At 44.5% G+C, this 576,716-nt stretch overlaps 3 protein-coding genes and 1 long non-coding RNA gene across 6 annotated transcripts in view; 1 reads left to right on the top strand and 3 right to left on the bottom strand.

The window, feature by feature from the left end:
• The window catches only part of LOC115462780 (avidin-like), a 12,326-nt gene extending 3,928 nt beyond the window's left edge, over nucleotides 1-8,398 (bottom strand). The window contains exons 1-3 of the mRNA XM_030192775.1: nucleotides 8,230-8,398; nucleotides 5,684-5,885; nucleotides 1-46 (exon numbers count right to left, since the gene is read on the bottom strand). The exon at nucleotides 1-46 is cut by the window's left edge and continues 72 nt beyond it. Coding sequence (XP_030048635.1) covers nucleotides 1-46; nucleotides 5,684-5,885; nucleotides 8,230-8,304 — 323 coding nt within the window. The 5' untranslated portion in view covers nucleotides 8,305-8,398. The remainder of the gene's footprint in view (nucleotides 47-5,683; nucleotides 5,886-8,229) is intronic.
• Nucleotides 8,399-42,897: 34,499 nt separating this feature from the next.
• CREB3 (cAMP responsive element binding protein 3) lies at nucleotides 42,898-104,117 on the bottom strand. Of its 2 annotated transcripts, none has more exons than XM_030192772.1 (10): nucleotides 104,014-104,117; nucleotides 86,952-87,089; nucleotides 77,750-78,065; nucleotides 67,056-67,171; nucleotides 48,266-48,358; nucleotides 48,067-48,173; nucleotides 45,333-45,401; nucleotides 45,116-45,200; nucleotides 43,871-43,955; nucleotides 42,898-43,483 (listed from the first exon to the last, which is right to left on the bottom strand). In XM_030192772.1, the coding sequence occupies exons 2-10, from the start codon at nucleotides 87,087-87,089 to the stop codon at nucleotides 43,107-43,109; spliced, it is 1,386 nt and encodes a 461-aa protein (XP_030048632.1). In that variant the 5' UTR covers nucleotides 104,014-104,117; the 3' UTR covers nucleotides 42,898-43,106. The 2 variants fall into 2 exon arrangements, with proteins under 2 accessions (XP_030048632.1, XP_030048633.1); XM_030192773.1 differs by lacking the exon at nucleotides 104,014-104,117 and adding an exon at nucleotides 97,977-98,087.
• A 30,073-nt stretch (nucleotides 104,118-134,190) lies between these two features.
• TLN1 (talin 1) lies at nucleotides 134,191-541,849 on the top strand. 2 transcript variants are annotated; one of them, XM_030192769.1, is made up of 53 exons: nucleotides 134,191-134,314; nucleotides 228,217-228,266; nucleotides 237,553-237,709; nucleotides 252,043-252,140; nucleotides 277,643-277,772; nucleotides 279,239-279,391; nucleotides 300,546-300,688; nucleotides 309,294-309,421; nucleotides 314,338-314,398; nucleotides 327,637-327,741; nucleotides 328,337-328,492; nucleotides 332,659-332,760; nucleotides 339,365-339,441; nucleotides 346,813-346,993; nucleotides 356,055-356,168; nucleotides 357,944-358,052; nucleotides 358,247-358,455; nucleotides 358,787-358,885; nucleotides 367,960-368,010; nucleotides 370,675-370,842; nucleotides 382,436-382,730; nucleotides 400,932-401,098; nucleotides 401,715-401,843; nucleotides 408,139-408,252; nucleotides 408,919-409,032; nucleotides 409,431-409,565; nucleotides 414,575-414,703; nucleotides 425,058-425,160; nucleotides 425,283-425,491; nucleotides 430,170-430,289; nucleotides 430,587-430,784; nucleotides 444,948-445,087; nucleotides 446,716-446,809; nucleotides 447,234-447,323; nucleotides 447,917-448,039; nucleotides 462,207-462,350; nucleotides 462,443-462,604; nucleotides 465,246-465,386; nucleotides 471,873-472,054; nucleotides 472,287-472,419; nucleotides 479,569-479,670; nucleotides 485,508-485,678; nucleotides 488,156-488,305; nucleotides 488,669-488,770; nucleotides 490,008-490,127; nucleotides 494,001-494,147; nucleotides 495,320-495,486; nucleotides 497,071-497,254; nucleotides 503,989-504,114; nucleotides 506,712-506,828; nucleotides 520,184-520,369; nucleotides 530,981-531,088; nucleotides 541,761-541,849. In XM_030192769.1, the coding sequence occupies exons 3-52, from the start codon at nucleotides 237,580-237,582 to the stop codon at nucleotides 531,002-531,004; spliced, it is 6,732 nt and encodes a 2,243-aa protein (XP_030048629.1). In that variant the 5' UTR covers nucleotides 134,191-134,314; nucleotides 228,217-228,266; nucleotides 237,553-237,579; the 3' UTR covers nucleotides 531,005-531,088; nucleotides 541,761-541,849. The 2 variants fall into 2 exon arrangements, with proteins under 2 accessions (XP_030048629.1, XP_030048630.1); XM_030192770.1 differs by lacking the exon at nucleotides 367,960-368,010.
• LOC115462777 lies at nucleotides 540,919-561,819 on the bottom strand. The gene is made up of 3 exons (XR_003940956.1): nucleotides 561,744-561,819; nucleotides 545,481-545,488; nucleotides 540,919-540,929 (listed from the first exon to the last, which is right to left on the bottom strand). It is a non-coding gene; the product is annotated as an uncharacterized LOC115462777 (long non-coding RNA).
• Nucleotides 561,820-576,716: the final 14,897 nt, after the last annotated feature.

Raw genomic sequence — 576,716 nt, 5'->3', positions numbered from 1 at the left:
CCCTGTGGATCTTTATAGCACTGTCCGGTCCAACTTGTGACTGATGCTGGAAGAGAGACACACGGTAAGGATCAGATTGTGTCAGTAAGACAGTGAGTGTACTGAAAGAGAGCATTGCCTGTAACTGCAGAGACTGTAGCATACGTGTTCAGCCGTGTCAGAGCATGTTTTAAAACCTGGACACTGCATTGATGGCCTTAAGGTCAGAATACCCAGAAGTAACTTTCAAACAATCCAGGAATGTTGAAGTTAAAAAGATGAAATATTCTGACACCCATCAGACAGGACATTACAAGGATCTAAATATGAGGCAAGAAATTATCTCAGACTACACCTCCCAAATTGCAAAAGAAAGTGATATACAACACTGTCCACTCTGCAGACTTCACTTACCTAGAACTCCTTCCAACCCAAAATAAGAAATATACAGGAATATACTAGATTCCACAAAATCCTCAAATCGTTCCTATTCAATCAAACCCTCACAAAGAACAACCATATCTCAGACAACTAATTACCTGAATTGGTTATTAATTTACCATTAACTTTCTCTTTGCTTCATGTACAATTTCTCATTCAAAACAGATTTTCTAAATGTTAATATCCGTAGCTATCCCAGTATGTTTATGATACTGGATTGTAAAAGTGGATTCTTACAGCAAATTACTTTCTTATGCATTATTCTTTGTTATGTATTCTATACTGTTTATTGTAAGCCACATTGAACTCAAACTTGTTTGGGATAATGAGGGATATAAATGTCACAAATAAAATAAATAAATCTGTGATCGTTATGTTAATGCATTTGATGTACCTGCCTTTCTGTGATAGAACCAAAGCAATGTACATATATTATAGGCAGGAACTTTCTCTGTCCCTGCTGGGCTGACAGTATAAGTTTTGTACCTGGGGCAATGGAGAGTTAAATGACTTGCCCAGGGTCACAAGGAGCTGTGGTGGGAATCAAACCACTTCCCCTGGTTCTCAGGCCACTCCTCCAGTCCATTACAAGCTGAACCCAAAACTGACCCAAAATCGGTATTTGGACGGTGCATCTGAGTTTCTTATCACATTACAAACCATAAAATTATTATTATTATTAGCATTTGTATATCGACGCACGCAGCGCTGAACACCTGATACAAAGAGACAGTCCCTGCTCAAAAGAGCTTACAATCTAAATAATACAGACAGACAAGACAGTTATGGGTGAGGGAGTAATGGGAGCTAAAAAGCAGCAGTGAAAAGGTGGGTTTTCAGCATAGATTTGAAAACAGGTAGAGATGGAGTTAGACGTATAGGTCCAGGAAGTCTATTCCAGGCATAAGGTGCCTCGAGGGAAAAGGAGTGAAGCCTGGAGTTAGCAATGGAGGAAAAGGAGGACGACAAGAGAGATTTGTCCAGTGAGCGGAGTTCACGGGGAGGAATGTAGATGAGAGTGGAGAGGTAATGGGGGGCTGCAGAGTGGATGCATTTAAAGGTCAGTACGAGAAGTTTAAACTGAATGCGGAAGCGGACAGGGAGCCAGTGAAGTGACTTGAGGAGCGGGCTAGTGTGGGTATAATGATTCTGGTGGAAAATAAGTCGTGCCGCAGAATTTTGGACAGATTGGAGAGGAGAGAGATGGCTGAGCAGAAGACCAGTGAGAAGTAAATTGCAATAGTCCAAGCGAGAGATGACAAGGGTGTGGATAAGGGTTCTGGCAGCGTATTCAGAAAGGAAGGGGCGAATTTTGCTAATATTGTAGATAAAGAAACGACAAATAAATTATACTGCTTTGTTGCCCTCTGATCACCCATCCACCTCTCCCTGCTTGTCCCTGACAGTCCATTCAACCCCCTCCACTCCCTGTCATGACTCTTGGAGCTTGGTAATTAGAAGCCCCAATATCATGGAATATAACCCTGGCCCAGCAATGACCTGAAGTCTCTATTATTTTATGAAGTCTCTTTTATTGAATAAATCACAGATAATTTACTCACAGATAGATGTTCAGGATACAGAGACTTCTTAATCTGGAGGCTGTGGGAGGTGGAGATCTGAAGAGAGGTAGTTGTATGCAGGGGGAGGGGAAAGTAGTTGAACAGGTAGAAATAGTCCAAAGCTGGGTGACTGCAATGTGCGATATCTCATTTGGAAGAAGATATTTACAAGGTAAAAAATCCAGGTTCGTTACAGGGATTTTCAGCAGGACAGAGCTGTCTGGAGCGAGATGGTGTTGGCTCCATGTCCCTGGCTATAATGGAGGAAGAAGCCCCACGTGGCTGAAAGGACAAAGAAGTGGTGGGGCTTCACACAGGGAGGAGCAGATAGAGACCAATGGGGACAGAGCCTGCTATCGGATAGCAAGGGGTAGTCCTAGAGATAGGAGGGAAAGGTCATACCTGGCTGACCTCTGAGGACAGATAGTAAGACTGAACAGGAAGACAAAAGAGCCAAGCTTGGCAGAGAGAGAGGGAGAGAGAGGGAAGGTGTGACCAGCCTCACAACCAGTGGTAACAGTTCTTACACAGCCAAACAAGTGTGGTTGCACTGCCTGTGAACTACATTACCCACAGTGCATTGCTCATGTATTTTTCCAGTGAGAAACTGCAGCAATGATAGTCCTTGGGACTGAGAATAACAGTAACGGCATTACACACATTTTAGGATCACGTTATAAACTAGTGCGAGGCTGTCGGAGGACAGAACAACCCCTCCACCCCCATCCCCTACCTCTCCTTCAAGACTGTCGCTGGAATGCTTTTCATGTGTCACTGTATGTATTTTGATTTGGTCTTTCCTGTTTGTAATTGGAGTTCTTTTCTACTAACTAATAATACGGAAATGTATTTTAATTGTTCACCGCCATGATCTGTACAAGCCTGGTGATATATGAAATTGTGAAATAAATATTTTGTAATCTTCTGCTGATAACTGAAAATAGGTGGTCACAATTCAGTGACGTTTCGGAAGAGCAAGTGAAACAAGTTACATAAAGTACATAAGTACATAAATATTGCCATACTGGGACAGACCGAAGGTCCATCAAGTCCAGCATCCTGTTTCCAACAGTGACCAATCCAGGTCACAAGTACCTGGCAAGATCCCAGAACAGTACAAAACATTCTATACTGCTTATCCTAGAAATAACAAATTACTTAAAAGTAGATCTACTACAAGAGCACTGTTACCACTACTAACAACCGTGATCGAATAGTTACTGCTGATAATGGAGGAGGAGCTTAGATTCACTGGCGAGTGAAATGAAATTAGCTCCTCCTCCGTTATCAGCAGTAACTATTCGATCATGGTTGTTAGTAGTGGTAACAGTACTCTTGTAGTAGATCTACTTTTAAGTAATTTGTTATTTTTCAACTATATAAGTAGAAGACAGCCATTTTTGTTTGACAGTATCCTATAAATAAGCAGTGGAATTTCTCCAAGTCCATCTTAATAATAGTAACATAGTAGCATAGTAGATGACGGCAGAAAAAGACCTGCATGGTCCATCCAGTCTGCCCAACAAGATAAACTCATGTGTGCTACTTTTTGTGTATACCCTACCTTGATTTGTACCTGTCCTCTTCAGGGCACAGACCATATAACTCTGCCCAGCACTATCCCTGCCTCCCAACCACCAGCCCCGCCTCCCACCACCGGCTCTGCCACCCAATCTCGGCTAAGCTCCTGGCATATGGACTCTTCTTTTAGGGAATTATCCAAACCATTTTTAAACCCTGCAAAGCTAACTACTTCTACTACATTCTCTGGCAACGAATTCCACAGTTTAATTACACATTGAGTGAAGAAATATTTTCTCTGATTCGTTTTAAATTTACTACTTTTAGCTTCATTGCATGCCCCCTAGTCCTAGTATTTTTGAAAAGAGTAAACAAGCAATTCACATCAACCAGTTCCACTCCACTCGTTATTTTAAAGACCTCTATCATATCTCCTCTTAGCCGTATTTTCACCAAGCTGAAAAGCCCTAGCTGCTTTAGGCTTTCCTCATAGGGAAGTTGTCCCATCCCCTTTATCATTTTTGTCCCCCTTCTCTGTACCTTTTCTTAGTATAATCAAGAATTCTTACTGTTGCTCCTGGATGTAGTGCATCCTTCTGTTGTTAAAAGGTTGAAAAGTTCTTGTTTGTATATTTAGTCACTGAAGGAAGGGATTATTCCCCAAACACTAAAAGTCTCTGGCAAATCAGGGGGGAACATGGCAAGAGCAAGACTAGATACCCCAAGAGGTAGTAAGGCAAGGTAGAGACTATAAGGGATGCAGCAGAGTCTAGGTACTGGACCAGGGACAAAGCAGAACCTCGGAGACTTAGGTAGTCGCCCATGCACAAGGGTAGAATCTGAAAACATCTCAGGAACCCACTCGCACCTTGATGCTGAAAGTGTTTCAGAAACCCACTCACACAAGAGGCTGGAAACATACAGGAACCCGCTCACAAGAAGTGGGAGGCATCTCAGGAACCCATGGAGGGAAAAGTAACCACTAAAGGTGGCTGACGCAAAAGCTCTGAAGTCCCGTAACAGGAAAATTAAATACCCAGCCTGGGTGGCTTCAGCACAGCGTCTTGAAGTGACGCAGGGCCTACAGGACTTCTGGGAGCATCAGGGAGCATGCCTACCAGCACCCAGAGCTGGCACTGGACCGCAGTCTCGGTAGGACCATGACAATTATGCTCTTTGATATTATGGACTGATACTGTGTTGTGTATGTAGGACATGTAAACCACTTAGGTATTATGTGGTATATACATTTTAAATAATTAATTTTAAAATATTGTCTTGTGCAGTACAATTAAAAGTTAAGTTGAAGAACATTTGAACTTTTGATATAGCTACTTTCATGTGATTATTTTACATAGTAACATAGTAGATGACGGCAGAAAAAGACCTGCACGGTCCACCCAGTCTGCCCAACAAGATAAACTCACATGTGCCATTTTTGTGTATACCTTACCTTGATTTGTACCTGTCCTTTTCAGGGCACAGACCGTATAAGTCTGCCCAGCACTATCCCCGCCTCCCAACCACCAGCCCCGCCTCCCAACCACCAGTCCCGCCTCCCACCACCGGCTCTGGCACAGACCGTATAAGTCTGCCCACCACTATCTTCGCCTCCCAACCACCAGCCCTGCCTCCCACCACCGGCTAATCTTCTGGGGATCCCTTCCTTCTGAGCAGGATTCCTTTATGTTTATCCTACGCATGTTTGAATTCCGTTACCGTTTTCCTCTCCACCACCTCCCGCGGGAGGGCATTCCAAGCATCCACCACTCTCTCCATGAAAAAATACTTCCTGACATTTTTCTTGAGTCTGCCCCCCTTCAATTTTGATTAAGCTTAATATTATAAACCTATCTACTGCTATGCTATGATGGAAATCAAGTGCTACTTGTCTTGTTAGATCATTTCACACACAAGTTAATTTCTGAGCACAGTTTAGATGATTTTATTTATAATTAAAAAATTATTAAAGAAAAATAATAGTTAAGAGAAGTGCTTTAAATAGTTTATTATAGGTAAATTAGCAGTAAGTTATTAACCTCAGTTCTTTAATTTAAAAATTTTCAGTATACAGCCACCAGGTGGCAGCATCAAGCTACCACTTTATTGGGAGCTAAAGATGCACAGTGAGGACCAGAACCCCCCCACCCCCCCAAAAAAAAAAAAAAAAAAAGCCTTACCTGCAAACTTCCAGTTGACAGAGAAGCCCACGGTGGGCTCATCCCTCAACTGCTGAGCACCGGTCAGCGGAGATTCAATGATAGTCCGGTTAGTGAGAGACACCTGAGTCATGTAGACGCCTGTGAAGAATCCTTTCCCATCCACCTGGGATATTGTCATGTTCGAACCCAGTTCGTTCTGCCACCGTCCAGTCAAGAGGCACTAAGAGAACAAGTGGAAAACTCTAAGCATTACACAAAGCAGGGGAAATTAAAGGCTCCACTAGCCTCAACTGGAGACACCCCCCCCCCCCCCCGGACCCTCTCCCTGGAAATGACACACAAAGAAAGAGACAGTCTGCGTGTGTGTGTGTGTTACTGTCTTTGCTGTCAGAGTCAGGGTGAGAGCGTATGTGAGGCACTTTTTCTCTTGCCATCTCTATGATCTCAAGCCCTTCTCTCTCTACGTGGTGTCTGGTTAATCTCAGGACATTTTCACTTACTATTCACCTTACAAAAAGAGAATTCAAATTTTGGTGCCACCTTAATAGCAAAACAAATCCTGCTCTTTTTGATGTAGCAGAAAACTTGAAAAAAACACACAGCCCCTATGCAGCAAACTTACCATACCAAAACAGCACTAATAATACCCACAAAACTCCACATCACTAATACCCACAGCACTAGTATCCATAGCACTAATACCCACAGCACTAATCATACCCACAAAACTCCACATCACTAATACCCACAGCACTAATATCCTCAGCACTAATACCTACAGCAGTAATATTCTCAGCACTAGTACCCACAGCACTAATACAGATATCGCTAATATCCACAGCCCTAGTACCCTCAGCACTAATATCCACAACACTAATATCCATATCAGTAATATCCTCAGCATTTATCCATAGCACTAATACTCACAGCACTAGTATCCATAGCACTAATACCCACAGTACTAATCATACCCACAAAACTCCACATCACTAATACCCACAGCACTAACATCCTCAGCACTAATACCTACAGCAGTAATATTCTCAGCACTAGTACCCACAGCACTAATACAGATATCACTAATACCCACAGCACTAGTACCCTCAGCACTAATATCCACAACACTAATGTCCACATCAGTAATACCCTCAGCATTTATCCATAGCACTAATACCCACAGCACTAGTATCCATATCACTAATACCCACAGTACTAATCATACCCACAAAACTCCACATCACTAATACCCACAGCACTAATATCCTCAGCACTAATACCTAAAGTAGTAATATTCTCAGCACTAGTACCCACAGCACTAATACAGATATCACTAATACCCACAGCACTAGTACCCTCAGCACTAATATCCACAACACTAATGTCCACATCACTAATTCCCATAGCACTAATGCTCTTAGCACTAATAATACCCAGAATACTCCACATCACTAATACCCATAGCACTAATATTATCAGCACAAGTACCCACTGCACTAATACCCACAGCTCTAATACTTTTTATTTGTAAAATGTCTTTAGCTTCTGTATATTATCATATGTGATGATCGAGTATTTCAATAATGTATTTTGTCAAATTTTTGTATTTTTATGCTCCTGTACACCACATTGAAACCAATAAGGGGAACTAGCGAGTAATAAGTATGATATTGATAGCTGATACCCACAGTACTAATACCCAACCTTTTCATAGACTGTATGGCCAGTTGCAGGGTGTGTGGCTATGATGGGGCAGATCCTACAGTGGTTCCTCCACCCTGTAAGAACAGCCCTGCATGTGAGTAATGCAACACCTTTTTTCCTAGAAACAAAACAATGACCTAAGATAAAGTTTTTTTGAGTTCCAGTCCTGTTACTGTACTGAAATCTGGAAACTCCACCACCTCCATACTCTCCAGTCTGCATAATAACCCTCACAACAGATGTAACTAGCTCAGTATCCCTCTCATTCTCATACTATCTTTACAAATCCCCTCCATCATCGCCATGGCTATGTCCTCACAGTTACAACCAAAACACTCCCCCAAACCCTCTGTATTCTGTTTGACGTTTGCAACCCAAAATGGACTATGGTAGACAAGCGATGACTGTGTAGGTTGGAAACTGGATTCTTCATGCAGAGGGAATCCATCTGGTCACCTAACTTGCTTTTATTCCGATGTTGGTCTAACGAAAGGAAGGAATCCCAGCCTGCAGAGGACGCATTTCTGCAGAGTTAGGATTTACTCCGTGTCTTATCTGTGATGCTCCTATTAATAAATCCCCAATCAGCCTATATACTACAATGTAACACTGGCTCATGTTCTCCTTCTAAGTTGCAAAATCTCCACATCCCTGCTGTGGTATCACGTCCAGGCACTCTTTCCCCATTTCACATTAGTGAATTTGACTTTTCTTCCTAGGTCAACTGTCTTTATCATTTTCCTATGTCATTCTATTTTCTTTTACCCTGACTAAGGCTGTCTTAGAGGTAAACATCAACCTTCATGTGTTCCCTCACAGTCCTTTAAGAAGCAGACTACAGGGGCTGATAAAAACTGTCTCACCTGGGCATCAGTGGAGTAACAGGAAGACATCAGGACCAGGAGCTGAACACCACAGAGAATAATTTTCTTCTCCATGGCCAGGAACAGTCTGGAGGAGCAGAAGTGTAAAGATTCTGAACGATTCAGTCTCTTATGACCTGCTCCTGTATCTGCTTTATTTATATTCTCAGTGCCCAGAAAAGCAAAACACGTAATTACCTATTTCCTCTATTACAGCAAATTCCAGTACATTCTTTCTCTCTTTGCCTGCCCTTAAAATCACCCCTCCCAATTTATTTACCTAATACAAGGTTGCTTCACTGCTGTGTTCTCCTCAAACACCCGGTTTCCTGTAATTCATCTTTGTGTAAGTCAGAAACTCTGCTTGCATTTTTTATATGCAAGTTTCAAGTTTACTTATATCTTGATATACCACTCATGAGTGACCCATCTAAGCAGTTTACAACAGTAATAAAAGTATAAAATAAAAGCAAGAAAGGAACTACAATTGTTGATGGGAAAGGGGTAGACCAGATCTAACAGGATAAAAGCAAGGCAAAGGTGGTGGAAGGTCGGTGGTAGCTGATGCCCTGGTCCTGGAAGAGGCAAAGGCAGGAAAAAGAAAACCACACACACATTGATATAATCTATGCTTCAAGTATAAATGCATCTTCAAATTGAAATATTTTTAATGCTGTTTTAAATATTGGGTGGTAGAATTCTGGCCTTAAAGATGTTGGCATGAAATTCCATAGCGTGGGATGCTCCGATACCGAAAATACAAGATCGGATAATTTGGAAGGAAGGAATTGTTAAACGGTTTTGTTGTAACAACATAAGGGAGTGTAGGATATCCGAAACTGAGAGAGATAATGATGGTTGTTCTCCATCTTAATTGGAAAAGCCTACCCCAAGGTCTCAGCCAGTGTCTCCACTGCTTGATACACATTAATTTTATGACAATTTTGGGCACATCCACCCTTCCCCCCTCTCCCTGGTTTCCCTGTTCCTTCCGTTCCTTCCCCATCCTCTCCATTCTTTCTTATGTAGGTTTTATTTTGTATTAGCTTAATTTACTGGATTGGCGTTTGCCTTTGCGGTGTGATGTAAGCCACATTGAGCCTGACGTAGTTGGGAAAGTTTGGGGTATAAATGTGATAATAAATAAATAATACATTTTGTGGGTAAGTACCAAGCTCTTATAGGTTACTCTATGTGCAACTTGCAGCCAAATGTTCCTGATATAATAAAAGACTGACATGATGAAATTTATGGGAGTTGGTGATAAGGTTTACCGATAACTACTACTACTACTTATCATTTCTAAAGCGCCACTAGACGTACACAACACTGTACACTTGAACATGAAGAGACAGTCCCTGCTCGACAGAGCTTACAATCTAATTAGAACAGACAAACAGGACAAATAAGAGATAAGGGAATATTAAAGTGAGGATGATAAAATAAGGGTTCTGAACAAGTGAATAAGGGTTAGGAGTTAAAAGCAGCATCAAAAAGGTGGGCTTTTAGCTTAGATTTGAAGACGGCCAGAGAAAGACGGTGATAAGTACATAAGTAATGCCACACTGGGGAAAAAAACAAGGGTCCATCAAGCCCAGCATCCTGTCCATGACAGCGGCCAATCCAGGCCAAGGGCACCTGGCAAGCTTCCCAAACGTACAAACATTCTATACATGTTATTCCTGGAATTGTGGATTTTTCCGAAGTCCATTTAGTAGTTGTTTATGGACTTGTCTTTTAGGAAACCATCTAACCCCTTTTTAAACTCTGTCAAGCTAACCGCCTTCACCACATTCTCCGGCAATGAATTCCAGAGTTTAATTATGCGTTGGGTGAAGAAGCATTTTCTCCGATTTGTTTTAAATTTACTACACTGTAGTTTCATCGCATGCCGCCTAGTCCTAGTATTTTTGGAAAGCGTGAACAGACGCTTCACATCCACCTGTTCCATTCCACTCATTATTTTATATACCTCTATCATGTCTCCCCTCAGCCGTCTCGTCTCCAAGATCAGTCCCAAGACTTTACATAAATGCATAAGAACATAAGTGTTGCCATACTGGGACAGACTGAAGGTCCATCAAGCCCAACATCCTGTTTCCAACAGTGGCCAATCCAGGTTACAAATACCTGGCAAGATCCCAAAAAAGTACAATACATTTTATGCTGCTTATCCTAGAAATAACCTGTGGATTTTCTCCAAGTCCATTTAAATAATGGCTTATGGACTTTTCTTTTACGATATAATTTGTATCCTGGTATGACAGTGTCCCACTGGTTATCCTCCTTCCATCAGGTCTCAGAGATGCCTATTATATCTAATTTTTCATTTAGTGCAATATATTCTAACTCTCCCATCTTATTTCTTAGGCTTCTGGCATTTGCAAATAGACATTTCAAACTATGTTTGTTGTTCCTATTTACATCTTGCTCAGCAGTTGACAGTGTTAATTTGCAATCTTTTGTCTGCTTTTTATTTAAAGACACCTGGAAGTGTATTTTCAAAGCACTTAGCCTCCCAAAGTTCCATAGAAACATATGGAACTTAGCCTCCCAAAGTGCTTTGAAAATATGCCTCATGGTATGTGGTTGATAGGCCCGGCACACCCACAGTCTGCCCATGACCTGTCCCCTTTTTGGCTGTGTGCATTGGAACGTACATACACCACTTCACAGAATAGACCTAGCAAAGCAGGCGTCTAAATTCCAATAAAGGCCTATTAGTGTTGATAATTGGTTGATAGCAGCCAATTAACAACACTAAGTAGTGCTTTAACCAATTGAGGCCTGTGCATAGATTAGGCATATGCGCTAACCTACACGCCATATATAGAATCAGACAGATAACGATCTGCTAACTGCATAATAAGACAATCCACATTTCAATCCTTAAAAAAAGTACCTGACAAAGAAAATAATAATAAAAAAAATCTTCAGGAGCGTCAACATAGAATGTTTGATAAACTAAACAAAAAAGTTTAAAAGTAATTTGTTCGGGGTCACGTGATGCTGTGAACGACAGCGGACGCAAGTTAGCTCGCGGAGGGAACCCGATCCACTTTAACGCCCGTGAGACCTGAAACCCGGCACTACCCACGGGGGAAAAAAGGGGTGAAAGTGTGCAGCATCGCATGGACAAATATTTATCTGCCCCGACGACCCGAATGTCGGTAAAAGTGTCACGTAAAGGAGCAGACCGCAACAAGTCCAGCGAGGACAAAATGGCGCCCAGCCCTCCGCCTCGAACAGCTTCTGCGGAGTTCCTGGCCAAAATAACGGAGGCAGTAGTCAGTGCTCTGGACTCACGTTTCCAGCAACTCTCGGAACAAATAGCGGGAATCGCACAGAATACAGCAGAGCTGCACCGCCGTACAGGCGAGTTGGAGGTCAGAGTCTCGGACACAGAAGACACGATACAGGCCCAAAATGAGAAAATAGAGCGCCTAGAAGCACTGGCCCAGTCCCAGCATGAAAAACTGGAGGACCTGGAGAACAGAGCAAGGCGCGAGAATTTAAGATTTGTGGGCTTTCCAGAGTCAGTCTCGGAGGCAACATTGGCAGCCACGCTGGAGACATGGTTGGTGGCGCGTTATCCTGAGGTGGCTAGCCATGGGAAAATCTGTATGGACAGAGTACACAGAGTGGGCCCAGTGAGGCTGAATGCGGAGAGGCCGAGGGTGATAATTGCAAAGTTCCACAAGTACTCGCAGAAAGCCCAACTGTTACAGCTTTATAAGACCAACCGAGAAGACGCCCGGTTTGAGGGGAAGCCGATTCGAATATTTCAAGATTACTCTGCGGACTTGGCAGCAAAGCGGCCAAGAAGATTCGAGAGGAAGATTCGCTTCACTTTACAATACCCAGCCACGCTGCGGGTACATCATAACAACAGATGGCAAGTATTCATGGAGGTCGCAGCGGCAGAGACATGGATAAACAGTTTGGAACCACCTGAACCCTAAATCAACATGGCGAACGGGCTAAGGACTGAGGACTCAGTTCGCTATTGGACAATTGTCTCATGGGCATGAAGGTACATCAGTTTTTGTTGTTAAAGTTTGAAGTAGTGGATGGGGCTCCCCGGGGCACTTGGTGTATTGACCCCTACCAGACAACCTCATTCCGGGTGGGAGAGGGCCCTGGTACCCCAGCAAGGGGAAGGGATAAGAAGGGGGAGGGGAAGGAGGGGGATGGGAAGTGGGAGCGGAAGGAGGGGGATTAGAGGGAGGGGGGAGATAGGGGAACTTCAGGAGCCACAGAAAGGGAATGTCACAGGAAAAGGATCGAAGGCCACTGAGACCACAGGAGGACACAGATCCCCAGGGAGAAGGGCTGGGCTCCCGGGGGAATATCTGCAGGAGTACATTTGGATGGGGACAATAGGTAACACCTATACATAAATCCACTACTCACATAATCTCCTGGAATGTGTCAGGTATAACATCCCCAATAAAGAGATCAAAGATACTAGGGCAACTCAAGCACCATAAAGCAGACATTGCCTGTATTCAAGAGACCAAATTGACAGACGGGGAACATGAAAAACTGAAACAACAATGGGTGGGGGAATGTCACTATGCTTCAGCAGGGACCAAGCGGAGTGGGGTGGCAATTTTGATAAAAAAGGGCCTCCCATGCTCGGCTAAGTTAATATACAAGGACACTGAGGGGAGGATCCTGTTGCTTAGACTTAACATCCAGGGGCAGAGTTACTACCTGTGCAAGGTGTATGGTCCTAACTCCCCTTCCCCTTCCTTCTTTCAAAAATTAATAGCGCTAGGTATGCAACACATGGATGCTCCTTGGGTATGGGCGGGAGACTTTAACAACATCATGGACGTCCAATTGGACAGGACCGGGGTCGGACATAGGCAGGGGGTCAGTAGTAGCCTACCAGAACTCTGCAAGGCGCTAACATTAGTGGACCCTTGGCGACTCCTACATCCCTCCACCAAAGACTTCACACATCAGTCCAAAGTGCACCAATCATGGTCGCGCCTGGATTACATCCTAGTGGCCCAGTCGATATTCTTTAGAGTGGAAAACGCAGAGGTGGGACCCTTGGCGATATCAGATCACTCATTAATATGGATAGATCTGACACAGGAGGGCCGCGGGGAGTCGGGTTACACATGGAGATTCCCGTCCTACTTATATAGTGAGGAACAGTTTGCCAAACACAAAGGAAAAGTGGAACAGTTACTGGGAAACAAATGCTGCTTCCTGCGAGTCCCCGATAGTACTGTGGGAAGCTTCGAAAGCTGTAATGAGGGGGGAGATTATAGCGTACATGAGCGCTAGGAAAAAACGAATCTCAGCGGGTATTATAAATCTTGAAAGGGCGCTTAAGTTGGCAAAAGGTAAATATTTAAAGAACCCAACCAGAGAACACAGGGAGGCCCTAACAGCAACTACAGTGGCACTAAATTCCCTGATTCATGAACAAACTAAAAAACGATTGCTAGCGCGTGGGATACACTTTTGTCGCTTCGGGAACAAGACAGGGAAACTGTTAGCTAGGGTGGCCCACTCACAGACACCAAAAAGGCTAATAACATCGATTATATCCCCATCAGGGTCGGGAATACACAGCCCTGAGGAGATAGTTGAGGCATTCCATTCTTACTTTACAAAAATGTATGCAGGGGAAGAAGACCAGGAAGAGTCGGTAGCAAGGGACTACATAGAGGACTCAGGTCTCCCCAAATTGCCATCAGCGGTCCGGGCGGCGCTCTCTGGTCCATTGCAGGCCCGTGAAATACAGCAGGTGCTCAAGACTTTACCACTGAGCTCCGCACCGGGCCCTGATGGGTTCCCGGCTGAGTATTACAAGCTCCTCCCAATCCAGTTTAGCGCCCCATTAATTGATTATTACGAAGCAGTGGTTGGGAGAGGTTATTTTACATCAGGAGAAAATGAGGCATGGATAACCCTGATACCGAAACCGGGTAAACCAGAAGATAGGGTAGAATCATATAGGCCAATTTCTCTTATTAATGTTGACTTAAAAATATTAGCCAGAATTTTGGCAGACCGTCTGGCACCACATATGCAACACCTGATAAGAGAACATCAAGTGGGATTTGTGAGAGGTAGACAATCAGTGTTAAACGTACGAAAAGTCTTACTAACCATTGCACAGTGCAGATCAGCAAAGACCCCACTTTTGTTAACGAGTCTAGATGCTGAAAAAGCATTTGACAAGGTGCGGTGGAATTACCTATATCAAGTGTTAGAACATGTGGGCATAGAGAACTGGTTTTTAAAAGCAGTTAAAACACTCTATGAGGCGCCATCTGCCCGAGTGTTGGTAAATGGTATGAAATCACCAGTGCTGGAGATAAAATCGGGCACAAGACAGGGCTGCCCTCTCTCACCCCTGCTGTTCCTACTGTATTTAGAGCCATTGCTATGTACGATTGAAGCCGATCCAGAGATAGTTGGGGTTCAGTTGCCAGGTCAACTGGTGAAAGCCCTAGCATTTGCAGATGACGTGTTTTTGACCTTGACCAGGCCACAGGAATCCTTAACTAGGCTTCTAGAAGTCATAGATGAGTTTGGGTTTCACTCCGGCTTCACTTTAAATTCCAAAAAATCGGTGGCTCTCCCCTCGAGGGTGGAGATGCGAACAGAGTGGCAGGGACCCTTCCCATTGCAATGGGCCCAGGAGGAAGTGACATACCTCGGAGTGCGCATACCAATAAATTTAGACACACTTTATTCCTGCAATATGAACCATTTGAAAGACAAAATGGGTAGAACATTACAAAGTTGGCAAGCCTTACCCTTATCCTTGATGGGGAGGGTAGCCCTATATAACATGATCCTATTCCCGGCCTGGGTTTACACATTCCAAATGCTACCCATGTACTTACGAGCCGGGGATGAGAGATGGCTGCAGAAACAACTTAACCACTTCTTATGGCAGGGTAAACGAGCGCGTATGTCCATAAAAAGAGCGATGCTTCCCAGAGATAAGGGGGGGTTGGGGTTATTGAATTTACGTCTGCTATCGGTGGCAAGTGGGATGCGCCATCTCTCGGACTGGTTTAGGTCCACTCAATTCTTTTCCAACACACCAGTGGAAACACAATGGTTTAAGGGAGGGCACTTTGCGAGCTGGTTACATGCTTCGGCCGGGCGGGTGTTGAGGTTAGGCCCAGTGTCCCCTATATTCCAGCCTTTGAGATCGACATGGAAATGGTTATGTAAATATTATGGCTATAACAGGTGTATTTCCCCCCTGCTACCCATCCGAGGTAATCCTGAATTTCCAGTGGGGAGTACCTCCAGAACTTTTCAGGAATGGGCAGGGAGGGGAGTGAGATATGTATACCATGTAGTTGATGATCAAGGCGAGATAAAGCCCTTTGCAGAACTTTGTACAGAGTTTAAACTGTCAAGAAGGGACACTTTTGCATATTTGCAGCTAAAACATTATGTGCACTCGCTGCCGAGACAAGCCTTGAGCCTGGAATCGTGGGAAAAATACAATGCAATGCTTGGATTGGATGCGCAATCTCGAATTCCATTGGCATACTTTCATGCACACCTACGAGAGCACACCAAACAGGAGGACTATACCAAGCTGGCTCAGCAATGGAGTACAGAACTGGGAACTCATGTTACTCAGGAGCAGATGGAATCTTGCTTAAAGAGGATTTACAAACTAACAGAGAATGTAAGCTGGCAGGAGACACAATATAAATTTATTCTTCGTCTCTACATATCCCCGCATAGAGCCTACAGGGCCACACTAAGGGAGACAGACTCATGCCCAAAGTGTGAGATGGCTAATGCACATTTGGGACATATGTTTTGGACATGCCCAAAAATTCATAGATTTTGGAAACAGCTAGCAGAACACGTATCTGCAATGTGGCAAATTAAATGGCACCACTCCCCAAGACAACTTTTTAACACCTTTTCTATTCAGGGACAGGCACCAACAGGAGCGAGGGCCTTCCTACAAAGAGCTAGTTTAATGGGGAAGAAAGCTATTCTGAAGGTATGGCTGTCGGAAGAAAGCCCCACAGTCAGCCATTGGCGCTCGCTAATGATTCAAATGTGCTCACTAGAACGGAAAACTGTGGCGGATCTGTCTTCAGAAAAGGGAGACATGTACTGCAAGATATGGTCTCCATATTGGGACACATTGACATCAGTGGCAAGAAGTAGAGTTTTGAACTCCTGAAGGGTAATAGGGAGGGAGGTGGGGTGGAGGGGAGGGGGGAAGTGGGGGAGAAAATGAATAAAACTCTTAAGGACCCGCAGATCGAGATTGTATTAGCCTAGAATGTGCATTGGTCCTGTTAACTGTTTTGTTAATGTTATGGATTTTATGAGTTGTCAATAAACAAGATGGAAAAAAAAAAAAAAGTAATTTGTTCTTCTATAGACAGCCAATGAAGACCTAAAAAAAATCTACAAATCAGCATAGCAGCAGTGTTCAATCCAGTGGCGTAGCCACAGGCGGGCTTGGGTGGGCCAGGGTCCACCCATTTATGGCTCAGGCCCACCCAACAGTAGCACATGTTTAGTGGTAACTGGTGGGAATCCCAAGCTCCACCAGCTGAAGATTTTCCCCTGATGCTAACGAAAACGCTACTCTCCATGACACCAGCACCTGCAGATGCTCAGTTTTCAGTGCATGCCTGCTGCCAAGGTGGAAAGAAGCGTTTTCCCACCAGCTGAGATCATTTTTTTTTTGGGGGGGGGGGGGGGGGGGCGGGGAGAACACTTGGTGCCCACCCAATTCTTGCCTAGGCCCACCCAAAATCTGTTGTCTGACTAAGCCCCTGGTTCAATCCGAGTCAACCTTAGCTGCTTCAATAATTTCTACGAAATACTTAGATATAATGAATTTACTGAAAATAATAAAAAGCAGCATAAGGAACGGCAAGTCAAATGCAAAGTGCTGATAAGGAAGGCAAAGAAACGTTGCCAAGAAGATTGCATTGCATTCCATTCCTTATATCCTACTTAAATGAACCAAGGAATAAAAGCAGGTTACATAAAAAATAAAAACAAATAGTTAGAACCCTAATATTTGTCAAACAAGATTTCAAAACCTTTGTAAACATTAAATAGGCAGGAATTATTCAAATGGAAACAGGGATAATATTCCAAATTTTATAAGATTGATATGCAAATGAACTATCATGGATCTGTTTATATCGCACATTTTTAACAGAGAAGAAACCAAACGTCAGCAGCAGGAGATACACTTAATTTGACATCACCCCCTGCTGCTCACACTGATCCCTGAGATTTTCTGCCTCATCTTGCATGCCACAGCAGATACTATCATGCAATTAAGCTTCCTACTATCCAGCTGGTTGAGGTTTGCATCTAGGGCTGTGCTGATGGAGTCTGACCGCCCTTAGAAAGAAGGAATGAAGCGAGAAGGGGGTCAGTGGAGGGAGGAAACAATAAACGGCTCTAACTGGAGGAAAGGAGAGTGTGACAAGGGAATCAGAGGGAGGAAAGAGAGAGAGAGCGCCAGCGAGATGAAAAGGGTGTCAGACCGGAACAAGAAAGAATAAAGGGATGAGAGTGGGGGGGGGGGGGGGGGGGGGAGAGATTGGTACCTGGGATTGGTAGCATGGAATGTTGCTACTCCTTAGGATTCTATCAGGTACTTGTGTCCTAGATTGGTCACAGAAGCAGGATATTGGACTAGATGGACCCTTGGTCTGACCCAGTATGACTACACTTATGTTAAGAAGGGATTTGAGTGGGCACAGAGTGAGGGTGGGAGTGAGAAAGGCATCAGAGGGAAAGAAGAAGAGGCACAGTGGAAGGAGGGATGAGAAGGGTCGATTAGAGGGAGGATACGAAAAGGTCAGTCAAGAGAGGGAGGGGTGTGAAGAGAAAGAGTGTATGGAGGGATGATATGAAATTTCTGGAGGAGCTGGAAAAACATTAAGAAGCCAAGTAAAAAAACAGAGGACTGTGGAAGGAGTGAAAGACAGATGAAAGGGAGTGGGAGAAGGGGAATATGGGTTGGGGGTAAGAGAGAAGAAAGAGATTGGTGCCAGGAGCAGTTCAGTACATAAGCACCGCCATACTGGGAAAAGACCAAGGGTCCATCAAGCCCAGCATCCTGTCTCTGACAGTGGCCAATCCAGGCTTCAAGAACCCGGCAAACCCGCCCCCCCCCCCCCCCCCCAAAAAAAAAAAAAAAATTAATAATGTTCAATGGACTTTTCCTTCAGGAATCTGTCCAAACCCCCCTTAACAGGTAAAGAGTTAGGAAGATAGATAGACTAGGGGAAGGGGTAACATAGTAACATAGTAGATGACGGCAGAAAAAGACCTGCACGGTCCATCCAGTCTGCCCAACAAGATAACTCATATTTGCTACTTTTTGTGTATACCCTACTTTGATTTGTACCTGTGCTCTTCAGGGCACAGACCGTAGAAGTCTGCCCTGCACTATCCCCGCCTCCCAACCACCAGCCCCTCTTCCCAACCACCGGCTCTGGCACAGACCGTATAAGTCTGCCCAGCACTATCCCTGCCTCCCAACCTCCAGTCCCGCCTCCCACCCACCAGCCCCGCCTCCCAACCACCGGCTCTGGCACAGACCGTATAAGTCTGCCCAGCACTATCCTCACCTCCCAACCACCAGCCCTGCCTCAAAGCCACCGGCTCTGGCACAGACCGTACAAGTCTGCCCAGCACTATCCCCACCTCCCAACCACCGGCTCTGGCACAGACCGTATAAGTCTGCCTAGCACCATCCCCGCCTCCCAATCTAGTGGTTAGAGCAGAGGCCTAGTGTAACCCGGTCCTGCTATCCCAGGTTAGGAAGGGCTTGAAAGGCACTGCATGTTTTATCACTTACTCACTCTGGTCCCGTCAGCTCATCCACTCAGGAAGGACACGACACTCAGAGGATTAAAAGAACTGGAACATTTATTAACTCTTAACTGGTGGTTTCCACTGCATTGATCTTCTTAGAGTCAATTGTAATTCAAATTGCTCTCCAGGAGATCATAAGCAATAATACATATCTGGCTAATACACATGCTTAACCCTTATGCCTGTCCTGCAGCTCAGTCAGAACCCAGAACAGATTTCACACTCTTAATGTACATCAATACCATCCAGGCTGGACTTCCAGTAATTGTATACTCCCTTCGGGCTGCCACTCCGAAAGTCTTGCTATCAGCCAGGGATAGACTGCAATTCCGCCTAAGCCCCAGTTACGGCCGGACTCCCCAATCCGCCAAGTTTCTGGCTCCTATAATGACTGATGCAATACAACAGCTAAGTGTCCAGGTAATCTAGCCAGTGGTCAGAATGCTACAGGACTCCCCCTTTTCTTGCAATGGGTCTTCTGCCAGGGGAACTGACAGTAACACCCAACTCTCACATCCAGAGCTGGTTACTTTACCAAGAGGCAGAACCAGAGACAAGGTCCTTCCCACAGGGTCTCCCTTTTATACCCTCTGAGCTCCTTCCGAGTCCTCCAGTCACTCCCCTAGCGACCTGCTACCCAGGGGTCCACTCTATCATGTTCTTAAACAAACCAAGGAAGCCAAGTTCAAATCCCACAGCTCCTCCTTGTGATCGTGGCCAAATCACTTAACCCTCCATTGCTTCAACTACAGACTTAGTGAAGCTCTCTGAGCACCAGGAAATACTTACGATGGAAGTCAGGTAAGAGATGAAAAGAGAGATACCGAGGACATTGGAAGGAGAAAAGGGGAGAATAAGTGTGGAAGCTTTCAGTGAGTGGAGAGGCCAAAAAAAAAGAGAAATGATGAAACAAAATGCAAAGGAAAATTAGTGTCAAACAGATGTAGAAAAGGAATGGAGACAGCAGGGGAAAAAAAAGAACAAAACCAAAATGAGACCCTTGAAAAGAACTTAGATGAAGACATAGAAACATGACAGCAGATAAAGGCCAAATGTCCCATCCAGTCTGCCCCTAATTCTTCCTGTTCCTAAGCGATCTCACATGCTTATTCCATGCCTTTTTAAATTCTGGAACAGTCCTCGACTCCACCACCTCCACCACCCTTTCTGTGAAATAACACTTCCTTAGGTTACTCCTAAGCCTATTCCCTCTTAACTTTGTCATATGCCCCCTCATTCCAGAGCTCTCCTTCATTTGAAAAAGGCTCTCTTCCTGTACATAAATGCCCTTGACATATTTAAACGTCTATATCATGTCTCCTCTCTCCCTCCTCTCTTCCAGCATATATAAATATTGAGATTCATAAGCCAGACATACAGTGACATGAAAAAGTATTTACTATGTCACACTGAATGGTTCCTGATCTTTAAACAAAAATGTAACACTAGACAAAGGGAACCTAGAAAAACACATAACACAATTTTAAAATTATAACTTAATTTAAGGAATAAAGTCATACAACACTCATATCACTTATGCAAAAAACTAATTGTCCTCTTAGTTAATCAATCAGTTCACCAAATTTTATTGATAATTAGATTCAGCTGATTGAACACAGACAGCCCTATTGAATCCAAACCTCACTATACAGCCTGGTCTCACTATTCATGCTTTCTCGGCATTCACTTATCTGCGGAGATGTAACTTGTGACTGCCATTCGCTATTCAAGGTATTGTGTTCACGTATTCGCTGACGTGCACCTTTCACTTCTGCTTTCACGTTTTTGGCATTTACTTCTTTGCTTCTGGAAACTGTCACCAAGCATCTTACAGCAGCAAGAGAAATACATGCAATACAATACTGTAAAAGCCTTTTCTTCATTGACTCCAAAAGCTACAGTACTTGCAAAATGGAATAAACACACAGTATCTGAATGATGCATATAGTGGAGGGGTATAATCGAACGGAAACGCCTATCTCCATGGGCGTTTATCTCCGAGAACGGGTCCGTGAAGGGGTGGGCCGAACAAAATTTTCGAAAAAATGGATGTTTTTGAGCTGGGCGTTTGTTTTTTTTAGCGATAATGGAAACTAAAAACGCCCAGCTCAAAAACGTCCTAATCCGAGCCATTTGGTCGTGGGAGGGGCCAGGATTGGTAGTACACTGGCCCCCCTGATATGCCAGGACACCAACTGGGCACCCTAGGTCAGTGCGATGGACTTCAGAAAAAGCTCCCACATGCATAGCTCCCTTACCAAGGGTGCTGAACACCCAACCCCCCTCCCCCAAAACCCACTACCCACAAATGTACAACACTACCATAGCTCTTAGGGGTGAAGGGGGCACTTACATGTGGGTACAGTGGGTTTTGGAGGCCCATTTACCAGCACAAGTGTTACAGGTGGGGGGGGGATGGGCCTGGGGCCACCTGGCTGAAGTGCACTGCGGTACCCACTAAAAGTGCTCCAGGGACCTGCATACACGCAGGCCTCTAGGACTGGTTGCTGCTATATAACCTTGGCACACCAGTTGACACCTGAAGACTAATCTCTCCGAAAACGTCCTTTCTTGGAATAACCGCCTTTACTCACAGTTAACTGCAGATCAGAGGTTGTGCCCCACTGGCAACGAGTCTCCCTGGTACTGAGATGAGCAGTAGGTCAGAGCTGGCAGAATGCTGTACAATACCCTCTTTCAGCCACATTCAAGGGAAGAACTAAGTTGTCTAACGTGGCTAACACAGGAAAGGGAACTAAAACTGGCTTACAAAAATGGCCACTACCGCATGGACTACAACAGGAAACACAACAGGGCACACTCTGACCAGTAGGCAGGGGGAAAAGCACCATGGGAGAAGAGCCTACCAACTACCAGCATCGTGAGACTAACACAAGCTAATGAAATCATGGAGCCCAATACCCTACACCCACCACAATGCAATGCTGATGTGACCCTGTACTGCACCCGAGAGCCACATCTGACCCAGGGAAAGGCTGTGAAAGGATCGAACACATTCTGCTGTCATGGAGGTGGGTACGGCATTTCAGGCTGGCATAGAGGCTGGAAAAAAAGTTTTTAAAGTGGGGGTTTTTTTGGTGGGAGGGGGTTAGTGACCACTGGGGGAGTCCGGGGAGGTCATCCCTGATTCCCTCCAGTGGTCATCTGGGCAGTTGGAGCACTTTTTTGGGACTTGTTCGTGAAAAAAAAGGGTCCAAAAAAAGTGACCCAAAATCGTGGTAAAAATGCCTTTTTTTTTCCAATTATCAGCTAAAGACGCCCATCTCTTCTCGGCTGAAAACCACGCCCCAGTTCCACCTCCACCACGGCTCCGACACGCCCCCATCAACTTTATTCGTTTCCGCGACGGAGTGCAGTTGGAAACGCCCAAAATCGGCTTTCGATTATACCAATTTGGGCGCCTTTGCGAGACAAACGTCTATCTCCCGATTTAGGTCGCACTATAGGCGTTTTTCTCTTTCGAAAATAAGCTGGATAGTAACATAGTAGATGATGGCAGGAAAAGACCTGCACGGTCCATCCAGTCTGCCCAACAAGATAAACTCATATGTGCTACTTTTTGTGTATACCTTACCTTGATTTGTACCTGTCCTCTTCAGGGCACAGACCGTATAAGTCTGCCCAGCACTATCCCTGCCTCCCACCACTGGCTCTGCCACCCAATCTCGGGTAAGCTGCTGAGGATCCATTCCTTCTGAACAGGATTCCTTTATGTTTATCCCACGCATGTCTGAATTCTGTTACCGTTTTCATTTCCACCACCTCCCTCGGGAGGGCATTCCAAGCATCCACCACCCTCTCCGTGAAGAAATACTTCCTGACATTTTTCTTGAGTCTACCCCCCTTCAATCTCATTTCATGTCCTCTAGTTCTACCGCCTTCCCCTCTCCGGAAAAGTTTCGTTTGCGGATTAATACCTTTCAAATATTTGAACGTCTGTATCATATCACCCCTGTTTCTCCTTTCCTCCAGAGTATACATGTTTAGTTCAGCAAGCCTCTCCTCATACGTCTTGTAACGCAAATCCCATACCATCCTCATAGCTTTTCTTTGCACTGCTTCAATTCTTTTTACATCCTTAGCAAGACACGACCTCCAAAACTGAACACAATACTCCAGGTGGGGCCTCACTAACGACTTGTACAGGGGCATCAACACCCCCTTTCTTCTGCTGGTCACACTTCTCTCTATACAGCCAACAACCTTCTAGCTACGGCCGCCACGTTGTCACACTGTTTCGTTGCCTTCAGATCCTCAGATACTATCACCCCAAGATCCCTCTCCCTGTCCGTACCTATCAGACTAACCGCCTAACACATACGTCTCCCATGGATTTCTACTCCCTAAGTGCATCACTTTGCATTTCTTTGCATTGAATTTTAATTGCCAAACATTAGACCATTCTTCTAGCTTCCGCAGATCTTTTTCATGTTTTCCACTCCCTCCGGGGTGTCCACACAGAGGCACAGTGAGAACAAGGGACCTGCCCCAGGGATCCACAGAGACTTTTCAGCAAATAATACAGCGCAGTTTGCTTCTGGAAACAGTCACCAGCTAAGGTCAGTGTTCATGACTCCACAATAAAAAATAAAAAAAAGAGACTGAGCAAAAATGAGATTTCGCAGAAATTGCTGCTATCCAAGAGTAACATCACTGCTCATCTCACATTAGCAAAACACGCCTGGGTGATTCCCCAAGCCTTGGAATAAAGTTTTAAGGACAGACGAGTCAAAAGTGGAACTCTCTAGACAAGTCCCATTATGTCTACTGTAAGGTAAACCCAGCATTGCTCAGTAAGAACATCATGGCAGTAGCCAAACATGGTGGTGGTTGTGTGAGGATATTTTGCTGCCTCAGGACCTGGAAAACTTGCCATTATTAAAAGAACCACGTGCCAGGAAATTCTGTCATCTGTCCGTGAACTGGAGCTGAAGCGTATTTGGGTTATTCAGCAAGACAATGATCCAAAACACATCTGAATGGCTGAGGAGAAACAAAATCAAAGTTTTGGACTGGTCTAGTCGTAGTTCTGACTTAAACTCAATACAGATGCTGTGTTGCAGGACCTGAAATGAGCAGTTCATACCCAAAAAACTACAAATGTATCTGAATTAAAGCAGTTCTGCAAAGAAAAGTGGGCCAAAATTCCCCAACAGAAATGTGAAAGACTCCTATCAAATTATAGGAAGCGTTTTGTTGCAATTACTGCTGCTAAGGTGATGCAACCAGTTACTAAGTTTAGAGGGAAGTTACTTTTCACATGGGTGATATGAGTGTTGGATAACTTTGTTCCTTAAATAAATTAAGTAATACTTTAAAAACTGTGCTCTGTGTTTACTCAGCTTCCCTTTGTCTAATAGTACACTTTGTTTAAACAGCAGAAACCATTCATTGTGACATATATGCAACAGGGAAAATCATGAGGGAGTAAATTACTACTACTACTACTTATCATTTCTATAGCGCTACTAGACGTACGCAGCGCTGTACACTTGAACATGAAGAGACAGTCCCTGCTCCACAGAGCTTACAATCTAATTAGGACAGACAAACAGGACAAATAAGGGGAAAGGACAAAGAGTAGCAAGATTCTGGAATCCCAAAGAGTAGCAACATTCCGGAATCCCAAAGACTACTACTTATCATTTCTATAGCGCTACTAGACGTACGCAGCGCTGTACACTTGAACAGGTAAGAGACAGTCCCCGCTCAACAGAGCTTACAATCTAATTAGGACAGACAAACAGGACAAACAAGAGATAAGGACAAAGAGTAGCAAGATTCCGGAATCCCAAAGACTACTACTACTACTTATCATTTCTATAGTGCTACTAGACGTACGCAGCGCTGTACACTTGAACAAGAAGAGACAGTCCCTGCTCGACAGAGCTTACAATCTAATTAGGACAGACAAACAGGACAAACAAGAGATAAGGACAAAGAGTAGCAAGATTCCGGAATCCCAAAGACTACTACTACTACTTATCATTTCTATAGTGCTACTAGACGTACGCAGCGCTGTACACTTGAACAAGAAGAGACAGTCCCTGCTCGACAGAGCTTACAATCTAATTAGGGCAGACAAACAGGACAAACAAGAGATAAGGGAATATTAACATGAGGATGATAAAATAAGGGTTCTGAACAAGTGAACAAGGGTTAGGAGTTAAAAGCAGCATCAAAAAGGTGGGCTTTTAGCTTAGATTTGAAGACGGCCAGAGATGGAGCTAGACGTACCTATGATGGCAGAGAAGGAAGACATGGCCCAGTGTATACAATGTGCCACCTCTTCTTGCTATGTTTTCACATCACTGTAAGGAAAGTGGAGAGGCAGGGATGAAACCAGTCATAAAAATCAAAAGCCAGACAAAGAAACCAAAAAAATGTACTGTAACTTCGTAGAGATTAGATGGATTATGCCAGGTATATTTGCCTCTTTTCTGTTCTCTTAGGCTTCCGCAGCTGGTGTTGTGGGTCTTACAGCAGCGCGGGTAGTTTCACATCCAACTTTGCTTGAGTGACATGTCAGCCATCTTGCTTTCATCAGGTGATGTGTTTTGTAGGTCTGGGCCATTCTGCCTTACATCTGGAGGGCGACTGCATAGGGAAGCTGTTAAAAAAAGAACGATACCAAAATGGCAAACAGCGCACCCCAGAAAAAAATCAAGCACACTGGCATGAGTAAAATATTCCCACCTCCCCAAGATTCTGGGGTCTAAGAAATACCCTGCAGCTAGGGTGCTCATACATAGGTGAAATCAGCCACACCATAGAATAAAGGCGACAAGAACATGAGAGACACAAACACAACAAAATTCAAATCAGCTATAGTCCTACATACAATGAAAATTGGTCATATTGCCAGACTCCGGCTTCTGGTTGGGCTGCCATGCAAAACGGATGCAAGTGCATTTACTCTGTGCCCTTTCCACTGATCCTTCCAGGGTAACGCCACTAGCGCATTCCATCTCAAGCAGCCGTGCAACAGAAATGACATGAGTCCTCAAGATGAAGAGCAGGCCATCAATAAAAGCCATGCAACCAAGCAAGGCCACAAAACCAGGCTCTGATGCAGAGATGGTGCTAACCAGAAGCTCACCTTCCTCAGTGCTGCTGCGGAAGAAACCTATGGAGGGGACACCCAACATTGAATGCACTAACGGTGGCTCTCAAAGAGCAACAAAATGCAAAATCAGAGATAGCAGAGATGGTACTAAACAAGTTAGAGGCTAAATTGGAGACAATAAAGGAAAAGGTGGAGCAGCTGGAAGGATGAATGCACCAAGTGGAGGTGCAACAGAAAACAAAACTGAGACGGCTGTTGTGCTTCAGAAACTGGGGCTCTCATGGCCACATGAGTGGGAGGAGCCTATGGTGACGCTTAAACAAATACCTCCTGTGCCTCAGACACAGGAGACAGCTTTTCTAAGGAGAAAAGTTGGGCTCTCTTCAGGCCGATATTTTTCAAAATGACAAACACCCTACCAACTTGTAGCACTATAGATGGATGTTTTGCATGTTGAAGGCGACATCCTTCCACTGCGGGGCCACTTCCACATTTAGTTGTTTTCAGTAGGTGATTTTGAAAAGGTTAAATGACTATCTGAAAAAAAATCTATATAATTTGCAAGGCATCCTAAATTCGGTTGTTTGGGGGACAAATTTTCGAACATTCTAAAATGCCTTGGCAAACAAACTGAAACTGAATACCCCAAAGACTAAGATACTCTGGTTCAGGAATCAAGCAGCTGAGATCTCAACTTCAATAACACTACCCAACAACATCACCTTCCCAGTTGAATCAGAGTGCTTGGAATCATCCTTGACTCCTCCCTAGGATTTAGATCACATATCAACCAACTATGGAAGAAAATGAGACAACCTTGCCTAATCAGGTCATTCTTTGACCAAAAAGCCTTTGCACTACTGGTTCAAATGGTTATCCTACCGCACCTGGACTACTGCAATGCCCTATTTCTTGGCATTAAGAGCAAATATCAAAAGAAATTACAGATCATAAAGAACAAAGCGGCAAGACCAGTGGCATTCCTAGCCTGGCTGACACCCGGGGCAGATCGCCAATACACCCCCCCCCCGGGTGCAGCGCGGCCCCCCCCCCCGGCGAAACTACCCCCCCCCCCCCCCGGGTGCATTTTTACCTGCTGGGGGGGTGCCGCGTGCCTGTTAGCTCCAAGTCCGCTCGTTCCCTCCCTGCTGCTCCCTCTGCCCCGGAACAGGAAGTAACCTGTTCCGTGCAGAGGGAGCAGCAGGGAGGGAACAAGCGGACTCAGACCAACAGGTGCACGGCACCCCCCCCAGCGGCGTGCACCCGGGGCGGACTGCCCCCACCTTGGTACGCCACTGGGCAAGACTAAATTTCAAACTGAATAGATACACCAGTGTCTCACCTTACCTTATAACAATGGTTACCACTGGCTGAAAGAACTAAGTTCAAGGTTGCCTGCCTAGTTTTTCAAATTTTTCAAGGTGGGACTTCTACACTCCTGATTAACATCTCAACTATATGCAGTGCTTTTTTTGAGGGGGTACTTGGGGGTACTGAGTACCGGCACCTTTTCCATTGTCTGCTAAAATTGACCCATGGTCCCCAAGTGTTAATGAAAGGTTTCAGGCTCTACAGAACTCACAGAAACAGAAGCCTGTGCAGCCTTAGCTAGTGGAATAGCAACATTCCATGTAGAATCTCCAATAGTATCTATTTTATTTTTGTTACATTTGTACCCCACGCTTTCCCACTCATGGCAGGCTCAATACGGCTTACCTGGGGCAATGGAGGGTTAAGTGACTTGCCCAGAGTCACAAGGAGCTGCCTGTGCCTGAAGTGGGAATTGAACTCAGTTCCCCAGGACCAAAGTCCACCACTCTAACCACTAGGCCACTCCTCCACATTTTCCTCATTTTATCATAGTCATCCTTTCAAAAATTAAATGCTGCTACATTAGATTTCCTTTGTGGCTTCACTCCAGATATTAGCTTAATTATCTTATGATCGCCGTTTCCCAGCGGATCCAACACCATTACCTCTCATTCTATGCCCTGATCTACTACTACTACTTATCATTTCTAAAGCGCTACTAGACGTACGCAGGGCTGTACACTTAAACATGAAGAGACAGTCCCTGCTCCACAGAGCTTACAATCTAATTAGGACAGACAAACAGGACAAACAAGATCTAAAATAGCTTCCCCTCTAGTCGGTTCCTGGACCAGTTGCTCCAAGAAGCAGTCATTTATTACATCTAGGAATTTGACCTCCCTAGAGCTCCCTGATATAACATTTATCCAGTCACTATCAAGGTAATTGAAATCACCTACTATTACACTGTTGCACAATTTGCTAGATTTCATAATTTCTGTAATCATTTCTTCATCTGTCTATTTGTTCTGTCCTGGCATTATACTGACTAGCAAAAAAAATGGAAATAAACTCTCAAAATCGGTCACACAGTGTAAGTGTCAAACACATGGTCACCTCTAATCAGCAGTCCTGCAACATTTCCAGCACAAAATTAGTTTAGTGGTACAAGTTTTGTTGCTAGATGGATGATGTACTTCCCCGATGTTGTTATTACAGCCAGTTTATATGACATAGTAACTACTACTACTACTATTACTACTATTTAGCATTTCTATAGCGCTACAAGGCGTACGCAGCGCTGCAGAAAAATAGAAGAAAGACAGTCCCTGCTCAAAGAGCTTACAATCTAATAGACAAAAAATAAATAAAGTAAGCAAATCAAATCAATTAATGCTTCCCCCCCCCCCCCCAGCAGAAAAAGACCTGCACGGTCCATCCAGTCTGCCCAACAAGATAAACTCACATGTGCTACTTTTTGTGTATACCCTACCTTGATTTGTATCTGTCATTTTCAGGGCACAGACCGTACAAGTCTGCCCAGCACTATCCCTGCCTCCCAACCACCAGCTCTGGCACAGACCGTTTAAGTCTACCCAGCACTATCCCCGCCTCCCAACCACCGGTCCCGCCTCTCACCACCAGCTCTGGCACAGACCGTATAAGTGTGCCCAGCACTATCCCCGCCTCCCAACCACCGGCTCTGGGACAGACCATATAAGTCTGCCCAGCACTATCCCCGCCTCCCAACCACCAGCCCCGCCTCCCACCACCGGCTCAACATTGTCTAAGTTCCTTGCAACCCACCATATCGTATGATTTCTACAATTTGTAAGTTTTTATATGTAATGTATTTAGCTGATGTGATTAAATATTTATTTAGTTATAGTGCACTTTTAACTAAGCAGATCACAATATAATATTTACTTTTGTATAGCTTAGTTGCTTTTTGTGTTGTACTAATACAGACTATGAGATCACAAATATGCAGAGAAAAACTATATGGAAATCCCTCAGAAAACCGAAATCTATAAGTAATGCAATCCTGGAAAAAAGAGAAACAGTAACATGGTAAATAATAGCATGCAAATAGAAGAATGAGCCATCCAGTCTGCAGAGAAAGAGTGCAGGTTACCCCCTTCTTAGTTTAGGGGTGTAACTGTGTATTTTAGCCCTCCTATACCTTTGTTTAAGGCTGCCATATTGATTCCCTGCACACTCTGGATGGGTTTTCACTGTCTCCCATATTACTGGTGCTTCTTCACTGAGACCTGCACAAACTCATCTGGAGTCTCAGTGGGAAGGAAGGTGAGTAGTCACTAGAGTGAAAGTGTTGGCTTGCTGGGATCTGATACAGCTATAAGTCAGACTCCAGTTATGGCTTCATGTATAAAATGTTTGTACGTTTGGGTAGCTTGCCAGGTGCCCTTGACCTGGATTGGCCGCTGTCGGGGACAGGATGCTGGGCTTGATGGGCCTTTGGTCTTCTCCCAGTATGGCATTACTTATGACCCAGCACGGCAGTGCCCAGAATCAAACTGTAAAGTCATTGCTTCATTTTACAGTTGCAAGAGATCAGCGAAGTTTCTCCATTTGCTTCCTCTTTTTATGTTGCTTTCTGCAATTTGGGACATTCACTCTGATGCTGAGCATTTTTTTTTTTTAACTGAGAAGGGGAAATCAATAGATCTAAGCCAGGAAACTGTACTAATTATAAGAACATAAGCCTAGCCATACTGGGTCAGATCAATGGTTCATCTAGCCCAGTATCCCAGGTCACAAGTATCTGGCAGAAACCCAAATCATGGCAACACTCCATACTACAAATCCCAGGACAAGCAGTTGCTTCCCATGTCTGTCTCAATAGCAGACTACAGACTTTTCCTCCAAGAATCTGTCCAAACATTTTTTAAACCCAGAAACACTAACCACTGTTACCACCTTCTCCAGCAAAGAGTTCCGGAGTTTAACTATTCATTGAGTGAAAAAATATTTTCTCCTATTTGTTTTAAAAGTATTTCCATAGAACTTCCTCAAGTGTCCCCTAGTCTTTGTACGTTTGGAGAAATGCCCTGTTCTCTCAGAACTTCTCAGAAAGAAAGTTAAGTAGGACTTTTCTTCTTTATATAGTTTTGAATCTAAGGGGCCTGCTTCAAACAGACCCTTTCAAGCTAACAGTAATCAGATTGCCCTTAATAACCTTTGCAAATATTCTACTTCCTCACACCGTAATTCAGACTTCAACTATTCACATAAACAAAACTGGAGGAGTCTCATGTCCCGACTGCACCTTTGCATTTCTATTGTCCTTTAAAGCAAGAAAAATCTAGAGGAGCAGCAGGGGAGTAGATGCAACCCCACTGCACCCAAGGGGGTGGGAAACTACAAACTCCTTAGTCCAACTTTTCTGTCCTACAGACTTCTTGGTGAACTATCTAGATCTACTTTCTTCTTTCATACCATCTCCACAAGTTTTTCTACTACTCCAAAGAGAAGGATCCTACTGTGCAAACACTAAGGGCTAGATGCACTAACCCCACGTAAAGAGCCCTTTCCTTACCAATCCCTTAGCGAATCGGTAAGGAAAAGGCATGTATGAAGGAAATTGCATGGAAATGAGCTGCTCGCTGTTAGCTCATTTGCACGCAATTTCCTTCCTAAGGAGGGGAAGCCAGTCGGCCAGCTGAGCCAATCGTTATGCTGGCTGCTCTGCGCATGCCAAAGACATCGTTCACAAAAAAAAGGACGTCCATGATGAGCACTGGACGTTTCCTTCAGCTTTTGTGATGGGCGTCCTTCTCAGACATGTTTTTCTTACGTGCCTGAAATGACCACAGCCATGAAGGTTCTCTCAACCCCTCCAAGGTAGTTTTGTTTTGGATGTCCTCGCACGTCCCAATCATTGGGGGGGGGGGGGGGGGCGCAAGCTGAAAACAATTTGGGCGTCCCTCCCTCCAGGTCTCTCTCAGCCAATCACAGCGCGTTTAGCTGTCATCGGTACCAGCAAAACGCGTTGTGATTGGCTGAGACCTGGAGGGAGGGACATCCTGGGGGGGGGGGGGGACGCAAGCTGAAAACAACCTTGAAGGGGACGAGAAGAATGTTGAGAGAACCTCCATGGTATTTTGATATTACAGAGCATATTCAAAAGCATGGATTAATGAGACAAAGTCAACATGGATTTAGTGAAGGGAAATCTTGCCTCACCAATCCACTACATTTCTTTGAAGGGGTGAATAGATATGTGGATAAAGGTGAGCCGGTTGATATTGTGTATCTGGATTTTCAGAAGGCGTTTGACAAAGTACCTCATGAAAGACTCCAGAGGAAATTGGAGAGTCATGGGATAGGAGGTAGTGTTCTATTGTGGATTAAAAACTGGTTAAAAGATAGAAAACAGAGTAGGGTTAAATGGTCAGTATTCTTAATGGAGAAGGGTAGTTAGTGGGGTTCACCAGGGCTCTGTGCTGGGACCGCTGCTTTCTAACATATTTATAAATGATTTAGAGATGGGAGTAACTAGCGAGATAATTAAATTTGCTGATGACACAAAGAGGCGTATTTTCAAAGCACTTAGCCTTCCAAAGTTCCATAGTAACCTATGGAACTTTGTAAGTCTAAGTGCTTTGAAAATATGCCTCAAAGTTACTCAAAGTCGTTAACTCGCGACAGGATTGTGAAAAACTACAAGAGGACCTTACGAGACTGGGAGACTGGGCGGCTAAATGGCAGATGACGTTTAATGTGAGCAAGTGCAAAGTGATGCATGTGGGAAAGAGGAACCCGAATTATAGCTACGTCATGCAAGGTTCTACGTTAGGAGTCACGGACCAAGAAAGGGATCTCGGTATCGTTGTTGATGATACGTTGAAATGCTGTGCTCAGTGTGCTGCGGCAAGAAAGCAAATAGAATGTTGGGTATTATTAGGAAAGGAATGGAAAACAAAAATGAGGACGTTATAATGCCTTTGTATCGGTCCATGGTTCGAACGCAAGTCGAATATTGTGTTCAATTCTGGTCGCCGTATCTCAAAAAAGATATAGTGGAATTAGAAAAGGTACAGAGAAGGGTGACAAAAAAGATAAAGGGGATGGGACGACTTCCCTATAAGGAAAGGCTGAAGTGTCTGAAGTGTCTAGGGCTCTTCAGTTTGGAGAAGAGACGGCTGAGGGGAGATATGATAGAGGTCTATAAAATAATGAGTGGAGTGGAATGGGTAGATGTGAATCATTTGTTTACTCTTTCCATAAATACTAGGACTAAGGGGCATGCAATGAAGCTACAAAATAGTAAATTTAATATGAATCGGAGAAACTTTTTTTTTCACTCAACATGTAATTAAACTCTGGAATTCGTTGCCAGAGAATGTGGTAAAGGCGATTAGCTTAGCGGAGTTTTAAAAAGGTTTGAACGGCTTCCTAAAGGAAAAGTCCATAGACCATTATTAAATGGACTTGGGGAAAATCCCCTATTTCTGGGATAAGCAGTATAAAATGTTTTGTACTTTTTTGGGATCTTGCCAGGTATTTGTGACCTGGATTGGCCACTGTTGGAAACAGGATGCTGGGCTTGAAGGACCTTTGGTCTGTCCCAGTATGACAATACTTATGTACTTATGTACCCTGTTAACACAGTATCCCATTGCTTGTCCTCCTTCCACCAGGTCTCTGAGATACCTATTATATCTACCTCATCATTTAGTGCTATATAATCTGTCCCTTCTTATTTTTAAGGCTTCAAGTATTAGTATACAGATAATTCAAACTGTGCTTTTTCCTTGCACCTACAAGCTGCTTAGAAGTTGACAGGGATAATTTGCATCCTTTACCCTGCTCTCTCCTTAAAGACTCCTGGCTTTCTTTCATCATTGTTGAAACCTCTCTGTTGGGATTCCCTAAATGTCCTGTTTCAATAGTATCCTTCAAGGATACACCACACTGAATCATGTGCTCCTGGGCGACTGTCTGCTCTCCCCCTCCCCCAATTAAAAGCTACTTTCTTTCCTTTTTAAAAGTTACCGCCAGCAACCTGGTTCCATCCCAGTTAAGGTGGAGTCCATCCTTTTGGAATAAGCTCCTTTTCCAGAATGATGCCCAGTTCTTAACAAATTTAAATCCCCCATCTCTGTACCATCGTCTTGACCACACACAGACTGAGGAGCTCAACCTGACTCTTGGGTCCTACGCATGGAACAGGATCTGGACTTCAGCTTTCTACTCAAGAGCCTAAGGGGTCCTTTTACCAAGCTGCAGGAAAAAGGGCCCTACACTAGCGGCAAGGGCCCTTTTACCGCAGCAGGTAAAAAAGCTCCTAGCACACATGGCCATGAGGTGAGAGAACTCTTACCATATGGGCATACAGCAGGGAGCCCTTACTGTCACCTGTTGAGGTGGTGATAAGGGTTCCTGTGCTAACCCGGATGTAACCGGGCAGGGTGCGGCAATACCTGATTACCGCCATTTCTCGGGGTTTTCTTTTTACCCCCCGGCAATGGCACAAGCTCAGGGCAAGACTACTGCCGGTGGCCAACGGTAGTCCCGACGAGAAGTAAGCCCGTGTTGGGCTTACTGCCACTCTGTAAAAGGGCCCCTAAATTTGGCTTACAGAGCCTCCCTCCCACATTTTCCTATATCATTGGTAGCCACATGTATCCAGACAGCCGGCTTCCCCCCCCCCCCCCCAGTACTATCTAAAATCTTAACTAGGTGGCATGTGAGGTCTGCCACCTTCAGAACAGAGAGGTACATGACCAGGCGATCCTCAAGTCCACCAGCCACCTAGCTATCTACATACGTAATGACCGAATTACCATCTACAACTGTCCTAACCCATCCCTTCTCAGCAGACATTCTTGGAGACACATCCTCAGTGCAAGAAGATATTGCATTCCCTGGTGGACAGGTCTTGGCTACAGGATTACATCCTATTTCACCAGCGATGCTCTCCTTTTAGGAGACCACCCTCCTCCAAAGCAGCACAGGGGCTGCCAGACTGGAGGTGGGTCTTCTTTACAATGTCCCTGTAGGTGTCTTCTATGTACCTCTCTGTCTCCCTCAGCTCCTGCAAGTCTGCTACTCTAGCCTGAGAACAGACTTGTTCTCCAAGAGCTAGAAGCTCTTTGCATCAGGCACTCACATATAGACTCTCAACAATTGGAAGATAATCATACATGTGACACGCGATGCAAAAGACTGGATAGCACCCCTCTCACTGCTGGACTGCTGTCTGCATCTTAGTATTAGTGAGTTGTTTAAAAACGTGTTAAGGCACTAGGGATAGACAAATAATAAACAGCCTTTAGATTATATGGTATATTGTATGATTTTTCTATCATTTGTTTATCGTTTATTAAAATTTAATATACTGTCTTCCTTGCATGCAAATAAAAGCAGTTTACATAAAAAAAATAATAATAAAAGTGTTTGCTTCTTGGAAAGTAATGAGATGTAATTAAAACTCTGTAATGAACACTCCCCTCTTGTTATCCTAATTAGAATAACTGACTATAAATGAAGAGATGAGCTAGGGGTGGGTGGGAATGAAGACTGAACTAGGCCCTGCTGTGCCTTCTTGAGGCTATCTGCAAAGTTAAAACTCTAAACTGGGATTTCCTGTAACTATCAACTCTACGTTGATGACATGGTAAACTCTAGAATATTCCCTTAACTGATAACCTATAGAACTATAATACAGACTTTAAATTCTAAACAAAACCCTATTCCTTAATCTACTTATTAAGCACAGGCAGTTTAACTTAAAAATAAAGACACTGAGATTACCTATTTAACTCTAAGTCTACCTTTCTCCAAGTTTAAAAGCAATTTCCCAGCAAATGACTTTATCAATGAAGTTCTGTCCTGCTCTGGAAGTCCTCACAGATCCTCTTTCTGCTACAGTCCTCAGGTTCTTAAATGGGTGCACTGTCAGCTAATGGTCTGGTGAAATCCACTGCCAAAGAGGCTTTGAAAATAATAATTATTATTATTAGCATTTGTATAGCGCTACCAGACGCACGCAGCGCTGAACACCTGACACAAAGAGACAGTCCCTGCTCAAAAGAGCTTACAAGTAATATCAAAAGCCATTTCTGTGTGTATAACAGCATTTTATCCATAAAAATGAGTTCGTTTCCTGTCCAAGTTGTACCTGAAGCAAGGGATTTACCCAAAGTCACAAGCTCTGTTTTTTTTGGTTCTCAGCTTGCTGATCTAACTGCCCAGAAAAGACATGCTAAACTTTCCTTTTAAAGGTTGCAGAATATTTGCACAGGAAAATTTGCAGCTGCTCATGTATGTAGCAAGGTTCAAGACCCCTTCCCACAGCTGGCCACATTTTTGAGAGTTAACCCATTTGGAGTTTCTCTTTGAAAATAAGCTTGCCGTCCAACTCATGCTACATAGTAAACTAGCCATGGTACACGGAGCTGATATCACTTTGCTTTCTGAGAAACTCTGTGTGCAGTCGTCCCATCAGGTCCTGTACTCTCCATATTCTTCTGCAAGATATTTCTTAATCTTTTCTTGTAATGTTAGTACCCTCACCTCCTCCCTACCTATGTGAGACTTGTAAGATATTCCTTGCATCTTCACAAGAACACCTGAGAGTCTCTAAAGGGTGTAGTTATCAATGTGGGCAACCATTAAGACATTTTAAAACTAACTTGTGCCAGGTCCTATTTTCTGCAATGAGACATAGTTACTAATAACTGAGGTTAACATTAAAATAACGCATCTTAACAAAAGGCAATGTCCCTCCTAAATCACATTTACTAGTAATGCTTTCCACATCATTATTACTCACATCTCTTCAAGGCCAGTTTCTATCTTAGGATTCTTATGCAACTTTCTATTACTTGTTTATTTTTGAAAGACATTATAAGTCGTGACTTAATTCTAAAAAAATGTTTCAGAAATCCTGTTCCACCACCTATATTTCTCCAAACTCACTGCAGTATTTTAACCTTTCACTTTTTAAATGTCTCTCATCCATTTCCTCTTTATGCCTGACTCTCTTCTCTCTTTATAAAAATGTTCTTATCTAAGAAAAAGTTATGATTAATTTTTCTGTATGGTTTTGATTTTGTTAACCGCTTTGAACCACAATTAGGTGGCAGTTGGCAGTATACAAGCAATATATTGCCATCATATTTTATTTCTCCAACTTCAGTATTTCTGTACACTGCACGAAATTTTAAAAAGCATGAGTGAACTACTGTAAAAATCCTGCAGAACAGGTATTCTGCTATGAAAATTAACACCCTAAACACTTACTAATACTAGGTATGTGCATTTTTTTCATAGGTAAGAGCTACTGTAATATATAATTTATCTTTAAAATCAAGCATGGTACTGGAAGATCGGAGGGTGGCCAATTTAACCCTAATTCTTAAAAAGGGTTCCAGAAGTGACCTGGGAAATTATAGACCAGTGAGCCTGACATCGGTGCCGGGCAAAATGGTAGAGACTATTATAAAGAACAAAATTACAGAGTGTATACAAAGGAGTGGATGAATGAGATAAATCCAACATGGATTTAGTGAAGGGAAATCTTGACTCATCAATCTACTACATTTCTTTGAAGGGGTGAATAGACATGTGGATAAAGGTGAGCCGGTCGACACTGTGTATCAGAATTTTCAAAAGGCATTTGACAAAATACTGGTATACTAATAAGATCATGAGAAGTGTTTACCATGATCCAATTGGAATCTAGTAATGTTATTGTAAATAAGAAAAATATTTAAATAAAGCAAGCCTCTATTGTCCAGGGTGAGATTACATCTCATCAAGCACCCCCTACTGGACATCTCATCACAGGCTTACTGCCAAACCTAGAAAGAACTTGTTTTTTGAACAAACTATCTCAGATTCAAATGACTACAAATCCTGTATTGCTGGGTACTCTTGATGTGCAATCGCTTTATACGGTGATCCCTCAAGAAGCATTACGAGCTACTGAATTGAGTCAAAACTCTCGTTCTCGCCCATGGCCAGTTCCAACTGAATTTTTGATGGCCTTAATGGAAGTAGCTTTAAAAAACAATCATTTTGGATTTCATGATAAAATATATTTGCAACTCTTGGGCATAGCGATGGAATGCATCTTTGCCCCTTCAGTAGCTAACCTACTTATGGGTCAGTTGGAACAGGAATTAACCTATAATCTGACAGAATTTCAATAAGTAGTATGTTGATGGAGATTCACTGATTTTTATTTTTAATTTGGAATGGTACAGAAGCAGAGTTGGAGAAATTTGTAGATAATTTGAATCATATCCATTCTACTACTAAGTTCCAGAATCTATGTCATCCCCATACTATCACCTTTTAAATGTAAAAATGTTCATTCATCAGGGAAACTCACATAAGCATTTATTCTAAACCTACAGATCGTAATTCTCTGTTGCGTTTTGAGAGTATGCACCCCTATCATGTAAAAAAAAAAAAAAAAGTCTTCCTTTTTCACAGTTCCTTCGATATCGCCATGTTTGTGATGAAGGTACAGCATATAAGCAACAATCAAAGATTGTACAAGAAAAATTTATGGAAAGAGGTTTCCCTAGGACTACAGTGAAGCGAGCTTATAAGAGAGCTTTGTGTAATAATTGGGAGTGGTGGTTAGGCCCTCAATATCGACAGGAAGAGAATAATAAAATCCTGTGTGTGCTAAAGTACACTAATTTTTCTAATAAATTAACTAAGGTCATTAAAAAGTGTTGGTCTACGTTGTCAGTGCATGAAATCTTCAGACAATCCCAAAGCTTGGTGGCCTATTCACGAAACACCAATTTAGCAGATCAACTATATAAATCTGATGTTTGTTCTGTATCTAGAAGAACTTATATAGGACAACAGAAGTGCAGAGCCTGCTCGGTATGTACTGTAGGCCACTCAATTTTGGAGTCTGGTGAATCAATGCTGGTTTCAATTGCAATGTTCCACTAATTGTTCTTCTAAATGTGCAATCTATAAAATAACTTGTCCGTGTGGATTGGAATATATTGGAGAAACTAAACGCCAACGGAAAACGCAGATGATTGAACATAAGCATTGTATTTCTAAACAAAAAAATTTGCAGCTCCTTTAGTTCACCACTGCAAACAACATCGTTTTGAGGACTTGACATGTATCAATTATTTATTAAAAGAAGGGGAAACATATCTTGATATCTTCACCAGCGAGAACAACGGTGGATTTACAAATTGCATATAGTACACCCTGAAGGTTTAAATGGTCCAATGGAATGGGAAGCATTTTATTAGTGTTTTGTACTACCAATTGAAGCAGGTTTTGAGGTTCTGTTTTTTGACTGGTGAGTCATGTCGGTGGCGTTCTTTTAAATTCTGACTCCATTTTGAAGAATTTCACACTCCATTTACCCTCCTGAAGCAGGGCCATCTCTTGTTGAGGAGGAAAAATTAAAATGTTGATATTTCTGGAGTTTCATTTTCAGGATTGTATGGGAGTGGCCAAAAATTGGAATACATACCAGTGAAAATTGAGTTGTTGGATGTTGCAGGATGTACGAATAATCCAATCTTGGGGACTCTATAGCACAGATAAGTGGCTGGCTTTCTTCCACATTTAAAGTACATTGCTGTTTTGAAACTGGTCTTTCGAGGTTTTCTTCAGTTATTTTTGGATCTTCTTTGGAACCAGGTTATGTTGAATTTGTAATTTTTGCAAACAGAGTGCCTCCAGACCTTTTTTTTTGTTTGTTGCAGCAGTGGTTTTCTCTGGGGTGGAGGGTAGGGGGTTATAGAGTTCTGTCATTGCTGTTTTTTCTAGATTTGGCGGAAAGCCTGTGATGAGATGTCCAATAGGGGCTGCTTGATAATATGTAATCTCACCCTGGACAATTGAGCCTTGCTTTATTTAAATATTTTACTTATTTACAATAACATAACCAGACGCCAATTCGGTATTGGTAAATACTTCTCATGATCTTATTTGACAAAGTACCTCATGAAAGACTCCAGAGGAAATTGGAGAATCATGGGATAGGAGCAATGCCCTATTGTGGATTAAAAACTGGTTAAAAGATAGAAAACCGAGAGTAGAGTTAAATGGTCAGTATTCTCAATGGAGAAGGGTAGATATTGGGGTTCCCCCAGGGGTCTGTGCTGGGACCGTTGCTTTTTAACCTATTTATAAATGATCTAGAGATGGGAACAACTAGTGAGGTAACTGAATAACTTTGTGTCATCAGCAAATTTAAAGTAGTTAAACTACAAGAGAATTGTGAAACATTGCAAGAGGACCTTATGAGACTGGTGTTGCGTTCTCGAGGGCCTTGGCATTCTGTCAGGCTTCATCCCCGGGAACCCTGGGTACGTGAGTCCTTGGACCATGGCCGAGGAGCGGCAGTGGCAGGCAAGATCACCTTCGGAGCAGAGAAGAGACAAGGCTGGACTGGAACCCCGGACTGGAGTCCTGCACTGGAACACTCGGGACTGGAATGCACCGGAACACACTGGAGTAGGCTTCACCTACGCTTAGCTGCCTTTCCCCGAGGGTTGAGCCCTCAGGTTCGAGCAGCCGGTAGGGCTTACAGAAAACCCAGAACTGGAACCAGCAACAGGAACAACCGGAGTCAGGATCCAGCGGTGCTCCCAGGTACCTAGGCTAAAGCAAGGCAGACAGGCAGGGAAGAGGACACAGGAGCTACATACAAGCTAAGCTCAAGGGAATGGGAATGACAGCTACGCTTGCCAGAGGAAGGGTTAGACTGGAGCTTCAGTAGCTAACAGATAGAAAGGAGAGAAATGGCTGCAGCATCAGCCGCTGACCAACCACAGACAGGGAGCAGCACCACTGCACAGGGATAACAGAAAGGCTAGAAGCCCACAGAGAATAATAAACACAGAAAGGCTGAAAGCCTGCAGGTCAGAGAGATACACCCAGAAAGGCTAGAAGCCCACAGAAAGGCTGGAAACCCCCAGGCCGCAGTAATACACCCAGAAGGCCTGGAAGCCCACAGGTAAAAGGGATATACGCAGATAGACTGGAGGCCCTCAGAGCAATGGGCACAGAAGGGCTGGAAGCCCACAGAGCAATAGACACAGAAGGGCTGAAAGCCCACAGAGCAATAAACACAGAAGGGCTGAAAGCCCACAGAGCAATAAACACAGAAGGGCCAGAAGGCCCACAGAGCAATAAACACAGAAGGGCTGAAAGCCCACAGAGCAATAAACACAGAAGGGCCAGAAGGCCCACAGAGCAATAAACACAGAAGGGCCAGAAGGCAAGGCCCACAGGTGATAGTAACTCGCAAAGCAGAAGAGCTGGAAGCCCACAAGAAAAGACAAGGAAAGCTAACTGTGCAAACAGCACACTAACCTCGGGACCTAAGGCACTGCGGAGGCATTGGCAATGCAAAGGCTCAGAATGCCAGCACAGCACTTACTTATGAAGGCTCTCACTGATGAGGTCACCAGCAGCAGGACAGAAGCAGGAAGTATCTTGACCCCAAAGAGAGGCTTGACACACATAGGAAGTGAGCCCACAGGAAAGACAAGCAGGAGCCATCTTGGAAGCTGGCATAGAGCTGGTGGCAGCCATCTTAGATGCTGGCTCCCCCCGAGAGGCATTGCACACACAGGTGAGGTCTAGTGAAGCAAACAGCACACAGAGCCAGAGACAAGACTAACACAAAGACAGACAGAAGCCAGCAGAGCTGCTGACCCCCAGAAAGAAGGTAAGGCTAAGGGTGGTCACAGCCACAGACATGACAACTGGGCATCCAAATGGCAGATGTGCAAAGTGATGCAGGTGGGAGAGAGGAATCCAAACCATAGCTACGTGATGCAAGGTTTCAAATTAGGAGTCACAGCCCAGTAAAAGGATCTAGGCGTCATCGTTGATAATACATTTAAACCCTCTGCTCAGTGTGCAGCAGCGGCTAAGGAAGCAAACAGAATGTTAGGAATTATTAGGAAAGGAATGGAAAACAAAACTGCGACTGATGCCTTTGTGTCGCTCCATGATGCAACTGCACCTCTAATATGTGTATAACGCTGGTCTCAAAAAAGAGATTTTGGAATTAGAAAGGTATAGAGAAGGGATGGGACGACTTCTCTTTGAGGAAAGGCTAAAGCAGCTAGGGCTCTTCAGCTTGGAGAAAAAACAGTGAGGGGAGATATGTTACTGTTACTTCATCCTCTGGCAAAGTGTTCCAGAGCTTAACTATTCCTTGAGTGAAAAAATACTTTCTCCCATTTGTTTTAAAAGTATTTCTGTGTAACTTCCTTGAGTGTGCCCTGGTCTTTGTACTTTCTGAATGAGTAAAAAAAAAAAAAAAAAAAAAATCGATTGACTTTACTCATTCTGCACCACTCAGGATTTTGTTTACCTCGATCATATCCCCCCCCCCCCTTTTCAGCCATCTAAAGAGCTCTAACCCCTTCAGCCTTTCCTCATGAAAGCAGTTCCATCCCCTTTATCATTTTGTTCGCTCCTTTGAACCTTTTCTAATTCTGCTACATCTTTTTTTTTTTTGACATACGGTGACCAGAACTGAATGCAGAGAAAAAAAAAGCCAACAGCTAGGACTGCATTTAACTTAAATACAAAATGAAATGCACCACTACAGAGCTGCCATTACATTTCAATTTTAATTAAAAATATTCTTTTTCCTTTTTACATAAAATCAGCAGATATACGAGCGCTGGAAAGGACCCAACTTCTGTTTTGGACAGACACGACAATTATTGCAACCAAGGAGGACAGACCTCAGTGCATTTATTAAACAATTACAATGTAGAATACATTCATTGACTCCATGAAGCACACGTACTCCTGTATGGAACATCATTCTCCACGTCTCATTGAAGGAGAAGAGAAACCTCTGAGAAGCCTTGAGTGCCTCAGGCCCAGGACAGTGCCAGCACTGCGTTTAGCACAGACCCCCAAGCCCACCTAAGTGGGGCACACTATGATCAGATGCTCTGTCCTCTTACATCCGGTGAGCGAGAGAGCTGTGCTATTTCTCAAGTTCTCTATGAATGGATACCATCTAAAAAGAGGCAGACGGTGGGAGTAGGTGGGCGATGACATGCTACTGAGGTTATCTCAAGGTGGAGATGAGAGATTAGAGGCACAGAGAAGAATCACGGCAGAAAGTACTGAGCGAAGATCCATTAGGTTTCCATTAGTCATCAAGAAGAAATTAATTGGTGGTTGCACTTTTCCAAACCTCTGAGGAGCACATGATGGTGGTGGTGGTGGGAGGGGGGGTTCACCGCCATCCGAGTGTGACTGACTATAGACACCAACTGTTTTAACAGGGACAAAATGCAGAGATAACGTGAGAATGGCCCAGGGATACATGATAATGCTGGGCCTGCATGAGTTGCTTTCAAGCTGCAAAAGTCTTTACACCTGAGCCTTGTTTTGGGGGTTTTTTCCCCCCTTCCCAGAGATGGGCATCACACTGCTAAGGCAGTGCAAGTTTCAGAAACCCCATGTTCACAGATGCTATATGGGGTCAGTTCACAGAAGCACAGCTGCTGTACAAGGTTTGTTCCATACACCTCCTCCAGACCTCTGGCCTTATGTCACACTTGCATTAAGGGAGGGAGAATATATTTACAGACAGTCCACTGAACTGATGATGTCACATCTCATCAGAGTGGCGTGGCTGAATAATGACACTGGTTGTTTGCTGTGGCCAGTCCTGTTTCCTAGCAGTCACTGCTGCTGTGACATGCATGTCCAACACACCACTCTCCGGCCCAGCAGGCACAGGCCCCAGCTCTGCTGTTCCAGGGGCAGGCGTATCTGCAGATGAGTTACTGTTAAGGGAGGAGCCAGACTCTGCCTTTGACAAACTCTTTGCCTCTGGGGTCTGGTTCATCAGCATCATCTGTGACAATTCCACAGCAAACTGCTCCAGTTCCTGTTCTGGCTGCATATCTGCATCATCCACAAAGCCAAGGGGTTTGTCTTGAAGAGAGGCATCATTTGAGAACTGTCGAATCTGGCGAGAGAGAACTGGAAGACAGGAAACAGCAAATAAAGGACCAACCCACAACAGCAGCTCTAAGTATGGGCCCTGGTCTGCTGCCACAGCAAAGCTTTGATCGGCATAAACTTTCTAGTCCTGCATTACAAGGCTCTCCCAATACCAACGATACCTCCCAATCCCAGCATCTAAACAATGACACTTCCACCCCTTCCCAACAGGAACCTAGACTCATGCAGAACTACCCGATCCACCTGCAAGAGAGAGAGAAATCCACAAAGATCCAGGCAGAGCCATCTCTGATTCACACAAAGTCAGGCACACACAAAGGAAGGCAAAGGGAACTCCAATTCACACCCTACAACCACAACACAACCTCTACAGGGTCCCCAGCTCCACCATCATCTTTGCATTACCTCCTCGAAGCTCCTGCTGTTGACCTCTGGAGCCAAATGGGTAAAAGCTGGGGAAGAGAATCAGGCAGAAGGAGAGCAAGATGACCTGGAAAGAGAGGAATAAACCTGTTACTCACCCTTGGAAACAGAAACATAAGTGACTGAATGGGGGGGGGGGGGGGGGGGAGACTCACTGCCCCAGATCAGGGTAGCTGGCTAGAGAAGGAGCTTTCTATCCCAAAGAGCATCCCAAACCAGAAATGCAGAGCCTGGCAGGATCCACACACGCAACATACAGGGGAGGAAATGGATGGAGTGCAATTTTGGTGCTCTCGCCTCCCTCGCACTCTGTGCAGCCGAACCGTACACACTTAGCTCACTATGACCCTGCTAGAGAGCACACAATGCAGGGGCAGAACACCTTTTTATGAAAGGGGGGGGGGGGGTGGACAAGCTCCACACCAACCCAACACCCAAGATACCACCGATTTTACAATCACACAGAGAACAAATAGACCATCACCAAATAAATGTCATCCCCCCTAGCAACCACACATTTTTATTCCCATCCCCATTCTCCACGGATGCCAATTTCCTCCCTCCTCCCATGCCCAGCATCTCCTCTCACCCCTAGATTCAACATCCCTTTCCTTTCTCTTCCCTCTCACTCAGTTACATCCAGTATCGTCTCTCTGTCTTCACAGTCCCACATCCAGCATCTCCCCTCTCGCGAGCCAGCACCTCCTGCTCTTTACCTTGAAGATGAAGTGTAGGATGGTGGTAGGAGGTAGCATGACATCAGTCTAAAATAGGAACACGCGGAACATCTTCTGGCCCTGAGCAGTACAACCCTGAAATGTGCCTTCATTTTCAGCACTTGATATACCGACTATGTGGTTTTACAATTTCTAGGACAGATAGTTTGTACTGTCCCTAATGAGCTCACCTGGGGCAATGGAGGGCTAAGTGACTTGCCCAGGGTCACATGGAGCTGCAGAGGGAAGTACACTTCCTCTGGGGACAGGACGCATCACAGGGTTCTACCACAAAGGGTAAGACCAGATTCCGCGATGGGCCCAGTCGTGCAAGCTCCTGTCCTAGTGTCTGCTACCACTATCCCATTCTGTCACACGCTATCACATGTACTTTTGCACCTTTGGCTCCCCCCTGTTCCAACGCCTATGCAATGTTTCTGGATGTGGTGTGCACTTACGATTAGAGCTGCTGGACAAGAATGTGTGGGTGGTGGGGGTGCAGAATACTCACCATCACACAGGTGCTGGAGGTGGTTGTTTTGTTGGTGGTTTGTTTCACCAGAGCCTGAAGGTTGCGTAGTTGCTGAAGTAGAGATCTACGGAGGAGCAGAACAGACAGCATATGTCAACTTCCTCCCTTTTGTACAGAAAGGTATAACCTGCACCCTCATAACAGATCGGACAGCTCGGCAGCATGTGAACGGAGAGGGAAGTCTGGGGTTACTCACACGTTCTGTTTCTGCAGAAGGTGAACCTTCTTCTGGAGTTCCTGATTCTGAACTGTACAGGCAGCAACTCTTCACCAACAAAGCAGAAACCCAGCAGGGAGGGAATGACCAGAGAAGAGAGGGAGAGAGAGAAAAGATGCCCAAGAATTAGCCAGGAATACGTAATTGGTCCATCTCCAAGGCCTAACTCAATAGCACTGGTTAGCTCTGAAAGATTACAGACATTGTAGCATTTCCACTGCCTAATGTTTGTAAATCTTATCCCAGTTGCGCACATCATGATAACATTAAGACTGGATTACTGTAATGCACTCTATATTGGTCTAACTACAAAAGGTCTGCGCCAGCTCCAATTGATTCAGAATTCTGAAGCAATACTAAAAGAAGGTTGCAAGCGACGTCACCACATCACACCATTTTTGCAAAAACTTCATTGGCTACCAGTACAATACATGGCTAAATTTAAAACTCTATGTCTGAAATGGCCCCAAGTATCTGAAGAATAGGATGATCCTCCACACACCGCCAAGGACACTAATGTCCTGCCAAGGACTTTCACTAACTACACCCTCTTCAAAAGACATTACACGATGAGATACCCGCAAGCGAGCCTTCTCCGGAGTAGCCCCCACACTCTGGAATGCATTGCCTGAAAGGCTCCACTTAACACAAGACTATCTCTACTTCAGGAAGTAGGTGAAAGCTTGGCTCTTCAACCAAGCCTTTAATGGAGGAAGTAACTAACTTGTTAGTCTCACTCACACACAACGATTGACTCGGGCTGCACATATGGCAGCAGGACATGTTTATCCACTTCTACCCTAGCTGAGATAATATTTAATCACCTCTCGGACCTCATGTGCAATTTTATTTTCTAACTCCTCCTACTCTCTTACCTATCTGTGTTCCATCTTTGCTTATACCCTACGCTGTCAATTAAAATGTTCTGTTACGTATTGTGTTGACATAGTAAGTAGTATACTATGCCATACTTTGTATTGTTTTTTAAATATTTTTGCTGCTGGAATTGTCTGTTGCTTATTTTTGATTTATTCTTACTGTACTCCACCTTGAGTGAATTCCTTCAAACAGGTGGTAAATAAATCCTAATAAAATAATTTAGTATGAGCAACAAAGCAATTATTAGCTGTCTTTACATTTAAAATGTATACATTATTAATGATAAAACAGAAAAAAATATTTGACTGTTTTTCTCTTATTGCAAAAATCTATTGTATTCAAAATACAAATTGCTATATAAAACACCCAATGTCATTTACATACATGAAACAGAACATGTCCAACTCTGCAATCCGTCATCCATGGTTTTGAACCAGTTATTAACAGAGAAAAGTATGTGCATAACTTTCCATTTCAAATTATCCAAGGAGTCAAAAAACAAAAAAAAAGTACCTGCAGAGATCCGAGACTCTTTTCCCTCGAAACACAAACCTACGTGTGTTCGTTCCCTGCAATTTCCTACACTGCTTTTCTCTGATGCTCCAGCAAGTTGGCAAGTTGATTACGGCTGAGTTTCTTATTGCAATAACATCCATTGCTTCTCTATACTGAAAAGCAGTGAGAGGGGTCAGATGTCATGGTGCTGATGTCATCATCTGGTGTTGCACCGAACAGGAATGCCAAAGGGTTAAGTCATGCCTATTCGAGCGCAACTTTGTTTTAAATGCTTTTTATTTAGCATATTATCTGATTTTATTGACAGGAGTATAACCTGTGGTTCCTTTCCAGGAAATCTGAGTTAGGCTGTTTAGATTATAGATTGTATTAAGATAATGTTTTCATGATAGAAATAGTTAAACAATGGGGATGGCTTTTTTTATTAATAGCAGAGTTTAAAAGGTGTGTAGGGCTACAGAATGGAAAAGGTAACCGAACAGCAAAGTTCCACTAGGAAGTGGGAACGAAGGAAGGCTAGACGAACCCCAGGATCAATAAAGTTAAAAAATGTATTGCTCTGGTGTGTATCAAAACACTACAGAATTAAGACACGTTACATGCCGAAACACGTCTTATGTTAACTCTGTAGTGTTTTGATACACACCAGAGCAATAATGTTTTTTAATTTATTGATCCTGGGGTTCATCTAGCCTTCCTTCGTTCCCACTTCCTTGTGTATAGGGCCATAGAATGGCCAATACCTGTTATTTTCTCATACAAGCAGTGACCAGAAATTGGCATTACAATGTAATTGATTGCAGTTGTTGCATGCTTTATCAAATAGAGGTGGTCAATACTAATTTATTTAGGAAGGAACATTTTAAATCAAGGAAATGGAATGATTGCGGACCTACCTATGGCAGCCTGGAGGGAGAGGATCCTCCTTCGGCTGGGGATGGGGAAACTAACACAACCGTTTCAGTTTTTGCGTCAGCTGCAGCCAATACCAAGCAGGGAATCTGAGCCGCAGATTTGGTTTTGGTCGGCCTCTACTAGTGGCTTCTAAATCACTTAGGATTAGGAAGGGGGAGGTTTTCAGTGACATGATAAAGACCTATGTGACCCTGGTGAGGTTGGGTGGAATTTCCTGTTTCTTCCATAAAGAAGGGATGCTGTGTAGCCCCCAGGGGAAGGAACAGGGTAGGAGGAATTTTTCTGCCTTTCAGAAGGATGTATAATCCTGAGGGAGAAATGAAAATTGCAGGCTTCCACCAAGGAGCAGTGAAAAATGTCTTTGTTTGACCTCAGTGATTACCAAATTCTCTGCTTGCAGTACCTGTTTTCCAATCCATCCACATAATCTTTTTTCTTGCGGCGACTGTCCTGGGCAGACTTTTTGTTCCGGATCTTTCTACGGATTCGCTTCAGGACACGCTCTTCCGACTGTAAAAGAAAATCTTGTCATTACTGTACTTAAGACTTAAACAAATCTAAGCAGATGGGGAGAGGCAAGTCACCATTTCTTTCTCTCTCACCTTTGTCAGAGGAAGAACACTGGGCAAAACCACACCTTCCTTAGCTAAAAGCCGTTTCTCCTCTTCAGACAAACTCAACTCCTGAAATTCATACTGAAGAAAACATTTGTGTCAGAAAGAGAGAGAAACAACAGAGTAATAGGAGTAAGATAGGGAAAGACACAGAAGAACCCACCCTTCCCCCCCCCACCAGCACATCTGAGGCCATCATTAAACTTCCGCTGATCAGTATTACATGTGCGGGGGGAGGGAGGGGGGCATGTCAGCACCAGTGTGCAATGGTCAACTCTGTATAAGACATTCAGAATGAACAGACCAAGCGTGAAACAGCAGCAGTAAGCTCCAGATAATTAATAAATGTAAAAATAAATAGAGCACTTCAGGGTTGCCAACTATCAGTAAAACAGACAATGGTAAAAAGTCAAATAGCAACAGCAACACAGATCCCCTTCTGTGAGGCTGCACTGTTTCTTGGTACAGAACAGAGAAAATCGGGGTAGGGCACTCGTGAGGCTGCACTGTTTCTTGGTACAGAGCAGAGTGAATCGGGGTAGGGCACTCGTGAGGCTGCACTGTTTCTTGGTACAGAGCAGAGTGAATCGGGGTAGGGCACTCGTGAGGCTGCACTGTTTCTTGGTACAGAGCAGAGTGAATCGGGGTAGGGCACTCGTGAGGCTGCACTGTTTCTTGGTACAGAGCAGAGTGAATCGGGGTAGGGCACTCGTGAGGCTGCACTGTTTCTTGGTACAGAACAGAGTGAATCGGGGTAGGGCACTCGTGAGGCTGCACTGTTTCTTGGTACAGAACAGAGTGAATCGGGGTAGGGCACTCGTGAGGCTGCACTGTTTCTTGGTACAGAACAGAGTGAATCGGGGTAGGGCACTCGTGAGGCTGCACTGTTTCTTGGTACAGAACAGGGTGAATCGGGGAAGGGCACTCGTGAGGCTGCACTGTTTCTTGGTACAGAACAGGGTGAATCGGGGAAGGGCACTCTTGAGGCTGCACTGTTTCTTGGTACAGAGCAGAGTGAATCGGGGTAGGGCACTCGTGAGGCTGCACTGTTTCTTGGTACAGAGCAGAGTGAATCGGGGTAGGGCACTCGTGAGGCTGCACTGTTTCTTGGTACAGAGCAGAGTGAATCGGGGTAGGGCACTCGTGAGGCTGCACTGTTTCTTGGTACAGAGCAGAGTGAATCGGGGTAGGGCACTCGTGAGGCTGCACTGTTTCTTGGTACAGAGCAGAGTGAATCGGGGTAGGGCACTCGTGAGGCTGCACTGTTTCTTGGTACAGAGCAGAGTGAATCGGGGTAGGGCACTCGTGAGGCTGCACTGTTTCTTGGTACAGAGCAGAGTGAATCGGGGTAGGGCACTCGTGAGGCTGCACTGTTTCTTGGTACAGAGCAGAGTGAATCGGGGTAGGGCACTCGTGAGGCTGCACTGTTTCTTGGTACAGAGCAGAGTGAATCGGGGTAGGGCACTCGTGAGGCTGCACTGTTTCTTGGTACAGAGCAGAGTGAATCGGGGTAGGGCACTCGTGAGGCTGCACTGTTTCTTGGTACAGAGCAGAGTGAATCGGGGTAGGGCACTCGTGAGGCTGCACTGTTTCTTGGTACAGAGCAGAGTGAATCGGGGTAGGGCACTCGTGAGGCTGCACTGTTTCTTGGTACAGAACAGAGTGAATCGGGGTAGGGCACTCGTGAGGCTGCACTGTTTCTTGGTACAGAACAGAGTGAATCGGGGTAGGGCACTCGTGAGGCTGCACTGTTTCTTGGTACAGAACAGAGTGAATCGGGGTAGGGCACTCGTGAGGCTGCACTGTTTCTTGGTACAGAACAGAGTGAATCGGGGTAGGGCACTCGTGAGGCTGCACTGTTTCTTGGTACAGAACAGAGTGAATCGGGGTAGGGCACTCGTGAGGCTGCACTGTTTCTTGGTACAGAACAGAGTGAATCGGGGTAGGGCACTCGTGAGGCTGCACTGTTTCTTGGTACAGAACAGAGTGAATCGGGGTAGGGCACTCGTGAGGCTGCACTGTTTCTCAGTAGAAAGGGGTGAATCACAGTACAGTACTTGCAAGTTGGAACTAACCAGGAAAACAGATACCAAAGAAAATTACATAAAAGATATGTGACGAGGGGAGTGGTTGGTGGGGGGGGCTTTTGGGGACAAATGTTTGCATGATAACTTTCAGATTTTCTGGGCATTGGTGTGTCGGTAATGCTCGGGGAGACTTGTGCTCCTGGTTGTTGTTGAAGTGTTTTTCAATAAAAATTTACAAATTAAAAAAAAAAAGAAAAGATATATGACGGTGCTCAGAAATAGTCAGTGCCCCATAGTGATTTTAAAACCACATCAAGGCATCTTAATTATTCCACAGGAGGAAAAGAACCACTAAAGCCTTTATAAATTAAAAACTTATATCCAAAGAAAAATCAGGTAGTATTGTCCATCAAATATCACCTATCTGGTAGTACAGAGAGAAATTTATGAGATGTAAGGGTGACCTTTGGATATGTTGAACAACACCCCAACTAGGATGCGAGTTTCATCGCTCACCGGGCTTCTTTAAGGAGTAGTAGCGGGTCTGAAAAACTCCGTCACACAACTCTATCAGGAGTTAACTCTACCAGGTTTTGTTCCTGCGCAATGATTGAGATAACGGTGCCTGGAGGTGGTTTTAAAATCATTACGGGGCACTGACTATTTCTGAGCACTATTGCATATTATTTTTGTAATTTTCTTTGGTACCTGTTTTCCTGGATGTTTTCCTTAAAAGTATTAAGTACTTCTGGCGGAGAGTGGTGGAGGCAGTAGATCAAATGTGGAATTGTACTTTAATTTGGGACCCCCTGTTTTTATTTTACATCTTTAAATATACAGCGGATCCCCCAGCGGGATTCCAAGCATTTATAAGAGTAGCGATATATTTTGGAATCAATGCTATCCTACAATTCTGGAGACTCCCTGAAGAGCCCCCTTTGCAGGTGTGGCGATCACAATTGTTAAAGCAGATGCGAGTGGACAAATGTGGAGTCGCTGATTTGGGCAGTATAGCAGGCCAGAAGTTTAGAGCGCAGTGGGAGCCCCTGTGGGTAACCCTCACAGCAAAAGGGAGAAGCCTCTTGTTAAACTTCTAGTTGGCAACTAGGGGCTATGGCAAAGTAGAGTGGGGGGAGGCCATGGGAACATTAAGAGAGCCTCAGTTGGAGCCATACTATGCTGATGCCACATTTCCTGATTACAGTGTGCTGGGATGTCAGGCACATGTAAGGGGGCACTGGTACTCACACTCGTGATGGATTACAGATGTACGGTTACCTGTTAACTCTACTGCCAAAGAGGGTGGGGCATGGGAGGAACAAGTGCCATAAGCATATATGATAAACGGTATGTAGAGGACAGGATGCTCGTTAATTTGGTACAATACATGTTTGTGGGAATAACACACAGGGTCACAAGAGTCGGGGCCCTGTGAGTTGATGACATTAGAAGGCATTCAGTTATATGCAGCGATTAGGTGGGGGCACAGTGGAAGGTGTCCTGCCGGACATTACGTAACACATTTTATTATACTAGGTTTTACCATTACAGGTATGAAATACAGAAACTTGCTGTGCTGTGCTTATGGCTTGCTTGTGACCTGGGGGTTGGGGGGTTGGAACTAAAGTTGTCATGCTAACTTTTAAAGACACACTTCTAACGACTGCTTTCATGATTTGGCAGCCCTGGTTAGCACACAGCAGAGAAGGCTCCAGATCTCAACTCTAGGCTCAGCCCCTGTTGAGATAGTGCATAAGTACACAAGTACAGCCATACTGGGACAGACCAAAGGTCCATCAAGCCCAGCATCCTGTTTCCAACAGTGGCCAATCCAGATCACAAATACCTGGCAAGATTCCAAAAAAGTACAAAACATTTTATGCTGCTTATCCCAGAAATAGCGGATTTTTCCCAAATCGAATTTAATAATGGTCTATGGACTTTTTCTTTACGAAGCCGTCCAAACCTTTTTTAAACTCTGCTAAGCTAACCGCCTTTACCACATTCTCTGGCAACGAATTCCAGAGTTTAATTACATGTTGAGTGAAGAAACACTTCTCCAATTTGTTTTAAATTTACTACTTTGTAGCCTAATCGCATGCCCCCTAGTCCTAGTATTTTTGGAAAGCGTAAGCAGACGCTTCACGTCTACCTGTTCCACTCCACTCATTATTTTATAGACCTCTATCCTATCTCCCCTTAGCCATCTTTTCTCCAAGCTGAAGAGCCCTAGCCACTTTAGCCTTTCCTCATAAAGAAGTCGTCCCATTCCCTTTATCATTTTCGTCGTCCTTCTCTGCACCTTTTCTAATTCTATGGAGTAGGAGGCAATTAGACTTCCTGAGAAAGTAGCCACCCAGTACTGAATTCATGCCTGAAAACTGGATAGGAACAGGATAGAGCACAGCTCTGAAAGGACCCTAATTCAATCTGGTTTCGGAAGCATTATGGTACAGAAACATGTTTGCTATCCTTAGGATCACAACAGAGAGCAATAATTGATAAGGGTCATTCAGTTACATTAATGCACTTAGATCGTTCATCAGCATTTGACTTAGTTGATCATAATTTGTTGATAGGTAAATTAGACTATTGCAATTACAGGATCAGTCTGGGCTTGGTTTTCTGCATTTCTAAAAATAACAGGTTTTTATTTATTTTAAAATGTCTATTCCGCCTACAACTAGGTGGATCACAAAGAAACATACACAATAAAAACATAAAAACAAACATTATCAGAACAAAGCAATACACTGCTCGAAATAAAGACCTAATTATCAGCTCCATACATGTTCCAAAATGGGAATAGGTTATAGAGTTATTAAAAATGGGGAGACTTAATTAACAATGTTACCTGGATGTGGAGTGTCTCAAGGTTTTCTGCTTCTCCCATTTTGTTTAATAAATAGTTTAGCTCTCTAGGAAAGGAAGTTCAATTGTTGGGTCTCTCATATTTACGCAGATCACGTGCAGATAATTTTTCCTATAACCTCTAAGACGGATGGCTCATTTGAGTTTATGAGTTTATGTTTTTAGAGAATCTCAAGTTGGATGCGGAAAATACGACATTATTAGGGGCAAGTGGGAGGGAAAACATTTAGGTGCTCATTTTCAAAGCACATAGACTTACAAAGTTACATAAGTAACTATGTGCTTTGAAAATGAGCTTCCTAACGTACCAACCAGCATTGGAAGGTAAAACTATTAAACTTTCTACTACTACTACTACTTAGCATTTCTATAGTGCTGCCAGGGTTACGCAGCGCTGTACAAGTTTAAACGTGGGAAGGACAGTCCCTGCTAAAGAGAGCTTACAATCTAAAGGTAACAAACTATGTAGTCAGTGTAGGTATCATCGATTCATAGTCTGGGAGACTGGCTAGGCTCAACTTTAAAAGGTGATCATGAGAGCAAATATTTGACCTCCTGTGTTCCTACAGTTACACTTTTTGTGCCAGATTTGATCTTATTTCTCTTTGGATGATATGCAAAAAATTGTCCATGCTTTGATATTTTCTCAATGTATATTGGTCTGTCTAGACTACAGCTTCAAACGTGTTGCTTTTTTTTTTTTTTTTTATAAGTATTTTTATTAAGTTTTCAACAAATATAGTACAAGTGCTAATAACAACATAAGTACATAAGTACATAAGTAGTGCCATACTGGGAAAGACCAAAGGTCCATCTAGCCCAGCATCCTGTCACCGACAGTGGCCAATCCAGGTCAAGGGCACCTGGCACGCTCCCCAAACGTAAAAACATTCCAGACAAGTTATACCTAAAAATGCGGAATTTTTCCAAGTCCATTTAATAGCGGTCTATGGACTTGTCCTTTAGGAATCTATCTAACCCCTTTTTAAACTCCGTCAAGCTAACCGCCCGTACCACGTTCTCCGGCAACGAATTCCAGAGTCTAATTACACGTTGGGTGAAGAAAAATTTTCTCCGATTCGTTTTAAACATATATTTCACCTTCTTGCATGTTCCATTCTCCCTCCCCTTCCCTCCCCCCCTGCATATGTTATTGATAATGACCATTATGTCCACATATTGTTGTTTGGGTCCAGTTCGATATCAAGGAGTTACTATTATTTTTGGTGCATCCAAATCCACACCCGCTGTCCGTCTCCATGTCGAATATTTGTCCCATTGTTTATAAAATTGCGTAATCCGTCCTGACTTTATCGCTGTCATTTTAGACATCTGATAAAGATAGTCCATCTTGTGTGTCACCTTTATCACTGGTGGTATCGGGGGGTGCTTCCACGCCGATGCCAATGTAATTTTTCCCGCGACTAGCCACATCGAGGCCAGCCGGTATGTTGCCATTGGGATGTTTGCTGGTTGAAAATGTAGTAGACATGTCTCTGCCTTAAAATCATATGGTTTCCCTATGATTTTTTCTAGCGTTTGGATTAGTTCACGCCAGTAGTTCTGTGCCTTAGGGCATGTCCACCATATGTGAATCATATCACCCTTCTCCTCGCACCCCCTCCAACACCATCCATTGCCTTTCTTATACATTTTTGCTATTTTGTGAGGAGTCATATACCATTGGTAGAGCATTTTATATCCATTTTCTATCAGTGAACTAGAGATAGAAACTCTTAGCATATTCCTCAGTGCCTTATCCCACTTGTTGGTATCATAGCTTATCTTTAGGTCTTTCTCCCACCTTTGGGTGTAATATGTTAATGGATTATTATATGATCCCAATGCTTTATATAGCCGAGATATGCATCCTCTTTGATAACTTCCTCCCATAGCTATCTCTAAGGCGGTATCTTCCATATTCAATTCCTTTTTAGCCCTCCTGTTTATATAATCGTGGATTCTAGTGTAATGATAGTAGTGTGACCCTGGAAGATCATATTCTTCTTGTATTTCTGCAAATGGAATCATAGTCCCTTCTTCCCATAGTTGGTTCAAAGCCTCTAATCCCTTATGTTTCCAAATCCTAAACACATTATCAGCTGTCCCTATAGGACTTCCCATTGCTGTCTGTATCTTCATACGCCTAAAGTGTTTCCTTCCTGGGAAAAATTTTTGCCTTAGAGTATTCCAAGTTTGTAAGGGAAACCGTATTGCCAGTGGCGCCCCTCCTATATATGTTAATAATTGCCTCTGTGTGACCCATAGTATTGTATCTAAGTTCTTCATTCCCATCCAGTATTGTTCTATTTGTATCCATGGCTTTAAAACTTTGGAACCCCATGCCACCAGCACGCGTAATTGGGCTGCTTGATAATATTGGAGGAAATTGGGTACTCCCATGCCCCCCCTGTCTTTATGTTGAAACATGATAGCTGCCCTTACTCTAGGTGGTTTATGTTGCCATATGTAAGCGAATACTTTGCGATGTAAGCGACGAAAAAATTGCCTAGGGATCGGTAGGGGCAGTGCCAAGAATAAGTATAAAATCTTTGGTAAGACTATCATTTTTACTGCTGATATCCGTCCCAGCCATGATAGTTCCAGCCCTTCCCATCTCTCCAATTCCTGGAATAATTCATGAATTTTATGGGGAAAATTTGCCTCAAATAGATCTGTTATTTTGGCTGTTAGATTGATCCCCAAGTATCGCAGTGATCGGGTAACCCAGTGGAACGCATATTTTTGTCTCAGTGACTGTTTTGTCTCTTCAGATAAGCCCACCCCCATTATCTCTGATTTATCCATGTTCACCCGAAATCCCGACAACCGCCCATATTCTTCTAGACTTATCATTACCCCTGTCAATGACTCTTGAGCACGGGTTAATGTAAGCAAAATGTCATCTGCAAACAACATTATTTTGTAAGTTTCCGCCCCTAATGTCAGACCATGTATACCAATATGTTGTCTAATGTTTTGCGCCAACGGTTCTATTGTGAGTGCAAATAGTAATGGGGATAATGCACACCCCTGACGAGTACCCCTCCCTAGGTGTATTAATTCAGTGACCGAGCCATTAATTCGTAGTTTAGCTATGGGATCCGCATATAGTAATGCTAGCCATGACATGAATCGTCCCGATATACCCAGCTGTTCTAGTACTGAGAACATAAATGTCCATCGGACACGATCAAACGCCTTTTCGGCATCTAGTGATAATAGCAGCGTTGGTTGTTTCGTGTCCCCTGCTTCATGAATGAGATGTATCGCTCTCCGTACATTATCAAATGTTTGTCTCCCTTCTATGAACCCAGTTTGGTCAGCGTGGACTAATTTTGACATCACTTGTTGTAATCGGTGGGCTAGGATTTTTGTAAAGATTTTATAGTCTGACCCTAACAGTGAAATTGGTCTGTAAGACCCACACCTCTGTGGATCCTTTCCAGGCTTCAATAATAGTGTTATAGTTGCCAGTCGCCATGAATATGGTAACTCTGGTTGGGCGTCCATTTCGTTAAATACTCGAACCAATACTGGGGCCAACATATTACTATATTTTTTTATAGTATTTGTTTGTATACCCATCTGGGCCCGGGGCCTTCCCATTCGGCAGATTCCGTATGGCCCACTGCACTTCTTCTAGGGTGATTGGATGGGATAATGTCTCTGCTTCCCCTCCTGTCAGTTTGGACAACTTTGTCTCGTTCAGATATTGATGGGTTTCTTGTGGTGTTGCTAAATCCTCAGCCTGATATAATCCCTGGTAGAATTTATGAAAGACATCTTTGATGTCTTCTAATTTAGTGCATACTTTCCCTTCGTCTGCATGAATTGTGTGTATATATGAGTTTAGAGCCCGTTTCTTCAATTTATGTGCTAATAACCTCGATGTTCTGTTGCCAAATTCGAAATGTGTTTGTCTGACCTGTTGTAATTGCTCAGCTACTTCCGCTAGTTGTATTTCTCTCAGAGCCAGTTGTATAGCGTGTATGCGATTTTTATCCTCTTTTGATATTGGTTGCCGCTGAGAATACAAAGTCAAATCCAATAATTCCGCATGTAAGGCTTGTGTTTGAATATTTGTTTGTTTCCTAAGATGTGCTTGTATCGCTATTATTTTTCCCCTAATTACTGCCTTTAGGCCCTCCCATAGTATCTGTGTTGTAACCTCCCCATTATCATTGATAGTTAGATATTCCTTTATCTCTGCTTCTATGCGTGTAACCACTGTAGTGTTTGCTAATAATTCATCTTTAAACCGCCATATTGGGGCCTCTGGGGGTCTCACCACCCATTCCAAGTCTAGAGTAACCGGGGCATGGTCCGACCATGTTCTAGGGTGTATTGATATATCTTCTATTTTTGAGAATATGTTTGGAGGTCCTAGCCACATGTCTATGCGTGATTGTGAGTCATGAACTCCCGAGTAGTATGTGTACCCCCTGGCTTGTGGATGTTGGTGGCGCCAGAGATCTATTAGATGCCATGTTTCCAGGAATTTGTGTAGCTGGGCCCTTTCTGTTTGAGCATATCTTACTCCTTCTGTTGAGTTATCTAGTTTCGGGCATATCGTCAAGTTAAAGTCACCGCCCACTAGCAGTGTGCCCTCTATATTCTTACTCAGTATTTTAGTTACTTCTCTATAGAAGGCTCCTTGACGTTCATTTGGGGCATATATGTTTACTAAGGAAAGTGTCTCCGTCCCTAGTTTCACCACCAAGAGTAAATATCTGCCTTCTCTGTCCCTTTTTATATTCTGTATCTGCCATGGGAATTTGTTAGTCAATATAATCATTACTCCCTTTTTCTTTTTTTCTTTATGATTAGATGCAAAATATGTGTATTGGCCCCTGTTCCCTTGGCAGAGATGTTCCTTAGCTGGTAGCAGGTGTGTCTCCTGTATAAAGGACACATCTGCCTTTAAGCGTTGTGTCTCTTTGAATAAAAGTTGGCGTTTTGTGGGTGTGTTTAGTCCCTTGACATTAAGGGTCATCCATGTTATCTTACTCATCCCCAGGTCTTGTGTAATGTTTTGTAGTTCCAACCCCCTGTCTGAAATCTCATTAGCAACTCCACTGTTATGTTAAATATGGTCATTAAGTTCTCATGTTTACTTCTTCTATCTCCCTTCCCCTCCCCCCTCCCTCTTTTTCCCCTCCCTCCTAGTTGGCACATATGCTTCCCGTGCATTGATGTGCCTTTGGGGAAGAGACCTCACCCCCCTTTTTACTCATACATATAACATAACCCTTCTTTAAAACAATATCAAAACAACTAGTTGTATTATATATCAACCTTAACAAACCTACCACTTCTTATAGGTCAAATGCATGTCTTATAGTAGAGTAAGTCTATCTATTGTTTCCTTGCCTATATGGCTTGTTCTGTGGGCAGTCCTCTTTCTGTTATTTATTGTCCACTGGATTCCTGTACACTTCTCAGCCTGGGGTCCGAGCTCTGTCTCTGAAGGCGTCCTCTACCTTTTGTCACTCTTTGCCATCTCGGTTTGCTCGATTTAGTCGAAGCAGGAGGTTGAGTTGTATTCCCTTCCCCCGCGCTGATGTTGTCAGGCAGTAGTTCTCTTGCTTCTTCCAAGCTTCGTATTTGATGGAGCTTGCCGTCTTTGTAGAAACGTAAGGCAAAGGGATAGCCCCATCGATATCGGATCCCTTCTTTTTGTAGCATTTGTGTGAGAGATTTCAGCTCCATTCTCCTTTTCAGGGTGCAGGCTGCTAAATCTTGATAGCAGTATATCACATTTGAGTCCCATTGAAAGTCTTTTGTCGCTCGAGATGCCTGCATAACTTTTTCTTTTAGCTTAAAATCTGCAAAGCATGCTATTATATCCCGTGGTCTATTTGCTCTTGGTGATCCTAGCGCCCTATGGGCGCGTACAATCTGGATCTCTGTTGATTCCTCAGTAATTTGTAGTGTGGCCAGCAATGCGCTTGCGATCTTTTGCGCCACCTCCTCACAATCAGTATATATTGGGACCTCTGGGAGTCCTCTAAATCTTACATTATTTCTTCTGCTGCGGTTCTCTAAGTCTTCTAATTTGTCCCAGATCTGTTGGACCTCTTGTTTAGAGTCAGCTGTGTGTCTATTTAAACTCTGTATGGCCTCGGCCTGCTCCTCAAGTCTGTCCTCGTTCTCTGCCACGCGAACACCGAGCGCTCCTATTTCTCCTCTTAGGTCTGCGCCCAGTGTCGCGAGATCCGACCGCATGGCCTTCAGGTCCGCTTGTATTTCCTTCACCCAAGCGCCGATATCCCGCAATGTTGTCTCCTCTTGTCCCGGGCCATCCCCAGACTCGAATAAAGATGGAGAGCTATGCTCTTGTTGCTCGTTTGGTGAGTCGGGTGGCCGTTCCGCCGAGGCGTCGCCATTTTTGTTCGCAGCAATGTTTGCATAGGCGAACGCTGACAGATCTACCACGGAGGTTTGTGATAGCATCTTTCCTTGCTTGCCTGATGTTTATTCTTGTTTATCGCTCTGCAGTTCTCGTTTCCCGTTCTTATTTCAGGGTAGTTTTATTATTTTTTGCTCGGGGTTCGTCGGAGCTCTTGGCTTATGCTGCCATCTCCGCTGGTGACGTCACTTCCTCCCCAAACGTGTTGCTTTTTTAACCAAAATTTGATACAGTTACATCATTGAGATCTTTACATGGGCTTCCTATAGCCGCACATGTTGAAATTTAAGCTTTATACTTGATTTTTAAAGCTCTATATGGGAATAGACCATCACATGTGTCTGTGTTAGTACATAGTAACATACAGTAGAACACCAATTATTCAAACATCGATCATCCGGATGTCCAATTATCCGTCTGATAGTAAGGTAAAATTATGTATAATCATACCTGATAATTTTCTTTCCATTAATCATAGCTGATCAATCCATAGACTGGTGGGTTGTGTCCATCTACCAGCAGGTGGAGATAGAGAGCAAACTTTTGCCTCCCTATATGTGGTCATGTGCTGCCGGAAACTCCTCAGTATGTCGATATCAAAGCTCCATCCGCAGGACTCAGCACTTAGAGAATTACACCCACGAAGGGACACTCTGCCCAGCTCACCACCGCCGAAACGGGGGAGGGGAATTAACCCAGCTCATCCCCACACAAGTGGGGGAGGGGAATCCGTCCAGCTCATCCCCGCGGAGCGGGGGAGGGACACCACACCCGCCGATGCGGGGGGATCTGGCTTATCCTGCAACCGCAACCGCGGGAGGAGCTGACTGACCCGAACACCGCCGAAGCGGGAGGGGTACAAAACTGCCCTACAGCCGCACGAAGCGGGAGGGAGTGCCGGCAGAATTATAAGTCTCAATCCAGCCCCGTAAAACGGAGGGGAGAGGAATGCAGCAGCTCACTGTAACACAAACTCGTCTTAACTCTTGAAGAATCCAAGTGAAAAAACTTGAACACGAAGTCTTTCTGAAGTAACTGAAGAGTAAAGTTGAACCTGAAATGCAACCAGAATAAAACAATACAGATATCTGGGAGGGGCTATGGATTGATCAGCTATGATTAATGGAAAGAAAATTATCAGGTATGATTATACATAATTTTACCTTCCATATCATCAAGCTGATCAATCCATAGACTGGTGGGATGTACCGAAGCAGTACTCACCCAGGGCGGGACATAGAAATCCCTGACCGCAACACTGAAGCTCCAAACCGGGCCTCCGCCCGAGCAGCCACAGTCAAGCGGTAATGCTTGGAGAATGTATGGGCCGAAGCCCAAGTTGCCGCCTTGCATATCTCTTCCAAGGAGACGGAACCGGCCTCTGCCATCGAGGCCGCCTGAGCTCTTGTGGAGTGAGCTTTCAGCTGGATAGGCGGCACCTTCCCTGCGGCCACATAAGCCGCTGCAATGGCTTCCTTGACCCATCTTGCCACTGTAGGCTTAGCAGCCTGCAGACCCCTACGAGGACCTGCAAACAGGACAAACAGATGATCCGATTTCCGGAAATCATTGGTCACTTCCAAGTATCTGATGATGACTCGTCTCACATCCAGATATTTAAGAGCAGAGTACTCCTCTGGGTAGTCCTCCCTACGAAAGGAAGGGAGACAGAGCTGCTGATTCACATGGAAGCGAGAAACAATCTTGGGCAGAAAGGAAGGCACTGTGCGAATAGTCACTCCTGCCTCAGTGAACTGCAGAAAAGGCTCTCGACATGAGAGCGCCTGGAGCTCGGAAACTCTTCTGGCTGAAGTGATAGCCACCAAAAAGACTGTTTTCAACGTCAGGTCTTTCAGAGATGCCCTCGACAAGGGTTCAAACGGCGGCTTCTGCAATGCTCTTAGCACCAGGTTGAGATTCCACGCAGGCACCACTGACTGCAGAGGAGGGCGCAGGTGATTAACTCCCTTGAGAAAGCGCACCACATCTGGCTGGGAAGCCAGGGAAGCACCCTTCAGGCGGCCCCTGAAGCAAGCCAGAGCCGCTACCTGGACCTTAAGGGAACTGAGCGACAGGCCTTTGTCCAGACCTTCTTGCAGGAACGCCAACACTGAAGAAATTGGAGCAGTGAAGGGAGAAAGTGAGCCTGCTTCACACCACGCTGCAAAGATACGCCAGACCCTGGCGTAAGCAGTAGAAGTAGAGCGTTTCCTCGCTCTCAGCATAGTGGCGATGACCTTGTCTGAGAAGCCCTTCTTCCTCAGACGCTGCCGCTCAATAGCCAGGCCGTAAGACCAAAGGGGGAGGGATCCTCCATCACCACGGGACCCTGATGTAACAGGCCCCGCTCCACTGGCAGCCGCAGAGGATCGTCGATTGAGAGCCTGATCAAGTCCGCATACCAGGGACGCCTGGGCCAATCCGGACCCACCAGGATTATCCTGCCGGGATGTCTTGCCACCCGGTCTAGGACCCTGCCCAACATGGGCCAGGGTGGGAACACATAGAGAAGCTCTTGTGTCGGCCATTGTTGGAGAATAGCATCTACTCCCAGGGATCGAGGGTCCCGTCCTCTGCTGAAGAAGCGCGGCACTTGGCAATTGGCCGATGACGCCATCAGGTCTAGGCTCGGCTGGCCCCAGCGCTTCGTGATGTCCAAGAACGCCTGAGCAGATAGCTGCCACTCTCCGGGCTCCAAAGTATGGCGACTGAGAAAGTCCGCCTTGACATTCATGACTCCGGCAATGTGGGCCGCTGACAGCTGTTCCAGGTTCGCTTCCGCCCACTGGCATAGACTCATAGCCTCCTTGGCTAGAGGGGCGCTCTTGGTACCTCCCTGGCGGTTGACATAGGCCACAGCCGTGGCATTGTCCGACAGTACCCGTACAGGCTTCAGCACCAGTACCGGGATGAACTCCAAAAGCGCCAACCGAATGGCTCTGAGTTCCAGGAGGTTGATAGACCACTTCGCCTCTGCAGGAGACCAAAGCCCCTGCGCTGTCCTTCCCAAGCAGTGGGCTCCCCAGCCCGACAATGAGGCGTCCGTCGTGACGACAATCCACTCTGGGGTCACCAGAGGCATTCCCGCAGACAACTTGTCTGTCTGCATCCACCAGCTCAGCGCCTTGCGCACTGCTGGATCCAAGGGAAGACGCACCGCATAATCCTCCGACATCGGAGTCCAGCGCCGCAGCAGAGAGTGTCGTAGTGGTCTCATATGAGCCCTGGCCCAGGGCACTACTTCCATCGTGGCCGTCATAGAGCCCAACAGCTGCACATAGTCCCAAGCCCGAAGAGGAGAGGCTACCAGGAACTGGTCCACCTGAGCCTGAAGCTTGACAATCCGATTGTCTGGCAGGAACACTCTGCCCACTTGGGTGTCGAATCGAACTCCCAGATACTCCAGGGACTGAGTCGGGCGCAGCTGGCTCTTCTCCCAGTTGATGATCCATCCCAGGGAGCTCAAAAGAGCAACTACCCGGTCCACAGCTTTGCCGCACTCTGCATAAGAGGGGGCTCGGATCAACCAGTCGTCCAGATAAGGATGGACTTGTACTCCTTCCTTTCGCAGGAAGGCCGCTATGACCACCATTACTTTGGAAAAGGTCCGCGGAGCAGTAGCCAACCCGAACGGGAGGGCTCTGAACTGGAAGTGTCGTCCCAGGACTGCAAAACGCAGAAAGCGTTGATGAGGAGGCCAGATGGGAATATGCAGGTACGCTTCCTTGATGTCCAAGGATGCCAGGTACTCCCCTGCCTTCACTGCCGCTATAACAGAGCGGAGAGTCTCCATGCGAAAGTGCCGCACTTTCAAGGCCCGATTGACCCCTTTGAGGTCGAGGATAGGCCGGACAGAACCTCCTTTCTTTGGTACCACAAAGTAAATGGAGTAACGCCCCTTGCCAAGCTGACTTTCTGGCACCGGAACGACCGCACCCAGGCGGATCAGATTGTCCAAAGTCTGTTGCACTGCCACAGCTTTGACCGGAGACTTGCAGGGAGAGAGTACAAACCCGTCTCTTAAGGGTCGGCAGAACTCTAGCTTGTAGCCGTCTCTGATGACTTCCAGCACCCAAGCGTCTGAAGTTATTGTGGTCCACTCGCCCAGAAACGAGGACAGCCGTCCTCCAATCTGCACTGGGGCGTGGACCAATACCCCGTCATTGGGTACGAGACCCTGGGGGAGGACCGGAGGGAGCACCTCCGGGACGGCGGTCTCTGCGAAAGGAACGCTGCTTGGGGGAGAAATTCCTCTTAAAGGAAGAGGGGGCAGAAGAACCCGACCTGCCCGGGCGGTACCGACGGGCTTCCTGAAACCGTCCTCTGGAGGTACCGGGACGAGCACTAGCCCGAGCCCTGACCTCCGGTAACTTCTTGCCCTTAGACGTGCCGAGATCGGTCACGATTTTGTCCAGCTCGACCCCAAAGAGCAGCTTGCCTTTAAAAGGCAATTTAGCCAGGCGGGATTTAGAGGCGTGGTCAGCAGACCAATGTTTCAGCCAAAGCCACCGCCGCGCAGAGACTGTCTGAGCCATGCCTTTAGCTGAGGCTCTCAAGACATCATACAGCAAGTCTGCCACATAGGCTAAGCCCGATTCCAGGGCTGGCCAATCATCCCTCAAGGAATGATCCGAGGGGGAAGCCCGCTGCACCATAGTCAGGCACGCCCTGGCCACATAGGAGCCGCAAACTGAGGCCTGCAAACTTAAAGCAGCCGCCTCAAAGGACGACCTTAAGGCCGCCTCCAATCTCCTGTCTTGGGCGTCCTTTAGGGCCGTGCCACCTTCCACCGGCAAAGCCGTTTTCTTAGTCACCGCAGTGATTAAAGAATCCACGGTAGGCCACAGATAGGCCTCACGTTCACTCACAGCCAAAGGATAGAGGCGGGACATAGCCCTAGCCACTTTAAGGCTCGCTTCTGGGACATCCCATTGAGCCGAAATTAAGGTGTGCATGGCATCATGCACGTGGAAGGTTCTAGGCGGGCGCTTCGTCCCCAGCATAATGGCAGAGCCAACAGGGGCTGAGGGAGAGACGTCCTCCGGAGAGGAAATCTTCAAAGTGTCCATGGCCTGTAACAACAGGTTGGGCAAATCCTCTGGGCGAAAAAGCCGCGCTGCAGAGGGGTCATCCGCTCCATCCGAGCGGGGATCCGTCTCCTCCAAGGAATCCGCAAAGGACCGTTGGGAGACCTCAGACACGCTGCCCTCATCTACATCGGAGGAGACAAATTCCTCCAAGGCCTGGGAATCAACCCGAGGGCGTTTACCTCTGGGAACCTCAACCTCTTTACCAGACGAGGGAGCGGGGGCAGCGTTGTGCATGAGGAAGGCCTGATGCAGCAGCAAAACAAACTCGGGGGAGAAACCCCCCAGACTGTGTACTTCCGCAGCCTGGGCAACAGCCCTAGGCGCGCTCTCAACCGGCGCTCGCAACAGCGGGGGAGAGGCCTGCTGCGCATCCAAAATGGCGTCCGGCGCGAAACTCCGCGAAGGAGCCGCGCGGGAAGAACGGCTCTTAACTTTAGCCGCTTCTGTGCCGTCGCCCAAATTAAGGGCGTTCATGGCATTAATGTCTCCAACCTCAAGGGCGGCCCAAGAAGAAGCCGTCCGAGCCGCGTGGCCGGCCAAAATGGCGGAGGCGAGGAGCGGGGGATGGGCGTTTATGGCGGGAAAAACCGCCACGCCGGAGGAAGGACCGGGACATTCATCGGTCACGAAACTGCCACCCAACAAGGGCGAATCAGGCTTTAAGACCCCCGCATCCCCTCTAGAAGCGCTCAAGCGACCCGGGGAGCGACCCTTTGCGCCCTCGCCCTCCGACGCCATGTGCCACGAGGAGAAGAATCGGGGAACCCCCGCCCGCTATAAAAAGGTAAAATTACCTGCTGTCCGCTCCGAGTTGTAACGACCTGGTGTCCCAGTGAGTAGCTGCAATAGACGCTTAAATAAACGTCGAAATAAACGCCTTTAAAGACGTTTAAAATTTTTTTTTTTTTTTTTTTTTAACGGAGCCAGCGGGAGGGGGGAGAAAAGGAGGGACCTGGCACCACCAGGTTTGCACTTGCTCAAAAGAGCCCTCAACCCCAGGCACTCAACAAAACCTAAAAATTAGGCTTGGAGGCCTAGCCAGAGCTGCTGCTGCTGTGTGTGACCACCACCTGCTGAGATAGAGAACATACTGAGGAGTTTCCGGCAGCACATGACCACATATAGGGAGGCAAAAGTTTGCTCTCTATCTCCACCTGCTGGTAGATGGACACAACCCACCAGTCTATGGATTGATCAGCTTGATGATATGGAATGTACCTTCCTAGCCAATCCTTGCGGTCCGCGCAGTCTGCTCCAGGAAATGATGTGAATGGGAGCAGGGACACTGCAGAGAAAAGCCCTGCCCTTTCCTGACTCCTACGCAGCAGAAAAAAAGCCCTTTCAGCCTGGATGCAGAACAGAAAACGGCCTTGCTCTTTCAGCTTGTGGGGACGCGGCAGAGAAAACAGCCCTGCTCTTTCAGTTTGCGGGGATGCAGCAGAGAAAACAGCCTTGCTCTTTCAGCTTGTGGGGACGCGGCACAGAAAACAGCCTTGCTCTTTCAGCTTGCGGGGACGTGGCAGAGAAAACAGCCTCGCTCTTTCAGCTTGCGGGGACGTGGCAGAGAAAACAGCCTTGCTCTTTCAGCTTGCGGGGACACGGCAGAGAAAACAGCCTTGCTCTTTCAGCTTGTGGGGACGCGGCAGAGAAAAGCACTGCCCTTTCCTAATTCATATGCAGCAGAAAAATGGAAACAAAGCAGAAGATAGTCCGGATAATCGGAGTTCTACTGTACATAGTAGATGACAGCAGCTAAAGACCTGTATGGTCCAATCCAGTCTGCCCAACAACTTTAGACATGTCAATGTTCTAGTCGACTGATTCAAATTAAGAAGCTTCACCTGCCTGTGACTGCATTTTTCAGGCTTCAATCTTCTTCTAAGAAACTGTTTAGTTTTGCAGTTGCCATTCTCTGTAATTCACTAACAGAAATTAGGTTGGAACTAAATTACTTAGGATTTCATAAGTACTGGCTTTTTAAGAAGTATTTGAATTAAATATCTAGATCATCATTTAGTTATAGTTAAATTTTGTCTAGATAAATGTTACCGTCTATAATTTTGTATGGAAGGATGTGTCCTTGATTCCGGTTTTAATATTGTAAATTGTACTGAGCTACAGGTTGAAACAGTAATCATAAAATTTAATGTTATGTTTCGATATATATGTTATGTTATGTTACTGCTGCCTCCACCTCAGCAGCACATCTGGGAGAAGACGACATCTTGCAACAAAGCAGGATTTATTTTTCTTTCTCATTACAATAGTTTCTGTACAACTCAAGGTGAAATAGAAATCTATTTACTTTAAGAATTATGTGTGAACGTGGGATAGGAAAGAATGCAGAGGCAGTCATACACTTGCTGGGTCCCCCATACCTGCTTTGGGGTCTTGAAGGTAAAGTCTTCCATGCATACGGTGACAGGACAGGGGGACAGAGATTCTTCAGGATAGGTGGTCAAAGACTCCTCTGGACAATCTGGCACCCAGGCTTCTGCGAGAGAGAGAAAGAAAAAGCCCCAGATTTAAATAGCACCATTCCTGCGGCAGTCCACTATTCACCCTCCTCCATTTATCCCTACCCTTTGTTTTCTGTCCAAAAAGCTGTGGAATGCATTGCCAATAGACCTGAAAATAATTTACAATGTAATCAACTTTCCCAAATCACTGAAGACCTCTCTCTTCAACAAGGCATACCACAATGACCCATAATAGGAACTGTAATGCATCACCTCTTACTTGATATCCAAATGTTTTCTCCCTATGCTTATTGCTTAGTTCTTGTAGATCATCTATACTCTGAAATGACGTTCTATTAATCTATCTGTTTAATCTTCCAGGTCATCAATATTCTTTAGGTAATACCAATTGTCTCTTCTACTCTAATGGCGATCCATTATGTTATTCACATAATCTATTATGTCATCCACGTACTTTATTTAATATCAACTGTACCTTTTTACTCTGGAGTGGCAAATGCCATGAAGGAACATTGTAAACCACATTGAGCCTGCAAATAGGTGGGAAAATGTGGGATACAAATGCAGCAAATAATAATAATTCCTAATCCACACCAGAATATTACCTTCTATCCCATGATTTTTTTAATTTCTCAGGAGTCTCTCATGAGGAATTTTGTCAAAAGCTTTCTGAAAATCTAGATATTTATTTATTGCACTTGTATCCCACATTTTTCCACCTATTTGCAGGCTCAATGTGGCTTACAAAGACCTGTTATGGCAGCGCCATGTCAGGATATAGAAATACAGTTGGAATTACAATGAGATCGAAGATAACAAAGAGGCATTAAGCAGACAGTTATAGAGAGGTGTCATTCAAAGTAAGGTGAAGTGGTGAAGATATGCTATATCAACTGGTTCACCTTTATCCATGTTTATTATACTAATGCCCAAAGTATGGGAAATAAGGTTTTAGACCTTGAGTCTGTGATGGAAGAGGCTGATTTGGATTTAGTGGTGGTCACGACATGGATAGGAAGAAAAGGAGGGGGAGTGGCATTATATGGTAAAGATAATATTAAGGCCACACAATTGCAGAACTTACAGGGTAAGGAAGAGGCATTGTATTATGTTCCCTAGTACACCTTCAAGCAAATGGGTGTCGAAAGGCCCCTGGCCTTAAATTACTGTGTAAGTGTACCATAAGCTTCAAACAACACTCTATAATAGCATTTCCTCAGCCAGGCACAATTAGTGAGGGGGGGAATACCCCTAATATTGACTTAACAAATCCCAACCAGTAAGGTCCACCCGTAGCTGTGTGCCCTAATGACCTCAGGAGCTTTCGATTTTTCATATTTGAGGAGAGCTTTATGAGCCCCTGAAACAGAAATAGATCTTTCAGAGATGGCATCAAGAAACTCTCTAACCCACGTTCCCATTTTAAGCCAAAGCTGAGCCACCTCTAGGGAGGCCAAGTAACGTTTGAGTTGACTATAAGCATACCGATGCCCCCACTTGCCACCAAGCTGTCTCTGAAGCTCCTCAAAAGGGAGACGGTGTCCTTCTCCATCCAAAAGATGATTACGCAAAGTCTACCCAGCCTGCTCCCAAGTTCACAAAAACCCTATTATCCATATTGTGATGAGCCCTTCGTAGGCTTGGGCCCACTCCATATAATCTCCGCTCTCCCTGGAGACTCTTTCAGGATGCTGACGACCACTTTAGCCCATTGAGGCTATGCTACAAGTTTTCTGGTCCTCCCTTGTCCACACTGTGGCCAATTCTTTTATCAGTACATTTCTCCTGGGATACCCTTATGTACTGAGGCCCCCTTGTGGAACTTGTCCTGTATCAGAAGCTCATCACTAGGGCTCACAAGAGCTTTGCCTCTAAGAAAGTCTAAAAGACAATTCACCTCAATAGCTGGCTGTAATCCCAGTCTCAATGTTTGGGTTCCTCTTTAAACTCAGGGTGACTTGTTCCTCAGTTACCAGCCTTTCTTAGAATCCTTCTCTGAAGTATCAGCGGGTAACAGGTCACACTTCTGGTACCCTTGATGCTCCCCCTGTCACCTTTCTTGGGAATACAACACTTGTTTCTCGGCTTTAAAAGATATGCAAATTAATCATACCAGATGCAAATCCACTCCATTAGCATCCATGATCCACTCTGTGGGAACAACTTCTTTCCACAAACAGTTCATCCTGTTTCTCCTCAAATGACGTACCGGCTCAGGAAGTCTATTCCAGGCATATGGTGCAGCAAGATAAAAGGAACGGAGTCTGTGTTGGATTACCCAATACACGTCGGTCAAATACAAGCATTCAAAAGATCCAAAGCTGCCTGATCCAACTGAGGTAAAGAAATATTTTCCAAATACACACTGTCTGAAAGTCCTACATCCTCAGGCGTTGCATAGAGTTTGCAATTATAGGCCTGAAAAACCTTACAAATTGCCTGATCCTCAGTGACCCGCTGGCCCCCGTCCTTCACAAGTACCAAGACCCTTTTCGGGACCTCTCTACGAGCAATCAGCCTAGCCAGAAGTTTTCCCCCTTATTACCATTATTTATAGAGTTGATACTTGTAATAGATTATAGATTTTTTCGCTCTGAGGAGCAATAATTTATTCAGCGCTATCTGAAGAGCCAAAACCTGATGACAATGCAGCTCAGAACGCGTCCTGCTAACAATTGATGAGCAATGTGAATGCATTTTTCTAATCTCAACATTTCTCAATCTCGTGTGATACGCACATGACTAGTATAGTTTATAATCTCTTAAAACGGCTTTTGCCACCTCCCAATAAAAAAGGAGGTCAGCTACGTGGGCCCTATCGTGTGTTTTATACTCACTCCACCAACGTAACAGACACTCCAGAAACTTTGTATTGTGGTATAACATCAAGGGAAAGAAAAGAGAGTAGCGTGATCAACAGGACTCTTCCAAAAAATCCCAGGAGACATGATGAAGTAAAAGTCTTAAAGACTTTTACTTCATCATTACGTCTCCTGGGATTTTTTGGAAGAGTCTTGTTGGGATCATACATTTCTTCTGTTTTATACTGTATAATGCTTTCATTGCTCTCTCACAGTTTTCCCATTGTTATTTACTAGACTTCAATTTTGTCTGCTATCCTTGTTCAACTGTGCGTTGTATGATTTCTTTGATCCTGAATAAAAACGGTTTAATCTTAAAGCTTGAGACTGGCATCTCTCATGGAATAGCACAAATATCCCATTTTCCCAGACCCAAAAACTACCAACTTCCCCCCTCCAATCCCCCCAACCCAACAACCCTCTCACTATCCCCTCACCCACAAAACTCACAGTGTCCCCATCCAGGACTGTATGGATCGCCCTCCCTCTTCAACGATAAGCACTACCACTTTAAACCTTATGTCGAAAATGATTTCTCTATAACTGATGACCTAACATATGTTACAATCCAATCTATTACTCAGAAACTTATATGCAATACCATAACGTATTCTTCTCTACTATGTATATACGCACCTTAACGCAATACCATTTGTAATTCTGTTAACCAGAAATGGCAATCGCCACTACGGTAAATGTAAGCCACATTGAGCCTGCAAATTGGTGGGAAAATGTGGGATACAAATGCTACAAATAAATAAATAAATAATCCCCACCCCGCCTACAGAGTGGAGTAAAATGGAAACAACAAACCATCTGAACATGATAGAGCATACTCATTCACCAAGGGGGAAAAGAAAAAAAAAAGACAATCTATAAAAACTAAGAACCCAATTCTCCAATAGCTGAAAGTAAACCAGTCACATGAATAAAATGTTCCAGGGTTGCAGGCTTGCAATGCAGTCGTCAAACGGAAAAAATAAAAAAAAAAAGAAAAAGGAAAATTTGTTACTACCGTACATAGGAGCTAAGCACCAGATGACCCAATAGCTGAAATCATACTGTCCATAGAAATGAATGTTTCAGAGTGCCAGGCCACTTTTTTAATGCAAGGGTAAAATGGCCAATTTTTGTGGTTTTTTTTTAAACTATAATTATCACACATTAATTTTCCTATTAGCAAGGGCTGACACCTATTTTGAAGGCAGTAAGGGCTCACGAACCAATGCTAATCCATGTGCTAATCCATTACAAAAGGGAACTGGGACTTGATATACCGCCTTTCTGAGGTTTTTGCAACTACATCCAAAGCGGTTTACATATATTCAGGTACTTATTTTGTACCAGGGGCAATGGAGGGTTAAGTGACTTGCCCAGAGTTGAACTCAGTTCCCCAGGATCAAAGTCCACTGCACTAACCACTAGGCTAGTCCTCCACTGAACACACCCACTCTCCTCTCACAAATACACCCCCATGCTAAAAATTATTAACTATTTTTTAGCGTGTGGGAAGCGCAGGCCAATTCCAAAAGTACCACGAGACGCCAGAGCACGGTCTGCGGTAAGCAGGTATCGGTGCTTACCACAGCTTAGTAAAAGGGTCCCTTACAATGAATGGTGCCAATAAAAACATCTCCACCCATGTACAATCAGCTTCCACTGTTCTTCATTTTCTCTACAAAAAACTCAAACATAAACCCTCCCACACAATTAACTCAATAACAGAAACAAAAGCAACCCCACTTACACAGCTACACAAACAACTCACATCTCCTCGTAAGCAACCCATCCCAGACACAGATCTTTTGACTACTCTACCCTGAAACCTAGTGTACCTTACCGCCCCTCCATCCTGTGCTACAGTACATAAGCATCCCATCCCATCAGCAAGCCTTTTCGAACCTCTTAGCTATAAAAAAAAAAAAAAAAAGGTATCACCTAGACCAGTGATGGGCAACCTTTTGAGCTTGGTGTGTCAAAATTCACCAAAAAACCGAGCATAACTCGGGTGGTGTGTCACTTCAAGAAAAATCACTGCTACTAGGACCGCCCCCGGGCCCCCCCTACCCGAGATCGCTGCCCACCCGAGGTCGCCGGGCCCCCCCTCCACCCGCTACCGGGCCCGGAACTAACCTTAAAGCCTCCTTTCACGTTGCAACAAGCAGCAGCAGGGCAGACCTCTCCTCCTTCCTTCTGTGCTCTGCCCTCGCGGACGTTACGTCAGGCGAGGTCAGGACACGGAAGGAAGGAGTGGCCTGCCCTGCTGCTGCTTGCTGCGACGTGAAAGGAGGCTTTAAGGTTAGTTTCCGGGAGCGAGGAGGGAGGGCGAACCACACTGCGGCGGCGCCACGTGTCAGTGCTGACACGCGTGTCATAGGTTCGCCATCAGGGACCTAGACCAACGTGGGCTTCTCTACTTCAGCATTAAATCCACTTATTTGAAACCCAGGACCTAATCAGGATAACTTTACAGTGGGAGCAAGAGCTCTACAGAATGCATTATATGCTGCTATGTAGCAAAGCTGGCATTATGCAGCTAAACTGACTTAGAAACAGACTTTGGCTAATTCCATCTTTCAGTGCTGGAACCTGAACCTTGCTAGGCCCAGACTTGCTTGCAGTCAGCAAATATTCTAAAAACTACTCCAAGCACGGCAGAATTCCCCCTCATTAACTGGGGCGATACAACACCTGGACAGACAGCGTGATAACTGCACCCTGTGTACTGAAAGCAGCAAGCAGCGATTACAGCAAACCCGCCATATCTTGCATGTGGCTTATTGTTTTGCTTTTCTAAGTCAAAACATATGAAGTGAACAACCTACTGTTCCACATGAGAAGGGCCATAATGCTCAGGAAAAGGGTATAAAAAGCCTCCATGGAATCATGACTTTATCTGGCAGTTATCAGAACAACAGTCAGGGACACAGCCAGGTCCGAGCAGCCACACTATGAAAACCTCATCTGCTCGTTAAAGGTGGCTGTACTGTTTGCATCTACCGAAGCCTGCTGTTGCCTGAGGTTGGCTCCTACTACAGCTCCAGTGAATCATCCCAGGACAGCCCAACTCCCTAATTGACTCCAATTCTGCACTTCATCTGTCAGGTCGTAGCTAACTTTACCTAGTGCATGGTATTAGGAGTGCTTATCGTTTCAGGCCACAGGGTATACAGAGTGCGTTATCTTTACCTTGCTTTCACAAGTACATAATCACTCATTATTCATCATCAACGTTGAACGGGGAAGACCACAAAATAGGGCGCTACAATAATCCAAATGAGGTAGCACATAACTCTGCAGTACCGTATGAAAATTCTCCAAGAAAAAATTCCGAAGCAGATACACCGATCGCAGTAAAAAAAAAAAAAAAAAAAAAAAAAAAAAGACAATCCTAACCATCAAGGCCACTTGTTGCTTAAAAGACAGCTTAGTATCCAAAAGTACTCCCAAAACTACAAAGCAAAGCAACCACTGGAACAATAAGGTAAACCCTGCAAGTCGACATGGTACACCACATCGAGATAGCCATAAAATCTGTGTCTTCGCCGCCACATTCAAAGACAACCCATTCTCCTACATCCAGGATTGCACCGTCCAAAAATAATTCTGCACCAATGCAACAATAAACTCCACTACAGGAGGAACAGCAAAATAAAATTGCAAATCATCTGCGTAAAGGCAATAATCAACACCTGACACACAGGATGCATGAACAGGCTAAAACAACAAAGATGACAAGCGGGAACCCTGTGGCCACCACAGGCGCCCTCCGAGAAACAGATGAACGCTGAACCACCTGAAAAGACCTGTCTGCCAAAAAAAGACCGAAACCAGTCAACGCATTGCTTGCGATACCGAAAGAGTGAAGACGCTCTACAAAAGCTCATGACTAACAATATCAAATGAAATCGCTACATCTAATGAGATCAACAAAAATCACTTGCCCTGCCCAAAACCAAGGCGGATCTCATCAAGCATTGTAAGCAAAAGAGTTTGTGTATTATGCCTGGAGAGAAAACCAAATGTGACGACATCTTCTCTCGACAAATTGAATATTCTGCATATTCAATTTGTCAAGAGAAGATGTCATCACATTTTCCTTAGACGGCCTTAAACCGAGTCCTTGAAGAAAGACTTTGTGAAACCCGCAGCGTCGGGCACTTCAAGGGGAGGCCTATTAATTGTGAAACGAAAAGACATCATTACGTTATTCAGATAAGTTCACGTTTTGATTCACATTTATGTTTAAGCACTAAAGTGTGGGGTGATAGCACATATAGAAATAAAATGAAAGGGAGACCCGATGAATGAAGTGCTATACCACTTGGCAACGAAATATATTGCCTTTTTACAAAAGAAAGTGGTGTGCTGGCTAAGGGCTCCCTTTATCACATATATATATGTATTTATAAAAAGGTAAAAAAAAAGGCATTTGTGATCTTTCTGCTTGTATTGAACAGCAGATATTTGAACTTGGAGTGTTATTAGCCCGGACTTAAAGCAGATATTGAGTCTTGGTTTTTTGTTTTTGAGCTTTCGTTAGTACCAAAGACTGAGGGATTCGTTTTGAGATTTACATACCACAGCCTTAGTGGAACTAGGAACAATACCATAAAAGAAAACTACTATAATCACCATCCAACTGAATTGTATTCCCAACATTTAAAAAAACTCCAAATATGAGTAGGGCACCGACACCACCTGTTCCCAATCTAAACAACGGAAAAATCAAAAATATCGTAGTCTCCGGTAACATCCACAAGTAAACATATAAACCAGGACCTTAGACACCAAAATATGAACTCAAATCTCATTATATCATTATATCATGTGTACCATACAGGTGAAACGGTGCGTTGGTGATAGCTGAGATTTGAGTTCATATTTTGGTGGCTAAGGTCCTGGCCCAATCTAAACAAGACATCGAAAAAATCAAATCTTGAACAATTTATTTATGTGTTCTTGTGTCCCACTGTGATCCAAAAACAAGTTTCGGTTCAAAGTGGCTTTACAATTTACATTTCAGGTGAAGTTACAAATAGCTTTTTATCATTTTGACATGGATAGGACAAAAGGTCATTATGTATATATCTATAGAATATTTGAGAGTACTCCTAAAAGTCCTAAACAACCAAGTCAGAGGCCATCATATCAACATGCAAATTAAAATCTCCTAAAATCAGTCAGTCAATAAACCCGGTGTAATAACAGCCCCATTAAAAAAAAAAAAGAAATCAAACACAGGGAGGACAATACAACAAGAGAAAATTCTAGAAGCAGATTTCAAGAACAAAAATTCAACAGAAGAGCTCATAACAAAATCATTACACACTCACAACTGCACAGACTCTTTAAATACCACCAACACCCCCCACCCCCATCCCTAGCCTCCTGAAGGTGGAGATAACTGTTGAATCAGAATTCAGCAACCAGGTCTCAGTCACACATAAAACATCAAGTCAAGAGTCAAGCAAAAAGTCATATTCTTATTACACACAGACCGTGCACTGACTAAAACAACACACAAACTCTGCACAACCCCTCCACAGGTAGTATCTAACCCCCCCCCCCACCCTCTTCAACGGCACAGGCAACACCACCCACCTCCTCCCAAAAGCCAAATCCCCATAACGACCATACTCACTAACCACAGGAATAGCACCAAAACACATTATTAACCAAAATCACACTCACACAACCAACAACCATAAACCAAACAGCCAATCATGGCTCCCGGAGGGGCTTGCTATGGAGTGTTCACCAGGGTTGCCAGGTGGAAAAAAATTTTCCAGCCCAATCCAGCCCAAAACCCGCCCAAACACAAACCCCGCCCCTGACACCCCCACCCCCGCGTCATCACCCCCGCCCCCGCCGTCACCGGCCCCGCCTCCCACGTCATCGGCCCCGCCTCCCCGTCATCGGCCCCGCCTCCCCGTCATCGGCCCCGCCTCCCACATCATCGGCCCCCCGCCTCCCCGTCATCGGCCCCGCCTCCCACGTCATCGGCCCCGCCCAAAACGTCACTAACCCCGCCCAAAAACGTCACTAACCCCGCCCCCCCGCGGCCGAAAAAGGCAAAAAGCCGCCCAAAAAACCGCCGTGAATCCCAAAAACCAGCCCAAAAAACCGCAACCCGCCGCGGGCAAAAATTTCCCGCGGCGGGTCGCGGAAAACCGCCCAATTGGGCGGTAAAACCGCCCACCTGGCAACACTGTTCACCTTCTGCGAGCTGCCATCGGGCTGCTTCAGAAAGTTAACGCCCCTTTCAATTATGACATCAAGGGGAGGAGTCACAAGCCCAAATGGACTGACAAGACTTCAGCTGGTGTCCGAGTCCTCACAGGTCACTGCTCAGCTCCCTCCAGCCACTGCTTGCCCTGAGATTGCTAGCATGGAATGCTGCTACTATTTGGGTTTTCGACAGGTGCTTGTGACCTGGATTGGCTACTGCTGGAAGCAGGATACTGGGCTAGATGGGGACCACTGGTCTGACCCAGTATGGCTATTCTTATGTTCTTATATATATATCTGAGCCTTGTCTTTTTTTCCTTTTCAGTTATTGTGAGCTTGGATTCTGCTGTTGTAGGAACATCTAATCACACTAAATTACATCATTACCTTCCAGAGTCCTACCTTTTACTTTCTGTTACTTGGGTGTACCTTCCTTTTTTACCTGCCTTCTACCTGTGATCAGGTAATTGTGTTTCAGCCCCACAAGTCCACACAACAAATCCAATGCCACTGTGTACACTTAATCACAGAATAACGTCTAGAAGACTGTGAGAGTTTGTGCCCATCCATTTCAGATTTTCCAATTAATACTTTACTAACTGGCTAAATCTCTCTTATCTGCACCCTTCTCCTCCACTGCTAACTCCGGACTCCGTTCCTTTATTCTTGCTGCACCATATGCCTGGAATAGACTTCCTGAGCCGGTACGTCAAGCTCCATCTTGGCCGTCTTCAAATCTAAGCTAAAAGCCCACCTTTTTGATGCTGCTTTTAACTCCTAACCCTTACTCACTTGTTCTGTACCCATGTTTTATCATTCCCACTTTAGTAATTCCCTTATTTGTCCTGTTTGTATGTCCTAATTAGATTGTAAGCTTTGTCAAGCAGGGCCTGTCTCGTTATGTCCAGTGTACAGTGCTGTGTATGTCTAGTAGCATTGTAGAAATGATAAGTAGTAGTAGTAGTTAATACAGAGCAGAAGAAAAGTGCAGCAAATTCTTTGATCTCTGAATTAGATAAAAGAACACCTGGCTCCAAATTTACAACCAGAGTTAAAATCTGCCCAATCTGTCTTCTTTCTACCTTCCCAGAACCTGATTGTGTGTTGTAAAAGTTGTAGCAATTAAAATTTTAGAGGACCAGTAAAGCATCTCTGGTCCCTCTGACACAATCAGAATGGGAGCAGCAATTTCTTTAGATTGTTCAAAGTGTATTTTTGGATTCTATAATGAAGTCTTTTTTGTTTTTTTAACTCTGCAAAGTTTCATTTCTCTTACACCTTTAAGATCTGCATTGTAGTACATTATCATACTATAGTGGAAATCTTAAAACAGATTATTTTCTAAGAACATAAGCGTTGCCATACTGGGACAGACCGAAGGTCCATCAAGTCCAGCATCCTGTTTCCAACAGTGGCCAATCCAGGTCACAAGTACCTGGCAAGATCTCAGAAGAGTATCCTTAAACTATCTGGCAATGAAAAAAAAGATAGCGCTCATACCTAGATCAATGAAGACATCACCTTCTGCCGTCTCCGATCGAACACTCTCCAGAGCAATTCCATCTGAGTTGTTAGCGTCTTGCTGGAGCGAATAATTGTGATCAAACTGTATGATATCTGATTCTGCTGGGCTGAGGGAAAGTTTGGGACTGTGAGGAGGAGAGACATCCCATATTCCAGGGCTGGAGAACGAGTTATCATCAGAAATGCCGCTGTCACTGCTGGGAGGAGAGTGGCTTTGCATGGTACCTGAATCCTCTTCAAAAGGAGCAAGGATAGAGGACAAAAAATCTTCAATTTCATCCTCACCCATCATCTGTAGAAAAACATTTTTACAAGGTGAGTAAAACACAGAATTCCCACTCCCTAGTCTACAAGGCTTAGCTCTGAACATGGCATCTGTACCCATAAATCTTTCAACTCTCCTTTTCCTGCAAAATCATCAAAATGCCTTCCTTTCCGAGTGCTCTACAAACCCTTATACACACACTCATCACCTTCAGCGCCTCACAGGTCTCCCAATGAACCATCTTTCTTCATTACCAAACACCCTCTGTCACACATGCATCTTAAGTTATTCATTGACTATTAGGTCCGGCATAGAATTCAAGTTTTTTTTTTTTTTTACAATGTCTAAGTGTACCCGCTCTGCAGCTCCTCTTTTCTTCATAAACCCCAAATCATAAATTCCACTCACTACAAAATCACTCTCCAGAACTAAACCCAGTATGGAGGACGACTCACCAAATCTATCCTACTTTCTTGCACCATCCATTGGAATAGACTTCCCAAGCTGGCTCCCTTCTCTGGCTTTACTAACATCCATCTGAAAAATCCAACTTTGAGGCCAATGTTAAAATGTAACCTCTCTGATGCTCCTTATCAGAGCTTTGTTGGTTTTAAGCATTTCCTCAATAAACAACTTCCAAAAAGTCTCTTTTACCAACCCCCCAGTATACTTGTTTTTTTGTTTTGTTTTTTCCTCCCAGTAGTTGTGGTACCTGTCATTAGTAACCAGTATCCTCATGGGCATGAGTTGTTGTTTTTTTTTTACATTATTTATGCTAACTTATTAATAAGGGTCATTAATTTTAGTCTTCTGTTTGCAATGGTATACGTGAGTAGTCTGTTGGGCCATTTGGTGGTTTTTTTTTACACTGGAATATTGCTTTAATTCTTAAGTCTTATTTTTGGATTTCTTTTTACAAATTTCATTTAAAAGGTAGAATTAAATTTATAAATAAGGAAACATTGGCTAGGTGCCATTACGAGCACCTTTACTTTTGTTCTGAGTAAGGATTTTGGGGTGCTTTGTCATATAAAGATGAGATATAGAAATTTTCTTAAATTCTAATTCATTTATTCTTTTTTTTTCTGTTTGTTATTTTCGTTTTGCTTCTTTGTTTTTTTAGGCATTGAGCCCATAGTGGGTGTGTTGAAACACTAAGAGGCCCTTTTACTAAGTCACGGTAGGCTCTACGAGTGTGCAGCACATACCCAAATGAGACTAGCGCCAGGCCAGCACGCGCTCCTGGTGGTAAATTCAGATTTGGCACGCACCCATAACACGTGGATGAATTTATTTTCTCCTACGTGCGCTGGTTCCGGTGGTAATTGCTGCTTGGCAATGGGACGACTTCCCTATGAAGAAAGACTAAGGAGGCTAGGGCTATACAGCTTGGAGAAGAGACGGCTGAGGGGAGACATGATAGAGGTATATAAAATAATGAGTGGAGTGGAACAGGTGGATGTGAAGCGTCTGTTCACGCTTTCCAAAAATACTAGGACTAGGGGGCATGCGATGAAACTACAGTATAGTAAATTTAAAACAAATCGGAGACAATGTTTCTTCACCCAACGTGTAATTAAACTCTGGAATTCGTTGCCGGAGAAAGTGGTGAAGGCGGTTAGCTTAGCAGAGTTTAAAAAGGGGTTGGACGGTTTCCTAAAGGACAAGTCCATAAACCGCTACTAAACGGACTTGGAAAAATCCAAAATTCCAGGAATAACATGTATAGAATGTTTGTACGTTTGGGAAGCTTGCCAGGTGCCCTTGGCCTGGATTGGCCGCTGTCGTGGACAGGATGCTGGGCTCGATGGACCCTTGGTCTTTTCCCAGTGTGGCATTACTTATGTACTTATGTACTGACTGGTGACCGCGTGTATAGCGCAAGAGTCTTTACCACTAGATAAATGGGTGGCATTAAAGGCTCAGGCCAGTTTTGAACGCTTGCTGGTTTCATTTTTACCACAGCCCTTTTCCCGTCCCATTAAAAAAAGCTACTTTTTGTAGATGCGGTAAAAACTGACCCAGCTCACCCAATACTCGTGCCTACACTACCGCAGCCCACATTTTAACACGGCTTAGTAAAAGGAGACCTGGGTTTCTAAGCCTGAAAACTGTATTATTTCATGAAGTGTATTTATCCTAATTGGCCAGCAGATGGCACTTCTTTTGAGTTTTAAAGCTGTTACTGAAAAAGACTTCCTCTTTTCCATTTTCAGCTTATGGGAAGGCAATCTGCAGTACCATTGAGTAGCTACTTTCAAAATTGATGCCCTGGGCTCTGATTGGCCCTGGAGTTCAAATCTTGACTGAAAGTACTGGATTTTCCCCAGTCTCAGCCAGGGAGCGGAGAGAGGACGATCTCTTACTGAGAGCCTGTGAGAAGTTATACGTTATAACCTATGAGCAGCTATATTTCCTGACCTCCCCAGGTAGTAAACAAATGTTTAGATAGTTTTAAACTAATTTATCTATATTCAGTTACTTGTCATCGCTTACTGATTTCACCTTTTTCTGTTCACTATTCAAATTCTGTGACAACAAACCTTATTTAGTTTATTGACTCCGCTGTTCTGGATTAAGAATCCTGGTTTGTGTTTTTTTGGGTCTGTGGGTGCTTTCTATAAACTGTGAGACCCCTGAAGTGTGGCCCCAGCGTCCTAGAAATCACAGGGGAATAACCTGAGAGTGGGAGACTAGACCAGAGACATGCGGGATCCAGTCAGTGGGTGGAGGGTGTTAGCACAGAGCATGAGCCAACGTGCAGGTGAGGCTAGGCTCTGCTGGGCAGACCCTTCAGGTGGCTGCAGGGTAACCTCAGGTGGGTGCTAGGCATTTCGTAACAATGAGTATTTGGCTTGTCCTTCTGTTTTTAGTATCTTGCTCTTAAGACCCTTGAGGCAGACATTGGGTATCTGATCTATGTGAAACTGTTTTCAAATGAGAAATATGATACTGGGTTGTGGTTTTTTTTTAATTTTAGATGTCGATCATGTCCTGATTTTATACGTTTTTTTTATTAAAGAATAAAAGTGATCAATATATTGTCAGATGATATTTATGTATTTGATATAAACATGTTTCTCATCCGATTTATTATTTCATGGAATGCCTTTTACCTGCTTTGTTTTTTAGTGAACCTGAGAGAGGAAGCAGTAGTTTGATTTGGGGGGGGGGGGGGGGGGATAACAGTGATGCCTTCTAGCTATATTCCCCTAGCACATCTCTTCATTTATAGTTTGTATAGTCGATTGTTCTAATTAGGATAACAAGAGGAGCGTCTGAAAGAGCAACCAGATGCAATTCCGCCCTACTCATGAGCTCAGCTGTTTCCTGCTCCAATTGGCAACGCCTCGTCCCTCCTTGCCGATTGACATAGACCACCGTCGTGGCATTGTCTGACATGACACGAACTGATTCACCGTTCAGCAGAGGACGAAATGCTTGTAGTGCCAGCCAAATTACTCTGGTTTCCAAGAGATTGATCGAATTGATTCACTGAGACCAAAGACCCTGTGCATATTGTCCCTGACAGTGTGCTCCCCAGCCCTTTAGGCTGGCATCTGTCATGACTACTATCCATGATGGCATATCCAGAGGCATCCCCTTGGATAGGTTGGATGTCCAATGCCACCAGCTGAGACTGCAGCACTCCTGCACTGGCAGAGGCAATTTCCTCTGCAGGGAATCCCTCTGTGGCGACCACCTGGACAGCAGGGACTTCTGAAGAGATCTTATGTGTGGTCTGGCCCATGGCACCGTCTCTATTGTCGCTGCCATAGAGCCCAGCACTTGAAGATAGTCCCTTGCACACGGCACCAAGTTCTGCAGAAACTATCGAATTAGCAATTGTAACTTGAGTATTCGAGCCTGTGTAAGAAATACTCGACCCCGCCAAGTGTTGAAGCACACTCCCAGATAATCCAGCAACTGAGACGGCTACAGACAACTCTTTTGTGCGAGTTGTCCACCCAACCAAGGGATTGCAGGATGGGAACCACACGATCTGTGACTTGCACACTCTCCTGGTACGACTTTGTTCTGATCAGCCAATTGTCCACGTTAAGGATGAACTAGGATTCCCTCCTTCCTGAGAACTGCTACTACCACGATAACTTTTGTAAACATGCGAGGGGCTGTCGCATGGCCGAAGGGCAATGCCCAAAACTGATAATGCTTGCCCAACACCGCAAAGTGCAGAAAACGTTGATGCATGAGCCGAATCGGAATGTGCAGATAGGCATGTTAGACCTAGTGCAGTCAAAAACTCTCCAGCCTGAACTGCCACTATGACCGAGCAAAGAGTTTTGAAAAGTGGCAATTCCAAGAGCCTGAATGACTGCTTTGAGGTCCAGAATCGATCTGAAAGAATACTCTTTCTTTGAAATGACAAAGTAAATGGAATACTGGCCCTGCCTGAGCTCCAAAGAGGGAACTGGACAAATAGCCTGAAGGTTGAGAAGCCTTTCCCGAATATCCCTGACCACGCCCTGAGGCGAGACCGGCAGGGAGACTCTAGGAAAGCATCTGGAAGAGGATGCGCAAATTCTAAGGTGTACCCTTCTTGAATAACCTCTAGTATCCACTGATTGAAGGTAATCTGGGCCCACCTCCAAGAAAACTGCGCTAAGCGAGCTCCCACAGGAATTAAGATGCTGGGCCCGGAAACCTTCATTGTGCTGGATGAGCAGGAGACTGGAAAGGGGCTCCTACGTCTCTGCCCCATCTGTGAGCTCCTCGAAAGGACTGATCCCTCTGTAAGAACCGGGACCGCTGTACCGGAGCTGCTCTCCCTGGTCTAAAGCGATGAAAATCACGTCCCTGACCACGGCTCGAAAATATACTGCACCCTGATGCCATAGGCCAGTCCTCTGGTAGCCACGTTACCTTAGTATCTCCCAGACTATGGACTAACTTGTCCAACATCACCAAACAACAGAGAACCCCGAAAGGGAAATCTACTGAGCTTAGACATAGAAGGTCGCATCGCATCCGCTGACCAACCTCGTACCAAAGAGAACGTCTTGCAGCTACTCCCAAAGCCATAGACTTAGCTGAAGCTCTCAGCAAATCATATAAAGCATCTGCCAAAAAAGGTCGATCTCATCTCAATCTTAGCCACTTTGGCGTCTATGACAGCCAAACATCCGAAGATCTATCCAGGACCTTCTCAGACCAGCAAAGAAGCTCTAGCAACCAAGGAACTGCAAATAGCTGCCTGCACTGTCAAAACAAAGAAATTAAAATTACTCTTCAACAAAGCCTCCATATGGCGATCCTGAACATCCTTAAGCGCAGTACCTTTATCCATGGGAGCCATATTCCTTTTAGTAACTGCCGAGACTACTACATCCACCACTGGAGGCTTCAGAAGGGATTTGTCCGAACATGGGCCAGATAGAGATGAACCATAGGCTTCGTGGGTCTAAAAAAAGAATCTGGCACATCCCACTGTGCCTGAATGACGTCTCTGATATCCTGGTGATAGGAAAGATCTTACCTGTCCTTTGAATGCCCTTCAGAGATCCATCTTCCATCCCTCTACAGCAGGGGGGGGGGGGGGGGCTCCTCTTCCTTAAAACGTAAAGTAGTAGAAACCAAAGAAATTAGCACCTGCAAATCTTCTTTGTGAAAAATTCTAACCATGGAAGGATCCTCCTCCAGGAGAAAAGACTCAGCAACTGAGTCTACCTGACCAGAGTCTTCAACAACGTCCTTTAAATGAAAAGTCTTGTTCCTCGAGAGAGGGCATCTCCTGGTCTGGATCAGAACCCAGATTCTTCTCAAGATCCCAGAATTCCCTGGGTTGCTTAGCAGAGACAGCTGACCTTCCACAGAAGCTGAAGGAGGGTCCGAGTTTTGCAAAAGAAAAGCCTTGTACATTTGCAAATTCCAGAGGAAAATCTTCTGACCCTGCAGCCCTGCAGGCTGCTGTGCTGAAAGAACCGGCAGAGAAGCAGGCCAATCTGCTGACACAGCTGGAGAAGGCAAGATGGCGGCGTTTCCCCCCAAAACCAGAGCTGCCGACTTGTCCTTCCCCACACCTGAATCCTTACCCCCAAGGCCACCACCAACGAGATTGAAGGAACAGGACCTGCCTCTGGCGAAATCTCAACCGCTTCGCAATATTTACAGCAGCCGCTTGCTCCCAGACCCGACCACTGACACAATGCACAGCGGCGGAGTTTCTCTGTCATGGCGGCTAAAGGCACCAGAACGGCTTTTTTTTTTTTACTTGACAGGAAAGATAAAAACTGAGGCCAATCGCTAGAAAGGGAGGGAAGGGAGCTGCTTTGCTCGCTTGCCCTTGTATCAATCAGCTGTTTTGGGTTTTATTTACTTTTTTTTTTTTTTTTAATAAAGCAGCTGTCTCTCCCTGCCTTAAACAGCTCTTCCCCTGAAAAGACTGAGGCAATTAAAATAATAAGTAGCTCAGACTGCTGCAATACGGAGGACTTGGGAGAGAGAGACCTCTGGCCTCCCAAGTGACACCCCCGAGACTATCAGAGACCCCCATGGGCCTCAGCCTCCACAGTCAGGTAAAGACCCCGGATGCACAGAAGATCCTCTTAAGAAGAAGAAACTACACCAGAAAACTTTGTAATTCTAAAGCATCAGCTATTTTAACCATAGAAAAGGAGAAAAAGGAAAGTCTAAAATAAAGAGACCGAAGGGCTCACCACCTTCCACCTGCTGCAGACTACTTTATCTGTCTGTAGCTGGCAGGGGCTCTTATTGGCTCTCTCTAGAGTCAGAGTTCTCAATCTCCACCTGCTGGAAGGCATGCACAACTCATCAGTCACATTATGGACTGGTCCAGAGGGACGCTAAGGAATAGTCTAATATCTCTAGTACCTTAACAAGCTTTATTAAACAACTCAATAATATACTAAGATGCAGACAGCAGTCCAGCAGCGAGGGGGTACTATCCAGTCTTTTGCACCAAGTGTCACATGAATGATTATCTCCAGAGGTTATATGTGTGTGCCCGATGCAAAGAGCTCCTAGATCTCAGAAAACGAGTTTGTTCTCATGAGGCTAGCGTAGTAGACCTGCAGGAGCTGAGGAAGAAAGACAGGTACACAAGCATTGCCATACTGGAACAAAAGGTCCATCAAGCCTAGTATCCCGTTTCCAACAGTAAAACAGATTTTATGCTGCTTATCCTAGGATATGCAGTGGATTTTCCCAAGTTAAAGAGGGCCTTGAATCAAATAGACTAAAAATTCTGCAGGGCACGAAACACATCTTAGAATCCCTATGGATTGAAATTCCGTGTGTAAAGGGGAAAAGGATAGTGATAGGAGTGTACTACCATCCGCCAGGCCAGAATAAACAGATAAAATTAGGGAGGCTAACAAACTGGGGAACACAATAATAATGGGTGATTTCAATTACCCCGATATTAACTGGGAAAATGTAACATCAGATTTGATACCAGCTCTGGAGTAAGTACACACAGGAAATCTAATACGTTAGCATTTAACTTTCAGAAAGGAGACTATGATAAAATGAAAAGAACGGTTAAAAAAAAAATTTAGAGGAGCAGTTGTAAAGGTCAAAAGTTTACATCAGGTGTGGATGCTGTTCAAAAGTGCCGTCCTGGAAGCCCAGACATATTCCTTGTACAAGTACACCACTGATAACATCCTTTTCCTCAGCGCAAGCTCCATTTACCACTACCCTCTGTCTCCTCCCATTTAACCAGTTTTTAACCCAGTCATTTTAGGTCCCATACCGAGGGCACTCAGTTTACTTATCAGACGCCTGTGCGGAACAGTGTCAAAGGCTTTGCTAAAATCCAAGTATACCACATCTAGTACCTCTCCCACATCTTTCAGCTGAGAAGACCTCTAGAGTCCTGGAAGTGTTATTCAATTTTTCCATGTCTATGAGTAGAGGAGTGTGGTAGCCGTGTTAGTCCACTCTTAAGGTTATCAATAGAAATCAAACAAAATAAAACATGGAAAAGAAAATAAGATGATACCTTTTTTATTGGACATAACTTAATAGATTTCCATGTCTATGGAACTGCAAGTTAATAACCTTGCAGAGATTTTTTTTTTTTTTTAACTTAGACAACTTAGATGGATTTGCTCCTATTTTTACAAGAATCATTTTAATGGTACACTCACTCATTTTTTCCCAGATGGACTACTGCAACTCTCTGTACGTAGGAATCTCACAACAAACCTATGAAAGACTTCAGTTGTTGCATAATATTGCAGGTCAATTTTTAAAATGAAAAATTTGGCCATGAATCTCCTCTATTAATCTAGCTTCACTAGATGCCTGTGGAGGCCCAAATCCTTTTTAAAATATCTTGTTTAGTTTATAAAATACTATCTGGACAGTCTTCTAAAATTCTGTTATTGCTTCTGGGATTCCTCCAGTAGGTCAAGGGAGCCACATAATGAATCAAGGTCTTTTCTGTTTTCTATCAGTTTCAGGTCTAAGGGTAAAATTAGTTTTAGAAAGTTCCTTCTGTTTTCAGTCTGTTAAAATTTGGAACTCGCTTCCTCCTATTACCCAATTCATACATTTTTATTATCTTTTCCGAAAACAACAGAAGACGTATCTTTTGATTAAAACAATCTAAAATTTGTAAAAATATAATTTTTTTTTGTAACAGTCTTAGTGCTATTCACAAGATTCTTGATTTGTGACTTCGCTTTGGACCTTACCAAGAGAAGGTGGCTTATAAATATGTAATATATCACATCTGCCTGAACTCCAAAGCTCGTTTTCTAAAACACCTTCAAAGAGTCCCACAATCTCCAAAATTCCAAAAAATAATGCACGCAGTCTGTTGCTTTTGTTCCCTTTATTAAATTACCCAGATTTGATACATAATATTAATCCCACCACAAACCACCCAACAGGTGGCAACCTCTCTCCTAAAGCAAGAAATCTTACCTCCTGCTCCTGTAAACCCCAGTCATCAGCTGGTTTCACCCCTTCCTCCAGAGGGTCAGCAGGGGAAAACTTATTTTCCAAAAGGAACTCCAGCAGCTCCTGGTCACCAAACTCGACCATCTCTGGGGAGATAGACATCTAAAAGAGAAAAGGGATCATCAGAACTACAGAGAAGAAGCAGCTCTATGGCTCATGAAATTCTTGCCAACCCCTCTGCATGTAAATGCACAAGTGTGTGTACATTTTTATGTCTGTCAGTGCATTTGTGTTTATGTAGTGGCTCTTGGAACCGCTTCGACCATGGAAATGTACTGGGGCATTTTTTAGAAGAGGATAATTTCTCTTTCACTCCCAACCAGATACAGGAGCATCACGTCTAAGGCACAGAAACTTCTTGCAGATTACTTTCTCCTTTACTGTGACTAGAGCTGCCTTCCAGTGAGTGTTCCACTCCCGCAACCTAAAGTCTCTGTTGCTAGTTACAACAGAAACCGGCAGAATCACTCAGGTGGGGGGGACACTACAGACAACAACATTACCTGTAGTAGGTGTTAAGTTATATTATGTCTTAGCCACGTACTTTATCAGTTTAAGGCGGCTTACAGGAACTAAGAAAACAGATAAAAAAAACTTTCTGGTAATTTCAGTAACTAAATACATTTTATATACATATAAGTTCCAGAACCATCACTAGAGTCAAGTCCACGGAAATAAGAATGTTTTCAAATATTTCCTAAAAAATGTATAATGTTGGCAACTTCACAAAATTATGGGGAGTGAATTCCATGAGGAAGCCATCTAACAATAAAATGTTAGGGGTTGGTGGTTGGGAGGCGAGGATAGTGCTGGGCAGACTTATACGGTCTGTGCCAGAGCCGGTGGTGGGAGGTGGGGCTGGTGGTTGGGAGGTGGGGATAGTGCTGGGCAGACTTATACGGTCTGTGCCAGAACTGGTGGTGGGAGGCGGGGCTGGTGGTTGGGAGGCGAGGATAGTGCTGGGCAGACTTATACGGTCTGTGCCCTGAAGAGGACAGGTACAAATCAAGGTAGGGTATACACATATGAGTTTATCTTGTTGGGCAGACTGGATGGACCGTGCAGGTCTTTTTCTGCCGTCATCTTCTATGTTACTATGTAAGTGAATTTAAAGCAGTAACACTAGGAAACTGCAAGGCCGCAGCATATATTCTCAAATGTGACTGATCATCCACGGAGCCTGGTGCGGACTCTGCCATAGTGAACTGTCACTTTCAAAATTTGAGGCAGTGCCCCTACAGCACATGCGCAGGTGCCTTCCTACCCAGCACTCGTACAAGGGACCAGCAGTATAATACTAAAGGCGGGAGGGATGTGAGAATATATAACTGCTGACCTAAAGGACAAGTCCACAACCCACTACTAAATGGACTTGGGAAAAATCCACAATTCCAGGAATAACATGTATAGAATGTTTGTAGGTTTGGGAAGCTTTCCAGGTGCCCTTGGCCTGGATTGGCTGCTGTCGTGGACAGGATGCTGGGCTCGATGGACCCTTGGTCTTTTCCCAGTATGGCATTACTTATATGACCTGAGAGAACACCTGCTATAGCTAAGTAACTTTGCTTTCTCCGAGGACAAGCAAGCATGATATCCTCACACGTGGGACTCACTAGCTGCCAGGTTCACAAATAATCTTGGCAACTAAGGAGAAAGTGAGCCTGGCAGAAAAAAAAAAAAAAAAAAAAGAGCCGGAGGGCAGAGATGACATTCAAGTACTGCTTAATCAAAACAGCTATCCCGCCTAGGATGCTGCTCCAGACAGTAGTGAGCAGTGAAGATGGGGATAGAAGACCACATTGTCACCCTACAAATTTCTTCAATGGTGGCAGAGCAGAAATGGGCTACTGAAGCCGCCATGGCTCTAACATTGTGAGTGGTGACACAGCCATGAAGGCTCAGCCCAGTCTGTGAATATGTGTAGGAGATACAGTCAGCCAGCCAAGACAAGATAGCACATTCAGTGAAGGGATCCCTAATCTGTTAGGGTCGAAGGATACAAAAAGCTAGGAGGACTTCCTATGAAATTCTGTATGCTCCAAATAATACTCTGGAGCATGTTACAATCTAAGGTATGCAGCACTGCTTCTCCAGAATGTGTGTGGCTTAGGGAAGAAGACAGGAAGTACAATGGACTTACTGATGTGGACTCAGATTCCACTGTAGGGAGGAATTTGGGGTGGGTTCAGAAAATGACCCTGTCGTGGAAAAATCTGGTGTAAGATGGGTCTGCTACAAGGGCTTGAAGTTCGCTCGCTCTTCTGGCAGAAACAAGTACTATTAAGAACAATACTTTAAACGTAAGGAACTTCTGAGAGCAGGAATGGAGTGGTTCAAATGGAGGTTTCATGAGAACTGCAAGGATGCTACCAGAGGTGGTTTGACAGGTTTGGTATGAAATAAACCTTTCATGAATCCAACTATCAAGAGATGAACAGAAACTAGCTTACTATCAACCCTAGAGTGAAAAGTGCTAATGGCACTCAACTGTTAGTTGAGAAAGTTAGTTTTGAGGCCAGAATCAGAAAAATGGAGAGGAACTCCATAAGGTTAGGAAGAGAGAACCTAGCAGTCGAGTGCTCTGGCTGTACAGCAGAGGGAACATCTTCTCCACAGGAAAAACTTACAATTCTGTGTAGAAGGTTTCCTAGAGCTTAGGAGTATCTTAGAGACTCCATCTGGAAGGTTTAAGGAACATAAGTCTAAAAACCAAGCCGTCAGGGCCAGAAAGCAAGAATCTGGATGGAGAAGGGACCCTTTGTTCTGTGTTATTAGGGTTGGAAAAGGATCTAACTTCAATGGTTCCTTGGAGATAACTCTAGAAGAAGAAACCAAATTTGACATGAAGAGTAGGGAGCAATTACCGTGTTTCCCCGAAAATAGGACCTACCCCGAAAATAAGACCTACCGGGGTTTTCCTGCAAATTTAAAATATAAGACATCCCCCCAAAAGTAAGACCTACCAAACTTTTTTTTTTAAGCAGGGCCGCCGAGAGCCACCCGAGGTTGCCGGGCCCCCCCTCCATCGCTCCCGGAACTAACCTGAAGCTCCTTTCACCTTCGCAAGTTTGGATTCGAAGCAGCAGCGCAGCAGGGCGGACCTCTCCTTCCTTCCGTGTCCCGCCCTCGCTTGACGTTACATTACGTCAGGTGAGGGCGGGACACGGAAGGAAGGAGAGGTCTGTGCTGCTGCTTCAAATCCAAATCCGAACTTGCGAAGGTGAAAGGAGCTTCAGGTTAGTTACGGGAGCGACGGAGGGGGGGTCCGGCGACCTCAGGTGGGGGCGACCGATGTTTCCCAGAAAATAAGACATCCCCCCGAAAACAAGACCTAGCGCGTTTTGGGGAGGAAAAATAAATATAAGACAGTGTCTTATTTTCGGGGAAACATGGTAGGATCATGGTCCCTTGGTCTCAACGTAGTTTGAGAAGAGTTTTCCCAATGAAAGGTAGTGGGGGAAAGGCATATAAAATATCTGTTCCCCAATAAAACAAGAAGGCATCTGGGGATACACGGTTGGAAGCATAGATCCTGGAACAAAAGCGGGAAAGTTTGTTGTTCTGAGAAGCAAAAAGGTCTATCACTGGGGTCTCCCACTGCTAGAATATTCAACAAGCCACATGCATGCTGAGGGACAATTTGCAAGGCTGAAGGACTCCGGTCAAGTTTGTCTGCCACAGCATTCTGTTTGCCAGCTAGATAAGCAGCTCTTACTACTTACTACTACTTAACATTTCTAGAGCGCTACTAGGGTTACGCAGCGCTGTACAGTTTAACAAAAAAGGACAGTCCCTGCTCAAAGGAGCTTTCAATCTAAAGGACGAAAAGTCAAGTTGGGGCAGTCTAGATTTCCTGAATAGAGGTAGAGTGGTTAGGTGCCGAAGGCGACACTGAAGAGGTGGGCTTTGAGTAAGGATTTAAAGATGGGCAGGGAGGGGGCCTGGCATATGGGCTCAGGGAGTTTATTCCACACATGGGGTGAGGCGAGGCAGAAAGGGCAGAGCCTGGAGTTTGGCGGTGGTGGAGAAGGGTACTGAAAGGAGGGATTTGTCTTGAGAGCGGAGGTTACGGGTAGGGACGTAAGGGGAGATGAGGGTAGAGAGGTAAGGAGGGGCTGCAGATTGAGTGCATTTGTAGTTAGTAGGAGAAGCTTGAACTGTATGCGGTACCTGATCGGAAGCCAGTGAAGTGACTTGAGGAGAGGGGTGATATGAGTATATCGGTCCAGGCGGAAGATAAGACGTGCAGCCGAGTTCTGAATAGACTGAAGGGGGGATAGATGGCTAAGTGGGAGGCCAGTGAGGAGTAGGTTGCAGTAGTCAAGGCGAGAGGTAATGAGAGAGTGGATGAGAGTTCGGGTGGTGTGCTCAGAGAGGAAAGGGCGAATTTTGCTAATGTTATAGAGGAAGAAGCGACAGGTCTTGGTTATCTGCTGGATATGCGCCGAGAAGGAGAAGCAGCTCTTATAGAGATGTTTCAAGAAACTGCCCAAGTCTATATCAGGATTGCTTTTCAACAGAGGTGGTAAGATCCTGTTCCTCCCTGTTTGTTCAGGTAATACATCACAACTTGGTTGTCAGTGCATATGAGAATTATTTAATCAAGGATGCATTGCCATACTGGGACAGACCAAAGGGCCATCAAGCCCAGTATCCTGTCTGATCACTAGTACCTGTCAAGATCCTAGAATAATAAAACAGATTTGAAGCCGTTTACCCTAGAATCTGCAGTGGATTTTCCGAAGTCTATCTTAATGGCTTATGGAATTTTCTTTTAGGAAATTATCCAAACCTTTTTAAACCCTTCTCAGCTAACTTCTTTTACCACAGGCAAAAGTGGCTAGGGCTCTAGCTTGTAAAAAAAATGGCTGAGGGGAGATATGATAGAGATCTATAAAATGAGTGGAATGGAATGAGTAGACGTCAATCAATTGTTTACTCTTTCCAAAAATACTAGGAGTATGCAATGAAGCTACAAAGTAGTACATTTAAAGCAAATCAGAGAAAATTTTTCTTCACTCAACGTGTAAGTAAACTCTGGCATTCGTTGCCAGAGAATGTAGTAAAAGCAGTTAACTTAGCAGGGTTTAAAAAAAGTTTTGGATGGCTTCCTAAAGTAAAAGTCCATAGACCATTATTTAAACAGACTTGGGGAAAATCCACTGCTTATTTCAAGGATAAGCAGCATAAAATGTATTGTACTTTTTTGGGATCTTGCCAGGTACTTGTGTCCTGGATTGGCCACTGTTGGAAACAGGATACTGAGCTTGATGGACTTTCAGTCTGTCACTGTATGGCAATACTTATGTAAGTGTAAAGTGATGCATGTGAGAAAGAGGAACCCAACCCATAGTTACATGATGCAAGGTTCCACAATAGGAGTCACCGACCAGGAAAGGAATCTAGTTCTACGCTCAGTATACAGCAGAAGCAAAGAAAGCAAATAGAATGTTAGGCGTTATTAGGAAAGGAATGGAAAACAAAAATGAGGACATTATAATGCCTTTGTATCACTCCATGGTAAGACCGCACCTCGAATATTGTGTGCAGTTCTGGTCACTGCATCTCAAAAAAAGATGCAGTGGAATTAGAATAGGGCGATGAAAATGTTAAGTTCTGGTCACTAATGGTCCGTACCACTAATAACCAAAATAACAGAAGGAGTGGTAACCAAACAACTCACAAGTTATCTCGACAAGTTCTCAATACTGCATGATGCCCAATCAGGATTCCGTTCGAATCACAGCACAGAGACAGTATTAACTACCCTACTGACCAAATTTAAGCAACAGATCGCAACTGGCTCCAATATACTCCTCCTACAATTTGACATGTCAAGTGCCTTCGACATGGTTGACCACGGAATCCTATTACACATTCTTGAATATTTCGGCATCGGAGGCAATGTCCTAAATTGGTTCAAGGGGTTCTTAACCTCACGCTCATACCAAGTCACATCAAATTCAACCACATCTGCTGCATGGACACCTGAGTGCAGAGTACAGCAGGGATCTCCCCTCTCACCAACAATTTTCAACCTACTGATGACCCCACTAGCAAAACTTCTATCAAACCATAACCTTAACCCTTACATATATGCCGATGATGTAACGATATATATTCCTTTTAAACAAAATATCAATGAAATCTCTAACGAAATCAACCAAAGTTTACACATCATGAACACCTGGGCAGATGCATTCCGACTGAAATTGAACGCAGAAAAAACTCAATGCCTCATACTAACCTCCCAATACAATACAACAAAATATACTACTATCAACACACCTAAACTAAACTTGCCAATTTCAGAAAATTTAAAAATCCTTGGAGTAACAATCGACCACCACCTTACACTTGAGACTCACGCGAACAACACAACAAAAAAGATGTTCTTCTCCATGTGGAAGCTGAAAAGAATAAAACCATTCTTTCCAAGATCTGTCTTCCGCAACCTGGTACAATCACTCGTATTAAGCCATCTGGATTACTGCAACTCATTATACGCAGGCTGCAAAGAACAAATAATGAGAAAACTTCAGACAGCCCAGAATACAGCAGCCAGACTCATCTTCGGAAAACCAAAATACGAAAGCGCAGCACCATTACGCGAGAAACTACACTGGCTCCCACTCAGGAAACGTGTCACCTTTAAAATATGCACATTAGTGCACAAAATCATTCACGGTGAAGCCCCTGCATACATGTCTGACTTGGTAGACCTGCCACCCAGAAACACCAAAAAATCATCCAGAACTTTCCTCAACCTCCACTTCTCTAAGTGCAAAGGCATAAAGTATAAAGGACTACATGCATCAACCTTCTCCTACAAGAGCACGCAACTCTGGAACGCACTGCCACGCGGCCTGAGAGCGGTCTATGAGTTGACAGACTTCCACAAACGATTGAAGACCTATCTCTTTGACAAAACATACCGCAAGGATCAAAACATATAAATCCCATATACATCATAACAATGCCTCAAGATATTACCCCACGTACTCCACGTCCCCGTACTCTCTCCCATTCAATATCTACCCACAGATAAAAACTGTCTACCCCTTCGCTCACTTGCTATTATTCGATCAGTGTAGTAATTCCCCTACACCATATCCTTTAGTTTCTACGCCCCAAAGGCGACTGATCTGACTCTGTCTTCCTTAACTATTCACAATGTAACCCATAATCGTAATGTAAGAAACTGTATTTCCATCATTTACAATGTATTGTAAGCCACACTGAGCCCGCAAATAGGTGGGAAAATGTGGGATACAAATGCAATTAAATAAATAAATAAATTAAGGGGGATGGGACGACTTCCCCACAAAGAAAGGCTAAAACAACTAGGGCTCTTCAGTTTGGAGAAAGATAGCTGGGGGAGATATGATAGAGCTATATAAAATGAGTAGAATGGAATTGGTGGACATGAATCGCTTGTTTACCCTTTCCAAATATACTAGGACTAGGGGGCACGCCATAAAGGCACTAAGTAGTAAATTTAAAACAAACTGGAGAAAATATTTCTTCTCTCAGTGTGTAATTAAAAACTGGAATTCATTGTCAGAAAATGTGATAAAGCAGTTAGCTTAGCATGATTTAAAAAAAAGGTTTGGATAATTTCCTAAAAGAAAAGTCCATTAGCCATTATTAAGATGGATTTGGGAAAAATCCACTGCTTATTTCCAGGATAAGCAGCATAAAATGTTTTGGGATTTTGCCAGGTATCTGTGACCTGGATTGGCCACTGTTGGAAACAGGATGCTGGGCTTGAAGGACCTTTGGTCTGACCCAGTTTAGCAATACTTATGCAAGTTTAAAGTGATGCATATGGGAAAGAGAAACCCAACCCATAGTTACAATGTTGCAAGGTTCCACATTAGGAGTCACCGACCAGGAAAGGGATCTAGGTGTCATCATTGATGACATGTTGAAACCTTCTGCTCAGTATGCAGCAGCAGCTAAGAAAGCAAATAGAATGTTAGGTGTTATTAGGAAAGGAATGAAAAACAAAAATAAGGACGTTATAATGCCTTTGTTTCACTCCATGGTAAGACCACACCTTGAACACTGTGTGCAATTCTGGTCACTGCATCTCAAAAAAATACATAGTGGAATTAGAAAAGGGCAACGAAAATGATAAGAGAAATGGGTCGACTTTCTTATGAGGAAAGGCTAAAGCGGCTAGGGCTCTTCAGTTGGAGAAAAAACGGCCGGGGAGATATGATAGAGGTCAATAAAATAATGAGTAGAATGGAATGGGTGGACATTAATTGCTTGTTTACTCTTTCCAAATATGCTAGGACTAGGGAGCACACAATGAAGGTGCAAAGTAGTCAATTTAAAACAAATCGGAGAAAATATTTCTTCTCTCAATGTGTAATTCAAAACTGGAAGATCATGGTAAAAGTAGTTACCCTTCTCCACTACTGCCAACTCCAGACTTCGCGCCTTCTGTCTCGCTACACCCTATGCCTGGAATAAACTTCCTGAGCCCCTACGTCTTGACCCATCCTTGGCCACCTTTAAATCTAGACTGAAAGCCCACCTCTTTAACATTGTTTTGACTCATAACCACTTGTAACCTCCTCTCCTCCTTCCTGTACAAATTAATTGATTTGATTTCTTACTTTATTTTTTGTCTATTACATTGTAAGCTCTTTGAGCAGGGACTGTCTTCTATGTTTGTGCAGCGCTGCGTACGCCTTGTAGTGCTATAGAAATGCTAAATGCTATCAGAAGACCTCATCTCTGAAACACTTAAACGATTTGCTAAATCCTACTGCAAACTAGACAAATGCCCAAACAACCTCATGAAATCAGCTCCTCAACAATTTGTAATAGACCTAACGAACCACGTAAACTTCATGCTACAAAACGGACTCTTCCCAAAGGAAAAAGGAAAAATCTTACTCACCCCAATACCCAAAGATACAATGAAAAGCGCAAGCGAAATAACCAATTACAGACCAGTAGCATCCATACCACTAATAACCAAAATAACCGAAGGGATGGTAACAAAACAACTTACAAACTATTTAAACAAGTTCTCAATACTGCATGATGCCCAATCAGAATTCTGATCGAACCACAGCACAGAAACAGTACTAATCACCCTAATGACTAAATTCAAACAAATGATCGCAACCAGCAACAATATACTTCTCCTACAATTCGACATGTCAAGTGCCTTTGATATGGTTGACCACGGAATTCTATTGCACATACTTGAATACTTCGGCATCGGAGGAAATGTCCTAAACTGGTTCAAGGGGTTCCTAACCCTGCGTTCATATCAAGTCACATCAAACTCAACTACGTCCGCTTCATGGACACCTGAATGTGGAGTACCGCAAGGATCACCCCTCTCACCAACCATCTTCAACATAATGATGATCCCATTGGCAAAACTCCTATCAAATCATAACCTCAACCCATATATATACGCCGACGATGTAACAATATACATCCCTTTCAAACAAGATATCAAAGAAATATCCAACGAAATCAACCAAAGTCTACACATCATGAACACCTGGGCAGATGCATTTCGATTGAAACTAAACGCGGAAAAAACTCAATGCCTAATACTCACCTCCCAATACAACACGAATGAATTTACCACCTTAAACACACCAAAACTAAACCTTCCAATCTCAGAAACTTTAAAAATCCTTGGAGTCACTATCGATCGCCATCTAACACTTGAAACCCATGCAAACAACACAACCAAAAAGATGTTCTGAATGTGGAAACTGAAAAGAATAAGACCATTCTTCCCAAGATCCGTCTTCCGCAACCTAGTGCAATCCCTCATACTCAGCCATCTGGATTACTGCAATTCACTATACGCAGGTTGTAAAGAGCAAATACTGAGGAGACTTCAAACAGCCCAGAACACAGCAGCCAGACTCATCTTCGGAAAACCAAAATACAAAAGTGCAAAACCCTTACGAGAGAAGCTACACTGGCTCCCACTTAAGGAACGCATTACTTTTAAAGTATGCACATTAGTCCACAAAATTATTCACGGTGAAGCTCCAGCCTACATGTCTGACTTAATAGACCTACCACCCAGGAACGCTAAAAGATCATCTCGAACTTTCCTTAACCTCCACTTTCCTAATTGCAAAGGCATAAAATACAAGGCGCTGCACGCATCAACTTTTTCTTACATAAGCATGCAATTCTGGAATATACTACCACGCAACTTGAAAACAATCCACGAACTAACCAACTTCTGCAAACTACTGAAGACTCATCTCTTTGATAAAATTTACTGTAAGGATCAAAACACATGAAGTCCACACTCAGTGTTACAGAAATAAACCAATACATTCTTTTCTGAACTCTCATCCCCCGTAATTTTATCACACTTAAACCTTCACTCACAGAAAATGTTATACCGAATGTTCTTTTGCTAAGGTTCAATTACCCTATTAATTTCCCGTTGTCTCTTTCCATTGTTCTTTTCCTTGTCCTATTCCCTAACGATACTTTGACTTTGTCTTCGCTTAACTTCTCACAATGTAATCCATAACTGATTTGTAACAAATCGTATCTCCATTATTTACAATGTATTGTAAGCCACACTGAGCCCGCAAATAGGTGGGAAAATGTGGGATACAAATGCAATAAAATAAATAAATAAATAGTAGTAGTAGTAGTTGCGAAAAGAGAAGTCCATAAGCCATTATTAAGATGGATTTGGGGAAAATCCACAGCTTATTTCCAGGATAAGCAACGTAAAATCTGTTTTAGTGTTTTGGGATTTTGCCAGGTATTTGACCTGGATTGGCTACTGCTGGATAGAGGATACTGGGCTCGATGGAGATTCAATCTGTCTTATGCAGCACTTGATACTCTGTCTTACACCGGACACGGTGGGCCGGGCACTTCTTTTCGGAGATCCTGTGAAGGGGGGGGGGGGGGGGTCCACTATGTAAAAAGGGTCAAGAGTGAGACCAAAGTCTATGGAGCCCAACATCTTACCCCCAGCCATGGCCAGTCCAGTTGCCAAGATCCCTTTGGACTATTTTCTCTTTAACCTTGCAGTAGCAGCTGTGCCTCAGCCTTCAGCACCGGATCTATACCTGGGGAGGTGTGGGAGTGACAGGCAGAAGAAGGGGAGCAGGTGGATAGGTCTTTCAGAGGGAGGAGGGGGATGGGGGGTGGAGTGAGTGGGAGGGTGGGTAGAGTGGGGGGTGGAGTGGGAGGAGACGAAGAGAGTGGGGGAGGGGGGGTCCACTATGTAAAAAGGGTCACGAGTGAGACCAAAGTCTATGGAGCCCAACATCTTACCCCCAGCCATGGCCAGTCCAGTTGCCAAGATCCCTTTGGACTATTTTCTCTTTAACCTTGCAGTAGCAGCTGTGCCTCAGCCTTCAGCACCGGATCTATACCTGGGGAGGTGTGGGAGTGAACGGCAGAAGAAGGGGAGCAGGTGGATAGGTCTTTCAGAGGGAGGGGGGGGGAGAGGAGGGGGATAGGGGGGTGGAGTGAGTGGGAGGGTGGGTAGAGTGGGGGGTGGAGTGGGAGGAGACAAAGAGAGTGGGGGAGGGGGGGTCCACTATGTAAAAAGGGTCAAGAGTGAGACCAAAGTCTATGGAGCCCAACATCTTACCCCCAGCCATGGCCAGTCCAGTTGCCAAGATCCCTTTGGACTATTTTCTCTTTAACCTTGCAGTAGCAGCTGTGCCTCAGCCTTCAGCACCGGATCTATACCTGGGGAGGTGTGGGAGTGAACGGCAGAAGAAGGGGAGCAGGTGGATAGGTCTTTCAGAGGGAGGGGGGGGAGAGGAGGGGGATAGGGGGGTGGAGTGAGTGGGAGGGTGGGTAGAGTGGGGGGTGGAGTGGGAGGAGACGAAGAGAGTGGGGGAGGGGGGGTCCACTATGTAAAAAGGGTCAAGAGTGAGACCAAAGTCTATGGAGCCCAACATCTTACCCCCAGCCATGGCCAGTCCAGTTGCCAAGATCCCTTTGGACTATTTTCTCTTTAACCTTGCAGTAGCAGCTGTGCCTCAGCCTTCAGCACCGGATCTATACCTGGGGAGGTGTGGGAGTGACAGGCAGAAGAAGGGGAGCAGGTGGATAGGTCTTTCAGAGGGAGGAGGGGGATAGGGGGTGGAGTGAGTGGGAGGGTGGGTAGAGTGGGGGGTGGAGTGGGAGGATACGAAGAGAGTGGGGGAGGGGGGGTCCACTATGTAAAAAGGGTCAAGAGTGAGACCAAAGTCTATGGAGCCCAACATCTTACCCCCAGCCATGGCCAGTCCAGTTGCCAAGATCCCTTTGGACTATTTTCTCTTTAACCTTGCAGTAGCAGCTGTGCCTCAGCCTTCAGCACCGGATCTATACCTGGGGAGGTGTGGGAGTGACAGGCAGAAGAAGGGGAGCAGGTGGATAGGTCTTTCAGAGGGAGGGGGGGGGAGAGGAGGGGGATAGGGGGGTGGAGTGAGTGGGAGGGAGGGTGGGTAGAGTGGGGGGTGGAGTGGGAGGAGACGAAGAGAGTGGGGGAGGGGGGTCCACTATGTAAAAAGGGTCAAGAGTGAGACCAAAGTCTATGGAGCCCAACATCTTACCCCCAGCCATGGCCAGTCCAGTTGCCAAGATCCCTTTGGACTATTTTCTCTTTAACCTTGCAGTAGCAGCTGTGCCTCAGCCTTCAGCACCGGATCTATACCTGGGGAGGTGTGGGAGTGAACGGCAGAAGAAGGGGAGCAGGTGGATAGGTCTTTCAGAGGGAGGGGGGGGAGAGGAGGGGGATAGGGGGGTGGAGTGAGTGGGAGGGAGGGTGGGTAGAGTGGGGGGTGGAGTGGGAGGAGACGAAGAGAGTGGGGGAGGGGGGGTCCACTATGTAAAAAGGGTCAAGAGTGAGACCAAAGTCTATGGAGCCCAACATCTTACCCCCAGCCATGGCCAGTCCAGTTGCCAAGATCCCTTTGGACTATTTTCTCTTTAACCTTGCAGTAGCAGCTGTGCCTCAGCCTTCAGCACCGGATCTATACCTGGGGAGGTGTGGGAGTGACAGGCAGAAGAAGGGGAGCAGGTGGATAGGTCTTTCAGAGGGAGGAGGGGGATAGGGGGTGGAGTGAGTGGGAGGGTGGGTAGAGTGGGGGGTGGAGTGGGAGGATACGAAGAGAGTGGGGGAGGGGGGGTCCACTATGTAAAAAGGGTCAAGAGTGAGACCAAAGTCTATGGAGCCCAACATCTTACCCCCAGCCATGGCCAGTCCAGTTGCCAAGATCCCTTTGGACTATTTTCTCTTTAACCTTGCAGTAGCAGCTGTGCCTCAGCCTTCAGCACCGGATCTATACCTGGGGAGGTGTGGGAGTGACAGGCAGAAGAAGGGGAGCAGGTGGATAGGTCTTTCAGAGGGAGGGGGGGGGGAGAGGAGGGGGGTAGGGGGGTGGAGTGAGTGGGAGGGGGGGTGGGTAGAGTGGGGGGTGGAGTGGGAGGAGACGAAGAGAGTGGGGGAGGGGGGGTCCACTATGTAAAAAGGGTCAAGAGTGAGACCAAAGTCTATGGAGCCCAACATCTTACCCCCAGCCATGGCCAGTCCAGTTGCCAAGATCCCTTTGGACTATTTTCTCTTTAACCTTGCAGTAGCAGCTGTGCCTCAGCCTTCAGCACCGGATCAATACCTGGGGAGGTGTGGGAGTGACAGGCAGAAGAAGGGGAGCAGGTGGATAGGTCTTTCAGAGGGAGGGGGGGGAGAGGAGGGGGATAGGGGGGTGGAGTGAGTGGGAGGTGGAGTGGGAGGAGACGAAGAGAGTGGGGGAGGGGGGGGTCCACTATGTAAAAAGGGTCAAGAGTGAGACCAAAGTCTATGGAGCCCAACATCTTACCCCCAGCCATGGCCAGTCCAGTTGCCAAGATCCCTTTGGACTATTTTCTCTTTAACCTTGCAGTAGCAGCTGTGCCTCAGCCTTCAGCACCGGATCTATACCTGGGGAGGTGTGGGAGTGAACGGCAGAAGAAGGGGAGCAGGTGGATAGGTCTTTCAGAGGGAGGAGGGGGATAGGGGGGGGTGGAGTGAGTGGGAGGGTGGGTAGAGTGGGGGGTGGAGTGGGAGGAGACGAAGAGAGTGGGGGAGGGGGGGTCCACTATGTAAAAAGGGTCACGAGTGAGACCAAAGTCTATGGAGCCCAACATCTTACCCCCAGCCATGGCCAGTCCAGTTGCCAAGATCCCTTTGGACTATTTTCTCTTTAACCTTGCAGTAGCAGCTGTGCCTCAGCCTTCAGCACCGGATCAATACCTGGGGAGGTGTGGGAGTGACAGGCAGAAGAAGGGGAGCAGGTGGATAGGTCTTTCAGAGGGAGGGGGGGGGGAGAGGAGGGGGATAGGGGGGTGGAGTGAGTGGGAGGGAGGGTGGGTAGAGTGGGGGGTGGAGTGGGAGGAGACGAAGAGAGTGGGGGAGGGGGGTCCACTATGTAAAAAGGGTCAAGAGTGAGACCAAAGTCTATGGAGCCCAACATCTTACCCCCAGCCATGGCCAGTCCAGTTGCCAAGATCCCTTTGGACTATTTTCTCTTTAACCTTGCAGTAGCAGCTGTGCCTCAGCCTTCAGCACCGGATCAATACCTGGGGAGGTGTGGGAGTGACAGGCAGAAGAAGGGGAGCAGGTGGATAGGTCTTTCAGAGGGAGGGGGGGGAGAGGAGGGGGATAGGGGGGTGGAGTGAGTGGGAGGTGGAGTGGGAGGAGACGAAGAGAGTGGGGGAGGGGGGGTCCACTATGTAAAAAGGGTCAAGAGTGAGACCAAAGTCTATGGAGCCCAACATCTTACCCCCAGCCATGGCCAGTCCAGTTGCCAAGATCCCTTTGGACTATTTTCTCTTTAACCTTGCAGTAGCAGCTGTGCCTCAGCCTTCAGCACCGGATCTATACCTGGGGAGGTGTGGGAGTGAACGGCAGAAGAAGGGGAGCAGGTGGATAGGTCTTTCAGAGGGAGGAGGGGGATAGGGGGGGGTGGAGTGAGTGGGAGGGTGGGTAGAGTGGGGGGTGGAGTGGGAGGAGACGAAGAGAGTGGGGGAGGGGGGGGTCCACTATGTAAAAAGGGTCACGAGTGAGACCAAAGTCTATGGAGCCCAACATCTTACCCCCAGCCATGGCCAGTCCAGTTGCCAAGATCCCTTTGGACTATTTTCTCTTTAACCTTGCAGTAGCAGCTGTGCCTCAGCCTTCAGCACCGGATCTATACCTGGGGAGGTGTGGGAGTGACAGGCAGAAGAAGGGGAGCAGGTGGATAGGTCTTTCAGAGGGAGGAGGGGGATAGGGGGGGTGGAGTGAGTGGGAGGGTGGGTAGAGTGGGGGGTGGAGTGGGAGGAGACGAAGAGAGTGGGGGAGGGGGGGTCCACTATGTAAAAAGGGTCACGAGTGAGACCAAAGTCTATGGAGCCCAACATCTTACCCCCAGCCATGGCCAGTCCAGTTGCCAAGATCCCTTTGGACTATTTTCTCTTTAACCTTGCAGTAGCAGCTGTGCCTCAGCCTTCAGCACCGGATCTATACCTGGGGAGGTGTGGGAGTGAACGGCAGAAGAAGGGGAGCAGGTGGATAGGTCTTTCAGAGGGAGGGGGGGGAGAGGAGGGGGATAGGGGGGTGGAGTGAGTGGGAGGGTGGGTAGAGTGGGGGGTGGAGTGGGAGGAGACGAAGAGAGTGGGGGAGGGGGGTCCACTATGTAAAAAGGGTCAAGAGTGAGACCAAAGTCTATGGAGCCCAACATCTTACCCCCAGCCATGGCCAGTCCAGTTGCCAAGATCCCTTTGGACTATTTTCTCTTTAACCTTGCAGTAGCAGCTGTGCCTCAGCCTTCAGCACCGGATCAATACCTGGGGAGGTGTGGGAGTGACAGGCAGAAGAAGGGGAGCAGGTGGATAGGTCTTTCAGAGGGAGGGGGGGGAGAGGAGGGGGATAGGGGGGTGGAGTGAGTGGGAGGTGGAGTGGGAGGAGACGAAGAGAGTGGGGGAGGGGGGGTCCACTATGTAAAAAGGGTCAAGAGTGAGACCAAAGTCTATGGAGCCCAACATCTTACCCCCAGCCATGGCCAGTCCAGTTGCCAAGATCCCTTTGGACTATTTTCTCTTTAACCTTGCAGTAGCAGCTGTGCCTCAGCCTTCAGCACCGGATCTATACCTGGGGAGGTGTGGGAGTGAACGGCAGAAGAAGGGGAGCAGGTGGATAGGTCTTTCAGAGGGAGGAGGGGGATAGGGGGGGGTGGAGTGAGTGGGAGGGTGGGTAGAGTGGGGGGTGGAGTGGGAGGAGATGAAGAGAGTGGGGGAGGGGGGGTCCACTATGTAAAAAGGGTCACGAGTGAGACCAAAGTCTATGGAGCCCAACATCTTACCCCCAGCCATGGCCAGTCCAGTTGCCAAGATCCCTTTGGACTATTTTCTCTTTAACCTTGCAGTAGCAGCTGTGCCTCAGCCTTCAGCACCGGATCTATACCTGGGGAGGTGTGGGAGTGACAGGCAGAAGAAGGGGAGCAGGTGGATAGGTCTTTCAGAGGGAGGAGGGGGATAGGGGGGGGGGGAGTGAGTGGGAGGGTGGGTAGAGTGGGGGGTGGAGTGGGAGGAGACGAAGAGAGTGGGGGAGGGGGGGTCCACTATGTAAAAAGGGTCACGAGTGAGACCAAAGTCTATGGAGCCCAACATCTTACCCCCAGCCATGGCCAGTCCAGTTGCCAAGATCCCTTTGGACTATTTTCTCTTTAACCTTGCAGTAGCAGCTGTGCCTCAGCCTTCAGCACCGGATCTATACCTGGGGAGGTGTGGGAGTGAACGGCAGAAGAAGGGGAGCAGGTGGATAGGTCTTTCAGAGGGAGGGGGGGGAGAGGAGGGGGATAGGGGGGTGGAGTGAGTGGGAGGGAGGGTGGGTAGAGTGGGGGGTGGAGTGGGAGGAGACGAAGAGAGTGGGGGAGGGGGGGTTACAGGCCTCAGGCCAACGCCCACTCGTTTGTTAAACCCCCCCCCCCGGAACCCCCAGTGAGAGGACACCCCCCCCCCCGCCCAATCCAGCCCGTTGTCTCACCTCCAGGACTCCTCTGACTGGGTTCGGGCTCCTTCTCTCCCGGTACCGGCGCTTTTCCACCTCTCACTCGTCTCCTTCTGACTCACTTCCCGTTCCAACACAACACAAATGACGTCATCAGCCCTCCACCCGGAGCATCACGGGAAATGTTGGGCGGCGGCATGACGTCACGACGTCGAAGCCACTTAGCGATGTCTCTGTCTCCACTCCCTCGCGCAGGCGTCATCTCTACTAGTACACTCGAAACCAAGCGAACCTGCTACGAGCTGCTGCTGCATCCTGGTTCTCGTTCTTGTTTTGTTGTAGCATTTCTATTTAATCTCACTTATATTTTCAAACATGGCAGCTTGTGCAGCATGTACGGATGTACACACAGAAAGTATGATAACAGAATAACTTTTCATGAGTAGAGTAGTCGTTTGTTTATAAATCGTAATCGGTGTGTCATTTGGAGGGGCTGGATACACGGACACCTTAGCATTATTATTATTAGCATTTGTATAGCGCTACCAGACGCAGCGCTGAACACCTGACACAGAGAGACAGTCCCTGGTCGATAGAGCTTACAATCTATATATATTCATGCAGAGATTTTTTTTCTCCTGCAAAAAGGGCCACTAAAACACACACCATTTTATGACAATCAGGTGCTCAACATTCAGAGTTGCTACCTATTTATTTACTTATTCATTACATTTATATCCCACATTAAACATGAATTAGGTTCAAACCAGAGAGCATTTTTATTTTATTTAATCATTTATTTATAATTTTTCATTTTACAAGGGTCACTTGCAAACAGTAATACAGAGATGACTGCACATTAATGCAATATAGGAAGAAAACAATCCCAACTAGATAAATGGATTATATACAATCTTTCTCTTTCTTAGACCACAAAATAAATAGGGAGAGTGAAACAAGACAAGGAGATCAATTAAACAACCTGATTATCCCCAGTTATTATTTATCTGAATCATTATTCCACATTGATCGTCCAGTTGGCTTCTTCAAACCCAAGACGGTATATAGTCAATTAATTTTGTTGGAAACATACTTATTGTCCAATATCAGTGGAAATAATACACCCGATTTCATTTTTTCTCTTTTAAAACCAGAAATTAATTAACAATACAAACACTTGCGTCTCTAATTCAATTCCCACTGATTAAGGTAATCCCAGTTTCACAGGCTTCACTCCTTTTGAATTAATATACTAAGAGGAATCATTTCAGAGGAAAAAAAACTTTAGGAGTCATACCTGGAACTCTGGGAAAACAACAATCTCGATATTAATCATCTGTACTAATATTTGTTTTGTTCAAATTTTTCTGGTATATTAACATTTTCAAAATCTTAACCATTTCCTATTCCTGTAGAACTTCATTTGCTGTATCAATTTTTCATTCTCAAAGGATTCGATTCAATTATCCATGTGGCTCACTAATCAAACCTATAAATGGCAAGTGACCGACTCACCTGCAAATGCGCAGTAGAGACTTCCCTCTCTGTCCCGCCCCCGCGTCAAGACGTGATGACGGGAGGAGGGGGGCGGGACAGAGAGGGAAACTGCGCTGAAGGGAACCGCTGACGTCGCTACCCGCTCCCCCCCCCCAAGGTAGCCACTACCGCCCCCCCCCCCGGAGTCGCCACCACCCCCCCCTTCACCCGGCCCGGGCCCTCTCTTCATTATTCAACTTACAGCAGCGCCGAAACAGCAGCAAGCAGCAGCTCCCATTGGCCTTCATTCACTGCCTGTGCCCCGCCCTCGCCGACGTGACGTCACACGAGGGCGAGGCACAGGCAGTGAAGGAAGGCCAATGGGAGCTGCTGCTTGCTGCTGTTTCGGCGCTGCTGTAAGTTGAATAACGAAGAGAGGGCCCGGGCCGGGTGAAGGGGGGGGTGGTGGCGACTCCGGCGTGGGGGGGGGCGGTAGCGGCTACCTTGGGGGGGGAGGGGAGGGGACATGGGAGGTCTCAGAAGGAGGGGGGCCTTGGAACTGGGAGGGCTGGACTGAAGGGGGCCTTCCAGCTGGCTGGGAAGAAGGGGGGGCCTTGGAACTGGGAGGGAGGGAGGGAGGGAAGGAAGGGGGCCTTGGGAGCTGGGGGGGCCTTGGGAGCTGGGGGGGCCTGGGGCCTTGGAACTGGGAGGGAGGGAGGGAGGGCCGGGGGCCTTGGGAGCTGGGGGGAGGGCCTGGGGCCTTGGAACTGGGAGGGAGGGCGGGCAGGCAGGGGGCCTTGCAGCTGGGAAGGGGGGAGGACTGGAGCCTTGGAGCTGGGAGGGAGGGCAGGGGGCCCCTTACAGTTGTGAGGGAGAGCAGGGGGCCTTGGAACTGGGAGGGAGGGAAGGGGGCCTTGGGAGCTGGGGGGGAGGGCCTGGGGCCTTGGAACTGGGAGGGAGGGAGGGAGGACAGGGGGCCTTGCAGCTGGGAAGGGGGGAGGACTGGAGCCTTGGAGCTGGGAGGGAGGGACAGAGGGGGCCTTGGAGCTGGCAGGGAAGGAGGATGGCAGGGGGCTTTGCAGCTGCAACGGGAGGGGGGCCTTGGGGAAAAAAACATTCCAATACCCGCCCGTTTTTACGGGCTTAACGGCTAGTAAGATTATATCTGAAGCAAAATTATTTACTACCACCGTTAGGTCCTGGAGTGCCTTCCAGATGATATTCAATGTAACCTCCACGGGAGCCAAAAACTCCAAGCTGATAGCTCTTATGGGTTTAGGAGTGGCACCGCCGACATGGGTTCAGCTGTAAACAACTCCTAACTCACTCCTCCACTCCTTTGGACATGGTGGTTAAATGACTCGGGAGCGATTAAGTTGTTTCCAGGTCCAAGAGCATCGACGCTCCTTCGCCAACACTAATCAGGACTCATCAACCCAGTCATCTGTGGGCAGCTCGTCGCGAGTGGTCCCACACTTGCTGCACAGGGGACAAAACGCTGGTCATCGGCGGCTGACCCCCCCATTGTCCCCTTCCTCTCAGTTAAGGTAACTGCAAATGCAGAGAGGAAATTTCAAGTAAACAGAGAACTTCAGAGGGCAGCTGGGCCATTGAGCCAGTGGCGTAGCCACAGGTGGGCCTGGGTGGGCCGGGGCCCACCCACTTAGGGCTCAGGCCCACCCAACAGTAGCACATGTTTAGCAGTAGCTGATGGGGATTCCAAGCTCTACCAGCTGAAGACTTCCCCCTGATGGTATTGAAAATGGTTTGCTCCACGTTACTGGCACCTGCAAATGCTCTGTTTTCAGCGCATGCCTGCTGCAGACTGCCATGGTGGCGAGAAGCATTTTCCCACCAGCTTAGATATTTTTGGGGGGAGGGGAGAACACTTGGTGCCCACCCACTTCTTGCCTAGGCCCACCCAAAATCTGCTGTCTGGCTACGTTGAGCGTACGAGCTTCAGGTCACCATCTTTCCACTCTCCCTAATTTGGGACACTTTGGTTTCTCCTCAGAGGCCTGTCTGATATGGGTAACCCTTCAGCATAGCCCTCTGAGTCATTGAAACACGGAAGCCCCTCCACCACTACAAGGTGGTGTCCCTTCGGAGGGGACCAGGGAGCATTTTAAGTCTTTTTTTCTCCCGTGCCTACATCAAAAGAGAAAGATGGCATGTGGAAATGTGCTCCTTTTGTTTTGTGGATTGCATAGCTATATTATGAAAATGCGCTTGCCGTTTCAGCCTTTCATAGGTACTACTACTACTTATCATTTCTATAGCGCTACTAGACGTACGCAGCGCTGTACACTTGAACATGAAGAGACAGTCCCTGCTCAACAGAGCTTACAATCTAATTAGGACAGACAAACAGGACAAACAAGAGATAAGGGAATATTAAAGTGAGGATGATAAAATAAGGGTTCTGAACAAGTGAATAAGGGTAAGGAGTTAAAAGCAGCATCAAAAAGGTGGGCTGTTAGCTTAGATTTGAAGACGGCCAGAGATGGAGCTTGACGTACCGGCTCAGGAAGTTTATTCCAGGCATATGGTGCAGCAAGATAAAAGGAACGGAGTCTGGAGTTAGCGGTGGAGGAGAAGGGTGCAGATAAGAGAGATTTACCCAGTGAACAGAGTTCCCGGGGAGGAATGTAGGGAGAGATGAGAGTGGAGAGGTACTGAGGAGCTGCAGAGTGAATGCACTTATAGGTCAATAAGAGGAGTTTGAACTGTATGCGGAAACGGATAGGAAGCCAGTGAAGTGACTTGAGGAGAGGGCTAATATGAGCATAATGACACTGGCAGAATATTAGTCATGCAGCGGAATTTTGAACAGATTGAAGAGAAGAGAGATGGCTAAGTGGGAGACCTGTGAGAAGCAAGTTGCAATAGTCTAAGCGAGAGGTGATAAGAGTATGGATGAGGGTTCTGGTAGTGTGCTCAGAAAGGAAAGGACAAATTTTGCTGATATTATAGAGAAAGAAATGACAGGTTTTAGCAGTCTGCTGAATATGTGCAGAGAGGGAGGCGTCGAAGATGATCCCAAGGTTACGAGCTGATGAGACAGGAAGGATAAGAGTGTTATCCACAGAAATAGAGAATGGGGGAGGAGGAGAGGTTGATTTAGGGAGAAAGATGAGAAGCTCAGTCTTGGTCATGTTTAGTTTCAGTTGGCGCTGAGACATCCAGGCAGCAATGTCAGACAGGCAGGCTGATACTTTGGCCTGGATTCCTGCTGAGATTTCTGGTGTGGAGAGGTAGATCTGGGAGTCATCAGCGTAAAGATGATAATGAAAACCATGGGATGAGATCAGAGTACCAAGGGAAGAAGTATAGATGGAGAAAAGAAGAGGTCCCAGGACAGATCCCTGAGGTACACCAACTGACAGTGGGATAGAAGTAGAGGAGGATCCACTAGAGTATACACTAAAGGTATGCTGGGAGAGAATAGAAGAAAACCAGGAAAGAACAGAGCCCTGAAATCCAAGTGAGGACAGCGTATCAAGGCGTAGGCTGTGATCAACAGTGTCAAAAGCAGCAGATAGATCGAGAAGGATGAGGATAGAATAGAGACCTTTGGATCTGGCTAGGAACAGATCATTGGAGACTTTAGCAAGCGCTGTTTCAGTTGAATGAAGGGGGCGAAAGCCAGATTGAAGTGGATCAAGAATAGCTTGAGATGAAAGAAAGTCAAGGCAACGGCGATGAACAGCACGTTCAAGTATCTTGGATAGGAAAGGGAGGAGGGAGATGGGGTGATAGTTGGAAGGACAGGTAGGGTCCAATGAAGGTTTTTTAAGGAGTGGTGTGAGTACAGCATATTTGAAGGCATCAGGAACAGTCGCAATGGAAAGTGAAAGATTGAGGATATGACAGATAAAAGGGATGGCAGTAGGAGAGATAGTGTTAAGTAGACGAGTGGGAATAGGATCAGAGGAACAGGCAGTTAGTTTCGAGGAGGAAAGAAGATGTGTAGTTTCCTCTTCAGTGATTTCAGAAAAGGAGGCAGGGGTTGGAGGGTTGAGAGAATGGACTAAGGGAAGGAGAGGTGGAGGTGACCTGGCTGAGAATTCAAGTTTAATCTTGTGAACCTTATCATGAAAGAACTCAGCCAGAGTCTGGGGGAAAAGTGAAGGGGGGGTTGGAGGTGAAGGCACTTTGAGGAGAGTTCAGTGTGGCAAAGAGACATTGAGGGTTTGAGCCAAGAGAATTTGTCAACTGGATGTAATAGTCCTGTTTGGCAAGTAAAAGAGCAGACTGGAAGGAGGTCAGCAAGAATTTGAAATGTATGAAGTCAGCATGGGCACGGGATTTCAGCCAAAGGCGTTCTGCAGAGCGGGCACAGGAACGTAGGTAGCGGATTCTAGAGGTCAGCCAAGGCTGGGGTTTGGTACGTTTTACAGAAAGGGGAATGGGAGGAGCGAGAGTATCCAGAGCAGAGGACAGAATAGTATTATAGGAAGAGACAGCCTCATTGACAGACTTGGATAACATAGTGGTAGAGAGGAGATTTAAACATTGGAGGACAGAGTAGAAGGGTCAATAGCCTGAAGATTCCTAAATGTATTGGTTAAGATTGGACGGGACTGGGGAGGAGGGTGTTTAAGTGTGAAAATTATCAAATGATGGTCAAAGAGGGGAAGAGTTGAGGCACAGAAACTGGAGAGTGAGCAGTTTGAGAAGAAGATAAGATCAAGACAATGGCCATTCTGGTGAGTGGGGCCAGTGGAGCACAGTTGAAGATTGAAAGAGGATGTTAAAGCAAGGAACTGCGAAGCATAAGAGTCAGAGGGATCATTATAAATGATTTAGAGATGGGAGTAACTAGCGAGGTAATTAAATTTGCTGATGACACAAAGTTATTCAAAGTTGTTAACTCGCGACAGGATTGTGAAAAATTACAGAAGGACCTTACGAGACTGGGAGACTGGGCAGCTAAATGGCAGATGATGTTTAATGTGAGCAAGTGCAAAGTGATGCATGTGGGAAAAAAGAACCCGAATTATAGCTACGTCATGCAAGGTTCCATGTTAGGAGTTACGGACCAAGAAAGGGATTTGTGTGTCGTCGTCGATAATACACTGAAACCTTCTGCTCCGTGTGCTGCTGCGGCTAGGAAAGCGAATAGAATGTTGGGTATTATTAGGAAAGGTATGGAAAACAGGTGTGAGGATGTTATAATGCCATTGTATCGCTCCATGGTGTGACCGCACCTTGAGTACTGTGTTCAATTCTGGTCGCCGCATCTCAAGAAAGATATAGTAGAATTGGAAAAGGTGCAGCGAAGGGCGACTAAAATGATAGCGGGGATGGGACGACTTCCCTATGAAGAAAGACTAAGGAGGCTAGGGCTTTTCAGCTTGGAGAAGAGACGGCTGAGGGGAGACATGATAGAGGTATATAAAATAATGAGTGGAGTGGAACAGGTGGATGTGAAGCGTCTGTTCACGCTTTCCAAAAATACTAGGACTAGGGGGCATGCGATGAAACTACAGTGTAGTAAATTTAAAAAACATCGGAGAAAATTTTTCTTCACCCAACGCGTAATTAAACTCTGGAATTCGTTGCCGGAGAGTGTGGTGAAGGCGGTTAGCTTGGCAGAGTTTAAAAGGAGGTTAGACGGTTTCCTAAAGGACAAGTCCATAAACCGCTACTAAATGGACTTGGGAAAAATCCACAATTCCGGGAATAACATGTATTGAATGTTTGCACGTTTGGGAAGCTTGCCAGGTGCCCTTGGCCTGGATTGGCCTCTGTTTTGGACAGGATGCTGGGCTCGATGGACTCTTGGTCTTTTCCCAGTGTGGCATTACTTATTAGCATGAATGTTAAAATCCCCAAGAATGAGGGAAGGAGATGAAGGTTCAAGAAAGAAGGAAAGCCAAGCAGTGAGACTGAGGTAAAAGAAGAGGTTGAAATCTACAAGAGGGTGAAAGTAACAGCTCGACACAATAATAGATCCTTGGGGAAAAATTCAGACACTATGTTTCTAGACATTTAAACTAGAGAGTGGGGGCGACAAAAGGAAACAAGGGATTTCTGAAAGTTACCCCCGGAATAAACATGATGGCAGAGGGAAAGGTCATGTAAATATAAAAAAACACCCAAACTCACTAAGCACATGGAAAGCTATTTTTTCACGGAGAGAGTAGTGGATGCTTGGAATGCCCACCCGCGGGAGGTGGTGGAAATGAAAACGGTAACGGAATTCAAACATGCGTGGGATAAGCATAAAGGAATCCTGTGCCGAAGGAATGGATCCTCAGGAGCTTAGTCAAGATCGGGAGGCAGGGCTGGTGGTTGGGAGGCAGGGATAGTGCTGGACATACTTGTACGGTCTGTGCCAGAGCCGGTGGTTGGGAGGCAGGGCTGATGGTTGGGAGGTGAGGATAGTGCTGGGCAGACTTATACGGTCTGTGCCAGAGCCGGTGGTTGGGAGGAGGGGCAGGTGGTTGGGAGGCAGGGATAGTGCTGGGCAGACTTATACGGTCTGTGCCCTGAAGAGCACAGGTACAAATCAAAGTAGGGTATACACAAAAAGTAGCACATATGAGTTTGTCTTGTTGGGCAGACTGGATGGACCGTGCAGGTCTTTTTCTGCCGTCATCTACTATTTTACTATGTTACTATATGTGCACAAATGCTCGTAGTCTAAGTAAAAAGGTTCAAGACTTGCAAGCCCTGATGTTTGAAGAAAACTTGGATATTGTTGCTATTACAGAGACGTGGTTCAACGATTCTCATGAATGGGATGTGACTGTACCGGGCTATAATCTTTTTAGAAAGGATAGAGAGGGCCAAAGGGGTGGAGGAGTGGCGCTGTATGTGAGAGACAATATCAGAGTGACTGAAATGCGGGGCAGCTGGGGAAAGGAAGAAGCTTTATGGATTGTCCTGGAAAGAGAAGATGGAACCTGTATCCACACTGGGGTTATCTACAGACCTCCTGCACAAACCAGTGGCATAGCCACAGGTGGGCCTGGGTGGGCCAGGGCCCACCCACTTAGGGCTCAGGCCCACCCAACAGTAGTACACGTTTAGCGGTAGCTGGTGGGGATCCCAATGTCTGCCAGCTGAATACAACCCCCTGATAGTAATTAAAACGCTTCTCTCCACGATACTGGCACCTGTGCATGCTCAGTTTTCAGCGCATGCCTACTGCAGACTGCCAAGGTGGAAAGAAGCGTTTTCCCGCCAGCTCAGATATTTTTCTGGCGGGGGTTGGGAAGAACACTTGGTGCCCACCCATTTCTTGCCTAGGCCCACCCAAAATCTGTTGTCTGGCTACGCCGCTGGCGCAAACGGAGAAGTTAGACAAGGATCTGATAGAAGATATTCAAAAGATTGGTATGAAAGGGGAGGTACTACTGTTGGGAGGTTTCAGTTTGTCTGACGTGGATTGGAATGTCCCGTCTGTGGAATCGGAAAGAAGTAGGGAGATTGTGGATGTCTGTCAAAGTACCTTGCTCAGACAAATGGTGACGGAACCCACGAGGGAAGGGTCGATGCTGGATCTAGTGCTTACTAATGGAGGTACTGGGTGGTCACCATTTATTGTATATCATGCGTCCACGTTCTCTGTTGATGTTACGGTGTTATGTTATGCCTCTATGGAGGGCACATGGATCAGACCCAACTACGTGGTTTCTCCAGTATTTCTTTGTTTCTTACCTTATTTTTTTTTTTGTGTTGCAGTTGCACCCAATAAAGATCATTAAAAAGAAATGGTTCCAGGAGTTTCTAACTCTGAGAACGTATCAAGTTAATATGAAGGATGAACTTTAAACTTCTTGGGATTCAGGATGTGGTGTCCCACAGAGTTCCCCCTTATCCCCCCAAAAACCTACTGTACCCACATATAGATGATAACTGTAGTCATAAGGACTATTGTAGTGGTGTACATTTGGGTCCTGTAGGTTTTTGGTGGGTTCTGGAGGGCTCACTATACAAGATAAGGGGGTAATGGTGAGATGTATACCTGGAAGCTTTTAGGTGAAGTCCACTGCAGTGCCCCCTAGGGTGCCCTGCTACTTTGCTAGGATGTCTGTGTGGCCAGTCTACTAAGAATGCTGACTCCTCCTACATCCCAATATTTTGATTTTGTGCGTTTTTCACTTGGACCTTTTTATTTGTTTCAAAAATGAACCAAAAAGATAAATACACAGAGCACAAAAACATCTAGCAACTGATTACAAAAAAAAAGTAGACGTTTTGCTGTTTCGAAAATGGCTAAATTTGCTATTCGGATTCTGGATGTTTTGAGTAAAACGTCCAAAGTCTGAGTTAGCCGTCATATTTTATTTATTTATTTATTTATTTATTTCACTTGTATCCCACATTTCCCCACCTATTTGCAGGCTCAATGTGGCTTACAAAGACCTGTTGTGGCATCAGGATGAAGTATACATTTGATGTTACAAAGAAGTCAAGGAAGACAAAAGGATTTGATCAAATATTTGTAGAGAGATACATTCTGCTTAAAGTTGGAAAGGTGTTGTATTATGGTTATCTATGGGTTCTCGTGATAGGCTTTGTCAAAGAGGTAAGTCTTCAGAGATTTGCGGAAGTTAGTTAATTCGTTGATCGTTCTCAGGTGAGTTGGAAGTGCATTCCACAGCTGTGTGCCCATATAAGAAAAGCTGGTCGTGTGAGATCGTTTGTATTTTAATCCTTTACAACTGGGGAAGTGTAGGTTGAGAAAGGTGCGGGAAGATTTTTTTGCGTTTCTGGGTGGTAGGTTCACTAGGTCTAGCATGTAGGTCGGGGCATCTCCGTAGATGATTTTATGAACAATTGTGCAGATCTTGAACGTGGTGCGTTCTTTAAGTGGAAGCCAGTGTAGTTTCTTTCTCAAGGGTTTTGCACTTTCATATTTTGTTTTTCCCAAATATGAGTCTAGCAGCTACTATGAGAGTAATTTTTGTTTGCCAACCACAGGTTTGCAAAATGACCCCCCCTCCCGGATTCCTGACCCCTCTTCCACTCCAGCTCCTGGACCCTCCTCCCCACAGTACCCCCCCCCCCCCCAAATCCAGGCTCTCTATCTGGCTCCAGCTCCCAGTCCCCACTTCACAATCCAGGCTCCCAAACCAGGCCTACCCTAATCATTGATGATCTGGCAGGGAAGTTGGGGCAGGGGCAGGGCCCATTTGCTCATGCCCATGATCGCAGCTGCATCCAATGAGGCATCATACCTTATGCTATGAGTTTCTTATGTATTTATTGGGATTTATGAACTGCCTTTATGAAGAGATTCACCCAAGTCTGCCCAACAAGATAAACTCATAGCATTGTATCTCCCTTGTTCCATGTAAGCCACATTGAAACAATACTAATTGGAAAATGTGGGGTAGAAAACCATTATAAGGCAAGCAGACCTTGGAAAGTTCCTCAAATGTAATTGTAATTTATAGCACTAGGGGGCGCAGTCACCTTTCTTATTGACTTCATTGGCAGGAGGATTTATTTTGTACATTCACACAGCCCTCACGTGTTCATAGACTAGCTTTTATACTGGATAAAGAATTCAGCCCTCTTTTTCCTGTGCCTCTCCAACAAATTCTCCCGCTATCTACTTTAGCGGAAAATAAGGGTGTCCATCTTTCTGATTTTTAAATATTTCTTATGGTTCTAGTTTTGAAAGGTTGGCAGCTTCACTCATAATACCTTTGAAGTTTTCATACATATATGTTGAAATAGGATTAGCTGAGTTTGGGCTTAGAATATCGGTGTTCAAATACGGTGTATAGTCAATTAATTTCATTAAGAACATACTTATTGTCCAAATTTTAGTTAGAAGCCAACCAGATGATCAATGAGGAATAATGAATTAGATGAGTAATATCTGGGGATAATCAGGTTAATACCATGTTTTCTTTTTTTTTTTTTTTTCTGTTTATTGTTTAATTGATCTCCTTGTCTTATTTCACTCTCCCTATTTTTCTTCACTTTGTGGTCTAAGAAAGAGAAAGATTGTAGATAACCAATTATCTAGTTGGGATTGTTTTCTTCCTATATTGCATTAATGTACAGTCATCTCTGTATTACTGTTTGCAAGTGACCCTTGTAAAATGAAAAATTATAAATAAATTATTTTAAAAAAAAGAAGAAAAAGAAAAGAATATCGGTGTTCATTATTTAAGATTAGCAGAGCAGAATGGCAGGGTGGAGGAGGGAGCTGAAGGATACAGTATTGAAGTGATAAGATCTGGAAATGGAGCTCCTGTGACCCAATATATTAACTGGACTTTACAGTCTCAAGATGCAGTAATTAAACGTCTGTGTTTATACAGGAAATACTTGTGCATGAATGGGAAATTAGTTTGCTTGGACATGAAACACAATTAGGTCAATTTCAAAAATCTGGATACGATAATTAACTAATTTTAATTAGTCATGAGTTGAATTTTCAGAGCCAAATCTAACTACTACTACTAATAATTTCTATAGCACTACTAGACGTTCACAGCATAGTACACATTCTATGCAGGTACTTTCTCTGTCCCTAGAGGGCAGCACTGTACACATTCTATGCAGGTACTTTCTCTGTCCCTAGAGGGCAGCGCTGTACACATTCTATGCAGGTACTTTCTCTGTCCCTAGAGGGCAGCGCTGTACACATTCTATGCAGGTACTTTCTCTGTCCCTAGAGGGCTCACAATCTAAGTTTTTTGGTACCTGGGGCAACAGAGGGTTAAGTGACTTACCCAAAGTCACAACAAGCTACAGTGGGAATCAAACCCAGGATCCAAGCCCGCTGCACTAACCATTAGGGTACTCCTGCACTCCAAACTAAAATGTATCTGTATGTCAGTAGATGAAGTTTTGAAGTTTAAGGCTAATATTTGTGCAGCTGTAATTGTGCAGGTACAGTTAATGCTGAAAATCTACCCCAGACTGGTAAATTTAAAGCCTCTCAAAGCAATAAATCCAGAGTGGACAGTTGCACGGGAACGAGGTTAGCGGGAGTTTCACGAGGATCCCCTCCACCCAGAAATCCCGTGGGGATGGATGCTGGTCCTGCAGGTTTCCTGCAGAAGTGTAGTGCCAGGCCAGCCTACCTTTCCTGCAGCGCTGCCGAGAGAGGGGGGGGCAGGGGGGACAAAATTCCCTAGGCCCGGGCCTCCAAGGGGGGGGGGGTCCGGTGCCGAGGTCTCTCTCCTTCTCCTGCTCCCAGGCCGCCAGCGCTGCAGTCCCTGGTCTCACCTGCCTGCCCTCGGCTCTGTCCACAACCCCCCTCCATCCGCCACCGGGCCCCCTGCATTCAAATCAGCAGCTCCTCACCTCCGTGTGAAAGCTGCAGATCGCCTCCCTTCGGGCCTTCCCTCACTGTGTCCCACCCTCGTCTGATGTAACTTCCTGTTTCCGCAAGGGCGGGGCACAGTGAGGGGGGGCCGATTTGAATGCAGGGGGCCCAGTGGCGGATAGAGGGGGGATGTCGATGGGTGGAGACTGTGGCGCCAGTAGCCTGAGAGCAGGAGAGGGAGGCGACAGTGGTAGCGATGGGGGAGGGGGGGCGGCCTTGCCCCGGACCCGGCTCAGTCTCTCGGCAGCCCTGCTCTCCTGTCCTTCTGCCATGGCAATTCTAACAACACTAGAAAAATTAAGAGATATGGCTAATAGCATTGAAATCCCCATATGCACTGAGAGGGGAAGTTATCAACATGGACTTGTGTTAAGTTGGGTTATTTTAACACAAGGGATGTTTATTCAGGTTTGATAACCACCATTATTTCAAGCAAGATCAAAGCAGTTTACAATTCTAAATGTTTGAAAACATAATAAAAAGAATGCCAATAATGTTCAAGTGTACAGCACTGTGTACGTCTAGAAGCGCTTTAGAAATGATAAGTAGTAGATGCAAGCCTTCTGAACCCATCACAGGAGACCTCAGCATCAATCCAACATTTTAAGACCCAAAAGCCAAATGATAGGTTAGATTCCAGTGGGGACAGGGACGGGGGATGAAGGACATAAGAGTAGCTATACTGGGTCAGACCAATGGTCATCTAGCCCAGTATCCTGTTTCCAACAGCGACCAATCCAGGTCACAAGTAGCAGGCAGAAACCTACATAGTAGCAACATTCCATGCTACCAATCCCAGGGCAAGCAGTGGCTACCCCATGTCTGTCTCAATAGCAGACTTTTCCTCCAGGAACTTGTCCAAACCTTTTTTAAACCCAGATATGCTAACCACTGTTACTACTCCTCTGGCAAAGAGTTCCAGAGCTTAACTATTCATTGAGTGAAAAAATATTTCCTCCTATTTATTTTTAAACAATTTCCATGTCATTTTCTTGAGTGTCCCCTAGTCTTTGTACTTTTGGAATTAATAAAAAAATCAATTCACTTCTACTCGTTCTACACCTCATCCGTCTCTTTACCAAGCTGAAGAGCCCTAACCTCTTTAGCCTTTCCTCATATGAGAGGAGTTCCATCTTTATCATTTTGGTAGCTGTTCCTTGAACCTTTTCTAATTCTGTAAATTGGACATCTGCCCCAGTTACCTATTAAAATCCACTCTTCACCGCATCATAACAGACCTCACATCCCACCTAAACTACATGCTTCAACACAGTCTCTTCCCTAAGGAAAACAGCAACATCCTTCTCACCCGAATACTACTACTACTTAACATTTCTAGAGCGCTACTAGGGTTACGCAGCGCTGTACAAATCAACAAAGGACGGTCCGTGCTCAAAGGAGCTTACAATCTAAAGGACGAAATGTCAAGTTGGTGCAGTCTAGATTTCTTGAGTAGAGGTGTGGTGGTTAGGTGCCGAAGGCGACATTGAAGAGGTGGGCTTTGAGCAATGATTTGAAGATGGGCAGGGAGTTTGTTCCACACATGGGGTGAGGCGAGGCAGAAAGGGCGGAGCCTGGAGTTGGCGGTGATGGAGAAGGGTACTGAAAGGAGGGATTTGTCTTGAGAGCGGAGGTTACGGGTAGGAATGTAAGGGGAGATGAGGGCAGAGAGGTAAGGAGGGGCTGCAGCATTTGTAGGTTAGTAGGAGAAGCTTGAACTGTATGCGGTATCTGATCGGAAGCCAGTGAAGTGACTTGAGGAGAGGAGTGATATGAGTATATCGGTCCAGGCGGAAGATAAGACGTGCAGCAGAGTTCTGAATGGACTGAAGGGGGGATAGATGGCTAAGTGGGAGGCCAGTGAGGAGTAGGTTGCAGTACCAAAAGATACAAAGAAAAAAACAAACGATATCACCAAGTACCGCCCAGTAGCATCAATCCCACTGGTAGTCAAGCTGATGGAAAGCATGGTTACCAAACAACTAACTGACTACATAAACAAATTCACAATACTGCACGAATCACAATCAGGATTTTGTTCCAACCACAGCACTGAAACAGTACTAATTACTCTGCTAGCCAAATTCAAACAAGAAATTGCAACAGGCAAAAGCGTACTTCTCCTACAATTCGACATGTCTAGTGCATTCGACATGGTAAACCACAACATACTACTAAACATTCTAGATTACTTTGGGATTGGTGGAAGTTTACTTAGCTGGATCAAGGGTTTCCTCACTATAGAATATATCAGGTAAAATCAAATTCGAACATATCTTCGCCATGGAAAGCAGACTGTGGAGTACCTCAAGGATCACCACTATCACCGCTCCTTTTCAACCTAATGATGACCCCACTAGCCAAGTCCTTATCCAATCAAGGCCTTAACTCTTTTATATACGCAGACGATGTCACAATCTACATCCCTTACAAACATGATCAGAAATCACCAAAGAAATCAAACTCAGCCTGAACACCATGACCTCATGGGCAAATGCATTTCAACTAAAACTTAACACAGAAAAAACACACAGTCTCATCCTCTCATCCCAATATAACACGAACAAACCCACCAACATAACCACTCCAGATTACACCCTCCCTATCTCAGACAGCCTGAAAATTCTCGGAGTTACAATCGACCGAAACGTCACACTAGACAGCCAAGTAAAAGGCTCAACAAAGAAAATGTTCCACTCAATGTGGAAGCTCAAACAAGTGAAACCTTTTTTCCTGAGGGAAATATTTCGTAACTTGGTACAATCCATGGTACTAAGCCATTTGGACTACTGCAATGGAATCTATGCGGGATGCAAAGAACAAATCATAAAGAAACTCCAGACAGCTCAAAACACAGCAGCCAGGCTTATATTTGGAAAAACGAGATTCAAAAGCACCAAACCCCTAAGAGAAAAACTGCACTGGCTCCCAATCAAAGAACGCATTGCGTTCAAAATCTGCACCCTGGTTCACAAAATCATCTACGGAGAAGCCCCGGGATACAAGACAGACCTCATAGACCTACCAACCAGAAACACATTTAGATCAACAAGAACATACCTAAATCTCCATCATCCAAGTTGCAAAGGACTCAAATACAAATTAACCTATGCGTCCAGCTTCTCCTATATAAGTACACAACTATGGAACGCATTACCAAGCGCCTTGAAAACAACATATGACCACCTAAACTTCCGGAAACTACTAAAAACTAACTTGTTTAAAAAGGCATACCCCAACGATCCAACTTAAATGCCTTAACCCTGCGACATAACGAAACCAAAGCTAGAACTGGACATAACTCAACTCTTCCTCCTTATGATTCCCAATGGGCCTATCACATTGACCTTTGCTCTATCACTACCTCACTCTGTATTTGTTCAAACCGGTATTGGCGATTGCCTCTACGGTACTATGTAAGCCACATTGAACCTGCAAATAGGTGGGAAAATGTGGGATACAAATGTAACAAATAAATAAAAAAATTTTTTTGAGATACTGCGACCAGGACTAAACGCAATTTTCAAGGTGCGGATGCACCATGGAGCGATACAAAGGCATTATAGTATTCTTGGTCTCATCTACCATCCCTTTCCTAATAATTCCTAGCATCCTGTTTGCTTATATTTAGCTGCTACTGCACACTGAGCAGAAGATTTCAGCATATTATCTACAACACCTAGATCTTTTTCTTGGGTGCTGACTCCCAAGGCAGTGGCAATCCTAGCCTGCATGACACCCGGGGCGGATCGCCGATGCGCCCCCCCCCCCGGATGCAGCGCGGGGCCCCCCTGGCGAAATGACAGCCCCGCGGGTGCACGCTGCTGGGGGGGGGGTGGTGGTGCCGCGGCGCGCGCCTGTCAGCTGAGTTCGCTAACTTCGCTGCAGCTCCCTCTGCCCCGGCCGGAACAGGAAGTAACCTGTTCCGGGGCAGAGGGAGCTGCAGCGAAGTTAGCGAACTCAGCTGACAGGTGCACACCGTGGCACCCACCCAGCGGCGTGCACCCAGGGCGGACCGCCCCCACCGCCCCCCCCCTTGGTACGCCACTGTCCCAAGGTTGATCCTAGAATCAGGTAACTATGATTTTGATTATTCTTTCCAATGTGGGGACGGGAGAGGAAGGCGGGAATGGGTGGAGATGGAGAAGATTCAAGTGGGATTGGGCGGGGATAGAGGAGATTACTTGTGGGGAAAGGCGGGGATGGAGAAGATTCCAGTGGGGATGGAGGAGATTCCAGTGGGGACGGGTAGGATGGGTTAGATTTACATAAGTACATAAGTAATGCCATACTGGGAAAAGACCAAGTGTCCATCGAGCCCAGCATCCTGTTCACGACAGCGGCCAATCCAGGCCAAGGGCACCTGGCAAGCTTCCCAAACGTACAAACATTCTATACGTTATTTCTGGAATTGTGGATTTTGCCCAAGTCCATTTAGTAGCGGTTTATGGACTTGTCCTTTAGGAAACCGTCCAACCCCTTTTTAAACTCTGCTAAGCTAACCGCCTTCACCACTTTCTCTGACAACAAATTCCAGAGTTTAATTATACGTTGGGTGAAGAAAATTTTTCTCCGATTTGTTTTAAATTTACTACACTGTAGTTTCATTGCATGCCCCCTAGTCCTAGTATTTTTGGAAAGCGTGAACAGATGCTTCACATCCACCTGTTCCACTCCACTCATTATTTTATATACCTCTATCATGTCTCCCCTCAGCCATCTCTTCTCCAAGCTGAATAGCCCTAGCCTCCTTAATCTTTCTTCATAGGGAAGTCGTCCCATCCCCGCTATCATTTTATTCGCCCTTCTCTGCACCTTTTCCAATTCTACTATATCTTTCTTGAGATGCGGCGACCAGAATTGAACACAATACTCAAGGTGCGGTCGCACCATGGAGCGATACAACGGCATTATAACATCCTCACACCTGTTTTCCATACCTTTCCTAATAATACCCAACATTCTATTCGCTTTCCTAGCTGCAGCAGCACACTGAGCAGAAGGTTTCAGTGTATTATCGACGACGACACCCAGATCCCTTTCTTGGTCCGTAACTCCTAACGTGGAACCTTGCATGACGTAGCTATAATTCGGGTTCCTCTTTCCCACATGCATCACCTTGCACTTGCTCACATTAAACGTCATCTGCCATTTAGCCGCCCAGTCTCCCAGTCTCGTAAGGTCCTCTTGTAATTTTTTACAATCCTGTCACAATTTAACAACTTTGAATAACTTTGTGTCATCAGCAAATTTAATTACCTCGCTAGTTACATCCATCTCTAAATCATTATAAATATATTAAAAAGCAGCGGTCCTAGCACAGACCCCTGAGGAACCCCACTAACTACCCTTCTCCATTGTGAATACTGACCATTTAACCCCTCTCTGTTTCCTATCCTTCAACCAGTTTTTAATCCACAATAGGACATTTCCTCCTATCCCATGACCCTCCAATTTCCTCTGTAGCCTTTCATGAGGTACCTTGTCAAACGCCTTTTGGAAATCCAGATACACAGTATCAACCGGTTCCCCTTTGTCCACATGTTTGTTTACTCCTTCAAAGAATTGAAGTAAATTGGTCAGGCAAGATGGAGAAGATTCCAGTGGGGACGGGTGGGGATGGAGAGATTACTTGCGGGGACAGGTGGGTCTGGAGAAGATTTCAGTGGCGATGGACGGGGGATGAGTTCGATTCCAGAGGGGATGAGTGAAATTTCTGTCTTCGTGCAATTCTCTACTCCAGAACCACACTTCTTCTAACCAGCAAAACTGGTGTACATGCAAAGTTAGATGCAAACAGATTTAGCCGAGGGGGGGGGGGGGGGGGGGGGAGGGGGCTGTTAACTGAATCGATTTCTCTGACTAAATTCAAAGTCAGCTGGATAAACATTTTGAAAATCTGCTTGAGTACATAGAAATGGAAACACTTCTGCCATTTCATGTTTTAATCTCTCTTCTTTTTCTTTTCTCTTCCGAGGTTAACTTTCAGTTCACTTCATAGGACTTGTTACATTTTGTTCCCATTTGGTAGTTTCATTCCAAACTCTTTGTCAGCATTAGCCTGACACTCTAAGTTCATTATATTCCAATATATAGTTCCTCTCTTAAGCATAATTGAGGAACAAGGAGGGTGAAATGCAAGATCAGACAAAGGCGTTGCCCATCATGACCAAGACCTGGAAAGAAGCTGACTCAGTTCAAGCCTAGTGGTAGAGATTTTCTTCCTGATGTTAGAAAATTCCAGCTTTAGTCCTATGAAGACAGATTACTCATTGGACGTGCTTGTAAAGGTTTTCCAGATACCAGCAAAACATACAGCAATTAAAGACAATTTAATTTCCACAGTCAAAGAAAGTCAGAGATACTTGGTACTTGCCTGTTATATATACATTACTGTTGGGCTCATTTTCAAAAGAGAAAAACATCTAAAAAGTGGTGTGCTGTGTCCCAAAGGTAGGAAGGCATCACTTCTTTCATGTATCCCTAGTTATGTGCCTCACAGTTTGTGGACTTTCTTCCTCCAGATGCCGGGGGCACCAACACTGGTCTGTTCCTGTGGCCTTATCTGGTACAATTAGGCCCTAGGTAGGAGCTTGTCTCTCTTACGGTCATTGCCTTAAGTGCCTCATGGCTAGAACCGTCATCAACCTCGACTCTCTATAGGGAGCATCAGTTCCGAGTTGCTATCCGAGGCTAGATTACGCTCGATCCAGTCAAGAGGTCTCGGGAGCTCTGTTCCCCTTCCTTCCTTGTTGGCAGCCATATTTATAATAAATATATATCTTTATTTTTCATAATACCTGGTGTAACATCATGAGAAATTCAGCAGTATAAGACTGTCTGAATTCTCAGGCTGTTCCCAATTTAATTCATGTATCAGTGTTTCCACTGCTGACCCTTCTTTAGTGTGAATCACAAAAAATCAAAATTACAGTGGATGAGAGAGCGCTCTGCAACTGTCATGCTTAAAAAAAATGTAAAGGAAAACAAGATATAAAAAAATGTGGAGAAAAAAGAAAGTAAGCATAGGTTAATTAAAAAAACAATAACCCCAAAACACTAAACCATCACAGGTCTCCCCCCAAAAACCTCCACACTTCCTGTAAACAGTATCGGAGACACTCTCAACACACACTAATACCAGAATAGTTCAAAATGCTGTGCAAATAACGATGATAATTATTCCATTTATCTGATGCAGTCTTCATTCCATTAATTCACCATCCATCTTTCCAATCCAAGCAACAGGCTTTAATGACAGCCAAGCATACACCAGACAGGGGTTCCTTGTTTTGCAGGTAGCTGCATCAGGGGAGAACGCACTGTCCTGTTCTGGTTAGTGTATGTTGAGGGTGCTCGCTTCCAAAGTGGAGTTCCTTATATCCTTACATATATCCACTCCTACTCTAGCTAACATTTAATCATTTCTCTGACCTCATGTGCAACTTAAATCAATCACCTTACTTTCTAACTCTTCCTACTTTCTTACCCTTCTATATGTTCCATCTTTGCTTTACCCTTCGCTATCACCTATAATGTTTTATTACGTATTGTGTTGACATTGTAAATAGTATACCATGTCATACTTTGTATTGTTTTTGAATATTTTTACTGCTGTAATTGTCTATTGCTCATGCTTGATCTATTCTTACTGTACACCACCTCGAGTGAATTACTTCAAAAAGGTGGTAAATAAATCCTAATAAACAAATATGGTGCTTAGGCCCCTCCCAGTGCATCCGAGGATGCACTGGCAGGGGCTTGGTGCCACCATTTTGGAAGTGAGTGGGTACAAGGCAGAAGGAAGGAGGCCGCAGTGGCATAGCTAAGGGTAGGCACAGACCCACCCATTCTTGCCTCAGGCCCACCCAGTCAGCAGCCCATGAGCCCCCCAAAACTCTTCATTGGCGGTGCCTCACTACTCTCTTTCCCTCTTCTCCACTCATGGCCTGGCATCTGCCCATCTCTCTCTAGATCCCCTACCCTCAGGTCTACCTCAGAGCTACTGCCAGCAGGAATTCTTATAGGCATCCTGTGCCAGCCCTGCAGGCTTCTCTCTATGATGTCCTGCCATCAATGATGTCACTTCTTGTTTCTTTGGTGGGGACATGGTAAAGAGAAGCCTGCAGAGCCGGCGTAGGTTGCCTATAGGATGGGCAACAGCTCTGGGGTAGAACCGGGGGAGGAGGTTCAGAGAGAAATGGGCAGACGCTGGGCCATTAAAAAAAAACAACAACACTATATTGTATGCATGTACAGGGGTGGGGGTGGGAAGGGCCCACCCAGGTTAACTCTGGGCCCACCCAAAATGGCAGGTCTGCCTACGTCTGTGGGAGGCGGTCCTCCTGTCTCCTACGTCAAGGTAGATGGAAGGGTCTGGGGGGTGCAGCGGAATCCCTCTGGACCACCAGGGCTATTAGTGGTCACCAGGGGATCCAGCCTAGCCTGGGACCCACCAGACCACTTTGGAGTTTTTTTTTTTTTTGGGGGGGGGAGGTCCACCGGACCACCAGGGATGCCATTAGATGGGGAGATTAGGAGGTCTACTGGATCACCAGGGATGGGGTTGGGAGGAAGTCCGCTGGACCACCAGTAAGGTTTTTTAAGGTCTTGGGGGGAGATCAGGTCCAAGGTTGGGTCGGGGTCCACTGGACCACCAGGTAGGGGGTGGGGGCAGGGGTCATGCACTGAGTGCTTACCTTATGGGAGTCTGCTTGTACTATACAGTGCAAGAGACTGTTCCCCATTAGGACAGCTCCAGATCTGCCACAAATGTTTGCTCGTTAAAGGTAAGACGCTCAGGTCTGTGCAATGCTTGGAATGCTCATTTTAATACTAATGAGCTCATTGTAATGCATTTGCATAGGGTTGTCAGTAGCTGCTACAGGGAACGGTAAAAGGGATGCAAAACCCTTTGTGCATTAGATGCTAGATAATGTTTGACTTAGACGGCCTACAACCTGTCTAACGCAAATGTTGCAAGCACGGTAAGTGCATTGGGCCTCTCAGTTGCAAGAGGCTTTTGTTCACTTTTCTGAGTGACCAGGCCTGTGAGGGGAACAGGCTTGGGTATATGTTTGATGAAGAACCTAACAGAGTTTTGTTTTACCCGCACACTACCGTTTGGCTATGTCTGTGTCCACATTTGCAGGCTACTCTGTTTTACTGTAAGAAAAGTATTGCAGGATTCACTAACCCAGTGGTTCTCAAACCTGGTCCTGGAGGCACCCCAGCCACTCATGTTTTCAGGATATCCACAATGAATATTCATGAGCAAGATCTGCATGCGAAATTCTCTCATGAATATTCATTGTGGGTATCCTGAAAACCTGACTGGCTGGGGTGCCTCCAGCACCAGGTTTGGGAACCACTGCACTAAGCCATGGTAGCTCAGTACTGTACATTGATGTATCTTGTGTATCATGAAATCAGCAGGATGTGCTGAGTCATGAAGTTTAGTCCTAGAACTTGACAGCTGTAAGACAGGCTCCAGCACTCAGGTTGAATGCAGAATGCATAGCTGCTGGAAGGATGTTATACAGCTGTGCACGTGTCTTTGTGGAAACGTCAACTACGGGCCAGCCTGGATCACTGTCAGGTTTATTTTTGAAAGAGAAGGGCGCCCATCTTTCGACACAAATCGGGAGATGGGCGTCCTTCTCTCAGGGTCGCCCAAATCAGAATAATCAAAAGCCGATTTTGGGCGTCCCCAACTGCTTCCCATTGCGGGGACGACCGAAATTCCTGGGGGCGTGTCGGAGGCATAGCGAAGGTGGGACTGGGGCGTGCCTAACAGATGAGCATCCTTGAGCGATAATGGAAAAAAGAAGGGCGACTTTACTTGGTCCATTATTTTCTTACGACCAAGCCTCAAAAAGGTGCCCGAAGTGAGCAGATGACTACCGGAGGGAATTAGGGATGACCTCCCCTGACTCCCCCAGTGGTCACTAACCACCTCCCATCTGAAAAAAACAACTTTAAAAACTTTTTTTGCCAGCCTGAAATGTCATATGCAGGTCCCTGGGGGGGGGGGGGGGGGGGGAGGTACATGTGTCAGCGGACGCGTGGACGTCCTTCTTTCAAACATTTTGGACGTCCTGTACTGCCCCCCCCACACAGGGATGGCCAAATTTCAAGAGAGTGGAGTGGAGGAGTGGCCTAGTGGTTAGAGCACTGGTCTTGCAATCCAGAGGTGGCCAGTTTATATCCCACTGCTGCTACTTGTGATCCAAAATCCAAATAAATAAAAGGGGTGTTGGAGGCATAGCAAAGGCATGGACATCCTTCTCACAGAAACATCCAGGCATGGACATCCTTCTCACAGAAACATCCAGGCATGGACGTCCTTCTCACAGAAACATCCAGGCATGGACATCCTTCTCACAGAAACATCCAGGCATGGACATCCTTCTCACAGAAACATCCAGGCATGGACATCCTTCTCACAGAAACATCCAGGCATGGACGTCCTTCTCACAGAAACATCCAGGCATGGACATCCTTCTCACAGAAACATCCAGGCATGGACATCCTTCTCACAGAAACATCCAGGCATGGACGTCCTTCTCACAGAAACATCCAGGCATGGACATCCTTCTCACAGAAACATCCAGGCATGGATGTCCTTCTCACAGAAACATCCAGGCATGGACATCCTTCTCACAGAAACATCCAGGCATGGACATCCTTCTCACAGAAACATCCAGGCATGGACGTCCTTCTCACAGAAACATCCAGGCATGGACATCCTTCTCACAGAAACATCCAGGCATGGACATCCTTCTCACAGAAACATCCAGGCATGGACATCCTTCTCACAGAAACATCCAGGCATGGACGTCCTTCTCACAGAAACATCCAGGCATGGACATCCTTCTCACAGAAACATCCAGGCATGGATGTCCTTCTCACAGAAACATCCAGGCATGGACATCCTTCTCACAGAAACATCCAGGCATGGACATCCTTCTCACAGAAACATCCAGGCATGGACGTCCTTCTCACAGAAACATCCACATTTTGGACATCCTCAACTGCCGTCGCAGGGACGGAGGCATAGCGAAGGATGTCCTTCACCCATACTGTAAAAAAAAAAAAAAAGACGTCCCTGACGAGCACTTGGATGTTTTCACCTGGACTTGTATTTTTCTAAGGTTGTAGATGGCAATTTATTTAAGGTTTGTAGACCACTATTATACACGCAGCTTGTCTGCATGTATGAAGCCGTCTTTGGCATGTGCAGAGCAGCCACACATAATGCTTGGCTGCTCTGCACTGGCTTCCCCTCCTTAGGAAGGAAATTGTGTGCAAATGAGCTAACAGTGAGCAGCTCATTTGCATGCGATTTCCTTCATGCATGCCCGTTCCTTTCCGAATCGGTAAGGGAAGGGCTTTTTCCGTTCAGTTAGTGCATGTTAGTCCACTGCAGTGCCCCCTAGGGTGCCCAGTTGGTGTCCTGGCATGTCAGGGGGACCAGTGCACTATGAATGCTGGCTCCTCCCACAACCAAATGAGTTGGATTTGGTCGTTTTTGAGATGGGCATCCTCGGTTTCCATTATGGCCGAAAACCGGGGACGCCCATCTCTAAGGTCAACCTAAATGTTGAGATTTGGGCATCCCCGACCGTATTATCGAAACGAAAGATGGACGCCCATCTTGTTTCGATATTACAAATTTCCCCGCCCCTTCGCGGGGACGTCCTGCGAGGACGCCCTCAGGAAAACTTGGGTGCCCCATTCGATTATGCCCCTCTGTGTGACACTGACCCACTAGAGCTATCAATTTGCACAGTGGGTCATACAAGCCCTGGACTTTTTATTTTTGAAGATGTAATCCTTGAGAATCCTGAACTTGCAGCCAGGGAGATGTAGTGAAGAAGCAGCTGAGATTAAGGATGCAGGTGGAAGTAACTGAGCACCTGGAAACAACTGGTAAGCTGCTAGAAAAAAGGCCAGACTATTTGTAAGAGAGGAGGGCAGGTAACAGGATGAAACAGGAGGTTGGTTTTGTTTCTGAAAGTGAAGTAGGAGCCTGATGGAAATGATGCTGCTACAGATCATATTAAAGAGTTATGGAACTATCAGGGTTTTGGAAAGATGTCAGGAGGCCAACAAGATCCTGACCAGAAGCCATAGTTAAGCATCTACCTAGCAGCTTAAAATACCTGAGCAGGAAGTCTATATTGGAGAAAGACAGATAAGCTGGGAGCAGTAACCTCATTACCATTAGAAATACACCCTAGTTTGAAATTGTGCCAGAGAGCTGTTTAATGGCTGTCAAAATTACGTATCTGGAGGCCAGGGTAAAATATCCTGATTCATGCCAAGAGGCTACGGTGAATGCTATGCAGAGCTGCAGCCAGCAAATGAAAAGTTGATGGGGGAAGTCAGATGGCGTATTACAGCCTATAGGCAGTATTCTGCAGAATGTGGGGATTAGGAAATTTTATTGTCTGTTTGGAATTGCATTTTAGATTAAAGGGTGCAAGGAGCTGTGAAAGTTACTTTTAAGTCCATGGTGAAGTATCCATCTAAGTTTGTAAATAAAATCTGCAATCAGTGCACTAGTGACCTGCCTCATACGTGGAAAAGGCACCAGAGAGTTAACCACAAGATCAGCCTGTGACAATATCTCATGTGGTTATCCCATGCTTTCAATTCTGGGACTGTTTTTATCTGCTCTGTGTATTCATCCCTCTTTATTTTAAGAAATACTGTCTAACCTTACTGCTCAGTCTACAGCTCATGGGTGGCACAATTCCTGCTTCCACCCATTTTTGTCACAGTTTCTTCTTCAGAGTAACGTAGCACACCCCTCTGGCAGTTTCCTTTGCTTGATAGACTTGCATGTCTATATCTTCAGTCGCTAGCTATGTGGGGGTTTTTTCTTCCTGAGGCTAAAAATAAGGCATGGTAATAATAGATGGATGTGAATATAAGAAGCTCTGTCTGGTGCCATGTGACTCCCGTATGGAAAGCAGACAATATTTCAGGGTGACTGTTCTTACAGTCAGTTCCAGAAGAATTAATGATGATTTACATCTGTTTATAGAAGTCCCTCTGTCTCATATCTGTGCCTTTTCCAAATCTGACACCAACAGTGCTGAAGTCAGATGAGTTTCACGGTAGCCAGCAACCCCCCCCCCCCCCCCCCCCCCCCCCAGGACTCCAGGTGCAGACACAAGCTCGGAAGGACATCTGAAATATTTTTATGCTCAGGCATCACTGAAAGGACAGAAAGATGATGCAAATGGGAAAGAGCCAAATGCAGGCCATGTGTCTCCAATAAAGTGGAACCCGTCTGAGCTGGGCCAGATTAATAAGATAAATTTCTTTTAGTGGAAATCTAAGGCTGAGGTTGACATCAACATATCAACACTGAAAAAAGCTGAGTCCAGGGACCCTCTCCAGCCCTAGTGTACCTCAAGCCCATCCACTTAGAAAAGATCACAGGGACAGGAGAATCCTGCCCAAAATGGGAAGAATTACTGCTTCTTGGACTACACTCAGCTCAGATTACTTTTTGTGTGGAATGTGGGGGCAGTCGGAGGTTTCGGAGCTGCTCTTGAGCCATTGTGAATTCTCATTGCCACTTCTACAAGCTGAACTGTTCGGCCAACGATTTCACAATGTGTTCCTGTCCACAGTGCCCAGGATTTGCTGGTAAATTTCCAGGAGGAACAGTTTATTGTAGTGAGCAGTTATATGAGATGGGAAGGCATTTCGTGAAACGACAATACATCACAGAAACAAATCTTTGGGAGTCAGAGATGCTAGAATAGACTCTGCAGGGCTTTGTGAACTTGAAACATGAGGCAGGACCAGCACCACCACAGAAATGGGCAGAATAGCATAAGGGGTGATGTATTCAGCAGTTCATTTAGATACCTGCATTCAATGCCTTGAAAAGGCTTTTTACCCCTGGGCTCAAATATTCAGCTTCTTGCCCTTCAATCAAGCTCTACATAGTCTATATTAGATGTTTTGGATGGTAAACCAGTGTTTCCCAAGTCCGGTCCTGGAGTACCCCCTTGCCAGTCAGGCTTTTAGGATATCCACAATGAACATGCACAAGATTTACATATAACGGAGGCGGTGCATGCAAATCAAGTTCATGCATATTAATTGTGGGTATCCGAAAACCTGATTGGCAAGGGGTTACTCCAGGACTAGACTTGAGAAATACTGGTGTAAACAAACCTTTAAATAAAGACAAGCTGGTTGATTTTGGACATTTTTGGACCAGATTCTCTACATGGCGCCTGAAAAATATTTCCGCCTATGCGTATTCTATAAAGCACACCTAGATTTAAGTGTGGTTTATAGTATAGGCCTAACATCCATGCCAGCACCTAACTCTAGTAAAACTTGGTTTAAATACCGTCACCTAAGTTAGGGGCGGAGCAGGTGTATTCTATAACCTTGAGCATAGATTTCCAGCCCGCCCATGGCCACATCCCTTTTTGGCAGTGGGCATTAGTATTTATCCGCACCATTTTACACAGAATGGGCTAGATTCTATATATGGTACCTAAATGTAACTTAAGTGGCAGAACAGGATAAATTAGCGTTTTTAACAGCACCTAACAAGCAATAACGAGCGCTAATTGGCAATAATTACAATTTATGCATGGAAATCGCTAAGCATATTCTATAAAGGACTGCGCCTAAATTGCAAAGCGTACAGACAAAATAAATGTGCATAGCTGAAAACGGGCATGGTTATAGACATTCCAAAAGTTATGTACACAATTACTTTATGTACACAAATACGGCTCAGTGCACCTAGGTCTACGTGTATGGATTTACACCAGGTTTTTATTGTTGTAAATGAACTTGCGTAGATTTAGGCACTGCAATATTGATAAGGCTTATTCTATATACCATGACTACATTTTATAGAATGCACTTTTTTCCATGCGGATTTTTTAGGTGCCATATATAGAACCCTGCAAAACAACGTAACCAAAGCTCGTAATGAACACTATATAACTCTCCTTCTCTACTATTCCCAATGTGTCTGTAACATATGAACCTCACTAGACTACATCACTTTGAACTTGTTTATCTACCGGAGTTGGCGAACGCCTTCACAGTACTATGTAAGCCACATTGAGCCTGCAAATAGGTGGGAAAATGTGGGATACAAATGTAACAAATAAATAAGCTTAGCAAATTGTGTGTGTAAATTCTAATTTAATGCCAATTAGTGTGAACAGTTGCTTGGTAAGTGACAATCATCGGCTCTGATTGGCTTCTTAAGCAATTAAATTGCACGTACAAATCCAGAATATGACCGGATTTGCACATGCAACTTCGGTGGCCTATATAGAATCCAGAGGTTTGTGAAGCGAAAGATTTTTTTTTTTTTAACTTTCAATCTATTAGATATGCAATTGTAAATTCTCCTGTAAAAGGACTTATTGTTTGTAATTCGCTTAGAATCTCTTTTTAACTTAGAAGAATAAAAGAATTCTAGCATAGCGTGGAAAAAGTAAAAAAAATCCAGTAGTGAACATTGCCATTTTGAAACCAGAAAAATATACAACTTTTTGTTTTTAGAAATGGTCATTTGCTAGACGTTTGTGCGTCTATCTTTTAGGACCATTAAAAAAAAAGCCAATGGGATGTAGGAGGAACTAGCATTCTTAGTAGACTAGCCACAGAGACATCCCAGCAGCGCAGTGGACTTCACATAAAAGTTATCAGTTGCAAATCTCATCCTTACCCCATTACATTGTATGGTGAGCCCTCCAAAAACCTACTGTACCCAACTGTACACCACAATAGCCCTTATGTGTACAGGTGTCACCTATATGTAGGTACAATAGATTTTTCATGGGTTTTGGAGGGTTCACACTTTCCACCACAAATGTACCAGTTAGAGTGGGATATGGGCCTGGGTCAACTTCTCTATAGTGCACTGCACTGACCACTAGGCTACTCCAGGGACCCACCTGCTGCTCTAATAGGATAACATCTGAAGCTCTCATAGAGGCTGGTATGTACTGTTTCTTTCACAGCTTTTGGGGGAGGGTAGGAGAGGGACAGTGACCACTGGAGGAGTGATGGGGGTTTATACCTTAATCCTTCCAGTGGTCATTTGGGGCATCTTTTGGTCACTAAGTCTTGATTGAAATGGGTCTAGCCAAAAAGTCTTAATTTTGGTTCTAGACGTTTTAATTTTGTTCCATTACTGCAGAAAAATGTATATCTTTTTGTGCCTGCTAGGTTTCCTGCTGAATATGAAACTTTTAACATATCAAACATGACTTCATGGGTCTGGGACAGACAGTGAAGCAGTTAGATACGTTGTAGCTTCATTGCATACCTACCCCCTAATACTAGTGTTTTATGAAAGAGTAAAGAAGCGATTCATGGCTACCTGTTTCACTCCTCATTTTATAGACCTCTATCATATCTCCCCTCAGCCGCTTTTTCTCCAAGCTGAAGAGCCCTAGCCGCTTTAGCCTTTCCTCATAGGGAAGTCGTCCCATCCCCTTTATCATTTTCGTCGCTCTTCTCTGTACTTTTTCTAATCCCACTATATCTTTTTTGAGATGCGGTGACCAGAATTGAACACAATTTTCGAGGTGCGGTCGCACCATGGACCAATTCAAAGGCATTATAACATGTTCATTTTTGTTTTCCATTCCTTTCCTAATAATACCTAACATTCTATTTGCTTTCTTGGCCTCATCAGCACACTGAGCAGAAGGTTTCAACGTATCATCAACAACAACACCTAGGTCCCTTTCTTGGTCTGTGACTCCTAACGTGGAACCTTGCATGACGTAGCTATAATTCGGGTTCCTCTTTCCCACAGGCATCACTTTGCACTTGCTCACATTAAACGTCATCTGCCATTTAGACGCCCAGTCTCGTAAGGTCCTCTTGTAATTTTTCACAATCCTCCCGCGATTTAACGACTTTGAATAACTTTGTATCATCAGCAAATTTAATTACCTCACTAGTTAATCCCATCTCTAGGTCATTTATAAATATGTTAAAAAGCAGCGGTCCCAGCACAGAGCCCTGGGGAACCCCACTAACTACCCTTCTCCATTGAGAATACTGACCATTTAACCCTACTCTCTGATTTCTATCTTTTAACCAGTTTTTAGTCCACAATAGAACACTACCTCCTATCCCATTACTCTCCAATTTTCTCTGGAGTCTTTCATGAGGTACTTTCTCAAACGCCTTCTGAAACTCCAGATACACGTCAAGTGGCTGACCTTTATCCACTGTCTTCCTTCCCTTTGGTGCCCTCTCCCCCACCCTTTTTCAGCGCTGACTATCTGAAGGGAAGGAGAAGAGGCTGTTGTAGCTCTTCGTCTTTCCCCATCGAGCTCTCTTTCTCTCTCCGCCTGTGACTGACGCGCCCTTGCCAGCCTTTCTGTGACGTAACTTCCTGTTTCCGGCAAGGCGGGAGGGACGCGTCGGATGCTGCTGCTGTTCGGAGGCTGAGGTGAGGGAACTGAGTAGCGCGAGAGGAGACGGACGGGGCAGCGGAGGAGGAAGTGAAGAAGCTACGGGACCGTTGCTGGGCCACCTCAGGTGAGAAGAGACCGTTGACCGACTGCATGTGGAGAAGGGGGGGGGGGGGTTCGGTTTATAGCCGGTGCCTCTTCTCCGCCTCCTCCTCGTTTCCGCTCACAAACCGTCGCCTCCGGCCATCGGGCGGGACCTGGGCGTCCCGGTTGCACGTGCGGCTTCCGCCTCTCTCTCGGGCCGTTTCAGCCACTTTCACTACTTAACTTTGGCAAAGTTGCCGTCACTCGACTCCCGGGTTCAGCCGACGTCTCAGCACAGACGGCTCTTAAGTAAAGGAGCAGCAAAATGTCCTGTCTGTGTCCAGGAAAGGGTTTGAGCCATTGAGCTTAGATATCAAAAGTTGGCTCCCTTGCTCTTAAGAGCAGAATTATAGGAAAAAAAAAGGCATGAAAGAAAGATTCATCATTACAGCAGAATAGGTTACTCACATTCAGCCATCAAAAACCGTAAATGAAAAACATTACACAGACCGATCTATCAGCACAGACCGCTCTTAAGAGCAGAATTATGGAAAAAAGAGCATCGGTTACTTTACTAATTAGACAGTCTCTGTGATAGACTCCTTCACCATCACATTACATATTGGAATCATAAAGAGACACAACACCTTCCTAATAGTGCTGATACTTACGAAATTCTAAACTAAGCTAGAATATTTTCCACAGTACAAATGGAGACAGCGAAAGAGGGGCTATAACTGCTCACATCACAGCTTATGACCCTCCAAAGTCACAAACAAAACTTCAACAGAACACAAATCATCAGCGGCTTAGCTTTTACTAGAAAATCAGGAGCGTTCTTAATTTCTGTTATGTTATTATCATGTCTTATCAGTTCAAACTGGGTTAGAAACACTAAGAGACCACATCCAAACTTTAGGAATTAAAATAACAATTCAAGTGCTAAAAAAACATCTATCTTTCTAATAGAACAATTATGGCTTGGTTTGCGGAAGGAAAAAAGTTTTCAGATTCTTCCTAAACAATGCATAATGTTGACATTGCAAGAATAAAAGAAAAGAATTCCATGTTGAAGCCATATCGTAATGAAGTAATGCAAAAAAATGCCTGATTGATCAAATTCACTGTCAGTCATGCACAAAGGAGCTGCATACAGCAGGATCTTAAGTTATTTGATTGGCAACCAATGTAACTTAATATTTCTTCAATAATATCATTTTAAAACCATAAATCAATCTGTGCCATATTTTGCATAGCTTGCGATCCATCTAATAATCGAGAACAACTGGCTAAAAGCCAAATTACAGTAATTGGATCTGGCCAGCGCAAGGTCCTCAGCAAACCTGTTTGCTTTTTGTAAGATGTACAGAAACAGCTTTGAATAGCGACAGAAACAGTTTATATTTTGTTCTGATGTGCCTAAAAGGCATAGCTACCGCAGGTTAGAGGCTTTTCCTCTTCTGATGCCACCATGCTGGACCAGCCTCCTTTCCAAGTCAGCAATAGTGACAGAAACCAAAAGGAAGATGCATAGGATCTTTTCCTTGCATGAGACATTGCTAGCTCTGTAAACTTCCTGCATCAAAGGGATGGAAGCAAGAGTTACCAGCTCATGTTCAGGACAATGGTGCCACCACTGCTGGTGCTGCTGGCCTTAGATGACAACAGGAGAAAAGTGGAAGAGCAGGAGACAGAAAAAGGGGGGACTGTGATGGGGGGGGGGGGAGAGAAAAAAGGGGGACTGTGCCATATGGAGAGAGAGAGAAAAAGAGGGTCTGTGCTGGGGGGGCTGAGAAGCAGGGCCTTGCTGGTGGGGGGGGGGGCAGATGGACAGAGAGAAAAGGGGGGGCATGCCGGAGAGGGGATAGAGGGATTGAGAGAAAGGGGGGGGCTGTGCCAGAGCGGACAGCGAGAGAAAAGTAGCAGGGGCTGTGCCGGGGGGGGGGGGATGGGAAGAGAGATAGAAAAGGGGGGCCATGCCGAGGAGGTTGCAGATGTGGGAGAAACGTGAGGACTGTTCCGGGGGGATAGAGAGAGAAAAGGAGCAGGGGCCGTGCGGGGAAGAGAGTGGAAAGGGGGCCGTGCTGAGGGGGGGGGATGGGAAGAGAGAGAAAAAGAGGGCCGTGCCGGGGAAGGGGGGAGAGTGAGATGGGGCTGTGCTGGATGGGAGCAAAGCCAGCTGAAACTAGGTCACAGTGTCCTGGCCTGCATAACAGCTGGCACTGCTAACGGGCTGTGTGTGTTCAGTCCAGTTTTATAATGAGTTGGAGTGTTGGACGTTCATCTAGATTGAGCAGTATATCATCATAGTGGTGGTTATATTCCAAATGTCATGATGTCACGATATTTCACATTTCCCCCTCCCCCATCACATGCCACAAACGTTTCAAACCGTTTCCCCTGGATTGTGATGTCATTTTTGGATGACTCCTAAGCCTCATGCACTTGTTGCAGAGATCAGTCATGCACTGGGATGCAGGATTGTGAGGGGCCAAATATCACTTTTGATGGAATGAACTAGGGGGGAGCTAACGGGAAAGAAATTCACAGTTTGTCTCTGTTGACCCCAAGCTGTACAGTGTGACAAAAGATTGTTAAGCTTGGCTGCATTAAATATAGTAGAAAGCAGGAAGTTCTGGTGAAATCCCACCTTGAGAACTTTTGTGGGAACATAAGAGTAGTCATACTGGGTCAGACCAATAGTCCCTAGCCCAGTATCCTGTTTCCAAACAGTGGCCAAGCCAGGTCACAAGTACCTGGCAGAAACCCAATTAGCAGCAACATTCCATGCTACCAAACAGGCAAGCAGTCGCTTCCCCACATCTGTTTCAATAGCAGACTATGGACTTTTCCTCCAGGAATTTGCCCAAACTTTTTAAAACCCAGATGTGCTAACCGCTGTTACCACATCCTCCGGCAAAGAGTTCTAGAGCTTAACTATTCGTTGACTGAAAAAATATTTATATTTATAATATTGGAATGGAGGAGTAGCCTAGTGGTTAATGCAGCAGACTTTGATCCTGGGGAACTGGGATCAATTCCCACTGCAGCTCCTTGTGACTCTGGGCAAGTCACTTAACCCTCCATTGCCCCAAGTACCTGTATATAATATGTAAACCGCTTTGAATGTAGGTGCAAAAAACACAGAAAGGCGGTATATCAAGTCCCATTTCTCTTTCCCCTATTTCCTCCGATTTGTTTTAAAAGTATTTCCATGTAACTTCCTTGAGTGTCCCCTAGTCTTTTTACTTTTGGAATGAGTAAAAAAAATCAATTCACTTCTACTCCACTCAAGATTTTGTAGACCTCAATCATATCTCCCCTCAAGCTGAAGAGGGAAAGGGAAATGGGACTTGATATACTGCCTTTCTGAGTTTTTTGCAACTACATTCAAAGCGGTTTACATATATTCAGGTACTTATTTTGTACCAGGGGCAATGGAGGGCTAAGTGACTTGCCCAGAGTCACAAGGAGCTGCAGTGGGACTTGAACTCAGTTCCCCAGGATCAAAGTCCACTGTTCTAACCACTAGGCTACTCCTCCAATCAGTCTTAACCTCTTTAGCCTTTCCTCATACGAGAGGAGTTCCATCCCTTTTATCATTTTGGTTATTCTTTTGGTAGAAAAGTTAATTGATTAGACAGAAGCAGCTCAAAGGGGAGAGCCACCAAAATTGTGCATGGCCTGCATTATAAACTTTACATGGAGAGCCTGAAGGAACTATGGATGCTTCCTATAGAAGACAGATATTTGAATGTTTCCATATCTCCCCTTTCCTTTCTAACCAGCTTAAATAAAGTACCAGAAAGTGGAATTAAAAGCTTAGAGTAAATGGTTTAATGGAAGGAAGCAGAAAAGGAATGTGAGAACTTTTCAGAGAGAAGTTTGTAGATACTTGGAAAGTTATTTAGAGCAAGTGATTGGACCAAAATACTGGCTGAATCCAAGCACACACGGGAGAAACACAAGGGGAGTAATTTTAAAACAGGATGGCACATAGGTGGGTAATATTGTACCTGTTTTACAAGATAAAATAATCTAAATGAAACAAATAGCTTTCCTAAAAATGCTGACATAAAATTACACCTGCTTTACAGTTAAGTGTAAGTTTGTACATGCTGGTAAAAATTAGTGTTTTCCATAAAATACATTCATAAATGCTGATGCTGCTCCCTTTCTCCACCCTTGGGAATGTCTCTCCACATGCTGCAGAAAAGCAAATGCTAGTACCTAGTTTTGTGGGCCATGTTTGAGCCTGTATATGCTCAAGTCACACAGAAAGTTATCCTCATAGGGACCTTATGATGTAGAGGAAGGACATAGATGAATTAAAACCTGTGACAGCACAGATCTCTTTCTGTGCTGAGGATTGGACTGTGGAGTTAGGTTGGTTATGAAGATTCTGATACCAAATGTAATTGACGTGCTAACTGGTGAGGCTAATGGGAAACACATTTTCATTAGTGCATATGTCTGACGATCTTTCATGCCAACTGGTCATAAGTGAAGTCAGTTGGAATCCTAAATGGGATCACTACTACTACTATTTAGCATTTCTATAGCACTACAAGGCATACGCAGCGCTGCACAAACATAGAAGAAAGACAGTCCCTGCTCAAAGAGCTTACAATCTAATAGACAAAAAATAAATAAAGTAAGCAAATCAAATCAATTAATGTGAACAGGAAGGAAGAGAGGAGGGTAGGTGGAGGCGAGTGGTTACAAGTGGTTACGAGTCAAAAGCAATGTTAAAGAGGTGGGCTTTCAGTCTAGATTTAAAGGTGGCCAAGGATGGGGCAAGACGTAGGGGCTCAGGAAGTTTATTCCAGGCGTAGGGTGCAGCGAGACAGAAGGCGCGAAGTCTGGAGTTGGCAGTAGTGGAGAAGGGAACAGATAAGAAGGATTTATCCATGGAGCGGAGTGCACGGGAATGGGTGTAGGGAAGGACGAGTGTGGAGAGATACTGGGGAGCAGCAGAGTGATTACATTTATAGGTTAGTAGAAGAAGTTTGAACAGGATGCGAAAACGGATAGGGAGCCAGTGAAGGGTCTTGAGGAGAGGGGTAGTATGAGTAAAGCGACCCTGGCGGAAGATGAGACGGGCAGCAGAGTTTTGAACCGACTGGAGAGGGGAGAGGTGACTAAGTGGGAGGCCAGCAAGAAGCAGATTGCAGTAGTCTAAACGAGAGGTGACAAGGGTGTGGATGAGGGTTTTGGTAGAGTGCTCGGAAAGAAAGGGGCGGATTTTACGGATGTTGTAAAGAAAGAAACGACAGGTCTTGGCGGTCTGCTGGATATGAGCAGAGAAGGAGAGGGAAGAGTCAAAGATGACCCCAAGGTTTCGAGCTGAGGAGACAGGGAGAATGAGAGCCATCAACAGAAATAGAAAACGGGGGGAGCGGGGAGGTGGGTTTGGGGGGGAAAATGAGAAGCTCGGTTTTGGTCATATTTAATTTCAGGTGGCGTTGAGACATCCAGACAGCGATGTCAGACAAGCACGCTGAAACTTTGGTTTGGATGCAAGGTGAGATATCAGGGGTAGAAAGGTAGATTTGGGAGTCATCAGCATAGAGATGGTAGGAAAAGCCATGGGATGAGATTAATGAACCAAGGGAAGAAATGTAGATAGAAAAGAGGAGGGGACCAAGAACAGAACCCTGAGGTACGCCGACAGGCAGAGGGATAGAAGTAGAAGAGGATCCACCAAAGTGAACACTAAAGGTGCGGAGGGAGAGGTAGGAAGAGAACCAGGAAAGGACAGAGCCCTGGAATCCAAGTGAGGACAGGGTATCGAGAAGTATGCTGTGATCGACAGTGTCTAAAGCAGCGGAAAGATCAAGAAGAATGAGGATGGAATATTGACCTCTGGATTTAGCCAGTAATAGGTCATTGAAGACTTTAGTAAGCGCAGTTTCAGTTGAGAGGAGAGGGCGAAAACCAGATTGTAGTGGGTCAAGAACAGCATGTGAGGAGAGAAAATCAAGGCAGCGGCGGTGAACAGCACGCTCAAGTAATTTGGAGAGAAAAGGAAGGAGGGAGATGGGTCGGTAATTAGAGGGACAAGTAGGGTCGAGTGAAGGCTTCTTAAGGAGAGGTGTGACCACAGCATGTTTAAAGGCAGCAGGGACAGTCGCAGTGGAAAGTGAGAGGTTGAGAATGTGACAGATAAAAGGTATAAGAGTAGGAGAGATGGCATTAAGAAGGTGGGTGGGAATGGGATCAGAGGAACAGGTGGTACATTTTGAGGAAGAAAGGAGAAGTGTAGTTTCCTGAATAGTAACTTCAGGAAAGGAGGAAAGGGAATGAGGGGAAGGAGAGAGAGGGGAACGGACTAGTGGAGGGAGAGCTGGTGAGGTAGAGAAAGCAAGGTTTATCTTTTGGGGTTTCCTCTCATGATCACATATTGGCATGTAGAGACTCTATTCTTTGTGAGCTTGCTAGGTGGTAGGGAAATGGGACTTGATATACCACCTTTCTGAGGGTTTTGCAACTACATTCAAAGCGGTTTACATATATTCAGGTACTTATTTTGTACCAGGGGCAATGGAGGGTTAAGTGACTTGCCCAGAGTCACAAGGAGCTGCAGTGCAGTTCCCCAGGATCAAAGTCCACTGCACTAACCACTAGGCTACTCCTCCACTCCAGGATTTGGAGAAGCAGCATGAACTGTAAGGTTAGGGCTGGGGTTACATTATTGTTTTCTTGTTGAAATGAGGTTGCATCTACTTAAAGTTTGGGAAGCACTACTTTGTATATTTTCTTTGTAATGATCCTTAGTGAATTGCAGGCAAAAAAAAAATATATATGCATAAATACATAAGTGTTGCCATACTGGAACAGACTGAAGGTCCATCAAGCCTGTTTCCAACAGTGGCCAATCCAGGTCACAAGTGGAAGAGTGGCCTAGTGGTTAGAGCACTGGTCTTGGCCAGTTCAAATCCCACTACTGCTCCTTATGATCTCTCCTCCTCCCCATTCTGTTTCTGTGGATAACACTCTCATGCTTCCTGTCTCATCAGCTGGTAACCTTGGGGCCATCTTCGACTCCTCCCTCTCCTTCTCTGCACATATTCAGCAGACTGCTAAAACCTGTCGTTTCTTTCTCTATAATATCAGCAAAATTCGCCCTTTCCTTTCTGAGCACACTACCAGAACCCTCATCCACACTCTTATCACCTCTCGCTTAGACTATTGCAACTTGTTTCTCACAGGTCTCCCACTTAGCCATCTCTCTCCTCTTCAATCTGTTCAAATTATTCTGCCAGTGTCGTTATGCTCATAATAGCCCTCTCTTCAAGTCACTTCACTGGCTTCCTATCCGTTTCCGCATACAGTTCAAACTCCTCTTATTGACCTATAAGTGCATTCACTCAGCAGCTCCTCAATACCTCTCCACTCTCATCTCTCCCTATATTGCTCCCCGGGAACTCTGTTCACTGGGTAAATCTCTCTTATCTGCACCCTTCTCCTCCACTGCTAACTCCAGACTCCGCTCCTTTTATCTTGCCACACCATATGCCTGGAATAGACTTCCTGAGCCGGTATGTCAAGCTCCATCTCTGGCCGTCTTCAAATCTAAGCTAAAAGCCCACCTTTTTGATGCTGCTTTTAACTCTTAACCCTTATTCACTTGTTCAGAACCCTTATTTTATCATCCTCACTTTAATATTCCCTTATCTCTTATTTGTCTTGTTTGTCCTAATTAGATTGTAAGCTCTGTCGAGCAAGGACTGTCTCTTCATGTTCAAGTGTACAGCGCTGCGTACGTCTAGTAGCGCTGTAGAAATGATAAGTAGTAAGTCACTTAACCCTCCATTGCCTCAGTTACAGATTGTGAGCCCTTCTGGGACAGAGAAATATCCAGAGTACCTGAATGTAACTCACCTTGAGCTACTACTGACAAAGGTGTGATCAAAATCTAAATAAATAAAATAATATGCCAAAACAGTACAGTACATTTTAAGCTGCTTGTCCCCCAAATAAGTCCATTTTAGTAATGTTTAATGGACTTTTCTTTTAGGAAGCTATCCAAACCTTTTTTAAACCCTGCTAAGCTAACTGCTTTTACCACATTCTGTGGCAACAAATTCCATAGTTTAATTACACGTTGAGTGAAGAAATATTTTCTCTGATTTGTTTTAAACTTACTACTTTGTAGCTTCACTGCGTGCCCCCTAGTATTTTTGGAATGAGTAGACAAGCGATTCATGTCTACCTGTTCCACTCCACTTATTTTATAGACCTCTATCATATCTCCCCTCAGCCATCTTTTCTCCAAGCTGAAGTGCCCTAGCTGCTTCAGCCTTTCCTCATAGGGAAGTCATCCCATCCCCTTTATCATTTTTGTTGCCCTTCTCTGCACCTTTTCTAATACCACTATATCTTTTTTGAGATGCAGTGACCAGAATTGCACACAGTATTCAAGGTGCAGTCGCACCATGGAGCAATACAAAGGCATTACAACATCCTCATTTTTGTTTTCCATTCCTTTCCTAATAATACCTAACATTCTATTTGCTTTCTTAGCTGCCGCAGCACACTGAGCAGAGAATTTCAAAGTATCGTCAACAGTGATTCCTAGATCCTTTTCCTAACACGGAACCTTGTATCACGTAGCTATAGTTCGGGTTCCTCTTTCCCATGTGCATCACTTTGCACTTGCTCACATTAAATCTTCTTGCAATTTAACAATTTTGAATAACTGTCAGGCTCTATTTCAAAAGAGAAAAACGTTCAAAAAGTGACATAAGTCTGCATTTGGACGGTTTTCTCACAAGAATGTCCAAATCAGCATTTGTGAAATCTGAGGAGTAGCCTAGTGATCCTGGGGAACTAGGTTCGATTCCTACTGCAGCTCCTTGTGACTCTGGGCAAGTCACTTAACACTCCATTGTCCCAGGTACAAATAAGTACCTGTATATAAATGTAAACTGCTTTGAATGTAGTTGGAAAAAACGCAGAAAGGCAGTATATAAGTCCCATTCCCTTTCTTTTTAGACGTTTTTCTCTGAAGTCCGTCAGAAGTATTTCCAAATCTCAAGGGGGCATTTCAGGGGCTTGTTCAGGGCGGGACTTGGGTGTTCCTAAGACAGATGTTTTTCAGCCATAATGGAAGAAAACAAAAACGTCTAGGACTAAAACTTAGAGGTTTTGAGTTACACCTGTTTTTATAACAAATAGCTATACTTTTCCACTATTCTACCTAATGCCATGTGAGGCTTTCTTTACAACCAATGCTTTTACCACACTCAGAACATGTAAGTATTCTCTTGTGCTTTGTGAGGTTTACCTTCTGACCAAAGCTTTTACCACACTCTATACATGCAAATAGTTTCTCTCTTGTGTAGATTCTGTGATGCAATTTGAGATTTACATTACAACCAAAGCTTTTACCATACTTAGAACATGTGAATGGTTTTATTCTGTTGTGGATTTTCTTGTGTAGTTTCTACGTTTTGCATTTGGACGTTTTTTTTGTTTGAAATTGGACCAAAAAAATAAAACATCCACATCACAAAATGTTTTTCCAAACAGCATTTTCAAAAGGAAAAGGTAGACTCTTTTTGTAGAAAATGACCTTCTTTCCTGTTTTGATTTTGGATGTTTTACAAAAACGTCCAAATTCAGACTTAGACGTCATATTCAAAAATGCCCCTTGTGCACTTGACTTGCCCAAGATCACAAGGAGCTGCTGTGGAACTAGAATCCATGTTTCCAGGATCAAAGCCTGCTGCACTAACCGTTAAGCCACTCGTCCTCTATTTTGGATATTTTTTGTTTGAAATTGGACCAAAAAATAAAACTTCCAAATCATAAAACGTTTTTCCAACCAGTATTTTCAAAAGGGAAAGATAGACTTTTTTTTTTGTTGAAAATGACCTATTTTTCTGTTCTGAATTTGGACATTTTTTGTGTGTTTGGCAAATTTAATTGAGGTAATTAAATTTGCCCCACTAGATCATTTATAAATATGTTAAAACATAGTAACATAGTAGATGACGGCAGAAAAAGACCTGCACGGTCCATCTAGTCTGCCCACGATAAACTCATATGTGTATACCTTACCTTGATTTGTACCTGTCTTTTTCAGGGCACAGACCGTATAAGTCTGTCCAGCAGTATTTCCCGCCTCCCAACCACCAGTCCTGCCTCCCATCACCGGCTCCGGCACAGACCCCGTATAAGTCTGCCCTCCCCCATCCTAGCCTCTCAACCACCAACCCCTCTTCCCCCCGCCACCCAATTTCAGCTAAGCTTCTGTAGATTCATTCCTTCTGCACAGGATTCCTTTATGCCTGTCCCACGCATGTTTGAATTCCGTTACCGTTTTCATCTCCACCACCTCCCGCGGGAGGGCATTCCAAGCGTTCACCACCCTCTCCATGAAGAAATACTTCCTGACATCTTTCCTGAGTCTGCCCCCCTTCAATCTCATTTCATGTCCTCTCGTTCTACCGCCTTCCCATCTCCGGAAAAGATTCGTTTGTGGATTAATACCTTTCAAATATTTGAACGTCTGTATCCTATCACCCCTGTTCCTCCTTTCCTCCAGAGTATACATGTTCAGGTCAGCAAGTCTCTCTTCATACGTCTTGGAACGCAAGTCCCATACCATCCTCGTAGCTTTTCTTTGCACCGCTTCCATTTTTTTAACATCCTTCGCAAGGTACGGCCTCCAAAACTGAACACAATACTCCAGGTGGGGCCTCACCAACGTCTTATACAGGGGCATTAAAACCTCCTTTTTTCTGCTGGTCACACCTCTCTCTATACAGCCTAGCAACCTTCTCGCTACGGCCACCGCCTTGTCGCACTGTTTCATCGCCTTCAGGTCCTCAGATACTATCACCCCAAGATCCCTCTCCCCGTCCGTGTCTATCAGGCTCTCCCCACCTAACACATACGCCTCCCTTGGATTTCTACTCCCTAAGTGCATCACTTTGCATTTCTTCGCATTGAATTTTAATTGCCAAATGTTAGACCATTTTTCCAGCTTCTTCAGATCTTTTTTCATGTTTTCCACTCCCTCCGGGGTGTCCACTCTGTTGCAAATCTTGGTGTCATCCGCAAAAAGGCAAACTTTACCTTGTAACCCTTCGGCAATGTCACTCACAAATATATTGAACAGAATCGGCCCCAGCACCGATCCCTGAGGCACTCCACTACTCACCTTTCCCTCCTCCGAGCGAACTCCATTCACTACCACCCTCTGGCGTCTGCCCGTCAACCAGTTCCTAATCCAGTTCACCACTTCGGGTCCTATCTTCAGCCCTTCCAGTTTATTTAAGAGCCTCCTGTGGGGAACCGTGTCAAAAGCCTTGCTGAAATCTAAGTAGATGACGTCCATAGCACGTCCTTGATTTAATTCTCCTGTCACCCAGTCAAAGAATTCAATGAGATTCGTTTGGCACGACTTCCCTTTGGTGAAACCATGTTGTCTCGGATCTTGCAACTTATTGGCTTCCAGGAAATTCACTATCCTTTCCTTCAGCATGGCTTCCATTACTTTTCCAATAACCGAAGTGAGGCTTACCGGCCTGTAGTTTCCAGCTTCTTCCCTATCACCACTTTTGTGAAGAGGGACCACCTCCGCCGTTCTCCAATCCCTCGGAACCTCTCCCGTCTCCAAGGATTTATTAAACAAATCTTTAAGAGGACCCGCCAGAACCTCTCTGAGTTCCCTCAGTACTCTGGGGTGGATCCCGTCCGGCCCCATGGCTTTGTCCACCTTTAGCTTTCCAAGTTGTTCATACACACTCTCTTCTGTGAACGGTGCTCTATCCACTTCATTTTCAGGTGTACTTTTGCCAGTCCCTCTCGGTCCTTCCCCAGGATTTTCTTCAGTAAAAACAGAACAAAAGTATCTATTTAGCAAATTGGCTTTTTCTTCATCATTTTCTCCATAGCGTTTTGCTGTATCTTTTAGTCTCACAATCCCCTTTTTAGTCTTTCTCCTCCGTACATTTCTAGCCATTTGTTCTTCCGCTTGCGCCTTCGCCAGACGTACCTCTCTCTTGGCTTCTTTCAGTTTCATCCGGTATTCCTCCCCGTGTTCCTCTACTTGAGATTTTTTGTATTTCTAGAACGCTAACTCTTTAGCCTTTATTTTCTCAGCCACTTGCTTTGAAAACCATATCTGTTTCCTTTTTCTCTTGCTTTTATTTACCCTCCTTACATAAAGGTCTGTGGCCCTGTTTATTACTTCTTTCAGCTTGGACCACTGTCCTTCCACGTGTTGTGCGTTCTCGCAGCCCATCAGCTCCTTCCTCAGGTATTCCCCCATTTTGTTAAAGTCAGTTCGCTTGAAGTCCAGGACTTTGAGTTTAGAGTGGCCGCTAACCACATGAGCCGTTATATCAAAACAAACCGTTGATGGTCACTGCTTCCCAGGTGCGCAGCCACTCGGACATTTGACACACTATCCCCATTCGTGAGCACCAGATCCAGCGTCCCAGCATAGACCCCTGGGGAACCCCACTATCTACCCTTCTCCATTGAGAATACTGACCATTTAACCCTACTCTCTGTTTTCTATCTTTTAACCAGATTTTAATCCACAAGAGAACACTACCTCCTATCCCATGACTCTCTAATTTCCTCTGGAGTCTTTCATGAGGTACTTTGTCAAACGCCTTCTGAAAATCCAGATACATAATATCAACCGACTCCCCTTTATCCACATGTTTGTTCACCCCTTCAAAGAAATGTAGTAGATTGGTGAGGCAAGATTTCCCTTCACTAAATCCATGTTGGCTTTGTCTCATGAGTCCATGCTTTTGAATATACTCTGTAATTTTGTTCTTTATAATAGTCTCTACCATTTTGCCTGGCACCGACATCAAGGTCACCGGTCTATAATTTCCCAGATCTGGCATTCACATTCGCTGGACAGTCACTCTGTCTTACTGCACTTCTGTAGTCTGGTGTTCACATGGACACGACTTCACATGTGCATGACAGTCACCCTGCCGTACTGCACTTCTAATCTGGCGTTTACATGCGCAGGACAGTCATCCTGCGTTATGGCTGCTCTGTAGTCTGGTGTTCACGTGTGCATGACATTACTACACCTTTGTAGTCTTTTTTTATTTTTTCTGATTTATTCTGTTTAGACTGAGGAAAGTAGTTTTAATGCCTAAAATGTCAAAACGTAAAAATGTATCACTATATCTATTTGTTATTTCTGTTGTATAACATGTTAAAAAGTATTTGCTGTTTTTGATAGCATCATTCTGTGCTTCTGCTCATTTCCTACTTGTCTAAGTAGTATATAACCCTGCCTTAGAGAAGGACCGATTCAGCCGCTCCCAAGCCTCTGGCTTTCCTCAGCTTGAATGTCTTTATTTAGAGTTTATTGGTGGGTTGTGGGGTGAGGGTGAAGAGGAGACGATAGCAGTCACTTCCTGTTGCTTCATTCGCATCCTCTTTTGCCTGTGTGAGCCAGCATTTTGACTTCTGTACAGTTTAGCAATGCAGGCAGGGGAGGAGAAGGATAGGCTGGCTCACAGTTACTAAATGCTGACAAATTTTCCATTCCCCCAGTTTTCATTTGTTCCTAATACCTGCATTTTCTTAACCCAAATTAACAAATTCCAGACTTCCAGCAGAAAGAATGCTTTTGTGTCTCTTCCTTGCTAGTACTCCCGGTTTGGGGGGAAGGGGTAGAGTAAAGGTCTGTAACAGGCTGCTTTCTTTACAGAGTTCCTGTGGTTAGACAATGACACGGGGACAAAGTTTGTCTCCATCCCTGCTCCATCCTCATCTGCAGAAGCCTTCGAACAATTATGATTTTATATTTAAATCTTTTTATTAAAGTATATAAAGGAACAATATGCTGTGCAACTGTTGTGTATAAATTACAAATAGAAAACAATAATAGCAGTGAGCAGCTATAACAACCCTCCTTCCCACCACCACCCTCTCTCTACCCTTCCAACCCTAAGAATAGCTGATTTCTACTACCCTAAGGAATCCTAATCCACCCTGTTAAAATGTCCAGGGGTACAAAATGCAACCCGTTCTGTATGCCTTAGAGGGAAGAAATATGTCTTTTGAAGCACTGTTATGATTTTTTATTCTGTGGCCGAATAAGAAGTCATCAACGATCTCAGGAGTCAGTCTGGCTCCTGTCTTCCACAGTTCCTCCTGCAATAGAAGATGTCTTTCTAGAAGATGTGTTGGTAGCAGGATGTACAGGATCCCCCATGCAAAGTTTGCTAGTTGTGGCCAGCATGTTTGCTTGTTTTTCCAAAAATCAAAATATTTATTTATTTATTTATAGCATTTATACCCCGCTCTTTCCCGCTCGATAGCACGTTCAGTGCGGCTTACAAAGTATCACAGAGATGACCCAAAGTATGGTACAAAGTATCACAGAGGTAACATAGAGTATGGTACAAAGTATCACAGAGGTAACCCTGGTATATAGAGTAGGACAATACGTACAGACGTGGGGGAGAGGGTAGGAGTATGGATAGTACTGGTGGAGAATTAAGTTGGGTTGTTTGGGTAAGCTTGTTTGAAGAGGTAAGTTTTCAGCAGCTTTCGGAAGGGTAGGTGTTCATTGGTTGATCGGATGTGTCGAGGTATGGTGTTCCAGAGTTGGCTGCCTATAACGGAGAAGTTGGATGTGTAGTAGGTTTTGTATTTGAGGCCTTTGCAATTGGGAAGATGAAGATTGAGATATGTTTGAGATTTGGACCCGTTCCTGGCTGGGAGATCAATCAATTTGGTCATGTAGCTTGGAGATTCGCCATGGAGGATCTTGTGGATCATTGTGTGGGCTTTGAAATTTATGCGTTCCTTGATAGGGAGCCAGTGAAGTTTTTCGTGAAGTGGTGTTGCACTTTCAAATCGTGATTTGCCAAAAATGAATCTGGCTGCTGTGTTTTGGGCTGTTAGAAGTTTTTTCATAATTTGGGCTTTGCAACCGATGAAGATGCTGTTGCAGTAGTCGGCATGGGTGAGTACTGTGGATTGTACTAGAGTGCGGAAAGTTTTCTGTGGGGGGGAATGGTTTTACTCTTTTCAGTACCCAAAATATCGTTGCCTGCATCACTCAGACATAAATAACAGTCCTGTTCGTTAACAGGCTTCAAAGTAGAAAATGACACAGGGACAAAGTTTGTCCCCGTCCTCGTGGGCTCTGTCCCCATCCCCGCGGGATCTGTCCCCGCAAGCTTGTTCCCCTTCCCCGTGTCATTCTCTACCTGTGCTGACTTGAGAAAGCCGTGACAGGTAGCTTCAGTGGATAGGCTTGGGTTACCCACCCAGCCCCTGTTCCTGAAGATGTCTGTGCATGCTGCAGCCTAGGATTGCTTGTGAACAGTCCTGTGTGTGTTTGAAGATCCATGCGTGGCAGACTGTCTTTGTGTATACTGATGCTGTCACACACACATAGCTATGAGATGATATATATACTAGTAAAAAAAGGCCTGTTTTGGTATGAAATGAAACGGGCGCTAGCAAGGTTATCCCGCTCTCCCTCTGTCCCCTCCAAGTCCCACGGCCCCCTTTCTTCCCTTCCAATTTCCAGGCCCTCCCTCCCTCTCTCTCTCGTTCCCTCCTTCCCTCTGTGCCTCCCCTGAGTTCCAGTCCCCCTCCTCTCTGTCTCACAGACACGTCCTTGCGATGCCTCCACCCGCGGCCCTCCCCGACACTGGCCCTGCCCACCCCCCTACGTGCACGTCACTCCCCCTCCAAAATCGCTTCCCCCCCTCTTACCAGGGTCCCGGCGGCAGCAGTGAAAAGCCCCGCGAGTCTGCTGGCTTCCCTTCTCTTCGCTCTCAGCTCTGACTCTGGTCCCGCCTTCATTTCTTGTTTCCGCAAGGGCGGGACCAGTCAGAGCAGAGAGCGAAGAGAAGGGAAGGCAACAGACTCGCGAGGCTCTTCACTGCTGCCGCCGGGACCCCGGTAAGAGGGGGGAGGGGAGGGTAGCAGAGGGGGGTTGGCGATTTTGGAGGGGGGGGGGGGCGACGTGCACATAGGGACGTCTCTGCCCGCTCCTGCTGTTCTTCAACGCACGTCTCTCACTGGGATCGTAACCCCCTGCCTACATCAGGCAAACAGGGTTCTGCTGCTGGCCAGTGACGTCAGCAGGGGGTTACGATCCCAGTGAGACACTTTAGAAAGTTCACATAGCAAGTTATTATATTAGATTATTATTATTTATTTGGATTTTGTTCACACCTTTTTCAGTAGTAGCTCAAGGTACACTAGGTATTTCTCTGTCCCTGGAGGGCTCACAACCTAATTTTGTGCCTGAGGCCATAGAGGGTTAAGTACTTCTACCCTTATTTTCTTACTTTAGGCTGTATGCCGTCTAGATGGCTATCCGGTGGGTGAGATAGAAAATCCCAATAACCTTGAACTTAACATAATAGGCAAGGAGCACAATAAATGAACAGCTTGATATGGACAAGATAGTTGTAAAAATTTTGTATATTTTACTCCAAGAAATGTTGGAAAATAAAGATGATGATAATATCCAGCTCTGGAAGGAGTAGGGGATAGAGGAAAGGAAAATAATTTTATCAAATAATCCAGACATGAACCATCAAATAACTTGTAAACCAACAGGCTAACTTAAATGATATTCGAGTTTCCATAGGATGCCAATGTAACGTAGCCAGCCATGGAGAGGCATGATCAAGTCTTAGCAGCAATATTTTGTAAAACCTGCAGTTTTAAGATTAATTGAGCTGATAGTAAGTATAATTCCTGCTGCTCCACTAGTGTGGGTGCTGTGTTATTCCACTTGAATATAGAGAAATTAATGTCAGTAAGTAAAAACAAACATACAGAAGAATATGCAGTTATACCATTTCATTTTATACGCTAGCTTTCAACAGCTTCAACCCCATTCATCAGGTCAGGACAGTATGGGCAGAGGGAGGTGAGGGTGAGGCTCTGTGACATCTGATACTCGGAAGACAGAGAGAATCATTTTCAGTGCAATTGAAATTCTAGAACGAGAGGCTGACTAGTAAGAGTAAAAAATAATTTACAGAAAGGGGTGGGTAGGTGTCTGAAACAGCCCTCGGGGAGCTGATGGAGGCAGAAAGAGGAACAGAAGTGAGGAAGGCCTGTCTTGATCTCATCTTCTCCTCTAACTGTTCACCTTCTAGTTTCCTTGCCTCTGATCTTCCCTTCTCTGATCACCATCTTATAACTTTCACACTTAAATCTCCTCCCTCCCAGTCCCATCCTATCTTATCTAATTTATCCAGGAACCTTCATGATATTGACCCTTCATCTCTATCCTCCCATGTTTCAAACCTCCTCGCTACTGTGGCACCATCCACGTCTGTCAACGAGGCTGTTTCTTCTTACAACAATACGCTATCCTTTGCCTTAGACACTCTTGCACCTTTGATGACCCGCCCTATAAGGCGTACAAAACCCCAACCATGGCTGACTTCTATTATCCGCTACCTACGTTCCTGTACCCGCTCCGCCGAACGCCTCTGGCGGAAATCTCGGGCCCTTGCTGATTTCTTCCACTTTAAGTTCATGCTGACCTCCTTCCAATCTGCTCTTTTACGTGCCAAACAGGATTATTATATCCAACTGACCAACTCTCTTGGCTCTAACCCTCGACTTCTCTTCACCACATTGAACTCTCTCCTCAAGGTGCCCCTCCCCCAACTTCCCGTTCATTATCTCCTCAGACCCTTGCTGAATTCTTTCACAACAAGGTTCAAAAGATAAACCTTGCTTTCTCTACCTCACCACCTCTCCCTCCACTAGTCCGTTCTCCTCTCTCCTTCCCCTCATTCCCTTTCCTCCTTTCCTGAAGTTACTATTGAGGAAACTACACTTCTCCTTTCTTCCTCAAAATGTACCACCTGTTCCTCTGATCCCATTCCCACCCACCTTCTTAATGCCATCTCTCCTGCTCTTATTCCTTTTATCTGTCACATTCTCAACCTCTCACTTTCCACTGCGACTGTCCCTGCTGCCTTTAAACATGCTGTGGTCACACCTCTCCTTAAGAAGCCTTCACTCGACCCTACTTGTCCCTCTAATTACCGACCCATCTCCCTCCTTCCTTTTCTCTCCAAATTATTTGAGCGTGCTGTTCGCCGCCGCTGCCTTGATTTTCTCTCCTCACATGCTATTCTTGACCCACTACAATCTGGTTTTCGCCCTCTCCACTCAACCGAAACTGCGCTTACTAAAGTCTCCAATGACCTATTACTGGCTAAATCCAGAGGTCAATATTCCATCCTCATTCTTCTTGATCTTTCCGCTGCTTTTGACACTGTCGACCATAGCATACTTCTCGATACCCTGTCCTCACTTGGATTCCAGGGCTCTGTCCTTTCCTGGTTCTCTTCCTACCTCTCCCTCCGCACCTTTAGTGTTCACTTTGGTGGATCCTCTTCTACTTCTATCCCTCTGCCTGTCGGCGTACCTCAGGGTTCTGTTCTTGGTCCCCTCCTCTTTTCTATCTACACTTCTTCCCTTGGTTCATTAATCTCATCCCATGGCTTTTCCTACCATCTCTATGCTGATGACTCCCAAATCTACCTTTCTACCCCTGATATCTCACCTTGCATCCAAACCAAAGTTTCAGCGTGCTTGTCTGACATTGCTGTCTGGATGTCTCAATGCCACCTGAAATTAAATATGACCAAAACCGAGCTTCTCATTTTCCCCCCCCAAACCCACCTCCCCGCTCCCCCCGTTTTCTATTTCTGTTGATGGCTTTCTCATTCTCCATGTCTCCTCAGCTCGAAACCTTGGGGTCATCTTTGACTCTTCTCTTTCCTTCTCTGCTCATATCCAGCAGATTGCCAAGACCCGTCGTTTCTTTCTTTACAACATCCGTAAAATCCGCCCCTTTCTTTCCGAGCACTCTACCAAAACCCTCATCCACACCCTTGTCACCTCTCGTTTAGACTACTGCAATCTGCTTCTTGCTGGCCTCCCACTTAGTCACCTCTCCCCTCTCCAGTCGGTTCAAAACTCTGCTGCCCGTCTCGTCTTCCGCCAGGGTCGCTTTACTCATACTACCCCTCTCCTCAAGTCCCTTCACTGGCTCCCTATCCGTTTTCGCATCCTGTTCAAACTTTTTCTACTAACCTATAAATGTACTCACTCTGCTGCTCCCCAGTATCTCTTCACACTCGTCCTTCCCTACACCCCTTCCCTTGCACTCCGCTCCATGGATAAATCCTTCTTATCTGTTCCCTTCTCCACTACTGCCAACTCCAGACTTCGCGCCTTCTGTCTCGCTGCACCCTACGCCTGGAATAAACTTCCTGAGTCCCTACGTCTTGCCCCATCCTTGGCCACCTTTAAATCTAGACTGATAGCCCACCTCTTTAACATTGTTTTTGACTTGTAACCACTTGCCTCCACCTACCCTCTTCTCTTCCTTCCCGTTCACATTAATTGATTTGATTTGCTTACTTTTTTTTTTTTTTGTCTATTGGATTGTAAGCTTTTTGAGCAGGGACTGTCTTTCTTCTATGTTTGTGCAGCGCTGTGTACGCCTTGTAGCGCTATAGAAATGCTAAATAGTAGTAGTAGGGATGGTGGCAGAGGATCCCTTGCTGCAAAGACATGAAGGAAAAGGTGGAAATCAGCCGAGGTCAGTGATATGCATCAGGAAATCGGGCGCAGTTCTTTATTTGCCATTAGATGTGTTCTTTCTGTGTGAGGAATGAATTGACGGTAAATTGTGCTGCTATACTCAAGCTGAGATTGTGAGTAGAGCTCTGTGCAGGATAGGTTCTCGGTGTAATTCCTGCTGTCCGTTTCAGGCAGTGAGGATGGATCCTCGGTGGGGATTGTAGAGACAAGAATGGAAAAGGAATAAAAAAAATAAAAGCAAAACAAGAAAAGGCAAACAAATGTGGGATAGGCCCAGAGGGTCCTCAGTAGTGGTGAAAACCAAAGATTGGCTGAGGTTTGTGGCGTGTTCGCTAGGAGTGAAACTGGGAAGACGAATATGATAGTGATAGGAACAGGGTTGAGAAGTCGTGATATGATATGGATATCGCATCGTACCTTATGCCAGGGTTTCTCAATCCAGTTCTTGGGGTGCACAGTGTCCCATCGGGCTTTCAAGAAATCCACAATGAATATGCATGAGAGAGATTTGCGTGCACTTCCTCCTTGGTATGCAGATCTGTCTCATGCATATTCATTGCTCTTAACCATTTAGGCTACTCTTTCACTTGAATTGATGTACTGCTTGTCTTTTTTTGTTTTTGCCATCATCTGCTGTATTACTACATCTGTCTCCCGCTGTTATGTGGGATGTTGAACATAAGGTTTGCAATATAATACTTCCAATGGCCTTTCGATTGCTGCCAGGAAGCACAGTCAAGGGTTTGCCTACCTGCAGTTAGTTTTCTTGTGAGTGGCAAAGAAGTTAATCCAACAGGGAGCAGGACTGTACCAAGAGTCAAAACTGAGGAGGAAGGTGTTTAAGAGAAGGAAATGCAGCTCTTCAGTACATGGGACACTGTCTCCAAATGGGCTAGTTTTCCATATCAGCAATCAAGAAGGAGTGAGAAATAGACTGACCAGAGAGAAACGAGGAGACTTCAGTCGATTGTAGATAATTCTCATCATTTGTCTCTGGTTAGCCTGGTCTGTTTCCCACTCCTTCTTTTTTGCCGTGGGATTTCGGTGTTTCTCTGCCTCAGTGGACTCTCACCTAACCTAGGGCCAGATGCACTAAACTTAACGAGCCAGCAGCGTGGTTTTTAAACTAGTTCTAGCCGGTTTAGCGCATAAGTAGTAAACCGGGACATGCACAAAAGGGTTCTCCGAGCCATTTTCCTACCATGGTAGCAGCTAACGAAAACGAAATGCAAAGCTATTATAATGAGCATGCAATGCGATGCAGTGCCGTTTCCGACCCCATGCACAAAAGCAGTCTGTATCTTTACCGTGGAAATTTTAATGGGAGGTCTGGACCTGTCAGTTCTTCTTTATCGCAAGTAGGAGAAGGGGAGAAACAAGGCAGGGAAGATGGAGCACGAAATAAAAAAAGTACACTGGCTTATACGCAGCTTCTTTGCGTGTATGAAAGTCGTGCCATGATTCTTTTCTCAAATGACATTTTACTGGCAAGAAATGGGAGGGGGGACAGTAAATGTAAAGCATAAAAGTAATGGTGAGTTACTAAAAATGCAAGGAAGACAAGGGTTAAACAGCCTCTGCTGAGAAACAGCATCCCCCATGCTTAGATGCACAACAGAGAGGGGGTAAATCAATTGGACGGTGTCAGCCTGGGATGTCCCGCCCACTCATTACTGGAGGGGAACACCAGGAAGTCCTGATCCAATCAGCTCACAGCTCTAGAGTGATGTCATCAGCGAAGCCCTGCAGGGAGGAGGAGATGGGACAACAGCCAGCCAATGAAAGTCCATCTTCAGGGAGATGGGCGTTCCAGGATGTCAGCCGGCCGATAGAAGGAAGCAGCAGGAACAGCTGGGGGTGGAACCAAGCCCTGATGCTGATTCCTCAGAGCCTAGAGCAGCAGCGAGCATATTCTAGGCTTTTTCCATTTTTCCCCAGCAGCAGAGAGGAAGGGAGCCTCAACACAGGTCTGTCCATCCAAGAAAACCCCGCACTTTTGTGCTTGCAAAAAAAAAAAAAAAAAAAGGGCTCCATCTACTGCTTTCATTCATGCAGCTTGTCTGCGTGTATGAGAGCCGTCTGTAGCATGCGCAGAGCAGCCACGCATAGCAATTGACTGTTCTGCTCATGCTCAGCTCACAGACTGGTTTCCCCCATAACACATACAAATGAGCTGGGTCGCAAAAGCAACGAGCAGCTCATTTGCATGTGATTCTGCTTGTGAATCCCTCTGTGTTTCTAAATCGGTAAATTTTTACCGATTTGGAAATGCAGACGGATTCTTAATGGGACCTTTGTGCATCTGGCGCCTAGTTTTCCATATACCATAACAGTAAACTCACTCCTTATGTGGAGTATTTGTCTCTCATTTATTGGTAATACATGTTGATTAAGTGACTATCATAGATGCTGGCTCTGCGGGTGCTTAGCTCCCCTAATCATTTTGAAAATTAGATGTTATGGTGACTGTGACCTGGAAATAGCCACCCTCCTTTCTGGAGCCCTGGGAAAACACAGTGTAGGCCTTATAAGAGGAGAATTGAGTTTTCTGCTCAAAATACAAAGTTGTATGTGAAGTGATGATTTCGGACGTGGAATGAGCAGAAAAAAATCTATTTATAAATCCTTGCAGTGCCCAGAGAAGTCCAAAGTGTGTTGCATTCCCTTCCCTGTGCTTTGACATGGAATGTGGAGGCTCTGCTTCCTGTCACACCAAATCTTATCAAACAGAAATAATATTGCCACAGCTTCATGTATTCTGTATATACTTTTTATCAGGCAGTGAGAATATTCGAGGGGAATGGGAGGCAGTGACTGAGTTAGCTGCTCTTGAGTCGGATATAAAAAAAAATGAAAAAAGAACAAACTATATTAACGTAGGAAATGAAGGCAGATTTGTCTGAATATCTGGTCTGCCCAGTTGTCATCGTTTTCTCTGGTTAGCTTCCTCTGTGGGGCTCTCATTTCCTCCATGAGCTGGTTGGGCTTCAACTGATGACACCCTGAGCTCTTTTTAGTTGCTTGACAGAAAGCGTCATCTAGGATTAATATTTTTCTCCTCCTCCTCTCTCTCATAGCTTTGCTACACTTTCTCTTCCTACTCTTATTCCTTGCTTCAAATCACCACAAATGTCAAGACTATACTATCCATTCTTTAATACTTCACCAACCATTTTGTCTTTTGCTCTGTTCTTGAATGTCAGGGTTTTCTTCCTCTTATTCAGCCAGCTTTATTCTGCCTGAAAGCATCTCATCTTTGACACTATTAACACTTCACTTCTTTACATTCAGCAGTGGCTGAGAACCAGCAAAGCCAGAATTCAGAATCTACTAATGCTGTTTTTGATCTTGGGCAAGTAATTTAATCCAGCAGAAACAAAACAGGAGACAACCCGCTTGCACTATCCAAGCAGACAGTTCAAACAGCAGCAGTGATTCAAGGAAGGACGAGACAGCAAAAGTTCACCCAAATGTAACTGGGAACTAGACCCAGCCTGGACAAGTTTTGGATAACCTTCGTCAGGGGTCACATTGGTTTCCAAATATATTCATTGGTATATGCATAAGTAGCCAATATATACTGCAATTCCTGCACTGTCCCTGTCTTGTTGCATTTGAACTGATTCTTCTTCAGCTCAGGAATTGCAGTATGTATTGGCTACTTCCTTAGCGTCCCTCTGGACCGGCCCAGAATCTGACTGATGGGTTGTGCACTCCTTCCAGCAGGTGGAGACTGAGAACTCTGACGAGAGAGCCAATAAGAACCCTGGCCAGAGAGCTGGATTCAGTATTCTCAGTCTCCAGCAAGTGAAAGGAGATGAGCCCTTTAGTCTCCTTTTTTTGTCTTTATACCTCTTTTCTTTTCTGGCTAGGAAAAAAAAGTGTATAAGTACATAAGTACATAAGTAGTGCCATACTGGGAAAGACCAAAGGTCCATCTAGCCCAGCATCCTGTCACCGACAGTGGCCAATCCAGGTCAAGGGCACCTGGCACGCTCCCCAAACGTAAAAACATTCCAGACAAGTTATACCTAAAAATGCGGAATTTTTCCAAGTCCATTTAGTAGCGGTCTATGGACTTGTCCTTTAGGAATCTATCTAACCCCTTTTTAAACTCCGTCAAGCTAACCGCCCGTACCACGTTCTCCGGCAACGAATTCCAGAGTCTAATTACACGTTGGGTGAAGAAAAATTTTCTCCGATTCGTTTTAAATTTACCACACTGTAGCTTCAACTCATGCCCTCTAGTCCTAGTATTTTTGGATAGCGTGAACAGTCGCTTCACATCCACCCGATCCATTCCACTCATTATTTTATACACTTCTATCATATCTCCCCTCAGCCGTCTCTTCTCCAAGCTGAAAAGCCCTAGCCTTCTCAGCCTCTCTTCGTAGGAAAGTCGTCCCATCCCCACTATCATTTTCGTCGCCCTTCGCTGTACCTTTTCTAATTCTACTATATCTTTTTTGAGATACGGAGACCAGTACTGAACACAATACTCCAGGTGCGGTCGCACCATGGAGCGATACAACGGCATTATAACATCCGCACACCTGGACTCCATACCCTTCCTAATAACACCCAACATTCTATTTGCTTTCCTAGCCGCAGCAGCACACTGAGCAGAAGGTTTCAGCGTATCATCGACGACGACACCCAGATCCCTTTCTTGATCCGTAACTCCTAACGCGGAACCTTGCAAGACGTAGCTATAATTCGGGTTCCTCTTACCCACATGCATCACTTTGCACTTGTCAACATTGAACTTCATCTGCCACTTGCACGCCCATTCTCCCAGTCTCGCAAGGTCCTCCTGTAATCGTTCACATTCCTCCTGCGACTTGACGACCCTGAATAATTTTGTGTCATCGGCGAATTTAATTACCTCACTAGTTATTCCCATCTCTAGGTCATTTATAAATACATTAAAAAGCAACGGACCCAGCACAGACCCCTGCGGGACCCCACTAACTACCCTCCTCCACTGAGAATACTGGCCACGCAATCCTACTCTCTGCTTCCTATCTTTCAACCAGTTCTTAATCCATAATAATACCCTACCTCCGATTCCATGACTCTGCAATTTCTTCAGGAGTCTTTCGTGCGGCACTTTGTCAAACGCCTTCTGAAATCCAGATATACAATATCAACCGGCTCCCCATTGTCCACATGTTTGCTTACCCCCTCAAAAAAATGCATTAGATTGGTGAGGCAAGACTTCCCTTCACTAAATCCGTGCTGACTTTGTCTCATCAGTCCATGTTTTTGTATATGCTCTGCAATTTTATTCTTAATAATAGCCTCCACCATCTTGCCCGGCACCGACGTCAGACTCACCGGTCTATAATTTCCCGGATCTCCTCTGGAACCCTTCTTAAAAATCGGAGTAACATTGGCTACCCTCCAGTCTTCCGGTACTACACTCGATTTTAGGGACAGATTGCATATTTCTAACAGTAGCTCCGCAAGTTCATTTTTTAGTTCTATTAATACTCTGGGATGAATACCATCAGGTCCCGGTGATTTACTACTCTTCAGCTTGCTGAACTGACCCATTACATCCTCCAAGGTTACAGAGAATTTGTTTAGTTTCTCCGACTCCCCCGCTTCAAATATTCTTTCCGGCACCGGTGTCCCCCCCAAATCCTCCTCGGTGAAGACCGAAGCAAAGAATTCATTTAATTTCTCCGCTACGGCTTTGTCCTCCTTGATCGCCCCTTTAACACCATTTTCGTCCAGCGGCCCAACCGACTCTTTGGCCGGTTTCCTGCTTTTAATGTATCTAAAAAAATTTTTACTATGTATTTTTGCTTCCAACGCTAATTTCTTCTCAAAGTCCTTTTTTGCCCTCCTTATCTCCGCTTTGCATTTGGCTTGGCATTCCTTATGATCTATCCTGTTACTTTCAGTTGGTTCTCTTCTCCACTTTCTGAAGGATTGTTTTTTGGCTCTAATGATTTCCTTTATCTTACTGTTTAGCCACGCCGGCTGACGTTTAGTCTTTTTTCCCTTTTTTCTAATACATGGAATATATTTGTCCTGAACCTCCAGGATGGTGTTTTTAAACAGCATCCACGCCTGATGCAAGTTTTTTACTCTGCGAGCTGCTCCTTTCAGTCTTTTTTTCACCATTTTTCTCATTTTGTCGTAATCACCTTTTCTATAGTTAAACGCTAGCGTACTTGATTTCCTAGTTTCACTTCCTTCAATGCCAATATCAAAACCGATCATATTATGATCACTGTTATCAAGCGGCCCTCGTATCGTTACCCCCTGCACTAGATCATGAGCACCACTAAGGACTAAGTCTAGTATTTTTCCTTCTCTTGTCGGCTCCTGAACTAGCTGTTCCATGAAGCTGTCCTTGATTTCATCAAGAAATCTTATGTCCCTTGCGTGTACAGATGTTACATTAACCCAGTTTTCATTAGCTAGTTTTAAGAGAGGAGTGTTTGGCTTTATTATTTTCCATTGTTTTTTCTGTGCACCGTTGTCTCTTGCTGTTGGGAAGCTGAGGCCCGCCCTTACGTCTTGGGGGTGTTACACTTGCGGGGGACCATCCCCACCTCCCCATTTCCTCCCGTTTCGTCCCTGCAGCAATAAACGCTACTGAGTACTGAGAGTGTACCTCAGCCTCTTCAGGGAAAGATTGCTTGAGGTTTGGGAGAGGCAGCTGCATTAAAAAAGAAAAAAAAAAAAAAGAAATAATAAAATAAAAAAGTGTGAATGAGCAGGGCAGCTCTGTTTCCGCTGGGCTTGGAGGCACTTTTTTTTTGTACAGGCTCCGGTGTTTCAAGTACGCGTTCCCACTGGTTAAAAAAAAAAAAGATGCTTCAGTGCATCTCGCCATGGTGGAAAAACTGCAGATGCTCAGTCTTCCTATGGAACGTTGGAAGGCTAAGTGCTTTGAAAATATGCCTCAAAGTGGTGTTATGGTAAGATAAAGTTCATGTGGCACAGCCACATTAGGGAATCGTACAACGGAAGAGTTGTGTTATGTCCATTACGTACTTTAGTTTTGTTGTGTTGCAGAGATCAGGCATTTATGTTGGATTGGTAGGGTATGCCTTTTTAAACAGATTACCTCCGATCAGTGGGTGTTAGATGTTATTCGTGACAGGTACACCTTGGAATTTGCACAGCCTCTTCCAGACATCTTTCTGGAGTCGTCCTGCCATTCTCGCCTCAAGGTGGGCACGGTCCCGGACACTCTCAAGGCTTCTCGATCTGCAGGCTATTTGTCCAGTTCCCTTCTCGGAGGTCTGGCAAGGTCGTTATTCCATTTACTTTGTAGTTCCAAAGAAAGAAGGGTCCTTCTGTCTGATTGTGGATCTCGGGTGATCAATTTGGGCATAAGGTCACAAGTTTTCATATAGAGACTCTTTGCTTGGTCATAGTGGCCGTCAGGTCTGGGGACTTTTTGATCGCGCTGGATTTAATGGAAGCGTTTCTACACATTCCGATTCGGCCCATGCACCAGTGTTTTCTTTGCTTTGTGATTCTGAGCAAGCACTTTCAGTTTCGGGCTCTGCCGTTTGGGCTAGCTACGGCTCCGCGCACGTTCACCAAGGCCATGATGGTAGTGGCTGCGGTGCTCAGGAAGGATGGTATTCTGGTTCATCCTTAAGTACATAAGTATTGCCACACTGGGACAGACCAAAGGTCTATCAAGCCCAGCATCCTGTTTCCAACAGTGGCCAATCTAGATCACAATTACCTGGCAAGATCCCTAAAAACATTCAATACATTTTATGCTGCTTATCCCAGAAATAAGCAGTGGATTGTCCCCAAGTCATTTTAATAATGCTCTAAGGACTTCTCCTTTAGGAAGCCATCCAAACCTTTTTTAAACCCTGCTAAGCTAACCGCATTTACCACATTCTCTGGCAACGAATTCCAGAATTTAATTACATGTTGAGCGAAGAAAGATTTTCTCTGATTCGTTTGAAATTTACTACTTTGTAGCTTCATTGCGCGCCCCCTAGTCCTAGTATTTTTGGAAAGAGTAAACAAAGGATTCACGTCTACCCATTCCACTCCACTCATTATTTTATAGACCTTTATCATATCTCCCCTCAGCCGTCTTTTCTCCAAGCTGAAGAGCCCTAGCCGCTTTAGCCTTTCCTCATAGGGAAGTCGTCCCATCCCATTTATGATTTTCATAGCTTTTCTCTGTACCTTTTCTAATTCCACTATATTTTTTTTGAGATTCGGCGACTAGAATTGAACACAATATTCGAGGTGCCGTCGCACCATAGACCGATACAAAGGCATTATAATGTCCAGATTTTTGTTTTCCATTCCTTTCTTAATAATACCTTACATTCTATTTGCTTTCTTAGCCGCCGCAGCACACTGAGCAGAGGGTTTCAACCTATCATCAATGATGACGCCTAGATCCCTTTATTGGTTGGTGACTCCTAATGTGGAACCTTGCATTACGTAGCTATAATTGGGGTTCCTCTTTCCTACATGTATCACTTTGTACTTTCTCACGTTAAACATCTTCTGCCATTTAGATGCCCAGTCTCGTAAGGTCCTCTTGTAATTTTTCACAATCCTCTTGTGATTTAACAACTTTGAATAACTTTTTGTCGTCAGCAAATGTAATTATCTCACTAGTTACTCCTATCTCTAGATCATTTATAATTATGTTAAAAAGCAGCGGTCCCAGCACAGACCCCTGGGAACCCCACTATCTACTATTCTCCATTGAGCATTACACCATTTAACCCTACTCTCTGTTTTCTATCTTTTAACCAGTTTTTAATCCACGGTGGTACACTAGCTCCTATTCCATGATTCTCCAGTTTCCTCTGGAGTCTTTCATGAGGTACTTTGTCAAATGCCTTTTGAAAATCCAGATACACAATATCAACCGGCTCACCTTTATCCACATGTTTGTTCACCCCTTCAAAGAAATGTAATAGAGGCAAGATTTCCCTTCACTAAATTAAATCCATGTTGGCTTTGTCTCATTAATCCATGCTTTTCAATATACTCTGTAATTTTGTTCTTTATAATAGTCTCTACCATTTTGCCCAGCAGTGACATCAAGCTCACCAGTCTATAATTTCCCAGATCTCCTCTGGAACCTTTTTTAGACGACTGGCGATCTTAGCAAAGTCATATCAGGAGAGCTTGCAGGTCACCTTTTTTAGATGACTGACTGATCGAGCAAAGTCGTATCAGGAGAGCTTGCAGGTCATGGACCGGGTAGTTTGGTTCCTTCAGTCCCTCAGTTGAGTGGTCAACTCCCTCAAGAGTTGCCTAATACCGTCCCAAACTCTCGAGTACCTGGAGGTGTCCTTCGATACGGTTCAAGGTCAAGTGTTTCTCCCTTAGATAAGAATTCTCAAGTTACAGTCTCAAATTCAGACCTCTCTGTTCAGGACCGTTCCGTGTGCAAGGGATAATCTTCATGTTTTGGGTCCATGGCGGCAATAATTGAGGTGGTGCCTTGGGCCAGGGCACACATGAGACCTCTGCAAACCTCCCTCCTGTCCCGTTGGTTGCCACAGAAGGATTCCCTGCAAGCGTGGTTGCTCCTGCGGGCTCAGGAGCGCGGCAGCTTTCGTTGATGGCTGCATTTGGTCAATCTGAACAAAGACCTTTGATACCTTTGACGCTGCACTGGGTAGTAGTCATAATGGATGCCAGCCCCAGCCTGTGAGGAGCTTGGGAGCTCACTGTCTGAGATGGTTTGTGCAAGGTCTTAGGTCTGTGCAGGAGGCGTGCTGTTCAATCAACCTATTGTAAACAAGAGCGATTCGGTTGACTCTGGAAGAGTTTTGCTCACTGCTGGTGGGTGAGTTGGTGTGCATTCTATCGGACAACGCTACAGTAGTAGCTTATGCCAATCAACAAGGGTGGGATGAGGAGTCGCCAGTTGCAGCAGGAAGCAGTGAGGCTCATGTCTTGAGCAGAGATTCATCTGGCTACTATCTCGGCATCGCATTTGGCAGGAACAGTGTAGCAACAAAAAGAGGAAGGCTACCGTGGCTTCAGATAATCAAACAACAACAAGTGAAGAGTCCAGTATAAATGCTTAATCAAATAATGAACATGATATATTTAAAATTCCAATCTTCCTTTATTTTCAAACATGCTCTTCTTTTTATGTAACAAACAATTGTTGAGCACTTAGCTATGGCTCGACGGTGGCCAAACCCGTTTCACTTTAAATGCTTCATCAGGAGCCATGCATCAACTTTCTTATAATATCTAAAAAGATGGTATCACATATTCTTGTGATCACATTGCATCTTATCAAATCTCAATTCTTCCATACAGCGCTCTTAGCTGTTGAACAGATTAGTGAACATTCAGGCGGATTTTCTCAGTCAACACACCCTGGACCCGGGAGAGTGTCTCTCAGTGCAACTGCATTCCAAGCAGCTGTCGATTGCTGGGGACTTCCGATCATGGACCTATTGGCCACTAATCTCAATGCAAAGGTATCCTGTTTCTTCAGTCGCGGAAGGTGTGGATGCTCTTCTACAGCCTTGGCCTTCGGGTTTGCTTTGAGTGCAAATATATTGATTTATATTCATTGGGGATAGCCTGAGAATCTGACCTGTTTGTAGCCTTTGAGAGCTGAGGGGATAGATTCAAATACCTACTGTTAAATGGAACTCACCTTTTGAGGAATACTGGTAAAAAAAAAAAGCCTTTATGAGGAGATTCACCCAAGATTGTGTGGTACAGATGGGCATAAGATGTACACTTTTGTTAAGACAAGAATAGTATTCAAGAAAGCTGGGGATAGATAAATAAGTCCTGCAATTGTACCTGAGTTCCCATTGATGTTAAGGTTTTAAGCCTGAATGCTTTGTGCCAGTTCCCAGCATTCTTATAAGCCTGTTGCAGTTGTACTACCGTAGTCTGTTGATGTGCATTTTTTTCTCTTAGGCCTGGTAAAGTTAATATGACACTCGGACTCCTCTGTTCCCTCCCCCCCCCCCCCCCCCCCCCCCCCCCCCCCCGCTTTTCTCAAAACAGTACAATACATTTTATGGTGCTTATCCTAGAAATAAGCAGTGTATTTTCCCAAGTCCATTTTAATAATGGCTTAGGGACTTTTCTTTTAGGAAGCTATTCAAACCTTTTTAAAACCCCGCCAAGCTAACCTCTTTTACCACATTTTCTGGCAACGAATTCCAGCATATTGAGTGAAGAAAATTTTTCTCTGATTCGTTTTAAATTTACTACTTTGTAGCTTCATTGCGTGCCCCCTAGTCCTAGTATTTTTGGAAAGCGTAAAGAAACGATTCACGTCTACCCGTTCCACTCAGTATTTTATATACCTGTATCATATGTCCCCTCAGCCGTCTTACTTCCCTACTACCAGAATTGCCATCTAAGCACTGACAAGCTTTGTTTTGATTCTGTCCTTTTTTCATATCGGGGTCCTGAATGTTTTTCATATAATTTTGAATTCCACCACCAGTTTTCTCTCCTCCACCACCTTCAGAAGGGCATACCAGGTATTCACCACCCTCTCTATGAAAAGGTTCTACCTGGTGATATTTCTAAGTCTACCAACTTTAAATCTCAAGTTATGTCCTCTAGTTCTACCACTGCCCTGTCTCTGGAAAAGATTTGTATGTATATTAATACCTTTAAAATATTTGAATATATGTATCATATCTCTCCTACTTCTCCTTTCCTTGATGACCAAGTGCCAGGGGGTGACAGGAAAAAGCTTCTCTCAGCTTGGACTGGAACTGGGCACCATGAATCCTCATTTGCAGCTACTTGCATTTCAGCATTTCAGTGATCAGTTAACAGTCCTTGGATGGGTCTGTGCATCGAGGCGCCTTCCATAGCCTTGCAATAATGACCCCAAAATCTAGCTCTTGGGTGTGACCGTTTTATTACAAAGACTTCAGCCCCTTCCCCACCAGGGCTCTGAACGTGCTTTCTAGAGCTTTCTGGCCCATGAATCAACTTCTGATTGTTTCTGTTCTGTGCTGTATATTTTTCTGGTTTAATGCTACCCCATAAAGTTTCTTCATATTTAAAAAAGAAGTGTGAGTGAAATGAAATTGAATTGGTTTTCTGCCTCCTTTCTCCATGCGCAATGTACTGGGTCTTGCCTGCAGCACCTGCTGGAATTTTATTCTCCAAACCTGTTTCTGCTCTTTTCATTGCCTTGGGGGAAGGTTTTTTTTTAGTAGAATAGGTTTATTTGAGGTGTGCCTGCCTGAAAGGCTCCGCCAGTGAAAAGGGCGAGGTCCTGTAATTGTTTGCAGAAACACTTGCTTCTAGTTGAAACTGAAAGCGTGCTGTGTCCCTGAGCCTTCCCCCCCCCCCCCCCCCCAATCTCTTCAGCTGTAGTCCTCACTGGCATCAGTTGAACCTCATTGCAAAGGAAGATTTTTATTTCAGCATTTATGTGTTCACTCAAATAGAGCATTTCATCACCATGCACATTTACTAAGGGGACCCTGATGGATTTTTGAAACTGCACCTGCCTGTTCTCTTGGGGAAGTTTATTTTCTAGGCACGTGAGGGACACAGACGGTAAATATCTGCCCAGCTCTTGAACAGGCCTGCTTAAGGAAGAGAGGCTATTCCACCCCAGTGATTTCTACCATGCTCCAGGCGCATTGTCAGTCTGTGTCGCTGAGTTATGTTCGTACTTGGCGGATTTTTGAGGCATGGTGTGCAGACCGTGGTATTTCTCTACTACAGGCTTCGGTGGCGGAGATGTTGAATTTTTTACAGCTTGGTTTTGATAAAGGTTTGACTCTCTCATCCCTTAAGGTGCAGGTTGCGGCTTTGTCCTGCTTCCGAGGTTGGGTGCAAGGTAAGTTGCTGGCTAGCCATCCAGACTTATTGCGTTTCGTGAAGTGGGTCAGCCTTCTTCATTCTCTAGTTAAAACGGTCTTTCCGGCTTGGGATCTCAACTTGATTATTTCCGCTCTGACGGGACCTGCCTTTGAGCCGTTGTCTTCCCTTAAGGATTTAACTCTCAAGAAGTTGTTTTTGGTGGCAATTGCTTCAGCTAGGAGAGTCTCGGATTTTTTTCCTGCCAGTCTCCATTTTTAGAATTTTCCAAGGAGCGAGTGGTTTTGCGTCCGGTGCCCTCGTTCTTGCCTAAGGTGATTTCGCGTCTTTCCCAATCAGCCTTCCTGCCAGTCCTAGGGTCTTCCTCAGACACAGAGGCTCAGAGGAAATTGCGCACTTTGGACATTAAGAGAGTCCTTAAGCACTATGATATCCGGTTCACAGACCGCCTGTTTGTGCTCCTGGGTGGTTTGCGTAAGGGCTTGGCGGCTTCTAAGCCCACTATTTCTAGGTGGCTCAAGGAGATGATAGCTTCTGCGTACTTTCTTGCCAGGAGATCGGTCTCAGAATGTGTCGAGGCTCACTCCACTAGGGAGCAAGCAGCTTTGTGGGCGGAGCGATTTTTGGTGCTGCCTGTGGACATTTGTAAGGCAGCAACTTGGACCTCCCTGCATTCCTTTTCCAAGCACTACAGACTGGACGTGTAGTGTTGGCAGGAGGCGGTCTTTGCAACTCGGGTCCTCACTGCTGTGTTGCTAGTGTCCCTCCCTTAGGGCTACTTCTTTGTTACTTCCCATCAGTCCAATCCTAAGCCGCTCTGGAGGGACGCTAAGGAAGGAGAAATTAGATCTTACCTGCTAATTTGCTTTCCTTTAGTCCCTCTGGACCGGCCCATGTCCCTCCCGTAGTCTTTGAAGAGTTGTTTCTTGTGTATAGTTCCGGAGAACAGTTAAGCTGGTTAGGAGTTCTTGGACGGAGCTGCTTTGAGCGTTTATAGTTAAAAAAGAAAAAAAAAAGAATTGGGACTCTCTTTGTGGAATGTTCCTGAATGCCAAACCACTTCTCAGAGGTGAGTTGTGTGTGAGCATCTGGGATACAGCCTTGCCGTGCCTTTTCAAGCACGTTTTAAGGGTGCTTTGTGGCTGCTTAGATTCCAGGGTGCACAAAAGGCAGTTCTTTCTCTCCTTCCCTGCTTTGTTAGTCAAATACTGAGTGTAGGGTCACATGGCCAGGGCTCTTATTGATTCTCTAGAGTCAGATGTTCTCAGCCTCCACCTGCTGGAAGGAGTGCACAACCCATCAGTCCAATCCTGGGCCAAACTGGAGGGACTAAAGGAAAGTAAATTAGCAGGTAAGATCTAATTTCTCCTATTACATTCTCTGGCAACGAATTCCACAGTTTAATTACACGATGAGTGGAGAAATATTTTCTCCGATTCGTTTTAAATGTACTACTTTGTAGCTTCATTGCATGCCCCCTAGTCCTAGTATTTTTGGAAAGAATAAACAAGCGATTCACGTCTCCAGTCCATTTGTTATTTTGTAAACTTCTATTATATTTCCCCTTAGCCGTCTTTTCTCCAAGCTGAAGAACCCTAGCTGCTTTAGCCTTTCCTCATAGGGAAGTCGTCCCATCCCCTTTATCATTTTCGTTGCCCTTCTCTGTACCTTTTCTAATTCCACTATATCTTTTTTAAGATGCGGTGACCAGTATTGAACACAATATTTGAGGTGCGGACGCACCATGGAGCGATACAAGGCATTATAAGGACCTAATTTTTGTTTTTCATTCCTTTCCTAATAATGCCTAACATTCTGTTTGCTTCCTTAGCCACTGCCACACACTCAGCAGAAGGTTTCAAAGTATCATTATCTATTATTAGGTTTCATGACTCTCTTACAGGACAGGGTAATGCTCAATTCTATATAGCTGTGCATATAGATCATATGTGTCCACAAGAGACTGCATGCAGCTTTCAGGCAACCCCTTGATTAGACAGATTGATGAAATGCTTTGAAATAATATTACTTGTTATTCAGGAAAAAAAAAGCCATTGACCTGTAGCAGGTGTCCTCCAGTGACAGCAAGACGTCTTACATGTGGGTGATGTCATCCTCGAGTTCATGTAGGAACGTTCCTCAGCTTCTTTACACAAACTTTTGAAGATATTGCAATATGAAGGACCTAGCCAGTCAATTTTTTTTTTAGATTATAGAATAAAACTCCAAAGGGGAGGAGGGAAAATATGTAAGACTGTGCCGTCCTGTCCTTGGAGAAGACCAGGAACACCTGCTTCTCAGAGGACAAGCAGAACAGTATAGTCTTACACGTAGGACAGTGGCTACGGGCTGCCTTTAATAAATTGAGAAAGATGGCCGACTAACCAGCAGCTCTGTGACGAGCTCCTTGAACCCTCGGATCGGGGTGATGGCGGACCGCAGGGGCCCTTTGGGCAACTGCCCTGTTTGCCCCCCCCCCCCCCAAACTCCAGCCCTGACCACCCAGAGTTGCCATCTAAGCACCACTTGATATGCAAACACATATGCTACCCTTTTACATTTTTTTTTATACCATTCATTTTCTAATTAGAGATTCTCTGTGTTCGTCCCACACCATTTTGAATTCTGGCGCAATTTATTTTTTCTCTACCACCTCCCTCGGGAGGGTATTCCAGGCATCAACCACCCTCTCCGTGAAAAAGAATTTCTCTGAGGACAAGCAGGCTTATAGATTCTCACAAGTGGGTGACGCCAACCCGCATTGCCCGGTCTGGGACTTATGAAAAGCATAAGTAGAGCTTTGTGGAGCGCAAGACACGCTCCACCACGCCTGTGAGATGGCCTTCCCACCTTTCTTTCAGCCTTTCCCCATTCACTTTTTTTTCCCAGGCACCCTCTCCCCCTGCACAACCGCTCCACATATCAGGCTGCTTCCTCTTCTTCTGCCGTCCCGGGCCTGATTCTTTAGTTGAGCTGTTCGGGCCTCTGTACATCCATGTGGCTTAAAGGTACTGCTGGGGACCAAGGTGGCAGAAAAGTTAAATTTATTTGATGTACCGCAAATTTTCAAAAGAGAAATCTAAGTGATTTACAATATATAACCACTGTAGGGGAAGAAGTTGTCTCTTTCCACTGTTCCATTGTTCTTTTCCTTGTCCTATTCCCAAACGATACTTTGACTTTGTCTTCGCTTAACTTCTCACAATGTAATCCATAACTGATTTGTAACAAATCGTATCTCCATTATTTACAATGTATTGTAAGCCACACTGAGCCCGCAAATAGGTGGGAAAATGTGGGATATAAATGCAATAAAAAAATAAAATAAAGGAACAACACAGAATACAAAAGGGGAGTGGGAAGAGAAAAAGTTACAATACTAAAAGAGGGATAGCGGGAAAGGGAAAGAACAGTAGGAAGTGGAGAGCAAAGTAGCAGGGAGAAAGGAAAGCAAGGTCAATGTGTGACTGCTGCTGCTCCTCTTGCTGCACAGGGAGGGAGGTGGGCAGCCGGAAACCAAGTGTCTGTGGGTCCTGTACTGTGCAGGAAAGGGGAAATTCTGTACAACTGTGCAATGCAAAATGAGTACTGAATATTCTGTGTAAATAGATAATTATAGGTTGTGCCTTCACTCCTCCTCAATATCTGAAAGTATCTGCATAATAATAGTTATGTGCTCACTGTTTACTGGCAAGCACATAGCCTGCGTTGAATATTGGGCCCACTGTGTATAGATGGACAGGCTCCCTTGTACATTTTCATTAATAAACATGTGCTTACAAGTCCGTTTTGTTTTAGTAGCTGCAAGCTACACACAACTAGGCTGAGCCAGCTTGCTTCCATTTTTAGTAAATCGTATTAGGCTTGGTCTCTCCCTCAGATCTTCTTTGCCAAGGTTTACTGGATCTCTTCAGTTCAGCTTCCACATTCCTTGGCTGTCAGTCAGAACTCCACCTCTTACATGCCATTCAGCGCTGTCACTCTCAAGATGTGCTCTGGAAATGGCATGTGATATGATCTGTTTCAATATCTGCTGTTAATTTCTTTAAGCCTCTGTCTAAGACGTCTCTTTTTTTTTTTTTTTTGTTTGTGAAATATTTCTCTCCTTCTGAGGACATAATTGATGGATTAATTGGGATTATGTGCACAAACTTTAAAATTCTGTGTGCTTTATCTGTAACTTTTTTGTGCAGAGTACTCTGATCATCACGCTTGGCTCCTTTTTGTCCAGGCCTGATACAGATTTTTCTCTTTTTTTTGCTTGCTAGTTGTTTCCCGCTTTTCCACACCTCATAATTTATTTATTTCACAAATTTCTATCCGCTCGTTCAAAGTTCAGGGAATACTTCTACCTCTCTTTCTGAAACACTAGTGCTTTCCCTTCAAAACATCCAGAGAAAATCTGCTGCAATACAAGGAAAAAAAAGCCACAGACAGAACCCCCCTTGTAGTGACATACAACCCAGAGCTGGAAAAACCTGAGGAAAATCATAAGAGATCTGCAGCCACTACTCCAGGAGGATGAATTACTGAAAGAGATATTCCCATCCCCACCAGTGCTGGCCTTCCGACAGCCACCCAACTTAAAACACAAGCTAATTGGAAGTAAGCTCTCAACACAGACTCAAAAAGAAGAAAGTGACACACATACTTGCAATATATCCAGCTGCAAACTATGCCAAAACATTTCACAGGACCCCACGGTCATTCACAAAGGAAAAAAATTCAACATTAAAGGAATCCTTCACATCTTCCAATGTGGTATATATCATTCAGTGTAAAACATGCAATGAAGGCTGCTACATTGGAGAAACAAGTCAGATGCTAAAGAAGAGATTTAATTTACATAGATGCCATATGAAAAATGCCAGTACCAACCAGGATGTCACCTCTGTGGGGCAGCACTTTACAAAACTAGAACACTGTACCAGTGATTTTTATGGTAAGAATACTGCAAGGGAACTTTAAAACAATACAGGAACGTAAGACCTTTGAAGTCAGACTGATTAAATATTTTGACACCCACCAGACAGGACTTAACAAAGATCTGGGTTTTCTAGCCCATTATAAACCATAACATTGTATTGCTTTGACACCCTCCTGTCTCCATGCATATCTCCCTGACCCTGATCCACCCAACTCTTCCTGTCTCTCACCTATCCACCCCCATCCTGTTAGACTGTCACTGAAATGCTTTGATGTTTCACTTATATATACTGTCATCTATCAACATTTGCTTATTTCCGATCTGACGAAGAAGGGCTACCTTCGAAAGCTAATCAAAAAATGTATTGTTATGTCCAATAAAAAAGGTATCATCTTATTTTCTTTTCCATGTTTTATTTTGTTCTATTTCTATTGATTACCTTTAAAAGTGGACTAACACGGCTACCCACATCTCCCTTGCATTTTAGAAAGACCACCAGCTTGTACTCCTTGGTCTGCTCCCCCTGCAAACACCCCTAGCTTGCTCATTCTCTACCCCTTAGTTTGCCTTTTAATTTTCTGCAGCCTGTTCATTGTAGCCTCCTTTCTGTCCTCACCCCAGTTCTGATCGTGACAAGGTAGAGTGGAGCATATTGGGCTATGTCGTCTTGTGCTAACTAAAACCTGTAAACTGCATGGCTGTATAGTGTCCCATACAGTTAAATTGAACAATCCAGGTCTGGATGGCAGAAGAGGAGGACATGGTCTGATGTGCAGCCTCTTTATACTTCTCTTGTTGTGATCACCAAGGTGTGGTTGGGGGAAACCAGCATCATTGGTTAGCCTCTTCCATTGTATTTCTATCCTGTATTTCTAACCTCTTCTTTTCTCCATCTATACTTCTTCCCTTGGTACTCTGATCTCATCCCATGGTTTTCAGTATCTTCTTTATGCTGATGACTCCCAGATCTACCGCTCCACACCAGAAATCTCAGCAGGAATCCAGGCCAAAATATCAGCCTGCCTGTCTGACATTGCTGCCTGGATATCTCAGCGCCATCTGAAACTAAACATGACCAAGACTGAGCTTCTCATCTTTCCCCCTAAACCAACCTCTCCTCCTCCCCGATTCTCTATTTCTGTGGATAACACTCTCATCCTTCCTGTCTCATCAGCTCGTAACCTTGGGGTCATCTTTGACTCCTCCCTCTCCTTCTCTGCACATATTCAGCAGACTGCTAAAACCTGTCGTTTCTTTCTCTATAATATCAGTAAAATTCGCCCTTTCCTTTCTGAGCACACTACCAGAACCCTCATCCACACTCTTATCACCTCTCGCTTAGACTATTGCAACTTGCTTCTTACAGGTTTCCCACTTAGCCATCTCTCTCCTCTTCAATCTGTTCAAAATTATTCTGCACGACTAATATTCCTCCAGTGTCGTTATGCTCATATTAGCCCTCTCCTCAAGTCACTTCACTGGTTTCCTATCCGTTTCCACATACAGTTCAAACTCCTCTTATTGACCTATAAGTGCATTCACTCTGCAGCTCCTCAGTACCTCTCCACTCTCATCTCTCCCTACATTGCTCCCCGGGAACTCCGTTCACTGGGTAAATCTCTCTTATCTGCACCCTTCTCCTTCATTGCTAACTTCAGACTCCGTTCCTTTTATCTTGCTGCACCATATGCCTGGAATAGACTTCCTGAGCCGGTACGTCAAGCTCCATCTCTGGCCATCTTCAAATCTAAGCTAAAAGCCCACCTTTTTGATGCTGCTTTTAACTCCTAACTCTTATTCACTTGTTCAGAACCCTTATTTTATCATCCTCACGTTAATATTCCCTTACCTCTTGTTTGTTCTGTCTGTCCTAATTAGATTGTAAGCTCTGTCGAGCAGGGACTGTCTCTTCATGTTCAAGTGTACAGCGCTGCGTACGTCTAGTATCGCTTTAGAAATGATAAGTAGTAGTAGTAGTAAGTAGTGTATTCCATGTCATCCCACAGATCAAGCCAGAGATTTGTGGGTTATGCCCATCTACCAGCAGGTGGAGATAGAGAGGACGCCATATAAGACAAAAAAAAAAAAAGCAAGGCATGAAAGGCAAATGGGTCATAAGGCTGAAGCGATCAGTAGGGCTGGGTGAGACTGCTTTGAGAGTGAAGCAGGGCTGTTGGGCAGTTGGGGTCGAATTACCGCTGATTGAATGTATTTGCTCTGCCTCTATGAACTTCGATGCTCCTCACTTTGAGTACTTGCCTTTTTTTTTTTGCCCGTGCCTGCTTCTGTGGAATCCGTCAAATGTTGCTCCTGGTGTGGGAACTGGAGAGCAGCGTCTGGGGCCTGCAATGCGTGTGGTTGTGACGCTTCTAACAGCCCTCTGCAGCCTGAAGTTTTTGCACCACCTGGACGTTTTGGCGGGCTGTGGGTTGGTTGGATCTCCCATGGTTTCTCCTTCTGCAGGCCAGTTTTCATCTGCAGGGGCTGCACAGTCTTTTGCTAGTGCTGATTTTGGAGATTTTTCTTCTGGGACAGCTGAAACATTTTTTTTAATGCACCAAGCTGCCTCTGTACCTGAAGGAGGCATAGTTGCATATTCTAATTTGGCTGCTTCATCAGCGTTTCCTTTACCTCTCAGTACTCAGGGAGCACTTTCAGTTCCGCACCTTGCCATTTGGACTTGCGACAGCTCCCTCAACCTTCTCCAAGGTGATGGTGGTGGTGACGACCTTCCTTCAAAGAGATTGTGTTCAGGTCTATCCTTAGCTGGATGACTGGTTGATCAGAGCCTCTTCTTGGCAGGAGAGCATGTGAACAGCCAACAGAGTGGTCGATCTCCACTTGCTGGGATGGGTATTCAATATGAACAAGAATTGTTTGGACCCCTCTCATTTGCTGGAGTATCTCGGGGTGATCTTCGATACTTGTTTCAAAGTTTGGGGCCCAACACACTGAAAATGGAGGAACTTGTGGATTCAAAACAAATTTGGCAATAGTATGGGACAGTTAATAAATGATGCTTAGAGTAGCCTAAAGAGCGAGTTGGTTGGTAAGGTGTCAACACACATAATAAAAATAAAGAAAAGCCTAAACTGAGGGTATTGTAAACCAGAGTTCTGATCTTATCTGATATTCTTGCAGATATTGGCAACCAGTGTATGTTTTTTCAGTAGGGGTTAGCATGATTGTGTCACTTGGCATTTGAGATCAGTTGTATTGCTGTGTGTTGGACAGTTTGAAGTCTTTTGATGTCTTTTTGTCTGAGATCAGAGAAGAGAGATCTCAAGTTGCCCCCCTGATCGTGGGGCTGGAGCGAAGCTTTTCAGGGGCATACCACATATAATGAGTTTATTTTGTAGGGCAGACTGGAATGCATCATCTAGTATGTTACTATGTAAATGGCCTAGAATGAAAAGTAAACAAAAGCAAGAGAAACAGGAAGCCTATATGGTTCTCCAAACAAGTAGTTGAAAAAATTAGAGCAAAAGAGACTTTGTTCAAGAAATACAAAAGAACTCAGCGAGAGGATCAGGGAAAAGATTATTGGACTAAACTCTAAAGAAGCGAAGAGGGAAATACGGCTAGCGAAAGCGCAAGTGGAAGAAAAAAAATTGGCTAAAGATGCAAAGAGAGGTGACGACCTTTTTCAGATATATTGGAGAAAGGAGAAAAGATAGGAATGGAATTGCAAGACTGAAAGATAATGAGAATGGCTATGTGGAGAGTGATGAGGATACAGCGAACGTGTTAAACAATTACTTCTCTTTGGTGTTCATAGAGGAAAATCCTGGAGAAGTACCGCAGTTAGCTGCCAAGGGAAATCTGGGAGTGGAGTGGATATTGCGCCGTTTATGGAAGGAAGAGTTTATAAATAGCTATGGGGCAAAGCTATGGGGCTAGATGGGATATATCCCAGCATACTGAGGGAGCTCAGAGAGATCCTGGCGGGATCTCTTAAAGATTTATTTAATAGATCTCTAGAGACTGGAGAGGTTCTGCAGGATTGGAGACGAGCTGATGTGATCCCTCTTCACAAAAATGGAGATAGGGAAGAAGTAGGAAACTGTAGACCGGTAAGTCTCATGTCAGTAGTAAGAAAAATAATGGAGTCGATGCTGAACAAAAGCATAGCTAACTTACTAGAAGCAAACGGGTTACAGAATTCTGCTTTACCAAAGAAAATTCCTGCCAAACGAATCTGATTGACTTATTTGACTGGGTGACCAAAGAATTGGATGAAGGCCGTGCGCTAGACAGCAAAGCCTTTGATACAGTCCTCCACAGAAGACTCATGAATAAGCTGAGAGGGCTGAACTTAGGACCGAAAGAGGTGAACTGGATAGGAAACTGGTTGACTGAGAGGTGGCAGAGAGTGGTGGTAAATGGAATCCACTTGGAGGAAAGGAAGGTGAGCAGTGGCGCTCCTCAGGGGTCAGTGCTGGGGCCTATTTCGTTTAATGTATTTGTGGGAGATATTGCTGAAGGTTTAGAAGGAAAGGTTTGCCTTTTTGCGGATGACACGAAGATAGCCAATAGAGTGAATACCCTGGAGGGTTTAGAAACAATGAGAAGGGATCTCCAAAAGTTAGAAGAATAGTCGAGGGTCTGGTAGTTAAAATTGAATCCAAAATCAAAACTTGGGTTACTGCTTTCTTCGGTTTCTTAACGTATACAACTACAATGGCATAGAAACAATTGTCACTCTTTTTAAGAAATGTAATATGAATATACAAAAATTTTTTTATTTTTTTTAAATATTCGAGTAGTGCTCATTGTATTACAATTGACCATAGTCAATATTTTAGTAATGACACTGTCCCGACATCATTGCACAAGGGTCCCCTTACCTGCTGTTAATACTGTTTTGATTATTCCACATTCAATATAATTAGGTATACTTATTTATTTATTTGTTGCATTTGTAACCCACATTTTCCAACCTATAGAAAAGCACTTAGCTTGTTGGGCGCCAGCAGGCAAGCTCCTGGGGACAAAGAAGTTATGATAGCTTTTTGAATTAAGAAGCTTTGTTTTTATTGCATGGGGAAAGTGGTTTTCACAGAAGATGTTGTTATTGCATTGACCCAGACACTCACAGTGAATATCGAAGACACCATTTCCGGCACAGGGGCTTGCCTGCTGGCGCCCAACAAGCTAAGTGCTTTTCTATACCTAATTGTGTTGAATGTGGAATGATCAAAACAGTATTAACGGCAGGTAGGGGACTCCTGTGCGATGATGTCTGGACGACTAAGATACTGACTGTGATCAATTATAATACACTGAGCACTATTTACATATTAAAAAAAAATAATAAAAAATGTTTTTGTATATTCACATTACATTTCTTAAAAAGAGTGACAAGGGTTTCTATGCCATTGTAGTTACATTTTAATGCTAGGAAGTGCGGAGTGATGCACTTGGGGTGCAGAAACCCAAAAGAGAGATACCGGATAGGAGGGGAGAGATTAGTAAACTCGACTTACTTGTGACAAGTTGGCAGCCATGGCCAGAAGGATGCTAGGCTGCATAGAGAGGGGGGGTATAACCAGCAGAAGAATGGAGGTGTTGATGCTTCTCTACAAGTTGTTGGTGAGGCCCCACTTGGAGTATTGTGTTCCGTTTTGGAGGCCGTGTCTTGCTAAATATGTAAAAAGACTGGAAGCGGTGCAAAGAAAAGCTACAAAACTGGTATGGGATTTGTGTTGCAAACCGTACGAGGAGAGACTTGCTGACCTGAACATGTTTACCTTGGTGGAAAGGAGAAATGGGTGACATGATACAGACGTTGACATATTTGAAAGATTAATTTGCAAACAAACCTTTTCCGGAGACGGGAAGGTGGTAGAACTAGAGGACATGAATTGAGGTTGAAGGGGGACAGACTCAGAAGTAATGTCAGGAAGTATTTTTTCACAGTGAGAGTGGTGGATACGTGGAATTCCCTCCTGCGGGAGGTGGTGGAGATGAAAACGGTAATGGAATTCAAACGTGTGGGATAAACATAAAGGAATCCTGTTTAGAAGGAATGGATCCCCGCAATCTTAACGGAGATTGAGTGGCAACAAAACCGGTGCTGGGCAGACTTCTACAGTCTATGCCCTGGTTGTGACTGAATAGATATGGATGGGCTGGAGTGTAAATTTTAAGGGGCTTTGACGTTAGCATCAGAACCTTTAGTACAAGAACAGTGCTGGACAGACTTCTGTGGTCTGTGCCCTGAGAATGGCAAGGACAAATCAAACTCGGGTATACATATAGAGTATCACATATCGAGTAAAATGAGTTTATCTTGTTGGGCTGACTGGATGGACTGTACAGGTCTTTATCTGCCGTCATTTACTATGTAAATTTTCCTAGGAGTGTTCTGGTCAAAAACTGATTTTATAGAGTGATTGTGTGTCATCTTAAAGAAACATTTTTGCACTATAGAGGAAATGTCTCTCTGGTAGCAGAGATAATTATTGATATTACATCTAATATTTTCAAGAAAAAAATATTTTTTTCAATAATCCTGAGTATTGAATTTGCCTTTCAGGAAAAGGTAATGACCTCCTTCTCTACATTTATCAACAGATGTGCAGCTTAATAAGTTATTTTCCCAGAAAAAAAGAATCCATACTTCCTGCTTTACTATCCTGTCTTCCTTACTAAGTGTGTTTCTTGGATAAATGCAATACTCTCTAATCCAACTGAAGTATTTCTTTAAACGTTGGTGCTTCTTGGGGTAATTAAGGCTGTGCACATTGAAGGTTCCAACTTTTAGAGCCATCATGATATTTTGCTCCCCACCTCATGTCACTCTCTCGCTTGATTCTCTTAGGCTTGTTCCCCAAAGAGCCCTTCCCTAATTTTTCCCCATGCTCCCTTCAGCCCCCCCCCCTCCGCCAACCAAACATCATCATCTCTTCCGTACCTTTTACTTTCCACTCATCCCTCTCCCTTCTCCACTTCTTTCTGTACCAGTTTTGGCTGCATTTATCATTCTGCTTTCCCAGCCTGTCTACAGTGTGAAGTTACCCCTTAGATTGCTCCATGGTGTTTCTAGTCATTTATTTGCCATTGCAGTCTTTTATTCTCATTGCCGGAGGAAGGCCTCTAATTTTTTTCTGGAATCCATGGTCCTGGGCTTCTTTACTTCCTTTGATACCTTCTGTCCAAGAGCTTTATCCACACCACCTCTTATCATATTTGCTTTTTTTCTCAGCACCAGCTTTATCGTTCTGAACGAATGGGTTGCTAACCCTTCCGACCAGCAGGTGAAGGTAGAGAAAAGATGGAATTCTACCAATGACATCCCTGGCCCCTGAAGATTCCAGTATTTTTCTCTACCTTCAGCAGGTGTTAGGTTGCTGTTTGGTGCCCCTGAATCCCGGGCCTAGCCTAAGGGCCGCTCCTAGGCTTACAGATTTGTTCTGTTCCTAGTCAAGCACGGAGTTTGGCTCTGCAGCCCCTAGTCTGTACTTGATAGTGCAGAGGCTTGGTCCCCTGGGGGGGGGGGGGTGTCCACCTTACCCAGCACCCCTTTGGGGTGGACTTCCTCCCCGGATCCTCTTTTCTTGTGCAGTCTGTCTGCTTTTCCCTGTATAGGGAATAGTTCTGTTTTTTGCTGCTGCAGTTGTCAGAGTTCTGTTAAAAAGCAGCACAGAGCTTTAACTGGGGAGGTCCCTTTCACTGATGAGTGAGGGATTTCCCCAGTTAGCACCCAGGGAGAGTCAGGGGAGCATTGGTGCTGCTTGGGACTTCGGTCTGAGGGCACTAGTTCATCTCTGTACTAGTGCTACAGTGGAGGTTAGGCTGATTAGCTTTGACACTGCCCCCTCAGGCATCCAATTTCACTCCTGAGTAGCATGGGATCCTGCCAGGTACTTGTGACCTGGATTGATGCTGGACTAGATGGACCTTATCTTCTTACATATTGAGGAACCTTCATTTTCTTGTCTGTGCAGTTCTTTCCCATTCTTCTCTTTTAATTCCATTCATTTCAGCCTTGCCATATTTGCTGTCTAATTTTAATATCTGTTCCCTTATCATCCTCTTCCCTTGGCTTAGTGGGTTTGCTTTTGTTTTTTTTGTTTTTTTTTCACATTTATCTCTTCCTGTCTTCTGGAACTATTTCTTCTTTTGGATCACATTTTCTTGGAAATTTTTTAGAATTCAGCTTAAGGGAAAGAATATCTGTTTCTTTTTATTGTGCAGCCATTGATTGTAAATAACATGCAGTGAGTGAATGTCCTTGCTGGCTGACTGAAGGGAACATCCCTCTTGAAAACCAATCACAGATGTAGCGCAGTAAAAGGAGATCACTTATAGTTTATTGACCAAATGGCAGGTTTAAAAACTAAAGGTCAAGTTTGATAGGCCGCAGAATCTTCTTAAAACATCTAATTGTATTGCTAAGAAATTAATACTGAGCTGTAAATATACAGCAAACTGCTCCCAGCAGCTGGTGATGGGCAGCCTCAGTAATAGTGCCCTAGAGACTAACAGCCTGCCTTTGTCTTGAGAAGAGAGAGAACGTGGTTGGGAGGGGGCAGAAATGCAGCCAGTCTGTGCCCTAAAGAAGGGAGCGTGGTGAAGAGGAGGAGGAGGAGGAGGAGGATGGCACCTTGTATGGCACCAGAGAGGATTGGAGGTTAGGTGCACCAGGGAAGGCGGTGAGATATTGAAGGGAGGGTTAGAGTACGGAATGTGTTGTAACTTTTTCTCCCTGTGCAAGAGCCTTTCTATCCAGCTTTCTGTCTCTTTTCCCTGATGTGTGTGTAGCATTTGGGTGCCTGCTCCTTTCCAGAGTGCAGCATCTCCGATTGGGTTAGCTTTGCACATAGCATGACAGGAATGAACCTTATGCCTCAGCCAGAATATGTGGGGTATGATCTCAGCCTTTCAGATTTACTGCTCTTGTTATCTTCAGTATTTGTACCAAGCTTTCTTGAAATCAGATAGTCTTCTCCACCGCCTCTACTGGGAGGCTGTCTCACAAATTCACCACCCTTTCTGCGAATAAGTATTTCCTTAGGTTACTTCTGAGTCTGTCCCCTTTCCTTTTCATCTTATGCCCCCTCATTCTAGAGCTTTCTTTCAGTTGAAAGAGACATGCGTCCTCTGCATTTATTCCAAGAAGCTATTTAAACGTCTTTATCATATCTTTCCTCTCCTCCCTTTCTTTCAAAGTATGACAAAGACCACTGACCAATTTAATAGCTGCCCTCTGGACTGACTTTGAAGGTGTAGGCTCCAGAACTGTACACAATACTCTGTCTCACCAGAGACTTACAAAGAGGCATCATCACCTCCTTTTTCCTACTGGCCATGCCTCTCTCTATGGTAAATAAGACCAAGAATATTATATTGCCTCTCTGTTGCAGCATTGTGCAACCTCACCTTGAGTATTGCTTTCAATTCTGGTTGCCATATCTCACTACTATGCTTTATCATTATCATGTAACCCAAAATCCTTCTGTAATACCAATTGTTCATTCTCTTCTCATTTCCACTATCCATGATGTATTGTAAGCTACATTAAGCCTGCAAAGAGGTGGGAAATTGTGGGATACAAATGCAACAAATAAATAATAAATAAATAAAAAAGATATAGTAGAATTAGAAAAGGTTCCAAGAACAGTGACCAAAATGATAAAGGGTTGGAACTCCTCCCATATGAGGAAAGGCTAAAGAGGTTAGGGTTCTTCAGCTTGGAAAAGAGACGGCTTAGGGGGGGGATATGATAGAGGTCTACAAGATTCTGGGTGCTGTAGAATTGATTTTTCACTCTGTCAAAAAGTACTAAAACCAAAGGATACTCAATGAAATTACATGGAAATACTTTAAAAACAATTATGAGGAAATATTTTTTCCCTCAAAGAATAGTTAAGCTGTGGAACTCATAGCAGGAGGATTTGCTAACAGCAGTTAGCGTATCTGGGTTTAAGAAAGGTTTGGACAAGTTCCTGGAGGAAAAGTCCATAGTTTGCTATTGAGATGGAAATGGGGGAAGCCACTGCTTGCCCTGGGATTGGTAGCGTGGAATCTTGCTACTCTTTGGGATTCTGGAGTGCTGCTACAATTTGGGATTCTGCCAGGTACTTGTGACCTGGATTGGCCACTGTTGGAAGCAGGATACTGGGCTAGATGGACCGTTGGTCTGACCTAGTACGGCTATTCTTATTATAGTCTTATGCTTCCGCCATTCTTTCCTACTTGTTTAGTCAAGTTTAGGTCATCACATAGAGTCATACCAAAGTCCACTCCTCTTTTGTGCACCCTCATAACCTGAGTACGGGGATGCATGGTAAATCTGCAGTAACGGTTAAAGTTTTGAAGGAATTACTGCAGAAAAATTGTGGGAATGTTAACAAAAATCTTTCCTTAGCGTCAGCGGCAGATGAATCCAGAGACTTGTGGGTTGTGACCATCTACCAGCAGGTGAAGCTAGAGAGCACTGAACGGTAGTGTGTTATAGGATGGAATTCTCCTTGGTCAGTCAGTATTCTCTGTGTCCAGCAGGCGAATAGATGGTCTCTCATGAGCTCCTGGTCTCATCTGTTGGCAGCTCCTGTTCTGGGTCTCTCAGTTCAGTAGAGCTTTGGGGTGTGTGGCTGAGCGATGCCACCTTTAAGGGGGTACACCTGGTCACCTCAGGTCCCTCTGCCACCCTTCTACCCTCTCCAGCCCTTCCTCTGTTCGCCTTCCTCACTGAAAAAAAATAAATTGGGCATAGTTCTTTAAAGCCCACAGCCTTGGGGTGTGAGGTTTAACTTAGGCATTCTTTCCTTCTCTTGAGCCTTGAGCCCCAGCGTACCTATCAATCTCCATTCAGACCAGGAGGTCCACTTACAGCTTGATCTCTGGATTCCACCCCCCCCCCCCTTTGTTCAGCAAACATCCTCTTGTGCAGGTCTCAACTCCCAGGCCCATTTCATAGTTCCTCTTTTGTGTCTAATATCTACTTTGACCCACATCATTCTCTCCCTTCTGACCTATATCCTCATCTGTCACAGATAATTCCTCTGTTTCTACACTCCTGTCCAAATCCCTTTTCTTTCTTTCTTTCTGTTTCTCTTTCTGCAGCATTGCTCTGCTCTTGCTCAGGTACTAGGAAGTAGCCTAGTGGTTAGAGCACTGGGCTGACAACTAGGGAAGCCCAGTTCCGATCCTTGTCATCTTGCAAAGGTCATTGAACCCTCTGTTGCCTCAGATGCAGACTTAAATTGTAAGACCTCCAGGCATAGGGAAATATTTAGCATACCTGAATGTAACTCACCTTGAGCTAAATGCAAATGAATGAATGACATTTTCATCGGTTGCCTTTTGTACCTTTTCCTTGGATTATTGTTCCCTCTTCCTTTCATTTTTGGGTGAGCTCTCTTTTGTAGGCTTTATGAGGCAACAGTAGTAGTACATTAAATGGATTTTATCTTCAAGGGTTCATCTAACAGTTTTTAGTCTGTTAGTTTCTGTGGTTTAGGGTTTGTAACGTTCTCACCAAGGGTGTTATCTTGCGCAGGTTTTGAACTATTGCTACCACCACGTTTAGCTCAAGTGCATGACCGCATTCTTATCCTGGGTGATGTGCAGCTAGTATGTGGTCTTTATTTTTCTTCCATATGCTGTAGAATCACCTTTCTGACTCGGGGAGAAAAATGAGTTCTCTTTGTCGGGGGGTAGAGAAGGAACTGCCTAGCTTTGCTTCTGGTTTGATTTGGATGCTCTTTCTCTTGCTCCCTTTGTGCCTGCAGTGTACAGCGATGGGTGCTGGCTCTCGGATTCAGGAAACCTTTTTTTTTTTTTTTACCATGAGAGCTTATAGCTGTGTTGCCAAAGAAGTTGTTAAAAGCAATAATAATACAAAAAAGTGGTGTGTCTGCAGAGTGCAGGTGTTGGCCCTTTCTGTGAAGCACAATTGGGGTTGTTCTGGTCAGGGCCTCAGCAGCAGCAGGGAAGTATTTGGTGAGTAGTGTTAGGAAGACATTTCTTACTACTTTAGGGCATGTTTCTGGCTCCTGAATCTGCAGGCGGGATGTGTAAGTGTTTCATTCCTCGCCTGAAGGCCTTGTTTGGTCAGAGGTTTTACTGCTCTCTGTCCCTTCTTTTTTTTGTTCCTGAAATGGGGTGACAGACGTGCTGCTTGAAGAATGGGCACCCTCCTCCTATTCTTCCTCCTCCCTCCATCTTTCTCCTATGCAGTGTCTCTCCTATCCCTCGCACTGGATTTCACCACTTTTCTCCCCCCCCCCCCCACTTGTTATGTATGTATCTTCTTACCATGTCTTCCTTCTTCCCTCTCTGCAGGTAAATGCTTCACCCCATTGCAGTTTTCTAGTGCTTGAAGGCAGTGGCATAGCTACAGGCCCTCCCTGTCTGCCCCCCCCCCCCCCCAAAAAAAAAAATGTAAAAAAAAAAAAAACCAGTTCAATGGCAGCTGCCTCTATTACTCTCTCTCCCATCTCTAAATCCGGCATTCCGTTTCCTGGTTCATGGCACCACCTTCGTGGGCAGCAGCAGCGACACACATCCGCTTCCTGAGCCGGCCTTGCATTCTTCCCTCTGCTGCGCCCTGCCCTCACTGATGTCATTTCTGTTTCCTTTCCGGTGGGAAAGGACGTGGCAGTCATTATTGATGCAAACTCCAGGACTCAGTTATAATTCCTAACAGAACATTTCTTGTCATCAGCAGCAGATGAATCCATTACGAATGGGTTGTGCCCACTTACCAGCAGGGGGAGATAGAGAACACTGAAAACCATAGTGCCTCTAGGACGGCTAGCTCCATCTACCTCTCAGTATTTCTCTATCTCTCAGCAGGGTTAGACGCAGCTTGTTCAGCTCCTTGAAGATTCTGCCTGGGGTGGCTCCTGTGCTTTTGCCAGTTGTAGCAGGGGTGTTGTGGCTAAGTGGAGCCCACTTTAAAGGCACATAGGTTCGCCCTTTCCCTGCCTTACCCTTCCCCCTGTGTGGATGCAGGCATATAGGTTTGCCCTTTCCCTGCCTTTCCCACCCTCTTCTGCCTCTGGAGTGCCTCTGTAGCTGTTTGCCTCCAACTTTCCTCACAGCGTTTAAAAAAAAACGCGCTTTTCAGCGCTGCTATTTCTGAGGCTTTTCCTGACTGTGCAGCATGACCGGAGCTCATGGACTCGATCCTTTGCGGTAAGAGCGGTGCTCAGCTCCTCCGGGGTGGGCCCGTGGACGGCGTTCCGATGGGGGTAATTTTGGTGCGAAGTTGCCATTTTGAATTTTATTCCGCCATTTTTCGGCGATGGCTGCTGAGGGAGTTAAGCGCTGTTCCCGTTGTGGCAAGCGCAGATCAGCAGCGGGGCTCTGTAAAACATGCTGTTTAGACGGTAGAGCCAGTATGAGCATGGCGAGCGATGATTCTTCCCGCTCGATGGAGCTGGCAGCGGGCGCCATCTTGTAAGTGCTGCATGGCTCGACCCCCGCGGTTGCGGAGGAGTCTGCGAGCAGAGGGGCGCCTCGGGCCGAGGCTACCAGAGGAGCTCCGTTCCCCATGGCTGCTAATTCGGAGACGGGAGGTCAGGGTGAGTTTTTCTCCCCCGAGTCTGCTATGACTAAAGGAAAGAAAATTACCAAGGTAAGAACCTAATTTTCCCACTCTGGTGATGGCGGTAAAAAGGAAGTCTACCATCCCTGTGGAGGGATTTTGAAGGATTTTCAAGACAGTAAGAATGCTTCTAAAGCAGGCATATGTGTCTTTGGTGCCTGGGATCGAAGCGGAGAACTTTTGGGATTACATAGCTTGGGCTCTTCTCTGGTGGATCCAGCAGCTTGGCTGGAGTCTGGGGTGATGTTCATGGCAGTCACCTTGTATGATCTCTCCTGGATCCATATGAAATCAGTATCCTCTGTGGTGGTGACATGTAGATGGCTGTGGCTTTGAAACGGGTTGGTAGATGTTGTTTCCAAGTCATGACTTAAACTTAGGGAAATGTTTCACCTGTCTGGACAGGTCTAGCAGGAGGATAAGAAGGGTGAAATTTGTAGTCTCATGGTTAGTGGAGACTTTAATCCTGGGGAACTGGGTTTGATTCCCACTGCAGCTCCCTGGGATGCTAGGCAAGTCATTTAACCCTCCATTGCCCCAGGTACAAATAAGTACCTGTAAATACTATGTAAACCGCTTTGAATGTAGTTGCAACCCCCCCCCCCCCCCTCAAAAAAAAAAAAAAAAACTACAGAAAGGCGGTATATCAAGTCCCATTCCCTTTCCCCCTTTCTTTGAGTTGTACTAGACCAGTCCAGAAAGACAGATATTGGGCCAGTTATCTCCTCATTTCTCAATGTTGGTTATGTTCTCTAGTCTCGAGGTTTTAGCAGTGTTTAAAGCTTTGTGTGAACCACTGAGATTTTTTGTTTGTTTTGATTTTGGCTGATGTATGGATTCAGAATGGATGCAGTTTCACCAGTAACTTTGACAAATGTATACTGACAAGTTCAGGACTGCAATAATCCTTATCCTAGTAATGACATAATTGAAAATCACTATTCTCTGCTTCCACTTGCTAGTTGGGGAGCATAACCCACCTCTCTGGACTGGTTTAGTGAACTCAAGGAAAGGAAACTAGCAGGTAAGAACAAATTTCACCATTCTGTGTACCTTATGTGATTTTTGCAGGGAACTGTACTAATGTTGTTTTTGTTAGTCCTTTTGAAAGGTAACAGACACTCCCAAGTCCAGTATGATTACTAGAACTCATACACTGGTACATGTTAAAGGACTTTTAAGTTACTCGTTTCCTTGAGTACTTCCCCATAGTCTTTCCTCACTTGTGTTATATCGTATTGGCAGTCTCCCTTAAATATAGGTGTTTGCACTATAGAAGAAAGTGAGTCTTGATGCTTGATTTTACAAAGCATATAGGGAAAGGGAATGGGACTTATATACCGCCTTTCTGTGCTTTTTCCAACTACATTCAAAGCGATTTACATATTATATACAGGTACTTATTTGTACCTGGGACAATGGAGGGTTAAGTGACTTGCCCAGAGTCACAAGGAGCTGCAGTGGGAATCGAATCCAGTTCCCCAGGATCAGAGTCCGCTGCACTAACCACTAAGCTACTCCTCCACTATATAGGAGTCAATTAAGTGTAGCAAGTTGTTGAACCTTGTTTTAAAAATATTTTTTTTAGAGTTCTCATTTTCATAGATTTATGTCTTATGTTTATTCATTATATATATATATATATATATATATATATATATATATATATATATATATATATATATATATATATATATATATATATATATATATATTTCCCTTCCTTGAGCAAGGGATAAGGCAGATTCTGTACAAAATATTCATCTACCAATCAACTAATGTGCAGACATAAGGGCATTTATCTGCAAATAGTAAAACACAGTGGGCCTAAAAGTACAGAGAACTCTGTTTAGACTTGGCAGCTACTTGAGAGGGAAGCATGCAGCTGATGCTTACTGGGAAATGGGCAAGTGTCCAGTAAAGATCTTGCATGTAGCAGCATTTAACTAGTTCTGTGCTGCAACCGCACTACCGTAAGCCATTATTAAGATTGGCTTGGGAAAATCCACAGCTTTTTTCTAGGATAAGCATAAAATCTGTTCTTAAAGTGTTCTTGGAGGACAGACAGGCAATGGTATTCTCACATGTGGGTGATGTCATCCATGGAGCCTTGTGTGGACACCGCCATAGTACACTGTCACTTTAAAACTTTTTTTTAAACTATAAATCTTTATTTAAAAGTATTACAGCTACAGTCCAAACAATGTACAGGACTGTATCATAAGAACGTAAGTGTTGACATACTGAAACAGACCAAAGGTCCATCAAGCCCAGTATTCTGTTTCCAACAGTGGCCAATCCAGGTCACAACTACCTGGCAAGATCCCAAAACAGTACAATACATTTTATGCTGCTTATCCTAGAAATAAGCAGTGAATTTTCCCAGGTCCATCTTAATAATGACTTATGGATTTTTCTTTTAGGAAGATATCCAAATCTTTTTTAAAACCCCGCTAAGCTAACTGCTTTTACCACATTCTCTGGCAACAAATTCCAGACTTTAATTACACATTGAATGAAGAAATATTTTCTCTGATTTGTTTTAAATTTACCACTTTGTAGCTTAATTGCGTACTCCCTAGTCTTAGTATTTTTGGAAAGAGTAAACAAGCGATTTACGTCTACCCATTCCACTCCACTTATTATTTTATAGACCTCTTTCATATCTCCCCTCAGCCATCTTGTTTTCAAGCTGAAGAGCCCTAGTCGCTTTAGACTTTCCTCATAGGGAAATTGTCCCATCCCCTTTATCATTTTTGTCATCCTTCTCTGTACTTTTTCTAATTCCACTTTATCTTTTTTGAGATAACGGTGACCAGAATTGCACAATATTTGAGGTGAGGTTGCATTGTGGAGTGATACAAAGGCATTATAATATCCTCATTTTTGTTTTCCATTTCTTTCCTAATAATGCCTAACATTCTGTTTGCTTTCTTAACTGCCGCTGTCACACAATGAGCAGAAGGTTTCGACATATCATCAATGATGACGCCTTGATCCCTTTCTTGGTCAGTGACTCCTAACGTGGAACCTTGCATGACGTAGCTATAATTCGGGTTCCTCTTTCCCACATGCATCACTTTTCACTTGCTCACATTAAACGTCATCTGCCATTTGGATGCCCAATTGCTCAGTCTCGTAAGGTCTTAATTTTTCACAAGCCTCTTGCGATTTAACAATTTTGAATAACTTTGTGTTGTCAGCAAATTTAATTACCTCACTAGTTACTCCCATCTCTAGATCATTTATAAATATGTTAAAAAGTAGCAGCCCCAGCACAGACCTTTGGGGGAACCCCACTATCTACCCTTCTCCATTGAGAATACTGACCATTTAACCCTACTCTGTTTTCTTTTAACCAGTTTTAAACACTACCTCCTATCCCATGACTCTCCAATTTGCTCTGGAGTCTTTCATGAGGTACTTTGTTAAATGCCTTTTGAAAATCCAGATACACAACATCGACCGGCTTACCTCTATCCACATATTTGATCACTCATCCAAAGAAATGTAATAGATTGGTGAGGCAAGGTTTCTGTCACTAAATCCATGTTGGGCTTTGTCTCATTAACCCATGCTTTTGAATGTGCTCCATAATTTTGTTCTTTATAATAGTCTGTACCATTTAGCCCGGCACTGACGTCAGACTCACTGGTCTATAATTTCCCTTTCTTCTCTGGAACCTTTTAAAAAATCGCCGTTATGTTATCCACCCACCAAATATCTGGTACCATGCTTGATTTATTTATTTTTTTTAATTTTTAGAAGTCTTTATTCAATGGGAATAAACAATTCACAGAAATTTGCAAGAAACTCACAACACACATATATAAAACAACGTGTGATAAACAGCAAACTAGACCAGGGCACAATCAACCTGGTACCGCACAATTCAATGCCCCCTCATCCCCAAATTACATATTACTAACAACATAGTAACATAGTAGATGACGGCAGAAAAAGACCTGCACGGTCCATCCAGTCTGCTAGTTCATTTTTCAATGAATACCATCCGGACCAGGAGATTTGCTACTCTTCAACTTGTCAAATTACCCCATTACTTCATCCAGGTTTATAGAGATTTCATTCAGTTTCTCTGACTCGTCAGCTTTGAATACCATTTCTGGCACCGGTATCTCTCCCAAATCTTCCTCGGTGAAGACCGAAGCAAAGAATTCATTTAATCTCTCTGCTGTGGCTTCATCTTCTCTGATTGCCCCTTTTACCCCTTGGTCATCTAGTGGTCCAACTTATTCTTTTGCCTTTAATATACGATTTTACTATGTGTTTTTGCCTTCAACGCAGTCTTCTTTTCAAAGTCTGTCTTTGTCTTCCATATCAGTGCTTTGCATTTGACTTGCCATTCCTTATGCTGTCTTATTATTTTCAGTCGGTTCCTTTATCGATATCCTGAAGGATTTTCTTTTAGCTCTAATAGCTTCTTTCACCTCACTTTTAACCATGCTGGCTGTTGTTTGGTCTTCCTTCCTCCTTCCTTTTTTTATACATGGAATATATTTGGCCTGGGCTTTCATGATGGTATTTTTTTACAGCAACCACAAGCTTGATTAGAGTGCACCTGCAAGAGGTTTTGAGTTGCAGAGTGGAGGGAGCGAGATTTCAAAGGCTGGATTTTACAGCTTAACCAGAAGGTGTCACGGCCATAAGGATTAGTAGGAGGCCAACTGTACACAGAGCGACCGGTAGCAAACTAGAGGGTTTGCTAGACTTGTCACCGTACACAGAAATTATTGAGAAAGCTATACAGTTCACTCACTCAGTTATCGTTTATTTAATTTGCTATATTGATGAGCTTAAATACCTAAGATCACAATTTACAGTATAAAAAGATAAAAACACACTAGAAAAGAAATCCATTAAAAATTAAAATAGGTTTGACAATAAAATTTTCAAGAACATAAAATCTGCATCTGAATTACTAAGTACCAGTAAAGCTGGATGATGATGTGGCAGTGGGGAGAAGGTGAATGCTTGGTAAGGGCCTCATCACTCCTGCTTGCTTGTGTCTTGTTTGTATGTGCGTACGTGTTTTATTTGTGTGCATGTTCAAAAATATTACCAATATTACCAACACTTGATCACCCTAAAGAAATATGTCTCGTCTTTTCCATCTATGCCTTTGAACCTGCAAACTTCTATTCTCATTAATAACTGTAAGCCACATTGAACCTACCACTAGGAAGTTAAATGTGGGGTATAAATGCAATAAATACATTTTATCTGCCAACATTTATTATGTTATAGCTATGGGTTTTATTTTATTTTTGTCTGTGGGATATGTTTGTTTTTGTTTTGTGGATGTATGTTTCTCTATTGGCTCTGTGTCGGTGACCAGAAGAGGAGAGGCAATTTGAAAGGAGCAGATTCTTAACTGCTGTGTTTGTGTATTAAAGTTCTTATGCTGAAGAAGTTGAAACCGTTTCTCCAAGAGAAATGCATTGTTTCAACATTATTTATTTATTGGGGGGGGGGGGGGGGGGGGGGGGGGGGGGGGGGGCTTTAGTTTTCTTGAATCTCCAGTCTGATTCTGGCTCATTTTTGAATTTGAAGTGCCTTCATAGGTTTTTCTCTTGTGCCAGTTGTCCTTTTGGGAAAATTTTGGAGACTTATTTTCTTCCAGACAGACATTCTTAAACTACTTTACATATAATTTCTTTCCACTATCCATTGGGTTGAAAAGAAGAAAAAGGGTAGCATGACCAGAATTTCAAGAAAACAACTGAATGACTTTTTGGAGGAAAGGTGTCAGTGTGCTGATGTGATGTAGTCAAACTCCAGGGAAAACTGCTGATCCAGGGAACTAAGTTGATTACCATTTTTGGAGTTAAGATATTTTTTTTCACTGCTGCAGAATTGGCTACAGATGCACAGTGGAATTTTTTTGAATTCTTTTGCTTAATAGGGAGAGAAAGCTGTTGTGCAGTTAGAAAAAAAGTTTGCCTGGATGGCCTTTCAACTTTGCCAGCTGTAATTGTGTAACAGTGGAGGGGTGTGACACGGGCTCTTTTCTAACATAAATTTGAACATAATAGTAAAATGTCTTTAAATCCAATACATTTATGAACAGATTCGTAGCTTTTGCAGAGAGTAAGATAGTGTCGGCAGCACACAAGTAGCGAAGACACCCCATCCCAGCAGTCTGTTCCTTCCTAGAGTCTGCTTTGCATGCACGGTCCTTACTACATAACAGATGGTATAGTTGATTATATCTTTTGCCTGAGATTTGAGAATACTTGCCTTGTCTGGATTGTGCCACTGGATGTCTGCATTAATGCATTTTTTGACTTGCTGAAATGACCCCATCATATTACTGGAAACACTTTGAATCTGTGGCCCCTTTTTGTCTCTGTTAAGGCTTTATCTTTGACTTTTCTCTTTACTTTTTACATTCTTTATATTACTTTTTGCTGTGCTTCCACTCTTGCCATTGTCTCGGCATCATCCTCTCTAGATCTCTTTGTTATACTGAGTGTAGAGGTGTCTTCTGTTCTGGACCATGAGTGTTTTGTGTTCTCAGGGTTTTTCCCACAATTGTATTTTATTTTTTGCTGTCATTAACTCTCTCAACCTGATGGTGCTATCTAGCTTGATATGCAATACAGACAGAGAGGGCAATACAGTATACAGTCAGACAAACCAAAAGAAAAAAGCAACACTGGGCCTTCAGAACTAGGACAACAGGAGTACTTTATTAATCAATGACCCGACACGGGCCGTGTTTCGGCGCCAACAAAGGCGCCTGCCTCAGGGGTCTGACAACAAAAACATATAAACACATGTAAAAATTAATACAATGATACACAATAAAAATAATGGAAACATTGTGTCAATTTTAAAACATAAAAGATATATATCAAGATAAAAAAGATATTGATAAAATATCAATAATATATCATATTAAAAACAAAATGACAACAGGAAAAAACATCAAAAAATCTATAATGCAAATGATTTAAAAACTTAACATCATGTAGATAAAAGTAGATGTCATATTAGAATTTAGAGTATACAGAGAGCTTCCATTATGATTAACTAAAGTACTCCTGTTGTCCTAGTTCTGAAGGCCCAGTGTTGCTTTTTTCTTTTGGCTGTCTAGCTTGATACCATAAGCTGATCACAGTGAGTTGGGCGGAGGACAGTCTATCATGAACTGATAGAAAGTGCCATCTAAGTTTGCTAAATGTTTCTTCCATTGCAGCAACTGGTACAACTCTGTAGTCAGGATTAGCAGAGAGAAGTGGTGTCTGTTTCCTCAGGATGTCCTCAGGTTCACATAGCTGCAAACAAAATTGGGGGTGGGGGCAGGATAGTCAGCCATTTTACCTCAGCAGAATTCTACTCCTCAGCTTTCTATGTCTCCTGCTGTTTTGGGCCCTGAGTGTTCTTTATTTGATCCAAATTTCTCCTCTTTTCAGGATCTCCCAGGGATTTCACTTAAGGGCACAGGACCCTTAGCACTGGAATTTTCCCCTGAATTTGTGCTTCTGCTCCACAGAAGGAGAGCAGTTGGGGAACTGGGTTTGATTTCCACTGCAGCTCCTTGTGACTCTGGGCAAGTCACTTAGCCCTTCATTGCCCCAGGTACAAATAAGTACCTGTACATACTATGTAATCCACTTTGAATATAGTTAGAACATAAGAGTAGCCATACTGGGTCAGACCAATGGTCAGTAGTATCCTGTTGTCCAAGCAGTGGCCAAGCCAGTTCACGATGGACTTTTCCTTCAGGAATTGGTCCAAACCTTTTTTAAACCCAGATATGCTAACTGCTGTTACCACATCCTCTGGCAAAGAATTCCAGAGCTTAACTATTCATTGAGTGCAAAAATAGTTCTTCCTATTTGTTTTGAAATTATTTCCATGTAACTTCCTCGAGTGTCCCCTAGTCTTTTGTACATTTGGAACGCGTAAAAAATCGATTTACGTCTACTCATTCTACACCACTCAGGATTTTGTAGACCTCAATCATATCTCTCCTCATCCGTGTCTTTTCCAAGCTGAAGAGCCCTAACCTCTTTAGCCTTTCCTCATACGAAAGGAGTTCCATCCCCTTTATCATTTTGGTTGCTCTTCTTTGAACCTTTTCTAATTCCGCTATATCTTTTTTTCAGATGTGGCGACCAGAACTGAATGCAATACCTAAGGGTCTTAAGCACCATGGAGCGATGCAAACCATTATAGTATTTTTGGTCTTACTCACCATCCCTTTCCTAATAATTCCCAGCATCCTGTTTGCTTTTTTGGCCGTCGCCGCACACTGAGCAGAAGATTTCAGCGTATTGTCTACAATGTCACCTAGATCTTTTTCTGAGTGCTGGTCCCCAAGGTGGACACTAGAGTCAGGTAACTGTGATTCGGATTATTCTTTCCAATGTGTATCATAAGTACATAAGTACATAAGTAGTGCCATACTGGGAAAGACCAAAGGTCCATCTAGCCCAGCATCCTGTCACCGACAGTGGCCAATCCAGGTCAAGGGCACCTGGCACGCTCCCCAAACGTAAAAACATTCCAGACAAGTTATACCTAAAAATGCGGAATTTTTCCAAGTCCATTTAATAGCGGTCTATGGACTTGTCCTTTAGGAATCTATCTAACCCCTTTTTAAACTCCGTCAAGCTAACCGCCCGTACCACGTTCTCCGGCAACGAATTCCAGAGTCTAATTACACGTTGGGTGAAGAAACATTTTCTCCGATTCGTTTTAAATTTACCACACTGTAGCTTCAACTCATGCCCTCTAGTCCTAGTATTTTTGGATAGCGTGAACAGTCGCTTCACATCCACCCGATCCATTCCACTCATTATTTTATACACTTCTATCATATCTCCCCTCAGCCGTCTCTTCTCCAAGCTGAAAAGCCCTAGCCTTCTCAGCCTCTCTTCATAGGAAAGTCGTCCCATCCCCACTATCATTTTCGTCGCCCTTCGCTGTACCTTTTCCAATTCTACTATATCTTTTTTGAGATACGGAGACCAGTACTGAACACAATACTCCAGGTGCGGTCGCACCATGGAGCGATACAACGGCATTATAACATCCGCACACCTGGACTCCATACCCTTCCTAATAACACCCAACATTCTATTCGCTTTCCTAGCCGCAGCAGCACACTGAGCAGAAGGTTTCAGCGTATCATCGACGACGACACCCAGATCCCTTTCTTGATCCGTAACTCCTAACGCGGAACCTTGCAAGACGTAGCTATAATTCGGGTTCCTCTTACCCACATGCATCACTTTGCACTTGTCAACATTGAACTTCATCTGCCACTTGCACGCCCATTCTCCCAGTCTCGCAAGGTCCTCCTGTAATCGTTCACATTCCTCCTGCGACTTGACGACCCTGAATAATTTTGTGTCATCGGCGAATTTAATTACCTCACTAGTTATTCCCATCTCTAGGTCATTTATAAATACATTAAAAAGCAACGGACCCAGCACAGACCCCTGCGGGACCCCACTAACTACCCTCCTCCACTGAGAATACTGGCCACGCAATCCTACTCTCTGCTTCCTATCTTTCAACCAGTTCTTAATCCATAATAATACCCTACCTCCGATTCCATGACTCTGCAATTTCTTCAGGAGTCTTTCGTGCGGCACTTTGTCAAACGCCTTCTGAAAATCCAGATATACAATATCAACCGGCTCCCCATTGTCCACATGTTTGCTTACCCCCTCAAAAAAATGCATTAGATTGGTGAGGCAAGACTTCCCTTCACTAAATCCGTGCTGACTTTGTCTCATCAGTCCATGTTTTTGTATATGCTCTGCAATTTTATTCTTAATAATAGCCTCCACCATCTTGCCCGGCACCGACGTCAGACTCACCGGTCTATAATTTCCCGGATCTCCTCTGGAACCCTTCTTAAAAATCGGAGTAACATTGGCTACCCTCCAGTCTTCCGGTACTACACTCGATTTTAGGGACAGATTGCATATTTCTAACAGTAGCTCCGCAAGTTCATTTTTTAGTTCTATTAATACTCTGGGATGAATACCATCAGGTCCCGGTGATTTACTACTCTTCAGCTTGCTGAACTGACCCATTACATCCTCCAAGGTTACAGAGAATTTGTTTAGTTTCTCCGACTCCCCCGCTTCAAATATTCTTTCCGGCACCGGTGTCCCCCCCAAATCCTCCTCGGTGAAGACCGAAGCAAAGAATTCATTTAATTTCTCCGCTACGGCTTTGTCCTCCTTGATCGCCCCTTTAACACCATTTTCGTCCAGCGGCCCAACCGACTCTTTGGCCGGTTTCCTGCTTTTAATGTATCTAAAAAAAATTTTTACTATGTATTTTTGCTTCCAACGCTAATTTCTTCTCAAAGTCCTTTTTTGCCCTCCTTATCTCCGCTTTGCATTTGGCTTGGCATTCCTTATTATCTATCCTGTTACTTTCAGTTGGTTCTCTTCTCCACTTTCTGAAGGATTGTTTTTTGGCTCTAATGATGCTCTCCTTCTAGGAGACCTCCCTCCTCCAAGGTAGCACAGGGGCTACCTGACTGGAGGTGGGACTTCTCTACAACATCCCTGTAGGTCTCCTCTATGTACCTCTCTGTCTCCCTCAGCTCCATCAAGTCTGCTACTCTAGCCTCAAGAGAACGGACACGTTCTCTGAGAGCTAGGAGCTCTTTGCATCGGGCACACACATATGACACCTCACCAATTGGGAGATAATCATACATGTGACACTCAATGCAAAAGACTGGATAGCACCCCTCTCGCTGCTGGACTGCTGACTCCATCTTAGTGTTTTTTGAGTTTTTCCGTAATTTAAAACTTGCTAAAGTATTAAGGATATCAGCCTATCACTAACTTACAGTTCCTCCTTTAAACCCCAATCTTCAAGTTCCGAAAGCACAAGCAAAATTTGTTCACTTACCAGAGAAATATCCTCTTCTCCCAGAACTTATTAGAAGGAAAGCTTTCGCGCGCCGTTAGGTGCGCGGCACCTTGAGCAGAGGCCCCGAGTGGATCGGAACGGACCTGGGAGTCACTCCGGCGAAGGCTCCGAGGATATGCAGATGAGCTGCAAGTCCTCCACGGCACCTGAGAAGGCAACCGGTGGGAGAGCTGGGCACCTCTCAACCAAGAAAAGGCTTACCAGGGGTTAGGCCGAAGCCAGCATTCCTCCCCCTGAGGGTCACCTTGCATTTGTCCACATTAAATTTCATCTGCCATTTGGACGCCCAATCTTCCAGTTTCCTATGTTCTGAGCTGCAAATGCAAGAAAATCTACATAGGCAAAACCACTTGGGTGCTTAAGCAACGCCTTAGTGAACATAAACATAATATAACATATAACAAAATAGAACATCCAATAGTAGCACATAGTATGGCAGTGGAACATAAATTTGAGGATTACCAATGTATTGCCATAGATCAGGTTTTACGGTCCCCTAGAGGAGGTGACCATGACTGAACGCTGACTCAGACTGAACAACGAAGGATCTATAGACTACGGTCAGTTACCCCAAATGGTTTGAATAACAAAATTGAATGGAAAGTGTTCCTTTAAAAGAATTTAGTTTTCTAAATGTACAACCCGTCAAGTCTGAATGTCTCTTTAAGAATCGATTCAGTGGCAGATGATTCTGATTGGTGGACCCTATATCCGTTCTTTTTAAAAACCAAGCGCCATATTGGTTCCCCTCTTTACAATGAACAAACATTCTATTGAGAACTAAGGTAGGCTGTCTATAAAAATAAAAATAACTATGCAGGTTTAAGGAACATCATGCAGTTTAGATATGTCCTTTTAAGTGTTCTGTTTGTTTCAGAGCAAGAAAATGATAGGCTATCGGTTTGTCTCCTGAAGAAGCAATTATGAAACAGAGGCTCTGTAGACCAAACCACCATATATTAGCCCTATTTAAGATGTGCCCACTCTAACTTAACATTGTTTGTTTAGAGACTACCACATTGAAGTAAAAGTAGATTGTGATAAAGTCACCTCCAGGATATTTGGGTTAAGGCAGTTTCAGTCTGAAATACAAGTCCCAGAAGGCATTGCAGGCAAGGAGCCAGAGGGTGAGATGAAGAACCCGGACTGGACCCCTAGCTGCAATCAGGGAAGACATGGGTGTAAGCTGGCAGGTTGTGTAGAGTGGCTGCCACTAGGTGGAAAGAGAGTGAGGAAACCCTGTGTGCAGGAGCTTATCATTGGTCTCATTAGTCTAATGCTTAACTCAGCTGGTTTGGGTGTGAGGAAGCTAATGGAAGGAGAATGATTGGTTGTGGTAGCTGAAGCCAGGGATTGATTAGGCAGGTGGGAAGGAGTCCCAGGAGTGAAGTTCAGTTCAGGAGAGAGAAGCAGAAGGAGAGAAGGAGTTGCAGGCTGAAAACCCTTGGGCAAGGAGGTCCCTAAAGTACTGGCAATTACAGACTGAAATTCCTTGGGTGAGAGGAAGTCCCAAAAGTATTGAATTCACTGTGAAGCTGATGCAGGGGAAAACCCTTGGGTAGAAGGGGTCCCTAAAATATTGAACTCTCCTGAAGGTAAAGAGGATAGAAGGTAGAAACTGCTGCTGGGTGACTGAACTTTGATGATGAACTGAAAGAACTGTTTGTCTTGGGAATTGAAGTACTGTTTATTGTGCACTGGATAAAGAGCCCAGACTGGAGCCTGAAAGCCTGTATTGAATCCTGGTATGTGCTATGCTGCTGTTGGAACTGTGTACTAGAAACCTGCATGGAATAAAAGTCCTTAAGATTGAAGTTACTGGTGGACATCTATTTCTTCATTGTACCGGGAGCCTGTGGCTGGAGGAGATTGTTCTATCCTTGGCTGCACAAGAGAGGTACCTGGTTACAAGATAAAAGTACATTTAATTTAATCAAATGAGATTGTGGAGGAGTGGCCTAGTGGTTAGGGTGGTGGACTTTGGTCCTGAGGAACTGAGTTCAATTCCCACTTCAGGCACAGGCTTGTGACTCTGGGCAAGTCACTTAACCCTCCATTGCCCCATGTAAGCCACATTGAGCCTGCCATGAGTGGGAAAATGTGGGGTACAAATGTAACAAAAATAAAATAAATAAATATTTGGAGGATTTTCCGACTAATGAGGAAGCTCACCCGGCATTCATAAAGTGTAAACCTTACACAGAAAGCCTGAAGTCATTTCCTCCAATAAGAAAAAACTTAAAGGGGACATAATACTTGCTTACAAAAATGTAAGGAAGAACCGTAAACAGGCGCTTCACGTCTACCCGTTCTACTCCACTCATTATTTTGTAGACCTGTTATCATATCTCCCCTAAGCCGTCTTTTCTCCAAGCTTGAAGAGCCCTAGCCGCTTTAGCCTTTCCTCATAGGGAAGTCATCCCATCCCCTTTATCATTTTCATCGCTCTACTCTGCACCTTTTCTAATTCCACTATATCTTTTTTGAGATGCGGCAACCAGAATTGAACACAATATTCGGGGTGCAGTCACACCATGGAACAACACAAAGGCATTATATCGTCCTCATTTTTGTTTTCCATTCCTTTCCTAATAATACCTAACATTCTACTTACTTTCTTAGCCGCCGCAGCACACTGAGCAGAAGGTTTCAGTGTATCTTCAACGACAACACCTAGATCCCTTTCTTGGTTGGTGACTCCTAACGTGGAAGCTTGCATGACATAGCTATAATGCATCCCACAGATTAATCCAGAGACTTGTAGGTTATGTCCCTCTACCAGCAGGTGGAGATAGAGAGAACTTCAGAGGTTTACTATATGTGGTCATGTGCAGTCACCTTAACTTCAGTATTCTTTCTGTCTAGCAGGTGGATGGTGATATCTGTGCAGCTTTGGATTGATTGGCTCCTGGCCTGGTCCCCTGGGTCTAGTTGAGCTTCTGGGGTCTGAGGTGTCCCGGTCCTGGGACTTGGGTGCACACCTGGTGGTGCCAGGTCCCTCCCTTCCTCCCCCTTCAACCCCTCTTCTCTGCCTGACTGGGGTTTGTGGTTCTCACTCTCCTGGCTTTAAAAGGAGTCTGAGGTTTCTTTTGCTCCAGTGTCCTCTCCTGCCTTAAAAAAAAAAAAAAAATGCCGTTTGAGCACTGTTTAAAAAAAAAAAAAATAAAAAATCTCAGTCTGAGATTTGTCCAGCAAGGCAAGCTCATGCCAGTTTTCAGTACAGGCTGAATGGTGTGAGAACCAACTTGGCATGCGACAGCGATTCCCAAGGGGGTGAGTAGTCATTATCCTATCTGCGCTGGTGGGGCAGAGCAAGAGCGGCTCCCAGTGTGGGAGCCACTGGGCTGCTGCAGTTTCCTGTGCTGGAGATCCACTGTACAGCCCAACTCCGTGGAGCGGTGTGCTCTTCCCCTCCCAGCTCATTTTGGGGGGGCGCAGATCAGTTGTTTTCTTGGGTATACGTGCGCGCTTGAGGGTGCCATCTTTCTTGCCACTCCATATAGCATTGCTGAAGCCCCAGCGCTCCCCTGGGGCCTGATTTGCTTGCGATTCATACGGTTTTATTTGTAGGCTTTTCAGAAATGTGACTGGGGAACTGGTGTGGATCACTCCCAGTTTCTTCATATTTGATGTTTAAGGGCTTCTAAGAAAGGAGGCCTATGGAGGTTTGCAGACTCCTGTGGGAGTCCTCGGGTCTCCCACAGCTTTGAGTCTCCCACAGCTTTCCAGGGGCGAGGTCGGAGACCCATTAGTCCCCTGCAGCTGTTCTGTGGCAGCGAGAGCCTTAATCTGTAGCTTGGAAAGTACTGACTATGGTAGAGATGCCTGTGCTTCACTTGGTGATTTTCACTAAGAATATTTCTGGAGCCTCCTTGAGGAGGTTCAGGGTGTGTGTACATCATTAATGGAAGGGAGAAAGGGATCAGGATTAGGGTCCTACTCTAGGTTTTTCACTCTTTCCCTCTTCCCCTTTCTCAGAGCATGGCTGTACAGTTTGTTTAGTTAGTCAGGCTTAGGGCTGTTGACTCCATGTTTCTGTGAGAAATCTTACATTTTGAGGCTAGTGCAGGCCTCTCAGGTTTCTCTGAATTTCCATGTTAATCCTGCACCCTCTGTGCTGCCCTGGTGGCATTTGCTCCGAGTGCACTGTTTACATCAAACTAGTTTTATTCAGGAGTGTGGCTGGCCTTTCAGCCTTGAAGGTTCAGATTCAAGGCTGGTTTTATCCATCCTATTAGAAACTGTGGGCTCAGCTAGATTTCCAGTGGTGCATATTTTGTTTCATTCTCTCTTATTTCTTGCATGACTGGAACAGTTATCAGAACTCTACTGTACTAAAGATTTCCCTTCTCTCTCTCTTTGCACACTGATACTGGCCACACCCTTGCTTATTACTAGCCTCAGCTACCCCGGTATCTGCAGCGTACCCGGTACCTCTGATTGTTTCTATGGTATTTTTGGCATCCTTTTATGGTATGGGGTACCTACATTTCATGAGGAGTGGTCCAGGAGCAACTTCAGTGTAGAAGTAGCTTAATAGTTGTTGCAATCAGCTGAGAGTAAGCACAAAGTGCTAGGGGTGCTGCTTCACGACCCACTGCAGCTTACTATCTGTAGTGCGCAATAGTGCAACAGCCATATTCTGCTACGCCATCTGTCTCTGGTTCTCATATGCACTTGTTAGCTCCAATGTGCAGTAGTTATAGTGCACAGTCACACCAGCCAATTCTTGGCCCTATCTGCAAGAAGTTAGCATTGGCTTAGGCATCAGACCACTGATGTGGCTTCCAAGTCACATTTGGCAACCTGCCTTTTGGAAGTAATCTTGGGACTGGAGAAGATCTATTGTAGTTGGGTAAAGACCTGAGGGACTTCCAAGTCTCGGAGATTGCCAGGGGACGATTTTAAGGATGATTTTTAATTTATAAACTTTATTAAACAACCATGTTAACAGCACTTTGGAGCAAGAAGCTCCCATAACATTCCAAATTACGCTTGGTTTTGTCGTAGGTTTTGTGGGGCCAGGAAAACCACTTTCAGGGTTTCCACTTCGACAAGCCACCTGGCTGCTGGTAGAATGAGCTCTGTTTCAACTCCAGGTCAACCTATGCCTTCTGCATCTTCCAATGATGGAGTCTCAGTTCACTCCTCAGGCAAGAGTCCTGTACTGGTTTCAGGAGGAATGAACCAAGATTACCTCAGCTCAAATGTGTTTTAGTTTTTCTATTGCACAGTTACAACCTGGACTTCACTACAGATTTTTCTTGGGAGTCTACATGCAAGCTCAAACACTGTCAGGCAGTTCTTGCCACCTTGCCAAGGTTTCTTTCTTTAGACACAGTTGAGTCTGTCCCCAGTTGCAATTGGGGAATGGGAAGTTGTTCCCTTTGCTTTGTAGTTCCAACCAGGGAACTTCCTTCCAGCTGAGTTTGGACATCATAAGAGTCTAGGGTGTTTATGGTTCAACTTTTCACAATGGGAACCTTTCAGTTTGTAATGGTTCTGTCTGGTGGGGAGAGTTTCTAGCCTCCCTGGACCTCAAGGAAACTTACTTTCATACTTTCATATTCCCAGTGCTACTTGCTGCAGAGGGATCTTAGCGATTTATGACCATGTCATTCAGCTTTTCCATGTTACTGAGGACATTTTTGCAAGGTCATGGTGGTAGTGGCAGCTTTCCTTTGTGAGGATGGATTACAGGTTCATTCATACCTCGTGACTGGCTGATTTGCGGCTCTCTCTATCAAGAGACTATTTCATCCAAGATACCTACTCGTCTTCAGTCCTTAGGATTGGTAATCAGTGTCACCAAAAGTCAGTTGTTTCCCTTACAAATCTTGGCTTATCGGGGAGTGCTGTTCCATATAGGCTTGGGAAGTCCTTTCTTTCTTTTGCTCCTCATTAACAGGTGCCAACCCAAGTCAGGTTTTCCTTTGTCTACCAGATCCAGGATATGGAAATAGGTTCAAGTTATGGACACAAGGTTCTCTTTTTTGGACATTCCCCCATGGGCCTGAGTCCATATCAGACCACTTCAGGGGTTCCTTCTCTGCTTTGGTCCCCATCTCTATGGTTCCCTTCAAGCCAACATAGTTTCAATGGGTGATTTCAACACAGCTTTCTGCTGATATTTCAGTTCTCTCTCCCTGAAGGTGGCTCTCTGTAGCTTGTAGGCTGCTAGGGTGTGCCGTAGCTGGCGGCAACAGATTTCGGATCCCTTCCAGAAGGCAGTCAACCGCCTCCTCACTTGCCAGATGTAGAGTCGAGGCCGGCTTATTTGCCAGTTTTCTTCTATGATTTGTTTCAGGCATCATTTGATGTGGTTGTGCTGCTGGGTGGTGAATGCAACTTCTAACGATGGCTGGTTCAGCTCACTTTTTTCAGGGCAACTATTGTTTGAGGACTCCATGAAGTTGGTGGAAGACCTGAGTGACTTATAGACTCAGCGTCTTCCTGAGGACATGTCTACAAGTTCTTTTCGGTCGGGTCAGGCTCGCCCTTATCTTTTTTATTTTATTTTTACAATTTTACAATGAATTACAAGATTGCACTCTTGATACAGCAAAGTGTTTGTACAAGTCTAAATTCCTATATGGAACTAGTATAAGGAAACTAATAAAAATAATTTTAACACTCAAGTCCACTATAAGTAGATCCAAGATTTCCAATTACAGGAAAGTTCAAAAGAAAATATTAAAGTTAGTCAACATTTAGTACTGGATAGAATAATATTAAATTAAACTCCAACTGTTCTTTTAGAAGATATGAATGATGACAAGTGTGAAGGGTCCATGAAAACATACTTAGACGAGTTAAGTCGAATTATGCATTTACAAGGAAATCTTAAATAAAATACTCCTCCAAACTGGAGAACGGCAGGCTTTAATAACAAAAACTGTTTTCACCTTTTCTGTGTCTCCTTTGAAATAGCTGGAAACAAATTTATTTTTAAACCAAGAAAATGTTTCTCCCGATTCTTAAAAGAACAATCGGAAAAGCCATGATTTATCAGGAGTTAAGGCAACAGTTGCTACCAAAGTGGCTGCCTGGACTTGATCTGTTTCAGAAGTTTCTAGAAATGCTGACAAGTGTAAAGAATCTTTTCTTTCTTGTTGAGACGCCTTCTGTGGTATATAATACACCTGGTTAAATGGTGGCAAGCTTGCTTCAGGAATTTCTAAATTTTCACGAAGATATCTCTTTAACATATCAATAGGCTTTATCATGTTTATTTTAGGAAAATTAATAAATCACAAGTTATTATTCTTCATAAAATTATCATATAGTTCTGTTTTTCTTCTTAAATTAGTAATATCTTTCAGCATTACTGCTTGTAAGTTTCCCAAGTCACTAACAGTCTTTTCAATATTTACTTGTTTTTCACTTAATGATTTTATGTCCACTTCAGTTTTCAATAATCTCTGTTCAATTACAACAACTTTCTCAGATGTAGCATTTAAGTTTTGAGTAACAGTTAATATAAGCTGGGAAATAAAATCCCATAAGGAGTCGAGTGTTACCTCTGCCGGTTTCACCAAAATCTTTAGAGGAATATCACTCAAATTTTCAGAATTTATTTATGTATTTATTTGTTGCATTTGTATCCCACCTTATCCCACCTCTTTGCAGGCTCAAAGTGGCTTACAATACATCATGAGTAGTGGAAGAATGTTAGTAAAATAAACATTTAGTATTACATGATCTTGGTAGCATGATGATAAAAGCAAAGTAATAGTATACAAGCAGATGTTAAGAAACAGTTCTGAAGTTAGATAGGCGAGTTGTGCATAGTCACATAGGTTGATCTTTTTGATATGCTCTATCAAAGAGATGGGTCTTCAGTAATATGCAGAAGTTCTTTCTTTCGTGGATCGATTTCAAGATGCGTGGCAGTGCGTTCCATAACTGTGTGCTCAGGTAGGTGAAGTTTAACGCATGCATTAGTTTGTATTTCATTCCTTTGCAACTGGGGAAGTGCAGATCATGGAATGTGCGGGATGATCTTTTGGCATTCCTAGGTGGTAGGTCTATTAGGTCAGACATGTAAGCTGGTGCGTCTCCATGGATAATTTTGTGAACTAGTGAACATATTTTGAACGTGATGCGTTGCAACCCCAGAGACATCTTAGCAGGACTGCTTTCCTCAAGCGAACTCAGCTGACGCTCGGGCTGCCCCTCGATTTGGAGTGGAGCTTCAACAGCGAGATTTCCATTCATTGGGGGAAAAGCCGTCGGTCCATCGAAGGGTGAGCTTAGTCGGCTGCGGGGGTGGAGTGCGATGGTCGGGACTTAAGGTGACATCCTGTCTCGAAGACGCCGATACCTCCTTCATTGTGCCGGCGCCCTCTATGGATTCACCCACCATCTGCCGATTCTGACCCGAGGAACTCACAAATCGGTCCATAGGACCTGAAGGTAAGGAGGGAGGTGGCAGCGAAGCTCAAGCTGTTGCCCTTCCGCGTCTTTTTGGCATTCTTGGAAGAAAGGAAATGTGAGCTCCTCTCAGTGTCTAGATGCTGGCGGCCATCTTGGACCCCTCGCCTTTATCTTTACGACACCAGGGCTGTTGTCCTGGGCAGCCTAGTTTTCTTTAGAAATCCAGTCCAGGCAGGTTTTTCGGAACTCCCGACTTCATCCGTTTGAGATCCTCTGGATTTCTACTGGTGACGGGCCCACAGTGCTGTCTTTTCTGCATACGGTGGTTTCTGCCTTCCATCCCTTTCCACCTTTTTCTCTTCCTGCTTCTTGGATGTTCACCATATACTCCTATACTATTTGGAAGTGACCAGCGAATTCCGTTGGTCAACTTTTTGCTTTGCTCGGGACCATAGGAAGGTACCATAAGAAGGCTCACCATTTTTAGATTGGCAGATGTGGGCATAGCGGTTTTGATGTCAGGAGGAGCAGACCAGGTACTTCTTAGCCAGGATCAGGTGACCCTCAGGGGGAGGAATGCTGGCTTCGGCCTAACCCCTGGTAAGCCTTTTCTTGGTTGAGAGGTGCCCAGCTCTCCCACCGGTTGCCTTCTCAGGTGCCGTGGAGGACTTGCAGCTCATCTGCATATCCTCGGAGCCTTCGCCAGAGTGACTCCCAGGTCCGTTCCGATCCACTCGGGGCCTCTGCTCAAGGTGCACAGTGCTCCTACCAGGTGCTGTGGAGGACTTGCAGCGTTCTGCATATCCTCACAGCTGCATCCGGGGTGACTCCCAAATCCACCCCGACCTTCCCAGGGCCTTCGCCACAGTTACCCAGGGCTTTCGCTCCACCTACCCAGAGCTACCAGGTACTTCTTAGCCAGGATCAGGTGACCCTCAGGGGGAGGAATGCTGGCTTCGGCCTAACCCCTGGTAAGCCTTTTCTTGGTTGAGAGGTGCCCAGCTCTCCCACCGGTTGCCTTCTCAGGTGCCGTGGAGGACTTGCAGCTCATCTGCATATCCTCGGAGCCTTCGCCAGAGTGACTCCCAGGTCCGTTCCGATCCACTCGGGGCCTCTGCTCAAGGTGCCGCGCTTTCCTTCTAATAAGTTCTGGGAGAAGAGGATATTTCTCTGGTAAGTGAACAAATTTTGCTTGTGCTTTCGGAACTTGAAGATTGGGGTTTAAAGGAGGAACTGTAAGTTAGTGATAGGCTGATATCCTTAATACTTTAGCAAGTTTTAAATTACGGAAAAACTCAAAAAACACTAAGATGGAGTCAGCAGTCCAGCAGCGAGAGGGGTGCTATCCAGTCTTTTGCATTGAGTGTCACATGTATGATTATCTCCCAATTGGTGAGGTGTCATATGTGTGTGCCCGATGCAAAGAGCTCCTAGCTCTCAGAGAACGTGTCCGTTCCCTTGAGGCTAGAGTAGCAGACTTGATGGAGCTGAGGGAGACAGAGAGGTACATAGAGGAGACCTACAGGGATGTTGTAGAGAAGTCCCACCTCCAGTCAGGTAGCCCCTGTGCTACCTTGGAGGAGGGAGGTCTCCTAGAAGGAGAGCATCACCCTGGTGAAGTAGGAAGTACTCCTGTAGCCAGGACCTGCCCACCAGGGGATGTATTATCCTTTCGCACCGAGGATATATCTCCAAATGTTGCCCGGGAGGGAAAGGTTAGGACAGCTGTTGTACTTGGTGATTCGATCATTAGGCATATAGATAGCTGGGTGGCTGGTGGACGTGAGGATCGCCTGGTGACTTGCCTGCCTGGTGCGAAGGTGGCGGACCTCACGTGTCACCTAGATAGGATTCTAGATAGTGCTGGGGAGGAGTCCGCTGTCTTGGTACATGTGGGTACCAATGACATAGGAAAATGTGGGAGAGAGGTTCTGGAAGCAAAATTTAGGCTCTTAGGTAGAAAGCTGAAATCCAGATCCTCCAGGGTAGCATTTTCTGAAATGCTACCTGTGCCACGCGCAGGGCCCAAGAGACAGGCAGAGCTCCAGAGTCTCAATGCGTGGATGAGACGATGGTGCAGGGAGGAGGGCTTTAGATTTGTTAGGAACTGGGCAACATTCTGGGGAAGGGGGAGCCTATTCCGAAAGGATGGGCTCCATCTTAACCAGAGTGGGACCAGGCTGCTGGCATCGGCGTTTAAGAAGGAGATAGAGCAGCTTTTAAACTAGAAATGGGGGGAAGGCCGACAGTCGCTCAAAAGAGCATGGTTCGGGATAAGGTATCTTTCAAAGATATCACCATAACAGGGAAGATAGAGTATCCTGATAGTGAGGTTGCAAAAGAGATTGTAGTAGATCGGGTATCTTTAAATAACAATAAAAATCAGACAAAAGATTGCCAGTTAATACTGTCAAGTACTAAGCATGATGTACTTAGGAACAACAAACATAGTTTGAAATGTCTATATGCGAATGCCAGGAGCCTAAGAAATAAGATGGGGGAGTTAGAATATATTGCACTAAATGAAAAATTAGATATAATAGGCATCTCTGAGACCTGGTGGAAGGAGGATAACCAGTGGGACACTGTCATACCGGGGTACAAATTATATCGTAGTGATAGGGTGAATCGGATTGGTGGAGGGGTAGCATTGTATATTAACGAGAGCCTTGAATCAAATAGATTGAAAATTCTGCAGGAAGCAAAACACTCCTTGGAATCACTGTGGATTGAAATTCCATGTGCAAAGAGGAAAAGGATAGTGATAGGAGTGTACTACCGTCCGCCTGGCCAGGACGAACAGACGGATGCGGAAATGTTAAAGGAAATCAGGGACGCAAACAAACTGGGCAACACAATAATAATGGGGGATTTCAATTACCCGCATATAGACTGGGTTAATGTAACATCTGTACACTTAAGGGACATAAGATTTCTTGATGAAATCAAGGACAGCTTCATGGAACAGCTAGTTCAGGAGCCGACAAGAGAAGGAAAAATACTAGACTTAGTCCTTAGTGGTGCTCATGATCTAGTGCAGGGGGTAACGATACGAGGGCCGCTTGATAACAGTGATCATAATATGATCGGTTTTGATATTGGCATTGAAGGAAGTGAAACTAGGAAATCAAGTACGCTAGCGTTTAACTATAGAAAAGGTGATTACGACAAAATGAGAAAAATGGTGAAAAAAAGACTGAAAGGAGCAGCTCGCAGAGTAAAAAACTTGCATCAGGCGTGGATGCTGTTTAAAAACACCATCCTGGAGGTTCAGGACAAATATATTCCACGTATTAGAAAAAAGGGAAAAAAGACTAAACGTCAGCCGGCGTGGCTAAACAGTAAGATAAAGGAAATCATTAGAGCCAAAAAACAATCCTTCAGAAAGTGGAGAAGAGAACCAACTGAAAGTAACAGGATAGATCATAAGGAATGCCAAGCCAAATGCAAAGCGGAGATAAGGAGGGCAAAAAAGGACTTTGAGAAGAAATTAGCGTTGGAAGCAAAAATACATAGTAAAAACTTTTTCAGATACATTAAAAGCAGGAAACCGGCCAAAGAGTCGGTTGGGCCGCTGGACGAAAATGGTGTTAAAGGGGCGATCAAGGAGGACAAAGCCGTAGCGGAGAAATTAAATGAATTCTTTGCTTCGGTCTTCACCGAGGAGGATTTGGGGGGGACACCGGTGCCGGAAAGAATATTTGAAGCGGGGGAGTCGGAGAAACTAAACAAATTCTCTGTAACCTTGGAGGATGTAATGGGTCAGTTCAGCAAGCTGAAGAGTAGTAAATCACCGGGACCTGATGGTATTCATCCCAGAGTATTAATAGAACTAAAAAATGAACTTGCGGAGCTACTGTTAGAAATATGCAATCTGTCCCTAAAATCGAGTGTAATACCGGAAGACTGGAGGGTAGCCAATGTTACTCCGATTTTTAAGAAAGGTTCCAGAGGAGATCCGGGAAATTATAGACCGGTGAGTCTGACGTCGGTGCCGGGCAAGATGGTGGAGGCTATTATTAAGAATAAAATTGCAGAGCATATACAAAAACATGGACTGATGAGACAAAGTCAGCACGGATTTAGTGAAGGGAAGTCTTGCCTCACCAATCTAATGCATTTTTTTGAGGGGGTAAGCAAACATGTGGACAATGGGGAGCCGGTTGATATTGTATATCTGGATTTTCAGAAGGCGTTTGACAAAGTGCCGCACGAAAGACTCCTGAAGAAATTGCAGAGTCATGGAATCGGAGGTAGGGTATTATTATGGATTAAGAACTGGTTGAAAGATAGGAAGCAGAGAGTAGGATTGCGTGGCCAGTATTCTCAGTGGAGGAGGGTAGTTAGTGGGGTCCCGCAGGGGTCTGTGCTGGGTCCGTTGCTTTTTAATGTATTTATAAATGACCTAGAGATGGGAATAACTAGTGAGGTAATTAAATTCGCCGATGACACAAAATTATTCAGGGTCGTCAAGTCGCAGGAGGAATGTGAACGATTACAGGAGGACCTTGCGAGACTGGGAGAATGGGCGTGCAAGTGGCAGATGAAGTTCAATGTTGACAAGTGCAAAGTGATGCATGTGGGTAAGAGGAACCCGAATTATAGCTACGTCTTGCAAGGTTCCACGTTAGGAGTTACGGATCAAGAAAGGGATCTGGGTGTCGTCGTCGATGATACGCTGAAACCTTCTGCTCAGTGTGCTGCTGCGGCTAGGAAAGCGAATAGAATGTTGGGTGTTATTAGGAAGGGTATGGAGTCCAGGTGTGCGGATGTTATAATGCCGTTGTATCGCTCCATGGTGCGACCGCACCTGGAGTATTGTGTTCAGTACTGGTCTCCGTATCTCAAAAAAGATATAGTAGAATTGGAAAAGGTACAGCGAAGGGCGACGAAAATGATAGTGGGGATGGGACGACTTTCCTATGAAGAGAGGCTGAGAAGGCTAGGGCTTTTCAGCTTGGAGAAGAGACGGCTGAGGGGAGATATGATAGAAGTGTATAAAATAATGAGTGGAATGGATCGGGTGGATGTGAAGCGACCTGTTCACGCTATCCAAAAATACTAGGACTAGAGGGCATGAGTTGAAGCTACAGTGTGGTAAATTTAAAACGAATCCGAGAAAATTTTTCTTCACCCAACGTGTAATTAGACTCTGGAATTCATTGCCGGAGAACGTGGTACGGGCGGTTAGCTTGACGGAGTTTAAAAAGGGGTTAGATAGATTCCTAAAGGACAAGTCCATAGACCGCTATTAAATGGACTTGGAAAAATTCCGCATTTTTAGGTATAACTTGTCTGGAATGTTTTTACGTTTGGGGAGCGTGCCAGGTGCCCTTGACCTGGATTGGCCACTGTCGGTGACAGGATGCTGGGCTAGATGGACCTTTGGTCTTTCCCAGTATGGCACTACTTATGTACTTATGTACTTATGTACCTTTTGTAGAATAGGCTTCAGTGTGAAGCTGAAGAGCTGTTCCGCATAAATGCCATTTTATTCAAAATCCTTTTAGGGGAGCAGCTGCTCCCCTTGCGCCCCACCTAGCTACATCTCTGCATAGTGGGGCAGTGCCTGGGATTACCCACTGAGCAGAAGTGACTTCCTACATAGCCTTATGCACTGCTAAAGACTGTAGCGGTCGTCTAGTGCTCACCATTTTAAGATTAGCAGATGTAGTGGTGGCAGGATCAGAAGCAGACATGTTCAGAACCTGAAGAGCCTTAGGTATATAGGAAGGTGGCAACTCCTTATGAAACACCCACACTGTGGTAGGATCATCAGATTCCTGACCTGCTGAGCAGAAATGCCTCCCGGCATACCCTCATGTTGGCTGAGAGGCAATTTCTTCAGCTGGCCTCTGTATGGGACAGTCTCTCCTGTTGCGAGTGGCAGCACTTCCTTCCAGAGCGCAGTTGACTTCCTTTTCCATGTCCCGTCTGGCTTTTGTGGCTGTCCTTTGCATTCTGACCTTCTGTGGATGGCTTTTGCAGATCACCCACTTGATCTGCTGTCCTTCTCTTGCCAGGCTTTGTAGGCTTGGCGTGGCAGCGCTAGGCATTCCAGATTTGGCTTGGCAGCGCTGCATACGCCTTGTAGCGCTATAGAAATGCTAAATAGTAATAGTAGTAGTATGTAACAGCGGCCTGTGGATCATTGCTCCAGTCTGCTGAGGTTGTAGTACCCCGCCCCACTTGAGGACTGCTTTGGTACATCCCACAAGTCTCTGGATTGATCTGTGGGACGCTATGGAAGGTAAAATTAGTTCTTACCTGATAATTTTCTTTCCATTAGTCCCAACAGATCAATCCAGAGGCCCACCCTTTGTTGTTCTGGGTTGAATGTTTTCTTCTAGTTGCCTCAGTTTCATCAGATTCCTTCATTTGATTTTTGGCTACAAAGAAAAAAAAGGCAAAACAAAACAAATCAAAACATAAAGGAAACCTTCTGTTACCCTCCCGCAGGAGCGGTTGAGGAGCGTACATGGGCTTTATGAAGGCAGGAGAGGACTTCCTCTTTCGTCTTCCACTGCTTTGGTATCGACAGTACTGAAATTAAGGTGACTGCACATGACCACATATAGTAAACCTCTGAAGTTCTCTCTATCTCCACCTGCTGGTAGAGGGACATAACCCACAAGTCTCTGGATTGATCTGTTGGGACTAATGGAAAGAAAATTATCAGGTAAGAACTAATTTTACCTTCGGGTTCCTCTTTCCCACATACATCACTTTGCAGTTGCTCACATTAAACGTCATCTGGCACCCAGTCTCCCAGTCTCGTAAGGTCCTCTTGTAATTTTTCACAATCCTTCTGTGATTTGACTTTGAATAATTTTGTGTCATCAGCAAATTTAATTACTTCACTAGTTACTCCCATATGTAGGTCATTTATAAATATGTTAAAAAGCAGCGGTCGCAGCACAGACCCCTGGGGAACCCCAGTAACTACCCTTCTCCATTGAAAATACTGACCATTTAACCCTACTCTCTGTTTTCTATCTTTTAACCAGTTTTTAATCCATAATAGGACACTACCTCCTATCCCATCCAATTTCCTGTGGAGTCTTTCATGAAGTACTTTGTCAGACGCCTTCTGAAAATCCAGATATACAATATCCACATGTGTGTTCACCCCTTCAAAGAAATGTAATAGATTGGTGAGGCAAGATTTCCCTTCGCTAAATCCATGTTGGCTTTGTCTCATTAATCCATGCTTTTGAATATGCTCTGTAATTTTGTTCTTTATAATAGTATGGGCCTCATAGAAGGCGCCACAAAAATCGTGAATACCTCTCTTTCTAATGGGCAGCTACCAACAGCATTAAAATGGGCAGTGGTTTGCCCTCTGCTAAAGAAAAACAACCTTGACCAGGACAAACTTGAAAATTACAGGCCAGTATCCAACATCCCGTTTCTAGGGAAACTCATAGAGCAAACAGTCTGTGTTCAACTTAATGACTGGTTAGAAAAGAGAAACAGGCTAGATCCATGTCAGTCTGGATTCAGACCTGGTTATGGTACAGAAACGGTCCTTGTATTCCTACTAGATGATCTTCACAGAAACCGAGACAAGGGATTCACCTCGGTTAGTAATGCTTGATTTCTCTGTAGCTTTTGACTCTGTGGATCATGATATCATGCTAGCACGATTGACAGAAACAGGTATCAATGGAACAGTACTTGCTTGGTTCAGATCCTACCTATCAGACAGGCAACAATCCATAATGTTTGGCAGCAACTCATTACCACCATGGTCACTGACCTGCGGGGTACCACAAGGATCGATACTGTCACCTATTCTGTTCAATATCTACCTCAAACCACTAGCTGAGCTGATTCGGTCAATGGACACTCAGTTCTACATCTATGCGGATGATGTGCAGCTACTCATACCCACTGAACCTGAATTACCTACAGCCTTGAATAAACTGATTACTTGTCTAACATCAATTCATGAATGAGCTAAACACAACAAACTTTGCCTGAACCCAAGTAAAACCGAGCTTCTCTAGGTCCCTAACACAAGTGGATACATACCTGACATCAAAATCCCTTTTGAGAAGTATGAACTCCCCCTCAAATCACGTCAGAAATCTTGGAATACAGTTAGATTCAACACTTACACTGATTCCCCAAATCCAAGCAACCTTCAAGAGCTGCTTCTACTATTTGCGACAGCTACGCTGCCTCCCTCCTTACATCAAGAAGGTAAATCTTATCCTAGTTGTGCATGCTATGTGTCATGTCTGTGGCCGTGACCACCCTCAGACTGACCTTATTTCTGAGGGTCAGCATCTCTGCTGGCTTCTGTCTGTTTTTGTGTTAGTTTTGTCTCTGTCTCTGTGTGCTGATTACTTCACTAGACCTCACCTGTGTTGGCTATGCTTCTCTGGGGAGACAGCATCTAAGATGGCTTCCGCCTGTTCTGTTCCAGCTTCCAAGATGGCTCCTGCCTGTCCTTCCTATGTGTTCCAAGCCTCTCCTTGGTATGAGTGTGTTCCCTGCTCCTGTCCTGCAGTAGGTGACATCATCAGTGAGAGCCTTCATAAGGAAGTGCTGTGCTTGCATTCAGGGCCTTTGCATAGTAAGTACGCCACCATGTACGCACTTGATTGCAAAATCATGTGCATATCTGAAGTCCGGAAATGGCAATCGCCATAACGGCAAATGTAAGCCACATTGAGCCTGCAAATAGGTGGGAAAATGTGGGATACAAATGCTACAAATAATAATAATAATAATAATAATAATAATAATAATAATAATAATAATAGTAAGTAAGTGTGTTATGCCAAAAGGTCATCAGGTTAGTGAGTGTACTGTTGCGCTGCCTCATAGCCTTTCTCTGGGGCTCTTGCCCATCTGCTTATTGTGTCTGTGGGCTGCTAGTCCTTCTGTGTGGGCTCTTGCCCTTCTGCTTGTGTGTCCTGTGGACTGCTAGTCCTTCTGGTGCTCCACTCTGTGTTTGGAGCCACTGAATCTTCAGCCTTTGTGGGTTCCCTGTCTGTGTTGGGAGCTGCTGAAGCTTCAGCCTGCGTTTGATCCCTGTCTGCGTTTGGAGCTATTTAGCTTCCAGCCTTTGTTTGTTCCCTGTCGGTGGTTGTTAGCTCCTGAGCTTCAGCCATTGCCCTGACCTCTGCTAGAGCCTGGTTTATTCTCTGCTAGCTGCCTGTCTCTGACTATTGCCTGAACCCGGATATTCTCTGCTTGCTGCCTGTCTCTGACTACAGTCTGAACTCTGATACTCTCTGTGTGCTTTTGCCAAGCTTGTCTGCATATCTTGAACCCCGCTTCAGCCAAGCTTGTATGTATGTCCTGACCCCTGCTTCCGCCCAGCTTATGTGTATCTCCTGTATCCTTCTTCTGCCTAGCTAGTGTATATCCTGAGTGTTTATCCTGAATCCTGCTTCTGCCTAGCTAGGGTATTTCTTGAACCCTGTTTCTGCCAAGCTTGTATGCGTTTCCTGACCCCTGCCTCTGCCAGGCCTGTATGTGCCTCCTAACCTCTGCTTTGCCAAGCTTGTATGTTTATCCTAGCCCCTGCTCCTGCCTAGTCTTTGTGCACATCCCGTCTGCTCAGTCTGTCTTGTGTTTCTTGCTTAGTGGCTGCGTAGCAGCTTTCAGTCCTAGTCTAGTTCTGTGCCAACCCCCCCTCGTGTATCCTAGACCCAGGGTGGGTCCCCTGGGTCTTCAGTTCCTTGTCTTGCAAGTCCTGCCGGTCACCGCACTTGGGCGCTCAACTCCTGAGGAACGGTGGTCAAGCGCAGGTGAAGCTGTTCCTGTTCTGCCTGTTCTAGTTGCCTGCCTCAGTTCTACTCCAGTCCAGAGTTCCAGTCCTGCTCTTCCTTGTATCCATTTCCAGGGTGGTCTTGCCTGCCTCTGCCGCTCCTCAGCAGTGGCTCAAGGGCTCATGAATTCTGGTGCTGCCTCGAGAACCCGACAGAATGCAAAGGCCCCGACACTATGGTAACATCAAGACTGGATTACTGCAATGCGCTATACAATGGTCTGACTACAAAGGGCCTGCACCAGCTCCAGTTGATTCTGAATGCAGCAGCAAGACTCATAGAAGGTTGCAAACGACGTGACCATATCATACCATTTTTGCAAAAACTTCATAAGCTACCAGTATTTTTATTTTATTTTAGTTACATTTGTACCCCGCGCTTTCCCACTCATGGCAGGCTCAATGCGGCTTACATATACAGGTACTTATTTGTACCTGGGGCAATGGTGGGTTAAGTGACTTGCCCAGAGTCACAAGGAGCTGTGCCTGAAATGGGAATCGAACTCAGTTCCTCAGGACCAGAGTCCACCACCCTAACCACTAGGCCACTCCTCCACTCCACAGTACAATACAGGGCTAAATTTAAAACTCTATATCTGATCTTCAAGGCCCGGAAAAGAAATGGTCCTGAGTACCTAAAAATAGGATGATCCTCCACACACCGCCAAGGACATTAAGGTCTTCCCAAGGACTTTCACGAACCACACCCTCTCTAAAAGACATTACACGATGAGATACCCGCAAGCGAGCCTTCTCCGGAGTAGCCCACACACTCTGGAATGCACTGCCTGAAAGGCTGCGCTTAACACAAGACTATCTCTAGTTCAGAAAGTAGGTGAAAGCTTGGCTCTTCAACCAGGCCTTTAGTGGAAGAAGTAACTAACTCGTTAGTCTCACTCGCACACACAAGGAGTACTCAGGCTGCATATATTGCAGCAGGACATGTTTATCCACTCCTACCCTAGCTGAGATAACATTTAACCATTTCTATGACCTCATGTGCAACTTTCTTTAAATCAATCACCTTACTTTCCAACTCTTCCTACTTTCTTACCCTTCTATATGTTACATCTTTGCTTTACCCTTCGCTATCACCTATAATATTCTATTACGTATTGTGTTGACATTGTAAATAGTATACCATGCCATACTTTGAATTGTTTTTGAATATTTTTACTTCTGTAATTGTCTATTGCTCATGTTTGATCTATTCTTACTGTACACCGCCTTGAGTGAATTCCTTAAAAAAGGCGGTAAATAAATCCTAATAAATAAATGATAATAGTCTGTACCATTTTTACCGGCACCGACGTAAGACTTACCGGTCTATAATTTTCAGGATCTCCCCTGGAACCTTTTTTTAAAAATCAGCGTTACATTGGCCATCCTCCAATCTTTCGGTGCCACGCTCGATTTTAAGGATAAATTACGTATTACTAACAATAGTTCCGCAAGTTCATTTTTCAGTTCTGTCAGTACTCTAGGATGAATACCATTTGGTCCAGGAGATTTGCTACTCTTCAATTTGTCAAATTGCCCCATTACATCCTCTAGGTCTATAGAGATTTCATTCAGTTTCTGCGACTCGTCAGCTTTGAATACCATTTCTGGCACCAATATCTCTCCCAAGTCTTCCTCAGTGAAGACCGAAGTAAAGAATTCATTTAATCTTGCCGCTACGGCTTTGTTTCCCTGATTGCTCCTTTTACCCCTCGGTCATCTAGAGGTCCAACCGATTCTTTTGCCGGTTTCCTGCTTTTAATATGCCTAAAATATTTTTTTACTATGTGTTTTTTTGCCTCCAATGCAATCTTTTTTTCAAAGTCTCTCCTTGCCTTCTTTATCTGCGCTTTGCATTTGACTTGCCATTCCTTATGCTGTTAATATTTTCAGTCGGTTCCTTCTTCCATTTTCTAAAGGATTTTCTTTTAGCTCTAATGGCTTCCTTCACCTTGCTTTTTAACCATGCCGGCTGTAATTGGAAAAGTTGTAGAGACTATTTTCTGTACTTTCACATGAAATTTTCTATCTTGCAAATAAGAATGAAACCATGACAGCGCATATCCACGAATACGAAAGCTACTCAGTGTAGTAAGTATATGATGAATGGTATCAAAAGAAGATGCAATTTCTAAGGTAACAACACAAATAGATATGTTTTTATCCATACTAATTCTTAACTCATCCAACATTGACGAGCAAAAATTCCACACTGATTTGACCTAAAGCCATGTTGAAAATCATCAAACAAACGTCTGTCTTTTACAAATTCCACTTGGCCACCAGGGATTTTGTTTTGGGCAGGGGGACTGGAAATCCACTGGACCTCAACCCCCCCCCCCCCTGTGTTGCTGCCCCGGGGATGTGTGTGGAGGCTTGGTAGACACTAGGCCACTAGGACCTTGTGTTTTCTTGGGGGGGGGGGGGGGGGTAGCTCCTGTGGACCACCAGGGAATTTTGTCAGGGGGGATCGTGAGTATCGGGGGGTGGTCTACCAGACCACCAAGGAATTTTTTGTACAATTCATTTGTATTTAGTCCCCTTTGTGCATTGCTGCTGTTTGTGACTCTCTAAATTTTACTCTTTTGCTTTGACGCCTAAGTATCTCAAAAGTGTAAGTGGGGAAGAATGAAAGCCTTTTCAGTGGGAAGTTCCAGAATGAGAGGTGATGTGAAGGTGAAATAGTGGAAGACTCTGGCATAGTATTAAATTTTTTTCTTCAGATAGAACAATCTTTCAGTAGTGATAGTAAGAGAATTAAAACTTTTTCTCTGTTTGGTCAGCACTTGGTGTCTGGTTGGTTAGAGTAACGGGTTTTCTGTCTTTGGCTGCTTAGTTGCCAAGGTTTGCATCTTTGGTTGGAAATGTTTATTCTGCCAAGAGTTTGCAGTCTACTTTTCTGTTTCATTTCTTCTACGAGTGCTGAACGTCACCTTCCTATAGTGCTCTGCAGTGCCTCATCTTGACACATTCCATTGTCTCCATTTCACAAAATTTATAACCTCTTCTTGGACTCCCACTGGTTTGGAACTTCACTTGTCTCTGTTTAGATTTCATCTAAAATAAGAGATTATGTGGAGCTAAATAAAATAACATTAGCTAGTACATGGACAAAATTATTTTAAGCCCTGGACTGTCATACATCAATAGGATTTCTGTAACCAAAAAGGCAGAAATTAAGCTGCAGTTTCAGTATCATCAAGAAAATCCTGTTTGCTGTGTTTTTGCTGCAGCAGAAGGGTTGGAAAAGCTAAAATCTTGGATTCCTATTGTAGGATAACAGTTGTGGGCCTATGGAGTAGGTGCTGAATCTGTGGTCCAGGGTATGACGCTTTCGGGATACGGTGTGAGAGCTAAGGTGATGCTTGAAATCTTTTATATACTGATTTTTTAACTATACCTGTAACAGTAGTATTTTTCTTGTATCATCATCTGATTATTTATTTACTTGTTTTTACAAATTTATGCTGTGTGTTAATTTTAATTTTGCTTTTCATGTTTTTAGACCCCTGAGGAAAGTTTTGTGCTGAAACATAGCTCATGTAGGGTCTTGTGGACACTCTTACTCCTTTTTGCCTTGGTCATTTGGAACTTTCCCCGTTTCTCTGTCTTCAGGTCTATCAGAAAGCTAGAAAGCAAACTGAATACTATTTAAAAAGTCCAGAAAATTTGAAATAGGAAGAGGGGTTGATTGAACAGCAGGCAACATAACATAAGAATAGCTCTGTTCCTTCTAGCAGTAGCTAATCCAGGTCACAAGCATCTGGCAGAAGCCCAAAACGTAGCAAGATTTATAACCTCTTCCACGAGGAATGCTGAGACAGGACCTTCCACTGCTGGTAAGGAATCTGCAAGTGTGAGTAACTTACCTGCTGAAAAATTGTAAGTTGAATTCATACTTTTCATGTTTATTTTAAATAACTCTACTTTGTAGTACTTGCCTATGAATCAGTTCAACTCTATAATTAAGCAAGTATGACTTCCTCTCATGTTTTGTATTATCAAATATTGAACTTTTATATATAACCGGAGGAAAAGATTTCAGTTGGTCGGCTTTCACAAACTGAATTTTTCCAGATGGGTGCCGGGCAAGCTTCCTCATTAGTCAGAAAAACCTCCGGTATAGATTTTTAAATTATATTCTATTTTAATACCTCTTATTTGATTGTGAGTTTTAATTAGAATTATACAAGGGCACTTATCTCAAATATGGCTTTCACAGCTTGGTTCACTCAACAGAGAAGCTCCGTTTCACAATTAGCTTCTTCAGGAGCCAAACCATTCAAAGTAGATCAAAGTAATGCCCTGGAATAAATGAACAGAAAGGAATATGTCGAAAGTTCCATGGAAATATTCATTTTGCATACTAAAAATCATGCTTTCTGTCTATCCATGGAATCAGTGCTTTCTTCATTAGAATGCATAGATCCAACTTGGCATCTGTGTTTTAAAAGGATGCTATATAGGATCACCAATCAGGTCTTGTTAATTTCTTAAAGAAATATAGCTGCTTATAATGTCATCAAATGAAATTTTAGAAATGTAACTATGCTTACAAAAAAGCTTTCCATTCAGTCCTATTATTTAATCCCTTAGGCATCAGAGATTGTAACCTGTAGTTCCATCGTTGTTCAGTTTGAATTAATTTACGATCTCTGTCTGCTCCTCTGATGGACTTGTGGAATATGATCTATGACTACACATTGATAATCTTCAGATTTGTGTAAAACTGCCAAACTAGGTTTTAATGAATTCTGTTTGCGTAAACAGTTTGTAATGCAACAGTACAAAAATTAAGTTACAGAAGTTCAAACAGGTAACTTTTTAAAATTGTTTATAGACCCATGACATGAAAAAGCACTCAACATTTTAGATTTGCTTTTCCCAGAGATGGTCATATTTTGCCTGGCTCCAACATCAGGTTCACGGGTTTGTAGTTTCCTGGATCACCCCTGGAACCATTTGGAGTTAGGTTGACTTCTTTACAGTATTTAGGTACTGTGGATAATTGTAATGATAAATTGATAGTAGATTTGAAATTTCGTTTGGAGTTCTTTCAAGGCTCGGGGTATATACCATCTGGTTCAAGTGATTTGCTGCTCTTTAGTTTGCCAGTTTGACCTACTAAATCTTCCAAGTTCAGTGAGATTTGTTTTAGTTCCTTTGTATTGTCACCTTTAAATGCTATTTCTGGCATGTGTAACTCCCTTACTTCCTCCTCAGTGATGTCCAAAGGAAAGAATGTATTTAGTCTTTGCTGTGGCCTTTTGCTTCTTTTTGATCTAACGGTCCAACTGACTCCCTTATAGACTTTCTATTTTTTATGTACCTGAAAGTTTTTTATTATGCGTTTTTGCTTCTGTATAGGAAGTTTTTTTTTAAATTCTCTTAGGATTCCTTATCGATGCTTTACATCTAAAGACCTGAATGGTCTATCCAGTCTGCCCAACAGTCAAATTTATTATCGATTCAAGATTTAAATCAACAATGAATGTGATATTATTTACTGGATCCTGGTCTTTCTTTGGTGTTTCTGGGACATAGACTGAAGAAGTCTGCCAGAGTCTGTCCTTGTGTTCCATCTACGGGGGTTGCCATCAAAGCCCACTCCAGCCTTCCGAATCTGTCTTGCCATTTGCAGGACAAAGACTGTAAAAGTCTGCCTGGCACTGTCCTCGCATTCCAAACTACTGGAATTTGTGTAGAAGCTCTCTCCAGCCCACCCTAAACCGGATTGCTATATGCGGGACTCAGACTGTACAAACCAGCCCAGCACCGGTCTTAGTTGATGCAGCCAGAGTCGCCATCTAGGCACCACTTGACATGCAAACACATATGCAACCCTTTTTGTTTTTTTATTTCATCTATTTTCTAATTAGAGATCCTCTGTGTTCATCCCACGCCTTTTTGAATTGATGATGTATAATAATTAAAAGAAAATTCTGTGTCCTTGTGATAATTTGTATTTTTTTTGGACAGGGTTTATTTTAGACCTTTTGTTTATCTGTGTGCTTTTCATTTCCTCTTGTGGATACAGAATGCCTTTCTTGGAGACAGAGCTGCATTTGTTACTACATTCATCTCTCCTATTTCATTATGTGTATATATGCCCTTAGTAGCAACATTCTATGTTATTGGCTTTCCCGATATCTATCTTAATGGCAGATTTTGGACTTTTCTTCCAGGAACTTGTCAAACTTTTTATAAACCCAGAGTAAAAAACTTGCATCAGGCGTGGATGCTGTTTAAAAACACCATCCTGGAGGTTCAGGACAAATATATTCCACGTATTAGAAAAAAGGGAAAAAAGACTAAACGTCAGCCGGCGTGGCTAAACAGTAAGATAAAGGAAATCATTAGAGCCAAAAAACAATCCTTCAGAAAGTGGAGAAGAGAACCAACTGAAAGTAACAGGATAGATCATAAGGAATGCCAAGCCAAATGCAAAGCGGAGATAAGGAGGGCAAAAAAGGACTTTGAGAAGAAATTAGCGTTGGAAGCAAAAATACATAGTAAAAATTTTTTTAGATACATTAAAAGCAGGAAACCGGCCAAAGAGTCGGTTGGGCTGCTGGACGAAAATGGTGTTAAAGGAGCGATCAAGGAGGACAAAGCCGTAGCGGAGAAATTAAATGAATTCTTTGCTTCGGTCTTCACCGAGGAGGATTTGGGGGGGACACCGGTGCCGGAAAGAATATTTGAAGCGGGGGAGTCGGAGAAACTAAACAAATTCTCTGTAACCTTGGAGGATGTAATGGGTCAGTTCAGCAAGCTGAAGAGTAGTAAATCACCGGGACCTGATGGTATTCATCCCAGAGTATTAATAGAACTAAAAAATGAAGTTGCGGAGCTACTGTTAGAAATATGCAATCTGTCCCTAAAATCGAGTGTAGTACCGGAAGACTGGAGGGTAGCCAATGTTACTCCGATTTTTAAGAAGGGTTCCAGAGGAGATCCGGGAAATTATAGACCGGTGAGTCTGACGTCGGTGCCGGGCAAGATGGTGGAGGCTATTATTAAGAATAAAATTGCAGAGCATATACAAAAACATGGACTGATGAGACAAAGTCAGCACGGATTTAGTGAAGGGAAGTCTTGCCTCACCAATCTAATGCATTTTTTTGAGGGGGTAAGCAAACATGTGGACAATGGGGAGCCGGTTGATATTGTATATCTGGATTTTCAGAAGGCGTTTGACAAAGTGCCGCACGAAAGACTCCTGAAGAAATTGCAGAGTCATGGAATCGGAGGTAGGGTATTATTATGGATTAAGAACTGGTTGAAAGATAGGAAGCAGAGAGTAGGATTGCGTGGCCAGTATTCTCAGTGGAGGAGGGTAGTTAGTGGGGTCCCGCAGGGGTCTGTGCTGGGTCCGTTGCTTTTTAATGTATTTATAAATGACCTAGAGATGGGAATAACTAGTGAGGTAATTAAATTCGCCGATGACACAAAATTATTCAGGGTCGTCAAGTCGCAGGAGGAATGTGAACGATTACAGGAGGACCTTGCGAGACTGGGAGAATGGGCGTGCAAGTGGCAGATGAAGTTCAATGTTGACAAGTGCAAAGTGATGCATGTGGGTAAGAGGAACCCGAATTATAGCTACGTCTTGCAAGGTTCCGCGTTAGGAGTTACGGATCAAGAAAGGGATCTGGGTGTCGTCGTCGATGATACGCTGAAACCTTCTGCTCAGTGTGCTGCTGCGGCTAGGAAAGCGAATAGAATGTTGGGTGTTATTAGGAAGGGTATGAAGTCCAGGTGTGCGGATGTTATAATGCCGTTGTATCGCTCCATGGTGCGACCGCACCTGGAGTATTGTGTTCAGTACTGGTCTCCGTATCTCAAAAAAGATATAGTAGAATTGGAAAAGGTACAGCGAAGGGCGACGAAAATGATAGTGGGGATGGGACGACTTTCCTATGAAGAGAGGCTGAGAAGGCTAGGGCTTTTCAGCTTGGAGAAGAGACGGCTGAGGGGAGATATGATAGAAGTGTATAAAATAATGAGTGGAATGGATCGGGTGGATGTGAAGCGACTGTTCACGCTATCCAAAAATACTAGGACTAGAGGGCATGAGTTGAAGCTACAGTGTGGTAAATTTAAAACGAATCGGAGAAAATTTTTCTTCACCCAACGTGTAATTAGACTCTGGAATTCGTTGCCGGAGAACGTGGTACGGGCGGTTAGCTTGACGGAGTTTAAAAAGGGGTTAGATAGATTCCTAAAGGACAAGTCCATAGACCGCTATTAAATGGACTTGGAAAAATTCCGCATTTTTAGGTATAACTTGTCTGGAATGTTTTTACGTTTGGGGAGCGTGCCAGGTGCCCTTGACCTGGATTGGCCACTGTCGGTGACAGGATGCTGGGCTAGATGGACCTTTGGTCTTTCCCAGTATGGCACTACTTATGTACTTATGTACTTATGTACACTAACTGTTGTTACTATATCCTGTGGCAACGAGTTCCAGAGCTTAACTATTTGTTGAATGAAAAAAATATTTTCATCTGTTTTGAAAGTATTACCATCACCTAAGTGTGCATCTAGAAACATAACAGCTATGAAAACCACGGAGGGGAAACTCATACATGCTAACCATGAGATCAGGCTAGCTTTCCAAACATACTATCAACAACTTTATAAGGCTTCAGACCAGGAGGGACTATCAGGGGAATTATATCTAGAGGGCCTGCAAATCCCGAGGTTGCGGAGCTGTGACCGGAATCGCCTGAACGCTGAGATTAGCGTTGAGGAGGTGACCTGGGCCATAACCCAGAGCAAAACAGGCAAAGCCCCAGGCCCAGATGGATATAAAGCAGAATTTTATAAGCTGATGGGGGACTCAGTGATTCCTACCTTGGCTAGGGTATTTAATGAATGGATGGAAAAGGGTAAGATGCCTGAACATTTAAATTTGGCCCGAATAGTGGTGTTTCCTAAACCTAAAAGAGATGAAAAACTAGTTACGTCCTCCCTACTCAATCAGGAGGCAAAACTGTTTGCCAAAATACTGGCAAACAGACTAGGCAGAGTACTATCTGATCTTATACATCCAGCGCAGGTAGGATTTGTACAAGGTAGATCAGTTACGAAAAACATGAGGAACATTCTGGCGGCCCTGGAAGGATTGGGTCACGCCAAAGAACAAGCTTTGATGCAGAAAAAGCATTCGACAGAGTGGAGTGGCCCTTTCTGTACTCGGTGCTAGAGAAATATGGATTCAATGGCAACTTTATGCAGGCGATCAGAGCATTGTATTACTTACCGAGAGCGCAAGTGCTGGTAAACGGTAACGTATCAGGAGAAATACAGATTGGTAGAGGAACAAGGCAGGGGTGCCCTCTGTCACCCCTGCTCTTTGCGCTCCAATTGGACCCTCTCATTAGGGATATATATGATTGTAAAGCGATTCCTGGGGTGCAACTTAAGAAGCAGGAGTTCAAACTGGCTGCGTTTGCAGATGACTTGTTAATGATAATTACAAAGCCGAAGAACACACTTGAGAATCTTTTAGAGATCTTCCGTGAATATGGAGAATATTCGGGCTTCAAATTGAACATGGACAAGTCGGAAGCCCTTGCGATCAATGTGGACATCCAAAGCTTATGGCTGGATGGATTCCCTTTGAAACAGGCACATAACTTCTTTACATATTTGGGTATATTACTACTGGCTAGGCCGAGGGAGATATATCAATTAAATGTTGCAACGCTGTTAGAACAGACAACCCAACAACTAGTCTCCTGGGGCACCTTGACGTTGTCTCTGTCGGGGAGGATAAGTCTTATTAAAATGGTCATATTACCAAGGTGGCTCTATGCACTACAGATCTTGCCCATAGCATTGTTTCAGAAAGATATAAAACACCTATATCGACTACTGTTTAGGTTTTGCTGGGACAGGAAACGAGCTAGGATGCAGCAGAAGTATATGTTGGGAGGATGGAAGCAGGGGGGCTTGGGAATTCCCAATATTAAATATTATAATATGGCCTGCCTCCTACGTCAAGTGAGTGAGAGGATTTACCAGACCCAAGAACATACACCCCTGGAGATAGAAGATGCGCTCTTTAGTCCTTACCGCTATATTACACTACTACACTTGCGGAATACAGAGATTCCACATAAACATAGAAATAACGTTCTACTTAAACCAATAAGAGAAACATGGAGATTTTTAGGGACATTACTAGGAGGGGACCCGAGAACAACTGAACTTATAAATATTAAAGGGAATCCGGCCTTTGTACCTGGGTTGGAAAATAAAACTTTTGACAGATGGGAGCAGCTAGGGGTAATTGAATTAGCAGATGCATTAGGTGCAACTGGGGAAATCAAACCGCTGACACAGTTGATAGGCCAAAATGAACAGGGCTGGGGCGACAAATATGCACATTGCCAACTAAAGCACTACATACAATCACTAAGTAAAGAAGCATGAATAACAAATTAGGCAATAAAATTAAGACTTTCTTTGATGAGATCTCTGAACATGCCCCCTCCATATCACAAATACATCAGAAGCTGTGGAGTCTGGCCCCGGGGAAGGAACTGACTCAGCTCCGGCAGAAATGGGAAAAAGGCGTGGGAAGGGAATTGGACTCTTGGGACATGATGACGCAGCTCAAAGATATACCACACATAATAGGAGACTCGCGAACCCAGTGCTCCCGGGGAAGAAGCCTGACAGAATGCCAAGGTCCTCGAGAACGCGACACAGGCATTTCAGACAAGCACACGTCTAACTTTCTTCTTGAGGATCCCACCAATTTCAAGATATATGTCTCCATTTAAAAAAGGGACAGTAAAAGAAGCGAAGGGGAAAGGGGATGGGATTTGATATAGCGCCTTTCTGTGGTTGCAATCATAGAGGTTTACACATTATACACAAGGACTATACCTGGAGTAACTGAGGGTTGTGACTTGCCCAGAGTCACAAAGAGCTGCTGTGGGAATTCAGCCGGTTCCCCTGCTCCACTGCTTATATCTGGGCATAGCTGGATTTGACAACATTTTTGGAAACTTTTGAGAAGAAACTGGTTACTCCCTTTGTTGGTGATGTTGGCTTTGAAGTTTTTCAATATTATAGTATATTTCATAATTTGAAACATTCTGGGCCCGATATTCAGTTGGCGGCACTCGATATTATACCAAGAAATTCAGTGCTGGGCCATGTCTGGGCTTTGGGGTTATGGAGCCAGTGAAAACGTAGCCATTTAAGTGCAGTATTCAACATTTAACCATCTATGAGGAAGGTAGGACCGCTTCATTTGTTCATATTTATGCAGCCAGGTAACTGCTGACTCCACCCCAGAACACCCATAAAATTGCTGGTTTTGGCTTGTGCACTAACTGGCCGCTGAAAATGCCTGGTTGTCCCCAGACAGGTGAGGGGAGATGTTTGCCCTATAAGGGAGTTTCTCCCTTATATGACAGATTGGCCCGACCCACTGCATCCAGGAATGCACCAGGTGGGGCAGGATCCACCATTTTGAGAATGACTGCGCCAGAGGCAGAAGCAAGTGGGTATTTCTCTTATTATCAAGAGGTTCGGGGGGGGGGGGGGGGGGGGGGGGGGGAGGGAAGAGAACTACTAGACACCATGGAGAGGTAATGGAGTTAGGACGGGATAGTAAAATGCAGTGGCATGCTTTTTAATGTAACCCTTCACCGCTCAGGCACCAACAGTAAAGGTGACATTTATCAACGAGCCTCGCGTTACTGCCATGATTTAATGCAGCAGTAATTTGCATGCTCACTGATTATAGCACGTCATGATTTGCAGTAGAGCTGTGGATCTACCATGAGGCTTACTGCATTTGCCCCAAAGTTTGATAATGTGAGTTTTACATCTGGGTACATCTTTTTTGTTAAAATTTCCTTGTACATGTTTGGTAAAATATAGAGATGTTTTCTGTATCAAATGAGCTTTCTCAGCTACTGTTGTTTTTGAGTAATAAGTTAGTCCAAGAAGACGAAGCTATTTTGGTTTCCCCTTTTGTAAAAAGGTTCTTCAAAATATGCCTGGAAAAAGGATTTTTCACCCTTTGTCTCCCTTCTAGAACCTTTCTTATAATTTATTTCTTGTTGCTACTTGCTTAAGTCTCAGATTCTCTATTCTAATGTAATGTCTTGATTTTGATTTTCTAATCCTTTCAATTAGCAAGCAACATACATTTTAATGATCTCACATATATGTCGTATACAGCTCACTGTAAATTTACACAGTCTAGTTCATAAACAAAAATGAAAAAATCTGCACCCTAATAACATCTAAAACATAATTAAAGCAGCAGTATCCTCAAAGGTTCCCTAATTAGCCAAATGCTTTTTAAAAGAAAACCCTTCACTAACTTTTGAAATTTCAAATAATCTCATTCACAGAGTAACTCCACTGACAGAGAATTCCAGAATAATGGGCCAATGACTGTTTGGTCATATTGCTTATACAGGAGTGGCCTAGTGGTTAGGGTGGTGGACTTTGGTCCTGGGGAACTGAGGAACTGAGTTCGATTCCCGGCACAGGCAGCTCCTTGTGACTCTGGGCAAGTCACTTAACCCTCCATTGCTTACCGCATTGAGTCAGCCATGAGTGGGAAAGCGCGGGATACAAGTGTAACAAAAAAAAAAATTACTTATTGTCGTATCTCTTCTTAAAGTAATGCTACTGATAGGTCATAACGATTCAACAACTCACACAGATAACCCGAGTCTTCATTCATAAGCAGTGAATGAATTAAGGTTCCCAGCTTCCACAATGGGAAGCCAAAATAACCGAACCAAAACCAGAGTAATATGATCCTGCAGAGGACAACCGGTCACCAGTTTGACTGTGGAGTTCTGAACCAGCTGTAATGCTTCTATAGTATATTTTGGGAACCCTAAATATAAATTGTTACAATAGTCGTAACTTGCTCATATCAGACACTTGAACCAGTAACTGAAATATACTTACCGTTGAGCATATGTTGTAGCTTATGTAATAGTTGCAATGTATAAAAAGCAAGCTTTCACGACTGAACGCCTAATTCCAATCACCTCTTCCTGTATTTACCATTAATTCTATAGGGAGTTCATTGATCAAGTGGTGAGATTTAACACCAAGTTATTGCTTTTTAAATAAGGGTGTTCAAGCAATTTCAGATCAATATCATAAAGGCAACAAAACTTGAATATCATGACTAGAAAGCCAATGCTGATATCCTTCTTGCTGCAACAAAGCGGTCGACAATTGCATTGCACTGTTAAGTAGAAGTGTTGAGGGCCAAGAACCTTGTGATACTTCAAACATCCTTCCAAGATGAAACAATATCCTCCTAGAGCAACAAAGAACTTAGAAAACATCTCCTAACTTAGCTAACTTTAACTCCCTCAGCTGCCATCTGCCATCAAATCTTATAGCGTGCATATCATTCGCATAGTATTGGCTTTGATCATGAGGGAGTTAGTTTTGGTTGCTGTTGTGGCGGTAAACTCTGGTGTTGTTCCATGCAGTTCTGGAGTTTTGATCATCAGCGAGGTAGAAGCAGCTAAATTCTTCAGGTAATTCTTTGAACAGGTGCTTAGGTACTGTAAGGGTGAGTAGTGCCATCTCTGTATTTGAAACTTGTTATAACTTTGTGGAATGACGGTTTGGCAAAAATCTAAGGCCCCCTGTTGTCAAGCTGCTTTAGCAACGCCAACAAAGCCCATTGCTTTGAATGTTCTCCGTTGGCATTGCCGTGTGGCTTGATAAAAGGGGGGCCTAAGTTAGCCATGAAAAGGTTTATATACTGATGCAAAGTTGGGAAAAGTTTTTATCATCTTATATTTATGCATTTTACTTTTACTACTTCTTATACTTCTGCATATGCTTTTAAGGAATGTGTGTTCCTTGACCTAAGCTCAGAATTTTATAGTCAGATCCCAAGTGCTGAGTACTTTTGAATAATTATTGGAGGTTTTTTCCTCTTACAGGTATTTTCATTTTCTTTCTCTACAGGCACTGTTAAGGCCCAGAGTGACACGTGGAAAGGAAGCAGCTATTCTCTGGTAAAGTCTCTTTATGTATTACAAAATGGGTTTGATAGAAATGAATCTGGTAAAATAGTCAGGTCTGTGCTGCTGAATGGTGGGAAATCATATTCTGACTCTGTAGGGGGAACGGGAGAGAGACAGCCACAGCCTCATTGTATTGTTTATTGTGGGGACAGCAGGTCACTTTGTTTATGGTGGAAAGATGGGGAACAGGATTTACTTGTTGTATGCTGCTCTGATATAAAGCAGGAGGGTGGACTGGGGGAGGCCAAGCGTTTCCTCTTCCCCCTTCCCTCCTTGCTATTGCAACCTTTGTGCCCTCCCCCCAATCATACTTTTGCTCGTGGAGATGCTCCAGCCCCACCGGCTGAGGTTTCATTGGTAGCCGCTAGAGCCCTTCCCTACTTACTGAGAAGCAGGGAAACAGGCAGGCTGCTCCAGCTTCTGACGCCAGCATTACTACTGCTACTTATTTCTATCTGCCTACTAGACGAACACAGCGCTGTACACTGCACATGTTGGAGACGGTTCCTGTTCCACAGAGCTTACAATCTAATCAAGACAGACAAACAGGACAAATAAGGGATAAGGGAATTAGAAAGGTTGGGAATAATAAAACAGATATGGGTACTGAAGATCTAGAGATGGCAGTAACTAGTGAGGTAATTAAATTTGATGACGACACAAATGTATTCAAAGTTGTTAAATCGCAAGAGGAACTTACGAGGCGGGGCATCCAAATGGCAGATGACATTTAATATAAGCAAGTGCAAAGTGATGCATGTGGGAAAGAGGAACACAAACTATAGCTACGTAATGCAGGGTTCCACATTAGGAGTCACTGACCAGGAAAGGGATTTAGGCGGTGGCTAAGAAAGCAAATAGAATGTTAGGTATTATTAGGAAAAGAATGGAAAACAAAAATGAGAACATTATAATGCCTTTATATCGGTTCATGGTGCGACCGCACCTCAAATATTGTGTTCAATTCTGGTCACTGCATCTCATAAAAGATACAGTGGAATTAGAAACGATAGAGAAGGGCGACGAAAATGATAAAAGGGATGGGACCAGTTCCCTATGATGAAAGGCTAAAGTGGCTGGGGCTCTTCAGCTTGGAGAAAAGACGGCTGAGGGGGAAATATGATAGAGGTCTATAAAATAATGAGTGGAGTGGAACAGGTAGACGTGAAATGTGTTTACTCTTTCCAAAAAAACTAGGACTAGGGGGCACGCAATGAAGCTACAAAGTAGTAAATTTAAAACGAATCAGAAAAGTTTTGTTCACTCATCGTGTAATTAAACTCTGGAATTCGTTGCCAGAGAATGTGGTAAAAGCAGTTAGCTTAGCGGGGTTTAAAGAGGTTTTGCTAGCTTCCTAAAAGAAAAAGTCCATAAGCCATTATTAAAATGGACTTGGGAAAATCCACTTCTTATTTTGGGATAAGTGGAGGAGTGGCGTAGTGGTTAGGGTGGTGGACTTTGGTCCTGGGGAACTGAGGAACTGAGTTCAATTCCCACTTCAGGCACAGGCAGCTCCTTGTGACTCTGGGCAAATCACTTAACCCTCCATTGCCCCATGTAAGCCGCATTGAGCCTGCCATGAGTGGGAAAGCACGGGGTAGAAATGTAACTAAAATAAAAAAATAAAATGTATTGTATTGTTTTGGGATCTTGCCAGGTATTTGTGACCTAGATTGGCCACTGTTGGAAACAGGATACTGGGCTTGGTGGACCTTCGGTCTTTCCCAGTATGGCAGTATTTTACAGTTTTCCCTTTTCTGGAAAAAATTTGTTTCACTTGTTTCAGCAATGCAAGAATTAGCAGCGATGAATTTATTGAGAGATGTTTTGACATTTGCTGAAAGTTCACTTCTTTCCGAGAGTTTGTTATTTTTGCCTTCTTTTTGAGTTTTGTGTGGAATTTGAGAAATTTTTGAGAAATTTAATTTGAAATTGTATTTTGGCAATATGGGTGCGAAAAGTTCAGACTGCTCGATTGTTTGGAATTCCTTGACATGATGTCCTCTAGGTCCTGTAGGTATCCAGAGGTACTTAGCTGTCAGAACACTACTAAACAGCAATTATTCTGGACTCGTGTCTAGGGGAGCGTACCTCTTTAGCCCAATGACTAACTAGTTGTTGTAAAAGGAACAGTGCCACAGATGGAATATATATTATTTATTAAGCAAAGAAATATATATATAAATAGTTCTGAAGCAAAATGCCAAGCAAAATACAAAATAACTTGCTATAAAAATAGATTATCACCCAAAATATAGATAATGGTCTATATTTCTAACTAAATGAGTGATTACACAACCAATAGCAATACTGATATCCTAATGATTAGCATTAGAAGTTACACCACACGTCTTATGCAAAATACTGTTAGCAGCTAAATTCATAGACATAAGTCATGACATAACCATCTGTCACAGACAAAGGAAAGAACTAATTATCCCCAAGACCATAGGTAGTAAATCCTGGTATCTCACCCTGCAGTCTGTGGCAGACTTCCAATGGTAAAGAAGCGGATTCTTCCTCGTAGACTCAAGCTGAAGTCTCAGCGAGTCTCTCAGTCCAGGAATAAAGTCCCAGATCTGTATTCTGGACACGGATTACACAGTCATAAGTAAAGCCGTAAACTGTAGCTGAGCGAACCTTGTGAATTTGTTACAAGGTATGCAGTTCACTGGTGTTTAGGAAAATCAGTCTCTGGCTATTCTCGAGCCTTCTATCCACCTGCAAGTCTTCCGGTCGTCTCCCTCTTCTTTCTCTCTTCAGTCCAAACTTTTTGGTATCCAAGGGTCAGATGATACCTGTGGACCAATCACAGATGGTGTAATTATGTCCAACCAGCTTCATGGTCAAGAAGCGAGCCTTTGTTCTAGTATCAACAGCAAGCAAACCTCCCTGTCTGCTCAGATACTCCTGGAGCCATGTGTGTCTGTCCTCCAATCTTCCCAGGAGATAGCAGCCAGTTTGCAACTCAGAATATGTCCTTGGATGACATCATCATGCTATGCTCAGCACTAATGTTCCTTTGACAAAGCTGGTTACTGATATGTACAGGCCAAGATGTAATCCATATTGTTATAATAATGGCTGTATAGGCCAAGACCAGCAAAGGTGAGATCTCAGGTAAATACTCCTATAGTCCCTTGGATTCTATTTTGATTGCTTTTAAAAATGTCAGTTCTGCATGATATTGAACTTTTTATCCTGTCTTTGTTTGGAGTAACATTTCTAAGGTATTTTGTTGGCATAGTAATGTGGCATACTATGCCATACTTTCTATTGTTTGAATATTTTTACTGCTGTAATTGTCTATTGCTTGTGTTTGACTTATTCTTGTTGTACACCACCTTGAGTGAATTCCTTCAAAAAGGCGGTAAATACTAATAAATAAATAATTGATACAGGCATTGAAGACCTTGGGAGCTGAAACCTCTATAGTTACGTGCAAACTGGCAAGGGTGGAATTGTGGTCCTTTTGGGAAAAGACTGCTATGTTTGTGAGATTCAGGTCCAGCTTTCTGGTTCCTAGACTTATCGACTGTTAGACAAAGATCTTTCAGAAGACAGCATCCTGTTTCCAACCGTGGCCAATCCAGGTCAGAAGTACCTGGCAAGATCCCAAAACAGTAAGCTAACTGCTTTTACTACATTCTCTGGCAACAAACTCTAGAGTTTAATTACACGTCGAGTGAAGAAATATTTTCCCTGATTGGTTTTAAATTTACTACTCTGTAGCTTCATTGTGTGGCCCTAGTCCTAGTATTTTTGGAAAGAGTAAACAAGCGATTCACGTCTACCCGTTGCACTCCACTCATTACTTTATAGATCTTTATAAAATACGTAGGTATTACTTATCTATAAATGTAGTCAGCAGCCCCTTCTCTGTCTTGCCACATTTATCCCTCAAATGCCCTCTGCCCGTTCTATGAGAATGAAAGGTAGCCAGTGAGTTTTTTATCTTGCTCATCGTGGTAGCAAATCTCACTCTTTGTTCTGGTGGAGGTAATGCATTTGGTCTGTATTAATATGAAGTTTATGGTTATATAGGCCTGTCTTATGGTTTTGTTTTGTCTCACAACAGTTTCCTTCTGTTTCAGTGTTGTGCTTAGTTTGCTTACCCACTTCCCCTTTGCCTAATATTACATTTTGTTTAAATTTGCCACTCAGTGTGACATATATGCCAATAGTAGGGGAAATCAGGAGGGGGAGAAAACCTTTTTTATATCACTGTTGTTTCATACCTTTTTTCATTTTTCTATGTTTAAGCCAGTGGTTCCCAAACTTGGTCCTGGAGGCACCCTAGCCAGTCAGGGGCTCAGCATATCCACAATGAATATTCATGAGCCATATCTGCATGCTCTGCCTCCACCACGTGCAAATCTATCTCATAAATATTCATTGTGGATATCTTGAAAACCCAACTGACTGGGATGCTTCCAGCACCATCTTTGGGAACCACTGGTTTAAACTGATGCTGTAATAAGTAGTTTCTTGTATTATTACCTTGGCTGATCCATAAGTATGCATAAGTACATAAATTACAGTTGGTCCAGATCTGGCTCCTAGGTCCTAAGTAAATTTGTCGAGGCCTTCCTTAAGCAGTAAACTACATATATCAGGTATATGGTAAGCCGTATTGTAGAAAATCTTTAGCATCATATCTATGTTAGTTGAATGTTGTAATGCATCGCTTGTTAGGTGTATCATTAGTATTATGCTAACATTGTATTATATCTCTGGTATTTGAATTCCAGTGCTGTTAAATGTGTATATTTTTGATACTGTTTCAAGGTAGTTCTATTAGTTTTCAATTTACTATTTGTTTATTCTTGGTTATTTTACTATTGTTATGCTGTTAACAAATTTATAACTTGTATGTTAAATTGTACCTACTGTACACCACCTTGGGTGAATCTCTTCATAAAGGCCAGTAAATAATTTTTTTTTTTTTTTTTAAGCGCATGGTAGGTGAATTTTCCATTACTTTGGGCTAATGGCTCCTTTAAATACTTCGGCATTTTTCTGATTACAGATGCCTTGCAAATATATTACCTTTTATTATTATTATTTTTTTTTTTGACAAATATATTACCTTAACATGCAAAAATGATTGGCACACACAAAATCTCAGCTGGGGATGTGGTAGAATTTACCCTTATTTCTGGGGAGAATAAGTATTTTTAAGATGTCACTTTTTTTTCGAAATGGTTATGTGTTGCAGGTTTTACCTTTGTATTTGTTTAAGATTACTTTATTGTTTGGTTTCTTGTTTCTATTGGCAGGGGAAAAATGCCTAAGCTACAGCTTCAAGTACTGTTTGGCTGTTGATCTTGGGGAGGTTAAGACTTCCAGATTTAAGTACATATAACAAGGCTTGTCTATTGAGGCATTTGAGGGATTAGATTTGGATATGCAAGATTATATGCCTTTGTTATATGAATTAGTTGCCAGAGAATTAAAGGCAGTTAGCTTAGCGGAGTTTAAAAAAGGTTTGGACAACTTCCTAAAGGAAAAGTCCATAGACCATTATTAAATAGACTAGGGGAAAATCCACTTTCTGGGATAAGCAGTATAAAATGTTTTGTACTTTTTTGGGATCTTGCCAGGTATTTGTGACCTGGATTGGCCACTGTTGGAAACAGGATGCTGGGCTCAATGGACCTTTGGTCTTTCCCAGTATGGCCATACTTATGTATGTACTTATGAGTTCTTGGCCCCTTGGTGTTCTGTACGTTTGCTTCACGCTCCCTCTAGGTTCCTTCCCAGATGATTAAAATCCAGTATTATACAGGTACCTTTATGAACACTTTGGAAAGAGGTAGCAAAGTTACGGAATCGAGACCTCTTGATTTGGATTTAATTCCCATTAGAGGTAACTGATTTTCCTTCTGTATGGACACAGAGGTGTTTCTTAGTTACGGAATCGAAACCTTTTGATTCGGATTTAATTCCCATTAGAGGTAACATTGATTTTCCTTCAGGTATGGACACAGAGGTGTTTCTTAGATGTTAGACAAGGGATGTCACTCATTTAGTACACATTATAATGGAACAAGGGAACATTATGCCATTTTCTACATTTTAAAGACTTTTGCTAGATTCTCAGATTTCTTAGATGATCAATTATAGCATTATGTAAATCACATTATGGTAAAACCTTACGAGTGTGTTTGAAGTCTCCTTTCCATTTCTGAATTACATGTGTGATTGACTCAAAAATTGAGGGAGGCTGTTCATTCCGATATAGTGGGTAGATGAGATAGGGATCTGGGTGTTCAGTTAATAATTGCAGGTGTACCAGTATTGATTTATGCCACTGATATGCATGAATGTCAGTTCCAAGTTCTACTTCGGGGTTACGCCACTCAAAAACAAGCATGGAATATGGGTTCTCTGAATTCTAGTGTTTGTTTTAAATATCAACAAGGGTTTTGGAAAAGTGTCCTAGGCTAGGGGAATGCTATTGGTCAGAGTGTACTTTTTTCTCCATTGGGCGTTATCCTTGACAAGTATGAAGTGAAGGATATTCAAGATGAGGGTGCATTGTGTATTTGTCTGGAAAGAATATGTTATTTATTTATTTATTTGGATTTTGTTCACTCAGTAGTAGCTCACGGTGAGTTACATTCAGATACATTGGGTATTTCCCTGTCCCTGGAGGGATCACAATCTAAGTTGGTATCTGAGGCAATGGAGAGTTAAGTGACTTGCCCAAGATCACAAGAAGCAGAAGCGGGATTTGAACTGGCCACCTCTGGATGTCAAGACCGGTGCTCTTACCACTAGGCCACTGCTGCACTCCACTGTGCAGAATTAGGTTTAAGCTGAGCCTCCATCTGTTTGGCCATGATGTATAGTTTCATTGTCTAATGATGTTAGAATTAAGAGGAGCGAATCTTATCTTTAAATTTAGAAAGTTGTTTTTGTCTATTTGGGAAGCTTATAGTCAAGCTTTGGCTTCTAAAGCAAGAAGGTTTATTTTAAATTCTTTACATTGATAACTGGAATGGAGAAGCGAGATATTCAGAGGTGTAAGAGTTCAGTCTCCTGTATAGCTGTTCGGCATATATTCTAAGAATGGGTGGGAAGGAGGAGGTTATGAGGGAAAAGATGAGACAACTATTTTCTGGTTTCATTTAGAAATGTAAAATACTTATTCAGTTACTAGTAAAAGAGGCCCGTTTCTGACAGAAATGAAACGGGCGCTAGCAAGGTTCCACACCCCCCTCCCTCCCTCTCTCTCCTCCGAGTTCCGACCCCCCTCCCTCCCCTCTCCTCCGAGTTCCAGACCCCCGCGCCTCCTTCCCCTCTCCTCCGAGTTCCAGACCCCCGCACCTCCCTCCCTCTCTCTTCTCTGAGTGCCCCTTGCCTTCCTAAGTGCCGGCTGTAAGTTAAAAATTCTTACCTTGGGGTCCGGCGTCAGCAGTGAAGGCGAGCGGCACTTCAGACTGCCTTCCCATCTGTCTCAGCTGTGACTCTGGTCCCACCCTCATTTCCTGTTTCCTGAAGGGCAGGACCAGAGGCACAGCTGAGAGAGATGGGAAGGCAGTCTGAAGCTCCGTGTGTTTCCGTACTCCTCCCCTTGCTTTGACTTCAGTGCGTGCCTGCCTAGCAGACCACCTCCGAGGGAGGCATGGTCCCAGGCACATTCGGACGTTGGAGGTGAGAATTATTATATAGGATAAGTGCATTCACTCTGCAGCTCCTCAGTACCTCTCCACCCTCATCTCTCCCTACATTCCTCCCCAGGAACTCCGTTCACTGGGTAAATCTCTCTTATCTGCACCCTTCCCCACTGCTAACTCCAGACTCCGTTCCTTTTATCTTGCTGCACCATATGCCTGGAATAGACTTCCTGAGCCGGTACGTCAAGCTCCATCTCTGGCCGTCTTCAAATCTAAGCTAAAAGCCCACCTTTTTGATGCTGCTTTTAACTCCTAACCCTTATTCACTTGTTCAGAACCCTTATTTTATCATCCTCACTTTAATATTCCCTTATCTCTTGTTTTTCTTGTTTGTCTGGCCTAATTAGATTGTAAGTTCTTCGAGCAGGGACTGTCTCTTCATGTTCAAGTGTACAGCACTGCGTACGTCTAGTAGCGCTATAGAAATAAGTAGTAGTAGTAGTGGTAGTGGCACATACCCACCCCCCATCACCAAACATTTAAAAGCATGCCTGGGTGGTCTGATGAACCCCTGGCCCCCCTCCCGACCTGAACCCCCTTCTAATGTTAGGAAAACAAAAAGCCGTGGTGGTCTATTGGATCTCTGGCCCCTCTTCTTGACCCAACTCCCTTCCACTAGTTAAAAAAGAAAGTCCTGGTGGTCTAATGGATCCTCGACCCCCCCCCCCCGTAGCCCCTCCCTCCCCTCTAAGTCTTAAAGAAAAAAATCCCTGGTAATCTAGTGGGAGCTGCACTCCACCCCAGGCCTAGTCCTCCCCTGGCTCCGCCATCTGCAAAATAGTTGGAGCCTGTGTACCATATAAGGTAGATAGGTTCCGCTCAGTGCTTCCCAGGATGCACCAGGTGGGATGGGGCACTGCCCGGAGGCAGGACAGGTGGGGATTGCTTCTTCTTCCTTTGAGTTAATACCTGTGCTGAAACCATTTGAGAATTCAGCACACACATAAACCTGTAATGCTGTGGTAGTTGTGCTTTCTTGTGGAATTTTTAAGAAACCTCAGACAGATTCTCTAAAGAGTACTAAGATCCTACGTTTCTTTCAGACAGCTTCTGGTGACATTATTTAAAATTGGTGATTTTTTTTTCCATTTTAGGCTTTTGGTGGTTCATGATTCAGAATGTTTATTTCATATCAGACTTATTAGTATTTGCTCAATTTATTTATTGTTTTACATTTGTGAATTTACCTTTTTTTAAATTGATATTTGCAATTCTTTCTGTTCTGTTCTATTGTCTTTTTTACTTTATCATTCTTATTATTTGATGATATGTCAGCTCCAGTCCAATGATCTTCCACTTAAACAATTGAATTCAAATAAATAAATTCTGGAGAAGATGGGTGCTGAGTCCTGTGTTGCACATGCAGGAGTAGAAGGGAGGAGGGGTTGGCAGGTTTTTATTAGACATATAGGGAGGTGGGGCAGTAAGGTCTGTATTGGTCATATGAAGAGCGTATTGATCATATAACAGGATAGTGGGGGTCTTTAAGCACATTGGGGATGAGGGGTGGCAGTGGGTTTATTATTGAGCATACAGGGGAAGGGACAGCAGGGTCAGTATAACATGCTTTTCATTATCTCTGTTCTCTGTTATAGGTGTTGGCAGGATTGTGAACTGCCACCATGGTTGCGCTTTCTCTGAAGATCAGCATTGGAAATGTTGTCAAGACTATGCAGTTCGAGCCATCCACTATGATCTATGACGCATGCCGTATCATCCGGGAGAGGGTACCTGAAGCACAGATGGGGCAGCGTAAGTTTTTAGCTTTGGTTTCTATTAGTTCTGTGGTCAGTAGCCGGCCCGTGGCAGTTGGTGTTATTTTTAAACATGTGAACCAGTGTTTTTTAAAATGCTGATTGCCACAAACTGAATTAGGCTCCATTATTCAGTTCTACTACTACTATTTAGCATTTCTATAGCGCTACAAGGCGTAGGCAGCGCTGCACAAACATAGAAGAAAGACAGTCCCTGCTCAAAGAGCTTACAATCTAATAGACAAAAAATAAAGTAATCAAATCAATTAATGTGTACAGGAAGGAGGAGAGGAGGGTAGGTGGAGGCGAGTGGGTACAAGTGGTTACGAGTCAAAGCAATTTTAAAGAGGTGGGCTTTCAGTCTAGATTTAAAGGTGGCCAAGGATGGGGCAAGACGTAGGGGCTCAGGAAGTTCCTGCTCTGAATATCTGGGCTGTGGCGGCACCAGGAATGCAGCTATGTAGGTGCAGTATCCAGCCCACTACTTGCGTCAGCTAACCGGGGAGCAGGCTGAATGTTGGCTTTTTTTTTTTTTTTTGCCAATCCTCCTTTGACCTTCCACCCCTCTATAGTCTCCCCCCTGAGCCTATCTTAAGGGTCTATGGTGGTTCAGTGTAGAGAAGGCAGGAGCGATTCCCACTCACTCCTGCCTGTGCCCAGTTACGGGTTCAAAATGGCTGTCTCAACGTCCAGCACTGGCCATTAGGGAACTGGGCATGGGCTAGAGTGTGGGAATTGCTCCTACCCTCCCTACACTAGATCACTGGTGACCCTTAAGAAAGGCTGGGGAAGGGGGAGAAGCTGTTGTGGAGGTGGGTTTGGGAGGGGGGAAGCTCTTGGGGGTTTGGAGAAGAGGGTTGACCAAAAAAAGTTGTCATTCAGCCAGCTACCTGATTAGCTGAATATTGCCACTTCCCAGTTAAATATTGTGTCTGCCCCTGAACCACCCAGGTATTAACCATAGTGCTGTGACCATCACAGATAATATTGGCAGACAGCAGGGTTTAACTGGCTGGAAGCCACTCCTGTCTGTTTAAGGCCTATTATTGACCTTTGGTCTCTGTTTCTTGCCTTGGAAATGGAGTATTTTGGGGATAATTTTATAAAGCTCTTGCTTCCTGTAAAGCCTATTTTGGGCCTTTATGAAATTGAGTGAATGCCTATGTGTGTGTATAATATAAATGCTAGGAAAGGGTGGATTTGCTTTTATGCAGTATGCATTTAAGCATTTCTGGAACAAATCGGGAGCTGCAGTGTATTCATATAGTTAATAGGGCTTCCTTTACGTTACTTCCCACTGTTCTACGACATTTGGGTAGTTATGTCCATTGACCAGCAGGTGGAGATAGAAAACTCAGAACTGAGCTGCCCCATATATTCTCAGCCAGCCAGCCCAGTTCTCCAGTATTTTCTGTCTCCATCAGCTCTGTCGAGCAGGGACTGTCTCTTCATGTTCAAGTGTACAGCGCTGCGTATGTCTAGTATCGCTATAGAAATGATAAGTAGTAGTAGTAGTAGTGGATGGACATGATTTTTCTGGTTCTGAGGCCCTTCTCCTGGCCCAGTTGGTCAACTGGTCTCCCAATCGAACTTGGCAGTGATGGCCTAGTGTGAGTCAAATCTGGTGGTGCCAGATCCTTGTCTCTGGTCCCCACAGAACCCTATGCTCTCTGCTTTCCCCTCTGCTCTCTAGTGCTGCCTGACAACAACTTTAAAGCGAAAACAAACAAATAAACATGAACAACAGATAAAGTTAAGAGAAGGCTGTTTACAGACTCTCTTAATTGCAGCAGTTTTCCTGGACATGGAGCAGGCATTGCAGGACTATGCTCGTGGGCAATCTAGGACAGCTTCCGGTTGGGGGGGCTGTGAGTTGAGAGTGGTGTCTCGGAGAAGAGAGTGGGCTGGGGGTGACCTGCCTTGGAACCGAGATTGAGGGGCATTAGTGGCTGGGCTTCCACTTCAGTGGTTTGTACAAAAAATAAAATGGCACCCTGTTTGCCGCTTGGCGACTGCTGTGGGGTTTAGCGGTTTTCCACCTGCATAGCACTTGATGGCACAACAGTGTCCTTTTTGTAGACTCCCCTTCTCAGTGAGATTGTTTTCTGCTGTTTGTGAAAAAACCCAAAACAAAAACCGGGGGTGCTTTTGGCGCCAGCAGGGGAGTTCTACTGGCAAACGAGGACAGCAGAAGCAGGGTATGGCTTCATCAGGCTCTTCTCTGTTAGCTCCTGGCCTGGAGGTTTTCTGGGTAGCAGTTGAGCGGGCTCCCCTTCCTTTGGCAGTGCTTGGTTGGTGCTGGGATTAGTCCTAGTGGTGCCAAGCCCCTGCCTTAATTGCCTACCTTTCTTCTTTTAGGCTAGGCCGGCTGTAGAGCCTGGGTATGCTTGGATGGCCGACGTACCACTATTTTTATTCTAGCCAACCCCCCCCCCTTCCAAAAAAACCCAAAACCACCAAGATAGCCGCGCCGCTAGGCTTTTACTTTGTCTGTGCTCCTTGGGGGCTCTTTTCATTTCTTGAGGATTGGGCTACGGGAGCCCTCTGCCCTTAGGTCGACCCAATATCTCCCTCTTTGGGCCGCTGCAAGTGTCTGTACCTTCCCATGTTTTATTATGCAGCCAGTCCCTTAGGGCTGTGGTAGTCACCCAGGGGCTCTGATTTCTTGTGGTCTTGTCCCGCTGCGGTCTTCCCCTCATCAGTTGAGGAGCTTCAGAGGTCTTTCTTCTCCATTGCGGGGGTCTCTGACCATCGACAGTCTCTTGGGCCGTAGTGGTCTCTTATCTCCTATGAAGCATGACCTCCTTTCTGGCGAAGTTCTTCTGTGTGTCTCAGCTGGAGTAGCCAGCTAAATTTAAAACTCTATTGTCAGCAATCGTCCGGACGAGCCCCCAAATGTCAGCAATCGTTGTCTAGGGTTGGTCCCAGGTCCAGTTCACAGAGGCAGTGGGTTCCCAAAGAATACACACTCCACACGGGTTTGGATATATATATATAAAGAAAATATATTGTATGTTTGCGTATATGTATAGGCTCACAAAGGGTGCAAGACTGTCTGTGTGTGTGTGTGTGTTTAGAGAAAGAGAAAGAACAGTTACGTCAGCAAAGCCATGTGCAGAGAGAAGGAAAGAGAGAAAAACTGCCAGCCCCAGAGCCCTGTGCTCTGGGGCTCAAGATGGTTGTAGGCAGAGGGAAAGAAAGAAAAGTTCAAGCAGAGCTCTATGCTCTGCTGCCCAGAGAAAGACAGAGAGAGACGTAGTGCCCTGGACAGAGAGAGAGCCATGAGCATGTGCTCTGCTTTTATACCTCAAGAACAGAAAGAGATCAAAAACTTATCTTCCTTCCCAGCCAAACTCCAGTGTACTTTCTTTTCTCCGAGGACAAGCAGGCTGCTTGTTCTCACGACTGGGTGACGTCCGCGGCAGCCCCCACCAACCGGAAAAAAGCTTTGCGGGACGGTCGGCACGCAGGGCACGCCCACCGCGCATGCGCGGCCGTCTTCCCGCCCGTGCGCGACCGCTCCCGCCAGTTCCTTTTTTTCCGCGCCTGGAGAGAGTCGTGCCTGTGCCGCTCTCTCTTTTTCAGCCCCGGAAAACCGTCGCGTTTACGCGAACTTCTTCTTTTATTTCTTCTTTTATTATTTAGTTTCCGCGCGCTCCACTTTTCTTTTAAAAAAAAAAAAAAAAGGAGCACGCGCTCCCATTTTCCCTCGCTTCCAGCGGGGACGTTGCATTGCGGCCTAGTGGCCGCACGGTCGTTTTCTTTTTCGAGGTGTGATTTCCGCCACCATCGACGACTTTAATTTCGCCGACGCGATTTTTCCGTCGATGTCCTCGAAGGTCCCGAGTGGATTTAAGAAGTGTGGTCGGTGCGGCCGGCCCATCTCGCAGACCGACACCCACGCTTGGTGCCTCCAGTGCCTCGGGCCGGAGCACAATTTCAAGTCGTGTCCCCTGTGTCTCGGTCTCCGGAAACGGACTCAGGTTGCGAGGCAAGTTCAACGGGACCGTATTTTTGGAACTTGCGCCGGCCCCTCGACGTCGACCTCGACGGCATCGGTATCGACGCCCGGCCCTTCGGTACCGGTATCGATGCCCGAGACATCGGCACCGATGGCATCGACCCCAGGAGAACAGGTCCCGTCGGCCCGCCGGTCCGCCGGTGAGGGTAGAGGTGAGAGGCCGCGTGGGCAGTCGGCCCCGGTCACTCCCTCAGCCCATGGCCCACGGGACCGAACCCTGTCTGACCCGGTCCCTCGAGACCGAGGGGGATCGTCATCCTCCTCCTCCATGCCTCCCGGCACCGGTGACGGGCATCGGAAGAAGGATAAGAAGCGCCGTCACCGGTCGCCCTCGATGCATATCGGAGAGGAGTCGACGCCGAAGCGTCTCCATCGAGAGGAGAGATCCCCGTCGGTGATAGAGGTGCCGACGCAACAGGGTCCCGGCACCTCGGTGTCGTCTCCTGGCTCCCATCAGATTCCGGCACCGACACCCCTACCGGCCCCACCGCCTTTCCCGGCAGCGGGCCTGGACGAGTGCCTCAGAGCCATCCTTCCGGGGATCCTGGAAGGGCTGATGCGCCAGGCTGTGCCGGCGCCGGGGGTGCTTGCGCCCTCGGCGCCGATGACTGTGGCGCCGGCGAGCTCTAGCCCGGCGCCGGGGCAGTCGACACCGCCGCCGCTTGCGGTGCCGGTCTCGACCGCCACGCAGGTGGAGTCCCCGTCGATGTCGATGGAGGGAGCTCCGTCCCCGCCGACGCGGGAGCCCACCGCTCGACGACACCGAGACCTTGGTGCTTCGACGTCGAGCCGGGCCCGGTTCAGGACTCAGCTACATGAGCTTATGTCCGATACCGAGGATGAGGACTCGTGGGGGGAAGAGGAGGACCCTAGATATTTCTCCTCAGAGGAGTCTACGGGCCTTCCCTCGGACCCCACGCCTTCACCGGAGAGGAAACTCTCGCCTCCTGAGAGTCTCTCCTTTGCCTCCTTTGTGCGGGATATGTCTATCAGCATTCCCTTTCCCGTGGTCTCTGTGGAAGAGCCGAGGGCCGAGATGCTCGAGGTCCTCGACTATCCATCACCACCTAGAGAGTCCTCCACGGTACCGCTGCACAATGTCCTCAAGGAGACACTGCTTCGGAACTGGGTGCGACCATTAACTAACCCCACCATTCCCAAGAAAGCAGAGTCCCAGTACAGGATCCACTCTGACCCAGAGTTAATGCGGCCCCAATTGCCCCATGACTCGGCGGTCGTGGATTCTGCTCTCAAGAGGGCACGGAGTTCGAGGGATACCGCCTCGGCGCCCCCGGGGCGGGAGTCTCGCACTCTGGACTCGTTTGGGAGGAAGGCCTACCAATCCTCCATGCTCGTGACCCGCATCCAGTCATACCTGCTCTATATGAGCATCCACATGCGGACCAATGTGCAACAGCTGGCGGACCTGGTCGATAAGCTCCCGCCGGAGCAGTCCAGGCCTTATCAGGAGGTGGTCAGGCAGCTGAAGGTGTGCAGAAAGTTCCTGTCCAGGGGTATTTATGACACCTGTGACGTGGCATCTCGTGCTGCGGCCCAAGGTATAGTGATGCGCAGGCTCTCATGGCTGCGTGCCTCTGACCTGGACAACCGCACCCAGCAGAGACTGGCCGACGTCCCTTGCCGGGGGGATAACATTTTTGGTGAGAAGGTCGAGCAGATGGTGGACCAACTGCATCAGCGGGAAACCGCTCTCGACAAGCTCTCCCACCGGGCGCCTTCAGCATCCACCTCCACAGGTGGACGTCTTTCCCGGGCCCGGCAGGCTGCACCTTACTCTTTTGCGAAGCGTAGGTACAACCAGCCGGCCCGAAGGCCTCGCCAGGCACAGGGACAGCCCCAGCGCGCTCGTTCTCGTCAACAGCGTGCGCCTAAGCAGCCCTCTGCGCCTCCACAGCAAAAGCCGGGGACGGGCTTTTGACTGGATCCACGGGAACATAGCCGCCCTACAAGTGTCCGTACCGGACGATCTGCCGGTCGGAGGGAGGTTAAAATTTTTTCACCAAAGGTGGCCTCTCATAACCTCCGACCAGTGGGTTCTCCAAATAGTGCGGTGCGGATACGCCCTGAATTTGGCCTCCCTGCCTCCAAATTGTCCTCCGGGAGCTCAGTCTTTCAGCTCCCATCACAAGCAGGTACTTGCAGAGGAACTCTCCGCCCTTCTCAGCACCAATGCGGTCGAGCCCGTACCACCCGGGCAGGAAGGGCGGGGATTCTATTCCAGGTACTTCCTTGTGGAAAAGAAAACAGGGGGGATGCGTCCCATCCTAGACCTGAGAGGCCTGAACAAATTCCTGGTCAAAGAAAAGTTCAGGATGCTTTCCTTGGGCACCCTTCTGCCAATGATTCAGAAAAACGATTGGCTATGTTCCCTGGATTTAAAGGACGCATATACTCACATACCGATACTGCCAGCTCACAGACAGTATCTCAGATTCCGCCTGGGCGCACGGCACTTTCAGTATTGTGTGCTGCCCTTTGGGCTCGCCTCTGCCCCACGAGTGTTTACCAAGTGCCTCGTGGTGGTAGCGGCCTACCTACGCAAGCTGGGAGTGCACGTGTTCCCATATCTCGACGATTGGCTGGTCAAGAACACCTCGGAGGCAGGAGCCCTCCGGTCCATGCAGTGCACTATTCAACTTCTGGAGTTGCTGGGGTTTGTGATAAATTACCCAAAGTCCCATCTCCGGCCATCCCAGTCTCTGGAATTCATAGGAGCGCTGCTGAATACCCAGACGGCTCAGGCCTACCTTCCCGAAGCGAGGGCCACCAATCTCCTGGCCCTGGCTTCGCAGACCAGAGCGTCTCAGCAGGTCACAGCTCGGCAGATGTTGAGACTTCTGGGTCATATGGCCTCCACAGTTCATGTGACTCCCATGGCTTGTCTTCACATGAGATCTGCTCAATGGACCCTAGCTTCCCAGTGGTTTCAAGCCACCGGGAATCTAGAAGATGTCATCCGCCTCTCCACCAGTTGCCGCACTTCACTGCTCTGGTGGACCATCCGGACCAATTTGACCCTGGGACGTCCATTCCAAATTCCGCAGCCCACGAAAGTGCTGACGACGGATGCATCTCGCCTGGGGTGGGGAGCTCATGTCGATGGGCTTCACACCCAGGGTCTGTGGTCCCTCCAGGAAAAGGATCTGCAGATCAACCTCCTGGAGCTCCGAGCGATCTGGAACGCACTGAAGGCTTTCAGAGATCGGCTGTCCTACCAAATTATCCAAATTCGGACAGACAATCAGGTTGCGATGTATTACGTCAACAAGCAGGGGGGCACCGGATCTCGCCCCCTGTGTCAGGAAGCCGTCGGGCTGTGGCGTTGGGCGTGCCGGTTCGGCATGCTTCTCCAAGCCACGTACCTGGCAGGCGTAAACAACAGTCTGGCCGACAGATTGAGCAGAGTCATGCAACCGCACGAGTGGTCGCTCCATTCCAGAGTGGTACGCAAGATCTTCCGAGAGTGGGGCACCCCCTCGGTGGATCTTTTCGCCTCTCAGACCAACCACAAGCTGCCTCTGTTCTGTTCCAGACTTCAGACACACGGCAGGCTAGCGTCAGATGCCTTTCTCCTTCATTGGGGGACCGGCCTCCTGTACGCTTATCCTCCCATACCTTTGGTGGGGAAGACCTTACTGAAGCTCAAGCAAGACCGCGGCACCATGATTCTGATAGCGCCCTTTTGGCCCCGTCAGATCTGGTTCCCTCTTCTTCTGGAGTTGTCCTCAGAAGAACCGTGGAGATTGGAGTGTTTTCCGACTCTCATTTCGCAGAACGACGGAGCGTTGCTGCACCCCAACCTTCAATCCCTGGCTCTCACGGCCTGGATGTTGAGGGCGTAGACTTCGCTGCGTTGGGTCTGTCTGAGGGTGTCTCCCGGGTCTTGCTTGCCTCTAGGAAGGATTCCACTAAAAAGAGTTACTTTTTCAAGTGGAGGAGGTTTGTCGTTTGGTGTGAGAGCAAGGCCCTAGAACCTCGTTCTTGCCCTGCACAGAACCTGCTTGAATACCTTCTGCACTTATCGGAGTCTGGCCTCAAGACCAACTCAGTAAGGAATCACCTTAGTGCGATTAGTGCTTACCATTATCGTGTGGAAGGTAAAGCCATCTCTGGAGAGCCTTTAGTCGTTCGATTCATGAGAGGTTTGCTTTTGTCAAAGCCCCCTATCAAGCCTCCTACTGTGTCATGGGATCTCAACGTCGTCCTCACCCAGCTGATGAAACCTCCTTTTGAGCCACTGAATACCTGCCATCTGAAGTACTTGACCTGGAAGGTCATTTTCTTGGTGGCAGTTACTTCCGCTCGTAGGGTCAGTGAGCTTCAAGCCCTAGTAGCTCATGCTCCATATACCAAATTTCATCACAACAGAGTAGTGCTCCGCACCCACCCAAAGTTCCTGCCGAAGGTGGTGTCGGAGTTCCATCTTAACCAGTCAATTGTCTTGCCAACATTCTTCCCCAGGCCGCATACCCGCCCTTCTGAACGTCAGTTGCACACATTGGACTGCAAGAGAGCATTGGCCTTCTACTTGGAGCGGACACAGCCCAACAGACAGTCCGCCCAATTGTTTATTTCTTTCGACCCTAACAGGCTAGGGGTCGCTGTCGGGAAACGCACCATCTCCAATTGGCTAGCAGATTGCATTTCCTTCACTTACGCCCAGACTGGGCTGGCTCTTGAGGGTCATGTCACGGCTCATAGTGTTAGAGCCATGGCAGCGTCGGTGGCCCACTTGAAGTCAGCCACTATTGAAGAGATTTGCAAGGCTGCGACGTGGTCATCTGTCCACACATTCACATCACATTACTGCCTCCAGCAGGATACCCGACGCAACAGTCGGTTCGGGCAGTCGGTGCTGCAGAATCTGTTTGGGGTGTAAATCCAACTCCACCCTCCAGGACCCGAATTTATTCTGGTCAGGCTGCACTCTCAGTTAGTTGTTCTTCGTAGGTCAATTTTCTGTTGTACCCTCGCCGTTGCGAGGTTCAATTGACCTGGGTTCTTGTTTTGAGTGAGCCTGAGAGCTAGGGATACCCCAGTCGTGAGAACAAGCAGCCTGCTTGTCCTCGGAGAAAGTGAATGATACATACCTGTAGCAGGTGTTCTCCGAGTACAGCAGGCTGATTGTTCTCACCTACCCTCCCTCCTCCCCTTTGGAGTTGTGTGTTTCATCTTTTGCTAGTCATTCAACTGGCGGGAGCGGTCGCGCACGGGCGGGAAGACGGCCGCGCATGCGCGGTGGGCGTGCCCTGCGTGCCGACCGTCCCGCGAAGCTTTTTTCCGGTTGGTGGGGGCTGCCGCGGACGTCACCCAGTCGTGAGAACAATCAGCCTGCTGTCCTCGGAGAACACCTGCTACAGGTATGTATCATTCACTTGATGTCAGGAGAGGTGAGCAATTTCACAGGTTCTCCTGTTTGAAGTCCTTAGTGATGGAGCCTCTATGTCTGGCTTCCTTTGTTCTTAGCTAGCTCTGCTCCCAGATATGACAAAAGGTATGTTAATCAGGAGTAATTGAGAGACAAAAGGGCTATTAGGCCTCTCAGCACCATTTGGTCCATGTCATCCTCAGTGGTTCCTGAGGGAGGGGGGAGAGTTTATCAGAAGCTGGTCTAATATTAATCTAAGTATGTCAAGCTGGTTTCATATTAATATAAGTATGTCCAGCAATAATTTTGACCTCCAGCACTCCTGACATCTATGTCTGATCTTCAAGGCCCTGAAAAGAAATGACCCAGAGTATCTGAAGAATAGGATGATCCTCCACACACCACCAAGGACACTAAGGGCCTCTGAAGGACTTTCACTAATCACACCCTCTCCAAAAGACATTACACGATGTGATACTCGCAACCGAGCCTTCTCCGGAGTAGCCCCCACACTCTGCCTGAAAGGCTGCGCTTAACACAAGACTACCTCTACTTCAGGAAGCAGGTGAAAGCTTGGCTCTTCAACCAAGCCTTTAATGGAACAAGTAATTAACTTGTTAGTCTCATTCACACACACAAGGATTGACTTGGGCTGCACATACTGCAGCGGGACATGTTTATCCACTCCTACCCTAGCTGAGATAATATTTAACCATTTCTCTGACCTCACGTGCAACTTTCTTCAAATCAATCTCCTTACTTTCTAATTCCTCCTACTTTCTTATTCATCTATATGTTACAACTTTGCCTTACCCCTCACTACCAATTATAATGTTCTAGTACATATTGTGTTGTCATTGCAAGTAGTATACCATGCCATACTTTTTTTTACTCATGTTTGATCTATTCTTACTATAGAGTCAAGTGGCCCAGGGGTACCCACCTCACCATCTCAGATTTTGATGAAATTTAGTACATAGTTTGTTTATGATAAAAAACTAAGCTGTGCAAAAGTTTAGTTAAAAAGACTAAAAATTGGAGGTTCTAGGGGACCTCAAAGGGTTGCAAAATGTCGCCTGAGCAAAAATGACATTTTGGGCCAACTTCCAGAAGCTGTAAAACTGGAAGTTTTAGTAATACAAGGGGGATATTTGGAGAACCTGCACTACTTTTAGGGCTTAATGAACTGGCAAAACCCCATGTTCCTAGTCCTCTTACTTTTTGAATGGTTTCGGCTCAAACTTTGCCAAAAAAACGGCAAAAATCAATTTACAGCGATGTTGGCCTTTCAGGTTGATTTTTGGTAGGTGTACTAAATGCATGGCTGTAATGAGGCATTCCAATTTGCAGCACTTTCCTTCAAGTGGTTGAAAAATTATAAGCGTTCAAATATACCGCCTTGAGTGAATTCCTTCAAAAAGGCGGCAAATAAATCCTAATAAATAAATACTCTTTCCCCCCTAGTTTTAAAACTTGAACTTTGTACCACAGCATTAACAGATAGCCTCTAGCATGCACTGCAGGACCTAGTTTAGTCTTCATCCCGCCCTCCCACCCCTAGGACAACTCTTCATTTGTAGTCAGTTATTGTAATTAGGATAACAAGCAAGGAGTGCTCTTACAAAGTTTTAAATACATTTCATTACCATCTAAGAAGGAAACGTTAAATAAATCACACAATATATCATATAAACTAAAAGACATTTTCATAATAGGCTAATATCCAAGCCCAAAAACAATCAAGTGTTTTTTCAAGACAAGGTACATGCACACAGAGATACCATCCTTCCTTTCATGCGAGAGGCAGAGCAAGAGGATGGTAGGTAACGAGACCATGGTAATTGATCTGCCTATTTTCAATCTATCACATTTTACATTGAATGATATTCACACCAGAGTTCTCCAAAAAGGTCTGTCCTTTGTGCCTTCCACTCCATATGATTCGTTTCAAACCAGAATTGATTTGTACAAATTTACCAGAAAGTTAAACTACTTAATTTTTTTCTGAACAATCATCAGTATATACAGAAAGTTCTGTTGTAAGAAAGAAATCTAAATGGAATCCAGCAGGTCTCATGGATCCGCAAATTCAAGCTTTTCAGAAATGCGTTCTAGCGGAAATCTCTACATTAGAACAACAGAAACACATGAGACATTTTAACCTGATGAAAGCAGAGAAACAAGCTTTAAAAGACCTTTCCACTAACAAAGAAATAGTCATTAAACCTGCCAGTAAAGGTGGAGGGACAGTTGTCTTAGACAGAAATCATTACATATCAGAAATCAACAGACAAGTCTATGATCCCACATATTATTTACCTTTAGACTCTGATCCTACCGAAGACCTATAAAAGGATATTAGGGAGATTGTTCAGTTTGGACATTTAGCTGGCTAGATCACTTATAAAGAGAGAGATTTTTTACTGGTAGAACATCCAACCATTTCAACAGTCTGTATCCTACCTAAGATACACAAGAACCTGCAACACCCCCCAGGCAAACCAATTATATCAGCTAATGGCTCTATACTTGAATCCCTCTCTATATTTGTTGATCATTTCCTAAGACCCTTCGTTCCTGCCATTGCATCCTGTGTGGGTCGCTTTTACCTTTTTAAATAAAGTATCTTTATTATCCTCCTTGGACTTACCTCACTGGTTTGTTTCATTTCTCACGGTATCGTGAGGTCCTTCTCCTCCTCTTTTTCTTTCGTTTGCTTAAATAAAAATCAGACAAAAGATTGCAAATTACTACTGTCAAGTACTGAGCATGATGTACATAGGAACAACAAACATAGTTTGAAATGTCTAGATGGGAGAGTTAGAATATATTACTCTAAATGAAAAATTAGATATGATAGGCATCTCTGAGACCTGGTGGAAGGAGGAAAACCAGTGGGACACTGTCATACCGGGGCACAAATTATAACGTGGTGGAGGGGTAGCGTATATTAAGGAGGGCCTTGAATCAAATAGATTGAAAGTTCTGGATTGAAATTCCATGTGTAAAGGGAAAAAGGGTAGTGATAGGAGTGTACTACTGTCCGCCTAGCGAGGATGAACAAGACAGATGTAGAAATGTTAAAGGAAATTAGGGATGCTAACAAATTGGGCAACACAATAATAATGGGAGGTTTATACTACTCCGAGTACATAAGTATTGCCATACTGGGACAGACCGAAGTCCATCAAGCCCATAATCCTGTTTCCAACAGTGACCAGTCCAGGTCACATGTACCCGGCAAGATCTCAAAACAGTACAATACGTTTTATGCTGCTTATCCTAGAAATAAGCAATGGATTTTCCCCAAGTCATTTTAATAATGGCTTATGAACTTTTCTTTTAGGGAACTATCCAAACTTTTTTTTAAACCCCACCAAGCTAACTGTTTTTACTACATACTCTGAGTTTAATTACACGTTGGCTTCCTGCTTGTAGGAGACACTGCTTTGGTACAACTATCATGTCTGGATTGATCTGGAGGGATGCTAATGAAGGCAAAATTTGATCGATCTTGCTACTTTTCTTTCCTTTAGTTCCTCTATACCAATTCAGAACGGTTCCTGTTGTCTGAATTAGATTGCATAAGGGTTCATTGGAAGAGCATGTTGTGTGTAAACAAGAGGCATTACTACCTCAGAATTGTTCCCAGTTCTCTTTTTGTTGTCTTGTTCATTGTTATTGTTTTGATTGTCTATTTCTATTTGGGATCTAGTTGAAGGGGTAATAATAATAATAATAATAATAATAATAGTGATATAATCTGCTTTGATACGAAAATACTGGTTCCTACTGGGCTGCATAAGACACTTATAGGATCACTTTCAAGTCAGTAGTTCTCAGTCTCCACCTGCTGGTTGGAGAACCCTCATGTGTCTGGATTGATCTGGAGGAACTAAAGTTAAAAAAAAAAAAAAAAAAAAGCAGGTAGGAGAGAATTTCTTCTTTCCCTTTATCCAGCTTCTGAGAGATGAGTGTTTTAGTATTCCGATTAGGCTTTGCTATATCCATGCAGAGTGCCGTCCTAATTTACTGGTCAGTATTCAGCCAGCGGTGGTCAGTGTATTTTAAGTGCTGACCGTGGCATTGAACATCAGTGGCTGGACGTTCAACGCCGGCTCATATCTGGGCACTGGCATTAAATACCCAGGTAAGACTGGACATATCTCGGCTGTCAGATGTTATTTGTGTCATAGCCGGTGCCAGCTGGGATCTGCATAATGGGATGTCAGGGCCCCCCCCATCCGATTTTCTCCCCCCCCCCCCCCCCCCCCACAGACCCGCCCCCAAACAGTCTGATCCCCCAACCCATGTCCGAGGAGGCCCCTGGGCCTGCCTTTCTGTGGGTGACCAGGGCAAGAACAAACCTTACTCGCTCCTGTCCCTAGTGAAATCCAGACTGCCCCAATTTGACTGCCCCTATCGGACTGACTGTTCACTTGTCTTTTAGATTGTAAGCTTTTTGAGCAGGGACTGTCCCTCTATGTTAAATTGTACAGCGCTGCGTAACCCTAGTAGCGCTTTAGAAATGTTAAGTAGTAGTAGTTTAGCGGCAAAATGGCTACTGTGACATCTAGCGGAGGAAGTGGAGGAGTAACCTAATGGTTAGTGCAGTGGGCTGAGAATCGGGAGCAACCAGGTTCAGTTCCCATTGTGGCTTCTTGTGACCCCATGGAAGTGGCTTAATCCTCCAGGTACAAATGTTTAGATTGTGATCCCTCTAAGGACAGAGAAAGTACCTGTAGTAATAAGGAAACTGCTTTGCAAACACAGTATATAAAGCAATTAATGTTAACATTTATAGAAATGTTTAGTAGTAGACAAGTGACAAATTGACAGTAAATGAAAAATGAACTTATATAATGTCCTGATAAAATAAATCTTAAAAAACTATTTAAACAAAACACTGTTGTTTTTTTAGCCACAGACTTTGGCCTATTTCTGTCAGATGAAGATCCTAAAAAGGGCATCTGGCTGGAAGCTGGGAAAGCCTTAGACTACTACATGCTACGGAATGGGGTAAGTGATTTGACCATGAACTCCAATGTTACTGCATTCCTGTTCTCGTGATCTGAAGACCCATCCTCTTTCTGGTTTCCTGTAGTTTCTCTTGTGCCTCTTCTGTAACTTGTTCCTGTCCTGCCTCATCTAACTTTCCTATCCTGCTCCTCTGTATTCCATTTCTAGATTCTAATATCCTGATAATCCCCAAACTTTCCCTTTTTTTTTGTTTCCTTTTTCTTACTGGTAAACACTCCTTTCTGTATGTTGTTTCTTTAATGACTTGCCCAACACTTGCTGTGATCGTCAGTCTTGTTGGCTGTGAAGCATTCCCTTATGGCTTAGTTTTGTTTCCTTTTATTTCTGTATAAGAACATAAGAATAGCCATATTGAGTTCGACCAATGGGCCTTCCAACAGTGGCCAGTTCAGGTCATAAGTTTCTGACAGAATCCCAAATAGTAGCAAGGTTCATGCTTACTGGTACCAGGCACAAGCAGTGACTTCTCATGTCTATCTCAATAACAGACTATGGACTTTTCCTCCAGGAACTTGTCCAATCCTTTTTTTTAAACCCAGATACGCTAACCACCGTTACCACATCCTCTGGCAGCAAAGTCCAGAACTTAACTATTGTTTGAGTATTTCCACATAATTTCATTGAGTGTCCTCTAGTCGTTGTACTTTTTTTTTTTATTTTATTTGCATGAAGTCTTTATTGACAGTTAAAACATATAATAAGAAACATAAAGCAACATGGGCTATATAATACGCTTCAGCCCGGCATAATATACACCTTTTTACACCAGTTTTAACTTTCCAGAAGGTAACAGTATAAAACTTCAAGGCTTTATAAACTTATTAACATTTTTTCTGTTTCCCCCCCCCCCCCCCCCCCCCCCCCCCCGAGTCCCTTCCCCCCCCCTCCTGAAGCCCCCAGCAAAACTCCCAGTAATCTGATCTCTAGCCTCGCTTACATTATGCATAAAGGATAAAAGGTTCCCAGATCGAGTGCCACTTATTTTTCTGATTGCGCTGCTCCGCTAGGAGCCTCTCCATCTCGCAAACATACCTCAGCTTGTGAAGCCATCTCACTATTGGAGGAATCAAGGGCAGATTCCAGCAGGAGGCTATTACAACCCTGACTGCACTTGTGGCTTGCCGCGTCAGTGCCTGTTGGGCAGGCGAAAGGCCCGCAGCCTTTGCAGAAAAAAAGGCAGGGTTCTAGGTTATCATGCATCCCAGCCACCTCTGCAGCTACTATGGATCGATTTCCAAAAGGCTCGTATTTTCACACATGTCTACCAAACGTGCCCCATTGTACCTCTAACGCCACAACCCCTCCAGCACAAACCCGCCGAAGCGGGGTATATACGCTGAAGGCGCTCAGGTGTCAGATACCATCTAAACAGCACTTTTACTGCATTTTCTTTGAAGGGCACGTGAGAAGTCCCCCTCGCCGCCGCTCGCTCTATCCTCTCCCACTCTGCCTCCGCCAGGTCTAAACCTAGTTCCCTCTGCTAACCCATTCTATGAAGAGTATAACGCGGGGCTTGCAAAGTAATACTACTATATAAACGGGATATTAAGTCTTTGTACTTTTGAAAGAGTAAAAAATCGATTCACGTCTACTCATTCTACACTACTCAGGATTTTTTAGACTCTCAGCCATATCTCTGCTCAGCTGTTTTTTCCAAGCTGAAGACTTCTAACCTCTTTAGCCTTTCCTTATATGAAAGGAGTTCCATCCCTTTATCATTTTGGCGTCTCTGAAAATTCTGCTATATATTTTTTGAGATACAGCAACTACAGTTAAACACAATACTCAAGTGAGGTTGCTCCATGGAGCAATATAGAGGCATTATAATATTCTTTGTCTTATTTTGCATCCCTTTCCTAATAATTCCTAGTATCCTGTTTGCTTTTTTGGCCACTGCCACATTAAATTTCATTTGTCAAGGTCTTCCCAAAATTTTTCACAATCCGCATGTGTTTTAACTAGGGCAGCACGTTGATTAAACTGTTTAATATTAATCGCATGATCTGAATGTAAAAGTTGAAATAAATTTAGCATTTACACAGTTATTTACATTTTTAATTGATCCTAAACATTCAACCAATAACTGATTCCATTTTCCTAAAACAAAGTAGTTTCTTCAGGATGTGAAAGGCAATTCTGTGAGCCTGCGCATAGGCCAAAAGTGGCTTGAATATATTTGATTTAGCTGGCTTCTTTCTCAGTAGTAGCTGTAGGTCAGCTACATTCAGGTGCACTAAGTATTTCCCTGTCCCCAGTAAGAAACTAATTTTGTGACAATGGAAGGTTAAGTGACTTGCCCAAGATCTGTCCCTCTATCACCCCCCCCAACCCCATCCCTGTGGTCTGCAGAGTTAGCTTCACAAAATGAAGGCCCGTGTGCAGTTTTCTAAACAGTTTACCCAATTGTACAGTGGGAGGAGGTCATGGCAGAGCGAACAAGTCAGGGTGAGCTGCAAGGGGACCTGGAAAAGAAAAGATGAAACGTGCTGGGAAAGTGCAAAATGTACACATACAATTATGACCCCTATTTTCTAACGCTTTGGAGCATTTTACCACTGCTTTAAAAAAAACCCCCGAAAAAACCAACGGTTTCCAGACTGTAGAAATGTGAATTTCAACAAACAGAACCACTTGAAGGGTCTTTTATTTAAAAACCTGCTACAAAGAAGACAAGAATAATAATTTTTAAAAGATTTTTCTTTCTACTTTCGAAGTGATCACAAAGGGGCTTACAGGTGGTTTTGTTTTCTGCATGTTGATATCACCACCTTGTGTCCCTCCTCTCAAATGTTGTATGTCTAGAGGTGATTTGCGAATAACAGATTGACTGACTACTAGAGTTGGGTTGCTAGTGTTTGGCTTTAACCACCTGGCTTCAGGCTACTTGGAGGGTGGGGGGAATACAGGGTTGGAATTGAAAAGCGCAAAGTAAGTTGTCAACTGACTGAAGCCCTTTTGTTTTACCCAAGGCTGTATTTTTTGATGCTTTTATACCCCTCCCCCAATCCCCATCTTTCTTGCTTCCTTTTTTTTTTTTTTTTTGCTGGCACCTAGTTCTTACATCTTCAGCAGCCCTCTCTCCTCTGTGACTGCTCCTTCCTGCTCCTCATGGCCGCTGCACTGAAAGTACGCTGCTCTCACTTGGCACAAAGCCTCTGTAACAGGAAGTTCCGCCTTTTCTGACAGAACTTCCTGTTACAGAAAGGCTTGGGGCCAGGTGAGACGCAACAGCCTGATTTCAGTGCAGCAGCCATGAGAAGGAGGAGCATGCAGAGGAGAGGGGTCTGCCAGAGTGTTGGAGAGCTAAAGCAATGCTGGATGTCTTTTGCTTGCGGGTCGGGGAGAGGCGCCATTTAACTTGCGTTAAATTTTTAAAGTGAGTCAAACATTTAGGGGCCCTTTTACAAAGGTGCGCCAAAAAATGGCCTGCGGTAGTGTGAGCGCATGTATTGGACATGCGCTGGACCATTTCTCCATCGCGTCTGGAAATAAGGGGGGGGGGGGGGTTGGAGGGGGCCAGGAAATGGACAGTCAGCAAAATGAAAACCAGTACGCGTCTATGGCCTGAGCCCTTAACGCCACCATTGACTTAGTGGTAAGAGCTCACACGTTACCCGCGTGGTAACCGTCCAGTGTACACCATCTGCTGATTTCCGTCAGGAGCGCCCCGCGGTAGAAAATAGCATTATTTTCTACCACGTGTTTTCGGCATACGCCAAATTCGGAATTACCCTTAGCCAGGCGATAATGCTGATTTGGCGCGCTCGTGTTAATGCATTATTTATTATTATTTATTTATTGCATTTGTATCCCACATTTTTCCACCTTTTTGCGGGTTCAGTGTGGCTTACAATAGGAGTTAAATGTTGGAAATACAATTTGTTACATATTGGTTATGGATTATATCTTGTCTAGTTATGCGAAACAATCAAGTGTCGTTGAGAGTGTAACAATGGAGCACAAACAGTGAAACATTGGAAGGAAATAATGGGAGCTTAGAGGGTGATAGGGGGCATAAAGACATATAATATATATCTTTCTGTGATTGAAGGTATGAATGATGTGATATTACGAGAATGAGAGTTCCGAGGTGAATGTGTGTTGCATTCGTGGATAGTAGGTGTGGTCTTTATGTGTTTTGGTTCTCTCCGTAAATCTGTTCGAAAAGATGGGTCTTCAGTGATCTGCGGAAGGAAGCTTGCTCGTTGATTGTTCTTAGGTTGCGTGGCAGTGTATTCCAATATTGCGTGCTCATGTGAGAAAAGGTTGATGCATGTAGCGTTTTGTATTTCACGCCTTTGCAGTTGGGGAAGTGGAGGTTTAGGAAGGTTCGGGATGATCTTTTGGCGTTTCTGGGTGGTAGGTCTATTAACTCAGACATGTAGGCTGGGGCTTCGCCGTGAATGATTTTGTGGACTAATGTGCACACTTTAAAAGTGATGCGTTCCTTTAGTGGAAGCCAGTGTAGTTTCTCTCGTAATGGTTTTGCACTCTCATATTTTGGCTTTCCAAAGATGAGTCTGGCTGCCGTATTCTGGGCTGTTTGAAGTTTTCTCAGTGTTTGTTCTTTGCAACCTGCGTATAGTGAGTTGCAGTAATCCAGATGGCTGAGTACGAGGGATTGTACTAGGCTTCGAAAGACGGATCTTGGGAAGTATGGTCTTATCCTTTTAAGTTTCCACATGCTGTAGAACATCTTTTTATTTGTGTTGTTAGCATGAGTATCGAGCGTTAGGTGGCGGTCGATAGTGACTCCAAGGATCTTTAGCGTTTCTGCGATTTGAAGGTTCAGGTTTGTTGTGTTTTGTTTTATTGACCCTCTGTAGACCCCCGTCTGATCTTTCCACACGGAGGTGTACAGAGAGTCTGTTCTTCTATGATCTTGTAGACCGCCTCCCTGAATTCCAGTGACACCCCTTCCCATGGATGGCGCCGCTGGGGAGGCATCAGAAGGCTCAGTTCAAATTTAATTCTCATGACCACAGCTTTCTGTCTATTAGGATGTAGGTGGATCTTTGGCCATTTATGTTCCCACATATATTCTATTAAAAGCCAACCCAAATTAGTTCAGAGACTGAGTGTTACTTGTGTGTGGATTACCTTGCAGAACAAATGACAGGCAAAGAATGAATTAGAAATAAAGACAGAGATAGTTGCCAGAAATAAAGTGTTTATTCTTACCAAAATCAAATCTTCTATTTGGTACATTCATCAGACAGATTCTAGGTTCAACTGCACAGAGTTCTGGCTCTGAGGATGCGTTGGGGAAAGTTCCAACGATCTGCCAAAATCTCATCTCCTTTATAGGCGCAGGTCTACATGCAAGTCAATGGCAAGACCCTTTTTTTTCTTAATATTGCACAACCTCTGAATCATACTTTCCTTTCCGGCAGGTGCGCATTTGTACCCACCTCTTCTTTCCGTTTTAGCTATTGCAAGTTATTTTGCAATTTCCGTTATTGTCAACAACATGTTTTTCTTGTTACAAAAATATCTGTTTTAGCTATTGCACATGATTGTGACATTTCCGTTTTTTGTCAACACTTGTTTTTCTCTCTCTTGATACAAAAATATCTCAATACTAGCATATCAGTTTCATATCATCTTTCATATCATCTTATGATCTGAGTGCCATCTTATAGAAACACAGACTTCATTTTAAAAACCAAACTTCATGCATTTTTGTCCATTATTTCTACATCTTAGGTGCTATGTTCAATTTGAGAGTTGTACCAGATTTTGTTAAGACTCATCATGTAGGCCTGCTTTTGCAGGTTCTCATCTATGAGACCATTAGTGGGTTACCAGGCCTAGTCAGGGCTTCTCAGCTGGTTCAAGCCGTGTAACTTGGCCCATCACCATTCCAGTGGACAGGCCTCAAGCTAGAACACATATTAACATTCCCCTCTTCACCCTATCCCATAGGGTGACACCAGGGTTAACGTACCATGGTACCATCCATTCCAGAAGGTATTCTATAAGGCTTTCGATTTTTGAGAGTCTAAATGTAAACTAACCTGGTACTGTCAGATTTGTTTGGTTTGAGATTACCATGTTGGCACCACTTCAATTATTTCAATCCTTCTTATCCATTTTTGCAGTTAGACAACATACTATAATTATAAAATATTTTTCTTTACCCATTAATATGCAGGTTCAATCTTACTCTTACCTATATGTGTATATATTGTATATATTGTTCACAATCATAAATTCTTTGGTTATATACTGATTATATCTTGAGTATACATTCGCATAGATTACATAGAGCTGATTATTGATTACATCATTTCATCAGGCTTAACACTATTATATTGCATCCCTGTGTGCTATTACATGATTATACTGTTGCAGACATTTGTACATTGTCTCTAGGATTTGCGTAGCGATTGGTCCATCTCATAGGGAGATAGTCCAACGTGTTATCCCCTGTGGTGTTGGGAAGGAGATTTTCGTACAGGGCATACTGTCCTGCTGTTGTCTTCTTTGTTATTGCGGTTTCAATTAAGCGTTCTACTAAGCCTCTAGCACAAGGGATTATGCAACATCCTACTAATACAAAAATAGCTACCACTATGATTATGGTGGTGGCTGCAGAAATGATAAATTTCTTCCATTTACCAAATGCTTTATCCATCCAACCGGTCCAAGATGTATCGACACCAGAGTTCTCTGCCAATTCTTTTGTGTTGTATTGGGAGGTGAGTATTAGGCATTGAGTTTTTTCTGCGTTTAGTTTCAGACGGAATGCATCTGCCCATGTGTTCATGATGTGTAGACTTTGATTGATTTCGTTGAGGATTTCGTTAATGTCTTGTTTGAAGGGGATGTATATTGTCACGTCATCAACGTATATATATGGGTTGAGGTTATGGTTTGATAGGAGTTTTGCCAGCGGGATCATCATTAGGTTGAAGATGGTTGGTGAGAGAGGTGATCCTTATGGAACTCCACATTCAGGTGTCCATGCCTTGGACGTGGTTGAGTGTGATGTAACTTGATACGAGCACAGGGTTAGGAACCCCTTGAGCCAGTTCAGGACATTTCCTCCAATGCCAAAGTATTCAAGTATGTGTAGTAGGATTTCGTGGTCGACCATGTCGAAGGCGCTTGACATGTCAAATTGTAGGAGGAGTATGTTGTTCCCGGTTGCTATTATTTGTTTAAATTTGGTCATAAGGATGACTAGTACCGTTTCTGTGCTATGGTTTGACCAGAAACCGGATTGGGCATCATGCAGTATTGAGTGTTTGTTTAGATAGTTTGTGAGTTGTTTGGTTACCATTCCTTCGGTTATCTTGGTTATTAGTGGTATGGATGCTACTGGCCTGTAGTTGGTAATTTCGCTCAAGTTTTTCTTTGTGTCTTTAGGAATTGGGGTGAATAAGATTTTTCCTTTTTCTTTTGGGAAGAGTCCATTTTGTAGCATGTAATTTACATGGTTTGTTAGGTCAATTATGAATTGTTGAGGGGCTGATTTCATGAGGCTGTTTGGACATGCGTCTAGTTTGCAGTTGGATTTGGCGTATCTTTTGAGAGTTTTAGAGATGAGGTCTTCTGATAGTGGTTCGAACTTGGTCCAGGTTCTGTCTGCTGGGTGTGTTCCAGCAGTCCTAGAAAACCGTTTACTACTCAACAATAGGAGAAGATTTTTAAGAATTTGTTACGAGTGTCCATAGCGAACAATATGGTGGAGAAGTTATAAAATGTTGTATCATTGATACCTTACTCTAGCATGGTTGAAACACATGTATCTGTCTGTCTCGGGTGCCTGTTGGTGGTTATTTGGGGGGAGGGGTACCTTTGAACAAATTTGATGGACCTGTCTCGCCATACAACCATTTTGGGGTATGGTGTTTGGGTTACTGACAGATGTTTTGGGCAGGCCATCAACTAAGATTATGGCCTGTGGGCTATTGAATATTAAACCACCAAATCTGCCTGGAAAATGTTTGAAATTGGCGATACGTATTACTACGGCATCCAGGTTAGTGTTGGCAGCAGCCTGGAAGCGTCCAGCAGTCCCTACTCGCACACAGCTCATAGCTAAGGTAGACTTTGTGTATCGCATGTCTAAACTAACAGCTCTACACCACAATAGATTGCTGAACTTTCATACAGTTTGGGACTTTTATGTTCAGTGGCGTTCAAGAGTTGGACATTTTGATTCTCGAGGGGGGGGGGGGGGGGGTGTATTCTTTGGCTTGTATAACTGATATGTCTTGTACCAAAGGGTGATAGTATGACAGAGTTGCTTTTATATTAGGTGGTTTACCTTTGTACATTTTGTTTTCTTTAAATAAATAAATACAGCCCTAGTTTTAACAACTTTGAATAGTTTTGTGTCATCTGCAGATTTAATCACCTCACTCATCATTCCGATTGCCAGGTCATTTATAAATGTTAAATAGCACCGATCTCCAATGAGGGGGGAATTTATTCTCTAGTTAAAACTTAAAATTGAAGTTCCTTCAGTTTTCTATATGGATGTTGATACTGTTGGACAGAAGTGTTTAAGATGATGGTATATTTATTTATTGCATTGGTGTCCCACATTTTCCCACCAATTTGCAGGCTCAATGTGGCTTACATTTGCCGTAATGGCGGTTGCCATTTCTGGGTAACAGAATTACAAATGGTATTGCGTTAAGGTGCATACATACATGGTAACATACATGGAATGTGGCATATATGGAACAGATCATGGTATATATATACCATGTGCATACATGTTAAATAAAAATAAATTATGGTATTGCATGAAGGTTTGTGAGAATAAGTTGAATTGTAACATACATTAGGTCATCGATTATAGAGAGTCCCTATTCAGCATAAGGTTGAAGTGGTAGTGCTTGATCATAAATATCAAAGAGGTTAATCAGTCATGAGGTAAAAGATTGGTTATGTATAGATCGTGTATAGCGTTGTTATTTAGTATTTAAGTTGGATGTTTATGGTATGCCTTCTTGAAAAGATCTGTTTTCAGTAGCCTTCGGAAGATGGTTAGGTCTTGCGTTGTTTTTATGGCCTTTGGTAGTGTGTTCCATAGCTGCGTGCAGATGTATGAGAAACTGGTCGCGTATGTGGATTTATATTTTAGCCCTTTGCAGTTAGGGTAGTGGAGGTTGAGGAATGTGCGTGATGATCTTTTTGCGTTCCTAGTAGGCAGGTCTATAAGGTCTGACATATAGGTCGGGGCTTCCCCGTGAACGATTTTGTGGACCAGGGTGCAAACTTTGAACGCAATTCGTTCGTTTAGTGGAAGCCAGTGTAGTTTTTCTCTTAAGGGTTTGGCACTTTCGTATTTCACTTTCCCAAATATGAGTCTGGCTGCTGTGTTTTGAGCGGTTTGAAGCTTCTTAATGATTTGTTCTTTGCATCCGGCATAGATGGCATTGCGGTAGTCTAGATGACTTAGCACCATTGATATATGTCTGTATAAATCAAGTTTTAGTATAATATATGTATTGCTCAACGAGCTTTCTGTTTCAAAGTAAATAAAGACTTCATACAAATAAATAGCACCTATCTCAGTCAGTGTTTCTTCTAAGCAGAGCACGTGAGCAATTGCTCATACATTTGAGGAATGTCGCTCACAGAATTTTACATGGTCGCTCATAAAAATAGTGACTCAACTTGTAAACAAAATTAAAAATTAAACTATGAAATGGTCTCTGTGCTGTTGTTTGTTACTTCCTGTCTCATGAAATGCATTGCTAATACTGGTGCTCAAAAGTTGGTCTTAGTACAGATCCCTGTGGTGCTCCACTAGTCACTCTTCTCCATTGAGTTCTCACTCCTAGGGTTAAGTAACTATGATTTGGATCATTCTTCCCTATATGCATCATTTTGCATTTGTCCACATTAAATTTCTCCAATTTCCTAAGGTCTTCTTACAATTTTTCACAATTTGCATGCATTTTAACAAGTTGGAATAGTAGTAGTATGTTGTCTGCAAATTTAATCACCTCACTTGTTCCAATTTCCAGGTCCATTTATAAATATTGAATAGCACGAGTCCCTGTACAGATCCCTGTGGCACTCAACCACTACTACTACTACTACTATTTAGCATTTCTATAGCGCTACAAGGCATACGCAGCGCTGTACAAACATAGAAGAAAGACAGTCCCTGCTCAAAGAGCTTACAATCTAATAGACAAAAAATAAATAAAGTAAGCAAATCAAATCAATTAATGTGAACGGGAAGGAAGAGAGGAGGGTAGGTGGAGGCGAGTGGTTACAAGTGGTTACGAGTCAAAAGCAATGTTAAAGAGGTGGGTTTTCAGTCTAGATTTAAAGGTGGCCAAGGATGGGGCAAGACGTAGGGGCTCAGGAAGTTTATTCCAGGCGTAGGGTGCAGCGAGATAGAAGGCGCGAAGTCTGGAGTTGGCAGTAGTGGAGAAGGGAACAGATAAGAAGGATTTATCCATGGAGCGGAGTGCACGGGAAGGGGTGTAGGGAAGGACGAGTGTGGAGAGATACTGGGGAGCAGCATAGTGAATACATTTATAGGTTAGTAGAAGAAGTTTGAACAGGATGCGAAAACGGATAGGGAGCCAGTGAAGGGTCTTGAGGAGAGGGGTAGTATGAGTAAAGCGACCCTGGCGGAAGATGAGACGGGCAGCAGAGTTTTGAACCGACTGGAGAGGGGAGAGGTGACTAAGTGGGAGGCCAGCAAGAAGCAGATTGCAGTAGTCTAAACGAGAGGTGACAAGGGTGTGGATGAGGGTTTTGGTAGAGTGCTCGGAAAGAAAGGGGCCAATTAATCCAATCCTCTGTTTTCTGTCCAATAACAAATTCCTAATCCACAACAGTACATTGCTTCCTATCCCATGACTCATTAATTTTCTCAGGAGTCTCTCATGAGGAACTTTGTCAAAAGCTTTCAGAAAATTTAGATAACACTACATTTATTTACACATTTAAAGAAATGAAGCAAATTGGTGAGGTAAAACTTCCCTTGGCTGAACCCATGTTGACTTTGTCCCATTAAACCATGTTTGTGTACGTGTTCCGTAATTTTGTTCTTTATAATAGTTTCCACTATTTTGCCCGGCACTGATGTTAGGCTTACCGACCTGTAATTTCCTGGATCATCTCTGGATCCCTTTTTAAAAATAGGCATTGCATTGGCCACCCTCCAATCTTCAAGTTTTACAGATGATTTTAACCACATGTTACAGATCACTAGCAGTAAAGCTGCAATTTTATATTTGAGTTCTTTTCATACTCTGGGGTGCATGCCATCTTGTCCAGGTGATTTGCTTCTCTTTAATTTGTCGATTTGGCTCAGTACGTCTTCTATGGTTCATCATGATTTCTTTCAGTCTCTCTGCGTATTGATTGTTTTGCCTATCACTTTTCTGAGTCCCTCAATGCAAAATGCTTTTGGTATCTGCTTTGCTACTAGGTTGTATTATTTGTAGCTGCTTAAAAATTTCTCAGTGGAGATACTAATGCATGCCTCTGTCCATCCCACATCACAAGTTCTTATTAATCCAAGATCTTGTCTCCTTTAAAGAGAGGCGTAAGAGGGATCACGTGACGCCATGCCGGAGAGAGGACGCATGTAAAGCACTCTCCGACCTCGATCCTTGCCCCCCCTAAGATTCGGGCTATTTACAACCCTAAAACGCCAGCTTGAACAACATCGGAAGGAAGGTTGAAGTCCTGGCAATCGTTGCGGGAGCCAGGTAAAGAAATGACAACAAAAGCAAGCGCCAAGGAACGCTTGCGGCAGAAATCGGCGGATACAAAGATGGCGGCCTCACCCAGCATGATCGGCTCCTCGGTCTCATCCACGTGGGTCGCCGAAATAACGGCTGAAATGACCACGGTACTAGAAGAGCTTCTGGAAAGGAGATTATCACCCATAGACTCTAAATTAGAGAAGCTACAGACCCGCATGGAGGACTTGACGCGGGAATGCATAGCGTTCCAGACCCGAACGAGTGAAGTGGAAGATCGGGTCACAGAAGTGGAAGCCGGACAAAAACAACTGCGGGAACAAATAGAAACGATGGAACAAAAAATAGAGGACCTTGAAAACCGGTCCCGAAGAAATAACTTACGATTAGTGGGATTCCCCGAAGCCATAGGAGGCAGAGATCTGGTGGGGGTTTTGGAGCGCTGGCTCACGGCAAGAGTAAAATTCCCAGACACCATCGGCCCCCTGAGAGTGGAAAGAGCCCACCGACTAGGGGTACGTCGAGAGCAAGCCGCTAAGCCGCGAGTTATAATCCTGAAGGTGTTAAACTTCGCCCATAAACAGTGGATCCTACAAGCCGCGAGGAATGAGAACACTCTGCAGTATGAGCAGAAGAAGATTCTTTGCTTTCAGGACTACTCGATGGGGGTAGCAGAGAAAAGACGTGCTTTTTCCCCAATCTGCTCACAATTATTTAATCTGAAGATTCGCTTCGCGTTGTTATACCCAGCGCGATTGAGAGTCACCCATAATGGGGTAATTCATCTCTATGAATCGGTGGAAGAAGCAAAAGGATTTCTACAGCGGCTGGAGAAGGGAGAGGTGACCGAAACCAGCACTGCTTCCCCATCTTAAGCAGACACCGATCAGCAAACGCAAGAACTGTTTGGGGAAGTTAAATGTCAGTTTGGAGCCCCAAATATGCTTCCCCATCTTAAGCAGACACCGATCAGCAAACGCAAGAACTGTTTGGGGAAGTTAAATGTCAGTTTGGAGCCCCAAATATGAGGGACTTGGAAACTATAAGATCTAAAGAGAAAGAGAGGATCTGGAGTAGGAGCAAGGCCAGCACCTCCAGACGTGAGAACAGAATTGTTTAAGAAATGTTAAGTTGTTTTTCTGTTTTTCCTTCACCTGTTTGTAGATGCTGGGGACCATGAAGAGAACATACTGAGGGGAAGGGATGAAAACAAAGCAATACTGGTATAGATGAAATGCAAATGAGGGGTCTCCCAAAACATGCAAAATGAGTCTTGAACAATGTATTGAGAGGATGTATAGGAGGTTCCCATTTGTTTCACTATCTTTCGTCCTTCCTTTCCCCTTTCTGTTTTTGAAGGTATGGCTTTAATGATGGTAAACACAAAGAAATGAGATGCAGGGTTATAATGCTAATGTTCTGAACAATGCAGGGGGGGAGGATTGGAGGCGTTAAAAGTGATTGGTCCCTTCCTGAGGGACACAAGTCTGGGGGAATGGGGAATGAGATGGGAAGAGGGAGGAAACAGGCAAAGGGGGGGGGGGGGGGAAAAGAGGGCAAGGGGGGAATTAGAGGGGGTAGGCGGTCAACCAATGTATGGGGGAAAAAGAAAGATCAAGGGCAAGGGGTGAATCATGAACGATGTCAGGAACGGAGGGGCATAGGCTGGGATGCCCTTCTGCAAGGAGAAGTTGATTTAGTAGCGAGGCAGACACGATACAATTCATCTATAGATTATGGTTAGATGTGTCACCTGGAATGTGGGAGGTATCAACTCACCGATTAAAAGAACAAAAATATTGCAGCATTTGCAGAGACATAAAATAGACATCGCTTTGCTACAAGAAACACACCTTAGCCAAGAAGAACACACTAAGTTAAAGACATGGTGGGTGGAGGAATGTATTTCAGCAGCAGCACAGGGGAAGAAAGGAGGAGTGGCGGTGCTAATTAGGAAAGGGGTAGCAGCGGCAGTCCGACTTCTCAAAGGAGATCCAAAGGGCAGATATGTGTTGGTGGAGGTGGAGATGGCGGGTCAAAAGATCCTAATTTGTAACCTCTATGCACCAAATCAATATGACAAGCAATTTTACAACCAAGTAATAGCCCATCTTCTCCAACACTCTAAAACTCATACACTAGTGGGGGGAGACTTTAACACGGTGTGGGATCCCTCAATAGACAGCTCTAGGGGGCAGAGGAGTGATAACACGGCGTCCAATAAGGGCCTGAAGCGACTAGGACAGATGATGGACTTAGTAGATACGTGGAGAGTCCTACATCCGGGTGAGCGGGATTACACCCACCATGCACGGGCGCATACATCTCAAGCTAGAATAGACTACATACTCACATCAGAAGCCATGTTTGGAGGGATCAGAGAAGTAAATATAGGGCCTTACACGATATCAGACCATGCATGGGTGTATATAGAGTGGAACATGGGAGACACGGGATCTGGGGGCGGCTCTTGGCAGTTCCCACTAGAGTTGTTCAATGATAGGACATTCAGAGAGAAATTAAAGGAACGATGGGAAGATTATATGGCTCTGAACACACAACATACAGGAGACCCGGTTTTGTTTTGGGATGCAGCAAAGGCAGTACTACGTGGGGAAATAATTAGTTACTATCACCATCTGAAGAAGGCCCGAAACAGGGAAATTTTGCGTTTGAGTGCATTGGTCTGTCAAGCCCGGAAAGCATATGGACAGAGACAAACAGACGCCCACCGTAGCAAACTCTTAGAAACACAAACGGCACTCAACATGTTGTTACACCAGCGGGCATTTAAATCTCAGCTGTACTACAAATATCAGCTACACAGGTTCGGCAATAAGGCAGGGCGTCTGATGGCTAGACTGGCTAATCCAAGAGGCAGTAAGAGACAAATACTCCAAATACGGGGAGGGCAGGGAAAGATAGAGACTAAGGCTGAGCAAATCTGCCAAACTTTCGCCGCATTCTATAGTAAACTCTACGCAAAGCCGGAAGAGCAAGGATTGCCAGAGTCTATGTATTTAGACAATTTAAACTTACCATCTATTAGTCAGCAAGATAGAGACAAAATGAACAAGCCAGTTGAAGTGGAGGAAGTGTTACTGGGGATAGCACAAGGAAAACGGCAAAAAGCACCAGGCCCAGATGGGCTAAGAATAGAATTTTATAAAATATTAGGAGACAGCATTGCCCCAACGTTGACCAATTATTTTAATAAAATGATAGATATGGAGCAATCGCCGGATGGATTGGCTTTGGCGCAAATAGTGGTGCTACCAAAACCGGGGAGAGACTTATTAAATCCGGAGTCATATCGTCCGATTTCTCTTCTGAATGTGGATTTTAAATTGTTGGCAAAAATAATGGCTAACCGGATAAAAAGAGTACTGCCAAGGTTAATACATGAGGCACAAGTGGGCTTCGTAGAAGGCAGGGTAATAGCTAAAAACCTCAGGAAAATCATAGCGGCCTTGGAAATGCGGAGGCGCAGGGGCGCCCAGTCTCTACTTATCAGTTTTGATGCCGAAAAGGCTTTTGATAGAGTACACTGGGCGTTCCTGTTCGCGACGCTGGAAAAATATGGGTTTAACGGCAGGTTTTTGGCGGCAGTACGGACCCTATATCATAGGCCGAAGGCAAAAATAAGAGTCAATGGGGTGGAATCAGAGGAGTTCTTAATACAACGGGGAACTCGTCAGGGGTGCCCCTTATCCCCGATGCTATTTGTCTTGACTCTTGATCCATTGATTCGAGAGATAATAGAGAACCCGTTAGTAAAGGGGATACAAATGGGGCGTTCAGTATTCAAAATAGCGGCCTTTGCGGATGACCTATTAGTTATGATCACGGAACCGCGGGCATCCCTCTCGGCGTTAATGGAAATTCTAAAAGAATATGGAGACTATGCAGGCCTTAAGCTGAATTTAGCAAAATCTGAAGCGCTGGCTTCATCGCAAACAGTTAAGCAATTATGGAATCAGGATTTTCCCTTGAGATGGGCAGATAAACAATTTAAATATTTAGGAATCAGATTGACCATGGACTTAGAGAACTTATATGAGATTAACATCAACATCATGGTGGATGAGACTAAACGCCAGTTAGAGAAATGGGAAGGTCTCCCAATGACGCTGAGAGGCAGGATAAATCTAATTAGAATGGTAATACTCCCGAGATGGTTATACCTCATGCAGACGCTCCCCGTGAGAGTATTGAAGAGAGATCTGACGAGAGTCCAGAGGGTAATGAGTAGGTTTTGCTGGGCACAAAAGAAACCCAAAATGCAAACTCCGTTATTAGTGGGAGGATGGGGTCATAGAGGCCTAGGATTGCCAAATCTGGCCGGATATAATCAGGCATGTCTATTAAGGCATATAGGAGACTGGGTTGGCCAGACTAACTTATTTACACCGCTAGACGTAGAAGAAGAATATTTCGCCCCTTATGACATGGTCACTTTGCTGCATCTGAAACAGGACCGGCTCCCGGCTCACCTCAGACGCTGTTTATTGCTTCAACCGTTGAAGGCAGCATGGAGGGTGATGATTAAAAAGTTGGGAGGGAGTGCCACAACATCAGAGCTCTTATCATTGAGAGGGAACCCGAATTTTGAACCAGGTCAAAATAATTCGGTATTTTTCAGATGGGGACAACTAGGAATTATAAGAGTGGAGCATTTATTAGGAGCTGGAGCGACAATTATCCCGTTTGAGCAACTGCAGGCACAGATTGGGGCTACATGGGGAGACCGATTCGCTTATGCCCAAGCTAAACACTACATCTTAGCCCTACACCAATCAGATTTACAGAGGAAAATAGGGGGTAAAGTACGGACATTCTTCCAACTCATGGAGGCGACGGGGGTGACAGTATCAATCATATATAAAATGCTGCAGAAACGAACTCCACCACACAACTTAAACTATGTCATACAAAAGTGGGAAAAAGAATCGGGAACCACTCTAGCGGGATGGGACATTGGGACAACACTGGCACATATCCCGACCCTCACTATAGATGAGAGACTTAGAGAATGTGGATTTAGAGTGGTGGTGAGGGCCTACATGTCTGGACGGCAACGGGGACACATAGGCGGCACAGCAGCGGAGAAATGTGTTAAATGTGATCACATGCCCCACACTCTATACCATGCCTTTTGGGGATGTCCAAGAGTGAAAGCTTTTTGGGGAGAGATCCAGAGATTTATGTCTCTTATAGTAAAGAAGCCCGTGGATGGCACCTGGGATCATTATGTACTAGATACACAAACAGCATTCCAAGCGCAGACTGGGGGAGATAGAACATGGTGTCGCAAAGTATGTTTGGTGGCCAGAAAAACTATTTTACAAAATTGGACTTCACCAGACCCTCCGGCTTACTGGCATTGGAGAAACCAAGTGCACGAGTTGGCCACTTGGGAAGCCAGGGAAGCAAAGGGATCACCGAAACGGAAGAAAAGTTTTGTAAAGATCTGGGATCATTACATACAAGAACTAAACCCGCAAGGACGAAGTCTGCTTCTTAATTTGCTGTGACCCTGACATGGGGAGTGAATCCCCCTACAAAACAGCCCTACATATAAGGTTGACATGCAGGGAAGGGGAGGGAGGGACCCCCCGGGCTATCAGAACCAAGCCCGGAGGGGATAAGGGAATATAGGAGATACTAAAAGAGCACTGAACATGTAGGCTAGTTGGATGAATGAATACCAAGGGGATGGGAGGGGAGGCGGGGAGGGAGAGGCTGAGGAGAAAGGGAGGGGGGGAAATGGCAAGTGTAAAGAACTTGATCAGAATTGATTTGGCTTATAGAGCATAAGCTGTTGATGATTTAGCCTAGTAAGAAGCAGTGTATGATAAATATGCTAAATGCTAATAAACGTGTTCAACCATTAAAACTCATAGACAATTAAGGGGGTAGAGGGAACTAGGACGGGGGAGAAAAATGTTAAAAAGTTTTGAATACTGTTCAGTAATGTGTGTGATTTATGCAGCATAATTCAGTTGGGAAATGTGTCAAGTAAAATGTACTGTTTGGAATTAATATGCTGAAATGATAATAAAAACTGTTTAAACATAAAGAGAGGCGTAAGATATCGAAAATTGTATTTGATTGAGGAAAAAAGGGAAGGAGGTTGGGGAGATGTCATAAATATGCAAATGTTTGGCAGACTTTCAGAAATTATGAAAAGTGGAAAATTTATGTAGAATAACAAAGTGTAAGGGGCCACGATTTGAAGTTTCAGGGAGGAATGTTTAGAGGAAATCTGTTTGAAACTCAAAGAACGTATCACGTTCAAACTCTGTACCTTGGTCCATAAAATCATCCATGGCGACGCCCATCCTACATGTCAGACCTAATAGAACTACCACCCAGAAATGCAAAAAAGTCCTCCCGCACATTCCTCAACCTTCACCCTCCCAATTGTAAAGGCGTGGAATACAAATCAACACATGCATGAACCTTCTCTTATAGAAGCACACAGCTCTGGAACACACTGCCACGAAATCTAAAAACGGTCTACGAAATGACCAATTTCCGCAAACTCCTGAAAACCTATCTCTTCGACAAAATATATCACAATGGACAACACGCGTAACACTACATTCTTTAAGAGATCCAGGAACGTTCTCTAATGCCTTTTGCTCTCACTATCATGTACCTAATGCCCATAACTTTAACACTATCAAGTATCTCACCATCATACACACAAAACCTCTGCTAACACAAATGTCTATTCTTTTCTACTTCCATTACCATGTATCTCTCCACCATGCACCAATACCTGTTGTAAAACCAAATGTAAATTCTTTTCTATGCTCAGCATCCATGATGAATTGAAGGCCACATTGAGCCTGCAAAAAGGTGGGATAATGTGGGATACAAATGCTATAAATAAATAAAAACTCACATTGAGCAGCCTTACTAAGGCGTAATGAATTTAGTCAGATTCTGTTATTTTGGATATAATGGTTTTTGTGTGTTTTAATATGTGTTTTATATGTTACCTGTATATTTGCAATTATATCTCACTAAGAATTGTAGATTGTACGGCTTATACATTTTAAATTAAATAAAAATAGAAATTTCAAATGTATGTTAACTTTTTTTTAAATAATATGAAAATGGAAGGAAGCAAGCAAAGGTCCAACAATTGGGGGGGGGGGGGGGGGGTGTGGAGGCAATGTGAGTTAAGAATTTTTTTCCCTGGGCACAATAACCAGTTAAAAAAAAACATCAGGAAAGGAAGTACAAATTATGAAGAAATGAAGTTGAGAGAGAGAGAGAAAAATAGTAAGTAATTCTTTTAAACTAAGTTAACAAAAATAAAAATTAGGTAGGCTGTAGCTCTGAGCCAAGATTGCCGGAGGGGGGTAATGAAAGGAAAGGTTCAGAGCAGAGGGCTAAAGCCATTACTGCTACCGATCATTTTTATAGTGCTACTAGATGTATGCAGTGCTGTACACATTATATGCAGGTACTTTTTCTGTCTCTAGAGAGCTCATAATCTGTTTTTGTACCTGGGGCAATGGAGGGTTAAATGACTTGCCCTAGGTCACAAGGAGCTGCAGTGGGAGTGAAACCTAGGTTGCCAGACTCAAAGCCAGTTGCACTAACCATTAGGCTACTTCTCCATAGAGAGAGGACTAAGTAAAAGAAAGCAGAGTGGCAGGTAGATTCTAAACAAGAAAGATGAACTGGGGGGGATAGAAAAATGAGGTGGAAAGGGAACAGAGAGAACGAGAAGGAATGTAGGGAGAGATAAGAGTATTAAGATAGGTAGGAGAGCTAAAATGAAGAGCCTTAAAAGCCAGGATAAGAAGATTGAATTGAATACTGTAGAAAATTGGAAGCCAGTGATAGTGTGCAAGAAGGGGAGAAACGTGGTCAGATCTATGGGTGTGTAGTCAAGAAAGTGAAGCTTTAGGAAGGCTAGCAAGGGAGTCGTTACAATAGTCTAAGCATGAAGTGACAAGTGAGGACAAATGAGTGGCACAGGAGGAATTGTCAAGAAAACTAGGGATAGACTGAATCCAGCAAAGAAAAAAGAAACAGGACTTTAGTGTTTGTTCAGTTAGATGAAACTAGAGGTTGAGCGAGAGAAGCATACTGGCTAGTGAGCAGAGAGTGGAGGTACTACTGCACTGGCTTTCAAGAAAACTGGGATGACCTGACAGAGTGACTTGGTTACAGCACAGTGATAAAATCTATGGAGTAGTAGTTACAAAGTGCATTGGGATAAACTGCATAAAGAAGGCCATATTCTCACATGTGGGTGATGTCACCTGGTGTGGAGTGCTTTTCAAGTGATAGCCTGAGTGCCTTCCTACTTACCATGAGAATGCGGGACCAACAGTCTCTCTTCATCCGCCTTGAGGAGAGAACACGTGCCTCTGTGTCTGGTGCGCAAGTTGATTTTTTGAGCTTTTTGGTGACGTCCCTGTGGTGTTTTCTCCTGATTTTTGCTTTATTTTCCTTCAGAAATGTTCCTCTCCCTTCCTTTGTTTTAGTTCAGTTTTTCTCCACTAAGTTTCCTTTTATTTTTGGCACACTCGGTTGGCCCTCTTATGGCTGAGCTCTGGTTGGGCATTTGTCCCTCAATTTTTTTCTGGTTTTTGACCACTTTTTTCAGTCACCATCGAGCTGTTGATTTGCCATGACTGTTTTCCCTTCCACGTCATCAAAGGTTTCCAGTGGCTTTAAGCACTGTGCCCGGTGCAATAGGTCCATCTCTGGCAAAGGCACCCATTCTTGGTGTCTTCAGTGTTTGGGTCAGAACATTCCCCAGCCAGCTGTATTGTTTGTCTGCATATGCAGAAAAGAACCCGGCTATTCAGAGAGGCTAACAAAGACAAAATTTTTGAAGCCTAGTCCGAATCGTCAGTGTTTGTATCAGCATCGACGCTTGCACCAGTATCAGTCTCCATAACTGCGAGACCCAGGTCCGACACTAGGAGTGGACATGCATTGAGTAGGTCTCCACCTGCCTCGACACCGGCCACTGTGCAGGGTTAGTATTATGTTTCCTTTTTCTGTTGGATAACGACCCATTGATAGTATCGTCATGTAGGTTATGAATTGTTTGAAGAAGCAGGTCGAGGCTCCTTTCATTAAATAATTAGGGCAGATGTTCATTGAGCAATATGCTGTGGAGAATCTGGTTGTCGTGACAGACCTCCTTTAGTTGGGGTGCGTTGAAAGAGGACCACAATCTGTCGGCTGCAATGGTGCTGTTGTGGTAGTTTAGTTTTTCGACGAAGGGTTCCATTGCTGTTTCATTGTTTTTGAATTCTCTTCTAAGGGTGATTATTTTGGTTTTGAAGTATCTTGCTAGCTCGTGTGTGTGGGGTGGGAGTGGGGGGGGGGGGGGGGGTTGTCATTTCTTGTGGACAGTGGTCAGGTGTTTAAAAGACCATTAACCAGCCCATATAGTTTTCTGGTGTTGCTGTAGTCTGGTCCAATTTGCTCTTTGTAATATTGGAATTTGTATTGTCTTATTTTAGACTTGTATTCCTTTATCGTCTTTCTCCATACTGTTTTGTTGTTGTCTGATTTGTTTTTCTGCCATCTTCGTTCTTGTTTCCTGCAGGCTCTTTTTAGTTTCCCAAGTTTGTTGTTAAACCATGGTGTAGTCTTTGGTTTGGCAATTGTTTTCATTCTTATCTGTTATATTTCATCCAGTATGGTCTCCCATTCCGACAGGAAGTTGATGAAATTTGAGTTTGGAGACCATTGGTCATTGTAGAGCTTGGACCATTAAAGCTCGTTATCTGTCTTTCCCCGTGTTTCGTGGGATCTTGTTTCTGTTGGATGTCTGGGTGTATTTTCCATCCAGTTGACAGTGAGGGTTAATTTTGAAGACCAGATCACTTCTTCCCAGTTAACATTCTCTAGCTTGAAGTTGTGTTGCCCGCAACCTCGGAGTCATCTTCGACTCCTCCCTCTCCTTCTCTGCGCATATCCAGCAGATAGCCAAGACCTGTCGCTTCTTTCTCTTTAACATCAGCAAAATTCGCCCTTTCCTGTCTGAGCACACCACCCTTACTCTCGTCCACGCTCTCATTACCTCTCGCCTTGACTACTGCAACCTACTCCTTACTGGCCTCCCACTTAGCCATCTATCCCCCCTTCAATCTGTTCAGAACTCTGCTGCACATCTTATATTCCGCCTGAACCGATATACTCATATCACCCCTCTTCTCAGGTCACTTCACTGGCTTCCGATCAGATACCGCATACAGTTCAAGCTTCTCCTTCTTACCTACAAATGCACTCAGTCTGCAGCCCCTCATTACCTCTCTACCCTCATTTCCCCTTACGTTCCCAACCGTAACCTCCGCTCACAGGACAAATCCCTCCTCTCAGTACCCTTCTCCACCACCGCCAACTCCAGGCTCCGCTCACTCTGCCTCGCCTCACCCTATGCTTGGAATAAACTTCCTGAGCCCTTACGCCAAACCCCCTCCCTACCCATCTTCAAATCCTTGCTCAAAGCCCACCTCTTCAATGTTGCTTTCGGCACCTAACCTTTATACCTTTCAGGAAATCTAGACTGCCCCTATTTGACTGACTGTACATTTGTCCTTTAGATTGTAAGCTCCTTTGAGCAGGGCCTGTCCTTCTATGTTAAATTGTGCAGCGCTGTGTAACCCTAGTAGCGCTTTAGAAATGTCAAGTAGTAGTAGTAGTAGTAGTAGTTGTGTGTTTCTGCAATCCTGTATGTGAGGAGATCAAGCACATGCCATTCTATATGGGTTTTGGTTACGTTTGGGAGGTCGAAGTCCCATTGCTGTAGAAAGGTTATACATTGCTGCACTTGTATCCCACATTTTCCCACCTATTTGCAGGCTCAATGTGGCTTACAATATAATACAACAACAATCACATTACATATATGTTATTTGAATGGTCTTTCATGTTTATTAATGGTACTGTTTGTGCTGTACTGACATTTTATCATATTTCTGCTGTTGTTTTAAAGGGCTGTTAAATGTGCCTATTTCTGATACTCAGTATTGGGTTTCAGTTTGCTGTTTCCAAGTTTACCTCATTGATTGTATTTATGTTTGGTCATTTTACTATTGTTTTGCTGTTAACAAAATTGTAAGTTTTATGTAAACTGTATCTCTTATACACCACCTTGGGTGAATCTCTTCATGAAGGCAATTGATAAATCCCAATAAATAAATCAAGAGTGGACAGTAGAAAGGTTTTATTTCAATGTGCTTTTCTGAGCCCAAAGTCAAATAGATCCAAGGTAACCAGATTGGTTGATAAAATCATCCAGTTGATTTAAGACAGCATTTGTTGTGATTTTAGTCTTCCACAGTTGATGTCATGATTATGTAAGCCACATTGAACCTGCCATATGGTGGGAAAATGTGGGATACAAATGCAATAAATAAATAAATTTATTGTGGTTGTCCGGTTCTTCTGCATCTGAGTAAGTGAAACTGTGAAAAAAGCCACTTATTCAGATGTGGCATGACCCGGACAACTGCAACCATCAGCACAGGAAGTGATACAGTAGTGAATCTCTTCAATAAATAGATGTTTATTAACCATTTTAAGGGATTCAGGCATTGAACTGGTAGATATGGAGACATTAACATGAAAGCCAAAGCTGAAGCTAGATCAGCCAAGAGGTGTCTTGAATACAAAAGAGGAGTCCAGATCTTGGATAGCTGCTATAGGCCTAAGAGATTTCAGACTAGTAGTAATTTCCTCCCCAACCTGTTCAAAGTGCTCCCAAAATTGAGATGGTTGAATAGAAGGTTAGTACATTCCAAGGAGTTGTCCATATTCCCAAGGACCTTATTAGAGAAGAAAGAAATGACATCATTAGAGCAGCTTGGGATGAGGCACACAAATTTTATATCCTTTGGTAAGACATTTCACTGTCTGAAAAAGTTAACATGTCTATGTAAAGCAATTTTAATCTTAGTCTGTTAAAAAGAACTTTTTGCCAAAACAGCACATTTGTAGTCTACATATCTAATGTTCAAGGATTCCTTATCATCTGATATTTTTTGAATGTCTCCAACATGTCTCCATTTTCCTAAATTTATTCCAGTTGGTGCGTAAAGTGAAGGTGTTGGGGGGGGGGGGGAGAGTTATCAACAGAAGATTTACGTAATCTAGTTTCTTTAGAGGCGTACTTCAAGGTACTATTCTTTGGAAGAGATAAGGTAAAGCCATGGCTGGACTGAAATATCACAAGTCAGAGAGGAAAACTGAACCTAAAACATGTCTGGATGAATATATAGAAATCTGAATTACTTGACATTGCCTTCCTGAGCTGGTGCATCACACACTGTCTCTGGCCTTGTGATAACGAGTAGTAATATGGCACACGGGAGGGTTCGTAGGGAACTAACAGATCTATTACTACTACTAATCATTTCCAGGGCTGGCTCAAGGGATCGTAGTGCCTTGAGCCAACTTGCCTTGGTGGTGCTCCTTCATTGCATTGTTGCCCCCTCTCCCCCCCCCCCCCCCCATGGGTTCAGCATCTCTATCCCTCCCCCCCCCCCCCATCCGGTCTCTCTGTCCACCTCTCCGCAGGTCTAGCACTACTCTCTCACCTAGCTCACTCCCCTGCAATCCAGTAAAGTTTGTCATCTACCAGAAGCAGCAGCATGACAGGCTGCCTTCAGCCTGCCTCTGTTTCTTCCCTCTGCCATGTCCCATCCACAGGAAATTGCATCAGAGGGAACAGGACATGGCAGGACCCTAGGGGAGTGAGAGAGGTGAGGGAAGAAATCTAACTAAAAGCCCACCTTTTTGATGCTGCTTTTAACCCCTAACCCTTGTTCACTTGTTCAGAACCCTTATTTTATCATCCTCACTTTAATATTCCCTTATCTCTTGTTTGTCCTGTTTGTCCTAATTAGATTGTAAGCTCTGTTGAGCAGGGACTGTCTCTTCATGTTCAAGTGTACAGCCCTTTGTACGTCTAGTAGCGCTATAGAAATAAGTAGTAAGAAAGAAGGGGACGGATCTGGCCAGAATGCTGGGTGGTGGGGGGTGGAGGAAAGGCTTAACCTATAGACCAGATGAGGTCAGAGGCTGGGTATTTTGGCACCCTTAGTCGCAGGCGCCCTGAGCCAGAGCCTCACCTGGTCCAATGGTTAAGCTGGCCATGATCATTTCTATAGCTCTACTAGATGTACACAGTGCTGTACACATTTGGGCGGCGGGGATAGTGCTGGGCAGACTTATACGGTCTGTGCCAGAAGCCGGTGGTGGGAGGCAGGGATAGTGCTGGGCAGACTTATACGGTCTGTGCCAGAGCTGGTGGTGGGAGGCGGGACTGGTAGTTGGGAGGCGAGGATAGTGCTGGGCAGACTTATATGGTCTGTGCCAGAGCTGGTGGTGGGAGGCGTGGTTGGGAGGCAGGGATAGGGCTGGCCAGACTTATACGGTCTGTGCCCTGACGAGGACAGTACAAATAAAAAAGTAGCACATATGAATTTATCTTCTTGGGCAGACTGGATGGACTGTGCAGGTCTTTTTCTTCCGTCATCTACTATGTTACTATTATATACAGGTACTTTGTAGTGGGCTCACAGTCTTTTGTACCTGAGGCAGTGGAGGGTTAAGGAGCTGCAGTGGGAATTTTGAACCCAGTTCCCCAGGATCTCAGCCCACTGCACTAACCATTTGGTTACTCCTGCACTCTTGAACTCTTGAGAGTGAACAAAGCTACTGATCTCTTGGTCTCTCAGTGTGGAACTACTGTCATTACAGATGGAAACTTTCCCCTTTTCTCTTTCTTTTCATTACTTTCAGGACACGCTGGAGTACAAGAAGAAGCAGAGACCCTTGAAAATCCGTATGTTGGATGGAACTGTGAAAACCGTCATGGTGGATGACTCCAAAACTGTCTGCGACATGCTTATGACAATCTGTGCCAGGATAGGTAATGGAGCTTGGAAAATCTAGTGGCTGTGTGACTCAGGATAAGCACGGGAGTCTTGATTTTGTGACGTAAACAAAACTGAACCACTGTCAGATAACTGAAAAGTCAGATAATCCCAGACTTGCATTTTCTCCCTCCTGCCGCACTTCATGAAACCCCCCTCCCCCTCAAAGTGCCTACTGCCTCGCCTACCCTCCCAAACAGATGCAGCTCCTGTGTTCCCATGCCTCCCCTTATTTTGGAGGGTGGGTGGGTAGGAGTCACTTTGGATGGAGGTTTGGTGGGGTGGCAGGAGAGAGTGGGCAGAGCCTGGTGAACCTACTATCAGTTAATGTGGAGGTTGGATAACCAAAGGTTGGTTAACCAAGACTCTACTGTATAAGAAATCCTGAACTTGGCTGCCTCAAAATAGATAAAGGAGTGTATATGAAATTGGAAGCCAGTCTATATTTGACCTTTGGTGGGAGAGGTGAAGGAGAAAGGAGAATGAGGAACCCATTAGTGTCGGGAATGATGAAGGAGGGAGGAAAGTAGGGCATCTAGGGCTGGATTTTGACAGTAGAACTGAAGGAGGGTGGGGGACTTTCAGGTTGGCATTTGTTGGGAGCAGTGTAAGGGGAGGAGATGCCTGGGTTGGGGGTGATGAATGAGGGCATCTTAGAATGAAGGGAAAAACAGTGGGAAAGAGAGAAGGTGCCTGTGCCAGTGCTAGACAATGAGGGAAGCAGGTGGGTCCAAGAAGGGAAAGAATGTTTTGAGCCAGCCTGTGACAGGCAAAGTGGGGTTGGTGATACTGAGCTGACATGTGGCAGGAGCAGTGTGACAGGGAGAGGGCATCCTGGGCCAGCCTGGAGTGGAAGCATGGGGGGGAAAGGGGGGCAATCTTGGACCAGCATGTGAAAAGGAATAGCTGGGGAGGTAGGTGAGAGGTGGAGGAAGTCTTGGACTGGCCTGGGGCAAACACAGCAGGCCTAATATTCAAAAGACTCCTTCCTAGTTAAATCATGCTGAACACCACAGGAGGGACTTATCCAGGCCCTTTGACTGCTGAGGCACTGTCTGAGCAGAGTCGGTGCTGGTGCCAGCATTCCCAGCTTTGCCCAATTAGCTCTGTGGGTACAACACTGAATATTGGCTGCCCCTGCATATCTGTAGGGTTTCGCTGCTGACCTGGACATAGCCTGACAATGAATATCTGAGTAACAGCAGCAGCAGTCAGGGTGATAAAAAGAATGCTCGCTGCCCCTGGCTGAATATTGACCAGTGGGGGTTGGAGGGGGGGGGGGGGTGTTGCTTGTCTAGGTCCAATCTATGGCAAAAGCAATGGAGGGAAGGGTTGAGTCACCTTGGACTGATCTGCTGTAGAATAGCGTAAGGCTGGCCTGGGGTAGTAGAAAGGGAGGTAGCGTTTAAAGAATTGTGTTGATGGGATTGAGTTGCTTGTAAATTGGAATATTTCATTCCAGGTATCACAAATTATGATGAGTATTCGCTTGTGCGAGAAATATTAGAGGAGAAGAAGGAAGAGGTGACGGGGACCTTGAAGAAGGATAAAACCCTCTTGAGAGATGAGAAGAAGATGGAGAAGTTAAAACAGAAACTGCACACTGATGACGAATGTATGCTCTGCACACTACATATGTGCACACACACACATATATGTACTGATAGCGAAACTGCATAGATTTGATGAATATGAGCATAGTTTACTATGTAGAAACAGTCTGCCCATCCATATCAATTACTAATTTCTATAATCCCTTCCTCTCCCTTTATTTATTATTTATTTGGTTCATTTGTATCCCACATTTTCCCAGCTTATGCGGACTCAATGTGGCTAACAAAGTTACTAGAAAATTACATAATACGACAGGATAAAATTGTTCCAGTAAAAAAAAAAATAATAATAATGTTTGAAATTTTCTGTGCTTATCTCATGCTTTCTTGAGATTATCTATCTATCTATCTATCTATCTATCTATGGCTCCAAAGTCGATCCTCATTCATGTTCATCCTGTGACTCCTCGATCCCAAGCTTCCTTTGAATTGAAGGAGGCCTGCCTCCTGTGCATTTATACCATGTAACTATTTAAATATCTTTATGCTATTTTCCATCTTTATCTTTCTTTCAAAGGATGCATATTGTAACCAGGTACCTCTAGATGCAACCAAGGATAGAACAGTCTCCTCCAGCCACAGGCTCCTGGTACAGTCAAGAAATAAAGGTCCACCCGCAACTTCAATCTTAAAGACTTTAATCCATGCAGGTTTCTAGTACACCTGATACACAGTTCCAACAGCAGCATTCACCTTCAATCTTAAGCACATATAAGCCACCTGAAAGTGTGTGGCAAATAGTCCCCTTTAAGCATTAGGCTATCAGCACATATCAGGATTCAATACAGGCTCACAGTCAGCTCCAGTCTGGGATCTTTATCCAGTGCACAATAAACAGTAGTTCAAGTCCAAATAGAAGCAGTTCTTTCAGTTCATCCTCACAGTTAAATCACAAAGCAGCAGTTTCTACCTTCTACTCTCTTTACTTTCAGGAGAGTTCAATACTGTAGGGACTCCTCTTACCCAAGGATTTTCAGCCTGCAGATACTTTTGGGACTTCCTCACACCCAAGGGATTTCAGCCTGCTTCAGTACTTTAGGGACCTCTCTTACCCAAGGGTTTTCAGCCTGCAACTGCTTCTCTCTCCTCTAGGACTCCTTCCCATCTGCCTAATCAATCCCTGGCTTCTGTTCTGTGGAGGAGTGGCCTAGTGGTTAGGGTGGTGGACCTTGGTCCTGAGGAACTGAGTTCAACTCCCACTTCAGGCACAGGCAGCTCCTTGTGACTCTGGGCAAGTCACTTAACCCTCCATTGCCCCATGTAAGCCGCATTGAGCCTGCCATGAGTGGGAAAGCGTGGGGTACAAATGTAACAAAAAATAAAACCATTCTCCTTCCATTAGCTTCCCCCACACCCATACCAGCTGAGTTAAGACCTTCGTCGGACCCGTCCCCGAGGAGGCGTGAGGATTCCACGTCCTCCTCTTCGGTACCAAGGAGTCTCGATGACGGGTGTCGAGAGAAGGCTAAGAAGCACTGTCATTGTTCTCCTTCCATGCACGGTACCGAGAGCTCCGGGGAGCTGAGGGATTTGGCACCCGAGAAGTGTCGGCACCGGGAGGACCGCTCACTCTCTTTACAGGAGGTGCCGATGCGTCGGTCTTCTGGCAGCCTGGTTCCGGCTCTCGAGCCCACTCAGATTCTGCCACCGGCTCCTGCACCGGCCCCTCAGCCTTTTCCGATGTAAGCTCTCGACGAGTGTATCGGGGCCCTTCTTCCAGAACTTCTGGTGGGACTGCTGCACCAGTCTACTTCGGTGCCAGGGGTGCTTGCGCCTTCTGCACCGACTGTGGAAGCGGCATCTGGTCCTTCACCTGTGGTGAGGTCCCCGTCTTCGGCGTTGGCCGCCACCTGGGTTGATTCTCCCTCGATGTCGGCGGAGGAAGCTTCACCACAGTCCAGGTTGGGGTCTACTTCTCGACATCGTTCCTTGACGTCGAGACAAGCTCGGGTTCGGGCTGCTCTTAGAGAGCTTTTGTCCGTTACCGATGATGAGCGCTCGTGGGAGGAAGAGAAGGATCCCAGATACTTTTCTGAAGAAGAGTCATATGGGGTCCCCTCTGATCCTACTCTGCCAATTGAAAGAAGGTTGTCTCCACCTGAGAGTCTTTATTTTTCCTCTTTTGTTCGGGAAATGTCTAAGGACATTCCCTTCCCTATGGAGATTGCGGATGAGCCCAGGGCCAAGATGCTCGAGGTCTTGGATTATCCTTCTCCACATACAGAGGTTGCAACGGCTCCCTTGCATAACACACTCAGGTAAGTTCTTATGCGAAACTGGTCGTTCCCTCTCTCTAATCCAGTGTTCCCCAAGAAAGCTGAGTCCCCGTACAGAGTCCATGGAGAGCCTGTAATGGTGAAGTCTCAACTGCCTCACGATTCCATGGTGGTGGATTCTGCTCTTAGAAGAGCCAAGTGTGCTAGGGACTAGGCCTCGGCGCCCCTAGGCAGAGAGTCTAGGATTCTTTTGGGAGAAAGATGTATCAAGCCGCTATGCTTGCAGTCAAGATTCAAACATACCAGCTCTACACGAGCATCCACTTGCGGAACTTGGTGAGGCAACTGTCCAGTTTGGTGGAAGCACTTCCTCCGGAGCTCGCCGAACCTTTTCACCAGGTGGTCAGGCAGCAGAAGGCGTATCGTAAATTCCTGGCCAGGGGTACTTACGACACTTTTGATGTAGCATCCCGAGTAGCTGCTCAAGGTATAGTACATAAGTAATGCCACCCTGAGAAAAGACCAAGGGTCCATCGAGCCCAGCATCCTGTCCATGACAGCGGCCAATCCAGGCCAAGGGCACCTGGCGAGCATCCCAAACGTACAGATATTCTATACATGTTATTCCTGGAATTGTGGATTTTTCCCAAGTCATTTAGGAGTGGTTTATGGACTTGTTCTTTAGGAAACCGTCTAACCCCTTTTTAAACTCTGCCAAGCTAACCACCTTCACCACGTTCTCCAGCAACGAATTCCAGAGTTTAATTATGCTTTGGGTGAAGAAAACTTTTCTCTGATTTGTTTTAAATGTACTACACTGTAGTTTCATCGCATGCCCTCTAGTTCTAGTATTTTTGGAAAGCGTGAACAGACGCTTCACATCCACCTGTTCCACTGCACTCATTATTTTATATACCTCTATCATGTCTCCCCTCAGCCGTCTCTTCTCCAGGCTGAAAAGCCCTAGCTTCCTTAGTCTTTCTTCATAGGGAAGTCGTCCCATCCCCGCTGTCATTTTAGTCGCCCTTCGCTACACCTTTTCCAATTCTACTATATCTTTTTTGAGATGCAGCGATTAGAATTGAACACAATACTCAAGGTGCGGTCGCACCATGGAGCGATACAACAGCATTATAACATCCTCACACCTGTTTTCCATACCTTTCCTAATAATACCCAATATTCTATTCGCTTTTGTAGCCGCAGCAACACACTGAGCAGAAGGTTTCAGTTTATTATCGACGACGATACCCAGATCCCTTTCTTGGTCCGTACCTCCTAACGTGGAACCTTGCATGACGTAGCTATAATTCGGGTTCTTTTTTCCCACATGCATCACCTTGCACTTGCTCACATTAAACGTCATCTGCCATTTAGCCGCCCAGTTTCCCAGTCTCGTAAGGTCCTTCTGTAATTTTCACAATCCTGTCGCGAGTTAACGACTTTGCATAACTTTGTGTCATCAGCAAATTTAATTACCTCGCTAGTTACTCCCATCTCTAAATCATTTATAAATATATTAAAAAGCAGCGGTCCTAGCACGGACCCCTACTAACTACCCTTCTCCATTGTGATGCGCAGACTCTCATGGCTGCGTGTCTCTGACCTGGATCTTAAGACCCAACAGCGAATGGCGGATGTTCCTTGCCGGGGGGATAACCTTTTTGGCAAAAAAGTAGAGGACATGGTCGAACAGATCAAGAAGCACCATGATGCTATGGATTCTCTGTCCCGCCAGGCGTCTTCTGCTACCGCCTTCTCATCTAGCAGGTTTTTTGGAGGGAAGAGGAGTGCTCCCTATTCCTACAATAGGCGTAGGTACACTCCTGCTTCTCGGCAGCCTGTCCAGGCTCAGTCCCAGCGCGCTTGTTCCCGTCAACGACGTGCGACTAAGGCCCCTGTGGCTCCCCAGCAAAAGCAAGGGACGGCTTTTGACTGGCTCCAGTGCAGCATAGCCTCAGAAAAAGTGTCCATGCTGGACGACTTGCCGGTCGGAGGGAGATTGATATTTTTTCACCAAAGGTGGCCTCTCTTAAACTCCGATTGGTGGGTTCTTCAAATAGTCCGGTCAGGATTCACCCTCAATCTGGAATCCAAACCTCCAAATTGCCCACCAGGAGCTTATTCTTACAGCTCCCAGCACAAGCAGGTACTTGCAGAGGAACTCTCCACCCTTCTAATGGCCAATGCGGTCAAACCCGTTCCACCAGGGGAAGAAGGGCTGGGATTCTATTCCAGGTACTTCCTTATGCAAAAGAAAACAGGGGGATGTTTCCCAACCTAGATATAAGGGCCCTGAACAAATTCCTAGTCCGAGAAAAGTTCAGGATGGTTTCCCTCGGCACCCTTCTTCCCATGATTCAAGAAAATGATTGGCTATGCTCTCTGGACTTAAAGGATGCCTATACCCACATCTCGATACTCCCAGCTCACAGGAAGTATCTTCGATTTCGGTTGGGAATTTGGCACTTTCAGTACTGTGTACTGCGCAGCATCGCTACGCAGACTGGGAGTGCATGTGTTCCCTTATCTTTACGATTGGTTGGTGAAGAGCACCTCGGAGGCAGGCGCTCTACAGTCCATGTGGATGACTATTCGGGTGCTGGAACTATTGGGGTTCGTGATCAATTATCCCATCTTGTCTCGGTTCGAAAATTGGAGTTCATTGGAGCTCTGTTGGACACTCGGCTGTCTCAAGCTTATCTTCCCCAGACAAGGGCAGACAATCTCCTGGCCCTAGTGTCCATGGCTTGAGCGTCTCAAACGATCACAGCTCGGCAGATGTTGAGACTCTTGGGACACATGGCTTCCACAGTTCATGTGACTCTCATGGCACGCCTACATATGAGATCAGCTCAATGGACTCTAGCTTCCCAATGGTGCCAGGCCACAGGGGATCTAGAGGATGTGATCCATCTCTCCACCGACTTTTGCAGTTCCTTTCAGTGGTGGGCCGTTTGATCCAATTTGACCTTGGGACGTCCATTCCAAAACCCTCAACCACAAAAGGTTTTGATGACGGATGCATCCCTCCTCAGGTGGGGAGCTCATGTAGATGGACTTCACACTCAAGGAGCCTGGTCCTCTCAGGAAAAGGGTCTTCAGATCAACCTCCTGGAATTACGAGCAATCTGGAACGCTCTAAAGGCTTTCAGAGACAGGCTGTCCACCACATCATATTGATTCAGACAGACAATCAGGTTGCTATGTACTACACCAACAAGCAGGGGGGCACCGGATCTCGCCCTCTGTGTCAGGAAGCTGTTCGGATGTAGCTTTGGGATTTGCCTTCACAGCATGTTTCTCCAAGCCATGTATCTGGCAGGCGTAAACAACAGTGTGGCTGACAGGTTGAGCAGGATTATGCAACCTCACAAGTGGTCGCTAAACATGGGCATTGCCCACAAGATCTTCCGAGCGTGGGGCACCCCCTCGGTGGATCTTTTTGCCACTCAGATCAATCACAAAGTCCCTCAGTTCTGTTCCAGATTTTAGGCCCATGACAGACTAGCGTCAGATGCCTTTCTCCTGCATTGGGGGACAGGCGTTCTGTATGCGTATCCTCCCATACCTCTAGTAGGGAAGACTTTGCTGAAACTCAAGCAAGACCGGGGAACAATGATCCTGATTGCTCCTTTATGGCCTCGTCAGACCTGGTTCCCTCTTCTTCTGGAGTTGTTCTCCGAAGAACTGTGAAGATTGGAGTGTTTTCCGACCCTCATCACCCAGAACGAGGGGTCACTTCTACATCCTAACCTCCAGTCTCTGGCTCTCATGGCCTGGATGTTGAGAGCTTAGCAGTTGCCTTTTTAGGTCTTTCAGAGGGTGTTTCCTGAGTCTTGCTTGCTTCCAGGAAAGATTCCACGAAAAAGTGTTGTTCTTTTAAACGGAGGAGGTTTGCTGTCTGGTGTGACAGCAAGGCCCTAGATCCTTTTTCTTGTCCTACACGGACCCTGCTTGAATAACTTCTACACTTATCAGAGTCTGGTCTCAAGACCAACTCAGTAAGAGTTCACCTTAGTGCAATTAGGGCTTATCATGACCGTGTAGAGGGTAAGCCTATCTCTGGACAGCCTTTAGTTGTCCGACTCATGAGAGGTTTGCTTTTGTCAAAGCCCCCTGTCAAACCTCCACCAGTGTCATGGGATCTCAACGTCGTTCTCACCCAGCTGATGAAAGCTCCTTTTGAGCCACTGAATTCCTGCCATCTGAAGTACTTGACCTGGAAGGTCGTTTCTTGATGGCTGTTACTTCAGCTCGTAGAGTCAGTGAGCTCCAAGCTCTCGTAGTGCATGCACCTTATATCAAATTTCATCATATCAGAGTAGTCCTCCGCACTCACCCTAAGTTCTTGCCGAAGGTGGTGTCGGAGGTCCAGTCAATTGTCTTGCCAACATTTTTTTACCCGTCCTCATACCCGCCCTAGTGAAGACAAGTTGCACAACTTGGACTGTAAGAGAGCATTGGCCTTTTACGTGGAGCGGACAAAGCCCTACAGACAGTCCACCCAAATGTTTGTTTCTTTTGATCCCAACAGGAGGGGAGTCGCCATCGGAAAACGCACAATCTCTAATTGGCTGGTGGATTGCATATCCTTCACTTATGCCCAAGCTGGGCTGACTCTAGAGGGGCATGTCACGGCTCATAATGTCAGAGCCATGGCTGCGTCAGTGGTTCACTTGAAGTCAGCTTCTGTTGAAGAGATTTGCAAGGCTGCAACATGGTCATCAGTCCACACATTCACATCTCACTACTGCCTTCAGTAGGATACCCGGCGCGACAGTCGGTTTGGGCAGTCGGTGCTGCATAATCTATTCGGGGTTTAGAATCCAACTCCACCCTCCTAGGCCCATTTCTGTTTTGTTCCAGGCTGCACTCTCACTTAGTTGTGTTTCTTTTCAGCTCAATCTCAGTTATGTCCTCGCTGTTGCGAGGCCCAATTGACCAATGTTCATTGTTTTGAGTGAGCCTGGGGGCTAGGGATACCCCAATTATGAGAACAAGCAGCCTGCTTGTCCCCAGAGAAAGTGAAGATACATACCTGTAGCAGGTATTCTCCGAGGACAGCAGGCTGATTGTTCTCACAAACCCAGCCTCCTCCCTCCCTTTTGGAGTTGTTTTAGTCTCTGGTTTGCTTTTTATTAAACTGAGGGAGTTACGCTTGTACCGCGGGCAGGAAGCCGTTCGCGCAGGCGTGGTGTGCTATGCCCACGCGATGGAGCGTTCTTCAGATATTTTTTTGATATTTTACTTGCAAAAAATTTCTCAGTCTCTTGGGCCGCTGCAGGCGTTGACCCAATCGTGAGAACAATCAGCCTGCTGTCCTTGGAGAATACTTGCTACAGGTATGTATCTTCACTTTTTCCCAGCACCAACATCAGGCTCACTGGTCTTTAATTTCCTGGATCAATTCTTGAACCTTTTTTAAAATTGGCATTATATTGGCCACCCTCCAGTCTTCTGGTACCATTTTAAAGATAAATTACATATTACTAGCAGTAGCTCTGCAAGTTCATTTTTCAATTCTACCAGTACTTTGGGATATATAGCATCCAGTCCAGGAGATTTGCTACTCTTCAATTTGTCAGATTGCCCTATTATATCTTCTAGGTTTACAGAGATTTGATTCAGTTTCCCTGACTCATCAGCACTGAATATCATTTCTGGCATTGGTATCTCTCCTATTTACTATAACCTGTACTCACTGTTAAATGATATTCCAATATCTCAATATCTCTTGTTATAAATGCTTTTTAATATATACAAACAAACATATATTACCCACATAACACTATTAAATACATAAATACACCCCCAGTATTACTAGCAACGTTGGCTCTTCCTATTTCAATAACAATCATATATGTCCTTTAGCTTTCTTTATCATATATAGCGCATTAAAACGTTCATGCTATATAATTGTTCAACGTCCTTTCATTACTATTTCAAAACTCTTCAAACAGTCAGTTGTCTCCTTGACTGTGATAGTAATTTAGTTCATCGGCGTTGAGCGTTGGAGAAAATAGCAACCAAAAATATATGACACTAGCAAAAAAAACCTTTTAACGTAATCTTCCATCTTCCATCATTAAGTCATTGATAATAAGGATTCCCAACGACTGCAAGCAATTGTGGTTCTTTAGCTTAACAGTTTCTCCCAGTCAATTCTCTCAGTTCACTCGGTTCTCTATGCGAGACCGCATTTCGCACTTAGCTTCTTCAGGAGAACCGTAATCAACATCCTACATGAAAGATATATATACTTCCTTTGTCATTCTCATATATCATTACATGTCCAATTTTTCATATATACAAATATTTAATCCACATTTAATTCATCTTTTCCCACATCTAAATTACTTCGGCAACTTACCCATCGGGCTAATTTCCGCCTCTAGGCTGGCAGGAAATGACGATACAAACATCTCTATGACTAGCTAAACCAGATATAAATACTAGCAGCAAGCCACTCCTCTCTCTGACGTATGTGCCTCAAATCCATTCCACCTCCAGGTTTAATCCCAGGGTGTTACTGTTCTCCATTGAAAAATAAAACGCTGTTCTATATTAAAAAGGATTTCACTTATGTTGCCTCCCCGATCCAACACAGGAATCTGTAATAATGCCATGCATCTGATATCCTCTATTGCATGTTGACATTCGATCCAATGGGCAACCAGGGGGGCATCACTCCTCAAGTTCCTGATATTACTGATGTGTTCAGCTAATCTGATTTTCAATTTCCTCTTAGTGTGGCCTATGTAGTATTTACTACATGGACATATTATGCAATATACAATCTGCTCACTATTACAATTCGTAATCGAGTGAAGATAATAATATTTTTGAATACCTGGAATTTTTACTTTATTCGTAACCAAGGCATATTTACAATAAACACAATTACCACAAGCGGAGTGATGACCCCCATATTTCGTTGCCTTAGGACGTTTAGGAGTTCTCCCAAATTAGATTTACGGCTGTAAGCCATTTTCGGATGATCTTTAAAAACTGGGTGAATACCCAAAACATGCCAAAATTTATGAATTATATGACCAATTAGCGGTGCCCTTTGAGAAAAAGGTAAAACACATGCTATAGGCTTTATTATCTTCTTCTTTTTTGGTATAAACAGCCAGTCCCTTTGAGCATATCGGGCACGTTTGTATGCCCGTTTTAAAACAAATAGGGGGTACCCCCGTTGGAGAAATCTCTCCGTCATCTCATATGCCTGAGTTTTGAATTCCTCCAAAGAGGAACATAATCTACGTAACCTTAGATACTGACCAACGGGGACTCCCTTCTTTAGGGCTATGTGATGGAAACTCGAGTAATGTAACAGAGTATTCCTATCGGTATTCTTCCTATAGATCGAGGTAGATAAGTTATTGAAATCCTTTTTATTAATTTTTATGTCTAAAAATTCCAATGTTTCTCGTGAAGTTCGAGCAGTAAATTTAACACATGGGTCAGCTTCATTTAATTCTCTTATGAATATTGCTAGATCTTCCTCGGATCCCCTCCAAAACATTATCACATCGTCTATGTAACGGCGCCATAGCATAATATTAGTATGCCATGGTGACGGATAAACAAATTTCTCTTCAAATTCAGTCATATAGAGGCAGGCCAATGAGGGGGCTACTGAAGCCCTCATGGCTATGCCTCTTTTTTGAAGATAGTACTGCTTTTCAAATTGAAAGTAATTAAACCTAACTACCCACGTTAAAAGTTGGCATAACGCCACTTTCTTTTCTTTGGAGATGTTACATCGTTCCAGAACAGATCCTGCTACCTCAATGACCCCTTCCTGGGGCAAATTGGTATATAGGGCTACTACGTCCAAGCCTACCAATAGGGTGGATTCCTCCACCAGGCCTTGATCTTTAATTACTTCTAAAGTATGTATAAAATCTGTGGAGTCCCTAACATAAGACTCCGCTTTAGTAACCCATGGTTGGAGGAATACATCTATTAGTCTAGAGAGGGGCTCTAATACTGAATCCCTAGTACATACTATCGGGCGTCCTGGAGGGTCCACTGTGGATTTATGAACTTTCGGAACGAAATATATGTAAGGAATTTTGGGGTTAGGGTGACAAAGAAACCGTTGTTCTTGCACTGAAAAAGTGCCATCCATCACACCCCTCCCCACATATTTAGTGATCAGATCCTTTAGCTGTTCCGTAGGGTCATAACTCAAACAATCATAAAACTCTTCCTGTGTTAGCTGGCGTAAGCCTTCATCTATATATTTCTGTTTGTCTAAAACCACTGTGGAACCTCCTTTGTTAGCTCGTACTATAACTATTTGATCGTTATTCGCTAATTGTTGAATACAAAGTTGTTGGTCTAGCGTACAATTGTATCTATGAGGCATCCTGATTGTTTCCATGCGTTCTAATTCGTGGAGTACTAATTTTTGAAAAGCCAGAATAGAGGGGTCCGGATTTCCTGGAGGGGACCACCGGGATTTAACCCCTGTGCGGGGTAAGCTCTTATTCTCCTCCTTATCCTCTTGAGACATGCCAAAAAATAACCGTAATTTTAGTTCTCTAAAGAACTTATATAAACCTTGTCTAGTAGCAAACGCATCGTATTTTGAATAAGGAACAAACGACAGTCCCTTATTTAGTACGTCTATTTGATGTTGAGAAAGACTATATTTAGATAAGTTGATAACTGTATCTATTTCTTGATCTTGCCGCCTCTCGCTGCTCTCTTGTTTGTTACTGTTTTGGCCATATGGGTCGCTTCCTGGACTTGTGGCATTAGCCGTAAAAAAGTCTCTGGTAAAAGATTACCCGTGCTAACTATCTCTGGGGTCCCTTCTCCCCTCCGTTCTGTACCCTTTTTACTGTTATCTTCTTCTGAAGAATCACTTGATGATAACTTAAATTGAACTTTTCTATTAGACCCGCGGCCTCTTCGATTCTTACTCCTTTTATCCATCCATCCATATACAAACCCCTTTGTGTAGTCATATTCATCTCTTTTAAATTTTGATATTTTTAACTCACGTTGTTGATTTCGATACAGGTCTATTCTGGAATTATGTTCCTCCCATTGTTTTTCAAATATCGATTTTTCATAAACCAGTTTAATATTCTCAATTTTCTTATTGAGATCTTGTTGTATTTTAACTATCTCCTCATGAAGAACGTCAATAGTTAATAACATAAGGTCTAGTGAGCATCTGGTGATCACGGAGTTCCATTGTGCCACGTATTGGTCATTACCTAAGAATCTTGGTTCTTTATTAATACGTAGTCCACGCGGGACTCTTTGTGCGTGACAATACTCTATCAACGCCGCAGAATGTAACTCAGTTCTCACCAGTGTTTTGTGTGTTCTAAAAATCTCCTCCCAACCGCATGTTTGATATTGAAGGGGATCCGAGAATAATCGTGTGCCTCCCAATAGTTCCACTATTCTATCTTCCGACAGCCCGGACTTGGAATCCCACCGGGCAGTTGCCATCTTCCCATTCATGTATCAAATAACAACAATAAAGTAGGGAAAAATATATGTAAACAAAGTACGTCTTTTTAAAACCTATTTACTATAACCTGTACTCACTGTTAAATGATATTCCAATATCTCAATATCTCTTGTTATAAATGCTTTTTAATATATACAAACAAACATATATTACCCACATAACACTATTAAATACATAAATACACCCCCAGTATTACTAGCAACGTTGGCTCTTCCTATTTCAATAACAATCATATATGTCCTTTAGCTTTCTTTATCATATATAGCGCATTAAAACGTTCATGCTATATAATTGTTCAACGTCCTTTCATTACTATTTCAAAACTCTTCAAACAGTCAGTTGTCTCCTTGACTGTGATAGTAATTTAGTTCATCGGCGTTGAGCGTTGGAGAAAATAGCAACCAAAAATATATGACACTAGCAAAAAAACCTTTTAACGTAATCTTCCATCTTCCATCATTAAGTCATTGATAATAAGGATTCCCAACGACTGCAAGCAATTGTGGTTCTTTAGCTTAACAGTTTCTCCCAGTCAATTCTCTCAGTTCACTCGGTTCTCTATGCGAGACCGCATTTCGCACTTAGCTTCTTCAGGAGAACCGTAATCAACATCCTACATGAAAGATATATATACTTCCTTTGTCATTCTCATATATCATTACATGTCCAATTTTTCATATATACAAATATTTAATCCACATTTAATTCATCTTTTCCCACATCTAAATACTTCGGCAACTTACCCATCGGGCTAATTTCCGCCTCTAGGCTGGCAGGAAATGACGATACAAACATCTCTATGACTAGCTAAACCAGATATAAATACTAGCAGCAAGCCACTCCTCTCTCTGACGTATGTGCCTCAAATCCATTCCACCTCCAGGTTTAATCCCAGGGGTGTTACTGTTCTCCATTGAAAAATAAAACGCTGTTCTATATTAAAAGGATTTCACTTATGTTGCCTCCCCGATCCAACACAGGAATCTGTAATAATGCCATGCATCTGATATCCTCTATTGCATGTTGACATTCGATCCAATGGGCAACCAGGGGGGCATCACTCCTCAAGTTCCTGATATTACTGATGTGTTCAGCTAATCTGATTTTCAATTTCCTCTTAGTGTGGCCTATGTAGTATTTACTACATGGACATATTATGCAATATACAATCTGCTCACTATTACAATTCGTAATCGAGTGAAGATAATAATATTTTTGAATACCTGGAATTTTTACTTTATTCGTAACCAAGGCATATTTACAATAAACACAATTACCACAAGCGGAGTGATGACCCCCATATTTCGTTGCCTTAGGACGTTTTAGGAGTTCTCCCAAATTAGATTTACGGCTGTAAGCCATTTTCGGATGATCTTTAAAAACTGGGTGAATACCCAAAACATGCCAAAATTTATGAATTATATGACCAATTAGCGGTGCCCTTTGAGAAAAAGGTAAAACACATGCTATAGGCTTTATTATCTTCTTCTTTTTTGGTATAAACAGCCAGTCCCTTTGAGCATATCGGGCACGTTTGTATGCCCGTTTTAAAACAAATAGGGGGTACCCCCGTTGGAGAAATCTCTCCGTCATCTCATATGCCTGAGTTTTGAATTCCTCCAAAGAGGAACATAATCTACGTAACCTTAGATACTGACCAACGGGGACTCCCTTCTTTAGGGCTATGTGATGGAAACTCGAGTAATGTAACAGAGTATTCCTATCGGTATTCTTCCTATAGATCGAGGTAGATAAGTTATTGAAATCCTTTTTATTAATTTTTATGTCTAAAAATTCCAATGTTTCTCGTGAAGTTCGAGCAGTAAATTTAACACATGGGTCAGCTTCATTTAATTCTCTTATGAATATTGCTAGATCTTCCTCGGATCCCCTCCAAAACATTATCACATCGTCTATGTAACGGCGCCATAGCATAATATTAGTATGCCATGGTGACGGATAAACAAATTTCTCTTCAAATTCAGTCATATAGAGGCAGGCCAATGAGGGGGCTACTGAAGCCCTCATGGCTATGCCTCTTTTTTGAAGATAGTACTGCTTTTCAAATTGAAAGTAATTAAACCTAACTACCCACGTTAAAAGTTGGCATAACGCCACTTTCTTTTCTTTGGAGATGTTACATCGTTCCAGAACAGATCCTGCTACCTCAATGACCCCTTCCTGGGGCAAATTGGTATATAGGGCTACTACGTCCAAGCCTACCAATAGGGTGGATTCCTCCACCAGGCCTTGATCTTTAATTACTTCTAAAGTATGTATAAAATCTGTGGAGTCCCTAACATAAGACTCCGCTTTAGTAACCCATGGTTGGAGGAATACATCTATTAGTCTAGAGAGGGGCTCTAATACTGAATCCCTAGTACATACTATCGGGCGTCCTGGAGGGTCCACTGTGGATTTATGAACTTTCGGAACGAAATATATGTAAGGAATTTTGGGGTTAGGGTGACAAAGAAACCGTTGTTCTTGCACTGAAAAAGTGCCATCCATCACACCCCTCCCCACATATTTAGTGATCAGATCCTTTAGCTGTTCCGTAGGGTCATAACTCAAACAATCATAAAACTCTTCCTGTGTTAGCTGGCGTAAGCCTTCATCTATATATTTCTGTTTGTCTAAAACCACTGTGGAACCTCCTTTGTCAGCTCGTACTATAACTATTTGATCGTTATTCGCTAATTGTTGAATACAAAGTTGTTGGTCTAGCGTACAATTGTATCTATGAGGCATCCTGATTGTTTCCATGCGTTCTAATTCGTGGAGTACTAACCATGGGTTACTAAAGCGGAGTCTTATGTTAGGGACTCCACAGATTTTATACATACTTTAGAAGTAATTAAAGATCAAGGCCTGGTGGAGGAATCCACCCTATTGGTAGGCTTGGACGTAGTAGCCCTATATACCAATTTGCCCCAGGAAGGGGTCATTGAGGTAGCAGGATCTGTTCTGGAACGATGTAACATCTCCAAAGAAAAGAAAGTGGCGTTATGCCAACTTTTAACGTGGGTAGTTAGGTTTAATTACTTTCAATTTGAAAAGCAGTACTATCTTCAAAAAAGAGGCATAGCCATGGGGGCTTCAGTAGCCCCCTCATTGGCCTGCCTCTATATGACTGAATTTGAAGAGAAATTTGTTTATCCGTCACCATGGCATACTAATATTATGCTATGGCGCCGTTACATAGACGATGTGATAATGTTTTGGAGGGGATCCGAGGAAGATCTAGCAATATTCATAAGAGAATTAAATGAAGCTGACCCATGTGTTAAATTTACTGCTCGAACTTCACGAGAAACATTGGAATTTTTAGACATAAAAATTAATAAAAAGGATTTCAATAACTTATCTACCTCGATCTATAGGAAGAATACCGATAGGAATACTCTGTTACATTACTCGAGTTTCCATCACATAGCCCTAAAGAAGGGAGTCCCCGTTGGTCAGTATCTAAGGTTACGTAGATTATGTTCCTCTTTGGAGGAATTCAAAACTCAGGCATATGAGATGACGGAGAGATTTCTCCAACGGGGGTACCCCCTATTTGTTTTAAAACGGGCATACAAACGTGCCCGATATGCTCAAAGGGACTGGCTGTTTATACCAAAAAAGAAGAAGATAATAAAGCCTATAGCATGTGTTTTACCTTTTTCTCAAAGGGCACCGCTAATTGGTCATATAATTCATAAATTTTGGCATGTTTTGGGTATTCACCCAGTTTTTAAAGATCATCCGAAAATGGCTTACAGCCGTAAATCTAATTTGGGAGAACTCCTAAAACGTCCTAAGGCAACGAAATATGGGGGTCATCACTCCGCTTGTGGTAATTGTGTTTATTGTAAATATGCCTTGGTTACGAATAAAGTAAAAATTCCAGGTATTCAAAAATATTATTATCTTCACTCGATTACGAATTGTAATAGTGAGCAGATTGTATATTGCATAATATGTCCATGTAGTAAATACTACATAGGCCACACTAAGAGGAAATTGAAAATCAGATTAGCTGAACACATCAGTAATATCAGGAACTTGAGGAGTGATGCCCCCCTGGTTGCCCATTGGATCGAATGTCAACATGCAATAGAGGATATCAGATGCATGGCATTATTACAGATTCCTGTGTTGGATCGGGGAGGCAACATAAGTGAAATCCTTTTTAATATAGAACAGCGTTTTATTTTTCAATGGAGAACAGTAACACCCCTGGGATTAAACCTGGAGGTGGAATGGATTTGAGGCACATACGTCAGAGAGAGGAGTGGCTTGCTGCTAGTATTTATATCTGGTTTAGCTAGTCATAGAGATGTTTGTATCGTCATTTCCTGCCAGCCTAGAGGCGGAAATTAGCCCGATGGGTAAGTTGCCGAAGTAATTTAGATGTGGGAAAAGATGAATTAAATGTGGATTAAATATTTGTATATATGAAAAATTGGACATGTAATGATATATGAGAATGACAAAGGAAGTATATATATATCTTTCATGTAGGATGTTGATTACGGTTCTCCTGAAGAAGCTAAGTGCGAAATGCGGTCTCGCATAGAGAACCGAGTGAACTGAGAGAATTGACTGGGAGAAACTGTTAAGCTAAAGAACCACAATTGCTTGCAGTCGTTGGGAATCCTTATTATCAATGACTTAATGATGGAAGATGGAAGATTACGTTAAAAGGTTTTTTTGCTAGTGTCATATATTTTTGGTTGCTATTTTCTCCAACGCTCAACGCCGATGAACTAAATTACTATCACAGTCAAGGAGACAACTGACTGTTTGAAGAGTTTTGAAATAGTAATGAAAGGACGTTGAACAATTATATAGCATGAACGTTTTAATGCGCTATATATGATAAAGAAAGCTAAAGGACATATATGATTGTTATTGAAATAGGAAGAGCCAACGTTGCTAGTAATACTGGGGGTGTATTTATGTATTTAATAGTGTTATGTGGGTAATATATGTTTGTTTGTATATATTAAAAAGCATTTATAACAAGAGATATTGAGATATTGGAATATCATTTAACAGTGAGTACAGGTTATAGTAAATAGGTTTTAAAAAGACGTACTTTGTTTACATATATTTTTCCCTACTTTATTGTTGTTATTTGATACATGAATGGGAAGATGGCAACTGCCCGGTGGGATTCCAAGTCCGGGCTGTCGGAAGATAGAATAGTGGAACTATTGGGAGGCACACGATTATTCTCGGATCCCCTTCAATATCAAACATGCGGTTGGGAGGAGATTTTTAGAACACACAAAACACTGGTGAGAACTGAGTTACATTCTGCGGCGTTGATAGAGTATTGTCACGCACAAAGAGTCCCGCGTGGACTACGTATTAATAAAGAACCAAGATTCTTAGGTAATGACCAATACGTGGCACAATGGAACTCCGTGATCACCAGATGCTCACTAGACCTTATGTTATTAACTATTGACGTTCTTCATGAGGAGATAGTTAAAATACAACAAGATCTCAATAAGAAAATTGAGAATATTAAACTGGTTTATGAAAAATCGATATTTGAAAAACAATGGGAGGAACATAATTCCAGAATAGACCTGTATCGAAATCAACAACGTGAGTTAAAAATATCAAAATTTAAAAGAGATGAATATGACTACACAAAGGGGTTTGTATATGGATGGATGGATAAAAGGAGTAAGAATCGAAGAGGCCGCGGGTCTAATAGAAAAGTTCAATTTAAGTTATCATCAAGTGATTCTTCAGAAGAAGATAACAGTAAAAAGGGTACAGAACGGAGGGGAGAAGGGACCCCAGAGATAGTTAGCACGGGTAATCTTTTACCAGAGACTTTTTTACGGCTAATGCCACAAGTCCAGGAAGCGACCCATATGGCCAAAACAGTAACAAACAAGAGAGCAGCGAGAGGCGGCAAGATCAAGAAATAGATACAGTTATCAACTTATCTAAATATAGTCTTTCTCAACATCAAATAGACGTACTAAATAAGGGACTGTCGTTTGTTCCTTATTCAAAATACGATGCGTTTGCTACTAGACAAGGTTTATATAAGTTCTTTAGAGAACTAAAATTACGGTTATTTTTTGGCATGTCTCAAGAGGATAAGGAGGAGAATAAGAGCTTACCCCGCACAGGGGTTAAATCCCGGTGGTCCCCTCCAGGAAATCCGGACCCCTCTATTCTGGCTTTTCAAAAATTAGTACTCCACGAATTAGAACGCATGGAAACAATCAGGATGCCTCATAGATACAATTGTACGCTAGACCAACAACTTTGTATTCAACAATTAGCGAATAACGATCAAATAGTTATAGTACGAGCTAACAAAGGAGGTTCCACAGTGGTTTTAGACAAACAGAAATATATAGATGAAGGCTTACGCCAGCTAACACAGGAAGAGTTTTATGATTGTTTGAGTTATGACCCTACGGAACAGCTAAAGGATCTGATCACTAAATATGTGGGGAGGGGTGTGATGGATGGCACTTTTTCAGTGCAAGAACAACGGTTTCTTTGTCACCCTAACCCCAAAATTCCTTACATATATTTCGTTCCGAAAGTTCATAAATCCACAGTGGACCCTCCAGGACGCCCGATAGTATGTACTAGGGATTCAGTATTAGAGCCCCTCTCTAGACTAATAGATGTATTCCTCCAACCATGGGTTACTAAAGCGGAGTCTTATGTTAGGGACTCCACAGATTTTATACATACTTTAGAAGTAATTAAAGATCAAGGCCTGGTGGAGGAATCCACCCTATTGGTAGGCTTGGACGTAGTAGCCCTATATACCAATTTGCCCCAGGAAGGGGTCATTGAGGTAGCAGGATCTGTTCTGGAACGATGTAACATCTCCAAAGAAAAGAAAGTGGCGTTATGCCAACTTTTAACGTGGGTAGTTAGGTTTAATTACTTTCAATTTGAAAAGCAGTACTATCTTCAAAAAAGAGGCATAGCCATGGGGGCTTCAGTAGCCCCCTCATTGGCCTGCCTCTATATGACTGAATTTGAAGAGAAATTTGTTTATCCGTCACCATGGCATACTAATATTATGCTATGGCGCCGTTACATAGACGATGTGATAATGTTTTGGAGGGGATCCGAGGAAGATCTAGCAATATTCATAAGAGAATTAAATGAAGCTGACCCATGTGTTAAATTTACTGCTCGAACTTCACGAGAAACATTGGAATTTTTAGACATAAAAATTAATAAAAAGGATTTCAATAACTTATCTACCTCGATCTATAGGAAGAATACCGATAGGAATACTCTGTTACATTACTCGAGTTTCCATCACATAGCCCTAAAGAAGGGAGTCCCCGTTGGTCAGTATCTAAGGTTACGTAGATTATGTTCCTCTTTGGAGGAATTCAAAACTCAGGCATATGAGATGACGGAGAGATTTCTCCAACGGGGGTACCCCCTATTTGTTTTAAAACGGGCATACAAACGTGCCCGATATGCTCAAAGGGACTGGCTGTTTATACCAAAAAAGAAGAAGATAATAAAGCCTATAGCATGTGTTTTACCTTTTTCTCAAAGGGCACCGCTAATTGGTCATATAATTCATAAATTTTGGCATGTTTTGGGTATTCACCCAGTTTTTAAAGATCATCCGAAAATGGCTTACAGCCGTAAATCTAATTTGGGAGAACTCCTAAAACGTCCTAAGGCAACGAAATATGGGGGTCATCACTCCGCTTGTGGTAATTGTGTTTATTGTAAATATGCCTTGGTTACGAATAAAGTAAAAATTCCAGGTATTCAAAAATATTATTATCTTCACTCGATTACGAATTGTAATAGTGAGCAGATTGTATATTGCATAATATGTCCATGTAGTAAATACTACATAGGCCACACTAAGAGGAAATTGAAAATCAGATTAGCTGAACACATCAGTAATATCAGGAACTTGAGGAGTGATGCCCCCCTGGTTGCCCATTGGATCGAATGTCAACATGCAATAGAGGATATCAGATGCATGGCATTATTACAGATTCCTGTGTTGGATCGGGGAGGCAACATAAGTGAAATCCTTTTTAATATAGAACAGCGTTTTATTTTTCAATGGAGAACAGTAACACCCCTGGGATTAAACCTGGAGGTGGAATGGATTTGAGGCACATACGTCAGAGAGAGGAGTGGCTTGCTGCTAGTATTTATATCTGGTTTAGCTAGTCATAGAGATGTTTGTATCGTCATTTCCTGCCAGCCTAGAGGCGGAAATTAGCCCGATGGGTAAGTTGCCGAAGTAATTTAGATGTGGGAAAAGATGAATTAAATGTGGATTAAATATTTGTATATATGAAAAATTGGACATGTAATGATATATGAGAATGACAAAGGAAGTATATATATCTTTCATGTAGGATGTTGATTACGGTTCTCCTGAAGAAGCTAAGTGCGAAATGCGGTCTCGCATAGAGAACCGAGTGAACTGAGAGAATTGACTGGGAGAAACTGTTAAGCTAAAGAACCACAATTGCTTGCAGTCGTTGGGAATCCTTATTATCAATGACTTAATGATGGAAGATGGAAGATTACGTTAAAAGGTTTTTTTGCTAGTGTCATATATTTTTGGTTGCTATTTTCTCCAACGCTCAACGCCGATGAACTAAATTACTATCACAGTCAAGGAGACAACTGACTGTTTGAAGAGTTTTGAAATAGTAATGAAAGGACGTTGAACAATTATATAGCATGAACGTTTTAATGCGCTATATATGATAAAGAAAGCTAAAGGACATATATGATTGTTATTGAAATAGGAAGAGCCAACGTTGCTAGTAATACTGGGGGTGTATTTATGTATTTAATAGTGTTATGTGGGTAATATATGTTTGTTTGTATATATTAAAAAGCATTTATAACAAGAGATATTGAGATATTGGAATATCATTTAACAGTGAGTACAGGTTATAGTAAATAGGTTTTAAAAAGACGTACTTTGTTTACATATATTTTTCCCTACTTTATTGTTGTTATTGGTATCTCTCCCACATCTTCCTTGGTGAAGACTGATGCAAAGAATTCATTTAATCTGTCTGCTATGGCCTAGTCTTCTCTGAGTACCCCTTTTACTCCTCTGTCATCTAGTGGTCCAACTGATTCTTTTGCCAGCTTCTTGCTTCTAATGTACCTAAAAAAGATTTTACTATGAGTTTTTGCCTTCAATGCAATCTTCTTTTTAAATTCTCTCTGTCTTCCTTATCAGCACTTTGCATTTGACTTGCCATTCCTTATGCTGTTTTCTATTATTTTCAGTCGGATCCTTCTTTCATTTTCTGAAGGATTTTCTTTTAGCTCTGTCAGTTTAATAATGCTTTCTCACTTGTTGTCACATGTCTAACAGTGTCACTGTGGCTAATGCCCTTGTATTTCCTTTTCCCTGACTAATATGATGACCTGTCTTGTCTTCTGAAGTGAATTGGTTGGATCATGGACGCACTTTACGGGAACAGGGTGTTGATGAAAATGAAACGCTCCTTCTCCGACGAAAGTTCTTCTATTCTGACCAGAATGTAGACTCCAGAGACCCAGTGCAGCTGAATCTGCTGTATGTGCAGGTAATATGCTCTTGACTATACCTGTGAGAGGAATCCTTGTTGTATTTGCAGGTAATGTTAGTCTTTCCCTGAGGGTAGAAACATTTTTTTTAATGATAGGATGAAGCAATTAAATAAACATTAGGTTGAGAATGTGGTCTTGAAAGTTTCATTGCTCCTCCCAAATTGCTCTTCCGTAAAGCCTGTCACCTACCACTGAAGAGATCTTTTCTCCTTCCTGGATTCTTAAAATATGTATTACTTTGGGTTTCTGTCAACAAGCAGGATGAAATCAGCCAAGTTAATGGGTGATGTTATCCAACCATGCAAAAGAGGATGACGCTGAGAGCTCAAAAACCTCAAGGTTTTTGGTAGAGGGCGACCAAAAACAGTTCTTTGGTTTCGGCCTAAACCGAATCTGTGGCTGAAATATGCTGCTCGGTTTCGGCCAAAAACGAAACTGGCCTGGTTCTCGAACAGGAAACACCACTCCCTGCCCCCGCCCCCAAACAGAAGACTCCCCTACCCCTCCACCTGGGGCATTCCGCATCATTGGCTGCCTAGCAGCTAGTGAAGGCAGGAGCAATCCCCAGTCACTCCTGCCCATGGCAGCTCAGTGATCACAGACTGCCACTGGGGTCTTGGCAGCAATTTTGAGATTGGAGCCGAAATGGATAGGAGCAGCCGTGGATCACTCTCAAAAGGGCTGTCAGGCAGATGCAAATGAAGGTGGCAGAAGCTTGAGTGCCTGTGATTGTACTGGTGTTAAGATTCTTTGTGTATTTTTTTCTGGCGAAATAATGGGAAAGAAGAGGAAAGGGGTTTCCCGTTTACCTACGAATCGAGAGCTTGCTTGCCGATTTTGTGTTCTGGTGTATTAGTCAAGCAGCATCTTCGGAAGGACAGCCAGTGGAATGAAGGCACCAGTCTGGATAAGGTGCTTCCTCCTTGACCCATGAAAAAACCTTGTCCCCAAAAGAGCACAGGCTCCTGACGCAACCCAATGCTGTTCTGGAAGGAGAAGAATTGTGGCGCAGAATGGAGCTGGATCCAAGGTCTCTTCTAAGCAGAGAACACTTCCAATTTCAATTTTAGAAGTTGTAGCTCCTGCCCTGACTTTTCCATCTTGCTCAGGAGATCATTATGGTGAGCACAAAAGTTTTGTCTAATGCTGGAATAAGTTAGTTTTTTATGGAGAAACTAGACTCTTTCTGGATGGAAAAGCAGATCTCTGATTTATCTGGAATTTTTACTTCTTCAACTCAACTAAGAAATTTGACTAAAAGATTGGGTTATTTGAAATTAGAAGTAAAAAAGCAGGACAATTGTGACATTGTGATTGTTAAGGATAATTTATGAATACAGAAAAAATTAAAACATTTGGTAAATTCTTCTAGGTTGAGGAATCTCAGATGTATTAATTAAAAAAACAAACAAACAAACAAACAAAAAAACCCTAAACAAACTGGAGTTTCCTCTGAAGAAATGTTGAGGAAATATCTGAAAATTTGAAATTACCCAAAGACTTCCTTCCATCTTGGACTTGAATGTTTTCTGTTCCTTGCTTATATATTTAAATGGCCATCCAGGTAACTGTGTGATTCCAGATAAAGTGAATCTTAGAGTTGTACTGGATGTGCACTTGAATCTTAAAACTCAGATTGTGAGGGTGGTGCAGACCTGTTTTTTTCAGTTGCACGTTCTTTGTAAAATTAAGCCTGATTTATCCAGGTTGGATTATTGTAATAGTCTATATTTGGGGTTATTTTAATCTTGCTGTAAGGTATTAGGTAATACAACATGCTAAGCCAGGGTGTGCAGACTTTGATCTCAGTCTGTCAATTTCACTGCTATTGATCACCAAAGTACTTGCAGTGTGCCAAACAGAGCTGTCTTCTGGAGTTCATAAGATGTTATATGCATTTGCAATTTGTCCAGGTGTGCTTGGAAATTCTTTTTAATGAGGTTTGTGGTGCCTAAAAAGATGGGAAATATTTCTGTATCATAGTAACATAGTAAATGACGGCAGATAAAGACCTGAACAGTCTATCCAGTCTGCCTAACAAGATAGACTCATTTTACATGGTATGTGATACTTTATACCTGAGTTTGATTTGTCCTTGCCGTAGAAGTCTGTCCAGCACTGTTCTTGTACTAAGTTCTGAAGCTAACGTCGAAGCCCCTTAAAATTTACACTCCAGCCCATTGCCTATCTATTCAGTCACGATCAGGGCGTAGACCATAGAAGTCTGCCCAGCATTGGTTTTACTCTCCAGTTACCAGCATCGCCACCCAACCAATTCCTTTTAGACTGTGCAAAGCTTGGTCATTAGCAAGCTGGATTACTGCAATAGAAAAGGCCCATAAAGAATGGACAGAAAAGGTAACCTAAATACCAGAATTATGTAAAGGGTATAAAATGTAGAACTACTGTTGTTGTGGCTCTCAGTGTGAAGTGAACACTGGGTCAGACTAAACTCAGTGATATTTATTTATTTATTTATTTATTTTAGAGCATTTATACCCCACCTTTTCACACAGAATGCAGGCTCAAGGTGGCTTACAAGAGACTGGAAAGGCTAACGCCAAACCAGAAAAAATACACATATAATAGTTAAACAGAGAAATAGAGGGGAGAAAAAGAAGTCCAAAATGGTCTGTCCATTTGATGATGTGAAGGCGGCGACACGCTTGCACAGAGTATGGTAGCGATGCAGCTCTCTTCAACCGCCAAAAACAGCTGACTTTAAAGTGGACATCGCCGAATAGGATTGGCAAAGCAGGCGAAAGCCGACGGCTGAAAATGGGGAGACAGAAGGAAGCGAGATTCCCACGATGAGCAAAAGTCTTCAAGATGCCTCCCTAACGTAAAGCAGCTGGCGATACTCAGCAGAAGGCAACTGACAACGCAGGCCAGCATGGATCGGCGGCTGGGCAGAGTGGCAAACCTCAGGCAGAGCACTCCAGAAGATGGCCCACAGTGCAGAAGAAAGGCTGGAGGAGAACTGGAACAAATAGACAGGGACGAACCGATCACCTGCCAAGTAAGCACCCCGCATTGTGATGAACCCAGCAGCAAGACGAGTAAGAACTGGACTGCGTTCTCCCGCTCCTAGAGCTGTGCTGGCGATGCAAACGGGTTCTCTGCTGGTCCTTTGACACTTTGAAAAGCTGTTCCCAATGGTAAGTTGGGCTGAGACAGTTGAAGAGAAGTGTGGAAAGCGCTCCGCGGTACCTAAAGATGCTGTGACTGCCAAAAGCGGGGCAATCTACAGCCATACAACAGGATAGCTCGGCGCTGGTAACCGGAACTAACGGTTGTTAAGTCCGTTGAGCTGCAGCCATTTTGGAAATTGCCAGACAAAATGGAAAGATGAATTCCCCCCAGCATCAAACCCAGTAGAAGCAATGAACCATGACCTCCAAAACCAACCGGTCAGCCTTCCCTCTTTTTTTTATCTTTTACTTATTATTTATTAATAGCTTAGTGCTATTAGCTCCATATTTCTGTGAGAAGTTTTACATCTTGAGTTTTTCTAAGGCTGTTTGCATTAACAGCCACATGTTCTTGGTCTTGGACTGCATTTCTTGATACTTGAAAATCTTTTCTCGATCTACACGATTCATTGAGTAATTGCTTGGGACGGACACCTCTGCAATCAAAGCAGTTCTGATGTTTTTCTATTTCACCACTGTCTGGTTTCCTGGCACTCAACTTTTTATCTGAGATTCATGAATGAAGATAATCAATAGAAATAAAACAAAATAAAACATGGAAAAGAAAATAAGATGATACCTTTTTTTATTGGACATAACTTAATACTAACACGGCTACCACACCTCTCTACTCATGAATGAAGATAAATCCTGCCAAAACTAATGTAGTATGGGAAGGTGGCAGAGGGGAGGAGACGTATAGAAATGTAAGTACTCCAGTAAGGTATAGAAGTTGTGTAAACAAACAAGCTTAGTGGTTCTTAAATGGCAACACCAGTAATTGGGAAGCAAAGCCAGTGCTGGGCAGACTTCTACAGTCTGTGCCCTGAAAATTGGCCTGGACAAATCAAGATCAAGTAAACATATGTAATATCACATCATACCTTATACTATGAGTTTATCCATTGGGGCAGGTAGGATGGGACATACGGGGCAAGGCATTATATCTAATGTCATCTACCATGCAAGTTTAGTGGAAACAGAAATACAGCTGAAATCTGAGATAAAGATCTTCAGAATAACACTTGACTCTAGTTTGTCAGTGCAAAAGGAGATGGGACTTGATCTACCACCTTTCTGTGGGTACAGTCAAAGCAGTTTACATATTATATACAGGTATTTATTGTGTACCTGGGGCATTGGAGGATTATGTGACTTGCCCAGTGTTGTGAACTGATTGTTGAAAAAGGTACTATTCCATCTAAAGATGATTCGCTGTGTTAAAACTTTTCTGGAAACTGTGAGTTTGTAATTGATGATACAGATCATATTATTGTCATCTATAGATTATTGCAAAATAACATTGTTGGGATTACCTGAAAGGCAGATGCTTAGAATCCAGGTTTTACAAAATATTGCAGCAAAAATTGTAAAGGGAACAGGATTATGGATCATGATTAGACTTCACTCATGATTAGACTTCACTGGCTTCCAGTAAAGGCTAGGTTTGAGTCTAACTTGCTAATTTGTGTTTTTAAGGTTCCACATAGCCTGTGCCTGGCCTGCCTTACTGGTTTTGTCTCTGTTAAATCCATTAAGATGTTCACACTCGCATTCAGATTTAAGACTTGCAGTACCAAGTGTAAAATATTGCTGTTTAACAAAAACAAGGAAGTGGACAATTATAGATGAAGGTCCTGTTATATGGAATTCCCTACCCTATACTACTACTTATCATTTCTATAGTGCTACTACATACGCAGCGCTGTACACTGGACATAAAAAGAGCTTACAATCTAATCAGGACAGACAAACAGGACAAATAAGGGAATTAACAAGGTGGGAAAAATAAAAGATACAAGAGTACTTTACAAGTGAATAGGAGTTAGGGTTACCCATGGAAGTAAGAACTTTGAGAAGTTATTCTCTTTTTAGACATTCAGGAAAGACCTGGCATTTTTGTAAGTATTTGTTTTAATTGTATAGAAATAGAAACTGTATTGTATTTAATCTATTTTGTAAGTTCCTAATTAGGAGATATTCTCTTCTGTAAGCCACCTGGACCATGGTTGGTTAAGCGACCTATAAATAGCCATGGTAAGTTAAATTAAAATTAAGTCTGTTGGAATGGGGGTGTCGCAGGTAACATAGTAACATAGTAGATGACGGCAGAAAAAGACCTGCATGGTCCATCTAGTCTGCCCAAGATAAACTCGTATGTGTATACCTTACCTTGAATTTGTACCTGTCCTTTTCAGGGCACAGACCATATAAGTCTGCCCAGCAGTATTTCCCGCCTCCCAACCACCAGTCCCGCCTCCCATCACCGGCTCTGGTACAGACCGTATAAGTCTGCCCTCCCCTATCCTCGCCTCCCAACCACCACCCCCTCTTCCCCCCAACTGCTCCGCCACCCAATTTCAGCTAAGCTTCTGAGGATCCATTCCTTCTGCACAGGATCCCTTTATGCATATCCCACGCATGTTTGAATTCCGTTACCGTTTTCATCTCCACCACCTCCCGCGGGAGGGCATTCCAAGCGTCCACCACCCTCTCTGTGAAAAAATACTTCCTGACATCTTTCCTGAGTCTGCCCCCCTTCAATTTCATTTCATGTCCTCTCGTTCTACCGCCTTCCCATCTCCGGAAAAGATTCGTTTGCGGATTAATACCTTTCAAATATTTGAACATCTGTATCATATCACCCCTGTTCCTCCTTTCCTCCAGGGTATACATGTTCAGGTCAGCAAGTCCCTCTTCATACGTCTTGGAACGCAAATTCCATACTATCCTCGTAGCTTTTCTTTGCACCGCTTCCATTTTTTTAACATCCTTTGCAAGGTACGGCCTTCAAAACTGAACACAATACTCAGCGTCTTATACAGAGGCATTAAAACCTCCTTTCTTCTGCTGGTCACTCCTCTCTCTATACAGCCTAGCAATCTTCTAGCTACGGCCACCGCCTTGTCGCACTGTTTCGTCGCCTTCAGGTCCTCAGATACTATCACCCAAAGATCCCTCTCCCCGTCTGTGCCTATCAGACTCTCCCCGCCTAACACATACGTCTCCCTTGGATTTCTACTCCCTAAGTGCATCACTTTGCATTTCTTCGCATTGAATTTTAATTGCCAAACGTTAGACCATTCTTCTAGCTTCTTCAGATCTTTTTTCATGTTTTCCACTCCCTCCGGGGTGTCCACTCTGTTGGAAATCTTGGTGTCATCTGCAAAAAGACAAACTTTACCTTGTAACCCTTCGGCAATGTCACTCACAAATATATTGAACAGAATCGGCCCCAGCACCGATCCCTGAGGCACTCCACTACTCACCTTTCCCTCCTCCGAGCGAACTCTATTCACCACCACCCTCTGGCGTCTGCCCGTCAACCAGTTCCTAATCCAGTTTACCACTTCGGGTCCTATCTTCAGCCCATCTAGTTTATTTAAGAGCTTCCTGTGGGGAACCGTGTCAACCAATAGTAATCACAGCCTCTATTAGGGTTATGCTTTTCTAGTGCAGTGATTTAGTGTTTACTTCTTTTCCAGTGGATCAGTTGCGCCACCTTGTGCCTTTACGTATAGAGATTTTCTGCCGACAGAACTTTACAACCAGCTACAAGACAAGTGACTCTTTCAAGCTCCTCCTTACAGACTTTATATTTGTCTGTTACACCAGCTTTTTCTATGCTTGCTGTAAACCATCTCATTTGTCGTCCGCTATCCTGGGCTGCAATTATCAATTGTTCATCCTTAGGTTCCAGTTCACCTCTCCTTAACCATTGATTTGTCTAGTTTTGATCAATGAATGGCTCATGAAGTAACACTTTGTATTTACCATTGTACTTAGGCATTTATCACTTGTTGTTCCTTCCCTACTCATTTAATTCCTTGAAAGCATAAGAATAGCCATACTAGGTCAGACCAAAGGTCCATCTAGTCCAGGATCCTGGTTCCAGCAGGTGCCAATGCAGGTCACAAGTATCTGGCAGAATCCCAAATAGTAGCAACATTCCATCTACTGACTCCAGAGATAAGCCATGGCTTCCCCCCATGTCTCTCTCAATAGCAAACGATGAATGTTTCCTCCAGGAACTTATCCAAACCTTTTTTTAAACCCGGATATGTTAACTGCTGTTACCACATTCTCTGATAACAAATTCCAGAGCTTAACTATTGGTTGAGTGAAAAAATATTTCCTTCTGTTCATTTTAAAAAGTATTACCATGTAACTTCATTGAATGTCCCTTAATCTTAGTACTTTTGAAAAGAATAAACAATAGATTCATGTTTACCCATTCAGTGCTACTCAGGATTTTTTAGACCTCAATTATATCCCCCATAAGCCATCTCTCTTCCAAGCTGCAGAGCCCTAATCTTTTTAGCCTTTTCTCATATGAGTTCATTTCCTTAATCATTTTGGTCACCCTTCTTTGAACCTTTTCTAATTCCTCTCTATATCTTTTTTTGAAATACAGCAACCAGAATTGCACACAATACTCTTGGTGAGGTTGCACAGTGGAGTGATACAGAGGCATTATAATATCCTTTGCCTTATTTTCTATCCCTTTCCTAATAATTTCTAGCATTGGCCAGGCAGTCAGTAGGCAGGCATAGGTAAAGTCAATAGGCAGGCAGCAGGCAAGAGGGTGATCCAGGTACAGGCAAAGTCAACAACGAGGGACCAGTAGATAAGAAGCAGACTACAGAGTTAAAAACACCTACCCAAGTAGAAGCCGAAGCATGGAGTCCAGGGAGAGCTCAGCTGATAAAGTGCTGGCGTCTGACATCAACAGGGAGAAGGGGCACAGCCATAGGACAAGAGCAGGGGAAGGAGGAACCGGAAGACCAATAGGAGAGAAGCAAGGGAAGCCAGGCAGAGGAAGAGCAGACACAGGTGGGTGGAAGCAAAGCAATCAAGGAGCCTGGAATCCAGGCAGAGAGAGAGCAGAGCCAGGTGCATGGAAGCAAAGCAATTAAGGAGCCTGCAACCACCGCTCTCTGAACAAACCCAGAGAGGACTACACACACATGGCTCAGGCAGTGCCAGTCAAGTGTTCGTGTTGACGGGATCCCGAACAGCACGAGGATGCCGCTTGCGTTGAGGTAGGGGACATGACAGAACGCTACAGCAAGAATTAGCAGGTTGTAGGACAAGAAGCAGTTAAAAAAACCCATTCTCTCTACTATCAGAGCTAGGCAGGAAGGGAGAGGTTTTTCATCGAGGATTCTATAAACAGCATGATAAATAATTCCTGGGGAATTGACTGAGGGATCTTAAGAGATAGCGGCTGCATAGAAACTCATTTGCTTGTTCAGTAAAAAAACACTTCATGTTAAGCACCATCAAATAATCACCCCACTTGTGTTTCTGATTTATCCTGCTGTATTGTGAGAACCTTCCTTATTTTCTTACTGAATAGCCTACAGATTCCCTGTTTCTCAGTGCCTCTCTCTTTTTTTGCTCCTAACAGGCTCGGGATGATATCTTGAATGGCTCACACCCAGTCTCATTTGATAAGGCCTGTGATTTTGCTGGGTTCCAGTGCCAGATCCAGTTTGGACCACATAATGAGCTGAAACACAAGCCTGGATTCTTGGAGTAAGTTTGGGGGATTTTCATAAATCTACATAATAAATGTCGGCAGATAAAGACCTACAGGGCCTATCTGGTGGCCAGAGATGAATCTGGCATTCTGCCCAGGTTCCATTTTTTTATGATTAAACAATGATATACTTAATCTCTCTCTTTCCCTGTCAGTTTGGGGTAAAGACCGTAGACGTCTGCCCGGCATCAGTCCAGGTGTCCCTCTCTACAACCTCAACTCATGACCTCTAGTTCTACCACTTCCTCATTTCTGAAAAGATCAGTTTGCATATTAATACCTTTCAAGTACTTAAATGTCTGTCATATCCCCCCTTTCCTCTAGAGTATAAATATTGAGGTCTTCCAGTCTCTTCTCATACGTCTTTTGGCACAAGCTCTTTATTTTTTAACACAATGATGATTCCATTGGCTAATTCTTTATCAAATCTAGGGTTCAATCCGTTTATTTATGCTGATGATGTCACAATTTATATACCTTTCAGAAAGGACTTGTCTGAAATCTTCAGTTCAATCAGGGCAGGCTTGAATACAATGGATGCATGGGCCAACTCATTTCAATTGAAATTGAACACTGAGAAGACTCACTGCCTCATCTTATCTTCTCAGCACAATAAGTTTAAACCTACAACTTTGAATATCCCAGACTACTTCCTCCTTATTTCGGATAGCCGGAACCTGACCCTGGAAACCCAAGTAAATTGCACCACAAAGAAAATGTTCTACTCAATGTGGAAACTCAAACGTATAAAACCCTTTTTTCCTCGAGATGTTTTCCACAACTTGGTACAGTCAATGGTATTAAGCCATCTAGACTACTGCAATGGAATCTATGCAGGTTGTAAGGAATAACTAATTAAGAAACCAGACCGCCCAGAACACAGCAGCAAGACTTATCTTTGGTAAATCAAAATTTGAATCTGCCAGGCTCCTTCGTAAAAAATTGCACTGGCTCCCCATCAAGGAACGTATTGCCTTTAAGGTTTGCACCTTGGTTCATAGGATTGTTTAATGAGACGTTCCAGGATACATGTTAAATTTAATAGATTTACCACCTAGAAACAGTTCCAGTTCTATTTAAACTTACATTACCCAGATTGCTATGGCCTAAAATACAAATCTACCTATACATCCGGCTTCTCCTTCATTGGCACACAGCTATGGAATGCATTGCCCAAATTCTTAAAATCAACTCAGAACCATCTAAATTTCAGGAAATTACTGAAGACATCCTTATTCCAGAAGGCTTATCATCCAGACTCAACTTAAGTTACTGCTATTTTTGTCACAGCAAAATGTTTGGACCTTATTGATCTTTTATTATCTCTTATTATATCTTTGTTGTTTTATACGATACCTATACGATCACTATCTTACTTTACATTGTTTAACTGTATTTTACTGAACTGTATGTAGTCTGCCTTATGGTATTGTGTAAGCCACATTGAGCCTGCGACTAGTGGGAAAATGTGGGGTATAAATGTGTTAAATAAATAAAATTTTGTTGCCTTTCTGTGAACCGCCTCAAGTCGTCTGAGGTTCTTGGCACGATACGGCCTTCAAAATTGAACACAGTACTTGTACAAAGGCAGTAACACCTTTCTTTTTTGTTTTTGTTTTACTGGATATGTCTCTCTGTGTAGCTTCTATCTGAAAAACCCAAAAAAACGTGAAGGAGATAGGTAGAGACTCAACTGGCTTGTACTCTAATAATGAGTTCGTTATATATAGAGGTGAAGCCTCAAAAAGCCCCCGGCTCAAAAATTAAAGAGCTCTCGGGAGGCTGGGCTGCTTCATCATCGGCAAACACCCCATTGGTCTACTGCGAATGTTCTTACACCAATGGGGTGTTTGCCGATGATGAAGCAGCCCAGCCTCCCGAGAGCTCTTTAATTTTTGAGCCGGGGGCTTTTTGAGGCTTCACCTCTATATATAACGAACTCATTATTAGAGTACAAGCCAGTTGAGTCTCTACCTATCTCCTTCACGTTTTTTTGGGTTTTTCAGATAGAAAATATTAGAGGGAGATTGCCTTCATTATTAGTTTGAATCTCTGTGTAGCTTAACATCTGTCTACAGCTACCAGCTTGTCACATTGTTTTACCGTCTTAAGATCCTCAGACGCTTTCACCCCAGGTCCCTCTCCTGGTCCATGCTTATCAGCCTCTCACCCCCTAACAAATACAACTCTTTTGGGTTTCTACACTCCGTGTGTGTCACTACACACTTCTTCACATTAAATTTTAACCTCCAAACATTAGACTATTCTTCTAATCTTTTTAGATCACTTGTCATATTGTCCACTCCCTTCGGGGTGTCCACCCTTCTGCAAATCTTCGTGTCGTCTGCAAAAACGCAAACATTCCCTTCTAACCCTTCAGAAATGTCACTTAGAAATATATTGGAACAGAATCGGCCCCTATACCAATCCTTGAGGAACTCAGCTACTCACCTTTCTTTCCTCTGAATGAATTTCATTCACTACCCTCTTGACTTCTTATCAGTCAACCAGTTTCTAATCCAGTTCACCACTTTGGGTCCCAACCTGAGCCTGTTCTGTTTGGATATCTCATTGTGGTAGTGTTCAGCATATATTGCAATCAGGGTGACAGCCAACTTGCTGGTCTAGTTCTTTAAGTATTATGATTCAGGAAAAGTTCTCCTTTCCCTGCTGCTGATTCTGTGTGTAACTGGGGGCCTTTAGATTTCAAATTGTTAATTGCTTACCCAAGGCATATCCCATGTCAGATTGTTGTGATTAAGTAAATATTCATTGTCTGAGGACAAGCCAGGATATAATCGTCTTACATATGGATGACATCATTGATGGAGTTCACACGGAAGCAGCCTCCGGCATGTTTTCATTTTTAGAAGAATGCAGCGTGTGTGCTTACGTCATCCTGCCTGTTGCCATCACGCAGGATCTAACCATTTTTTGCACAGCAAGTTGGTCACACTTTTCTCTGCTGCTCTTTGTTTGTAAGACCTGTGATCTGTCATGTGGGACCAGTCACAAAGCCCCTTTTTTATTTTTGTTAGAAAAGTTTTTTTAGCCAGTTCTATGTTTCCTGTTTTTTTTTTCCTGTTTTTTTTTCTCTGTGGTCTGTTTATGTCTTATTTAGGCCTGGAGTACTCGATTGGATAAATTTTCAAAATAGTTGTTGCTGCAGCTGTTTTTCCTGACATGTCCCAGAAGAGTTCCCAGTGACTTTTAAAAAGCGCACCGCCTGTAACAGTGTGATGTCCATCATGGATACACATAACTGGTGCACGCAGTACCTAGGACTTGTTCATGATTCCTCTTGTGTTCACAAATGTCAAAATGAAGAATCAAAGGTCAAGAGAAACAGCGCTAACTTATTTTTAGTGCAAATAAGTCCAGTCCGTTGCCATCAGCATCAGAAGCATCTGTCTCCATAGCTTCAGAAACTGCATTAGACTCTGGGGACAGATTTGCATCAGGAGCGCATCTGTTACCGTGGGTATTGAGCACTGAGAGAGGCCATCAGGGTTGATCATCCTCCAAAGCTTTCCTGAGAAAGAGGAAGGATTCTTCCTCATCTTCATCTCTGGCACCAAGGGACAAGGATACTGGATATTAAGTGGAGGCCAATACACAATGACATCAGTCCCTTTTGAAACATAATGCCAAGAGCATCATAGTAACATAGTAGATAACGGCAGATAAAGACCTGTATGGTCCATCCAGTCTGCCCAACAAGATAAACTCATTACATATAGTTTATTAAAACTTTCTATACCGCCCAACTGACCCGCAGATCTAAAGTAAGAACAGTTTAAAAACGAAAGGAACCTACATATATTGATAGGATAGGTTTTATACACTCGACAAGAATACACAGTCCCAGTTTATAATAGAGAAAAGAGTAAAAGAAATTGAAAGAAGTTATGGAGCAGACGGTTGGAATCCCACAGCAAGGCCACATCCTATGACCCAGAGCTAAGTCTACTTAAATGCTTGTTTGAATAACCAGGTTTTTAATGCCTTTTTGAATTTTTTGAAGGATGATTCTGCACAGATACTGAGTGGGAGAGAATTCCATTGAAAAGAAGCCTCAAAATAAAATGCTCGGTGGCGAGTGAATTCTAATTGGGCTTGTTTCGGGCTAGGGACTACTAACTGATTGTCATTTAATGAAAGTAACAAACGTACTGAAAAATATGGGATAGTGAAAGTGTACAGAGTCAGGTGTACTGATTCTGTGTGTTTTGAATAAAAGAGTAAATAGTTTAAAAAGGAATCATTTTTCTTCTGGGAGCCAATTCAATTCCTGGAACAGAGGGGAGATGTGATCAAACTTTTGGGCATGGTGGATAAGTTTAGGAACTGTGTTGTGTATTAATTGAAGTTTTTTGATGTTAATACGTGAGCAGCCTAGATAAATTATATTACAGACCAACAGGCTGATCAAGACACAGATTTTAGAACACTGCAGCTGTATGGGCAGACTAGATGGACCATACAGGTCTTTCTCTGCTGTCATCTACTATGCTATGTATGTAGTAGTCAAGTTTCGAGATAAGGAGTGACAAGGGAATGGAAAGGTTTTTTTTGGTCAAATATTCTATGTCTAGATTGAAGTTGACGTAAGAAGAAGAAAGTAGACTTGCACAGTGTAACGGGTCACTGGTCATCCTCATGGTGGTGTGAAGTAAGGAGTATTCCTTTTAATTTGGGAGCATTCCATTTTATTATGGGAATAGGGAATGTTCTGATTCATTCTGAAGGGGGAAAGGTCACTCTGGAATGGGGAGTTTTCCATTCTGTGTGTGGGGGTGAGATGTTCCATTCTGTTTTGGTGGAGGTAGGACATAGTATGTGCTGGTGATTATTCTTTTCTGTAGAGAATAAAAGATCTGACTCTTTCTGATGCCTGTCTTTCTCTTCACAGCTTAAAAGATTTCCTGCCTAAGGAATACATTAAGCAGAAGGGTGAACGCAAGATCTTCCTGGTGAGATTTAATTTTCAATCTTGGGAGGAGGGAGGGTGAATGGGGGAAAGAGGTACAAAGAAATGGATTTTTTGTGCCCATGTATGTTACATGAATTTGCAGTAGCGTAGAAGCCAGAATACAAGTTGGGGTGACGGTTCAGTAATTAGTTCCATCTACCAGATAAAGCATGGAGCACAGCTGAGTCAGAGCATTTGGGCCCTGAAGATCAAATTCCCTGCGCTGGAAAATTAGCGCCGGAACAGCGTGGGGGATTAAAGCCCTCATGATCAAAACTAACAGCATGCAAATTTATGTGCACATTAGTTTTGATTATCAGGGGACACCTGCGGGAGGATTGTGCCTGAGCATTGCCAAGGTACAATCCTCCCGCAGAAGTTGTTTGACAGATCCAGGCTGTCAAAAAAAGAAAAAAGCCCGGACCTTCATCCCCCTACCCCCCCCCCCCCCCCCCCCCCCCCGAACAAGTTTCCCTGGTGGCTCAGTGGCCTTCTCTTCCCCCTCCCCCAGACACGGGGGCACAGGGGGGCTGGAGGTCTGGTGGACCTCTAGCTGCCCTCCCCCCCCCCCCGACACCAAAAGATTGACCCTGTTAGCCTAATCGGCAACCCTACTCCCACCTTCCCTGGTGGCCTAGTGCCCCCCCACCCAAACCCCCCCGTACCTTTAGAAAGGAGGAAAGAATAGGGGCACCCTGTCATATAAGGGAAATTTTCTCTTATATTGTATTGTATTAGTCAATTTCTATTCTGCTTTTAACTAACTCTACAAAGTGGATTACAACAAGAATAACTTTACATTAGAAGGAATTTACAATATACATCAAAATGAATTGATCTAATACATTAACAGCATTATCACTACAGTCAATAAGATCCCAGGCCTTCAGATCAAATTAACAGAGTTACAGTGTTCGCCTTTGAAAACAATGGTATTGAAGCTCTGCCCAGTGCATCTGGTTGCTGTTTTGAAGGAGGTTCCCCAGGAGGAGGGAGTGGTGGTAGGGTTGCCCACTGGGCCACCAGGGACAGTTTTGTTTTGGCATCTGGAGGGAGGAGATTCTCTGGTGCGGGCGCTGTTAGCTGTGTCACTAGTGGCCTGTAGTGGACGCATTTTCCTTTGATCATCGGGACCTCAGAGTTTACACTATAATGATTTCCTCAGCAATGCTCACTACAGCTTCCCACAAGCTGAACGAGATGCCAAATAGAGACCAGTTGGTCCATACTGCAAGGACATATGCTGTTAAGATATTGTTCTTGCCAAGTAGATCCCCATCAGTTCCACAGCAGTCACTGCAGCCTTCCTTGAGCCAAGCCTAAAACACTATTTATTGATTGTAGGTCTATCTGTAGTCAGCCTGGAAGCTCAGCTAAATGTTTTGAGTGTATCAATTTGAGGTGGTGACTAAAATGTTTTGATTCTGGACTGTCTCTTTATCAATAAGAGACATTTGAAAATGCAAGATGTGCACTTGCAGAGTCAGTTCTTGCATTTTATATTGTGTTTGCACAGAGGAGATAGACTTCTGAAGTATTTTGTCTGTGTTGCGTTGCAGATTGGATGCTTAGGAGTCTTGCTTGTTATACTGACCTGACTTGGCTTCCATAGTCTTTGCACATAGTGTTCAGTGTCTCACGTAACCGTATAAGCTTATGAATAAAGAAGCACGGAGGTCTGGAATCTACTCTTCTGATTGCCCAACTGCAATTTGATCATACCATTCCAGTTCCTCTTCTGTTAGCAGGAAAACCAGTGTCTCTTCTTTGTTCATGTGACCATTCTTTACTCGTCCTTGGATGTCATCAGTCCTGAGCTAATTTCATTCACCTGGTATCAGATCTCATCTTTTAAGTTTCAAGTTTATTCAATGATCTTTCTATCCTGCCAATTTTCCATAATACTAAGATGCTGTGAAAAGTGTGAAACAGGACTTCAGTATATAGGGCTTTGCATCTTGTTTTATTTTGACATGAGGTGTGAATAGTTTCTTCTATTCAGTAAGAACAGCATCTGAACCAAAAAGCACACAATGGGACTCAGAAGGACGTTTTTCTTGCAAAAATGTCTAAGTTGCGATTTTCAAAAGTCAGATTTGAGATGTTTTTCTCTACAGTTTGTCCAAATTTCAAGTGGGCGTGTTTTGGGGTGTTCCCAAAAATTAGACGTTTTTTTGCCATAATGGAAAAAAGCCAAAACATCTAGGGTAAAAATGGAGACGTTTTTGTCTAGACATGTTTCAAACACCACTAAGTGACAAAAAGATGCCCTAAATGACCAGATGACCACTGTAGGGCGGAAGGCTCCCTCGTTCCCTAGTGGTCACTGACCCCCCACCCCCACCCCTAAGATGTGAAAGTGACAGTACATGGCAGGCTTTATAACAGCCTTAGAAACAATGGTCGTTCCCATTAGTACAACAAGCAGGGCCCACGAGTAGCGGAGTGATAGGTGCAGTGAACTTAGAGAAGGGGACCCAGACCAGATCCCACTCTTAACTGGTACACTTGTGTTGGAGCCCTTTAAAACCCACCAAAAAACTATCATACTTATATATAGATGACACCTGCTGGCTTGAGGGTTATTGTAGTGGTGTACAGTGAGGTACAATAGTTTTTTTGTTGTTGTTGAGGACTCACTATACAGCGTAAGGGGGTTATGATGAGAGTTGTACATGGGCAGTGCCAAGTGAGGTAGTTTGTCAAACGCCTTTTGAAAATCCAGATACATAATATCAACCGGCTCGTCTTTATCCACATGTTTGTTCACCCCTTCAAAGAAATGTAATAGATCAGTGAGGCAAGATTTCTCTTCACTAAATACATGCTTTTGAGTATGCTCAGTAATTTTGCTCTTTATAATAGTCTGTACCATTTTGCCCGGCATTGACATCAGGCTCACCGGTCTATAATCTCCCGGATCCCCTGGAACCTTTTTTTTAAATAATCGGCATTACATGGGCTACCCTCCAATCTTCCGGTACCACGCTTGATTTTAAAGATAAATGACATATTACTAACAATAGCTCTGCAAGTTCATTTTTTAATTCTATCAGTACTCTAGGATGAATACTATCCAGTCCAGGAGATTTGCTACTCTTCAATTTGTCAAATTGCCCCATTACATCCTCCAGGTTTATACAGATTTCATTCAGTTTCTCTGACTCAGCTTTGAATACCATTTCTGGCACCGGTATCTCTCCCAAATCTTCCTCAGTGAAGACCGAAACAAAGAATTCATTTAATGTCTCCGCTATGACTTTGTCTTCCCTGATTGCCCCTTTTACCCCTCAGTCATCTAGCAATCCAACCGATTCTTTTGCCGCCATCTTGCTTTTAATATACGTAAAAAAAATTTTGCTATGTGTGTTTGCCTTCAACGCAGTCTTTTTTTCAAAGTCCCTCTTTGCCTTCCTTATCAGCGCTTTGCATTTCACTTGACATTCCTTATGCTGTTTCTTATTATTTTCAGTTGGTTCCTTCCATTTTCTGAAGGATTTTCTTTGAGCTCTAATAGCTTTTTGACCATGCTGGCTGTCGTTTGGTCTTCTTCCCTCCTATTTTAATACGTGGAATATATTTGGCCTGGGCTTCCAGGATGGTATTTTTGAACAGCATCCACGCCTTTCTATTGAACCAACTTAATATTTCTTTGACAAGCTTTCAAGAGTTATCCTATCTTTATCAGGTCAGTGAAGAGCCAATGCATAATCTGGTCATTAACGAGTGGGTAGGCTGTTTGTTAACCTTGTGCTTCTGCCTGCGGTCACTTTATGTATTGGCCCCAGAATATTTGAACAGAAGAAGACCGAGATGTGCCTATGGTCTGTTATGCTTAAAGAACACATAAGAACATAAGCGTTGCCATACTGGGACACAGCAAAGGTCCAAGAAGCCCAGTATCCTGTTTCCAACAGTGGCCAATCCAGGTCACAAGTACCTGGCAAGATCCCAGAACAGCAAAACAGATTTTATGCTGCTTATTCTGGCTGGATAGGAACTGCTCAGTGGTCTCGTCCCTGTGCTTCTGCTTTGCTACTTGTTGACTGACTAGCAGAGGAGACTGCACAGCCCACTTAAACACCTACTTCAAAGAAAGTGTTCTCAGCATCCATCTGCTGGTAGGAGTGCATAACCCATCTGTGCCGGTCTAGAGGGACTAAAGAAAAGCAAATTTGTAGGTGAGGCCTAATTTCACCTTGTTTACTCTTTCCAAAACCAGAAGGGGGATGCAATGAGTTAGAACAAATCAGACTTATTTCTTCACTCAGTTTATAATTAAGCTCTGCAGTTTGTTGCCAGAAAATGTGGTAAAAGTAGTTAGTGTAGCAGGGTTTAAAAATATTTGGAAATGTTCCTGGAAGAAAAGTCCATAAACCATTATTTGGCTTTTGCTCGAACCTTTTTCAGTAGTGGCTCAAGGTGAGTTATATTTAGGTACACTAAGGGGCTCATTTTCAAAGCACTTAGACTTATAAAGTTCCATAGGTTACTCTGCAACTTTGTAAGTCTAAGTGCTTTGAAATTATATGCGTCTAAGTATATTAAGTTGGTCTTGGGGAAAATCCACTGCTTATTCCTGTGATAAGCAGTACAAAATCTTTTACTCTCTTGGAATCCTACTGAGTATTTGTGACCTGGGTTGGCCATTGTTGAAAGCAGGATACTGGGCTTTGTGGACGTTTTGGTATATCCCAGTATGAGAATGCTTATATACTCTATTAATATTGTTCTCGTGTCTGTCTACTTTATTACAAAGTCTGGCTTTCTTGTATCAAGCTTCTTATCAGTTGCAATTAGAATTTCCAAAGTGATCTTAACCTCTTAATTTTCCATCATTCTCTTTGACCCCAGTGTTTTTCCTTTAAAGGACTTCTGGATTTCCCATTTCTCCCTTGTCTCCAGGTTATCCTGGAGAAATCTGTTGAAAGTATGGCAGATTGGAGATTCTACTTTTTTATTCTTGAGGTTCGAGCATGTGTAACAACACAAATCACAGAGAAAACTTCACTAGAACTGTGCACTGGCATGAGCTACATTTGAGTGGATAGATAATGAAAGAAAATTACAAATATGGAAAGGAAAAGCCTTTTTTTTAGTCATCAGCAAAAACCTTCCTTGTGATATAAGAAGTGCAAAATGATTGAAATATCAAAGAATTTGGCTGATCAAAATAGATATAATTTTCAGTATTCTAAACAAGCAGCTTAGTTTTCAGAGCAACAGTCCTGCTGCTTTTGAGGTTGGAGAGTAGCTCCATAGCCTCTTCACCTAAGTGTCTAGCCTGCTTTTTAATGTTTGTGTTATATTGCCACAGAAATAGTAGCAAGATCAGGTAACGTTGGAATTAGAGAGTAGACAAGAGTCTGTGTATTTCAAATGAGAAGCTTGCTTTCCTTTTGAGAGACCTACTAGTAGTTCGTATTTGATAGCCGGGTACAACTTTACCAGCTGCCTCTTTTCCTTATCCACATCAGCAGATTCGGAGTTCAGAACTGGAGCTCTGTTTTTGCTAAGCAGAAATATTAGCTACCTCCAAGCATTTGTTTCTGACTGGAGAAATCAGCTGATGGAATGCAGTACCTGCTAGTGCTGTTAACTCAGGAGAGAGATACTGGGGAATCAGAGAGATTTCAGTTTCTTAAAAAGTCAGCCCCTTCAAGAAATCTTTTATTTAATCAAGATGTAACTTCCTGTTTTAAAGTGCAGTGAGTAGTAGACTTGGGCAGAAATGTGTTTCTTGGCAGAGATGGAATGAAATGAAAATCTGCTTGGCTCAGCATTTCTGGATTCATTTGTGCTTATGCTGGCAAGAAAGGAGGAGCCAGCTTCGGAAACTTTCATCTTTTCTCCATTCTGTTTACAGCGCTGCCCTCTGGATGTTGTTTCTTTTTTAAGCATTGTGATAGTGTCTCAAAAGGAGCCAAAAAAGCATGTGTGCACCTTGAAATAATCCTGCATGAGAGCTCTAAGACTGTTCTTGTAGTTCACATTTGTTTGATTACTGCGAAATCAATAAAAAATCTAAGTGGTTTACAAAGGTTAAAAAAGGTTAAGGAATATGAAATGAAGTTAAAAACAAAAGGGGGTACATAGTAAAAACCAAATAACAACAGAATTGAAACCCAAGGGAGACAGAGAGAGAGAGAGAGAGAGGCAAAGTGTCCATACCAGGTGCTAGCCACTAACAGAAGCGATCTGAACTGCTTGAATGGAGTGTAGAAGTTAATCAGGCCAAATTCATTCAAGTTCATAAAAATAAGGTTTGAATGAGTTTTGAATTTGATGAAGGAGGATTCTTCCTGATAGAGGGAAGAGAGTTCCAAAGAGTCGGTGTTACAGTGGTAAAAAGGAAGAGTGGGTAAGGTGGATCTTGAGGTGCGATGACATAGTAAGTTTTGTTGAGAAGAGTATATAGTGAATGGACTGGAACATGGGGAATGAGTGAGCTAGAGAGAAACAAAGAGATACCAGAATAAGACTTAAACTGCTCATTCTATAACTTGACGCTTATATTTACATTTTCATATATGTATACAGTTGAAACCATTGTACATCCCTGCAGTAAACTTTCTTTTTTATTTTTTAAAATGCTGTGAATCACTCGTGACTGACAAAATATAGCATGTAGCTAATATTTTAGTAGGTGCTCAGTAAACAAACGTGTTGTTTTGGCTGGACTAATGAGAAGCAACATAAACCATCAGCATCATCGCACCTCTGCCCTGCCTACCACCACCTCAAAGGTGGATAGTGTGTAAAACATTCAATTGCATGTATAGATAACCTTAAGGATAGATGAACAATCCCTGTTACTTAGCTTAGGGCTGGAGGATGTGAATCTGAAGACCTCTTGATGCGCTTCAGTAGTACCACGGCTTTTTCTCAAGTGATTGGTGTCAGTGCTTAAAATTTCATGCAATTTCATGAACTATGTTATCCTGTTCATTCTCAATCTGGTACTCGGTAGTCTCTCACATTTTCTAGTTCTCTTTTCACGTTCTCAACACAGCCCGCTCCTTATGTTCTCCTGATGATGCGCTTTTAGCGAAACACACCTACTAAAACTGTATACGTATATGAAAATATAATTGTGAAACCAGAACATTAGTTATACCCCAGAGTTGTTACAGTACTGTGCTTATATTTACATGCCAAGTGCGTGTGTAAATTGTAGAATGCTAGCACTTATGTCCGTGTCTGTTAGTTACGTGTGTAAGTACTAGGGCACTAAGCTGTATCCTATAATTTGAGCGTGCAACTTGCTTAGTGCATAAATTCAAGGGGGGAGTGCACAGGGGGAGGCACACAGTTGGGGCATGAGCACGTCCAGCATTTACATGCATAACTTACAGAATATTGTAAGTAATGCACTGAAGTACTGGATTCAGGCGTACACATTTACACATTTACACCTACTATTGACATGGTGTAAGTTAATGGCTGGTTGATTTGTGCGAAATCCTTTCAGGAGAATGAGAATGTTACTTCCTGTTCATGAGTTTCCTGCAGAACCTTGGTTGGGTCGTAAATCCAGCCAAAAGTCATTGTTATGACTCTGCCCCAGTATCATGCTCTCATTCATCTCGCCCCCTGGTGGTCAGACCTGGTGGTCGCAATGGACTGTCTGTTGATGGTTTTCCCGGTTCCAGAAGTCATGCCGGTCCGGTCCGGATTTTCTAGCCTTCCAGTTGGTCTCGAGACTTTTTGGAATTCAGCTGTTTCCGTACCTGGTGAACTCCCTGGCTGTTGGCCTTTATTAACCACCTGGAAGTGTTTCTAGTTTGCCTTGCAACAGAGGTCCTCAGAGGAGTTTCTTCTGCGGTTGTTTGTTGCTGTGCTTTCCCTGCTACTTTCAGTTTCTGCCTTTGAACCTTTGCCTGGACCTGGACTTTGACTTTGTTTGCTGCCTGCCTTTGAACTTTTGCCTGCACCTGGACTTTGACTTTGTTTGCCGCCTGCCTTTGAACTTTTGCCTGGACCTGGACTTGGACTTTGCTTGCTGCCTGCCTTGGAACCCGTGCCTGGAGCTGGACCTTGACTTTGTTTGCCTGGCCCCGGTTCTGCTGGGTTCGTGGACTGTCTTCCTGCTCCCTGCTGTGGCTTCTGTTCCGGTGGGTGTTCCTCCTGCCGCTGCCGCCCTCGGCAGTAGCCCAAGGGCTCACTATCCAGGGTTTCGTGTGAAGCGTGACAGTCATCTTGTTCAAATCCAATCCCTCAACTATTTTGGGGTTCATTTCGATGCTCTAGACAAAGTATTAGCTTAGCGGAGTTTAAAGAGGCTTGGACAGCTTCCTAAAGGAAAAATCCATAGACCGTTATTAAATCAACTTGGGGAAAATCCACTGTTTCTGGGATAAGCAGTATAAAATGTTTTGTACTTTTTTGGGATCTTGCCAGGTATTTGTGACCTGGATTGGCCACTGTTGGAAACAGGATGCTGGGCTTGATGGACCTTTGGTCTTTCCCAGTATGGCAATACTTATGTACTTATATCTTCCACAAGTTAAGATCTGCAAACTCCGGAATCAAATTTGCAATCTTGTAATTCCCAGAGCCCCATGAGCCAAGGATTACCTCCAAGTGCTGGGTTCAGTTGTGGCCACTTGAAGTGATACGGTGGGCCAGGTGCGTATGCGTCTTCTTCAGAGTTCCAGATCATAACTATTCTTTGAATGAAACAATAAGTACATAAGCACCGCCATACTGGGAAAGACCAAGGGTCCATCAAGGCCAGCATCCTGTCTCCGACAGCGGCCAATCCAGGCTTCAAAAGCCCGGCAACCCCCCCCCCCCCCTTCAAAAAAAAAATTATTGTTCAATGGACTTTTCCCTCAGGAATCTGTCCAAACCCCCTTTAAATTCTGTAAGGCCAGCTGCTGTCACTACATTCTCCGGCAACGAGTTCCAGAGTCTAACTACACGCTGAGTTAAAGAAAAACATTCTCCTATTTGTTTTAAATCTACCATATTCTAGCTTCATCTTGTGTTCCCTGGTTTTATTGTTGTTTGAAAGTGTAAACAATCGCTTCAAATCTGTCCGCTGTACTCCGCTCATTATCTTGTAGACTTCTATCATATCACCCCTCAGCCGCCTTTTCTCCATGCTGAAGAGCCCTAACCTTCTCAGCCTTTCCTCATAGGGAAGTCATTCCATTCCCTTTATCATTTTCTTCGCCCTTCTCTGCACCTTTTCTAATTCTTTTATATCTTTTTTGAGATGCGGCGACCAGGAGTGGAGGAGTGGCCTAGTGGTTAGGGTGGTGGACTTTGGTCCTGGGGAACTGAGGAACTGAGTTCGATTCCCACTTCAGGCACAGGCAGCTCCTTGTGACTCTGGGCAAGTCACTTAACCCTCCATTGCCCCATGTAATCCGCATTGAGCCTGCCATGAGTGGGTAAGCGCGGGGTACAAATGTAAAAAATAAAATAAATAAATAAATTGGACACAATACTCGAGGTGTGGTCGCACCATGGAGCGATACAACAGCATTATAACATCCCTGTGTTTGTTTTCCATCCCTTTCTAGGTCCATAACTCCTACCGCGGAACCTTGCATGACATAGCTGTAATTCGGGTTCCTCTTACCCACATGCATCACTTTGCACTTGTCAACATTGAACTTCATCTGCCACTTGAACGCCCAATCCCCCAGTCTCGTGAGGTCCTCCTATTTGTTTTAAAAGTATTTCCATGTAATTTCATTGAGTTTCCCCCCCGGTCTTTGTACTTTTTGAAAGAGTGAAAAATTGATTACTTTTACCCATTCTACACCACTCAGGATTCTGTAGACCTAGATCATATCCCCTCTCAGCTGTCTCTTTTCCAAGCTGAAGAGCCCTAACCTCTTTATCCTTTCCTCGTATAAGAGGTGTTCCATCCCCTTTATCTTTTCGGTCACTCTTCTTTGAACCTTTTCTAATTCTATCTTTTTTGAGAATTGGTGACTAGAATTGAACACAAATCAATGAGGGTGCTCTCTGATAATGCGACAGCAGCGACCTGTGTAAATCACCAGGGCGGCATAAAGAGCATTCAGGTACCAATTGAGGCCTCTGCACTTCTGGTCTTTGCAGAGGGTTATTTATTGGATCTCTTGGCAGTACATGTTGCAGGCATGGAAAACGTTCAAGCAGATTTCATGAACAGAAACACCTTGGTCCCTATAGAGTCTCAGTTGGGAGGCCTTCGAGAGAATAGTTTGCAGTTGAGGCCTTCCAGTGATGGACCTAATGTGTGTTGGTCGTCATTGCCAAGTCCCCTGGTTGTACAGTCGAAGGCGAGTAGTAGGACGAGTCATTCAGTGCATAGAAAATCATGCTGGCTTGGTAGTCCTGGTGGCCCCAGATTGCCTCTGGAGACTGTGGTATGGAGTTCTGATACGCATGATGGTGAGCGCTCCCCAGTCAGCATGCTGGATCTGTCTCTGTTACGGCTTGGTTCTTGAGAAGGCACATCTGCGGAAGAGAGGTTACTTTCCAGTAGTGGAAGAGATCCACCGCTCTTGCTTATGTGAGGGTCTGGTGTGTCTTTGAAGGTTGGTGTTAGGATATGCCCCATTGTGTCCATCAATTGCTGAAATTGCCTATCTTCTTAAAGGGTGGCCAGTGCTGCAAAGTCTTAAGGTGCACTTCATGAGGGGAATGACTACTACTACTACTATTTAGCATTTCTATAGCGCTACAAGGCGTATGCAGCGCTGCACAAACATAGAAGAAAGACAGTCCCTGCTCAAAGAGCTTACAATCTAATAGACAAAAAATAAATAAAGTAATCAAATCAATTAATGTGAACGGGAATGACAATATTGGGCAGAAAGTAGTCTGATTCTGCTGCAGGATATATACTGGGCAATGGTCTGCTTTCACAAAGCGTCATTGGATAGATATATATGCCAAGCAGGATGCAGCTTTTGGCGCATGGGCATTGACTTCTGGTCCCACCCATGATCTTTACTGCTTTGTTACTGGCATATGGAGGGCTGATAATGAAGGAGAAATTAGGTCTTAACCTGCTAAGTTTCTTTTCTTTAGATCCTTAGATCCTCCAGGCCAGTCCAGAACCCACCCTTCGCAGTTACTAGACGGAGAACACAGAAGTACAGTACTTAGTCCGAGGTTACATTGTGGGGGACTTGGTTTATTCAGCTTGATATTCTATATTTAGCTCATTCAGGTTGGTCTTTGTTCTTGAGGCTGGTTGCTGTGGTTGTTTAAAAAAAATCTTGCAAAGAAGGTACAACACAACATGGGGCTTTGTGTAAGAAGTGTGTGTGGGGAGTTTTGATACTGTTCTGCTTTGTGACTACAATACTTGCTGGCCAGCAGCTGCACAGGACTTTACACAGGCCTCAAACTTAAGTCTCTATCTGCTGGTAGGCATCCATAACCCAATCATCTGGAGGGCCTAAAGGAAAATAAAATTAGCAGAATCAAATGCTACAGCTACGTCCAAGAAGATCATGAGAGACCCTTTACTCGTATTCTCAACATCTTTATCAGTGTATTAAACATTGATGCTAACAAGATCTCAACCGCACGATTCTTTTGGAATTCATACTGTTGGATATCTAATAAGCTCATAGAGGTCTCTGTGATGCTGCAGCTGCTCCAAAACTACCATTCCAACAACTTTGCCAAAAAGACAAACTATAAATCGGATGGTAGGAGAAGAGCTGCAATGTATCTAATTTGGAATTTTTCATAATGGGCATTTGTCACCAATTTAAAACTCTTTGGCATTAGACCAGAGAGAGGTGCATCAGATTAGTCAGTGGGGAATAACTTCTCCCTTGATGGCTTTTATCCAGCTAGCAAGGCAAGGGTCAAAACTCAAGGTTGCAGCTTGGCAATGCTGAGATTCTTAGTAATATCCTCCTCACTTACCTCTGTGAACGGACTCCATTGTAGGGTGTAACATAGTAACATAGTAGATGATGGCAGAAAAAGACCTGCATGGTCCATCCAATCTGCCCAACAAGATAAACTCATATGTGTATACCGTACCTTGATTTGTACTTGCCTTTTTCAGGGCACAGACCGTACAAGTCTGCCCAGCAGTATTTCCCACCTCCCAACCACCAGTCGCGCCTCCCATCACCGGCTCTGGCACGGACCATATAAGTCTGCCCTCCACTATCCTCGCCTCCCAACCACCAACCTCTCTTCCCCCACCTGCTCCGCCACCCAATTTCGGCTAAGCTTCTGAGGATCCATTCCTGCTGCACAGGATTCCTTTATGCACATCCCACGCATGTTTGAATTCCGTTACCGTTTTCATCTCCACTTTCACTGAAGAAAATCCTGGAGAAGGACCGCGAGGGACTGGCAAAAGTACACCTGAGAATGGAATGGATATAGCACCATTCACGGAAGAGAGTGTGTATCAACAACTTGGAAAGCTAAAGGTGGACAAAGCCATGGGACCGGACGGGATCCACCCCAGAATATTGAGGGAGCTCAGAGAGGTGCATCCACCTTCCAGTTAGTACCCCCAACTATATCCGACATTCTCTTATGGTGTATACACATAGTTCAGTATCTGTAGTAACATATAGTAGCATAGTAAATAACGGCAGATAAAGACCTGAACGGTCCATCCAGTCTGCCCAGCAAGATAAACTCATTTTACATGGTATGTGATACTTTATATGTATACCCGAGTTTGATTTGTCCTTGCCTTTCTCAGGGCACAGACCATAAAAGTCTGCCCAGCACTGTTCTTGTACTAAAAGTTCTGAAGCTAACGTCGAAGCTCCTTAAAATTTACACTCTAGCCCATCCGTAGATAATCAGTCACGATCAGGGTGTAGACCATAGAAGTCTGCCCAGCACTGGTTTTGCTTCCCAAGTACCGATGTTGCCACCCAATCTCAGCTGAGATTCCACAGAGCCATTCCTTCTAAACAGGATTCCTTTGTGTTTATCCCACACATGTTTGAATTCCATTACCGTTTTCATCTTCACCACCTCCCGCGGGAGGACATTCCATTAATCCACCATCCTCTCCATGAAAAAATACTTCCTTCCATTGAAGTCTAACCCCCCTTCAACCTCAATTCATGCTATCTCCTAATATCAGAGACTGGTGTGATACATACAGGATAGGGGCAGACAGTATGGTTATCTATGTGGGATCTCCTGATGTCTACGGTTAACATGATATGTGCATGACATGTGCTGTATGGTATACAATATGTTATCTATATGTATTGGAGATTTAACCTTGGAATTTTTCAGGCTCACAAGAAGTGTGGTAACATGAGTGAGATTGAGGCCAAAGCAAGCTATGTGAAGCTCGCACGATCCCTCAAAACGTACGGGGTTTCCTTCTTTTTGGTCAAGGTAAGTCCAGTGGAAATTTTCAGTGTCTTCTGTTGTCACCCTTTCTTTGCTTTCCCCTAAATCTGTTTTTCCCTTCTCTCTCCGAAATTTCCTAATGGTTAGAATAGTGGTCCGAGAACCAGGGAAGCCAAGGCTCAAATCCTAGTGAGGCTCCTTGTGATCTTGGGCAAGTCACTTAACCTTTCCTTGCCTCAAATACAATCTTAGGTTGTATAAACCTCTGGGGACTGGAAAGTAATTACCGTATTTGAATGTAACTCGCCTTGAGGTACTGTTGAGAAAGGGATGAGCTAAATTCAAATAACTTCTTTCATGTTCCTGTCTGTCTCCTTCCGCTCTGGATTCTGATCCTTCCCTCACTAAACTTAAGGTACTTAGGTATTGTGTGTATGGGATTGTTTCTCCGACACTCACTTCCACATCTGTGTGTGCTAGAATCCGTCTCAGCTCCATTTCTTTTGGAGGAGGGTCTCTCTTTCACTTCCCTTTCAGTGTCTGTTGGAAAAAGTTTACAGAGAAGTCATCCTCTCTCTCTTGGGGGCAGGATTTGTTTTGTAGCTCTATTTGCAGTCTCACCATCACCTCTCTCTATTAGGAAAAAATGAAGGGGAAGAATAAGTTGGTTCCTCGGCTGCTGGGAATCACAAAGGAGTGTGTGATGCGTGTGGATGAGAAAACCAAGGAAGTGATTCAGGAGTGGAATCTGACCAACATTAAACGCTGGGCTGCCTCCCCCAAAAGCTTCACTCTGGTAAGAACCTGAAGTGCTGTGGGACGTCCATCAGCTTAGTGGCTCCACATAGTTTATTATAGTGTGCATGGTGGCTTTTACCCGGATGGTTCCCGTCAGGACTCATGGTCACCCTAACATTCACATTACCTTCAGTATGTTCTGCCTCTGCCCAACAAAAGAGATTGTTGGTGACAAGAGTAGTCGGGCTGTGAGAGTGTCAGGTCTGTGCGTAAATTGCTCTGTGTGTAATTCTTGCTAACGGGACTAGCCGGGCTGTGAGAGTGTCAGGTCTGTGCGTAAATTGCTCTGTACGTAATTCTTGCTAACGGGACTAGCCGGGCTGTGAGAGTGTCAGGTCTGTGCGTAAATTGCTCTGTACGTAATTCTTGCTAACGGGACTAGCCGGGCTGTGAGAGTGTCAGGTCTGTGCGTAAATTGCTCTGTGCGTAATTCTTGCTAACGGGACTAGCCGGGCTGTGAGAGTGTCAGGTCTGTGCATAATTCTTGCTAAGAGGAGTAACTGTGCTGTGAGTGTGTTGGCTCTGTGCGTAATTCTTGCTAATGGGACTAGCCGGGCTATGAGAGTGTCAGCTCGTGCGTAAATTGCTCTGTGTGTAATTCTTGCTAACGGGACTAACTGGGCTGTGAGAGAGTCAGCTCGTGCGTAAATTGCTCTGTGTGTAATTCTTGCTAACGGGACTAGCTGGACTGTGAGAGTGTCAGGTCTGTGCGTTAATTGCTCTGTGTGTAATTCTTGCTAACGGGACTAGCTGGGCTGTGAGAGTGTCAGTGTTGTGCTTAAATTGCTCTGTGCATAATTCCTGCTAACGGGACTAGCTGGGCTGTGAGAGTGTCAGGTCTGTGCGTAAATTGCTCTGTGCATAATTCCTGCTAACGGGACTAGCTGGGCTGTGAGAGTGTCAGGTCTGTGCGTAAATTGCTCTGTGTGTAATTCTTGCTAACGGGACTAGCTGAGCTGTGAGAATGTCAGGTCTGTGTGTAAATTGCTCTGTGCGTAATTCTTGCTAACGGGACTAGCCGGGCTGTGAGAGTGTCAGGTCTGTGCATAATTCTTGCTAAGAGGAGTAACTGTGCTGTGAGTGTGTTGGCTCTGTGCGTAATTCTTGCTAATGGGACTAGCCGGGCTGTGAGAGTGTCAGCTCTGTGCGTAATTCTTGCTAACGGGACTAGCCGGGCTGTGAGAGTGTCAGCTCGTGCGTAAATTGCTCTGTGTGTAATTCTTGCTAACGGGACTAGCTGGACTGTGAGAGTGTCAGGTCTGTGTGTAAATTGCTCTGTGCGTAATTCTTGCTAATGGGACTAGCCGGGCTGTGAGAGTGTCAGCTCGTGCGTAAATTGCTCTGTGTGTAATTCTTGCTAACGGGACTAGCTGGACTGTGAGAGTGTCAGGTCTGTGTGTAAATTGCTCTGTGTGTAATTCTTGCTAACGGGACTAGCTGGGCTGTGAGAGTGTCAGCGTTGTGCTTAAATTGCTCTGTGCATAATTCCTGCTAACGGGACTAGCTGGGCTATGAGAGTGTCAGGTCTGTGCGTAAATTGCTCTGTGTGTAATTCTTGCTAACGGGACTAGCCGGGCTGTGAGAGTGTCAGGTCTGTGCGTAAATTGCTCTGTGCGTAATTCTTGCTAACGGGACTAGCCGGGCTGTGAGAGTGTCAGGTCTGTGCATAATTCTTGCTAAGAGGAGTAACTGTGCTGTGAGTGTGTTGGCTCTGTGCGTAATTCTTGCTAATGGGACTAGCCGGGCTATGAGAGTGTCAGCTCGTGCGTAAATTGCTCTGTGTGTAATTCTTGCTAACGGGACTAGCTGGGCTGTGAGAGTGTCAGCTCGTGCGTAAATTGCTCTGTGTGTAATTCTTGCTAACGGGACTAGCTGGACTGTGAGAGTGTCAGGTCTGTGCGTTAATTGCTCTGTGTGTAATTCTTGCTAACGGGACTAGCTGGGCTGTGAGAGTGTCAGTGTTGTGCTTAAATTGCTCTGTGCATAATTCCTGCTAACGGGACTAGCTGGGCTGTGAGAGTGTCAGGTCTGTGCGTAAATTGCTCTGTGCGTAATTCTTGCTAACGGGACTAGCCGGGCTGTGAGAGTGTCAGGTCTGTGCGTAAATTGCTCTGTGTGTAATTCTTGCTAACGGGACTAGCTGAGCTGTGAGAATGTCAGGTCTGTGTGTAAATTGCTCTGTGCGTAATTCTTGCTAACGGGACTAGCCGGGCTGTGAGAGTGTCAGGTCTGTGCATAATTCTTGCTAAGAGGAGTAACTGTGCTGTGAGTGTGTTGGCTCTGTGTGTAATTCTTGCTAATGGGACTAGCCGGGCTGTGAGAGTGTCAGCTCTGTGCGTAATTCTTGCTAACGGGACTAGCCGGGCTGTGAGAGTGTCAGCTCGTGCGTAAATTGCTCTGTGTGTAATTCTTGCTAACGGGACTAGCTGGACTGTGAGAGTGTCAGGTCTGTGTGTAAATTGCTCTGTGCGTAATTCTTGCTAATGGGACTAGCCGGGCTGTGAGAGTGTCAGCTCGTGCGTAAATTGCTCTGTGTGTAATTCTTGCTAACGGGACTAGCTGGACTGTGAGAGTGTCAGGTCTGTGTGTAAATTGCTCTGTGTGTAATTCTTGCTAACGGGACTAGCTGGGCTGTGAGAGTGTCAGCGTTGTGCTTAAATTGCTCTGTGCATAATTCCTGCTAACGGGACTAGCTGGGCTGTGAGAGTGTCAGGTCTGTGCGTAAATTGCTCTGTACGTAATTCTTGCTAACGGGACTAGCCGGGCTGTGAGAGTGTCAGGTCTATGCATATTTCTTGCTAAGAGGAGTAACTGTGCTGTGAATGTGTTGGCTCTGTGCGTAATTCTTGCTAATGGGACTAGCCGGGCTGTGTGAGTGTCAGCTCGTGCGTAAATTGCTCTGTGTGTAATTCTTGCTAACGGGACTAGCTGGACTGTGAGAGTGTCAGGTCTGTGTGTAAATTGCTCTGTGTGTAATTCTTGCTAACGGGACTAGCTGGGCTGTGAGAGTGTCAGCGTTGTGCTTAAATTGCTCTGTGCATAATTCCTGCTAACGGGACTAGCTGGGCTGTGAGAGTGTCAGGTCTGTGCGTAAATTGCTCTGTGCATAATTCCTGCTAACGGGACTAGCTGGGCTGTGAGAGTGTCAGGTCTGTGCGTAAATTGCTCTGTGTGTAATTCTTGCTAACGGGACTAGCTGGGCTGTGAGAGTGTCAGGTCTGTGCGTAAATTGCTCTGTGTGTAATTCTTGCTAACGGGACTAGCCGGGCTGTGAGAGTGTCAGGTCTGTGTGTAAATTGCTCTGTGCGTAATTCTTGCTAACGGGACTAGCCGGGCTGTGAGAATGTTAGATTGTAAGCTCTTTGAGCAGGGACTGTCTTTCTTCTATGTTTGTGCAGCACTGCGTACGCCTTGTAGCTCTATAGAAATGCTAAATAGTAGTAGTAGTCAGGTCTGTGCGTAATTCTTACTAATGGGACTAGCCGGGCTGTGAGAGTGTCAGCTCTGTGCGTAAATTGCTCTGTGCGTAATTCTTGCTAACGGGACTAGCCGGGCTGTGAGAGTGTCAGGTCTGTGCTTAATTGCTCTGTGCGTAATTCTTGCTAACGGGACTAGCCGTGCTGTGAGAGTGTCAGGTCTGTGCATAATTCTTGCTAAGAGGAGTAACTGTGCTGTGAGTGTGTCGGCTCTGTGTGTAATTCTTGCTAACAGGACTAGCCAGGCTGTGAGAGTGTCAGGTCTGTGCATAAATTGCTCTGTGCGTAATTCTTGCTAACGGGACTAGCCGGGCTGTGAGAGTGTCAGCTCCGTGCGTAAATTGCTGTGTGCGTAATTCTTGCTAACGGGACTAGCCGGGCTGTGAGAGTGTCAGGTCTGTGCATAAATTGCTCTATGCATAATTCTTGCTAACGGGACTAGCGGGGCTGTGAGAGTGTCAGGTCTGCATAATTCTTGCTAACGGGACTAACTGTGCTGTGAGTGTGTTGGCTCTGTGCGTAATTCTTGCTAATGGGACTAGCCGGGCTGTGAGAGTGTCAGGTCTGCACATAATTCTTTCTAAGAAGAGTGACTGTGCTGTGAGTGTGTTGACTCTGTGATTAGTTGCTGATGGGAGTGAGCATTTTGAATCTACCTGATTGTTTCCTGGATATTTTTTCTTTGCAGGATTTTGGGGATTATCAGGATGGGTATTATTCAGTACAAACTACAGAAGGGGAACAGATTGCTCAGCTTATTGCCGGTTACATTGACATTATTTTGAAAAAGGTAAGTGCTGTTTTACTGCAGGGCAGAGGGGAGTAGAACCGATCTGTCCAGGTCTCGTTGGGCAGAAAATAAGTACAGTGTCTGAAGTGTTAACTCACCTTGAGCTCAGACAAAGTGCAAGGCCTCAGGGTTGTCTAGACTGTCCTGAGGGTATCCTAAACCTCTGACAGACTGGGATGAAAACTACTGGCCTTCAGCTTACCATATGGCTCCAGAAAAAGGAAGACAGATTGAGCCAGTCTGGGTGCCAGTTTGGGGATGGTCTTTGAAATGTCATGCAATGCTGCCAAGTGGTGTATACAGGGCACCACAGCCAGTCAGATGTTCAGGATATCTTCTGTGAATATTTATCATATTTAACTCTGCTGCCCGTCTCGTCTTCCGCCAGGGTCGCTTTACTCATACTACCCCTCTCAAGTTGCTTCACTGGCTCCCTATCCGTTTTCGCATCCTGTTCAAACTTCTTCTACTAACCTATAAATGTAATCACTCTGCTGCTCCCCAGTATCTCTCCACACTCGTCCTTCCCTACACCCCTTCCCGTGCACTCCGCTCCATGGATAAATCCTTCTTATCTGTTCCCTTCTCCACTACTGCCAACTCCAGACTTCGCGCCTTCTGTCTCGCTGCACCCTACGCCTGGAATAAACTTCCTGAGCCCCTACGTCTTGCCCCATCCTTTGCCACCTTTAAATCTAGACTGAAAGCCCACCTCTTTAACATTGCTTTTGACTCGTAACCACTTGTAACCACTCGCCTCCACCTACCCTCCTCTCTTCCTTCCCGTTCACATTAATTGATTTGATTTGCTTACTTTATTTTTTGTCTATTAGATTGTAAGCTCTTTGAGCAGGGACTGTCTTTCTTCTATGTTTGTGCAGTGCTGCGTACACCTTGTAGCGCTATAGAAATGCTAAATAGTAGTAGTAACTTTGCATATAACAGGGCTTCAGTGCATGCAGATGTTTGTGTCTATTCATTTTGCATAACCTGCTAACCCCCCGAGTGGCTTTGAAATAACCAGGATGGGTTTGAAAAGCTGTAGTTAAGCCTACGATATAGAGCTGCGGAAGGGGGATTGGTAAATTTTTAGTCAACTATAAAGAGCTGCACACAGCTGTGACAGGGCTGCAGAGAAGGGGGTTAAGGTTTAAGTTTCAGGATGTGGAGTTCAGAGAAGGGGGGATGGTGAGGTTTGAGGCCCGGGTGCAGAGAGGGGGATGGTGCATTAGCATTGATAGAGAAAACTTGTAAGGTGACCACATGAGATGCAGGGGTTTCTGTGCTGCCAGTGATGGCCAGCTTTTAATAACCCAAGGTGTGTTGTGCCGTTCTGCCTGGGCTGCAAGTCTGTTCCTTTAACCCTCCCTGCCTCAAACTTTGTCCATACCTTCCTTTCTTTCTTTCTTTCTTTCTTTCTTTCTTTCTTTCTTTCTTTCTTTCTTTCTTTCTTTCTTTCTTTCTTTCTTTCTTTCTTTCTTTCTTTCCTTCCTTCCTTCCAGATCTCCAATTCCATTCCTCCACTTTCCTGTCTTTGGTAAACCCCTGATTCCACTCCCCTCTTTCTCCTCTTCCCAGCAGTCTTTTGATTTGATTGCCGTTCCCCAATCTCAAATCCATCATCCACATGGATGGTGTAGAAGAAAAAATATTTTTAATGCTAGATTTGTTTTTTGTTGCAAATATGTTTATTGAAGTTTTGAGTTTAAACAGCCAATGTACAATATACAATTATTGCGAGATTTAAGAATTAACAAACTTTCCCAAACCTGCCCCCACTCTTCCCTTCCCTGATAACCAGACACAAATTTCAACTGAATGTCTGTGTTTATGAATCTTTGAATGTAACAGTCACAGCAAAGGAACAATCAACTTAGGGGCGTCCAGATCAATCCCACCATGAGATCTCCAAGATCTATACGTGTCCCATTGTCTGTTAAACTTTGTAATATGCCCAGAGCGAATGGCTGTCATTTTCGACATTTGATAGAGATAATCCATTTTAGGAACAACCTTTATCACTGGTGGTGCCAGTGTAATTGCTAGATTTGTTTTTAAGATATTTTTGAGTCTATTCGTATTATTGTGTGTATCTTTATTTTAAACCACCTTGAACTGTGGGATAGACCAGGTTAAACTAATTAAAATGAATATCAGGCCTTCAGCTACACCAGTGATTCAGAAACTGGGGGGGGGGGGGTGTCCACCAGCCAGGTTGTCAGGATATCCACAATGAATATTCACAAGATAGATTTGCATACCAAGGTTGCAATGTATACAAATTGATGCGCACTTAGAGGCGATGCACAGCAGCACCCATTAAATATGGGTGCCGCGGGAAATAATACCGAGTTACAGACAGCAACCAATGCACAAAGGGGATCCACATGCAAATGAGATACACAGGATCCCTCTTTGTGACTCAAAGCTGTCAAGTGCATTTGACACCTTGCACAGAATCCTTGGTGCCCCCCCCTCAAAAAATCCCTAATTCAGTGGACCCCTGACCCGCCCCCCAAAGCAAGAATCTCCCTGGTCTAGTGACCCCCTCCCAAAGCAAGAATCTCCCTGGTCATACATTGAAAACGATGGAGGCAGGAGGGACACCTCCTCCCTCCTGCCTCTGGGCCTGCCTTCTCAAAATGGCAACACCCATCCCCTGACCGGTGCATTCTGAGATGCGCTGGGCAGGGCTAAGTAACTTATAAGGAAGAAAACTCCTTATATGGTGCTTAGCCCTGCCCAGTGCATCCCAGGATGCACTGGGAAGGGGCTGGGTGCAGCCATTTTGCACAGGGCGGGTCCGGAGGGAGGAGGTATTGCTGCTGCCCTCTTTCGTCTATTATTTTGAAGCTACTGGAGGGGAGGGGGGTCACTAGGCTACTAGGGCAATTCTTAGACTGGGGAGGGTTCACTGGATTTCCAAGGAATTTTTAAAAGATCTTGGGGGGGGGGGGGGGGGGGGTCGGGGGGTGGTTCCTTGTACCATCAGAGATTTTTGGTTTGGGGGTGGGTGGGTTCAGGAGGGGTAAGGTAGGGAGCACAAGCAGGGCAGCCTTTGCAGCTGCCTGTGTTTCCCGTCTCATCTGCTCGTAACCTTGGGGTCATCTTTGACTCCTCTCGCTCCTTCTCTGCTCACATTCAACAGATCGCCAAAACCTGTCGTTTTTCTTTACAACATTAGCAAACTCTGTCCCTTCATCTCTGACCACTCTACCAGAACTCTTGTACACACTCTTATCACCTCTTGTCTTGATTATTGTAACCTACTTTTCACCGGCCTCCCTCTTAGCCATCTCTCTCCTCTTCAATCAATCCAAAACTCTGCTGCACGACTCATCTTCCGCCAAAGTCGCTATGCCCACACTAGCCTTCTCCCTAGGTCACTTCACTGGCTCCCCATCATAGTAACATAGTAGATAACGGCAGAAAAAGACCTGCATGGTCCATCCAGTCTGCCCAACAAGACAAACTCATATGTGCTACTTTTTGTGTATATTTTACCTTGATTTGTAACTGTCCTTTTGCAGGGCACAGACCGTACAAGTCTGCCCAGCACTATCCCCACCTCCCAACCACCAGCCCCACCTCCCACCACCGACTCTGGCACAGACCGTATAAGTCTGCCCAGCACTATCCCCACCTCCCAACCACCAGCCCCGCCTCCCACCACCGACTCTGGCACAGACCGTATAAGTCTGCCCAGCACTATCCCCACCTCCCAACCACCAGCCCCGCCTCCCACCTCCGGCTCTGGCACAGACCGTATAAGTCTGCCCAGCACTATCCCCGCCTCCCAACCACCAGCTCCGCCACCCAATCTCAGCTAAGCTCCTGAGGATCCGTTTCTTCTGAACAGGATTTCTTTATCACATCATAACATAACATAACATAGTAGATGACGGCAGAAAAAGACCTGCACGGTCCATCCAGTCTGCCCAACAAGATAAACTCATATGTGCTACTTTTTGTGTATACCTTACCTTGATTTGTATCTGTCGTTTTCAGGGCACAGACCGTATAAGTCTGCCCAGCACTATCCCTGCCTCCCAACCACCAGCCCCACTTCAAACTTTTCTTATTGACCTATAAGTGCATTCACTCTGCCGCTCCCCAGTACCTCTCCACTCTTATCTCTCCCTACGTCCCCCCTCGAGTACTCCGTTCTGTAGATAAATCTCTCTTATCTGTCCCTTTCTCCTCTACTGCTAAATCAAGACTCCGTTCCTTTTATTTCGCTGCACTTCACGCCTGGAATAGACCTCCCGAGCCTGTACCTGTAGCCCCCTCTTGGCCGTTTTCAAGTCCAAACTCAAAACCCACCTCTTTACCTCTGCTTTTGATTCCTAACTCACTTGCCCTGTCCTTTATCCTCACCTCTTTTTCCCTTGCCCTTAATTGTTCTGTCTGTTTACCTGTCTTATCTAGATTTAAGCTCTTTGAGCAGGGACTGTCTTTTATGTATGGTGTATAGCGCTGCGTATGCCTTGTAGTGCTATAGAAATGATAAGTAATAGTAGTAGCTGCAGAGTAGCCATGAAATTAGTTCCTTAAGGGTTAGGTGCTCTGGAGCTGTGCATGGCAAGGAATGCTTTTTAAAATACTAATGAGCTCATTTTACTACTACTTAATATTTCTAAAATGCTGCTAGGGTTACGCAGCGCTGTACAGTTTAACAAAGAAGAACAGTCCCTGCTCAAAGGAGCTTACAATCTAATGGACAAAATGTGCAGACAATCAAATTGGGGCAGTCTAGATTTTCTGAATAGAGATATAATGGTTAGGTGCTGAAGGCGACATTGAAGAGGTGGGCTTTGAGCAAGGATTTGAAGATTGGCAGGGAGGGGGCTTGGCGTGTGGGCTCAGGAAGTTTATTCCAAGCATAGGGAGAAGCGAGGCAGAAAGGGCGGAGCCTGGAATTGGTGGTGGTGGAGAAGGGTGCAGAGAGGAGGGATTTGTCCTGTGAGTGGAGGTTTCGGGTAGGAGCGTAAGGGGAGATAAGGGTAGAGAGGTATTGAGGGGCTGCAGAATGAGTGCATTTGTAGGTTAGTAGGAGAAGCTTGAACTGTATGCGGTACCTGATCGGAAGCCAGTGAAGTGACTTGAGGAGAGGTGTGATATGAGCATATCTTTCTTCTGTGTTTGTACAGCGCTGTGTACACTTTGTAGCGCTCTAGAAATGTTAAATAGAAATATTAAATAAATATGAGCATATCGGTCCATTTGGGTTCTCTGGCTGCTAATGGCACACATTAGAACCATGGAAAACCCCATTGTGCATAACGTTTGCTTTAATTGTCTACCAGTCTAAAGCAAATATTAACAGCATGGTAAGCTTTGTGCATCGGGCACTTAGCTCACTACAGGTATTGCAATGTACAGCCCTAAAGGCTTCTGTGTGGGATGTGGAGCCAAGGACTGACTTGCAGCCAGATGCATTAACTCCACGGAAAGAGTCCTTCCCTTACCGATCCTTTAGCGAATCGGTAAAAAAACAGGCATGCATGAAGGAAATCGCATGCAAATGAGCTGCTCACTGTTAGCTCATTTGCACGTGATTTCCTTCCTAACGAGGGGAAGCCAGTCGGCCAGCCGAGCATGCGCAGAGCAACCAATCATTATGCCGGCTGCTCTGCGCATGCCAAAGACGGCTTCATACACGTCACTCTCAAAAGGACGTCCCTTACGAGCACTTGGACATTTTTTTCTTCAGATTTTTGTGATGGGCGTCCTTTTTGGACTTGTTTTTCTTACGTGCCCGAAATGATCACCGCCAGAGAGAATCGGGGATCGGGACGTGTGAGGACGTCCAAATCAAAACTATTTGGACGTCCCTTTCGATTATGCCCCTCCAGGTCTCTCTCAGCCAATCACAGCTTGTTTAGCTTTCACTGGTGTTGGCTAAACGCACTGTGATTGGCTGAGATAGACCTGGAGGGGCATAATCGAAAGGGACGTCCTTGCACGTCCCGATCCCCGATTTTCTCCGGCGGTGGTAATTTCAGGCACATAAGAAAAACACGTCCAAAAAGGACGCCCATCACAAAATCTGAAGAATAAAACGTCGAAGTGTTTGTCAGGGATGTCCTTTTTTTTTTTTTTTTTTTTTTTTTGAGTGAAGGACGTCCAAGTGTTAGCACTTGAAAGGATGTCCCTGACGAGCACTTGGACGTTTTTTTTTCTTCCGATTTTTGTGATGGGTGTCCTCCTCTGCATGGGTCCCGCTCACAGCAGCCCCAACAAGAGGTGCAGACCTCCTGTTAGGTTTTCCACGGTGTATGGGGTTGGAAACGATAGTGCATCGCATTCACATTATAATAGTAATTAGCTCATTTCCGTTCCTTTTTTCGTTAGCTGCTACCATGACAGGAAAATGGCTTGGAGAACCCTTTTGTGCATGTCCCGGTTTACTACTTGTGTGCTAAACTGGCTAGAAGCAGTTAAAAACCACGTTGCTGGCTCGTTAAGTTTAGTGCATCTGGCCCTTGGTCCCTGCATTCACTAGCTTTTCTGTTCACAGCACATAGGGTTGAACATCAGAGCTATTTTTCAACCAGCATCAGTACTTGGAATATTACTAACTTGAGTTTTGTGTGTTCAACAGAAAAAAAGTAAAGATCACTTTGGCCTCGAAGGGGATGAGGAGTCCACTATGCTGGAAGACTCTGTGTCCCCTAAGAAGTAAGTCTGCATTTAAAGGAGCACTTTAAATGGTGAAGAAACTTACTGTGTGATTTATTTATGACATTTATATCCCACAGTATCTCAAATAGGATTCAAGTTCAATGTGGCTCACAGTATAACAAAAGTAGAAGTGACAAGGCCTTCTGATTATATACAACAAAGTATATATGTGGGTGTATGTGTGTGTGTGTATATATATATATATATATATATACACACACACAAAATTACTAATAACAGCATAACAAGCTTCTTTTTGCCTCTACTTTCCACTACTCCAGCCCGAAGACTTGGAAAGCTCTTCCCCTGTACCTAAAATCGCAAGCTGACCACCTTCTTTTCAAGAAGTTGCTGAAAACGTACCTTTTGAACAAGTGTATTCCATTAGTAATTCTGCTGTTTAGCCATCCTAATTGCTGCTAACGTTTTATCCTTATTCTACTTCTAAATTCATGTGTTGTATCTTTTAACTTTTGTAATTCATGGAAGCCACATTGTGTCTGCATTTGTGGGAAAATGTGGGGTAGAAATGAACCGTAAATAAATAAATATCAAATCCTGATCATATAACTTGTTTGTAATACATAGGATAGAATGTGAATATGTACAGAGTTTGTTAGAGGGTTAGTTATTTCTATTGTTAAAGGTCGATCTTATCAAATGAGTTTTCAGTAGTTTACGAAATGTGAGATAGTCTTCAGTTTAACGGAGTTGTTTGGGCAAACCGGTCCATCTGGTTGTAGTTTGGTATGTTGTTATTCCCAGGATTTTGAAATTATGCTCCAGTGGATAAGTTTTGTTACCAACAGTAAAAGTAAAAGAAGCAATTGGTTGGTGAGGGTTTATTAGTATTAATCATTTGGTTTTCTCTCTGTTAAGTTTCAGTTTGAAATTGTTCGCCCATGATTCCATTAGGTCTAGACCTGATTTTATATTGGTTAAGATTTCTTCGATACCTTTGTCAAAAGTGACACAGATTGTAACATTATTGACATACGTGAAATGATTTAATTCTAGTAGATAACCTAGAGGCACCATCACTACATTAAACAGGATGGGGGAGAGAGGAGAGCCTTGTGGTCCTCTGCAGTTAGGGGACCAGGGAGCCGAGATGAGGCCCATTTGTTTTACTTGGTAGAATCTAGAGGTGAGAAAGCCCATGAACCATTGAAGAACATTGCCGGATATACCAATATATAATCTTAACAGATTGAGTAGAATGTCATAGTCCACTGTATCAAAAGCGCTGGAGATGATAAATTGTAGAATGATGATCTTTGTCTTAGCTGTTTTTTGAAGTTTGTAATAAGCGTTGTTAGGACTATTTTGGTGCTGTTAAGAGGACCTGAAACCTGATTGGCAGGCATGTAATATCGAGCAAGAGTTAAGAGAGTCTGTGAGTTGATGGGTAACCAGGCCTTCCATTACTTTAACTAACAGGAATGGCCCAGGAATGCTGGCGGTGGAGGAGTCCTAGCCTTGCTTAGTAGGAAGTGTTTGAGTGAGTTGTGCAGGAATGTGACTGGGGTTAGGGGTTTGGAGGAAGAGAGATTGAAGTGGTAAGTTCCAAAAGTGTTTTTTTCTGGATAAATGCAAGCATGAGGAGGTACGTCATTAATGGAAGGGAGAAAGGGATCAGGATTAGGGTCCTACTCTAGGTTTTTCACTCTTTCCCTCTTCCCCTTTCTCAGAGCATGGCTGTACAGTTTGTTTAGTTAGTCAGGCTTAGGGCTGTTGACTCCATGTTTCTGTGAGAAATCTTACATTTTGAGGCTAGTGCAGGCCTCTCAGGTTTCTCTGAATTTCCATGGTAATCCTGCACCCTCTGTGCTGCCCTGGTGGCATTTGCTCCGAGTGCACTGTTTACATCAAACTAGTTTTATTCAGGAGGGTAGCTGGACTTTCATGCTGAAGGTTACAGGTTCAAGGCTGGTTTTATCCATCCTATTAGAAACTGTGGGCTCAGATTTCCAGTGGTGCATATTTTGTTTCATTCTCTCTTATTGCTTGCCTGGCCAAGCAGTTCTTGCATGACTGGAACAGTTATCAGAACTCTACTGTACTAAAGATTTCCCTTCTCTCTCTCTTTGCACACTGGTACTGGCCACACCCTTGCATATTACTAGCCTCAGCTACCCCGGTATCTGCAGAATACCCGGTACCTCTGATTGCTTCTATGGTATTTTTGGCATCTTTTCATGGTATGGGGTACCTACATTTCATGAAGAGTGGTCCAGGAGCTACTTCAGTGTAGAGGTAGCTTAATAGTTGTTGCAATCAGCTGAGAGTAAGCACAAAGTGCTAGGGGTGCTGCTTCACGACCCACTGCAGCTTGCTATCTGTAGTGCGCAATAGTGCAACAGCCATATTCTGCTACGCCATCTGTCTCTGGTTCTCATCTGCACTTACGTAAGTACATAAGTAATGCCACACTGGGAAAAGACCAAGGGTCCATCGAGCCCAGCATCCTGTCCACGACAGCGGCCAATCGAGGCCAAGGGCATCTGGCAAGCTTCCCAAACGTACAAACATTCTATACATGTTATTCCCGGAATTGTTAGCTCCAATGTGCAGCAGTTATAGTGCACAGTCACACCAGCCAATTCTTGTCCCTATCTGCAAGAAGTTAGCATTGGCTTGGGCATCAGACCACTGATGTGGCTTCCAAGTCACATTTGGCAACCTGCCTTTTGGAAGTAATCTTGGGACTGAAGAAGATCTAGGGCAGTTGGGTAAAGACCTGAGGGACTTCCAAGTCTTGGAGATTGCCAGGGGACAAGTTTAAGGATGATTTTTAATCCGCTTGGTTTTGTCATAGGTTTTGTGGGGCCAGGAAAACCACTTTCAGGGTTTCCACTTCCACTATGACAAGCCACCTTGGCTGCTGGTAGAATGAGCTCTGTTTCAACTCCAGGTCAACCTATGCCTTCTGCATCTTCCAATGATGGAGTCTCAGTTCACTCCTCAGGCAGAACTCCTGTACTAGTTTCAGGAGGAGTGGACCAAGATTACCTCAGCTCAGATGTGTCTTAGTTTTTCTATTGCACAGTTACAACCTGGACTTCACTACAGATTTTTCTTGGAGTCTACATGCAAGCTCAAACACTGTCAGGCAGTTCTTGCCACCTTGCCAAGGTTTCTTTCTTTAGACACAGTCGAGTCTGTCCCCAGTTGCAATTGGGGAATGGGAAGTTGTTCCCTTTGCTTTGTAGTTCCAACCAGGGAACTTCCTTCCAGCTGAGTTTGGACATCATAAGAGTCTAGGGTGTTTATGGTTCAGCTTTTCACAATGCGAACCTTGCAGTGTGTAATAGTTCTGTCTGGTGGGGAGAGCTTCTAGCTCTCCCCACCAGACAGAACTATTGACATTGACATTGCTGAAGGGTTAGAAGGTAAAGTTTGCCTATTTGCGGATGATACTAAGATCTGCAACAGAGTGGACACCCGGGAGGGAGTGGAAAACATGAAAAAGGATCTGAGGAAGCTAGAAGAATGGCCTAAGGTTTGGCAATTAAAATTCAATGCGAAGAAATGCAAAGTGATGCACTTAGGGAATAGAAACCCTCGGAAGATGTATGTGTTAGGCGGGGAGAGGGATCTTGGGGTGATAGTATCTGAGGATCTGAAGGTGACGAAACAGTGTGACAAGGCGGTGGCCGTAGCTAGAAGGTTGTTAGGCTGTATAGAGAGAGGTGTGACCAGCAGAAGAAAGGAGGTGTTGATGCCCCTGTATAAGTCGTTGGTGAGGCCCCACCTAGAGTATTGTGTTCAGTTTTGGAGGCCGTACCTTGCGAAGGATGTAAAAAGAATTGAAGCGGTGCAAAGAAAAGCTACGAGAATGGTAAGGGATTTGCGTTACAAGACGTATGAGGAGAGACTTGATGACCTGAACATGTATACTCTGGAAGAAAGGAGAAACGGGTGATATGATACAGACGTTCAAATATTTGAAAAGTATTAATCCGCAAACGAACCTTTTCCGGAGGTGCAAAGGCGGTAGAACGAGAAGACATGAAATGAGATTGAAGGGAGGCAGACTCAAGAAAAATGTCAGGAAGTATTTTTTCACGGAGAGAGTAGTGGATGCTTGGAATGCCCTCCCGCGGGAGGTGGTGGAAATGAAAACGGTAAAAGAATTCAAACACGCGTGGGATAAACATAAAGGAATCCTGTTCAGAAGGAATGGATCCTAAGGAGCTTAGCCGAGATTGGGTGGCAGAGCCGGTGGCGGGAGGCGGGGATAGTGCTGGGCAGACTTATACGGTCTGTGCCAGAGCCGGTGGTGGGAGGCGGGGCTGGTGGTTGGGAGGCGGGGATAGTGCTGGACAGACTTATACGGTCTGTGCCCTGAAGAGGACAGGTACAAATCAAAGTAGGGTATGCACAAAAAGTAGCACATATGAGTTTGTCTTGTTGGGCAGACTGGATGGACCATGCAGGTCTTTTTCTGCCGTCATTTACTATGTTACTATGTTCCCTGGACCTCAAGGGAAACTTACTTTCATATTCCCAGTGCTCCTTGCTGCAGAGGGATCTTAGCGATTTATGACCATGTCATTCAACCTTTCCATGTTGCCAAGGACATTTTTGCAAGGTCATGGTGGCAGCTTTCCTTCGTGAGGATGGATTGGGACTGGCTGATTTGCGTCTCTATCAAGAGACTCTGCAAATTTCATCAAAGCTACCTACTCGTCTTCAGTCCTTAGGATTGGTAATCAGTGTCACCAAGCGTCAGTTGTTTCCCTCACAAATCTTGGCTTATCGGGGAGTGCTGTTCCATATAGGCGTGGGAAGTCCTTTCTTTGTTTTGCTTCTCAGCAAACAGGTGCCAACCCAAGTCAGGTTTTCCTTTCTCTATCAGGTCCAGGATATGGGAATAGGTTCAAGTTATGAGCACAAGGTTCTCTTTTTTGGACATTCCCCCTTGGGCCTAAGTCCGTATCAGACCACTTCAGGTGTTCCTTCTCTGCTTTGGTCCCCATCTCTATGGTTCCCTTCAAGCCAGCTTAGTCTCAATGGGTGATTTCAACACAGCTTTCTGCTGATATTTCAGTTCCTTCTCCCTGAAGGTGGCTATTTGCAGCTTGTAGGGCTAGGCAGTGCCGTAGCTGGCAGCAACAGATTTCGGATCCCTTCCAGAAGGCAGACAGTCAACCGCCGCCTCATTTGCCAGATGTAGAGTTGAGGCTGGCTTATTTGCCAGTTTTCTTCTATGATTTGTTTCAGGTGTCAAATAAACAGACATTTTTGGCAGTCACAGCCTGCCATTTGATGTGTTTGCGCTGCTGGGTGGTGAATGCAACTTCTAACGATGGCTGGTTCAGCTCACTTTTCAGGGCAACTATTGTTTGAGGTTTCCATGAAGTTGGTGGAAGACCTGGGTGACTTATAGAGTCAGCGTCTTCCTGAGGACATGTCAACAAGTTATTTTCGGTTGGGTCAGGTTCACCCTTATCTTTACGACACCAGGGCTATCGTCCTGGGCAGCCTAGTTTTCTTTAGCAATCCAGTCAAGGTAGGTTCTCGGGACTCCCGACTTCATCCGTTTGAGATCCTCTGGTGGTTTCTGCCTTCCATCCCTTTCCACCTTTTTCTCTTCCTGCTTCTTGGATGTTCACCATATACTCCTATACTATTTGGAAGTGACCAGCGAGTTCCGTTGTTTTAATTCGTTTATTCAGTTCATGTGCAACCCAAAGGTGAATCCTAAGGATGGTCTAGAATTTTGGATGCTGGAAATGTGAAAATAAAAATTAAGTTTTGGATGTACTCTGAGTCTGTAGAAGTTGTTGTTTACTTTTGAAATGTTTATTTCAGTTGCTCCTTGGAATTAGATCATTTCTGTTCTCTGTGGCTGTGCTTGGAAAAGCTATAACAGCTCAGACCCTTTCTGGCACCTTTGTAAGTGGGGCAGGGAGGGTGTATAGAGGAGAGGGGATGTTTGTGAAAGGGGAGGAGGGAGGGAAGATGGGAGGATGTATGTTCTATTTTTGCTTTATAAACGACAATTCAGAGTATTGTTCCTTTTTATACTGTAATAAAAAAGATTTAAATATAAAATCAACTGTTTGACGCTTCTGTGGATGGGGACGGGGATAAACTTTGTCTCTGCGTCATTCTCTAGCTGCAATATCATTTCTTGTATACAGAGCTAGTCATCCACCTTTACAACCATCTCTGCCCTTCCTAAATAGATTGTAGCCTGGTATGTTTGCATCCCATTCATGGGAATCACTGAACCATGTCTCCATGATAGCAGCAATGTCTAAGCAAACATAAGCAACCCATCCATTTACCAGTTCATCTAATCATTAACAACAATGGCACAGAAATTACCTCCTACCAATCTTCTTACCCTCCATGCTCTTCCCCTACCTCTTCTTCATCGCTCCACCTCCTTTCCTGTTCCTGTCCTTTCTCTCATACCTCTTCTATCCCATTTACCCTTGTTCATTTGTCCTACCACATACCTCCTTTGTTGATTCAGATACTACAGATTGTATTCTCTTGTTACTATGTAAGCCGTATTGAGCCTGCGATGAGCGGGAAAGCACGGGATACAAATGTAATAAATAAAACGTCTGCCTGTAACATCAGGGCTTGCAGATCATGAACTTTGTTGCTTAGACTGCCAGCATTTGTGGTCATCGCTTTCCAGATATATTTCAGTGGCAGCCTCATAAAACTGAAAATGAGGCTGCCAATCTGCCCAGCAGTGAGAGATGACACTTGCCCCATGGCAAGGGAAGTGGTAACATAAAACTTCTTAAAAAATGAAGGTGTTTCTGTGTAACCCTCCATTCAGTAGTGGTTACCAAGTGAGCTTTCCTGTTATTCACTGCAGAAAAAAAATGCTCTTTAGTGTTAGCTGCTGACTTCCATATGGCCCAGACTTTGTGATACCAGGTTACTCACAGCCATGGCTCGACTAGGACCACTGCCTTTTCTGATCTAAGCCACTGCTGAAACAATATAGTCTTAAGCAGTTTCAAAAGAAACATTTGTGAAGAAAATGCACTTTGTCAGAAGGTCTGGTGAACTTGAAATTCTAAACCAAAAGAAAAAAGCAACACTGGGCCTTCAAGACTAGGACATGGGAGGGAGAAGGTAAGAGATCCTACTTTTGTGGTAGGCAGCATGAAAAGATAACCATACTGCAGAAGGAAGAAGTATAGTATGTGGTGCACATGTATTTATTTATTTATTGCATTTGTATCCCACATTATCCCACCTCTTTGCAGGCTCAATGAATAACAGACTAGAACAAATGTAAAAGTGCTAATGTCAAGGAGAGCTTCAAATTCGTCAGTCTGAGGAGAGCAGCAGAGTGAAATGTCAGTAATATAAAGTCTTCTCTTCTCCTTACAGGTCTACTGTTCTCCAGCAGCAGTTTAACCAGGTTGGAAGACCAGAGATTGGATCAGTAGCCCTTCCTGCCATCATGAGATCTGGAGCTGGAGGACCAGAGAATTTCCAGATGGGCACAATGCCACAGGCTCAGCAACAGATTACTAGTGGACAGATGCATCGTGGACACATGCCACCTCTGGTAATACTCTCTTAGGGAGTAGAGCTGATGACTTCCAGCCCCCCTCCCCCAGGAGTCCTAACTCTGTCCAGAGGGTGGCATTGTTGGAGTCCTGGTTCTGGGCAGGTAGCAGGCTTTATGATTCCCAGCCCAATGGATGTCCTGATTCTGGGTAGAAAGTGGAGTTGATAGTTCCTAGCCCTGTTGGAAACTTGACTCTGGGCAAGGAAGAGGGGGGTGATGGCTTCCAGCCCTGCTGCTTCATGTTTACTCTGGTGTTTGGTTGTGCATGTTCCTTCTCCATAGGTCTGTGCATTGCTAAACTTCTCATTGCTAGTTAAGTGAATTAACGCCTCTAGGTTCCAGTCCATGATGGTGTAAAGTCCAGCCTGTCGAAAAGTTGATTAGCTTATACAGTCTGGATTGGTGGTTTTGTACTAATTCTGAATGTTGGAGACAGACACTGTCTGAATTCTAAAAAGTTTGGGACAAGCACATGGGAGACGAGGAGATAATAGATGGTGTGAATGGTCAGATTGATTGGGCCATTTGACCGTTAAGTGCTGTCATGTTCCTATGATATGCACTTGTTAGAAAGGAAACCAAAGAGAAAGAGGTCTATTTATTTATTTTTTTAGTTTTAGGAAGAAAATTAAAACACATTTGCTTAGCTTTTTAGGTTGGACATTAAAAATACAGTGTTTTCATTATTTTTGTTGACTTTGTATCATGCCTAAAAGTATATAAGATAGGCAAAACATAAATATTTTTAATAGCTATTTATCGTTTATCATGAATTTTCTATACCACTAAACTGTACGTGATTTAGGCAGTTTACTATATAAATTACAACAAATAAGCAGAAAAGAACTCAATTAAACATAGGAAAGACCTAGCCATTCATACCACCCCCAGTTGTCTTATAAAGGAATAGTGGTAGAAATGAAGCTATAAAGTAGTAAATTTAAGTTCATAAGTATTGAACTCTCAAAAATTCAAAAATCTGCACAGAGCAATAATTCAAGGAACTAATCACACTGTTACCCTGAACTCACAATATTGGGAAGGGAAAGGGAGGGAAATGGGACTTGATATACCGCCTTTCTGAGATTTTTGCAACTACATTCAAAGCAGTTTACATATATTCAGGTACTTATTTGTACCAGGGGCAATGGAGGGTTAAGTGACTTGCCCAGAGTCACAAGGAGCTGCAGTGGGAATCGAACCCAGTTCCCCAGGATCAAAGTCCACTGCACTAACCACTAGGCTACAGTAATGTTGCAATATATCAATTAATATATTTTAAATAAAGCCTCATAAGCCCAGGGTACCAAATATTTGGACAACACCTTAATGGGCTGTCATCATGGCTCCCGCCACCTCCGAAAACACCTGCAGAGCAGAACAACTCCAGTTGGAGATAAAAGGTCTGCAGTAAAAAAACAGAGGAAGCTAACTATAACTATTTTATCCCAGAGGTGTAAAGACAATAACTCAAACCCCTTCAGTATTCAAAAAATCAGACGAAATAATCCTAAATGTCACACATGTGCACAGGAGAACAAAATAGAGTACTTAGCTTCACCCGAGTAGTAATGAAAATTATCAACATCCAGGGAACGCTCCACTTAACTTTGTTCAAACCAAATGTTCATAGTACTTCGTTAATGGGCTATTTCTCAGTATTTAATTAATGTCCCATTTCTCGACAGATCAATGAATCCTTCTGTTTCACTACTTCAGCAGGAGAAAATAGAATGACCACTTCTTTTGCTTCCAAAAATCACGAACTGTGGACACAAAATGGCTCCCGTCTAAATAGACACTATTTTAAACCACACCCCAAAAATCTGACATCACTTCCTGTTGAGCCAGCTCATGCAATATTTCATAGTACTTTAATATTATCTATATTCCATCAGTAGAATGCTTCCCATTCTAGCTGACCATTTAATACTTTAGTTTAGGGGACACGGTCTGGAGACAGTATATCCATCTTTGCTCTTTCTGATGCAGGCATAGTGAAACATCTCCTCTTCTAGCATTATCTTTCAATTGCTCTATCACCATGCAACGTAATTGATTGAATGTATGTCTTTTATTTACACAGTGTTTTACTAAAGGCAACTTTTCTAATTCCACTATGTCTTTTTTGAGATGCGGCAATCAGAATTGAACACAATATTCGAGGTGCGGTCACACCATGGAGCGATACAAAGGCATTATAACATCCTCATTTTTAGTTTTCCATTCCTTTCCTAATAATACCTAACATTCTATTTGCTTTCTTAGCTGCCGCAGCACATTTAGCAAAAGGTTTCAACTTATCATCAACAACAACACCTAGATCCCTTTCTTGGTTGGTGACTCCTAAAGTGACTTTTTCCCACATGCATCACTTTGCACTTGCTCACATTAAACGTCATCTGCCATTTAGACTCCCAGTCTCGTAAGGTCCTCTTGTAATTTTTCCACAATCCTCCCATGATTTAACGACTTTGAATAACTTTGTGTCATCAGCAAATTTAATTACCTCGTTAGTTACTCCCATCTCTAGGTCACTTATAAATATGTTAAAAATCAGGTTTTGATTTTGTTGTGTTGCAGAGTTGAGGCATTTAAGTTGGGTTCCATTGAGAGTACTGACCATTTAACCCTACTTTCTGTTTTCTATCTTTTATCCAGTTTTTAATCCACAATAGGACACTACATCCTATCCCATGAATCTCCAATTTCCTCTGGAGTCTTTCCTTAGATACTTTGTTAAACGCCTTTTGAAAATCCAGATACACAATATCAACCTGCTCACCTTTATCCACATGTTTGTTCACCACTTCAAAGACATGTAATAGATTGGTGAGGCAAGATTTTCCTTTGCTAAATCCATGTTGGCTTTATCTCATTAATCCATGCTTTTGAATATGATCTGTAATTTTGTTCTTTAGAATAGTCTCTACCATTTTGCTGTACAACGACGTCAGGCTCACCGATCTATAATTTCCCAGATCTCCTCTGGAACCTCTTTTAAATATCGGTGTTACATTGGCCACCCACCAATGTTCTGGTACCACACTCGATTTTAAAGATAAATTACATATTAGTAACAATAGTTCCGCAAGTTCATTTTTCAGTTCTGTCAGTACTCTGGGATGAATACCATCCGGTTTAGGAGATTTGCTACTCATCAGTTTGTGAAATTGCCCCATTACATACATCCTCCAGGTTTATAGAGATTTCATTCAGTTTCTCTGACTTGTCAGCTTTGAATACCATTTCTGGCACCAATATCTCTCCCAAATCTTCTTCGGTGAAGACTGAAGCAGAGAATTCATTTAATGTCTCCGCTATGGCTTTGTCTTTCCTGATTGCTCCTTTTACCCCTCTGTCATCTAGCTGTCCAACCAATTGTTTTGCCGGCTTCCTGCTTTTAATACACCTCTCTTAAGAGAGATTTTCCACCTCCCCCCTCCCCCCCCCCCCCCCCCCCCCCAATTACTGGGAATCACTTCAGCAAACCTTATCTGAGGCAGTTACCTCTTACCCCAATCGTGCATTTGATAAATTTTTTCTCTCTTTGGTGCATTACCTAGGGTTTCTGCCAGGTACTTGTGATCTGGATTGGCCACTGTTGAAAGCAGGATACTGGGCTAGATGGGCCATTGGTCTGACCCAGGATGGCTATTCTTATGTTCTTGTGTTTCACAGCATGTTTCTTTTCCTGGTCGCACTCTGGATCTAAAGTTCTCTTTATTTCAAGTTGGCTGCTTTTCTCTTTTTAATTTCTCATCTCTTCCCAGTGCTGTGATTGGATCATTTTGTTATTTCTTTTAATATTTTGGTTCCTTTAACTCAGGGCTTCTCATCATCCCCAAAACTTCCGTATCTTGATCATCTACTCTAGTCCCTTTGTTTTCTCTTTTTCCTTTTGGTTTCCCAGATATGCCTTTGGAGAGTCAAGTGAGTTCTTGGAATTGTACCCTGAAAATCGTTTAAGGGAAGTTTAAGTCTGGTCATGCTTCCAGTGGCTCCGTAGTTCGCAGTGTGCCTTGAGACTCCTTAGGAGACGAACTTGTCATGTGGAGAAAATCTGGAGGAAAAGTAAAGCTTCTTCTTTGGCATTCTGAAATATGCGGAAAATCTTATACCAGAACTTTAATTCTTAAGTCAGTAAACAGACTTAATAAACATCAGTTCTTCGTGATTTAACCTCTGCTGTGAATAAAACCCCTTCCAGGGGTTTGCCCGCTTCCGATGAGCTTTATAGACTTTCTGCTCAAAGATAATCATATTGCATAATTCTTTTCCCCCCTTCTTCATGCTCTGTGGTGAACATTTATTACTAAAGAATCTTTTTCTCTCTCTAAGACTTTGTAGTTCCTTTATTTTACCTTTGATAACAACCTTTACCAAGATGGTTAATTCAGCGTGTGCTACATCATGTGCTTTGGACCCATCCCTTCTGCTTGGATCCCCAGTCCATGGCATTGTCTTCTCCTTTTGGTGATGACCTTTCTAAGTCTTTCTTCTGGTGTTTTTCCCTCGGTTTGGAAAAAAAGCAATGATAACGACTGATACTGAAAAAACCCACACAAGACCAACAATAATCACCATCCAGTATCCAATTTGTTATATTTTCAAATTAACAGAACCTGTCATTTTACAGCATCTGTTTTTGTCACTTCTATTAATATTCTTAACCTTCGTTTTGGCCATTGTACAGAGACGTAGTTGACTGTGGCAAATTGCTCTGATAATGTTTCTGGATCTCAACGACTGTCCAATTTTGGAATTTCAGGACAGGTTTTGAATTGGTTTTCATGTCTAAGTGGATGCAGGTTTTGTTTGTGGAGTGTCTCAGGGCTCTGTTACCACTTCTTTTTAAAATGTCCATTAGCCTCCTTACTTCAGTGATTCACGACTTAGGTATTTCTGCTTTTCCTGTGCTGATGACACTTTTGTTTATTTATTATACTGATTCACTTTTCCCCGAGATTTCACAATTTCAGACTAGCTTGGATATTTTTCTTTCTGGTTACTTGATAATAAACCTAGTCTCAATCACTGTAAAACTGTAGTGACTTGGATTACTCTTCGCCATCTGAAGCTAAACATGACTAAAACTGATCTTCTCATTTTTCCCCCTAAACCCACCTCCCCTCTTCTCCCATTCTCTATCTCTGTTAATGGCTCTCACATCCTCCCTGTATCCTCAGCTCGTAACCTTGGAGTCATCTTTGATTCCTCTCTCTCTCCTTCTCTGCACATATTCAACAGATCACCAAAACCTGTCGTTTCTTTATCTACAACATTAGCAAAATCCGCCCCTTCCTTTCTGAATACGCTACCAGAACCCTTATCCAAACCCTTGTCACCTCTTGCTTGGATTATTGCAATTTGCTTCTCGCTGGTCTTCCGCTTAGCCATCTCTCTCCTCTCCAGTCTGTCCAAAATTCTGCAGCACGGCTTATTTTCCGCCAAAATCATTATACCCACACTAGCCCACTCCTCAAGTCACTTCACTGGCTCCCAGTCCGCTTCCGTATACAGTTCAAACTTCTATTACCTTTAAATGCATCCATTCTGCTGCCCCCTATTACCTCTCCACTCTCATCTCTCCCTACATTCCTCCCCGTGACCTCCACTCGCTGGACAAATCTCTCGTCATCCCCCTTCTCCTCCACTGCTAACTCCAGGCTTCGTTCCTTTTCTCTCGCGGCTCCTTATGCCTGGAATAAACTTCCTGAGCCTGTACGTCTAGCTCAATCTCTACCTGTTTTCAAATCTATGTTGAAAACCCACCTTTTCACTGCTGCTTTTGGCTCCTAGCCATTACTCATTTGCCACCCTCTTGTTCCTTCTCACCCAGTACTTCCCTCCCCTTATTGTCTTGTCTGTCTGTATTATTTTTAGATTGTAAGCTCTATTGAGCAGGGACTGTCTCTCTATGTCAGGTGTTCAGCGCTGCGTGCGTCTGGTAGCGCTATACAAATGTTAATAATAATTACTGGTAGTAAGTAATCTCCATTTTGAGCCCTGTTTTACATGGCTCACCAATTTCTTTAGTTCAGCAGTTTAAATATCTCGGTGTGATAATTGATCAGAAACTCTGTTTTGAGCTTCAAGTTTCATCTGATCAGAGCCTGTTTATGGATCTTATATCAATTTCGTACAGTTTGCACTTTTCTGGATAGTGCTTCGCAGATGACAGTTCTCTATGTTCTGTTTGTTTCTAGAATAGATTACTGTAATACGGTTTACACTGGTCTGCCGCAATCCCTTTTTAAAAGCTTGCAATCAGTTAAGAACACGGCCCTTGGAATCTGTTGTCATGCTAAATGAATTTGATCATGTTACTCCCCTGTTTGTTGAGCTCCACTGGCTTCCTCTCTCTTTTCGAACACAATGAAAAATCCTTACCATTACACACAAAGTTTTACATACAGGTATTCGTCAGTATCTTTCTTCATCTGTTGTTCTTGTACTGCAACAAGAGTCTTACGCACTTTAAATGACCTTCTGTTAATGCAAAACTAGGAAAAGCACTTTTTACTATTTAACCCCCTTCTCTCTCGAATGCATTACAAACGCCCTATGACTTGAGGAGTCTTTTAACAAGTTGACATGTGCTTTGAAAACCCATTTATTGTTTGATGGCATTTGATGATTAAGTTGGGAGGTCTGGGTCATAGGGGGTATGAGCTCCATTGCCTGCTTAGTATGTTTACTAGATTCTCTTAGTAACATAGTAGATGATAGCAGAGAAAGACCTGTACGGTCCATCCAGTCTGCCCAACAAGATAAACTCATATGTGCTACTTCATGTGTATTACCTGGACTTGATTTGTATCTGCCATTTTCAGGGCACAGACTGTAGAAGTCTGCCCAGCACTAGCCCCACCTCCCAACCACTGGCTCTGCCACCCAATCTCCGCTAAGCTTCTGAAGATCCATTCCTTCTGAACATGATTCCTTTATGTTTATCACACGCATTTTTTAATTCCGTTACTGTTTTCCTCTCCACCACCTCCCGCGGGAGGGCATTCCAAGCATCCACCACTCTCTCCATGAAAAGATACTTCCTGACATTTTTCTTGAGTCGGCCCGCTTCAATCTCATTTCATGTCCTCTAGTTCTACTGCCTTCCCATCTCCGGAAAAAGTTTGTTTATGGATTAATACCTTTCAAATATTTGAACGTCTGTATCATATCACCCCTGTTTCTCCTTTCCTCCAGGGTATACATGTTCAGGTCAGCAAGTCTCTCCTCATACGTCTTGTAACGCAAATCCCATACCTTTTTTGTAGCTTTTCTTTGCACCGCTTCAATTATTTTTACATCCTTAGCAAGATACGGCCTCCAAAACTGAACAAAATACTCCAGGTGGGGCCTCACCAACGACTTATACAAGGGCATCAACATCTCCTTTCTTCTACTGGTCACACCTCTCTCTATACAGCCTAACAACCTTCTAGCTACGGCCACCACCTTGTCACACTGTTTCGTCGCCTTCAAATCCTCAGATACTATCACCCCAAGATCCCTCTCCCCATCCGTACCTATCAGACTTTCCCCGCCTAACACATACATCTCCCGTGGATTTCTACTCCCTAAGTGCATCACTTTGCATTTCTTTGCATTGAATTTTAATTGCCAAACATTAGACAATGCTTCTAGCTTCTGCAGATCCTTTTTCATGTTTTCCACGCCCTCCCAGATGTCCACTCTGTTACAAATTTTAGTATCATCCGCAAAAAGGCAAACTTTACCTTCTAACCGTTCGGCAATGTCACTCACAAATATATAGAACAGAATCGGCCCCAGCACCGATCCCTGAGGCACTCCACTACTGACCTTTTTTTGTGTGTCTGTGACTGTAATTCTTCAACTGTATGGTTTTTAGTTTTGTATTTCCTCTATCCTTTTGGAAATGACATCCTTTTCTGATGTAGAGATGGGAGTAACTAGTGAGGTAATTAAATTTGCTGATAACACAAAGTTTTTAAATCGCAAGAAAATTATGAAAAATTACAAGAGGACCTTACCAGACTGGGAGACTGGGCGTCTAAATGCAGATGATGTTTAATGTGAGCAAGTGCAAAGTGATGCATGTGCGAAAGTGGAACCCGAATTATAGCTACTTCATGCAAGGTTCCACGTTAGGAGTCATGGACCAAGAAAGGGATCTAGGTGGCGTCGTTGATGATATGTTGAAACCTTCTGCTCAGTGTGCTGCTGCGGCTAAGAAAGCAAATAGAATGTTAGGTATTATTAGGAAAGGAACGTAAAACAAAAATGAGGATGTTATAAAGCTTTTATATCGCTCAATGATACGACCGCACCTCGAATATTGTGTGCAATTCTGGTCACCACATCTCAAAAAAGATATAGTGGAATTAGAAAAGGTACAGAGAAGGGCGACGAAAATGATAAAGGGGATGGGACAACTCCCCTTTGAGGAAAGGCTAAAGTGGCTGGGGCTCTTCAGCTTGGAGAAAAGATGGTTATGGGGAGATACGATACAGGTCTATAAAATAATGAGTGGCGTGGAGTGAGTAGACTTGAATCGCTTGTTTACTGTTTCCAAAAATACTAGAATTAGGGGGCATGAAATGAAGTTGCAAAGTAGTAAATTTAAAACAAACTGGAGAAAATATTTCTTCACTCAACGTGTAATTAAACTCTGGAATTCGTTTCCAGAGAATGTGGTAAAAGCAGTTAGCTTAGCGGGGTTTAAAAAAAAAGGGATTGTTTGGCTTCCTGAAGGAAAAGTCTATAGACCATTATAAAAATGGTCTATGGACTTTACCTTTAGGAAATGGGGAAAATCCAGTGCTTAATTCTAGGACACACAGCATAAAATGTATTGTACTTTGTTGGGATCTTGCCAAGTACTTGTAACCTGGTTTGGCCACTGTTGGAAACAGGATGCTGGGCTTGATTGACCTTTGGTCTGTCCTTTTAAGGCAATACTTATGTACTTATCTACTTTTGCGACTTGAGTTTTGTATTGTACATGCGCGTGGGTTATCAAGTCTAATAAACCATAACCAAACCATTAACATAATTTTTGTTCTCTTGGCAGACATCAGCTCAGCAAGCCTTAACTGGTACCATTAACTCCAGTATGCAGGCAGTACATGCGGCACAGGCCACACTAGATGAGTTTGACTCTCTACCACCCCTCGGACAGGATGCGGTGAGTATCTGCTGTGAAGCACCCTTACAGGGCAGAGACTGTAGGTTCAAGGAGTAACCCCTCTCTAGCATCCATCTGCTGTAGTGGTGGTGGCTGTTACTTTCCAGTACTGTCTACTACAGGGCAGGGACTGCTCTATGGCATTGTCTGGTACAGGGTTCTCTTGAGGCATTTTCAGACTATGTGAACAGCAGCATTGTGACCTGAGATATAGCTCTAGACTAATTACATTTAGGTTATTTCCCTGTCCCCTGTACCTGAGGCAGTGGAGGGTTAATTAACTTGCACTACAGCACATGGAGTGACGCTGGCATTTGAACCCTGGCTTCCTTGGTTCTTAGGTTGCTACCTTAACCATTAGGCTACTGCTCTATTCTTTGTGCAGATACATTTTCCATGTAAAATTGTGTGCATACTTTTGGAAATACCAAAATGTGTGTTATAATCCTTATCCCCAGGAACTCTCTACCCTGTTTTTTGCCTTTGAAAGTCATCCCCATGACAGAGCTAGCTGTGAGCTGCACCCGTTTCCTACTAAGGGGGTATTTCCTGAGGCCTTCCCAGGCAAGAATCCAGACAAAATGACTAATCCATTTACTGCCACCTAGTCAAAAGCAAATGGTCTAGATGTAGATGGGTGGTTTTACTTTCAAGATTCCAAAGTGCCTCCATGGGCGGGGAAGGGGGGGAGAGAGAGAGGGAGGCGATGCTGAGGTTTTTCAGCCTACTCCAGCTGGATTCTAAGACTCGCCAAAGGAAGGTCAGGACTACGTTTTGTGGGAGCTTCCTTCTTAAAGGCCCATGTGGATGATCTAGGACATAGAGTAAGAATTTGACTGCGGGTACTTTTCCTGTTTTCCAAAAACTAGGGGCCTGATATTGAAAATGATTTAATTGGGCGGGGGAGGGGGGATATTCTGCAGCATTTAACCATTCAGTGCTGCTGAGTATCCCCTCTGATCACCATGGCACTGTCCTGACAAGAGCCATGCAGACCTTGGCATAGCTAACTGGGCAAGTAGGACTCCTAAAATATCAGTCCTGTCTTTGCCTGCTTAGCTATGTAGGTGCAGCACTGAGTTACTGGCCACAGCCGCACAACTTCTGTGTCCTCCACTGATGGCAGTGTACAGAAGTGGCCCAGTACTGACCATCCAGGTCTAAATTAGCTGGTAGGGGTCATTGTTTATAAAAATGTGGACCCCTAGGATGGTTTCCTAGATACCATTTTTCCCTTCTAAACCAAGAGACTGTTCTCTGGACTTTATACAATGATCTATCCCAGTTATGGGAATGTTTTTATTTATCTTCTTGCTTTGACTGTGGCTGCAACATTTTTGAGGAGCTCGTGGCTCAGTCGTCCTGTCTGATCTTATCTCCTGTTTTTTGTATAGTAATATATATTTTATTGTGCTATTGGATGAGATATAAAAGCATTCAAATACAAAATGTCTGTGTGGAGACCTCAGGCAAGGGAAGCAAGGAGTATTTGTGGCAGAAGTAGGGTTTGAACCTTGTCCCATTGCTCTAATTTCTAGGCCACTTCCTCTCACTTTTCTCTTTTCTTCATTTTGGTCTCCTTAAGACTTCAGCAAATGCCTCGCAATAGTTGTGGCATATTTGCACAAACTAGAAGTTGTTATGTGTCTGACTCAGTAGTAAAGAGCATGTTTCAGTGGCTGAGACAAGACGATCATTACTGCTTAGCAGCATCCAGGAATGGGAATCTTTATTTAGATTTTTTCAAGGCATAATCACGTCTTTTTATACTGCAGGCAGCAAAGGCATGGCGCAGGAACAAGATGGATGAATCGAAGCATGAAATCCATTCCCAGGTGGATGCCATCACTGCAGGCACCGCCTCTGTAGTCAACCTAACGGCAGGTAGGATTGCAGGGATCATGGCTACATTTCTTCAGTGTGCTGTGTTCATAATACAGTCTTTCTTGCAGTATTTAACTCACCTCCTCTCATAGGGTTAACCACATTGCCAGGACAGCCTCCCCATACTGTACGGACTGTGCTTTGCTGACCCTCTTAAGGGGAGGACTGCTGATCCCATGTTTGTGTCTCTGCAGGAGACCCAGCAGATACAGACTACACCGCTGTGGGCTGTGCTGTTACCACCATCTCATCAAACCTGACAGAGATGTCAAAAGGTGTGAAATTGCTGGCGGCACTGATGGAGGATGAAGGAGGGAATGGACGGCAGCTACTACAGGCAGCTAAGAACCTAGCAGGAGCCGTCTCGGATCTGCTGAAAACAGCTCAGCCCGCCAGCACTGAGGTAGGCGTGGAAGGTACAAGCAGAGAAAGACCCAAGACAGAGCAGAGATACTGGGGAGAGAGCATAGTCCCGAGTTATAGAAAGGGGTTGTGAGAGAGGCACTGCAGGGATATGGAAATTGGGACGCACTGGATGAAGGAGTTATTGTTTGGCTTATTGTAGCAGTTGGAAATGTGGTTAGTCCATGGGTTAGCGAAAGGGTTGAACAAGAAATTAAGTAGCAAAGAATAAGCAGTGAGGTGTTGGATGGAGGAGTGAGTTGGTGTTGTGAGATTGTTCCCTTGGCTGATTTATGAAAATGTATTTAGTTTAGTTTTTTTTTTTTTTACAGCCACGTCAGAACCTTTTGCAGGCTGCTGGGAATGTGGGACAGGCCAGTGGAGAACTCCTTCAGCAGATTGGAGAGAGTGACACGGACCCTCGATTCCAGGTCAGTCGCTGCTGTTCGCACCCTGTGCTAGAAGGGAGCCGATGAGAGATAGCACAGACCCATCATAGACTGAGAGGAGAGGGGGAGGCTAGACACAGGTACACGACTGGTCAGGTCAGGGTACCCAAATGGCCTGGGGAGCTCATTTTTCCAGCAAGCTATACCTTTCCTGCTCATAGATAAATGCAGCCCATAGAAGAAGGTGTGCTTCCTTTTTTTCTTTTCCTGTGTTGGAGAGACAAAAACAGCAAAGCTGCCATGATTCCCACTAAGAAAATGTTAGTAGTACGTAATGGGGACTGACCCCACCGGCCCTTTCAGTGATTTGAATGCATTACGTGGCCATTTTCTTGAAAGATTTGGACATCCCTGGGCTAGGTTGTAAGAAGGTAAACGTCCACTGAGGCCAGCCATCTTCTAATTTTTTATGCCGGGGATTCTTATCACCTAGCAGGTCAAGTTTTCAGGATACCTACAATGAATATTCATGACAGAGATCTGCATACATGACTCCCATTCTGTGCAAATCTCTCCGATGCCTATTCATTGTATATCCCGAGGGCTGGCTTGAGAACCCCTGCGCTAGACCAGTCCAGACAAAGTGGGTTTATCTCACCCTGTCAACAGATGAAGATAGAGGATCACGTTTTTCAGTGATGATACTGGGGCAGATGAGGCACTTGCCAGCGTCCTGTACAATTCTGCAGCTTGGCCCCCTTTGCACTCGTTAGATCTCCATACTGTGGGGAAATTGTGTGTTTTCAGAGTATGTTAGGAAGGGCTTCCCACACACCTGGACTGGTCTTACAGGATAATAAGGAAAGAGAAATTATTGTATAATTATAGTACAGCAAGAGGCCCTCACTGGATGCCCACCGGAAGGGTGGAAGGCCAGATTTCAGGACTCAGGCTGTAAAAATACCAGCTAGGTTTAAAAATCTATGACTGGCTGAGCAAGGACTTGCTTTTCCTGCAAGTTAATATGTGTCCCAGCTTGAGACCCATCCACTGGAATAGTGGTAGGCCAAGTTACATATCTTAAACAGCTGAAAAGCACTGAATAGGCCTGAGAATCAGCTGATGGCCTTATAGCAGAGAGCCTGCAAGAGCAGGACTGCTTGGTGAGTCTTATTGAAACCAGGTACAACTTTCAAATTGAGTGTAACACTTAAGATGTAGAAAATAATGACAAAAATGGTAAAAAGGTTGGTTTCTAAGATGGAGTCTGTCTTTGTAAAATGGCTCCCAGAATCACAAGATACAAAGACGCAGATCTCTCTCAATATTAGGAAAGAGGTTTTACAAGTGTTGAAATTGGCATTATGAAGAAATCTTAGAAAGGAGGGGCAGGTGGGCACCTGACCTGTGGTTAAGTGTGATTCAGAGATGAAGCAAGATTAGAGAAAAAAGTCCCTCTCCAATTGACATGTATGTACTGAAAATGCTATATAAGAAGTGGGCATCAGAGCTATCGTTGGAACATTTTCCCCAACGAATCTCCGAAAGGCGAAGCTCTGGCCGGTTGAATCCAGAATCTGTCCGATGAATGTACCAAACTGAAGTCCTGATTTGGGTGAGAATAAAAGACTATTTCTTTCACTAAACTGTTTCAGTCTTTGTTTCAATCTGTTCTCTCTCCTCCACCTGTTTCACAGAATACTACACACACAAGTAAGATTCTTTCTTTCTCACTCACATAGATTTCATGTGGGAACATAAATGGCCAAAGATTCACTTAGATCCAGATAAACAGAAAGCTGTGGTCATGGGAATTAGATTCGAACTGCGCCTTCTGTCACCCCCCCTGCGCCTCCCATGACCGGAGGCGCTCCTTAGAACCCCGAGACATAACACCATGGAATGGGGTGTCACTGGAATTCAAGGAGGGGGTGATTAACAAGATCTTAGAAGAGCAAACCCTCTGTACACCTCCGTGGGGAAGGGTCCTGCGGGGGTCTAGAGAGGGGTAATTAAAAACATTATCTACCTGTTAATTTCCAGGACAATATTCAGTAACCACGATCAGAACACCAGCCGTGGTGGCTAAAACGTTGAGATATTCGGCACTACTATGCAGGCAGCATCCAACGCTAAATGTGGTCTGTGGTTTATTTATTTATATTCCACCTAAAACCAAGGCAGATCTCAATAAAACACATGCAGTAAATAAAACCATAGTTATGCAGCTGTTCTCATCATGTCACAGAGCCCCATACAAGCCACATTATCTTCACAGGTCACAATCCTTGTACATCGTATCACAAACCCACCATCTTAGGCAGAGAAAGATTGAGAAAAAGATACCGTTCAAATATCTCTTAAATGTATCTACATCTGTCTCAGGTAGAGTGGCAACTGGTTCCATGCCACTGGTCTTGCAAGGGAAAAAAGCACTCTTCTGCGTCTCCTCAAGGTGCCCCTTAGCTAGATAGCAATGGACAAGAGAAATGCTACCTCAGACCGCAATTACTTGCTAAGCTATAGGGGACAGTTCTCATCACAGGTCACAATCCTTGTACGTCATATCACAAACCCACCATCTTAGGCAGAGAAAGATTGGGAAAAAGATATCGTTCAAATATCTCTTAAACGTATCTACATCTGTCTCAGGTGGAGTGGCAGCTGGTTCCATGCCACTGGTCTTGCAAGGGAAAAAGCACTCTTCTGCGTCTCCTCAAGGTGCACCTTAGCTAGATAGCAATGGACAAGAGAAATGCTACCTCAGACCGCAATTACTTGCTAAGCTATAGGGGACAGTTCTCATCACAGGTCACAATCCTTGTACGTCGTATCACAAACCCACCATCTTAGGCAGAGAAAGATTGGGAAAAAGATACCGTTCAAATATCTCTTAAACGTATCTACATCTGTCTCAGGTGGAGTGGCAGCTGGTTCCATGCCACTGGTCTTGCAAGGGAAAAAGCACTCTTCTGCGTCTCCTCAAGGTGCACCTTAGCTAGATAGCAATGGACAAGAGAAATGCTACCTCAGACCGCAATTACTTGCTAAGCTATAGGGGACAGTTCTCATCACAGGTCACAATCCTTGTACGTCGTATCATAAACCCACCATCTTAGGCAGAGAAAGATTGGGGAAAAGATACCGTTCAAATATCTCTTAAACGTAACTACATCTGTCTCAGGTGGAGTGGCAGCTGGTTCCATGCCACTGGTCTTGCAAGGGAAAAAGCACTCTTCTGCGTCTCCTCAAGGTGCACCTTAGCTAGATAGCAATGGACAAGAGAAATGCTACCTCAGACCGCAATTACTTGCTAAGCTATAGGGGACAGTTCTCATCACAGGTCACAATCCTTGTACGTCGTATCACAAACCCACCATCTTAGGCAGAGAAAGATTGGGAAAAAGATACCGTTCAAATATCTCTTAAACGTATCTACATCTGTCTCAGGTGGAGTGGCAGCTGGTTCCATGCCACTGGTCTTGCAAGGGAAAAAGCACTCTTCTGCGTCTCCTCAAGGTGCACCTTAGCTAGATAGCAATGGACAAAAGAAATGCTACCTTAGACCGCAATTACTTGCTAAGCTATAGGGGACAATTCTATAAGTGGCTGCTACAATTCAGATGCTATATTTCCGTGGGTTTTGCACCTAGTCTATAAGAATACTTGTGTGTGTAATTTTTCTTATAGAAAACTTACATAAGTTGGCATTGACACTAAATCCATGTTAGCTTTGTCTCATTAATCCATGCTTTTGAATATGCTCTGTAGTTTTGTTCTTTATAATAGTCTCTACTATTTTGCCCAGCACCAACGTCAGACTCACCGGTCTATAATTTCCCGTATCTCCTCTGGAACCTTTTTTAAAAATTGGTGTTACATTGGCCACCCTCCAATCTTCCGGTAGCATGCTCGATTTTAAGGATAAATGACATATTACTAACAATAGCTCTGCAAGCTCATTTTTCAGTTCTGTCAGTACTCTGGGATGAATACCATCCGGTCCAGGAGATTTGCTACTCTTCAATTTGTAAAACTGCCCCATGACATCCTCCAGGTTTATAGAGAATTCATTCAGTTTCTCCAACTCGTCAGCTTCGAATACCATTTCTGGCACCAGTATCTTTCCTGACACTCTAAATTAGAACAGGGATATTCAAACTGTATTAATATAAATTCTAAATCTTGAAAAAGGTTTGAAAATAGGGTTTTTCAGATGTCACACCTTGTACCTTGGATTCATTTATTACAAACAGTAGAACCGAAGGGTCTCAATTGCAACATTGAATGGAATGCGTATTATTGAATCAACTCAGGCCACTCCCAGGGGTGGGTTCAAATGAGCTTCTGCAAGAAGTCGGTGACGTGGTCAGGTTTATAAACCCTGGCGGCGTTTAGTTCACTTCCTCCATCTTTTGTGTATTGAGTGAGGATTTTCTGTTTGGGTATTCTTCAAGGTCCGCGAAAGGACTTATCAAAGTGCCCTTCCTGAGGCAGCCTACAATTTGGCGAAACAAAGCGCACTTGTTGAGGGGTGCCACGGATGGTGTTATCAACTATATGCTAAACAGTTTGAGTATTTCCCCGACCAAACTACGAGCAGCCCGATCTTCACAGCTTGCACTGCCTGGAACTTTAAATCTAAATGGGAGATAAGTGGAAAACTTTTGTGTACATCATTGGACTGGGGTGTTTTCTTTAAAGATTTTGATGTACATGATTGAGGTTTGACTTAGGTTTATAGGTATGAGGGATTTTTGAGTTGTTCCGGGTTTATTTCCGGTATGGTGGTTTTGAGGTAAGGTGTTTGCACCTGTATACTCCATTTCAATAGTGAAGGAGAAGGGGAGGTTTTTTTATACCATTTGGTTTTCTCATATATTTGAGTTTTTTCGTATGGTTTTTTCTCTCTTCCTCCTCACTGGAACCTATGATACTATTCTACTCCTTAATATAATAGTGGATCTAGCAATATTTGCAGTGTTTTCCCTATTTGGAGCGTTTGAGGTTCCTTGTTTGTTAAATATAATGACAAGGATCGTATATGTTTGATCCTGGAGGTACAAGGTGTGACATCTGAAAACACCCTATTTTCAAACCTTTTTCAAGATTTGGAACCAGTATCATTCCCAAATCTTCCTTGGTGAAGACCGAAGCAAAGAATTCATTAAATCTCTCCGCTATGGCTTTGTCTTCTCCAATCGCCCCTTTTACCCCTTGGTCATCTAGCGGTCCAACCAATTCGTTTGCCGGCTTCCTGCTTTTAATATACCTAAAAGAATTTTTACTATGTGTTTTTGCCTCCAACGCAGTCTTTTTTTTTCAAAGTCCCTCTTAGCCTTCCTTATCAGTGCTTTGCATTTGACTTGACATTCCTTATGCTATTTCTTATTATTTTCAGTCTGTTCCTTCTTCCAATTTCTGAAGGATTTTTTTTAGTGCTTGCTTCACCTCACTTTTTAACCATTTGAGCTGTCGTTTGGTCTTCCGTCCTCCTTTTTTAATATGTGGAGTATATTTGGCCTGGGCTTCCAGGAATGTGTTTTTGAACAGCATCCATGCCTGATGTAAATTTTTGACCCTTGCAGGCGCTCCTCTAAGTTTTTCATCGTTCTTCTCATTTTATCATAGTCTCCTTTTTTAAAGTTAAATGCTAAAGTATTTGATTTCCTATGTATAAAGGGGATGGCACAACTTCCCTATGAGGAAAGGCTAAAGCGGTTACGTCTCTTCAGTTTGGAGGGAGATACGATAGAGGCCTATAAAATAATGAGTGGCGAATGAAGGAGGTTGCGGTTGCAACGGGGTGCCTTTGGACAGGAGTGACACAAAACTCTTGCAGCACACCCGGGGAACAGCTGTGGCACAGAAGAAAAACGCTGGTCTAAGGATACAATTTGTCCTAATAGCTGGGGGGGGTTGGGGGGGGGCAACCATCCTGTGCCCATTTTGTTTGTGTTTCAGGCTGTTTAAAAAGAAATAAAAAGACTCATGTCTTGCCTGTTGCAAGCCTTGTTTTCTTTCCCTTTTTGGACAATCTGATAATTAAAGATTCGCCTATGTGAGAATTGATGTCCTGCTTGTCCTCCTAGAAAGCAGTTACCCGTAGCAGGTGTTCTCTGAAGACAGCAGGACACACATTGTCACATACCTGCCCACCTTCTTTTTTTTGTTTGTGTTTTTTTGTTACATTTGTACCCTGCGCTTTCCCACTCATGGCAGGCTCAATGCGGCTTACATGGGGCAATGGAGGGTTAAGTGACTTGCCCAGAATCACAAGGAGCTGTCTGTGCCTGAAATGGGAATCGAACTCAGTTCCCCAGGACCAAAGTCCACCACCCTAACCACTAGGCCACTCCTCCACTGTTGCTACTATTTGAGATTCTACATGGAATGTTGCTATTCCACTAGCAGAAAACGAATCCACAATATCAATGTCTCTGGTAACATTCAATAACTTATACACACAAACCAGGACTTGTAGCCACCAACTACAAGAGAGTGCTGTAAAACAGTTCACACCAGTATAGTATAATAGAAATGTTTTTTATGTGTATAGAGTACCCTCAGATATTTACCACTGTTACTGCAGTCAGTAATGCTGCTACAAAGTGGCATAGCACTTCTTTCATCAGGTAACTCTAACAAATTTTTTGGGGGGAGCAACATATGCTCATTTTATATGCTTCCCAATCACCTCAGTGCTATAAAATCGCTTATCACTTTTAAAATTGTATATACTAGGTGAAAACTGTGCACTTATCTCTTAAGTTCTTGCCTCCCTGGCAGAACTATCTTGCCTTGCTGAAACAATCATCAGTTGCCTTCCCCTGAAACCGCCCGACTCCACGGGGTTTCAATCACTTTCCTCAGGGACAAGGGTTAAGGCTGCATAATTCTTTTCTTCCTCATTCTTTTTTCTCTCAAGCAATCCACAAGACAAAGCAAGACCTGCTTATCCCCTGTGGCTTATAAGGCATCCGCATCCATGTAAGGTCGGAAATGACGTCATAATCACAACTAGCTTTATACAAACTACTTAAAGACAGTCAGAAAGACAAGTTGTAGACTTCTCTACAGACCACTCCAGATCAAATTATAGTATTCCATTCCACATTTTCATTGAGCCCCTGAGGGTTCATTGTCTGTAAAGTAAAGATCCACCACTGCTCACGTCTAGCTAGTGCAGTGGCCCGATCCATGCTATTCATCCAAACAGGGACATGATCAATGATGAACCATCGTAAATCTGCAAATGTATGTTTAAATTGCTCACAATGGGCAACCATAGGAGCTGTCATAGTTTTTGTAGATAATCTGCTTTTATGTTCTAATGTTGCTATTCCACTAGCAACATTCCATGTAGAAGTCGGCCCTTGCAGATCACCAATGTGGTCGCGCAGACTTCTACATGGAATGTTGCTAGTGGAATAGCAACATTCCATATAGAATCTCCAATAGTAGCAACATTCCATGTAGAATCTCCAATAGTATCTATTTTATTTTTGTTACATTTGTACCCCGCGCTTTCCCACTCATGGCAGGCTTAATGCGGCTTACATGGGGCAATGGAGGGTTAAGTGACTTGCCCAGAGTCACAAGGAGCTGCCTGTGCCTGAAGTGGAAATCGAACTCAGTTCCTCAGTTCCCCAGGCCAAAGTCCACCACCCTAACCACTAGGCCACTCCTCCACTGTTGCTACTACTTGAGATTCTACATGGAATGTTGCTATTCCACTAGCAACATTCCATGTAGAAGTCGGCCCTTGCAGATCACCAATGTGGCCACGCAGGCTTCTGCTTCTGTGAGTCTGACGTCCTGCGCAGCCTTCTACATGGAATGTTGCTAGTGGAATAGCAACATTCCATGTAGAATCTCCAATAGTAACTATTTTATTTTTGTTACATTTGTACCCTGCGCTTTCCCACTCATGGCAGGCACAATGCGGCTTACATGGGGCAATGGAGGGTTAAGTGACTTGCCCAGAGTCACAAGGAGCTGCCTGTGCCTGAAGTGGAAATCGAACTCAGTTCCTCAGTTCCCCAGGCCAAAGTCCACCACCCTAACCACTAGGCCACTCCTCCTTCTCTAGGAGCTGTCAGCTGTAATATTAGACTGCCGTAGTCTCATGTGACAGGGGCGGGTGTAAAGGCGTGCCAAAAACTTCTGCTATGACTGACCACTGGGGCTTTATTGGATATCATCACCCATATGTGATATATAACTTGTGTCCTGCTGTCCTTGGAGGACACCTGCTACAGGTGAGTAACTTCTCTATACTGGCTTGTCTCAGCCCACATTAAAGAACACACAAGGCGACTGATAAAAGGGCATTTTAAAATCAAGCTCGTGGCTCAATGACAGTAGAAATAGCAGGATGTTAAGGAAACTTTGAAGTTTTTTATTAGGAATTGATACGGGACTACCAGCCTCTAACACGTTTCTTGTTTCAGTATTGTGGGTGTGAAATGTGGCTGCTACATTTCTCAGAACCTGCTTTGTTAGCATCTCACGGAGTACAATGCCAGTTTCTAGCTTTAGTGAGACCTGCTTCCAGAGGAAAGTAAGAGGAAAATGAGACTCATGATGCAATGGAAGTGGGGTCAAGGTATAGGTAGGGGGGAGAGTGAGAAAATAAGACACATTGTGGCAGACTTGAGTCCCAATTACACCAAAACTCTGCCTCTGTGTGTACAACACCACTGATGCTCCTTTCACCACACTTACATAACATCTGACTCTGTGCTTCTCACTTATACAGACAGAGTATTCTTTGCTGTCCAGGCACAGAATCTCATTGCCCTATCTCCCACCCTCGTCTCCCTGGGCCCGGATGACTATGGTCCATGTCCCTCCATCACTTTCCAGCCATTATGGTCCCTGTAGCTTGCTGTGGTTCCTTCCTGACCAGATATAGTAACCCTTCTTTGGGATCCTCTCTTATTCAGCATGATAACCGTTAACCATGTGTCTTTCCCCAGCCAGCCACAATGACCCTTGACCTGATGCCTCCCCACAATCCATTCTGCTGCAGTGACCTTTTACAGCTACTGTAACCCTTGACATTATGCAGTCCTACTAATCGTTAGCTCTGTTCTTGTGGATTTCCTATACAGATTTCTGCGATCCGAGGTACTCGTGCTGTTTTCACTTCTGCTCAAAAGACGGTAAAAGACGTTCCCTGGGAGAATAATTTCTCCGTCCTTCCCTCCTCTTGCTGCTCTTCCTTTCTTTTTGCTCTGATTGTGGGTTGCAGTCATCTGTTTGCCAGTTGGGCCTTTCTAAAATTTTGCTGGGTATTCTGTTCAGCCCTGTGTCTTGCACGAGAGTAGCAAATATAAGCTTATGTTACATGGCAGTGGGAGATTTGCACATACAACCAAGGAGCTTATGTTTGCATTATTTTGCACCAGATATAGGTATAGAACTGCACTGTTGCACATAAACATTGCTCTTGTTAACACTGTCAAACACCTGCAGTGAGTATACGTTCTCACTAGTACATAAAAGCATGGGATTATGTTTAAGATATAGGCAGGCACTGGTTGTGTGTTTTCCATAATACAGAGCAGCAGTGGATGTATTTTGCACTACTTGTAGGAAAAAAAGGGCACCTGTGCTACACTATCACATCTAGGTAAGAGAGGGAGCCTGTGCTGCACTATCGTGTCTAGGTAAGAAAGGACGCCTGTGTTGCACTATCTTGTCTAGGTAAGAAAGGGCGCCTGTGTTGTACTATCGTGTCTAGGTAAGAAAGGACGCCTGTGTTGCACTATCGTGTCTAGGTAAGAAAGGACGCCTGTGTTGCACTATTACGTCTAGGTAAGAAAGGACGCCTGTGTTGCACTATCTTGTCTAGGTAAGAAAGGGCGCCTGTGTTGTACTATCTTGTCTAGGTAAGAAAGGACGCCTGTGTTGCACTATCTTGTCTAGGTAAGAAAGGACGCCTGTGTTGCACTATCTTGTCTAGGTAAGAAAGGACGCCTGTGTTGCACTATCGTGTCTAGGTAAGAAAGGACGCCTGTGTTGCACTATTACGTCTAGGTAAGAAAGGACGCCTGTGTTGCACTATCGTGTCTAGGTAAGAAAGGACGCCTGTGTTGCACTATCGTGTCTAGGTAAGAAAGGACGCCTGTGTTGCAGTATCACATTCAGACAGGGTGTGTGTTCATACTACCTCACAGTAGGATGTTCACATTAAGAAATAAGAATACACTTTTATGCTGTTCCACTACAGCACTAGATATGTGTCTTTAACATGACTATGAAGTGTATGTTGATCACACTCTGGGATGTTCCCTGTGTCTCAGTCGCAGATGCACAGTTAACCTTCTGTCCAGAAGTAAGAGGTGGATGATTCCCTAGTGTGCTGCTGGGGTTATGTTCTTAGAGTTTTGCATGCTTACAGGTGCTGGGATGAGCTCGTATCCGAAGGTGCAGTGCAGGTTTACATCAATCGGTTTGTTAGGTGTTCACTTTTTTTTAGCAAGGACTCTGGATTTATTGGGCACTGCCTGTGTCTTATCTTGTACAAAGCTGTATCTACACGTGTGCAGGGCTTTCATCTCTGCTTTTTATCTTGGGTCTCTTGGGATTTTCTGAGGTGAATTAATCCATCTAGGGCTGACAACTAATGAATTTGGTGCATGCCTTCCTCAACTTTGATTACTTTAATTACTTATTGAATGATCCCAATGAAGTTGGATTCTGGCTCTGCAGAGCCCTCTGCTGGTAATTAGCAGTGCTTACATGCCAGCCTGGCTGAAGAGTACAGTGATCTGCTGGTGTGAGATGTTCAGGTGTGTAAGTATTGGCAGGAAGTGTGTGTAGTTTTCATTGGCCGTGTTTTCAGTTACCAGCTGATTGTAGGTCTGTCTTTTTTTTTTTTGTGGTGGCGGTGTTGTCTTTATTTGATTGAAATTATATATGATTGTGTGTGTATATATCTATATCTATACCTTAAGGCTGCCAACTGGATCCAGATTCGCAGGACAGGGTTGATCCAGTGCTGAGTTTACCCCATTGCATGCATGGACTTGTAGTTCTGATTTCCCCATTGCATTCCCTAAGAGAAAAACAAGACTACAAATCCCTGCATGCAATGGGGTAAACTGAGGACTGGTTCAGTCCTGTCTTGCAAATCTGGATCCAGTTGGCAGGCCCCTCCCCTCTCTCTCTCTCTCTCGCTCTGAAATTCACTGTATATCATTCTGTAGGCCTGTTCTAGGATGCCACATTGTGTGTGTGTATGTATATATATATTTTTTTCTGTATATATGTATTATATATATTTTCACACACACATATATGATACTGAAAAGTATGTGGTCAGCAGCTGTGGCAGCCACATTCAAAAATGATGTTTCCTACCTGATAATTTTCTTTCCTTTAGTCGCAGCAGATGAATCCAGAAAGTTATATGTAGAATTGCTACAATTTTTGTATAAAAAAGCATGTTTCCTTAGCATCAGCGGCAAATGAATCCAGAAACATGTGGATTGTGTCCATCTACCAGCAGTTGGAGATAGATAAATGAAAACAATAACAAAAGGAATCAATTTGCCTGTGTATTTGAGGTGTGCTCTGCGTTTATGTAAGTGTTTCAAAGCTGTTGGTCTTGGTATATGAGGCAGATGGGTTTGTGTTATTGTGTGAGCTTTAAATTCGTCTGTTACCGTATATTACTGTTCTCCTGTTCCTCTGTATACACGCAAAGGAAGCTCCTAGCTTCTCGTTTCCCTGGATCAGGTGTGGGATTAATATTTCATGTTGGTGTAGGTAGTCACTGAAATGTGCACATCCCTGGGGTTACGTCTTCTCTCGCCCTGCAGGACATGCTTATGCAGCTGGCTAAAGCTGTTGCCAGTGCTGCAGCTGCACTTGTTTTGAAAGCCAAAAACGTGGCTCAGAAGACAGAGGACTCAGTCCTGCAGTCCCAGGTCATCGCTGCAGCAACGCAGTGTGCACTCTCCACCTCACAGCTGGTGGCCTGCACCAAGGTAAGAACAGAGCTGAGTATTCTAGAGCATTCACATCCCCCTGCCTTCAAATCCCTGATTACCTCAGCAGTGTATACTCTCTTCTTACAGCTGCCTGTCTGTGTCATGGTGGAAGTAGCGTTGTATGAGCCAGACCTGTTCCCTTAGTTCTTCACCACTCCTGGACTCCTGCTCTCTGATGCCACGATGATCAGAAGCAAACGCAGGCGCTAGAGGCCAATAGCACCATACTAGCGCCTGCGTTTGCTCCCACCCGATGATCAGAGCCAGCGAGCGCGTGTAACAGTGGGCTCGCCAGCTGTGAACACAATGAGCATGCAGATGCATGCTAAATGGGGCATTACCTATTCCTCCCCAATTCTCAGTGGGCAGGACACCAAAATTAGCACTGCTCCTGCAGCAAACCCTACGTCAGCTCAGAACTGGAGTTAGTTTGTAGAGCACTGGGGAGCCCTGTCCAGCATGCTTGCAGGCCCCCCAAACCCCCTTCCCCAAAAGCAGTGGCCTAGTGCCCCCCAAGCCACAACCCCGCCCCCCCCCCCCCCCCCAAACTCAAGGGCACAGGGAGCTGGAGGTCTGGTGTGCACATTCTAAGGCACAATCCTCCCACACTTTTTCCCTATGATCAGAGCTAATAGCCTGCCTATATTTGCAGGCTATTAGCTCTGATCATAGGGGCAGTATAGCCCCACGCTGTTCCGGTGCTATTTTTAGAGCGCTGTTTGGATCAGCGCAGGGCTTCTGATCAGCTGGAAAACAGTTCAGTAGCTTGGCTTCCTTACAGACTGCCAGAGCTCCTGTACTCTTACTGCCCAGTATGACTCGCAACTGCTGCTCACTGCATGTTCTTGCACAACTTGGAGATAAGACAGAGGCAGGAGGGGGAGAAAGAGGCAGTGCTGTGTGCAGTGTGTTTGCTGCACAATGTGACTGCATGCTGCCCATTAATTTCCACCCTTGAGGGCTCATGCTGTATTTAAGAAGGAGAGAAGCATGTGAGACTACACATATGCTTAGAAAGATGCTCCTGCACATCATGGAGCCACTGCAGGTATCTTACTGCTGCAGGAAGCTGAGAGCAGAGACCAGGGGCTAGACTGGACTTGTGTTTCTGTAGCATATCTGATCAGGTCTGATGGCATACTGATTTAGATAAACTCAGAGAAAAGGATAAATTACTGTAATATGACAGGGATCCATTATATCTGTGCATGCCACGGCCCCTAGGAGAGTACATTAGCTACCCCCACTGGGGGTTGCCCAAAAATACCTATGACCAAATTAATCTATCTTTCTTTTTCGTAGTATCACTCCAGACCAGCACAGGATTGCACGAATACTTTAGTTGCTGAGATTTTGTACTTAAAAAAAAAAAACCCTCTCAGTGCTGTCTTGACATACTTATGGTGAACTGGGTGGAAGTCCGTGGGGGTTTCCTTTGCTACATGGGTGCCATACCCAGGTGGCTGGCTCCCTCCTCTTCCCTCCCCCCTTCACCTTCTCTGCTTAGTGGCAGAAAGGCAGCCTTGAGAACCTGTGGGGTTTGCTTTGCCAAAAAAAAAAAAAAAAATGAGTTGCTGCCTTCCCCTTGCAGATCCAGGTGTCCTGGCTGTTCCAATAGACCAGCATTTACCTTTCCTTGTCAGGCTTCTCTCTGGAAGAGTCTCTGAGCATCCTCGGGAGGGATCTGTTGGTCTCCGGAGTTTGTGCGTGCCATTTGAGAAGCCACAATGAACACCGACAGGCTTAAGAAGTACTCCATTTGCCAGCATTGAGGGGTAGATTCAGCGGGAGTTTCTAAATATTGTATCGGCTGCAGGGAGTCAGACCTTCAGAGGTGACTGCCCTGAGTACACCGAAAGAGAATTGTGTGGAAACTGAGCGCAGGTGGTTCCAGCACTCCTGACATGGTGGCGGCCCCAACTTTGGCAGGAACCACTGCCATCTTGAATACAGGGTTGAGTTTGGAGCAGTCCCCATGGCATGGATCTCGTCCCGGTCAGGCGGATGTTGGATCGCTCCTGGGAACCTCTGGGTGGATTGTTCCCCAGAATTCATTTTGACCATGTATAAGGTCTTTTATCTTCGCAATTCGAGTAGTCAGGCTGAGCAGGAGGATCCTCATGGAGGGCTTCCCCTCCTTCCAAATAGTAGCTGATGGACTGGGAGGTGGAGGAACTCCTCTAGGCAGGCTCTACCCTTTCAGAGGAAGGTCAAAATTGGAATGAGAAACATTTGGAGCAGAAAGATGCTTTGAATGAGGATGCTTGGATGGAGAATTTGGCTCCAGGAAAGGATGCTTCTGTGGTTTGCATTTTCCTTAGGAAAGAGTTGCAGGAACTCATAACTGGAGTGCTATTACTAAGGAAATCTACAGTAGCGGCATTTAATTTTTGAAAGGTTAGCTATGGTAAAATTAGGAAAATAGTAAAAAAAAAAAAAAAGAAAAAGCTGAAAGGCTGAGCTACAAAGGTTAGGACTTTAAATCAGGAATGGACATTGTTTAAAATGCCCAGACCAGATATATTCCATGTATTGATAAAAGTGTAAAGAAGAGCAAACAGCATGGTTAAAGGGAGAAATGAAAAGAGGGTGTTAGAGCCAAAAGAACATCTGTTAGAATATGGAAAAAAAGGATCCGAATGAAGAAAACAAGAAAAAGAGAATCTGAAGAGAAACTTGCCGCAGAGGCTGAAACTCACAGTAACAGCTTTTTCAGGTACATCAGAAGCAGAAAGCCTGCGAGGGAATCCGTGGGGCCGTTAGATCACGAAGGAGTAAAAGGGAGTAAAAGGGCGCTCAGGGAGGTCAAGGTCATAGTGGAGAAACTGAATGAATTCTTTGCTTCTGTCTTTACAGAAGAAGATGTAAGAGATCTGCTTGTACCAGAAATGGTTATCAAGGTTGATGATGTGTAGGAACTGAAAGAAATCTTGGTGAACCTGGAAGATGTACTGAGCGAAATTGACAAATTAAAGCGTAGTAAATCACCTGCACCAGATGGCATATATCCAAGAGTACTCTTCAGCTTGGAAAAGGTATGGATGAGGGGAGATATGATTGAGATCTACAAAATCTCGAGTGGTATAGAAAGAGTAGAAGTAAATTGATTTGTTACTCGTTCCAAAAGTACAAAGACTGGAGGACACTTGAGGAAGTTACATGGAAATACTTTTAAAACTAGTAGGAGGAAATATTTTTTCACTCAATGAATAGTTAAGCTCTGGAACTCTTTGCCGAAGGATGTGGTAACAGCGGTTGGTGTATCTGGCTTTAAAAAAGGTTTGGACAAGTTTCTGGAGGAAAAGTCCATAGCCTGTTATTGAGACAGACTTGGAAAGCAACTGCTTGCCCATGGATTTGTTGTAAGGAGTGTTGCCTCGATTTGGGTTTCTGCAAGGTACTTGTGACCTGGCTTGGCCACTGTTTGGAATACAGGATACTGGGCTAGATGGACTATTGGTCTGACCTAGTATGGCTACTCTTATGTAAGAAGCAACATAAGCACTGGCAAGTTAGATGCAAAGTGTTAATAAAGAAGGCCAAAAGAGATTACAAAGAGAAACTTGCCTCGGAGGCAACAACTTATAGTAATAACTTTTTCAGGTATATCAGAAGCAGAAAGCCTGTGAGAGAATTAGTGGGGACCGTTAGATCATCATGGCACTCAGGGAGGACATGACCATAGCAGAGAGGCTGAATTAATTCTTTGCCTTGGTCTTTACTAAAGAAGATGTACGTGATCTCTGCCTGTACCGGAGTTGATTTTGAAGGGTGATGATGCAGAGCATCTGAAATAAATTTCAGTGAACCTGGAAGATGTACTGAACCAAATTAAGAAATTAAAGAATAATAAATCACCTGGACTGGATGGTATACACCTTAGGATACTGAAAAAACTCAAAATATGAAATTGCTGATCTGCTGTTAGTGATCTGTAACCTGTCATTAAAATTGTCCATAGTTCCTGAAGATTGGAGGGTGGCCAATGTAACACCTACTTTTAAAAAGGGATTCAGTGGTAATCTGAGACATTAGACTGGTAAGCCTGATGTCCATGCCAGGTAAAATAGTGGAAACTATTATAAAGAACAAAATCATTGAACACATAGACAAACATGGTTTAATGGGATAGTGTCAACATGGAGTCAGCCAAGGGAAATCTTGCCTCTCCAATTTGCTTCATTTCTTTGAATGCATGAATAAGTTGATATAGTGTATCTAGATTTTCAGAAAGCATTTGACAAAGTCCCTTATGAGAGACTCCTGAGAAAATTAAAGAGTCATGGAATAGGAGGCAATGTTCTGTTATGGATTAGGAAATGTTTGATGGATTGAAAACAAAGGATATGATTAAATGGCCAGTTCTCTCATTGGAAAAAGGTGAATAGTTGAGCGCCCCAAGGATCTGTACTCGGACCAGTGCTATTTAACATACTTATTGATCTGGAAATAGGAACGACTAGTGAGATGATTAAATTTGCAGACGACACAAAACTTTTCAGAGTTGTTGGAACGCATGCAGATTGTGAAGCATTGGAAAAAGACCTTAGGAAGTTGGAAGACCAGGCATCCAAATGGCAAATGAAATTTAATGTGGATAAATCCAAAGAATAATCCAAATCATAGTTATTTGATGCTAAGATCCATCTTAGGAGTCAGCACCTAAGAAAAAGATCTAGGTGTCATTGTAGACAACATGCTGAAATCCTCTGCCCAGTGTGAGGCGGTGGCCAAAAAAGCAAACAAGATGCTAGGAAATATTTATAAAAGGGATAGAAAATAAGACAAAAAATACTATAATGCCTTTGTATTGCTCTGTGGTTCGATCACACCTTTGAATGTTGTTTGCAACTCTGGTCGCCATATCTTAAAAAAGATATGGAAGAATCTGAAAAGTTTCAAAGAAGGGCAACCAACATGATAAAGTGGATGGAACTCCTCTCATATGAGGAAAGACTTAAGAGGTTTTAGAAAGGATTGAGAGGGCTGAAGAGGTGGAGGAGTGGCATTGTTTGTGAAAAACAATGTCAAATGAGAGGTACCTGGGGAAAGGAAGAAGTTATTCAAAGTCGTTAAATTGCAGGAGGATTGTGAAAAATTACAAGAGGACCTTACGTTACTGGGAGATTGGGCATCTAAATGGCAGATGATGTTTAATGTGAGCAAATGCAAAGTGATGCTTGTGGGAAAGCGGAACCCGAATTATAGCTACGTCATGCAAGGTTCTACGTTAGGAGTCACGGACCAAGAAAGGGATCTGGGTGTCGTTGTTGATGATACGTTGAAACCTTCTGCTTAGTGTGCTGCTGCGGCTAAGAAAGCAAATAGAATGTTAAGTATTATTAGGAAAGGAATGGAAAACAAAAATGAGGAAGTTATAATGCCTTTGTATCGGTCCATGGTGCGACCGCACCTCGAGTATTGTGTTCAATTCTAGTCGCCGCATCTCAAAAAAAGATATAGTGGAATTAGAAAAGGTGCAGAGAAGGGCGACGAAAATGATAAAGGGGATGGGACGACTTCCCTATGAGGAAAAGCAAAGGCGGCTGAGGGGAGATATGATAGAGGTCTATAAAATAATGAGTGGAGTTGAATGGGTAGATGTGAAGTGTCTGTTTACGCTTTCCAAAAATACTAGGACTAGGGGGCATGCGATGAAGCTACAATGTAGTAAATTTAAAACGAATCAAAGAAAATATTTCTTCACTCAATGTGTAATTGGGCTCTGGAATTCGTTGGTAGGGGCAGTTAGCAGAGTTTAAAAAAGGTTAGGATGGCTTCCTAAAGGAAAGGTCCATAGACCATTAATAAATGGACTAGGGGAAATATTTCTGGGATAAGCAGTATAAAATGTTTTGTACATTTTTAGGATCTTGTCAGGTATTTGTGACCTGGATTGGCCACTGTTGGAAACAGGATGCCGGGCTTGATGAACCTTTGGTCTTTCCCAGTACGGCAATACTTATGTACTTATATACAGATAGTCCTGGAAAGAGAATATGGAATTTTTATCTACATGGGTGTTATCTACAGATCTCCGGCAAAAAATGAAGAAGCTGGACAAGGACCTGATTGAAGATATTCATAAGCTTGGTATGAAAGAGGAGATGCTATTGAGAGATTTCAACTTGCCTGATGTGAATTAGAACATCCCGTCGGCAGAATTGGAAAGAAGTAGAGAGATCATGGATGCCTGTCAAAGTGCCTTGCTTAGACAACTGTTGACAGAACCCACGAGGGAAGGGTCGATGTTGAATCTAGTGCTCACAAATGGAGGAAGTGTTTCCAGTGTCCGTGTGGGTGCCCACCTGGGTAATAGTGATCATCCTACAATATGGTTTGTTGTAAGAGCAAAAGCACTGTACACAACAAGAGGATCATGGAAAAGATATTAACGGATTAAACTGAAATATGCGAAGAGGGAAATACGACTAGCAAAAGCGCAAGTGGAAGAAAAATGGCTAAAGACGTAAAGAGATGTGACAAAACTTTTATTTTTAGATATGTTGGGAAAGGAGAAAAATAGGAATGGAATTTCAGGACTGAAAGGTACTGAGAATAGCTATGTAGAGAGCATTGAGGATAAAGTGAACATGCTAAACAAATACTTCACTTTGGTGTTCATGGAAGAAAATCCTGGAGAAGGACCCAGGTCGACTGCCAAGGATATATCTGTGAATGAAGTGGATATAGCGCTGTTCATGGAAGAAAGCATTTATAAATGGCTTGAAAATCTGAACGTGAATAAAGCTATGGGGCTGGATGTGATATATCCCAGGATACTGAGGGAGCTCAGAGTAGTCCTTGCGGGACCTCTTAAGGATTTATTTAATAGATCTTTATAGACTGGAAAGGTTCCGCGGGATTGGAGATGAGTGGATGTGGTCCCTCTTCACAAAAGTGGAGACAAGGAAGACCTGGGAAACTACAGGCTGGTAAGCCTCACATCGGTGGTAGGAAAATAATGGAATTGCTGCTGAAGAAAAGGATAGCTGACTTTCTAGAAGCTAACTGGTTACAGGATCCAAGGCAATGTAACTTTACCAAAGGAAAATCCTGCCAAACGAATCTGATTGACTTCTTCAACTGGATGACCAAAGAACTGGATGAAGGACATGTGATAGCTGTGATCTACTTAGATTTCAGCAAGGTCTTTGATATGGTCCATCACAGAAGACTTGTGAATAAGCTGAGAGGACTGAACTTAGGACCCAAAGTGGTGAACTGGATTAGTAACTGGTTGACCGACAGGCGACAGAGGGTGGTGGTACAAGGAATCCACTCAGAGGGAAGGAAGGTGAGTAGTGGAGTGTCTCAGGGTTCGGTGCTGGGGCCTATTCTGTTTAATATATTTGTGAGAGACATTGCTGAAGAGTTAGAAGGAAAAGTTTGCCTTTTTGCTGATGACATGAAGATATCCAATAGAGTGGATACCCTGGAGGGAGAGTAGAAACCATGAGAAAGGATCTCCAAATGTTAGAAGAATGATTGAGGGTCTGGCAGTTAAATTTCAATTCCAAAATTCTAGTATCCGGGGTTTTCAAGTATTTTCGGTTTCTTGATCTATGAAAACCATATACTTTACAAAGAAACCTCTATTTTCATATATTTTTTAAAACAAATTTTTACTAAAATCTCCTTAATAGTAATAATGTGATTTGTGGTCAAGACTCAAGGTTTGTAATGCTTCCATCCTACCATCATAACACAAAAAGCCCTATCCACCCTACCTATGAAACAGTCCCCACCTCCACAGTTCATTCAAAAATTCAGGCAAAAATATGTTGAATCACACTTAGCTTTTATAGGTAGTGGGCTAGCTTGTATTCCAGTAAAGCTGTGACCGGAATCTAGTAGACTGTCTCGGTCGATGTGCAGCGCTGTAAATCTGTGATGTCAGTGAAAAATTCCCATATCCAGTCACCCTCTTTTCAGAAAGGATTTATTTCCTATAGAAGTTTTAGTAGTCCTCGACATGAGTCGTGTTTCACTAATCTCGCATCTTCAGGAGGACAATAAAAAACAAAACATTCCCCAAATAAAATTCCAAAATCCTAGCACTTTCAGCTTCTCAATCACCTTACTATATTAACTATCATATAATCAAAATTATTGTAAATGTAACAACTTACTCCAGCGACTTGTGACCAAAATCTAGTGTGTCAGAGTTCTACCGGCAGACCATGCCGGCAAATGCGCCCTAGGGCATTTAAACACAGCAATGGCAGGAAAGTTAAAATTCAAATTTAAAGTAACCTGGTCCACTCAATCTCTCTATTCAGTCCACCAGGGGTCACTGTGCCCCAGCGAAAAATAAATTGTTCTCTTTTCAGCAGAATTGCAGAAACATCCTCCCCCCCCCCCCCCCCCCCCCCCCCCCGTATGGCAAAATCACCTGAGCTAAGATGCATTTCAGTTCATGCTCCTGGTGGCCTGAGCTATCCCAGTGATCGACCAAGGGTGCATCTTTTTTGTGGACTCGTAAATTACTAACATGTTCAGCAATCCTGCATTTAACTTTCCTTTTGGTGTGACCTACATACTATTTCTGGCACGGGCACATAACACCATTACTTGTGCAGAATTACAGTCAGTGGGTTGATTTAATTTAAATTGCTGACCAGTCTTTGGATTGTAAACAACTGAAGTCTCCCACACAGATTTACAGTATACGCATTGTTGACAAGGTCAATGTCCTCCATAACTTGGAATATTGATCGGACCCACTTATCTTGATCCCGCAAAAATTTCCCCCAAATATTTGAAAATAGATAGAGAGGTTTCTTTGTAAAGTATATAGTTAAAATTTAATGCCAAGAAGTGCAGAGTGATGCACTTGGGGTGCAGATATACAAAAGAGATGTACCGGATTGAACGGGAGAGATTGGTAAGCTTGGCTCAGGAGAGGGACCTTGGGGTGATGTCTGAAGATCTCAAGGTGTTGAAACAGAGCGGCAAGGCAGTGGCTATGGCCAGAAGGATGCTAGGCTGCATAGAGAAGGATATAACCAGCAGAAGAAAGGAGGTGTTGATGCCCCTCTACAAGTCATTGGCGAGGCCCCACTTCTGTGGTCTGTGCCCTGGTCGAGGCTGAATAAATCTGGATGGTCTGGAGTGGAGCTTTTCAGGGGCTTTGGCAACAGCTTAAGAAATTTTAGAACAAGGCCAGTGCTGGGCAGACTTCTACGGTCTATGGTGTAAAAATAGCATGGATATGTTAAAAACAAAAAATCTGAAGTTAAGTATGCATCTGTTATAGCATTGTTATTCCAATGATACTTCTTTTGTCAATTACTCCTTGAGTGTTTATGTGGAACTGTAGTTCATTCTAATGTCTTGACTTGAGGGAGATGTTGTACTTATTTTGCAGTGCATAATAAAGACTTCTGCAAATTAAAAAAAAAAAATAGCATGGATAAATCAAGATCAGGTATGCATATGATGTATCACTTCATAGGTGCCGACTCCATGGGTGCTCGAGCACCCCCAATATTTTAACCCGCTGGAAGTTCCCAGCCAGCCCGACCCGACCTGCCCGCCCTCTTCTCCCTCAACAGCCCTCCGCCCTCGCCTTCCTGCGTGCCGCCAAGAATTTAAAACTCATCTTACCTCGGGGTCCCGGCGGCAGCAGTGAAGGGCGAGCAGGCTTGGCGCTTCAGCCTTCCCTTCTCTCTCAGCTCTGGTCCCACCCTCATTGGGCAGCACGCAGGAAGGTGAGGGCGGAGGACTGTTGTGGGAGAAGAGGTCGGGCTGGGGTTCGGACTGGCACTTGGAGGAGAGGGAGGGGGGCCTGGAACTCAGAAGGAAGGGGGAGGGGGGAATGCACCACCTGTTAAAAAAAGAAATTTCAGCACCCCCAATCATTTTGAAAAGTTGACTCCTATGTATCACTTCATACCATATATAATGAGTTTATCTTATTGGGCAGACTAGATGGACCATACAGGTCTTTTTCTGCCATTATCTACTATGTTACTATGATTCTTCATCTTGGAAAAGACAGCTGAGGGGGAATATTGTAGAGGTCTGTAAAATAGTGGTGTAGAACGGGTAAACATAAATCAATTTTTTTTAGACTTTGAAAAAGTGCTGTGACTAGGGGACACTCAAGGAAGTTACATGGTACTGCTTTTAAAGCGACCAGGAGGAAATATTTTTACACTCAATGAATAGTTAAGCTCTGGAACTCGTTGCCACAGGCTGGGGGTATCAGTGGCTAAGGTATCTGGGTTTAAAAAAGGTTTGCACAAGTTCCTGGAGCAAAAGTCCATAGTCTGCTATTGAGGTAGACATGATGAAATCTACTGCATGTCCTTGGGATCAGTAGCATGAATCTTGGATAGGTCAGCAGATGATTTTGCCTTGGTGGACCAAGAGGTGGCTAAAATTGAATTGGGATCCTCTTTCTTATCCAGTGCTCTGTATAATATGTTGACAGCTTCAGCAAAGTCCATGACGCTCAGTGTGGTGTCTAGGAGATCCTTATGGCTACATAGCTGGTCTGCGAAAGTGGTTTCTAAATCCAAGCTTGACAAACTTCCCTTCAGTGGCTCAGGTTCCTTTGGTGACTTAGGCTGTGAGGTAATGAGGTTGTGGGGTTTTTTCTCGGGTTTAATTGTGGAGCTGCATGGTGTTGGTTTCGTTTGAATCAGGTAGCTGGATGTTTGAATTAGTTCTGTTTAAAAAAAATACAAAACAACACCCATAAAAACAACAGCATAAGTGCTCTGTTGATTGGGCTGAAGGTCAAAGCGTGAGGATCTTGCAGCACAGTTATAGACTTACTCAGAAGTCAGTAGTTGTCCATCTCTGTCTGCTGATGGCACTGCATAGCCCATCAGTCTGTGCTGGTCTGGAGGGACTAAAGGAAAGCAAATTAGCAGGTAAGGCCTAATTTCTCCTTTTCCTAACAATAGCCCAAACTGATTGTGCATCTAGTGCAGTATCCTTCTTCCAATAATCCCAAATAGTAAAATTAATGCTTCTGATCCTTCTCGTCTGTATTCTGTTACTTTTGGATTCCATGTTGTTTGGTTTTATTTTACATATAACATAAGTACATAAGTAATGCCATACTGGGAAAAGACCAAGGGTCCATCGAGCCCAGCATCCTGTCCACGACAGCGGCCAATCCAGGCCAAGGGCACCTGGCAAGCTTCCCAAACGTACAAACATTCTATACATGTTGTTCCTGGAATTTTGGATTTTTCCAAGTCCGTTTAGTAGCGGTTTATGGACTTGTCCTTTAGGAAACCGTCCAACCCCTTTTTAAACTCTGCTAAGCTAACCGCCTTCACCACTTTCTCCGGCAACGAATTCCAGAGTTTAATTACACGTTGGGTGAAGAAAAATTTTCTCCGATTTGTTTTAAATTTACTACACTGTAGTTTCATTGCATGCCCCCTAGTCCTAGTATTTTAATATTAGTACACTGCTTTGTGGTATTACTTGAAAGCCAGCCGTTCAAGTTTTTAACTTAATCCTGCTCTTGCATTACACCCAACACCAGAAAAATGTCATTAACAAGGCATGAGTATCATATGTCGGTATGGTCTTGCTGTTTAACAGTCTCTTTTCTCTTGCTGTGTAGGTTGTTGCTCCCACTATCAGCTCCCCTGTCTGCCAGGAGCAACTAATTGAGGCAGGGAAGCTGGTAGCAAAATCTGTGGAAGGCTGCGTGGAGGCATCCCAGGCAGCCACCAGTGACAATCAGCTTCTGAAGCAGGTGGGCATAGCTGCTACTGCTGTAACCCAGGCGCTCAACGACTTGCTGCAACACATCAAGCAGTACGCCACCGGTGGGCAGCCTATAGGGCGCTATGATGTGGCCACAGACACCATCTTGAATGTCACAGAAAACATTTTCAGCTCCATGGGAGATGCAGGTCAGTTCTCTGAGTCTCTCCTATTCCAGTAGCCCTTGTGGCTCCCCCTGCAGCAGTCACAACGTGGTAACATAAGAAATGAAGGCAGAAAAAGACATCTAACTCATCCAGTCTGTTTTGTCCACTCGGCTAAGGATACATCCTAGCTGCATTTCGCAGTATTTTAAAGGAATGACTGAAAAGGTAGCTAGAATACCCTGAAAAAAACAATAATCTATGTTAATCATTTATAACCTAAAGAACAGGGAAGGAGGACATCGGTCATATGGGTATGGATAACGGACCTGATATACAGCGCACAGCTGTCGCAAGTCCTAACCTCTTGTGCATTAATATATTGTTGTACTTGAGTTCCAGTATTGAATGATGGTGAGCTGTCTCTTGCAGTTTGGACAGAGTTTTGGTTGGTTACTGAACAGGATGTGGTGGGTGTTCCTGTCTTCCCTATCTCTGGTTGTTATCAAGAGTTTAGCTCCTGTTGTGAATAAGTCATTATCCTCAGGGAAAGTGCCTGATAAGTGTAAATTGTCTACAGTGAAGCCTTTGTTGAAAGGTGAATCTCTGGATGTTTCGGTGTTAGGTAATTATAGACCTATTGCAATGATTCCTGCTGTTTTGAAAGTGCTTGAGAAAATGGTACTAAGGCAATATGATTTTTGATCTGGCCACAGTGTTGAGACTTTGTTGTTGTCATCCTTGGATGTGATAAGACAATGTTTTGTTTAGTTTCTTTGGATGTGTCCCAGGCTTTGACACTGTGGATTTACTTTGGTTAAGTTAAAAGAGATTGGGATAGGTGGGAATGTGTGGAATTGGTCCTTCTCCTTTTAAAGGGGAGGTCTGTGCAAGTTTTGAGTAAGAGGCAAACCTCTGCTGTGTTATCAGTGTCTAGAGGCATTCCACAAGGATCGGCACTCTCAGCCTTGTTTAATAAGTCTTCTCTGGGAGGAGTTTAGAGATTTACAGTTGAGTATAGGATTTATGTAGATAATGTGCAATTTTTCTTTCCAGTAGAGGGAGGGGCTGATGGGGTTAAATGCTCAATTCCTTAGCCTCCCTCCGGACCGGCCCAGAATGTGACTGATGGGTTGTGCACGCCTTCCAGCAGGTGGAGACTGAGAAAAAAGTGTGACTCCAGAGAGCCAATAAGAGCCCTTGCCATACAGGGAAAGACCCAGTAATCTCAGTCTCCAGCAGGTGGAAGGTGGTGAGTCCTTCAGTCTCATTCCTTTTTCTGGTCTATTTATTCTTAGTGAGTCTTAGTATTTTCTAGTTTCTGGTGAAAGGTTCAGATTATTACTGTGCATTTGAATTACAAGAAAAAAAAAAAAAAAAAAAACCTGCTTGTTAGGGGCTGAGGTCCGTGGGGGCCTCTGCTTTCCCTGGGGGTGTCACACTCGAGTATCTGAGTCCCTCCCCCCCTAGTCCTCCCTTGGTGCCTATTTCTGCTGTTGTTATATAGCAGACTGTTGACAGGAGCAGTCTGACTGAAGTGAATTCCCTCCAGCTCTTAATGTTAAGAACTGTGGAGGCAGGGAGAGGCAGCCGCTTGTAAAAGAGCAATAAAAAAAAAAAAAAAAAAAACGGAGCTTCAGCAACCCAGGCTTTGATCCTGTGATTTCTGACAGCCTGCTGTTTTTCTCCTTGAGCTTCGGCAAGCAGAGCAGCTCCGGTGTTTGTTTTAGCGAAGTAGCGGTTTTTACTTTCGTTTTCGTGCCGGAGTTTTGTTTACCTGATCAGCTGTTCGCGATGTCGGAAAAGTTGCGGCGGTGTGCAGTTTGTCAGCGCCGGGGCCTCGCATCCAGTGGTGTCTGTAAATTTTGCACGGCGGTAGACATTTTGCAGGATCAGGGTGCAGGACCGTCTGTTTCGTCGGCGCCAGTAGTACCGCCGTCGGGGGGGTCCGATTCGAGTAGCGGTAAGGCACTTGCATCTCCCGCTCCCTCGTTGCCGGTTTTGGCGGGAACGCCCGCCATTTTGGATGTAGCCCGCTCTGATCTGTCTCGGGATCCCCTGGTCTCGCTGCCAGCTGCTCCAGCTACAGTACCGTCTCAGGGGACAGCTGGTTTCCCTCCTGCCTTTGTTGTTCAAATGTATCAGGCTTTTTTACTGCAGCAGTCTGCTCCTGCTGCACCTACAGTAAGGAGTTCTGTGGAGGCTCCTTCTGTACCTGTAAAACGCTTCAAGCCTTCTGGGCAGGCAGAGCAGGATGATTTCTTTGAGCCTGAGCAGGAGTTCCCTGCCATGGCAGAGGATTCTTGGTTGCCTGAGGAGGATTGGTCTGAAGAGTTTCCTAATACAGGTGATATGGAGGAATCCCTTCCTGTGGGGGAGGATCCCTCGGTGGTTAGAATCTTCCATAGGGATGACCTTCAGGAGCTTATTTCCCAGGTTTCTTCTACTCTCCGTTTTGAGGATGATGATGGTGCGGTGGCTGAGCCTAGGAAGGTGGACTTGTTGATCAAAGGAGTCCGCAGGTCTGGTAGATCGTTTCCCATGCATCAAGACATTAGGGATGTTGTCCAGGCTCAGTGGGAGCGTCCGGACTCTGGTTTTCGGCTTGCAAGGGCCATGAGCAGGCTTTACCCGGTTCCGGATTCCGATAAAGAGCTTTTGAGTTCCCCTGTAGTGGATGCAGTTGTCTCCGCGGTGACTAAGCGGAACACGGTGCCAGTAGATGGTGGCACAGCTCTGCGGGACCCTCAGGAGCGCCGGATTGAGACTAGAGAGCTGCACGGCTTCCGTCCCCGCGGGAATCCCGCGGAACCCGCAGGATTCCCGCGGGGACGGAGGCAGTTCCTGCGGGGTTCCTGCGGGGATGGAAGCAGTTCTGCGGGGTTCCCGCGGGGACGGAGGCAGTTCCTGCGGGGTTCCCGCGGGGATGGAACCAGTTCTGTGGGCTTCCCGTGGAAGTGTAAGCTGCACCTGCACCAGCCTCTCATCTACTGAATACCAATTTATTTGAGTGCTGTCTCCTCCTCCTCCTCTTCCTTGCTTTAACAGCATAAATGTGGAAAGTCTTCCATTAAGGAGGTGGTAGAGTCACAAATGATGACGGAATTCAAAAAGGCGTGGGATGAACACAGAGGATCTCTAGTTAGAAAATGGAAGTTATATAAAAGCTAACCTTAAATGGCTGCATGTGTGTGGATGTGTCAAGTGACGCTTAGATGGCGACTCTGGCTGTGATGAACTAGAGCTGATACCTGGCAGACTTGTATGTTCTGTGTCTCATACATGGCAATCTGGTGTAGGATGGGCTGGAAAAGGCTTAGACAGCAACTTCAGTGGCTGGAACATGAGGACAGTGCTGGACAGACTTTTACGGTCTGTGTCCCACAAATGAGAACATGAATAGGCTGGAGTGGGCTTCGATGGCAACTCCAGCAGTTGGAACATAAGGATGGGGCCAGATAGACTCCTGTGGTCTTTGTTCCAGAAACACGAAAGAAAGACCATAATCAAGTATATAATATCACACTCGTTGATTTAATGATGAATTGATCATGAGTGTGACTATTGGGCAGAGTGGATGGACCGTTCAGGTCTATTTGCTGTCACTTACTTTGTTACTATTAATCCTCTTTGCTCCCAGGCTGGTGCACAGACCTCAGCTCTAACACAGGCACGAGAATCAGATGTCACCTGACCTACTGGCGCGTGCATGTGGCGGCCTCTCAGCACACAATCCCAGTGAATCAGAGACAAATCTTACATGTGCGCACCAGAGTGTTCCAAGTTCCAACTTCCGTTCCGTCCTTGCCTACAGTGCTGTGGCTCAAATCCAGAAAGGGAGCTGACTGGAACTTTCTTTTATGTACTATTAAATTCTTACGGGGATGGGTGGGGATGGGTTAAATTCTTGCGGGGACGGGTGGGGACGGGTTGGGATGGTTTAAATTTTTGCGGGGATGGGTGGGTACGGGTAAGATTTCAGCGGGGATGGGTGGGGACGGGTAAGATTCCAGCAGGGACGGGCGGGGATGGGTAGGATTTCTGTCCCCGTGCAACTCTCTAATTGAGACCCTCCTGAAGAATGTTTTTGATGTTTCAGCTCTAGCGGTTCAGGCCGCTATTTGTGGTTCTCTGGTCGCAAGGGCGAGTTTTCGGTGGTCCGAGAGGATTTTAGACCGTTCTTCGGATGATCTTGCTGCTATTGATCATGACGTGGCTAAGCTGGAGATGGCTTCAGCTTTCTTGGCGGATGCTATGTATGATTTGCTGAGGGCCTCTTCAAAGTCTATGGCTTTCTCAGTGACTGCTCGCCGTGTTCTGTGGCTTCGTGGTTGGTCAGCGGATGCGGCCTCAAAGTCTAAACTTAGTAAGTTTCCCTTTAAGGGTTCCTTTTTGTTTGGTCCGGAGTTGGATAAGTTGGTAAGTAGTCTAGGAGAGGCTAAAGTTCCGCGGTTGCCGGAGGATCGCCCCAGAGGTTCGGGGCGCGGGCAGTTCTCAGCTCGTAGTAGAGGTCGTGATTTTCGTCGTTTTCGCTCTGTCAGAGGTTTTCAAGCTCCTCGGTCTAGATTCTTACAAAGAACTCAGTCCTTTCGGGGAGGTCGTCGAGGAGGTCGGGAGGCCGGGGGTTCTTTCTCCTCCACCTCCAAGCCTCAGCAATGAAGGTGTGCGGGCCCAGCCTCTCCTTCGGATCGGCGCTCGGTTAGCGCAATTTCAAGAGAGGTGGGCCCAAATTACTTCGGACCAGTGGGTCTTAGAGGTGATTCGCGACGGGTACGCATTAGAATTTGCTCGTCCCTTGTCAGATGCTTTCCTGCAATCCCCTTGTCGGTCTCGCGTCAAGGCCGCCGCGGTCCGGCTTACTCTTCGCAGGCTGCTGGATCTTCGAGCGATTTCTGTGGTACCGGCGGCGGAGAGGGGCCAGGGCCGGTATTCCATTTATTTTCTGGTGCCCAAAAAGGACGACTCCTTTCGTCCGATTTTAGATCTCAAGGCGGTCAATCGAGCTCTCCGAGTGCCCTCGTTTCGGATGGAGACTCTTCGGTCCGTCATTGTTGCGGTGCGGGCCGGGGAGTTTCTGACTTCCCTAGATCTTGCAGAAGCCTATTTTCATATTCCCATTCGCCCGGCTCATCAGCGGTTCCTAAGGTTTGCTATTCTGGGGCGTCATTTTCAATTTCGGGCTCTTCCCTTCGGGCTTGCAACCGCTCCCCGCACGTTTACCAAGGTCATGGTTGTTGTGGCGGCAGCTCTCAGAGCAGAAGGTATCTTGGTCCATCCTTATTTAGACGACTGGTTGATTCGGGCAAAATCGGCCCAAGAGAGCGTTCAGGCGACGGCTCGGGTAGTCGAATTGTTACAGCATCTAGGTTGGGTAGTCAATATGCAAAAGAGTCGTCTTCAGCCTTCTCAGTCCTTAGAGTATCTGGGAGTCCTCTTCGATACGCAGCGGGGCCGTGTGTTTCTTCCGTCGGTCCGCGTTCTGAAATTGCAGTCTCAGATTCGGCTTTTCTTGCAGAGGTCCAGCCCAGTGGCAAGGGATTACCTTCAGGTGCTGGGTCTGATGGCGGCGACGATAGAGACGGTGCCCTGGGCCAGGGCTCACATGAGGCTCCTGCAGAGGTCCCTCCTATCCAGGTGGTCATCCCAGACCGGGTCGCTTCTTCACAGGTTGCCACTGTCGTTGTCGGTGAGAGCCAGTTTACGTTGGTGGCTTCGGGAGGCCAACTTGTCCAAAGGCATGCCTCTGGATCAGCTCGATTGGGTAGTGGTAACGACGGATGCCAGCCTTCACGGCTGGGGGGCTCATTGTCAGGGACAAGTGGCTCAAGGTCTTTGGTCACTTCCGGAGTCCAGGTGTTCGATCAACTTGTTGGAGACCCGGGCTATCCGTCTGGCGCTTCGAAGTTTTCTTCCGCTACTTACCGGACGGGCGGTGAGAGTCATGTCGGACAATGCCACAGCGGTGTCATACATCAATCGCCAAGGAGGGACGCGGAGTCTCCCGTTGGAGCGGGAGGCGTCACTGCTCTTTCATTGGGCAGAGGTCAATCTGGTGGCTCTCTCCGCGGCTCATGTAGCAGGAGTGCTAAACGTTCAGGCGGATTTTCTCAGTCGTCACTTGCTCGATCCCGGAGAGTGGGCGCTCAGCGACGTGGCGTTTCAGCTGTTGGTAGATCGCTGGGGAGTCCCCAAAATGGATCTGTTGGCGTCCGCGACCAACGCAAAGTTGCCGCTGTTCTACAGTCGTCGCAGAGATCCCAAAGCGCGTGCAGTGGACGCTCTTCTTCAAGCCTGGCCGGACGGCCTGATGTATGCGTTTCCGCCTTGGCCTTTGATTGGGCGTCTGCTTCAGAAGGTAGAGGGTCACAAGGGTCGCCTAATTCTGGTGGCGCCGGATTGGCCCCGCAGGCCGTGGTATGCCGACCTCCAGCGTCTTCTGGTCGATCGTCCCTTCAAGCTTCCGGTCACGCAAGATCTCTTGTCGCAGGGTCCGGTCGTTCATCCGGATCCGGGTCGATTCTGTCTTACGGCATGGCTCTTGAGAGGGCTAGGTTGACTAAAAGAGGTCTCTCTGCTCCGGTCATTGCTACAATGCTGCGGTCTCGGCGGCGTTCCACTTCTCTGAGTTATGTGCGTACTTGGAGGATTTTTGAGAGCTGGTGTACGGAGCATAGTCTGTCGCCTTTTCGGGCTTCGGTGCCGCAGATGTTGGATTTTTTGCAGCAAGGATTTGACAAGGGGTTGGCCTTGTCTTCTCTTAAGGTACAGATTGCGGCTTTAACGTGTTTTCGTGGTCGTATCAAAGGGAAGTCGTTGGCCAGTCATCCGGATGTCGTGCGTTTTCTCAAGGGAGTTAATCTTCTTCGTCCTCCCACTCGGTGTTCGTTTCCTCCGTGGGATCTGAATGTGGTGCTTTCGGTTCTTACCAAGCCCCCTTTTGAGCCTTTGGCGTCCTGTACCTTAAAAGATTTGACTCTGAAGACCGTATTTTTGGTGGCCATTGCTTCAGCTAGGCGAGTTTCTGAGCTGCAGGCATTGTCATGTAGGTCTCCATTTTTGGAGTTCTGTCCCAATCGCGTAGTTTTGAGACCGGTTCCATCTTTTCTTCCCAAGGTGGTATCTCGGTTTCATGTTTCTCAGCCGGTTGTCTTGCCTGTCTTGGGTTCCTTCTCCGGTGCGGAGGAGCAGCGGAGATTGAAGTGTTTGGATGTCAAGCGAGTCTTGAAGCACTATATTAAGTCTACAGAGGAATTTCGCAGATCAGATCGTTTGTTTCTTCTGGTTGGAGGTGCGCGTAAGGGGCTGATGGCATCTAAGCCTACTATTTCTCGCTGGCTCAAGGAAATGATTGCTTCAGCCTATCTGCTTTCTGGGAAATCCGTTCCAGAGCACGTCAAGGCTCATTCGACGAGAAGTCAGGCAGCTTCGTGGGCGGAGCGTTGTCTGGTGCCTCCGGAGGACATTTGTAGAGCGGCGACCTGGTCGTCCTTGCATTCCTTTTCTAAGCACTACCGTTTGGACGTTCTCAGTCGTCGACGGGTGGCTTTTGGAGAGCGTGTGTTGTCGGCGGGGCTGCTGGGGTCCCTCCCATAAGTGTACTGCTTTGTTACTTCCCATCAGTCACATTCTGGGCCGGTCCGGAGGGAGGCTAAGGAAGGATAAATTAGACCTTACCTGCTAATTTGCTTTCCTTTACTCCCTCCGGACCGGCCCAGATCCCTCCCGTCAGATACCGGATTTGTTTGGTTCAAGGGTTCCATTGGTTCGATGTTTGGTTGTTTGGAGCTGTGTTGCTAGTTGTAGCTCTCTAATATAAATGAATGAAAGCTAAATAAGAAGGCACATAAAGTTGTGGAAACAATACTGTCCAAACTTTGGCTGTTTGTTTCAGGCACTCACCCTTGGTTGGCAAGGTGCCGGCGGCTGCTCAGGTTTTTTGGATGCACAGATTTTAGATTTTAGGTTTTTCTTTCTTCTGCTTTGGTACTCTATTACTGGATCTTTCCCTGTATGGCAAGGGCTCTTATTGGCTCTCTGGAGTCACACTTTTTTCTCAGTCTCCACCTGCTGGAAGGCGTGCACAACCCATCAGTCACATTCTGGGCCGGTCCGGAGGGAGTAAAGGAAAGCAAATTAGCAGGTAAGGTCTAATTTATCCTTGGATCTGTGTATGAAAATCGTTAGTGACTGGATGCATTCTGAGAGACTGGTTTTAGATCTGAATAAGTCTGAACTAATGTTTTTGGGGAAGGATGAAGATTTGTTGCATTGCCAGTCAGTAAAGTTGGGTGAGAATGAATTAGTGGTGAAGAGTAGGATGCAAGTTCTGGGAGTGGTTCTAGATCCCCAGTTGTCTATGCACGATCAGATTTTGGCTGTAATTCATTCTGGGGTTTTTTCAGTGCTATCTAAATGTGATGTGTTTCAGAGTATGATGATTTCTGCAATGCGTTCTATCTAGGTATTTCTAAATCCAAGATGCAGTCGTTGGGTGCTATATCCCGGTTTGAGCATGTTTCCCCTGTACTTTGAACTTTACATTGGTTGTCTATTCAATTTAGAGTATTGTATATGATTGCATGCTGGATTCATCAGGCTTTGTATTCAGGCTCTGCTCCTTGGTATCTTAAGCAAACTATTCTGTGTATTGGCCATCGAGGACCTTGCGGTCTGAACATGCAATGTTGTTAGAGACAAAAGATTTGCTTTCTGTGAAACTAGGAAGACAGCCTTTTCCGTAGCTGGTCCACAGGTTTAGAATGCTTATCTGGCACTCTTAAGGTTGTGTAACAGTGTGATGCAGTTTCGTAAATTGTTGAAGACACACCTCTTTGTAAAAGCATGGGGATGAGTTTTTTTTTTAGCTTTTTGATTGCTGTAAGATCATTTTGTTGTATATGATTTTATTGTGAGCCGCTTAGTAGTAGGTGGCATGGAAATATTTTAATAAATACAATAAATTATATTTTTTTCTGAATGTCCACTCTCCACCTCAGTTCAAAGACAGTGTGTGTAGATATAGAAATATAAATAAAGTATATACCCATACATATGAATTGAAAGCTATTCCCTCAGCCTTACTCCCCGGGCTTTCGCCACTTGTAGTGATTTTGAATATTTTTGTGTGTTCTGCATATTTTTTCACCTCAATTTTTGCTGCTTTATCTGGAGTGGAAGAGTAGCCTAGTGGTTAGTGCAGTAGACTTTGATCCTGGGGACCTGGGTTCAATTACAACTGTGGGCAAGTCATTTAACCCTCCATTACCCCAGGTACAAATAAGTACCTGTATATACTGTGTAAACTGCTTTTGATTGTAACCACAGAAAGGCAGTATATTAAGTCCCATTAACCAGATTCCAGTCTCAAAGAGTAGCAACATTCCATGTAGATCCCCAAAGAATAGCAAGACTCAGGAATTCCAAAGAGTATGGAGTGCAGGAGTAGCCTAGTGGTTAACTCTCCATTGCCCCAGGTACAAATAAGTACCTGTATATACTATGTAAACCGCTTTGCATGTAGTTGCAGAAACCACAGAAAGGCAGTATATCAAGTCTCATTCCCTTTCCGTCTACATTTCCTCATACCTTTATACCCAACCTGCGCTTGTCTCCATGGGGCCTGCATTCAGTTGGGCATATCTAGTTAGTTAACCAGATAACTTAAATCAGGATATTCTAAAAGATAAGTGGTTAAGTTGCTAGTTTTTGAAAATATCCAGTTAACTAGTTGTGTTAACTGGTTAAATTATAACCATTCTTCTCATCTCTACTTCTTTAAGTACATAAGTATTGCCACACTGGGACAGACCAAAGGTCCATCAAGCCCAGCATCCTGTTTCCAACAGTGGCCAATCTAGGTCACCAATACCTGGTAAGATCCCGAAAATGTTCAATACATTTTATGCTGCTTATCCCAGAAATAAGCAGTGGATTTTCCCCAAGTCAATTTAATAATGGTCTGTGGACTTACCCTTTAGGAAGCTGGCCAGACCCTCTACCCGTTCAACTCCACTCATTATTTTATAGACCTCTATCATGTCTCCCCTCAGCCATCTCTTCTTCGAGCTGAAGAGCCCTAGACGCTTTAGCCTTTCCTTATAGGGAAGTCGTCCCATCTCCTTTATCATTTTCGTCGCCCTTCTCTGTGCCTTGTCTAATTCCAGTATATCTCTTTTGAGATGCGGTGACCAGAATTGAACACAATATTTGAGGTGTGGTCGCCCCATGGACTGATACAAAGGCATTATAATGTCCTCACTTTTGTTTTCCATTCCTTTCCTAATAATACTTAACATTCTATTTGCTTTCTTAGCCGCCGCAGCAGGTTTTCAACTTATCATCAACAACGATGCCGAGATCCCTTGCATTACTTAGCTATAATTCGAGTTCCTCTTTCCCACATGCATCACTTTGCACTTGCTCACATTAAACGCCATCTGCCATTTAGACGCCCGGTCTCCCAGTCTCGTAAGGTCCTCTTGTAAATTTTCACAATCCTCCTGCGATTTAATAACTTTGAATAACTTTGTGTTGTCAACAAATTTAATTACCTCACTAGTTACTCCCATCTCTAGATCATTTATAAATATGTTAAAAAGCAGCGGTCCCACTACTGATCCCTGTGGCACTCCACTGTTTACCCTCCCCCATTGAGAGAAATGACCATTTAACCCTAGTCTCTGTTTTCTATCCTTTAACTAGTTTTTAATTCACAATAGGACACTACCTCCTATCCCATGACTCTGATTTCTTCTGGAGTCTTTTATGAGGTACTTTGTCAAACGCCTTTTGAAAATCCAGATACCCAATATCAACCAGCTTACCTTTATCCACATGTTTGTTCACCCCTTCAAAGAAATGTAAAAGATTGGTGAGGCAAGATTTCCCTTCACTAAATCCATGTTGGCTTTGTCATTAATCCATGCTTTTGAATATGCTCTGTAATTTTGTTCTTTATAATAGTCTCTACCATTTTGCCTGGCACCGACGTCAAGCTCACTAGTCTATTATTTCCCGGATCCCCTCTGGGTGGAGGAGTGGCCTAGTGGTTAGGGTGGTGGACTTTGGTCCTGGGGAACTGAGGAACTGAGTTCGATTCCCGGCACAGGTAGCTCCTTGTGACTCTGGGCAAGTCACTTAACCCTCCATTGCCCGCCGCATTGAGCCTGCCATGAGTGGGAAAGCGCGGGGTACAAATGTAACAAAAAAAAAAAAAACCTTTTTTAATATCGGCATTACATTGGCCACCATCCGATATTCCAGTACCATGCTCGATTTTAAAGATAAGTTACAAATTACTAACAACAGTTCCGCAAGTTCATTTTTTAATTCTATCAGTACTCTGGGATGAACAGCATCTGGTCCAGGAGATTTGCTGCTCTTCAGTTTGTCAAATTGCACCATTACATCCTCTAGGTTTATAGAGATTTCATTCAGTTTCTCTGACTCGTCGACTTTGAATACCATTTCTGGCACTGGTATCTCTCTCAAAACTTACTCGATGAAGACCAAAGCAAAGAATTAATTTAATCTATCCGCTATGGCTTTTGTCTTCTCTGATTGCCCCTTTTATCCCCTGGTCATCTAGCTGTCCAACTGATTCTTTTGCCAGCTTCTTGCTTTCCATGTACCTAAAAAAAACTTTTTACTATGTGTTTTTGCCTCCAGTGCAATCCTTTTCTCAAAGTCCCTCTTAGCTTTCCTTATCAGCGCATTGCATTTGACTTGACATTCCTTATGTTGTTTGTTATTATTTTCAGTCGGTTCCTTCTTCCATTTTCTGTAGGATTTTCTTTTAGCTCTAATAGCTTCCTTCATTTCACTTTTTAACCATGCCGGTGTCATTGCCACAAGTGCCCTTGCAGTCTCTCACGGATACAGGTAAGGTGAGTCCTTGGACCAAAGCCAGAGCTTTGGCAGACAAGTCACCTGGGCTGGCACAGGTAGACAAGCCACCTGGGCTGGCACAGGCAGGAAACAGAACAGACTGGACTAGAATAAGACAGGACAAGGCAAGCACAACTAGACAGGCAAAACAAGGTGGGAACCGGAGTAAGGAACGGACTTGGCTTGGCAACTGGAACTGGAGTCAGGAATGGATTTGGCTTGGCAACTGGAACCGGAGTCAGGAACAGACTTGGCTGGAACAGGATTCTGGAACAGACTTGCCTTAAACACAATGCAGGAGCAGAACCTGGCTTAAACACGGAGCAGGAGCAGAACCTGGCTTAAACACAGAGCCGAAACAGAGCTTGGCTTAACACAAAGCAGAAACAGAACTTGGCTTAAGCACAGAGCAGGAACAGAACTTGGCTTAAACACAGAGCAGGAGCACAACCTGGCTTACACAGAGTAAGTATTCCACCAAAAAATACTTGGGAAAAATTAAACTAGATAACCATTCATACATATAATCGTTAATATAATTATTTAAATATTAGATTGTGCTCAGTCCATATCCATTACACCCATAGCGTTCCCAGGGAAAGCATGTGGTAGTATTTAGATGGAACCATCATAGCACAGCCTGTGTTCCACCTCCTCAAAATGTATGCGCACACACCTACTGTTACTTGTAATGCAACTTGCAGTTAATGATGTTTCAAATTTTTAAGACAGATCTCATTAAATAATTATATTAACGATTATATGTATGAATGGTTATCTAGTTTAATTTTTCCCAAGTATTTTTTGGTGGAATATTTATATTTGAGGACTTGGGTAGTCTATATGTTTTTTCTTCCAGTTGAGTAGAGAGGTTACAGAGTAAGAACAGAACCTGGCTTAAACACAAAATAGAAACAGAACTAGGCTTAAGCACAGAGCAGGAGCAGAACCTGGCTTAAACACAGAGTAAGAACAGAACTTGGCAGGAACAGAGCTTGACTTAACAAAGAGCAGGAAACAGAACCTGGCTAACACAAAGCAGGAAAAGAACTCACAAGAGCCAGGAAGCAAACACAGCACACAAAGAGTTAAAGTAGGCTACATGGAAGACTAAACAAACAAAGAAGAAACCTGCTTACCACAAACTAGTCAGCACCCATAGCTGGGAAGGGAAAGGCAAGACAGACGGAGAGGCAGCAGAAACAGCTGCACAGCAGTGAAGTAATCAGGGACCAGGCTGGCTTCTACAGCTCTCAGGACAAACAGACAAGAACAACACACATCTAGAAACAGACAGGCAGAGCTAGAAAACAGAACTAGCTTGAAAAGTAGTCCATACAGGTACAAACAAGAACTACACACACCGGGACACAAAACAGAGCTTTGCAGGAGAGCGTAGCTAACATGAAAGTAATCCATTCAGGTACAAACAAGAACCACACCCACAGGGAAACAGAACAGGGCTTACAGAAAGCAGGAACAGAGCTTTGCTAATAGAGAGCAAGAACAGAACGTGGCTTAACCCTTTAGTGTCCAGTGTTCCCATCAATCTGTTCCCATATGGCTTATTACAGGAACATTGGACACTAAAGGGTTTTAAACAGAGAGGAAGAACAGAACTCAGGGCTTACCCTGAGGCACAGCTAACAGGACCACCAGTTCCCTCAGAATCAAACACAGACACAACTATCACAAGAAAAGGGAAATAGACCTATTGCAAAAGCAACCCAGGAAAGTTTCCCGGGTCCTTATAAAGGGGATGGCTGATGATGTCACACTGGGCAATAGAAGCAGAGAGACCAAAGCGAGGCTTGGCTTCAGAGACACCAAAGCGAGGCTTGGTTAGCAGGAACATCAACAGCAGGGAAAGAGTCTGGAGGGTCACGGAGCCAGATCAGAGAATCACAAAAACAGAACATAAAGGCACGTCCCACAGCTGTGACATACGACTGTCATTTGGTCTTCCTCCCTTCTTTTTTAATACACGGAATATATTTGGCCTGGGCTTCCAGGATGGTATTTTTGAACAGCATCCACGCCTGATGTAAATTTTTGACCCTCTCAGCCGTTCCTCTAAGTTTTTTTTTCACCGTTCTTCTCATTTTAGCATAGTCTCCTTTTTGAAAGTTAAATACTAAAGTATTGGATTTCCTGTGTATACTTATTCTGAAGCTAATATCAAATCTGATCACCATTACCCATCACCATTACCTCCCACACCAGATCATGCGCACCACTAAGAACTAGGTCGAGAATTTTTCCTTCTCTTGTCGCCTCCTGTACCAGCTGCTCCATAAAGCAGTCCTTGATTTCATCAAGGAATTTTTACCTCCCTCGCATGCCCTGATGTTACAGTTACCCAGTCAATATCGGGGTAATTGAAATCACCCATTATTATTGTGTTGCCCAGTTTGTTAGCCTCCCTAATTTCTGATAACATTTCTACATCCGTCTGTTCATCCTGGCCAGACGGACGGTAGTACACTCCTATCACTATCTTTTTCCCCTTTACACATGGAATTTCAATCCATAGGGATTCCGAGAAGTGTTTTGTTTCCTGCAGAATTTTCAATCTGTTTGATTCATGGCCTTCCTTAACATACAATGCTACCCCTTCACCAATTCGATCCACCTTATCACTACGATATAATTTGTACCCCGATATGGCAGTGTCCTACTGGTTATTCTCATTCCACCAGGTCTCAGAGATGCCTATTATATCTAATTTCTCATTTAGTGTAATATATTCTAACTCTCCCATCTTATTTCTTAGGCTCCTGGCATTCAAATATAGACATTTCAAACTGTTTGTTGTTCCTATTTACATCATGCTCAGTACTTGACAGTGTTAATTTGCAATCTTTTGTCTGATTCTTGTTTTTGTTTAAAGACACCCGATCTACTATGGTCTCTTTTGCAACCTCACTATCGGGATACCCTGTCTTCCCTGTTTTGTTGATATCTTTGAAACTGGTTAAATTTTGGTTGAATAACTCAATAACTGTTGTACAGGCTAGAGAATGACACGGGGACAAACTTTGTCCCCGTTCTGTCTCCATCCTCACCCCATCCCCTTGGGCTCTGTCTCCATACCTGTCCCCTCCCCATGGGCCCTGTCTCAGTCCCTGCCCTGTCTCCACAAGTTCTGTCCCCACCCCATTCCCCTGGGCTCTGCCCTCATCTTCAGAAGACTTGAACACTGATGATTTTATATTTAAATCTTTTTATTAAAGTACAAAAAGGAATTATATGCTGTACAACTGTTGTTTTTAAATGACAAATAGAAAATAACAACAACGGCAACTATAACAACCCCAGTCACCACCACCCTCTACCCTTCCAACCCCGACAGTAGCTGACTTCTACTACCCCGAGGAATCATAATGCACCCTGTTAAAATGTCCAGGGGTAGAAAATACAACCCATTCTGAGTGCCCTAGTGGGGGAGAAATATACTCTATAAACATTTTGCAACCTGATACAATCAATGGTACTAAGCCACGCAGAATATTGCATTGGAATCTATGCAGGATGCAAGGAACAACTCATAAAGAAGCTTCAGACCACTCAAAACACAGCAGCCAGGCTTATATTTGGGAAAATGTGATTCGAAAGCGCTAAACCCCTCTGAGAAAAACTACACTGGCTCCCAATCAAAGAACGAATTGCTTTCAAAATCTGCACCTTGGTCCATAAAATCATCTACAGCGAAGCCCCGGTATACATGACACCTCATAAACCTACTAATCAGAAATACAACTGGATCAACACGAACATACTTAAATCTACATTACCCAAGCTGCAAAGGACTTAAATACAAATCAACTTATGCAGCCAGCTTCTCCTACATAAGTACACAACTGTGGAACGCACTACCAAAAGCCGCAAAAACAACTTATGACCACCTAGACTTCCGGAGATCACTAAAAACCAATCTATTCAAAAAGGCATACCCTATGGACCTGGATCCTGCTACACAACAAAACCAAAGCTTGTTATGGACACTGTATAACTCTTCCTCTCTACGATTCCCCAATGTGTCTATCACACGTTAACCTTATTCGACCACAACATCACTTTGTATTTATTTCTCTACCGGAGATGGTGAACGCCTTTACGGTACCATGTAAGCCACATTGAGCCTGACAATAGGTGGGAAAATGTGGGATATAAATGTAACAAATAAATACAAATAATTTCTAGCAATCCTGTTTGCTTTTTTGGCTGCCACCACACACTGAGCAGAAGATTTCAGTGTATTATCTACAATGACACCCAGATCTTTTTCTTGAGTGCTGACCCCCAACCCTAGCATCAGGTAATTACTACTTCTACTACTAATCATTTCTATAGCACCATTAGACTCATGCAACGCTATACACATTATATGCTGGTACTTTCTCTGTCTCTAGAGGGCTTACAATCTAAATTTTTGTACTTGGGGCATTGGAGGGTTAAGTGACTTGCCCAAGGTCACAAGGAGCTGCAGTGGGATTTGAACCCAGGTCAAAGCCTACTGCACTAACCATTAGGCTACTCCTCCACTTATAAAGAGTTCTGTTTCTGCCTGGTTTCGAACCAGGGACCTTGCGTGTTAGGCAAATGTGGTAACTGCTACACTACAGAAAACTATGATTCGGATTATTCTTTCCAATGTACATCACCTTGCATTTGTCCACATTAAATTTCATCTGCCATTTGGATGCCCAGTCTTTCAACTTCCTAAGGTCTTCCTACAGTATTTCACAGTCCGCACGTGTTTTAACAACCTTGAATAGTTTTGTATCATCTGCAAATTTAATCACCTCACTCGTTCTAATTTCCAGATTTAGTTATAAATATGATAAATAGCATCGGTCCCAGTACTGATCCCTGTGGCACTCCACTGTTCTCCCTCCCCCATTGAGAGAAATGACCATTTAACCCTACCCTCTGTTTTCTGTCCATAATCTAATTCCTGATCCATACCAGAACTTTACTTCCTATCCCACGAGTCTTTAATTTTCTCTGGAGTCTCTCATGAGGAACTTTATTAAAAGCTTTCTGAAAATCTATCTACATTACATCAACTGGCTCACCTTTATCCACATGTTTAATTTCTTTTGAAAGTGTGACTAAGCAAATTGGTGAGGCAAGATTTCCCTCTTCTGAACCCATGCTGATTGTGTCCCATTAAACCATATTTGTCTACATGTTCCATAATTTTATTATTTACAATAGTTTCCACTATTTTGCCTGGCACTGACATCAGGCTTACCGGTCTGTAATTTCCCAGATCACCCCTAGATCCCTTATTAAAAACCGGCACCACATTGGCCACCCTCCAATCTTCCGGTGCTGTGAGAATTTTAACAACAGGTTACATATTACTAACAGTAGATCAACAATTTCATGTTTCAGGTCTTTGAGTACCCTTGGGTGTATGCCATCTGGTGCAGGTGATTTACTACTCTTTAATTTGTCAATTTGGCTCAGTACATCTTCCAGGTTCACTGAGATTTCTTTCAGTTCCTCTACATCATCACCCTTGAAAACCATTTCTGGTACAGGCAGATCTCTTACATCTTCTTGCATAAAGTTCTCTGCTATGGCCTTGTCCTCCCTGAGTGCCCGTTTTTCCTCCTTCGTGATCTAACAGTCCCACAGATTGCCTTGCAGGCTTTCAGCTTCTGATGTACCTGAAAAAGTTGTTACTGTGAGTTTTAGCCCCTGCGGCAAGTTTCTCTTCATATTCTCATTTAGCCTTCTTTATTAATGCTTTGCATATGACTTGCCAGTGATTATGTTGCTTTTTATTTTCTTCATTTGGGTCCTTTTTCCATTCTATGAAGGACATTCTTTTGGCTGTAATAGCCTCTTTTACTTCACCTTTTAACCATGCTGACTGTCATTTTCTCTTCTTTCCACCTTTGCAGATTCATGGAATGCATCTGGTCTGGGCTTCCAAGATGGTATTTTTGAGTAAATTCCATGCCTGATTTAGTGTGCTAGCCTGAGCAGCCAATCCTTTTAGCTTCTTTTTATCCATTTTACTTACTTAATTGTAGTCGCCCTTTCAAAAATTAAATGCAGCTACAGTAGATTTCCTTTGCAGTTAGTAGCTCAAACTTGATCCTGTTATGATCACTGTTTCCCTGGGGACCCTACAGTGCCACCTCTCAGACTATGCCCTGTACGCCACCAAAGAACAGATCCAAAATGGCTGAATCTAGAAATTTATATTACATCTAGAATTAGTTCTGTGGATCTTGAGAGGAGTAAATGTTGTCAGTGTGTGTGTGGAGAACATTTCAAAGAAGAAAATGTGAAAGCCTAATAAATATTTGTTGAAAGCTGTTAATGTTTGGGATTTGTGTTCAGGTGAGATGGTACGTCAGGCTCGTATTCTTGCTCAGGCAACCTCTGACCTTGTCAATGCCATCAAAGCTGATGCTGAGGGAGAAACCGACTTGGAGAACTCACGCAAACTGCTTAGTGCTGCCAAGATCCTGGCTGATGCGACAGCCAAGATGGTGGAAGCTGCAAAGGTAAGAAACCTCAGTCTAATAAGCTGCTGTCTTAATGATGCAAATAGAGGGAGCAGTGCATTAGGACGCCTGCTTGGATGATGGACTTCAGGGCTTTAGGTACAAGGAAATCTTCTAGGAGGGGAACTGGAGAAAAATTAGTAGTAGGGTAGTGGAAGAAAGGAGCCAGTAGGTTGGGGAATGGAGGAGGAGTAAAGGAATGAGGAGTGAGAGTAGAACAGTTGGAGGGAAAGGGATATTATATAGTGGATGGAGAATATCCTGTAAGAGAAGGAAAAGTAAGACACTGGGTGAAGGGTAACTTAGAGGGGAAGGAGACGTTGACCTATATTCAGAGTGGAACTTGTAGGCGATGGGAGACTAGGAAAACAAGAGGAGTCTACAGAAGAAGATGGTGAGGGAAGGACAGAACCTTGCTCGGAGGGGTATTTGTGAGTTGGATGTGTGACTAAGACTGACAGGAAAGGAACTCGTAAAGTTGAGGAATTGTGGGACTGTTCAGTGGGTAGAACCAGCAGACAGTCATGACATAAGTTTTGTTAAACCTTCATAAATAAAAAATAAAATATATTGTACAGAGATACATATTGTCAGTGCTTTGCTTGTGATTTGTCAGGGGGCTGCAGCCCACCCCGACAGTGAGGAACAGCAGCAGAAACTGAGAGAAGCAGCTGAGGGTCTGCGCATGGCCACCAATGTGGCAGCACAAAATGCCATCAAGAAGAAACTAGTCCACAAGCTGGAGGTGAGAGATCAGCCTCCCCTGCATGTGTCACCTGTTCCAGTTCCATTACTTATTTAATACTGCATTTCCTTCTGCCCCAGTCCAAGGGTTCCACCCTGCCACTCCCTTCTATCTCTTCCAACTCTCCATGCTGCCCTTGTTCTGCTACTTCTGCTTCACTCCTCATCACGCTGTTTCCCCTTTCTGCATTCCCCTGCTGCTTCTACTAATCACCATTTCTATAGATATTTGTAGTGCTGTGTTCATTAGTGACTTTCACTCCCCTCTTCCCATCAACTTACTCCTCTGCTCTCCTCTGCCTTTGCATTGATTGACTTCTTTGCTCTCCACTCTTCGTTTTTTTACTTCAGAACTTTATTTTTATTATAAAAGAACAATCTCAATTATTTAAATTACAGCAATAATTTAGACAATGTAATGCCCCCCCCCCCCCCCCACAGGACATCAGAGAACTGTATAGAAATACTTGGTAATTACACATGAAACCTTACAAATAATAGGTTAACCTTCAGTATAGCTAAGTAAGGGTGACCAGGTTTTCAAGAATCTGTCAAGACACCCCTTTATTTTTACAATTACAGTTTCATACTTATAAATAAGACATGGAGGCATATTTCCAAAGTAACCTATAAGAACATTCTAAGTTTAATTGCTTTGAAAATGAGCGCCATAGTGAGTTTCACCAAAAATTCTCATTAAATAAATAACTGCTTTCTGGAACAAAGGTCAGCTTGGATAGCAACTGCAGTCATAATGGTCAACAATTATCTCTTCCCCTTTGCAAGGCTATAATGTTGACTTATTGAATTAAAGATGACCCTTCTGTATGACAAGTGGGTATGTATGCACAACTCTTCCTGAATTTTATACCACACCTGTTGCCCGTATATCTTCATTGTTGCCTACATAAAAGGTAGCTGATCCAGGGTTCCAGTCTCTAGTACACATGTCCAGTGTTGATTGATTGAATCATTCTACTGATCTTATATAGTTTAACGTGTATCCATGAGGCTCTGTCCTCTATAAAGAATGGGGACTGATTTAAGAATGCGGATATGGAGCAACGAAGAACGGCTGCCTTTACGGAAGATGATGCAAAAGATTGACCTGTGGAGGAACTGAAAGAAATCTCGGTGAACCTGGAAGATGTACAGAGCCAAATCGACAGGTTCAAGAGATAAATCACTTGGACCGGATGGCATACACCCCAGGGTACTGAAAGTTCTCAAGCATGAAATTGCTGTTTACAGATCTGCTGTTAGTGAACTGTAATCTGTCAGTAAAATCATCCGTAGTATCTGAAGATTGGAGGGTGGCTAATATAATGCTAATTTTTAAAAGGGTTCCAAGGGTAGTATGGGAAATTACAGACTAGTAAGCCTGTCGTCAGTGCCGGGCAAGATAGTGGAAACTATTATAAAGAATAAAATTATGGAACACATAAATAAGTATGATTTAATGGAACAGAGTCAGCACGGTTTCAGTCAAGGAAAATCTTGTCTCGCCAAATTTGCTTCATTTCTTTGAAGGCATTAATAATGTAGTGTATCTAGATTTTCAGAAAGTTTTTGACACAGTTCCTCATGGGATAGGAGGCAGTGTCCTTCTGTGGATTAGGATTTGGTTAATACATAGTAATAAAACATAGTAGATGACGGCAGAAAAAGACCTGCACGGTCCATCCAGTCTGCCCAGCAAGATAAACTCATATGTGCTACTTTTTGTGTATACCCTACCTTGATTTGTACCTGTCCTCTTCAGGGCACAGACCGTATAAGTCTGCCCAGCACTATCCCCGCCTCCCAACCACCAGCCCCGCCTCCCACCACCAGCTCTGGCACAGACCGTATAAGTCTGCCCAGCGCTGACCTTCCCCCGCTGCAGGATCGCTGTTCAAAATGGCCACCGGTACTTACAAGGGCGGCCTCCAAGACTTCAGTAGAAGTCTCGGCGGCCATTTTGTAACAGCGATCCGGCAGCGGGGGGAGGCCAGCAGCAGGCAGGCAGGACCAGGGATCTTTCCTGCCTGCCCCAATTTCAGGTATAAATCCACCGATGTTTACTCCCAACAGAAGCCAGCAAGGGTCCGTGCTCATGAAATCCAAAATATTTTGTTAGGAGAGGGATCAAGGGTTAGAACACATTTTTGTGTTTGTTCCAAAAGCTCCAGAAGTAGGAAACGCAGCACCAGTTCTCACCCATTCTGTGGCGGTATCAGATTACTTCTAGCAATGAAGTGTAGTTTAACATTTCAATTGGGGTGGCTGGAGGGGGGCCAGGTGAGAGAGCAGGGTCATTGGACATGGGTGGGGGGAGGGGAGGGTTGCTGGACATGGGTGGCTGCAGGGGGGGGCAGGGGGAGAGGAGGGTCGCTGGACATGGATGGCTGGAGGGGGGGCAGGGGAGGTGGGGAGGGGGTCCTGAGACCAGAGAGGTGGGGGTGGAAGGGGGTCCTCAGACCATAACGGGGGGGGGGGGGGTGGAGTGGGGGCACACACTCACTCACTCTCTGTCTCTCACGTACACTCTCTCTGACACACTCTGTCACACTCTCTCTGTCACACACACACAGTCTCACACACACAGACACTCTGTCTCTCACACACTCTCTCCCTCACACAAACACACACCCACACTGTCTCTCTCTCTGTCTCTCATTCTCTCTCTGACAAACACACACTCCATCTCTCACACACACACTCTCTCTCAAACATACACTCTGAAGAAAACCTTGCTATCGCCCGTTTCATTTCTGACAGAAACAGGCCTTTTTTTTTTTTACTAGTAAATAAATAAAACTAAGTTCTAGAGAGAGAAAATAGATAAGTTTTGAGAGCTTTTCTAAAGGATCTACAAGATGTAATCAAGTGAATATTTACTGGTATTCCATATTTTAGCTCCTTGAAATACAAATGAACATTCCCATATAGACCTTGAGTGCATATTTTTGACAGATGGAATATCAAGTAACAGCATTTTTGAGCGTCTGAGATTATTTCTGTACACTGGAAATAAAGGAAGATCCACTACTATTTCTGAATTTACACCATAGATACTCTTGTATACGAAGCAGGCCACTTTGAATTGAATACGAGCTTCTAATCTCGACCAATATAAGTTGTTTATAAGAGGACTTAGTGGCGCTCATGATCTAGTGCAGGGGGTAACTGTGCGAGGGCCACTTGATAACAGTGATCATAATATGATCAATTTTGATATTGGCATTGAAGTAAGTGAACTTAGGAAATCAAATACACTAGCGTTTAACTTTAGAAAAGGTGATTACGACAAAATGAGAAAAACAGTGAAAAAAAGACTGAAAGGAGCAGCTCACAGGGTAAAAAACTTGAATCAGGCATGGATGCTTTTTAAAAACACCATCCTAGAGGTACAGGACAAATATATTCCGCGTATTAGAAAAAGGGGAAAAAAGACCAAACGTCAGCCAGCGTGGCTAAACAGATTCCCCGTGCCTTGATAACACAGAGAAGCTAGGGTCTATTGAGCAGATTTCATGTGAAGACATGCCATTGGTGTAACATACACTGTGGAAGCCATGTGGCTCAGCAATCTCAAAATCTGCCGAGCCGTGACCTGCTGCAATGACCAAACCTTGGAAGCAAGGGAGAGGAAGGTTGTCCGCCCACGTCCCTGGAATGTAGGCTTGGACATGTCCTGTATCAAGCAGGGCTCCTATGAACTCCAACTGTTGAACTGGGTGGAGATGGGACTTGGCGTACTTTATCACGAACCTTAGTAGTTCCAGCACCTGAGTAGTCATCAGCATGGACTCTCGAGCACCTTCCTCTGAGGTGCTCTTCACTAGCAAATCGTCGAGATAAGGGAGCACATGAACTCTCAGTCTGTGTAGCGACACTGCGAGTACCACAAGACATTTTGTGAAAACCCTGGGAGCTCACACGAGGCCAAAAGGCAATACGCGATACTGAAAGTGATGTGTTCCCAACCGAAATCAAAGATACTTCCTGTGAGCTGGAAGTATCGGGATGTGAGTGTATGTATCCTTTAAGTCCAGAGAGCATAGCCAATCGTTTTCCTGATCATGGGAAGAAGGGTGCCTAGGGAAACCTTGGGGTACTCCACATTCTGGTTTCCATGGTGCTGATATATTTGAATTAGATATCACTTGGTATGTTCTTGCAGTTAGGAAGCCTTTGAACCAGCTGAGAACGCTTCCTCCAATCCTGATGTATTCTAGGATGTTTAATAATATTTTATGGCTTACCATGTCAAACGCGCTGGACATGTCAAATTGTAGGAGAAGTATGCTGTTGCCAGTTGCAATTACTTGTTTGAATTTGGTTAGTAGAGTGATTAGCACTGTTTCGGTGCTGTGGTTAGTATACCGATTCCTGGGCGATGCGGATCATCTACCCTCTTGTGAGAATGTGAAGCCTGCTGTCTTTGGAGAATACCTGCTACAGGTAAGTATCTTCGCTTTTTCGGTAACCCGTTTCTGACTCTTGTTCATAGAACAAGATATTCTATCCGACGTTTCTCGCAAGAAGGTACATGCAGGCACTAACATTAAAATATTGTCAGCGTAAGAAAACAGATGTTTCCAATCATCCAAAGCAATATGAGATAGAGAGCTCATGAAAAGATTGAACAACATGGGTGACAAAAGTGATCCCTGAGGGACCCCACAAGTTGACAACCAACTGTTTGACATTTCACTACTTTTCCAATTGGCCTAAAAATCTCAGAACCAGTTTAGTACTGAACCAATCAGACTCTGTTCACTCAGTCTTGTCAACGACAATCCGTGGTCCACTGAGTCGAAAGCAACTGCAATGTATATTGAAGTAAAAGTATCTTCTACCTGTACTTAAATATTCTCTGACAGCGGTGGTTAGAACTGATAAAAGAGATTCAGTGCTATGCTGAGATGTAAAACCAAACTGTGTAAGATGATAGCATGAATTTTTATCAATATAGCTAGATAACTGTTTGCTAAGAAGTATCTACAATAATTTGGTACGCAATGGAATCCCCGCTATTGGTCTAAAGCTGGATGTCCAAGTTTTGGGATTTAGGTATGGGAGTAAGCGCAATGCAGCCCATCTCTAATGGAAGTTTCGCTAGTATCAGCAAATTATTGAGGAATGAGACAAGCCAAAGAATAATGGTAGATGGTGGATTAAAAAATGTAATTTGAAAAATATTTTCTCAGTGGTACTTTGGGACTGATTGTTTAGGATCTGTGAGGTCACGGCAGGTTTGAGCCGACGTTGTCTTTCTTCTGTTATGATTGTGTTTTCTTTTCCTACTATGGTGGTATTTTAATTGTTCTCCACTTTGATGGCTTTATTTTAAGTGGTTAATCAAATAAAGAGAACCTTGACCATGCACTTAGAGAAGTGTCGACTTGGCCAGTTTGGGTCCTGTTTCTATTAAAGTTGACATTTGTATAAAGTCTTGCTGTGTTTGTCCTTTCTTGGATCGCTGCTGCTGTTTGGTTGTCTTCACCAGTACACACATCTGTTTCTGCCTGACTGAAATTCAAAACCCTCACACTTACCTTTAAGGGTTTTAACACCTCAGTCCCCAACCTGTCTGATCCCTTAAAATGGTCCTCCCAAGCTTCACTTGCTCTTCTTCTCCTCAGGACACAGCTTTCAGTGACTTAGGGCCATGTTATGGAAACTGGCTTCCTACTGACATCTGCACAGGACGATCATTTCAGCAGTTCAGAAGTTTGCTTAGCACTGCTTTTTTTCCCATTCCCTCCCCTTGTCTCATACTTATGCATTTTTTCTCCTTTTTCTAATGTTACATTGTGGCACTTCCATGCAGTCGGTGTTATATCAAAGTGTTTTGTGATCCTATTTTCTATTTAACCTCCATATAATGCATACCTCCAACTGAGTCGTCTGTTCACAACACTTATTCATCTGCTACAGTAAATTTGGTACTTCGGATTCTAACGCTATTATACTTAAGGTCTTTTTCCTATTTTTAAAGATCTGATTGTCCCCAGTTGCAAAATGATGGGCTCTTAACAGTTCCTGCATCTCTCACAGCACCAGCCATTTTCCACCTCTGATCATGCTGAACGCAGTCTCGATTTTTGTGCCACCAGACACGTTACTGTGGGTCTTAATGCCCAAACAGTACAAAAATTGCTCCCTTTTTTCATTGGCTGACTCCTTTGCTCCCTCCTTTCACCTGTTCCATCTCCTGCTGCTGCTTCCCCACTCCCATCTCTCTTACCTTCTGAGTGATTGAGCAACTTCTTTCTCTCTCTAATATCTTGATTTTTGTTTTCTACCAGCATGCCGCAAAGCAAGCTGCAGCATCTGCCACCCAGACCATTGCTGCAGCCCAGCATGCAGCCTCGTCGAACAAGAATCCTGCAGCCCAGCAGCAGCTAGTGCAGAGCTGTAAGGTGAGGTGGAGAGAGTTAGGAATACTCACTTTGGGTTGTGAGGTGGAGAAGAGAATGAAATTGCTTCTGTGCCAGTGGGGGGTGGGGAATGGTACTTCTGATCCTAAGAGGTGGATGAGGGAAGAAATACTTGTTCTGTGCCATACGATAAGGAGGGAATGGAATCGATACTCATCCAGTATTGTAAGATGAGAAACGGGGGAGGGAGAAATAATTGTACAGAATTAGGGCAGGGAGGGAGAGAGTGTCATACAGAGCTGTGGGATGGGGCAAGAGAGTAACTTGTGCTGAGCTGTAGATTTGGGTGAAGTGGTATTAAACTGGGAGGTGGAGGAGACTATGAGATCAGGTAGAGGAGAGGAGGCTGGGAATGGAGGAGTAGTCTAGTGGTTAAATCCCGCATCTCCTGCTGGCATTCCTTCTGAGCTTAGGCAAGTCATTGTACTGCTTCTGGAGTGAGGAAACAACTACAGTATCTGAAATGTAACTCAGACTTGAAAAAGGCAAGTCATTAAAGCTAAAATCCAAATTCAGTTACTTGTGTTGCCTGAAGGATTGGGAAAGGGATGGGAGTGATAATCGTTTATTCTGGTTGACTTGCCTTTTTCCTTACTGTAGTGCCCTGAGTGCAATAATGATATTTGTTTTCACTTCCGTGAATTGCAGGTGGTTGCAGATCAGATCCCAATGCTTGTGCAAGGCGTGCGAGGTAGTCAATCTCAGCCTGATAGCCCTAGTGCTCAGCTGGCTCTCATCAGTGCCAGCCAGAGTTTCCTTCAGGTACGTTGCAGCATGTGTCTTGGCTTTGCCACTATATGTGATCTTTCCTATCCAAAATGTAGTTCTTTTCCATCTTCCACCTTCTATGATTTTTTATGTACTTTGTAAACCGCTGTGACTTGCTAGTTAGATATAGTGGTATAGCAAATTTTTAATAAACCATAGACCATATGCTAGAGCTTCTCTCACCCGGTTTTGGACTGTGCACAATAGTGTCTTTCATGTCCTCTCATCTTCTGTGGCTGAGGGAGCATGACCCGCTGTCCCTGAATGGATCTCCTCACAGTTTTTCTGTCTCTGAGAGCATTTTTCTAGTTCTGCTCTAGCATAGTAGAATTTTGCATCTCTAATACTTTGGTCTTGTTCCATGGTTTGGTTTTTTTTTTGGTCTTCTGTAGCCTGGCGGGAAGATGGTTACTGCAGGAAAAGCCACTGTTCCAACTATCGCAGACCAAGCATCTGCCATGCAGCTTAGCCAGTGCACCAAGAACCTTGCGGCAGCGCTGGCTGAGCTGCGCACTGCAGCACAGAAGGTAAGGGCAGTCCTGAATGCTAGTGTTTCAATTATATTTAATTACAAACTTCTTCACTACAGAGTTAACACAGAATGAGAGGAGTACTCTGCTGGTATCTACTGTATTAAAAAGGGGATTTTTTTGCACTTAGGTGACTGAGATCTGTCAGAAGTTATTTGGACAAAGAAGCGCTATTTTATTCTTTCATAAACTCTCGATATGATTAGTGTCATATACAAGCATCTCAAAAGCCAATCTCAAACGCTTGCAAACCCTTCAAATCACCAGTGCTTGAGTCTTGTGTAAGGCGAAATGCCATGACCATTTCTCGACTCTGTTAATTCATCTACATTGGCTACCAATTGAATATAGGATCAAATGTAAATTTTTAACACTGACACACAAAGCCCTTCACATTAACAAACCAGATTACTTGGCAGCTTTAACTATTCCCTATGTTCCTATCAGATTTTAGTGTTCCCTTAAAGATCTCGGGCTGGACAAACTGGAAATCCACCCAGAAGTCAGCTTTTCTCTTTCTGGCACCAGCTGTATGGAAAGGTCTCCTCCGCCACTGTGTTCAGTAGCATCCTACGGACAATTTCGCTCATCTCTAAAAACTTTTTTCTTTCAAACTGGCTTTTGGATTGAATCAAGGAGATTACATTTTATCATCTTTTTTTTTTTTTTTTTTTCTGGTTGATGGGTGGGAGAGGTCAAAGCAGAGAGAAAGAGAGGCATTGCAACAAGTTACTATTCATACACTTTAAGTGTGTATGTGTATCTTAAGTAAATGTGCCTTTCATATTATTAGATAGCGTTCTTTTCTTGAATTCTGTTTTTTTATTACTATAATGGTAACCACGTAGACTTGCATACTAAATAGGGTGGTATAACAAATTTTGGTAAACGTTGGTATTCCTTAGCATTCTTCCAGACCAGTTCAGACGACCAGGCTCTGTGTTCCTACTAGCAGGTAGAGACAGAAAAACACTAACCTCAAAGTGGGCCTGTAAATGCCCTTTGCAGCTCCCTGTCAGCAAATTTCTCATTCCCTTTCCCAGTATGGCAATACTTATGTACTTATGCTTGCATACGTTGGGAAAGACCAAAGGTCCATCAAGCCCAGCATCCAGGCCACAAATACCTGGCAAGATCCAAAAAAAGTACAAAACATTTTATACTGCTTATCCCAGAAATAGTGGATTTTCCCCAAGTCCATTTAATAGGAAGCCGTCCAAACCTTTTTTAAACTCCGCTAAGCTAACTGCCTTTACCACATTCTTTGGCATCGAATTCCAGAGTTGAATTACACGTTGAGTGAAGAAAATCTTTCGCCGATTCGTTTTAAATTTACTACATTGTAGCTTCATCGCATGCCCCCTAGTCCTAGTATTTTTGGAAAGCGTAAACAGACGCTTCACATCTACCCGTTCAACTCCACTCATTATTTTATAGACCTCTATCAGCATCAGAGACAAGCAGTGATGGTGAAGAGTCAGTGGTGGTGGTGTTGATTTTGGCAGGAACTGCCATCTTGAATTTGACTGCCACCACAAATGGCCCGTCCCCTGTGTTAAAATAATTCAACAGTAGCCCATGTTGATAACTTCCCCTCTCTGTGCTAATGTGAATTTCAGTGCTATCAACAATATCCTTTATTGTTTTAGTGCTCTTATAATTGCCGTGGCACAAGGAAAGGATAGGTAGTCTGGTCTGGCACTACACTTGTGGGATCCCCTGCAGGACTTGCGCCATCCCCGCGGGATCCCCCGCAGGACCTCTACCCATCCCCGCGGGATCCCCTGCAGGACCTGCGCTCACCCCTGCGGGATCCCCCGCAGGACCTGTATCCCCGCAGGACCTGGAGGGGATCCCACTAACCCTGTTCCTGTGCAGCTCTCTGGTCTGGAATTCTCTCAAGACCTTCCAGGATCAAATTCTCAACCAGGTAATTCTAGTCTGCATAGACATTCCAGTGGCCATGTATTATCTGAACAAGCAGGCAGGAACCAAGATAGACCTGTTTGCTTCTCAGAACAACAAATGTCCCCAATTCTGTTCCAGACTGCGCTCCCAATCGTGTAGCCCTCGATGCCTTCCTACTTTACTGGGGAAGGATCTTCTCTACGCTTTTCTCCTGCTGCCCCTAATCGAGAAAATGCTTCTCAAACACAGTCGAGACCAAAAAAAAACATGATTCTAGTTGCTCCTTACTGGCCTTGACGTATTTGGTATTCCCCCACTACCTCTCATAGGGAAAACTCTTCTCGAACTGTGTTGACACCAATGGACCATGATTCTAATTGCTCCCTACTGGCCACGTTAAATCTCTTTCCCTCTTCTCCTAGGCTTATCATCTGAGGAGCCTTTGAGATTAGATCCTTTTCCAACCCTAATAACACAGAACGAGGGATCCCTCCTCCATCCAGACTCCCGCTCTCTAGCCCTGACAGCTTAGTTTTTCATGACATAGACTTACATTCCTTAAACCTTCCAGAAGGAGTTTCTAGAATACTATTGGCCTCTAGGAAATCTTCTACACAGAAGTGTTACCATTTCAAATGGAGAAGATTTTCCCTCTGGTGTACAGCCAGAGTCCTCTACCCTGCTAGGTGCTCTCGTCCTTCCCTTATGGAGTACCTCCTCCATCTTTCTGATTCGGGCCTCAAAACTAAAAGTCAGAGTACACTTGAGTGCCATTAGCATTTTTCACTCTAGAGTTGATAAGCCAGTTTCTGTTCATCCGTTGATAGATTCATGAAAGATTTATTTCATACCAAGCCTTCTATCAAACCACCTCCGGTGACTTGGGATTTCAATGTCATCCTCACAGCTCTCATGAAACCTCCATCTAAACCACTCCATTCCTGTTCCCTTAAGTTACTCATGTATGAAGTATTATTCTTAATGGCATTTACTTCTGTCAGAAGGGTGAGCGAACTTCAAGCCCTTATGCAGATCTACCTTTACACCAGGTTCTACCATGAACCCACCCAAAATTCCTCCCTATAGTAGTATCAGAATTCTATCTCAATCAGTCCATTGTACTACCTGTCTTTATTCCCAAAGCCACATGCTCATTCTGGAGAAGCAGCACTGCATACCTTAAACTGCAAGTGTGCTCTAGCATATTATCTGGAGCATAGGAAGTCCTCCCAGCTTTTTGTATCCTTCGACCTGAACAGATTAGGTATTCCCATCCAGATTAGGGATTCTCATCACCAAATGTACTATCTCTACTTGGCTGGCTGACTGTATCTCCTATACATATGTTCAGGTTGTGCTGACCCTTTATTTCTATGTCTCTGCTCACAATTAGGCATATTTTCAAAGCACTTTGGGAGGCTAAGTTCCATAGGTTTCTATGGAACTTTGGGAGGCTAAGTGCTTTGAAAATGAGCTTGAATGTAAGAGCCATGGCGGCTTCAGTATCCCATTTCTGTTCTGCCTCCATTGAAAAAAATTTGCAAGGCGGCAACTCGGTCTTCTGTGTAGGTGTGACAGTACACAGAAAACACCAATGCTCCATCACCAGAAGGTTTACAAGTTCAAAACCCAAGACAAGCTCATCTGGTTATGGATAACAAAGGAAGAGAAAAAGCCCGTACCAGTCAAGCTCTTGGAGTGGAGGACTGTCCTAATGGTTAGTGCAGTGGACTTTGATTCTGGGAACCTGGGTTCAATTCCCACTGTAGCTCCTTGTGACCTTGTAACCTTCCGTTGTCCCAGGTAGAAAACCAGATTGTGAGCCCTCTAGGGACAGAGAAAGTACCGGCATATAATGTGCAGAGCGCTGCGTACATCTAGTAGTTGTCTTCTGTCTACATCTTCACTGCTCACTACTGTGTGGAGCAGCATTCTAGGTAGGATAACCGGTTTAGACAAACAGTCCTGCAGAATCTTTTTACTACTTCTAAGTCAACTCTGCTCTCTGGCCTTTTCTTTCCGCCAGGCACACGTTCCAGTTATTTGCCAGGTTTCATTTATATTGTGAGCCTGGCAACTAGTGAGTCCCACATGTGAGAATATTATGCCTGCTTGTGGAGCGGAGGAGTGGTTAGTGTAGTAGGCTGAGAACGTGGAGAATTGGGTTCAGTTCCTGCTGCTGCCAAGTCATTTAACTCTCCATTGTCCCAGGTACAATACTTAGATTGTGAACCCACTAGGGACAGAGAAAGTACTTGCATATAATAATTGTAAACTTCTTTGATTGCACCAAAGAAAGGCAGTATATCAAGTCCCATAACCCTAAAAGCAAAGTTATTTACCTATAGCAGGTGTTCTCCCCTTGGAGTTGTAGCTTTAGTATTACTCTGCTGCTCCTGTGCTCAAATATCAGGCAGGAAGGCACCTGCGCATGCGAGGTGGGGGCACTGCCTTAACGTTTTAAAGTGACAATGCATTATGGCAGTGTTCACACACCGTGCTCCGTGGATGATGTCACCCATGTTTAAGAATATATGCCTGCTGTCCTCGAAGAACACCTGCTACAGTTAAGTAACTTCGCTTTACATTGGTCCTAGAATGTTTGGATACTAGAAACCGCCTCTGCCTTCCAGGTCAAAGACGTGCAGCGACACAAGATGATTCCAAAGCCACCCCCCCCCCCCCCCAGGTCATCCAGTCAGTAATTTCAAATGACGTACACGATCCCTTTCTTGATACATTTGGAAACCACTACCCTATTTTATATCAACTTCCCAACATAACATTGTAGTCATTCTAGTGACAGTCCTGGGCTGAAATCCTTGTTCTAGGGTTTGCCCTGGAACCCTGTATTTTTGGGTCACAGGTGTCATCCTTAAGCAAAGACCATGACTCTGGAGCCTTTCTCGTGACAATTGAGAGCACTTTGCAGCAGGGTCACCAGGGCAGCCCTGGATTGTTCAAGCATGTTGGTACTTAATTTGAGACCATTATACAGCTATTTGAAACTTCTGCTGAAGTTATTGACAGGGTATAGATGCTGGTCGTACAAAACAGATGCTGGTTCTCATAAACTGTTATGTATTTTGCCCTTTTAGGCTCAAGAAGCATGTGGCCCCCTAGAGATTGACTCTGCTTTGAACTTAATCCGTAACCTTGAACAAGACCTACAGGAGGCAAAGACTGCTGCCAGAGAGGGCAAATTAAAGCCTCTTCCTGGGGAAACGGTGAGTAAGATCCTCCTCCTGTGACAAATGTAACCTGTTTTTATTGAAAGTGAGTGACTTAACCTATCCAAAAGTAAAACAGCTCCAGGTAAATTGCATCTATGGAGACTACCAGTGGCGTACTTGATGAATAAAAAACAAAACAGAAGTGGAGGTATTATGTTAAGGTGTATATCTTTTGAAAATCTAATTTATATCTATATCTGTTTATCTGTCTATACATTTACATCATGGTATTGCTGTTTAAAAATTTTCAGCATTCTAAAGTTATCCTTGCTCCTTTTTACCTATTGTGGCATAATACAGACTACTACTACTTATCATTTGTATAGCGCTACTAGACGTACGCAGCGCTGTACACTTGAACATGAAGAGACAGTCCCTGCTCGACAGAGCTTACAATCTAATTAGGACAAACACGAGATAAGGGAATATTAAAATGAGGATGATAAAATAGGGGTTCTGAACGTGAGCAAGGGTTAGGAGTTAAAAGCAGCATCAAAAAGGTGGGCTTTTAGCTTAGATTTGAAGACGGTCAGAGATGGAGCTTGACGTACCGGCTCAGGAAGTCTATTCCAGGCATATGGTGCAGCAAGATAAAAGGCACAGAGTCTGGAGTTAGCAGTGGAGGAGAAGGGTGCAGATACAGAGCCATAGGATAGATGCTTGGAGGGGCTTTGCCATGGCAAGATTCTAACCTTCATAAGGGTTGTGGGCCAGACATGGTGAAATTGGGAAGGCATTGATTACTGCTGCATTGCAAGGCATTTTCTCCTCTTCAGCTTCCTACAGACATTTCTTAATTTCAAGCAGAGTTAGCTGGCAGAACAGCTAAAGTCTGAACAGATTACTTCTAACATCTCTTTATTGTCCTCTAGCCTGCCTTGTATAGGGCACCAGAAAGCTGTAACTTCTCAGTTTTTCTCTGTCTCCAGCAGATGGTAGATGGGCAACCCGTGTAGTTTTTTGTGAAGCTGGTGGAAGTCCTGGGAACCATCTGAAGTACTGGTGATCCCAGCTAAGTGGTAGTATAGCTGGAGGAAGGGGAGCAGTGTCTTTATGGTCAATTTTGTTAGTCTCTTCTCCCTGGGGTTTGACATCCTGCAAATAAAGTGTATTATAAAAAAAGACAAAAGAAATAAAGATGCAGCAATTTAAGCCAGCGTTTATGAGCCTTGGGCAAGATGGATGCTCTGCTTCCCGCTCTCCTAATTACCTTCATCATACACACCAAACCCGATTTTTCTCTGCATCTTCACTATCAGATAGAACTATAGCTTCCACTAAACATAATAAGCATGATCCTCAAGCTCAGAATCAAGGCGTTAAGCATTCCAAACAAAAACCCCTATCCCCCTGCAAATCCAGGATGGATGCATCGGACGAAGTACCGCTGGCCAGATGTCTGCAGGAGCTTCTACAGTCAAAGACTTAAGGATAACAGAGAAGCACTTTCCAAACTCAAAGAAGAAGTAATTACAATTAAACAGCAACTCTCCTCTCACTCAAGTCACCGCGAGCAGACAGAAAATTGCCTCAGTTCTCATGATAATCAACTACAGACAATTCCGAAAATGTCCAGGAAAATATATAATCTCGAACGTGACCTGAAAGACCTTAATAATAGGTTGAGAAGAAATAATATTAAAATACTTGGACTATCTGAAAAATGCGAAAGACCCGGCTTGTTTCAGTTCCTCTCCTGTTGGTTGCATGCCTTACAGCTCTCCCTTTCGTTGCCATTAGAGTTTGAACGGGCTCATAGGTCACCATCTTTCATAACACAAGACGCCATGAGGCCTCACCCAATAATAGCGAAGCTGTTACAATATCAACACACTATCCAAATCCTTTAGTCTGCCAAAGCTAAGGCACCTTTGAAATATGAAGGTCATATTATTGTGCTGGACCTACATAAAAACACCATTGCTAGACAGAAGCAATTGCTAGCTTTGAGTCCACTCCTTAAAAGCATCGTAGCCTGCCAAGACTTTTTTTCCTGTGACAACAAAGATAACCCTGCACACAAAAAAAAAATAAATTATTTGAGGATTCAGACATTCTTAAAGAATATTTGGAACAGTGTGGATTCTCATTTATGGATGAGTCTAACTCAGCTACTGTGGAATGAACCTGACATTTTGTGAATGCCGTCTCTCTAACATGCCAGTACAAGTTAATTAGCCTGGTTTATTTCAGTAGTCTGTTACTGATCAGGATATATGCTTTGTTATCCAGCTTGTCATGTCACTGAAGCTATTTTGCTTCTATTCTGTTTTCTTTTTCTATATATATTGTGAGCTGGTCACCCTGCTTAGCTTCCTTCACACACAGTCACGGTTGGGCTCTACACTTCTTGGTAATTTACCAGGACTCTGCCTCAAACACAGGGGAGTTCTCTGCCTCCTCTTCACCTTCCACAGATGTTCACCAACACCAGGCTTCTTATAACTAAAGGTTTTATTAGTTGCCATTTAACGTAATCTTTATGGCTTATTCCTTCATTAACTTAAACATTTCTTCTTCAGTTCAAACATTTAAAGCAGTTCCTCAAACTTTCACAGTTCAAACAGCCAAACAAAAGCATTTACTTTTCTTTCTCAGAGGGCAGTGCAGCTGTCACCTTTTCAGCAGAGAGCTTCCAAAAGTCCACAGAGTTCAGCCAGTACCTTCAAGGGGATCTTCTTCTTCCAGCTGCCAGGTCTCCAGCTCCTCCCTTCTCTTTCACCCCACGGGCAGGTATATGGTGGTTAATTAGCTTATCCACCCCTTCAGGCTCTTCCCCCTAATTCCCGGCAGGACCCAGCCCACAACCACCTACACCTTATTCCAGCCCAGGACTCTCCTTGGTCCTAGCAACCTCCACCTAGACATTCCCCTACTGGTTCCCTCTACTGACTCATCCTGGACATTTTCCCCCCATTTCTATGGGAACATCGCCATCTAGTGGCCTACCCAGGATAGGACAGCCCCTTAACTCTTCACATACCCCCACCCTTAAGCTAATTGCTGCTCTACCTCAGCAACCCTTTAAGTCTTTTCCACTGAGGAGCAGCAATTCTTCAAAGAGGGCATACTCTTTTCTAGGCTCATCCCTGTTCTATCCCTGGGCCTCACCACCCCATCTAGGCTCCTCATCCCCCTCTTAGCACTTCACATGGCTGGGGCCTTCCCCTTTCACTAGGCCCCGAGGGGCTCTCACTGCAGCCGGCCCTATCTGACCTTCATCCCCTGCAGCCCCCTCCTACCTCTTGGGTGCCCGCCTTTACCATGATCCCTCTGAGGGAGGGGTCACCTAGCTCGCCTAGGTCCCTTATCTTCCTCTTAGCACCTCACATGGCTTGGCCCTTCCCCACATTCTCGGGGACCTGAACTGCCTAACTGCAAACCATCTCCTACCTCCTAGGGCATCCGATCTCACCACGATCCCGCCTAGAAAGGGATCACCTGATGATTCCTGGCGCTCTGCAGCAGGTCCTTTCTGACCCTTATCCCCTGCACAACCCCCCCCCCCCCCCCCCAGGCTGGCTCCCTGCAGCAGGTCCATTCTGACCCTCATCCCCTGCAAGTCCCCAAAACCTGTTTCTCAATGTCCATCTTTGTTAGATCTTTTCCATCGGCAATCGACTCAGGCAAGTGCTCCTGAAGCCCTGGCCTTCTCCTCTCCGGCTTGAACTGCCTCCGGCTTCTCTGGCCTCCATCCTTCCTGGCCGTCCGATGGGGTGCAGCCTATAATCACAAAAACAAATCCAAGTGTGGCCTATTTACTCTCCTGACCCCACACTTGCGCTGCACCTCCCTGTGGCCTCCTCCATCTCCTACAGCCACTCCCAAGCCTCCAGATCTTACGAATCCACCCTCGCCTCCCCCCTAGGTACCCTTTACCTGGGGTAGCTGAGTAAAGTGCCTTTGCTAGCGTTGGCCCCCTCAACGGGCTTCTGGAATACGGGCCTCTGGAACCTCCAAGGACACCTCCATCTCACTTCAGCCCCTCGTCTGGTCCGATCTGGAACCACCTCCGCTTTACCAAGAGCTCTCCTCTCCCACGTGGAAGTTCATTGCAGATCCCACCACTGCCACCACTTTGTGAGCTGGTCACCCTTCCAAACTCTGGCCAGGGCTGACCCTGCTTAGCTTCCTTCACACACAGTCACGGTTGGGCTCCACACTTCTCAGTAATTCACCAGGACTCTGCCTCAAACACAGGGGAGTTCTCTGCCTCCTCTTCCCCTTCCACAAATGTTCACCAACACCAGGCTTCTTATAACTAAAGGTTTTATTAGTTACCATTTAACATAATCTTCATGGCTTATTCCAACAGGAAATGAAGCAGACTGGAGAGGTCACAGAGCTAGATACAGAGAAACAGTAGGTCTGAACATAAGGGCACGGCCACAACAGTGACACTGGTTGAGACTGATGAGAATTACACAGTGATAAAAAGAGTTGAGACGGTTGATTATCACAGGTCGTGGGAGCTAAATGCATTTGTAAAGCTGTAGCACAGTCCAAGGCATGATGAAGCCTTTGTTCCTCAGTGGTATGAGGAGGGGGGACAAAAAACTGGCAGAACAATTGTTTGGTTCAAATGAAAAGACAAATCCACTTTAGGGAGGAACTTAAGATGAGTACGAAGCAGAACCTTATCATGGAGAATTTGTGTGTATGGAGGATAATACACTAATACTTGAAGATCGCCTATTCTGCAAGCAGAGGTGATTGCTATTAAAAATAAAGTTTTACAAGCAACATGTTGCAACTGTGCAGGCTTCATAAGCTCGAAGGGTGGACGTATGAGAGCTGATATTACTAAAGTGAGGTCCCATGCTACAACTGGAGGACGATATGGAGGTTTCACATGAAGAACACCCCATAGAAATTGCTTTGTGACAGGATGTTGAACAACAGATAAGTCATAAATAGCATCGTGAAATAAGGAAAGTGCAACTAAACGCACTTTGAGTGAGGGATGTGCTAAACCACTGTTCGATAGATGCAACAGATATTCTAATAATTGAGAAATGGAACAATTAACAGTATTAAGAGAATGTTTACTGCACCAAATGGAAAATCGATGCCACTTTGCTGCATAAGACTTTTGTTCCTTCAGCTCCTTTTTCAGGTATTCCCCCGTTTTACCAAAATCAGCCCATCTGAAATCTAGTACTTTGAGTTTTGTGCGGCTGCACACAGCTTTCACTCTTCTATCAAATCATATTGTGTGATGATCACAATTGCCTAGGTGGGGCACACACCTGGACAATGGAAACACTGCCTCCATTTGCGAGCACTAGATCCAGTGTCCACTCTTCCCTCGTGGGTTCCGTCACCATTTGTCTGAGGAAGGCACTTTGACATGCATCCACGATCTCTGTACTTCTTTCCAATTCTGCCGTGATAAGACATTCCAATCCACATCAGGCAAGTTAAAATCTCCCAGCAACAGCACCACACCTTTTACACCAAACTTATGAATATCTTCTATCAGATCCTTGTCCAGCTTCTCTATTTGTACCAGATATCTGTAGATAACACCCGTGTGGCTACAAGTAGGTCCCCTGCCTTTCAACCACTCTGATATTAGTTTTAACATACAGCACCACTCCTCCACATCTTTGGCTCTCGCTATCCTTCCTAAAAAGATTTTAACCTGGTATGGGTCGCATCCCAGTCATGAGAGTCACTGAACCATGTTTCTGCAATAGCAACTGTGACAGAACAGTTGAGTATTGGGTATTTCAGGAAGTGCATTTCTCTATTATAAAGAATAAAATTACAGAACACTTAGACAAACATGATTTAATGGGACAGAGTCAACATGGGTTCAGCCAAGGGAAGTCTTACCTCACCAATTTGCTTCATTTCTTTGAAGGCATGAATAACCATGTAGATAAAGGTGAGCCGGTTGATGTAGTGTATTTAGATTTTTGGAAAGCTTTTGACAAAATTCCTCATGAGAGACTCTTGAGAAAATTAAAGAGTCATGTGATAGGAAGCAAGGTTCTGGTGTGGATTAGGAATTGGTTATTGGACAGACAACAGAGGGTAGGGTTAAATGGTCATTTCTCTCAATTGAAGGAGGGTGAACAGTGGAGTGGCGCAGGGATCTGAATTGAGACTGGTACTGTTTAACATATCACTGTTTAACGATCTGGAAATTGGAATGACCAATGAGGTAATCAAATTTGCAGATGATACAAAACTATTCAAGGTTGTTAAAACACTTGCGGACTGTGAAATATTGCAGGAATAGCTTAGGAAATTGGAAGACTAGGCATATGGCAGATGAAATTTAATGTGGACAAATGCAAGGTGATGCACATTGGAAAGAATAATCCGAATCACAGTCACCTGATGCTAGGGTCCACCTTGGGGGGGGGGGGGGGGGGGCAGCGCTCAATAATCTTCTGCTGAGTGTGCGGCGGTGGCCAAAAAAGCAAACAGGATGCTAGGAATTATTAGGAAAGGGATGGTGAATAAGACCGAAGATACTGTAATGCCTTTGTATCGCTTTGTAGCGCTCCATGGTGCGTCCACACCTCGAGTATTTCATTTAGCTCTGGTTGCTGTATCTCAAAAAAGATATAACGGAATTAGAAAAGGTTCAAAGAAGAGCGACCAAAATGATAAAGGGGATGGAAAAAGAGTTGCAATAGAGACTACCTTATAAAGACTTCTGCAACTTGAGGCAGTGGTCTTGGCCCTAGCTAAGGAAAAGGGCCAGAGCCAATATTTCTGACCCAGTATAGGAGGCAGAAATGCTGTTCTGTTGAGAAAAATCCTCCATATTTTTATCCTCTATAGCTCATACAGTAGGTGCTGAAAACATGCAAGTGGACTTGCTCAGTTGGGAAATGCTGAATTCGAGAGCATGGTAAATTAGTATAATCATCTCAATCATTTTGTCTATAGCACTATCCTGTGAAAGTAAGCTTTCAGTATTCCAGAGAAATTTTCTGTAGTTTGCATCTTGTGGGACGCTAGTGACTTGATTGAGATCTTCCTTTTGCTGCTTTTTGCACGTCTGTAGGTAGCCTCTCTCCTTTCTCCTGAATCATTATGTGAAACGTTTAGTATCTCATAAGTGAACTATCATTATATTGTTACAAGGCAAGGTATTTTTCTAATTTCCTGTGTCTATCCTTCGAGGTTCTACAGAGTGCTTGAATATGCTCTGATTGGGGTAATTAAAGGCTTTAATTATGCCATTCTGTAGCAATTCTGTATGAAAAGTAAGATTTGGGTTAAAAATTCACAGATTCCAACTATTGCTTTATAATAAACAGACCTCATATTCTGCATTTCCTGGTTCTAATGTTTCAGGGTATCTCATGCTGCATTTCTTTGATGCCTTTGCTTTTCAGTCAAAGTTCTCTCTTCTCTGTGAACACTAAATATACCATTACCATTCAAAGCAAGGCCCTCAACCCATTCATCTACACAGACAATGTCACAATATACATTCCCTTCAGACATGATCTAACAGAAATGAACAATGAAATCAAACGCGGTCTGAACACCATGGACTCATGGGCAAATTCTTTACAACTGAAACTGAACACTGAAAAAACACACTGCCTCATCCTCTCATCTCAACGCAAAAAATACAAACCCACAACCTTAGTCACCCCAGACCACACCCTCCCTATCTCAGACAGTCTGAAAATACTCGGCGTTACAATCAACCGCAACCTCACATTCGAGAGCCAAGTGAACTCCAAAGAAAATGTTCCACTCAATGTGGAAACTTAAACGCGTAAAACCTTTCTTCCCGAGGGAAATATTTCACAACCTTGTACAGTCAATGGTACTAAGCCATATAGACTATTGCAACGGAATTTATGCGGGATGCAAAGAACAACTGACAAACTTCAGACCGCTCAAAACACAGCAGCCAGGCTGATATTTGGTAAATCACGATTCGAAAGTGTCAAACACCTCCGGGCAAAACTGCACTGGCTTCCAATCAAAGAATGTATCACCTTCAAAATCTGCACCCTGGTCCACAAAATTATCTACGGCCAAGTCCCAGGATATATGACAAACCTCATTTACCTACCAATCAGAAACATATCTAGTTCAATTTGAACATACCTAAACCTCCACTACCCAAATTGCAAAGGACTCACATACAAAGCAACCTAAGCATCCAGCTTCTCCTATATAAGCACACAACTATGGAACGCATTGCCAAAAGCTGTGAAAACAACCTATGACCACCTAAATTTCAGGAAATCACTGAAAACCTACCTATTCAAAAAGGCATACAACACCGACCCAACATAGATACCTACACTCGGCAACACAGCAAAACCAAAGCTCGTAATGGACGCTATATAACCTTCCTCTCATCAAACCCCATTGTACCTGGTACACATATTGAACTCTATTACTCTTTCTCTTTTTCCTCTCCTTTGCTGTTACTCGTTAATCTCTTTACTTCATTGATTTTTCGTATATGGTGTACAGTGCTGCATATGCTTTGTAGCGCTATAGAAATGCTAAATAGTAGTAAATAGTAGTACTATAAATAAATAAACATGTACCTTTATTCGACTACAATATCACCTTGTATTTGTTTCTCTACCGGACTAGGCAAAAGCCTTTACGGTACTGTATAAGTCACATTGATCCTGCAAATAGGTGGGAAAATGTGGGATACAAATGCGATAAAATAAATTACACCATATTTTGCAATAAAAAATAGTCTGTCATTGTTAACTTTCACCACAAATTGTACTATCTGATCTTTCAGAAATTACCGCTATAAAAACAACTAAGTCAATCTGAAAGTATTTTACCTTTGTTGGAAATGTATTTGAATTGGTTCGAAGGGTTCCTAACCCAATGTTCGTATCAAGTCACATCAAATTCGACCACGTCTAAGGCATGGACACCTGAATGTGGAGTTCCACAGGGATCACCTCTCTCACCAACCATCTTCAACCTAATGATGATCTTGCTGGCAAAACTCCTATCAAACCATAACCTCAACCCATATATATACGCTGATGATGTGACAATATACATCCCCTTCAAACAAGACATTAACGAAATCCTCAACGAAATCAATCAAAGTCTACACATCATGAACACATGGGCAGATGCATTCCATCTGAAATTAAACGCAGAAAAAACTCAATGCCTAATACTCACCTCCCAATATAACACAAAAGAATTCACAGCTATAAACACACCAAACCTGAACCTTCAAATCTCAGAAACGCTAAAGATCCTTGGAGTCACTATCGACCGCCACCTAACGCTCGATACTCATGCTAACAACACAACTAAAAAGATGTTCTACAGCATGTGGAAACTTAAAAGGATAAGACCATACTTCCCAAGATCCGTCTTTTGCAGCCTAGTACAATCCCTTGTGCTCAGCCATCTGGATTACTGCAACTCACTATACGCAGGTTGCAAAGAACAAACACTGAGAAAACTTCAAACAGCCCAGAATACGGCAGCCAGACTCATCTTTGGAAAGCCAAAATATGAGAGTGCAAAACCATTACGAGAGAAACTACACTGGCTTCCACTAAAGGAACGCATCACTTTTAAAGTATGCACATTAGTCCACAAAATCATTCACGACGAAGCCCCAGCCTACATGTCTGAGTTAATAGACCTACCACCCAGAAACGCCAAAAGATCATCCCGAACCTTCTTAAACCTCCACTTCCCCAATTGCAAAGGCGTGAAATACAAAATGCTACATGCATCAACCTTTTCTCACATGAGCACGCAGTATTGGAATACACTGCCACATAACTTAAGAACAATCAACGAGCAAGCTTCCTTCCGCAGATCATTGAAGACCCATCTTTTCGAAAAGATTTACGGAAAGAACCAAAACACATAAAGTCCACACCTACTATTCACGAATGCATCACACATTCACCTCGGAACTCTCATTCCCGTAATATCACATCATTCATACCTTCAATCACAGAAAGATATATATCATATGTCTTTATGCCTTCTTATCGCCCTCTAAGCTCCCATTGTTTCCTTCCAATGTTTCAATGTTTGTGCTCCATTGTTACACTCCCAACAACACTTCAGTTGTTTCGCATAATTATGCAAAATGTAATCCATAACCAATCTGTAACAAATTGTATTTCCAACATTTAACTCATATTGTAAGCCACACTGAACCCGCAAAAAGGTGGGAAAATGTGGGATACAAATGCAATAAATAAATTTACCTTGTCAAGCTCCTACCTACTATTAGTAATTCATTCTAGTAATAGAAGTGGTGCAGTATTACACAACAGGGTCCGTACACAAGCAGTATGTTAGAATACAAATGTAACAGTTACAGCACGTGATTCTGTCCTGTCTTCTACAGATGGAAAAATGTGCCCAGGACCTGGGGAACAGTACAAAGGCTGTCAGCTCGGCTATTGCCCAACTGCTGGGAGAGGTGACACAGGGCAATGAAAACTATACAGGTATGGAGGAAAAGAACAACTCCCTAAGGCTGGTCACGAACTTGGTCCTTAATACCATTCGTGAGACACTGCTGTTCTGTAAGTCCTCTGTCTTAACTATTCATTTCCTTTGTAATCTTTAGGGATTGCTGCACGGGATGTGGCCCAGGCTTTACGTGCTCTGAGCCAGGCTGCTCGGGGTGTTGCTGCCAACACTTCTGATCCACAAGTACAGAACGCAATGCTGGAGTGCGCCAACGATGTGATGGACAAAGCAGGCAACTTGATTGAAGAAGCAAAGAGGGCTGTAGGCAAGCCAGGAGATCCTGAGAGCCAGCAAAGACTTGCCCAGGTAAGGCGTCTGTTCATCCAAGATCAAACATACATAGACATTTGGGGGGTGTGAGAAGTTGATGTGAATCTACCATGGCAGAGATCGTGAGGCAGTTGGGTTTGTTGATCTCAAAAGTAGCGAAACATTTTGATAAAGCAGTGGTCAAGGTGCGAGAAAGAGAGAGAACTAGCAGAAAAGAGAGACAGCCGTGCCTCCCTATAGGCTGTTGGTGACATCTCTACAATATTGTAATGTTCTTTTTTTTTCTTCTTATAATCAGTTTACAAATTTTTGTACAAGACATAACTCTTGTTATTCAGATACACAGTAGGAAACAAAAACAAATAAAATGAAACATCATAAAGGCAAATCAACTTTCTTAGACTACCATCACTTAGGAAGCGTGACTAAATCATAGGAGATTATTATTCTAATACATATATCAATTGTATATATAGCAATAAGAACAAACATAAAGGCTACATGTGAAAAATATAAGCAACAGTAATAAGGGTTTCTTTATTAAATAAAACATGCCAGAGGTTAGCCAATCATATGACGGGTCCAACTGTTAATAAAGTTTACATAACAGAAGAAAGGGAGGGGTGGGGATTTATATTGAGGCGGGGGGGGGGGGAGAAAAAATTGATGATGGTGGAATAAGAATAATCTCCTATTATGAATATCTGTACCTTTGTATGGTTGGAAGTACTTAAGTTATTTACTACTACTACTTAACATTTCTAGAGCGCTACTAGGGTTACGCAGCGCTGTACAATTTAACAAAGAGAGACAGTCCCTGCTCAAAGAGCTTACAATCTAATAGACAAGTGAACGGTCGGTCCGATAGGGGCAGTCAAATTGGGGCAGTCTGGATTCACTGAACGGTAAGGGTTAGGTGCCGAACGCAGCATTGAAGAGGTGGGCTTTAAGCAAAGACTTGAAGACGGGCAGGGAGGGGGCTTGGCGTAAGGGTTCAGGAAGGTTGTTCCAAGCATAGGGTGAGGCGAGGCAGAATGAGCAGAGCCTGGAGTTGGCGGTGGTGGAGAAGGGTACTGAGAGGAGGGATTTATCCTGTGAACGGAGGTTACGGGCGGGAACCTAAGGGGAGATGAGGGTAGAAAGATAGTGAGGGGCAGCAGACTGAATGCATTTGTAGGTAAGAAGGAGAAGCTTGAATTGAATGCGGTATCTGATCGGAAGCCAGTGAAGTGACCTGAGGAGAGGGGTGATATGAGTAAATCGGTTTTGGCGGAATATGAGACGTGCTGCAGAGTTCTGAACAGATTGAAGGGGGGATAGATGGCTAAGTGGGAGGCCGGTGAGGAGTAAGTTGCAGTAGTCCAGGCGAGAGGTAATGAGAGCGTGGACGAGAGTTCGGGTGGTGTGTTCAGAGAGGAAAGGGCGAATTTTGCTCTGTTCTGAATGTCATCAATAAAAAAGTTGAAACATAAAGGCTACATGTGATTACCTATCCTATTCTTCTATTTCCAACATTATTGTTATGTTATCTTTTTTAAATCAAGAAAAGCTTTTACTTGCTCTGGGGAGTAAAAAGTATATTTTGTCTCTCCATATCAGACCAAGCATTTACATGGATAAGCATGAAAAAATGTTCCCCCTAAATTCAATGTTTCTTGTCTCATAGCCAAAAACAATTTTCTCCGTTCTTGAATTTTTTTCCTCCAAAAAACACGTTTGAGTATCTAAAATAAACACGAAGGAAACGAAGCGTAGCTCTCTCAGTAGTCTTTTCTATTGATTGTTCCAAAATAGCAGAAATATTATTCACATCAATATTTGTATCCTCGCCACCTTCTCCTTCCTTTTTTTTCCCAGGGATTCTTAGTCTTTGAGCAGGGACTGTCTTTCTTATATGTTTGTGCAGCGCTGCGTACGCTTTGTAGCGCTATAGAAATGCTAAATAGTAGTAGTAGTAGTAATAATAAATCTTATTAAGAGGAGGAATAGCGTCCTGTGGTATTTACAATATTGTAATTTTCTATTCAGTTCTGGGGCATTTCCTCCAGACAGAAAAGGGTAGGATAGAGGCTTTCCAAAAAAGATAACCACAAGCCATGTGAGATGAGGCTTAGGTGTTAATATGTGTACCCTAGAGCAGTGGTTCTCAACCAGTGTGTCACCAAGAACGGGAGGTGTGTCTTGACAGACAGCACCGTTGTGCTTTTCTTAACATGTATATGGTGGGTTGGGGAGAGTTGGTCTAATACTTAGTCTCCCTAACTAGTCCCTGCTCCTGTCATCGACCCCAAGTGCAAATGTTGCAGGTCTATGGCACATCCCTCTCTTCCACCCCAGCAGTCACCACCGTTGCATCTGTATTTCTCTTACATCATTGTCAGCAGCAGTGTTTTCACTGAAGAAAATCCTGGATAAGGACCACGATTGACTGGCAAAAGTACATATGAGAATGGAGCGGATATAGCACCGTTCACAGAAGAGAGTGTGTACGAACAACTTGAAAATCTAAAGGTGGACAAAGCCATGGGACCGGATGGGATCCACCCCAGGATATTGAGGGAGCTCAGAGAGGCTCTGGCGGGTCTTCTTAAAGATTTGGTTAATAAATCCTTGGAGACGGGAGAGGTTCCATGGGATTGAAGAAGAGCAGATGTGGTCCCTCTTCACAAAAGTGGTGACAGAGAAGAAGCTGGAAACTACAGGCCGGTAAGCCTCACTTCAGTTATTGGAAAAGTAATGGAAGCGATGCTGAAGGAAAGGATAGTGAATTTCCTGGAAGCTGATAAGTTGCAAGATCCCAGACAACATGGTTGTACCAGAGGTAAATTGTATGAAACGAATCTCATTAAATTATTTGACTGGGTGACCAGAGAATTGAATCAAGGACATGCTATAGATGTAATCTATTTAAATTTCAGCAAAGCTTTTGACACGGTTCCCCACAGGAGGCTCTTGAATAAACTTGATAGACTGAAGATAGGACCCAACGTGGTGAACTGGATTAGGAACTGGTTGACGGACAGACGCCAGAGGGTGGTGGTTAATGGAATTCACTCAGATGAGGGAAAGGTGAGTAGTGGAGTGCCTCAGGGATCAGTGCTGGAGCCGATTCTGTTCAATATATTTGTGAGTGACATTGCCGAAGGGTTAGAAGGTAAAGTTTGCCTTTTTGCGGATGATACCAAATTTGTAACAGAGTGGACACACCGGAGGGAGTGGAAAACATGAAAACGGATCTGCAGAAGCTAGAAGAATGGTCTAATGTTTGGCAATTAAAATTCAGTGCAAAGAATTGCAGAGTGATGCATGTAGGGAGTAGAAATCCAAGGGAGATGTATGTTTTAGGCGGTGAGAAGCTGATATGCACAGACAGGGAGAGGGATCTTGGGGTGATAGTATCTGAGGATCAGAAGGTGACAAAACAGTGTGACAAGGCGGTGGCCGTAGCTGGTTGCTAGGCTGTATAGAGAGAGGTGTGACCAGAAGAAGAAAGGAGGTGTTGATGCCCCTGTACAAGTTGTTGGTGAGGCCCCAGCTGGAGTATTGCGTTCAGTTTTGGATGCCAGATGTAAAAAGAATTGAAGCGGTGCAAAGAAAAGCTACGAGAATGGTATGGGATTTGCGTTACAAGACATATGAGGAGAGACTTGCTGACCTGAACATTTATACCCTGGAGGAAAAGAGAAACAGAGGTGATATGATACAGAAGTTCAAATAGTTGAAAGGTATTAATCCGCAAACAAACCTTTCCCGGAGACGGAAAGGCAGTAGGACTAGAGCACATGAAATGAGGTTGAAGGGGGCAGACTAAAAAAAAAAAATGTCAGGAAGTATTTTTTCATGGAGAGAGTGGTGGATACTTGGAACGCCCTCCTGCGGGAGGTGGTGGAGATGAAAATGGTTATGACAAGCGCAGTTTCTGGGAAAGAGTGGAAGAGATCAATGTTGTAGCTAAGAAAGCCAAACTTCCATAGTAATCAGACTATGACAGCAATACTCAAATCATATGCAGTACAGAACTTCCGTTCTGTAAACACGAAGGTCCATTGGAAATGGGCGGTGACATTTTTAGTTTCTGGCAGCAAAGGCAAGAGAAATTGCCTCTACTGAACCGGCTTGGACGGAGGCTTCTGTGTATCCCAGTGACTTCTGTGTCCTTGGCAAGAATATTTTCTGATGCTGGACAAATTACAGTTGCAAGATGCAGTTGTTTGAGGCTGGCCAGAGTGGACAAATTGATTTTTCTTAATAAAAATTGGAAGACATAGGACCCGACTTAACTTTCCTTTTTGACATTTATATAAGTCTGGATGCTCACAATAAGAGTTGTTCTTATTACAGTTATAGTTTTGAATTGAGCAAGAATTAAGGTGAAATTTGTTGTTAAACTATTAACTATCTCTGTTTGTCTTGTATGTCTATTTTACAGTTGTACATAGTAGGCCAATACGATATTCAGATCAGAGGTTCACATAAATATAACACACCTAATTTATGCTTTTTGACCGAATTGGACAGCACTAGCATGCTCTGCCTCCTGGGTGTGCTCCAAAAACTAGATTGAGAAGCACTGGGTTGAGAATGAGTAAAACAGGAATTGACAGTGTAAGACAATTTTCTGTTGCAAGGTAGGGATTTTGAAAAGTGAACAGATCTTCAAAATGAGCCATTTTCTATTAGTTTTGCAAATTATTTTTTTGTCTTCTGATTCCAGGTTGGCAAAGCAGTATCGCAGGCCCTTAACAGGTGTGTGAACTGCTTGCCTGGACAACGGGATGTGGATGCTGCTATTCGAACCATTGGGGAGGCCAGTAAGAAGTTGTTGGCAGATTCAGTGAGTCTCCAGATTTTCTAGTCCATATGCTTTCTCCTTCTCTACCCAATTGTATTCTCCTTTTTCCTGTCGCCTATTCCCTTCCTTTCTGCCAACTTTTTTCTTCCACGTTTTTTGTCATGCTTCCCTTTCCTGTCTGTCTTCTACTTTTCGTTGTTCTCCCTTCTCCCCATCTGCCATCCTCTTGTTATATTCTTCTCTCTGTTTCTTATTTCTTTTCTCCTTCTTTTATTTATTATTTTTTTTGACTCTAGTTCTTTATTTGTCTTTCCTTATTATCTATTTTTTGTGGTTCAGTTTCCTCCCAGTACTAAGAATTTCCAAGAGGCCCAAAGTCAACTGAACCGTGCAGCAGCTGGCTTGAATCAGTCTGCCAATGAGTTGGTACAGGCATCCCGTGGAACCCCTCAGGACCTAGCAAAAGCCTCTGGAAAATATGGGCAGGACTTCAATGAGTTCCTGGAAGCTGGTGTAGAGATGGCAGGGCAGTCTCCGGTAAGAGCACCTCTGCAATTGTACTCTTGCGTATTGTACCTGGTCATAGTTATAAGTGATTAACGAATTGATTTATTCTATTACAACCTCAGTTCTGTGTGTTGCAGTAATACAATATGCTTTAAAAACATTTTTAAATTATACTTTTTATTGAAGATTTTTCTATGGAAAGGGAAATGGGACTTGATATATTGCCTTTCTGAGGTTTTTGCAACTACATTCAAAGCGGTCTACATATATTCAGGTACTTATTTTTTGTACCAGGGGCAATGGAGGGTTAAGTGACTTGCCCAGAGTCACAAGGAGCTGCAGTGGGAATTGAACCCAGTTCCCCAGGATCAAAGTCCACTGCACTAACCACTAGGCTACTCCTCCACTCATTCCACCAATAAGAGCCAACCTCATCAGTGATGTCACAATGGCTTGATTGCCCAATACAGTTCCCCAGGATCAAAGTCCACTGTACTAACCACTAGGCTACGCCTCCATCAGCCACCATCACAAAAGGAAAAATAAAAACTTGACATCACAATTCAATGCAACAACCTATGTTTAACTGTCCTCCTTAACACCCTCCCCCCCTCCTCCCACACCCAGTATTGTTCCACCTGTTTCCATCTCTGTGCTATGACATTTTGCGCTTCCATAATGCCTCACTTAATCACTGTCCTCTATTTCCCAATTTTATGAGGTAGCAGTGTCACTCTCAGCTGTTGTCCAGTCAGTTTCTGAAGATTAGGAGCCCACTTCCCTCCAAATGTCTATCACATTTTCACTGCTCCACCAAATATGCCAAAAGGTCCCTTCTTGACCACAAGCTCTCCAATAAAGGTTGGAGACATCTGGGAATATCTTTTGCAATCACGGAAGAGTAAGATACAATGTATGTTTAATAATTTTTATTATTATTTGCAAACTTTAACAGGTATAATAAACTGTCAAGTTAAACACAGCCATAATAGTCATACAGATATAGTCATTTCAAACTTACAATCCAATACAGTCTGGCTTACTTAGACCTCAAAGCTTAAATAAGGCAAAAGAAGAAAAGGGGGGAATAGGAATTAGTGAAGTTTAACAAAATTCAAATTATCAAATAATTTATCCATATTGGAGTCGTATTTCTCTACATTTCTTTTAACTCTGAGTCTGTTCTACTTCCAGAAAGGATTTAAGCTGATCAGGAACATAAAAAACATATTTTGTCTGATTAAGCCTTATGAGACATTTACACGGGTAAGCCAAGAGGAAAGTTCCCCCTTTATCTACAACTTTTGACCTCATAGAGAAAACATTTTTCTTTTTTCTTGAGTTGATTTTGTCACATCGGGGTAAAGCCAAATCTTTTGACCTGCAAAAATATGATTAGGTGATTTAAAATATAATCTTATAATTGCATTCAGGTCTTGCTGAAAAACAAAGGACACCAACAGTGTCCCTCTTTCACTTGCATCATCTATAGATTTCTCCAAAATAGCTGTGACATTTTGTAAATTATTTGAAATCTCTCCTTCAACCTTTTTCATTGTGCTAGGTATATAATAAATCTTATTTAGTGGAGGAACTACTTCCTGTGAATAATTCAAGTTTTCTTTCAAGAATCTAACAAACATATCAATTGGAGATACACCCAACAGTCTAGGAAAATTTAAAACACGTAAGTTCAATCTCCTATTATAGTTCTCCATTTGTTCAATCTTCCTTCTAATATCCAAATTATCCTTAATCACAGCCATCTTGAAATCTACAGTCTGCTTAGTCTCTTTCTGTAAGGCCTCAATTCTTGTGGAAAAATCTTGCTTGGCCATATCCAGGGAGTCTTTCACTTCTTTCACGTGTAAATTTAAAGATTTTACCTCTTCTGAAGAGCGTCCCAAGGCTTTCTCAATATCTAAAAGCTTCAGCCAAATCCTGTCCAGATTTACCTCTGTGTCTCTTCCTGCAATCGCTGTTGTCTCAGCTCTACCGCGTTCCCCTATGGGCCTCTCTGAATCGCCCCTTCCGGGCTCCAGGGTAGACCCCGTACGGCTGGCAATCGTTGCAGGGCACAGAGGAGGTGTCGAGCATGGCGGGGAAAGAGATATTTCAACTTCCAGCGGGGGGATCGCTTCACCAATTCCCTCCGTGAAGGAATCCGCACCGCCTCGACGAGAAAGAGCGGGGAAGAAGCGCTCGAGTCCTTGTCCTACCGGTGTGGACGTTCCCGAAGGTAGGGGAATCCCTCGGAGCGTCGCCTTACGCTTAGTATGCGGCATATCACCAGGAATTTGTTTAGTTGGAAGGAAAGGGTCAGAGCTCACTTCCAGCACGTCCGCTCACGACGCCATCTTGTCCCCCCAGATACAATGTATAAAGAACATTTAAAGGTATTTTCTTTGATGGATGAGCATACCGACCATTTCTCTGCTGTAAGAAAAATCTTTCTCCAGTCTCGCACATTTATTGCTTCCCCCAAATCTATTTCCTAGGCTGCCACTTCTTGAATTAATAGTTTGAAAATATTGATATACCCCTCTTTTCAACAAGGTCAGAATGCTTTATAACAAAATAAGAAAAGATCATCATAAAATATAGGAAAGAGATACAAACCAAGATCATTCACTCTTTGCAGGTTACCCTCATGCATCGCCATTCCCCTGGCAAAGTGTCCCAAATGATTTCTGGAAAAAATAGGTTCCTCCACGACCCTCCAGACCGGTCAAGACGCATGGGTTATGTCCTCCTACCAGCAGAGGGAGACTGAGAAACACTGAGCTTTTGAATACTGTATATATAACCTGTGCAGTACATCCACTAGCCAGTATTTTCTCAGTCTCAGCAGAGGTAGATGGACAGCCTGTGCAGTCTTCAATAGTCTGGTGAGGTAGTTTGATTATACAGTTAAGGGGTTTCTTCTCTTATTCCCATATTTATTGGTTTGGAGTATTCCCTGTACGTGGTAAAAAAAAAAAAAAAAAGTGCTTCGGGGCCCTGGGTCCGGTGGGGCCCAGTTTTCCCCCCTGGGGTGTTACACCTGTGTTCAGGTCCCTCCCCCTGTGCTGCTCTCTTTGGAGACGCTGGCAGCTTTGTGCCTCGGCTGCTTTCTATGATTGTAGCCTTGAGAGCCCCCCACTTTTCAGCTGCCAAAAAGAAATTGGGTAATATCTCTTTAAGAGCCGTCTGCAGCTTTGTGTACATAGGAACGGACGGCAGGTTCGTTCCTATTACTAGCGAGAGAGAGCAGAGCGGATAATTGTTGTGGGGAAGCGGTGAGAGAGAGTGTTTGCGCTGGTCAGCACAGCGGGTGGTGTGCTTCGAGGTTATGGCAGGCAAATTTGTCCGCTGTCGCGCGTGCTCGCGCCGAGGTATAGAGGCGCCGGGAGGTCAGTGCCGGCTGTGCGGCGAACCGAAGCAGGCCTCGCCGATGGCGGCACCCCCGATGTTGATAGCGGAGGTCCCAGCTAGTTCGGGGGTGTCGGGGGCAGCAGGGGCACCGGCAGGGCCGGTTTCAACGAATTTAGTTTTGGCGGGAACGTCCGCCATTTTGGATTCCGCGCGTCCCGCGGAATCAGCTGTTTTTGGCCCTGCTGCTCCCGGATCGACTCCGAAGGTGGCGCCTGGGGGTACAGGAGGCGTTGGTTTTCCTCCGGATTTTGTATGGACCCTGTTTCAAGCCTGGTAGGCGGGACCCCCACCTTTAGGGGAGGGGGCTAGTGCGGCACTGACTAAGAGGCCTCGTTTTGAGTGGGACGACGAGGAGGGATTCTCCCCTGTAGGATCTGAAGGTGCTTTGAGTGATATCGCGGATCCTGAGGGGTTTGAGGGTCCTCAGGATCCGGAGTTGGTGGTCCCTGGGGAGGATCCCTCTGTAGTGAGGATTTTTCACAGGGAAGAGCTTGCGGAGCTCATTGAGCAGGTTTCTTCCACCCTCAAGTTCGAACAGCCAGAGGCGGTTTTGGGGGAAGCTAGACAGGTGGACCCCTTGGTTAAGGGGATTCAGCGGCAGGCTAGGTCCTTTCCCATGAATAAGGACATCCGGGATATGGTGTTTCAAGAGTGGCATTCGCCGGATTCTCCCTGTAAAGTGTCTTAAAGCGATGTCTAGACTGTACCCGCTCCCACAGGAAGATAGAGATTCCTTTAAGGCTCCCACAGTGGATGCGGTGGTGACAGCTGTTACAAAAGCCACGGCCTTCCTCAAGCGGAGTTTTGATTTGTCGGCCCTGGCCCTGCAGGCCTCGGTTTGTGGGGGGCTGGTTGCGAGGGCGTGTTTCCGTTGGGCCGAGAAACTGCTGGATGATTCGGTGGAGGTGGGGACCTCCGGGGTACAGGAATTAGCCAAATTGGAAATGGGATCGTCCTTTTTGTCTGATGCGCTTTATGATTTGCTCCGTGCCTCGGCCAAGAATATGGCTATGCTGGTGGGGGCACGTAGGGCACTGTGGTTGCGAGGTTGGGTCGCAGACGCGGCCTCCAAGGCTAAGCTTTGTTCGCTTCCGTTTAAGGGGTCCATTCTTTTTGGTGAGGATTTGGATAAGTTGGTGAAAGGTCTCAGCGATGCCAAGGCCCCTCGTCTTCCGGATTTTCGTCCTAAGGCAGCGTCTAGGGGTACTTCCTCCCGAGGTCGGTTTAAGGAGGCTCGCCGGTATAGGCCCGGGAGGGCTAGTGGGGCCTTTAGAGGTCGGTTCTTTCAGCGAACACAGTCCTTTCGGGGGAATCGGCGCGGAGGGCGTGATTTCTCCGCGGGAGGACAGGTTTCGGGGCGTACTTCGCAATGAAGGTGTGCGGGTCCAGGCTCTGGTTCGGGTAGGGGCTCGGCTGAGTCAGTTTTACCAGGACTGGACCCAAATCACATCGGATCAGTGGGTTCTCGAAGTGGTGCGAGACGGATACGCTCTGGAGTTCGACGGCTCGCCTCCCGAAAGGTTCCTGGAGTCCCCTTGTCATTCGAGGCTCAAGCGGGCAGCAGTGCGAGACACTTTGGCGCGACTGATCAGTCTGGGGGCGGTGGTACCGGTTCCCGCCGCTCAGCGCCGCTTGGGCTGCTATTCAATCTATTTTGTGGTCCCAAAGAAGGAGGATGCCTTTCGGCCTATCTTAGATCTGAAGGCAGTCAATGCAGCCCTCAGAGTCCCCTCTTTCCGCATGGAGACATTGAGGTCGGTCATTGTCGCAGTGCAGGAAGGGGAGTTTCTCACGTCTTTGGATCTGACGGAGGCTTATCTGCACATCCCCATTCGGGCCGCTCATCAGCGATTTCTGCGCTTTGCGGTTTTAGGGAAGCATTTTCAGTTTTGTGCTCTTCCTTTCGGATTAGCAACGGCTCCTCGAACCTTTTCCAAGATCATGGTGGTAGTGGCGGCGGCCTTGCGGAAGCAGGGTATTCTGGTGCACCCGTATCTGGACGATTGGTTGATTCGGGCCAATTCCCAGTCGGAGAGCGAGGAGTCTACTGCTCGAGTGGTGCAGTTTCTTCAGTCTCTGGGCTGGGTAGTGAACTTCGGCAAGAGTCACCTGGTGCCGTCGCAGTCGTTGGAGTACCTGGGGGTTCTTTTCGATACCAGGAACGGTCGGGTCTTTCTGCCGGGCCCCCGGATTCGCAAGTTGCAGAGTCAGATTCGGCTATTTCTGTCGGAGGCGGCTCCCACGGCCCGGGAGTACCTGCAAGTCCTGGGGTTGATGGCGGCCACCATAGAGGTAGTTCCGTGGGCCCGGGCGCATATGCGGCAGTTGCAGTCAGCTCTTCTCAGTCGGTGGGCGCCTCTGTCGCAGGAGTTGGATGTACGCCTTCAGCTGCCGGTAACCCCACGCCTCAGTCTCCAGTGGTGGCTAGATCCAGGCAATCTGGAAAAGGGAATGCCGTTGGAGGCTCCGCAGTGGGTGGTTCTCGTCACAGACGCCAGTCTTCAGGGCTGGGGAGCTCATTGTCTCGGGCAGGTAGCTCAAGGACGCTGGTCTCAGGTAGAAGCTCAGTGGTCCATCAATCGTTTGGAAACCCGGGCCATTCGACTAGCGCTTCAGGCGTTTCAGAGTGTGCTGGTGCGGAAAGCAGTCCGGGTGTTTTGCGACAACGCCACCACCGTGGCTTATGTCAACCGTCAGGGGGGCACAAAGAGTCAGGCGGTCGCGGAGGAGGCGGCGCTGTTGTGTCAATGGGCGGAGGTTCATCTTCTAGTGCTCTCCGCGGCACATGTGGCTGGAGTAGACAACGTGGAGGCAGATTACCTAAGCAGGCATGCTCTAGACCCCGGAGAGTGGTCGCTTCATCGGCCGGTGTTCAATCGCATTGTGTCGGTCTGGGGACTTCCCGTGATGGATCTCATGGCAACGGCCCGCAATACTCAGGTTCAGAGGTTTTTCAGTCGCCGGAGGGATCCTCGAGCGGAAGGCATAGATGCGCTTCTAATGCCGTGGCCGCAGGAGTTGCTGTATGTGTTTCCCCCATGGCCGTTGGTCGGTCGGGTGATTCAGCGCATCGCTCGGCACCCCGGACAAGTGATTTTGTTAGCCCCGAATTGGCCGCGTCGACCGTGGTACGGAGATCTGGTGCGGTTGGCGATAGCGGATCCGCTGCCGTTGTCAGATTCAGGGGTGTTGTGTCAGGGACCGATAGTTATGCCAGATCCGGATCGGTTCTCGCTTATGGCCTGGCTCTTGAGAGGCACAGGTTAAGGAAGAAAGGTTTTTCGTCCAGAGTTATCGATACGATGTTGAGTTCACGTAGGCAGTCCACTTCGCTGGCGTATGTCCGGGTCTGGAGAGTTTTTGAGCATTGGTGTGCAGGTAGGCAGGTTCTTCCCTTTCGGGCGTCGGTGACAGATGTCTTGGAGTTTTTACAGGATGGTATGGACAGGGGTTTGGCCTTGTCCTCTTTGAAGGTGCAGGTGGCGGCTTTGTCGTGTTTCCGTGGGAAGCTCCAGGGAAAGTCGTTAGCTTCTAGTCCTGATGTGGTTCGATTTTTGAAGGGTGTTAAGTTACTGCGCCCGCCCCGGCGGCAGATGGTGCCTCCGTGGGATTTGAATCTCGTTTTGGATGCTTTGGTGAGGCCGCCGTTTGAGCCCTTGGTTGCTGTTTCAGATAAGGATCTGTCCCTAAAGACGGTGTTCTTGGTGGCTATTACTTCAGCTCGGCGGGTGTCAGAACTTCAGGCTTTGTCTTGTAGAGAGCCCTTTTTGTCTTTTTCCAAGGAGAAGGTTTCGTTGCGCCCGGTGCCGTCCTTTGTGCCCAAGGTGGTCTCAGAGTTTCATGTGAATCAAGTGATTTCCTTGCCAGTTTTGGGTGACTTGGCCGGGGATGCAGAGCAGCGGCGACTGGCCAAGTTAGATGTGCGAAGAGTCTTGCGCTGTTACATTTCCAGAACTCGACACTATAGGCTTTCTGATCGTTTGTTCGTTCTCCATGGTGGTGCAAGGAAGGGCGCGGCAGCTTCCAAAGCTACGATAGCTAGATGGCTGAAGGAGTCAATTGCTTCGGCGTATTTGCTGAAGGGCCGCGTGGTCCCTAAGGAATTTTCGGCTCATTCTACCAGGGGAATGGCGGCCTCCTGGGCGGAGAGTAGTATGATTCCTCCGTTAGATATTTGTCGAGCGGCAGTTTGGTCGTCATTGCATTCCTTTGTTAAACATTACAGGATTGATGTGCATGCCAAGGACGAGGCAGGTTTTGGGGCTGCAGTGTTGACCTCGGGCCTACGTGGATCCCGCCCTTAGGATATTACTGCTTGGGTACGTCCCATGCGTCTTGACCGGTCTGGAGGGTCGTGGAGGAAGGTGAAATTAGATCTTACCTGCTAATTTTCTTTCCTCTAGACCCTCCAGACCGGTCAAGGCCCGCCCTGTCTGTACTGTAGGCCAAGAGGTCTGTTGTCTGTTGTTCTATCTTGGCAGCTGTTGAGTGTGGTTTCTATGGTTTCAGACTTTGTTTGTATAAGTCTGGTCAGGTGTGACCGTGTTTGATAGTCCACCTGTGGAAGCACACACAATACGAAGGGCACAATGAAAGATATGAAGAAAGTGTCCAGTTGGCAGTGACCACGTACAGGGTTGTTAGTTCTAGTTGGTGTTTTTTGTTTGCTCTGCATTGTCAGGGTTATACTGGCTAGTGGATGTACTGCACAGGTTACATATACAGTATTCAAAAGCTCAGTGTTTCTCAGTCTCCCTCTGCTGGTAGGAGGACATAACCCATGCGTCTTGACCGGTCTGGAGGGTCTAGAGGAAAGAAAATTAGCAGGTAAGATCTAATTTCACCTTTTCAGTTTAACTCTAAACAGTTTAAGAAAATCGCAACAGAGAGAGAGAGCCCATTTCATTTGATGCAGAGATTCCCAAAACTCCTCAAAATTCTCTGCCTTTTTCCTCCCTTTAACTGGAATGGAGTGGAGGAGTAGCCTAGTGGTTAGTGCAGCGGACTCTGATCCTGGGGAACTGGGTTCAATTCCCATTGCAGCTCCTTGTGACTCTGGGCAAGTCACTTAACCCTCCATTGTCCCGGTTACAAATAAGTACCTGTATATAATATGTAAACTGCTTTGAATGTAGTTGGAAAAACCGCAGAAAGGCATTATATAAGTCCCCTTTCCCTTTAACATCCTCCATACAAATTCGTTTTGATCTCATATGCACCTGGTGAACTTATAGAAAATCCCCCACTCCCTTCTTCCACAAGTCCTGCAAAGATTTCAACCCATCCATCCCAATCATCTGATCAGAGGAGTGTAACCACATTGCAGCCTACCTCTCAGATACTTGTAATGTGCTTTATGCTGCGTGCTTTAGTTTATATTACAGTGCGTAGATTTAGGATATAGTTCACTTTTGGCAAGTCTGACTTCTCGCACAACTTCATATCTGAGTACTGTCTTGTTTGCTAACTCAAGGTCATCTACTGATCTCAAACCTCTTGTTTATTTCAGTTTTGCTAAAACTGCCTTTTTCACAAATGCATGCCAAGGCAGTCTACAGTTTAAAATGCCCAGTCAGAAAAGAACGCCATAATAAAATAGGATAGTAGCTAATTTCCCGGGCCCGGCACTGCAGCCCCCGGTCTCACCTGCCTGCCTCCTCTGCTCTGGGCCCCCTGCATTCGAAGTGGCAATCACAGATCGCCTCCCTTCGGGCCTTCCCTTCCTGTGTCCCGCCCTCGCGGAAACCGGAAGTTACATCATATGAGGCGGGGTGGCCTTGCCCCGGGCCCGGCCTAGTCTCTTGGTGGGCCCTGCTCAACACAGATCCCTAAAAGCATGGTTAAAGGCTTCTTTTACAAAGCTGTGCTACCGATTCTCAGTTTGGCAAATGAGAGAAAGCCCATTCAATTCCTATGGGCTTCCTCTTATTTGCCGCACAGGAATAGCTATCACAGCTTTGTAAAAGAAGCCCTTAACTATGCTTTTAAGGACTTGTGTTGAGTTCTTCTGGGCAGCTGGCCAATATTGGGCCATTAATGTAGGTCATTACATAGTAACACAGTAGATGACGGCAGAAAAAGACCTGCACGGTCCATCCAGTCTGCCCAAGATAAACTCATGTGTATACCTTACCTTGATTTGTACCTGTCTTTCTCAGGGCACAGACCGTATAAGTCTGCCCAGCAGTTTTTCCTGCCTCCCAACCACCTGTCCCGCCTTCCATCACTGGCTCTGGCACAGACCGTATAAAAGTCTGCCCACCCTATCCTCGCCTCCCAACCACCAACCCTCTTCCCCCCACCTGCTCTGCCACCCAATTGTAGCTAAGCTTCTGAGGATCCATTCCTTCTGCACAGGATTCCTTTATGCACATCCCACGCATGTTTGAATTCCGTTACTGTTTTCATCGCCACCACCTCCTTCGGGAGGGCATTCCAAGCATCCACCACCCTCTCCGTGAAAAAATACTTCCTGACATCTTTTCTGAGTCTGCCCCCCTTCAATCTCATTTCATGTCCTCTCGTTCTACCGCCTTCCCATCTCCGGAAAAGATTCGTTTGCGGATTTTCTGGAACTGTTGAATTTTCTGTTCATTATAAATTGCATTGTGGACTGTTTCTGAAGTTTTTTTTTTTTTTTTAAATTTTATATGATTACGCTTGGATTTAACATCAAGATAATGGAGCCCTATAACCATGTAGATTTATGTTCCAAATAACTTAAGTACAACAATGCAAAATATGGCATGCAGATAAGATGAATAGAAGTATGAGGAATTGATAGTGATGCTAAACATGATGAGCCAATAAACTAATTTTAAAATGTAGTCTAAAAAAATGACAAGTCAGTGTTCGTATAATAAAGGAGTTGCATAACGATTTACCCCATAAAGAAGCCATATTGCTGTATTTTGAATTGTTTGTGTCCTGTTCAAAAAAACTTGTTCTCAAGGCTATCAATAATGATTAACACTAATCCAGCCAAGTAGAAATAAGAACATGAATCAAACAGTGAAGTTCTTTCATCATGACTAAAAACGTAAAACAAATTTTGTGATGAAAAAAATTATAAAGAACATATCAAGGATGCGACTAGTCTATGCCAGGTTAATCTTTAATATTCAATAAACAATTTTGGATAATGGGAACTTGAAAGATAGAAAACAGAGAGTAGGGTTAAATGGTCAGTATTCTCAATGGAGAAGGATAGATACTGGGGTTTCCCAGAGGTCTGTGCTGGGACCACTGCTTTTTAATATATTTATAAATGATGTACCTAGTGAGAATTTCATAGTAACATAGTAGATGACGGCAGAAAAAGACCTGCACAGTCCACCCAGTCTGCCCAACAAGATAAACTCACATGTGCCATTTTTTGTGTATACCTTACCTTGATTTGTACCTATCTTTTTCAGGGCACAGACCGTATAAGTCTGCCCAGCACTATTCCCCTCCTCCCCACCACCAGTCCCGCCTCCCACCACCGTCTCTGGCACAGACTGTATAAGTCTGCCCAGCACTATCTCCGCCTCCCAACCACCAGCCCCGCCTCCCACCACCAGCTCTGGCACAGACTGTATAAGTCTGCCCAGCACTATCCCCGCCTCCCCACCACCAGTCCCGCCTCCCACCACCGTCTCTGACACAGACTGTATAAGTCTGCCCAGCACTATCCCCGCCTCCCAACCACCAGCCCCGCCTCCCACCACCAGCTCTGGCACAGACTGTATAAGTCTGCCCAGCACTATCCCCGCCTCCCAACCACCAGCCCTGCCTCCCACCACCATCCAAATGGCAGATGGTGCTTGTTCTTTCTCATATTGGTTATTGCAGTGATCTTTATTTAGGACTGTCATCTAAGTTGATGTCTAAACTACACTGCTATTCATGGACCTCATGGCAACTCGTACAATGCCAAGGTTCCTCGGTTCTTCAGCAGGAAAAGAGACATTTGCATGGATGCCCTGGTTCTGGAATGGCCATCCACCGGTCTCCTCTATGTGTTTCCTCCATGGCCTCTTCTAGACAGTCATTCAGAAAGTTGAGCTTCACAGTGGTTCAGTAGCTTGTGTGGCTCCTGATTGGCTGCAAAGTCCGTAGTACAGCGATCTGGTGAGACCGGGTAAGGGAGCCAGTCCACCTTCCTCTGGCAGAGGATCTGTTGTTCCATGGTCCGGTGAGAATGACAGATCCAGCTGTGTTCTGTTTTATTACCCTGTCTCTTGAGAGGGTATGTCTAAGGAAAAAAAGTTTTGTCAGTTCATTGTGATGCTCTTATGCTTGAGGAAATGGTCTACCTTCCTCAGTTATTTTTGTGGACTGGTGTGGCAACCGGCAGGTTGTTCCCTTGAAAGCTTCATTGTCTCAGATTCTGGATTTTTTGCAGGATGGCCTAGACAAGGGTCTAGCTTTGTCATCCTTCAAGGTGCAGATGGCAGCCCTAGTGTGCTTCTGGGGCTTGATCAAGGGTAAGTCCTTGGCTGTTCATGAGGATGTAGTTAGATTTTTCTGGGGGTTCAGCTTCTCTGTCCCCCGGTGAGGCTGTCCGTTCCACCCTGGGATCTTTAACCTGTCGGTGTTAGTTCTGGTGGCAGCGACCTTTGAAACTCAGTCCGATTGACCTCGGCACACAGGATTTCTGAGTTGCAGGCCCTTTCCTGTAGAGAGCCCTTCCTGGTGTTTTTTTATGGACAAGGTGGACCTTCCTTACTTCTCCCAAGTGGTTTCACCATTTCATGTGAATCCGTTGGTTTCATTGCTGATTCTGGGTGCCTGGGCTGGTTTGGAGAAGCAGAGGCATTTGCATTGCTTGGATGTTCTTAGGACCCTCCTTAGGTATCTGCCAGTTACACAGGAGTTTCGACAGTCGGACAGTCTGTTTGTGCTAATAGGGGGTCCTCGGAAGGAGGAACCAGCTTCCAAGGCCACAATTGCTAGGTGGAATAAGGAGGCAGTGGCGTGAGCATATTTGCTGAAGGACAAATGATCCCATTGTTCCTGTAGGCTCATTCTACAAGAGCTCAGGCTGCTTGTTGGGCGGAGCATTATCTGGTTTCACTGCTTGACATCTGTAAAGTGGCAGTGTGGTCCTCGCTGCATTTCTTTTTATGTCATTACAGGTAGGATGTTCAGGCTAGGCGTTCAGTGAGAGAGTCTTTGAGGAAGTCTACAGAGGTCCCAACCTTAATGCTTTGGTACTTCCCATCTGTGCCAGACTAGAGGGACATTATGAAAGGAGAAACTAGGTCTTCCTTGCTAATTTGCTTTCCTTTAGTCCCTTGAGGCCTGCCCTGATTTTTGATTTGTTGTATTGTGTATATCAAAATGGAATTTGTGTTGCTTCTCCCCTTGTTTTTGGGGCTATGAAGGGTTGGTTGGTTCTTGTTTTCTCACTGTTGGGATTCCCACTAAGTGGTTAACTACGAAGAAGAAGAAAAAAAAAAGAGAAGGCATCCTCATTTGAGTTGTACAGTTTGCACTGATTTCTACATAAGCACATGGTGGTGGCAGCAGTAACAGGGGTCTAGGCTGATTGGCCAGGGGCCCTGATTCTGAGAGGAGTGTTGACATGGTCTGTTTTCTTTCCTCTTCTGGGAATCTGCTTGATTATTCGACTACTGGGTTACAGGGGACTGCACAGCTGACTTATAGGTTTACTTGAAACTCTGGTTCTTGTCTCCATCTGCGGGTAGGAGTGTGTAAGCCATCTGTGCCGGTCTAGAAAGACCAAAGGAAAGCAATTTAGCAGGTAAGAACTAATCTCTTCTTGCACCAGCTACAAAGAACTTGGAGTTTGAGAAAGTAACTGTATGTAATATGTAAACTACTTTGGCTGGGCGCTATATTAAGAATTTAATAAACTCAAGCATAAACAACATTTGCAAAAAGGCAAACCTTTTCCAACAGCCTTTCCTCAATATCGTGTAAAGAATGTTTAAGACAACCAGACCAAGGATCATTATGTTAATTAGATTAGATTATTATTGTTGTAGTTATTACTACTACAGTCTTATAATGTGCGGTTTACATATTATAGTTACTTTTTCTGTCCGTGGTGGCTCTCGATCTAAGTTTTGTACTTGGGGCAATGGAGGGTTAAGTGACTGCCCAGGGTCACAAGGAGCCACAGTGGGAGCTGAAGCTGGTTTCCCCTGTTCTCGGCCCACTGGTGCGAACCGTTAGGCTGCTCCTCCAGTCCACAGACAAACGGGGATGGAGTAGATGCCACACCATTCACCAAAGGTAGTGTTTATGAACAGGTTGCAAATCCCTGTACACATGATAGTAGCGTCCCTGTTTTTCTAGCTCAGTCACCCATCTTAGGACCCATACCAAGAGCGTTCAGTTTTTCAGTGTCACCGATGTGCAACCATGTCAAAGGCCTTGCTGAAATTTAAGTGCACCACATCCAGTTCTGTCCCCTGATTCAACTTTCTGGTCACTCAATCAAAAATATTGGGCTGACAAGACCTATGCCTGGAAAAGCCAAGCTGCCTTATACTGTAATCCGCTATTTTCTCTCCACCGCCATGGCCTTAATTATCTGTTAATAGAATGTCTGTCATTGTTTAAACTGCTGCTTCATTATTTCTTGATAGATCACCACTCAGTTTTGCTTCAGGAAAAGGTTTGTGTGTGGCTCATCACCACAGCTGTCTGCTGTTTATCAGTGGCAAAGCCTTCATAAGAGTGAAGCCATACTTTGCTCCTGTGCACCTAACACTACTGATCCAAGTACCTTGTCTTTAAGAGAATTCTTGTGTCGTTGCTTATTTGCAGAATAAGGAAGACCAGGCCCAAGTAGTGTCAAATCTGAAGAGCATCTCAATGTCCTCCAGCAAACTTCTGCTGGCTGCTAAAGCCTTGTCTGCAGACCCTACAGCCCCCAACCTCAAGAATCAACTAGCAGCTGCTGCTCGGTAAGTGGTGGGCAGAATTTGGTAACATGTGGCATTGTGGATGCTGATCTAATGGTAAAGATGAAATCTGGTGAACTAGTCCTGATGAGAAAATAGTTGCTTTGTCAGATTCGTTGCAAAGGTGACTTGAAGGATATGTTTGTAGGGTTTTACTCTCTTCTCTTGTCACAGAGATTCATTATTCCCTCAAAGGGAGAGAGCTGTTTGACACGACGACACAGCTATTGCAACTTATCCACTGGGTCTTAAATTTGCTTTCCAGCTTTCTCCTTTTCCAGAGGAATGGAAAGGAAATGATTATTTGTTTGGCTTCAGCTTCATTATACACTTAGAAAACTGAGAACTTTTTAAAAGCTGTGACCTGCGCAGAAGACCTTAGACTATTCTGTTCTATTTGAGTCTTACGTACTACCAGTTTTCCAATTAAGGATTCACGGTGGTTTACATATCAAGAATGAGCAAAAACCATCAGCAAAATGTATACAACAAACCAGTAACACAAATCTAAATCATTAATGGTCAAAAAGATAAGTCTTTAAACTCTTTCTAAAAGAAAAGTAAAAAGGTAGATGCCTTAACTCTTATGGCTGCATATTCCACAATCTTGTCCCAAAAAAGGAGAAAGAAACTGGTTCAAAACCATCATTGAAAAGTGCTCTTAAAACCCATGTTTCTACCCATGGATGGGACAACATGCTTCTCTCCTAACCCCTCTGAATTGAAACCGAAAATAGACTTAAAAATTAAATAGATTATCTTAAAATGTATGTGTTGCCGTTTTGGTAACCAGTGAAGATCACACATAGCAGAAGACACACTATCAAAACAGGTCAACCCACAAATCAACCTGACAGCAGTATTTGGTATCAACTGCAAACGATTTTGTAAGTTACCAGTAATCCAGTTGCGGCAACAAAATTGCCTGTGACAGAACTCTAAATTCTTCATGTTGCAAATTTGATTTTATTGCTCATAACTGCCTAAGCTTATAAAAAAGCATCAACTACTAAGAGCATTTATTTGCATATCAACACGTAATTTTGAATCTAGAATTATACCCAGTCCTCTGTTTCTAGAATTTCGCCTGTATCCAGTATCGATGATTTCACAGGAAATATATCAACATCTACGAACCAAAGTATCTGCGTTTCTGCTTGGTTCATGCTGTGTCTTGCCAATAATATGCGCAAACAGGGTAATGCTATGCAGGTCCAGCAAGAAGAGGGTAAAGGGAGACACATTCTTCTTGGGATCTAAACTGTTCAAATGGTGATTGCTGTGTTCTTTTCCAGAAGATTTAATATGTTGGGCGCTGTGAGCTCTTTCACTGGGCAAAGCATAAATATTTGGACATAGCTGATAAGACCTGACTAAAAAGAAACCTTTTTCTGAGCCAGAGAAAATCTTATTGATGCCTGCTCTTGCTTTTCTTTAGAATACTTTTTCTACCCTGCTGAGGGTATTTTATCTTGTTGGGCAGACTGAATGGACTGGTCGTCATCTACTATGTTACTATGCTTATATGTGTATCCTCTTATAATAGAAAGATTAAAAGATGTTAAACTGCTGTAAATGATTGGAATGTGTCCTCTGCACATGCCTCACGCGTATGATTTTTATGTTGACAGAGCGGTCACGGACAGCATTAATCAACTGATCACAATGTGCACCCAGCAGGCTCCTGGGCAGAAGGAATGTGATAATGCTCTGCGAGAGCTAGAGGTGAGGAATATCTTAACATTTTCTCTGGTTCATGCATAGGGACAGAGCTCAGTCATGCCGGTTTTCCAAACAATGTATGACTAAAGGTTCATTTAACTTATTCACCTGCATGCAATGTCTGTGCTCAATTAATCACATTTTTAGAGGTCTGGAAATTTGACCAACATAATATAAATTGCACGGACATTTGATTAAATAAATTTCTGTTCATGCACCTTGGTTTAACTGAATATCTTCCCTATTATAGAAACACAGACAAAATAAATCAAATTAAAAAAGCAATGAGAAGAGAGACAGAAGGCAGTTTGAGACACCATGCTGAGGAGAGTCCATAATATCTGAGGGAACGTTCTGTTGTCCTGGAATGAAAGGTCTTGTATTAATACAAATTATTTTTGTTCATCTGTGCATTGCCTTCATACAGACGGTACGTGAGATGCTGGAGAACCCCACAGAAGCTGTGAATGATCTCTCCTACTTTGACTGCTTGGACAGTGTGATGGAGAACTCCAAGGTGAGTCTGTATTTCTCACCAGTGTAAGAAGGAGCAGTGGGTCTCTGTCCTTTCCTACATTAGGAAACATGAAGGGCAAAATTTCTACAGTAGAGTGTCCCCAGGGTTAGTTACTGGGGAGGCTAGTGAGGCATGCAGGGTGTCTCTGTGGAATCCCCAGGGATTGGTGACTGGGAAGGACAGTGAAGGGTGCAGGATATCTCATTGAGAGCCCTGAGGTTAGTGATGCAAAATGTGTAGCTCCCTTTGTCTACAGCAAGGGAACCCTTGGTCTAAGGGAATCGGTGTATGAAATTTGTTATCTACTGAGAATAATTATGATTGAATGGAACATGGGACAAATTAATTTTGTGTTCCATTCAATCACAATTATTCTTAGTAGGTTACAAATTACATATTGGGACAAAATGTCAAAGTTTCTTCAGCATATATCATTTCATGACTGCTGCAGTCTCAGTCCATCTCAACTCTTTCTTGCCACCTAAACTCTCTCATTTTCTGTTTCTGATTCAGTTTCAGGAAATTTTATTGGTCTCATTTGTATGTTAATCTGTTGACAATGCAATACATCAGGTGTTCTCTCTTTTTGGCAGGTCCTGGGTGAATCCATGGCTGGCATTTCCCAAAATGCCAAGAACAGTAACCTCCCAGAATTTGGTGACTCAGTCAGTGCAGCCTCCAAAGCACTCTGTGGCCTGACTGAAGCAGCCGCTCAGGTACGAAATCTCAGGTGTCCGGCTTCCTGACAGTGATGTCACTTGATTGCTGTCAGAGCCAAGTATTTCACTGCTGTTATAACAAGGGCAGGATTGAGGAAACTTCCAGATTAGCTGAGAGAACTTGTGACCAGACAGTCAGCTTTTGTCTCATCACCATCCTCCTTAACCCTAATTCCAGGAAGCACACAAAATGAGTGGAGAACATTTTGTTCCCATCTTTAAGATCAAATAACAAAGAGGAAAATAAAACTAACTTGTGTTTTCACATTTCCTTTAAAGGTTAGTTTGAATTTCAGCTTTTTAACAGGCCTGTATGTTTTAGTACTATGACAAATTATCTTTGAGGTTTTCTACCTTGGAGAATGAGCATTAAGATGGAAAAAAGGTTGTGACTAGAAGTGAATGAAAATGCAAGCACTATAGTTAACATCACTATATAGCCCAATATTCAAAGCCAGTTAGAGCTTAAGAACAAAAGTGTTGCCATACTGGGACAGACCAAAGGTCCATCAAGCCCAGCATCCTGCCTCCAAAAGTGACCAATCCAAATCAGAAGCACCTGGCAAGATCCCAAAACAGTACAATACATTTTATGCTGCTTATCCTAGAAATAAGCAGTGGGTTTTCCCAAGTCCATTCTTAATAATGGCTTATGGACTTTTCTTTTAGTAAGTTATCCAAACCTTTTTTAAACCGCGCTGAGCTAACTGCTTTTACTGCATTCTGTGGCAATGAATTCCAGAGTTTAATTACACGTTGAGTGAAGAAATATTTTCTTTGGGTTTGTTTTAAATTTACTACTTTGCAACTTCATTCCGTGCCCCCTAATTCTAATATTTTTGGAAAGAGTAAACAAGCGATTCATGTCTTGCACGCCACTCATTATTTTATAGACCTCTATCGTATCTCCCCACAGCTGCCTTTTCTCCAAGCTGAAGAGCCCTAGCTGCTTTAGCTTTTCCTCATAGGGAAGTCGTCCCATCTCCTTTATCGTTTTCGTCGCCCTTCCACTATATCTTTTTTGAGATTCATACCAGAATTGCATGCAGTATTCGAGGTGCCGTCACACCATGGATTGATACAAGGCATTGTTAAGACCTTATGTTTGTTTTCCATTCCTTTCCTAATAATACCTAACGTTCTATTTGCTTTCTTAGTCACCGCCGCATACTGAGCAGAGGGTTTCAACTTATCATCAACAATGACAACTAGATCTGTTTCCTAGTCGGTGACTCCTAATGTGGAACTTTGCATCACATAACTATAGTTCGAGTTCCTCTTTCCTAGCTGCATTACTTTGCACTTGCTGATATTAAATGTCTTCTGCCATTTGGATGTCCAGTCTCATAAGGTCCTCTTTTAATTTTTCATAATCCTCTCGCGATTTAACAACTTTGAATAACTTTGTGTCGTCAGCAAATTTAATTCTCCGAGGACAAGCAGGCTGCTTGTTCTCACTGATGGGTGACGTCCACGGCAGCCCCTCCAATCGGAAACTTCACTAGCAAAGGCCTTTGCTAGTCCTCGCGCGCCCATGCGCACCGCGCATGCGCGGCCGTCTTCCCGCCCGAACCGGCTCGTGTTCGTCAGTCTTCTTTTGTCCGCGCTCGGTACGGTTGTGTTTGCGCCGTTCGCGCCCCTTAAGTTGACCCTCGCGCATCTTTTGACTTTTCGCTTCTTTAAAAAAAAAAAAAAAGGGATTTCGGAGAAAGGCCTTTCGGTCTTTTCCCCTTCCCGTATTTCCAGTTTTTGCCCCGGTAAGTTTCTTTTCGTTTTCGAGGTAGGCCCTTTTGAGGCCTCTGGTCGAGTTTTTCTCTCCCTCTTTTTGGTGCCTTACCGCAATTACGAGTTTTGATTTCGCCGGCTTGATTTTTCCGCCCATGTCATCGAAGTCTCCCAGCGGCTTCAAGAAGTGCACCCAGTGTGCCCGGGTAATCTCGCTCACTGATAGGCACGCGTCGTGTCTTCAGTGTCTGGGGGCTGGGCACCGCCCGCAGGCCTGTAGTCTTTGCGCCCTTTTACAAAAAAGGACTCAGGTAGCGAGATTGGCCCAGTGGAACGTGTTGTTCTCGGGCTCTTCGTCGGCAACAGCACCGGGAGTATCGAGTGCATCGACGTCGACAGCGTCAAGACCTCCGACCTGGGCGGCGACTGTATCGATTGCGTCGGTACTGAGACATCGGAAGGCTGTGTTGGTGGTACCGGGACCTCCACTAGTGCTGATGTCGTCGGACGGTGGTGCTTCGACTGGAGTGCAGGTGAGGGCTGTCCATTCCCCTGCTGGTGGCGGTGAGCCTTCAGGTGGGTCTCCCCCTACCCTGAGGGCTCCTGCGGTACAGACCCCCCCCCGAGACCGACCTTCGGCCTCAGCCCCGAAGAAGCGACGGTTGGATTCTACGTCCTCGTCGGTACCGGGAAGTTCCAGTGACATGCTTCGTTTGAAAAAGTCAAAGAAGCATCGACACCGGTCTCCTTCCCACATCGGTACTGAGAGCTCTGGGTCGCCGAGGGAGTCGGAACCCAGTAGGCATCGGCACCGGGAGGACCGCTCACCCTCTGTTCAGGAGGTGTTGATGCGCTCCACCTTGGACAGCCCGGAACAGCCTCCACGCCCGGAACAGACTCTGACTTTGACGCCTGCATCGGCTTCCATGTCTTTCTCCACACTGCATGAGAGTCTCCGGGCCGTTCTCCCAGAGATCCTGGGAGAGCTGTTGCTCCCTTCCCCTCCGGTACCGGGGGTGCTTGCGCCACCGGTACCGTCGAGTGAGGTGCCGGCTGGCCCCTTGCCCGGGGTGAGGTCTCCGACATCGGTGCCGCTTGCGGTACCGACTGCGGTTGCCTCCCAGGAAGGCTCCCCGACGACGTCGGCGGAGGGAGCTTCGCCGGTGCGGGCAAGGGAGTCTACCTCTCGACGCTCACACCATGGCCGTGGTTCCACGGAGTCGAGCCGGGCACGGCTTCAGACACAGGTTCGTGAACTTGTGTCTGATACCGATGGTGAGGCCTCGTGGGAGGAGGAGGAGGACATCAGATATTTCTCTGACGAGGAGTCTGATGGCCTTCCTTCGGATCCCACTCCCTCCCCTGAAAGGCAGCTTTCTCCTCCTGAGAGTCTGTCTTTTGCGGCCTTTGTCCGGGAGATGTCTACGGCCATCCGCTTCCCGGTGGTTGTGGAGGACGAGCCCAGGGCTGAAATGTTTGAGCTCCTGGACTATCCTTCTCCACCTAAGGAAGCGTCCACAGTACCCATGCATCATGTCCTAAAAAAGACATTGCTGGCGAACTGGACCAAGCCTCTAACTAATCCCCACATTCCCAAGAAGATCGAGTCCCAGTACCGGATCCATGGGGACCCAGAGCTGATGCGCACTCAGTTGCCTCACTACTCTGGAGTTGTGGATTTGGCCCTAAAGAAGGCTAAGAGTTCTAGGGAGCATGCTTCGGCGCCTCCGGGCAAAGACTCTAGAACCTTACTTTGGGAGGAAGGCCTACCATTCCTCTATGCTCGTGGCCAAAATTCAGTCTTACCAGCTCTACACGAGCATACACATGCGGAACAATGTGCGGCAGTTGGCGGGCTTGGTGGACAAGCTCCCTCCTGAGCAAGCCAAGCCATTTCAGGAGGTGGTCAGGCAGCTGAAGGCGTGCAGAAAATTCCTGGCCAGAGGGGTATATGATACCTTTGATGTTGCGTCCAGGGCCGCTGCTCAAGGTGTGGTGATGCGCAGACTCTCATGGCTGCGTGCCTCTGACCTGGAGAATAGGATCCAGCAGCGGATTGCGGACTCGCCTTGCCTTGCGGACAATATTTTTGGAGAGAAGGTCGAACAGGTGGTAGAGCAGCTCCACCAGCGGGATACCGCTTTCGACAAGTTCTCCCGCTGGCAGCCTTCAGCTTCTACCTCCACAGGTAGACGTTTTTATGGGGGAAGGAAGACTGTTCCCTACTCTTCTGGTAAGCGTAGGTACAATCCTCCTTCTCGACAGCCTGCGGCCCAGGCTAAGCCCCAGCGCGCTCGCTCTCGTCAGCAGCGTGCGCCTCAGCAAGGCCCCTCGGCTCCCCAGCAAAAGCAAGGGGCGAGCTTTTGACTGGCTCCAGCAGAGCATAGCCGACATCAACGTGTCAGTGCCGGGCGATCTGCCGGTCGGGGGGAGGTTGAAAGTTTTTCACCAAAGGTGGCCTCTCATAACCTCCGATCAGTGGGTTCTTCAAATAGTCCGGCAAGGATACACCCTCAATTTGGCCTCCAAACCTCCAAATTGCCCACCGGGAGCTCAGTCTTACAGCTTTCAGCACAAGCAGGTACTTGCAGAGGAACTCTCCGCCCTTCTCAGCGCCAATGCGGTCGAGCCCGGGCAAGAAGGGCTGGGATTCTATTCCAGGTACGTCCTTGTGGAAAAAGAAAACAGGGGGGATGCGTCCCATCTTAGACCTAAGGGCCCTGAACAAATATCTGGTCAAGGAAAAGTTCAGGATGCTTTCCCTGGGCACCCTTCTTCCCATGATTCAGGAAAACGATTGGCTATGCTCTCTGGACTTGAAGGACGCCTACACGCACATCCCAATACTGCCAGCTCACAGACAGCATCTGCGATTTCAGCTGGGCACACGTCACTTCCAGTACAGTGTGCTACCCTTTGGGCTCGCCTCTGCGCCCAGAGTGTTCACGAAGTGCTTAGCTGTAGTAGCAGCGGCGCTTCGCAGGCTGGGAGTACACGTGTTCCCCTATCTCGACGATTGGTTGGTGAAGATTTGTGAAGAACACATCCGAGGCAGGAGCTCTACAGTCCATGCAGATGACTATTCGCCTCCTGGAGCTACTGGGGTTTGTGATAAATTATCCAAAGTCCCATCTTCTCCCAGTACAGAAACTCGAATTCATAGGAGCTCTGCTGGATTCTCGGACGGCTCGTGCCTATCTCCCAGAGACGAGAGCCAACAACTTGTTGTCCCTCGTCTCGCGGGTGCGAGCGTCCCAGCAGATCACAGCTCGGCAGATGTTGAGATTGCTGGGCCACATGGCCTCCACAGTTCATGTGACTCCCATGGCCCGCCTTCACATGCGATCTGCTCAATGGACCCTAGCTTCCCAGTGGTTTCAGGCTGCTGGGGATCTAGAAGACGTGATCCACCTGTCCACGAGTTTTCTCAAATCCCTGTATTGGTGGACGATTTGGTCCAATTTGACTCTGGGACGTCCTTTCCAAATTCCTCAGCCACAAAAAGTGCTGACTACGGATGCGTCTCTCCTGGGGTGGGGAGTTCATGTCGATGGGCTTCACACCCAAGGAAGCTGGTCCCTCCAGGAACGCGATCTGCAGATTAATCTTCTGGAGTTACGAGCGGTCTGGAACGCTCTAAAGGCTTTCAGAGATCGGCTGTCCCACCAAATTATCCAAATTCAGATGGACAACCAGGTTGCCATGTATTACATCAACAAGCAGGGGGGCACCGGATCTCGCCCCCTGTGTCAGGAAGCCGTCAGCATGTGGCTCTGGGCTCGCCGTCACGGCATGTTGCTCCAAGCCACTTATCTGGTAGGCGTAAACAACAGTCTGGCCGACAGGTTGAGCAGGATTATGCAACCTCACGAGTGGTCACTCAACTCCCGAGTAGTGCGCCAGATCTTCCAGGTGTGGGGCACCCCCTTGGTAGATCTCTTTGCATCTCTAGCCAACCACAAAATCCCTCAGTTCTGTTCCAGGCTTCAGGCCCACGGCAGACTGGCATCGGATGCCTTCCTCCTGGACTGGGGGGAAGGTCTGCTGTATGCTTATCCTCCCATACCTCTGGTGGGGAAGACTTTGTTGAAACTCAAGCAAGACCGAGGCACCATGATTCTGATTGCTCCTTTTTGGCCGCGTTAGATCTGGTTCCCTCTTCTTCTGGAGTTGTCCTCCGAAGAACCGTGGAGATTGGAGTGTTTTCCGACCCTCATCACGCAGGACGAAGGGGCACTTCTGCGTCCCAACCTCCAGTCTCTGGCTCTCACGGCCTGGATGTTGAGAGCGTAGACTTTGCCTCTTTGGGTCTGTCAGAGGGTGTCTCCCGCATCTTGCTTGCTTCCAGGAAAGATTCTACTAAGAGGAGTTACTTCTTTCTATGGAGGAGGTTTGCCGTCTGGTGTGACAGCAAGGCCTTAGATCCTCGCTCCTGTCCTACACAGACCCTGCTTGACTACCTTCTGCACTTGTCTGAGTCTGGTCTCAAGACCAACTCTGTAAGGGTTCACCTTAGCGTAATCAGTGCATACCATTACCGTGTGGAAGGTAAGCTGATCTCAGGACAGCCTTTAGTTGTTCGCTTCATGAGAGGTTTGCTTTTGTCAAAGCCCCCTGTCAAACCTCCTACAGTATAAAACAAAAAGTGAGGAGAATGGGTGAGGATACCAACACTTGTATATTTTATTTAAAAATGAAAAATAAAAAATAACACTGTACATAAAAATGACCCGACACGGCCGTGTTTCGGCCAAAAGGCCTGCCTCAGGGGTCTTTACAACCTTGGTAGATGTAATTCAGAAAGTATACTCCAAGGGAACTGTCAAGACATAGCCCTCTTAGGTCTCCTCTCTTCGGAGAGGAGTGTTACAAGTCCGTTTGTCTTTTTACTATATATTTTATAAATCCCTTTTTGAAGAGAGGAGACCTAAGAGGGCTATGTCTTGACAGTTCCCTTGGAGTATACTTTCTGAATTACATCTACCAAGGTTGTAAAGACCCCTGAGGCAGGCCTTTTGGCCGAAACACGGCCGTGTCGGGTCATTTTTATGTACAGTGTTATTTTTTATTTTTCATTTTTAAATAAAATATACAAGTGTTGGTATCCTCACCCATTCTCCTCACTTTTTGTTTTATACTCCACGGTTTCGTGAGGGTTTCACCTCCTTTTTTGTTTTTGCGTTGAAACCTCCTACAGTGTCATGGGATCTCAATGTCATTCTCACCCAGCTGATGAAACCTCCTTTTGAGCCACTGAACTCCTGCCATCTGAAGTACTTGACCTGGAAGGTCATTTTCTTGGTGGCAGTTACTTCAGCTCGTAGGGTCAGTGAGCTTCAGGCCCTGGTAGCCCAGGCCCCTTACACCAAATTTCATCATAACAGAGTAGTCCTCCGCACTCACCCTAAGTTCTTGCCAAAGGTTGTGTCGGAGTTCCATCTGAACCAGTCAATTGTCTTGCCAACATTCTTTCCCCGTCCTCATTCCTGCCCTGCTGAACGTCAGCTGCACACATTGGACTGCAAAAGAGCATTGGCCTTCTATCTGGAGCGGACATAGCCCAACAGACAGTCCGCCCAATTGTTTGTTTCTTTTGATCCCAACAGGAGGGGAGTGGCTGTGGGGAAACGCACCATATCCAATTGGCTAGCAGATTGCATTTCCTTCACTTACGCCCAGGCTGGGCTGGCTCTTGAGGGTCATGTCACGGCTCACAATGTCAGAGCCATGGCTGCGTCAGTGGCCCACTTGAAGTCAGCCACTATTGAAGAGATTTGCAAAGCTGCGAAGTGGTCATCTGTCCACACATTCACATCTCATTACTGCCTGCAGCAGGATACCCGACGCGACAGTCGGTTCAGGCAGTCAGTGCTTCAGAATCTGTTCGGGGTTTAGAATCCAACTCCACCCCCCTAGGCCCATTTTTTATTCTGTTTCAGGCTACACTCTCAGTTAGTTGGATAAATTGTTAGGTCAATCTCAGTTATGTCCTCGCCGTTGCGAGGCCCAATTGACCATGTTTGTTGTTTTGAGTGAGCCTGGGGGCTAGGTATACCCCATCAGTGAGAACAAGCAGCCTGCTTGTCCTCGGAGAAAGCGAATGCTACATACCTGTAGAAGGTATTCTCCGAGGACAGCAGGCTGATTGTTCTCACAAACCCGCCCGCCTCCCCTTTGGAGTTGTGTCTTCCCTTGTCTTTATCTTGCTACATATGGGACTGACGAACACGAGCCGGTTCGGGCGGGAAGACGGCCGCGCATGCGCGGTGCGCATGGGCGCGCGAGGACTAGCAAAGGCCTTTGCTAGTGAAGTTTCCGATTGGAGGGGCTGCCGTGGACGTCACCCATCAGTGAGAACAATCAACCTGCTGTCCTCGGAGAATACCTTCTACAGGTATGTAGCATTCGCTTTACCTCACTAGTTACTCATTTATAAATATGTTAAAAAGCAGCGTTCCCAGCACAGAGCCCTGGGGAACCCCACTAACTACCCTTCTCCATTGAGAATACTGTCCATTTAACCCTATTCTCTGTTTTCTATCTTTTAACCAGTTTTTAATCCACAATAAAACACTACCTCCTATCCCATGACTCTCCAATTTCCTCTGGAGTCTTTCATGAGGTACTTTGTCAATTGCCTTATGAGAGAGATTTGCATGCAGTGGAGGCAGTGCATTCAAATCTCATGAATATTCATTGTGGATATCCTGAAACCTGACTAGCTGGGATGCCTCCAGGAGCAGTTTGAGGAACCACTATTGTAGGAAATACTAAACATTTTGTTTTCCAATTGGGAGATTTATAACATACATTCATAAAGTGATCCTGCAATGTTTTGCTGTAATTATACAATATAAAACTTTACTTTCATCATCATCCAGCTCAGTCCAGACACATGGGTTTACACATGCCTTCCAGCAGATGGAGACTGAGGTCTACTGATATGATGACATCACCCTGTAATGTCAGTATTTCTCAGTCTCCAGCAGATGGAGGTTGCTTACACTTGTGCAGAAGGACCAGGAACTCTAGGGAGAGCTGTCAAGTGGGCCAACTGCAGCTGCAGCCATTCTGGAGACCCAGTGGTGCAGAGCCTGGTGGGTTCTGGTTCACTTCCTCCTCACCCATTTACTCAGTTTAACCCAGCTGGGTCACTTACCAACTATGGGAGTTGTTGGCTGCTGTTCCTCCTTTTCTCTTCCTTAGCCTTTTGGAGGTGGCCAGGAATGATTTCCAGTCACAGCTGCTGAAGAAGTGCAGGAGAATTAGAGCCCAACTTCGTTTGGGGGAGAGCTTAATCTGGCAAGGCTGGATGTGTGTGAGGCTAAGCCTAGATGGGGAAGCCTCAGAGCATGTCTAGCCAGCCACTTGCAGATAGAGCTGAGCAGACTTTGGCAGCCACTGCTGTCAGCAAAGCGTTTTGGCAAGTCACTTAGCCCTCCATTGCCCCTGTTACAAAATAAATACCTGTATATAATTTGTAAACTGCTTTGATTTTAAACACAGATGGTATATCAAATCCCATCCCATTTCACTTTCCCTAATGATTGAATTACAAACTAAAATGGATGTCCTAGCTCTTGCCTACTGGGCAGATGCCCCTGGAGACACATCCTCAGTATGAGAGGATCTTGCATCCTGTGGAGGGCATGTCCTGGCTACAGGATTGCTTCCTGCTTCTCTAGGCTCATGCTCTCCTTTTAGGTGACCTCCTTCCTCCAAGGCTGCATAGGGGCTGCCAAACTGAAGGTGAGACTTCTCTACTAGGTCACTGTAGATCGCCTCTTTATACCTCTCTGTCTGCTTCAGCTGCTCCCTCCAAGTCTACTACTCTAGCCTCAAGAGATCAGGCTCCTTCTCCGAGAATTAGGCCCTGCTGTATTTGCTATAGGTTATGAGTGAATACTCCAGGCTGTAACAGTTAAGTTTAAGCTTTTAACTATGGAGGAAAAGAGTATTACACCATTCAAACAAGTTAATAAATGCAGTTTCATTTTTTGAAATGCAAACTATTTTTGTCAGTAAACCTACAAATTCTCTTATATCCCAGTCTTTTACTGAAGCACAGAGCAAAATAATGTTCACTTACCCAGAGAAATGTTTTCTTTTCTCAGAATTCCCTCAGAAAAGGTTACTTTATTCCTAAATTCATACTTCTCACAGCTACAACAGGGAGAAGGACCAGTCTGCCTTAGAAGGGTTTGTACTAGAAACTCAATAAAATATAATAAACAGGCTTGTGGTAACAGCCTGAATGAGAGAAAACACTTAAGTACTTAAAAAGTGTAGAGAAAAAACACCTCATATCTTCAAATGGTAGCGAGCAAACAACTTATGTCCACATGCACTTGTATCCCCAATACCCCACAGGGAATCCTCGTTTTGCCAAAGCTGCATCAGGGGTTGAAAAACTATGCCATCACCACTGTAACTAAAGCTAAACAGGGTAACTGCAAAAAACGCCAATGCAGAATTTAAAGATGTAACTCCCCCCCCCCCCCCCCCCAGACCAAATCATAACCAATCACACATAATTCTGATTTAATCTTCCCACTACATAGGTTCTCCACAATCCAACCTAAAAAAAAAGGCGGACCATTCAATGCATACATTAAGTTCATTTGGTTCTACAGAATTAAAAAATAAGCCATTTTTGTTCTGTTTGACACAATAGTCTCCAAAAATTGCCACTATTGGAGCGATATATTTGTTCCACCACCATTCGGTGCAACATGCCAAACTGATATTTCATCAACTCACAATGAGCCACCAAAGGGGCTTCTAATTTCCTCAGCTTTAAACAGGAACGATGTTCAGTTAGTCAAACTGTTAAACTTCTTGACATCTGCCCAATATATATAAGATCACATGAGTAACGAATCAAGTAAATGATGAATACCTCATGTACCTTTAGCAATGCAAAATACTTTCTAATAATCTTGCTCAATACGGTGCTGTATTATAACAAAGCCTCCCATGGATGATACAAAGCCTTTTTAGCTGCCCGTTTCACCGATCTCTCAGGCTAATCCTGCTGAATAAACTTCTGACTCAATTTCCACATCTTCTTCTTAAAATCAGTCTCTGAAGAACAAATATGCCGATAGCGTAACACTTGGGGCAAAAGGAATACTGCATTTCATATGAGGAGGATGCATTCTAGAAAATTGCAACAATGAATTTTTATCGGTGGCTTTAAAAAAATAACAGTGGTTGAAAAACTGTTATACTTTACCTCCACCAACACATCCAAAAAAGTGATCTTAGACTTATCACTAGTGACCTCAAATTTACTAGTTCAATGGCAAGTATTCAAATGTAACTCAAACTGATGCAAAGCTTCAGCTGAAACAGTCAGTATACTAAAAATATCATCAATGAAAGTGTGTGTGTGTGGGGGGGGGGGGGGTAGGACTTGATATATCACTGTTCTGTGGTTACAATCAAGGCGATTTACATATTATATACAGGTACTTATTTTGCACTTGAGGCAATGGAGTGTTAAGTGAGTTATACAGAGTCACAAGGGCCTGCAGTGGGAATTGAACCCAGTTCCCCAGGATCAAAGTCCGCTGCACTAACCACTAGGCTACTCCTCCAGTAGCAGCATTCCATGTAGAATCTCAAATAGGGAACGGGAAATGGGACTTGATATACTGCCTTTCTGTGGTTTTTGCAACTACATTTAAGTTGTGGTTTAAATATTTGTACCAGGGGCAATGGAGAGTTAAGTGACTTTCCCAAAGTCACAAGGAGCTGCAGTGGGAGTCAAATCCACTTCCCCAGGATCAAAGTCTGCTGCACTAACCACTAGGCTACTTTTCCACAAATGAGCCCAACACCGAATATATCGAGCAGAATTAGACGTGGACACCCAGTGTTCTTCAAATGCTGCCATGAACAAATTCACAACGTTGAGAGCAAAAGAAGTCCCATCACTACTCCTGAAATCTACTGATAGAATCTGTTATCAAAAATTAAAATCTTTGAACTCATAGCTATATGACTGAGCTTTATCAAGAATTCAGGAGGAATTAAATGAGGGCGTGGACGAACTTCCAAACTAGCAAGTAGAACCTCTAACGCTTCTTCTAGAGTATGCTAGTGTATAACGAACAGACATCTGAAGTAACCAAAAAACATTCCAAAGTCAAAGTAGCTTCAAGAGATTGTAAAATCTGAAGAAAATGAGTCATATTTTTAATATAAGATTTCAGTGAATTCAAACAAGGTTGTAAATTTGTCTATAAACTTACAGGACCGTTCCAATAAAGAATATCTTGCAGATACAAGGGGGCACCCAAGGGGTTGTTCCAAATGTTTATGAATCTTGGGAAGCAAGTACAATTCAGGAATTTTAAATTTATCATAACTCAAATATTTAAACTCTTTGTCAGTAAGAAAGTGTGTCCAGTTTTAGTAATATCAAAAATCTGTTCAGCAAAGGATCTACTTCCAGTTCCAACTAATTGTTCTTTTTACCAAGCTGAGACTGAGCCTCAGACATATAATCTTCTTTAGTCCAAACTACTTCACCACCCTTGTCAGCGTGGCAGATTACAATTGTAGAATCCATACTCAGACTCTTTATGGCATCTCTTTCTGATTCAGATAAATTAAATTTCACAAAACCAGCTGATTGTTCAAATTTCTTCACTTCTTTCAAAACCATAGATTTAAACATTAGCAGAGCAGTATCCAGTGGATCAGGAGAAGTCCACAAAGATCAATCATAACTCTCATTTTTATGGGAATCAAAAAATAAACGTAGGTGAAGACGTCTAACAAACTTTTCCAGTTCCAACTGAAGTTGGAAAGGGTTATGGGCATTCATAGGAACAAAAGAAAGCCCCTTTGATAATACTAACATTTCTCCTTCAGACAAAGTTCTCTTAGACAAATTCACCACAATTCATTGTGACGAGCTTGCACTTGCTTGAGTAATGGGTCTGGATCCTCGTCCTCTTCTGTGGAGTTTGCCTATATTCCCCTCACGCTCTTCATCTGAAGATTTCTCATCACTTCCACTCATTTATTTACCGCTTACGGTTTATTTTACAGGTACCGGTCTGTCCCTGGTGGGCTCACAATCTTAAGTAGTACGTTGTACTACTGTTATACCTGAGGCAACGGAAGGTTACTTAACTTGCCCAGGGTCACACCGAGCTGCAGAGGGAATTGAACCTGGTTCCTAAGGATCTCAACCCACAGGCAGAAGTGGGAAATCGAACTCAGTCCCCAGGTCCGCAACCCGCTGCACTAACCATTAGGCCACTCCTCCACTCTACAGATGAAGATTGAAAACTAGTAGATTTTTTAGAGGGCTCATCACCCTCATTATCCATCAGTATAATCATGTGGATCCAGACCCATTATTTGAGCTGCAAGCTGTATTTTCCTCCACACTTTTTAAGTAAAGTGTTTTCTCTCATTCAGACTGTTTATTTATTATATTTTATTGCTCTTGTGAATTGTGGTCTTCAGAGGGCTTTTTTTTTTTTTAACCTACTGCTGTCTGGTAGTTAGCAAGGCTCTTATTTTATGCAGAAATAAAAGCCCCTTTTGTCCTCCATCATCGCTTAACACCCTGGGGTCCACCAGCTGCATAGTGACAGCTGATCTTCCTCCTATTAGTTGGAGTGGAGGAGCAGTGGGTAGAGAAGCCACGGTTTGTTCCTCCTCTCTCTGACATTCCTTGTGGCCTTAGGCAGCAGTTCAGGTACAGAACTTAGATTTTAAGCCCTCTGGTGCCAGGAAAATACTAGAGTTACCAGTATGTAACTAATCTTCAACTTGGATTTGGAAAAATGAATATTCAAATCTAACATACAAATGTTCTACAGAGTGACAGCTGATCTTCTGCAGTCATTGTCAGCAAACAGGATGGTGTCAGCCAACAACAATGTGACAGCAGATTTTTTTGCATCTTGAATGGCTGATGGATATACTCCAGCACCTATTTATTTATTTGGATTTTGCTCACACCTTTTTCAGTAGTGGCTCAAGGTGAGTTACATTCAGGTACACTGGATATTTCTCTGTCCCAGGAAGGCTCACAATCTAAGTTTGTACCTGAGGCAATGGAGGGTTTAGTGACTTGCTCCAGATCACAGGGAGCAGCAGTAGGATTTGAACCGCCCACCTCTGGATTGCAAGACCGGTGCTGTAACCACTAGGCCACTCCTCCACTATTGTGCATGAGTGAGAAAAATATGAACTTATCTGACTTTCCTGTCCTAACTTTGCAGTGGATCTGCAGTGTTTGTTTGTTTGTATGAGTTAGTAGTGGACTGAAAATGCTTTCGATTCTGTGCTGAAGCTTAGCCGGTGAAAGTGTGCATATATACCATGGGCTGAATTTTCATGGGGATTCACTGATTTCATTCACTCTGACTTCACAGTGGACTTCCAAATTCCCATCTCTCTCTTCTCTTTCCAGGCAGCATATCTGGTTGGCGTTTCAGATCCAGCCAGCCATGCTGGACAGCAGGGACTTGTGGATCCTACTCAATTCGCAAGAGCCAACCAGGCAATACAGATGGCCTGCCAGAATCTGGTAGATCCAGCCTGTACACAGTCCCAGGTAAGAGATTAAGAATGTAAAATGTGTCCATTTTCTGTTGGATAATGATTTGTGAGATTGCGCCTGAAACCTGTTCTTGCTTTCACGATTAGGTCCTGTCTGCTGCCACTATTGTTGCAAAGCACACATCTGCCCTTTGCAATGCCTGCCGTTTGGCTTCCTCCAGAACTGCCAATCCTGTGGCTAAGAGGCAGTTTGTCCAGTCTGCAAAGGAAGTGGCCAATAACACTGCCAACCTTGTGAAGACTATCAAGGTAACCATTCATGGATCAAGGTCACCATGTCATGATCCTGAAAACAGTCATAGATTAAGCCTTGAGGCAGAAGAGGGCAGGAGGGTAGGAGCAAATACATACAATGGGCAAAAAGCCTATAGGACAGGGCAAACAAAGAGACCATGATTGAGTAGGGAAGATGCTTCTTCTCATTTCCTGTAGAAGAGGTGGAGATAAAATCAAGAAGAATAAATCTGAAGGGGGACCTTGGAAGAAAAGAGATCAGTGAGCTCGGGAGCCAGAGAGTGTGACAATGATGGTAGTACATGCAGTAAGTGGGCTACGGGACAAGATGCTGGAGTTTCGTTGGAAAATGTCATGTGGCCAGCCCAGAGGCTGCATGGTGATGCTGTGTGCTACTATATATAGGTTCTGGATTCAGTTCTCAGGATAGGTCTTTCAGTCCTTCAGTTGATGGGGGATATTGCAGATCAGGGCTCCCAGACACCAAGGGGAGGGAATCGGAGTCAACATGTAACAGCTGAACTTGATTCAAGGCCTATGATTGTAGGCTTCTGGAAGGAGTCTTGGTTTAGTTTAGTCAAGAGTGGGCTAAAGGGGAACCAGGGGGCTGAGACCTAAAGAAGCCAGGTTTTATCTTATTGATGCTCCTTGTGGCCTTGGGCAAATTACTTCACTTCCATTCAGGTACAAATTTAGGCTCCCCCAGGCTAAAATAACAATTTGTTGCATTAGTTTTGTGTTGCTGCTACCAGGAATAGACACTCTTGGCCATAGCAACGAAAAGATAACCCTGAGTTTATTATTTTAAAAGGCCTTGGCTGGCAATATAGAAAAAAATCCCCCGATCCCTTAAATAACAGGACCCCCTCTTCAAAACCACCCCTCCATTTTCAGAAAACAGCCCCAAGCCCACCTGCTATCTCTGATCCCTTTTTAATAACTCCCCCATTTGAACCCACTTCCAGGTCTCTTTTCAAATAACAGCCCCTACTTAGCTTCCTCCCCCCCACCCCAAAAAAAAAAAAAAAAACATGTTTACATTTATTAAAATTCTTGATATCCTGTCATTACTGAAAATGTGTCCTAATGGCTAAAATAATCATAAAATTCTTGGAAAAGAACAAAGACCTGTCATACAGTACAAGTTTCCTCATTCCACATCTCAGTCATTGAGACAATGCAGGTCCATTGGACCCCTCCCCACCCCCCCACCCCCAAAAAAGAGAACTCAAAGTTAACAGACCATCAAAAGCCAGTTCAAAAAAATGTGCTTTTAGGAACTTACTCATTCCTGTGGAATATTTTACCAAGCGATAGGATTCAAGAGATTTGTAACAGAGGAAAGATAAGATGGAGAGCTAAGGTGTAAAGCCTTGTGAATAACGCATAGAACATTAAACCAAGATCTAAAGTGAACAGGTAACCAGTGAAGATGAACAATAATCTTGTAGCAGAATTATGGAGAGTTTGAAGACGACGAAGGAGGTAGGAAGAGATTCCACAATAGATAGTGTTACGATATTCAGTTTGAGAAACAACAAAAGCCCGAATAAGGGGATTTCCATGGTGAGGGGAGGAGGGGAAGGAATAACTCCTGGGCACTCCTGCCCCAGTGGCACCTTCAGTCAGAATGGCAGCCTCAGCTCCATAGCAGTGGTCTGACAGTACTAGTTGGCAACTGGATCCCCTAGCAATATTACTGCCTTCTTTTAATCTTTCGTCAGCTGTCCTTAGCCTTTCATTCTTCATAAGTACATAAGTAATGCCATACTGGGAAAAGACCAAAGGTCCATTGAGCCCAGCATCCTGTCCCCGACAGCGGCCAATCCAGGTCAAGAGCACCTGGCAAGCTTCCCAAACGTACAAACATTTTATACATGTTATTCCCGAAATTGTTGATTTTTCCCAAGTCCATTTAGTAGCGGTCTATGGCCTTGTCCTTTAGGAAACTGTCCAACCCCTTTTTAAACTCTGCCAAGCCAACCGCCTTCACTACGTTCTCCGGCAACAAATTCCAGAGTTTAATTATGCGTTGAGTGAAGAAAAGTTTTCTCCTATTTGTTTTAAATGTACTACACTGTAGTTTCATCGCATGCCCCCTAGTCCTAGTATTTTTGGAAAGTGTGAACAGACGCTTTATTCTTCTCTTCCATCATATTGGAACATTTTTGGGTCTGCTTTTATCATGGCTTACTTTGTATATCTTTTATATAGCAAGGGGTCCGTTAAAGTCAGTCTAGTTGCACAAGTCTAACAAAATGAAGACTTAACAATATGCGAATGAGGACCCTATTCTTTCCTAGTAGCTTCCTGTCTCCCCTTCTTGTGCCTTATCTTTCTTCTTTTCGTGTCCCCTCTCACAGTGTCTTCCTTTTCTGTTCCCTTCTTATGACCCCACTCACCCACTTTTCGTTGTATCCTCCACTGATGCTTCCTTCACCCAGCCCGTTTGACTATTCCTAGCCACCTTTTCCCTCTGCAGCTTTGATGTGTCCTCCTTACTCTCCATCCGTCAGTTTCTTGTCCTTGTATCTCCTTTCTTCTGCTCACCACTCATTAACTTGTACCATTTATGGTCTTTTAATGTTACATTGCAGCTATGCACAATCAAATTTAATTGCATAATTTGTCTTGTGAATTTTGTCATTTTGTATAGGCACTTGATGGAGCCTTTAATGATGAAAACCGTGAAAAGTGCCGAGCAGCAACTGTACCCCTCATCGAAGCTGTGGATAACCTCAGTGCCTTTGCCTCCAATCCGGAATTTGCCAGTGTTCCTGCTCAGATCAGTCCTGAGGTAATAATAATAATAATATTGCACAGACATAGCTAATACTGAAGGAATGACCTTGGGGATTATATGTCATTCTCCCCATCTTTGTGGGCGATGGTTTATCTCCTTCCTCTATAGTACCCTCTATTTCATGTCTCTTGAGATTGTCAGGTTCTCAGGTTCAGAGCCCGCGGGGCCGGGCTCTGGAGCAAACTTGAGCCCTTGGGCTGCTGCCGAGGAGCGACAGCAACAGGCAAAACCCGCCAACCAACACTGGGCAAGCACACCGGCAGGGCCTGCAGGCACTGCCCAGTGAACCGGAACATATGGACTGCAATCCCCCAGACTGGAGAACACAGGACTGGAATACACACCGGACCGGAACACACTGGACTGGAGCGCACCAGACTGGACACACACCGGATCGGAACACACTGGACTGGAGCGCACCAGACTGGAACACACACCGGAGCGGAACACACTGGACTGGAGCACACTGGACTGGTCTGTACAACTTCACCTGCACTTGGCCACTACCCCCCCCCCCCCCCCCCCAAAAGGGTTGAGCCCTTGGGTTCGAGTGGCCGGCAGGACTTACCATATACCGGATGACACAAGGACCAGGACTGGAAACAGAAGAGACAGCAGTGCTCCAAGGAACTGGACTAACCAGGGCACTCCTAGGCCTACACTAACAAAAGGACTTCCTAAGCCCTATACTAACAAGCTAAACACAAAACTAACAAGCTTCCTAAGCACTACTCTAGCAAGCTAGATACAAAACTAACAAGGTGCTTCCTAAGCACTACCCTAGCAAGCTGTTGACGAGGCTGTCTCCGCTTACAATGCCACTCTCTCCTCTGCTCTGGACACCCTTGCACCATCCACCTCCCGTCCCACAAGGCGTACTAATCCCCAACCCTGGCTGACCCCTTGCATCCGTTACCTTCGCTCCTGCGCCCGATCTGCTGAACGCCTCTGGAGGAAATCTCGCACCCATTCAGATTTCCTTCACTACAAATTCATGCTATCCTCCTTCCAGTCCTCACTATTCCTTGCCAAACAGGACTATTACACCCAATTGACTAATTCTCTCAGCTCTAACCCTCGTCGTCTCTTCGCCACCCTTAACTCCCTCCTCAAAGTGCCCTCCGCTCCCACCCCCCCGTCACTCTCTCCTCAATCACTGGCTGACTACTTCCGCGACAAGGTGCAAAAGATCAACCTTGAGTTCACTACCAAGCCACCTCCTCCTCTTCACCCTTCAACCCTCTCCCTCAACCAACCAACCCAGACCTCTTTCTCCTCCTTTCCTGATATCTCCGAGGAGGAAACCGCCCGCCTTCTTTCCTCCTCAAAATGCACCACTTGTTCCTCTGATCCCATCCCCACCAACTTACTTAACACCATCTCTCCTACTATCACCCCCTCCATCTGTCATATCCTCAACCTCTCTCTCTCCACTGCAACTGTCCCCGACACCTTCAAGCATGCTGTAGTCATGCCACTCCTCAAAAAACCATCACTAGACCCTACCTGTCCCTCCAACTACCGCCCCATCTCCCTCCTACCCTTCCTCTCCAAGACACTTGAGCGCGCAGTCCACAGCCGCTGCCTTGATTTTCTCTCCTCTCATGCCATCCTTGATCCGCTTCAATCCGGTTTTCGCCCTCTTCACTCGACAGAAACAGCACTTTCTAAAGTCTGTAATGACCTGTTCCTTGCCAAATCCAGAGGCCACTACTCCATCCTCATCCTCCTGGATCTATCCGCTGCTTTTGACACTGTCAATCATGACTTACTTCTTGCCACACTGTCCTCATTTGGGTTCCAGGGCTCTGTCCTCTCCTGGTTCTCCTCCTATCTCTCCCACCGCACCTTCAAAGTTCACTCTCATGGATCTTCCTCCACCCCCATCCCCTTATCTGTTGGTGTTCCCCAGGGATCGGTCCTTGGACCCCTTCTCTTCTCAATCTACACCTCTTCCCTGGGCTCCCTGATCTCATCTCATGGTTTCCAGTATCATCTCTATGCTGATGACACCCAACTGTATCTCTCCACACCAGACATCACCGCGGAGACCCAGGCAAAGGTATCGGCCTGCTTATCCGACATTGCTGCCTGGATGTCCAACCGCCACCTGAAACTGAACATGTCCAAGACCGAGCTTATCGTCTTTCCACCAAAACCCACTTCTCCTCTTCCTCCACTTTCTATCTCAGTTGATAACACCCTCATCCTCCCCGTCTCATCTGCCCGCAACCTCGGAGTCATCTTTGACTCCTCTCTTTCCTTCTCTGCGCATATCCAGCAGATAGCCAAGACCTGTCGCTTCTTCCTCTTTAACATCAGCAAAATTCGCCCTTTCCTCTCTGAACACACCACCCGAACTCTCGTCCACGCTCTCATTACCTCTCGCCTGGACTACTGCAACTTACTCCTCACCGGCCTCCCACTTAGCCATCTATCCCCCCTTCAGTCTGTTCAGAACTCTGCTGCACGTCTCATATTCCGCCAGAACCGATATACTCATATCACCCCTCTCCTCAGGTCACTTCACTGGCTTCCGATCAGATACCGCATTCAATTCAAGCTTCTCCTTCTTACCTACAAATGCACTCAGTCTGCTGCCCCTCACTACCTCTCTACCCTCATCTCCCCTTACGTTCCCGCCCGTAACCTCCGTTCACAGGATAAATCCCTCCTCTCAGTACCCTTCTCCACCACCGCCAACTCCAGGCTCCGCTCATTCTGCCTCGCCTCACCCTATGCTTGGAACAACCTTCCTGAACCCTTACGCCAAGCCCCCTCCCTGCCCATCTTCAAGTCTTTGCTTAAAGCCCACCTCTTCAATGCTGCGTTCGGCACCTAACCCTTACCGTTCAGTGAATCCAGACTGCCCCAATTTGACTGCCCCGATCGGACCGACCGTTCACTTGTCTATTAGATTGTAAGCTCTTTGAGCAGGGACTGTCTCTCTTTGTTAAATTGTACAGCGCTGCGTAACCCTAGTAGCGCTCTAGAAATGTTAAGTAGTAGTAGTAGTAAGCTAGACACAAAACTAACAAGGTGCTTCCTAAGCACTACTCTAGCAATCTAGATACAAAACTAACAAGGTGCTTCCTAAGCACTACTCTGGCAAGCTAGACACAAACTATCAAGGTGCTTCCAAAACCAAGAGGGAAAAGCAGGGGAACCACAAGGGAAAAGCAGGAAAGCTAAACACAACTCAAAGTGCACACTGCACAACCACTAACCTGGACCTTTAGCAAAAGCAAGCAGGGAACCTAGACACAAAGTCAGAAGTGCACACTGCACCACCCTACCTAAAGCAAACACCACCGTTGCAAAGGCCTTGAAGGAAAGAACACCACTTCCTTATCAAGGCCCTCCCTGATGATGTCACACTCCCTAGCCCCAGGCAACAGCACACTGACCCAGAGAGCACACTGAAACCCATATAGGCCCAACCCACACCAATGCAGCACCGTGAAGCACTTCAAGCCAGTATACCCAAAGAGAGGTAAAGCTAACTCAGTCCACACACACAGCTGTAGTAAAGTGAAACAATTAGCCCCATGCTGCTGGAAGCTGCCAGCACAGAGAGCCAGCTGCTCAGAAAGGACAGACAAAAGAAACAGAAGCCAGCTAAGCTGACCACCAGGAAAAAGGTAAGTTTGAGAGGGGTTATGACCACAATCATAACAGAGATCTCCCTGCTTCCTCTCACATCAGACACTGAGTTTCCTATCTAGCTCTTTTCCAGCATACTGTTAATCTCCAGTTGGGTTGAATCTCGCTCCACTGCCTAAAGATGCCAAGAAAAGCACAATGGACTTAACCAACTACCGACCAGTCGCTTCTATCCCACTCACAACAATATTGATGGAAGGCATAGGGACGAAACAACTCACGGAATACCTGACCAAACACTCAATTCTATATGAGTCTCAATCAGGATTTCGATCAAATCATAATACTGAAACTGTACTAGTGTCGGCAATGAACTCATTCAAAAAAACGATCGCAACCGGCAAGAACATACTCATACTACAATTCGACATGTCTAGTGCCTTCGACATGGTGGATCATGGAATACTATTACACCTACTAGAGTACTTCGTAACCGGAGGCCCAGTTCTCAAATGGTTTGAAGGATTCCTCACCACCAGATCCTACCAAGTAATAACGAATATGGACAGATTGCCACCTTGGAGTGCGGAATGCGGAGTTCCTCAAGGATCCCCCCTCTTACCAACTATCTTCAACCTAATGATGATACCATTAGCCAAACTCCTAGCCAATCAAAACCTTAACCTCTACATATATGCCGATGACGTTACGATCCATATCCCGTTCAAAAGTGACAAACGAAATAACCAACGAGATCAACCAGAGCTTCCAGACCATGCACTCTTGGGCGGACTCATTCAAGTTAAAACTCAACGCAGGAAAAAACTCAGTGTCTAGTTCTCACCTCCCAATACAATACAAACAACTACCCCACAATAACCCCACCCTACTGCACACTTCCTATCCAAGAAAATCTGAAAATCCTTGGAGTCACCATTGATTGAAACCTCACTCTCGACACCCACGCGAAGAATACGACGAAAAAAATGTCCAATCGATGTGGAAACTCAAAAGAATAAAACCTTTTTTCCCAAGAAACATCTTCTGCACCCTAGTACAGTCATTGGTAATAAGCCACTTGGATACTGTAACGCTCTGTACGCAGGCTGCAAAGAACAGACCATCAAAAAAACTCCAAACAGCCCAGAACACCGCAGCCAGACTCATTTTTGGAACACCTAAATACGAAAGTGCGAAACCCCTCAGAGAGAAACTGCACTGGCTCCCGCTCAAGGAACGAATTGAGTTCAAGATCTGCACGACTGTACACAAAATCATTCACGCAGATGCCCCACTCTATATGTTAAACCTAGTGGACTTACCGCCCAGGAATGCCAAAAGATCGGCCTGCAAATTCCTCAACCTGAACTTCCCCAGCTGTAAAGGAATGAAATACAAACAGGCTTATGCTACTACCTTTGTGTACAAAAGCACACAGTCTTGGAACGCGCACTACCCATGGCCCTGAAAACCATGACCAATCTAACCAGCTTTCGCAAAGCTTTGAAAACACATCTCTTCAACAGAGCCTACAAAAGTCACCCTCAATGAAACAAATCATTCCTTAAACCACCCAAGTACACAAAAAAAACACCTCTCACACGACTTTACCTAACACCTTTCCATCTAAATTCCTCTTTCACCTCAGCTTATGATCGACTGTTTTCTTAAATCATGTAACGACGTTCTCATATCCATACTCTGTAAGCCACATTGAGCCTGCAAAAAGGTGGGAAAATGTGGAGTACAAATACAATAAATAAATTCTGTTCAACAACACTTTCCTTAGCATCAGAGCAGATGAATCCAGGAACTGATGGGTTATGCCTGTCTACCAGCAGGTGGAGATTGAATACAAAACTGGACTCCTATGTTGGACAGTGAGTCTTCTGGACATTCAGTATTGCTCTATCTCCAGCAGGCGGTGGGCGGTCTCTCATCAGCTCCTGGATCATGTGCTACGCCTAACTCCTGTTCTTTCTGGGTTCAGTTGAGTTTGAGGGGTATCTGGTTTTGGCTAGTCCAGTGTTGGGGTACACCTGGTGGTGCCAAGTCTCTGGAGTTTCAGTGTGTGTCTGGGGTGAGTACCACTTTAAAAGCTTGTGCTCACTAGCGGTGTCTCCTGGCATGGCAGCAGAGCTAGTAAAGCAATTCTCCCACTGTGGAGCAAGGAAGGCAGCATCGGGAGAGTGCTTGCAGTCCTCAGGGGCGCCAGATCCGGCAGGGACCTTCCCTTTCCCATGCAGCGAATGGCGCATCATTGTCTCCATAGGGAGCTGTATCGGAGTGTGCTCCTGCAGAATCTATGGCAGCCATCTTGTCTTCACGTACTGCTCTCTCTCCTGCGCAGGATGCTGATGCAGTAACTCTGACGGGGGGGGGGGGGGGGGGGGGGGGGGGCGGTTCCCTCTGCTGTGGGTTTTGAGTCGGGCTCTTCTGTTTCTGTTACTGCCTTCTCAAACTCAGCTGCCAGGGTTCCCTTCTCACTTGAATTCATGTTACTCATGTACCAGGCATTTCTGCTGAAAGGGACTTCTGCTGTTTTTGGGGACCTGCAGGACCCTGTTCTGCAGCAGGTAAGGGGAACTAAGCGGTGGCACCTTGACTCTGTGCCTGATCTGTATGTGGAACCTCCCCTTCCCCCATTCTCTCAGAGGGTGGTCTCTCGGAGGTTTCAGGACCATGAACTTGTCTTTCTCAGTGGAATTAGAAAGCAAGTGAAGAAAACTGTTACCAGAAGAAATATCTCGTGACAACTAGCTGGCCTGTGCCATGTAAAATGAATGGGTCACTTGCTTTTTATCTGTTGCAGCTGTGATTGGCCTGAGTTATTGCATCTTTTCTCATCTGGATTCTTGGTCTTGCTTTCCTCTCCAGGGTCTCCTGGCCATGGAGCCCATTGTAACATCTGCCAAGACTATGCTGGAGAGTTCATCGGGGCTGATCCAGACTGCGCGCTCCCTTGCTGTCAACCCCAAGGATCCACCTAAATGGTCCATTCTTGCAGGACATTCTCGCACTGTGTCTGACTCTATCAAGAAACTAATCACCAACATGAGGTTAGTCACCTCTTCTTCACCCACCCTACATCTTATCAGGTCTGGGGTAAGAAACCTGTGCAGAGCAGGCTAGATGTAAAATTGTGGAAGGTTAACTAAGGGGAATAATAGCTGACAGAGGAGAATGGTGGGAGAGATGAAGTGACCAGTTTGGAGGGAGAGGGGGATGTGGAGCACAGTACAGTACAGAATACTAGCAGCCAAGTCTGACATGGTTTTCTTTGTTATACAGGGACAAGGCTCCTGGCCAGAGGGAGTGTGATGAGGCCATTCAGCTCCTGAACAAGAGCATACGTGATGTGGACCAGGCCTCCCTTGCTGCTATCAGCCAGCAGCTCTCCCCTAGGGAAGGCATTTCACAGGAGGTGAGTCTAGGTAGTGTCCTGTAACCTCTGTCACAAATACTGATTTATTTCATTATCTATCAGCTTTTTCAGGAATTGGCTGCTTCCTCCTGTATGTAACTTGGCTTCTCCGAGGACAAGCAGGCTGCTTGTTCTCGCGTCGGCCCAGGAATTGGCATTTTGCAAGCAAAATAAAACAAAGTTTTGCCAGAGTCTTCCGGCGCGTGTGCACCGTGCATGCGCGGACTGATTTCCTGCCCGTCGCGTGAGCACGTCTCATCAGTTTTCTTTTCTCATTGAGGTGCGGTAGGTTTTTATCTGCGCTCTTCTCAGGCCGAAGAGTCTTCGAGAGTTTTTTCACTTTTTCGTTCTAATTTTCTTTATTTTATTTCAATTGTCTATTAAAAAAAAAAACATTTCTGTAGTGTCTGTTAGATTTTTTTTTTCACTTTTTAAAGTTTCCTTTGTTTGTTCCTTTGTTCAATGCGGCCGGCTTGTTCCCTTATTTTTTGTGCCCTTTTTCTGTTAACAGGCACAATCGCATGTTTTGATTTTGCCGAAGCCGTTTTTCCTTCCATGTCATCGAAGATACCCAGCGACTTCAAACGTTGTACTCGGTGCAACCAGACCATCTCAGGTACCAATACCCATGCCTAGTGTATCCAGTGCCTTGGGCCCGACCATAGCCCAGCCGCTTGTAGTCTGTGTCTTCGTATGAAGAAACGGACCCAAGCGTCTCAAGAAGCCCAGTGAGAAAAGCTTTTTGGGGCTCGGTCCGACATCAGTACCGAGGTCGGCGGTGTCGACATCGAGGGAAGCATCGACGTCAGGAGCAGAGGTAATGGCTGCTGAAAGACCAACTTGCGCTGGGAGCAGTGAGGCATCGAGTGGGTCTCCACCTGCCTCGAGGCCTCCTGTTATGCAGGCACCCCGGCCTCGGGAAGACGTGAGGATTCCACGTCCTTCTCATCGGTACCGAGGAGTCTCGATGATGGGCGTCGAGCGAAGGCGAAGAAGCACCATCATCGTTCTCCGACACACAGTGCCGGGAGCTCCGGGGCATCGAAGGAATCAGCACCCAAGAAGCGTCGGCGCCGAGAGGATCACTCCCTCTCTATACAGGAGGTGCCGATGCGTCGGTCTTCTGGCAGCCCGGTACCTGCTCCCAAGCCTTGACAGATTCTACCGCCGGCTCCTTTGCTGACCCCGCAGCCTTGTCCGACGGCGGCTCTCGATGAGCGCATCATGGCTCTGCTTCCAGAGCTTCTGGATTGATTGCTGTGCCAGTCTGCTTCGGTATCGGGGGTGCTAGCGCCTTCCGTACCGTCTGCTGCAATGACATCTGGCCCTTCGCCTGTGGTGAGGTCCCCGACCTCAGTGCCGCCTGCCACCCAGGTCAACTCCCCTTCGATGTTAGTGGAGGAAGCTTCACTGCAGTCCAGGTGAGCATCAACTTCGTGGCACCACCATCGAGTACGTCATTCCTTGGCGTCGAGGCAGGCTCAGTTTTGGACTGCTTTGAGGGATGTCTTGTCCGATACTGAAGATGAGCGTTCATGGGAGGAAGAGGAAGATCCCAGGTACTTTTCTTCTGACGAGTCTTATGGGATTCCATCTTTTCCCTTCCACCAGAAAGGAGACTTTCTCCACCGGAGAGTCTATCCTTTACCTTCTTTGTCATGGAAATGGCTGTGGCTATTCCCTTCCCTATGGAGGTTGAGGATGAGCCCAGGGCTCAGATGCTCAAGGTCCTGGATTATCCTTCTCCTAGAGAGGCTGCAACAGCTCCTTTGCATAACGTACTGAAGGTAGTACTGGTCGTTTTCTGTGTCTAATCCTGTGATCCTGAAAAATGCTGAATCCCAATATTGGATCCACAGTGAATCTGGATTGATGAAGTCTCAGCTACCTCACAATTCCATGGTGGTGGACTCCGCCATCAAAAGAGCCAAGAGCACTAGGGACTATGCCTCGGCGCCCCCAGGCATAGAATCTAGAACCTTGAACTCTTTTGGGAGAAAGGCGTATCAGGCCGCTATGCTCGCTGCCAAGATCCAGACATACCAGTTTTTCATGAGCGTCCACTTGCGGAACTCGGTGAGGCAACTGTCCAGCTTGGTTATGCACTCTCTCCGGAGCAGGCCGAGCCTTTTCGCCAGATGGTCAGGCAGCAGAAGGCATGTCGAAAATTCCTGGCCAGGGGTACATACGACACTTTTGATGTAGCATCCAGGATCGCTGCTCAAGGTAAAGTGATGCGCAGACTCTCATGGCTGCGTGTCTCTGACCATGATCATTCGGTCCAGCAGCAGATGGCGGATATTCCTTTATGGGGGATAGCCTTTTTGGCGAGAAAGTAGAGGAGTAGTTGACCAGATCAAGAAGCATAATAATGCTATGGATTCTCTCTCCTGCTGGGCGTCTTCTGCTACTACCTCCTCATCTAGGAGGTTTTTTGTGGGGAAGAGGAGTGCTCCCTATTCCTATGCTAGGCGTAGGTACACTCCTGCTTCTCGGCAGTCTGCCCAGGCTCAGCCCCAGTGCGCTCGTTCTCGTCAACACTGTACGCCTAAGGCCCCTGGTGCTCCCCAGCAAAAGCAAGGGACGGATTTTTGACTGGCTCCAGTTCAGCATAGCCTCAGTAAAAGTGTCCGTACCGGACGATTTGCCGGTAGGGGGGAGGTTGATGTTTTTTCACCAAAGGTGGCCACTCAACCTCTGACCGGTGGGTTCTTCAAATAATCCGGTTAGGATACACCCTCAATCTGGAATCCAAACCTCCAAATTGCCCACCGGGAGCTCATTATTACAGCTCCTAGCACAAGCAGGTACTTGCAGAGGAACTCTCCGCCCTTCTAGAGGCCAATGCGGTCGAACCCGTTCCTCCAGGGGAAGAAGAGCTGGGATTCTATTCCAGGTACTTCATTGTGCAAAAGAAAACGGATGCGTCCCATCCTAGACCTAAGGGCCCTGAACAAATTTCTAGTCCGAGAAAAATTCAGGATTGTTTTCCTGGGCACCCTTCTTCCCATGATTCAAGAGAATAATTGGCTATGCTCTCTGGACTTAAAGGATGCTTACACACACATCTCGATACTTCCAGCTCACAGGAGGTATCTTCGATTTCGGCTAGGAACACAGCACTTTCAGTACTGTGTACTGCCCTTTGGTCTGGCGTCTGTGCCCAGAGTGTTCACAAAGTGCCTGGCGGTAGTCGCAGCATCGCTACACAGACTGGGAGTGCATGTGTTCCCTTATCTCAACGATTGGCTGGTAAAGAGCACCTCGGAGGCAGGTGCTCAACAGTCCATGCGAATGACTATTCAAGTGCTAGAGCTATTGGTGTTCGTGATAAATTATTCCAAGTCCCATCTCACCCCAGTTCAAAAATTGGAATTCATTGGAGCTCTGTTGAACACAAAGTCATTAACTCGCGACAGGATTGTGAAAAATTGCAGAAGGACCTTACGAGACTGGGCGGCTAGATGGCAGATGACGTTTAATGTGAGTAAGTGCAAGGTGATGCATGTGGGAAAAAAGAACCCGAATTATAGCTACGTCATGCAAGGTTCCACGTTAGGAGTTACGGACCAAGAAAGGGATCTGGGTGTTGTCGTCGATAATACAATGAAACCTTCTGTTCAGTGTGCTGCTGCGGCTTGGAAAGCGAATAGAATGTTGGGTATTATTAGGAAAGGTATGGAAAACAGGTGTGAGGATGTTATAATGCCGTTATATTGCTCCATGGTGCGACCGCACCTTGAGTATTGTGTTCAATTCTGGTCGCCGCATCTCAAGAAAGATATAGTGGAATTGGAAAAGGTGCAGCGAAGGGCGACTAAAATGATAGTGGGGATGGGACGACTTCCCTATGAAGAAAGATTAAGGAGGCTAGGGCTTTTCAGCTTGGAGAAGAGACGGCTGAGGAGAGACATGATAGAGGTATATAAAATAATGAGTGGAGTGGAACAGGTGGATGTGAAGCGTCTGTTCACGCTTTCCAAAAATACTAGGACTAGGGGGCATGCGATGAAACTACAGTGTAGTAAATTTAAAACAAATCGGAGAAAATATTTCTTCACCCAATGCGTAATTAAACTCTGGAATTCATTGCCGGAGAACGTGGTGAAGGCGGTTAGCTTGGCAGAGTTTAAAAAGGGGTTGGACGGTTTCCTAAAGGACAAGTCCATAAACCATTACTAAATGGACTTGTGGAAAAATCCACAATTCCAGGAATAACAACACGTATAGAATGTTTGTACGTTTGGGAAGCTTGCCAGGTGCCCTTGGCCTGGATTGGCCGCTGTCGTGGACAGGATGCTGGGCTCGATAGACCCTTGGTCTTTTCCCAGTGTGGCATTACTTATGTACTTATGTACAAAGACAGCTCGTGCTTATCTTCCCAAGGCAAGGACAGACAACCTCCTGTCCCTAGTGTCCATAGTGCGAGCATCTCAACAGATCACTTCTTGGCAGATGTTGAGCGACTGGGGCACGTGGCTTCCACAGTTCATGTAACTCCCATGGCATGTCCCAGCTCAATGGACCCTAGCTTCCCAGTGGTGTCAAGCTGCGGGGGATCTAGAGGATGTGATCCAACTGTTCACCGACTTTCGGAATTCCCTTCAGTGGTGGACGATTCGATCCAATTTGACCTTGGGACGCCCATTCCAAATTCCTTAGCCACAAAAAGTGCTGACGATGGATGCATCCCTCCTGGGGTGGGGGGCTCCTGAAGATGGGCTTCACACTCAAGGAGCTTGGTCCTTTCAAGAAAAAGGTCTTCAGATCAACCTCCTGGAACTGCGAGCAATCTGGAACGCTCTGAAGGCTTTCAGAGATCGGCTGTCCAACCAAATCATTTTGATTTAGACAGACAATCAGGTTGCATGTATTACACCAAAAAGCAGGGGGGCACCGGATCTCGCCCTGTGTGTCTTGAAGCCGTCCAGATGTGGCTTTGGGCACGCCGTCACGGCATGTTTCTCCAAGCCACTTATCTGGCAGGTGTAAACAACAGTCTGGCCGACAGATTGAGCAGGATAATGCAACTTCACGAGTGGTCACTGAACATGGGCATAGTCTGCAAGTTTTTCCGAGCATGGGGCACCCACTCTGTGGATCTTTTTGCCATTCAGTTCAATCACAAGGTCCCTCAGTTCTGTTCCAGGCTTCAGGCCCATGACAGACTAGCGCCAGATGCTTTTCTCCTGCATTGGGGGACAGGCCTTCTGTATGCATATCCTCCAATACCTCTAGTAGGGAAGACTTTGCTGAAACTTAAGCAAGACTGTGGAACCATGATCCTGATTGCACCCTTCTGGCCGCGTCAGATTTGGTTCCCTCTTCTTCTGGAGTTGTCCTCCGAGGAACCGTGGAGATTGGAATGTTTTCCAACCCTCATCACCCAGAACGAGGGGTCGCTTCTACATCCCAACCTCCAGTCTCTGGCTGTCAAAGCCTGGATGTTGAGAGCTTAGAATTTGCCTCCTTGGGTCTTTCAGAGGGTGTCTCCCAAGTCTTGCTTGCTTCCAGAATAGATTCCACGAAGAGGTGTTACTCTTTCAAATGGAGGAAGTTTGTCAACTGGTGTGACAGCAAGGCCCTAGATCCTCTTGTCCTATCCAGACCCTGCTTGAATACCTTCTACACTTATCAGAGTCTGGCCTCAAAACCAACTCAGTAAGGGTTCATCTTAGTGCGATTAGTGCCTATCATCGCCATGTAGAGGGTAAGCCTATCTCTGGACAGCCTTTAGTTGTTCACTTCATGAGAGGTTTGCTTTTGTCAAAGCCCCCTGTCAAACCTCCACCAATGTCATGGGATTTCAACATCGTTCTTACCCAGCTGATGAAAGCTCTCTTTGAGCCACTGAATTCCTGCCATCTGAAGTACTTGACCTGGAAGGTCGTTTTCTTGGTGGCTGTTACTTCAGCTTGTAGAGTCAGTGAGCTTAAGGCATTGGTAGTGCATGCACCTTATATCAAGTTTCATCACAACAGAGTAGTCCTCCGCAGGCACCCTAAGTTCCTGCCGAAGGTGGTTTCGGAGTTCCATCTGAACCAGTCAATTGTCTTGCCAACATTCTTTCCCCTCATACCTTCCCTGGTGAAAGCAGTTTGCATACCTTGGACTGCAAGAGAGCTTTGGCCTTTTATATGGAGCGGACAAATCCCTTCAGACAGTCCGCCCAGTTGTTTGTTTCTTTCGATCCCAGGGAGTCGCCATCGGAAAACGCACAATCTCCAGTTGGCTAGTAGATTGCATTTCCTTCACTTATGCCCAAACTGGGCTGACTGTAGAGGGGCATGTCAAGGCTCATTATGTTAGAGCCATGGCTGCATCAGTGGCCCACTTAAAGTCAGCCTCTATTGATGAGATTTGCAAGGCTGCAACGTGGTCTTCAGTCCACACATTCACATCTCACTGCTGCCTTCAGCAGGATACCCGACGCGACAGTTTGGACAGTCAGTGCTGCAGAATCTGTTCGGGGTTTAGAATCCAACTCCACCCCCCTACTCCCATTTTTGTTCTGCTCCAGGCTGCACTCTCAGTTAGTTGTTTATGGTATCAGGTCAATCTCAGTTATGTAATCGCCGTTGCGAGGCCCAATTGACCAATGTTTATTGTTTTGAGTGAGCCTGGGTGCTAGGGATACCCCACATGTGAGAACAAGCAGCCTGCTTGTCGTCAGAGAAAGCGAAGATACTTACCTGTAGCAGGTATTCTCTGAGGACAGCAGGTTGATTGTTCTCACAAACCCGCCCACCTCCCCTTTGGAGTTGTTATTTATTTCTTTATATGGTTTTTGATTTAACTGACGTGCTCACGCTACGGGCGGGAAATCAGTCCGCGCATGCACAGTGGGCACTGCACATGCACCAGAAGTGTCTGGCAAAACTTTGTTTTATTTTGCTTGCAAAATGCCGATTCCTGGGCCAATGTGGACGTCAACCCACATATGAGAACAATCAGCCTGCTGTCCTCGGAGAATACCTGCTACAGGTAAGTATCTTTGCTATTTCTCTCAGCCTTTGTATGGTTTTGGTAGCTTTGTGTGCCCTCCCTTTCTCTCCCCCCCCCCACCCCAGCCTTTGAATGGAGTAGGTGTCTCTCTTTGTGCATCAGTATGAAGTGTCCTTGCATTACCCATAAATTTCTTCCCATCAGGCACTACATAATCAGATGATGATGGCTGTGCAGGAGATCAACAACTTAATTGAACCTGTGGCTGGTGCTGCCAGGGCAGAGGCTTCACAACTGGGGCACAAGGTAAGGGGACAAGCGGGGTCAGAGAGGTAAATTGCTGTTCTTGGAACTACAGATACAAAGACAGAGAGGACTAAAAAGGTAGAGTTGCATTGGGGTAGAGGGAACAGTATGAGTAAAGGCAGTGGTAGAGGTGGTTAATGCCCTGTCTAAATTATGCTGTGATCTCAGCAAGGCAAGAGAATTTTATAGTGTTAGTCAAAGGAATAAGTAAAATTGACCCCTATATTTACCACCTCTTACCCTCCCTCCCCTTAGTTATCCACAACAGATACTATTCCATGAGAAGGGGGTATGTCTGCCCTTTCCAACTGCCCTAGTCAACTACACCTATGTACAGCAACCCCCATGTAAGATGCAGCTTGTTGAATCACAACTCCTACATATCAGCTCTTTCAAATATATGTGAGAAATACAACAGAACTACATATGCTAAGGCGTCTGAACCAAATTATCACTGGGAGTAGGTCATCCAGGAGGTGGAGAAGCCACCAAAGCAAGGCAGCATTAGACTGACACCTGCAGGCCATATTGGAAGTCTCATCAAAGCCCTGTTTAAAATCAGTTCCAAGATAGTGGTTAGGGTGGTGGACTTTGGTCCTGTGGAACTGAGGAACTGAGTTTGATTCCCACTTCAGGCACAGGCAGCTCCTTGTGACTCTGGGCAAGTCACTTAACCCTCCATTGCCTGCCGCATTGAGCCTGCCATGAGTGGGAAAGCGCGGGGTACAAATGTAACAAAAATAAATGTTCTGTCACATGGATGTCATCCCACAAAGGCTCAGGCCCTTCATTGGTGCATACTAGATCCTGGATGACTGGAGTAGCAATGTCAAGTCTGGGTCAAACGCTGGACATTCTGACTTCAGTAGAAGAGCCATCTTATTAAGCTCAGAATTACCTCCATTTGTTAAATCCAAGCTGTAGGAAGTTCTCCTCTTCATATTATCTGCTAGCCACCAAGATGATTGTAAGGACTCCACATACCATCCCAGTGGCTATGTTCTTATCAGTGAGCATGCCAGCCCCATGCTTCCTCAAAAAGGCACTAGCTTCTGGAACAGTTTTTATTATCGCTGATACGTCATTGTAAAAGAGTCACAAAGTAGGCTGATGGTGAAGTGTGAATCAGATTTTACTGGCATTTGCATTGGTGGTTATTTTAGCTGAGTAGTCTTGAAATAAATATGTCCTCTTCTTTGAACACAGTTTCTTTTTAGTACGATATGCTTACAGAAACGCTGCCTATCATGAAACGCCAAGTCGGCCACCTGGAGGGTCTGTCCCCAGCATAGCTCAGGTCGACCTGCACCTGCTGCTTGTGCTCTACAGTAGCATCCTCCTCCCACCGACTGGGTCACAACCGTCGCTGGGCGAGTCTCCCACTTTCAAATTATTCTCAGTGATTTCTAGGTTACTGAAGGCTACGGTCCCAGTGTTCCTAGAGTTCCCAGAAAGCACTCACAGACCCAACACACAAACCACCAGGATTCTTTATCAGTCCAGACAAAGAGGCATAAATGATCTAGAGATGGGTGACCACACAAAGTTATTCAAAGTTGTTAAATCGCGAGACAGTTGTGAAAAATTACAAGAGGACCTTATGAGACTAGGCATCCAGATGGCAGATGATATTTAATGTCAGCAAGTGCAAAGTGATGCATGTGGGAAAGAGGAACCCGAAGTATAGCTATGAAATGCAAGGTTGCACATTAGGAATCACCGACCAGGAAAGGGATCTAGGTGTCATTGTTGATGATACATTGAAACCCTCTGCTCAGTGTATGGTGGTGATTAAGAAAGCAAATAGGTATTATTAGGAAAGGAATGGAAAACAAAAATGAGGACATTATAATGCTTTTGTATCGCTGCATCTCAAGAGGGATTACGAAAAAAAAGATAGCATTAGAGGCAAAAAAACATAGCAGGAAGCCAGCAAAAGAATCGGTTGGGCCGCTGGATGACCGAGGGGTAAAAGGGGCGATCAAGGAAGATAAAGATGTAGCGGAGAGATTGAATGAATTCTTTGCTTCGGTCTTCACCGAGAAAGATTTGGGTAGGATACCGGTGTCGGAAGGTATTTCAAGCGGAGGAGTCGGAGAAACTTACTGACTTCACGGTAAACCTGGAGGACGTAATGGGGCAGTTCAGCAAACTGAAGAGTAGCAAATCTCCTGGACCGGATGGTATTCATCCTAGAGTACTGATAGAACTGAAAAATGAGCTTGCGGAGCTACTGTTAGTGATATGCAATTTATCCTTAAAATCGAGCGTATTACCGGAAGATTGGAGGGTGGCCAATGTAACGCCGATTTTTAAAAAAGGTTCCAGGGGAGATCTGAGAAATTATAGACCGGTGAGTCTGACGTCGGTGCCGGGGGAAAATTGTAGAGGCTATTATCAAAAACAAAATTACAGAGCACATCCAAGGAAATGGATTACTGAGACCAAGTCAGCACGGCTTTTGTATGGGGAAATCTTGCCTGACCAATTTACATCAATTCTTTGAAGGAGTAAACAAACGTGGACAAAGGGAAGCCGGATGATATTGTGTATCTGGATTTTCAAAAGGCGTTTGACAAGGTACCTCATGAAAGGCTACAGAGGAAATTGGAGGGTCATGGGATAGGAGGAAATGTCCTATTGTGGATTAAAAACTGGTTGAAGGATAGGAAACAAAGTGGGGTTAAATGGGCAGTATTCACAATGGAGAAGGGTAGTTAGTGGGGTTCCTCAGGGGTGTGTGCTAGGACCGCTGCTTTTTAATATATTTATAAATGATTTAGAGATGGGAGTAACTAGCGAGGTAATTAAATTTGCTGATGACACAAAGTTATTCAAAGTCGTTAACTCGCGACATTATTGTGAAAAATTACAGAAGGACCTTACGAGACTGGGAGACTGGGCAGCTAAATGGCAGATGATGTTTAATGTGAGCAAGTGCAAGGTGATGCATGTGGGGAAAAAAGAACCCGAATTATAGCTACGTCATGCAAGGTTCCATGTAAGGAGTTACGGACCAAGAAAGGGACCTGGGTGTCGTCGTTGATAATACACTGAAACCTTCTGCTCAGTGTGCTGCTGCAGCTAGGAAAGCAAATAGAATGTTGGGTATTATTAGGAAAGGTATGGAAAACAGGGGTGGGAATGTTATAATGTCGTTGTATCGGTCCATGGTGCGACTGCACCTTGAGTATTGTGTTCAATTCTGGTCGCCGCATCTCAAGAAAGATATAGTGGAATTGGAAAAGGTGCAGCAAAGGGCGACTAAAATGATAGTGGGGATGGGACGACTTCCCTATGAAGAAAGATTAAGGAGGCTAGGGCTTTTCAGCTTGGAGAAGAGACGGGAGACATGATAGAGGTATATGAAATAATGAGTGGAGTGGAACAGGTGGATGTGAAGCGTCTGTTCACGCTTTCCAAAAATACTAGGACTAGGGGGCATGCAATGAAACTACAATGTAGTAAATTTAAAACAAATCGGAGAAAATCTTTCTTCACCCAACGCATAATTAGTCTGGAATTCGTTGCCGGAGAACGTGGTGAAGGCGGTTAGCTTAGCAAAGTTTAAAAAGGGGTTAGACGGTTTCCTAAAGGACAAGTCCATAAACCACTACTAAATGGACTTGGGAAAAATCCACAATTCCAGGAATAACATGTATAGAATGTTTGTACGTTTGGGAAGCTTGCCAGGTGCCCTTGGCCTGGATTGGCCGCTGTCGTGGGCAGGATGCTGGGCTCAGTGGACCCTTGGACTTTTCCCAGTGTGGCATTACTTATGAATATTGTGTTCAATTCTGGTCGCCACATCTCAAAAAAGATATAGTGGAATTAGAAAAGGTGCATAGAAGGGCAACGAAAATGATAAAGGGGAAGGGACGACTTCACTATGAGGAAAGGCTGAAGCAGCTGGGACTCTTTAGCTTGGAGAAAAGATGGCTGAGGGGAGATTTGATAAAGTGGACTCACAATCTAATGTGTTTTTGTACCTGGGGCAATGAGGGTTAAGTGACATGCCCAAGGTCATTGTGGGTGCATATAGATGCAACCCTTTTTGGGGTGTTATTGGAGTACCTGACACTTGACATTCTTAAGGAATGTTAAGTATCAGGTAAAGGAATAGGTCTCTGGTAATACCAACCTTAGTGAATGAAGTGTCAGAATCAAATGTGTTTCCTCTTATCCTTAGATCCAAGTTCACAATGCCCAAATAATAAAAAGAACTAACTCCTCAACCAAGTACTTATTTATTTACAATAGCAGCAAAGATAAAGTGCAAAGAAGGCAAGAATATAGATCCAGGAAGTCTTATCATAGAAATAGCTTGGTGTAAATGCACATAAATCCCTAACTAGACTCCTAAGTAAGAGTCGCGCTGAACCCACCTCACTTATACAAAGGTACGTGGCACACATACAACCTGATGCAGATGTTCTTCAGATGGTCGGTGCGGGTCCACTCGTTTGATGGAATGTCAGCAGAGTAGCCTTTTTGCCTCAGATAAGTGCCCCTTTTTATATAGACATCATGGTCTGCAGCTGTACATTCTGGCCTTGTGGGGGTGATGCACACATAATATTATCATCCCCATTGTTATGACTTCAGGGGCCCCAACATTGTCTCACTGGCACCACTGTGACAAGAAGCTGGAGTTTCATAGCCAATGTGCATGGGAGACTCCAAGAGTCCTTGGCTGGTTTAGCCATGACATCGGTTCTGACAACGTTCTTTTGTCTGTATGCAAGGTCGAGGCCCATTAAATAATAGGCTTTGCATTGAAAGAGGAAATAAGCTTGAGTCTGCATTTTGAACTCAGGTTATTAATGCTGGATAGTGCCGTGTATTACAGTCCCATATATCTTTGTTATATAGGAACACATATAGTACTTCATTGTGCTTTTTTGGCTTCTACACCACAAAGAGCTGAAGTGGGAATTGAACCCAGTTTGCCAGGATCAAAGCCCACTGCGCTAACCATTAGGATACGCCTTGTCTCCACTACTACTACTACTACTTGACATTTCTAAAGCGCTACTAGGGTTACGCAGCGCTGTACAATTTAACATAGAAGGACAGTCCCTGCTCAAAGGAGCTTACAATCTAAAGGACAAATGTACAGTCAGTCAAATAGGGGCAGTCTAGATTTCCTGAAAGGCCAAGAGGCCGTTTCACAAATTCATCACCTTTTCTGTGAAGAAATATTTTCTTAGGTTACTTCTGAGTCTGTTCCCTTTCACCTTCATCCTATGCCCCCTCATTCCAGAGCGTCTTTTCAATTGAAAGAGACTCGTCTCTTGTGCATTTATACCATGTAGGTATTTAAATATCTCTATCGTATTTCCCCTCTCCTGCCTTTTTTCCAAAGTATACATATTGAGATCTTTAAGTTTTATGACAAAGACCACTGAGCATTTTAGTAGCTGCCCTCTGGACCAACTCAATCCTGTTTATATGTTTTTGAAGGTGCGTCTCCAGGATTGTACACAATATTCTAGAAATATCACCTGCGTCTTATAGAGAGGCTTCATCACTTCCCGTTGCCCATGTTAGAAGATCTGTTTATACCTTATTAGGCGTTACCTGAATACCCTCTCAAGGCTATGCTTTATATTAGTAAGGTGCTCAGTGAGTACAACTTTGCTTGGAAATTGATATATGGCTTTTATTTATCTCAAATTAATAGGTACACAGATTAATTAACAAATGTAATTAAGGTCTGATTAAAGAAATATGTAGAAACGTACAATCTGTGTGTTTCAAGAAAAATGTAATGTTTAATGTAGATTGTATTTCCTTGCACAGTGTATTTAATTTCTCCTTTCTCTCATACCATACAGGTATCTCAAATGGCACAATACTTTGAACCTCTTATTATGGCAGCTATTGGTGCTGCCTCCAAGACAATCAATCACCAGCAACAGATGAATCTTCTGGACCAAACCAAGACTCTGGCAGAGTCTGCACTGCAGATGCTCTACACGGCCAAGGAAGCTGGAGGGAACCCCAAGGTATGAGAGAGATACTCAACGTGTAATTAAACTCTGGAATTCGTTGCCAGAGAATGTGGTAAAGGCGGTTTGCTTAGCAGAGTTTAAAAAAGGTTTGGACGGCTTCCTAAAGGAATGGACTTGGGGAAAATCCACTATTTCTGAGATAAGCAGTATAAAATGTTTAGTACTTTTTTGGGATCTTGCCAGGTACTTGTGACTACTACTATAAATCATTTCTATAGCACTACCAGTCGTGTGACCTGGATTGGCCACTGTTGGAAACAGGATGCTGGGCTTGATGGACCTTTGGTCTTCCCCAGTATGTTAATACTTATGTACTTATGAGGGAGGGAAGATGGCTCGTAAGAGGAATAAATGCCATCCCGAGGTATAACGGAGGTCCTGACTAAGTAGCAGGAGCCATAGGCTACCAGGTAGGAGTAAACAATTTTCCAGGAACTTGATGAGGTCGGAGCTATAGAATGAAATAAAGAAGGTAATTTTATAAGGTGCTGACACATTTTAGACGCTGAAAACATGCAGAGCTATAGGTATTGTATTTTACGTAGATAAGTGGATACCAGTGCGCACAAATGAGCTTTTAGAAAGTACTTACTAGTGTGAAAGTATTCACTTAATTTTCACAGCATGTTCTTTTGCTGTGGGAATAAACGGGGGCAGAATGGGTAGTTCCCTTCTCCACTACTGCCAACTCCAGACTTCGCACCTTCTGTCTCGCTGCACCCTACGCCTGGAATAAACTTCCTGAGCCCCTACGTCTTCCCCCTTCCTTGGCCACCTTTAAATCTAGATTGAAAGCCCACCTCTTTAACATTGCTTTTGACTTGTAACCACTTGTAACCACTCGCCTCCACCTACCCCCCTCTCCTCCTTCCTGTACACATTAATTGATTTGCTCATTTTATTTTTTGTCTATTAGATTGTAAGCTCTTTGAGCAGGGACTGTCTTTCTTCTATGTTTGTGCAGTGCTGCGTACGCCTTGTAGCGCTATAGAAATGCTAAATAGTAGTAGTAGTAGTAGAATGTGGGAAAAGTCTGCACTTAGACTCACAGGATTATAAAATGATTACACATGTAACGACACTAAGAGCACGCTGACAGCGACAACAGAGAAGAGCAGGGTTACAAAATTATTACACGTACACGTATAATATATAAACATTTTTTGATTTGTATGTTTATATTTTCTACGGAGTTATTATAATTGACTCCTGAGGCAGGTGCATTGTGCTCCGAAATGCAGACTGTGTCGAGTCCTATTTTGACTCCCAGTAATTTTAATATAACATAGTATAAACCTTTCCCATATGTAGTGTAACTGCAGAAGTTATGTAACTATCAAAAATACTAGATGGTTATAATACATTAATCAGATCTACAGTGTATTCATTTGTAATGATTTAAAAGTAATTTAAGCCCAAGTCTTAGCTGCACAGCTCACATTAAGAACATAAGAATAGCCATACTGGGCCAGACCAATGTTCCATTTAGCCCACTATCCTGGTTCCAATATTGGCCAATCCAGGTCTCAAGTACCTGGCAGAAACTCAATTAGTAGCAACATTCCAGGCTACCAATTCTGGGGCAAGCAGTGGCTTCCCTATGTCTGTCTGAATAACAGACTATGAGTTTCCTCCAGGAACTTGTCCAAACCTTTTTTAAACCCAGATACACTAACCACCGTTACCACATCCTCTGGCAATGAATTCCAGAGCTTAACTATTCTTTGAGTGAAAAAATATTTTCTCTGATTTATTTAAAAGTATTTCCAAGTAACTTCAAGTGTTCCCTAGTCTTTCTACTTTTACAATGAGTAAACAGTCGGCACTTCTACGCATTCTACATCATTCAGGATTTTGTAGACCTGAATCATATCCCCCCTCGGGTGTCTCTTTTCCAAGATGAAAAGCCCTAACCTCTTTAGCCTTTCCTCATATTGGAGGAGTTCCATCACACCTAATACTTAGCCCATTTTCCAGATCTGAAATGGTGAAGGTCCTTCCTCCCCCACACACTGGTTCCCAATTTGGCCCTCAGGCAAAATGTTTTGCCCAGTACTGAATAGATGGAAGTGGATAGGCATTCCATCTGCCTGGCTTTATCTTTTTGTCATGCTAGCCATATTACGTGAGATAGTATGTGATGCCTGTATATAGTGGAGGAGTGGCCTAGTGGTTAGTGCAGTGGACTTTGATCCTGGGGAACTGAGTTCGATTCCCACTGCAGCTCCTTGTGACTGTGGGCAAGTCACGTAACCCTCCATTGCCCCTGGTACAAAATAAGTACCTGAATATATGTGAACTGCTTTGAATGTAGTTGCAAAAACCTCAGAAAGGCGGTATATCAAGTCCCTTTTCCCTTTCCCTCCATTTGAGTAAGATTGTTTATCTATCTTTATGCAGTCTGTAACGGTGTTATAAGCTTCAGTCTGTTCTATGCATTCCTCCAACTTATTCCCTCATTTATCATGCAGCTGGCAGCTCACACTCAAGAGGCTCTGGATGAATCTGCACAGATGATGAAGGAGGCTGTGGAGGACCTGACAGCCACTCTAAATGAGGCAGCCAGTGCCGCTGGTGTGGTTGGGGGAATGGTAGACTCTATCACTGAAGCCATCAACAAGGTAAGAAGCAGCTAGTAGGCGAGAGATGCAGGAGCCCTCACCTCCGATATCGCCATAGTTTATGTTTATTTGGAAACTTGATATACTGTTCACCCTTAGCAGACCAGAGCGGTTTACAAAACAAATCCCTCAGTGGTCATCAGGCAAAAAAGATAAGGGCTTCAGCTTCTCCTACAGCCACCATGAGAGAGAGAGAGAAGAAGAAGGGTTCCAGCTTCTCATTCATGCAGGGTTTCTCAGAAGGCATCCTGAGAAAGAGGAACAGGAATCAGAAGCATATGAAGTCCAGTCTCTCCATTTAGCAGCTGCAGTGCTAAGACCCTTACCAGTATTCACTAGATGCTCTTTGCTTTTCTTATGCAGCTCGATGAAGGGCCAGTAGGCGAACCAGAGGGAACATTTGTTGATTACCAGACCACTATGGTGAAGACAGCCAAGGCTATTGCTGTGACTGTCCAGGAGATGGTAAGTAGTTTTCAATGGACATTTGTCCTCTTCACATATATGAGACATGGGAAAATTTGATAATGCAAAGGAAAACAGCTGCCCTTAAATTAACATACTAACAAAACCACATTTGACCTGAATTGTAGGAAGACCCAAGATCAGGAAAAGGAAAACTGTTACCAATAAACTAAAGTAATCATAAAGGACATACAGAATAGAGATCACCTAGATTAAATCATACTTACCAGTTGCCATGGATGTTTACCCTCACTTCGAACTCGGGTATACATATAAAGTATCACATAACATGTAAAATGAGTTTATCTTGTTGGGCAGACCAGATGGACCATACAGGTCTTTATCTGCCGTCATTTACTGTGTTACTATGTTACTTGCTGACAGGAGGCACTTTATTATGCAAACGTGCGACCTGAAGAAATTTTTTACTGAGCTGGCTCATAAAATATAAATGTACTATTCTCCCACTTAATCACACATCACTGAGGAAAATGAAATAGAAAATGAACCTTCAAAAACGTTCTTTCTGTTCCTGAGAAAAAGTTTCAAAACCCAAATACAATCATTCAACTGCAAAGAATTATCAGAATAGACCTCCAGCACCTCTGTATGGAGTTTTCAAGGAGTTCATTCTTATTCTGATAATCCACAGGGAGTTGATCCTTCTTTCCTCCTCTTCCTGTCTCATACAAGCTCTTTTTATCTCAAGTACCTAAGAAAGGTATCTTTAGCCCTTGAAAAGTTGATAAAACATAACTTCAGACGCCTTGCCTGATTAACCAAGGACTACAGCATCTGATGTAATGACAAGTGTCCCTTCACTATGCAGATACCTGAGATCCCAATGTTTTATCAATCGCTGCTCATGACCACAAAGCTAGTCTTTCATTTCACTTGTAGTCAAAGCCACCTGATGTGTCCCCTTTTCCAGTGAGTGTTCAAAAGAATACTTGCCCTCTATAAGGGATGCAGTGTCACTGATTGGTAGTGTTAAGTCCCTGCCTCCTCCAACAGTTTAGACTAAGTCTGAGGTCATTTTAATTAGGAGCTTTGTATATGATCTTGTCTTTGTATCTGTACATAGTATTTGTACCAGTAATAGCTCTTGCTGAGCCCTTAGAACATTGCTCAGGAGCCCAGAGATTGCACTATGTATCCTGAGCACTAAACCCCTAAGGGTAGCACTCCTGGAAATTTGATAATCGTTTCCTTTCTTAACTTTAACCTTTCCCTACAGGTCACCAAATCAACCACAAATCCAGATGAACTGGGCACACTAGCCAATCAGCTCACCAATGACTACGGACAGCTGGCACATCAAGCAAAACCGGCTGCCATCACTGCAGAAAATGAAGAGGTGAGACAAAGGAGAAGGCACAGAATAAGTAGGATGTAGTAGGCACATGGGAGCAATTCTGTAACGGGGTGCATGGTAGCCTATTTTATCCTTTACAGAATACCAGCACATCAGCGAAAATACATTCCTATGATTTAAGATCAAGCATTGTAATTATTTCATTAGTTCATTGTAAGCTGCTTTGAGGCTGCTAAACTGCGGCAAAAGGCGGGGTATAAATGACCTAAATAAATAATGCCACCCATAGAGCAGGTGTAAGTTAATGCCATGCCCAGACTTTCATCCAGCTGTTCACCTGTCGGTAAAATATGACACAACTACAACAAATCAAGGGATTGTGGAAAATCCAACGCTACAGCAACACAAAAATAATCCATAGGAGAAAATTATAAGCCCATAAAGAAGTGCATATATGAAAAGGGAGGAAAAAGCCTCAAAGACGCTCTAACCTTTGACAGTTGTAGAGAGCGAAGTGGATCAATGTAATCCTGACTTCATCATAGGTAAAAAAAAAAAAAAAAACCTTCCAATACACCCAATGAAGTGCGTAATACAGTGTTGAATGTGTTCAAAAACATGTACACCTACAAGCCTTGTTTGCCAGGGTGGTTACTCCGATGTTAAATAAATCTTGCCGACTGGACCCTGGTGCAGTTTTCTATGAATCGTTGGCCCAGGGGCAAGTTTACATCACTGTTTGACCCCATTGAAGTGGCATTTAAGTTAAGTGTGGTTTTTTTTGTATATTTTTGAACATTTCAACACTGTATTACACACGTGATTGGGTATATCCAGCAGGATACCCGACGCAACAGTTGGTTTGGGCAGTCGGTGCTGCAGAATCTGTTTGGGGTTTAGAATCCAACTCCAACCCCCCCCCCCCAGGCCCATTTTTGTTCTGTTCCAGGCTGCACTCTCAGTTAGTTATTTATGGTTTCAGGTCAATCTATGTTATGTCCTCGTTGCGAGGCCCAATTGACCAATGTTCACTGTTTTGAGTGAGCCTGGCTGCTAGGGATACCCCACATGTGAGAACAAGCAGCCTGCTTGTCAACGGAGAAAGCGAAGATACATACCTGTAGCAGGTATTCTCCGAGGACAGCAGGCTAATTGTTCTCACAAACCCGCCCACCTCCCCTTTGGAGTTATTGTTTATTATTTGCGTTTTGATTAAACTGAGCGGGAATGCTCACACGATGGGTGGGAAGTCGTTCGTGGTGCGCATGATTCGCGCGCCAGAAGGCTCTGGCAAACTTTTTTGATTTTTTTACTTGCAAAATGCCGGATCCCGGGCCAACGTGGATGCCGACCCACATGTGAGAACAATCAGCCTGCTGTCCTCGGAGAATACCTGCTACAGGTAAGTATCTTCGCTTTCTCCGAGGACAAGCAGGCTTATTTATTCTCACAAGTGGGTGGTTCAGATCCCACTGGTACTACTGAAAAAGCCGTCCCTGACAAGCACTTTGATTTTTTTCCACTTTTTTTTAAGCCGGCCATCTGTAAACCCGGCGATCTCAACATTTGACCTAAATGTTGAGATTTAGCCGGCCCCAACTGTATTATCGAAAGAAAAGATGACCGGCCATCTTTTTCGATAATACGGTTGGCGCCGGCCCTGAAGATGGGCCCCTCTTTGTCTCATTAATCCATGCTTTTGAATATGCTCTGTAATTTTGTTCTTAATAATAGTCTCTATTATTAAGGATCTCCTCTGGAACCTTTTTTAAAAATCGGCGTTACATTGACCACCCTCCCATCTTCCGGTACCAAGCTCGATTTTAAGGATAAACAACATATTACTAACAATAGCTCTGCAAGCTCATTTTTCAGTTCTATCAGTCCAGGAGATTTGCTACTCTTCAGTTTGTAGAACTGTCCCATTACATCCTCCAGGTTTACAGAGAATTCATTAAGTTTCTCCAACTTGTCAGCTTCGAATACCATTTCCGGCACCGGTATCCCACCCAAATCTTCCTCAGTGAAGACCGAAGCAAAGAATTCATTTAATCTCTCCGCTACAGCTTTGTCTTCCCTGATCGCCCCTTTTATTCCTCGGTCATCTAGCAGTCCAACTGATTCTTTTGCCAGCTTCCTGCTTTTAATGTACCTAAAAAAAATTTTTACTATGTGTTTTTGCCTCCAACGCAATCTTTTTTTTGAAGTCCCTCTTAGCCTTCCTTATCAGTGCTTTGCATTTGACTTGACATTCCTTATGCTGTTTCTTATTTTCAGTTGGTTCCGTCTTCCATTTTCTGAAGGATTTTCTTTTAGCTCTAATAGCTTCCTTCACCTCACTTTTTAACCACACCGGCTGTCGTTTGGTCTTCCATCCTCCTTTTTTAATATGCGGTATATATTTGGCCTGGGCTTCCAGAATGGTGTTTTTGAACAGCATCCATGCCTGTTGTAAATTTTTGACCCTTGCAGTCGCTCCTCTAAGTTTTTTTATTCACAGCTCTTCTCATTTTATCATTGTCTCCTTTTTGAAAGTTAAACACTAACATATTTGATTTCCTATGTAAACTTACTTTAAAGCTAATATCAAATCCAATCATATTATGATCACTGTTATCAAGCGGCTCCAGCACCATTACCACCCGCACCAGATCATGCGCTCCACTAAGTACTAGGTCTAGAATTTTTCCTTCTCTCGTCAGCTCCTGTACCAGCTGCTCCATAAAGCTGTCCTTGATTTCATCTTGGTGAGCAAGTTGTTGGACCTGGCTGAGATGCTCCCTCCGGAGCAGGCCGAGTCACTTCACAAGTTAGTTTATCACTTTTTGAGTGTTTCAATCTTGTAGTCCTGCCCTATGTTGGGGACACTGCTTTGCTACATCCCATTGGTCTGGACTGGTTTGATAGGATGCTAAGGAAGGAAAAGTTATGTCTTACCCGATAACTTTCTTTCTTTTAGTCCTATTAGATCAATCCAGAATCCCTCCCTGGTTGATTAATTTTAGTTTGGTTACAAGCTATATTTTTCAGATATTACTGATTCTGCTTTTATGTTTTCCAGACGTATTGTATGTCACACATCTCCTGACTCAGTGAAATGTGTGCATGTCAGTAGAGTAGATGCTATAGTGGCTGGTAAGGTTAGGACCTGATTGGGGTATTTGGTCTCAGAGTTCCAATATTGGCCATCAGGTGGATTTTGAGCACCATTGCTTGGCTATTCGAAATACTGAACATTCTATGCATCACAGTGCCCTTAAGGGGCGAATCACTTGAGAACTATTTTCATTCTCTGTCTCCATCCGCTGGTAGACGGTCAAAACCTATTGGTCTGGACTGGTCTGATAGGACTAAAGGAAAGAAAGTTAGCAGGTAAGATATAACGTTACCATATGCAAATCTTATTAGGCACTTTTGGAAACATAGTAGTAATCAAAACATAGACATGGCATGAACAGCTAATAGAAATTTTTAAGCAATTCTTTCAAAACACCCTTTCTGTGGATATATGAGGACTGAAAATACCATTGAAACTGCTTTGGTATATTTGATATACATTCCAGTACCATGGAATTTGCTTGTTTGCTTAAGCTGTTATGGCATATTTTATTTGTAAGTGGGGCTCAGCCCTCACATTCTGGGTCTAATATTCTAGGTGAGGAGGAAGATATGTAAAACCTCTGCCGAAACCAGAGCACAGGTAATGGTCTGGCTCTGAGCACTGGGCAGTGGCGACTTTTCTGAGACACACCTGATGGGGTCTGATGACCTATTGGTGTGTTGTGGCATACGTATTGGGGAGACACTGGACGCTAAGCTTAAGGACAGGGGTCCTTGGATAGGGGCTGGCAGTTTTTAGTGGAAGACAGAGTTTGAGTTCATTGAATTGCCTTACACTTTTCTGTTTTTCCCCAGATTGGGTCACATATTAAGAACCGTGTTCAGGAGCTGGGCCATGGATGTGCTGCACTGGTGACAAAGGCGGGGGCCTTACAATGCAGCCCCAATGATACCTACACCAAGAAGGAACTGATAGAGTGTGCCCGCAGGGTTTCTGAAAAGGTAATGATTGAGCCTTTGTCCTCTGTCCTGGACAGACAGAATGCAGTAGGCATCGCCTGCATCCGTCCCCAACATGCACTTTCGTACATATTCCAGCATGCTTCAAGGTATCCCCCACCCCCCACCCCTCACACTGACATATATATTAGCAGATTCAGTGTATGAGGGTGTGTCTCAAGAGTATATAGAGTCTGATTTCAGTCTCTCAAATTTACGTTGCCAGTAAATTAGACTGAGATCATACTCCATGTACCCTGAATTAGGAATGAGGTTCATTACAGTCATGGTAAGAGCAAAACCTAAGCCGTTTGGAGAAACTGCTCCCTGAAAGGCAAATTTCTGTACATATCCGAACTTATTTATCCCAGTATGTGTAAAGTTATCCATATACTGACAAACTCCTTCATAGAGTGAGAAACAAACTGCTACATGTCCCAGCATGCCTCGGGAATCCATACACATGCCTCCCATTCCTATACTGACATATATTCCCTTTTACAGGGAGAAACAGACTGGTAGATATCCCAGCATGCCTCAGGATTTCCTACACACGTCAACCATCTCTACACAGAGACATCCACATACCTATCCTAGTTAGCTTGACGGAGTTTAAAAAGGGGTTAGATAGATTCCTAAAGGACAAGTCCATAGACTGCTATTAAATGGACTTGGAAAAATTCCGCATTTTTAGGTATAACTTGTCTGGAATGTTTTTACGTTTGGGGAGCGTGCCAGGTGCCCTTGACCTGGATTGGCCACTGTCGGTGACAGGATGCTGGGCTAGATGGACCTTTGGTCTTTCCCAGTATGGCACTACTTATGTACTTATGTAGTTTGTGTGAAGTTATCCTTATGGTGAAAAACAGATTGGTACATATCCCAGCATGCATCAAGAATCCATACACATACCTCCCATCCCTACACTAAATACTCCCTTATACAATGAGACACAGACTGTCTAATTTAGTATAAGAACGAATCCTGCTGATCTGCTAGCATTATTTTATATATTCTCCATTCTTCTCTCTTTCCCTCACTATAGGTTTTTCCTCTTGCTGTTGGCATCTCCCTCTCCCTCTCTCTCTGTCTTTCCCTCACCATAGGATTTTCCTCTGGCCGTTGGCATCTCTCTCTCTCACTCTCTCTTATATTCTGTTCTTTTATTTCCCCAGGTTTCCCATGTCTTGGCTGCCTTGCAGGCTGGTAACAGGGGTACACAGGCGTGCATTACTGCTGCTAGTGCAGTGTCTGGAATCATCGCAGACCTCGATACCACCATCATGTTTGCCACAGCGGGCACTCTGAACCGGGAGAATGCTGAGACTTTTGCTGATCACAGGTAGCCTACATGGATGTGTCTCTTCCTCCTCAGAGAAGGAACATGGCAACTGTATTTTTTTTTACTAGAAGGGTCCTGTGTTTCTGTTCGGAATGCTGGCTGGAGTGAGGTATAATTCACTGGTCTGAGTATTCAATAGCAGATTTCTTTGCAGTAGAACAATCAGTATAACAGTGTGTTCTGTGTAATTTCTCACATCTCCTCTCCTCTCCTCTCTTTTCCCTGTATTTCATTTAAAGATTTCAATATGTATACTTTAGAAGAAAGGTGGGAGAGGGGAGATATGATAGAGATATTTAAATACCTACTTGACATAAATGCATAGGAGGTGAGTCTTTCAATTGAAGGGAAGTTCTGGAATAAGGGGGCATAGGATGAGGTGAAACAGGACAGACTTGAAAGTAACCTGAGAAAATACTTTTTCATGGAAAGAATGGTGAATTTATTTATGTATTCATAATGCTTGGTATACTGCAAATTATCCATCAACGGCATTTGTGGTTTGCAACAATAAAACAAGGTTAGAGAGAGAGAAGGGAGAAAGAATAGAAAAGGAGAGTGGGTGTGAGGAAGGAGAGGGAGAGCCAGAGAGGCAACAGACAGGAGTAAACTGGGGGCAAGGCAAGGAAGCGTGAGGAGGGAGGGAAGACATTAGGTCTCACAGAAAAGATTGATTTTGAGGGAGGTTTCGGCTCTGAGATGAGGTGGAAGGGGAGTTCCAAACTTTGGGACCTAGATAGCTGAAGGCTGTTTCTTATGAAATTGTGAGGTGACAAGTGGAGGGAGGAGGAAGAGCGAAGAAATGTGTATTGCAAGAATGGAGGGAGTTACCAGGAGTATATGGAATCAGAAGGTTGAAATAAGCAGGTACAGGTGGGAAGCAGCCTTTGAAAACTAGAGCAAGAATCTTGAACTTTATACAGGAAGAAATAGGGAGCCAGTGCTCTCAGAGTTAAACAGGAGTGACATGATCGAAATTTATTTGTTACATTTGTATCCCACATTTTCCCACCTATTGTCAGGCTCAATGTGGCTTACATAGTACCGTAAAGGCGTTCGCCATCTCCAGTAGAGAAATAAATACAAAGTGATGATGTGGTCGAATAAGGTTAATGTGTGATAGACACATTGGGGACTCGTAGAGAGGAAGAGTTATACTGCGGTGCACGATGGAGGAGTTTGACAGCAGTAGACTAGGTAAGCTGTGGGCGTTTGGTAAAGTGGAGAGGGAGACTAGCATAGAGTGAGTTGCAGCAGTTGATGTGGGTGATGATGATACTGACAGAAAAGTAAAGACCAGGTGAGAAGAAAGAAAGGAGTGGACTCTGCGAACACGATAAAAATGAGTGATCCACAATTTGGGGCTTGAATGAGAGCTTATTGGTCACCAGTGGAGATAAAAACTGTATCTTAATTCAAGAAAGCTTGGAACACATACATAGGATCTCAAAGGGACTGAAAAGGAGAGTAGATGGCATGGATAGGCAGACTGGGTAGGCCATATCTGTCTTAAATTTTCTCTGTTTGACATTCTCTCCTTTGTGTTTCCTCCTTCTGCCTCAACTCCCTCGTTAACATTTGTAGGGAGGGGATCCTAAAGACTGCTAAGGCCCTGGTAGAAGACACCAAGGTGCTGGTACAGAATGCCACAGCTAGCCAAGAGAAGCTGGCCCAAGCTGCCCAGTCTTCTGTGGCTACTATTACACGCCTGGCTGAGGTAGTGAAGTTGGGAGCTGCAAGTCTGGGAGCCGAGGACCCTGAAACCCAGGTAAATGCACCTTCTTCACTGTCACCTCTTTTCCTCTATTATAAATCATGTAAGTAGGCCTTTCTCCTTCCTCTCCTCTAACCAGTTTAATGTACTAGCTTTATGGGCCCCTCCTCCTCTTAAGCAATGTATTGCATTCCCATTCTCTTCCTTTTCTGTAATGCACCCCACCCTTCTCTTCCTGCTGTCATCCCTATCTTCTGACGTATATAGTATTTCTTTTGTCTTGTAATTTGTATGATACATCCCCCCTTTCCTCTTCATCCCACTGATCAGTCCAGAATTGTGGGTTATTCCCATCCTACCAGCAGGTAGATATAGAGAGAATGAGAGAGTTCTGCCATGTAGGTACTGTACAGTTGTCTTTAGCCAGTATCTCTATATATCCAGCAGGTGTAACAGCTAAACCATGCAGTTCTGGGACTGACTTTTGCTGTTAGCTCCTGCCTATACAGGTTCAGTTGAGCTGGGGAATTAGGCTGGTAGCTTCAGAGTTATTCAGATGAAACTGAAAGAAGCCAAGAGAGAGGTATGTCTGGCGAAGGCGCAAGCGGTAGAACAAATGGCTAGAAATGTAAGGAGGGGAGACAAAAATTTCTTCAGGTATATTAGTGAAAGGAGAATGACTAAAAAGGGAATTGTGAGACTAAAAGATACAGCGAAACGCTATGTAGATAATGATGAAGAAAAAGCCAATTTGCTAGATACTTTTGTTCTGTTTTCACTGAAGAAAAATCCTGGAGAAGGACCACAAGGGACTGGCAAAAGTACACCTGAGAATGGAGTGGATAGAGCACCGTTCACGGAAGAGAGTGTGTATCAACAACTTGGAGAGCAAAAGGTGGACAAAGCCATGGGACCGGACGGGATCCACCCCAGAATATTGAGGGAGCTCAGAGAGGTTCTGGCGGGTCCTCTTAAAGATTTGTTTAATAAATCCTTGGAGACTGGAGAGGTTCCGAGGGATTGGAGAACGGCAGATGTGGTCCCTCTTCACAAAAGTGGTGATAGGGAAGAAGCTGGAAACTACCGGCCGGTAAGCCTCACTCGGTTATTGGAAAAGTAATGGAAACCATGCTGAAGGAAAGGATAGTGAATTTCCTGGAAGCCAATAAGTTGCAAGATCCGAGACAAACATGGTTTTACCAGAGGGAAATCGTGCCAAACGAATCTCATTGAATTCTTTGATTGGGTAACTGGAGAATTACATCGACATGCTATAGACGTAATCTACTTAGATTTAGCAAAGCTTTGACACGGTTCCCCACAGGAGGCTCTTAAATAAACTGGATGGGCTGAAGATAGGACCCGAAGTGGTGAACTGGATTAGGAACTGGTTGACGGACAGACGACAGAGGGTGGTGGTAAATGGAATTCGCTCGGGAGGAGGGAAAGGTGAGTAGTGGAGTGCCTCAGGGATCGGTGCTGGGGCCGATTCTGTTCAATATATTGTGAGTGACATTGCCATAGGGTTAGAAGGTAAAGTTTGCCTATTTGCGGATGATACTAAGATTTGCAACAGAGTGGACACCCAGGAGGGAGTGGAAAGCATGAAAAAGGATCTGAGGAAGCTAGAAGAAGTGTCTACGTGTTTGGCAATTAAAATTCAATGCGAAGAAATGCAAAGTGATGCACTTAGGGAGTAGAAACCCATGAGAGACTTATGTGTTAGGCGGTGAGAGTCTGATAGGTACTGAGGGGGAGAGGGATCTTGGTGTGATAGCATCCGAGGATCTGAAGGCGACGAAACAGTGTGACAAGGCGGTGGCTGTAGCGAGAAGGTTGCTAGGCTGTATAGAGAGAGGAGTGATCAGCAGAAGAAAGGAAGTGTTGATGCCCCTGTACAAGTCGTTGGTGAAGGCCCCACCTGGAGTATCGTGTTCAGTTTGGAGGCCATACCTTGCGAAGGATGTTAAAAAAAATGGAAGCGGTGCAAAGAAAAGCTACGAGAATGGTACGGGATTTGCGTTCCAAGACGTATGAGGAGAGACTTGCTGACCTGAACATGTATACCCTGGAGGAAAGGAGGAACAGGGGTGATATGATACAGACGTTCAAATATTTGAAAGGTATTAATCCGCAAGCAAATCTTTTCCAGAGATGGGAAGGCGGTAGAACGAGAGGACATGAAATGAGGTTGAAGGGGGGCAGCCTCAGGGAAGGATGTCAGGAAGTATTTTTTCACTGAGAGGGTGGTGGATGCTTGGAATGTCCTCCCGCGGGAGGTGGTGGAGATGAAAACGTAACGGAATTCAAACATGCGTGGGATATGCATAAAGGAATCCTGTGCAGAAGGAATGGATCCTCAGAAACTTAGCCGAAATTGGGTGGCGAGCCGGTGGGGGGAAGAGGGTTTGGTGGTTGGGAGGCGAGGATAGTGGAGGGCAGACTTATACGGTTCTGTGCCAGAGCCGGTGATGGGAGGCGGGACTGGTGGTTGGGAGGGCGGGAAGTACTGCTGCGCAGACTTGTACGGTCCTGTGCCCTGAATAAGGCAGGTACAAATCAAGGTAAGGTTTACACATATGTTTGTCTTGTTGGGCAGACTGGATGGACCGTGCAGGTCTTTTTCTGCCGTCATCTACTATGTTACTATGTTATGTTACTTTTTTGGCCAACACTGCACTCTGAGCGAAAAGATTTCAATATATTATTCCAGGATGACATCATTTACCTCAGCGGTGACTTCTAATGTGAACCCTAGCATCGTGTAGCAATAATTTTGGATTGTTCCTTCCAATGTCCATGACTTTGTACTTGTCCACATAAAATTTCATTCACTATTTGGATGCGGTCATGAAATGCCTAGCCATCTGCCTGAAGGTTACCCCGCTTCCACTTAGAGGGTCTATCCCCCAGCTTAGCTCAGATCCGCCTGTACCTGCTGCTGTGCTCTACCCTAGCACCCTCCTCCCGACCGACTGGGTCACAACTTCTCTGGGCGAGTCTCCCGCTCTCCATTTATCCCCAGTGATTTCTAGGTTACTGGAGCCACACTCCCAGTTGTCCCACAGTTCCCAGAAAGCACTCACAGACCCAACACACAAACCACCAGGATTCTTATCAGTCCAGACAAACAGGGCAAACAAACAATTATGTTTATTCTCAAAAATAGTTGAACAGTGGAACAAATAGTGCAATTGGCAAACAATACAGGTAACTAAATATGGATCATTATAACACTAACTAAACACTTGTATAATTCCTAGAAAGTACCTGGGAGATCAGGACATATATCTGTTCACAAAAACTTCAGCAAAAAGAAAAGAGATCTCTCTTTCTTCCCAGGCTGAAAACTGAAGCAGCAGCCAGCAGCTGCTGGGTAATTTCAAAACTCTGAGCCAATCAGCCTAGAATAGTCAGTTTTCAAATAAAAACAGGTTACATCACTACAGGCACTACCTATTATCTGTGGGCCAACTAAGAGAAAGCAGTCAGTCCTCTGTAAAAGCTTTAAGCATAAACATGGACCATCTTCTGGCCAAACAGGAGAAATACACTTCAGACATATTTAAGACAGGAGAATATCCAACATATTTTACAGACTTAAAACACACTGTTTCTTCACAGATGCCCAGTATTCCAGCCTCCCAAAGTCCTCCTGCAATTTCACACAGTCCACATGTGATTTAACAACATTGAATAACCCTGTGTTGCTATCAGATTTAGTCACCTCACTCCCCAAACTTACCTCAGTGCATCCTGATGGTCTGGTGGCCTTGTGTAAAGATCAGTTGTCATATTTATAGCAGCTTTCAGCTTGGACCACTGCGCTTCCACTTCACCTATGCCTGCCAATGCCATCACCTCCTTCTTCAGGTATGCCCCCATTTTACCAAAATTAGTACATCTGAAATCCAGTACTTTGAGTTTTGTGAGTCCGCACTCTGCTTTTACTCATATATCAAACCATATTGTGTGATGATTACTATTACATAGGTGAGCACCCACATGGACACTGGAAACACTTCCTCCATTTCTGAGTACTAGATCCAGCGTCGACCCTTCCCTCATGGGTTCAGTCACCATTTGTCTGACAAGGCACTTTGACAGGCATCCACGATCTCTCTACCTCGTTCCTATTCTGCCGACATGACGTTCCAGTCCACACCAGGCAAGTTGAAATCTCCCAGGGATAGCAACCTCCGCTTTCATACCAAGCTCTTGGATATCATCTATCAGATCCTTGTACAGCTTCTCCATTTGAGCTGGATGTCTGTAAATATACCCATGTGGATACACGTTCTATCTTCTCTTTCCAGGATGATCTATATAGCTTCTTCTTTCTTCAGGTTCCCTGCATTTCAGCCACTTTGATATTGTTTTTTCGCATACAGCGTTGCCCCTCCACCTCTTCGGCCCTCCCTATCCTTCCTAAAAAGATTATAGCCCTATAGCCTGGTGTGGTCGTATCCCATTCATGGGAATCATTGAACCATGTCTCTGTAATAGCAACAATATCCAAGTTTTCCTCAACATCAGGTCTTGCATATCTTGAACCTTTTGACTTAGACTACGAGCATTTGTACTCACTGCATTCCACGTGCTAAGTGAGTTGGATGGTTTTTCTATATTTACATAACCTTTCCATCTGCCATCATTTTTTTTCTGGGGTGACTTCTGAATTCCCTTATTTCCTTTTGTCACCCCCACCCTCTAGTTAAATGTCTAGAAACATACCCTCTGAATTTGTCCCCAAGGATCATTTTTCCCCTTCTCAGAAAGATGTAGCCCATCATTACAGTACAGCCTGTTATTTTTCCACTTACTAGCCCATCCTCTATGTATCTAAAACCTTCTTCTTTATGCCAGAGATTCGAGCCACTTATTGAATTCTCTGTTTACGTAGTCTTTCCTCTCCCTTTCTACATTGAGGAATTACTTCAGAAAGGCTTCAGTCTGAACCGAAGACTTTAGTCCCTCCCCTTGGCTTCCCTTGGCTCAACCCTTGGCTCAACAAGCCACGCTTGTCTATATTTATTATTTGTTGCATTTGTATCCTACATTTTCCCACCTCTTTGCAGGCTCAACGTGGCTTACAATACACCATGAATAGTGGAAATGAGAAGAGAATAGGCAATTGGTATTACAGAAGGATTTTGGGTTATGTGATAATGATAAAGCATAATAGTGAAATAACAAGAAAACGTTTTAAGATAATTCTGGGTACATGTGGGGGATTTCACATGTGATGATCTTAGTGATATGTCTTGTTGAAGAAATGAGTCTTTAGTAGTTTGCGGAAGCTGGTTAGTTCGTAGATCGTTTCTGTGTCATCCAAATTGGACAAGAACCCTGACTTTGGACTTTTGGCATGTTTTGAGCTTGGTCAAATCTAGCCTCACAGAAGGCTGGATGTCACAATGTTGGAAGGATTTAGACACTCAAATCCCAGAAAATTATCTCCAAGTTTCCAATACATTTATTTCTAAATTTTTTGAAAAAGTTGACTACTCTAATTCCAGTCCTTCACACAAAAAAACACACTCACTCCATCCATGCCAATTTGGCTTCTGCAAAACATCACAGTACGAAGACATACCTAGTTTTCCTTGGTTAGTGATTTTATGCCACTTTTGGATACAGACAGATTTGCATTTGTCATATCATTAGATTTAACTGCTGTATTTTATTTGGTTGATCACCACATCTTACTTGCTCAGTTGGAAGATTATGGAAGAGTTTGGTACCATTTTTGAATTGGTTCACCTCATTCCTGCCTGGGAGAACATTTAAACTACTAAGAAATTCTTTTTCTTCTTCATGTATCCTCCCAAATGGAGTATCACAAGGCTCAGTTCTGGCACCAGTGCTATGTAACTTATAGCCCATTAGCTGCCTTTATCCAATCACTTTGAGTTAGTCCTTATTTTTAGGTGACCGTATCCAACAAACTTTACATTGACCCCACTTCAGTTGATCTGTTTTCACTTCTGTTTATCACATTGCACACTAGCTGGACACTAATCATCTCAAATGAAATCCACAAGAAAGGTCAATTAATGTAGATCACAGGCCAAGACCTATACCTGCTCTTACTCCATTTGTAGTAGGACTGACGATTGTCTTGAGCACTTCCCTTCCAGTCCTGGGAGTAATTATTGATTCTGGTTTCTCTTTTGAAGCTTTGCTATAGTAAGAGCTTGTTTTTATTCTCTTGATAGATCAGATCCATTAAGTTATTACTTGTCAGGAGACAGTACTATGGTGTTCTCCATATCTCAGTTATTTTAATGCTCTTATAATAGTGTTCAGAAACTTGTGTTACACAGACATCAAATTGTAGAAAATACTGCAGTGCAACTATTGCGTCTTGCTAAACAGAATGACCTGGGCAGTGTATCAGTGGTTGGCAGCAACCTATAGAGTTAAATTTAAGCTTCTATTGATATTTAAAGCTATATATACTGAGCTTTCGAGGACCAGAGTCAACTGATGCTTCAATAATTTGGTTGATCTGAAAGTGACACCTGTCATTTTCTCTGTGAAGTCTGAATCTACTCATAATTCTGCAATTTATATTTGACCCCAAGATTCTTAAGAGTTGAGGGTTCCTTTAAGAGTATATTTTTTTCCCCAGGTGTGGTATGGGGGAAGGGGGGGGGGTGTGAAGTGCTGCTAACAGCAGGGTCTCTTCTTCCAGCCTTCTTTTCTCTATTCCTGTCTAGTTCTTCTGTATTTTAGTTGTTCTCTGTCAATTACCGTGATGTGTAATGTAACATTAATATTCATAGGTTGTTTTGATCAATGCCGTGAAGGATGTAGCAAAGGCTCTTGGTGACCTAATCAGTGCTACAAAGGCTGCAGCTGGCAAGTCTGGTGATGACCCTGTGGTGTATCAGCTCAAGAACTCTGCCAAGGTAAGAGGAGGCCAGTGGGAGAACGTTAGGGCACGTCATAGAAGAGGCAGTTCTGGAAGTGGGTGCCCTGATGACTAAGTGGTGAGAGCCTATTCTGCGGTAACCTGGCAGAGGCACCTAACCTGTACGTCTACACTTACATCAGCCATAGACTTAGAGTAACTGCACGGCAGCAAGGGTGCGCATAACTTCCAGTACTTTGAGTAAAAGTGTCGGTATTCTGTAAATTAAAACATGCACAAGGCACATAAATGCAAATGCCCAGTTAGAGTATTTGGGGGATAATGGGCTAATTCCAACACCAGATACACTGCTACTATGCTAGATAATCTAATTACACCTATAGCAGAGATTTTGTTGCAAATGAGGGAAAAGTCTCAACTACTACGGCTATTTTCACACATATGGTGTTCATTGTATAGCTCGTAGAAAAAAGTCATCACTGACTCAAAAAACCCTCAATTTTGTATTTTCTTTTTTGTTTCAATTTTAATTGACAACATATAAGCGTCTATTTAAGACTAAAAAAAACTGTTAAACGTATCAAAAAGCATGGAACTAATTCACTTATCTTGCCCAGTATTGCCGAGTGTTATTTTCAATGCTGTGCCAATTTATCTTGATGAGGCGCTAGATCCAATTAAGCTGGGTAATGCACTGGTTCCCAGCTTAAATTGGATCTAGCGCCTCATCAGAATAAATTGGCACAGCATTGAAAATAACATTCGGCAATACTGGGCAAGATAAGTGAATTAGTTCCATGCTTTTTGATACGTTTAACAGTTTTTTAGTCTTAAATAGACGCTTATATGTTGTAATTAAAATTGAAACAAAAAAAGAAATACAAAAATTGAGGGTTTTTGAGTCAGTGATGACTTTTTCTACGAGCTATACAATGAACACCTATGTGTGAAAATAGCCGTAGTAGTTGAGACTTTTCCCTCATTTGCAACAAATCTCTGCTATAGGTGTAATTGGATATGGGCTAATGCCACAAACCTCTCCTATTCTAACTCCTTCCTCTGAATAGACAGCAGGGCCCTAGAAAACCAATTTTTGGGAAAACAAATGAAACTGAATCTCTCGCCTCAGTTACCATAGATACAGGCATGCACAATACAATACATTAGAACGTACAGCAAAATCACCCACTCCCTCAACCCTGACCCAAAGCAGATTACCAAAAATATAACTGGAACAGATTCCAGCAAGTACACATTTTCCAATAAACAAAGTGGATTTAGGACTGATGGGAGAAAATAGTTAGGACCAATGAAACCCAACAGTGCCCAAAAGATGATGTTTATACCAAGGGTAAAATTTGATGAAGGTGCATAAGAATAGCCATACTGGGTCAGACCAGTGGTTCATCTGGCCCAGTATCCTGTTTTCCAAACGGTGGCCAAGCCCACTGAGAGAGGAGATTTTACCCTCAAGGGTAAACTAGTAAAAATTGGTGCTAGAGCACTGGGTCCCAAACTATGGCTCAGGAGCCGAAATGGGGACGACATGAGTGGCCGGGTCAGAAAAACAGAGCTGCTTCTCCTTGCTTTCAGCCCAGCAGTGGCAGTTGTCAAGGGGACATTCACAGAACCTTTCCCCTCCTCCTGTGTGCACTTCCTGTTATACTGTAACCCATGCAAGACTGCTGGGGTCCATGAGTACACACAGGCCCCGTTCCCTCCTCCTGTGTGACCTTCCTGTTATACTGTAACCCATGCGAGACTGCTGGGGTCCATGAGTACACACAGGCCCCATCCCCTCCTCCTGTGTGACCTTCCTGTTATACTGGAAACCCATGCAGGGTACTAGGATCTGTTAGTGACACCGATACACAGATTCTTGTGCTGACTTCTTTTACTGTAGTTATCACGACCACTTCTGCTTTTGTCCTCATGCTTTGGATAAATGAGGAGAAGGAGGAAGTGACTGAGCTAGGGGAAGGTAGTGGAGGTCTGCTATCTTTTCATTATCATCTGGGGTCATGAGAGTTTTTAAATGGGATCAGAGTGGATGAAAATCAGGGAAGTGCCATCCTTGAAGAACGTCTCCTGCTTCCGTCTTCAAATCTAAGCTAAAAGCCCACCTTTTTGATGCTGCTTTGAACTCCTAACCCCTATTCACTTGTACAGTACCAGTGTCTGTTTTATCATTCTCACCTTAGTACTTTTACTTATTCCTTATTTGTCTGTCCTGATTAGATTGTAAGCTGTGTCAAGCAGGACTCAGTCTTTTCATGTTCAAGTGTACTGCGCTGCGTATGTCTAGTAGCGATATATAAATGATAAGTAGTAGTAGTACATTTCTGGAATCAGGTACGCATAGTATACAGTTAAGAATTTCCTTCCTGACCCCAGAAATGAATTATGAACCAATCCTCCCTGTTTGAATATTTTTACTTACTACTACTACTATTTAGCATTTCTATAGCGCTACAAGGCATACTTGCCATTGAATCGTAGTTAAGGAATTTCACAGAGAGAGAGCTTGTAATATGATACACTTTGGGCTTCCTTTAGTCTCATTCCTTTGCTATATTTTCGTGTATGAGAAGTGCTATGCTGAGTTACACTGTAATTTCTCTTTGGTCCTTGCAGGTGATGGTAACAAACGTAACATCCCTCCTAAAGACAGTAAAGGCTGTGGAGGACGAGGCAACAAAAGGAACCCGCGCCCTCGAGGGTACGATAGAGCACATCCGGCAGGAGTTAGCAGTGAGTATCTGAAGCCTAAAAGGAAGATGGAATGGGCCAGAGGGAAGAGTCCGTAAGTCTGAGTACAAGCATGTATGATAGAGCACATTTAACAAGAGCTTGCAGTGAGTATCTGCTTTTGGGCTAAAAGCAGGGCAGGGGATGGACCAGAGGGGAGACCTAGCAGGTCAGATAAAGCACATCCAGCATAAGTTAACGGTGTATTATCCAGAGCTCAGTAGTAGAGGAAAAAGCTGGGATCTTGAGGCCTAATTGGGAAATGATAAAAAGTTAACCAAAAAAGGGGAACAGCAAAGGAAAAGTTGTACCGTGTAACTTCCTTGAGTGTCCCCTAGACTTTGTACTTTTTAAAAAAGTGAAAAATCTCTTTATGTTTACCCGGTCTACACCACTCGGTATTTTGTAGACATTTATTATATCCCCCCTCAGCCCTCTCTTTTCCAAGCTGGAGTCCTAACCTCTTAAGCTTTTCCTCATATGAAAGGAGTTCCATCCCCTTTATCATTTTGCTTTTCCTTCTTTAAACCGTTTTCTAATTCTGCTGTATATTTTTTAAGAAATGGCAACCAGAATTGCACACTTGGAGTGATACAGAGGCATTATAATTATAATATTTTTTTGTCTTACTTTCCATCCCTTTCTGTCATGAAACACCTAGCCACCTGCCTGGGGTTACCCCGCGGCCACTTAGTCTGTCCCGAGCACAGCTCAGGTCAGCCTGCATCTGCCACTTCTGTATACTAGCACCCTCCTCCTATTGACTAGGTCACAACTGCCTCTGGGTGAGTCTCCCACTCTCAAATTATCCCCAGTGATTTCATGAAAGGAGTAGAAGGATAGCAGAGATCAGAACTCAGGGATGAGATTGGTAGCAGCTGAGACCTACATGTGATGTTAGTCAGGTTAATACTTTCATAGAATAGTATGTTTTGTATGGTTGCTCCAATCTAATGTTGAGGGGAAATCTACTCGAAAAGGACAAGGAAACTACTTTAAAGCAAGAGACTGTCTCAAACTCTACCGCATGGTAGGAGGGAATAAGAAGAAGATTTTGTTAAGCTGAGGGTAGATTATGGGCAGGGGTATAGGGAATAAGTATAAGTACATAAGTACATAAGTAGTGCCATACTGGGAAAGACCAAAGGTCCATCTAGCCCAGCATCCTGTCACCGACAGTGGCCAATCCAGGTCAAGGGCACCTGGCACGCTCCCCAAACGTAAAAACATTCCAGACAAGTTATACCTAAAAATGCGGAATTTTTCCAAGTCCATTTAATAGCGGTCTATGGACTTGTCCTTTAGGAATCTATCTAACCCCTTTTTAAACTCCGTCAAGCTAACCGCCCGTACCACGTTCTCCGGCAATGAATTCCAGAGTCTAATTACACGTTGGGTGAAGAAAAATTTCTCCGATTCGTTTTAAATTTACCACACTGTAGCTTCAACTCATGCCCTCTAGTCCTAGTATTTTTGGATAGCGTGAACAGTCGCTTCACATCCACCCGATCCATTCCACTCATTATTTATACACTTCTATCATATCTCCCCTCAGCCTGTCTCTTCTCCAAGCTGAAAAGCCCTAGCCTTCTCAGCCTCTCTTCATAGGAAAGTCGTCCCATCCCCACTATCATTTTCGTCGCCCTTCGCTGTACCTTTTCCAATTCTACTATATCTTTTTTGGAGATACGGAGACCAGTACTGAACACAATACTCCAGGTGCGGTCGCACCATGGAGCGATACAACGGCATTATAACATCCGCACACCTGGACTCCATACCCTTCCTAATAACACCCAACATTCTATTCGCTTTCCTAGCCGCAGCAGCACACTGAGCCGAAGGTTTCAGCGTATCATCGACGACGACACCCAGATCCCTTTCTTGCTCCGTAACTCCTAACGCGGAACCTTGCCAGACGTAGCTATATTCGGGTTCCTCTTACCCACATGCATCACTTTGCACTTGTCAACATTGAACTTCATCTGCCACTTGCACGCCCATTCTCCCAGTCTCGCAAGGTCCTCCTGTAATCGTTCACATTCCTCCTGCGACTTGACGACCCTGAATAATTTGTGTCATCGGCGAATTTAATTACCTCACTAGTTATTCCCATCTCTAGTCATTTATAAATACATTAAAAAGCAACGGACCCAGCACAGACCCCTGCGGGACCCCACTAACTACCCTCCTCCACTGAGAATACTGGCCACGCATCCTACTCTCTGCTTCCTATCTTTCAACCGTTCTTAATCCATAATGAATACCCTACCTCCGAGGTATGTTCTCCGAGGACAAGCAGGCTGCTTGTTCTCACTGATGGGTGACGTCCACGGCAGCCCCTCCAATCGGAAACTTCTCTAGCAAAGTCCTTTGCTAGTCCTCGCGCGCCCGCGCGCACACGCGCATGCGCGACCGTCTTCCCGCCCGAAACCGGCTCGAGCCGGCCAGTCTTCTTTCGTCCGCACTCGGTACGGCTGTGTTTTTGTCGTGTCGAGCCCCGGAGAGTCGACCTCGCGCGTCCGTTTTAAAGATAGACGTGTTTTTTCTTCGGAAAAGTTCTAAATTTGTTCGGGAAGTGCTCAGAAAACCCCCTTGGGTTTCGTTTGCCCCTTCCCGTGTTTCCAGTTTTTGCCCCGGTAAGTTTTCTTTCGTCGTCGGGGTAGGCCTCTTTTCGGCCTCGGTCGAGATTTTCTCCCTTAAAGTTTTGGTGCTCCAAATTCGTCATTTCGGATTTTGATTTCGCCGGCGTGATTTTTCCGCCCATGACATCGAAGCCTTCCAGCGGCTTCAAGAAGTGCACCCAGTGCGCCCGGGTAATCTCGCTCACTGATAGGCACTCTTCGTGTCTTCAGTGTCTGGGGGCCGAGCACCGTCCTCAGAACTGTAGTCTGTGTTCCCTGTTACAAAGGCGGACTCAGGTAGCGAGATTGGCCCAGTGGAACGTTTTGTTCTCGGGCTCTTCGTCGGCATCGGCACCGGGGTCATCGTGTGCATCGACGTCATCAGCGTCCAGACCTTCATCCTTGGCCGCCAGTGCATCGAGTGCATCGAGGCATCGGCCCTCTGCATCGGCGCCGAGACATCGGATAGCTGCATCGACGTCGGTGGTACCGGGACCTCGTCTCCTGATGTCGTCGGACGGTGGTGCATCGGGTGGAGTGCAGGTGAGGGCTGTCCATTACCCTGCTGGTGGTGGTGAGCCTTCGGGTGGGTCTCCCCCTACCCTGAGGGCTCCTGCGGTACAGCCCCCCCGGGATCGACCTGCTTCGACCTCGGCCCTGAGGAAGCGACGGATGGATTCTACGTCCTCCTCGTCGGTGCCGGGGAGCTCCGGTGACATGCTTCGGAAGAAGTCGAAGAAGCATCTACACCGGTCTCCTCCCCCGCGTCGGCACCGAGAGCTCTGGGTCGCCGAGGGAGTCGGCACCCAGCAGGCATCGGCACCGAGAGGACCGCTCACCCTCTGTTCAGGAGGTGTCGATGCGCTCCACTCTGGACAGCCCGACCAGCCTCCACGCCCGGAACAGGTTCTGACGTCGACGCCTTGCATCGCCTCCCTGCCTTTCTCTCTGCAGCCGCTCTGAAAGAGAGCCTCCGGGCCGTTCGCCCAGAGATTCTGGGAGAGCTGTTGTGCCCTGACCTCTCGCGGTACCGGCGGTGCTTGCGCATCCGGTACCGTCCGAGCGTGGCGCCGGCTGGCCCATCGCCCGGGGTGAGGGTCCCGACGTCGGTACCCGCCGTGCGGTGCCGACTGCGGCCACCTCCCAGGAGGGCTCCCCGACTACGTCGGCGGAGGGAGCTTCGCCGATGCGGGCAAGGGAGTCTACCTCTCGACGCCCCCATCGTGGACGTGGCTCCATGGAGTCGAGCCGGGCGAGGTTGCAGACACAGGTCCGTGAACTTGTGTCTGACACCGAGGGTGAGGCCTCGTGGGAAGAAGAAGAAGACCCCAGATATTTCTCTGACGAGGAGTCTGAGGGTCTTCCTTCTGATCCCACTCCCTCTCCTGAAAGACAGCTTTCTCCTCCCGAGAGTCTGTCTTTTGCTTCCTTTGTCCGGGAGATGTCTACGGCCATCCCCTTCCCGGTGGTTGTGGAGGACGAGCCCAGGGCTGAAATGTTTGAGCTCCTGGACTATCCTTCTCCACCTAAGGAAGCGTCCACTGTTCCCTTGCACCATGTCCTGAACAAGACATTGCTTGCGAACTGGACCAAGCCATTAAGTAATCCCGACATTCCCAAGAAGATCGAGTCCCAGTACCGGATCCATGGGGACCCAGAGCTGATGCGCACTCAGTTGCCTCACGACTCTGGAGTTGTGGATCTGGCCCTAAAGAAGGCTAAGAGTTCTAGGGAGCATGCTTCGGCGCCCCCGGGCAAAGACTCTAGAACCTTAGACTCCTTTGGGAGGAAGGCCTACCATTCCTCTATGCTCGTGGCCAAAATTCAGTCTTACCAGCTCTACACGAGCATACACATGCGGAACAATGTGCGGCAGTTGGCGGGCTTGGTTGATGCTCTCCCCCCTGAGCAAGCCAAGCCTTTTCAGGAGGTGGTCAGGCAGCTGAAGGCGTGCAGAAAATTCCTGGCCAGAGTGGTGTATGACACCTTTGATGTTGCGTCCAGGGCCGCTGCTCAAGGTGTGGTGATGCGCAGGCTCTCATGGCTGCGTGCTTCCGACCTGGAAAATAGACTCCAGCAGCGGATTGCGGACTCGCCTTGCCGTGCGGACAATATTTTTGGAGAGAAAGTCGAGCAGGTGGTAGAGCATCTCCACCAGCGGGATACCGCATTCGACAAGTTCTCCCGCCGGCAGCCTTCAGCATCTACCTCTACAGGTAGAAGATTTTTTGGGGGAAGGAGGACTGTTCCCTACTCTTCTGGCAAGCGTAGGTACAACCCTCCTTCTCGACAGCCTGCGGCCCAGGCTAAGCCCCAGCGCGCTCGCTCTCGTCAGCAGCGTGCGCCTCAGCAAGGCCCCGCGGCTCCCCAGCAAAAGCAAGGGGCGAGCTTTTGACTGGCTCCAGCAGAGCATAGCCGACATCCAAGTGTCAGTGCCGGGCGACCTGCCGGTCGGGGGGAGGTTGAAAGCTTTTCACCAAAGGTGGCCTCTCATAACCTCCGATCAGTGGGTTCTACAAATAGTCCGGCAAGGATACACCCTCAATTTGGCCTCAAAACTTCCAAATTGTCCACCGGGAGCTCAATCCTATAGCTTCCAGCACAAGCAGGTACTTGCAGAGGAACTCTCCGCCCTTCTCAGCGCCAATGCGGTCGAGCCCGTGCCATCCGGGCAGAAGGGCTGGGATTCTATTCCAGGTACTTCCTTGTGGAAAAGAAAACAGGGGGGATGCGTCCTATCCTAGACCTAAGGGCCCTGAACAAATATCTCGTAAAAGAAAAGTTCAGGATGCTTTCCCTGGGCACCCTTCTCCCCATGATTCAGCAAAACGATTGGCTATGCTCTCTGGACTTGAAGGATGCCTACACACACATCCCGATACTGCCAGCTCACAGACAGTATCTGCGATTTCAGTTGGGCACACGCCACTTCCAGTACTGTGTGCTACCCTTTGGGCTCGCCTCTGCGCCCAGGGTGTTCACAAAGTGCCTAGCTGTAGTAGCAGCGGCACTTCGCAGGCTGGGGGTGCACGTGTTCCCATATCTCGACGATTGGCTGGTGAAGAACACATCCGAGGCAGGAGCCCTGCAGTCCATGCAGATGACTATTCGCCTCCTGGAGCTACTGGGGTTTGTGATAAATTATCCAAAGTCCCATCTTCTCCCAGTACAGAAACTCGAATTCATAGGAGCCCTGCTGGATTCTCGGACGGCTCGCGCCTATCTCCCAGAGACGAGGGCCAACAACTTGTTGTCCCTCGTCTCGCGGGTGCGAGCGTCCCAGCAGATCACAGCTCGGCAGATGTTGAGATTGCTGGGCCACATGGCCTCCACAGTTCATGTGACTCCCATGGCCCGTCTTCACATGAGATCTGCTCAATGGACCCTAGCCTCTCAGTGGTATCAGGCTGCTGGGGGTCTAGAAGACGTGATCCACCTGTCCACGAGTTTTCTCGAATCCCTGTATTGGTGGACAATCTGGTCCAATTTGACTCTGGGACGTCCTTTCCAAATTCCTCAGCCACAAAAAGTGCTGACAACGGATGCGTCTCTCCTGGGATGGGGAGCTCATGTCGATGGGCTTCACACCCAAGGAAGCTGGTCCCTCCAGGAACGCGGTCTACAGATCAATCTCCTGGAGTTGCGAGCGATCTGGAACGCTCTGAAGGCTTTCAGAGATCGGCTGTCCCATCAAATTTTCCAAATTCAGACAGACAACCAGGTTGCCATGTACTATGTCAACAAGCAGGGGGGCACCGGATCTCGCCCCCTGTGTCAGGAAGCCGTCAGCATGTGGCTCTGGGCTCGCCGTCCTCGGCATGGTGCTCCAAGCCACATATCTGGCAGGCGTAAACAACGGTCTGGCCGACAGACTGAGCAGGATTATGCAACCTCACGAGTGGTCGCTCAACTCCAGAGTGGTGCGCCAGATCTTCCAAGCGTGGGGCACCCCCTTGGTGGATCTCTTCGCATCTCGAGTGAACCACAAAGTCCCTCAGTTCTGTTCCAGGCTTCAGGCCCCCGGCAGACTGGCATCGGATGCCTTCCTCCTGGATTGGGGGGAGGGCCTGCTGTATGCTTATCTCCATTATGCTTATCCTCCATTCCTCTGGTGGGGAAGACTTTGTTGAAACTCAAACAAGACCGAGGCACCATGATTCTGATTGCTCCTTTTTGGCCGCGTCAGATCTGGTTCCCCCTTCTTCTGGAGTTATCCTCAGAAGAACCGTGGAGATTGGAGTGTTGTCCGACCCTCATCACGCAGGATAAGGGGCTCTCTTGCATCCCAGCCTCCGGTCCCTGGCTCCTCACGGCCTGTATTTTGAGAGCGTAGACTTTGCCTCTTTGGTCCTGTCAGAGGGTGTCTCCCGCGTCTTGCTTGCTTCCAGGAAAGATTCCACTAAGAGGAGTTACTTCTTTCTGTGGAGGAGGTTTGCCGTCTGGTGTGACAGCAAGGCCCTAGCTCCTCGCTCTTGTCCTACACAGACCCTGCTCGAATACCTTCTGCACTTGTCTGAGTCTGGTCTCAAGACCAACTCTGTAAGAGTTCACCTTAGCGCAATCAGTGCATACCATTACCATGTGGGAGGTAAGCCGATCTCAGGACAGCCTTTAGTTGTTCGCTTCATGAGAGGTTGCTTTTGTCAAAGCCCCCTGTCAAGCCTCCTACAGTGTCATGGGATCTCAATGTCGTTCTCACCCAGCTGATGAACACCTCCTTTTGAGCCACTGAATTCCTGCCATCTGAAGTACTTGACCTGGAAGGTCATTTTCTTGGTGGCAGTTACTTCAGCTACGTAGAGTCAGTGAGCTTCAGGCCCTGGTAGCCCAGGCCCCTTACACCAAATTTCATCATAACAGAGTAGTCCTCCGCACTCACCCTAAGTTCCTGCCAAAGGTCGTGTCGGAGTTCCATCTGAAACCAGTCATTGTCTTGCCAACATTCTTTCCCCGTCCTCATTCCTGCCCTGCTGAACGTCAGCTGCACACATTGGACTGCAAGAGAGCATTGGCCTTCTACCTGGAGCGGACACAGCCCCACAGACAGTCCGACCAATTGTTTGTTTCTTTGATCCCAATAGGAGGGGAGTGGCTGTAGGGAAACGCACCATATCAATTGGCTAGCAGATTGCATTTCCTTCACTTACGCCCAGGCGGGGCTGGCTCTTGAGGGTCATGTCACGGCTCATAATGTTAGAGCCATGGCTGCGTCGGTAGCCCACTTGAAGTCAGCCTCCATTGAAGAAATTTGCAAAGCTGCGACGTGGGTCATCCTGTCCACAACATTCACATCTCATTACTGCCTGCAGCAGGATACCCGACGCGACAGTCAGGTTTCCTTCAGAACCTGTTTGGGCTTTAGGATCCACTCCACTCCCCGAGGGCCCTGTTTGTTCTGTTCCAGGCTGCACTCTCAGTTAGTTGGTAAATTTTTTAGGTCAATCTCAGTTATGTCCTCGCCATTGCGAGGCCCAATTGACCATGGTTGTTGTTTTGAGTGAGCCTGGGGGCTAGGGATACCCCATCAGTGAGAACAAGCAGCCTGCTTGTCCTCGGAGAAAGCGAATGCTACATACCTGTAGAAGGTATTCTCCGAGGACAGCAGGCTGATTGTTCTCACAAACCCGCCCGCCTCCCCTTTGGAGTTGTGTCTTCCCTTGAAGTATATTGTCTTGCTACATACTGGACTGGCCGGCTCAAGCCGGTTTCGGGCGGGAAGACGGCCGCGCATGCGCGCGGGCGCGCGAGGACTAGCAAAGGACTTTGCTAGAGAAGTTTCCGATTGGAGGGGCTGCCGTGGACGTCACCCATCAGTGAGAACAATCAGCCTGCTGTCCTTGGAGAATACCTTCTACAGGTATGTAGCATTCGCTTTACTAAGAAATGAAGGAACGCTTGCATTGAAAACTTGTTTTCAACCAAAGAAAGGGACCCTGAAACGTTCCCAATGGGCTTGAAAATCCATTCCTTGGTGGTATGGATAGGAGGTTGTCTGTCCGCGTTCCTGGAGAATGGACCCAGATCATTTCTGACTAGTGGGTTCTGAATGTAGTCGGGAATGGCTAGAAAGCTGGAATTTTCCTGGCCATTGCTAATTGCCATGTCACTCTCTGGCTAAGCAGGGCGACAATTCAGGCCATATTTCAACACTCAGCACAGTAGTTCCTGTCCCACCTCAGGACAAGAGGAAAGGCCACTAGTCCATTTGTTTTATTGTGCCATAAAAGGAAGGTTCCTTCTTGCCTATTTTAGACCTGAAGGCAGTGAGCCAGGCCGTGCGAGTTGGTGATTTCAGGATGGAGACCCTGAAGTTGATCACTTTGGGAATGGTGGTATGAAAGCTTCTCATGATGTTGGACCTAAAGTAGGGGCCCATCTACATGTTCCCATTTGAGAGCTTCACCAGAAGTTTATCAGGTTCATGGTTCTGGGTCAATATTCCAGGTGCTCCCCTTTGGCTTGACCATGGTGATAGCTGTGGCTCTAAGGAAAAGGGTGTGTTGGTCCCATCCTTACTTAGACAACTGGCTGATCAGAGCTTGGTCAGAAAAGGAGAGTATCACTGCTCAGGTGGTCCAGAAGTTGGAGACAGTCAGGTGGATGATCATTGTCAGCAAAAGCCACTTGAACCTGTCACAGAGCCTGAGTATCTAGGGGCTCATTTTGATACCCGCCTAGGGAAAGCTTCAAGAGAAATGCAATTCCTGGGAGTCAAGAAGTTGCCATGAGCCTGGGATTGTGCTGTGGGCTCGATCCTACATGTATCATTTGCATTCGTCCCTTTTATCTTGGTGGTTTCAAAAACACCACAGCTATAAAATCTGCCTCCCCTAGAAGGAGGAGGCCAGATCCAGTTTGAGGTGCTGATTGCCTCGTGGAACCTGTCGAAGGGGATGCCCTTGGAGTAGCTGCAGTGGGTGATCTTTACCACAGACGACAGCATTTTTGACTGGAGAGCCCATTATCTAGTGAAGGTGGATGCAGATGGAGGCATGGTGGGGGTCAATCAACTGCCTGGATTCAAGGGCCATCAGGAGAGTCCTGGTCTCCTTCTGCATCCTGGTGCATGGTAAAGTCTCGTATTCCAGACAGTGCCATGGTGTCTGTTGGCAGGGAGGCACAAAGAGTCAGGCCCTGATGATTGAAGCATCATTACTATTCTGGTGGGAAGAGCAAGACCTGCTCAGCAGGGCATAAAGCAGGGACTGAGAATTTCCAGGTGGACTATTGAAGCAGGAATTCTCTGGATTTTAGAGAATAGGCATTGTCTTTGACGGTTTTTGCCAAGATCACCAGCTGGTGGGGCAGGCCAGTGATGGACTTAATGGTGTTGGGAAGGAACGGAAACTCTGGATGCTGTTCTTCAGGAGTGGTCAACGATAAACCTTCTCTGTTTTTTCTCTGTGACTGTTGTTAGGACATGACTTGCAGAGAGAGGCAATGTATCCAGCGCTGCTAGTGCTGGTGGCTGCAAACTGGCCATAGCACTCACGCACACATGGTGCACCTTCAGGTAGAGGAGGGCATGAAACTTTCGCCCAGAAGTGGTTTGCTTCGTCAAGGATCCGTGCTCATGGATGATCTGTCTCCCTTCATTTTTTTATGGCTCAGCTCTTGAGAGGATGCATTTTTGAGGCACAATGGCTCTGCAGAGCCAGTGATTTCCACATTCCTATCAGCACAGAAGCATTCCACCTCCTTGGCTTATGCTAGAGTCTGGTGGATTTTTGAGAGCTGGTGTGACAGACGAGCAGTCTCTCCTTTTTGTGCCTTTGTGACCCACATTTTTTTTTTATCAGTACATTTTTATTGAAAGCAATCAATTGTATACTAATCATCATAGCAACAATCAACTTCAATATAAAATATAACAGCAAAACTAAATCCATAAATCCCCCTACACAATAGAAACATTTCTTATAAGTGAGTCCCGTTCTTCAGGACCCGCTCTCTTCAACTATTAAGCCCCCCCCCCCCCCCCCCCCCCCAAAATCACCACTAGGTGAATCCACTCCTCGTGAACTATATCAAATTTGATTTGTCCATAAGTTTTTTCCGTTCTCCTAGTCGCAGGTGTTTTCATGGGAGACCTGGGATTTCTCATCATTCTTTTGGGAAGAGCATTTGTATGTGTTCACTTTGATACAGGAATACTGGGGAGCTGTGGCTCCACAGTGGCTAATACATCATAGTAACATAGTAGATGACAGCAGAAAAAGACCTGCACGGTCCCATCCAGTCTGCCCAACAAGATAACTCATATGTGGCTAATTTTGTGTATACCCTACTTTGATTTGTACCTGTGTTCTCAGGGCACAGACCGTATAAGTCTGCCCAGCACTATCCCCGCCTCCCAACCACCAGCCCCGCCTCAGACCGTATAAGTCTGCCCAGCACTATCCCCGCCTCCCAACCACCATCCCGCTTCCCACCACCGCTCTGGCACTGACCGTATAAGTCTGCCCAGCACTATCCCCGCCTCCCAACCACCAGCCCCGCCTCAGACCGTATAAGTCTGCCCAGCACTATCCCCGCCTCCCAACCACCAGTCCCGCTTCCCACCACCGGCTCTGGCACTGACCGTATAAGTCTGCCCAGCACTATCCCCGCCTCCCAACCACCAGCCCCGCCTCAGACCGTATAAGTCTGCCCAGCACTATCCCCGCCTCCCAACCACCAGTCCCGCTTCCCACCACCGGCTCTGGCACTGACCGTATAGTCTGCCCAGCACTATCCCCGCCTCCCAACCACCAGCCCCCGCCTCAGACCGGTATAAGTTTGCCCAGCACTATCCCCGCCTCCCAACCACCAGCCCCGCCTCCCGATCTTGACTAAGCTCCTGAGGATCCATTCCTTCTGCACAGGATTCCTTTATGCTTATCCCACGCTGTTTGAATTCCGTTAACCATTTTCATTTCCACCACCTCCCACGGGAGAGCATTCCAAGCATCCACTACTTCCGTGAAAAAATACTTCCTAACATTTTTCTTGTGTCTGCCCCCCTTCAATCTCATTTCATGTCCTCATCGTTCTACCACCTTCCCATCTCTGGAAAGGTTCGTTTGCGGATTAATACCTTTCAAATATTTGAACGTCTGTATCATATCACTCCTGCTTCTCCTTCCTCCAGAGTATACATGTTTAAGTTCAGAAAGTCTCTCATCAGAGCTCTACAGCTCTCTGTCCTCAATCTGCTGGTTGATGAGCAGAATCCACATGTTCTGGACTGGTTTGGATGGACTCGAGGAAATAAAATCATCAGTTAAAACTACCTTTTTCATTTCTCTCCTGTCTGTTCAGCCCTACATAAATTTCAGGAAACTATTAAAAACAAACCTGTTCAGTAAGGCCAACGTAATAACCTGGTTACCTGCGACATAACGAAACTAAAAACAGTAATAGACATTTCCAAACTTTCCTATTCCTCTCTAAGTTCCCCTAATGTATCTAGCATGCATGAACTTTCTCCTACCACAATATCACCTTGTATTTGTTCATTCCGTAACTGGCAAACGCCGTTACAAGTATTATGTAAGCCACATTGAGCCTGCAAATAGGTGGGAAAATGTGGGATACAAATGTAACAAATAATAATACCCTTCCACAAAGTACTCCAGCCTTTCTCTTTGAAACCTCACCTTCCTATATTCCCTCTCTTCACGCATTGTGTCCATCACTTTATTTGATTTGATTTCTTATATAACTGTCTGCAAGCCCGAAGCTGTCAAAGCGCTGTACATTCAGATACACTAGGTATTTTTCTGTTCCTGGAGGGCTCAGAATCTGAGTTTGTACTTGAGGCAACGAGGAGTTAAGTGACTTGCCGAACATTACAAGGAGCTGAAGTAGGATTGGAACTGGGCTCCCCTGGTTCCATCTCACTACTCCTCCCACTTTACACAATCTTTTTATGTCCTATATAGTCTCCTTCCTCCATCACTCCTACACGCATGTGTAGGATGACGGATGAGGGGAGATATGATTGAGGTCTACAAATCCTGAGTGGTGTAGAAGTAAATCTACTTTTACTCGTTCCAAAAGTACAAAGACTAGGGGACACTCAATGAAATTATATGGAAATACTTTTAAAACAAATGGAAGGACATGTTTTTTTCACATCAATGAATAGTTAAGCTCTGGAACTCTTTGCTGGAGGTGGTAGAGGGTGATAACAGCGGTTAGCGTATTGGGTTTAAAAAAGGTTTGGACAAATTCCTGGAGGAAAAGTCCATAGTCTGTATTGAGACAGACTTGGGAAGCAACTGGCTTGCCCAGGGATTTGTTGTAAGGAGTGTTGCCACGATTTGGGTTTCTTCTGCCAGGTACTTGTGACCTGGCTTGTCCACTGTTTGGAAAACAGGATAGTGGGCTAGATGGACCATTGGTCTGACCCAGTATGGCTACTCATGTTCTTATGTTAGACAGGTTCCTGGAGGAAAAGTCTTTAGTCTGCTATTGAGACAGACATGGGAAGGAACTGCTTGCTCTGGGATTTGTGGTATGGAGTGTTGCCACGATTTGGGTTTCTGCCAGGTACTTGTGACCTGGCTTGTCCACTGTTTGTAAAACAGGATACTGGGCTAGATGACCATTGGTCTGACCCAGTATGGCTACTCTTATATATGCTACTCTCTCCCTTATAACGTGGAGAAACCTGTTTACCCTGTCTCTCCTGTGTTTTCTCCTCACCCTCTCCCTGTACTATACTGTCTTCTAATTTCCCATGTCCATCAGGTGTTCAGCTCTCAGGATCCACCTCCAAAGACCTCAACCCCTGAGAATTTCATCCGTATGACCAAAGGCATCACCATGGCAACAGCGAAGGCTGTGGCTGCTGGAAACTCCTGTCGGCAAGAGGATGTTATTGCTACAGCAAACTTGAGCCGCAGAGCCATCGCAGACATGCTACATGCATGTAAGGTGAGAACTTCACATGTTTAGTTTGTATTGTTTTATATTTTACAAGCCCTTATTATTTGTGTTTGTCTTGTCCTTTTATGTTGTTTTTTTGTATTTCATTTATTATGTAAATGTCTTTGGTATTTAGTTCATTTATTTTATGACATTTATATCCTTCATTAGCCCGAGTAGAACTCATGTTCAATGTGGCTTATATATCAATTAGAAAAGTATGAACATGTTCAAAACATACTAACAGAAAGTAAAATACATCATATAACGTTAGACCAGTAAAACTTTGAGTTAGGAACAGATGTAATTAAATACTTACGCACAGATGAACGAAAGCCCAGTTCCAAACAGTGCTCTAAAAATACCGCTGGACCAGTTCGGGACTTTATCGCCCCTATGATCAGAGATAATAGCATGCAAATTTATGCCCACTATTATCTCTGATCATAGGGTAAAGTGTGGCACAATCCTCCCACACTTGTTTGACAGGTCCGGGCTGTCAAACGCCCAGACCTCTCAAACACAGGGGCTGGAGGTTCGTGGGGCCACCAGACCCCCTGAAACAGCAAGACCCTGGTGGCCTAGTATCCCCACTGAACCCCTGTTCCTGCTTCTGCGGGGGGGGGGGGGGGGGGGGGGAGATTTCTGTTGGGGGAATGGGGTACCTTCTAGCATTAACAAATGCATATACATAACCTTCAAAAAGAACGTTAAAGACATCTTACAAAAGGCAAAACTTGGCTTAAATATGATGGAAACCTGGGCCTCAGGATCCAAACTAAAGCTAAATAAAGAAAAAACTAAATTCACGGTCATTACCAAACTGTTTGACCAAAATGACTAGAACAGTTTCACAGTTGACAACACTTCATTCCTTATTGACAATAATCTGAAAATTCTAGGTATAATTGTAGACTAACATTTAACATTTGATACTCAAGTTTCCTCAGTAATCACAAAATCTTTCAGCTCTCTTTGAAAACTAAAAAGGATCAGACCCTATTTGTCATTAGAAACATTCAGACTATTGGTGCAATCATTAACATATCCCAATTCGATTACTGTAATACCATATATGCTGGCTGTAAGGAGAACCTGCTGAAAAAACTCCAACAGCTCAAAACACTGCAGCCAGGTTCATATATAAAATCTCTTGTTTTGAAAGTGCCTCCCCTTTATTAATCAAATTACACTGGCTTCCCATCAAAGCAAGAATCACCTTCAAATTATGTACCTTTATCTTTCAGATTATATTTATTTATTTGTTTGTTACATTTGTATCCCACATTTTCTCACCTATTTGCAGGCTCAATGTGGCTTACATAATACCGTAAGGGCATTAGTCGAGTCTGGTAGAGAAGCAATTACAAGGTGGTATTGTGGTTGGACAGGTACATGTGTTTCAGGTACAATGGGGGGTAAGGTTAAATAGTGTCCATTACGAGCTTTGATTTTGCTGTGTTGCAGGGTGTAGGTATTTATGTTGGGTCGGTAGGGTATGCCTTATCGAACAGGTTGGTTTTTAGTGATTTCCTGAAATTTAGGTGGTTGTAGGTTGTTTTCACATCTTTTGGCAATGCGTTTCATAGTTGGGTGCTTATATAGGATAAGCTGGGTGCATAGGTTGCTTTATATTTAAGGCCTTTGCAGTTTGGGTAGTGTAGGTTTAGGTATGTTTGAGATGATCTGGTTATGTTTCTGCTTGGTAAGTCAATAAGGTTTGTCATGTATCCTGGGGCTAGGCTGTAGATAATTTTGTGGACCAGGGTGCATATTTTGAATGTTATACGTTCTTTGATTGGAAGCCAGTGCAGTTTTTCTCGGCGGGGTTTGGCACTTTCGAATCGCGATTTACCAAATAATCAGCCTGGCTGCTGTGTTTTGGGTGGTCTGGTGTTTCTTTGTGAGGTCTGTTGTGAAGCGGTCAGGGGCAGATTTTAGTAGGTGTATGGGGTAGGTATCCAGTTTGCAGTGGGTGCTGGAGAATCTTTTGATTGCCTGGGTGACTGTTTTGACGGTGAGGGGCGTGAAGTTTGACCAGGTTCGGTCCACTGGATATTCTCCAGGGTTTGGATCCAAGCTATTGATGAAGTGTTCGATATCAGTATTGTCCTGAGGTAGTGTTTTATGTAGGTTTGTAAGGCTAAAGCGACTAGGAGAAAAGGCGGCTGAGGGGAGATATGATAGAGGTCTATAAAATAATGAGTGGAGTTGAACAGGTAGATGTGAAGCGTCTGTTTACGCTTTCCAAAAATACTAGGACTAGGGGGCATGCGATGAAACTACAATGTAGTAAATTTAAAACGAATGGAGAAAATCTTTCTTCACTCATGTAATTAAACTCTGGAATTTGTTGCCAGAGAATGTGGTAAAGGCGGTTAGCTTAGCGGAGTTTAAAAAAGGTTTGGACATCTTCCTAAAGGAAATGTCCATAGACCATTATTGAATGGACTTGGGGAAAATCCACTATTTCTGGGATAAGCAGTATAAAATGTTTTGTAGTTTTTTGGGATCTTGCCAGGTATTTGTGACCTGGCTTGGCCACTGTTGGAAACAGGATGCTGGGCTTGATGGACCTTTGGTCTTTCCCAGTATGGAAATACTTATGTACTGATTTTGTCTTTTGTGCTTTTGGGGATTGGTGTTAATACTATTTCACCTTGTTGAGAATTGACCTTTTGCAAATATGAATGTGATGTGTTTGCTGAGGCACTCATGAACCAGTCCGGTGGGTCTTTCATCATGTAGTTGGGGCAGTTGTCTAACACGCAGTATGCATGTGCGTATTTTTGTCAATAGATTCTTTACTGTGTTTAGTGCGGGTGATTTAAATGCGGACCATGATCTGTCTGCCACAGTGTGTCTGTCGTTTGTTTTGCAGTCTTGTAGGAAGTCAGTGATGGATGTTTGTGATCTTGTATTTGAAATATTGTGGTGTTTCATTTGATGCCAGTATGTCTTGGATTTTCAGTAGTTTGTTCATGAGTTCAAATATTTCTTTCGTATTAGTTTGTTCAAAGTTCGCATATGTGCTGTAGTGTTCTGTTTAACCTCCTTTATGTTGTTTGTATATTTTCTTATAGCGTTTCTCCATGTGGTATTATTTGTATCTGTTTGTTTTTGGCCCGTGTTCTTCCTAGTTTCCTGCATAGTTTTTTCATGTAGGTTGTCATTAAACCAGGGGCGTGGCTGTTTATTGTTTCTTGTTTTCAAACCAACCTGTTCAAAAAGGCATACCACAATGATCCATCCTAAACACCAAACAAGAAACTCTTCCAGAACTAGACAAAATCGAATTCTCTATACCTGACTGCTTAAACTACCCTGTCAATAATGAACGTTAACGCTTCATCAACTAATCTCTCACGCTGGAAATGAACTGATTATCTAACTTACTCTATGTTACTCTATCATACTCTATCATACTTAATGAAATTCCACATTGTATTTCTCATTCCGGAAATGGCGATCGCCACTACGGCATACTGTAAGCCACATTGAGCCTGCAAAAAGGTGGGAAAATGTGGGATGCAAATCATGCAACATATAAATAAATTGTGAGTGGTGCTATTTTGTTTAGTGTGTTTTCCGCTTGCTTCGTCCCAGTTTCACATGAAGTGTATTTCCTTTGGTGTTACATTGTTCTGTTCATTCATCGTAGTTGTGAATGTGTGTGGTGTTCTTAGTTCTCTTTTGTTATGATTTCTTTCCATTGTAGTGTGAAAGTTAGTTTGCTGTAGTCTGACCATATTACCTCTTCCCAGTTGTGGTTTCCTAATATGTGATTGTTGTTTTCTGAGAATCTGTAAGCTAGTAAGTCTGATTGGTGTCCTTTTGTGCTGTTTTAAAGTTCCATTGCTTTATGAAGTTCATTAGGGTTCTGGTGTTGGTGTCATTTTGTTTTCTAGGGGTAGGTTGATGCCTCCTATTAGTAGAACGTTTTGTTGATTGGTGCGGATGTTTGATACGAAGTCTGTGAATTTGTCTTGAGAGTTTGACCAGCTTCCTGGAGGGTGGTAGAAGATCATGATGCATAGTTGGTCAGCTGGTGTTGTGTCTGTGATTTTACATGCCAGAATTTCAATTACTAAGGATGTGTGTTTAGCGACAGATTCCACTGTGAAAGAGGATCTGTGTATTATTTCAACGCCTCCTCCCTTCTTTTTTGTTCTGTTGATGTGAATTGTTTTGTATCCTGGTGGGCATTGGTCTATTAGTGCAGGATCGTCTTCGAGGCGTAGTCATGTTTCAGTTATGAGCAGTAATCCAAGTTTTTCCGTTTCTATCTAGTCTCTTAGTAATACTGATTTATGAACTGCCGATCTCGTGTTTATATATCCTATGGATTTTGGGACGTATGTTTCATGCTTGATGTTGGTTAGTTTTACAGTTTACAGCTGTCTGATTTGTTTTGACATTTTGGTCTTGTTTTTTTTTGTTATTGACTATTGGTCTGCAGTAAGAGCCCTGTTTAGCATGCTAGTTGAGGCCAGAGCCCGCGAGCACACTGCTTCACGCGCTCGGGGTCTCTGATCATGGGGCGGTAACAAACGCCGGTGCTAGTATGGTGCTGACAGCCTCTCGTGCCTGCATTTGCTTCTGATCATCGGCCCATTAGTGATTTAAGCTTCATAATTGAAATACGGAGGAAAAAGGTAAAGGCTGGGATTATGTGGGATAGACGGGAGTAGTGGGAGGATGGAATGAGGTAAAAATGAATGCCATGAGTTTAAGGTGGTATATCAAATTTCAATTAAAAAAATAAACCTTATGAAGGATCTATTAAAGTTTTTATAATCTCGACTGGCAAGAAATATTTAAGTAAAGAAAAAAGGTGCACCTGGGGTGCAGAAATCCAAGAGAGCCAAAGGAATGCTGATTTCCGCAGAAAGAGAGCTACCTATTAGGAAAAAGGGATTAATAATGCCTGAGTATTGTATGTCTGAAAGGATATAGACCTAGTAGAGGCAATTCAAGGCAGAGCTGCCAAAAATGGTGGACATCTCTGTAGTAAAGGTAGGGATGGTTGCTATCCCAGGGACATGCATCCAGGAATGGGTTGATATCAGTGAGATCATGAAGAGTCACAGAGCTATTCCAGCTCTTCATTCTGTGATGGTCTTTCTCACTAGTTATATGTCTGAGAGACTTTTACTAGTATTTTGGTAAGCAGTGGCCTTTCTAGGATCAAAGTGGAGATTTAATCCAGCCAGGATTGGAGGAGAGAAGTAGAAACCTAGTGGTTAGAACAGCAGCTTAAGACCCAAGGAAGCCACATCCAAATGCTGTTTGTCCTGCTGATATCCCTTGTGACCTTGGTAAGTCACTTAACCCTCCATTGTTTACCATTTATTAATTTCATATACCACCTACCTCGCAAGCAAATTGAGGCGGTTTACATATACAAAAAAGTTAAACAGGACTGGATGGGCCATTTGGCCCTTAACTGTTGTCATGTTTCTCTGTTTTTTCACCATCCCACATGCCAACCAACAGCATCTTATTTCTACACTTCTTGACATCCAAAACGCTCCATATCTGCTGTTCTGGTTGAGGCTGAAATCTCACTTTTGAAACTGGCGTCCCTTAATTTTGCCATTTTGCGTTCGTGCTTGCAGGTCGTCAGTCAGGACTCAGCACAGATCAGCGAACGTGCCGGAGACCGGCACTGAAGGAAGACTAAGGCTGGCGCGGGTTGGGGACCCCCGCCAGCAAAGGTACCTGGTGGCGGCAGGGGGTATCTGCAGCTGGGGGAGACGGGCTAAAATGTGCCCCCCCCCCCCCCCCCCCCCCCCGCCGAGGTCTAGCTATGCCCCTGTACCATAGTGGTCTCAGATTACTTAAACGTCAGTTTCAGCAGGCAGTTACTGTCAGTTGGAGTAGGAGTAGCCAAGTGGTTAGTGCAGCAGACTTTTGATCCTGGGGAACTGGGTTCAATTCCCACTGCAGCTCCTTGTGACTCTGGGCAAGTCACTTAACCCTCCATTGCCCCTGGTACAAAATAAGTACCTGAATATATGTAAAACCACTTTGAATGCTATGCAAAACCACAGAAAGGCAGTATATCAAGTCCCATTTCCCTTTCCCTATTTGAGATTCTACATGGAATGTTGCTAGTGAAAGAGTAGCCTAGTGGTTAGTGCAGTGTACTTTTATCCTGGGGAACTGAGTTCGATTCCCACTGCAGCTTCTTGTGACTCTGGGCAAATCACTTAACCCTCCATTGCCCCTGGTACAAAATAAGTACCTGTATATACTATGTAAACCGCTTTGAATGTAGTTGCAAAAACCATAGAAAGCCAGTATATCAAGTCCCATTTCCTTTCCCCTTTCCCTTATGACATCACAATATCACAAGTGAGCCAAGTATCAGGCAATCAAGCCATTGTGACATCACGATGAGGTTGGCTCTTATTGGTGGAATGAGTGGAGGAGTAGCCTAGTGGTTAGTGCAATGGACTTTAAGCCATTGTGACATCACTGATGAGGTTGGCTCTTATTGGTGGAATGAGTGGAGGAGTAGCCTAGTGGTTAGTGCAGTGGACTTTGATCCTGGGGAACTGGGTTCGATTCCCACTGCAGCTCCTTGTGAGTCTGGGCAAGTCACTTAATCCTCCATTGCCCCTGGTACAAATAAAGACCTGTATATACTATGTAAACCACTTTGAATGTAGTTGCAAAAAAACCACAGAAAGGCAGTATATCTAGTCCAATTCCCTTTCCCCTTTCCTGATATACAGAGAGAGGTCATGCTATAATTTGGGACCAGATAACAGTTAATTTGGGAGTGTAGAAGATGAGGAGCTTGTTAAGATACACAGGAGCTGAGGGAAAGTGATTTGTAGGCTTTGTATTTGACTTGGGAAATAATGGGGAGCAAGTGTTCAGATTGGAAGAGGGGGATGACATTGTCAAATCATGAACTGGTAATGACTATGACTGATGGGCAGACTGGATAGACCATTCCAGTCTTTATCTGCCGTCATCTATTTTGCTACCATGGAAAAGAGTGGAAACTAGTGACCTTTTTAAATAGTTTTGAAGGAAATCTTTCAAAGGGACTTAGATAGTTATCAGTTGTCATGCTGTCCTCTTGTCATGTAACATTTTAACGCTACCCCTAAAATCTTGGAAGGTCCTGCTACTACTACTATTTAGCATTCATATAGCGCTACAAAGCGTGCGCTGCACAAACATATAAGAAAGACAGTCCCTGCTGAACACCTCTGCCTGCATCTGTGCATGTGCTCCTAAACTGACAATCTCCCTTTTGCCTCTGGGACGTACTAAAGCTCTTCCTAATGTTTTCTAGGGACACAGTACCTAGAATAGACCTACAGAAAACAAATTACAAAGTGTATTGGATCGCTGGCCAGTCATAGATATGGAGCTAATAGACTTGGAGACAGTAAACAAGAAAACTAAGATTTTGTCCTAACCAGACCAGAAGTTTCCAAGTTTGTTAAGCACCTGCTAATCCCGCATACCAAACAAATATCTGAGCAGCTTACAATTCTAGAGATAGTGAGAGAGAGCGAGAGGGTAAAAGAACAGTCTGGGAGTCGTCTTATATACTGCTACAATCCCCAAGTAGACTCCAGCATGATTTACAGCTTACAATCAGTCATATAGAGTCTAAAAGTACATTAAGAAGAAAAGATAGCAAAACTATCAACCTTATAAACAAACACTCTTGTGTTTCCTACAAAATAAGTCATTATTATTATGACCTTTGTACCCCACATTACTTGAACAAGCTCAGGTTCAATGTGGCTTACAATCAAGAAACTTCAAACTAGAAGGAACCTCACTAAGAGAGAGGTAAATAAAGATACTTGAAGCAAAGCAAAACCAGTCCCAATATATCAAATGGGAAAACTCGAGTACTAACCTATCAATATGTAATTTGTGAAAGGGAGTATAGGAGAATTCAGTATAGCTACACCTGTAGCCGAGCATAAATTTCAGTGAACCATAACCGATAAACGGCTCAATTGCTCTGCCCATCACCAATCTCCTTAATTTACTCCATTTTAATACGTGAATTTTTAATGTGAGAGTCAAGAAAAACAAAAATATTGATACAGTCAGAGAATTATAACATAATTGTGTTTTGTCATGAAGCTACTGGAGTGTTGGTTATGTTAAAACATATAAGAGAGACGGCAACATTACTTTATTGTCTTTTGATTGATAAGATATTACTTATTAGAAAAGCCTTTAGTAATGTACAGAATCTCAGATAATCTTCTAAGCTACAATTGCTCGGGTAGTTTGGTACTCTGATATGTGAAGCCTGTGAAAAGGATTGATTGTAAGAACACCTTTGCAGTTTGCATAATGAGCGTGAGATATTCTTTGGATGTTTTTACTATATTACGTGAAGGTAAATCATTATAAGCAATAAATTATCAGTAATAATAATAATCTCTTTATGAATGGTATGTGTTTCTTTCCTATCAAATATGTGGTTCTTGTTTCGTTTCTTCTGATTTTTGTTTTAGAAATGTGAACCGCATTGCCCTGGAGTCACTTATCTCCAGGCTCATCAGACTTTTTGGGGGTTTATTCTAACTAGCTTTTTTTTTTGCCATCTATCCCCCCTTCAGTCCATTCAAAACTCTGCTGCACGTCTTATCTTCCGCCTGAACCGTTACACTCATATCACCCCTCTCCTCAAGTCACTTCACTGGCTTCCGATCAGGTACCGCATACAGTTCAAGCTTCTCCTTTTAACCTACAAATGCACTCGATCTGCAGCCCCTCCTACCTCTCTACCCTCATCTCCCCTTACGTCCCTACCCGTAACCTCTGCTCTCAAGACAAATCCTCCTCTCAGTACCCTTCTCCACCACCTGCCAACTCCAGGCTCCGCCCTTTCTGCCTTGCCTCACCCCATGCCTGGAATAAACTCCCTGAGCCCATACGCCAGGCCCCCTCCTTGCCCATCTTCAAAGCCTTGCTCAAAGCCCACCTCTTCATTGTCGCCTTCGGCACCTAACCATCATACCTCTATTCAGGAAGCCTGGACTGCCCCTACTTGACATTTCGCCCTTTAGATTGTAAGCTCCTTGGAGCAGGGACTGTCCTTTATGTTAATCTGTACAGCACTGCGTAACCCTAGTAGCGCTCTAGAAATGTTAAGTAGTAGTAGTAACTGCCTGTCATTCTGTTTGATGGTTATAAAAATCTAAAAAATTTTAAAAAATTAAAAATTCAGACACACTAAACAATAAAAACTTATACAAATATTCATTTGGTAGGTGGGGGTTTTTTTTGCCAATGATTGTACTTGGTCACAAGTGGGATTCATCCATGTATTGGGTGCTGATTAAGATAATCATTATCCCTGTGACAATATGAGACCTTTTTTCCCCCTCTTAACAAATTAAGATGTGAACATTACGTCTGCTTCTTGAGTTAAGTTGATTTGCTTGTTTGGCAGTAGACTTAAGTCATGCCATATTTGATTTCTTTGACGGTTTTGGCAGGAGGGAGCCCTGAACTGTGTTCATGATCTCTGACCACCCCCCCCCCCCAACCCATTATTACTAATTATCATTGGGAGCAGTGAATTTTAAACAAATGCTTTTGTGCTTTTATTTTGCTGGGTGCTGACATTAAAGCCAACTCTTTTCAAATGATGGTTATTTAATCTGTACATTCAAGTACAGAAGATATCCTTGTCCTCAGAGAGTTTACACTCTTAAGTTTGTACAGTAGCTGAGGTAATAAAGGGTTACACTGCAGGATTTAAACTGGGCTTTGTGGTTGTCAGCCCAGTGCTCTAACCCACTAGGCTACTTCTCCAGTAGGTATTTATTACAGGTCATTTCCACGCCTATGTAGCTATATACATGTGAGAATAACTTCATAAAATTAAATTTTTTAAAGTCTTGCTATCTTCACTTCTTACAAAACCAACTTTTTAGCCAATATTCAGGCTCCTTTTTCTATCTTATTACCAAGCGTTGTAATAAACCACATAACCACCAAGGTTAGTGACAGAGTAGCAGATACTATCTCCATGAGCTAATTGAAGCTTGGGTTTTAACCATGGATCCCCACCCCCACATGCAGATTTCCCCACCCTTCTTGAAAATCCTTGTCTATCCCACCTGACACTTGATGAGTCATAGTCTCTTTCATTTTTAACTGGGACTACTAGCCTGGCTTATGATCCCCTGCAGGGAGGGTGCTGTATCCCGGCATTCATGACAGATGCCCCAACACCGTTATAATGCAAAGCCGTGTCCATGCCCACTGGCAGATTCTGACCTGCAGCTATGCGAGGCCATGCTGTTTTCAGTCCTGTGGTTGCCACTTAGCTCACTTGAGGCCTTTCCCACAGCGGCAATACTTACTGTTTCTTGTTTCTGTCAGATCCATGGAAGGGATAGGAAAGAATCCCTTCATAAGTTGTTTATGGTTGTAAGCCCTGCTCCAAGCAGATCTGAGGCTTTTAAGGTTGCATTTAAGGTTGATGTTTTCACTCTGATAACTACTTCCACAGGCCCGATGTTTTCATTTTCGGGACCTGTCAAAGCACATGTTTGTGAGACCTTTCACAGGCTGGTCACGGCACAACTGACATTTCCTTTTCTCTTCTCCTCCCTCCAGGAGCTGCCTTCCATCCAGAAGTGAGCTCAGACGTTCGTCTGCGTGCATTGCGCTATGGGGAAAGAGTGCGCCAATGGGTACCTGGAGCTGCTGGAACATGTGCTGGTGGTGAGTGAAACCTTCCATAAGAACATAAGACTTGCCAAAGGTCCATCTACCTGGCAGGATTCCATGCTACAACATAGGGAGGACATTTTCTAAGCTCACCTAAAACATTTCTGGGGACTGGGCACTTGGGTTATGCATGCCTACCAGTAGATGGTTTTGAGAATTTGTTACTTTGTAATAATCCTCTGCAGCCCCTAGTCAACCAGTATGTTCTCAGTCTCCAGCAGATGGTAGACATGCAACCTGTGTAATCAGTTTGGGGAAGAGATGGCTGAGGTCTATAATAATGAGTGGAACGGGTAGATGTGAATTGCTTGTTTACTCTTTCCAAAAATATAGGACTAGGGGGCACACAATGAAGTTAAGCAGTAAATTTAAAACAAATCGGAGAAATATTACTTCAGTCACGTGTAATTAACTCTGGAATTCATTGCCAGAAAATTTGGTAAAAGCAGTTAGCTTAGAAGGGTTTAAAAAAAGATTTGGATAACTTCATAAGAGAAAAGTCCATAAGCCATTATTAAGATGAACGTAGGGAAAATCCACTGCTTATTTACTACTACTTACTACTACTTATCATTTCTATAGCGCTACTGGACGTACACAGCACTTCACACTTGAACATGGAGAGACAGTCCCTGCTCAATAGAGCTTACAATCTAATTATGACAGACAGACAGGACAAGTAAGAGGTAAGGGTTAGGACAGACAGGACATATCAAGGATAGGGGACAGTTGAAGGTTTAGGTTTAGGAGTTAAAAGCAGCAACGAAGAGGTGGGTTTTTAGCCTAGATTTGAAGATGGCCAGAGATGAGGCTTGCGTACTGGCTTAGCAGTTTATTCCAGGCATACGGTGCAGCAAGATAGAAGGAACGGAGTCTGGAGTTAGCGGTGGAGGAGAAGGGTGCAGATAAGAGAGATTTGCCCAGTGAGCGGAGTTCCTGGGGAGGAGTGTAGGGAGAGATGAGAGTGGAGAGGTACTGAGGAGCTGCATAGTGAATGCATTTGTAAGTCAGTAAGAGGAGTTTGAACTGAATGCGGAAACGGATAGGGAGCCAATGAAGTGACTTGAGGAGAGGGCTAATATGAGCACTGGCGGAATATTAGTCGTGCAGCAGAATTTTGAACAGATTGAAGAGGAGAGAGATGGCTCAGTGGGAGACCTGTGAGAAGCAAGTTGCAGTAGTCTAAGCGGGAGGTGATAAGAGTGTGGATGAGGGTTCTGGTTGCATACTCAGAAAGGAAAGGGCGAATTTTAGTGATGTTATAGAGGAAGAAACGACAGGTTTTAGCAGTCTGTTGAATATGTGAAGCAAAGGAGAGGGAGGAGTCGAAGATGACCCCAAGGTTACGTGCTGATGAGACGGGAAGGATGAGCGTATTATCCACAGAAATAGAGATAGGATTAGCAGCATAAATCTATTTTACTGTTTTGGGATCTTGCCATGTACTTGTAACCTGGATTGGCCACTGTTGGAACAGGATACTGGACTTGATGGACCTTCGGTGTGTCCCAGTATGGCAACCCATGTTCTTATGATATGATGAGAGATAGAAACTTGATTGTTTGCATAGTCCATACAAAACTGTTGAAAGTTAGAGAAGACAAGTACAAGCCAATAGATATTGATAGAACAGCTGTATCAGACCTTCAGAAGGCTGGAGTACCTTGCACAGAGCAGCCATCATTACATGCTTAACAGCTGTAGGTTGATATTAGTTTTCCAAGAGAGTTGGGGTAACTTGCACATAAGAACATAAACGTTGCCATACTGGAACAAACCGAACATCCATCAGGCCGGTATCCTGTTTCCAACAGTGGCCAATCCAAGTCGCAAGTACCTGGCAAGATCTCAAAAAAATAAAACAGATTTTATGCTGCTTATCCTATATATAAGCAGTAGATTTTCCCAAGTCCATCTTGAGACTGGCTTATGGAGTGGTCAGGATGGCATCAGGGAGTGTGGCTTTTGTGTGAGCTCCATGGAACTTCGGATGATGTGGGCCAAAAAAGGAAGGGCAAGGTGGTCTCCTACCCACCTACAGAAATTAGATAGAAAAGGGGAGGTTTTGCTTCTCTCCAGACCAGGGTGAAGTGCCATGAAGGGCTCTTAGGAAATTATGTGGGGAAATGGGGAAGCTAGATAAAGAATTGGGGAAAGTTCAAGTTTGTCAGTTGGAATTAATAAAAGATAAGAATTTAATTCATCAGAAAATGGAAATGATTGACATCTTTAATCATTGCTTGAATCTGAGATTCATTAATTTCCCTAAAACTCGGCTATGGATATGATTAAAGATATTTTGGGGAAATTCTTCAGATACCCAAGAATCATTCCCCCTTTGACAAGGGTTTTTTTACGTGTCTACTGGTGCAGCTGAGAATATAGAAAGGGGAAGAAATCCTGAAACATCTAGCTTGGATTTAATGGAGTTTTTCGAAAGCTCTCTCTATCCATAATATCATCTAAACCTACATTTATAGTGACTTTGTCTTGGAACCAGATAGAAATTGGATTCTTACATTCTATTTTGCTATAGCAAAGTCAATTTTGTGTTCTAATGTTTTTTCTCTGTCTTATCTAGGCCTTTTTAGCCAAGTGTTACAGGTGTTGGTTCTTCAATTTCCTGAAAACGTATCAGTTCCATTGTCGTATCTTCTCCCCTAGGTTTGGTGTTAGATTATTTGTTTAGCTTAGAGTTATAAAAGCATTTGACTCCCTTTTCCTTAATTTTTTGCCTATTAGAGGTGATTTGAAATTCCTTTACCTCGTCTTGTTTTTTTTCCCATCATCTCGATCTCTCTTATTGGGTTCTCGGAGTTATAGTTTCAGAAACTTTTTCCTTGTTTTGTTTTCCTCAGATGTTTTCAACGCAATATACAGTTAAGCGATATGCTTAATTGTTATAAAAGCAATAGAATAATGGCTTATGGACTTTTAGGAAGTTATCCCAACCTTTTTTAAACTATACTGAGCTAACTGCTTTACTGCATTCTCTGGCAATTAATTTCCACAGGTTAATTACACGTTGAGTGAAGAAATATTTTCTCCGATTTGTTTTAAATTTACTACTTAATAATTTTATTGTGTGCCCCTTAGTCTTAGTATTTTTGGAAAGAGTAAACAAACGATTCACGTCTACCCGTTCCACTCCACTCCACTTATTATTTTATAGACCTCTATCATATCTCCCCTCAGCCGTCTTTTCTCCAAGCTGAAGAGCCCTAGCAGCTTTAGCCTTTCCTCATAGGGAAGTCGTCCCATCCCTTTTATCATTTTCATTGCCCTTCTCTGTACCTTTTCTAATTCCATCATATCTTTTTTGAGATGCGGTGACCAGAATTGCATACTATTTGAGGTGCGGTTGGACCATGGAGCAATACAAAGACATAATAATTTCATTCCTTTCCTAATAATTCTTAACATTCTGTTTGCTTTCTTAGCCACCACTTTACACTGAGAAGACATAGTTATGGGCAAATGTTTCAGAGGGACTGGTAAGAACAAAATCAGAAATAAGGCCTAGAACAGCCTCTGAGCCAAGGTGATAGAAGCAGGATACTGGTCTGACCCAGTATGGCAATTCTTATGTTCTTACTAGACTTTTCCCCCTATTGATTAAGCCAGCTCGCTAATACCGATATATTCCATTCATTAGTGTGGCTTAGTAAACAGGGGAGTTCGTGTGGCAGGGAACAGGGTTCAGTGATTGTGGGGGAGGCTGATGGTTTAGTTTAAGAATTTAATTTATATCCTTCTCTACCCAAATTTTGTAGAAAACAAGAGGGCCAATTAGGTGGGTCAGATATACCTCATCTGATATTGTTTAAGAACGTAAAAAAATTCTGTATCCATATACCAGGGAGATAGTTATTGCATATGAATAAAAATAATACTTTAGCACTGTTTGAAGTCAGAGTACATGGCTCTCTCCTTTTCTTTACTTTATGAACCTCCATATTCTGCTTTGTCATTTCTTCTCTTTTTATCCTCCAAGCCGGTGAGTAACACAGTCAGGAATTATCACATGCATGTGTGTGCTCTGTGATCAGCATGAGGTCCTGGCATAGTATCAGTGTCACAGGTAGTACACACAGGAGTCCGTGCACACACTGGGAGTGACATGACGCTCGGACTCGGTATGAGCATCATGATCTGTATAACAGGATTGTGTGTGCACTCTGAGCAGCATGAGCCTCTGGCACAGTGTGTGAATTACAGTTGATAAAGAGCAGCGTACGAATTCGTTGTTCAGTAGTAAGCTCTGGTACAGTTTGAACGTCACAGCATTGAGTGTGCTTGAAGTGGTAAAAGGGTCTGGTGTATGCACATTCTGTAATCAGCATGGAGCTTTAACACAGTGTGAGTCTGTGCAAATCGCCATACACGCATGCTGTCTGATCAGCAGAAGTGTGTGTCACAGTCCGTGAACTCTTGGGTGATGTGATCCAGTATGTCCTCCTTACCCTTGGGAAAATGTTGCTCGTAATTATATTGAATAAATTGAGTCCAGTCCCTGATGACTCCACTGCTCACCTTTCTTCCTCTGACTGAATTCCATTTACCACCACCTTAAGTAAACCACTTTCTAATTCAGTTCACCACTTTGGGGTCCTAACTTCAGCCCACTCAGCTTATTCATGAGCCTACTGTGAAGAGCTATATCAAAGGACTTTGCTGAAATCCAAGTACACGAGATCTGGCGTACGTCTTCGATCCAGTTCTCTAGTCACCCAGTCAGTGATATCGACCAGATTTTGTTTGTTTCTTCCAAAGTAACCATATTGAGATCTTTAAGTCTGTCCCCATATGCTTTATGACATAGACCACTGAACCGACTCCATCCTCTTTATATCTTTTGAATTGTACATAATATTCTAAATGAGGTCTCAGAGTCTTATACAGGGGCATCATCGCCTCCTTTTTCCTGCTGGCCGTTTCTCTCCCTATGCACCCAAGTATCCTCCTAGCTTCGCCGTCATCTTTTCAACCTGCTTAGTCATCACATACGATCACACCCAAGTCCCACTCTTCTTTTATGCACAAAAGGGCTTCATCCCCTAAACTCTGCTGCTCCCAAATGCCTGACCCTGCAGTTTTTTAGTATTAAATCCTGTCAAATTCTGAACCATTCTTCAAGCTTAGCTAACTCCTCCCTCGTAAAGCTATTTTGTCATGAACTAAGTTTAACCTATTACCTTTAGCTCTTATCATAGGACGAACTTCCCTTCTGTAACCTAACCTAATCTGTCCCTCTACCTCAACTATGTATTTCTACTATCTGGAACTGGTAATCACCACTTATGGAACTATGTAAGCCACATTGAGCCTCAAATAGGTGGGAAAATGTGGGATACAAATGTTATAATAAATAAATATTAACCACACCATCAGGATGTCTACCCTGTTGTAAATTTTGGTATCACCCACAAAGAGACAAAAACTTACCAAACAGCCCAACGATATCGCTTACAAAAATGTTAAAAAGAACCGAACCTTGCAGCACACCACTGGTAGCATTGCTTTCCTCAGAGTGAGCTCCATTTATCACTACCCTCTTGTCGCCTTCCACTCAAATCAGTTTCTAACCCAGTCACTCACTTTAGGCCCTACCAAGGGCACTCAGTTTATTTATTAGTCGTCTACATGGAACGTGTCAAAGGCTTTACTAAACCTAAATACGCTACATCTCTGACAAGACCTGCCTCTAGTGAAACCATGATGACTTTGGTCTTGCAAACCATTGAATTCCAGAAACTTTACTATTCTCTCTTTTAAAAGTGTTCTGTTAATTTACTTACCACGGCAGTGGTATAGCTATGGAGGGCCACAGGGGCCTGGGCCCCTCCAAATTGGCTCTGGACACATGGTTTGGCTGGCGGGGGTCCCCAACCCCCGCCAGCTGAAGCATTTGTCCACCGCTGGTCTCCTCCGCATTGCCAGCCCTGCTCTTCCCCTCATGTCGCTGCATGCTCAATTTCATTAAAACGAGCGTGCGGGAAATGAGGGGAAGAGAGATCAGGGCAGGCAATGCAGTGGAGACCAGTGCTGGGCAAACATTTCAGCTGATGGGGATTAGGGATCCCCACCATCCAAGGTATGTGTAGTGGTGCTTCAGCTGGCGGGGGTTGGTGACACCCCCCCCCCCCCCCCCCCCCCACGGCTAGCCAAGGTATGTTCGGCGGCGGTGGGTGGGGGGAGGCGGACCAAAATGTGCCCCCCCCAACCTCGAGGTCTGGCTACACCCCTGTATCACAGCAATCAGACTTACGGCCTGTAGTTCCCAACCTCCTCCTTACTTCCACTATTGTGGAAATGGACCACATTCATCCTTCTCCAGGATCTAGAAATAGACAAAGCAATGGGGCTCTGAGATCCATCCCAGAATTGAGGGAGCTCAGACAGGTTCTGGCAGGTCCTCTTAAAGATTTATTTTTATAAATTCTTGGAGTCTCTCTAAATGTAGTCTACTTGAATTTCAGCAAAGCCTTTATCACAGTTCCTCATAGGAGGCTCTTGAATAAACTTAGTGAGCTAAAGTTAGGATTCAGAGTGGTTGACTGAGAGATGACAGAGTGGTGGAAAATGGAATTTACTCAGAGGATATCAATAGAAATCAAACAAAATAAAACATGGAAAAGAAAATAAGAAGATACCTTTTTTATTGGACATAACTTAATACATTTCTTGATTAGTTTTCGAAGGTTGCCCTTCTTCCTCAGATCGGAAATAAGCAAATGTGCTAGCTGACAGTGTATATAAGTGAAAACATTCAAGCATTACTATGACAGTCTGACAGGGTGGGAGGATGGGGGTGGGTCGGACTTGGGGTTCCTAGCCCATTATAAACCATAAAGCTGTATTTCTCTGTTGATCACCCCACCCCTCACCTATCCACACCCATCCTGTTAGAATATCAATGATATGCTTTGATGTCCCCATGCATACCTCCGACCCACCCCCATCCTCCCACCCTGTCAGACTGTCATAGTAATGCTTGAATGTTTTCACTTATATACACTGTCAGCTAGCACATTTGCTTATTTCCGATCTGACGAAGAAGGGCAACCTTCGAAAGCTAATCAAGAAATGTATTAAGTTATGTCCAATAAAAAAGGTATCATCTTATTTTCTTTTCCATGTTTTATTTTGTTTGATTTCTATTGATAACCTTAAGAGTGGACTAACACGGCTACCACACTCCTCTACTCAGAGGATAGAAAGGTAAGTAGTGGAGTGCCTCGGATCGATACTGGGGCCAAGTCTGTTCAATATATTTGTGAAACAGAAACAAACAGGAGACAGTCTACTGCAGAAGCAGCTATTCCAGGAAAGACAAACACAGCAAGAGTTTATCCAAATGGAAACAGGACCCAACCTGACCAAGTTTCGGAAAAACCTTCGTCAGGGATCTACAAACAATAAAGATCATAAAATCAATTAATGTATAAGAAAGATCATCATTAAAATAGATATCCTATATAATAAAAACACGTCCAACGTTCTGAAGCCGAGAAAGTGAAGCCTTCAAGCCTTGAAGCATTTGTGCGCTCTGTAAGGCTCCATCTCCTTAATTCATGTCACATAGTTCCGGGTACGTCACCCGCAGCACTGACCAACCGCATGACAGCAGCAAGAGGCCCCGCCCCTGCCGCCCTCGCCACAACGCCACGCCCCCCCAGGTCACCACCGCTCCCCCCCCTCCACCCCCCTCCCCCCGAGGTGATCCAACAGCCCCCCCCCCCCACTTCCAGGATCCCCCCTCGCTCCCAGTTCCAGTGTCGTCGTACCTCCCTTTCTCCCTCCCGTCCAGTGCCAGCCCCCCTCCTTCCGAATTTTAGAAGTCTCACCCAGTTGGGGTTACGGCGGACGGCAGCAGCAGCATCGGTAAACGGCGTACAGGCTCGGCCCGTCTCTGTCTCACAGTTCTGGTCCCACCCTTATGGAAACAGGAAATGAGGGCGGGACCAGAGCTGAGAGATGGAGACGGTCCGAGCCTGTACGCCGTTTAATGATGCTGCTGCCGCTGTCCGCCGTAACCCCGACTGGGTAAGTGAGACTTCTAAAATTCGGAAGGACGGAGGCTGGCACTGGACGGGAGGAAGGGAGGCACAACGACCCTGGAACTGGGAGCGAGGAGGGATCCTGGAACTGGGAGGGAGACCCTGAAACTTGGGGAGGGAGGGAGGCCGGCCGACCGATCCTGAAACTCGGAGGCAGGGAGACCCTGAAACTCGGAGACAGGGTGGGAGACCCTGAAACTCGGAGAGAGGGAGGGAGACCCTGAAACCCAGAGGGCGGGGGGGGGGGGAGGAGGACCCTGGAACTGGGCGGGAGGGCAGGGGAGGGCACACACTCTCATTCTACACACACACACTCTCTCTCTCACAAACACACTGGCACCCCAGTCTCCATCTCTCTGTATCACACACACACTCGCACATTCACTCTCTCTCTCTCACACAGTCACTCTCACACACACTCTGTCAAACATACACACTCCGAGGAAAACCTTGCTAGCGCCCGTTTCATTGTGTTCACAAACGGGCCTTTTTTACTAGTATAAAAATAAGAAGAAGAAGAATCCAAACTTTACCATACAAGTTTCCATAATACATTTACAGATTCAGTGCATGTACTGCAATGCCTTCTCAACATATAACAAAAATCTCATAAATATCATTATTACTGCCCATAATGTATAGGTTCAACAAGATAAAAACCCTAACCATATAGAGCGAGAGGACATGAAATGAGATTGAAGGGGGGCAGACTCAAGAAAAATGTCAGGAAGTATTTTTTCACGGAGAGAGTAGTGGATGCTTGGAATGCCCTCCCGCGGGAGGGGGTGGAAATGAAAACGGTAACAGAATTCAAACACGCGTGGGATAAACATAAAGGAATCCTGTGCAGAAGGAATGGATCCTCAGGAGCTTAGCCGAGATTGGGTGGCAGAGCCGGTGGCGGGAGGCGGGGATAGTGCTGGGCAGACTTATACAGTCTGTGCCAGAGCCAGTGGTGGGAGGCGGGGCTGGTGGTTGGAAGGCGGGGATAGTGCTGGGCAGACTTACACGGTCTGTGCCCTGAAAAGGACAGGTACAAATCAAGGTAAGGTATACACAAAAAGTAGCACATATGAGTTTATCTTGTAGGGCAGACTGGATGGACCATGCAGGTCTTTTTCTGCCTTCATTTACTACGTTACTGACTTTTGGAATTGGACCAGAGGTTTTTCTGTCCATATATATTTTTTTGGTACTACATGTTAAAGAGTAGTTGTACAACACTCGGGTGATTTTATGACTCCTTTTTTTACAGTGCTGTTGGCTGCGTTCTTTTACTTTTAATATTGGATTTCATTTTTCTTTTAAACACAGCGAGTCTCTCTGCTTTTACTGTTTGCATCTATTTTAATGATAATCTTTCTTATACATTTATTGATTTTATGATCCACAAGTTAACCACCCTTTCCATGAAAAAGGATTTCCTTAGTAGCCTAGTGGTTAGTGTAGCAAACTTTGATCCTGGGGAACTGGGTTCGATTCCCACTGATTGGGCAAGTCACTTAGTCCTCCATTGCCCCAGGTACAAATAAGTACCTATATATACTATGTAAACCGCATCACTTGCACTTTCTCACATTAAACATCATCTGCCATTTAGATGCCCAGTTTCCCATTCTCGTGAGGTCCTCTTGTAATTTTTCACAATCCTCTCGTGATTTAACAACTTTGAATAACTTTGTGTTGTCAGCAAATTTAATTACCTCACTAGATCATTTATAATATTAAAAAGCAGCGGTCCCAGCACAGGCCCCTGGGGAACCCCATTAACTACCCTTCTCCATCGAGAATACTGACCATTTAAACCCTACTCTCTGTTTTCTATCTTTTAGACAGTGTTTAATCCACAATAGGACACTACCTCCTATCCATGGTAGTGTCTTATAGCTCAGCCTCAGGATATGTGTGAACGTGTGCAGTGGCACTGTGATTGTTTTTTTGCAGCCGAGCCTCAGAGCGTGTGTTAAGCATGTGCAGTGGCATTCGGGGGGTCTCGTGGTCATCCTCGGGATATGCATGTCCACGTGCAGTAGCACTTTGTGATAGTGTCTTGCAGTTCAGCCTCAGGCCATGTGCGAGGGTTATGCTGTTGATCTTAAACAGTGATTTTTCTGTGATTACATTCGCATTGTTAACCTGAATTTTCTCTAGCCTCTGTCTTGCATTGTTGGCGAGCCTGAGATAGTTATATAATCATTCCCTTTTGTTGTTAATCCATGACCTCTCGATAATTTGTTAGCCTGAGATGTCTTTTATGTTACTGGCTTACATTCTTGGCTGGCCTGGGTTATCTATTGGGTCGGTCTTTCATTTGGATTTAGCTCGCACCCTTCCATTCTGAACTCCCTGGAGGGCGTACGGTCTGTATCTGAGCCAGTAGAGGGTAAACGACTTGTCAAGTTTACAAGGAGCTACAGTGGGATTCGAACTCCTGAAAGCCTGGTTTTCAGCCTGGTGTTCTCTTACCAGGTTCTTCCTCCTCTCCTTTCACGTTGAGAGCATGGGTTTTCTGGTCACTCTTGTGTCGCTTGATGGCTGGTTGTTTTCTATGAGTAGTTGGGAATGTCTGTCATGTCACACTGACTCGTCTGCCTCTCTCACCATAGATCCTGCAGAAACCAAGCCATGATCTGAAGCAACAGCTAGCTGCATATTCTAAACGGGTCGCAGGCTCAGTCACAGAGCTCATTCAGACTGCAGAGGCATGAAAGGTAAAGGGAAAGACAGAATTTTGGATTGAGGGGGTGCTGGGGCAAGGGAATTGGGGTTGGGGAAGAGCAATAGAGGAACGAGGTGGAATGGTAAATGCTTTAAGAGGGAGTCGGAAGTCAGTGGTGGGAAGTCTGGTGTAAAAGGAGCCTGGAAGCTGTGAAGTGTCAAGAGGGCAGACGGGAAAGAGGAAAGGTTTGGGGAGTAGGTTAGAGAGGTGAAAAAAAGGGATAAAGTTGGGAGAAGGTTTAAGGTTACAGCAGCTATAAAGCTGTAGGGGATGAGGAGTTGGGAGAAGTCAATGGAACTGATGTGAAGTGGAGACGCAGGAGAAGATAAGATTGTTGGAGGGGAAAGATCTGTAAGGGTGATGCTGGGGAGATTTGAGAAGAAGGGAAGTTAGTGGAGAGGATGAAAAGGCATGTAGGGTGGGGTTGGAAATTCAGAAAACTATCATTGGTGTGGGAGAGAGGGAATGAAAAAGGAATAGGAGGTTAGAGGGACAGGGAAATGGCATCATTTGGCAGGGAAGATTAGGGAACAGGGTCAGAAAAGGGAAAGGACTGTAGCTGGAATCCTGTAAGTTATTAATTATTTGGACCTGCTCTTCCTTGTCTTCAGGCACTGAGTGGGTGGACCCAGAGGATCCAACTGTCATTGCTGAGAATGAGCTGCTGGGTGCTGCGGCAGCCATCGAGGCTGCTGCCAAGAGCTGGAGCAGCTGAAGCCCCGTGCCAAGCCAAAGGTGAGCACTATATGCACTCACACACCATGCAGTGCCATGTCAAAGGTGAGAGCCATACATACACACACTGTTGTGCCAGGCCAGAGCAAGATATGAATTCCATTACGTAGCTTCCCAGCATTCCAGAACCTACAGGATAGTTGTGTCCATCGACTAACAGGTGGAGATAGAGAACTGAAAACTGAGTAACACAGTAACATAGAAGGTGACAGCCGATGTACGGTCCATCCGTTCTGCCCAACAAGATAAGCGAGCTGAGACATATCTCTCTTGGCATCCAGGTCCAGCTCCTCAGTATTTTCTATCTCCAGCAGGTGGATGGACACACTTTTTAGCCTCTGGTTCTGAGTGCTTTGCTCCTGGTCCATTTGAGCTTTGTGGGTGACTTGAGTCTGCAGAGTCATATCTGGAGTCTTCAGATCCCTGTCACTGGTACCCCCGTGATTTTACTTCTTCCCTCCTTTCAACCTATCCCCTGTTTCCTGTGGAGTTCTCCTTTTCTCGCACAACAACCTTAAAAAAAGTAAAAAAATAGAAGGAAAGAGGTTTGCTGGAGAGCGTGGGATGGAGCATCAGTCCTGAGCCTTTCTCATCTGTGGTAAGACTTGTGGAGACTCTGAGCTTGGGGAGGAGCAGCTGAGTGTGGTAAGTCTGACTAAAGTTTGACTCAGAACCGCTTGGAGAGCTGTACCCTACTTGGTGCAGGAGAAGGATCCTGACTGACTGCTTAGGACACGTTGTGCTGCACTTGTGACAGTTGGGGTGAATAGTGACTCCTGCGGGACCTGCAAGCCAGCGTCAGGGCACTGCAGCGCATGCAAGCCAGAAATCTCACGGACGCAGAGGAAACAGACGGCAGTAGCACATCTTCAGATTTGGCGTAGCATCTGAATATTCTGGGGTCTTCGGGCACTCTGGCAGGGCCGGTGCGCAGTTTGATGCAGGCGAGCGAGGGAACAAGCACAATTTTGTGGGAGCTGCCTCTGTCTGATCATGCATGAGCACAGCTGCCATTTTGCAGCCTCAGGGCCTGACAGAGCATTCAGCTGCATCAGGATCTTTGTTTTCTTCGGAGTATATATTAACATAACATAAGAATAGCCATACTGGTCAGACCACTGGCACATCTAGCCAGTATCCTGTTTCCAACGGTGGTCAATCCAGGTCACAAGTACCTGGCAGAAACCCAAATTCGTAGCAACATTCCATGCTACCAATCCCAGGGCAACCAGTCCCCCATATCCATCTCAATAACAGAAAATGGACTTTATTTTATTTTAACTGCCACCTCACTCTGACCCAAGGATTTTAACATATTGTCCATGACAATGCCTAGATCATCTTCCTAATAATTAAGCTAACCTTGTCTTGTTAATCATTTGGATTCTTTTTCCAAAATGTCCAGCACTTTGTATTTGTCGACATTAAATTTCATCTTCAATTTGGATCATTTATAAAACTCCAGTCTCAGTATAGATCTCTGGGTACTCCACTATTTACCTTTCTCCATTGAGAAAATTGACCATTTAGCCCCACCGTGGGGTTTGTTTTTAAATTCTTTAAATCTTTATTAGCTAGTAAGCAGTCAACAGATACCTTCAATGATACAAGTGTTATTTCTCATGACACAAAGAAAGCCTGCCCTTTCAACATTTATTTTTTATTTATTTGTTACATTTGTATCCCACATTTTCCCACATATTTGCAGGCTCAATGTGGCTTACATAATACCGTGAAGGCATTCGCCAAATCCGGTACGGGATAGGTACAAAATGTTGTATTGGGATAGGGAAGATATGTTGTATTGGGATAGGGAAGATAAGATTCAATCAAGTTGGGTTGAGGTAAAAGAGTTCATTAATGTCCAATATGATCTTTAATAGTGAGGTGTTGCAGGGTTGAGTCATTTAAGTTGGGTCATTCGGATATGCCCTTCCGAATAGGTGAGTCTTTAAGGACTTTCTGAATTTTAGGTAATCATAAGTTGTTTTCACCACTTGTGGCAATGCGTTCCACAGGCGCGTGCCTATGTAAGAGAAGTTGGACGCATGGGTTGTCTTGTATTTAGACCTTTGCAATTTGGGTAATGGAGATTCAGGTAAGACCGTGATGAACTGGTACTATTTCTGATTGGAAGATTGACTAGGTCAGTCATGTAATCTGGGACTACTACATAGATAATCTTATGGACTAAGGTGCAGATTTTGAAAGAGATGCGTTCTTTGATAGGAAGCCAGTGCAATTGTTCACGGAGTGGTGTGGCACTTTGGAATTGTGTCTTACCAAATATCAATCTGGCTGCTGTGTTTTGTGCCGTTTGGAGTTTCCTTGTGAGTTGTTCCTTACATCCTGCATAGATTCCATTGCAGTAATCAACGTGGCTTAATACCATTTATTGAATTAGATTGCGGAAAACATCTCTTGGGAAGAAAGGTTTTAAACGCTTGAGTTTCCACATAATAATGACACCTAGTATTTTGAGACTATCAGAGATGGGAAGGGAATGCTCTGGAGTGAATAAGGTTGTGGGTTTATAATTGTTGTACTGGGATGAAGAGGACAAGGCAATGTTTTATCGGTGTTCAGCTTCAATTGAAATGAGTTGGCCCAAGAGTGCATGATGTTCAATCCATTTTTTTTTATTTATAAGAATCTTTATTGATCATTGAGTGCCAGTACAACGATTTAAACTCTCAAAAACAGTACCAACAGTATCGTTGAAGATTTCTGATAAATCATGTTTAAAAGGGATATAGATTGTAACATCATCAGCATAGATGAATGGATGGAGACCATTATTCGATAGGGACTTGGCCAAGGGGATCATTAAAATGTTGAAGAGTATTGGTGATAAAGGTGAACCCTGGGGAACTCCACAGTCTGATTTCCATGATGATGATATATGTATTAGATTTAACTTGGTATGGCCAGGTGGTCCGAAAGCCTTCAAACCAGTCAAGTACTTTTCCACCAATTCCAAAGTGATCTAAAAGTCGAAGAAGTATGCTGTGGTTGACCATATCGAATGCACTCGACATGTCGAATTGAAGTAGGAGAATGCTATTTCCTAAGGCTGTATCATTCTTGAATTTGGCCAGTAGGCAGACCAGCACAGTTTCGGTACTGTGGGAAGGGCGGAAACCAAATTGTTCAAACCTTTTTTTAAACCCAGATATGCTAACTGATGTTACCACAACCTCCGGCAAGGAGTTCCAGAGCTTAACTATTCATTGAGTGAGAAAATATTTCTTCCTGCTTGATTTAAAAGTATTTCCATGTAACTTCATTGAGTGTCCCCTGGTCTTTGTACTTTTTGAAAGAGTAAAAAATCGATTCACTTGTACTCTTTCTACACCACTAAGGATTTTTTTAGACTACAATCATGTCTTCGCTCAGCCATCTTTTCCAAGCTGAAGAGCCCTAAACTGTTTAGCCTCTCCTCATATGAGAGGCGTTCCATCCCCTTCATCATTTTGGCCTTCTTCTTTGAACATTTTCTAATTCCACTATATCTTTTTTGAGATACAGCGACCAGAATTGAACACAATACTCAAGGTGAGCTCACACTATGGAGTGATACCGAGGCATTATAGTATTTGTGGTCTTATCCACCATCCATTTCCTAATACTTCCTAGCGTCCTGTTTGCTTTTTTTGGCCATTGCTACCACCGCACACTGGGCAGAATGTTTCAGCGTATTGTCTACAATGACACCTAGATCTTTTCCTTGGGTGCTTACTCCGAAGATTGACCTTAGCATCAGGTAATTTATGATTCAGATTATTCTTCCTAATGTGCATCACTTTGCATTTGTCCACATTAAATTTCATCTGCAATTTGGATGCCCAATGTTCCAATTTCCTAACGCCTTCCTGCAGTTTTTCCAAAGTCCACATGCATTTTGACAACTTTGAATAGTTTTATCTCATCTGCAAATAGCGCTACTAGACATACGCAGCGCTGTACATTGAACATGTAAGAGACAGTCCCTGCTCAACAGAGCTTACAATCTAACCAAGATAGACAAACAGGACAAATAAGAGATAAGGGAAATACTTAAGGGGAATTATAGAACATACGTGGGTACTGAACAAATGAATAAGAGTTAGGAGTTAAAAGCAGCCTCAAAAAGGTGGGCTTTTAGCCTAGATTTGAAGATGGCCAGAGCTGGAGCTTGACGTACTGATTCAGGAAGACTATTCCAGGCGTATGATGTAGCAAGATAAAAAGAACAGAGTCTGGAGGTGGAGGGGAAGGGTACAGATGAGAGAGATTTACCCGATAAAAGCAATTTCCGGAGAGGAGTGTAGAGAGAGATAAGAATGGAGAGGTACTGAGGAGCTGCAGAGTGAATGCACTTGTAAGTCAATAAGAGGAGTTTGATTTGTATACAGAAAAGGATAGGGAGCCAATGAAATGACTTGAGAAGAGGGCTAATATGAGCATAGCAACACTGGCAGAATATAAGTCGTGTAGCAGAGTTTTGAACAGTTTGAAGGGGAGAGAGAGAACTTAGTGGGAAACCTGTGAGAAGCAAGTTGCAGTAATCTAAGTGAGAGGTGATAAGAGTGTGGATAAGGGTTTTGGTAGTGTGCTCAGAAATGAAGGACAAACTTTGGTGATATACAGAATGAAACAACAGGTTTTAGCAGTCTGTTGGATATGTGCAGAGAGAGAGGAGTCAAAGATGACCCCAAGGTTATGAGCTGATTAGACAGGGAGTGAGGATGAGGATAAGTGTTATCCACAGAGACAGAGAATGGTGGAAGAGGAGAGTTGGGTTTAGGGGGAAAGATAAGAAGTTCAATCTTGGCTGTTTAGTTTCAGATGATGGTGACACATACAGACTGAGACTTGGGCCTGGATTCCTGCTGAAATCTGTGATGTGGAGAGAGAGAGATGTGGGAGTATGGTATACTACTTGCAATGTCAAATAGATCAACACGAGTCTGTAAAGAGAAAATAGTAAATAGATGGAAGACTGAGAACTAGAGAAGAGCAAAGCAGGGAGCACAAGAGTCAGCCAGGCGGCCAAGCCGAACTACATAAAAGAACGGACTACAAAAATGCTTTAGTAAATAAATGGGTCTTCAAAGCAATTTTAAAGCATTGGTATGACTGTTCATTATAGAGAGCAAAAGGTTGAGAGTTCCATAAGGTTGGGCTCAGTGAGCAGAAGGCAGAATGTCATGTAGCTTGAAGTCTGGTATGTGACAGAGCCGGAATAGAGAGTTGGTTAGCTGTTGAGCACAGAAGACGTCAGGGTCTGTATGATTAAAGAAGAAGGGTAGGTGAGGCAATGGGGAACTTTGAGGTAGTATCAAAATGTTATATTGAATGCAGAAAGTAATCGGAAGCCAATGATGGAAGTCTGAATGATACCATCAAAATGGCGGATGTCGGAAAGTATGCGCAAAGCAGTATTTTGAACAGCCTGTATTTTCTTGGTAAGTGGAAATGAGAGACCAGCATAAACAACATTGCAGTAATCGAGTTTGGATGAAGGAGAATAGCACAGGCAACGGCGTTTAAGAAGGGGCAAAGACAACAAATAGAATGCAAGGAGCAGAAACATGAACGGACGACGGAGGAAATCTGAGGGCCGAAGGATAACTGGGAATCAGGCTCCTCAGGCCTTGCGGGCTCATTCTATGAGGCATACAGCGACATCCTGGGAGGAGACTACCTTACTGTCTTTGGCAGATATTTGCCACATTATCATTTGCCAAGCATTGGTGGTATGCTCGGAAGCCAGTTTTGGGGCTTTGGTCCTCAGGGTGGCGGTACCAGGATCCCACCCACTCTAGGCTTTAGGGATTGCTTTTGAACATGCCACAGATTCTGGAATAGTGAGAAGCTAGGTATTGGAGGGAGAAATTAGGTCTTGCCTAAAAAGTTTCTTTCCATTAGTCCTTCCCACTATTCCAGAGGCCCACCCGAAGTTTCTGAGATGTTTATTCGGTGGAATTAATGGGTCAAATAACTGTCTCCTTGCATGGTGCTTCCTGCATATCTCTTGTTCTCTATAAGTTGTCCAGGGATGAGAGAGGTCTACATTATGTTTGCTTGTCTGGTTAATGTTAGGTTATACCACAACACAGATCAACTTCACTGTACAACCAACAGATGATCAATCAAAACACATACAGTGGAGAGTGACTAGTCAAAGGGGAAAATGTCTCATACACCTGTGGCAAAACTGTAACACTACATATTTATTTATTTATTACATTTGTATCCCACATTTTCCCGCATAGCAGTAGGCTCAATGTGGCTTACAGGTTCCGGAGAGGAGAGTACCAACTCCGGGAATATATACATGCACACAGCACAAAAAGTAATCATCGACATAAAACCCCCCCCCCAAAACATTTTTTAGTGTATTTTTCTATAGAATTATGCCAAAAAAATTTAAATATATTTTTTTGCTTCTTACATACAACAGCGCGCTAAAATCAGAAAATAAGCAACTTATGTGAAGAGTGGTACACCCCAGTTGCCAAAATAGATGAGTGTGCAGTCCCAACGGTCCCGTTTCGCTCCACTTCTTCAGGGAACCACACCACAAATCATTCAAATTTTCAAAACACTGGAGGGTAAACTTCCCACTGCCCCACTACTGGCAAAACATCACCTACCCTTCTTCTTTAATCATACTGTTAGGTTAGCAAGATGTTTAAGGTGGTTGTGTTTATTCTGAGTTTCTCCGAGGACAAGCAGGCTGCTTGTTCTCACTGATGGGTGACGTCCACGGCAGCCCCTCAAATCGGAATCTTTACTAGCAAAATCCTTTGCTAGCCCTTGTGCGCCGATGTGCACTGCGCATGCGCGGCCGTCTTCCCGCCCGAAACCGGCTCGTGCCGGCCAGTCTTCTTTTGTCCGCGCTCGGTACGGTTGTGTTTACGCCGTTCGCGCCCCGAAAGTTGACGTCGCGCGTCTTTTTTGGACTTTGCTATAAAAAATTTAAAAAAATCCTTTCGGAAGGAGACCTTTTCGGTCTGTTCCCCTTCCTATATTTCTAGTTTTTGCCCCGTGAAGTTTTCTTTCGTCGTCGGGGTAGGCCCCTTTGAGGCCTCGGTTCGAAGTTTTTTCTTCCGCTTTTTGTGGTGCCACTTCGCCATTACGAGTTTTGATCTCGCCGGCGCGATTTTTCCGCCCATGACATCGAAGTCTCCCAGCGGCTTCAAGAAGTGCACCCAGTGCGCCCGGGTAATCTCGCTCACTGATAGACACACGTCGTGTCTTCAGTGTCTGGGGGCTGGGCACCGCCCGCAGGCCTGTAGTCTGTGCTCTCTTTTACAAAAGCGGACTCAGGTAGCGAGATTGGCCCAGTGGAACGTTTTGTTCTCGGGCTCTTCGTCGGCATCGGCACCGGGAGTATCGAGTGCATCGACGTCGCCAGCGTCCAGACCTTCATCCTCGGCCACGATTGCATCGAGTGTATCGAGGCATCGACCCTCTGCATCGGGGCTGAGACATCGGAAGGCTGCGTCGGCGTCGGTGGTACCGGGACCTCCTCGTCTGCTTATGTCGTCGGACGGTGGTGCTTCGTCTGGAGTGCAGGTGAGGGCTGTCCATTCCCCTGCTGGTGGCGGTGAGCCTTCGGGTGGGTCTCCCCCTACCCTGAGGGCTTCTGCGGTACAGCCCCCCCGAGACCGACCTTCTTCGGCCTCGGCCCCGAGGAAGAGACGGCTGGATTCTACATCCTCCTCGTCGGTGCCGGGAAGCTCCGGTGACATGCTTCGTCCCAAGAAGTCGAAGAAGCATCGACACCGGTCCCCTTCCCGTGGCGGCACCGAGAGCTCTGGGTCGCCGAGGGAGTCGGCACCCAGCAGGCATCGGCACCGAGAGGACCGCTCACCCTCTGTTCAAGAGGTGTCGATGCGCTCCACTATGGACAGCCTGGAACAGCCTCCACGCCCGGAACAGACTCTGACATCGACACCTGCATCGGCTTCCATGTCTTTCTCCACAACCGCTCTGCACGAGAGTCTCCGGGCCGTTCTCCCAGAGATCCTGGGAGAGCTGTTGCGCCCTTCCCCTCCGGTACCAGGGGTGCTTGCGCCTCCGGTACCGTCGAGTGAGGTGCCGGCTGGCCCCTTGCCCGGGGTGAGGTCTCCGACATCGGTACCGCTTGCGGTGCCGACTGCGGTAGCCTCCCAGGAAGGCTCCCCGTCGGCGGAGGGAGCTTCGCCGGTGCGGGCGAGGGAGTCTACCTTTCGATGCTCCCACCGTGGCCGTGGTTCCACGGAGTCGAGCCGGGCACGGCTTCAGACACAGGTTCGTGAACTTGTGTCTGATACCGATGGTGAGGCCTCGTGGGAGGAGGAGGAGGACATCAGATATTTCTCTGACGAGGAGTCTGATGGTCTTCCTTCTGATCCCACTCCCTCTCCTGAAAGGCAGCTTTCTCCTCCCGAGAGTCTGTCTTTCGCTTCCTTTGTCCGGGAGATGTCTACGGCCATCCCCTTCCCGGTGGTTGTGGAGGACGAGCCCAGGGCTGAAATGTTTGAGCTCCTGGACTATCCTTCTCCACCTAAGGAAGCGTCCACAGTACCCATGCATCATGTCCTTAAAAAGACATTGCTGGCGATCTGGACCAAGCCATTAAGTAATCCCCACATTCCCAAGAAGATCGAGTCCCAGTACCGGATCCATGGGGACCCAGAGCTGATGCGCACTCAGTTGCCTCACGACTCTGGAGTTGTGGATTTGGCCCTAAAGAAGGCTAAGAGTTCTAGGGAGCATGCTTCGGCGCCCCCGGGCAAGGACTCTAGAACCTTAGACTCCTTTGGGAGGAAGGCCTACCATTCCTCTATGCTCGTGGCCAAAATTCAGTCTTACCAGCTCTACACGAGCATACACATGCGGAATAATGTGCGGCAGTTGGCGGGCTTGGTGGATAAGCTCCCCCCTGAGCAAGCCAAGCCTTTTCAGGAGGTGGTCAGGCAGCTGAAGGCGTGCAGAAAATTCCTGGCCAGAGGGGTGTATGACACCTTTGATGTTGCGTCCAGGGCCGCTGCTCAAGGTGTGGTGATGCGCAGACTCTCATGGCTGCGTGCCTCCGACCTAGAGAATAGACTCCAGCAGCGGATTGCGGACTTGCCTTGCCGTGCAGATAACATTTTTGGAGAAAAAGTCGAGCAGGTGGTAGAGCAGCTCCACCAGCGGGATACCGCTTTCGACAAGTTCTCCCGCCGGCAGCCTTCAGCTTCTGCCTCTACAGGTAGACGATTTTTTTGGGGGAAGGAGGACTGTTCCCTACTCTTCTGGTAAGCGTAGGTACAATCCTCCTTCTCGACAGACTGCGGCCCAGGCTAAGCCCCAGCGCGCTCGCTCTCGTCAGCAGCGTGCGCCTCAGCAAGGCCCCTCGGCTCCCCAGCAAAAGCAAGGGACGAGCTTTTGACTGGCTCCAGCAGAGCATAGCCGACATCCAAGTGTCAGTGCCGGGCGACCTGCCAGTCGGAGGGAGGTTGAAAGCTTTTCACCAAAGGTGTCCTCTCATAACCTCCAATCAGTGGGTTCTCCAAATAGTCCGGCAAGGATACACCCTCAATTTGGCCTCAAAACCTCCAAATTGTCCACCGGGAGCTCAGTCTTACAGCTTCCAGCACAAGCAGGTACTTGCAGAGGAACTCTCCGCCCTTCTCAGCGCCAATGCGGTTGAGCCCGTGCCATCCGGGCAAGAAGGGCTGGGATTCTATTCCAGGTACTTCCTTGTGGAAAAGAAAACAGGGGGGATGCGTCCCATCCTAGACCTAAGGGCCCTGAACAAATATCTGGTCAAAGAAAAGTTCAGGATGCTTTCCCTGGGCACCCTTCTCCCCATGATTCAGGAAAACGATTGGCTATGCTCTCTGGACTTGAAGCACGCCTACACACACATCCCGATACTGCCAGCTCACAGACAGTATCTGCGATTTCAGCTGGGCACACGTCACTTCCAGTACTGTGTGCTACCCTTTGGGCTCGCCTCTGCACCCAGAGTGTTCACGAAGTGCTTGGCTGTAGTAGCAGCGGCACTTTGCAGACTGGGGGTACACGTGTTCCCATATCTCGACAATTGGCTGGTGAAGAACACATCCGAGGCAGGAGCTCTACAGTCCATGCAGATGACTATTCGCCTCCTGGAGCTACTGGGGTTTGTGATAAATTATCCAAAGTCCCACCTTCTCCCAGTGCAGAAACTCGAATGCATAGGAGCTCTGCTGGATTCTCGGACGGCTCGCACCTATCTCCCAGAGACGAGAGCCAACAACTTGTTGTCCCTCGTCACGCGGGTGCGAGCGTCCCAGCAGATCACAGCTCGGCAGATGTTGAGATTGCTGGGCCACATGGCCTCCACAGTTCATGTGACTCCCATGGCCCGCCTTCACATGAGATCTGTCCAATGGACCCTAGCTTCCCAGTGGTTTCAGACTGCTGGGGATCTAGAAGACGTGATCCACCTGTCCACGAGTTTTCTCAAATCCCTGTATTGGTGGACGATTTGGTCCAATTTGACTCTGGGACGTCCTTTCCAAATTCCTCAGCCACAAAAAGTGCTGACCACGAATGCGTCTCTCCTGGGGTGGGGAGCTCATGTCGATGGGCTTCACACCCAAGGAAGCTGGTCCCTCCAGGAACGCGATCTGCAGATCAATCTTCTGGAGTTAGGAGCGGTCTGGAACGCTCTGAAGGCTTTCAGAGATCGGCTGTCCCAACAAATTATCCAAATTCAGACAGACAACCAGGTTGCCATGTATTACATCAACAAGCAGGGGGGCACCGGATCTCGCCCCCTGTGTCAGGAAGCCGTCAGCATGTGGCTCTGGGCTCGCCGTCACGGCATGGTGCTCCAAGCCACATATCTGGCAGGCGTAAACAACAGTCTGGCCGACAGGTTGAGCAGGATTATGCAACCTCACGAGTGGTCGCTCAATTCCCGTGTAGTGCGACAGATCTTCCAGGTGTGGGGCACCCCCTTGGTAGACCTCTTCGCATCTCGAGCCAACCACAAAGTCCCTCAGTTCTGTTCCAGGCTTCAGGCCCACGGCAGACTGCCATCGGATGCCTTCCTCCTGGATTGGGGGGAGGGTCTGCTGTATGCTTATCCTCCCATACCTCTGGTGGGGAAGACTTTGTTGAAACTCAAGCAAGACCGAGGCACCATGATTCTGATTGCTCCTTTTTGGCCGCGTCAGATCTGGTTCCCTCTTCTTCTGGAGTTGTCCTCCGAAGAACCGTGGAGATTGGAGTGTTTTCCGACCCTCATCACGCAGGACGAAGGGGCGCTTCTGCATCCCAGCCTCCGGTCCCTGGCTCTCACGGCCTGGATGTTGAGAGCGTAGACTTTGCCTCTTTGGGTCTGTCAGAGGGTGTCTCCCGTATCTTGCTTGCTTCCAGGAAAGATTCCACCAAGAGGAGTTACTTCTTTCTGTGGAGGAGGTTTGCCGTCTGGTGTGACAGCAAGGCCCTAGATCCTCGCTCTTGTCCTACACAGACCCTGCTTGAATACCTTCTGCACTTGTCTGAGTCTGGTCTCAAGACCAACTCTGTAAGGGTTCACCTTAGTGCAATCAGTGCATACCATTACCGTGTGGAAGGTAAGCCGATCTCAGGACAGCCTTTAGTTGTTCGCTTCATGAGAGGTTTGCTTTTGTCAAAGCCCCCTGTCAAGCCTCCTACAGTGTCATGGGATCTCAATGTCGTTCTCACCCAGCTGATGAAACCTCCTTTTGAGCCACTGAATTCCTGCCATCTGAAGTACTTGACCTGGAAGGTCATTTTCTTGGTGGCAGTTACTTCAGCTCATAGAGTCAGTGAGCTTCAGGCCCTGGTAGCCCAGGCCCCTTACACCAAATTTCATCATAACAGAGTAGTCCTCCGCACTCACCCTAAGTTCTTGCCAAAGGTCTGTTTAATCTACCCCTCTACAGACCCCCGTGGGATCCTTCCACACGGAGGTGTACAGAATTCCAATGACAGTCCTTCCCATGGGTATTGGTGCTGGGGAGGCATCAGAAGGCTCAGTTCGAAACTAATTCCCATAACCACTGCTTTCTGGCTTTCTGGATCTAGGTGTATCCTGGGCCATTTATGTTCCCACATATATATATGTTTTTAATCTACTCTTTGTGGTTCAGTGAGTGTGGCTTATTTGTGTATAGCAGATAATAAGGAAAGAGCACATATAATACAGTATGTAGGAATAAAGACAAAGGTAATTATCAGGAATAAGATTCTGTTTATTCTTACCAAGATAAAGTCTTCAGTTTAATACATACATCTAGGTTCAAATGCACGGAGCTCTGCTGTCGGTCAAGTATTGAAGAAGCTTCTAACTTTCCTGTCTGAATGTTAGCTCCTTTATAGGCACAGATCTCAATAGAAGCTTATGGCAGTACCTATTTTTTCATCTTATTGGCCAATATCTCTGTACCAATTTTTTTCCTTTTCCGGCAGATGTTCATTTGTACTCTTTGTACCATCTTGTACCAACTTCTTTCCTGTTCTAGTTATTTTGAAACATTTCTTTTCCGGCCAGGTGTCCATCTGTACCCAACTGTCTTTTCCGTATTCGTAAACATCTCTTGCTTCAGCTATTTCAAAACCTTGTACCATTTCCGTTACCCTGAACATCTTGTTTTTATTGTTTCCAAACTGTCTTAATAATAGTATACTAGTTTCACAACCCATTTTTATGATCTGTGTGCCATTTTATAGAAATACAAACTTCATTTTTCAAACCATTTTATCCATTATTCTATCATTATTGGTGCTATATTCCATCACAAAGTTGTACCTGTTGGTGTCAAGACTCATTGTTCAAACCTGCCTTTTGCAGATTCTCTAATATGAAATCATTAGCTTGTTATTTGGCCTAGTCTGTACTTTTTCAGTTGTTTTTGGCTGTGTGGCTTTGCCCACCACTATTCCAGTGGTCGGTCTGAAGCCAGGCCACATATTAACATTCCCCTCTTCACCCTATCCCATAGGGTGACACCAGGGTTAATGTACCATGGTACCATCCATTCCAGAAGGTATTCTGTAAGGCCGTCTATTTTTCTGAGTCTTAATGTAAACCGGCACTGTCAGATTTATTTGGTTTCAGATTATCATCTTGGCACCATTTCAATCATTTCAATTCAACTTATCTACACCTGTAGTTATACAAAAACTTATAGTAACTATAATAATATATTTCTTCAACCCTTTAATATGCAGGTTCTATCTTATTCTTACCTATGTGAGTATATATTGTTATTAATCATAAATTCTCTGGTTATATACTGATTATATCTTAAGTATATGTTTGCATAGATTTGCATAGATTATGTTGGCATTGACTCATTTATCACATCATCTCATAAAGCTTTACATTGTTATATTGTATCCCTGTGTGCTATTACCTGATTATACAGTTGCAGACATCTCTCTAGTGTCTCTAGCATTTGCATAGCGATTGGTCCTTCTCAGAGGGAGATAGTCCAAGGTGTTATCTCCGGTGGTGTTGGGAAGGAGATTTTCGTACAGGACATATTGTCCTGTTGTTGTCTTTTTCATTATTGCAGTTTCAATTAAGCGTTCTACTAAGCCTCTAGCACAAGGGATTATGCAACATCCTACTAATACAAAAATTGCTACCACTATGATTATGGTCGTGGCTGCTGAAATGATAAATGTCTTCCATTTACCAAAAGCTCTATCCAACCAACCAGTCCAGGATGTGTCAACACCAGAGTTCTCTGCCAATTCTTGTGACAGTGAGGTTAAGCCTTCCAAAGCTCTGGTGATTGATCCATCTGGAGCAGTATTGTTGGGGATAAAGGTGCAACACTGTGTACCTATTTTCCGGCACACTCCGCCTTCCGATGCTAAAATCTGGTCAAGAACTAATCTATTTTCTAACGTCATTCTGCTGGTGGCGTCTAATTGCGCTGCAATTCCTTGAACTGCATCTCTAGTGTAGTTCACAAATCTCTGCTGGTTGTAATATATATAGTTGATCCAGTCTAAATTTTTATTTATAGTAGCCCACCAAAAGAAGGCTGATTCGAATCCTGCAGCTATTTGGTTTCTGGCTTTGAACTCATCAGGAACCCCTCTTGGAACTCCAATGGCATCTATATAGACTCGATCATCAAAAGATCCAGGCATTGCATTTCTCTTCACTCGTGAGGAAGAGCTGCTATGAGGAGGGAGCAAAGAGGCTATTATAATTGGAATTACCAATTTGACTAAGGCACATCTGCCTGTCCAACTCCTGTGAAGTGTATGGTGGATAGTACGGGTTCCACAATACCACCATACATCTGCTCTCGCCTGCGAAAACTCTGTAAGATTCAGATTTCGCAGAGTTCCTTTTTCTAGGGTTGTGTTACAATTGGTCAAATTTCCCAGAAACCGTGTATTTTTCACCCCATATCGTTCCAGACATGTATGATATCTGGTTGCAGGATCTGGAATCCTGAATGCGGGTGGAACCCTCAGCCGAGGGGGTAAGTAGGGGTGGTGCTCGTCAAGATGTTGACAAGACTTATTCACTTCAGTTGTTACCTGAAGCAACTCTAGCATACATATTAACAGGTCGTGTCGGAGTTCCATCTGAACCAGTCAATTGTCTTGCCAACATTCTTTCCCCGTCCTCATTCCTGCCCTGCTGAACGTCAGCTGCACACATTGGACTGCAAGAGAGCATTGGCCTTCTACCTGGAGCGGACACAGCCCAACAGACAGTCCGCCCAATTGTTTGTTTCTTTTGATCCCAATAGGAGGGGAGTGGCTGTGGGGAAACGCACCATATCCAATTGGCTAGCAGATTGCATTTCCTTCACTTACGCCCAGGCTGGGCTGACTCTTGAGGGTCATGTCACGGCTCATAATGTTAGAGCCATGGCAGCATCGGTAGCCCACTTGAAGTCAGCCTCTATTGAAGAAATTTGCAAAGCTGCGACGTGGTCATCTGTCCACACATTCACATCTCATTACTGCCTGCAGCAGGATACCCGACGCGACAGTCGGTTCGGGCAGTCAGTTCTTCAGAACCTGTTTGGGCTTTAGGATCCAACTCCACCCCCCGAGGGCCCTGTTTGTTCTGTTCCAGGCTGCACTCTCAGTTAGTTGGTAAATTTTTTAGGTCAATCTCAGTTATGTCCTCGCCGTTGCGAGGCCCAATTGACCATGTTTGTTGTTTTGAGTGAGCCTGGGGGCTAGGGATACCCCATCAGTGAGAACAAGCAGCCTGCTTGTCCTCAGAGAAAGCGAATGCTACATACCTGTAGAAGGTATTCTCCGAGGACAGCAGGCTGATTGTTCTCACAAACCCGCCCACCTCCCCTTTGGAGTTGTGTCTTCCCTTGTCTTTGTTTTTGCTACATATGAGACTGGCCAGCACAAGCCGGTTTCGGGCGGGAAGACGGCAGCGCATGCGCGGTGCGCGAGGACTAGCAAAGGCCTTTGCTAGTGAAGATTCCGATTGGAGGGGCTGCCGTGGACGTCACCCATCAGTGAGAACAAGCAGCCTGCTGTCCTCGGAGAATACCTTCTACAGGTATGTAGCATTCGCTTTCTCCTTACTGCTAGTCTACATAAATAACTGAGGAGCTGGACTGGATGCCAAGAGAGAGATGTCTCTCAGCTCACTTTTCAGTTCTCTATCTCCACCTGCTGGTTGATAGACACAACTATCCCACAGGTTCTGGAATAGTGGGAAGGACTAATGGAAAGAAAATTATCAGGTAAGACCTAATTTCTCCTTACGTTCACACTCATTATACTTTAAGCCAGAGATAAAAGCACCACAGGGACCCATTTAATGCTCTGCCAAGCTGTGGCTTGGGAGATTAGGGCAATGCAGTTCTTCATGGACCCTTAGCTTGTCAGGCTTTCAGGATGCACACAGTAGTTGTACTGAGGTTTCCAGAGGTCTGGGAAATCCTAGTCTCGCATAATAATAAAGTAGTGGATAAATGCTAACAGTTGTGATCTGGCTGAGACCCCTTTTTGTTATTCCTCTTATGAAATGAAACTGTTCTTTTCTGAGAATTAAGTATCATTACTGGAGCCACACACAGGTTGATGATCTGTGTCTCGGGCATCATCAGAGGATATTCTAGAACTTTCTTGAAACAGCTTTGTGTGTGCACACATAACCATCAGAGTCGGTGCCTCAGTCTAGATTTGCAGCAGATGAGAAGGATCGCCTCTCTGATAGTCTTCTGTACTGGTTTTCAGTGTCTTCCCCATTCATAAGAACATAACGTTGCCATAGTGGGACAGATTGAAGATCCATCAAGCCCAGCATCCTGTTTCCAACAGTGGCCAATCCAGGTCACAAGTACCTGGCAAGATCCCAAAACTGTAAAAATACATTTTATGTTGCTTATCCTAGAAATAAGCAGTGGATTTTCCCCAAGTTCATCTTAATAATGGCTTATGGACTTTTAGGAAGCTATTCAGACCTTTTTTTAAACCCTGCTAAGCTAACTGCTTTTACTACATTCTCAGGCAACAAATTCCAAAGTTTAATTACACATTGAATGAAGAAATATTTACTCCAATTTGTTTTAAATTTAGTACTTTGTAGCTTCATTGTGTGCTTCCTAGTGTTTTTGGGAAGAGTAAACAAGCGATTCACATCTACCTGTTTCACTCCACTCATTATTTTATAGACCTCTGTCATATTTCCCCTCAGCTGTCTTTTCTCCAAGCTGAAGAGCCCTAGTTGCTTTAGCCTTTCCTCATAGGGAAGTTGTCCCATCCCCTTTATCATTTTCGTCACCTTTCTCTGTACCTTTTCTAATTCCACTATATCTTTTTTGAGATGCGGTGACCAGAACTGCACACAGTATTCAAGGTAGCGGTTGCACCATGGAGCGATACAAAGGCATTATAATATCCTCATTTTTGTTTTCCATTTCTTTCCTAATAATACCTAACATTCTGTGTGCTTTCGTCACCGCCACCGCCGCACACTGAGCAGAGGGTTTCAGCATATCACCAACGATGACACCTAGATCCCTTTCCTGGTTGGTGACTCCTAATGTGGAACCTTGCATCACGTAACCATAGTTTGGGTTCCTGTTCCCCACATGCATCACTTTGTGCTTGCTCACAGTAAATGTCATCTGCCATTTGGATGCCCAGTTTCCCAGTCTCCTAAGGTTCTCTTGTAATTTTTCACAATCCCTAGTTTAGGGTTCAGCAGGTGTATGTTTTCTAAGCAGTAGCTGAGGCGATGATTGCCCTGGTTAGCACATGTGTATTTACTCATGTATGTGAGTGCCTGGAGATATCTTCATTGTCTATGTGTTGCAAGTCACATGACCTATATGTATGTATGATCCTGTTGAGGTGATCTCCATCTGAGAACAAATGATACAGGTAAGTTTTTTTCTTGCAGCAGGTGTTAGACTGATACAGTTGAAATTTATAGCCATGTAATGTTTGATTCCTGAATCCATGTTGTAGAGTTATGAAGGTTGGTTTGTTTGGGGTTTTTTTTTAATGTATTTTGTTTGATACTGTTCGTAAGCCATATTGAATTATTAAGGTATATGTTGGGGGGGGGGGTATAAGTGTCAAAGTAAAGTATGTGAAAGGCACTGCTTGTCTTTGTACCATAGCTCTGTTATGGAGGGATTGTAGCAATGGCCTAGAAACCTTCTGTTACATATGGCACATCACGATAGTAAGATTAACAGCTTCTTCTCTGCCATTTCAGCAAGCAGATGAGAGTCTGAATTTTGAGGAGCAGATCCTAGAGGCGGCAAAGTCTATCGCTGCAGCCACCAGTGCACTGGTGAAGGCGGCATCGGCTGCTCAGAGAGAGCTGGTAGCGCAAGGCAAGGTAAGAAATGGCAGAGTATAAGCAGTGAGTGAGAAGCTAGAGGTGGTGCGTTCAGGGGCTGGAGAAGTTGTCTTTGTTTGGGGTGATGAGAAAACGAAGGAAAAGGTATTGAAGTGGAGGATGAGAGATCAAGCAAAAGCTGGCCCTTTCCTGATCTAGGTTTCTCATTTTCAACTTTGACAGGTTGGTGCTATTCCCGCTAACGCAGTGGACGATGGACAGTGGTCTCAGGGTCTTATTTCTGCGGTAAGTAGACTGTGGATCATTTCCTGGCAAGATCTGCTCATAATATTGCTTATTTCATAACGTTCCTTCCTCATCCTCTGTAGGCCCGGATGGTAGCTGCAGCCACCAATAATCTGTGTGAAGCTGCTAATGCTGCGGTGCAAGGCCACGCCAGTGAAGAGAAACTCATCTCCTCTGCCAAGCAAGTAGCCGCATCCACGGCCCAGCTTCTTGTGGCTTGTAAGGTGAAGGCAGACCAAGACTCGGAGGCTATGAAGAGACTTCAGGTGAGTCTCCAACTCTACGAATCGTCCAATTACTCAGGCCTCCTTTATTATAGGGGACTTTGAGCCCTGGATTCCTTCTTAATTGTCACTTCCAGATTTCTGTGGTCAGTCTGCATCCTCTTTTTCCTCTTCACTGATACGTCCTAAGGCTTCCAAATAATAGCAACACACAGAGGTAACAGCAGTAAATTATGTGAGGTAGAGTGGACCAAGTTCTCAGGTACATAAGTGTCTTGCAGAATCAGACCAAAGCTCCATCTAGCCCAATATCCTGTTTCCAGGTACCTGGCTGAATCCCCAAAACTAGATAAATTCCGTGCTGCTTATCCCCAGGAATAAGAGGTTTTCCACAAGTCTACCTCTAGAAATTTCTTCTAACTTGTTTTTAAACCCACCTACATTAAGTAAGTATTTTTACCATGTCCTCTGGCAACAAATTCTCAAACCTTAATTATGCACTGATGGAAAAAATATTTTTTTCCAATTGATTTTAAATGTTAATACTAAGCAATTTTATAACGAGCCACCTGGTATCTCTACTTTTTGAATAAATAAACAACTGATTCACATTTACCCTCTCCACTCCACTCAGACATTTTCTATCATATCTCCTCTCACCAAAAAGGTAGTCATTCTATCCCCTCTGTCATTTCACTCTTCTAGCTCCTAGTGACCAGAACAGATCACACCATGGATCTCTTAACCCAGTCCTCGGAACACACCAAGCCAGTGTAGTTTCAGATGTCCACAGTGAATACTTGTGAGAGAGATTTACATACTGTGGAGGCAGCACATGCAAATCTATCTCATGTATATTCATTGTGGATATCCTGAAAACCTGAATGGTTGGGGTATATCCTGAGGACTGGACAGTATTGTACATTTTATTCTCCATTCCTTTACTAGTTATTCCTAACATCATTTAATTTTTTTTTTTTTAACTGCCACCTCAGTCTGACCCAAGGATTTTAACATATTGTCCACGACAATGCCTAGATCATCTTCCTAATAGTTAAGCTAATCTTGTCTTGTTGATAGTTTGGATTCTTTTTCCTTGTGTCCACCACTTTGTATTTGTCGACATTAAATTTCATCTTCAATTTGGATCATTTATAAATCTTAAACTCCAGTCCCAGTATAGATCCCTGGCTACTCCACTGTTTACCTTTCTCCATTAAAAAATTGACCATTTAGCCCCACTGTGGGTTGTTTTTTTTTTTTAATTCTTTAAATCTTTATTAGCTAGTAAGCAGTCAACGATACAAGTGTTATTTCTCATAACACAACACCCACCCTTTTAACATTTAAACAGCATTGGGTAATCCCAGTGGCGTAGCCACAGGTGGGCTTGGGTAGGCCTAGGCCCACCCATTTAGTGCTCAGGCCCACCCAACAGTAGCACACATTTAGCGGTAGCTGATGGGGATCTGAAGCTCGGCCAGCTGAAGACTTCCCCTGATGGTAACAAAAACGCTACTGTCCACGATACTGGCACCTGCACACACTCCATTTTCAGTGCATGCCTGCTGCATACTGCCAAGGTGGAAAGAAGCATTTTCCCACCAGCTGAAATATTTTTTGGGGTGCTGGTTGGGAGGGGGGAGAACACTTAGTGCCTAGGCCCACCCAAAATCTGTTGTTTGGCTACGCCCCGGGTAATCCCCTTCATCAATAGTTTTCTATCGTTTAATCAGTTCTAAATTTGCCTCCTATGCAATAGCTTTATCATTTACTTAGGCAGTGGCAACCCTACCATTAGGTGGCACTGTTTCCTTCACTCCTCAACCCTCTTCCCATGTTTACCTTATTTTTTTTCTTTTCCAAAAGAAGGCAGCGGTTCCTATAGGCTGCCCTGCCACCGGCACTGGCCTCTTCTCCTTATTGCGACCCACCTCTTGACGTAACTTCCTGTTTCCTTAGAGGCGGGACACAGTAGAGCGAAGACACCGCGGCAGGACAGCCTATGGGAATCACTGCCACCTTTTGGAAAAGAATAAAATAAGGTAAACGCAGGGAAGAGGGTTGAGAAGGGAAGGGGGAAGGTGGCAGCGGGGGCAGCATCTCAACTCTGCCTTGGATGGCGGATTCCCATGGTTCTCAGGAGTCTCTTATGAGGGACTTTGACAAACTACTAATGAAAATCCAGACTGGCTCACCTTTATCCTCATATAGTCCCTTCAAAAAATATAGCAGATTGAATGATCAGCAAGACTCCCCTCGACTCAATACACAGTGACTGTCCCATGAAACCTAATTTTCTTTGGAAAGTATTCATTAATTGTGCTCTTTAGAACAGTTTATTATTTTGCCTTGACAAATACCAGGCTCGTCCTTTTTATACATTGGTGTTAATTTAAGCACCCTCCAATCTTTGGATATGGTAAACAACTTTTAGTTTTTGACACCAGGCGGCAGCATTTGGACCAGGTTCTAGGGTAGCAACAAGAATGTGCACAGATGACCAGAATAGTAGCGAATACGAGTGCACATACACACATAAATGCCTGTATTCCAGCTACATTCTAGTCTATACAATGACCAGAACATAAGAACAGCCATCCTGGGTCAGGCCGATTGCCCATCTAGCCCAGTATCCTGCTTCCAACAGTGGCCAATCCAGGTCACAAGTACCTGGCAGAAATCGAAAGAGTGAAGTGTGCAAACCAAGCAACAATGGTGAAAATCATATAGAACTATGCAACAAAACTGTTTTAAGTAAATGCAGCCCTGCTTTTCTTCAGCGCTGGGCCAGTTTTGTGTCTGTTAAGTACTTGGGTTGCTGACTTTGGGTTTTAAATGAGTGTGAAAAATTGTGCATTATAAAAAAAAATTAGAAGATTCATTACAGTGTAGGAGGCAGATCTGGAATAGCTTTGTGCTATAGGACATCGTGCAGCCCATCTAATGGCTCTGTGATGCCTCCAAGCTGCATTTACTTTAGAAAGTTTTGTTGGATAGCTTTGCTTGCGTAGTTCTATATGATTTTCACCACTGTTGCTTGGTTTGGACACTCCATTTTTCTGATTTTCCTTTTAGGAGTGACATTTTTTCCCCAAATAGTAGCAACATTCCATGCTACCAGTCGCAGGGCAAGCAATGGCTTCCCCCGTGTCCGTCTCAATAGCAGACTATGGACTTTTCCTTCACGAACTTGTCCAAACCTTTTTTAAACCCAGATATGCTGACCACTGTTACCACATCCTCTGGCATCAAATTCCAGAGCTTAACTGTTCTTTGAGTAAAAAAATATTTCCTTCTATTTGTGTTAAAAGTATTTACATGTAATTTCATTGACCCTTTCCTTGTACGAGAGGACTTCCATCCCCTTTAGCATTTTGGTCGCTCTTCTTTGAACCTTTTTTAATTCCGCTATATCTTTTTAGAGATATAGCGACCAGAATTGAATTCCATACTCAAGTGAGGTCACACCATGGAATGATATAGATGCATTATAATATTCTTGGTCTTGTTTTGCATCCCTTTCCTAATAATTCCTAGCATCCTGTTTGCTTTTTTGGCTGCCGATGCACACTGGGCAGACGATTTCAGTGTATTATCTACAATGACACCTAGATCTTTTTCTTGAGTGTTGACTCCGATCCCAGCATCAGCTAACTATGATTCGGATTGTTCTTCCCAATGTGCATCACTTTGCAATTGTCCATATTAAATTTCATCTGCCATTTAGTTGACAAGTCTTCCAGTTTCCTATGATCTTCCTGCAATTTTTCACAATCCGCATGTGTTGTGTGTTCCTTAGTTTTATTCTTTATAGTAGTTTCCACTGTCTTGTCCGCACTGACGTCAGTCTTGCCGATGTGTAATTTCCCGATCACCCCTGGAAACCTTTTTAAAAATCAGCGTCACATTGGCCACCCTCCAATCTTCCAGTACTATGGACGATTTTATCGATAGGTTACAGACTACTAACGGCAGATTCACAATTTCATGTTTGAGTATCAGCCTTTGCGTGCATAAATATGAGTGCACATATACACATAAATACCTGTATTCCAGCTGTGCACTGGTCTGTAAAATGACAAGAATAGCCAGTTACGCGTGCACGTACACACAGAAATATCTGTATTCCAGCTGAATGCTAGTCTATAAAATGACCAGAATAGTAGCTTACGCATGCGAGTGCACATAAATACCGATATTCACGCTGTGCGCTGGTCTATAAACTGACCAGAATAAAAGCGTATGCACATGCGAACGCACATAAGTACCTATATTCCAGCTACACACTTGTCTATAAAATGACCAGAATAGCAGCACACGTGTGCACATACACAGAAATACATGTATTCCAGCTACACACTATTCTATAAAATGCCGAAATGTGATGGCACTTAGTTTGAAGGTGGAGTTTGGGGGGCAGGCCTAGACTGCACATGCAATGTTGGACGTGTTACACTAGTATCTGAGATAGGGAGGGAATTAGCAACCCAAGACCAGCCTCTGGAGTATCAGCAACCATTGTGTGAGGCAGGGAGGAAAGGGTTTCTGCCTATTCAGTTCCATGAATTCAGTTCACTGTAGATCTCACTTCATGGTGCTGAGGTGCTTTCCAGCTTTTCTTGCCCCCTTTTCTTATCCTCTCTGTCCCTTGATATTGAATGCACACATCACCGATCCTCAGATTCCAGGTTGATAGCTGAATACGATGAGCAATCATGCCTGAAATGGTCATGAGAGGCTTGGCCCTGGCTCAGAACACCATTTAAAGCAATTTCTCTGTCTCGTGGTCTGCTATGTTTCAGCTCTGACTCAGCCCTCAGTCATTCTGTATGTTTTTGTAACCCACTTACATTCCAGCTTGCTAGATCAGTGCAACGGAGTCCTCCTGAAATGCTCACAGCCTCATCCCTTCCCTGGTTATAATGCAGACACATAAGATGTATAAGACCTGTCATTCCACCACTTGTAACATGGATCCCAATACCTGATACTTCCTCCTGCTAACAACTAACTCTGCCCCCTGCTTAAGGCTCTGCCTCTTTCTCCCTCCTGCCCCTCATACTGCTCTTCCAGCATTGACCCTGCCACTTCCCCCAACTGTATCTCTGCTCTTCTAATGCTGACAGCCCTCCCCCACCCCCAATACTGCTGTTCTAAAGCTAATTCTGCACCATCCCCCATACAGTTCTACTAATGAGGACTCTGCCCTGCCTTTGGAGTGGAGGCGTAGCCTAGTGGTTAGTGCAGTGACCTGAGAATCAGGGGAGCCGAGTTCAATTCCCACTGCAGCTCCTTGTGACTTAACCTTCCATTGCCCCAGGTACAAATAAGTACTTGTATATAATATGTAAACCACTTGAATGTAGTTGGAAAAAACCACAGAAAGGTGGTATATCAGATCCCATCCCCTTTCCCTGGGTCCCATTTGCTTGTCTTCTTTAACTGACCTTGTTCCCATTTCTATCCACTGTCGGCAGGGTTGCGGTTAAGCCGCAGAATTGGGCGGCTTTTCGAGAACGGCTGCGGGGAATTTTCGAATCTCGTGGGTTGCGGGGATTTGGGCGGGTTTTCGAGCGGCCGCGGTGCGGGATTGGGTGGGTTTTTGCGGCCGCCGATTGGCCAGTTTTCCCGCTGCCGGGGCTTCTATTGGTCCAATTTGGTCCAATAGAAGCCTTTCAGGGGCAGGGTTGACGTCAGGGGTGACGTCGGGGGCGGGGCTAGTGACGCAGGGGACGGGGTTCGGGGGGCGGGGGTTGGCTGCGGGCGGTTTTTGGGCGGGTTTACGGCTGGTTTTGGGCTGGGAAAATTTTTCCCAGCTGGCAACCCTGCTTCTATCCCATCTCCACAGGGCCATCCCCTCCCCCATCTGTGCTAATGCTGATCCTGCCCTTTCTCCTCCCGCTGTCTCAGACACACTTCACTTCTCATTTTAACCTTTTTTTGTTTGGTCCACACACTTTCTTCCCCTTGTTTGGAAGTCGGGGAAAATTGGATCATGTCTGTTGGATTGCAGATCCTTGAGCCCTCATTTTTAACTACGTGAGGATTTCCCCCCTATTTCCTGTCTCTTAGCCCCAGCTTCTGTAGTCCTCTGCCAAGGACCCCTGCATCAGGACTTTATCCAGAGCCTGCAGTCATGTGCTCTAAATCCAGTCACTAGGTGGTAGTATTGTGTGATGATGAGGAACATAATATCTGAACTCCTTTTTTAGTTGGGGGGTGGGGGGGAGGCAAACAGAGCATCCTCTGCCCATGCTGCTATCTGGTTCAGGTGGTCCATTGAGCGCCATCTCTGTGTAACATCACCAGTCTCAGGCTAACCTGTGAGTTAAACCAAGATCCACTGCCATTTCCCTAAATGACTGTGCCCTGCATCTCCTTATTTTGAACTCCAAGCTGTTCCCTTGGACTGGTAGCTCTGACCCTGTTGACAGGGAATATAGTGAGGTCTGTGAGGAGGAGTGGCCTAGTGGTTAGGGTGGTGGACTTTGGTCCTGAGGAACTGAGTTTGATTCCCACTCAGGCACAGGCAGCTCCTTGTGACTCTGGGCAAGTCACTTAACCCTCCATTGCCTGCCGCATTGAGCCTGCCATGAGTGGGAAAGCGCGGGGTACAAATGTAACAAAAATAAAATAAATTCATGATAGCAATCTCTCTTTTGCGATTGCAGTCAGCTGGGAATGCAGTGAAGAGAGCGTCTGATAATTTGGTGAAGGCTGCACAGAAGGCAGCTGCTTTCCAGGACCATGATGAGACCATTGTAGTGAAAGAGAAGATGGTTGGAGGGATTGCACAGGTCAGTATTTCACCAAGTCTTTCTCTTGCTCAAAGGTTCCTGATCACTAACTCTGTCACACCTCTTAATGTTTGCTCTCTCTGATCCACTTTCTCTGCATCTGGAACTTTAATTAGATTGTAAGCTCTGTCGAGCAGGGACTGTCTCTTCATGTTCAAGTGTACAGCGCTGCATACGTCTACTAGCGCTTTAGAAATGATAAGTAGTAGTAGTAGTGATTTCTAGTGGAGAAATGTATTACTACTACTTATCATTTCTAAAGGGCTACTACACATGCCTGTAAGTAACTTCTTATAAAATGTTGAACAGCATAAAAGTGTGCATTTGGCCTGAAGGCACATACTTTACCGGTGGGCTTGCATGGGGTATGGGCCAAGCACAGCCCGATCCTCGGGACACACCCAGCCAGTCATCAGGATTTCCACAGTACTTTGCATGCCTTACCTCCACTGTATGTTAATCTATTTCATGCATGTTCATTGTAAGTATCCTGAGAAACGGACTGGCAAGTTGTGTCACAAAGACTGGGTTGAGAACCACTGATCTAGACACGTTTGTAAAGTACGTACCTTCATTTACAACAGCTTTGAGCGCACCTGCATTCAAGATGTGTTCTCTGCCATGTATGTTCCTATATAGGGTGTCATTCTGTGCAGCATCTGACTGATTATGGGGTATATTTGGAGAAGTGGCTTCCCAGGTGAGTACTGGCAGGAAGGAATGATCCCTGAGCCCTATTGGTTCTGGCTTTGCTTCTGTCTCTAAACCCCAAGGGTGCACCTGGAGAATTGTCCCATTTGTGGTCCGTTAGAGGGAGGAGAATTACCCGTTGGGGACGGGGATGACCGTTCAGTAGTTTGCCTCTGTCAGAGGGAAGATTTGCCTTCAGTGATCGCACAGAGCTTGCCGATGGTCTTTTGAAGAGCTGTGTAAATCTACAAAATCCTTCCCAGTTCATCAGGCCATGTATCTCTGATCTTGTCAAAGGAAGATGTGCTGAAAGTTGACCTCAGGATTGACAGGGAAATGGATAATCCAAATCCTGTGACTCAGAGGAAAAAAGAGAGCGCTTAGGGTGGCTGTTTATTGTTTATTAAGTATTTTATGTACGGTATTTCACAGCAAATCAAAGCTGTGTGTAAGATATCAAATAAAAGCAAGAAACAGAACACCATCAATCAAAGAAGAGCCTAGCATAGAAGAAGGGCAACAGAGAATTGAGGGAGGGGGTTGCAATAGTGTGGGAGAAAATAAGAGATCGAGGTAGTGGGTTAAGGATAACAAGTCCACCAGGAGTCCCGGTAATTTCTTATAGGATGCCTCAGATCTCAATGACAAAGGCAGGTCCAAGATCATGACTGTCACTGTGGAAAGGCGCAGGTGTCATCAGGATTGCAAAGGGAACCAGGTTCGAGTCCCACTGCAGCTCTTTTTGGCTTTGGGCAAGTCACGTAACCATCCATTGCCCCGGGTATAAAATAAAAAATACCTGCATATCTAATATAATAATTCGCACCTCCAACGTTCTGAAGCCGACTCCGTGGCAGTGAAGCCGTGTAGTAGTGAAGCCCTGTAGTGTTTGTAGGCTTCGTAATCGCTCCGCCCTCCGAGGGCAGGGAAGGCTGCATGGTAACACGACGTCAGAAGGAGAAGGGACCAACCAGAGGCAATCGCACTCGCTCTCAGTGCCCCGCCCTCGGGGCCCTCCATCTTCTGATCTGATGGCTCTATGTCCTGCTCACTCGCTCTCAGTGCCCCGCCTCCGAGGGCAGGGAAGGCTGCATGGTAACGCGACGTCAGAACGATCCCTCCATCCACCCATGCCCAGCGACTCTCCTCTCTCCCCTGGCCCCCCTCCAGCCACCCATGTCCAGCGACCCTCCTCCCTCCAGCTGCCCATGTCCAGCGACTCTCCTCTCTCCCCTGGTCCCCCTCCATCCACCCATGTCCAGCGACCCTCCTCTCCCCCTGCCCCCCCTCCATCCACCCATGTCCAGCGACTCTCCTCTGTCCCTTGCCCCCCCTCAAGCCACCCAGGTTGTCCAGCGAATTCTTCAGGGCAGGCAGGAAAGATCCCCAGTCTTGCCTGCCCGCTGCCGGCGCTGACCCTCCCCCGCTGCTGGATCACTCTTCAAAATGGCTGCCGAGACTTACAAGGGCGGCCTCCAAGACTTCAGCAGAAGTCTCGCGAGGCCGCCGCTGGAAGTCTCGGCAGCCATTTTAAAGAGCAATCCGGCAGCGGGCAGGCAAGACTGGGGATCTTTCCTGCCTGTCCCGAATAATTCGCTGGACAACCAGGGACCGGGTGGTTGCCTTCTTCAGGTGCTCGGGGGAGGGGGGGAGAACAACCGGCTCACACTCGGCGTCCAGATCTGCAACTTGAGTGCCTCCTTCCGCGACGGGCTGGCCTTCTGCGCCCTGCTGCACCGCCCCGACCTCATGTGAGTACCGACCGAGAAAGGGAAGGGGAATCGCTATAAGAGTGAACCCCACACGGGGAAGTGGGTGAGGCTCTGCTGGCTCGGGGTAGGGCTGTGGCACCTCTGCTCTGACCGACTCCAAGCATCTTCCCCCCAAATACTGACCAAGTTCTGAGACGTGAGGGGGGGATGGGGGGGCCTGAGATGAGAGAGAGAGGAGGAGGGGGGAGGGGGGAGGAGGCCTGGGGAGAATGCAGAGTTGATGCACATGTAGTGGGGGGGGGGCAACGGACAGAGGAGAATTGCTGCACCACGATGGATGGGAGGGGGCAGGGGAGAGATGCTGCATATGGATGAATGCAGGGGAGAGAGCATAATTGGTGCATATGGGACACACTACACTCTCTGACTCGCACAGACAGACACACACATTTTGTCTCTCTCTCTGACACACACTCTCTCTCTCTCACACACACATACTCACACACTCTCTCTCACACATACTCTCTCCTAACAGTTCCCTTAAAAACATAATTGCCATTAGAGGTCAACCTTGCTAGCTCCCGTTTCATTTCTTTCAGAAATGGGCCTTTTTTACTAGTAATATAATAATTTCAAAATGGGAGTGAGGGCAGTTTCCCCTAATGAACCTGGGTATGATCCTAAGGAGAAGGAAGTTTTTAACCAGTTAAGTATCTTAACCCTAAAACTTAAAGGTGCTATCTGCATAAATTGAGTAGGTCATATGTCTAATTGACAGTGTAATCTCAAAAATTTATTTGTCGATTCATATCTGTCCATTGGATTTTCTGGAAATTGCTCCAGATCATGTCCGCTGGGATTGCATCAATTTCCTGACCATATGACAATGCTAGAAACACTTCTGTATTTTCCTTAAATTGAAATTGAATATTGGCAGTTTTTTCCTTGAAATAATCATCTAACTGAATTGCAGAAGGTGGAATTTCACAAGAATTGTCAGTCACCTCTGTCGTTTCCATTAGAGGTTTTACCACTTGAAGAAGTTTTTTTTTTGTATTCAGAGTATCTTCACCTATCAGTTGGTGTAATAATCCTCCTTTGTCTCTCTAATCTTCTATTATAGCTTTTCTCCAAATACATTTATTATAATCTGTCTTATCATTTTGCCATTTTCTTTCCAATTTCCTACAGTTGTTTCATTGTTAATAGTTCAACATTAAACCATTAGGTTTATTTCAATTTCTGATTTTCGTATTTAGGGTCAATCTGATCTAAAATTTGCTCAGTACATTTATTCCAATTATTCACATGGCAGCCCAGCCAATGAAAAGCCAAGTTACTACTACAATTTAGAGCAATTAATAATTTTGTAAAAAAAGAAAATCACAACGAAATGAACTTTAAAAGTTGATGTAATAAAATTAGGTGGGTTATAGCTAATTGGCTACTGAATTATAGACTGGTGATGCCGCGTTAGGGTTACCAACGCTTTGTAACCAATAGCGCTGTCGTTTGACAGAAAAGCACTGAAAAAATATTGAAGTCTTTTTCTCCACATTGTTCACTAGAATATATATATTTTTAAAGTGAAACTATTCAGTTGGACTATTTAGTATACACGGCTCACAGTTAAGATTGCGTAGGACAATATATCCATTGGCTCAGCAGAAAAGTGAGTTTCAGCATTCTACCAGAAGCAAGTTTTATCCACTTTACCTCTGGTAGAATAAATGTACTTTGGTGCTGTTTTTATTTTTAATTTTTCACATTCAAAGGTTTAAGTTGTTTCCACTTTATTCTGTATCGTTTAGGGCAGTGATTGTCAACCTTTTTACATCTCACCACACATTTACAAGGCACAAGCATTGTCAAGACACACCACTGGAATGTAACTCATCCCCACCCATACCTGTAACCTTCAGAAGTAGTTATTTCATTTAGTTATGCTACTGAAATACATTGGAACATCATTATACCTGCTACTGGAAAACTGGAACAAGGTGGACTGTTATTCTTACAGAGACATCACAGGCCAGCAGAATCCTTCACCTCAGCTGCAGATGCAGAACGTGACTCTCACCTGATACAAAATAGGGAACCACTAAAAACATGCAGACAAACTGAAAGCAGAGATACAGGACTCTGCATGTCGTGCAACATCAAAGAAATAGAAAGAAATGCATTCCTGTACAGTGCGAAACAACACTGGCAAATGCAATTTCTTAAGGTTGACATCATTCGATCACTAAACAAAATAAAATCATTTTTCATACCTTTGTTGTCTGAAGATTTTATTTTTCTAATCATCTTGTTCCCAGTCTCTGGTTTTGCTTCCTTTTTCTGAGCTTAACTCCTGTCCATTTGCTACACTTCTCTCCTCCTTTCTTCATTTCTTTTTAGCACTGATCTTTCACATTCAACGTCCTTCCATTTTCTTTGCCTTATTGGTGGTGGTGCAGGCATTTAATTGACATTCAAACAGGAAAAAGAAAGAGTATAAAACTGAAATAATGGCCTGCAGAGTTAGTTGGCGGAATGGGAAGGATGAGAAGACAAAAAAAAAAGTGAGTTCAAGGGGGCCATGGTTGTAAGGATCCTAATGAGTGATGGGATTGAAAATATTTCGATCAGAGCTGCTGAGAAGTAGGATTCCGAATGATGGCAAGGCTTACCCGCTTTAGCAGCTGAGACCAACAGGCAGATGATCAAAAGCAAACGCCGGTGCTACAGGCTGTTAGCGCCATACTAGCGCCGGTGTTTGCTACCGCCCCACGATCAGAGCCCTTGAGCGCGTGAAACAACACACTCGAGGGCTCTTAGCACAAGTAGCTTGCAAATGCATGGTAATCCCCAATGATCAACGTCCAGCGCGCCAAAAATTGGGTCGCTGGCCGCGACAAACCCTACGCCAGCTCCGAGCTGGCCTTAGGGTTTGCAGATCATTGGGGAGGAATGGTGAGCCCTGTCCAGCATGCATTTGCATGCTGGCAGGCCCCCATTCCCCCCCTACAGCAAACCTGCAAGCAAGGACAGTTGAGGACGTCCAAAATTTGGACGTTTCTGTGACGGGGCAGTTGAGGACGTCCAAATTTTGGGCGTTTCTGCAATGGGCAGTTAAGGACTTCCAGAATTGGATGTTTCTATGAGAGAGACGTCTTTCTCATAGAAACATCCAATTTTGGATGTCCTTAACTGCCCATTGCAGAAACGTCCAAAATTTGGATGTTCTCAACTGCCCTGTCGCTGTACATCCGACATCCCCTTGAAATTTTGCCGTCCCTGCAACAGAGCAGTTGAGGACGTCCATCTTCCGATTTAAAGATGGGCATCCTTCTCTTTTCATTGGTCTCCTGCCCAGACCTGTCAAACAAGTTTGGGAGGATCGTGCTGAGCGCATGCTCAGGCACAATTCTCCCGCACTTCTACCCCATGATCAGAGATAATTGCGCTGCTTAAATTTGCATGCATTATCTCTGATCATAGGTCTAATAGCGCCCCGTGCTGTTTCAGCGCTGTTTTTAGAACGCTGTTTGGAACAGCGCGAGGCTTTTGATCATCTGCCTGCAAGTGAGAGGGAGGAAGGTCAGAGTTATTCACTGATGCTTCCTATGGGACATTCCCTGCTGCTTTCTAATTAATCCTTCCTATCTCTGACAGATTATTGCAGCACAGGAGGAAATGCTGCGGAAGGAACGAGAGCTGGAAGAGGCCCGGAAGAAGCTTGCAATGATACGACAGCAGCAATACAAGTTCCTGCCCTCTGAATTGAGAGACGAGGGCCAGAACTGACAGAGCACGAGAATAAGCCCCTTTTATCCCTTCGCTTCTTACCACCACATCCAGACTTCTAGCCCTGCAGAGGCCACAGACCTCTTGGATACAGCAGAAACTTAACCAAACCTTGTTCTCTTAAAACTGTCTCCTGAAGCTAGAAATGAGGACTCGAACAACTGCTTGTGCATAAGCTGGTTCTGACCTCTGAATGCCTGATCCCTGCAGGGTCCCAGGAGCACCACAGACTTGCTGGCATCACTGCCTTCTTACACGCCTTAACATTACCTGCCTCAGAACAGCTGCTTGCTCATATGTTGCCTTCTTAGCGCCATCTGTAGTATTCATGATAGGATATGTGCTTTCATTATTGAGCTGGAATGGAGATCACATTAAGGAGGAACCAAGTCTACCAGGACTATTGTTCTCCCTGGCTGTTGAACCTAGCAGTCACTCTTGAGCCTCGCCTCTCTCTCTCACCCTCCTTGACTACTGAACCCACTTCTCATCCTCCCCAACCCTGAGTCTCTCCTCTCCCTCTCATCCTCCCAGACTACTGAACCCACCTCTCTCTCCTTCCCCTCTCATCCTCCCAGACTACTGAACCCACCTCTCTCTCACCTTCCCAGACTACTGAACCCACTTCTCATCCTTCCTGACCAAGTCTTGACCTCACTATCCCGGAACAGCAATCCTACTTTTTGTTTTCCTCTTGGACCCTGAGTCTTTCTTCCCTCTCACTCAACCTTAAGCTGAATCTCTCCCCTCCTTCCCCTATCTGAACTAGAGCATCGAGTGGAGGAGGAGGGAGGGAGCCAGCATGTGTTCAGGAGCCTTTGGGGAGAACTGTGCAAATGGCTTAGGAAGTAAGTGTAAAGAAGCACCATGTTTCTAGATCTGTTCTTGCACAAATGTTAAACTTAGCCTTTATATATCATGCTGAAGACAATGATAAGTAAATGAAATTCTGTTTACATGCCTTAATAAGCCATGTGTTCTCTTGTCTCTCTGGAGCATGCATGGGCATAAAAACCCTAGCATGCGCCATGAGCAGGGCTTGAGGGCTGATGATTATCATGTGTTGTGATTGTTTCAAAAGAGTTATTCAGGTGAGATGAGATTCCTTTGCACCTTGTTCAGTGGAATGGGATGACGAGTGAAATTGGGTTGACCAACCACCAACCAATAGACTTGCTGCAGTTCTAATGGGAAGTAAAATAAGTTGATCCGCTAAGATCTTCCTGTCCCTTGGAAAATGTGGCATTCCCAGTTCTCCCTAGCATGGAAAGTCTCCACTGACATCATCAACATGACCAGTTTTTGGCCACAAACGAAGCCAAGCCTATATGACAGCACCTACATCAAAGTGCCGAAGTCTATGTCAACTGTCCAGATCCATGGTGAGCCTTCAGGACTGCTCCATGTTGCATACGGTAAAACTCTCGTCACTGGCTCAGCCGGTGAGGTGTTCCTTCCCATATTATAAACTCTCTTTATCCTAAGTGCCTGCTCTTCTGTTTGAAAATTGTGCAGTATTTGTAATGTTTTGGTTGGGTTTTCGAGGTGTGGCTGGAACGGTTGGAAAATGCTGCAGTATGGAGGAGAGTTACAGCTGCTGCCACTTCTGGGTCCTCTCATGAGTCCCGATATTGGTTCCAGCTTTGCCTGCTTCTGCTTTAACAAATTAACAAGTGTCTCATTCATATTTATATATATATATATATATTAAAAAATATATTTTTGTGCCTAGTTCTGAGAGCTCCCCCGGACCTAGTTTCTTCTAACTACTTTTTCATTTTGATACTTAATAAGCAAATACCAAAACAGTTGAGAAGCCCCAAAGCTAAAGGGAACGGAGCAGGAGACCCTCCCTCTCTTTCTCTCTCTGGAAGGGGGATGGGGCTCCAGCTCATCCCAGAGGTAAGGGGACATTGAGTAGAGTCCTCCTGTGTGCGTTCCTAATTTTCTTTGGAAAGTATTATTAATCAATAAAGATGATTTTTTTTCACTTCTTAACTTTGAGTATGAAGTCTGTCTTTGATTTTTCTCTTTTTACCTCTGTTAGAAGAGACATATCCTCATCGCAGATAAGGTTAGCAGCTAGTTTAGACAGAATTTACCTCTATAATTGTTCAAATAATTTCACATTTAGAGAAAAGCATAAATAATAGTTGAACCCACAAGGAAAGGGGCGATACTGGAGCTGCTACAACTGGAAAAAGATTTCTAATGTCCAAGAAGTTGCAATACCTCAGCAGCAGAATAATCATAGAATATGGTTTGATATAACAGCCAAGGCAGACAGAAGTCAGGTAGAAGTCAAAATTATCTATTTCAAAAATACAGGTTTTGATAAAATGGAGAAAGACCTTGGGATGCCATCAAGCAAACCTAAGGGATGGCCACTTGAGAAAAGAGCTGTCCCTGGCACTGCTAGAATTTTGGTTCCCACATCAGTAAATCTGTAGAAAAATGCTGTTGCGTCTGCTCCTACTGTATGGGCATAAACTAAGTGATAATCAACTCATAAAGTGGGAGGATAAGTATTAACCTCTTGAAAGAGATCCCCACAGGCATTTCAAACAATGTTTGTTGTTCCTACAACTTACTCAGTGGTTGACAGTGATAATTTGCAGTCTTGAAAATATGTCTGTGGGAATAAAGACTGAACTAGGCCCCCCCTGTGCTGCTTAGAGGCTATTTGTGTAGTTCAAGTTTTAGAAACTATGGGGAAAAGGGTAGAGAGACCAGTTAATAAAGTTTGCTTTTTTTAAATTCTAACTGCCTTTATCAGTAAGCCTACCTTACCTCTTTTAAACGCCAACCTTTGAATCA

This window comes from Microcaecilia unicolor, chromosome 2, assembly GCF_901765095.1.
Source record: "Microcaecilia unicolor chromosome 2, aMicUni1.1, whole genome shotgun sequence".
NCBI lineage: Eukaryota > Metazoa > Chordata > Amphibia > Gymnophiona > Siphonopidae > Microcaecilia > Microcaecilia unicolor.
This window is presented reverse-complemented; position numbering and strand designations above follow the sequence as displayed.

Coding starts and splice junctions, on each gene's coding strand:
- CREB3 (XM_030192772.1), bottom strand. CDS start 87,089: ATGTCTATCTCCCCAGAGATGGTCGAGTTTGGTGACCAGGAGCTGCTG. Junction 67,172..77,749: donor TGATGTCTTCATTGATCTAG/GTATGAGCGCTA, acceptor TCTCTCTCGCAG/AAGCCTGGGTGCCAGATTGT. Junction 43,484..43,870: donor ACAGCAGGAGCTTCGAGGAG/GTAATGCAAAGA, acceptor CCTGTCTTCCAG/TTCTCTCTCGCCAGATTCGA.
- TLN1 (XM_030192769.1), top strand. CDS start 237,580: ATGGTTGCGCTTTCTCTGAAGATCAGCATTGGAAATGTTGTCAAGACT. Junction 472,055..472,286: donor AAACTAATCACCAACATGAG/GTTAGTCACCTC, acceptor TTTGTTATACAG/GGACAAGGCTCCTGGCCAGA. Junction 497,255..503,988: donor CCGAGGACCCTGAAACCCAG/GTAAATGCACCT, acceptor TAATATTCATAG/GTTGTTTTGATCAATGCCGT.